Source organism: Pseudophryne corroboree, chromosome 5 (genome assembly GCF_028390025.1).
Source record: "Pseudophryne corroboree isolate aPseCor3 chromosome 5, aPseCor3.hap2, whole genome shotgun sequence".
Taxonomy (NCBI): Eukaryota; Metazoa; Chordata; class Amphibia; order Anura; family Myobatrachidae; genus Pseudophryne; species Pseudophryne corroboree.
Genome location: NC_086448.1, coordinates 673,140,256 through 673,716,971, shown reverse-complemented (window position 1 = coordinate 673,716,971; position 576,716 = coordinate 673,140,256). Strand labels below are relative to the sequence as shown.

The window sequence follows — 576,716 nt, the reverse complement described above, 5'->3', positions numbered from 1 at the left end:
CCACTCAGTGTGAACGGGAGACGAGTCGCGTCAACACGGCTTTCCCGTTCACACGGCAGAGCGTACCGGGTTCGACCCAGGTCGCTACCCAAATTGAAATACCGGGTCATTCGACCCGGATTATTTCAACTGGGCCCTTTCAGACCTCACAGCAACACGGGTTATGCGCGCTTGTGTGCAATAACCCGTGTTAAAAGCTGGCGGTCTGAAAGGGGTATTTGCGAGGTTCTGGTGGAACCCAGGGCTGTAACTAGGTGTGTGCCAGTGGTGCCTGGCGCACAGCGCAGATGCACTGTGGCTGCAGGACCACCGGCAACACCTGTCTGGCGCCCTATGGTGTCCGCATCCCCCCGCCGTAACCGCTCTGCTGCATTGCCCGGCTACTTCTTCTCACATAGGTAGCCGGGCAGCGCTGCACACAGCCCTAACATGTCTACTTACAGCACTGGTGGAACCTAACGACTAACTGAATCTCTTTTTTTGCTATAAAAACTACTCTATTTCCCACCTGAAACGGCATCTAGAGCTTTGGTCTTATTAACAGGCAGGGAGATACTACTGGCAGGTATCCGCAAACGGACATAACAGATGTGTGTAGTTTAAACTTTTTTTCGACTTTTAAGGTGCATTGAGAGTTGAGCAGACTCTGTAGGAAGATATTTTTATCCCTACAATCAGAGAATGTGACATTAAAATGGAGGGTATACACAGGAAGGCTTGCCAGTTTTTCTTAAATTCCAACTCCTGAATATCAAAGCAACAAACGCTGCAGAGCCAGAGACTGCCTGATTCTACTGCGCAGAGGAAGAGAAAATGTGAGGTGTAAACCAAGCTACTGAATGTATTCTCTCCTTGTCTATCTACTTACTGGCCTTTGCTGCTTATTGGACGTTGGATCTGGTACATAAATAGTTCGTTCAGGTTTACGTACTGGATAGTTCTTCAAATCGTTTTCTAACCCCGGTCCACGGTCTTTCGTTTTCGATTTGATACATCCCATATTTTCTGCAGCAAAATAAGAAAATGAATAGCAGTTAGAAGGCTTTTAAGAGACCTGTTAGAAGTAATTATAGCAGACAGTAATGAAAACGGAGGTACTAACAGGAAATATTGTCATACTATCTATAAAGGTCACATGCTACTATAGTAGGAGACGGTTACCGGAATGGAAAATGGTTTAATTATGTATTTATCTTCAGACAGTATAACGCTTAAAGATTTATTCTGAACTTTACACAGAATTATCCAGGTAATGATTTATAGTCCTGAACACTTCCAATCTTATCAGTGTCTGAGTCAGAGCAATTAGAATGCCTGGCCACTGTCACATGATGATGACATAGGAAGACAAACCTCACACACTAATGAGTCAATGTAACTCCTTGCTCCTAACAAATAAGTGAGAATGGCTGTGCACCCTTCTTCCACGAGTTACTAGGTTGCATCACACTTCCATGCTTGTTGGGAATCTTGGCCTTTGCACATGTGTCACTGTATCTGAATGCATGTACTTCTTTGTCGTGTCTCTCTGTGTTACAGAATATGGGTATCAATGGGGAAAATCCTGTCACCAGAGAGGAAGTTACTCCTGTGCTGAGCATCTGCTGTTCAGCTGGATGCACACTGTGAATTCCCAGCAAAGATCTATCTCCCTTTTCTTTTCTTTCAATAATACCTCATTTGTCATATTTCATGAATATTAATATATATCACTAACTGTATCAGGCTGGGCGACTGAGAATGGTCTGTAACTGAGAGTGATAATGACCTTCTACAGTAATAAATATCTGTGACATGGTCGAAACAGGAAAAAGGTCGACACGGGATAGCTCGGCGTGACTTTTTATATAAAAAAGTTTTTTTTCTTTCTTTTTTATACCTTACCATCCACGTGGACTACGATTGGGAATAGAAACCTGTGCCGCGCTGCAGCGAGGTGCCTTGCCCACAGCTTGCAAGCCATGTAAGGGGACACGGCGCACTAATTGGGGTTACTGGTCATGTTACGCAAAAAACGATCGCCAAAAGAGTTTAAAAATGCCACGTCGACCTTTTCGTGTGTCGACACGGCCAGTGTCAACCATTTTAATGTGTCAACCTTTTCATGTGCCAAACCAATAATGGTCAATCTATTGACTGTCGACCTAATACATGTCGACCCATTGATCCATAACCGGGTACATGCTGGAGTAATATTGGGATTGATTTGCTGTACTGGAATGACAAATCATCTATGTCGTCTAGTGTGTACGCACAATTGCACGCTCCCGCGGGTCACATGTGACATTGTCTGGTCAGCCATGCTGCACTGTCAATCAGGCCAATATCGTATGCCCAGCCGCTCAGTTTAATGAAGGAAAAAACAAGGTATCGTCATTCATTGCATCGTGTAGTGTGTCTTTTTGGCATGTAGCCGCCCTTAAGGCCCATACACACGGTGAGATTCGGGCTATGCCTGATTCTTACTATGCGACAGGGGCTAGGTTGGCACATAGTCAGTATCTCAAGCACACTCAGTATGTGCTTGCGATACTGACTATGTTGATCAAAATTGACTTGCCTGCACAGTCTATCTATTCTTGCGATGCCGACCGTGCTTCGGCATCGAATCGGGATCGCACGGTGACTTTCAACTTGCGATCTGCACTAACTTTTCTTACGATTTTGACTATATAGACAAAATCGTAAGAAAATATCTCACCATGTGTACATTCCATTAGAGTACCATGCCTAAAATCTACTATTTTAAACATAAATATTTAAAAATAGATAAACTCTGTCTTTGCACCCTATTCCATGCATTCTCCTTTCTATTTAAATTGTTCAATGGAGCTTCCTCATAACTACAGGGAAAAAAATAAATAAAACAGTTGATGGTCAAATCTTTGTATATGAAACATTCACAGAAGTGTAGCAATACCTATGGATAAAAGGTTTTCAGATACATGCCCCACATCTGTAATTGTTTATCCAAAACAGATTTCCAGATGATTAATAATAATAATAATAAATTTTATTTATACAGCACTTTTCTCCAATAGGATTCAAAGTCGCTTTACAAGCATCAAAAACACAGAAAATAGTACAAAGGATTTAGGGAGTGATTCAGACCTGATCGCTGCTGTGCGTTTTCGCCCAGCGGGCGATCGGTGATTAACTGCGCATACGTATGCCCCACAATACGCACGCGCGTCGGACAACAACAGGCAACGCCGGTCAGCGACAGGCTGGTGCGAAAATTCTAATCGCACAGCCATTCACATGCTGATTGACAGGAAGAGGCCGTATGTGGGTGGTAACTGACCGTTTTCTGGGAGTGCTAGGGAAAACGCACGTGTTCCCAAGCGTTTTCAGGGAGGGTGTGTGAGGTCAGCTCTAGACCCAATCAGCCTGTTCTGATCGCACTGTAGGAGTAAGTCCTGGGCTGCGTACAGACTGCACACACTGGTAAAACCATTCACTGGTGAGTGAGGTGCGAATAGATTTGCAGCTGTCCGCTGACTGAGGGATTTTTAGCAGCTCGGCGTACACATGCGATCGCACACTTGCACGGCGAATATACACTCCCCTTGGGTGGTTCAGGTCTGATTTAGGCCCTAAGTCTTACAGAAAGTAGAAAACCATACAGAAATAAATAATAAAACAAAAAACCTAGAGAGCACAATAAACATAATGCATAGTTGGTGCAGTAATTTTGGGTAATAAATTCTGTGGTTTATATATTCCACCCTTGAAAGGTACCAGGCGAGGCAGCCATCTTGGGCGCACTACTGTTTGTAGGATTACCCGGGGTGGAATAGATCATATCTAGTATAGATGCATACGTCCCGCGGTGGGGGGAAGACGGCAGTTGGGAGGCTCCGGTCACTTGCTGCTCTGAATCTACGGGGCATTGCCAAGAGAAAGATGAGAGACATGAGACTGAACAATACAGAAGAGCTGAAGGCCGCTACTGAAGCATCCTGGTCTTCCACAACACCTCAGCAGTGCCACAGGCTGATAGAATCCATGCCACGCCGAATTCGGGCAGGAATTCATGCAAAAGGGGCCCAAGCCAAGTACTGAGTACATATTCATGATTATACTTTTCAGAGGGCCGACATTTCTGTATTTAAAATCCTTTTTTTATTGATTTTATATAATATTCTAATTTTCTGCGATTTTGGATTTGGAGTTTTCTTAAGCTGTAAGCCACAATCATCAAATTATAACACATAAAGGCTTGAAATATCTCACTTTGTATGTAATGAGTCTATATAGTATATCAGTTTCACCTTTTAAGTTGAATTACTATTCTAATTTTCTGAGATATTATTCTAATTTTCTGAGCTTCCCCTGTATATGGGAAAATTGTTATGTTGAGTAAAAAAAAAAAAATTAAGATTAAAAATTAAACAATGGGGATATCCCATACAATCTATGGTGAGAATAATCTACAGATAAAAGATTATACTGACACACACAGAACAATACATAACAGTAATAGAAAAATCCTCATATGCCCTTGTGGCCAAACCCATTTACTGATAGTCATCTGCAGACATAACAAAAAGGTTATTAAAAAATACAGATATATTAGAGAAAAAAATCATCCACGTGTAAATGTTTCAAAGTCTAAACTCAATTCATAAATAATACACTGAGGTACAATTCACTTCAGTGTTATGTACATTTATTTGACATCACTTTGTTGAAGGGTATCTCCATTAAATATAATATTGTTATTAAATACACAGGGGGGGATTTATGAAAGCTCAGAGAGATTTAAAATTGTCAGAGATAAAATACCAGCCCTTCGGCTTCTATCTGACATGTTACAGGCTGTGTTTGAAAAATGACAGTTAGGAGCTGGTTGGTTGGTACTTTATCTCTCTCAATTTTATCTATCTCCAAACTTTGGTAAATATGCCCCATAATATAACATGTCCAGGGTTTGTTCTTGCACATTATATTTATTATCCCATTTTATCTTCTGTATACTACTGGTTACGTACAATTGAAGAGTCTTGAGACATTTACAGATACAGAGTACAGTATGTAACATTTACATCAATACCTTACAAAGCCACAAAATACATCCCTTCGGCGTTTCTCATTCTCGTCAGCAATACGGTAAGGACGTTGAAAAATCTGTCACAAATTTCTCCACACCCTATCCTCTTACCCTTCTGTGTGCATGCAAATATTTCATAAGAAAATATTTTCAATTCCCTTTTTGTTTAGCCGGGTAGATAAGGTTGACAGCACTGAAACAGGAAGTTTTGCTCTATACATGAGAAAATGATACTTACAAAACAATTCTACTTCAGAAAAAAAATATTAGAAGTGAATTACTAGGCCCCTTACCAGAATAGTGTTATTCCCGCCCCTAAAGAGACACAACCCCCTTTCCAATTGTCCTTTAAATCATCACAATATTACATAACAGTCCAGCTGACACTGAATGGGACTTAAGTGCACAACATAGAGGGGGCTGTAATGCAGGGAGAGTGCACAATGAAATACCACAACCCAAAAGAGTTACTGCTTTAAAGCGCCAATAAATAAATAATTAGTAATTAGTGGTCCCTCATTCGCTGCTGCGAAGGGAATGTGTATACCTCTGATAGAAAGCAAGAACAAGAAAAGAACAGCAGCGCTCGTGGGAGCAGATAATTCAAAACCAATGCAGAGTTGATATCAATTTATAATTCCAATTGTCCTTTAATGATGTATCCTTTAACTCATCACAATTTTACATAACAGTCCAGCTGACACTGAATGGGACTCAAGTGCACAACATAGAGGAGGCTGTAATGCAGGGAGTGTGCACGATGACACATAGATGTATCCTGCAGAATGTATTTCCATTTATGTTATATCCTGTACTTCAATAATAGGTCATTCTTCTCCTGAGGATGGACGGAAAATCCTTTTCTCTGCTGCTGCCGGTTGTGTAGAGTTCACCTGGCTTTATAACTACGGAGTGCAAGTAGTTTAGAACTTGTTGCCATGTGGCATAGCTGGAATTGGAAGTCACACTGTATAACACATATAAACATAAATAATATTTGTAACAAGTGTCAAGAAACCAATACATAGGAGATTGTTGTTAGACCGCTGTACAGATAACATTTTTAAAGATCACACACATTGATTCCAAGGTGCACAAACAGCTGCCTGCCAGCACATCTAGGCTGTGCAGGCAGGAAGCTACTCGCCAGGTGCATAAGCATTGCCTCCATGCCATGCTTTTGCACCCGAAATGCTTATGCACCTGGCGAGTAGCTTCCTGCCTGCTCAGCCTAGCTGTGCTGGCAGGCAGCTACCCATTGCATCCCGGATCACATTGGCTGCAAGTGACGTCACGCAGCCGCTGCGGCCCGCCCCCACAACGGTTCAGACAATGCAGCCACACCAACAGCATTTTAACGCTGTTGGCACGCCCCCTCCCGCTCCCCGACCGCCTGTGCCTGTCAATCAGGCAGAGGCGATCGCAGCCCTGCGCTGCTTTTAGCATCTCACTGGGTCTCCCGGGGTTCGCCTGCGCAGTGCACTCCCCAAAGGGCTTCAGACTGCGACCGCTGCAGCGATCCAGTCTGAATGACCCCCAAGGCGTAAGATCTATTATGAGCGTTGCTTACAATACCAGAAGTCCTGCTATCATTTATGAAAGACTATTATAACCTGTATTCATAATTAAGATGACGTACACAGTGAGAGCTATTCACAGGGCAAACTGTCTTATTACATTTACAAATTTTCCAGTGTAAAAATATTTAAAGTTTGAAATTCCCCTCATTATCATGTACAAAGAAAGAAAGAGAATATCATCTATTCCTCTATATTGTATTAGGTTTACACAGCCAGGCTGAAGGGCCTCTGCTGATAGCAGGTGTCATTTGAGACCAAACTAGTGGAACCAGTTCTGCGACAGGTACCGTAGGCGAGACCAGGGAAAGGAGGGGAATTCCTGTTTGATGAACTAACTGTCAAGCAAGATTCAGTAAAAGCGGACATTAAGGTCCGATGCTTCACGTGAACATGATGAGTCAAATGTGTAAATAACATATACAACTTATAGAAATTCACCATGGTGTCAGCACGCTACATGCATGACTACTACAGTTCTGAAACTATTGTATCATGCATATGTACTAAGCAGCTAGATATGCTTAACCGCCAACTGGACAAGAAAGCTGCATATTTGTGGTGTGTGTGTCAGAACAACAGCATTGTCTATTCTAAGAAAGTACAGATGTGTCCTCATACCTCTTTCCTCAATACGCTATGCAGACAAACAGTGGTAGCTGCTCAATCGTTCCTGGAGATAATTATATTAGGTGCTAGAAAAGGGGCGGTGTCACAAAAAACAGCAGGCGGGGGGGGGGGGGGGGGGTGCTTTCCCCCATCCCTGGTATTCCTCCAGCACACTATTACCTGTAACAATAATTGAACCTATCTGGTAATAGAATTTCAGAGAACTGGTTACATGCGTTTGCAAAGACATGTTTAGCTGCTGAGCCACGTCAAGACTTCTCCCCGATATCGGCAGTCCTAACACTACATAATGGCAGTGCCCACTTAGGGCCATGAGATTTGTCTACAGTAAGGACTCATGATAAAGGCTCACACAAAACCGCATCCAGACTGAGGGCTAGCTTACCTGAGAGCCACCCCTAATATCTTGCATTAGCACTACAAGGACCAGCATGCCTTCCAAATTCTGCTCCCATTCAATGCCTTCTGACACATGCAGACAAACAGTGGTAGCTGCTCAATCATTCCTGGAGATAATTATATCAGGTGCTAGGAAAGAGGGACGGGTCACAAACAAACAGTAGACAGAGAGGGCGGGTGCTTTTCCCCCCCTGGTATCCCCTCAGCACAATACACTATGCAGCATGAGATGCCTGGCATGAGTCAGCAGGCAGCTATACTAACTTTGGGCGTCTTTTTTTGCTGAAAATGCATCCTATTTAAAAAAAGCCATCTCTTAGGTGGGAGATTATTTTTACCCAAATCCTGACAACATTTGTGAAGGCATCTGCTGCATTTGTGAGGCCAAAGTTAGTAGAGGTAGGCACATTAATCATCTAGGCACCTCCTCCATGTTACGTCATTTGTGGAGCGTTAATAAAATGTATTTTTACAAAATTATAATAATTTGTAAAATATTAACAGCAGGTAGTATCAACTACCACTAGTTTGGACCAGCCCATGAAATCTCCACCACCAGCATTCTCATCCACAACCTCCTCATTGGTGATCAGAAGTAATCCTTGTAAAAAATTGGTGTTTGCTGGCAAAAAAAAAACCAAGCACTTCAGCCATAAAAGTGTCAGTCCCTGTCACTGAAGTGTTTGGTTTGATATAAGGGTGGGTGAGAAGGCCCAAATACAAATCCATCCTGTACCACTTTTCTTTTGTGCCACTGCTGTGTTGCAATGTTTCATAGATGTGCTATAAACTGCCGATGTGTTTTGATGAAAACAATATTATGAGCTGAGAGGTGGTCAAAATTGACTGGAAATGAATGTAACGGAGGATATTAATATTGTAGGGGGAAAAAGGCCCACATTTTGTCCTTTTAGCTGTTTTTATCAATTTTAAAAAAAAAAACACACCCAAAACTAAAACACGTGAGGGCGGTTTTGGCAAAACCAGACGATTGATTAGAACTAAGCGCACATCTCTAGACACTCTCCCTTACACCATAGGTTCTTAACTCTGTCCTCAGGACTCCAAACAGTTCATGTTCTCCTCACAGAATCACCCGTTTAATAATTAACTCCACCTGTGAATCTTTTAAAATTTGTCAGCTAGTAGTGAATACACCTGTGCACCTGCTAGGTGACCTGGAAAACGTGAACTGTTTGGGGTTCTGTGAACCGAGTTGAGAACCACTGTCTTAAGCTGGGTACACACTAGATGATAGCGAATCGTCTAGTGTGTGCCCACTGTGTTACTGACGATGCACAATCCCGCGTGTTGTCAGTGACATCCTCCATTGGCCCTACATGCAGGACCAACAGAAGACATCGCTAGTGAGGGCCATGCGGCCAAATGGAGAATGGCCACCACCGTCATCGGCAAGTGTGTATACACTTGCCGATGCCAGCTCCCCCACCAGGTCCCGTCACTGCCGATGTTGCTGGGTACACACATGGTCTAGTGGGCCTAATTCAGCATGGGTTGTAGTTATTTATTTATTAACAGTTTCTAATATAGCGCAGCAAATTCCGTTGCGCTTTACAACTGGACACAATTAGAAGACAAAACTGGGTAAAAACAAACAGTAATAGAGGTAGGAGGGCCCTGCTCGCAAGCTTACAATCTATGGGGAAATAGGCATTGATACATGAGGATAGGTGCTATCTATTGCATACAGTAGTTGTCCACCAGATTGCAAAGGCTCTTGGTGGGCTGCATGATATCACATCACAACAGTGATGAACCAGGGTCAGGAGGATGGGAGCATGAAGAAAGAAAATATGTGAGGGATATGTGTGTACTATACTATGGGGATATCATTGGATAGGAAAGCTATGAAGGTAATGTGATCAGTTCTGGAATTTGTTAAGCTTGTCTGAATAGGTGAGTTTTCAGGGAACCCTTGAAGGTTTGAAGACTAGAGGAGAGTCTTATTGTACATGGTAGGGTATTCCACAGATTGGGTGCAGCCCGCAGAAAGTCCTGTAATCGTGCAGGGGAGCAAGTAATGAGTGTGAATGAGAGACGTAGATCTTGTGAAGAGCAAAGGGGCCAGGCTGGGAGATATTTTGAGATAAACGAAGAGATGTATGTTGGTGTAGTATGGTTAATATCCTTGTATGTAAGTAACAGTATTTTATATTGAATACGGTAGAATACTGGTAGCCAATGGAGGGACTGACAAAGAGGGTCTGCAGACGATGAACGTCTAGTGAGGAATATTAGCATTGCAGCTGCATTCAGAATGGATTGTAGTGGTGAGAGTCTCTTCTTAGTAAGACCAGTAAGAAGACTATTGCAATAATCAATGCGGGAGATAATGAGAGCATGGATTGGGGTTTTAGCAGTGTCTTGTGTAAGATATGGTCGTATTTTGGATATGTTTCTCAGATGTATGTAACATGATTTTGAGACAGATTGAATGTAGGGAGCAAAGGACAGTTCTGAGTTAAGTATGACGCCTAGGCAGCGAGCTTGTGGGGTAGGGTTGATTGTAGAGTTCTCAACAGTGATAGAGATATCAGGTAAGTAACTGCTATTGGCCGGTGGAAATATAATGAACTCTGTTTTGGAAATATTAAGTTTGAGGTGGCGAGATGACATCCAAGATGAAATGGCAGAAAAGCATTCAGTGACACAGCCCAATACAGATAAAGACAAATCAGGGGAGGATAGGTAGATTGTTGTGCGAAAACTACAACCCTTTATACGGACATGCGGGGAAACGCCCAGCACAGGGCAAGTCCACCCGCGCATGCCGGGTCTTGTCCACCCCACCAACATGACAGCGTTCGCATAATTAGGGCTACCCTCTGCCTACGCAGCTTATCCATCTTTTGAGTCCAGCGGCTGTGTGTGACATCACTTTCCGTCGCCACGGCCTGCCCTGCCAATGGTCCGGATACTCTGAATATCAAAGAAGTGCTCAAAAAAACTGTCTCCACTGTTGCTAGGCAACAGGCTAACCTACACTCTATACGGACAATATCATAATAAGACCCAGCGCTCAACTGTAGAAAATAATCCTGTTGGGCGGGATATTTACTCACTATACATCTAACACTCAAGAGTTGACACAATATGAAGGGCTGATGGTGACTAATAGTAAATACTTTCCACTGGCAAGAGATCACTGGGTCTATATTGTGAAGGCTGCCTAGAGCTGCTGTGGTAAAAATCTAAATACAACATTTACTATGTATATATATATATATATATATACATACATATACATATATATACAAACGTGTATGTGTGTGGTTGTCTAACACAAGTGTGAATCCAAGGAAGTAGTTACAAGCTGCAGAGGAAGATAACTTCTGACACAGCTATTTTTGAACATGATCACGACTGAAAATCCAGGAACCTCTTACATCCTTTATAGGACATAAACTAATCCATGTTGAATGTATAAAACAAATTTAATAGGGGTCATAGGGAGGGATGTATCATGCATTGCATATTGCATGCGATTCATCCCGCCACTCATTGCACGCACAACGGTGCTTATTAACACAGAAAGCTTGAATAATATTGAATATAAACGTCAAGGTCGGATCCGTATGAGGTGTGAGGACATCCGGCCTTATGACCAAGGAGTTCTATTGCACAGGAAGGTTTGGGGAGGAGGGATCCTTCAGCTCCCTCTCAGGGGAATTCTGAGGAAAGAAGCCCATAGGCTTCTATAGGCAATGCTAACCGGAGCTTGATACGTATGGGGACTGCGGCAAACCTCAGAATACGGCAGTTTTCTGAGGTTTGACAGCATTTTGCGGTTAGTACATCCCACCCATAGTCTTTCAGGTTTGTGATAATAATTTCAATCATTTTAATTGCAAAGTGAAAGGTTTATGGGGGTAATTCAGAGTTGATCATAGCAGCAAATTTGTTAACAGTTAGGCAAAATCATGTGCACTGCAGGTGGGGCAGATATAACATTTGCAGAGAGAGTTAGATTTGGGTGGGATTCTGTTTCTGTGCAGGGTAAATACTGGCTACTTTATTTTTACACTGCAATTTAGATTTAAGTTTGAACACACCCCACCCAAATCTAACTCTCTCTGCACATGTTATATCTTCTCCCCCCCCCCCCCCCTGCAGTGCACATGGTTTTGCCCAACTGCTAACAAATTTGCTGCTGCGATCAACTCTGAATTAGGCCCAATATATCAAAGTTTAAACTGCAGCTTGACTCTCTCATTGCATGCAAGGATGCAGCGTTTTCTCAATACCGCAACAGTAGTGCAGTGCCAGCCCAAATTTAAAAAAAAAAAACTAACTCTAGAATAGAAACTACTTTAAATGGCAAAATATGCATTTTTGTGTGCGAAGATGAAAACTAGTTTAATGTGAAGATTATTTCAAACAGTCTTACATATAAATAAAGGATGGTATATTGATATTACTTGTAATAAGAATCTGAGCTTCAGCCATCTTACAACTGATATTGGGACAGTATGACTGATATGAGGCGCAGTCTAGTGGCCGTGAGGGGAAGCAGTGGTCTCCGTGCCCTGTGCTGATGGGAAATGTAATAGAGAACATTACACACGTTAGAGGTCTTGCTACCTCATTTATTGAACCAGACCCGTAATTAATATGATCTGCTTTTATATATATATATATATATATTTATATATATATAACAATTAAGTTATTAAGTTCTCAAACTTGTAGCCATGGCAGCAATGGACAGGAACATCACTTTAGTTTGATGACGTCGGCATATCAGTCTCACAGTTGTGTTGTTGTTAATCTATGGCAGTCTCTTCGTGAGTGGTGTCTATTATTATCTGTGCATGTTTTGGTGTGCCATCTTGAGAATGTCGAAGCTTGAAGTAGAGCAACGATCGAACATTAAATTTATTGTTAAACTTGGCAAGACTGGAAGCGAAATCAGAGAATTGTTAATGCAGGTTTCCGGGGATAATGCTATGAAGAAAACAGCAGTTTTCAAGTGGGTGAAACGTTTATCTGAGGGAACAGAAAGTGTCACTGATGATGACAGATCAGGACTGCCAGCAACGAGCAGAACTGAAGAAAACATTGCAAAGGTTCATCAAAATGTGCATAAAAATTGTCGGCTGACTGTCAGGAGCATAGCGGAGCAGTCGATGGCAGATAGGAAGTGAAGGATCTTGACATGAGGAAAGTTTGTGCAAAAATGGTCCAAAAGGATCTCACCGAAGAACAAAAGCAAAGAAGAGTTGACATTTGCTAAGACCTTTTGGATAAGCAAGATAACATTATGAGGCATGTCATCACCCTGAAACTAAACAGAAAAGTGCACAATGGAAGACAATTTCCATTTATCCACGACCAAAAAAGTTCCTGTCAGTCCAAATCAAGAGTCAAAACAATGTTGATAACTTTCTTGCTATTAGAGGGATTGTTCATTATGAGTTTGTACCAACTGGACAAACAGTCAACCTAGTTTACTATTTAGACAAAAAGAAGAAAAAGTATTCCAAAATGGGGCACTCATTTAAACTGATTGGGCTAGTAATCCTAAATAGGATATACAGTGGAACTCCCAAATAAATTTATATTAAAACATAACCTTTATTATTACTTGTATAAAATACTATATGGAGCTTGCGAAGAATTACAAGAAAAATGTGAAACAGTGAAAATGTGAGAATATAAAACAAAAAGAAAAAGAATGAACACACACTAGTCTCTGATTAATTTGGTTAGGGTATACTAGGTAATCTTAATCATAACAGGTCAGACCATGTAAATATGCCTAAGATTAACGTTTAGAATCCATACGACAAATCCTGAAATCGGTCAGTAACTACATATATGGGGTATAATATCAATATAAATATAATTATTTGTTCCCCTCAGTTTAAATGAGTGCCCCATTTTGGAATACTTTTTCTTCTTTTTATCTATATGATCAATTTATTCCAGGGAGCACCCCCATTCAATAATAAAATAATTAATAATAGGACAATTCTTTATGAATTTTCTTATATGGGATGTGGGAGTTAACTGATTGACACAACATTTTCATTAATTTTATGATCTGTGCAGATATTTCTTTCAGAACTAGTTTACTATTTGTAAGTACTGAAAAGGCTGCAAGAAAAAGCTAGATGGAAACGAACCAAACTTTTTGCCAACAACTCATGGATTTGGCATCACGGCAATGCACCTGCTCACACAACACTGTCTGTGAGGGAGTTAGCTTGTAAACAAATAACTGTTGGAACACCCTCCCTATTCACCAGATCTAGCCCCCAATGACTTTCTTCTGTTCCCAAAGATAAAGAAAATATTGAAAGGAATGCCTTTTGATATTGATGACTTCAGGAGTAATACAATGGCAGCCCTGAAGGCCATTCCACAAAACCAGTTCCAAAATTGTTTTGAAGGGTGGACAAGGTGCTGGTATTGGTGCATAGCTTCCCAAGGGAAGCACTTTGAAGGTGACCACAGTGATATTAAACAATGAGTTATGTAGCACTTTTTTCGGCGATGAGTTTGCAAACTTAATTGTCAGACCTCGTATATATATATATATATATATATATATATATATATACATATATGCTACAATACCAATATTGCCTTACAGTAACCAATTAAAGGTAAATTACTTTAAAATCACATGGTTCATTAAAAAATTTTTTTGTAAAGGCTGCTTCCCCAATGGTAGTCCTTTGACAGTAAGGTCTAAAAGGGGTCTATGGAGATCTTGGGGAGCGCCAAACTCCAATTGAACAGGTTAAAAAAATCCCCTTAAGTTTCCTATTTTAAATATGCTTTTGTGAAGATGAAGAACTGGATCCTCTTTCAGTGTCTACAGCGAGACCCTCGCCCCAGAGTACACCCAATAAATATCGGACCTGTGAGCTGAATACTGTTGTAGGGTAGCTGCTCTCCATTATATTCCCAGCTGAAGACAATACCAAAACCCAAGCTGGATAGGTCAACTACCGTTTTACCTGAGAGTTGAGTTTCTATAATCTAATAGGAGCAGCTAGTTGCATTAAGTTTTTAAAGAACGTACCATTTTCTACTCTGATTGAGGATTGAAGTGCATTTTGGAAGTTCACACATTTGAACACAAAACACGTTGAATGATATGTTTCCATGACCGAAAAAGTGGGGTTCAAAGGGCTGTCAGTGAGCAAACATTTTTTAAGGGGAGACAGCGAGTTACAACAGCATTTAACCCACGACAGCCACGTTACAAGTGTGATGTAAGGTTTTAATGGGATGCAGTCAAAATACCGGCAGTCGCGATCCCAATGACCAGAATCCCGACACATCCCAGAAGTAAGTACCGGGGGTCGGGGTTAGGATTAGGCTCCAAGGGGAGGGTTAGGCTATTTGGGTGGGGGAGGGTAGGTTAGGCTGTGAGGGGGGTGGGGGGGAGGAATTTAGGGTTAGACTGCTGGAATGAGAGGTTAGGGCTAGGTGTAGGGAGAAAATTCCACAATGTATAGGGATTCTGGACATTGGAATCCTGCTGTCAGGATCCTGACTACAGATATTTGGGACCCAACATGCATGCATGCATACATACAATTTAGATAGATAGACAGATAGATAGATAGATAGATAGATAGATAGATAGATAGATAGATAGATAGATAGATAGATAGATAGATGTTTTTAATTTATCGCTGTTTCCTATTTTACACTTTATTTCATTCCATGTCAATTTGTTGTACCCAAGCTTGCTATTGTAATTCATGCCTACCTATTTGTACTCGTTGTTGTTCTAAATATGAATAGTTAATAAATTATACGCAACTTTATTTAGACCCCAAAATGCTGCTTATCTCACGAAATATCTATTTTCTCTGAAACTACGTTAATAATTCAATACATGTGGTGGCAAACAACTGTATGTAGCCGCTCGCACTGCAAGCCTGTATGAGACACGGTTACAGCTGAATATAAGCAAGGCAGTCACAGTTTGCTGGTAATAAATAGAATAGTTACAGAGGAGGGGAGATTTACAGTATGGAGTGTCCAACCTCACACCTGTCTTATGATCTGGCGCAATTTACAGTGCCAAAGTACAATTTCTGGTATATAAAATAGATTTGCAAAAACATCGTTAATTTTTAAACAAGTAGTAAATTATTAGTGAAAGCTAAACAGTGGGCAATGAAGCGGAACCACAGATATAATTTGACTACTGTCCAATAAAGTTCCCTAAATATTATTATTGCTCTATTTCATAGATCCATCATAATACAGTAATGGGTTTATGAAATAGAAAATGAATAAACCAAACTAGGTTTTGAACATAATGCATGCTATTCTGAGTAATATGTGCCACAGATTGGTATTGTATGAATTTTACTAATTACTGTTATTTTGAAACTCTAAGATCACGTCAGAACAGATGTTAGCCACACTTGCCTATTCCAGGAGACTTCAGAATTTGTAGGAGTTCTCCCAAGCTCCTAGAAGAGTAGTCCACCTTCTGGACCTTCTGTGATTCGCCACATTATATCTCAGGAGGTGAGCACATACTGACAGCACCTAGGACCCAACACCCACCACCTTGATCTGATCACCAATCTTAACAAAAGCAGCTGGTCATGAGGTAAGACCCTGATCCATGGTGTCTTTGATGTGATCATGGAGACTGGAAATGGAGGAGACTGTGTGCGTCATGTACAACATGCAGTGAATGGATGACAGATAGGAGTAGATTGCACAACAATTTTGGAATCACTGTACACACGGACAGCTAAATCCAACATTCGTTGCACTGTAAAACACCCTTGCCCGGCGTCATTGAGATGCACTATATGTGTTTGAGCACTTGATTTTAATGCCTACGACTATGAGCCCTAAATCACAGACAGATCAACAGATAAGACTATCTACAAACAGACATGTTTCCTGTGCCTGGGTTTTCAAACTTGTTTGGCAGAACTCACGCGCAGTACAGCCTCACCAATATCTCCTCATGTGAGTAATAAAACTGCTGAGCAGTAAAAAAAAGTAAACATTCAAAAAAAACATGTCCTTTGAGTCAGACTTGGAAACTATGCAATTGTCACGTCCATGATCAAAGCGATTTTAGATATAAATTACATGCATACAGTCATATCAAAAAGAAAGTATCCCCTCTTATGAATTTGTGTTTTTGCATATCAGGATTAAAAGTACTGGTTGATCAATTGAATATCATGCAATAAATAGATCAAAACTGATTTGACTTGGTCATTATTTAGCCTTCACAAAATAAGCTAACATGAAGAAGCCGCATGTGAACAGTAAGTATGCCCTATGACTGCTTCCATATCAATAAAGACATTTACGCTACTAAACAAGTGCACATTTTTTTTTGATCATCAAGTGCCAGCACCCCTATGGAAAAGTAGAACCCTTGGCAGTGTGGATGCCGCAGTGCAGTTTGTGCTAATACCATGCAGAGGAGAAAAGACATCTGCAATAATCTGAGAGAAGCAGCTGGTGCAGTAATTCATTCAGGAAAAGGCTCCCAAACAAACTAAAGGTCATCATTCTAGTGACCAAGTTTATCTAGGCTACTAATAGTGAACTCTGAAGACAGTCGGCAATCTTCCTAAGGAGTAGGCATCCCAGCATATTTTCCCAAGCCATATAATGCCCCAAGAAGTCATAAAGAACACAAAAACTGTTCCCAGTGTACCATCAAACAGTATGAACAAGTATGGCTTTCAAGGAAGGATAACCTGAAGAAAGTCCAGTGTCTCATAAAACAAAAACTTTGTAATGCTGGTTAGGTAGTAAAATGGCCTAAGAATGAAACACAAGTCCTCTGGAACAATGTCCTATGGATGGTCGAGATGAATATGGATTTAATTTGGTCTTAATGCACAATGCTATGCCGGATGATAATCATAGACAACATATCATCACAACAGCCTCATACCAACAATTAAGCACGTTAGTGGAGGGTGTAATGTTGTTTTAGGGAATTGCTGATTTGAGGTTGTTTAACACCCACAGAACTCATAATCATTGATCCCACCACAAATTCCTATTCATACCTTAGCATTCCAGAGGAATGTGCTCAGTCTTTTCTTGGACCACCTCTTATAATAGATATACTCATGGACTACTGTGCTATTTTTGTATATTCTATAGAAACAGGTGCTTGATCTGTTTCAGTCTTCTTACTTTGTCTACAGCTCTCAATTATTGATAGAACTAACTGTGTAGCGGTGGATCTAGCTGGATACTCCTCTTATAAAACAGCTAGGCACTGATCACTTTGTAAGATTCCTGTCTTGCTTATTTACATTTGAGTGTACTCGCCACAATCCCCATAGGGTAACCATATCTTAGGAAGCAGACTGAGGTTTTGATATTTTTCTATATATATTTTTTTTTCATACTTTTTTTTGTTGTAATTAATGGTGCATTGTTTGTATTATATTGCATCCGGTCTCTAGGTCGACCACACTTAGGTTGACATGCATTAGGTCCCCACTATTGCCCGATGCATGGAGAGCGAAGTGAGCCATGCGAGGGGACACAGTGCACTAATTGGGGTTCCCGGTCACTCTATGAAGAAAACGACACCAATTAAAAATACAAAACAAAACTCATGTCGACCTTGTGTCATGTTGACATTGTTCATGTTGACCTAATGTTTGTGGACCTATTTTAGGTGTCAAATTAGTTACTGTCGACCAATAGTGGTTGACCTAGACAATGTCGACGTAAGTGTGGTCAACCCTATGAACCACACCCGTTTGTGTTTATTGTACCATTAAAATAATATATATAGGGGGCGTGGCTTGAGGCCTAACTGAGAGGAAGTGTCCCGAGAGAGCTCCTGCAGATCCAAACCCCTATAACCCCTCAAATAGGCTTTTACCCCACCTGTCTCTCCCCTATACCACCCCACAGTTGCCCCTGCTAATTAGGGCACTAAGGGAGTGAGCTGCGGAGCCGGAGCACGGGCTTGCCCTGTGCTTGCGGGTTGCGGCCTTCCCTGAGAGACGAAGCCGGGGCCTAAATTTATTCATACCCCCGCCCAGGATCGCCCGCCGCCCGGCCGCTGAAACGCTGCCCCCAGACTTACCCCATCATCACACCACCTACCCCTTGCCTGGGGAGGCCTGACAGGGCGGACGAAGAAGAAACGTGTGCTCCTAAAAGTGCAGGGCCGGAGCCAAACAGAATCGCGGAGCTCCGGTGGCGGCGGCCATATTGGGTGTGGCGTCTGACGAGACGCAGACGCTACACCGCTCCAAGAAGCCTGCTGGCCGCGATAATTGACGGGGGGGGGGACAGGCGGAGGCTGCTGAGGGGCCTGGGAGCATTTAACAGTGAAATAAACCCCTGGGGGCGCCGCTATAACTGCCCATAAGAAGTTACACCATATATTAATGACGGCGGCCATCTTGGAGGTGGCAGACCAGGCACATCCTATATCATCTGCACTCTGCTGCCCCTGCTGGAGCTGTGAAAACACAATCTCCCTATTATCATAAGGAATCAAAGCAAAATCTCAACCCAGCAGCTGCTATTTCTTATCTCTTACATCACATCTCATACAACCACGGAAAAGTGTGTTGTAAATCGGGACGCTCTCCCGTGGACCCCTCTCACTGTCTTCATAGGTTAATAGGAACAAAGACCTATAAATGATGTAATTTCACGGATGCCTGACTTCCCCCTCACCCGGACCAACTGTTGAACACGTAACATCCAAGTGGACCGTTCTTGTTACCACTCCTTAAACGGACGTTCTACTTTCACCAGATATTATGAGCAGAGCGAACACCAGAGCAAAAAAATCAGGAGCTTCTCAAGATATCTCACAACACTTCTCACGCCGGGAAAAACCGTCAGAAGCATCGTCTCCATCCTCACCGATGCCCACCCCCATCATGGATCAGACAGATGCACCCTCAACTAAGGCGGACATCCAGTCCCTCCAGAACATGATACTAGACCTTAAGAGTTCATTTACGACAGCTCTCCAGACAGCGATCGGGGAATTAAAATCTGACGTGGCGGCACTGGACTCCCGCACAACCGCATTAGAATCACGGGTGGACCACCAACAAAATCTCCACAAACAAGTGGGGGAGGACATGAGCTACCTATCCAGCGAACTGGAAATCCTTAAGGATAAAGTTGAGGACAGCGAAAATCGCGAAAGGCGGAACAACTTACGCATCCGCAATGTTCCGGAATCTATCACAGCCTCTGAATTGGAACCATACCTCCAACGCTTGTTTCTACACCTGGTCCCGTCGCTTTCAAATTCTGCCATCTCGATAGAAAGAGCTCACTGCGCCTTGAGACCTAAACCAAAGGACTCGGAGCCTCCCCGCGATGTTATTCTCCGATTTCTGTCCTTCAAGATTAAAAATAGCATTACTCTGGCGTGCAGAAATTCAACCTCAATTTTATTTGAAGACTCCCGGCTTCAGATTTATCAAGATCTGTCACCAGTGACCATTGCTAAGCGACGTGATTTACGCTCTGTTACCTCCACACTGTGTGACAATGGTTATAAATATCGCTGGGGATTCCCTTTTCGTCTCATTGTGGAGATTGATGGCAAAATTTACACCATTCGCTCTCCTGATGATGGGGACAAATTGCTTCGAAAGTTGCAGCTGACCCCAGCTGCTACCTCATAGACGTGAAGCTCCTGCCGTTTAATTTCAATGTTTTTATAACGTTTAATCTACTCGATTTTGTTCGCAATCTTGCTCAACTGTTATGTAAGCCCTGTTTTAGGTACCGATCCATACGCAATTGCTCATTAACTCTCTTCTTAGAAGGTTCTTGCTGACAGACCTTTATGCCTCACGTAGTACTATGTTGTCGTCTCGCTGGGTTGGTCGGCGGCTGGGAGCCATTGCCGTATACATAGATTAATGGATTGAATCCTTTTCCGAAGCCGTGAGGGCTGTCTCTGGCGGCCGACCTGCCCAGCGATCATACCATTGGTTTTATTGTTAACACTAAATTGTTACTATTTGTTATATGATCACTCATACTATCGGGTTCTATATTTAGGAATATCGCACCCCTGAAGTAGATCTTAGTTTGCTACACAACGGTCCGCCCGACCTGTTTATTAGTGGTTTCGGATGAGGGGCGTCAGTGTCCTATCTTGATACCTCCTCCCCCGAATCTTAGGGATTAAAGTTATTATCACGCATAGAGGGGCAATACCCTCGTCTGTTATATTGTATTTGTGTCCCGCCAGCGAGCTCTCTCATTTTTCTCTTCTTTGAGAGCTCAACCTTGGCAGCCGAGTATCCTGCCTACTGGATACTACGTCTGCTTTATTCTTTTTTGTTCTTCTTTCTTCTGTTCTCCTCCTCTTATAGACCCCGGTTACAGTACACCTGTATATTGACACCCCTGTAACCACAGAAAGTTTGTTTAATTTAATTTAACTAACATTGTTCGTACACAGAATTATATACTCCTATTTTGCTCTTTTTTTTTTTTTTTTTGTCTCTTTCGCCCATATTAGCAGAGTCCGGGACCCTAGAGATCTCCAGCGAATTATCTCATCTTCAGCTTCAAACATGCCGCTAAAATGCCTGTCCATTAATGTCAAAGGGCTGAACACTCCCCAGAAACGCTCTCATCTCCACAGATCTCTCAAAACATTAAAAGGTGACGTGATTTTCTTACAGGAGACACACTTGAAATCAGATTCCCATCCCTCCCTGACATCTAAACAATTTCCTATGGTCTGGTACTCCAATCATACAGCAAAAAAACATGGGGTGGCTATCTTAATAAGGGGGTCCGTCCCTTTCCAATTCTTAGACTGTAAGCACGACAATGAAGGCCGATACGTAATGGTGAGAGGAAAAATTGGACACGAGGAGGTTACCTTGGCTAACCTGTACGCTCCAAACACTGCCCAATCCAAATTCTTTCATAAATTCTTTCATGACCTTGACTCATATAGATGAGGTAAAATACTTGTTGGTGGCGATTTCAACATGGCTCTCACGGGCATGGACAGGTCCGGACCTTTGCGTAGTAGTCAAACCCCGAATTCCTCCGTATTACACAGGGGCATGGCCGAGGCTGGTTTGTTCGATGTCTGGCGATTCCTTAACCCGACCACCAGGGACTATACCTTCTACTCTAATCCGCACGATGGGTACTCTCGTATTGATATGTTCTTGAGTTGTGCACCTCTCTCCCGCACCGCTCGCTTTTCCTCGATAGTCCCACTTACCTGGGTAGACAACGCAGCTTTAACTGCGACATTTGAAATTTTTTATATCCCTGACGGTAGACCGACATGGAGACTAAACGAGACACTATTGAAGATCCCTAAGTTTCAGGACTTAATTAAGACAGAACTTCGGGATTATTTTGTGGTTAACGTAGAAGGTGACTGCAATATAGCCACTATATGGGAAGCCCATAAGGCGGTTATCAGGGGATCCATTATCCAATTTGCATCCCGCCGTAAGAGAGACCGAGAAAGCCAAATTGCCCTTTTAACGGATAATATTGCAACATTGGATCAAGAACATAAACGCACACGCTCTAAGAAAACTCTAGCCGAACTTTCAAAAGCACGTGATGACCTACAATCTCTCTTGGCAGAGAATATTGAGCGCTCGCTTCGATGGGCCAATCAATCATTTTACGATAAAAGTAACAAGGCACATACTTTATTAGCTAACCAATTACGTGCCAAAAAAGCTAATCAATGCATCCATACTATTAGACAACCTTCAGGTAACATTACCTACGACCCCAAAAAAATTAATGGTATCTTCTATGACTATTATAGGACACTCTATAACTTTGATCCTCCGTCCGACCCCTTAGCACAAGCCGATCAGGCACAACAATATTTAGATTCATGCGCTCTCCCTCGTATAGACGAGGAAACTAATTCTGCTCTCAATGCTGATATTTCTGCTGAGGAAATTGAAGCGACTCTGAAAACCCAGAAACCTTCGAAAGCACCCGGTCCGGATGGCTATCCGATGGTGTATTACAAAACCTTCGCCCCGCAACTCATCCCTCATATGGCCTCCCTGTTTAATAAAATATTACGGGGTACGCCCTTCCACACTGACTCCACGACGTCCCGCATTACTGTAATCCCGAAACCTGGAAAAGATCCTTCGCATTGCACAAATTACAGACCCATATCTTTGATAAACACCGATCTCAAACTCTTTGCCAAAATACTAGCAACTCGCCTGAACGCTGTGTTGCCATCATTAATAGATCCTGACCAAGTGGGATTTATCCCTGGCCGTCAGGCCTCGGACAACACCAGACGCACTATTAATTTGATCCACCAAATAAACTCGACGAAAACACCAGCGATTGCCCTGGCGCTAGACGCCGAAAAGGCATTTGATCGCATTTCCTGGCCCTTTTTGTTTTCTACTTTATCTACGTTCGGCCTCCACGGTCATTTCATCACTGCAATAGCGGCCCTCTATTCCAACCCCTCATCTATGGTCCTGACCAATGGATTAAGCTCACCTCGATTTAATTTGAAGAATGGTACGCGCTAGGGCTGCCCTCTTTCACCCCTACTTTTTGCTCTATGCATCGAACCTCTTGCGGCCCGTATTAGACTTAATACGGACATTGGGGAGATTACAGTGGGGGAGAACTCATACAAAATATCTTTATTTGCGGATGACGTGCTCTTGACTTTATCTAACCCTTTGATTTCTCTGCCTAATCTACAAAAAGAATTCCTACTATACGGTTCCCTCTCTGGTTACAAAATAAACCACACCAAATCTGAGGCCCTTGCATTTAATATCCCACCCCAGACCCACTTGATTCTAACCTCCTCTTTCCCTTTTCTTTGGAGACCCTCGGCTATCAAATATCTCGGCATATTCATTACTAAATCCTACACCAGCCTTTACCAAACTAACTATGTTCCTATGATTAAAACTTTCACCCAAGACCTGGATAAATGGGACAGATTATTCATTTCATGGATTGGACGGATTAACGCCCTGAAAATGAATCTCCTTCCCCGTATTCTTTACCTATTTCAGACCATTCCGATAATGGTGCCCCGAGTGACTTTGACCTCATTGCAATCATTGTGCAACAAATTTATTTGGGCACACCGTAAATCTCGATTAAGATGAACACTGCTGACCAAAAGTGCTACCTCAGGCGGATTGGGATATCCTAACCTCCAGGCTTATTTTAATGCCTGTCACCTTAATCATATGGTGTCCTGGCATTCCCTCCAAGGGAACAGAAAATGGGTCGATATTGAGAACTCAATGTATCAGTGCGTCCCCCTCGACTCTCTTCTATGGCTCCCCAGGTCCTGCAGACCAGCCTCGGCCTACTCAATCCCCACGATTAAATTCACCCTTGGATTATGGGACAAACTCCGCAGCACCTACAATCTAACCTCACACCCCTCACCTTTAACACCTATCTGGGGACATCCTGCCTTTCCCCCAGGCTGCGAACGAAAAATGGCGGCTCCATGGCAATCACAGGGTATCACAAGATTTATCCATGTTAAAGGCCGTTCAGCACCGACCTCTTTTGGAGAATTTCAGGAACGCCTTGGATTGCCATCCTCGTGCCATTACCATTACATCAAAATTCTTAGCTTTCTCAAATCTCAGCTTAAAAATATATCTTTGAAACCACTCACCTCCTTTGAACATATGTGTTTACTTTTAATTGGCAAAAAAGGGAATATCTCAACAATATACAACTCTATTCTGACCCCAGACCCCCCTGACCGTGAATCCCATGAATTAGCCTGGGAATCAGATCTCTCCCATCCGTTGGAAGATGATCAATGGGAAGAAATCAGAATGCGCATTGCTAAAGCCTCCATTAGTGTGGCACTCAGAGAAACATGCTATAAGGTCTACACCAGGTGGTACTTAGTTCCCTCCAGACTTCATTCCATTTACCCCACGACATCAAATCTGTGTTGGAGACTCTGTGGAGAGGAGGGCACCTTTTTCCACATATGGTGGACGTGCCCCTCTATTCGCCCCTTTTGGGAAATGGTAGGAGCACTTATTGCTCAAACATGCGGACATAATCTAGACCTCTCCCCTGAAACTGCTCTTCTGCATGCTCCCATACCATTGCTACCCAAACTCCAAGACAAGCTTACCATGTTACTTTGCATGGCGGCTAAATTTCTGATCGCTAAATGCTGGAAAGACCATAAACCTCCCTCCAAGGCATTACTGATGACCAAGATTAATTATATGGCCAGTATGGAATATATTACAAGCCTGAGGAACAACACAGTGGCCCAGTTCCACAACATCTGGTCTCCTTGGTACCTCGCTCGGTCTTTATTGATGCCCGGACTATGTTGATATTGCTAACTATGCTAATACCTCTATCACTTCTGTTGTCCCCCCCTCTGTTATCAATACAGTGGACTGTTCCCATCCTCTTGCCTCCCGATATGTAATTTTCCCATTGTTTCCCCTTTATTAAGATATATTCTCTAGCTTCTTCTCACCCTCCCTTTCCTTTTGCTTTCCTACTCTTACTCTTCACAAGATTACACTCTGTTTTGGTATAAATTTTATACTATATCGGTAAAATAAAATGAGAAAAGTCAGATACACGTGTAGAGTTATGCAGGGCGCAAATTACTAATACCTATTGGCCTATAATTCCATGAAAATGTCTCTATTGTTCTGATTTGGTATGTAAAATGTTTGTTTTCATGTTCAATATCATTACCCTGCGCAAGTTTGTTCTTGTTACTGTTTTGATTACTGACCAACCTCAATAAAAATTCTAACTTTAAAAAAAAAAAAAATAATATATATAAAAAATTAAATATTTTTCTAACTTTTTTTTTATCAGTAAAGGATTCTATGGGCAAGATTCAATTCTTTTTGCAGGTCTCTGCACCCACGCCCGCCCGCCGGCAGCTATTCAAATGTTGCTGCTGACGGGCGCGAGTACTTCATTTCAGCTCGCTATGAGCTGAAAAGTGTGAAAACAGGACTTTTCGTGTCACGCCTATTCGTTCAGTCGGGTTTTGCCACTTTACGTGGCTAAACCCAACTGATATGTGTGCGATCAGCGCGATAATGGCGGACAGCTCAATGTCGCCCCGCAATCTACCGTCACCTTATACAGGAGATCGGGAGCGATTAAACAAGTGAATTCCTATGTCTTATATATATTTTCATATACATATCTTCTACAAAATACCAAACTGGATATTAATACACACACACACACACACACACACACACACACACACACACACACACACACACACACACACACAGTATATGGAATATATATGATATACGAGTGTATATGCGAGGGTTGGTGAGCTGAAATGTGCTAAATGTGACCTGTTTGAGCGCTCAAACTGGACTTTTTGCATCGTGCCCATTAGAACCAATGTACTTGATGTGTGTATTGTGATGTGATGCTTTAAAAAAAAGTTTATAAAACCCCCCAAAAACAATAGCTCTTACTGGAGATACAGTGGAGACAGGTGAAATTAATGTCCAAAGTTTCTGAGGCCCCTGCTGTGGATTACATAGAAGCATTGTTACTTAGAAGCAGCAGCTATAGCTCTAATATGGTAATGCAGCAGGAGGCGTCATGCCACACAAGTTGGCCGCCGCAAGTCCTACCAGGAAATCTCCGTCCTCTGCAATGGGATGCGGTCATGTGATCATTGCTCGGTATACTGGTGGTCACCATGCCGACACCAGAATCCCGAGCGCTCAGAATGCCGGCAGTCGGAATGCCGACCCACAGGCTATATTCCCACTCGTGGGTGTCCACGACACCAATGTAGTGGGAATGGAACCTGTGGCAAGAGCAGCAAGGGCCTTCATCTAGATCGACCCCCCCGCTGCCGGCATTCTTCTGTCAGGATCCTGGGGTTGGTATGCTGAGCTCCGGGTTTCTAAACGCCGGTCTCCCAGCCCCAAACCCTCTGCAACTCCAACCACATCTGAATCAGGCCCAGTGTGCATATTTATTGTGTATATATTTCTCTTGGTATATCCATGGTTGATGGAACATGTACTGATTGAAACCAACTGAACTGTGTATACAACATGTCCTACATTGTACACAGCTCTGTTGTATAAGAACCACCGAAGGACATCCATGTAATTCCCAACTGAGGATCCAAGTGTGCTGAAATAACCCCAACTCTAGACTTAATAGCTTAGGGGGTAATTCAGATCTGATCGCTGCTGATCCTAACTGCGCATACGTATGCACCGCAATGCGCACGCACGTCAGACAACAACAACGGGCATCGCCGGTTAGTGACGGGATGGTGCGAAAAATCCGATTGCACGGGCATTCACAAGGTGATTGACAGGAATAGGCGGTTTGTGGGTGGCAACTGAGCGTTTACTGGGAGTGTTCGGGAAAACACAGGCGTGTCCAAGCGTTTTCAGGGAGGGTGTCTGACGACGGCTCCGACCCCGAACAGCCCGTTCTCATCACACTGGAGGAGTAAGTCCTGGGTTGCGCACAGACTGCACAAAGTGGATTTTTGCAGCTCAGCTACACATGCGATCGCACACTTGCACGGCGAATTTACACTCCCCCTATAGGCGGTGACTATCTGGTCGCAGGACAGCAAAATTAGCAGCCCAGACAAACATTGTAGGAAAAGCTCAATCATTTCTTTGAATCGCTTTAAGGGAAATGAAACCATTCCAGTAAGGTGAAAAAAAGAGAATTTCTTAGTCACTTACAACACCATGGACTTTACAGTTACTAATATTACTTCTTTATTTATAGAACATGTCTGACTGGGAACAATGTATGTACACAAAGCACCAGGGCTGTAACTGGGTGTGTGCGGAAGAGGCAACACACATAGCGCAGCAGGGTAGTGGGCGCTGTTGGCGGCACTTGTCAGTTATCTCTTTAGATTACTTTCACCAGCAGCTTCCCCTCTTTTTGAAGGCCAGCATCTCCTGACCTCCCCTGTCTCCTATTCTGACCTCTTCTGTCGCTAATACCTATACAACATTCATAAACTCAACTTGAGATTTCTTTGCTACTACTGTCCTTTATTACATTTCAAGATGCTGACATACCCAGGATTCGAACCCATTGCTTGTAGCATTGCAGTCAGACATCTATTCATTGAGCTATCTGCCCTTGCATAGAAAGGTAGATAATTCTAAGCTAGAGAATTCTAACTATTTGAAGCTTACCTTGTACTTTGTGAAAAACTGATCCGCATTGTGGCTGAGCAGATCTATGTAGTGTGTGGCTGCACAATCCATAGATATGCTCAACTGCAAGGCTGATAATTTTTTTACAAAGTACCAGTAGCTTCATATAGTGTTCATAGTTTTTATGCAGGATCAAATAGCTCAATGAGTAGGGTGTTTGATTAGAATTCAACAGTTCTAAGTTTGAATCGTGGGTATGGCAGTATATTGAAATGTGTTATTTAATAAAGGGTACTGTAATTGAATAACAACGAGCCCTCATATATATATGTGTGTGTTTATTATATAAATAATGTGGGAGGGGGCATCATAGCAAGGGCCATTTCTGGGATCAATCTTGTCCTACCCCTTCCCCATGAGGCATGCGCCTTACGTCCCCTACTGGAAAAATGTGGGGGGGGCGCTACTTCTCTCTTTGGCACAGGGCACCCAAAAGTCTAGTTCCGGCTCTGCAAAACAACACCAAAACACAGGGACACACTATATGTTGGATACTCAGATGTTTTATAGGCTTACAATGTTTATAACGTAGGTTTAAAAAGCCCATTAAGCCTTTCCACACAAGATGCTGATGTAGGTCGATTATGGTCAAAAGGTCGACAGTGCTTAAGGTATAAAAGGTTGACAGGTTCAAATGGTCAACACAAGTTTTTAGGATTTTTTTAAACTTTTTCATCATTTACCATCCATGTGGACTACAATTAGAAAAATAAACCTTGCCCGAGGCGCGGCGAGCGAAGTGGTACACTAATTGGGGTCACATGCGGTTTAACATGGAAAATTAGAGCCAAAAACCAAAAAAAATAACAACTTGTGTTGACCTTTTTTTGTGTCGACCATTTCCATGTCGACCTAGTGCCCCTGTTGACCTTTTGCATGTCAACCTATTGACTGTCGACCCAATGAGCCACACCCTTTCCACACTAATTCAATAAAATAAGCACAACTCTGTTTTCTCACTGTCTTGATCTTCTATTTACATAGTTACCAGCATTATTAAAAAGTCTTCAGAACACTATGCTAATAAGCAATGCCAGGACCTCAGAAACTGACAACATCCTGTGGTGTTCAGCATATCAGCCGCTAGAAAAACAGAAACTCGTGGACAAAACAAAAACATCCAACGAGTGGCAGTTTTGTGGGTGGAAATGCCTGGTTAATGTTAGGGGTCAGAAGAGAATAGTCTGTCTGGTTAAAGCTAGCAAGATGGCAGCTGTAATGCAAATAAACATGGGTTACAATATGGGTATACAAAAAAGCATCTCTGAACACACAGTACATCAAACTGGTATCTGGATGATACGTCGGCAGTTAAAAAGTCGACCGTCAATAAATCAACACCAAATGGTGTTGATTTATTGACAATAGTTAACACAGCATTTGGTCGACATGAGGTTTTTTTGAATTTTTGTCATATTTTCGACTTTTTCATATTTTACCACCTACGTGGACTATGATTGGGAATAGTAACCTGTCCAAAGCATGGCGAGCAAAGCAAAGGGACGAGGAACACAAATCGGGGTTCCACATGATATAAGAGAAAATTTGCCACCAAAAAACATGTAAGACCCATGTCGACATTTTCAAGTGTCGATCATTTCCTAACAACCTTTCTGACCTTGTGCACGTCGACCATTTGGTGTCATCTAGACATTGTCGACCTTTTAACTAATATACCATAACCCATCGAACTATGAAGTGTATGAGCTACAGCAGAAGACCACCACACCAGGTTATACTTCTGTCAACTAAGAAGAGGTAAGTAAGGCTACAGTGGGCACCTGAAGTTTGTAAAAATGTTGCCTGTCTGACAAAATCTCGATTTCTGATGTGGACATGCAGAAGGAAGGGGCTGGAATTTGTTGTGAATAAAAAAAATGTAAGGATCCATCCTGCCTTGCGTCAGTGGTTCAGGCTGGTAGTGGTGCAATGGTGTGAGGAATGGTTTCTTGGCACAAACTGAGCCCCTTAATACCAATTGATCATTTAAATGACACAGCCAGCTGTTGACCATGCTATCTCCTTCCAAAAGCAGACTACCCATCTTCTAATTGTTACTTCTAGTATCATAGCATACCATTGGGAGATGTTGCAAACCTACTAACGAGGATGAGAGAAAATGCCAGTAGAACCCAATCAGCTTCCACCTATAATTTTATAGAATGTACCAGATAAAGGATATCTAAAGCTGGTTAGTTGCTATGGACAATGGGGGTAATTCCAAGTTGATCGCAGCAGGATTTTTGATAGCAATTGGGCAAAACCATGTGCACTGCAGGGGAGGCAGATATAACATGTGCAGAAAGAGTTAGATTTGGGTGGGTTATTTTATTTCTGTGCAGGGTAAAATAAGAATTTACTTACCGATAATTCTATTTCTCATAGTCCGTAGTGGATGCTGGGAACTCCGTAAGGACCATGGGGAATAGCGGCTCCGCAGGAGACTGGGCACAAAAAGTAAAAGCTTTAGACTAGCTGGTGTGCACTGGCTCCTCCCCCTATGACCCTCCTCCAAGCCTCAGTTAAGATACTGTGCCCGGACGAGTGTACATAATAAGGAAGGATCTTGAATCCCGGGTAAGACTCATACCAGCCACACCAATCACACCGTACAACTCGTGATCTGAACCCAGTTAACAGTATGATAACCGTAAGAGCCTCTGAAAAGATGGCTTCCAACAATAAACAACCCGATTTGTTTGTAACAATAACTATATACAAGTATTGCAGACAATCCGCACTTGGGATGGGCGCCCAGCATCCACTACGGACTATGAGAAATAGAATTATCGGTAAGTAAATTCTTTTTTTCTCTGACGTCCTAGTGGATGCTGGGAACTCCGTAAGGACCATGGGGATTATACCAAAGCTCCCAAACGGGCGGGAGAGTGCGGATGACTCTGCAGCACCGAATGAGAGAACTCCAGGTCCTCCTCAGCCAGGGTATCAAATTTGTAGAATTTAGCAAACGTGTTTGCCCCTGACCAAGTAGCTGCTCGGCAAAGTTGTAAAGCCGAGACCCCTCGGGCAGCCGCCCAAGATGAGCCCACCTTCCTTGTGGAATGGGCTTTTACAGATTTTGGCTGTGGCAGGCCTGCCACAGAATGTGCAAGTTGAATTGTACTACAAATCCAACGAGCAATCGTCTGCTTAGAAGCAGGAGCACCCAGCTTGTTGGGTGCATACAGTATAAACAGCGAGTCAGATTTTCTGACTCCAGCCGTCCTGGAAACATATATTTTCAGGGCCCTGACTACGTCCAGCAACTTGGAGTCCTCCAAGTCCCTAGTAGCCACAGGTACCACAATAGGTTGATTCATGTGAAACGCTGAAACCACCTTAGGGAGAAATTGAGGATGAGTCCTCAATTCCGCCCTATCCGAATGAAATATCAGGTAAGGGCTTTTATAGGATAAAGCCGCCAATTCTGATACGCGCCTGGCTGAAGCCAGGGCCAACAGCATTACCACTTTCCATGTGAGATATTTCAAATCCACTGTGGCAAGTGGTTCAAACCAATGTGATTTTAGGAACCCTAAAACTACATTGAGATCCCAAGGTGCCACTGGAGGCACAAAAGGAGGCTGTATATGCAGTACCCCTTTGACAAACGTCTGAACTTCAGGCACTGAAGACAGTTCTTTCTGGAAGAAGATCGACAGGGCCGAAATTTGAACCTTAATGGATCCTAATTTTAGGCCCATAGACAATCCTGCTTGCAGGAAATGTAGGAAACGACCCAGTTGAAATTCCTCCGTAGGGGCCTTCTTGGCCTCACACCACGCAACATATTTTCGCCAAATGCGATGATAATGTTTTGCAGTTACATCCTTCCTGGCCTTGATCAGGGTAGGGATGACTTCATCTGGAATGCCTTTTTCCTTCAGGATCCGGCGTTCAACCGCCATGCCGTCAAACGCAGCCGCGGTAAGTCTTGGAACAGACAAGGTCCCTGCTGGAGCAGGTCCTTCCTTAGAGGTAGAGGCCACGGGTCCTCCGTGAGCATCTCTTGCAGCTCCGGGTACCAAGTTCTTCTTGGCCAATCCGGAGCCACGAGTATCGTTCTTACTCCTCTCCTTCTTATGATTCTCAGTACTTTTGGTATGAGAGGAAGAGGAGGGAACACATATACCGACTGGAACACCCACGGAGTTACCAGAGCGTCCACCGCTATTGCCTGAGGGTCCCTTGACCTGGCGCAATATCTGTCCAGTTTCTTGTTGAGACGGGACGCCATCATGTCCACCTTTGGTATTTCCCAACGGTTTACAATCACTTGGAAGACTTCTGAATGAAGTCCCCACTCCCCCGGGTGGAGGTCGTGTCTGCTGAGGAAGTCTGCTTCCCAGTTGTCCACTCCCGGAATGAACACTGCTGACAGTGCTATCACATGATTTTCCGCCCAGCGGAGAATCCTTGCAGCTTCTGCCATTGCCCTCCTGCTTCTTGTGCCGCCCTGTCTGTTTACGTGGGCGACAGCCGTGATGTTGTCCGACTGGATCAATACCGGTTGACCCTGAAGCAGAGGCCTTGCTTGACTTAGGGCATTGTAAATGGCCCTTAGCTCTAGGATATTTATGTGAAGAGACGTTTCCATGCTTGACCACAAGCCCTGGAAATTTCTTCCCTGTGTGACTGCTCCCCAGCCTCTCAGGCTGGCATCCGTGGTTACCAGCATCCAATCCTGAATGCCGAATCTGCGGCCCTCTAGAAGATGAGCCTTCTGTAACCACCACAGGAGAGATACCCTTGTCCTTGGAGATAGGGTTATCCGCTGATGCATCTGAAGATGCGATCCGGACCATTTGTCCAGCAGATCCCACTGAATAGTTCTTGCATGGAATCTTCCGAATGGAATCGCTTCGTAAGAAGCCACCATTTTTCCCAGGACTCTCGTGCACTGATGTACTGACACTTGTCCTGGTTTTAGGAGGTTCCTGACTAGCTCGGATAACTCCCTGGCCTTCTCCTCCGGGAGAAACACCTTTTTCTGGACTGTGTCCAGAATCATCCCTAGGAACAGTAGACGTGTTGTTGGAATCAGCTGTGATTTTGGGATATTTAGAATCCACCCGTGCTGACGTAGCACTACCTGAGATAGTGCTACTCCGACCTCTAACTGTTCTCTGGACCTTGCCCTTATCAGGAGATCGTCCAAGTAAGGGATAATTAATACGCCTTTTCTTCGAAGAAGAATCATCATTTCGGCCATTACCTTGGTAAAGACCCGTGGTGCCGTGGACAATCCAAACGGCAGCGTCTGAAACTGATAATGACAGTTTTGTATCACAAACCTGAGGTACCCTTGGTGAGAAGGGTAGATTGGGACATGGAGATAAGCATCCTTGATGTCTAGAGATACCATATAGTCCCCTTCTTCCAGGTTCGCTATCACTGCTCTGAGTGACTCCATCTTGAATTTGAACCTTTTTATGTAAGTGTTCAAAGATTTTAGATTTAAAATTGGTCTCACCGAGCCGTCCGGCTTCGGTACCACAAACAGCGTGGAATAATACCCCTTTCCCTGTTGTAGGAGGGGTACCTTGATTATCACCTGCTGGGAATACAGCTTGTGAATAGCTTCCAATACTGCCTCCCTGTCGGAGGGAGACGTTGGTAGAGCAGACTTCAGGAACCGGCGAGGGGGAGACGTCTCGAATTCCAATTTGTACCCCTGTGATACTACCTGCAGGATCCAGGGGTCCACTTGCGAGTGAGCCCACTGCGCGCTGAAATTCTTGAGACGGCCCCCCACCGTGCCCGAGTCTGCTTGCAGAGCCCCAGCGTCATGCTGAGGACTTGGCAGAAGCGGGGGAGGGCTTCTGCTCCTGGGAAGAGGCTGCATGGTGCAGTCTTTTTCCCCTTCCTCTGCCCCGGGGCAGGAACGAGCGGCCTTTTTCCCTCTTGCCCTTATAGGGACGAAAGGACTGGGTTTGAAAAGACGGTGTCTTTTTCTGCTGAGAGGTGACCTGGGGTAAAAAGGTGGATTTTCCAGCCGTTGCTGTGGCCACCAGGTCCGATAGACCGACCCCAAATAACTCCTCCCCTTTATACGGCAATACTTCCATATGTCGTTTGGAATCCGCATCACCTGACCACTGTCGCGTCCATAACGTTCTTCTGGCAGAAATGGACATCGCACTTACTCTAGATGCCAGGGTGCAAATATCCCTCTGTGCATCTCGCATATATAGTAATGCATCCTTTAAATGCTCTATAGTTAATAATATACTGTCCCTATCCAGGGTATCAATATTTTCAGTCAGGGAATCCGACCAAGCCACTCCAGCGCTGCACATCCAGGCTGAGGCGATCGCTGGTCGCAGTATAACACCGGTATGTGTGTATATACCTTTTAAGATATTTTCCAGCCTTCTATCAGCTGGTTCCTTGAGAGCGGCCGTATCAGGAGACGGTAACGCCACTTGTTTTGATAAGCGTGTGAGCGCCTTATCTACCCTAGGGGGTGTTTCCCAACGTGCCCTAACCTCTGGCGGGAAAGGGTATAGTGCCAATAATTTATTAGAAATCAGCAGTTTTTTATCGGGGGAAACCCACGCTTTATCACACACCTCATTTAATTCATCTGACTCAGGAAAAACCACTGGTAGTTTTTTCACACCCCACATAATACCCTTTTTTGTGGTACTTGTAGTGTCAGAAATGTTTAATGCCTCCTTCATTGCCGTGATCATGTAACGTGTGGCCCTACTGGACATTACGTTTGTCTCGTCACCGTCGACACTGGATTCAGTATCCGTGTCAGGGTCTGTGTCGACCATCTGAGGTAACGGGCGTTTTAGCGCCCCTGACGGTGTCTGAGACGCCTGAACAGGCACTAATTGATTTGTCGGCTGTCTCATGTCGTCAACAGTTTTTTTGCAAAGTGCTGACATTGTCACGTAATTCTTTAATTACTACCATCCAGTCAGGTGTCGACTCCCTAGGGGGTGACATCACTAACACAGGCAATTGCTCTGCTTCCACATCATTTTCCTCCTCATACATGTCGACACAATCGTACCGACACCCAGCACACACACAGGGAATGCTCTGATAGAGGACAGGACCCCACTAGCCCTTTGGGGAGACAGAGGGAGAGTTTGCCAGCACACACCAGAGCGCTATATATATACAGGGATAACCTTATATAAGTGTTACTCCCTGTTATAGCTGCTGTATTTATATATTAGCTGCCAATAGTGCCCCCCTCTCTGTTTTACCCTGTTTCTGTAGTGCAGGACTGCAGGGGAGAGTCAGGGAGCCGTCCTTCCAGCGGAGCTGTGAAAGAAAATGGCGCTTGTGTGCTGAGGAGAAAGGCTCCGCCCCCTTCACGGCGGCCTTTTCTCCCGCTTTTTTCAGGAAACTGGCAGGGGATAAATGCATCCATATAGCCCAGGAGCTATATGTGATGCATTTTTTTTTAGCCATATAAGGTTTTTATATCGTTTTTATTGCGTCTCAGGGCGCTCCCCCCCAGCGCCCTGCACCCTCAGTGACCGGAGTGTGAAGTGTGCTGAGAGCAATGGCGCACAGCTGCAGTGCTGTGCGCTACCTTATTTGAAGACAGGAACGTCTTCTGCCGCCGCTTTCTCCGGACCTCTTCGCTCTTCTGGCTCTGTAAGGGGGCCGGCGGCGCGGCTCCGGGACCCATCCAGGCTGAACCTGTGATCGTCCCTCTGGAGCTAATGTCCAGTAGCCAAGAAGCCCAATCCACTCTGCAGTCAGGTGAGTTCGCTTCTTCTCCCCTTAGTCCCACGATGCAGTGAGCCTGTTGCCAGCAGGACTCACTGAAAATAAAAAACCTATTTAAACTTTTACTTCTAAGCAGTTTAGGAGAGCCACCTAGCTTGCACCCTTCTCGTTCGGGCACAAAAATCTAAATGAGGCTTGGAGGAGGGTCATAGGGGGAGGAGCCAGTGCACACCAGCTAGTCTAAAGCTTTTACTTTTTGTGCCCAGTCTCCTGCGGAGCCGCTATTCCCCATGGTCCTTACGGAGTTCCCAGCATCCACTAGGACGTCAGAGAAATACTGGCTGCTTTATTTTTACACTGCAAATTAGATTGCAGATTGAACACACCCCACCCAAATCTAACTCTCTCTGCACATGTTATATCTGCCTCCCCTGCAGTGCACATGGTTATGCCCAATTGCTAACAAAAATCCTGCTGCGATCAACTTGGAATTACCCCAAATGTCTCCACTTGATACAATAATGTAATAATGTTGGATCTCTTCCCAATGCAGCACCCATAGGCGTGCGCAGCACATTTTATTAGGGGGTGCACCGTCGTAGGGGTGTGTCTAGCACCTCCTTTTGGGCGTGTCTAGCACGATCTATTGACGGTCAACGCAATATAAAATACCACCCTTGTACCAATCCTAATAAAGCAGATACATTGTCAGATATTGTGGTGTGCACCAAACAAACACCCCTGATGGCACTCACTGCAATTACACTGCTCCTCCTCAGCCTGGTCTGGCTCCCCCTCTCTTTCCCCTGCAAGCTGCAGTAACTCACTGACACTGACACTCGCAGACTAGTACTGCTGCTGCTGGAAAAACGAGTGATGTGTCAATGCTGCTGCCGACCGTCTGCCAGTATTGAATTTGTCTTCCTAAGAGGAACGCTGGCTGCATGCTGATCCTCATCAGTGGCTGGCGTTGGCATAGCATAGAATGAGAGAGGTGGGCATGTGGCGGGTGGGCGTGTGAGCAGCATGACGTAATCACATCACATCATGCTGTTTTTGTACATGGAAGTGAAGCCAAGAGTTTGAAAGCCGGTGGCAGTGGCACCCTTGATTAACCCAGGCATCCGGTCAGTAATACAGTCCTGACAGGGTGCAGCGCAGAGGGGACAGTAATCAGGCTGCTCGGCGATCGCTGCATCAGGCATGTGAGATAGGGGTGCCGGACATTAGGGGGTGCCTGTGCGCACCAGGAACCCCCCCTGCGCACACCTATGGCAGCACCTCTAGGATGGGGTGAAACAGATGCTTTTCAGCAAGAACGTGCAACCGTCAAATCTGCAGTGTGATGTTAGCTTGTCGTTATGGGAAACTGCACCAAGGGGCCATGGGGCACTGTCGCTGCCCCATGGCCCCTGCATCTGGCTAGCAGGGTGTGCAGCCAGTATACTTTGGATGCTCACCCTTTTGAGTGTATATTCGCTGGGCACGTACACTGCAGCCTGTACAGCCGTTTCTTGTAAAGAGATTGTGGAATTTTATTAATAGGAGACTATAACATATTAAGGGGGTGATTCAGATCTGATCGCTGGGCTGCTAAAATTGTTGTGCTGCGACCAGATAGTCGCCGCCCAAGGGGAGTGTATATTCACCGTGCATGTGTGCGATCGCATGTGTACGCCGAGCTGCTAAAAATCCCTCGGTCAGTGGACAGCTGCAAATCCATTCGCCCCTCACTCACCATTGAATGATTTTTCCACTGTGTGCAGTCTGTGCGGGTCCGGAGCGGACGTCACACACCTGCCCTGAAAACGCTTGGGAACGCCTTGTAATTGACAGCGGCAGCCGTCGTGTGGGGCATTTTGCGGTGGGGCGGGCTGAAAGGGGGCGTGCCAGGAGCGTTTTCAGCGTGACTGCGTAACGTCACACGCAGCCGCTCCGATTACAAAAATGCCGGCGGGCCGCCTGACAGCGCAGCCAGGTGCTGGCCGGTGCAAAAAGGATGCCTCTGGGGCCCAGACAGCCAGAGCCGGCCTTAACCAATTTGATGCCCTAGGCAAGATTTTGGCTGGTGCCCCCTAGCACCACTGCTGGTTCCGCCTCTGACCTTGCACCTCTTTCCCAGCACCATCACCCCTCATCCATAGCAGTACTTATTTTGGTGTTTGTACCCCATATACTTTAAATAGGAACAGCTCGCACATTTGGCGCACAGCCCAAAAAGGTATGTGTTTTTCCTGGCAAGGGGCATGGCCACACAATAGTAACCCCAATTCCAATTACGACACACAGTACTGCACATTATTAGTGCCCATTAACACATAATGACACACATACAGTAGTACCGTTACACATATGACGCACATTATTAATGCCCTTACACACATAATGACACACATAGTGCCCCTTACACATATGTTGCACATTATTAATGCATTTTTACATGACACACATATTGCTCCTTACACATATTCTGAACACTACTGCACAACAAACCTACTCACATGCACACATCACTCATACTGCCACTAACACTGTGACCTCTGCCTCTGCTTGGATACAGATGTGTCCTCATAAATCTTGCCTCAATACTAACGTCGGGCACCTTTTTTTAATGAAAACACATTATTTGCATTGCTATGTGGCTAGGATGCACAAGTAGCTTCTGCTGATTAAAATGATATGCAGCATGCCTATATACTGTATGAGACTGTGGCTGTATCTGCATGTGAAATGCTACACACACAATATAGGCATGCCGCATATCATTTTAATCAGCAGAAGCTGCTGATGCCCCTAGGCATATCAAATGCCCTAGGCAATTGCCTAGTTTGCCTATGCATATGGCCGGCTCTGCAGACAGCTATGACATAGATGGCAGTCCCAACTTCACCCCCCACTTCCCACTCTGCAAATCTCTGTCCACGACTCCCCTACCACCTGCAGTGCTAAATAAAAAAAGGCCAGCTGCTCTGATGCAGGGGGTGGCAGACTGCTGTGTTGCTATCAGCATACGGCACCCCTAGGCACGCACCTAGTAGGAAATCTGCCACTGATTTTGTAATTTTTCTAGCACAGACTGTAATATGGTAGTTAGGAACTGGTTGGTTGGTACTATATCTCTCTCCACTTTATCTTTCGCCAATATTTGATAAATCTCCCCCATAAAATGCTGATCATTGCATTTTTTAGACCAGTCTCATATTAACATATTGTTCTGCATTTGATGGGCATAAATTAGAGAAGTACTTTTACTGGATGAGCGACATTTACTAGAAGTGGATGAGGTCATTTATGTCTTATAAATTTCCCAATACCTAATTTTGAGAAAGCTGAAGGACAAAGTTGCAGCATTCAGCATGTAACAAAGCATCCATGTGTGCCATGCCCTGGTATCAGATGTTTGTCTACCTTCATTAAAGGTAAGGATGGCCATCAGTGTAGTAATCATCGATGTTTATCATAGATGGCAATATGGTAAATGATCAATGATGGTTGCTAACTATGTAATGGGTGACCATCGATGGTTTCCACTACTGATGGTCATCCCATTTCTTTCAATGACTGGCCCATGGGCCAATCAGAACACAGGAGTGGGGCTATGTGGGTATTGGGAGGCGGAGCTATGCTCCGTGACCCAGCACCTTGTTAAAAAAAATATATATACATTTGGTTATGCCATGCTATTGAAGGAAGGAAACCATCTGGTTCTTCCCCACCGATGGCAAAAGTATTCTACATCGGCCATAAACCATCCATGATTGTGACTCATTGATGGTCGATGGCCATCCCTAATTAAAGGAAAAACTTACTCCAGGGAAAAATCAGTTTCTTAAAATGCTCTACAAGGATAGGAGACATTTAAATAGAACTGGGGGTTTTACCTCACCCCCTCACCTATAAACATAGTGTCAGCACAGATACTGAGGCTGCTGAATTACCCACAACTAGTGACCTGGAATGAAGTCTTCAATAAAGAAACGGGACCAAATGTAATAGAGTGAGAGTTTCAGAAAGTGAGAGATTTGATAAGGTTTTTCAGTTTTTTTTTTAAAGTGGCAATCATTTACACTGCAAAACCAGGTTGATCTTGCTGTGTAAATGATTGGTACTTTAAAACAAAAAAAAATGCAAAACCTTACCAAATCTCTCACTTTTTGAAACTCTCACTCTATTACATTTGGCCCAGCAGGTCTACTTTATACCATGACATTTCAGTGTTTTTTCTTTATAGGGAGCCACTTGACCAATTAAATAAATACATGATAAAAATACAGCAACATACAATTGTTCCCACACTTTCACTTTGCTTCATAATTAAGTGTAGTTTATAAGTGTATAATACAGTATACAGTGTTTGGTTTCATTACACAGCAAACAAACTGTGGAGAGAATGATTGCTCATAACAGTATAGTTATCAATTAGCAGCACCTAGTGTCTGTTGTACAGTAGGTTAATAATTAATCCTGGATGTCTACTAAACTGTGGCGAATGTATCTGTGTATCACATGGGAAAGGAAAGCACATTCTACACAAACCCTTCATTATCCCTGAATGGAAGGGCAGGAATACAAAAAAGCACTGAGACACAGATGAGGAACTTGGACATCGTAAATTCCTCGCATACATTGAAACCTAGCCATGCACAGACAATGCTATTAGTTTTATATTATATAAGGAACATATTAACAATTCATGTTTTTTTCACATGTAAAAGTTGGTCATCCATTGGATAGTGTTAACTGGTTGTTTAAAGAGATTAACAACAGTTATAGAATCCTCCTGTGCCCAGGAAGTAAGAATGTGGATGAAAGTGTCCAGGAAGTAAGAAGGTGGATGAACGTGTCCAGGAAGTAAGAACGTGGATGAAAGTGTCCAGGAAGTAAGAACGTGGATGAAAGTGTCCAGGAAGTAAGAACGTGGATGAAAGTGTCCAGGAAGTAAGAACGTGGATGAAAGTGTCCAGGAAGTAAGAACGTGGATGAACGTGTCCAGGAAGTAAGAACGTGGATGAAAGTGTCCTGGAAGTAAAAACGTGGAGTAAAGTGTCCTGGAAGTAAGAAAAATTAATGAAAGTTTCATAATAAAGCACAGAAATACTAGGGAATCGTAATAGGAGGAAAGACTACTAGTCGCTTACCAAGACTGATCTTCATCAAGGAGACGCAAAATCGGCCAGTCCTGAGGCACATATAAATTATAGCACTTTGTAATATTATAGATATTTTGGAGGTAAACTTTAGAATTTTGTTTAATTGGATAACTAGTCCCTTACATATGTATTTAATTTCCTACAGTGGAAGTTAAAACAACTTGTGTGATAGGTAATAATTTGTACTGGGCATGAATCATTTTTCACGTGTAAAAGTTGATCATCCATTGGACAGTCCTAAGTAGTTTTTTTAAAAGAGATGAACAACAGTTACAGAATTCCCCTATGTCAGGAAGAAAGAACCTGGATTAAAGTGTCAAGAAAGTAAGAAAAATGGATTAAAGTTCAGTATAAATACAGAAACACTAGAGAATCATAATATTGTAAATAATTTGGAGGTAAACTTTATAATTTAGTTAATTGGATAACTAGTCCCTTACACATGTATTTCATTTCCTACAGAGGAAGTTAAAACCACTTTTGTAATTGGTAATAATTTATACTGTGCATGAATCCTGACCTTCAAGAGCCCATGCTTGTCAGTCTTTCAGCACTAGCTTGTGCACTGGCCGGCGTGTGAACTACCTGCCAGGTTTTGTTTACGTATTCAGTTAAGTAGTACCGCCCAGGACAAATATTGTGTTTTCCACCCATTTGCTATATAATATTGTGTTACTGTACAGTTGCCTTCAGCAAGCAATTGCCTTATTATTTAGACTTCATAAGGTGGACCTGTCACTATCTTCTAGTGCCGGCTCCCAGGCCAGGTTTCTTTACATGTCATAGCTCTGATGTGGGTTGGAGAAAGCCTGCCCAGGGTAGAGCACAGTGCATGAAGATACACTGATAGAATGCAGAATGCTCACCCCCGGGCAAATGGAGCAAATCGGGCAAATGGGGTAAATAATAGTAATAACAAAACAGAAACTACCCACAGTTATGCGTAAAAACACATAAGTATCTGCCCACATTTAACATCTAGGAAATTAGCAATAGGTTCTAAATCATTGCCATATGTTTGAATATAATACAAATATAAGGCCTGCTAAAATATACGTTGTACAATCTAGCTGAGAGATTTTAACTAGAAGGTTGTGGGACACAGAGCTACTGTAAGTGGCTACACACTCACACATACAGGGGTGCAGCTATAATTAATCCCTGAATTTTAGGAATCAGATAAAAATGGTCAGGGGATAATTCATATGAATTTTGCTGTAACATATCTGCAAAAAGATACAATAAATACACATTAGTGTATTAACACTAATAAATAGCAAAAAACAAGAACACATTGGGGGTAATTCCAAGTTGATCGCAGCAGGAAATTTTTTAGCAGTTGGGCAAAACCATGTGCACTGCAGGGGAGGCAGATATGACATTTGCAGAGAGAGTTAGATTTGGGTGGGTTATTTTGTTTCTGTGCAGGGTAAATACTGGCTGCTTTATTTTTACACTGCAATTTAGATTGCAGATTGAACACACCACACCCAAATATTTCTCTCTCTGCACATGTTATATCTGCCCTCCCTGCAGTGCACATGGTTTTGCCCAACTGCTAACAAAATTCCTGCTGCAATCAACTTGGAATTACCCCCAGTGTGAAGTATTCGAATACAACCGAACAGCTCCCTTTAAACATAAGCTAACACAGCAACGCCCTCCTGCGCCTTACTTCTTTTCACCAGCAAACTGCACCAATTCGTGGAACTGACCAAACGAGAATCCATATAGGGGCAAATTCAGAGGTGGGCGCTATTTTGATTCGGTCGCAATTAACCAATGTTTTTTTTATGTTCGCGTGAGCCTCACTGTGCATGTGGATATCTGGTCCTGCGTCGTTGGCCACAGTGCAGCTGCAGACGTCAGTTGATTTACAGTCTTCGGCCGATGAGGGCGGTGACAAGGGTGGGTATGTTTAAGATGCAGACGTGTCGCCAATGTTTTGAGGTGGTGCTGAAGTCAATGACTGCCTCCCCGAATGTAGAGTCACTGGCCTCGGCAGGTTATTTGTGAGGGACATTCTGAGTAACATACGGGCCTCCATAGACTAGAGTGATATCCTGCCTTTTATCGACAAATCGGGCCGATATATATTGCGAGTAGGTGGACCACATCGTGTGGTGTCCATTTATGATTATGATCTGAGGTGCGTTTCCGGGGGCCATAAGAAAGGCTTTCAGATCTTACCTGCGTATGTAAGATCTGGCCCTGTCGCTTGCAATGAGGGTGTTTAACATTAGCACATCATGAGTGAAGGTGCCCTGAACTCACAATATCGAGAGTCCAGGAGCTGCCAGCAGTTGGCAGGGAGTTGAAGGGGTATCGCATGCGACGGACTGCATACGATACCTCGTCGTCGTAGTGTATGGGGGCCTATAGGGTTTCCCGTACATCTGATGGTCACAATGTTTTCCCGTCTTCGGACCCATGCAGCAGATCTGAATATACCTATGATGGGCGTCTCTTTACAGAAGACGACAACTACAGTATGATCATATTTACTCAGATCACTGTTACCGAAGACGCAGCACCGATCCATCTTGTGTTCAGTTGCAGACAGGTTGAGGAAAAGGCTCAGAGACCACAGGGTCCAGATTTGTGCATAATGAATAAAAACAAATTGTTTCAGCTCTAATGATTTTATAATGTCAACTCTACTTGTTAGACTATATTCCTGAGTATAATCATGGACAACCTTATGTTCTGTGTTTGTGTTATGAAGTAAAAACTACATAAAGAATGCTCTATATGCCATGTAAAAAAATGTATTGCTGTTTAACTAGTACATAGCAAATACACAAACTTGTGTCTGATTACAAATCTATAAAGTACCCCAATCATTTAAGGATTATGCTCAGTCATTCTTTATAGCTGCACTTCTGAGATTTTGGTGTTATATAGCTGCACTGTATTGTCTTACACTTACAAACTTCTCCCCAACTGTTTATTTTACTTTTTTCTTCTTAATAGTTTATACACTGGTGTCACAAAAAGTTAGTGCACTTTTAGAAATGTCTTCCTTCCGGCATTACTTTGACCTGCGTGATAGAATATTCTTCTAAGAGGAGATTAAACACTTGACTTGTTTACATTTTTTTATCACACTAGTCTATCGTCGGGGGCCAGTGGTCTTTGTTAGACCAAAGCTGAAACAAGGAATACAGGATGTTTTGCCCAGTCTTACTGGGAGTATTAGTCCTGCACTGGACTTTTCTTCACACTTTGTCCAACACAGATAGAGTATGCGGAATAAATGTATTCAATAAAGACTAATTATAGTTATTTATGAAGCAGTGAAAAGCCATTTTGATGGCGTAAACCTCCGCAAACTGCTCTTTTTTTGCAAGTTACTAAACTGTAAACACAGAAAAAGTCAGGTTTCTCCAGCCTTACGTAGGCTACGTAACACGCTTTACACGCTTGCTGTTACCACTGCTTAACTCTATCAAATGGCAAATAGCCTATACCCATCAATGAAGGTGCACCAACTTCACCAACTATGGGCTTAAGTCAGAGATGTATGCAAATGTGATGGTTTATGTACATCTCCAATACTTGTTGAACTGTGCATGTGCAGGACATTGCAGGTGAGTGACATTCTGCAGCATATTGGGGGTGGGGAGGGGGCAGCGATGGGGAGTGTTTTACAAAACAAAGGCATGTCAGCCCTATGTCGTAGACATGCAGAGGCCAGGGTCTGCGTTTTCCAATGAAGCGTCACTGGTCCCGGCAGCGTGAAAACACCGGCCATCCCGAGTAGCCCAAGGGATACTGAGGTGACCAAAGATCATGCAGATGATACAATGCTGCATCTTCAGATGCAGCTGCAGCTCACAAAAGCATGCAGTGGGCATCTTTCTACTACAGACGCCTCCTGCTGCATATTTTAGCACAGCGGCTGCGCATTATCGTCCACCTCTGAATCAGGCCCTATGAGCAGACATCTGCCGAGCATGCCCATTTCACATGGACCTTCAAGACAAGAAACAAGAGAGACCACACGGAATTGAGGAACTGCTGAGGATCCACAGGGTGGCAATTATTGATGAATATTGGCTGTATCCAAGTTTGTATCGCTGCGGGAATCAATATTAATACATATGATTACCGCTGTTGCTTACACATATTCATTTTCGTATGTTGAACCCGACATATCAATACACTAGAAGCCAATAAATCAGGACAAGTAATACCCCTTTCACACTGACAGAGCTGGGTCACACCCGGGAATGTGTTCCTGGACGCATCCCGTGACACAAGCCGGGAATGATCCCTTTCACACAGCACTTAGACCTGGGATCAACCCGGGACAGCCCTGTTCACACTGATCCCTGGAAATCCCTGCAAATACATATGTATGTCATTAGAAATGGACATTTTTCTTGCTCACAAGCTTCAAGAACTGCTTTTTCAGAGTCTTCATTTTATTAACAACTCGCTGTAGTGTATGGATAATTCCTCTGGCTTCAAGCAGCTTTGCAATGTTCTTATAAATAATAGCATCCTTCACTGTGCCTGTTACCTGTCTCTTTATTCCCCCCCCCCCCCCCCTCCTTATGCTAAGCAGCTCTCTGATCTCCTGATCAGTCCAGGTAGCCATATTGCCTGTCTCCTCGGCTTCCAGGATGCTTCCCCGGGCTCTGGATGATGACATCATCTTTTCTGAGCCCAAGAAAGCTCCAATGAGAGGCCTTTTAACAGTCCCGTGTACTGAATACCGGGTAGGGCCCATTCACACTACACTGCATCCTGAGACGATCCCGGATTCAACCCAGGTCGAGACCTGGGATGAAATGCCGGGACGCTCGACCTGGGATATTCTTTCAGTACCCTTTCACACTGAGCAAATTCCCGGGTTGATGCGCGTTCATGTGCAATAACCCGGGAAATATTTGTCAGTCTGAAAGGGGTATAATTCATACTTTCATTGCATCTGATAGTGATAGTGGCTCACTACGTACATAGCTGCCTCAGGAGCCAGGCCAGCCCAAGTCCGCCAGCATTTACAGCTCTCTCCTCTATGGAATTTGGGAATGTATTCTAGTAATGGTAATGGCAGGATCCTGAAGAACCCTGAATGATAATATGTGGATGGGTCTCTAATAGCAAGAGTCACCTAAAAGATAGATAAGCCATTAATACCCCTTTTACACTCGCAGGAAAATTCATTCCCGGGAATGTGTCCCGGTATATTTGCCGGGACACATTCCCGGGAATGACCCTTTCACATTAGCGGGCTGACCCGGCATATTGCCGGGTCAGTGACGTCACCGCTGAGTCTCCCAGAGGCGGTGCTTGGAGATAATCTTCTCCAAGCACCGCCTCCTCCTATGAAGAGAACGGGTGCTGGGTCGCCTTGACCCGGTATACCCGTTTACACTGCCAGCTTCCCGGGACGGTCCCGGGTTCAACCCTGGTCGAGACCTGGGATGAAATCCAGGGATGCTCGTCCCGGGAAATTGTCCCTGTACCCTTTCACACTGAGAAAAATCCCGGGATGATGCGCGTTCACGTGCAATATCCCGGGATTTTTCTGCGAGTGTAAAAGGGGTATTAATGATTAGATTAATACCTTATCAGTAGCTAAATCCTTTTTCCTAATTGTTGTTTGTGTTTACAGAGCCAGTCTACGAAAGCAGAATACTTTTTGTTGCCTTAGAAAGATGAATAAAAACCACGACTAGAGAAGGTTAATTAAATACCAACAATTAATACATAACAGCGGTCTCTCTCTCTCTCTCTGTCGGTTTGATTTTTGTGGGTGGGTTTATCATGCAAAAGAACACATACCGCCCTCTTCCACCTGCCTGCTTACATCCATTTATGTACAACATTATTATAATGACATCGGATATGGCATAAAGCAATATATGCCAATATAAAGGGAACAATCAACAGGAAAAATACTTTTCTAAGTACGATTTTGTTTTAGCAAAGAATAGTAACCTTAAATGAACTTTATTCGCTCTCGTTTAGAAGTTGCTCATGGAAGATAATCGGCTGCCAGTTTAGCAAGAATGACTACTTTAACATCGGTTATTTAGAAATCAGACTCATTTACTGTTAAGTTGCACACAGACAAGATGAACCTGCCAAGTTTTCATCAAGGAAAATGATCGTACACACAGACTGAAAGAGGTGATCTGCAGTTATCTTCTGACTACATTTACCAACAGAGTTAAACATCAGGATGACTTATTAATGGCTGTTTATGAGCCAATTTTTCAATATGGGCAGAAATATGATATAAAATAGCATATTTACCCAAGTCGACTAAAGTTAGTGTATTATGTAAATATGTATGAATAAATGCCTTTTTTAGTGGAAAAATAGATGTTATTTTTTTTCCATTGACAAACAGAACAAGTGATTGACTGTCATGGAGTCTCCCTGAAATAGTAGCAATCTCCCTGACTCTCTGAAGAGTGTAGCAATCTCCCTGATTGCACCTTACCCCAAGTAGGGCCAGATTATAGGAGGGGTGACAGGGGCAGTTGCCCCCCCCCCTCCCCCCCACACACACACACACATTAGGGGCCCCAAAACACTGCTATTTAAGCCGGATCACAGCATTTAGCTGTGTCTCTGTTCCCCCTCCTCGGAGCCGGCTCTAACCAATGTGATACCCTAGGCAAGTTTTTGTCTGGTTCCCCATAGCATCACCGCTTGTTCCACCTCTGGCCCTGCACCCCTTTCCCAGCACCATCACCCCTTACCCAGAGCAGTCCTCATTGTGGTGCTACTACCCCCTATATTTTAAATGGGAACAGTGCGCACAATCGGCGCACAGCCCAAAAAGGGGCGTGTTCTTGCTGGGAAGGGGCATGGTCACACAATATCACCCCCAATTCAAATTAGGCCACAGGGTAGTGCAACTTTATTCAGATTTTATCATGCAATAGTGCCCCTTATTCACAATAGTACCACTTTACCTTATATACATTACTCCTCACAGTAGTGCTCCTTATTCACATTACATCACACTGAATTGCTCCTTATTCACATTACACCACACCATATTGCTCTCTATTCACATTAGACCACACAGTAGTGCCCTTTCTATACATTACGCCATACAATAGAGCACCTTATACACATATTGCCACACATTAGTCGTGCATTTATACACATAATACCACACAGTAATGCACCTTACACATATGGCACACATTATTATTGTCCTTAGAAAATAAGATTTTACTTACCGATAAATCTATTTCTCGTAGTCCGTAGTGGATGCTGGGACTCCGTAAGGACCATGGGGAATAGCGGCTCCGCAGGAGACAGGGCACAAAATAAAAGCTTGAGAAATCAGGTGGTGTGCACTGGCTCCTCCCCCTATGACCCTCCTCCAAGCCAGTTAGGACACTGTGCCCGGACGAGCGTACATAATAAGGAAGGATATTGAATCCCGGGTAAGACTCATACCAGCCACACCAATCACACCGTACAACTCGTGATCTGAACCCAGTTAACAGTATGATAAATTTAAAGGAGCCTCTGAAAGGATGGCTCAACAATAATAACCCGAATTTTTTTTAACAATAACTATATACAAGTATTGCAGACAATCCGCACTAGGGATGGGCGCCCAGCATCCACTACGGACTACGAGAAATAGATTTATCGGTAAGTAAAATCTTATTTTCTCTAACGTCCTAAGTGGATGCTGGGACTCCGTAAGGACCATGGGGATTATACCAAAGCTCCCAAACGGGCGGGAGAGTGCGGATGACTCTGCAGCACCGAATGAGAGAACTCCAGGTCCTCCTCAGCCAGGGTATCAAATTTGTAGAATTTAGCAAACGTGTTTGCCCCTGACCAAGTAGCTGCTCGGCAAAGTTGTAAAGCCGAGACCCCTCGGGCAGCCGCCCAAGATGAGCCCACTTTCCTTGTGGAATGGGCTTTTACTGATTTTGGCTGTGGCAATCCTGCCACGGAATGTGCAAGCTGAATTGTACTACAAATCCAACGAGCAATCGTCTGCTTTGAAGCAGGAGCACCCAGCTTGTTGGGTGCATACAGGATAAACAGCGAGTCAGTTTTCCTGACTCCAGCCGTCCTGGAAACATATATTTTCAAGGCCCTGACAACGTCCAGCAACTTAGAGTCCTCTAAGTCCCTAGTAGCCGCAGGTACCACAATAGGTTGGTTCATGTGAAATGCAGAAACCACCTTAGGTAGAAATTGAGGACGAGTCCTCAATTCCGCCCTGTCAGAATGAAAATTTAGGTAAGGGCTTTTACATGATAAAGCCGCCAATTCTGACACACGCCTAGCTGAAGCCAAGGCCAACAGCATCGACACCTTCCACGTGAGATATTTTAAATCTACCGTAGACAATGGTTCAAACCAGTGTGATTTTAGAAATCTCAACACAACATTGAGATCCCAAGGTGCCACTGGAGGCACAAAAGGAGGCTGTATGTGCAGCACCCCTTTCACAAATGTCTGAACTTCAGGTACTGAAGCCAGTTCTTTCTGGAAGAATATCGACAGGGCCGAAATTTGAACCTTAATGGACCCTAATTTTAGGCCCATAGACAGTCCTGTTTGCAGGAAATGCAAGAAACGACCCAGTTGAAATTCCTGTGTAGGGGCCTTCTTGGCCTCACACCACGCAACATATTTACGCCAAATGCGGTGATAATGTTTTGCGGTTACTTCCTTTCTGGCTTTTACCAGAGTAGGGATGACTTCTTCTGGAATGCCCTTGTCCTTCAGGATCCGGCGTTCAACCGCCATGCCGTCAAACGCAGCCGCGGTAAGTCTTGGAACAGACAAGGCCCCTGCAGTAGCAGGTCCTGTCTTAGAGGTAGAGGCCACGGTTCGTCCGTGAGCATCTCTTGAAGTTCCGGGTACCAAGACCTTCTTGGCCAATCCGGAACCACGAGTATAGTTCTTACTCCTCTCCTTCTTATGATTCTCAATACTTTCGGTATGAGGGGCAGAGGAGGGAATACATACACTGACTGGTACACCCACGGCGTTACCAGAGCGTCCACTGCTATTGCCTGAGGGTCCCTTGACCTGGCGCAATATCTGTCCAGTTTTTTGTTTAGACGTGACGCCATCATGTCCACCTTTGGTCTTTCCCAACGGTTTACAATTTGGTGGAAGACTTCTGGGTGAAGTCCCCACTCTCCCGGGTGAAGGTCGTGTCTGCTGAGGAAGTCTGCTTCCCAGTTGTCCACTCCCGGAATGAACACTGCTGACAGTGCTATCACATGATTTTCCGCCCAGCGAAGAATCCTTGCAGTTTCTGCCATTGCCCTCCTGCTTCTCGTGCCGCCCTGTCTGTTTATGTGGGCGACTGACGTGATGTTGTCCGACTGGATCAACACCGCCTGACCCTGAAGCAGAGGTTTTGCTTGAATTAAGGCATTGTAAATGGCCCTTAGTTCTAGAATGTTTATATGAAGAGATGTTTCCATGCTTGACCACAAGCCCTGGAAATTCCTTCCCTGTGTGACTGCTCCCCAGCCTCTCAGGCTGGCATCCGTGGTTACCAGGATCCAATCCTGAATGCCAAATCTGCGGCCCTCTAGTAGATGAGCCCTCTGAAGCCACCACAGGAGAGACACCCTTGTCCTTGGCGACAGGGTTATCCGTTGATGCATCTGAAGATGCGATCCGGACCATTTTCCCAGTAGATCCCACTGAAAAGTTCTTGCATGGAATCTTCCGAATGGAATCGCTTCGTAAGAAGCCACCATTTTTCCCAGGACCCTTGTGCACTGATGCACTGAGACCTGTCCTGGTTTTAGGAGGTTCCTGACTAGCTCGGATAACTCCCTGGCCTTCTCCTCCGGGAGAAACACCTTCTTCTGGACTGTGTCCAGAATCATTCCTAAGAACAGTAGACGTGTCGTTGGAATCAGCTGCGATTTTGGAATATTTAGAATCCATCCGTGCTGACTTAGCACTACCTGAGATAGTGCCACTCCGACTTCTAACTGTTCCTTGGTTCTTGCCCTTATCAGGAGATCGTCCAAGTAAGGGATAATTAAGATGCCTTTTCTTCGTAGAAGAATCATCATTTCGGCCATTACCTTGGTAAAGACCCGAGGCGCCGTGGACAATCCAAACGGCAGCGTCTGAAACTGATAATGACAGTTTTGTACTACAAACCTGAGGTACCCTTGGTGAGAAGGATATATTGGGACGTGGAGATAAGCATCCTTGATGTCCAGCGACACCATATAGTCCCCCTCTTCCAGGTTCGCTATCACCGCTCTGAGTGACTCCATCTTGAATTTGAACCTTTTTATGTAAGTGTTCAAAGATTTTAGATTTAATATTGGTCTCACCGAGCCGTCCGGCTTCGGTACCACAAATAGTGTGGAATAATACCCCTTCCCCTGTTGTAAGAGGGGCACCTTGATTATCACCTGCTGGGAGTACAGCTTGTGAATGGCTTCCAGAACTGCCTCCCTGTCGGAGGGAGACTTTGGTAAAGCAGACTTCAGGAACCGATGAGGAGGAAACCCCTCGAATTCCAGTTTGTACCCCTGTGATACTACCTGTAGAATCCAGGGATCCACTTGCGAGTGAGCCCACTGCGCGTTGAAATACTTGAGACGGGCCCCCACCGTGTCTGAGTCTGCTTGTAAAGCCCCAGCGTCATGCTGAAGACTTGGCAGAAGCAGGGGAGGGCTTCTGCTCCTGGGAAGCGGCTGCATGGTGCTGCCTTTTTCCTCTTCCTCTGCCCTTGGGCAGAAAAGAGTGACCTTTTGCTCGCTTGTACTTATGGGAACGAAAGGACTGAGTTTGAAAAGACTGTGTCTTTTTCTGTTGATGTGAAGTAACCTGGGGTAAAAAGGTGGATTTTCCAGCCGTTGCCGTGGCCACCAGGTCTGTTAGACCAGCCCCAAATAACTCCTCCCCCTTATACGGCAATACTTCCATGTGCCGTTTGGAATCTGCGTCCCCTGACCACTGTCTGGTCCATAATGCTCTTCTGGCAGAGATGGACATTGCGCTTACTCTTGATGCCAGGGTACAAATATCCCTCTGCGCATCACGCATATATAGCAATGCATCCTTTAAATGTTCTATAGTTAACAGAATATTGTCCCTATCCAGGGTATCAATATTCTCAGTCAGGGAATCCGCCCATGCGACTCCAGCACTGCACATCCAGGCTGATGCGATTGCTGGTCGCAGTATAACACCAGTATGTGTGTATATACTTTTCAGGATATTTTCCAGCCTCCTATCAGCTGGTTCTTTGAGGGTGGCCGTATCAGGGGACGGTAACGCTACTTGTTTAGATAAACGTGTGAGCGCCTTATCTACCCTAGGGGGTGTTTCCCACCGTGCCCTAACCTCTGGCGGGAAAGGGTATAGTGCTAATAACTTATTAGAAATTAGCTGTTTTTTATCGGGGGAAACCCACGCTTTATCACACACCTCATTTATTTCCTCAGACTCAGGAAAAACTATTGGCAGTTTTTTCACACCCCACATAATACCCGCCTTTGAGGTATTTGTAGTGTCAGAAAGGTTCAATGCCTCTTTCATTGCCGTGATCATGTAACGTGTGGCCCTACTGGACATTACGTTTGTCTCGTCACCGTCGACACTAGATTCAGTATCTGTATCTGGATCCGTGTCGACCCACTGAGGTAGCGGCCGTTTTAGGGCCCCTGAGGGTGTCTGAGACGCCTGAACAGGCACTAATTGATTTGCCGGCTTTCTCATGTCGTCAACAGTTTTTTTGTAAATTGCTGACATTATCACTTAATTGCTTAAACACAATCATCCAGTCAGGTGTCGACTCCCTAGGGGGTGACATCACTAACACAGGCAACTGCTCCGCCTCCACCTCATTTTCCTCCTCATACATGTCGACACACGCGTACCGACACACAGCACACACACCGGGAATGCTCTGATAGAGGACAGGACCCCACTTAGCCCTTTGGAGAGACAGAGGGAGAGTCTGCCAGCACACACCCAGCGCTATATATATACAGGGATAACCTTATATAAGTGTTAATCCCTTATAGCTGCTGTTAATCTAGTTATTTGCTGCCAAAATGCCCCCCCTTCTCTTTTTTACCCTGAATCAGATGCAGTACTGCAGGGGAGAATCAGGGAGCCGTCCTTCCAGCGGAGCTGTGAGGGAATAATGGCGCCAGTGTGCTGAGGAGATAGGCCCCGCCCCTTCACGACGTCCTTAACTCCCGCTTTTTTGTGTAAAATGGCAGGGGAAAAAATACATCCATATAGCCCTGGAGCTATATGTGATGTATTCCTTTTGCCAGCTAAGGTATATGTGTGTTATATTGCGTCTCAGGGCGCTCCCCCCCAGCGCCCTGCACCCTCAGTGACCGGAGTGTGAAGTGTGCTGAGAGCAATGGCGCACAGCTGCGGTGCTGTGCGCTACCTTAGTCTTGAAGACAGGATGTCTTCTGCCGCCGCTTTCACCGGACCTTCGTCTCTTCTGGCTCTGTAAGGGGGACGGCGGCGCGGCTCCGGTGACCCATCCAGGCTGAACCTGTGATCGTCCCTCTGGAGCTAACGTCCAGTAGCCTAAGAAGCCCAATCCACTCTGCACTCAGGTGAGTTCGCTTCTTCTCCCCTTAGTCCCACGATGCAGTGAGCCTGTTGCCAGCAGGACTCACTGAAAATAAAAAAACCTAACTAAACTTTTATTCTAAGCAGCTCTGGAGAGCTACCTAGTTTGCACCCTTCTCGGCCGGGCACAAAAATCTAACTAACTGGCTTGGAGGAGGGTCATAGGGGGAGGAGCCAGTGCACACCACCTGATATCTCAAGCTTTTATTTTGTGCCCTGTCTCCTGCGGAGCCGCTATTCCCCATGGTCCTTACGGAGTCCCAGCATCCACTTAGGACGTTAGAGAAACATAATGCACTTTACACATTATGCCAACCTTTATTAATGCCATTATACACATAATGGGGGTCATTCCGAGTTGATCGCTCGCTAGCTAGTTTTTGCAGCCATGCAAACGCTATGCCGCCGCCCACTGGGGAGTGTATTTTAGCTTCGCAAAAGTGCGAACGCATGTGCAGCCGGGCTCTGCAAAAACAGTTTGTGCAGTTTCTGAGTAACTCTGAACCTACTCAGCGCTTGCGATCACTTCAGCCTATTCGTGTCCGGATTTGACGTCATACACCCGCCCAGCGAACGCCCAGCCACGCCTGCGATTTTTCAAACACGCCTGCGTTTTTGCAAACACTCCCTGAAAACGGTCAGTTGACACCCAGAAATGCCGCTTCCTGTCAATCTTCTTGCGGCCGTCAGTGCGAAGGAAAACTTTGCTAGAACCTGAGCACAACCACAAAGAGCTTTGTACCAGTACGTTGCGCGTGCGCATTGCGGCCCATACTCATGTGCATAAATGCCATTTTTTCACCTGATCGCTGCGCTGCGAAAATCGTCAGCGAACGATCAACTCTGAATGACCCCCTATGTCCCTTACACATATGCTGCACGTTATTAATGTATTTATACACATGACACACATAATGCCCCTTACACATATGCCGAACACTAGGGGTAATTCAGAGTTGATCGCAGCAGCAAATTTATCAGCAGTTGGGCAAAACCTTGTGCACTGCAGGGGGCGGGGGGCAGATATAACATGTGCAGAGAGAGTTAGATGTGGGTGGGTTATGTTGTTTCTGTGCAGGGTAAATACTGGCTGCTTTATTTTTACACTACAATTTAGATTTCAGTTTGAACACACCCCACCCAAATCTAACTCTCTCTGCACATGTTACATCTGCCCCCCCCCCCCCCTGCAGTGCACATGGTTTTTCCCATTTAGCTAACAAATTTGCTGCTGCGATCAACTCTGAATTACCCCAACTATTACACAACCAACCAACTTGCACACAGCACTCACACGGCTGCTAACACTGTGACCTCTGCCTCTGCTTGGATACAGATGTGTCCTCATACATCTTGCCTCAATATGCCATGCAGCTGTAGATGCCTTTTTTGACAAAAAGTCGGGCGCCTTTTTTGACAAAAATGCATCTTATTTGCATTGCTGTATGGCAAGGATGCACAAGAAGCTTCTGCTGATTAAAATGATATGCGGCATGCCTATATTATGTGTGCGACTGTGGCTGTATATGCATACAGAATGCTACGTTACAGTGATTTCCAGGAATACACTGTAACGTAGCATTTCCTATGCAGATACAGTGGCAGTCAAACACATAATATAGGCATGCCACATATAATTTTAATCAGCAGAAGCGGCTTGTGCCCCTAGGCATTCCAAACGTCCTATGCATTTGCCTAGTTTACCTATGCCTAGGGCTGGCTCTGCCCCTCCTCTTTGGCAGCTCAGCTGTTCCTTTACAGTGGCCACCAAGGAGCTCCTCACTACACAGTCAGTCTTGAGGATAGTTAAGTCAAATCCCGGGAGACACTGTCCCAGAGCCCTCCTCGGCCGCTGTGAAGTTGATGAGTCGACATCATCTCCAAATGCCGGGAATGTAGCTCTCCCCATGCAGTGAACAGAACCCGTGTTACCCGTTTACACTGCCCTGTAACCCGGATCCTCCTCGGACCAACCCGGGTAGCTAGCCAACTTGGATTCCTGAGTCTCAGGATCCAGGTTAACCCTTTTACACCAAACCCCGACCCTGGGTAACCTGGGGCTGTAATAGGGGTATTATTGAGGTCAAGGGACTTTTGTTTTTTTTAAATAAGTTTCTTAGGAAAGGGCTAAGAAAGTTTTACTACATCTATGCCATTGTATATTCTACACACAGCTACTTATATTTATAATCCCTGATAAGATTAAGAATGTTGTAAAACAGGTAAAGTAGGCGCTATAGACACTCCTGGAAGTTGTATATAATGGAAGCGATGGTGCTATTATGTTAAATATTTACATAAGAATAGGCACATTGGAAATAAAACACAATACATCCACATCAGACCTGGCCAACCTGTGGCTCTCCAGCTGCTGTGAAACTGCAAGTCCCAGCATGCCCTTCCACAGTTTTGTTATTAGGGAATGCTAAAACTGTGGCAGGGCATGCTGGAATATGTAGTTTCACAACAGCTGGACAGCCACAGCATGGCCTTGCCTGATCTACATAATACAATCTACACATATCACCAACAAGTAAAACGCCTAGGCTATCACTTTGGGGCCTATTTATCAAGTTGCATTTTTCATCAAAACTAAAGTTTCTGCATCATTTTATGTATAACTGCTGTGTAACAACAGCCTAATGCAGGAGATCTCAGATAATACCTCTCCCGCCACCTCTGTCCAGCGCTGAAGAGTTTCCCAAACTAACACAATGCACATGCACAGTATCAGCTAATGTAAAGGGGTCTTTCGGAAACACAAAAGACGCCTCCAATGTGTGATGAAGTATTTGACAGGGACAGCGCTGTCCCTGTAGAAACTGATACTACATAGCGGGAATAATTGTGTTAGTACATAGCAGGGATAATCGTGATAGTACGCGGCGGGGATAATCGTGCTGTCCCTGTAGAAATTGTTACAACATAGCGTGGGATAATCGTGTTAGTACATAGCGGAAGTGGCAAATTTCCCATTATGCACGTGAGACACGTGCCTAGGGGCAGCACTTGTATGCTTGTGTTGGTACTGTCAGCCCAAAAAGTATCAGTAACTGCAAAATATTTTAACAGTACTGTACCATATGCCATGAAAGGAGTGTCAACAGTTAGGGCATGCACACACTGTCCCTGTAAGCTGTCCTAATCAGTGTCGGCTCTACCATTAAGCAGCTTTAGGCAACTGCCTAGGGTGCTGGGATCTGTGGGGCACTGAGTCTGCGTAACACAAAATTAAGGATGTCTCTGATACCCCTTTCAGATCGCAATGCCGGGTCCCACCCGGGAATTCGAAACGGGTCCTTCCCGGGTGGGTTCCGGCATTGGACCTTCACATAGCGTCCCTGACCTGGCAATATGCCGGGCCGGGTTGCCATAGCGGTGGGAGGGAGGGGCTGGGAGAGGAGCTAATTTCCGCACCGCCTCTCCCTATGTAGTGAACGGGTCCCGGGTCGCATTGACCCGGCAACCCGTTCACACTGCACCTGACCCGGTATTCAACCTGGGAATAACACTGCTTTATTCCCAGGTTAAATTACCAGGTCAGGCGACCCGGGAATTCGTCCATGACCCCTTTCACACCGCACAGCGACTCGGGTCGATACCGGTTTATTTGTGCGGTGTGAAAGGGGTATATTAGAAACATTCTTGTTGTAATTAATGCAAGTGGTGGCTGTGGAACTTATAAGTCACACTTTCATCTGAAGGGCTGGGAAGTGGGTATTGGTAATGGTTGGAGGCAGTAGGCTGAAGTTTTGCCTAGGGTGATGAGTAACCTTGCACTGGCCCTGGCCCTACTTAGTAAATACGTATACATAATTAGTCGCTTTTTATTATTCTGTTAAATTGGATATCCTCAAATGAGGGCTTACAACCAATCAATAAAATAAATAAAATTAGACAGGCCTGCGATACTGTTGTGCCTAGGGGCGCCCTCACCCCGAAATACGCCCATGGACAGCGGGGAAATCGGGTTAGTACATAGCAAGGATAAATGTATAAAGCGGGGGGATTTATCAACTGTTGGGGTGGCTGTACTAACTAATGGCGGTACATCCCGCCACACATCGCATGCATACTAATCACGTATGTACTAACATATGAGATTAGTACTGCAAAGGACAGCTCTCCCGATAAGAGCTGTACTTTACGATAACCGTCGGTCACTGGACTTCCGAGTTTATGACCCGGGAGTCAGCCTGCGCATGCGCAGAGTGATGTGGGCGGCCACGGGGGATGCCCGAAGGGATCTGATCTAATCCCTCTCAGCAAGGATGCGGAAAGAAGTCATATCCTCCACACTGAAGCCCTGGGTTCCAGGGCTAAGTACATATTAAAATGCTGTAAAAACCCAGAAAACTGGGTTTTTAACGCAATTTACCTTTAGTACATCCCACCCTTGGAGAGAGATAAATTAATCAGCTTGCAGCAGTTCATTGATTGCCATGGGCAACTTCTCCATTTTATCTCTCTCCAAGAGGGAAATTGAATTGTTTTGTGGGCACCCAAACGTAATGGGTGCCCACCAGATCTATTCAATTGTTCCCCCGTTAGGCGCACCCATTAGTCCCGGGTTTAGCTGCACAAAGTGGCTAAACTCGTCTAAAGTCCCGGTTAAAGAGCTCAAACGGCTACTATGTTTTCGCACAATTTAGCTCGCACCTCAGGAGGCTATGGGGTAAATGTATGATCAACCATTTTGTGCACTGATACTGCATCTCCCTCATGTATAAATATGCCGGTGTTTAGTACATGATAGGTGCACTCCTACAAGATAGCGCACCAATATGCCGGACAATGTATGACCGGTCAGTAGTGACTGTTCCGAGACCAGCAGCTATCGATTTTGACAGCTGCAGGTTGCCCATTCACCACAGCAGGGACATCGCTGTCCGTGGCTGTGGCGGCTGCCGACTCTGGGCTGCATGTGAGATCTTGCAATACTAGTGAGATCTTGTGCATGCCCAGTGAGCCGGCCGAGGGTGAGGCACAGCGCATGGCCACTAGGCTGATGCGCTGTGTGGGGGGGTGGGTCTTGCAGGAATCACCAGAGGGGGAGGTTTCACTCCCCCGAGCCGGCAAACGAGCTAGTGCTTCCTGCTTTGCCTCAGTAAAGATGCGAAGTAGGGTGGATTATACCCGGACAATCACTGTGGGTATAATACATTTACCCCTGTGAGCTGAAATGTCTCCCCCCCAGCTGCAGCTTGATCGAATGGAGCAACAACTGAATTGCTCCACTGGACGCCATCTAGTGGCGGCCACAGGAAAACATTGACGCCTCCTTCCCCAAACAGTTTACAAATCTTCCCCTTTAAAAAATAATTATTCCTGTTGCAATGTGCACTGAAAATAAATGCGGCACTTACACAGTGTTATACCCCTTTCAGACATGTGACCCGAGAATCCCTGGTTGTGTCCTTTCACACATGCAATAATCCCTGGTTGATGCGCCTTCGTGTACATTAACCCAGGATTTAGCTGCATGTCTGAAAGGGGTATAAGATACATATGCCCCTTTGCCTTCAATCAATTAATTTACAGCCTGTCCTATTAATATTAACAAATTCTACCATATGAAAGGCTTCCTAAACATCCTCCAACAAGCAGTGGTAGACAATTTTAGAAGTGAAGCATGAGACACACAGCGCCTCATGCCTCTGCGATGTCTCTGGTTTCTAATGAATAAAAATAATTCCTCCACTGTGAGTAACGGGTACACTATAAAGGGTTTCAAAGCCATGTAATATTAGTGACCACTAATGCTATGTGTAATATACTGTGGCAGCAAAAAATATTTTCTAGTTCTGCTTTTCACACAGAGCTATGCATAAAGAAGTTAATTCCAGAAAAATAAACCCAGGTCACATACATACAGTAACTTACTGTTCATATATTAGTTTCTAACTTTTTTTGGTCATAGTAATTAATATTAATAAATAATGTAAGCGCCGGTAACACTCACTCTCCAGCAGCAGCAGTGACCCCCGTCTCACCACTGTGCAATGCAGGTCCTAGCTAATACTGATGTAAGCACTAATGAATGACAAGTAAGACATCAGCAAATCAAATCCTTATTACACATCATCCTGTATTCCTAAAAATCAACTAGAATATACCAAATTAGCAGCAGCAATTGTAAAAGCAACACATTGTTACTAATGCCCACAAAGAGAGCGAACATTTAACCCTTTCGTCCTACTGTAATTCCCAGCAGCACATGCTAGAAGTTGTTTTCCATCAGCAAAGTAACCACAATCACAGGGGCGCATAACAGGTGCACCTGGGGGGGTCTCAAAGGTGTAAAGCCCAGAAAGAGAATTATCACACGGGAGGGCGCAGACCTTCAGCTACTTACTCCTCGATCTGTAGGTTACAGCGGATCCCTGCAGCGGCCGGGAGCAGCCAGGATAATAGAAAGCAAGGTGTGGATGGAACAGGGAGGCGAGGTCCGCGAAGTCCGGTAGTATATGGCTTTCTAGCCCTGCGGGAATGGAAGAGGGAGCAGCAGCAGCAGCAGTGGTGGCGGTGGCCGCTTCCCCTGCAGCCGGTCACTATGAGGAACTATCTGAACAACAGGGCTTGGTAGTTTTTTTTGTCAGCTGTACTTCCTGGTGTGTAGCCACACAGCTGAATTTGCATAGGGTTTTAAAGGCTAGGGGGCAAGGTAAGTTCTTCACCAAGGGAAATGAAGTTCATTGTGACGGTGCCAGAGGCACTTTGTATTGCCGGCTATAGAAGAGATCCTCTGTGTTGTTCAGCACCTCTCTGGCCACTGTAGGAACCTCTCAGGGTGCAGGGCTAATTGGAAATAAGCATGTTTTTTCAGGGATAAATTGTATTATGTATGCAGAGAAATAATTCTTCCACATCAGTCAGACGAAAGCCTCCTTACCAGAGGCGTAGCTAGGGTTTTTGGAGCCCAGGGCAAGATACATTGCCCCACAGTGCCAGATACATTGCCCCACAGTGCCAGATACATGCCCCACAGTGCCAGTTACATTGCCCCACAGTGCCAGTTACATTGCCCCACAGTGCCAGTTACATTGCCCCACAGTGTCAGATACATTGCCCCACTGTGCCAGATACATGCCCCACTGTGCCAGATACATGCCCCACTGTGCCAGATACATGCCCCACTGTGCCCCACTGTGGCAGATACATGCCCCACAGTGCCAGATACATTGCCCCACAGTGCCAGATACATGCCCCACAGTGCCAGTTACATTGCCCCACAGTGTCAGATACATTGCCCCACTGTGCCAGATACATGCCCCACTGTGCCCCACTGTGCCAGATACATGCCCCACTGTGGCAGATACATGCCCCACTGTGCGGCCTCCCCCCCCCCCCCGGTCACTCACCACCTGTTGTGTCTGTGAGGGAAGGAGAGTGCAGCGCCTCTCCTTCCCCTCACCGCTACCGGTCTCCGGCGGCTGTGTGGCGCCGGTTCGCCAGCCAATCAGAGCTCGCGGACCGGCAGCCAATCAGGAGCCGGTCCGCAAGCTCCGATTGGCTAACGCCGGAGACCGGAAACACACGCAGCGCTGCTGGCAGCGCTGCTAGTGCTCTGGCGGCGGTGAGGGGAGGGAGAGACGCTGCACCCTCCTCCCCTCACATTTCGGCGTGATGGGGGCGAGTGGGCTGATGCCCTGGCCGGCAGCGGCGCCCCCCTCTCCTGGGCCTGCCAAGGCGCCCAGGGCACGTGCCTCACTCGCCCTACCCTTGTTACGCCTCTGCTCCTTACATGTAGAGAGCAGTAGAATGGGGAATAAAGGTGGCGTGCATTGCAAGAGTTGGCAGAGAAAGGGCACATTCACTGCAACATGCATTTGTTTGTAACTGCCCAAGAGAATTTAACTTGCAGGTGCAAAATACCAACTGATGAGATTGACGATTGTCAGACACTATTTATTTATTTATTAATTACCAGTTATTTATATAGCGCACACATATTCCGCAGCACTTCCGATTGGCTGATTGTGTCTTGATCCATCCCATACTGTTTATTAGAGGCCTATTTATCAACTTTTTCCCCATAAAATTATGTAGAAACTGCAGTTTCTGCATAATTTTATGTATACTTGCTATGTACGAATAGCCTATACCAGATACACACTGGATGACGTGTGTACCTGGCAATCTTGTTAGCAACGGGACCCGACAGCGGGACAGGCATTCGCAAGTGCATACCCAGATGCCGATGCCGGCAGTGATAAATGGCGGCGGGGGGGAGCGGGCATTCGGCAGCATGGCCCTCGCTGGCAATATCGCCCGTCAGACCTGCATGCAGGATTGTCGCTAATGATGCGTGGGAATGCACTCAGTCAGCAACATAGAGCATACACACTAGACAATATCGTGAATGATGTCTCGGAATCGGGGACATTGTCCACTATATTGTCTAGTGTACCCAGTTTAATGCAGGAGATTTCACAGAAATCTGCAAAAGGCTAATTAGCGCTGCAGATTATTATTTTAAATGGAGACTATGATCTGATCCCAAACCAGTGTCGGACTGGGGAATGAAGGGCCCACCGGAGAATTGCAGTGGTAGGGGCCCATGCTTAGAAGCTCCGTGATAAATATATATAATAAATACTGCTAGTGCATGCATGATAATGTACCAGACTAATGCACTGTAGAAAATACACCATAGTTCTGTGCAGTATAATGTAATAATGTATAATTCAAGTTAACAATTTGGGACCTAATCCTTAGAAGGAGTGGGCCCCCCATCCGCAGGCAGTGGGGCCCACCGGTGGTTTCCCCTGTGGGTCAGTCTGACCCTGCACCAAACTTCGGCCACGTTAGTTTACACTATCCTGAAATGGTGTAAACTGCTTTAAGCCTTATCGGATTCCGGAGACTGACTCTGTGCGCAAGTGCCAGATTCCCTGGAGGACTCTTTCACAAACATGATAAACTCTAAAATGCCACTGTCCCTGCGGGTTTCACTTAGTACATAGGGGGTCATTCAGATCTGATCGCTGCTGTGCGTTTTCGCACAGCGGGGCGATCAGATCAGAACTGCACATGCGTATGCACCGCAATGCGCAGCCGCGACAGACAGCTACAACGAGCATTGGCGGTCAGCGTCGGGTTGGTTGAAGGATCCATTCGCACGGGCGTATGCAAGGTGATTGACATGGGGCCGTTTGTGGGTGGCAACTGACCATTTTCAGGGAGTTTCCGGAACAATGCAGGCAGGCTCAAGCGTTTTCAGGGAGAGTGTCTGACGTCAGCTCTGGCCCCAATCAGAAGGATTCAATCGCACTGGAAGAGTAAGTCCTGGGCTACACAGAGACTGCACAAGCTTATTTTTAGCAGCTCAGTTACACATGCGATTGCACACTTGCACGGGGAAAATACACTCCCCCTGTAGGCGGCGACTATCTGATCGCAGGACAGCAAAAAACGCAGCCAAGCGAACAGATCTGAATGACCCCCATAGTGGGGATATTTTCATTAAAAATGAAAATATTTACAACAAAACTAATTGTTAATACAAAGTCCCCTTAGTCAGAGGCATCACAAGGGGTGTTCGGGGGGTGCGGACTATACCTTGGTGTCACCCTTCCAGGGAGTGACACCAAAATGCCGGCTCCTGCATAATCACCGGGAACCAGGTGCTGCAGAGTGACATCCTGCGTTGCCCGGCTCCTGTCACTGAGAAGGAGCCGGCACTGCAGGTGCAGTATCCGTGGGTTATAGTCCCGCATCTCCAGGAAATCTTGGCTTTGTCCCCGATGTGATGTAAATGGGGGACCTCCCACAAACCCATGCCTCTTTCCGAATGCACATGCCTTTGGGGCTGTTGACCGCAGCAGATGTCACCGACCCCGATGCCGCCAGTGCCCCAAGTGTGGCTTCCGCAATCTATTTCTATTATTTGTTTGACATCTTCAATATGTCCATTATACAAAAGCTAAATCCTATTGGATCTTTGTATTTAATTTAACTTATTACATAGTTTTATTTTATATTTGCGTCTGCATTTAATTGTACTGTTTATGCAACTTGGTTTATTTTTTATTGAAAAGACACAGAGGAGGCAATTCAATTGTTTTTAGAGAATAGGCTCCTGTAAAGTGGTTGGGAGCTACTTCGATTGTTTGCGATGCTCACAACAGCTGCATTCTCGCCCGGGATTAGCCACATAAAGCAACTTCTCCTGTGCTGCAGTTACAGTGGGGCAGATGTATTAAGCCTGAAGAAGTGATAAAGCAGTGATAAAACATTGATAAGTGCAAGGTGATAACGCACCAGCCAATCAGCTCCTAACTGTAAATTTACATATTGGAGCTGACTGGCTGGTACATTAGCCACCTCAAGACAAAACAGAGTTTATCCTGCACCAGACTAAATATGATTAATTAATTTGATAACGAAAACCAACTAAACAAAAAAACCAATTAAACCCGCATCAGCGGCTATTTTGACGTTGGAGGTGCTCCTAGGAATATGTACCAGATACATGTTAATTCAGTGGGAGTGGAAGAACCCACATCTCACCAAAAGAAAAGAAATTCCTTTGTTTGGAGCACTCTTTTAAACATTAAATGTGAATTGAAATGAAAAATTGAATTTATTAATACTTAACTTTTATTATTCCTTACTTGACTAAAATTTGAAAGGGATTGGTATATATATGTCAAATTATTGTATCCCTATATAAACAGTGGTAGAATATAAAATAGGAGCAAAAACAATAGTGAATTATATATTGATGTGATTGCTCAAATAGTAAAATAAAAGTGATAGTAATCTATCCGACCATTCAGACAGACAGCAGCGGTGATTTTTCTATACTCTCATATGGTCAGAGGATTCATGGCCATTGGAGTATCACCAGTAAGTTCAGACTATTAATATGCGTCTGAGTTTCATCAAGCGGTGTACCTCTTTCTATATGAATTCATTGGATCGGCTAATCCCCCGACCTTAATCAAAATTATACACAAAGAAGGGACTGATCCTTTGTCATGTAACAGAAATATTATCCATATCTAGTATTATGGCATGTGTTGTATCATAATTGTATGGAGCAGATATAGATGCGTAAATAGCCACCTTGTATTGGGGCTAAATTCCAATCACTAAATAACAAGATCATATGAGTCAATAGACATTCAGTAACATTCAAAATAAACAGAGTATGCATTGCAATTCTGTAATTTGTTCAAAAATTAATAATCCAAAATCTGGAAGTACATTGCTACATAGTCAGTGGATGTGTTGTATACCAAATATGGAGGGAAGGGGGAAAAGAGAGACAAAAAGATAGACACTCTAGTCGAATTATCCCATCTGCTGTCCAACCTCATCCAAGAGCGGAGGAAAGATGAGAGTAGGACCGTCAACTGTGCCGTAGAAATGAGGAAACAGGCACTCTGGCTAAGGGCCCCGTCGTGGTGTTAGATAGGCCCTGATGCTAATAAGCCTTGCAGGGTCTAAATGCGCCACTTGAGCCCGAGCCAGGGGCCGAAATATACTCTCAACAAAGATTATGAGTATTAAGTTAAAGATTATAAGTATTAAGATCAATACATCTGTTTTATTATCAAATTTAAGATATAGAAATCCTTATATTGGTATCTCTAATGTAAATATAACCACCTTGGTTGCACCTTGCCAATTGCCATATTTTTCAAAAAGCGGTATATACTTATTAAGAAAAAATTAAGAAAAAATTATTCTGGTAGAGATATACCTATATAAAGACCGAAAAAAGGATAGTAGGCACTCCAGTTCACTATTCCCATCTGCTGTCTGGCCTCATCAATTAGAGCGGAGGACAGATGAGAGTGGGATCGTGGGCTGTGCCAAGAATTAAGGAAAAAAGCGGAGGGTACCTTGAAAACCCGTAGGTGGTGTTAGGCGGGCCCTGATGCTAATGAGCCTTGCAGGGTCCGGATGCGCCACCGGGTATCAACTGTCCGTCCGTGAAAAGAAGCAGGGAGAGAGGACAGGGATTGTGAGGAGTATCAGATCGTTGTCTCTGAAGTGTGACTCACTATACCTCACCGCCGGTCATGGCGGTCCGTAGATCCCAGCCGCTAGGTCATTAAAGGCTACTGCTGCTGGTCATGGTTTTCCCCGCTGCCGGCTTTTGGTCAGTGAATTACCACCGCTTGATGGCTGAACGCTGCTGCCGCTGATCACGGCTCCCCCTGCAGTGAGGAGACAGTGTGTGAGGCCGTAATTAGTAGGACGTACGTTTCACCACCTGGGCTTGCTCACCTAGCACCGCTGCTGTCTGTCTGAATGGTCGGATAGATTACTATCACTTTTATTTTACTATTTGAGCAATCACATCAATATATAATTCACTATTGTTTTTGCTCCTATTTTATATTCTACCACTGTTTATATAGGGATACAATAATTTGAGATATATATACCAATCCCTTTCAAATTTTAGTCAAGTAAGGAATAATAAAAGTTAAGTATTAATAAATTCAATTTTTCATTTCAATTCACATTTAATGTTTAAAAGAGTGCTCCAAACAAAGGAATTTCTTTTCTTTTGGTGAGATGTGGGTTCTTCCACTCCCACATTAGCCACCTCTCCAGGCTTAATGCATCTGCCCCATTGTGCCGGACATTTGCTTCCAGCACAAAAGTCCTTTTAAACTCGGGAGGGTGCAAGCAGAAATCCACGAAGCAGCCACGTGGTTGGTTGCAAAACAATTGAATTAGCTCTCGGCCATTTTAGATGGGAGATAATCTTCTCAAACAATCATCCCCAGTCTTATGTATTTGCTACTTCATTCAAGTTATATATTGCTTACGATTTGGGTACTACAGACGTGTCCTTTTATATTATTATGCATCATGGGCAACTTGCCGCAGCATAGCATAAGGTAGCAGGACGCTTGCTCCCGGTACCCATTGCTATGAAAGGGGGAGCTGGAGGCTGCGTGAGGTAGCGCTATATCACGGCAGCTCCAGGGTACTCTGCCTCCCACAGCACAGGAGAGGACACATCTGTATATATTTTGCTTTTACAGAACTACTACATTTCTCAAGCCTAGTGTAAACCAGGCTTATTTTCTGCTATTCTCTGCTGGCATAAATCTGACGCATGTGCTGCCATTGCAGAAATGGATGCATCAATGCCTTCAGTTACCATGGCTGTGATGCTATTTTTTACATCAGTGGCTCTCATCCCCAGTGCTTGAGTTCATCCGACAGATTATGTTTTGTGGATGTATTTAATCATGGGCAGGTGAGTTAATCTATGTTGCTGGGTCAGTGATTATCCCAGACAGAAATCCTTAAAACGAAACAAACGGTAAGTCATACTGGACCCCCCTAACCAACCCCCTTCTGCAGGCTAACCCTAACCGTCCCCTCCCACAGCCTAACCCTAACTGGCCCCCTACCCCTCACAGCCTACCAGTCACCTCCCCCACGCCTGCAGCCTAACCCTAACCTCACTTCTAACCTGCAGAATTTGTCAGGATTCTGTCCATTGGGATCCTGCAGTCAGTTTTCTGAGTGCCAGGATTTTGGGCCTAATTCAGATCTGATCGTAGATGTACTAAACTTAGCACATCTACGATCAGTTTCTCAGACATGCAGGGGGACGCCCAGCACAGGGGATAGTCCACCCCGCATGTCTGGCCCTACCCCCCACAAGGGTGCAAAATCATTGCACAGCGGCAATGCTTTTGCACCCGGCGTGTAGCTCCCTGCCAGCGCAGTTCCTGCGCGCTGGCAGGGAGCTACCTGTCACGCCCGGGGTTGCAGTGGCTGCTTGTGACATCACGCAATCGCCGCGGCCCGCCCCTGCAAAGGTCCGGACACGCCTACTTTGTCCCCGCCAACATTCTAACGCCATTGGCATGCCCCCTCCCGCGACCGCCTCTGCCTGATTGACAGATCGCAGCCCAGAGTTGCTGTTAGCATCTCACTGGGCTCCCGGGGTATGCGTGCGCACTCCACAAAGGGATTCAGACTGTGATCGCTCTTGCTGCAGCAATCCAGTCTGAATTATCCCCTTTGTCCTCATCCCTGATATTGGAGTAAATATATGTATCTGCAAACATAGTATTAACCTTATCCCAAAATTTGATTGACTGATCTTCTTGACTTTGGGGGTCATTGCAAAAAAACGACACTTCTGCGCATGCGTATGCGGCTCAATGCGCATGCGTGACGTACTTTCACAACGGCCGATGTAGTTTCACACAAGGTCTAGCAAAGCTTTTCAGTCGCACTGCTTGCCGCAGAGTGATTGACATGAAGTGGGCGTTTCTGGGTGTCAACTGACCGTTTTCAGTGAGTGCTCAAAAAAACACAGGAGTGCCTGGAAAAACGCAGGTCTGGCTGGCTGAACGCAGGGCGTGTTCCTGACGACAAAACAGGAACTGAACAGTCTGAAGTGATCGCAAGCGCTGAGTAGGTCTGAAGCTACTCTAAAACTGCACAAGATTATTTTGTAGCCGCTCTGCGATCCTTTTGTTCGCACATCTGCTAAACTAACATACACTCCCAGTGGGAGGCGGCATAGAGTTTGCACGGCTGCTAAAAACTGCTAGCAAGCGAACAACTCGGAATGACCCCCCTTATTTCAAGTACTGTTTGATTTATGGGCCATGAAACTAATATGTGTGTTTTATTTTGTACATTATTATTTTGTTGTTGTTGGCAGCAGTGATAGATTTAGCTACTTGTACATCAAGCCTCAACTGCAGCACATCTGCAGCAGCACTGGTCTTCCATTTCTGTTCCTGTTTGGACACTAAGGCCAGGTATGCACTAGCAAGAATGCAAGCCAAAACAGATGTCACAGGCAAACTGGTTTGACATGCATTTGTTGCTGGTGTTTTTATTAGCATTGGAAGGTCACAATGTGATTCTCCAATGTGCATAATCTGTGGTTAACAACTGAATAAAACAATGGATTCTGAAAAATGCTGTGCATCCAAATGCTAGTAAACTTGTCAATGACTCGTTCAGCATATTTTGTTGACATTCATAGTGTTTATTGACTTGATCATAATGTAGACATTGACTATGTCGGCATTCATCATTAAATGCAGACATGATTAGTAAGGCAACAAAACAGTGTGTCCCACTGCATTGCTCACTTACCTGTCTGCGGATCACCAACTCCAGCTGATTGTGACTTCCGGCTGCCATGGAGCAGTTTTGGCAGTAATGGTAATCCCTAACCCTAATCCCCCTCTCCCACAGCCTAATCCTCCCCTCCTGCAGCCTAACCCTAACCCTCCCCTCCTGGAGTCTAACCAACCCCTCCAGCAGCACAATGCAGTGAACGAAGGTGCAATGTATTGTTGCCTGTGCATTTAAAATGCATGCCGTCATTCCCTGGGTCATGCATGCATGCAGCACACCCGACAGGATGACTCGGAGAATAACCCACGGGAGCACACGATCGTGGGTACACACTGAGCGATGTGGCTGATATCTCATTCTGATCTGCTCCGGAATGATATATCGTCTGCCTAGTGTGTTTAATCCTCCCCTCCCACAGCCTAACCTTGGCCCTCCCCTCACGCCAGTGGTGCTGAGAGGCAGGGGAGTGGGTACTATTTATCCGGACCTGGAGGTGCCCGGCGTAGGCCTGGGACCCGCCACCACTAATCCCCTCCCCCCCCATTGCAGGCAGCGGCTGAGAAGAGACTGCTGCTGTAGCAGCCTCTCTCCCCAGCTCTGCTCATGCTTCTGTGCTGGGCTCGGAAAAGAAGCTGCTGCAGAAGTAGTCAGTCCTCTCTTCCTGTGTGATGTGTGAGGGTGGAGGGAATATGTGGAATAAACTGCAGTGAGTTCTAGGCATAGGCGTTATTGTTGTGTAAAGTCCACTGGGCATGCTTAGAACATAAGTGCATACAAATGCAGACTGCAGAGACGTCACACCATTGATCCTCCTGAGCAGAGAGGTGAAACTGGGGTGTGATGGGGGCTTCTGTTCTAGAATAATTCACTGAGATGTGTGCCATGCAGCCCGGCATGTAACAGAAAATACACCTGTCAGGAGACCAGGATCACGTCACAGTGTCGGGGGGGGGGGGGGGGGGGGGGGGGGTTTGGGACAGGTGAAATCTAGTGACAGTTGGTCAGGTCTGAAGGCTGTGGTAGCTATTTTGAAAAACAGGGGCTGTGCTGCTGAAGCGCTGGCTGGCAGGACAGCTGTGGGTGACCACTGCAGCATGATGGGGACCAGGACTATGCGAGGTGAGGATTTCTGAGGCATCAGTGGTGGCCCTGTAGCTGACATCGAGGAAGGTGAGTGTGAAAGCGGAGGCGGACCCTGGAGAGAGACACCAATAATAATAATAATTTTATTTACAGTCAGGTCCATAAATATTGGGACATCGACACAATTCTCATATTTTGGGCTCTATACACCACCGCAATGGATTTGAAATGAAACAAACAAGATGTGCTTAAACTGCAGACTTACCGCTTTAATTTGAGGGCATTTACATCCAAATCAGGTGAACGGTATAGGAATGACAACGGTTTCTATACGTGTCTCCCACTTTTTAAGGGATCAAAAGTAATGGGACAATCGACTCAAAAGCTATTTCATGGACAGGAGTGGGCTATACCCTCGTTATTTCAGCATCAATTAAGCAGGTAAAAGGTCTGGAGTAGATTCCAGGTGTGACATTTGTATTTGGAATCTGTTGCTGTCGACTCTCAATATGAGATCCAAAGAGCTGCCACTATCAGTGAAGCAAGCCATCATTAGGCTAAAAAATCTAAACAAACCCATCAGAGAGATTGCAAAAACATTAGGTGTGGCCAAGTCAACCACGGATAACAACTGTGGTGGATGACAGAAGAATTATTACCGTGGTGAAGAAAAACTCATTCACAACAGTTGTCAAGATCAAGAACACTCTCCAGGAGGTAGGTGTATATGTGTCAAAGTCAACAATCAAGAGAAGACTTCACAAGAGTTCACCACAAGATGTAAACAATTGGTGAGCCACAAAAACAGGAAGTCCAGATTAGAGTTTGCCAAACAACATCTAAAAAAGCCTTTACAGTTCTGGAACAACATCCTATGGACAGATGAGACAAAGATCAACTTGTACCAGAGTGATGGGAAGAGAAGAGTATGGAGAAGGAAAGGAACTGCTCATGATCCAAAACATATCACCTCATCAGTGAAGTATGGTGGTGGTAGTGTCATGGCGTGGGCATGTATGGCTGCCAATGGAACTGGTTCCCTTGTATTTATTGATAATGTGACTGCTGACAAAAGCAGCAGGATGAATTCTGAAGTGTTTCGGGCAATATTATCTGCTCATATTCAGTCAAATGCTTCAGAACTAATTGGACGGCGCTTCATAGTGCAGATGGACCATGACCCGAAGCATACTGCGAAAGCAACCAAAGAGTTTTTTAAGGCAAATAAGTGGAATGTTATGCAATGGCCAAGTCAATCACCTGACCTGAATCCGATTGAGCATGCATTTCACTTGAAGACAAAACTGAAGGGAAAATGCCCCAAGAACAAGCAGGAACTGAAGACATTTGCAGTAGAGGCCTTGCAGAGCATCACCAGGGATGAAACCCAGCGTCTGGTGATGTCTATGCGTTCCACACTTCAGGCTGTTATTGACTGCAAAGGATTTGCAACAAAGTATTAAAAAGTGAAAGTTTGATTTAGGATTGTTTAGTTTGTCCCATTACTTTTGGTCCCTTAAAAAGTGGGAGGCACATATAGAAACCGTTGTAATTCCTACACCGTTCACCTGATTTGGATGTAAATACCCTCAAATTAAAGCGGAAAGTATGCAGTTAAAGCACATCTTGTTTGTTTCATTTCAAATCCATTGTGGTGGTGTACAGAGCCCAAAATATGAGAATTGTGTCGATGTCCCAATATTTATGGACCTGACTGTATATAGCGCTCTTTCTCCAATAGGACTCAATAAGAGACCTGGCTTCCATAGGCAGACAGCCTGAACGTAGTGCCAAGTTGCCAACAAAGAAAGCGAGGAGTAAATGAGTACAGCCGAAATGGCGCTCACGTATTCACTCATCAGTACATGACTATAGGAAGGGTGTCGTATGTTATGCCGGCAGTCGGGCCAGCATACCGGCGCTGGAATCCCGACTGCCAGCATACCGACAGCTGGGCGAGTGCAAATGAGCCCCTTGCGGGCTCGCTGCACTCACCATGCTGCGCGCCACGCTATCAACATGGCCAGTTCTAGACCCAGAGCGAAAGTCTCCTCTGACGCCCCCTTTCCCCGGGTAAAATAGAATTGGTGCACGTTGAAGGCGCGCAGTCAAAAATAGGGCCGTGGCTTCTTCATAGGGAAGGGGCATGGCCACAGTTATCCCCCTGTACTTGTGCCCCTAGTAGATGTGCCCCCAGTAACTGTACCCCCAGCAGCTGTGTCCCCTGTAGCTGTGCTCCCAGTTGATTTGCCCCCAGTAGCTGTTCCCCATGTAGCAGTGCCCCCTGTAGTAGTGCCCCCAGTAGTTGTGACCCTAGTAGCTGTGCCCCCTGTAGTAGTGCCCCCAGTTGATTTGCCCCCAGTAGCTGTTCCCCCTGTAGCAGTGCCCCCTGTAGTAGCGCCACTTGCAAACAATAAAAACTAACAAAAAAAAACAATACTTCCAAGCCCCGCTCCTGCTTCCAGACCACTGTCACTGCTGCTGCTGTCTCTGGACGCTGCCGTCTCTCCCATAGCATCGCCGCACTGACACTAGGGGTCACTTATGACCTCTAGCGTCAGTCAGCGATGCCGGCAGCAGCGGGCGCCCACACAGCCTACGGCACCTGCTGCAGCTGGGGAGAGGGGGTCAGGAGTAGCGGCTCTTGCCAAGGTGGCGGTGGCGCCCTCGGGGTAGCGGCGGCCCGGGCAAAAAGCCGGCTTGCCCGTGGTAAGAGCCGCTTCTGATGACGCTTTCAGCTGCTGATATAACAATGAAATTGTGCCAGGAAACATCTAAAGGCTGTTGCACAGATTACCTGGCAGTACACAAGGAGATAGACAGAGGTGAGCTCCAACTTTACCTCAGGAGAGGAATTCTTATTCAGAGCACCACAGACAGCAGCAGCCCTCACACTCTGGAGTAAACACAGACCTGGACAGTTCTGTCATAACTCTGTATACTCCTAGAAATTCTGTAGCAGATTCTTAGGGGTCTATTTATTAACATTACAGTATTTGTACTAAAATAATGTGAAAAAGGGTGTTTTCACAGCTTTTTCACAATATTTTAGTATCACCTGAATGTATTAAATGGCATCTGGAGCAGTTTTCATGAAAAACTGCTCCAAACCCTTTAATTCACTTTTTTTTTAGTAACCCACATCGCATTCCCCATACTTATAATGGGAAACGCGATCTGACCAGATTTACTAAAAAAAAAAATCTAAAAAAATACCACAGTGTGCCCTGTGATAATCTAGCCATTTTAGGCTGGCGAGATCACAGGGCAGCACTGTGCTAGGGAGGCATTTGCACGGGGGTAGTCACGACGGGGGGGAAGGGGGGGGGGGGGTCAACCGGATGGCAGCTGTATCGGCGATGTGGGTGGGGGCGGCACATGTACAGCGGGACATGGGGTATTTTTCGTTAAAAAAAAACCAAATGATGCTGCAGAGTGTCATCGCAGGGACAGAGCCTGACCGCAAGCTCTGTTCCTGCATGCGATAATTGATACATCCCTGCGATGTAATCAATTGTCGCAGTGCGAGTTTGGGCGATTTTATCTCCTGGATGCGGATGGTGATAAATAGGCCCCTTAGAGGCCTATTTATTAACTTAAATTTTTACTAAAATAATGTGAAAAAGGGTGTTTTCACACCCTTTTCACATTATTTTAGTAGCACTTCGATGTATTAAGAGGCATTTGGAGCAGTTTTCATGAAAAACTGCTCCAAACCCTTTAATTGTAATTTTTTAAGTAACACACATCGCATTTCCCATACTTATAATGGGAAATGCGATGTGGCCTGAATTTGCTAAAAGACAATAATGTAAAAAAACTAGTGATGAGCGGATTCGGTTTTACTCGGTTCTCAAAACGGCATCTTATTGGCTATCCAAAACACGTGACATCCGTGAGCCAATAAGATGCCGTTTTGAGAACCGAGTAAAACCGAGTAAAACCGAATCCGCTCATCACTAAAAAAAAACACAGTAGTGTGCCCTGTGATAATTTCACAAAGCACTGCGATCTGCAGCTTTTGTCCAGCTTTCTCTGCTCCCTGGCAGAGAAAGCTGTGCGGGGACTGGCGTCCGGTGATCAGCTCTCTGTGTCCGATGGATGCACAAGCTGATCATTGCTTAAAACAAAAAAAACAAAAACAAACCTTACTTACCCATTCAGGAGCCGATGATTGATGCTCCTATGCGTGCTGCCAGGTGCCGGGTCCCCCATGTGCTGCGCCGTGACCCACGGTACAGTAAAGTGATACTGCAAAGTGGCAGCGCACTTTACAGCACCAGGGGTCACAACAGCGTACAAGATCCGGCGCCTGGCAGCCCTGCAGGAGCAGCGATCACTGGCTCCCTGGACTGGTGAGTATATTTACTTGCGGTGAGGGGGTTTGCGGCGCACAGGGGAGTAGTCGCGACGGAGGGTCGGTGCATACGCAGCAGGACATTGGGGTGGCAACTGACCATTTTCAGGGAGTGTCCTGAAAAACGCAGGCGGGCTCAAGCGTTTTGAGGGAGGGTGTCTGACATCAGCACCGGCCCCGATCATCAGGATTCTATTGCACAGGAAGAGTAAGTCCTGGGCTGCGCAGAGACTGAACAAAATCAGTTTGTGCAGCTCTGCTGTACGTGCAATCGCACACTTGCACAGCAAAAATACACCCCCCCTGTAGGCGGCTACTATCTGATCGCAGGACAGCAAAAAATGCAGCCCAGCGATCAGATCTGAATGACCCCCAGTGTGTGAATTCAGTGGGAGAAGGGATGGAATTAAACTTGCCTATGATAGGTGACTTTTGAGCTTTGAAAGACATTATGGGACTCTGAGTTATGACTCCTTGTGGCATGGAACACTCTCCAGGGGGTTGGTCCTGGAGATATGCAGATGTATCCACGGTTATCCAGCCTGCAGCACGAGCACACGTACCGAGGCATGCGTGCGCCTTAGTACGGCGCCCATGTATTCCTATGGGTGCGTGTACTTAGACACGTGCGCATCTTAGTGGTGGGCACACTTGCCGCGAATACAGCAGGCTAGATGAGTGTGGCTACAGCTATAATCTAAAATAGAAAAAAATAGATGCCACGCAGTGTACACTATCCAGTATAGCTTAAATGCTTTTAACCCCTTCGCTACAGATGACAATATGGAAAGCTTATGTTTTCCATAGCGCAGGGTAATATTGTCAGGTCATGAGGGAATGTAAATGTACATACCATCTGTGAGAGTGCTACAGCTACAATTGCAGTGTTGATGCGTTAGCATGTCAATCAGCTGCGTTCTATTGCCAATGATTAGCTAGCTACGCCCTGTCAGGCACCTGTAGCAACTGTTCGCTAGCTGTGCACAGCCCTAGACCTACTCCCATGCTGCGAATGCCTGGTGTGTACCAGCAATGAGCAGCATTGCAGTGGTGCGAAAACCACACCTGCTAACCTTAGCACACTCCCCCACAAGACACCCACCTTCACGTCCCTTTTCTCTATCGTCCTAGTGGATGCTGGGGTTCCTGAAAGGACCATGGGGAATAGCGGCTCCGCAGGAGACAGGGCACAAAAAGTAAAGCTTTCCGATCAGGTGGTGTGCACTGGCTCCTCCCCCTATGACCCTCCTCCAAGCCTCAGTTAGATTTTTGTGCCCGGCCGAGAAGGGTGCAATCTAGGTGGCTCTCCTAAAGAGCTGCTTAGAGAAAGTTTAGCTAGGTTTTTTATTTTACAGTGAGTCCTGCTGGCAACAGGATCACTGCAACGAGGGACTTAGGGGAGAAGAAGTGAACTCACCTGCGTGCAGGATGGATTGGCTTCTTGGCTACTGGACATCAGCTCCAGAGGGACGATCACAGGTACAGCCTGGATGGTCACCGGAGCCTCGCCGCCGGCCCTCTTGCAGATGCTGAAACATGAAGAGGTCCAGAATCGGCGGCAGAAGACTCCTCAGTCTTCTAAAGGTAGCGCACAGCACTGCAGCTGTGCGCCATTTTCCTCTCAGCACACTTCACACGGCAGTCACTGAGGGTGCAGGGCGCTGGGAGGGGAGCGCCCTGGGAGGCAAATGAAAACCTATTTGGCTAAAAAATACCTCACATATAGCCTCCGGGGGCTATATGGAGATATTTAACCCCTGCCAGAATACACTAAAGAGCGGGAGACGAGCCCGCCGGAAAAGGGGCGGGGCCTATCTCCTCAGCACACAGCGCCATTTTCCTTACACAGCTCCGCTGGTCAGGACGGCTCCCAGGTCTCTCCCCTGCACTGCACTACAGAAACAGGGTAAAACAAGAGAGGGGGGGCAAAATAGTGGCAAAAATTATATTATAAAAGCAGCTATACAGGGAGCACTTATTATAAGGCTATCCCTGTCATATATAGCGCTTTTGGTGTGTGCTGGCAAACTCTCCCTCTGTCTCCCCAAAGGGCTAGTGGGGTCCTGTCTTCGTTAAGAGCATTCCCTGTGTATCTGCTGTGTGTCGGTACGTGTGTGTCGACATGTATGAGGACGATATTGGTGTGGAGGCGGAGCAATTGCCAAATATGGGGATGTCACCTCCTAGGGGGTCGACACCAGAATGGATGCCTTTATTTATGGAATTACGGGATAGTGTCAACACGCTAAAGCAGTCGTTTGACGACATGAGACGGCCGGACAATCAGTTAGTGCCTGTCCAGGCGCCTCAAACACCGTCAGGGGCGGTAAAACGCCCTTTGCCTCAGTCGGTCGACACAGACCCAGACACAGGCACTGATTCCAGTGGCGACGGTGACGAATCAACCGTATTTTCCAGTAGGGCCACACGTTATATGATTTTGGCAATGAAGGAGGCGTTACATTTAGCTGATACTACAGGTACCACTAAACAGGGTATTATGTGGGGTGTGAAAAAACTACCTATAGTTTTTCCCGAATCAGAAGAACTAAATGATGTATGTGATGAAGCGTGGGTTGCCCCCGATAAAAAGATGCTAATTTCAAAGAAGTTATTAGCTTTATACCCTTTCCCGTCAGAGGTTAGGGCGCGCTGGGAAACACCTCCTAGGGTGGACAAGGCGCTCACACGCTTATCTAAACAAGTGGCGTTACCCTCTCCTGAGACGGCCGCACTTAAAGATCCAGCAGATAGGAGGATGGAAAATATCCAAAAAAGTATATACACACATACAGGTGTTATACTACGACCAGCTATAGCGACAGCCTGGATGTGCAGTGCTGGAGTAGCTTGGTCAGAGTCCCTGATTGAAAATATTGATACCCTGGATAGGGACAATGTTTTACTGTCTTTAGAGCAAATAAAGGATGCATTTCTTTATATGCGTGATGCACAGAGGGATATCTGCACACTGGCATCACGGGTAAGTGCTATGTCCATTTCAGCCAGAAGAAGTTTATGGACGCGACAGTGGTCAGGCGATGCGGACTCAAAACGGCATATGGAAGTTTTGCCGTATAAAGGGGAGGAGTTATTTGGAGTCGGTCTATCAGATTTGGTGGCCACGGCTACAGCCGGGAAATCCACTTTTTTACCTCAAGCTACTCCCCAACAGAAAAAGACACCGACTTTTCAACCGCAGCCCTTTCGTTCCTTTAAAAACAAGAGAGCAAAGGGATATTCATATCTGCCACGAGGCAGAGGAAAGGGGAAGAGACACCAACAGGCAGCTCCTTCCCAGGAACAGAAGCCCTCCCCCGCTTCTACAAAAGCCTCAGCATGACGCTGGGGCTTCTCAAGCGGACTCGGGGGAGGTGGGCGGTCGTCTCAAGAATTTCAGCGCGCAGTGGGCTCACTCGCAGGTAGATCCCTGGATCCTGCAGATAATATCTCAGGGGTACAGGTTGGAACTAGAGACAGATCCGCCTCGCCGTTTCCTGAAGTCTGCTTTACCAACGTCCCCCTCCGAAAGGGAGACGGTTTTGGAAGCCATTCACAAGCTGTACTCTCAGCAGGTGATAGTCAAGGTACCTCTTCTACAACAGGGAAAGGGGTATTATTCCACTCTATTTGTGGTACCGAAGCCGGACGGCTCGGTAAGACCTATTCTAAATCTGAAGTCCTTGAACCTATACATAAAGAAGTTCAAGTTCAAAATGGAGTCACTCAGAGCAGTGATAGCGAACCTGGAAGAAGGGGACTTTATGGTGTCCTTGGACATCAAGGATGCGTACCTCCACGTTCCAATTTACCCCTCACACCAGGGGTTCCTCAGGTTCGTTGTACAAAACTGTCACTATCAGTTTCAGACGCTGCCGTTCGGATTGTCCACGGCACCTCGAGTCTTTACAAAGGTAATGGCCGAGATGATGATTCTTCTTCGAAGAAAAGGCGTATTAATTATCCCATACTTGGACGATCTCCTAATAAGGGCAAGGTCCAGAGAACAGCTAGAGAGGGGATTAGCACTGTCTCAAGAAGTGCTAAAACAGCACGGCTGGATTCTGAATATTCCAAAATCCCAGTTAATGCCGACAACTCGTCTGCTGTTCCTAGGGATGATTCTGGACACGGTTCAGAAAAAGGTTTTTCTCCCGGAGGAAAAAGCCAAGGAGTTATCCGAGCTTGTCAGGAACCTCCTAAAACCAGGAAAGGTGTCTGTACATCAATGCACAAGAGTCCTGGGAAAAATGGTGGCTTCTTACGAAGCAATTCCATTCGGCAGATTCCATGCACGAATTTTCCAGAGGGATCTGTTGGACAAATGGTCAGGGTCGCATCTTCAGATGCACCAGCGGATAACCCTGTCTCCAAGGACAAGGGTATCTCTTCTGTGGTGGTTGCAGAGTGCTCATCTATTGGAGGGCCGCAGATTCGGCATACAGGATTGGATCCTGGTGACCACGGACGCCAGCCTGAGAGGCTGGGGAGCAGTCACACAAGGAAGAAACTTCCAGGGAGTGTGGACGAGCCTGAAAACGTCTCTTCACATAAACATTCTGGAACTAAGAGCAATCTACAATGCTCTAAGCCAGGCAGAACCTCTGCTTCAAGGAAAATCGGTGTTAATCCAGTCGGACAACATCACGGCAGTCGCCCATGTAAACAGACAGGGCGGCACAAGAAGCAGGAGTGCAATGGCAGAAGCTGCAAGGATTCTTCGCTGGGCAGAGAATCATGTGATAGCACTGTCAGCAGTGTTCATCCCGGGAGTGGACAACTGGGAAGCAGACTTCCTCAGCAGACACGACCTTCACCCGGGAGAGTGGGGACTTCATCCGGAAGTCTTCCACATGCTGGTAACCCGTTGGGAAAGACCAATGGTGGACATGATGGCGTCTCGCCTCAACAAAAAACTGGACAGGTATTGCGCCAGGTCAAGAGATCCGCAGGCAATAGCTGTGGACGCGCTGGTAACGCCTTGGGTGTACCAGTCGGTGTATGTGTTTCCTCCTCTGCCTCTCATACCAAAAGTATTGAGAATTATACGGCAAAGAGGCGTAAGAACGATACTAGTGGTTCCGGATTGGCCAAGAAGGACTTGGTACCCGGAACTTCAAGAGATGATCACGGAAGATCCGTGGCCTCTACCTCTAAGGAGGGACTTGCTTCAGCAGGGTCCCTGTCTGTTTCAAGACTTACCGCGGCTGCGTTTGACGGCATGGCGGTTGAACGCCGGATCCTAAAGGAAAAAGGCATGCCGGAAGAAGTCATTCCTACTTTGATTAAAGCAAGGAAGGAAGTAACCGTGCAACACTATCACCGCATTTGGCGAAGATATGTTGCGTGGTGCGAGGATCGGAGTGCTCCGACGGAGGAATTTCAACTGGGTCGATTCCTACATTTCCTGCAATCAGGATTGTCTATGGGTCTCAAATTGGGATCTATTAAGGTTCAAATTTCGGCCCTGTCAATTTTCTTTCAAAAAGAATTGGCTTCAGTTCCTGAAGTCCAGACTTTTGTTAAGGGAGTGCTGCATATACAGCCTCCTGTGGTGCCTCCAGTGGCACCGTGGGATCTCAATGTGGTTTTGGAATTTCTAAAATCTCATTGGTTTGAACCACTAAATAAGGTGGATTTAAAATATCTCACATGGAAAGTGACCATGTAACTAGCCCTGGCTTCGGCCAGAAGAGTGTCAGAACTGGCAGCTTTATCTTACAAAAGCCCATATCTGATTTTCCATTCGGACAGGGCAGAACTGCGGACTCGTCCGCATTTTCTCCCTAAGGTGGTGTCAGCATTTCATCTGAACCAGCCTATTGTGGTGCCTGCGGCTACAAGTGACTTGGAGGACTCCAAGTTACTGGACGTTGTCAGAGCATTAAAAATATATATTGCAAGGACAGCTGGAGTCAGAAAATCTGACTCGTTGTTTATATTGTATGCACCCAACAAGATGGGTGCTCCTGCGTCTAAGCAGACGATTGCTCGTTGGATCTGTAGCACAATCCAACTTGCACATTCTGTGGCAGGCCTGCCACAGCCTAAATCTGTAAAGGCCCACTCCACAAGGAAGGTGGGCTCATCTTGGGCGGCTGCCCGAGGGGTCTCGGCATTACAACTTTGCCGAGCAGCTACGTGGTCAGGGGAGAACACGTTTGTAAAATTTTACAAATTTGATACTCTGGCTAAGGAGGACCTGGAGTTCTCTCATTCGGTGCTGCAGAGTCATCCGCACTCTCCCGCCCGTTTGGGAGCTTTGGTATAATCCCCATGGTCCTTTCAGGAACCCCAGCATCCACTAGGACGATAGAGAAAATAAGAATTTACTTACCGATAATTCTATTTCTCGGAGTCCGTAGTGGATGCTGGGCGCCCATCCCAAGTGCGGATTATCTGCAATAATTGTACATAGTTATTGTTAACTAATTCGGGTTATTGTTTAGGAAGCCATCTTTCGGAGGCTCCTCTGTTATCATACTGTTAACTGGGTTTGATCACAAGTTGTACGGTGTGATTGGTGTGGCTGGTATGAGTCTTACCCGGGATTCAAAATTCCTCCCTTATTGTGTACGCTCGTCCGGGCACAGTACCTAACTGAGGCTTGGAGGAGGGTCATAGGGGGAGGAGCCAGTGCCCACCACCTGATCGGAAAGCTTTACTTTTTGTGCCCTGTCTCCTGCGGAGCCGCTATTCCCCATGGTCCTTTCAGGAACCCCAGCATCCACTACGGACTCCGAGAAATAGAATTATCGGTAAGTAAATTCTTATTTTTTCGCTAGCTAGCGAAGCCATTCCCCCGCTCCGCCTTCAACGCGCCTTTTTGTCGTTGTGTGGCTGTGATGACAAAAAGCGTTTGCATTTCTGCACAGTCGTCGTACGGCTGACTTTGCGCATGCGCATTCGGTGCTGTGCGCGTGCGCATTTGGCTAAACTCTGCTGCTTGTGGTGCGAAGATTTGCTGCAGTCAACTCTGAATGACCCCCAATGTGCACTGCAGGGGGGGGGGGTCAGATATAAAATTTGCAGAGAGAGTTAGATTCGGGTGGGTTATTTTGATTCTGTGAAGAGTAAATACTGGCTGCTTTATTTATACAATGCAATTTAGATTTCAGTGTGAACACAGCCCACCCAAATCTACTCTCTGTGCACATGTTATATCTGCCACACCTGCAGTGCACACGGGTGGTCATTCCGACCCGATCGCTCGCTGCAGTTTGTCACAGTGCAGCGATCGGGTCAGAACTGCGCATGCGCCTGTGCCGCAGTGTGCCGGCGCATGGCAGCCGTCATTTTCTAGCGATCGGCTCTGAGGCAGAGTCGGTCGCTGGGCGAGAGGGGGCTGGACGGCGGCGTTAAGCCGCTGTTTAGGGGGAGCGGTCTGGCCAACGTAGGCGTGGCCGGCCCATTCGGGGGGTGGGCCGCGGTGGCTGCGTGACGTCACACGCAGCCGCTGCGGGCCGGGGAGCAACGAGTAGCTCCTGGCAAGCACGCTAAAGCTGCGCTGGTCGGGAGCTACTCTTGAAGTGCAAAGGCATCGCCGCTGTGTGATGCCTTTGCACTTCTGCAGGGAAAAGGCGGCACTGACATGCGGGGCGGACTAGCCCTGTGCTGAGCGTCCCCCTGCATGTCAGTGTGAAAGATCGTAGCTCTGCTAAATTTACCACAGCTATGATCATCTCGGAATGACACCCATGGGGCCTAATTCAGACCTGATCGTAGCAGCAACTATGGGGGTCATTCCGAGTTGTTCGCTCTGTATTTTTTTCTCGCAACAGAGCGATTAGTCGCTAATGCGCATGCGCAATGCCCGCAGTGCGACTGCGCCAAGTAAATTTGCTATGCAGTTAGGTTTTTTACTCACGGCATTACGAGGTTTTTTCTTCGTTCTGGTGATCGTAATGTGATTGACAGGAAGTGGGTGTTTCTGGGCGGTAACTGCCCGTTTTATGGGTGTGTGCGAAAAAACGCTACCGTTTCTGGGAAAAACGCGGGAGTGGCTGGAGAAACGGAGGAGTGTCTGGGCGAACGCTGGGTGTGTTTGTGACGTCAAACCAGGAACGACAAGCACTGAACTGATCGCAGATGCCGAGTAAGTGTGGAGCTACTCAGAAACTGCTAAGAAGTGTCTATTCGCTATTTTGCTAATCTTTCGTTCGCAATTTTGATAAGCTAAGATTCACTCCCAGTAGGCGGCGGCTTAGCGTGTGCAAAGCTGCTAAAAGCAGCTTGCGAGCGAACAACTCGGAATGAGGGCCTATGATAGCAGATGGGCAAAACCATGTGCTCTGCAGGAGGGGCAGAATCAGATACAACATGTGTAGAGAGAGTTAGATTTGGGTGGGGTGTGTTAAAACTAAAATCTAAATTGCAATGTAAAAATAAAGCAGCCAGTATTATAACCCACCCAAATCTAACTCTCTCTGCAAATGTTATATCTGCCCCACCCCCAGCACTTCACATGGTTTTGCCCAACTGCTAACAAATTTGCTGCTACGATCAGGTCCATTAGGTTAACAATCTCCTAATTGCTTCAGACCTTAAAAAAAGGGGGGGGGGGGGGGGGGGAAGTATCCACATAGGCCTAGTGTGATGGACAAATATAGAATCTGGATGTTTTCATGAGATACAAGTCACATCCTCCAGGGATAATTGCCGCTGACGTGTTTGTCACAATATAAGACACAATAGAATGAGAACTGCAGGAAATGTACAGACAAATAAGTGCATGTACAGCATCTGTATTATATCTAAATGTAGGATCAAGCAAAACAGGAACAGGGGTGAGGATGGAGAATGATGGCAGGGCTATTCACAAAACAACACTATTTACAGCGGCCGAGGGTGGCACAGAGACATACTGTAGGGCCTACTTCAGTAAGGACTGCAAATTCTAAGTAGCAGAATTTGCAGTCCTTGTGATCCCATGCTGGGGGCCGCCCGTCACAGGGCAAGGCCGCCCAGCGTGCTGACTGCCGCCCCCACCAAGCAGAAATTGCGATCGCACTGCAATTTCTGCTAGATCGCAGAAAATAGGGTTGCCATCTTTCTGATCGCGGCAGCTGTGTGTGACTTCACACATCCGCGATCATGCCACGCCCCCCATTTGGATGACGCCGCCCCTGTTCCTCTGTTCCCGCAACACTCCATCTCCGCCTAGGAAATGGAGCATTGCCGCCCTCCCCCGCTAACATCTCTGCCTGATTAACAGGCAGAGGCGCTCGCATTTTCTGCGGGCGCCTGCAGAAAATGTGGGCGCATGTGCAGGATGGGCCCTGCGCATGCGCCTGCATCCTTTTAGTAATTTTTGCAGTTGGATCGCCTATTGCGACCCTTTGCTTTTATTTTATTTGTTAGTAGTCTGACTGAAACCGGGTTTGTCAGGAGCAAGCCAAATAAGAATTGGTCTGTCTATCCGTGTTAAATTGTGATATAATCTCAATAAATTCAAGTCAAAGAAGCGATCAAGACTCTTTAATTGTTTAGGACCTGCGCCATAAAGAATCATAACTACTGGACTTGTAAAAGAGGTTATTTCATGCCTCTTTCCTCTGGCAGCAAACGCTAGTAATTGATGAAACAGTTTCCCTAGTGAGAGGGTGCGAGTCATTCCTATTCAGTTTAGAATGCTTAAACAGAGATTATTATTGTTTGTCTGATGACACAGCAGAAATCTCCAGCAGAGAGGGGTCACTGAGGCAGCATATTTACATATTATTTCTGGGCATCTGTGTACAGGACTTCATGGCTGAAATGAACATGTATTGACAAATTAATAGACTTGGGGTCTATTCAGACCTGGACGCAGCCGTTTCTTTGCACGCAGCGGCCGCATCCAGGGGGCTGAGCACGCGCACTGGCCATAGTGCGCATGTGCAACCCTTCATTATGCGTCCGCAAGGTGTATAACCGGCAACCGTAGGGCGGGGCATCGTGAATGGCATTTTGTGCGCACGGTCCAGACAACGCAGGCGTGTCCGGACCGTTTTTGGGGTGACTGCGTGATGTCACACACAGCTGCTCTGATAAAAAAAATGGTTCCGGCCCGCCTGCCAGTGCAGCCAGGCTGTGCATGCAGGTGTCAACCTTAAATCGATGCATCTGCAAATAAATTGCGGATGCATCGCAGGGTGATGCTACACACAACTGGGCAGCCACCAGCATGTGAGTAGATGGACACAGATCTTGCTGTGGGAAGCAAGATCTGCGCCTATCTCTGAATGACCCACCTTGTCTCTTACAACCTTTTCCCCCTTAGGGGGTAATTCCAAGTTGATCGCAGCAGGAATTCTGTTAGCAATTGGGCAAAACCATGTGCACTGCAGGGGAGGCAGATATAACATGTGCAGAGAGAGTTAGATTTGGGTGTGGTATGTTCAATCTGCAATCTAATTTGCAGTGTAAAAATAAAGCAGCCAGTATTTACCCTGCACAGAAACAAAATAACCCACCCAAATCTAACTCTCTCTGCAAATGTTATATCTGCCCCCCCCCCCCCCCCCTGCAGTGCACATGGGGGGTAATTCCAAGTTGATCGCAGCAGGATTTTTTATAGCAATTGGGCAAAACCATGGCCCTCATTCCGAGTTGTTCGCTCGCAAGGCGATTTTAGCAGAGTTACACACGCTAAGCCGCCGCCTACTGGGAGTGAATCTTAGCTTCTTAAAATTGCGAACGATGTATTCGCAATATTGCGATTACAAACTACTTAGCAGTTTCAGAGTAGCTTCAGACTTACTCGGCATCTGCGATCAGTTCAGTGCTTGTCGTTCCTGGTTTGACGTCATAAACACACCCAGCGTTCGCCCAGACACTCCTCCGTTTCTCCAGCCACTCCCGCGTTTTTTCCGGAAACGGTAGCGTTTTTATCTACACGCCCATAAAACGCCGTGTTTCCGCCCAGTAACACCCATTTCCTGTCAATCACACTACGATCGCCGGAGCGAAGAAAAAGCCGTGAGTAAAAAAACTATCTTCATAGCAAAATTACTTGGCGCAGTCGCAGTGCGAACATTGCGCATGCGTACTAAGCAGAAAAACGCTGCGATGCGAAGAAAATTACAGAGCGAACGACTCGGAATGAGGGCCCATGTGCACTGCAGGGGAGGCAGATATAACATGTGCAGAAAGAGTTATATTTGGGTGGGTTATTTTATTTCTGTGCAGGTTAAAATACTGGCTGCTTTATTTTTACACTGCAAATTAGATTGCAGATTGAACACACCCCACCCAAATCTAACTCTCTCTGCACATGTTATATCTGCCTCCCCTGCAGTGCACATGGTTTTGCCCAATTGCTAACAAAAATCCTGCTGCGATCAACTTGGAATTACCCCCATGGTTTTGCCCAACTGCTAAAAAATTTCCTGCTGCGATTAACTTGGAATTACCCCCTTAGTCTCCAAGTACCTATTCTACTGCTGCATAAAATAAGACTCAACTTTTAGCAGCTTGTGCATGTAAATGTTATAAATACCGGGAATGGTATGAGAAGGGGGGCGGGGTTGCTTGTGTGTACACATCATCTCAAAAGTGGTTAAGGGGGTAATTCAGACCTGATCATAGCAGCAAATTTGTTAGCAGTTGGGCAAAACCATGGGGGTCATTCCGACCCGATCGCTCGCTGCAGTTTATCGCAGCGATTGGGTTGGAATTGCGCATGCACCAGCACCGCAGTGCGCCGGCGCATGCCGGATGGTCGAAGGTTGTCGTTTCCCTGCGATCGCCTCTGCCTGATTGACAGGCAGAGGCGGTCAGTGGGCGGCACGGCGGCGTTTGGCTGCCGTTATGGGGGCGCAGTCCGGCCAATGCAGGCGTGACCGGACCATGCGGGGGGGCGGGCCGCAGCGGCCTGGTGACGTCACACGCAGACGCTGCAGGCCGGGGAGCAACGAGTAGCTCACAGCCAGCACGCTAAAGCTGAGTTGGCCGGGAGCTACTCCAAAAGTGCAAAAGCATCGCATCTGTGCGATGCATTTGCACTTCTGGGGGGGGGGGGGGGGGGGCGGCACTGACATGCGGGGCGGGATAGCCCGGTGCTGGGCGTCCCCCCGCATGTCTATTGTCATGATCATAGCCCTGCAAAATTTTGCAGGGCTACGATCAACTCGGAATGACCCCCTATGTGCACTGCAGGCAGATGTAACATTTGCAGAAGGAGTTAGATTTGGGTGGGTTATTTTGTTTCTGTGCAGGGTAAATACTGGCTGCTTTATTTTTACACTGCAATTTAGATTTCAGTTTTAATACACCCCACCCAAATCTAACTCTCTCTGCACATGTTATATCTGACCATCCTGCAGTGCATATGGGGGGTAATTCCACGTTGATCGCAGCAGGAAATTTTTTAGCAGTTGGGCAAAACCATGTGCACTGCATGGGGGGCAGATATAACATTTGCAGAGAGAGTTAGATTTTGGTGGGTTATTTTGTTTCTGTGCAGGGTAAATACTGCAATTTAGATTGCAGATTGAACACACCACACCCAAATCTAACTCTCTCTGCAAATGTTATATCTGCCCCCCCTGCAGTGCACATGGTTTTGCCCAACTGCTAAAAAATTTCCTGCTGCGATCAACTTGGAATTACCCTCCATGGTTTTGCCCAACTGCTAACAAATTTGTTGCTACAATCAGGTCTGAATTACCGCCCAAGTCCCTTCCTATAAGACCCACCCAAAACAAGAAATGGAGAACCTGAAGGTAGCACCAGTAGTCCACATCACTGAGAGAGCAATCCTGTTGGAGCTCTGCAAAGCATTTGTATTTATGTACCTGCCGTTATTAAATCTCTTGCCCTAGACAATCCTGCTACCCATCATGTGGTCTTCCTGTTGAATCAGGGCTGGACAAGAGGATTGTAGAGAAGAGGGGTAAGTGGAAAGAGGACAGACGAGACTCCATTTCAGGACCTAATTCTTCTCCACAAGTCTAACGTGGGACCTATGGTGGGGTTATTCACATTCGGGGGACTTTTTCATATTTGATACGTATTTTATTCAATCCCTACTAAATTACCATCGACGCTCTCCAATATTGTCGGTATGTCATCCAGGTATGTTTTGGCATAATTTTGATGTGGTCAGAATTCAAAAACATTGAGTCGTTATTAGAAGAGCCCCACAGGATTTTATTTCATAGACAGACCATAAGGTTCTCATGATGTCCTTAGACTACGCTCACAAAGACCCTCATTCCGAGTTGATCGCACTTTATGTTGCTTGTGCGATCAACTTGACACCGCCTATGGGGGAGTGTATTTTAGCATAGCAGGGCTGTGATCGCTTGTGCAGCCCTGCTATGCTATAAAAGTTTCCTGCAAAACAAGACCAGGGTCAGACTTGCTTACCCTGTGCGACGGATCCAGCAATTATGGTCCCGGGATTGACGTCAGACATCCGCCCTCCAAACACCTGGACACGCCTGCTTTCAGATCTCCACGCCCGGAAAACAGTGAGTAGATGCCCCGGAACGCCTCCCTGCTGTCAATCTTCTTGCGATCGCGCTAGCGATCACTTTCTTCTTTATTCTGCCCAGCGCCGGCCAACGACATGCGTGCGCATTGCAGCCGCCGCGCATGTGCAGTTCCATCCCGTTCGCATTGCAGCGAAGAACCGCTGCGTGCGAACGGGTTGGAATGACCCCCAATGTCCTTAGACTACTTTACCTACAATGAACAAATCTAAATATGTTTCTGAAGACTCGCTGTATTCCAAAATATGTCTCATTACCTTTAGGTTAAAATATAATAGGACTATACTAAAATCAAAGATATTAAGTACAAAAACTTTGCTATTTCAAGCTTTGAGATGCTCAATTGCATATTCCAAATAAATTCATCAATAATTCCTTTTTCCTGTCAGACACTGTTTATTCACGTGACTCTCCTTTAGTCTGTCTGTCATGCCCAGAATTTTCCCAAGGTGCTCGTGTCCCTGGTGGCTGCAAGACATTCATATCCCATTATCTCTACAATATTCTTGCTGTTGCAGGGGACGCAGTCAGCCTCTTAAGAGATTGACACTGTCACAAGTTTATGTTTGAACCTATTGCAATATTTTGTCTACCTAAGATTACACTTTAATGCTTTCAAAGGGCTGTGTTTCCTTCCTGAGAAAAATATTTGCAGCATCATTAATAAAACCAGGGACGTTTCTACCTGCAGACGAGCCGTGTGATTGCACGAGGTGCCTGCTGCGCCCCCTCCACCCACCCATAGTACTCTGTTCATTGGGCGGAATTTTACAAAATAATGCGGTTGCATTGTGATGGTAGGAAGCGCACTGTGGAAGAGCGGGACGCTGTGGAGGAGAGTGGCGGATGATATTTTAGACCCAGCTCAGAACCACGCAGACCCTAGGGAGGAAGTAGAAGGCAGGCGGCTGCTGCAGCACAGTGAGTGACACTGCATTTAGTCTACTCACAAACTGGGCATTACAGTCTGTGTGAGGCATAATATGGGGCAGGGGGCATTACTGTGTGGGGTGTACTATGTATGTTGCAGGGGGCATTACTGTGTGGGGCCTAATATGTATGGTGTAGGGGGCATTACTGTGTTGGGCATAATATGGAGCCAGCAACATTATTGTATAAGGCATAATATGGTGCAAGGGGCATTACTGTATATGGCTTTTTAATTATGGTGAAAAGGGGCATTACTGTGTGGTGCTTAATATGGTGGAATTTTGTCTTTCCTGTCGTGGCCGAGGTCTGTTAGTGCAGGGTTAAAAACTGGGGTGTAAGGTAGTCTTTTCCTGCAAGGCCATGCCCATTTTAGTGATATCATACCCATTAGACCATGCCCCCTAAACGAGGGCGCACGCAAAAACCAACTTTTTTGAATGTCTATGGGGGGCGTATCTTAGAATGTTTATGGGAGGGTTTACATTTTTTTACTGTTCGTACTGGGAGCCAAATTGTCTAGAAACGGGTGGTATTCAGTATGCCGACTGACGGGATCCCTGCGCACAGTATACCGGCGCCGGGATCCCGACAGCCGGCATACCGACACTTATTCTCCCTCGTGGGGGTCCACGACCCCCCTGGAGGGAGAATAAAATAGCGTGGAGCGCGTAGCGCGCCACCGTGCCCGTAGCGTGGCGAGGCTGAGCTCGCCACACTGTCGGTAAGCCGGCGGTCGGGCTCCCGGCGCCGGTATGCTGGTCGCCGGGAGCCCGACCGCCGGCAGATCGTAGTGAACCCCTAGAAACAGCCCTGAGTAAAACCATCCTTTGTCTTAATGAATAGAGTTTATGTGTTTCCTAGGTTTTCATACTGGGAAAAATAATGAATGCATGGAGCACAGTTAAATCCATTCATAGGGGACAATATCGGAAACATGCCAAAGGGCCGTGTTCTCACAGGGGTTGTGGCCGGTATTGTAAGAATTTACATTATGAACAAACTCTCCGTAAAGGACTTGCGCACTAATTAAACACTAGCTTTTATTTAAGAGGTCTATAGTCCTTATGGGTGGCCCTGTGAGATGATATAATCCAGAACTGGTGACAGAGAATTCCAGTCTCATTGGAGGCAGAATCTTCTGTATACCATCTCTTGCCTTTGCAAAAACTTAAGTGGCTTTATGGATGTGTCCAAGTTAGTCTAGGGAGCTGAATGCAGGTTCTCCTTCCATCCAATCTTTCTACCCTACATTCAAAAGCCTGGAGATACTGCCACCAAAATTAGACTGTCACGATCCGGGTTATCAGCCCCCATTATTTACCTGCTAAGTGCCCTATGAGACTGGCCCGGCATTCCAGGCCCGGATTCCACCAGCGCTGTCTGCGGGCAGCGTGCTGCATATCTGAATCTCAAGGTGCTCCTCTGTGATCGCTGCAGCGCTGACATGGCAACATTACAGTAAATATCCATCTGTTTAAAGTATGGCGTCTCTTGCCCTCTGCGGCCTCTGCCGCCATTACTGCCGATTCTCACATGTGGGATACAAACAGACTTTCCCTCCAGTTTCAAACATGGGCGCAGCCATGTTTGTTTTGCATCACATTTTGTTCTCAGCCCATCCGCTGCAGTCTGGACTCTGTGTAATTATCCAGCCAATCCCTGCTCACCAGCTGGGATAAATATCCTGCTCCAGGGCTGGATAATCGTCAGTGCTTTGGTTGTCAATCCTGCATACATGGCTCTCCTGTTTGGTGAATGCTCAGCTTGACTTTCCAGGTATTCCAGCTCTTGTGATTCAGCTTCTCCAAGAGACCGACACCAATTACCATCTTGCGGTGCAGCCTGACTCTTGCAGTGTTCCAGCCCTGCTTCCTGGCTTTCTACAACAATCCTGATACCGGCTTCTAGCACAGGTTCTACTCTGCCTCCAGCTTCCAGCGGTATCCTGGCATCATTATTGTTTCCAGTTATCTACAGCATCGCACTCTAGCTTCTGTGGTAAAGTGTCACTGGCTTCCAGCTTCAGCGTGTCATTCACATCGCTCTCAGCTTCCAGCAGTGATTGATCTTACCATCTGTCTACAGTGCTGCTTCATACCAACCACAGCGGTATTCCTATATCGCTCTGCACTACTGCATCGCTCTCAAGCTTCAAAGGTTCATTCGTCACTGACTTCCAGCTTCCAGCATTCCATCGCTTCCAGCAGTGTTGTGTGTTACCATCTGTCCTCAGTGGTATTCCTATATCGCCCTGCACTATTGTATTGCTCACAAGCTTCAAGGTACATTCGTCACTGGCTTCCAGCATTCCATCGTTTCCAGCAGTGTTGTGTGTTACCATCTGTCCTCAGTGGTATTCCTATATCGCCCTGCACTATTGCATCGCTCACAAGCTTCAAGGTACATTCGTCACTGGCTTCCAGCGTTCCATCGCTTCCAGCTTCCAGCAGTGTTGGGTGTTACCATCTGTCTTCAGCGGTGTTTCATCTCATCCCCAGTGGTATTCCTATATCACCCAGCATTTCATCCCACACAACACCGGACCACAGTATCCATCGATGCTCACCATCGAACTGTTGCTCTACTGGCGAGTTCAAGTACAACTTTCCTCACATCGGTTCCGTCCGGTAGTCTCTGGCAATTCTATCTACAATATTTTAACCTTAGTGTATCAGTGCCTAATCCAGTCTCCTGTTTACCATCTACTGTGCAGTACTTGTTGTTCCTCTTTGCAGCGGTTAGCTGTGGCCACGGACTTTCCAAATCCGGATTCTAGCAAAGGACTTTGTGATCTTGTTCTACATAGCCGCAGTCTCAATTACCAACTGCATACTCAGGAACTGTACTGCATTTTTATTCTGCACTCACTGTTGACGCTATCTCTTTGCCAAAAGTTATACTGTGTGTTCAATAAACTGACTGTTTATAATTTTACTCCGTTGTTGTGGTCACGCCTTCAGGCTCATGGTGCTATAATCCTACTGCATGTCTAGGAACCTAATCTCACCTCCAAGGTTCACCTACACACCAGCCCCTACAACTGAGGCTTCCCTCAGTCAGTCTCAGCCCTCAGTTGTGACATAGACCTCCCCTCATTTGCCAAAATTCAGAATGCAAATATTATATGATTATATGGAAGCAAAGGGATGCAAAGTGCTGGTCCGTCCTAAGTAAAGTCACCCTAATTTTGAAACAGGCAAAGGAGACAATGGCCTATGCAAGCAGTCCATATTCCAGGGATGTTAAATCTATGCAGCAGAAAAAAAATGTTGTCAATACAACTGGGACTTGAGTACAGATGTCTTCCTGCAGATCATAGGGAAATGGGTGAATTCTCAGGTGGATTTTTTGTCAAGATCCAGGAATGCAAATAATGTATTAACAGATTATTTTTGAGAATGTGGGTAGCGGAAGGGAGAGATGCCTTTTATCACAAGTGGTCATTCTTTGTTTTTTTCTGTTTCTTTCTATTTCCCCTTCTCCTAATGGTTCTTCAGAGGATTCAGCAGGAAGCCAAGGAAGCGATTGAATTAAGTTGCTGTGTTTTTAAATGATACGTAACAAAATATATCAAGTTCCGCTTGTCATTAAAAGCTTAAAAAACAAAAACGTTTTCTATCCAACATAGCAGACCTGATATGATGTGCCTGCAAGTAAATGTTTTGTAATAGTACCCCTGTGTGGGAGTGGAGTCGTACCTGCTTTCTCCAGACGACGCTGGTGACTTTCAGACCTTTCACGACTTCTTCTTCGGGAGCCTGTGGCAGAAGAATAGTCACCCCAAGGAGGACCCCACGGATAAAGGAAATACAACTGGATGGTGACAGCACGTTTATTAAATCAAGGGAAAGCAACATCACCGTTTAATGTATTCAAATGCCTGCTAATAAGTCAACTCTACCTCAGAGGGCACATGGTAGAACATCACATATCATTTGCATAAAAGGTGTAAGCATTATCACATATCATTTGCATAATAGGCATAAGTGGTGTCACAACCTCAACATAAGTGTTTTTCAGAACATAGAAGAAAACAAAATGTCTTTTAACCAGGAGGGTTCAGGAATGTTCAAACAATATACTAACGCGCCACTAGATGGCGATAGAAACTTAAATAAAAGAAAGTCTTTAACGTGACACACAATCCGGAGAAGTCTATAAGTAACGGTTTAGGCAGATTACAAAGGTCACCTGATATATAGAACCCAGCTGCAGAGGAAACAATGTGGTGAGAGTACATAGGCCTCTATGTGAAGTTATTGTGGAATTCCTCTACGGAAGTGGGGTATGAATTATCAAGTGTCTCAGTAATAGTCAGGGCCAGCCTTTCACATAAGCCTGCATTAAGTGCTGTGGGATATAACCGGTAAGTTCCAACAGGGTATAAGGATATATACTATTTCAAGCACTTATGCTTCATCCCTAGGATTCGTCCAGACAATACCCAGTGAGCCTAATACTGTAGGACAGTTATGCGGGCTGGTCGGAGCCTGGTTAAAATACCCCTGAAGTGTCTCTCCTTATGTCAGTCCTGTCTCCTGTTATGGTACCCTAAATTTCAATCAGGCCAGAAGTCTTGGGCTTAATTAGGCTGAAAGGCAGGGAGGTGAGGGCTGAGGGATCCCAGTATCTGCTGCATGGGGTGCTCCCCGAGGCTTACCCTTGGTCTCAGGCAGGCTGGCGACGGTGGATGGTTCTTTACGCACGGTGCTGGGGCAGCCGGCTGTCCAGATCTCCCTTCTGGGCTGTTCTTGGCTCTCCCCAGCGGCTGGCGGGCAGGTCGCGGCTGGCGTGTCCCGGCTCTCCCTCTCTGCAGGCTGCTGGGCGGGTTGCGGCTTCCTTTCGGGCACGGGGGTCACACCTCCTCCACCTGCACTGCGGCTCTCTCCCCCTCTGTGCTGCGCCCGGTGGCGGTGATCAGCAGTCCTCTCTCTGGTGGCACCTGGCTACTCACAGCGCGGCCGCGGCTCTCCTCTGTGTGGCGGGCAGCTGGGTGATAGCGGTCGGGTCCCGGCTCTCCCATCAGCGTGGCTGTGTCTCCTCCGCTCTCTGCAGTGGCGTCTCTGTCCTCTCCCTTACAACGTGTCCCACACGCGCCGGACCCATTGCTCCTCTTCCCCGGCGGTGAGCTCCTCCTTTTTCGTGCCCGACTCCAGCCAATCCCAAACGGGAACAGGCTTCCCGCGCTGCTGAGACATTAACACAAGTCCTGGGTCTTAGTGCCCTACTGGTTTCTCCTCCCTGGTGCTGCGGTTGCCTAGCAACCGGGATAGGGAGATTAACCCCCGCAGTCTCTACTCTAAGGGCTCCTCATTAGGCTGCTTTGGCATCAGTGGTGGCTCAAACAGTTAAATCAGGGGTACCCCAGAGGCAGGGTACCACAGTTTCATATATCTGAAATACACGTAACTAATGAATATTATGCAGCTGTCACAATGAATTTTATAGAAGTGTAACACATTTTATTGTTCGTGTTTACAGAACTGCCTTGACTAGTTCATTTGTACAAGGTCAGCAGTCCCGAGCCCAAATGATTACGAAGGAATTGTTTATAAGTGGACAGTAGAGAGGCCAATCCTGTGGCATAGTGATCTCAGTGAGCACTCCAGTGGTGTGATTCCGGCAGCACAACTTCCATCCAGCCCGTGAGGATGGAACAGTGGAGCGGAGCAGAGGACGAAGGGTCCCTTGCTGCCTGGCTTGAGAAGGCAGTGTCTGAGCCGAGTGCTCAGCGCTGCCTGGGGGAAGAGAGGCTGCTAGGAAACTGCGCTTGCACAATGTAATCTTGTGGAGGCCGGAATTGGAAGCTCCAATCCCGGGATTCAAATCCTGGCGTTTTTTAGGCTAGAATCCCACGATTGGCCTCCCTAGTGGACAGCCTTATCAGTAAGGTTATTATAGTAGATGAAACGGGGTGGTTTTAGGGCACATTAGGGTGTGTGGTGATATCTCCCATGAGACCTGCAGCTTCTCCTGAAACTTTTCCTCCTTTGTCTTCTTCGGTCTTTGGATGTGGTACTGGCTCTCCGTATCTGGGTGTAGAGGACAGCCTCCATTTGGAAGTCTGATTCTCTCTTTTTACTTTTTGGTTTTCACAAACGTGGCTGGCCTGTGAATAAGCAGACCCTGGCCAGATGGATTAGAATGGTGATTGCACAAGCTTCTGTACAGGCTGGTCTTCCAGCTCCTGCTACCATCAAAGCCCATTCTACTCGGTCTGTTGGACCTTCTTGGGTGGCCCACCGTGGTGCGACCCTTGATCAATTGTGTAAGGCGGCTATGTGGTCCTCAGTGAACACGTTCATAAGGTTCTATGCCTTCGATTCTTCCACCTCCCAGGATGCTTCCTTTGGACGCTGGGTTCTTGTGCCTGCTACAGTGCGTCCCCTCCCATGAGGAACTGCTTTAGGACATCCCCGATGTTATCCCTTTGGAACCCCAGTGTACCCCACTGCAGAAAAGGAGATTTATGGTAAGAACTTACCTTTGTTAAATCTCTTTCTGCGAGGTACACTGGGTTCCACAGGGTGACCACCTTGACGTAGTTAGCTTCTTTGGGTTTGTATGGCATTAGTCACGGTTACCTTCTCCTGTTGTGAGAATGTGGTGTATGTGGCTACTAACAGTTGTCATCTCTTTTACCTGCTACTGCATTGGACTGGTTAATAAAACTGAGCTCCTGTGTACGCAGGTGGGGTTATAGAGGAGGCGGCGCTGAGCATCTTGGGAACAGTCAAAGCTTTTCAACCTGTTGGTGCCTCGGATCAAGATCCTACTCTACACCCCAATGTTATCCCTATGGTTCTCAGTGTACCTCGCAGAAAGAGATTTAACAAAGGTAAGTTCTTACCATAAATCTCCTTTTTCCATATTCCAACATTTGTTTTGTGTTTCATATAACATTACCAACATAATGCACCCTAACCTATAATGTTATTAACTGCTGCTTTAGCTAATACACTGCTATGGATGAATTAGGTCAGATGTGAGTTATATTTAAGATGGCATGTTGCCCCTAGTAACCAAACAGCTTCGTGGCCTTATATTGTGTAAGGAGCAACATACATGTATTTTTGTTTTTGTTTTCTATAAGCAACATGCCATGATTTTATTTAATTTAACACAAACATAAATAAAAACTATTTTATATTTAGCTACAATTAAACTCTTTTCACACACCCACAATAATAAACACACAATTACACAACAAAGTGTATGGACTCAAAGTATTTTTACTAGGTAAAAAAATATTACATAATGTTTTTAAATGAAACTCACATTTTTTTCACAAAAAGAACAGAACATGGCACAGCAACAAACACTTGCCAGTGCACAAAATAGGATGACAGTACCCAGTAGTCAAGCCCCCCCCCCCCCCCCCCCCCACATCTATTAGCCATCAATCACAAAAAGAGACTGGTGTCATGACCCTGGCTGAGGAACATGTGGGGCAAATTGAGGTAGAATCTGGGCACAATACCCAAACCCAACTATCCAGACCACAATATGAAGAGGAAGGTTGGGCAAGTTCACAGGCTAATGCATCACAGGCTACTAACAAAAAGAGAAGACAGCAAACCACATTCAGCAGGAGGGAGATTTTCATTCTGGTCCCACAAGCCATTGATAATCCATTTTAAAACAGAAACAACATGTATACTGGGAAATGTGACCGCATCTGGATTTAAATTATTTTTTCTTCTTTTTCTGCCCTGCCTGAAGGGTATGTTGCTCACTGATCAGTCTGCACACTGACCTTCGAGGGCCCTGCCCAGTGGAATCTTGTTCCTGGGTAGGGGTAGGAAATAGTTCAGGTGTTGGTGCCTCCCTGACCTGTGGGCAAGGAGGCCAGCAATGGTCTGTATTCCTTGACAAATTGTGGTGTTTAGTTGTTGGACTGAGTAGTTGAGTTCGCACATGCCTTGGCGAACACAGGTGGTCAGGTCAGTGAGCCGAAAGGACATCTCACATACCTCCCGGATCATCTCGTCATGGATTTCGGTGTTTCTAACTCCATGACCGGTTATCTCAGCCAGAATCACCGTGCGAGAGGGTTGGGTGGGGGTGCCAGTGTGGTGCTGGACTGGTGGTATTTCCTGCCCCACACTGGAGGTGTCACTAGCTCCCCCCTCCTCAACCGCAGTGAGATGCCCCTCCTGTGACTCACTGCGATGGCCCTCCTGTGCTGGGTTTTTAAAAAAAAGAAGTTAACATTTTGTAAAACAAATTATTACAAATTTATTCAAGTATACTGAAAAAACTTGACAATATATGTTTGTAAACTCACCTGCCAAGGCATGTCGACCTTCCATGGCAGGTGTATCGGTGTCCATTTTGGACACACCTGCCACCTCCTTGTAGGACACACAGACCATCGCAAGCTCATCCAGGTCTGTAAACTCCACAGTCTCGGAGTGGGCATCCCCCTGTTGCCCTCGAAGCGTTCCAGTGCCTTTTTCTGCTTCAGGCAGGACTTGAAGTCAGCCCAACTACATATGTTTTGTGGTTTGGGTGAAAGAAGAAGAAGTTAAACATAAGTAAATGTGATGCATACTTTTGGAGCACATGTCCTAGTATTGGTTGCTAGAGGCATTAGAACGTCAAAAATGCTGCTTAAATATTAGTTAATACATACTATATTGTTTGCCATTGTGGCTCAGTATGTACTTACCGTCTTCTGACTTCCTGTGGTGTGCGGACAATTGGGCCAACAGTATTCACAGAGTCTGTGATTTCTCTCCAGATCTGGTCCTTGGTCCCAGAACCCATGTTTTTAGTTCCAAAATGGATTTGGTCAATGGCCTGGGGTACCAAAATTCCCAACTCCCTCTTTGTAAATGGGGGTTGTCGTCTTCTCTTTTTGCCTGTTGCCTGCGAAGCATCAACCTGAGAAGTATCTCCACCTTCCTCTTCACTTTGTGGCTGTGTTTGCTGGGTTTGGTTATTTAGGCCAGATTCTTCCTCAGTTTGTGCTACATGTTCCTCAGCCAGGGCCCTCACACCAGCCTCTTCTTGTGTTTGTGGGCCAGTAGATGGCTCTGTGGTGCGTTTTTATACCGCGTTTGCATGGTTATGCTGGAATCTGCACAGGTAATGCATACACAATTGTTACACGTGCTTTGATTGCTTACACTATTTAAGCATGTTCCATACTGTCACACTCGCGGCGCTGCAGCTGCCGCGCTTACCGCTCCGGGTGCGCTGGGTCTCCCGGCGGTTGCCGCACCCGGTGGGCTCCGGGTTGTTGCGTTTTGCTGGCGCTGCCTCCGGCGGGTTCCCGGGGTTTGGGCGCCGCCATTGCGCCTGGTGTCCACAGGAGCGTGGTGGGCGAGTGACGTCATCAGCCCCTTCCGCCAATTGGGAGAGAGCGGGAAGTTCAAAGGAAGACGCCGTGCAGAGCTCCGGCGCCTGAGTATCGTCAGTGCTAGCAGCGTTCAGTGAGTTCTCTAACTGAACGTCTCCTGTGTACCAGCGTTTGCAGAGTATCTCTCAGTGGAACATTCCTTGTGCTTCCAGCGTTTGCAGAGTATCTCTCAGTGGAACATTCCTTGTGCTACCAGCGTTTGCAGAGTATCTCTCAGTGGAACATTCCTTGTGCTACCAGCGTTTGCAGAGTATCACTCAGTGGAACAATCACTGTGCTACCAGCGTTACAGTGTATCACCTAGTGGAACATTCACTGTGCTACCAGCGTTACAGTGTATCACTCAGTGGAACAATCACTGTGCTACCTGCGTTACAGTATATCACTCAGTGGAACATTCACTGTGCTACCAGCGTTACAGTGTATCACTCCGTGGAACATTCACTGTGCTAGCAGCGTTACAGTGTATCACTCAGTGGGACATTCTCTGAGTTACAGTGTTTCTCTTAGGGGGACACCTCCTGTGTTTCCTGTATTACATGATATCTCCAAGTGGAACGCCTTCCATACTTCCAGAGTTACACTGAATCTTAAATCCTCATTCATTTCTTCAACATCGCTCACAAGCTTCTCATTCTTCAAACATCGCTCACAAATTCTTCATTCTTCAGTGTGCTTCACCATCGTTCTCAAATCCTCATTCATTTCTTCAGCATCGCTCACAAGTTCTTCATTCTTCTGTGTGCTTCACCATCGTTCTCAAATCCTCATTAATTTCTTCAGCATCGCTCACAAGTTCTTCATTCTTCTGTGTGCTTCACCATCGTTCTCAAATCCTCATTAATTTCTTCAGCATCGCTCACAAGTTCTTCATTCTTCTATGTGCTTCAGCATCATTCTCAAATCATTTAATTCTTCAGCATTATACGCCAGTTACTGCGGCTAGTTCTGCATGAAGAAAACCTACATCCAGCCATCCCTGCTCCGGCCCAGCTGTGGTTCCTCTTTCCGATCATCGGAAGAACCCCCGAGTTCTCAACACTCCGAACCCAGGTCAGTGACACATACAGCTCATGGACCCGGGGGATTGGAACCCAGAATCAAGTGCCATCCAAAACTTAGTTTCCTGAGTTCAGAGTCAGGAGGCGGCACAGGGCCAGGTGATGCAGTATCTCCAGGAATTATCGGGCCGGCTGGATCAAATTCAGGCTTCCCTGGCTTCTGTAGTTCCGGCTCCAGTTCCAGTACCCGCTCCAGTGGTTGCCACCAGTAATGTTCAATCCTTGTCCGGAACCAGGTCACGCCTTCAGCTTCCCACTCCCTCTCGCTATAATGGGAATCCAAAGAATTGCCGTGGTTTTCTCAATCAATGCGAGGTGCATTTTGAACTTCTCTCACACAACTTCCCCACGGATCGGGCCAAAGTGGCATACATTATTTCCTTGCTTGAAGGTTCAGCGTTGGATTGGGTGTCTCCGTTGTGAGAGTGATCTGACCCTTTGGTTTCCAGTTACACCAATTTCATTGCGTCATTCCGAAGGATTTTTGATGAGCCCGACAGAATGACCGCTGCTTCCTCGGACCTGCTCCGAGTCCGTCAAGGCTCCCGTTCAGTGGGACAGTATGTGATTCACTTCCAGACCATAGCCTCGGAACTACGCTGGAATAATGATGCTCTCCGGGCCGCTTTCTGGAACGGGCTCTCCGACCGTCTAAAAGACGAGCTGGTCACTAGGGACCTGCCAGATTCCTTAGAACAGTTGATCTCACTCTGCGTTAAGGTGGATCTCCGCATGCAGGAACGAGGTGGCGAACGTAGTCGGTCGGATCGATCCAGATTCCGGTCTCTCCCGTCTAAGCAAACAGTTACCCCAAGTTCGGATGAACCCATGCAAATCAATCGATCCCGGCTGTCCCCGGAAGAACGACAGCGCCGTCATGAGGGTAAACTCTGCCTCTACTGTGGAGCCGCGAATCACTTTATCAAATACTGCAAGTCCCGTTCGGGAAACGGGCAGTCCTAGCTTGTTCCGGAGAAGTCGAGTTAAGGGTTACATCTAAATCTTCTCCGACAGTGGATTGTTTACTCTCCGTGTCTCTGTTTTCTGAGTCTATAGCTAAACCTGTTAAAGCCCTGCTGGACTCTGGGGCTGCAGGGAACTTTGTTTCTCTTTCTTATGTTCAGAGTCTGGGTTTACAGTTACAGTCTGTCAAATGACCTATTACGTTGACCGCCATCAATGGTACCAAAATATCGAATGGGCTTATTACAAGTCGCACAGAGCCAATCAAGCTGCAGGTCGGAGCTCTGCATCAAGAACATCTGGAGTTCCTAGTAATTCTGGAGATGCCTCACGATCTTGTTCTTGGTCTACCTTGGCTTAGAATTCACAATCCACACGTCGACTGGAAGTCGTCACAAATAGTGTCCTGGAGTTCGTTTTGTCACTCTAATTGTCTCACTCCTGTTTACCCGCTCCGTGCATCTTCCAAGTCGAATGAGGAGCTCATTCCAGAGGCCTATCGGGAGTTCACAGACGTATTTTCAGAACAGGCGGCTGATCAGTTACCATCGCATAGACCCTGGGACTGTCCCATTGAGCTTATCCCAGGGAGAATGCCACCTCTGGGACGCACATATCCCTTATCATTACCCGAGACCCAAGCTATGTCGGACTACATCAAGTTTAATCTGCTGAAAGGATTCATTCGCCCCTCTACCTCCCCGGCTGGAGCAGGTTTCTTTTTCGTGAAGATGAAGGACGGAGGGTTAAGACCATGTATTGATTATCGTGGCTTAAACTATATCACCGTTAAGAACAAATACCCTCTACCGCTAATCACGGAGCTATTTGATAGGGTTCGTGGAGCCCACGTTTTCACTAAGCTCGACTTAAGAGGAGCCTATAATTTGATACGTATCCGACAGGGGGATGAATGGAAGACGGCCTTCAATACCAGGGACGGGCATTACGAGTATCTGGTAATGCCTTTTGGCCTCAGCAATGCCCCTGCCGTTTTTCAGGGATTTGTAAATGAAATCTTCCGAGATATGTTATATCAAAGCGTAGTGGTGTACTTGGATGACATTCTGATATTTTCTAAGAATCTTGCAGAGCACAGAGTACAGGTCAAAGAAGTACTTCTTCGCCTATGAAGGAATAGTCTCTACGGCAAGATTTCCAAATGTGTCTTCGAGGCCCCTTCAATTCCATTCCTCGGATATGTCATTTCAGGTACGGAGCTTCGCATGGATCCGGAGAAACTCACTGCCATTCGGGACTGGACTCAGCCTCTCTCCTTGAAAGCGGTACAAAGATTTCTGGGCTTTGCAAATTACTACCGGAAAATTATAAAGGGATTTTCTACCATTGTTGCACCTATTACTGCCCTAACCAAAAAGGGGTCTGACCCAAGTCACTGGTCTTCAGAAGCTGAAGTAGCGTTTGCCCGGTTGAAATCAGCCTTCATGTCTGCCCCGGTACTCCAACAACCAAATTTTTCTAAACCATCCTTCTTGGAAGTCGATGCTTCTTCAGTAGGCATCGGTGCCGTTCTTTCACAGTACTCCTCTGATGGGAAGTTACATCCATGTGGTTTCCATTCTCGTAAGTTCTCTCCTGCTGAACGAAACTACACCATTGGAGATCAGGAGCTTTTAGCAATAAAATCTGCCCTTGAATAATGGAGGTACTTTCTCGGAAGGTGCTAAACACCTAATTACGATCTATACCGATCAAAAGAACTTGTTGTATTATCAAGACGGCCCAGTGCTTGAATTCGCGTCAAGCTAGATGGGCGCTCTTTTTCACTCGATTCTCGTTCGTTATTAAGTACCGGGCTGGGACTCTCAACACTAAGGCTGATGCTCTGTCTCGTTCTTTAACGGCCTCGGATGAGGAGAATTCCTTTGAAAAGAGTTTGATTCTCAGTCCAGTCTCTATTTCAGCAGCTCCCACTTCTCTGGGTCCTCCTGGGAGTATGTCTGTACCAGTTGAATTTCGTCCAAAGTTGCAGCAGTGGGCTCATATCTCCAAGTTTTCCGGTCATCCTGGTGTTCAAAAAATGTGTGAATTTCTACGAAGGTCATATTGGTGGGACACCATGAAGAAAGATATACAAGATTATGTCAACTAATGTCCTCAATGTGTTCAGCACAAAACTCTTCGTCTGCCTCCTGCAGGGTTGCTTCGTCCACTGTCCATTCCTAAGAAACCCTGGACCCATATTTCCATGGACTTTGTTACCGAATTACCCCTCTCCAAGGGTTACAATATCATATGGGTGATTATTGACCGCTTTTCTAAAATGGCACATTTTGTTCCGTTGTCCGGTTTACCAACGGCTCCCAAGTTGGCTTTACTATTTATTCGTGAACACTTCCGCCTGCACGGGTTACCTCGGGAGATAGTCTCTGATCGAGGGGTACAGTTCACTGCTAGATTCTGGAGGGCCCTCTGTTCAGCTTTACAAATAAAACTCAAGTTCTCATCTGCTTACCATCCACAAACCAATGGGCAAACTGAACGCGTCAATCAAGATTTATAGACTTTTCTCCGCGTTTATCTTTCTCCTTCGCAGGACGATTGGGTGAAACTGTTACCCTGGGCCGAGTTTGCCCATAACCATCTGTATCACTCTTCCACTGGTGAGTCTCCATTCTTCATTAATTATGGATTCCATCCACGAGTCCCAGAATTACCCATCTCTCCTTCGGAGGATGTTCCTGCTGCAGCTTCTACTCTCCAGCACTTCAGTCAAATCTGGAGTAAGGTTCATGCTAATCTCAAAAATATCTCTGGCCGCTATAAATTCTTTGCGGATAGAAAACGGCGAGCAGCTACTCAATACAAAGTTGGTGACAGGGTATGACTCTCTACCCGCAATCTTCGTTTAAGAGTGCCCGCTATGAAGTTTGCTCCGAGGTTCATCGGTCCTTACCCTGTTTTGCAAGTCCTGAACCCGGTTGGCTACAAATTGGGGTTGCCTTCCCACTTTCGGGTACCAAATTCGTTCCATGTTTCTCTTCTTCGTCCCCTCATCTTAAATCGGTTCCATTCAGAGTCTCCTAGGCCGACCTCGGTAGAGACTGAAGCTGGAACAGAATTTGAAATCAAAGCTATTCTTGACTCTCGTTATCTTCACAAGAATTTACAGTATCTGGTAGAATGGAAAGGTTATGGTCCTGAGGAGAGGAGCTGGGTCAAAGCTTCTGAAGTCACTGCTCCTCGACTAGTCCGGATCTTTCATTCTAAGCATCCCACGAAACCAGGAAAGTGTCCAGGGGCCACTCCTAGAGGAGGGGGTACTGTCACACTCGCGGCGCTGCGGCTGCCGCGATTACCGCTCCGGGTGCGCTGGGTCTCCCAGCGGTCGCCGCCCCTGGTGAGCTCCGGGTTGTTGCGTCTTGCTGGCGCTGCCTACGACGGGTTTCCCGGGGTGTGGGCGCCACCATTGCGCCTGGCGTCCACGGGAGCGTGGTGGGCGAGTGATGTCATCAGCCCTTCCGCCAATTGGGAGAGAGCGGGAAGTTCAAAGGAAGACGCCGTGCAGAGCTCCGGCGCCTGAGTATCGTCTCTTCTATGATCACCAGTGCTAGCAGCGTTCAGTGAGTTCTCTAACTGAACGTTTCCTGTGTACCAGCGTTTGCAGAGTATCTCTCAGTGGAACATTCCTTGTGCTTCCAGCGTTTGCAGAGTATCTCTCAGTGGAACATTCCTTGTGCTTCCAGCGTTTGCAGAGTATCACTCAGTGGAACATTCCTTGTGCTACCAGCGTTTGCAGAGTATCACTCAGTGGAACAATCACTGTGCTACCGGCGTTACAGTGTATCACCTAGTGGAACATTCACTGTGCTACCAGCGTTACAGTGTATCACTCAGTGGAACAATCACTGTGCTACCTGCGTTACAGTGTATCACTCAGTGGAACATTCACTGTGCTACCAGCATTACAGTGTATCACTCCGTGGAACATTCACTGTGCTACCAGCGTTACAGTGTATCACTCAGTGGGACATTCTCTGAGTTACAGTGTTTCTCTTAGGGGGACACCTCCTGTGTTTCCTGTATTACATGATATCTCCAAGTGGAACGCCTTCCATACTTCCAGAGTTACACTGAATCTTAAATCCTCATTCATTTCTTCAACATCGCTCACAAGCTTCTCATTCTTCAAACATCGCTCACAAATTCTTCATTCTTCAGTGTGCTTCACCATCGTTCTCAAATCATCATTCATTTCTTCAGCATCGCTCTCAAGTTCTTCATTCTTCTGTGTGCTTCACCATCGTTCTCAAATCCTCATTCATTTCTTCAGCATCGCTCACAAGTTCTTCATTCTTCTGTGTGCTTCACCATCGTTCTCAAATCCTCATTCATTTCTTCAGCATCGCTCACAAGTTCTTCATTCTTCTGTGTGCTTCACCATCGTTCTCAAATCATCATTTAATTCTTCAGCATTATACGCCAGTTACTACGGCTAGTTCTGCATGAGGAAAACCTACATCCGGCCATCCCTGCTCCGGCCCAGCTGTGGTTCCTCTTTCCGATCATCGGAAGAACCCCCGAGTTCTCAACAATCCGAACCCAGGTCAGTGACACATACAGCTTGTGTTTATGGGTGTATGCAGGAGTTTGGTCAGAGTTTGAGAGGTGTGCGAGGTATCAAGAGAGTTGTCCAGTATTCAAGGTAAGATCTGTTTGTGTTTAGATATTTGTAACAAAGCCATGCTTCCAAGCTAAGGTCCATGGATTAATGTATTTGTAATGTTATGCAGGGGTGTAGTATGAGTGGCAGGCGGCCGGGATCCCAGGGGCCAGCATACCGACAGCTGGACGAGCGCTAATGGGCCCCTTGCGGGCTCGCTGCGGGCACGGTGGTGTGCTATGCGCAACACGCTATTTATTCTCCCTTCAGGGGGGTCGTGGACCCGCAAGAGGGAGAATATGTGTCGGCATGCCGACAGTCGGGATCCCAGCGCAGGTATGCTGGTCGCCGGGATCCCAGCCGGCGGCATACTGAAGACCACCCGTTATGCAGACAAGTGTAATTCTTTAGGCCAATTGTGTTTAGTATGTTGCATGGTGATGTGTATGCAGCACGTCACTGTGTTGCTGTGTGTTTATTTGTTGTGCGACCACACAGCATTTTTTTTTTAAATGTATGTATTGTATTATGGGGGTCATTCTGAGTTGATCATAGCCCTGAGTTGACAATAGACGTGTGGGGGGATGCCCAGCACAGGGCTATCCCGCCCCACATGTCAGTACCGCCCCCCCCCCCCCCCCCCAGAAGTGCAAAAGCATCGCACAGAGGCGATGCTTTTGCATTTTAGGAGTAGCTCCTGGCCAGCGCAGCTTTAGCGTGCTGGCCGGAAGCTACTCATTGCTCCCTGGCCCATAGCGGCTGCGTGTAACATCACGCAGCCGCTGCTGCCCACCCCCCGCATGGTCTGGCCATGCCTGCGTTGGCCGGACTGCGCCCCCATAGCACCGCCGTGCCGCCCCCTCCCTCCCACCGATCGCAGGGAAACGACGCCCTTCGGCGTGCGCATGCACAATTCCAACCCGATCGCTGCACTGGGATAAACTGCAGCGAGCGATCGGGTTGGAATGGCCCCCCTATGTTAGTAGTGGTGATGTCCTTCATTGTAATTGAAATCTGTTTTCTTTTATTATAATTTGGCCAACAGTATATCTATCTATGCATGTTCCTAGGTGTGTTTTGTGTGGTGGGGTGTAGTATTGTCTGAGTATGCTTATTTTGTGTATTTTTATTTTTCCTTCTCAAGGGAGCATAATATTTCTTTATTTTTTGGTGGCAAAGTAGCCTATTTTGTTTTCTCCAGGCCTTTTGCCTTTGTTTGTTTTTTGGCCTATCTATCTGCTGGTAAGTACATGCATGTTCCTAGGTGTGTTTTGTGTGGTAGGGTGTTTTTTTTTTTTGTAAAGTTGCCTATTTTGTGTTTTCCAGGCCTTATGCCTTTTTAAAAAAAATGTATTTATCTATCTGCTGGTAAATATATGCATGTTCTTAGGTGTGTTTTGTGTGGTGGGGTGTTGGTTTATCTTAGTGCTTATTATGGTTTTTTTTTTCTCTCTTTCTTAAGGGATCAGCAAATGTAGTTGTTTTTTTTTTTGGCAAAGTAGCCTATTTTGTGTTCTGCAGGACTTTTGCCTTTCTTTTTTGTATTTATCTTTCGGCTGGTAAGTATATGCATGTTCTTAGGTGTGTTTTGGGTGTTGTATTTTTTATTATTTTGAACCATGTAAGTATATTTGTTTGCTAATTGTATGTTTAAGGAAAGTATATGCATGCTAAGTGTGTTGTTGTGGTTTCATTTGTGGTGTAGTATTGTTTGTTTAAATTGTGTGAAATATTACCCAAATAATGTTTGGTTTATTTCCTCCTGCTGTTCTACATTAAGATATGGATTATGATACCGAAGTAAGTGTTGTTTTAATTATGTATATATATATATATATATATATATATATATATTTAATTATTTATTTATATATATATATATATATATATTTATTTTATTTTTGTTATTTTTTTTATTTTTATTTTTGGTACACATTGGATGTTTTCACAATATTTTTTTATAATTTTTAAGATGCTGATTGCCTCATATCTAGGGTCCAAACCCGTCCAACCCCAACCTGCCCCTCATCCTTGAAGGCAACGGAGGCGTGCAAGGCTTACTATATTCCATACCCATGTCACCCTTTTTGGTATGCCAGATGATGAGGTGGTGCGGCGCAACAGGCTGCCCCCTCATGTCATCCTAGAAACTCTCTCCATAATAGAGAGTGATCTAGATAGATCAATTCGGCATCCTCCTACAGCAATACCAGCACTGACACAATTCCTTGCTGTGTTACATTTCTGCGCCACAGGTTCCTACCAGCACGTGGTTGGGGTGCTGGTAGGAATCTCAGTCTGTTTTCCAAAATTCTGTGACGCGTAATTGGTGCTTTTTTTGTAAGAATTAAACAGTTTATATCAATGCCATTGGATGTGGGGACCCTAGCTGTGTTGAAGCGGCGATTCCAGGAGTGGGGTAGTCACTTCCCACACGTTATTGAGGTTGTGGATGGGACACATGTTCCACTTGTTGCACCAAAACATAATGTAGAAGTCTATAGAAACCGAAAAATGTTCCACTCTCTGAATGTGATGGTTGTTTGTGGCCCATCCCTCCAGATCCTGTCCCTGAACACCAAGTACCCAGGCAAATCACATGATTCCCATGTCATTAGGCAATCAGGGATCTGGCAAAAATTCAGACTGATGGAAGGCCAAGACACGTGGTTATTGGGTGCGTTGTATTGCCATGATGTCTTACATTTTTTGTTACTTCTGTTATGTTGGACATATTTGTTCCTTATGATTGTATTCTGTTTTTACAGGAGATCGTGGACACCCTTGCACCCCCTGGCTCATGACGCCTTACAGCACACCCACACCATGGCCACAAACGGCATTTAATTCCGTGCTTACAGCCACTAGGCAGCTGGAGGAGTGCACAATTGGCGTCCTGAAAGGATGCTTCCGTGTGCTCCACCGCACTGGTGGAGCCCTCATGTATTCGCCGGAAATGGTAAGTAAAATTGTGGTCCTGTGTGCAATCCTGCACAATATTGCTGTAAGGAGGCGTGTTGAGCTTCCTCAAAGTGAGGAATTGTCCCCAGAGGATGAGGAGCCAGGGGTTGGCCGGACAAGGATCCATGGCACGGAGGCCCAGCGTGGCCATGCCCTTAGGGCACGAATACTCTGAGATTATTTCAGGTATGCTTATGTCCTAAACACATTACACACTTGTTTATGGTAGTATTTATATTGATATTTGTGTAAGGCATAACATATGTGGATCCAGATTTGTCTTTTCTAAATTAAATTAAAATAAAATAGCCATTTAAATAGTATATGTGGATGTGTTTGGAGTAGGTAATTAACTTACTGTGAAATGGATATGTATGTAAATTGCTAAAGAACAACAGTATTGTTGTGTGGTTAACATATTTTATGGCTATATCATAATGTTTCTTTAGTTTTGAAAATACTCGGTTTTTATGGCTCTAGTTAAAATGGGACATTGTTTTATATTAATGTTAATTTGACATGCTAACCTCTGATTTAGTCTGTTTTTCTTTAAAAACACCATATACACCTGCCCACACTAATACAACAATCCTGGATTGTTTAGCTGAATGGTGCTGGCAAATTTGGTGAGTTATTATTTTTATAACTGAGTTTTTTAGCAATGACAGTCGCAAATAGTCGCATATGCGTACGCACAAGGAACAAACAACACATTGTTAATATACAGTAAGATTAATAAAGTTTATGAATAAAGATGACACCATCACAGGTGTCGTCCGATCAACAGTTCGCACACAGTATAAATATTAGCCCATGTGAAGAAAACGCCATTAGCACCATGCGAGCTGCCGCATTCTCAATGAGCCAGGTCATACAGGCCAGGTAGACAGTACGGTAGATACACTCCAACAACTACCAGGCAGTCCTTTCGTCAGTCTGGCAGAAGAGGCAATAGAAAATTCTGACTATATGATGCCCCAGAGTGCTGCGCCCGTAGGGGGTAGATTACTGATATTTGCAGTTCAATGGCAAGAGTCAACTCAGGACGCCTGGGTGTTAAAGATAATCTCCCAGGGTTATCATATAAAATTTATAAAGAAGCCGACAGGACGGAATTTTGTAAAATCAAGATTCCAACGTCAGAAGAACAGATAAAAGCCTTTCAAGATATTATAAAAAACCTTCTCAAAGCACATGCGGTCGAAAAGGTACCGGTGGCGGAGTAGAGAAGAGGTTTTTATTCCAGGATGTTCTTAATTCAGAAACCGTCTGGAGAATTCAGGGCAATTCTGGATTTAAGAAGATTAAACAAATTCCTTATAAAGAAACGGTTTCATATGGAGACACTGAAAACCATACTATTAGGGATAAGGCAAGGAGACTTTATGGCCTCTATAGATCTAAAAGACGCATACTTTTACGTGCCAATTCACAAAGACGACCAGAGATTCCTAAGGTTTTATGTCCTCGGGAAACATCTTCAATTCTCCTGCCTACCGTTCGGCCTGTTTTCCTCACCAAGAGTTTTCACGAAAGTTCTCCTAGCTCTAGTGGCACATATGAGAGTAACGGGCATAGCATTGTGGCCGTACCTGGACGACTTGCTGATCTGTGTGAGTACGAAAGCGACTCTAATAATAGCAGTACAGAAGACTCTTCAGATTCTTCAAACTCATGGCTGGCTAGTGAACTGGAAGAAGAGCAAATTAGAGCCAACTCAAGACATACAGTTCCTAGGAGTTCGGATAAATTCAAAGAAATACAATGTGGCGTTATCGGAAGATCGATGCAAAAAAATTCAGGATCTTTCGTCGCTAGTTTGGGTAGAGGACAGCATTTCACTCCGCCTAAAATTTTGGATTGGGCAGAACAATACCTAAAGTCCATAACAGCCCTTCATATCCCAGGAGAATCCAATTTAGTGGCGGATTACCTGAGCAGACATGATGTATTACCGGGAGAATGGGAGCTAAATCCTCAAGTGTTCCATTTAATAACACAGAGGTTTGGGTACCCTCAGGTGGACCTGATGGCCACATCTCAGAATACGAAAGTGAAACATTTATTTTCAAGGTACCAATCCCCAAATTCCAGCGGGACAGATGCTCTCTCCCAGAGATGGAACTTCAGCCTCAGTTATGTGTTCCCTCCACTACCAATGATACCTCGAGTTCTACGAAAAATCAGAGAGAAAGCAGTAGTTATAATAGTTCTACCCCATTGGCCAAACAGAGTGTGGTTTCCCACTGTGACAAGGACCAATCTGTCATCCGAACCTACAGAGTCTTCATTTGACGGCGTGGAAGTTGAACGGTCAATCCTGAGAAGTAAAGGTCTTTCTGAGCAGGTCGTTACCTTACTTATGAAAGCAAGGAAGAATATCTCTTCAAAATCCTATTATAGAGTATGGAGGAAGTTTGGTGATTGGTTAGGGAATAATGCCGAAATCTCTAAGGTTGAAGTTCCGCAGGTACCGCAATTTCTAAGCGAAGGTTTTCAGATGGGTCTTGCAGTATCAACCATCAAGGTGCAAATATCAGCCTTAAGTATATTGCTGGATAGAAAGCTGTCGGAGGTAACCTGGTTCAGAGATTCTGTCAAGCCATCAAGAGGGAACGTCCTAGAGTCATATCAGTTATACCAACCTGGGATCTGAACCTTGTTCTGAATATGCTGATGGATTCGCCTTTCGAACTCTGTGGGAAATCGCTTTAAAAATGCTTACCTGGAAGGTAGTTTTCCTCACAGCAATTACTTCAGCGAGAAGGGTTGGAGAACTACAGGCTCTCTGGGCTGAGGAGCCCTACTTGAATATTCTTCCAGACAGAATAATATTAAGGAATAATCCAGAATTTCTGCCAAAGGTAGTTTCAAACTTCCACATGAGCCAAGAGATCATTCTACCATCTTTCTTTCCATACCCAAACGGATGATTACGAAGAGAGGTTGCATATGCTGGATGTCTTGCGGGCAGTCTCCATATACTTAGAGAGAGTGAAAGACTTCCGAAAAGTTAAAAATCTGTTTGTTTTACACTCTGGAGTCAAAAAAGGTGAATCGCCTTCTAAAAACACGATTGCTAGATGGATTACGGAATTGATTGCGTTCGCCTATCAAGAAAATGGCCGACCAGACCACATTAAAGCACACTCTACGAGGGCTGTGGCTGCATCCTGGGCAAAAAGAGCACAGGTGTCGATAAAGGAGATATGTTCGGCGGCAACATGGTCGTCCATCCATACATTCACCAGACACTATGGATTAGATGTTTCTGGTGGTCACTTTGGAGAAGCAGTACTGAAGGAAGCAACTGCATAAAAATTTACTTTAAGCATCATTTGGGCACTGTGTGGTTTATTTCCCTCCCTACTAGGATGCTTTGGTATATCTCAGAGTTATGGCTGCCATGGAGTAACTTAGAAGAAAGTAGCAAATTATACTTACCGATAATTTCATTTCTTCGAGATACTCCATGGCAGCCTAGATTTCCCACCTCGATATATCTTTGTTTTTTCTTAGGCTCCATCAAGGAGACACTCAAAAGACTGGGGAAGCCAGTCGGACCTATATTTCCAAAGGGGCGGAGCCTAAAATAGAAAAAACTTCCTGTCTAAAACCTAGGGGTAGGGATAAAATCCCAGAGTAATGGCTGCCATGGAGTATCTCGAAGAAATGAAATTATCGGTAAGTATAATTTGCTACTTTTTTTTAACCAAAAAAAGCTTTTTAACATTTGTACTCATAAATACTTTAAAAATTGAAAATTTGGCCCAACAATATAATAAAAAGCCATATGAGAATAAAATTTTAGACTAAAAAAAACACTCTATACTAAATCTATTGTAAAATGTATGAAATTTGCAAACACATAATTACATATTTGTGTGTTTCTATCTCTTTAGGAAGTGCACAAAGGCGGACCGCAGTAGCGGAAACAGATGAATCCTTCCCCTCACAACCACCATCCCTCATCAATCCTCCTCCTCCCCCTCTCAACAACCCTCCCCCCATCAATCCTCCTCCCCCTCTCAACCACCCTCACCCCATCAATCTGGCTCCTCCTCCTCCTACTCATCCTCCCCCACTCAAGCACCTGACCTCCCTCATTCAATCTCCTCTTCCCCATCTCAACCACACCCCCAATCCAAACACCCTGGACATTCACACACCTTCACAATCTGATCCTCCTTCCCCCATCCAACCTCCAACACCCATCCAAGACCCTTCCCCCATCCAGACTACCCCCCTTTCAATCCCCTTCCCCCATCCAAACTACCCCCCCTTTCAACACCCTTCCCCATCCAAACTACCCACCCCTTTCAACACCCTTCCCCCATCCCAAGCTACCCAGGAGAGTGGGCAGCTAAGGCCCCTGAAGAGGTGGAGGGTGCTCTTCTGGCGTCGGTGGAGAGCAAGTAATTTCTACAAGAGAAATGTATTTGTAAGTGGTTTGAAACGTAGATCCAACAACATGTGTTTTCAAACTGTGTCCCTGCAAATGCTGTGCTGAAACACATTCCAACATTCCCTGTCTCAGCTTTTTGGATTAAGGCATGCTATCACTGTCAGGACATGCTTAGATATGTACTTCCACAGCAGATGTAGAGACGCAGTTTGCTGAGCCTGCACCTAGACCAGAAATGGTGAACTGTGGCCACTCCAGATGTGGGTGAAGTACACATCCCAGCATGGCCTGCTCCAGTTTTAGCATGGCTATTTTTTGTCTAAATTGCAGGCCATGGTGGTATGTATAGTTCATCAACAACTGGAGGGCCAAACGTTCAACATCCCTGACCTAGCTAGTGACCTGTTAAAGTGTGTTTTGTGCCTTGCTTCTATATTGTGTAATGTCACTAATTAATTTTGTATTGTTTACATTCATTACAGATGCTGCAGTTGGAGATCCCAATGTGGGAATGCGGGAAATCATTGGCAGGATGGAGAACCACTGACGTGGCCTACTTGAGGAAATAATTTCCTTATAAAGATTGTTTAAATATATATATATATTTTTTTTTAGAAAATCTCACAATCATTTGTTTCCAAACCATTTAAAAAAAAAATAAAACGTTATTCTCCAAAATTGGTGTGTTGTGTTATGTAAAAGGTAAATAACAGATATCTAGAGATGTTTCATCACTTATAAAGTGTTAAAATGAGGAGTGAAAAATTACTAATCAACTACTAACTGACCAGGGCAGGCCCAAGCTTATTTTTTTTAGTAAGCAAAAATCTATTTTGGCGCCCCTTGATGGGATAAAAGGGGTGTGGTCTCACACTGAAGGGGTGTGGCTACACAATTGTACTCCCCATGGTACAGGGTGATAGTGGGTGACAGGGAGATAATAGGTTACTGGTGAGGCAGGGGTGACAGGGAGATGGTGGGTGACTGAGGCAGGGGTGACAGGGAGATGGTGGGTGACTGAGGCAGGGGTGACAGGAGGATGGTGGGTGACTGAGGCAGGGTGACATTAAGATAGTGGGTGACTGATGTCCCCAGTGCCAGATACACATGTCTCCACAGCGCCAGCTATACCCCCAGTGCAGATACACATGTCCTCAGTGCCAGATATGCCCCCAGTGCAGATACACATTTCCACACAGTGCCAGATATGCACCCAGTGCAGATACACATGTCCCCACAGTGCCAGATATGCCTCCAGTGCAGATACACATGTCCTCAGTGCCAGATATGCCCCCAGTGCAGATACACATTTCCACACAGTGCCAGATATGCACCCAGTGCAGATACACATGTCCCCACAGTGCCAGATATGCCTCCAGTGCAGATACACATGTCCTCAGTGCCAGATATGCCCCCAGTGCAGATACACATTTCCACACAGAGCCAGATATGCACCCAGTGCAGATACACATGTCCCCACAGTGCCAGATATGCCTCCAGTGCAGATACACGTTGCCACAGTGCCAGATATGCCCCCAGTGCAGATACACATTTCCCTACAGTGCCAGATATGCCCCCAGTGCAGATACACATTTCCCTACAGTGCCAGATATGCCGCCGATGCAGATACACATTTCCCCACAGTGCCAGATATACCTACAGTGCAGCTACACATGGCTCCACAGTGCCTCCCACAGTGCCAGATATACCCCCAGTGCTGATACACATGCCCCCACAGTGCCAGATATACCCCCAGTGCTGATGCACATGCCTCCACAGTACCTCCCACAGTGCCAGATATACCCCCAGTGCTGATACACATGCCCCACAGTGCCTCTCACAGTGCCAGATATGCCCCAGTGCAGATACACATGCCTCCAGTGCCAGATATGCCCCCAGTGCTGATACACATGCCCCCACAGTGCCCCCCCCCCCCCAAAAAAAAGTGCTGCTCACCTGCTACAGCGTGCGCCTCTCCTACCCCTCAGTCTCCAGCGGCGGTGTCTATCTTCAATTTGCCGCCGGCCCGTAAGCCAATCAGAGCTCGCGGTCTGGCAGCCAATCAGGAGCCTTAGCTGCCAGTCCGCAAGCTCTGATTGGCTCACAGGCCGGCGCCGAATTTAAGATAGTCACTCCTGCTGGAGACGTGTGCGCGCCGGGCAGCGGTGGCCGTGAGCGGATCGAGCCGCTTGCTGGCCACTGATGCTGTAGAGAGTGAAGTCACTGTGACTTACTGTCTGCAGCAGCGCCCTCTACTGCCTGGCGCTCAATGCGGCTGCGTAGCCCGCGTATGCGTCGGGCCGGCCCTGTGACTGGCACTTAAAAACCAAAGGCTTCTTACATGACAGTTATGAGCTGATTATTTGGTGCTTTATCACTCCCCATTTTAACACAGACTAAACAATAAAGCATATATGGTAAACTGTGTAATGTACATTATGACAGTCGGGGATTTTACAGAATTAAATTCTTTGGTATTGAGCAAATAGGCCTACAAATATTTAATAAATATATATTTGAAGCCTTAAGTGCTGATTGTTATTGTGCAATCAGGTTGTCAAACTCTTCATTTTCAAGACTTTGAACACTTAATTGGACAATCACATTACAAATCCTTTGCCTAATTGGTTTCTTAATTTAGAAAGGAATGGGATGATAAACTTATAAAAAAAAAAATAAGAATTTACTCACCGGTAATTCTATTTCTCGTAGTCCGTAGTGGATGCTGGGAACTCCGTAAGGACCATGGGGATAGCGGGCTCCGAAGGAGGCTGGGCACTCTAGAAAGATCTTAGACTACCTGGTGTGCACTGGCTCCTCCCACTATGACCCTCCTCCAAGCCTCAGTTAGGTACTGTGCCCGGACGAGCGTACACAATAAGGAAGGATTTTGAATCCCGGGTAAGACTCATACCAGCCACACCAATCACACCGTACAACTCGTGATATGAAACACAGTTAACAGTATGAAACAATAGAGCTTCTCAACAGATGGCTCAACAATAACCCGATTTAGTTAACAATAACTATGTACAAGTATTGCAGATAAACCGCACTTGGGATGGGCGCCCAGCATCCACTACGGACTACGAGAAATAGAATTACCGGTGAGTAAATTCTTATTTTCTCTAACGTCCTAGTGGATGCTGGGAACTCCGTAAGGACCATGGGGATTATACCAAAGCTCCCAAACGGGCGGGAGAGTGCGGATGACTCTGCAGCACTGAATGAGAGAACTCCAGGTCCTCCTCAGCCAGGGTATCAAATTTGTAGAATTTTGCAAACGTGTTTGCCCCTGACCAAGTAGCTGCTCGGCAAAGTTGTAAAGCCGAGACCCCTCGGGCAGCCGCCCAAGATGAGCCCACCTTCCTTGTGGAATGGGCATTGAAAGATTTTGGCTGTGGCAGGCCTGCCACAGTATGTGCAAGCTGAATTGTACTACAAATCCAACGAGCAATAGTCTGCTTAGAAGCAGGAGCACCCAGCTTGTTAGGTGCATATAGGATAAACAGCGAGTCAGATTTTCTGACTCTAGCCGTTCTGGAAACATATATTTTCAGTGCCCTGACAACGTCTAGCAACTTGGAGTCCTCCAAGTCCCTAGTAGCCTAGGCACCACAATAGGCTGGTTCAGGTGAAACGCTGACACCACCTTTGGGAGAAACTGGGGACGAGTCCTCAATTCTGCCCTATCCATATGGAAAATCAAATAAGGGCTTTTACAAGACAAAGCCGCCAACTTTGATACTCGCCTGGCAGAAGCCAAGGCCAATAACATAACCACCTTCCACGTGAGATATTTCAGATCCACGGTTTTTAGTGGTTCAAACCAATGTGATTTTAAGAAACTCAACACCACGTTGAGATCCCAAGGTGCCACAGGAGGCACAAACGGGGGCTGACTCTGCAGCACTCCTTTTATAAATGTCTGAACTTCAGGTACTGAAGCTAGTTCTTTTTGAAAGAAAAACGACAGAGCCGAGATCTGTACCTTAATGGAACCCAATTTAAGGCCCATAGTCACTCCTGCTTGCAGGAAATGCAGAAATCGACCTAGTTGAAATTCCTCTGTTGGGGCCCTTTCGGCCTCACACCATGCAACATATTTTCGCCATATGCGGTGATAATGAGTTGCTGTAACCTCTTTCCTGGCTTTAGTAAGAGTAGGAATGACTTCCTCCGGAATGCCCTTTTCCTTCAGGATCCGGCGTTCAACCGCCATGCCGACAAACGCAGCCGCGGTAAGTCTTGGAACAGACAGGGCCCCTGCTGCCGCAGGTCCTGTCTGAGTGGCAGAGGCCATGGGTCCTCTGATATAAATTCTTGAAGTTCTGGGTACCAAGCTCTTCTTGGCCATCCACGAGTATCGTTCTTACTCCTCGCCTTCTTATTATTCTCAGTACCTTTGGTATGAGAGGCAGAGGAGAGAACACATAAACCGACTGGTACACCCACGGTGTTACCAGAGCGTCCATAGCTATCGCCTGAGGGTCCCTTGACCCGGTGCAATATCTTTTATAGCTTTTTGTTGAGGCGGGACGCCATCATGTCCACCTGTGGCCTTTCCCAATGGTGTACAATCCTATTGGAAGACTTCTGGAGGAAGTCCCCATTCTCCCGGGTGGAGGTCGTGTCTGTTGAGAAGATCTGCTTCCCAGTTGTCCACTCCGGGAATGAACACTGCTGACAGTGCTAACACATGATTTTCCGCCTATCGGAGAATCCTTGTGGCTTCTGCCATCGCCATCCTGCTTCTTGTGCCGCCCTGTTGGTTTACATGGGCGACTGCCGTGATGTTGTCTGATTGGATCAGTACCGGCTGGTTTTGAAGCAGAGGCCTTGCCGGCCTCAGGGCATTGTAAATGGCCCTCAGGTCCAGAATATTTATGTGTAGGGAAATAACCTGACTTGACCAAAGTCCCTGGAAATTTCTTCCCTGTGTGACTGCCTCCCAGCCTCAAAGGCTGGAATCCATGGTCACTAGGACCTAGTCCTGTATGCCGAAACTGCGGCCCTCTTGAAGATGGGCACTCTGCAGCCACCACAGTAGAGATACCCTGGTCCTTGGAGACAGGGTTATCAGCCTATGCATCGGAAGATGCGATCCGGACCACTTGTCCAACAGGTCCCTCTGAAAAGTTCTTGTATGGAACCTGCCTAATGGGATTGCTTCGTAGGAAGCTACCATTTTTCCCAGGACTTGCGTGCAATGATGCACTGCTACCTATTTTGGCTTCAGGAGGTCTCTGACTAGAGATGACAACTCCTTGGCTTTCTCCTCCGGGAGAAACACTATTTCTGGTTTATGTCCAGAACCATCCCCAGGAACAGTAGACGTGTCATAGGAACCAGCTGTGACTTTGGACTGTTTAGAATCCAACCATGCTGTTGTAGCACTTTCCAAAATAGTGCTACCCCGACTACCAACTGCTCCTTGGACCTCGCCCTTATAACGAGATCGTCCAAGTACGGGATAATTACAACTCCCTTTTTTGAAGGAGTATCAACATCTCGGCCATTACCTTGATAAAACCCCCTCGGTGCCATGTACAGTCCAAACGGCAGTGTCTGGACTTGGTAATGGTAATCCTGTACCACAAATCTGAGGTACTCCTGGCGAGGATGGTAAATGGGGACATGCAGGTAAGCATCCTTGATGTCCCAGGATACCATGTAATCCCCCTCGTCCAGGCTTGGAATAACCGCCCTGAGCGATTCCATCTTGAACTTGAATTTTTGTGTTCAAGGATTTTAAATATAAAATGGGTCACACCGAACCATGCGGTTTCGGTACCCCAACCCGTGTGGAATAGTAACCCCGTCCTTGTTGAAGTAGGGGCACCTTGAGTATTACCTGCTGGGAATACCGCTTATTAATTGCCTCTAGCACAGCCTCCCTGCCTGAGGGAGTTGTCAGCAAGGCATATTTTAGGAAACGGCTGGGGGGAGACATCTCGAATTCCAGCTTGTACCCCTGAAATACTACTTGAAAGAAACAGGGATCCACCTGTGAGCGAGCCCACTAATTGCTGAAATTTTTTTTAGACGGCCCCCCACCGTACCTAGCTACACCTGTGGAGCACCCGCGTCATGGTGTGGCCTCACAGGAGGCGGGGGAAGAATCTTGATTCTGGGAACAGGCTGACTGGTGCAGCTTTTTTCCCCTTGTCTCTGTACAGAAAGGAAGCGCCATTTGACCCGCTTGCTTTTCTGAAGCCGAAAGGACTGTACCTTTGTCTGTGAGGAAACCTGAGGTAAAATTATTTCTTCCCAGCAGTTGCTGTGGATACGAGGTCCCAGAGACCATCCCCAAATAATTCCTCACCCTTATAAGGCTCTCTATGCGCTTTTTAAGTCAGCATCACCTGTCCAGTGACAGGTCTCTAATACCCTCCTGACAGAATGGACATTACATTTATTTTGGATGCCAGCCGGCAAAATATCCCTCTGTGCATCCCCCATATATAAGACGACGTCTTTAATATGTTTTTATGTTTGCCAACTAGTATCCCTGTTTGACAGGGTCACCGACCACGCTGCAGCAGCACTATCTGCAGGTCTCAGTCTAGTACCTGAGTGTGTAAATACAGACTTCAGGATAGCCTCCTGTTTTTTATCAACAGGCACCTATTAAAGTGGCCGTATCCTAAGACGGCAGTGCCACCTTTTTTGACAAACGTGTGAGCGCCTTATCCACCCTAGGGGATATCTCCCAGCGTAACTTATCCACCTGGCGGGAAAGGGTACGCCATCAGTAACTTTTTATAAATTACCAGTTTCTTAACGGGGGAACCCACGCTTTCACACACTTCATTTATTCATCTGATGGGGGAACAAAACACTGCCTGTTTTTTCTCCCCAAACCTAAAACCCATTTTTAGAGGTGCTTGGGTTAAAGTCAGAAATGTATAACACATTTTTTATTGCCGGGATCACGTCACGGATGTTCCTAGTGGATTGTGTATATGTCTCCACCTTGTCGACACTGGAGTCAGACTCCGTGTCGACATCTGTGTCTGCCATCTGAGAGAGCGGGCGTTTTTGAGCCCCTGATGGCCTTTGAGATGCCTGGGCAGGCGCGGACTGCGAAGCCGGCTGTCCCACAGCTGTTACGTCATCCACCCTTTTATGTAAGGAGTTGACACTGTCGGTTAATACCTTTCACCTATCCATCCACTCTGGTGTCGGCCCCACAGGGGGCGACATCACATATATCGGCCTCTGTTCTGTCACCATATAAGCCTCCTCATTCAACATGTCGACACAGCCGTACCGACACACCGCAGACACACAGGGAATGCTCTAAACGAGGACAGGACCCACAAAAGCCCTTTGGGGGGACAGAGTAAGAGTATGCCAGCACACACCAGAGCGCTATATATATACAGGGACTAACTGAGTTATGTCCCTAATAGCTGCTTTTTATATAATATACTGTATACAGTGCCAATTTTAATGCCCCCCCTCTCTTTTCCCTCTTACTGTACTGTAGAATTGCAGGGAAGAGCCAGGGAGCTTCCTTCCAGCCGAGCTGTGAGGGAAAAATGGCGCCAGTGTGCTGAGGAGATAGGCTCCGCCCCTTTTTCGCGGCCTATTCTCCCGTTTTTTTATGGAATTCTGGCAGGGGTATTTACCTCATATATAGCCCCTGGGGCCATATATTGAGGTATTTTAGCCAGCCAAGGTGTTTTTATTGCTGCCTCAGGGCGCCCCCCCCAGCGCCCTGCACCCTCAGTGACCGGAGTGTGAAGTGTGTGAGAGGAGCAATGGCGCACAGCTGCAGTGCTGTGCGCTACCTTGGTGAAGACAGTCTTCATGCCGCCGATTTTCCGGACCATCTTCTTGCTTCTGGCTCTGTAAGGGGGACGGCGGCGCGGCTCCGGGACCGAACATCAAGGCTGGGCCTGCGGTCGATCCCTCTGGAGCTAATGGTGTCCAGTAGCCTAAGAAGCCCAATCCGGCTGCAAGCAGGCGAGTTCGCTTCTTCTCCCCTTAGTCCCTCGCTGCAGTGAGCCTGTTACCAGCAGGTCTCACTGAAAATAACAAATTCTAAGACTATAACTTTCTAAGAGCTCAGGAGAGCCCCTAGTGTGCATCCAACCTCGGCCGGGCACGAAATCTAACTGAGGCTTGGAGGAGGGTCATAGTGGGAGGAGCCAGTGCACACCAGGTAGTCTAAGATCTTTCTAGAGTGCCCAGCCTCCTTCGGAGCCCGCTATCCCCATGGTCCTTACGGAGTTCCCAGCATCCACTAGGACGTTAGAGAAATCACTGTGCAAATACTTGCAAACTAACAAGATCATGTGCAAGCCAATGAAGGAATAGCACATGTATGACAGTCTCCGTGTTGTTAGTGATGTGTTTGGCAGTTATGCAAACGCATCGCTACCATGTGAAGCACAATAGTAAACACCTACTTTGTGCATTGATGCACGCTCGTTTGCAGTTGTACGTGGTGGGCGTTTGTTTGCATTCGTGCAATGAGTTCCCTGCTGTACGTATGCTGCTTGCGTGCGCATCAAATAGCGATCAGGTCGGAATGACCCCCCTATGTCCATTAGGGCAACTGTGTGTATATATATATATATATATATATATATATATATATTTTTTTTTAAAAGGCAGGCAGATAAAACACAGACAGACACTATATATGGTTTACTTACAGACTGTCACGCAACTCGTGTGCAATGCAGGCAGAATTGGCTGGCTGCCAGGTGGATCCCGTCTCGGATGCTGCAAGCTGAGCCTGCTTGTACCACTACAGACTCAGAGAGTCACACGGGGCTGGTGGCAGACCCGTCAGCGTTGACTTAAGTAGAGCTGGATTAAGGCTCTCGGAGGCCAGGGGCACTAAAGAGCAGGGGTCCCCCAACTACAATAAAAGTTATATATATATATATATATATATATATATATATATATATAAGCAAAATGTAGCCGCGCATCGGAACACAAAGTCTTATAAGAAATAATAGTCCAAATGTATAATGCAGCAATCCTCCTTCAGGAGTTGACCATACTCCTCAAATCATGTGCAAAAAGAAAAGAAATGGAGGGCGCAAAGGTGAGTATTCAATCACTAATAATTACTGCTAAGTATTCACTCACATACATTGTAGTAAAAGGTAACCGGTGCAATGTAGAAAATCAGTGCAGCCTCCGGACAGCCAGCACTGATCACCGCCGTTGCTCCCCAGATACCACGGACGCTGTAGTCTCCCAGCTTCACGGACTCCAAGCGAAAACCACACACGCCGGTAATCCGGTCAATGGGTCTCACGTCACACTGGCCACGCAGGACGTGTGACCCATTGACCGGATTACCGGCGTGTGTGGTTTTCGCTTGGAGTCCGTGAAGCTGGGAGACTACAGCGTCCGTGGTATCTGGGGAGCAACGGCGGTGATCAGTGCTGGCTGTCCGGAGGCTGCACTGATTTACTACATTGCACCGGTTACCTTTTACTAAAATGTATGTGAATGAATACTTTGCAGTAAATTATTATTGACTGAATACTCACCTTTGCACACTCCATTTCTTTTCTTTTTATATATATATATATATATATATATATATATACACACACACATATGCATATATATATATATTTCTATATGCCCTGTGGATGCAGGATACTGGCAGCAGGCAGGGGCACTCAGATAATTTAAAAGTGTAGCAGGCACAGGGGCTACACAACAACATGGGGGGGAGGTAGATGGTGCCGCACACACAGAAGACAGGGGTTAGAGAGGCCACACACAGGGGTTGGGGGAGGGGGCAGGAGGGCACAAGGTGTCATACACACACGGGGGGAAAGAGTGCCACACACACATAAGGCAGGGGGTACTTGGGGCCACATATATGGGGGTGGGGGCAGGAGGGCACAGGGCTCCCTGGTCACTTACCGCAAGTGAGGCCCGTGGACCAAGGCACAGACTGAAGACGAGGCCGGCAGCAGTAGGATCAGAGTGCCGGCACCAATGCAGCACCATGGGATCGCACGGTAGTGTGAGGCCGGAGTCGAGGACACTCCTGGATTGTGCCCGGTAACTGCTTCACCCCCCACAGGGCGGCTGCTGGAGGAGGGAAGGTGGCAGGGCCACTGAGGAGAGACACCTCAGATTTCTGGCAGGGTGGGCGGGGAATGATGCGTAGTGTGAGAGATCTCCGGCGCATGGGGGAGGAGTGTAAAAATGTAGTGCAGTGTGACAGGGTACAGGTGGAGCGGTGGCCCCTGAAGGCAGTCCAGGGCCATGGCAGCCGCAATCCTGCACCCACCACAGCAGGGCTGACCTGAGCTTAATTTGTTTGGTAAGCGAATATAGATTTTGGTGCCCCTTGATGACATACATTTTATAAAGGGACAGTGGCACACTTCGCAAGGAGTGTGGTCTCACAAGGAATGGGCGTGGCCACACAATATTTCCCCTAGGGGTACAGGGAGATAATGCGTGACAGGGAGATAGTAGGTGACTGGGGAGGCAGCGATAACAGGAGGATGGTGGGAGACGGAGAGATAGTGGGTGACTGGGGAGTAGCGATGACAGGGGGATAGTGGGAGAAGGGGAGATAGTGGGTGACTGGGGAGACAGGAGAAGCAAGCATGATAGGGAGATAGTGGGTGACTGAGGTGGTATGGGTGACAGGAAGATAGTGGGTGACCCACACAGCAGTCCCTGCTGCCCTCATTCAACATCTTTTTTTTTTTGCAGAACCTGTGCTGCTAATTAGAGATGTGCACCGGAAATTTTTCGGGTTTTGTGTTTTGGTTTTGGATTCGGTTTTGGTACCGCGGACGCGTTTTGGCAAAACCTCCCTGAAATTTTTTTAGTCGGATTCGGGTGTGTTTTGGATTCGGGTGTTTTTTAAAAAAAAAAAACCTCAAACACAGCTTAAATCATAGAATTTTGGGGTAATTTTGATCCGATAGTATTATTAACCTGAATAACCATAATTTCCACTTATTTCCAGTCTATTCTGAACACCTCACAATATTATTTTTAGTCCTAAAATTTGCACCGAGGTCGCTGGATGACTAAGCTAAGCGACCCAAGTGGGCGGCACAAACACCTGGCCCATCTAGGAGTGGCACTGCAGTGTCAGACAGGATGGCACTTAAAAAAAATTAGCCCCAAACATCACTTGATGCAAAGATAAATAAAAAAAAAAAGAGGTGCAAAATGGAATTGTCCTTGGGCCCTCCCACCCACCCTTATATAAACAGGACATGCACACTTTAACAAACACATCATTCCAGCGACAGGGTCTGCCACACGACTGTGGCTGAAATGACTGGTTGGTTTGGGCCCCCACCAAAAAAGAAGCAATCAGTCTCTCCTTGCACAAACTGGCTCTACAGAGGCAAGATGTCCACCTCCTCCTCATCGTCCGATTCATCACCCCTTTTACTGTGTACATCCCCCTCCTCACAGAGTATTAATTTGTCCCCACTGGAATCCACCATCTCAGGTCCCTGTGTACTTTCTGGAGGCAATTGCTGGTGAATGTCTCCACGGAGGAATTGATTATAATTCATTTTGATGAACATCATCTTCTCCACATTTTGTGGAAGTAACCTTGTACGCCGATCGCTGACAAGGTGACCGGCTGCACTAAACACTCTTTCGGAGTACACACTGGAGGGGGAGCAACTTAGGTAAAATAAAGCCAGTTTGTGCAAGGGCCTCCAAATTGCCTCTTTTTCCTGTCAGTATACGTACATTCTGTCTGATGTGCCTACTTGGATGCTGTCACTCATATAATCCTCCACCATTCTTTCAATGGTGACAGAATCATATGCTGGGACAGTAGACATGTCAGTAATCGTTGGCAGGTCCTTCAGTCCGGACCAGATGTCAGCACTCGCTCCAGACTGCCCTGCATCACCGCCAGCGGGTGGGCTCGGAATTCTTAGCCTTTTCCTCGAAGCCCCAGTTGCGGGAGAATGTGAAGGAGGAGCTGTTGACGGGTCACGTTCCGCTTGATTTGACAAGTGTCTCACCAGCAGGTCTTTGAACATCTGCAGACTTGTGTCTGCCGGAAAGAGAGATACAACGTAGGCTTTAAACCTAGGATCGAGCACGGTGGCCAAAATGTAGTACTCTGATTTCAACAGATTGACCACCCCGTGAATCCTGGTTAAGCAAATGAAGCAAAGAAAAGAAAAGGAGGCTGCGCTGTTTAGAGGAAAGAACAATACCAAACACTACGTGTGTATAATTTTTTTAAAAACTATTTATTAAAAAGACAATAATAACTCTTTAAGAAAAGCAGTTTTTCGTGCAAAATAAGCCAATTAAGCAGGAAATGATTTAGCCAATTATATAGGATGGATAGAGTTTACCCCTGGAGGGGATTCAGGACTGATGTTTTGTATTCTCAGGATCCGTTCCACATTTTGCCCATAGATGGTATGTCCAGTTAGATTACCTTTGAAAAAGCTGCAAGGTCTATGCAGCGAAACGCGTCAGACATATTCCCTTGGAACAGGACATTCTTAAACCGGACCCGAACCAGCCCGTATTACACACCAGATATCCAGTGGAGTCCCAGAGAGGCACCATCCTATCTCCGCAACGCATGAGGTACCCACTATACATGGGATTCTGCATCAACCCTCTAGCGGCATATGGAATTATAAATTGGACTCTCTACATTACCATCTAAAAGGGACTCTTTACAGTGGAATCTAACTGGACATACCATCTATGGGCAAAATGTGGAACGGATCCTGAGAATACAAAACATCAGTCCTGAATCACCTCCAGGGGTAAACTCTATCCATCCTATATAATTGGCTAAATCATTTCCTGCTTAATTGGCTTATTTTGCACGAAAAACTGCTTTTCTTAAAGAGTTATTATTGTCTTTTTAATAAATTGTTTTTTTTTTAAATTATACACACGTAGTGTTTGGTACTGTTCTTTCCTCTAAACAGCGCAGCCTCCTTTTCTTTTCTATCATATAGGGAGTGACTCCCCTAAAAAACTGGCTGCTGCTTAGCCAAGCACCTCGCCTCACAGCGCCTGAATACCCCAGGGTATCTTTTTATCCCTAATTTCACATTAAGCAAATGAAGGGCTCCATCCACAAGTCCCACATGCCTAGCGGAATCGCTCCGTTTTAGCTCCTCCTTCAATCTCTCCAGCTGCTTCTGCAAAAGCCTGATGAGGGGAATGACCTGACTCAGGCTGGCAGTGTCTGAACTGACTTCACGTGTGGCAAGTTCAAAGGGTTGCAGAACCTTGCACAACGTTGAAATCATTCTCCACTGCGCTTGAGTCAGGTGCATTCCCCCTCCTTTGCCTATATCGTGGGCAGATGTATAGGCTTGAATGGCCTTTTGCTGCTCCTCCATCCTCTGAAGCATATAGAGGGTTGAATTCCACCTCGTTACCACCTCTTGCTTCAGATGATGGCGGGGCAGGTTCAGGAGTGTTTGCTAGTGCTCCAGTCTTCGGCACGCAGTGGCTGAATGCCGAAAGTGGCCCACAATTCTTCGGGCCACCGACAACATCTCTTGCACGCCCCTGCATTTAAAAAAAAATTCTGCACTACCAAATTCAATGCATGTGCAAAACATGGGACGTGCTGGAATTTGCCCACATGTAATGCACGCACAATATTGGTGGCGTTGTCCGATGTCACAAATCCCCAGGAGAGTCCAATTGGGGTAAGCCATTCTGCGATGATCTTCCTCAGTTGCCGTAAGAGGTTGTCAGCTGTGTGCCTCTTATGGAAAGCAGTGTTACAAAGCGTAGCCTGCCTAGGAACGAGTTGGCGTTTGCGAGATGCTGCTACTGGTGCCGCCACTGCTGTTGTTGCTGCGGGAGGAAATACATCTACCCAGTGGGCTGTCACAGTTATATAGTCCTGAGTCTTCCCTGCTCCACTTGTCCACATGTCCGTGGTTAAGTGGACATTGGGTACAACTGCATTTTTTAGGACACTGGCGAGTCTTTTTCTGACGTCTGTGTACATTCTCGGTATCGCCTGCCTAGAGAAGTGGAACCTAGATGGTATTTGGTACCGGGGACACACTACCTCAAGAAATTCTCTAATTGCCTGTGAACTAATGGCGGATACCGGACGCACGTCTAACACCAACACAGCTGCCAAAGCCTGAGTTATCCGCTTTGCAACAGGATGACTGCTGTGATATTTCATCTTCCTCGCAAAGGACTGTTGGACAGTCAATTGCTTACTGGAAGTAGTACAAGTGGTCTTCCGACTTCCCCTCTGGGATGATGATCGACTCCCAGAAGCAACAACAGCAGAGCCAGGAGCAGTAGGCGTTACACTCAAGGATCCATCGGAGGAATCCCAGGCAGGAGAGGACTCGTCAGACTTGCCAGTGACATGGCCTGCAGGACTAATGGCTTTCCTGTCTAAGGAGGAAATTGACACTGAGGGAGTTGGTGGTGTGGTTTGTAGGAGCTTGGGTACAAGAGGAAGAAAGGATTTAGTTGTCAGTGGACTGCTTCCGCTTTCACCCAAAGTTTTTGAACTTGTCAATGACTTCTGATGAATGCGCTCCAGGTGACGTATAAGGGAGGATGTTCCTAGGTGGTTAACGTCCTTACCCCTACTTATTACAGCTTGACAAAGGCAACACACGGCTTGACACCTGTTGTCCGCATTTCTGTTAAAATAATTCCACACCGAAAAGGTGATTTTTTTTGTAATTTGACCAGGCATGTCAATGGCCATATTCATCCCACATCCAACAGGTGTCTCCCCGGGTGCCTGACTTAAACAAACCACCTCACCATCAGAATCCTCCTTGTCAATTATCTCCTCAGCGCCAGCAACACCCATATCCTCATCCTGGTGTACTTCAACAGTGACATCTTCAATTTGACTATCAGGAACTGGACTGTGGGTGCTCCTTCCAGCACTTGCAGGGGGCGTGCAAATGGTGGAAGGCGCCACCTCTTCCCGTCCAGTGTTGGAAAGGTCAGGCATCGCAATTGACACAATTGGTTTGTGATTTAGAAGAACGCACAGTTCTTTGCTGTGCTTTTGCCAGCTTAAGTCTTTTCATTTTTCTGGCGGGAGGATGAGTGCTTCCATCGTCATGTGAAGTTGAACCACTAGTCATGAGGAACATAGGAGAGGGCCTTAGCCATTCATTGCCACTCCGTGTCGTAAATGGCATATTGGCAAGTTTAAGCTTCTCCTCAGATGCTTTTAATTTAGATTTTTGGGTCATTTTACTGAACTTTAGTTTTTTGGATTTTACATGCTCTCTACTATGACATTGGGCATCGGCCTTGGCAGACGACGTTGATGGCATTTCATCGTCTCGGCCATGACTAGTGGCAGCAGCTTCAGCACGAGGTAGAAGTGGATCTTGATCTTTCCCTATTTTACCCTCCATTCTCCATTTTTTAATGTGTGGAATTATATGCCAGTAATATATCAATAGCAATGGCCTACTGTACTGTACTGTACGTATACTGCTGGTCACCAAAATGCTGCACTGTCCTACTATATACTGCTCACAATAATGCAGCACAGAGATAGTATACTTGACACAGAGCTGCAAGATACAGCAATGGCCTACTGTACTGTACTATATGTATACTGCTGGTCACCAAAATTCTGCACTGTCCTACTATCTACTGCTCACAATAATGCAGCACAGAGATAGTATACTTGACACAGAGCTGCAAGATACAGCAATGGCCTACTGTACTGTACTATATACTGCTGGTCACCAAAATTCAGCACACTGAGCACAGATATTTGCAGCACACTGAGCACAGATATGGAGCGTTTTCAGGCAGAGAACGTAGATATTTGCAGCACACTGAGCACAGATATTTGCAGCACACTGAGCACAGATATTTGCAGCACACTGAGCACAGATATTTGCAGCACACTGAGCACAGATACGGAGCTTTTCAGGGAGAGAACGCAGCCACGTCCTCTCCGTACAATCTCCAATGCACGAGTGAAAATGGCGGCGACGCGCGGCTCTTTATATAGAATACGAATCTCGCGAGAATCCGACAGCGGGATGATGACGTTCGGCGGCGTTCGGATTAACCGAGCAAGGCGGGAAGATCCAAGGCTGCCTCGGACCCGTGTAAAATAGGTGAAGTTCGGGGGGGTTCGGATCTCGGAGAACCAAACCCGCTCATCTCTACTGCTAATTATAGCTTTTCTGAATCCCAGGGTGCATGGGAGGTATTTTACCACTATACTAGTCATACATACAGTAGTGCTTACATAATTTATAACCTATAAAAATGGAGTTTGCTGATCAAATACAAATTTACATGTAAAAATATGGCAATGCATTAAAATACATGCACAGTACTTAGTGTATATCTACCCACAATCCGGCAGCTGAGATTCACACTCCAGCAGGTGGGAGGAGCTGGCTGGTGACACTGGCTGGCTGGCTGGCAGGAGCTGGGCGCTGCACGCGGGTATCTGGCGGCGGCAGAAGTGACATGTGCGGCAGACCATGACGGCGCAAGCTGTAACGTGCCTAATGCGCTGGCGGGCCGGTCAGCCCCAGTCCTCGCTGCATTGACTGTCTCCCTCACTGTTTCCTGGCATTGCAGGAGGGCTGGGAGGTGGGAGAATGCACAGCTCCGCGCTTAGCACACAGGAGTGTGTCCAGTACATGCTGCTGCGGCGGTGTAGACAGTGAGTGAAGACCACTCGCTGTCTACAGCAGCGCCCTCCTGTGTCTGGCACTCTACGCGGCCGCATACCCAGCGCATGTGTCGGGCCGGCACTGCACCACAGTCACACCACTGTCAGCATCCTTGCGCCCCGCAGTAGCAGCCAGAGAAAGTACTCTCCACACACCCTGTGGTGGATGTCAGGGACGGGGGGGGGGGCCCAGGGTAATGTACCCCCTGGGTCCCCCACTTAATCCGGCTCTGGATTTATGGCCCAGACTCTGGAAAAGCTTATGGCATAGCTGCTGCAGCTGCTCCCTTGGCAGCCATTTTTGTTTGGGTTCATTGAGCGCTTTCAGTTTAGTTAACCCTGCCTTATCAGAGTTGAGCTCCGATCGCAGCGGCCAGTCCTGCATGGGGGCTGATGGTGGCCACTGAGGGCACAACTGGACTGGCCAAACGGAATCCATCCTGGCAGGCCAATCCATCCCTGTTCTGTGCTGCCTACAGTTCTTTGCCATTTCTGCATTACACATGTGCTTAAAATGGTGTCTGTGTACTGCTCTGGACGTCCTAGTAGCTTGTGCATTTGGATGCCTGAGTCCATAAACTGTTGGAAATGATTTATGTGCAAGTGTTGATATTGCAGAGTTATATTGGTACACACCAGCAAATGACAAACTATGAACAGCCCAGTGTTGGTTTATTGATAGATAGAAGGTACAGCCATTACATGTACACTGGTGATGGAGCAGAGCTTAAACGGAGTAGGATTTCATACAGCTCACATGAATGCCAGAATGACTATAGCAGGTATTAACCAGGTCTCTCAAAGGAGCTAAGCAGGAGACTTGTGTCTACCACCATGTCACTCTGCACAGTAAAGACAAGATGGCCTCTGCACATGCTCAGTAGAGATCTCAGTGGCCATCTGGACTTAGGGCATGAAGCCTCCATGGAGAATAGGAAGACTGTAGCCTAAACAGTAGCTCACTCCTCTTTGAACATTTTCCCTGTATGCCTATTCCTCCCCCTATTGCATATAGGCCCTCATTCCTAGTTGATCACTCGCTGCCATTTTTCGCAGTGCAGCGATCAGGTTACTACTGCACATGCACCGCAAAGCGCACGCGCGTCGTACGGGTACAAACAGCATCGTTGCTGTGCAATGCTTTTAGCGACTAATCCATTTGCACAACCGATTGCAAGGAGATTGACAGGAAGAGGGCGTTTATGGGTGTCAACTGACCGTTTTCTGGGAGTGGTAGGGAAAACGCAGGCGTATCCAGGCGTTTGCAGGGCAGGTGTCTGACGTCAATTCCGGGACCGGACAGGCTGAAGTGATCGCAAGGGCTGAGTAAGTCCAGAGTTACTCAGAAACGGCAAAAAACGTTTTCGTCCCTAGAGGCGGCGACTCTCTGATCGCTGCTCTGCAAAAAATAGCTAGCTAGCGAGCTAACAACTCGGAATGAGGGCCATAGTCAAGACAAGTCTACTGCAACGATGTAGCTAGGCACCATGGTGCCTGGAGCAAGAGTATGTTTTGGCACCGCCCTCCCCTGTACTGAATTGTGGGTCTAGCCAACATGTGGTGGCAAGTTACATTTGAAAAGAAACAATATTTAAAAATCCTAAATTGGTGACTGGGCCGGTTCTTGACCTTGTGGAACTCAGGGTGAAAGTTTCCTTTGGGTGCCTCCCATGTTTAAGAGGATCCGGTATGATATACCGGCAGACGGGATGCTAGATGTCAGTATAGCAACAGCGGCATCCTGTCTGCCGGAATCCCAGCAGCAAGTCCCCTCGCGGTCTCACTGCGCTTGCCACGATTCAGGCCCGGTGGTGAGACAGGTTCTATTCCTACTTGGCTGGTGGCGTGGACCGGCCAGCCGAGTGGAAAAAGGGACGGGTGTTGTGATTCCAGTCGTCAGTAAAATGCAGACTGTCGGGATTCTGGCATCGGTATCTTTTTAAAAAAAAATATTTTTATTCCAATCTCTCGCAGTACAAAGAAGAAAATGCATCAACAGCAGTTTGGTACAGTGAATAGTGAGACAGTAAAATATTACAGTACAGATAAATCACCACCCTGCCAAAGGGCCGCAGGAAATAAAAAATCAATTCCACAGCTGAACAAGGAGAAATCAGAACCTCTTTTCAAAATTTTCTCAAATAAAACATGTAAACATTCTAATAGAAAAAATCGTGTGTGTAACAAGTAATAGCGGAGTATAAAATTGTATGAGCATAATGTAAATTGGCAAGAAGAAAACAGACATGGAACAAACGTCTTCCGCTGACATCGATATATAGTATCTAATACTCCAGATATAGACACAATAACTAAAACAAAATTAAATTAAATAAAGTAAAATAAAATAAAACCAACAGTGAAAATATTCAATGCTCACGGGCCGTCGATCCGTCCATAGAGATATTCCATAATCTAAAAGATCAGTATCCCAATCAGCCCGGTAATACAGAGAATAAAGAGAAAAAGAGAAGAAATGTGAAATGTGAAGAGAGGGGGTAGACAGGTGTAGTATTCAAAGACCTAAGAGGTTAGGATGATCTATAGAGTGGATTAAGTACCATGAAGTAGATTGGAAGCAGTTATGAAGTGCTTGTCTGGTGGGTTCGGGTAGTGTCTGAATATACTTATCCCAACATTGGAATAAAGCTGGGGTGAGTTTTTCTTTATGGATGGACGCCTCCAGCCAATCCATGGTAAACAAAAAGAATAGTCTAGATGTTACCAATGAGAGAGTGGGAGTAGATTCGTGTATCCACTGCTGTAAAATAGCTTTTCTCTATCGTCCTAAGTGGATGCTGGGGTTCCTGAAAGGACCATGGGGAATAGCGGCTCCGCAGGAGACAGGGCACAAAAAAGTAAAGCTTTTACCAGATCAGGTGGTGTGCACTGGCTCCTCCCCCTATGACCCTCCTCCAGACTCCAGTTAGATTTTGTGCCCGAACGAGAAGGGTGCAATCTAGGTGGCTCTCCTAAAGAGCTGCTTAGAGAAAGTTTAGCTTAGGTTTTTTACTTTACAGTGAGTCCTGCTGGCAACAGGATCACTGCAACGAGGGACTTAGGGGAGAAGTAGTGAACTCACCTGCGTGCAGAGTGGATTTGCTGCTTGGCTACTGGACACTAGCTCCAGAGGGACGATCACAGGTACAGCCTGGATGGTCACCGGAGCCGCGCCGCCGGCCCCCTTGCAGACGCTGAAGAGAGAAGAGGTCCAAAATCGGCGGCTGAAGACTCCTGAGTCTTCATAAAGGTAGCGCACAGCACTGCAGCTGTGCGCCATTTTCCTCTCAGCACACTTCACACAACAGTCACTGAGGGTGCAGAGCGCTGGGGGGGGGCGCTCTGAGAGGCAAATAAAAACCTTATTAGAGGCAAAAAATACCTCACATATAGCCCACAGAGGCTATATGGAGATATTTAACCCCTGCCTAACTTCAAAAATAGCGGGAGACGAGCCCGCCGAAAAAGGGGCGGGGCCTATCTCCTCAGCACACAGCGCCATTTTCTCTCACAGAAAAGCTGGAGAGAAGGCTCCCAGGCTCTCCCCTGCACTGCACTACAGAAACAGGGTTAAAACAGAGAGGGGGGGCACTGATTTTGGCGATATTGTATATATATAAAAGATGCTATAAGGGAGAAACACTTATATAAGGTTGTCCCTATATAATTATAGCGTTTTTGGTGTGTGCTGGCAGACTCTCCCTCTGTCTCCCCAAAGGGCTAGTGGGTCCTGTCCTCTGTCAGAGCATTCCCGGTGTGTGTGCTGTGTGTCGGTACGTGTGTGTCGACATGTATGAGGACGATGTTGGTGAGGAGGCGGAGAAATTGCCTGTAATGGTGATGTCACTCTCTAGGGAGTCGACACCGGAATGGATGGCTTATTTAGAGAATTACGTGAGAATGTCAACACGCTGCAAGGTCGGTTGACGACATGAGACGGCCGACAATCTATTAGGACCGGTCCAGGCGTCTCAGAAACACCGTCAGGGGTTTTAAAAACGCCCATTTACCTCAGTCGGTCGACACAGACACAGACACGGACACTGAATACAGTGTCGACGGTGAATAAACAAACGTATTTCTCATTAGGGCCACACGTTAAGGGCAATGAAGGAGGTGTTACGTGTTTCTGATACTACAAGTACCACAAGAAAGGGTATTATGTGGGAGTGAAAAAACTACCTGTAGTTTTTCCTGAATCAGATAAAATAAAATGAAGTGTGTGATGATGCGTAGGGTTACCCCGATAGCAAATATTGGCGTTATACCCTTTCCCGCCAGAAATTAGGGTACGTTGGGAAACACCCCTTAGGGTGATAAGGCGCTCACACGCTTATCAAGTGGCGTTACCGTCTCCAGATACGGCCGCCCTCAAGGAGCCAGCTGATAGGAAGCTGGAAAAATATCCTAAAAAGTATATACACACATACGGTGGTTATACTGCGACCAGCGATCGCCATCAGCCTGGAGATGCAGTGCTGGGTTGGCTTGGTCGGATTCCCTGACTGAAAATATTTTATTCATGTAGAGCATTTAATAGGATGCATTCTATATATATGTATGTGAGATGCACAGAGGGATATTTGCTCTCTGGCATCAAGATAAGTGCGTTGTCCATATCTCCCAGAAGATGTCAGGGACACGACAGTGGTCAGGTGATACAGATCCCATACGGCAGATGGAAGTATTGCTGTATAAAGGGAAGGAGTTATTTGGGGGTCGGTCCATCGGACCTGGGGACCACAGCAACAGCTGGGAAATCCAACCTTTTTTACCCCAAGTTACATCTCAGCTAAAAAAGACACCGTCTTTTCAGCCTCAATCTTTCCTTTCCCATGAGGGCATGCAGGCAAAAGGCCAGTCATATCTGCCCAGACATAGAGGTAAGGGAAGTAGACTGCAGCAGGCAGCCCTTTCCCAGGAAAAGAAGCCCTCCACCGCGTCTGCCAAGTCCTCAGCATGACGCTGGGGCCGTGCAAGCGGACTCAAGGTGGGGGGGTAGTCTCAAGAGTCTCAGGGCGCAGTGGGATCACTCGCAAGTTGACCCCTAGATCGTACGAGTATTATCCCAGGGGTAAAGATTGGAGAGTCGAGACATCTTCTCCTCGCAGGTTCCTGAAGTCTGCTTTACCAACGGCTCCCTCCGACAGGGAGGCAGCATTGGAAACAATTCACAAGCTGTATATCCAGCAGGTGATAATCAAAGTACCCCTCCTACGACAAGGAAAAGGGTATTATTTTTCCACACTATATTGTGGTACTGAAGCCAGACGGCTTGGTGACACATAGTCTAAATCTAAAATGTTTTGAACACTTACATAAAAGGTTCAAATCGAGATAAAGTCACTCAGAGCAGTGATAGCGAACCGGAAAAAAGGGGACTATATGGTGTCCCTGGACATCAAGGATTACCTCCATGTCCAAATTTTGTCCTTCTCATCAAGGGTACCTCTGGTTCGTGGTACAGAACTGTCAATATCAGTTTCAGACGATGCCGTTTGAATTATCCACGGCACCCCGGGCCTTTTTACCAAGGTAATGGCCGAAAAGATGTTTCTTCAAAGAAAAAAGGCATCTAAATTATCCCTTACTTGCACGACCTAAAAAGGGCAAGTTCCAGAGAACAGTTGGAGGTCGGAAGAGCACTATCTAAAGTAGTTCTTCGACGGCACGACTGGATTCTAAATATTCCAAGAATCGCAGCTGTTTTCCGACGATACGTCTGCTGTTCCTAGGGATGATTCTGGACACGGTTCAGAAAAAGGTTTTTCTTCCCGAGGAAAAAGCCAAGGAGTTATCCGACCTGTCAGGAACCTCCTAAAACCAGGAAAGGTGTCTGTACATCAATGCACAAGAGTCCTGGGAAAAATGGTGGCTTTTTACGAAGCAATTCCATTCGGCAGATTCCATGCAAGAATTTTCCAAAGGGATCTGTTGGACAAATGGTCAGGGTCGCATCCTCAGATGCACCTGCGAATAACCCTGTCGCCAAGGACAAGGGTATATCTTCTGTGGTGGTTGCAAAAGGCTCATCTATTGGAGGGCCGCAGATTCGGCATACAGGATTTGATCCTGGTGACCACGGACGCCAGCCTGAGAGGTTGGGGAGCAGTCACACAAGGAAGAAACTTCCAGGGGGTATGGACGAACCTGGAAAAGTCTCTTCACATAAACATTCTGGTACTAAGAGCAATCTAAAATGCTCTAAGCCGGGCGGAACCACTCCTGCAAGGAAAACCGGTGTTGATTCAGTCGGACAACATCACGGCGGTCGCCCATGTAAACAGACAGGGCGGCACAAGAAGCAGGAGTGCAATGGCAGAAGCTGCCAAGATTCTTCGCTGGGCGGAGAATCACGTAATAGCACTGTCAGCAGTGTTCTTCCCGGGCGTGGACAACTGGGAAGCAGACTTCCTCAGCAGACACGATATTCACCCGGGAGAGGGGGGTCTTCATCCAGAAGTCTTCCACATGCTAATAAACTGTTGGGAAAGACCAATGGTAGACATGATGGCGTCTCGCCTCAACAAGAAACTGGACAAGTATTGCGCCAGGTCAAGAGATCCACAGGCAATAGCTGTGGACGCACTGGTAACACCTTGGGTGTACAAATCAGTATATGTGTTTCCTCCTCTGCCTCTCATACCAAAGGTATTGAAGATTATACGGTGAGGAGGAGTAAGAACAATACTAGTGGCTCCGGATTGGCCAAGAAGGACTTGGTACCCGGAACTTCAAGAGTTGGTCACGGACGACCCGTGCCCTCTACTTCTGAGAAGGGACCTGCTACAACAGGGTCCCTGTCTTTTTCAAGACTTACCGCGGCTGCGTTTGACGGCATGGCGGTTGAACGCCAGATCCTAAAAGGGAAAGGCATTCCAGAAGAAGTCATTCCTACCTTGATTAAGGCAAGGAAGGAAGTCACCGCGAAACATTATCACCGCATTTGGCGAAAATATGTCGCGTGGTGCGAGGATCGGAGTGTTCCGACGGAGGAATTTCAACTGGGTCGTTTCCTACATTTCCTACAATCAGGATTGTCTATGGGTCTCAAATTGAGATCTATTAAGGTTCAAATTTCGGCCCTGTCAATATTCTTCCAAAAAGAATTGGCCTCAGTTCCTGAGGTACAGACTTTTGTTAAAGGAGTACTGCATATACAGCCTCCTGTGGTGCCTCCGGTGGCACCGTGGGATCTAAATGTAGTTTTAGATTTCCTCAAATCCCATTGGTTTGAACCATTGAAAAAGGTGGATTTTAAATATCTCACATGGAAAAGTGACTATGTTACTGGCCCTGGCTTCCGCCAGGAGAGTATCTGAATTGGCGGCTTTATCTTATAAAAGCCCTTATCTAATCTTCCATTCGGATAGGGCAGAACTGAGGACTCGTCCGCATTTTCTCCCTAAGGTGGTATCAGCGTTTCACCTGAACCAACCTATTGTGGTGCCTGCGGCCACTGGCGACTTGGAGGACTCCAAGTTGTTGGACGTTGTCAGAGCCTTAAAAATATACATTTCAAGGACGGCTGAAGTCAGAAAATCTGACTCGCTGTTGATACTATATGCACCCAACAAGTTGGGTGCCCCTGCTTCTAAGCAGACGATTGCTCGTTGGATTTGTAACACAATTCAACTTGCTCATTCTGTGGCAGGCCTGCCACAGCCTAAATCTGTTAAGGCCCATTCCACAAGGAAGGTGGGCTCATCTTGGGCGGCTGCCCGAGGGGTCTCGGCATTACAATTCTGCCGAGCAGCTACGTGGTCGGGGGAAAACACGTTTGTAAAATTCTACAAATTTGATACCCTGGCAAAAGAGGACTTGGAATTCTCTCATTCGGTGCTGCAGAGTCATCCGCACTCTCCCGCCCGTTTGGGAGCTTTGGTATAATCCCCATGGTCCTTTCAGGAACCCCAGCATCCACTTAGGACGATAGAGAAAATAAGAATTTACTTACCGATAATTCTATTTCTCGGAGTCCGTAGTGGATGCTGGGCGCCCATCCCAAGTGCGGATTATCTGCAATACTGTACATAGTTATTGTTAACAAATTCGGGTTATATTGTTAAGGAGCCATCTTTAAGAGGCTTTTTCTGTTATCATACTGTTAACTGGGTTTAGATCACAAGTTGTACGGTGTGATTGGTGTGGCTGGTATGAGTCTTACCCGGGATTCAAATTGCCTCCCTTATTGTGTACGCTCGTCCGGGCACAGTACCTAACTGGAGTCTGGAGGAGGGTCATAGGGGGAGGAGCCAGTGCACACCACCTGATCTGGTAAAAGCTTTACTTTTTTGTGCCCTGTCTCCTGCGGAGCCGCTATTCCCCATGGTCCTTTCAGGAACCCCAGCATCCACTACGGACTCCGAGAAATAGAATTATCGGTAAGTAAATTCTTATTTTCTGCTGGCCGCTGACAATATCACAAGAAGTTTTTTGGTGGTCCTTGGGATGTCCGTCTGGTCCGCTAAATAGCCAAACAGAGCCCAAGACATAGTGCAACGAAAAGACACGCCTAGCGTCGTAGTGCCATATTGATGTACCTCATGCCAAAACTTTCCAATCAAGCCACAATCCCAAAAACAATGCAAAAGATCCGCCCTATCAGCCAAACATTTGGTGCATCTCGCGTCTTCCGAGATGCCCATTAAATTTCGGCGATTAGGTGAGATTTAGGCTCTATGGAGCATTTTATAGGTCATTTCCTGGTACGAGCTAGCTGGAATGAATTTCAGAGTCAACTGAAAATGAGTTAAGAGGGAATCAGGGGTGATCGACGGGATGCGGGAGGACCATTGGGACAGTTCTGGAAGATCCGTAGGAGGGATAGTTGAGATAGAATAGAAACCAGAGCGGAGAAGTATGAGAAGAGGATCGAGAAGATCAAAGTCTGTCAATTTGGACAAAACGGTTTTAAGGTAGTGGACTGCCTGGAAGTAGGAGAATTCCTGTCGAGGGTGCAGGCCATATTTATCCCTCGCTTCAGCAAAGGACAGCGGGAGGTGGGAGGCATTAAGCAAGTCGCGTAGGTTACGGATACCAGAAGCATGCCAGTCAGTGAAGGGCCTCAAGCCCCCCCCCTCCTGAAACTCCAGGTTGCCGACCAGGGGTAGCGAAAGTGAGTAGAAATATTGAAGTTTAAGAGGTTTTCTTGCCATCCTCCACGCCTGTACAATGGGAAATAGTAATAAATTATTTGTGATACTTAAGGGCAATTTGGAAGGTCTGGCATGTAGTATGTAACTGAGAGACAGAGGAGCGCAGAATTGCGAATCCAGAGTGGAGTCAGTATAGTAAGAGTTATCCCCGAGCCAGTCCAAAGCAATGCGAAGGAGACAGGCAAGGTTATATTGTTTGATGTTGGGCAGGTTAATTCCACCTCTAAGTACTGTTTGGGACAATTTTTTCATACTAATCCGGGGTCGTTTTCCAGACCAGATGAAGTTGGTAATGGAAGTATTCAATGAGGATAGGTCTGAGCTAGATAATAACAAAGGGGTCATCTGTAAAACATAAAGAAGTTTTGGGAAGCTAGCCATCTTAAACAAATTACAGCGTCCTAGCAAGTTTAAAGGAAGGGTTTGCCAAAGACCAAGCTCAGTCATAATTTGCGCAAAACCGGGGAAATATTGTACCGATATAAATGACAAGGATTTGAGGGGAGCGCAACACCTAGAAAGGTTATGTAAGTAGTCGCCCATTTAAAAGGAAAGGTGTCGCCCCAACCAGTTCTCGCCCGTCCAAATATGGCCAATGCCTCCGACTTCCTATAATTAACAGAAAATCCCGCAAAAGAGGAAAAGCGGTTAATCGTGGTGATCAGTTGGGGGATCGAAAAGGCGGGGATCGGACAAAAAAAGGAGGTCATCAGCAAATGCCACCACCCTCAATTCCAGAGTGCCCACGGCAATGCCTTTGTATTCCCTATGTAACAGAATAGACCTGATAAGGGGTTCCAACGCCAGATTAAAAAGAAGGGGAGACAACGGGCATCCCTGTCTGGTGCCTCTTCCCAACGTGAAGGGGGCAGATGCTACACTGTTAACTAAAACTTGTGCCACAGGGTAAGTGTAGATAGTCTGCACCAAGTTGCGAAACAATGGGCCAAATTGTTGGTGGAGGAGTACTCTAGCCAGATGAGGCCAGGCGATCTTATCAAACGCCTTTTCTGCATCTAGATTTATAATAATATTACTTTTGGCCTGACAAACATGAGTGTGAGAAATTGCTGCCAGGGCTGCCCTTATTACCCGTGTGGATTGTGTACCCTTGACAAACCCCATCTGCGCAGGGGAAATTAGACGAGGTAGGCAGGTCTGCAATCTGTTAGCCATTATTTTAGTTAGGATTTTAAAGTCCTGGTTGAGGAGCGAGATAGGGCGATAAGAGCCGACCAGGCTTTGCAAGCACAATAAGTCTCGCCTCATTAAAACGGAGGGGGGTCTCTCCCGTCTTAAGGATATGATTATAGAGCTTAGTTAGAACAGGGAGTACGTCGACAGTTAGCATCTTATAAAATTCGGCACTAAAGCCATCAGGACCAGGGCTTTTCCCATTAGGGAGGGACTTAATGGTGGCCTGAACCTCATCCTCAGTGATAGGAGCATCTAATAAGTCCCTTTCCTCCGACGTGAGCTCAGGCAGCTGCGCTTCATTCAAAAAGGATTGGCCATCTAGCTCATTATCAGCCTCCGCAGTATAAAGAGATTTATAGAAGCGCATAAAAGCAGAGCAGATATCAGTGGGATTGGAAAGGATAGTTCCAGAACTGTGCAACGCATCAACCCATGTTTTATTCCGCGGCCCTCTGACTAAATTAGCCAAAAGCTTTCCTGACTTATTCCCCCACCTATGGAATTTATTCCTGCTATAGTCATAGCTCATTTGGGCTTGTTCAGTAAGGAAGGTGTCATAGATTTGCTTTGCCATGAAGTACGTTTCCCTGTGGAGAGGACTATCGCATTGTATATAGTTACGATAAGCCAGTGTGAGTGCCGCACTCTGCTCTTGCAATTTAGCGTTAAATTTCTTGCGTTTAGAATTAACATAAGAAATAATATGTCCTCTAAGGACAGCCTTAAAAGGACCCCCAAAAAAGTGAGGTATTAGATTCTTGTTCCAAATTGTCAGTGATATAGTCAAGCCAGGTATGTTTAAGATGCAGCAAGAAATCTTCGGAGTGCATAAGATATGCCGGGAACCTCCAACATTTGGAGATGTATTGAGGTGGAGCTAAGTGTAGGGATAGGGTTACGGGGTGAGATACTTTAAAGAGCAGATGTTTAGATAAAAATAGATAATCAATGCGAGAGTGGATGGAATGTGGATGTGAATAGAAAGAATAGTCCCTAGTGAGGGTATGATGTATGCGCCAAGGGTCTAGTAAAGCAAGTTGGGAGCAGAAGGAAAGTAGAAGAGTGGAAGATGAACCGGGTCTGTTGGTACTCACCCCTGATCTGTCCATGGACGGATCGACGACCGTGTTGAAGTCACCCCCTAAAATCAGATTCTGACCTCCCCAAGACAGGACTCTCCAGAGAATATCTGCAAAAAAAAGGTTATTAGATCCAGTAGGTGCATAAAGGTTCAAAAAGGTATAAATCGTGTTATCAATAGAAACATCCAGCAAGATAAATCTTCCTTCGGGATCAATTAATTTTTTAAGAATGGAATAGTGGAGATTTCTGTGAAAGAGAATGGCTACGCCTCTAGTTTTGTTAGTATAAGGAGCAGAGATGCACTCTCCAATCCAAGGGGCCTTCAAGGAGACAGAGGAGTCGTGTAACCAGTGTGTCTCCTGCAATAATACAATGTGAGGAGCCATGTGGGAGGTGTGCAAGCACCTTTTTACGTTTAATGGGGCTATTAAGACCCTCCACGTTCCAGGATATTATATTAAAATCAAAAAGTGGGGTGGTTACCGGGCCAGAGGGTTGGGAAGTGGTATTATCAGTCATACTACCCTATCCCCATAGGAGGAGAACAGAGCAGCAAGATATCAAAGTTAAATCGGTGTCCCTCCCAGTCCCAGCGAGCAGGAAAGGGCCAACCTATGGAGGACCGAGACCTAGCATTCCAGCAAGTAAAACAGAAAGAAAAATAAATATAAACATTCAAGAACAACAAACCAACAAACAAAAAACACATAGAGGCATAGCTTCTGACATACATAGACGGTATGCCAATAGCGTATCCTTAACACTGTGCGACCCACAGATGATAACATTTGAAAGAGGGAGCAAACATAAAAGAGAACTTAAAAGTCAAGTATCAGGAGCAGCAAAGTGGACGTTCGCCGCCAATGGATCATCGAAAAAGAGCGGTTTTCCATTTTGAAAGACTCGAAGGCGGGCTGGGTATAGTAAGGAGAACTTGACTTTATCCTCAAACAGTTGTTTGCATAGTGGGGCGAACTCTCTGCGCCTATTAGCGACATAAGTGGAAAAGGCTTGGAAAATGAGCAATCTTTCCCCCTTGTAAAGTACAGACTCCGACTTACGATAGTGATCTAACAGCTTGGCTTTGTCCGCATAATTGAGAATCCTCAAAATGACAGGGCGAGGGCGTCCAGCAGAGTCCCTGCGTTCAGGACCCAAACGGTGAGCCCTTTCAATGGCTAAAGGTGATCCGTGGAGGTCCATGTCCAGTTTCTCTGGCAACCGTGTAGAAAGAAGGTCTAGCAACGCATGGCCCCTCACCGACTCCGGAATGCCCACCACCCGTAGGTTGTTATGCTGGCTCCGATTCTCCAAGTCGTCGAGCTGGTCAGTAAGGCCTTTAATTTCTTTAGTTTGGGTCTCTATAGTGGCCTGTGCAGACTGTAGGTCATCTTCTACTGTCGAGACCCTCTGCTCAACATCATCTAGACGGCCATTGTGTTGGGTCAGTTGGGCCAGGGTGGAGTCAATGGCCTCCCTGATGCCCGCCAATTTTTCATCAAGGAGAGGCCCCAACACTGCTGCAATATCTGTGGGTTTCATTTTTAGGCTGTTTGGTAGTCGCAGTGTTGGTACGTTTCCGTTGGGAACGAGAACGAGTGGTGGAGCAGTCAGAGTCGGACGAATTTCCACGGAGAGTATCTTCACGGACTCCCGATGCAGGGCCAGAGGAGGACATAGGTGTGGACACCAGAATTTTTTCCATGTGAGATCACAAAGGTCAGGAATACACCATAGGCGGTAGAAGTTGACGCAGAGAGTAGATTGATGAGGGCTACAACAGTGAAAAGGACAGTCTAGAGAGTTACATCATCATGGGGTAAGGAGGCATGGTAGAGATTCCGTGCTGTAAAGACATGAAGGGGCAATATGGCGGAGGCACCTACATTACATTGCAGCGTGACAAAACGGAGCAGCCGGGGGTGATGGCCACGAGTCCACCGTAGATATATGTTATATGTTGTAAAGGACAAAGGGTAATGATCCAAGCACCTGAAGAAAGGAGGGGTAGGGCCGGGCCGTCAGAAGATGCGGGGTGCCAGGGATATGCACAATAGCCCGGGCCTCCGGACAACTGGAGAGGAGGTAGAATGCAGTGCCAGAGCCAGCGTCCGCCGCGAGGGTCAGGCCGGCTGTCCGTGGGCAGAGGCTTCAGGTGGGGAATGAAGAGGGACACCTTACCAGGTACTGCGGCTGGCTGAGAGGCGCTGGTGTCCTCTCCTCCGGGAATATGGCCGCCGGGATCTGCCGCCTCGTCAGTGAGGGAGAGCCCAGTCCCCTGTTCCAGATGTCTCAGCGTGGTCAGCGGCCGCGGGTTGAGCGGGGCCGAACACGACCCGCCGGCCGGTCCAAGAGCAGGGGGGAAGGCTGTTTGGCTCCAAATGCCGCCGTCGCCGCGTTCCCGGAAGTCCGGCGGGGTTAATCCAAAATCGAGGCCCCAGCTTGCTGACAGGCTGCAATCCGCGGGAGCCTCCACGGTGCTCCCCGATTCCGTGGCCACAGAGATTCAGCTATAGGGGGTCAGGAGGGAACAGTGGAGGGACGGGAGAGATGAGGAGATGGGTCTGAGCGGGCTAGGAGGGATAATGGGTTGTGTGAAAGCAGGAGCTGAGCAAAGCTGCAACTGCTCTCCTCTGGTGCTAGGCCACGCCCCCGGCATCTTAAATGCAGGGCTCCTTAACTGCATCCCGTTTAAAATAGGCTCAGTGCATGCTGAATGCTTGCAACAACAATATACTGTAGGGGCATGGCTTCACTGGGAAGGTGCGTGGCCAAAGAATAGTACCAATTCACATTACACCGCACAGTAGTGTCCATTATTACATTAGTACCCCTTATGCACGTTTTGCCACACAGTAGAGCCCCTTATACACGTTACACTATGGTTGAGCCCCTTATAGACATTACACTATGGTAGAGCTGCTATGGAAGTAGCTGTATTTAACTATTTATTTGTTTAATTCAAATAAATTAAAAACACTATATATGCCCAGACTGACCTGACAGTGAAAATAAAGCCCTAAATGTAACCCCCACAGACGTGATAACCCCCTAATCTCTGAATGAAAATAATGCTACAAAACTGCCCCCCAGATCTGATAATCTCCCAATGCCTTAATGCAAATAATGCCCCAAATGTGACCCCCCCACAAACCAGAAACCCCCCAAACTCTCAATGAAAATAATGCACCAAAATTGCCCTCCCCCGACTTGATAATCCCACAGTGTCTCAATGAAAATAATACCCTAGAACTGCCATCCCAAATCTGATAATCCCACTATGCTTCAATGAAAATAATATCCTAGAATTGCCTGAGGGTCAGAGAGACAGGTGCTGCAGCAGCCTGGGAGACCGAGTGAGGTGCTGCAGCTTCTAATGCAGACAGAGGTGCTGCAGCAGTAACAGGGCAGAGAGAGGTGCTGCAGCAGCTGGGGCAGGAGGAGCTGCTGCAGAGAGAGGTGCTGCAGCAGCAGCTGGGGCAGAGAGAGTTGCTGCAGCAACCGGAGCAGAGAAAGGTGCTACAGCAGCTGGGGCATAGAGAGGTTCTGCAGAAGCAGGTGCTGCAGTAGCTATGGCAGAGAGAGCTGCTGCTGCATCTGAAGTAGAGACATGATGCAGCTTCCAGGAAAGAGAGAGGTACTGCAGCAGCAGGGACAGAGAGTGGTGCTGCATGACAGAAATAACCACGCTGCACAGCTACAAGCAGACAGTGAGACATATAAAGAGAGCGGGCAGAGCTCCGGCATGTGCCGGCTGTCAGTCTTTCCTGCTGTCGCCTCTGGCCTGCCCTATTCCCTACCTAGCCTCTGAGTCAGTGTGCTTTCTCCTGCTCTGCGGCTGCCAGTACAGTGGCCTGTGGGAAAGGGGAGTGGCGGGCGGCAGCTCGGCGCCCGAAGCTCGTGCTCCTCCAGGGCCACCCTCGCTACACCCCTGGCCTACTGTATAGTCAGGAAACTAAAGTCAAAACTGTAGTCAGGACCCTGACATTAGAGGAGGAGGTGGGGCCCTCAGACATTGAGGCCCACCAAGGACTTCCCTTGTACTACTGTGGGCCAATCCAGCCGTGCATGCACGAACAATTTATTATTTGGATTTGTAGCTCCCAGTTGCAGTGCCAAAATGACAGCAGCTGGTTGTTTTACAGTGAAAGTCCCTGGGAGTATTAGCCTGTATAGGTAGGTGCATACACACGGAGAGATTTTGACTATGAGAGATTTTGACTAACTTTTCCCTTGAACTGGCAGTAGGAGATTTTGACTAACTTTACCAGAGATTTTGTCTAACTATGCAAGAGATTTTGGCTATGGGAGATTTTGGCTATGGGAGATTTTGACTATCTCATTTAAATAAGGGGATGAGTGTCATATATAGGATGATTTTACAGGGTGGCTGGTATTTAAATAGCTAAAAGTAAAAAAAAAATTTTTGCGTGGGGTCCCCCCTCCTATGTAAAACCAGCCTCGGGCTCTTTGAGCCAGTCCTGGTTGTTAAAATACAGAGGAAAAAATTAGTAGGGTTCCCCTATATTTAGACAACCAGCACCAGGCTGTGTCCGGTCCTGGTTTAAAAAATACGGGGGACAAAAGACATAGGGGTCCCCCGTATTTTTCAAACCAGCACCGGGCTCCACTAGCCAGGGAGATAATGCCACAGCCGGGGGACACTTTTATATTGGTCCCTGCGGCCGTGCCATTACCCCCCCAACTAGTCACCCCTGGCCAGGGTACACTGGAGGAGTGAGGACCCCTTAAATCAAGGGGTCCCCCCCCTCCAGCCACCCAAGGGCCAGGGGTGAAGCCCGAGGCTGTCCCCCCCATCTGTGGGCGGTGGATGGGAGGCTGATAGCCTTTCAATAGTAATATTGTTCTTTACAGGTGGCCTACAGGTCCCAGCAAGCCTGCCCCAGCATGCTGGCACTTGGAGAACCACAAGTGCCAGCATGCCCGGACATAAAGGGCCCACTGGCACCTGTAGTCCACCTGTAAAGAAAATATTGGAAAAAAAACACGGCACATTCTTTAAAAAATCCTTTATTAAACTGGGTCTTCACCTGGGGGCGGCGGCCTTTAAGCTCTTTTGCATGGCCGCCGCCTTCCCAGGGCTTCCGGCGTCTTCACCTGGGGGGGCGCCACCTCCCCAGGGCTTCTGGGGTCTTGCTCCGGCGTCTTCACCTGGTGGGCGGCGGCTGCTAAGCTCTTTTGCATAGCCGCCGCCCATCCAGGACTTCCACGGCGTCTTCAGTCTTCAGGAGCTCTTCTCCGCTCCTCCTCCGCCGTCGGACTGAAAGCCGCTGCCTCGCGCTGACTTATATAAGTCAGCGGGAGCGGGCGGGGCGATGACGCGGCGAGCCGTGATTGGCTTGCGGCGGCCATCTTGAATTTTAAAAATGACGCTGAGGCGCCATTTTTGAAACTGGTACCGCTCCGCTGCCAAACTCTGCAAGATAAAGGTAAATTTCCCCCGCCCGCACCGCTGCCGCAACCCGCCGCCGCCCGCACCGCCGCCGCCCACACCGCCACCCGCCGTCGCCCACACCGCCACCCGCCGTCGCCCACACCGCAACCCGCCGCCGCCCGCACCGCCGCCACAACCCGCCGCCGCCCGCACCACCGCCGCCTGCAACATCGCTATCGCTGGGAAAAATCGCTGGCCTCTTAAAGTATTAGCGATTTTGACTAACTTTTGCAGCGACATAGCCAAAATTGACTTGCCTGCACTGACTATTTTTCCCAGCGATAGCGACCTAGCGGGGACGCGCATCGCTATCGCTGCCTGTATACACACGGAGCGATCTGCACTAACTTTCTGAGCGATTTTGACTATATAGTCAAAATCGCTCAGTTATATCGCTCCGTGTGTATGCACCTCTCTGATGTGTTGTGTATTTCAGTTGTGTGGTTAATGTGTGTTATTTTTGAGTTGTTTATTTGCTCAGTTATGAGAAATTATGTTACTATATAAACTATTTATTTACTTGTTTGTATTGTTATTCCTTTTTTGGGTTATCTTCACATATGCTCAGAAAGCTTTCAAAAGAATCCACTGGTGATTCCCCTTTCCTACTGGTGATGTTTATCAGTATTATTCAAGACCAAACACATATATCCACCTTCTCTACAGCTTTCCCTCCACCCGCTGTCCCAAAAGGTGGGTATTTTATTTTTATTTTACAGACACAGCCACTCATTCTTGGTTTTACAGTGGGGAGTATAAGTCAGACTTGCCTTGTTCGTAGGCAATGTGATCTGATGGAGAAAAAACCTCTGTTGGATCCCAATGACTTGCAGATTGCAAGTTTGTATGACTCTACAGGACTTATTACCTAGAGGTAACAGAATCTCCATGCTACCGAACGCAAACTGCACTAAGATAATTCCTCACTTGAGCCAATATTATTAGTATTTATAAAAAAAAGTTTTATAGAATTGCTGATCTCGTTATGTATTGTAAGGATGTAAGAAAAGAGACTTGGGACAACTTGCATTCGGGGACCCTTATTCCCATATATATATATTTATTCGTATATACACACTCACACATAATGTCACCTAAGACAATCCTATTGTGAAACTATATTCCATATCCCCCAAGACATTATATTGCATTGTGCTTACAGCTATAGTTGAGCATTAGATGATTTTATTTTACACTTTTTCAGATCTGCCTCTTCACCTCTAACACTCATCTTCCACCTCATCTGCTGAAGCTAATGGCGTTCTGCAGATTACTGATCAGAATTGATGTGGATGAACCACATGATGACTGGTAAGTATACTCTTCTGATATTAATAAAACGTGCCCTACATCCCTGCTTTCTCTACCGATAAGCGGTTGCAGTATGATTCAGAGGTGCACGCAATGGCTTGCGCTGCTGCGTTCTCCGTGTAAGTGGGAAAATATGCTAGCGACTCACATCCGCCGCTCACGTACAAAAGCGGAAACATCAGACACACATCGGACCTCAGTCAGTGCTGTCTCCACCTGAGTGTCTCACCTAAGCTGCCTGGCCTACTCCTGTTGCACACAACTTTGCAGTGCACCACTTAAACAAGTCCAGGAAATGGTCCCAAAATGCATGCGTTTTTCTAGCCACCCCTCATTATCTCCCCCATACGCTGGCTACTAGCCACTCGCTTTGCGAATAAACCCTCTATGTGACCACTGTCACAAGACCAACGCGGCACATGCAGCGGCAAAATATCGCTCCACTGTGTATGAAACCCACATTGCGTGCACCTATGTATTAGGGCCTGTGGCTCCACTCACCAGGTCGACATTACAATTTTGACAACAGGTCAACATTTATGATGTCTATGTTTAAATGTCGACACTTGCAAAATTTGTCGACTGTCATAAGGTTGACAGAGACTAAAGCTGGGTACACACTAGGTGATATACTCCATGAGCGATACTGTCAGTGTTTTCCCATGAACTCCAGAGCAAACAATATAGTGCATACACACAATGATATCGCTAACGATATTTTTCAGTGACATCACCCGGCCACCGCTCCGAACGTGCAGTTTTGGAAGATATAGCCAAAATGAATCTGCATGTACAGGCAGAACACCTCATTAATGCGGAAGTGCAAACGATATCGTGTATACACACTCGACAATATTACAAACGATATCGTTCAGAATGGTCAAAATGAGCAATATCGTTTAAAAAATCGCTTAGATTGTATCCAGCTTTAGGGTTACGGTTTCCATTAGGATTAGGGACAGAATCATTAGAATATCAGCATATCGACATTCTAGCAATGTTGACATATAATCAATGTTGACATGAAAGGGTAGTGGGTAAGTGGAATAGCCTCCCATCAGAGGTGGTAGAGACTATGGGCCTAATTCTGAGTTGATCGCAGCAGCAAATTTGTTAGCAGTTGGGCAAAACCATGTGCACTGCAGGAAGGAGGGGGGTAGATATAACATGTGCACAGAGAGTTAGATTTGGGTGGGGTGTGTTCAATCTGAAATCTAAATTGCAGTGTAAAAATAAAGCAGCCAGTATTTACCCTGCACAGAAACAATAAAACAATATAACCCACCCAAATCTAACTCTCTCTACACGTTATATCTGCCACACCTGCAGTGCACATGGTTTTGCCCAACTGCTAACAAAATTTGCTGCTGCAATCAACTCTGAATTACCCCCTAAGACTGTAGAGCATTTTGAACATGCTTGGGATAGGCATATAAATATCCTTATAAAGGATTAAGGATCAAATAGGATTGGGGTTACCTAAAGGTTAAAAAAAGGGACAGATTAGATAAACGAAGTGGTTCTTATCTGCCGTCAAATTCTATGTTTCTATTTGACAAAAAGAAAGTTGAACATTTTTACAATGATAGTGGTAAGATTTACCAGGAAAGGCTTCCCATTGCAATGCTTGAATGTACTGTCAGTAAGTGTGTTGCTGCAATACCTATTCTGATAACAAATAACAGATCAAAATTATTTAAATATTTAAAAAAACACACAAGTTATTCCTTAAAAAATAGGATTTTAATACCTACCGGTAAATCCTTTTCTCTTAGTCCGTAGAGGATGCTGGGGACACTTCAAGAACCATGGGGTATAGACGGGATCTGCAGGAGACATGGGCACTTTAAGACTTTAAATGGGTGTGTGAACTGGCTTCTCCCTCTATGCCCCTCCTCCAGACTCCAGTTATAGGAACTGTGCCCAGGGAGATGGACATTTCGAGGAAAAAGGATTTATTTTTATTTAAACCATGGTGAGATACATACCAGCTCACACCTCAAACATGCTGTACAACATGGCATTCAACCCAACGCATGCAACGACATGAATAATGACAGCCACAGGCTGACTATAAACGCAACACAACACGTGTGTAACCATAACCAATAACTGCAGATACAGTATGCACTGGGACGGGCGCCCAGCATCCTCTACGGACTAAGAGAAAAGGATTTACCGGTAGGTATTAAAATCCTATTTTCTCCTACGTCCTATAGGATGCTGGGGACACTTCAAGAACCATGGGGTTTATACCAAAGCTCAAGAATGGGTGGGAGAGTGCGGATGACTCTGCAGCACCGATTGACCAAACAAGAGGTCTTCCTTAGCCAGGGTATCAAACTTGTTAAACTTTGCAAAAAAGTGTTTGTACCCAACCAAGTAGCTGCTCGGCAAAGCTGTAATGCCGAGACCCCCCGGGCAGCCGCCCAGGATGAGCCAACCTTTCTGGTAGAATGGGCCTTCACCGATTTCCAGCCGTAGAATGAGCTTGCCGAATCGTATTACAGATCCAGCGTGCAATAGTCTGCTTGGAAGCAGGAGCCCCAATCTTGTTGGGATCATACAGGACAAACAGAGCCTCCGTTTTCCTAATCTGAGCCGTTCTGGCTACATAAATTTTTAAAGCTCTGACCATATCTAGAGACTTCGATTCCTCAAAGGCGTCAGTAGCCACTGGCACCACAATAGTTTGGTTCATGTGAAACGATGACACCACTTTTGGCAGAAATTGCCGACGAGTTCTCAACTCCGCTCTATCTTCATGGAAGATCAAATAGGGGCCCTTGTGAGACAAAGCCGCCAATTCAGACACACGCCTTGCAGAGGCCAAGGCCAACAGCATGATCACTTTCCAAGTGACAAATTTCAACTCTACCTTATGACTTCAAACCAATGAGATTTCAGGAACTGCAACACCACGTTAAGATCCCATGGTGCCACCGGGGGCACAAAGGGAGGTTGGATGTGCAGCACGCCTTTCACGAAAGTCTGAACTTCTGGAAGGGAAGCCAATTCTTTTTGAAAGAAAATTGACAAGGCCGAAAGTTGTACTTTAATTGAGCCTAACTTTATGCACGCATCCACCCCTGCTTGCAGAAAATGGAGAAAACGGCCCAGCTGAAATTCTTCCGTAGGAGCCTCCTTGGATTCACACCAAGACACATATTTTCTCCAAATACGGTGATAATGTTTCGCCATTACCTCTTTTCTAGCCTGAAGCAGTGTGGGAATTACTTCACCGGGAATACCCTTTCGGGCTAGGATCCTGTGTTCAACCTCAAAGCCGTCAAACGAAGCCGTGGTAAGTCTTGGTACACGCACGGCCCCTGCTGTAACAGATCCTCTCGTAGAGGAAGAGGCCAGGGATCTCCTATGAGCAATTCCTGAAGATCTGGATACCAGGCCCTCCTTGGCCAGTCTGGAACAATGAGGATTGCATGAACACTTGTTCTTCTTATGACCTTTATCACTTTTGGAATGAGTGGAATCAGAGGGAACACATATACCGACTGAAACACCCACGGTGTCACTAGGGCGTCCACTGCTATTGCTTGAGGGTCCCTCGACCTGGAACAATATCTCAGAATTTTCTTGTTGAGGCAAGACGCCATCATGTCTATTTGAGGAATTCCCCAACGACTTGTCACTTCTGCAAAGACCTCTTGATGAAGACCCCACTCTCCTGGATGGAGATCATGTCTGCTGAGGAAGTCTGCTTCCAAGTTGTCCACACCCGGAATGAAGACCGTTGACAGAGCGCTTACATGCCTTTCCATCCAGCGGAAAACTTTTGTGGCTTCTGCCATTGCCGCTCTGCTCTTCGTTCTGCCCTGGCGGTTTACGTACGCCACTGCTGTTATGTTGTCCGACTGAATCAAGACGGGCAGATCGCGAAGAAGATGTTCCGCTTGTAGAAGGCCGTTGTAAATGGCCCTTAATTCCAGAATGTTTATGTGTAGACAAGTTTCCTGGCTTGACCATTTTCCTTGGAAATTTTCCCCCTGTGTGACTGCACCCCAGCCTCGGAGACTCGCATCCGTGGTCACCAGGATCCAGTCCTGGATCCCGAATCTGCGTCCCTCTAGGAGGTGAGAGCTGTGCAGCCACCACAGGAGTGAGATTCTGGTCTTGGAAGACAGGATTATATGTCGGTGCATGTGCAGATGGGATGAGGACCATTTGTCCAACAGGTCCCACTAAAACACTCTGGCATGGAATCTGCCAAACTGAATGGCCTCGTAGGCCGCCACCATCTTCCCTAGCAACAGAGTGCATTGATGAATCGACACTCTTGCTGGCTTTAGAATCTGTTTGACCAGGTTCTGAATTTCCAGAGCCTTTTCCACTGGAAGAAAAACTCTCTGTAATTCCGTGTCCAGAATCACACCCAAGGACGACAGCCTTGTCGTCGGAACCAACTGTGATTTTGGCAAGTTTAGAAGCCAACCATGTTGTTGCAGAATTGTCAGGGAGAGCGTCATGCTCTGCAGTAATTGTTCCTTGGACCTCGCTTTTAATCAGGAGATCGTCCAAGTACGGGATAATTGTGACTCCTTGCTTGCGCAGGAGAACCATCATTTCCGCCATAACTTTGGTGAAAACCCTCGGAGCCGTGGACAGACCAAACGGCAACGTCTGAAATTGGTAATGACAATCCTGAACGGCAAACCTCAGGTAAGCCTGATGTGGAGGATATATGGGGACGTGTAAGTAGGAATCCTTTATGTCAACCGACACCATAAAATCCCCTTCCTCCAGACTGGAGATCACTGCTCGGAGAGACTCCATCTTGAATTTGAATTTTTTTAGATAGAAATTGAGGGATTTTAAGTTCAGAATAGGTCTGACCGAGCCGTCCGGCTTCGGGACCACGAACAGGCTCGAATAAAAGCCTTCTCCCTGTTGTGACAGGGGCACTGTGACAATGACTTGATTTTGACATAGCTTTTGTATAGCACCGCATACCACCTCCCTGTCCGGAAGAGAAACTGGTAAGGCTGATTTGAAAAATCGTCGAGGGGGCACGTCTTGAAATTCCAGCTTGTACCCTTGGGACACTATTTCTAATACCCATGGGTCTAGGGCCGAACGAACCCAGAAATGACTGAAGAGTCGGAAACGTGCCCCCACTGGTGCGGACTCCCGCAGAGGAGTCCCAGCGTCATGCGGTGGATTTGGTAGAAGCCGGAGAGGACTTCTGCTCTTGGGAACCTGCCACAGCCGGTGACATTTTTCCCTTTCCTCTTCCTCTAGAAGCAAGGAAGGAAGACCCTCGTCCTCTTTTGTATTTATTGTGCTGAAAGGACTGCATCTGATAGTGGTGCGTTTTCTTTTGTTGTGCAGGAACATAAGGTAAAAAGGATGACTTACCAGCGGTAGCCGTAGATACCAGGTCAGCGAGGCCGTCACCAAACAAGACACCACCTTTATACGGCAGAGACTCCATAGCCTTCTTAGAGTCAGCATCAGCATTCCATTGATGAATCCACAATGCTGTCCTAGCTGAGACTGCCATAGCACTGGCCAATGTCCCTCGCAGCTTCCTTAAGGTAGGCTGCAGCATCCCTGATATGACCCAGGGTATCTAACTCAGATGACAAGTTATCTGCCCACTTTTCAATAGCGCTACTCACCGACGCCGAAGCAACGGCAGGTCTGAGTAGCGTACCCGTAGTGACATAAATGGATTTCAATGTATTTTCCTGCTTACGATCCGCAGGTTCCTTTAGGGCTGCCGTGTCAGGAGACGGAAGCGCCACCTTTTTGGACAGACGTGATAGAGCTTTGTCCACAGTGGGGGGTGACTCTCACTTTTCCCTATCCCCAGAGGGGAACGGATATGCCACCGGAATTCTCTTGGGAATCTGAAACTTCTTGTCAGGATTTTCCCAAACCTTTTCAAAAAGAGCGTTCAGTTCATGAGAGGGAGGAAACGTTACCTCAGGTTTCTTTCCTTTAAACATACAGACCCTTGTATCAGGAACAGCAGGGTCCTCCGTGATATGTAACATGTCTTTTATCGCCACAATCATGTACTGAATGCTTTTAGCCAGTTTTGGATTTAATCTGGCATCACTATAGTCGACACTGGAGTCAGAGTCCGTGTCGGTATCTGTATCTGGGTAAAAGAATGCTTTTGTGACCCCGAGGGGGTCTGTACTTGTGACAACACATCCTCCACGGATTTTTTCCATGCCTGGGTCTGAGACTCAGACTTATCCAGTCTCTTATTTAATAGAGCCACATTCACATTCAAAGCACTCAAAACATTTACCCAATCAGGCGTCGGCGGTGCCGACAGGGTCACTCCAACAGTCGTTTCTTTCCCTAATCCAGTCTCCTCCTGGGAAGAGCACTCAGCCTCAGACATGCCGACACGTGTACCGACACCACAAACACACTGGGCATATAGGGGACAGACCCACAGTAAAGCCTGTCAGAGAAACACAGAGGGAGTGTGCCAGCTCACAACCCAGCGCCTATCCCGGTTCTGAAACTTTTTATATAATGCCGAAGACCTGTTAGCGCTTTTATATCATTAATCCAGCACCAAATTAACTGTGCCCCCCCATTTTGCACCCTGTTACTTGATACAGTAGTGTTGAAGAAGGACCAGCGTCTCTGCAGCTCTGTGAAGAGAAAATGGCACTGAGGAGAGCTGTGAGGGCTAAGCCACGCCCCCCTTAATGGCGCGCTTCAGCCCCGCTATTTTTTAATTATTTATACTGGCGGGGGTTCGGATTTAGTGCCTAGGCACTTAAATACCACATAGCCAGTCTCAAAATTAGGATTTTATGCTGCCCAGGGCGCCCCCCCCCCCCCCGCGCGCCCCACACCCTGTAGTGCCGCTGTGTGTGTGGGAGCATGGCACGCAGCGCGGCCGCTGTGCGTTACCTCAAAGCCGTCACTGAAGTCTTCTGATCTTCTACTCACCTGTCTTCTGACTTCTGGCTCTGCAAGGGGGGTGACGGCGGGCTCCGGGAACGAGCATCTAGGCGTAGCTAGCGTTCAGATCCTCAGGAGCTAATGGTGTCCTGTAGCCTAAGAAGCAAAGCCTTGAAACTCACAGAAGTAGGTCTGCTTCTCTCCCCTCAGTCCCACGATGCAGGGAGCCTGTTGCCAGCAGTTCTCCCTAAAAATAATAAACCTAACAAAAGTCTTTTTTCAGAGAAACTCAGGAGAGCTCTTCAGTGTTCATCCAGTCTCACTGGGCACAGATTCTAAACTGGAGTCTGGAGGAGGGGCATAGAGGGAGGAGCCAGTTCACCCCCCCTTTTAAAGTCTTAAAGTGCCCATGTCTCCTGCGGATCCCGTCTATACCCCATGGTTCTTGAAGTGTCCCCAGCATCCTCTAGGACGTAGGAGAAAGCATGATTAATGTTTTAAAAATTCCATTGTTCCTACTCTAGTGGGAAAGAAAGCGGTCTTAAAGACTTGATTCACAAAGCGGAATTAAAACTCATACTGATAGGGGCAATTGAGTATCGTCAAGGGTGTAGCTACCGTAGGTGCAGGGGATGCAGCTGCTCTGGGGCCCGAGTCGTCTCTGGGGCTCGAGCCTTCCCCTGCACCCAGCTGCTGAGCCCCGGCGCTGGCAGCTTTTTACATTACAAGTGTGCTGCTGTACTGCAGCTACACCTGCTCACCCGTCCGGCTCCCCTGGGTACTAACTAATGCTGGGAGGAGGCGTGGCTGAGTATGCATGGACATTCCCGGACCATGGCCAGCATCTGTGAGGAGACGGGAGATGGAGACGGGCCGGCTGGGAGAGCAGATGTGGTAGCAGTGCAGCAGCACACTAGGGCCCCAATGGTGAGTGCTGCTGATAGGCTACTGGGGAAGGGGATCTTTATGTAGTCTGCGGGGTGGAGAGTATCTTTGCGTAATCCATAGGGGGCAGTGGGGAGAATGGGGTGGGGGGACACATGGAATTATGCTATGGGGCCTCAAATGGCATAGCTACGCCCCTGAGTATCGCTGAGCTGCCAGTGTGATATTTTGGGCCTTATTTCAGATTTGTTAACTAACAAATAAAGTTAGCAATTGAGCAAAACCATGTGCACTGCAGGTGGGGCAGATGTAACATGTGCAGAGAGATTTAGATTTGGGTGGGGTTTGTTCTAACTGAAATCTAAATTGCAGTGTAGAAATAAAGCAGCCAGTATTTACCCTGCACAGAAACAATATAATACCCTTTTCAGACAGAAAAGTCTAAAAGTCACGGCAATTACCCGGCATTTCAGTGCCGGGTCATTTTGCGGGATCTGCCCGACACCCCTTTCACACAGACATGCAACTTGCCGGGTTGAATATTTCGACCCGGTAATTTGCAGATCAACACGGGTATTGTGTCTGTGTGAAAGGGTCAACCCGTGTCATAATTCCCGTGTCTCCGACCCTAGTAAATTCCTGGGTCGAAGTCCCGGGAATTACAACACGGGTTGACCCTTTCACACAGAAAAAGGACCCGCGTGTTTCATGAAATTACCAGGTGGAACTGCTTCACCCAGTAATTTCACTTTCTGTCTGAAAGGGGTATTATTTACCCAAATCTAACTCTCTCTGCACATGTTATATCGGGTGTAGTACGGCTGACCGGCGGTGTCCTAACCGCCGGTCAGCTTACCGACGCCGGGATCCCGGCAGCTTACCGACGCCGGGATCCCGGCGGGGATGGGCGAGTGCAGCAAGCCCCTTGCGGGCTCGCTGCGTTTGCCACGCTGCGGGCTCGGTGGCGACCTGCGGTCGCCACGGGTTCTATTCCCACTCTATGGGTGTCGTGGACACCCACGAGTGGAAATTGTCCCGATGGTCGGCATGCCGACCAATAGGGACTGTGACCCGTCGGGCTGGTGGAGGAGGTCATGTGACTGTCGGTCAGGTGACCGACGGTCACATGAATACCACCCGTTATATCTGCCACACCTGCAGAGCACATGGTTTTGCCTAATTCAAATTTTTTGGTTTGCTAACAAACCTGAATAACACCCCTTGAGGCTGTTCACTGGTCCTCATATATTTGAACTTGACCTTTTGCTTTTAAACAGAAATAAATTTTGTCACGCTCCCCGACCGTGTTAATAATGTATATAGCTAGAGTGTTATCAAAATAAAGTTACTATAAAAACATATATATTTTTTTTAAATGTAGTTTGTATAACTTGTGTTTTGAGTATAGAAAGAGATCTTACAATATCAGCTTTTGATTACATGACATATTGACTTTGTACAGCAATTCAAACTTTCCATGTGCATCTATGGAGCAGAGCAGTGGGGTCACTATGAGGGTGCAGGCTGCACCCGAGGGTCACCCTCCAAAGTGAGACATCAAAATGCAGACAGTGTAGGAGGCAGCATTGCAGCCAGCATGCATTCAACATCATATGTGGCTACAGCATTCTCTGATATTTCTTAACCTTAATGAAGCTTCTGCTATATGTATATATATATATATATATATATATATATATATATACACACACATATATGAGCGGGTTCGGATTTAACGCCAGAATTAACGCCAGTTCGGTTTTATCCGGATTTTTTCTATTGGCTATCCAAAACACGTGACATCCGTGAGCCAATAAGATGCCGTTTTGAGAACCGAGTAAATCCGAGTAAAACCGAACCCGCTCATCTCTAACATATACACACACACACACAGTTGTGCTTATAAGTTTACATACCCTAGCAGAATTTGTGGTTTTCTGGCCATTTGTCAGAGAATATGAATGATAACTCACAAACTTTTCTTTCACTCATGGTTAGTGGTTGGGTGAAGCCATTTATTGTCAAACAACTGTGTTTACTCTTTATAAATCATAATGACAACAGAAACTACCCAAATGACCCTGATCATAAGTTTACATACCCTGGAGATTTTGGCCTGATAACATGCACACAAACGGGTTTGAATGGCTACTAAAGGTAACCATCCTCACCTGTGATCTGTTTGCTTGTAATCAGTGTGTGTGTATAAAAGGTCATTGAGTTTCTGGACTCCTGAAAGACCCTTGCATCTTTCATCCAGTGCTGCACTAACGTGTCAGGATTCTGAGTAATGGGGAAAGCAAAAGAATTGTCAAAGGATCTGCGGGAAAAGGTAATTGAACTGTATAAAACAGGAAAGGGATATAAACAGATATCCAAGCAATTGAGATTGCCAATCAGCAGTGTTCAAACTCTAAATAAGAAGTGGAAAATGAGGGATTCTGTGGAAACCAAATCACGGCCAGGTAGACAAACAATAATTTCAGCCACAACTGCCAGGAAAATTGTTCGGGATGCAAAGAAAAATCCACAAATAACTTCAGCTGAAATACAGGACTCTCTGAAAAAAAGTGGTGTGGTTGTTTCAAGATGCACAATAAGGAGGCATTTGAAGAAAAATGGGCTGCATGGTCGAGTCGCCAGAAGAAAGCCATTACTACGCAAATGCCACAAAGCATCCCACTTACAATACTCCAAACAGCACAGAGACAAGCCTCAAAACTTCTGAAACAAAGTCATTTGGAGTGATGAGACCAAAACTGAACTTTTTGGCCACAACCATAAACGTTACATTTGGAGAGGAGTCAACAAGGCCTATAATGAAAGGTACACCATTCCTACTGTGAAACACAGAGGTGGATCGCTGTTGTTTTGGGGATGTGTGAGCTACACAGGCACTGGAAACTTGGTCAAAATTGATGGCAAGATGAATGCAGCATGTTATCAGAAAATACTGGAGGAAAATTTGCACTCATCAGCCCGGAAGCTGTGCATGGGACGTACTTGGATGTTCCAACAAGACAATGATCCAAAACACAAGGCCAAGTCGACCTGTCATTGGCTACAGCAGAATAAAGTGAAGGTTCTGGAGTGGCCATCTCAGTCTCCTGACCTCAATATCATTGAGCCACTCTGGGGAGATCTCAAACGTGCAGTTCATGCAAGACAAAATAATTTACAGGAACTGGAGGCTTTTTGCAAAGAAGAATGGGCAGCTTTACCATCTGAGAAAATAAAGAGCCTCATCCACAACTACCACAAATGACTTCAAGCTGTCATTGATGTTAAAGGGGGCAATACACAGTATTAAGAACTGGGGTATGTAAACTTTTGATTAGGGTCATTTGGGCAGTTTCTGTTGTCATTATGATTTAAAAAGAGTAAACACAGATGTTTGACAATAAATGGCTTCACCCAACCACTAACCATGAGTGAAAGAAAAGTTTGTGAGTTGTCATTCATATTCTCTGACAAATGGCCAGAAAATCACAAATTCTGCTAGGGTATGTAAACTTATGAGCACAACTGTATATATATATATATATATATATATATATATACACACACACATACATACACCTATATATATATATACTAATTCAAACTCACATTACATGCACTTTCACGTATGCACTTTGTTTTCATTGCTGTAGTTTTTTTTGTAACCTGGTTTTACTAAACTACTGTGTTTTAGTGTGTTTTTTTTGCTGCCTTTTACTAGTCATAACTCATATATATATATATATACACACACTGCAGATTTTAAATTAACCAATGTAGTCAGGTGCAGCTATTTTGTTCTTCTCACATTTTGTAAAATGTAAAACTAAATGGAAAAAATGCAAACTGGCCACCAAAATGTCCATTACAAAATATAGGTCTACAGGATGTTGCATAAGACTTCAGTCATAGCAAAATGTAATGCTAAAAGAGGAAGTGCAGTGAATACTAGCGTCAGGCAAATACAGGGCCTTACAGCAGGTCAACATAATGGTAAAATCAAAACTAAAAAACAGTTGCATCATCCACATATAATAATAATCATAAACAAAAACACAAATGGTTAATAAAAAAAATCACAAAGAACAGCCACAGCAGTCAAAAGAAGTTTCAGAATAAAATAATTCAAACTCACATTACATGCACTTTCACGTATGCACTTTGTTTTCATTGCTGTAGTTTTTTTTGTAACCTGGTTTTACTAAACTACTGTGTTTTAGTGTGTTTTTTTTGCTGCCTTTTACTAGTCATAACTCAAAGTTGCCGATCCAAGTACTGTCTATTAAAAAGAAGCACAAGACACACTTAAAACTACGTAACATGTTGCAAGCAATTCAACATGTTCTGAATATATGCAAAGTTTTTAATATGTACTGTAACATTTGTTTATTTAGCGTCACCAATTCCGCAGTTCTGTACAGAGAGAATATTTCTCATTCATATCAGTCCCTGTCCTATTGGAGCTTACAATCTAACTTCCATAACACCCACACATATACACACATGGGGGTACATTTAGGTTGAGTGTGGCATAAAAGTTGACATTCAGAATATAGGCTGTTTCAATGTACAAATTTGACGTGTCGATAGCGCTATTTTATCCTAACTGCAACCTAGCAATAACGCTCATCTGTAAATATGCATTATGAACATGCTGACCTTGTGACCAAATATGTAGGAATTCTGAACCATTCCACATGACATACATTCTGACTGCTAACTATGTGAATGCATACCTTTTAGTCAGTAGTCATTTACCCTACCAGTATGGCAGTGGTCTCAAGGCACCCCAACAGTGCAGGTTTTAGGGATATCCCTGCTTGTGCAAATACTGTATAATCAAACTTACAAAGTACTAATGAAGTCACCTGTGCCTAAGCATGGATAGCCTTAAAACCTGGTGGTAGGTGGCCTTGATGACCAAGTATGGGGACCACTGCAGTATGGTTTTGGAGTGCTGGAGGAAACTAGGGTGCCCAGAGGAAATACAAGATACAGACTTCACACAGCTAGGGACCTGATTGATAATCACACTTATGACCCCAGTGCTGTAACACATAGCAACAGATTTTTTTCCCTTTTGCAGTGAAGTGTAAATCTGTTTAATGAAACAGTACTGTATCTACTTGTCATGAATTACAGCACACATTGTACTTACAGCATTGAGTTCAACAAGCACCTATGGTGGTTTGAATTATGTAAACATACAAGTGAAAAAAAAAAGACAAAAAAACAAAATTGGTACATTAAACCGATTTTGTTATTTAAATAGTTTTATCCTTATTTTGATTGAGAAAAAAAAGAGAGACTCAAAATTCTGGGCCTAATTCAGATCTGATCGCAGCAGCAAATTTGTTAGCCAATGGGCAAAACCACTGCAGGGGGGGCAGATGTAACATGTGCAGAGAGAGTTAGAATTGGGGTTTGTTCAAACTGAAATCTAAATTGCAGTGTAAAAATAAAGCAGCCGGTATTTACCCTGCACAGAAACAATATAACCCACCCAAATCTAACTCTCTCTGCACGTTATATCTGTCTCCCCTGCAGTGCACATGGTTTTGCCCATTGGCTAACAAATTTGCTGCTGCGATCAGATCTGAATTAGGCCCACTGTCTGGAGAAGTGCACTTATAGGGCTACCACTTTCATTTTTGGGTGTGAAAGGGTCGACATACACAAGATCAACTTTGCCAAAAGGTCGACAGGACTTTTTGAGGTGTTTTTGGGGATGTTTTCTTTGTATAAGCACATGGACTACCAATAAGTGTCCCGCTTAAATCGCCATGCTTCAGGTAAGGTGCCTCGCTGCGCAAGGCACAGGTTACTATTCCCAATCGTAGTCCATGTAAGTAATGTCAACCTTTTGCTGTGTCAACCTATTGACTGTCGAACTATAATCTGGATCCCTTCACTTTCTATGCCAGTAACATTTCATTATAAATATGTTTAATGAATTACCTTTTGTGTTCTATCAGAGCAGAATCAATTGTACACATTCACGGTTAAAATCTTAATTTTTGTTCCTGCAGAGAATTCACATTGACAAATAAATAAACAATACTCACACTGATTTTAGCTAATTTCTTCTGATCACAAAATGTCCAGTATTGATGTATACATTCTTATACTGTTTATGTGCGGTGTGCACAACCTTTTCACATCTGAGGTCATTTGGGTTTAAAGAAACACAAGCAGGCTACAGGGTAATCCCCCATCTAACATTTTCACCAACCTACTGTATACGAATGATCAATTACTGTACACGGCTATTGTTACACCCTACTGGGCTATAAACCAATCAAAACAAGTCACACCGGGCAAACACTTTCTCCAGGCCATTCATATCGGCCAGCATGTTCTGTATGGTAACGTCTCTTGGTGTTGTACTTATTCATTGCACTTGCAGTTTAATCTTGTTGTTTTTGTGCCATACTCTATAGAAATAAAATACTCCAATTCTCCTGAAATATGCAGCACTTGTCACTGTGGTTTTTATTTTTTTCAACAGACTCATACGCTGGGCCTGATTGCATCTTTTCTCGCACTGGCCATGCGGAAAAATATAACTGTCGGGTTGTGTACTAAGACGCCCACAATTGGCATCTCAGTTCTGCGCCTTGTGTATGAGGACACAAAATCAGTCTCGCATCGGAACTCTGAGCAAGCTTCAGGTTTTTCAGAATGGCCACTTGAACTTAGACGCCAGAGACACTACCCCCTCCCCACCTCGATGCAGTCAGCGGCTGGGAAGAGACTACTGCTGCTGCAGCCGCCTCTCACCCCAGCTCAGCGGATTGGGCTGGGGAGAGAGGCTGCTATAGAAGCAGTCAGTCCTGTCTCTTTCTGCGTGATGTGCAGAAGTGATCGTACTCCCCCTGCCCACTGGCACCTGCTTTGCGGTCGCACATAAAGTATCATTTGTAATATTTTGTAAGTAGAGGGTCTGGCCACACCTCCGAGTTGGCCACTCCCCCTCCCAGTACCAGGGGCCCACAGAGCTGGCTGCGCCCCTGCAGCTACCACTTCCCCACCCAGTTAACATACGGTAGCATTTCTGTTTGAGGATTTCAGCTGTGAATAAGGAAGTTTATTTCAGCTGGGAAATTCCAGGTGACGAACTTACTGGATCATCAGTATTGTTAGATTTTTACACATTCCAGAGATTCTATGCATTTTGTGTTTAAGCAAATTCCTTGTGTTGAGCTTTAGCAATATTATTAAGGGAAAGGAGAAGGAGGGGTGAGGTATAATGGTTGAGTGCATTAATAAGTTATAAAACAGAAAGGCCTTCCTTTCAGTGCTCACCTTTGTGAATGTGGGAAGCTGCCAGAAGTGACGTCCCTGCCTGGCCATTATCCCATGCTTGCTACAGGCCAGGTAAACACTTGGGGAATTTTTCAAGCAGGAGTCCATTACCGATTTATCAGCACATTTACGTTTGATAATAGGGAAATAAATGATTAAATGTTCCAAACAAACATTAAACCTTTGATAATGAAATGTCAAGTACCCACATTCTTCATTTAAAAACATACAGAAACAAATTGTGAACATCTACCCATGAAAGTTAGCAGCTAATACTGTATAAACAGGGTAATGTCATCACTTCAATTATTGATTCATGTGAATGTTAAAAGATAAAAATATATCTTCTGTGTCTGTGGACTGTATACATACATGTGTACTGCAAAATACAGTACTAACACCACGATTTACACAAGTGTACTATGTCTACATCAAACCATCTGGGTTTATGAAGCAAAGGGCAGTGGCTGGTATTTTATCTCTCCCCAAGCTTCGATAACTCTTCCCCATGTATATAAAATACATGATCCCAGATGGAATATAATGTGTCTTCTCCCTAATGCTGTGTCTTTAAGTGACTTCCCAAGATGTCGCTGAAAAATATAACAAAAATGAGTGGGAACAGAAATCTTGAGCTGCCATACTGTAGTTACAGAAAGAATCTGAAAGCCAGGCAGGTGAATTGAAAAGGTCCCAATAATCCAAACAGTGCTGAACAGCAACTGATCTAGAGATACGAGAAGCCTCCCGCTGAAAACGACAGGATAGAAGGGGCCACTTTTGTTCGATATTATCTGGTATTGTACGATCAGTTTTTATGTATTTGTTATTTGGTTTATATCTTGCTGCTCGTTTAGTCTCCTTTGTATTATTTGGAATATCTGATTAGAGTTTCCACAGACCAAGGGCAGCACGGTATTACCTACGACCACAGACCCTATACCTCACCTTTCAATACAGAGCGCAGAACACAGCACATCACTTCCATACGGTACTTTAGCAACCCAATTTCAGTATTTGGTCACCATCAAATAGATACACGCTTTCTAATCTCTCAACCGAATGCGGATGTCTTTCTACCTATTCCCGTTCTTTAGGAGTAAATTGTTTACTACTTGTTGTGTCAAGAAAGCGATTTGTGGTTGTGGTAATTAATACGTGTGCGGATATGAATGTTTGTTGCAGTCATGCCTATAAATGTATTCTTTACTTTTTGAAAAAAAAACTCCACATCATCCAAATGCAGTTATCTAGGTGTTTCTTCAAATAAGGCAGACTCACAATAGGAATCGTACACTATCCCACTTGGCATGTTTTGCCAATGTACAAAGTCAGTCAGAATCATCCCCATAGGTTGTGTAAGGCCTAAGCATGTCACCTGATGTAAGAGGATGTGTTCAGGTTCTTTTCTCCTACCACAACAAAGTGGTGTGACACCACAATAAAGAAATGCTTTTATGTGAGTGCATAGATGTTTTGCTCCGCTGGTTTCCAAAGAATGTGGGTGTATAAAGCAGGCAAGTGGCACAGGCCTTAGAGGTCAATCCAATTATATGGGATGAGCTCTCACCCGCAAGTTATCGCAAACAATAGGACTGACCCCTTAGTGCACCTGGAGCACCAGTGATGAGAAAAGTTTGTGTATAACACACAAGCAGAATGGGGGTATGGTTTGCGTTGATGGTGATTATTATTATATATATATATATATATATATATATATATATATATACACACACACACACGCCATGTTGCAATGCAAGGCGAGCAAATAAAAATGTTTTGCATGCAAGGTAATTACTGCCTGCTTTTGCATGTAGCCCACAAATGCTGTACAGCTTTATGTTAACACGGCAATCTAAGTCTCTCTGCACACGTTACATCTGCCCCACCTACAGTGCAGCATGGTTTTACAAAGGTACGCAGTTACTTGCTTTCTTTCTTTACGCCCAAATCAGAATCAGGACCAATATCTCAGTCACTGCTTTCTTGACAAAGGTCCATAATAGGAACAAAATGTTGATGTGGATTTGTATTATGGCATCTGCTGAATAAAACCAGCTAAACATTTCTAGCCTGGTGAGTGACCCCATTTTTTCCTATATTTATCTCATTTACATACAGTATGATTATTTCTTAGCACTAGAGTGGAAATGTCATTATTTCATGTGAACAGTTTAAAAAAACAGCTTCTCACCAAAAGAGGATTCCATCAAGCATAGGATTTGTGGCAATGCTATATACCAACAAAATATTTCAAAAGAGGTCAATACAATAGATTTTATTATATAATATATCAAATATCACGTACTACACAAGAAAAACTGTAGAAAATGAAGTGTTTACATGAACCATAAAACTGAAGTTGTAGGATCTGTCCATCCTGTGACAGTCACCAACATGGACATCCTGTGTAAATGTAAACTGGCAACAAATTACACAGCGTAAACAAAGGCCTGGATATATGTTAAACGGGTGTGGATCATTAGGTCGACAATGTTTAAGTCGACAGTCACTAGGTCGACAGGGTTTGAAGGTCGACAGGGTTTCTAGGTCAACATGTTCTAGGTCGACAGGTCAAATGGTCGACATGAGTTTTTCATGTTTTTTGGGTGTCATTTTCTCCGTACAGTGACCGGGAAGCCCAATTAGTGCACCGTGTCCCCCTCGCATGGCTCTCGGGCAAGGTGCCTCGCTGCGCTTGGCACAGGTATTCCCAATCGTAGTCCGCGTGGATCTTTAAGTATGAAAAAGTTCAAAAAAGATTTAAAAAAACAAAAAAACTCATGTCGACCTTTTGACCTGTCGACCTAGAAACCTTGTCGACCTTGAAGACATGTCAACCTAATGACTGTCGATCTTCAGACCGGACCCAATGTTAAACTGCTAAAATCACGACTGGATTTTACTGCTCCAGTGTCTTATGGGGTATTTTCCCCTCCCGATTCACTAATGAAAAAAATAATATAAAAATTATTTTTATATATATATATATATATATATATATATATATATATATAGTCCGTTCCAGATATGGCACTCTGCGGTCTCTAACAGGGAATAAATACAGCTCACAACCAAGCTTGCATCAGCGACGTTTCAGCTTTAATAGCCTTCGTTAGAGACCGCAGAGTGCCATAACTGGAACGGACTGTATGTATACATAAAGGGCACCGCGGCAGCTGATGAAGGAAGTGAGAGTGCCGGTTAATAGTTGCTATATATATATATATATATATATATATATATATATATATATATATATATCTTTTAATATCTGTAAAAATAAGCTATTCAACTTTGCCATGTATTTCTCTGTACAAATCCATCTAACCCGGTATGTGTGTCACTTAGTCTGTAACTATTTGCTGAACACCACGTCTAAAGCGATAGATACTGAAAGCTGCAATGCTTCTTATACACAGCACAAATACATTATTGTCGATATTACCATTATGTTGACAGTGTCCCTTAATTATAATAACAGGAAATGTTTTGAAGAAATCCCATAAAGACATTGTTTTCTTTGCCCAAGATGTGGTCAGTTTGGTCCTCACAGACTTAACTATCACGCCACCTAACATTGATCAATCGTAAGCGTTGATTCCACCAATAAACGAGTATCATTCCGGTTTTCGAATCAGGTCTCCAAAATAGACAGTCATCGTTTTCAGTTTCTTGTTCAGGAAATTCTGCTCTATTTCGACTTGGCCGCCAGGGCCAGCAAGAGATGCCACCTTCATAAAAAATAAACAAATAATGAAATAAACTGCACAATATGAAAATAATAAGATTTTACTCACCGGTAAATCTATTTCTCGTAGTCCGTAGTGGATGCTGGGGACTCCGTAAGGACCATGGGGACTAGCGGCTCCGCAGGAGACTGGGCACAACTAAAGAAAGCTTTAGGACTACCTGGTGTGCACTGGCTCCTCCCACTAAGACCCTCCTCCAGACCTCAGTTAGGATACTGTGCCCGGAAGAGCTGACACAATAAGGAAGGATTTTGAATCCCGGGTAAGACTCATACCAGCCACACCAATCACACCGTATAACTCGTGATACTATACCCAGTTAACAGTATGATAACAACTGAGCCTCTCAACAGATGGCTCAACAATAACCCTTTAGTTAGGCAATAACTATATACAAGTATTGCAGACAATCCGCACTTGGGATGGGCGCCCAGCATCCACTACGGACTACGAGAAATAGATTTACCGGTGAGTAAAATCTTATTTTCTCTAACGTCCTAAGTGGATGCTGGGGACTCCGTAAGGACCATGGGGATTATACCAAAGCTCCTAAACGGGCGGGAGAGTGCAGATGACTCTGCAGCACCGAATGAGCAAACTCTAGGTCCTCCTCAGCCAGGGTATCAAACTTGTAGACTCTTGCAAGAGTGTTTGACACCGACCAAGTAACAGCTCGGCAAATTTGTAAAGCCGAGACCCCTCGGGCAGCCGCCCAAGAAGAGCCCACTTTCCTCGTGGAATGGGCTTTTACAGATTTAGGGTGCGGCAGTCCAGCCGCAGAATGTGCAAGTTAAATCGTGCTACAGATCCAGCGAGCAATAGTCTGCTTAGAAGCAGGAGCACCCAGCTTGTTGGGTGCATACAGGATAAATAGCGAGTCAGTCTTTCTGACTCCAGCCGTCCTGGAAACATATATTTTTCAGGGCCCTGACTACGTCCAGCAACTTGGAATCCTCCAAGTCCCAAGTAGCCGCAGGCACCACAATAGGTTGGTTCACATGAAAAACTGATACCACCTTAGGAAGGAATTGGGAACGAGTCCTCAATTCCGCCTTATCCATATAAAATACAGATAAGGGCTTTTGCATGACAAAGCCGCCAATTCTGATACACCCCTGGCCGACGCCAAGGCCCACAGCATGACCACTTTCCACGTGAGGTATTGTAGCTCCACGGATTTAAGTGGCTCAACTCAATGCGACTTCAGGAAATCCAACACTACGTTGAGATCCCACGGTGCCACTGGAGGCACAAACGGGGGCTGACTATGCAGCACTCCCTTAACAAAAGTCCGAACTTCAGGCAGTGAAGCCAGTTCTATTTTGGAAGAAAATCGATAGAGCCGAAATCTGGACCTTAATGGAACCCAATTTTAGGCCCATAGTCACCTCTGACTTGTAGGAAGTGCAGAAATCGACCTAGCTGAAATTCCTCCTTTTGGGGCCTTACTGGCCTCACAGCACGCAACATATTTCTGCCATATGCGGTGATAATGGTTTGCGTTCACTTCTTTCCTAGCTTTAAATAGCGTAGGGATAACTTCCTCCGGAATGCCCTTTTCCTTCAGGATCCGGCGTTCAACCGCCATGCCGTCAACCGCAGCCGCGGTACGTCTTGGAACAGACAGGCCCCCTGCTGCAGCAGGTCCTGTCTGAGCGGCAGAGGCCATGGGTCCTCTGAGATAATTTCTTGGAGTTCTGGGTACCAAGCTCTTCTTGGCCAACCCGGAACAATGAGTATAGTTCTTACTCCTCTCCTTCTTATTATTCTCATTACCCTGGGTATGAGAGGCAGAGAAGGGAACACATACACCGACTGGTACACCCACGGTGTTACCAGAGCGTCCACAGCTATCGCCTGAGGGTCCCTTGACCTGGCGCAATATCTTTGTAGCTTTTTGTTGAGGCGGGACGCCATCATGTCCACCTGTGGCCTTTCCCAATGGTGTACAATCATTTGGAAGACTTCTGGATGAAGTCCCCACTCTCCCAGGTGGAGGTCGTGTCTGCTGAGAAAGTCTGCTTCTCAGTTGTCCACTCCGGGAATGAACACTGCTGACAGTGCTAACACATGATTTTCCGCCCATCGGAGAATCCTTGTGGCTTCTGCCATCGCCATCCTGCTTCTTGTGCCGCCCTGTCGGTTTCCCTGAGCGACCGCCGTGATGTTGTCTGACTGGATCAGCACCGGCCGGTGTTGAAGCAGGGGTCTAGCCTGACTTAGGGCATTGTAAATGGCCCATAGTTCCAGAACATTTATGTGTAGGGAAGTCTCCTGACTTTTCCATAGGCTTTGGAAGTTTCTTCCCTGTGTGACTGCCCCCCAGCCTTGAAGGCTGGCATCCGTGGTCACCAGGACCCAGTCCTGTATGCCGAATCTGCGGCCCCCTAGAAGATGAGCACTCTGCAGTCACCACCACAGCGACACCCTGGCCCTTGGAGACAGGGTTATCCGCCGATGCATCTGAAGATGCGACCCGGACCACTTGTCCAACAGATCCCACTGGAAGATCCTTGCATGGGACCTGGCGAATGGAATTTCTTCGTAAGAAGCTACCATCTTTCCCAAGGCTCGCGTGCATTGATGCACCGACACCTGTATTTGTATTAGGAGGTCTCCGTCTAGAGACGCCAACTCCTTGGATTTCTCCTCCGGGAGAAACCCTTTTTATCCTGTTCTGTGTCCAGAACCATACCCAGGAACAGTAGACGCGTCGTAGGAACCAGCTGCGACTTTGGAATATTCAGAATCCAGCCGTGCTGTTGTAGCACTTCCCGAGATAGTGCTACTCCGACGAACAACTGCTCCCTGGACCTCGCCTTTATAAGGAGATCGTCCAAGTACGGGATAAGTACTTCGGCCATTACCTTGGTAAATACCCTCGGTGCCGGGGACAGACCAACGGCAACGTCTGGAATTAGTAATGACAATCCTGTACCACAATTTTGAGGTACACCTGGTGAAGAGGGTAAATAGGGACATGCAGGTAAGCATCCTTGATGTCCAGTGATACCCTGAAATTCTCCAGGCTTGCAATAATCGCCCTGAGCGATTCCATTTTGAACTTGAACCTTCGTATATAAGTGTTCAAGGATTTCAATTTTAGAATGGGTCTCACCGAACCGTCTGGTTTCGGTACCACAACATTTTTGGAATAGTAACCCCGGCCTTGTTGAAGGAGGGGTACCTTGATTTCACCTGCTGGAAGTACAGCTTGTGAATTGCCGCCAGTACTACCTTTCTCCGAGGGCAGCAGGCAAGGCTGATGTGAGGTAATGGCGAGGGGGAGTCGCCTCGAACTCCAGCCTGTATCCCTGTGATACTACTTGCAGAACCTAGGGATCCACCTGTGGGCAAGCCCACTGGTCCCTGAAGTTCCCGAGACGCGCGCCCACCGCACCTGTCTCCACCTGTGGAGCCCCAGCGTCATGCGGTGGACTCAGAGGAAGCGAGGGAAGATTTTTGATCCTGGGAACTGGCTGCCTGGAGCAGCTTTTTCCTTCTTCCCTTGTCTCTGTGCAGAAAGGAAGCGCCTTTTACCCGCTTGCTTTTCTGAAGCCGAAAGGACTGTACCTGAAAATACGGTGCTTTCTTAGGCTTTTGTGAGGAAACCTGAGGTAAAAATTTTTCTTCCCAGCTGTTGCTGTGGATACGAGGTCCCAGAGACCATCCCCAAACAATTCCTCACCCTTATAAGGCAGAATCTCCATGTGCCTTTTAAAGGCAGCATCACCTGTCCACTGCCGGGTTTCTAATACCCTCCTGGCAGAATGGACATTGCATTAATTCTGGATGCCAGACGGTAAATATCCCTCTGTGCATCCTTCCTATATAAGACGACGTCTTTAAAATGCTCTATGTTAGCAAAATATTATCCCTGTCTAGGGTATTAATATCATCTGACAGGGTATCAGACCACGCTGCAGCAGCACTATTTTGCTGAGGCAATTGCAGGTCTCAGTATAGAACCTGAGTGTGTGTATATACAGACTTCAGGATAGCCTCCTGCTTTTTATCAGCAGGCTCCTTCAAGGTGGCCGTATCCTAAGACGGCAGTGCCACCTTTTTTGACAAACGTGTGAGCGCCTTATCCACCCTAGGGGATATCTCCCAGCGTGACCTATCCTCTGGCGGGAAAGGGTACGCCATCAGTAACTGTTTAGAAATTACCAGTTTCTTATAGGGGGAACCCACGCTTCTTTACACACTTCATTCATTCATCTGATGGGGGAACAAAACACTGGCTGCTTTTTCTCCCCAAAAATAAAACCCCTTTTATGTGGTACTTGGGTTCATGTCAGAAATGCGTAACACATTTTTCATTGCCGAGATCATGTAACGGATGTTCCTAGTGGATTGTGTATATGTCTCAACCTCGTCGACACTGAAGTCAGACTCCGTGTCGACATCTGTGTTTGCCATCTGAGGTAACGGGCGTTTTTTGAGCCCCTGATGGCCTTTGAGACGCCTGGGCAGGCGCAGGCTGAGAAGCCGGCTGTCCCACAGCTGCTACGTCATCCAGCCTTTTATGTAAGGAGTTGACATTGTCGGTTAATACCTTCCACCTATCCATCCACTCTGGTGTCGGCCCCACAGGGGGCGACATCCCATTTATCGGCCTCTGCTCTGCCTCCACGTAACCTTCCTCATCCAACATGTCGACACAGCCGTACCGACACACCGCACACACACAGGGAATGCTCTGACTGAGGACAGGACCCCACAAAGTCCTTTGGGGGGACAGAGAGAGAGTATGCCAGCACACACCAGAGCGCTATATAATGCAGGGAGTAACACTATAACTGAGTGATTTTTCCCCCAATAGCTGCTTGTATACATATATTGCGCCTAAATTTAGTGCCCCCCTCTCTTTTTAACCCTTTGAGCCTGAAAACTACAGGGGAGAGCCTGGGGAGCTGTCTTCCAGCTGCACTGTGAAGAAAAAATGGCGCCAGTGTGCTGAGGGAGATGGCCCCGCCCCTTTTTCGGCGGACTTTCTCCCGCTTTTTCTGGAATACTTGCAGGGGTAATTTTACATCTATATAGCCTCTACGACTATATATGATGTAGATTTGCCAGCCAAGGTGTCATATATTGCCCTCAGGGCACCCCCCCCCAGGGCCCTGCACCCATCAGTGACCGGAGTGTGAGGTGTACATGAGGAGCAATGGCGCACAGCTGCAGTGCTGTGCGCTACCTTGGTGAAGACCGAAGTCTTCTGCCGCCGATTTTCCGGACCTCTTCTTGCTTCTGGCTCTGTAAGGGGGACGGCGGCGCGGCTCCGGGAACGAACACCAAGGTCGGGTCCTGCGGTCGATCCCTCTGGAGCTAATGGTGTCCAGTAGCCTAAGAAGCCCAAACTACCACCTGTTAGGTAGGTTCGCTTCTTCTCCCCTTAGTCCCTCGCTGCAGTGAGTCTGTTGCCAGCAGAACTCACTGTAAAATAAAAAACCTAAATATACTTTCTTTCTAGGAGCTCAGGAGAGCCCCTAGTGTGCATCCAGCTCAGCCGGGCACAAGAATCTAACTGAGGTCTGAAGGAGGGTCTTAGTGGGAGGAGCCAGTGCACACCAGGTAGTCCTAAAGCTTTCTTTAGTTGTGCCCAGTCTCCTGCAGAGCCGCTAGTCCCCATTGTCCTTACGGAGTCCCCAGCATCCACTTAGGACGTTAGAGAAATACGGTTACATTATACAGTAGATGAAATTTTTATTTAGCTGTAGGGACGTAATCTAGGTGTCTAATCTAATATGTAGGATAATTCCTTTTCAGGAAATGGATTTCTTTCCGTAATTTGGAGTGATCTATGAAAAATTAAGGCCTGCTATTCCCAAATGCAATAAATAGTTTAGCAAAACTCCTCATAAAAACTATGGGGCAGATTTATTAACGAGTGGTTTTCTTGTTGTCACTTGGTACAAATAATAAATGATGTCCCAACAATCAGCTTCTGTCATGTGTTTGCCAGAAGCTGATTGGCTGGAGCACCACTTATCATCCATAACGAGTGATAACAAGAATATCACTCATTGTTAAATTTGCCCCTTTATCATTGCCTGGGGTAGCTTCATAGAGGAGGGGGCCCTTGTGCAGTCTCTCTGCGGGCCCTTTCCTCTCTCTCTCTGGCAGCACAGGCAAGTAGATATATCTGTGCATGCGCAGGTTCCTGATAATGTAGCTACTGCGCACATGCAAATCTCTGTGACAATGGCCGCCACTGGAACAATGGTGAGGATATGTGGGTGCAGGGTGTGGGCCCCTCATATGCACTGCACACATTACAGATATACCACCATTCACAATATCACCACACTGAACAAATGATCTTTTAATGCTTCCTTTCTCTAGACATTTTTTTATTGATAATGGGATTTGTGGATAAAACATTACCATACCTATACATCAAAGTGTAAGCAATTTTAACCAGTTTATTTTGTTTTAAGTGATAGTTATATAAGCATTTTGACTTGATCATACAGCATAGCTTGACACAGAGTATGGTCTAAAACAACCACAAAGGTGGATCACTTATTATATCCAGTTTAAGAGACATTGCACATCTTTAGAATATGGTCCTAAATTGCCTTTTGCAGTGTATAAAGCACAGAATAGCATCCCTGGTCCTGCCCAGTGTATCGATCCTGTTCAAGCACTTTGCCTGGGCCCTGTTTCCCATTAATACCCCTTTTACACCGCCACTAAAAACCTGGGTTATTGCCTGGGAGTGGCTTGGTGTAAAAGGGTTAACCTGGATCTAGTTACCCGCCCAGCTAGCTTGCAGGGTTGGTACAGGGAAGGACCCGGCTTGCGGTGCAGTGTAAACGGGTTAGCCGGCTCGACGCAACTCGGGACCCGTTCAATGCATAGAGAAGAGGCGGCGCTTGGAGATAATTTCATCTCGAAGTGCTGCCTCCGCACATGTCAGCTGAGACACCACAAACCCAGCAATATGCCAGGTCAGACCGCTGTCTGAAAGAGGTCTCTTGAGGGGTTGCAACTGGGAAGCACCAGTATACAGCTCCCGAGTGCGACCTGTGATTTCACTATAAAAGCTGTATTACTTTCATGCTACCCCTTCTCTGTCACCCTGGTCTGTTAGCCCATCACCATTTAGATTGTAAGCTCCCAAGAGCAGGGCCCTCTCTCCTCATGTGCCTTTCCTTCTCTTACTTACACTACCTTATACTCCCTTTGATGGCACCTAACCCCTGGTTTTCCATACCGGTCCTATATTGTCTTGAACTGTAAGTGCTGTTTTCTTGTTTGCTCATTTGATTATGTACTGTGTAATGGGCGCTGTGGATCCCTTGTGGCGCCATATAAATAAAGGATAATAATAATAAATGCTCACTTTTCTAAAAGTTATTCTCATTTATCAGAAACACATAATAAAGAAAACAACATCTATGTAACTAGTGTAGAGAACATCAATGTAATATGCCAAACTGGTACATAAATGGTCCATTAAAAACAGAGACTACAGTCAGTTGAGCTCCTGTGACAACACTGTCCCTGTCGCAGGTATGCGAACCGCAATCCACATAATGCCTTGCTGTAGAGAAAGTTTACAAAGCAGTCAGTATTAGACGCCTCCCCTCACAAATGGCACAATACTGCTGAAAGTTAATGAGTATGATGGACTTGCATTTGCTTGCTACCTACAAAGTTTAGCTTGATTGCTTATGTTTATTAGCCGATGAACAGAGATCCAGGTGAGATGGAACACAGAAACTGGGACACAACTTGGGGCCTAATTCAGAGTTGATCGTATTTTGCACGGCTAAGATCAGTTACTCAGACATGTGGGGGGACGCCCAGCACAGGGCTAGTCCGCCCCGCATGTCTGGCTCTACCCCACAGCACAAAAGCGCTTTTGTACTTGACGAGTAGCTCCCTACCAGTGCTGTCCGGGTCGCATCGGCTGCGTGTGGCGTCATGCAGCCGCTGACTGCCCCCTGCATGGTCCAGGCATGCCTGCGTTGCCCGCACCGCGCCCCTAAAACACCACCGGCCCGCCCCCTCCCGCCCAGCGACCGCCTCTGCATGTCAATCAGGCAGAGGCGATTGCAAGGCTAAGATGGCTGCCGGCTGTCTGGCATTCACCGGCACGCGCATGCGCAGTTCAGACCTAATCAGCTGGCGATCAGATCTGAATTAGGCCCTTGGTCTCCATCTGGTGCAATGTTGTGCAATGCAGTTAATGTGATGTAGCTTTTTCTCTAAAAACTTGGATTCTAGCCAATCCGTAAAACAATTCTCTTTCTTACAGGAGACAGCATGTAGAGTATCTGTATCCTTGGACCATAATGGTCTTTGAGGGTACCCAGAAAACATTTTGAGTAGACTACCATAAATTATGCAAAAAATAAGATTTTAAACCTACCAGTAAATCTATTTCTCCTAGTCCATAGAGGAAGCTGGGGATTCCGCAGGAGACATGGGCACCTAAAAGAACTTTTCCTATGGGTGTGCACTGGCTCCTCCCTCTATGCCCCTCCTCCAGACCTCAGTTAGAGAACTGTGCCCAGAGGAGATGGACAATACGAGGGCAGGATTTTATAAATCCAAGGGCAAGATTCCTACCAGCCCACACCAATCATACCATGTAACCCGGAACATACATAACCAGTTAACAGTATGAACAAACAACAGTAGCGGTCCAAGACCGATTCCAACTGTAACATAACCCTTATGTAAACAACAACTATATACAAGTCTTGCAGAGTTTCCGCACTGGGACGGGCGCCCAGCATCCTCTACGGACTAGGAGAAATAGATTTACCGGTAGGTTTAAAATCTTATTTTCTCTTACGTCCTAAAGGATGCTGGGGACTCCGTAAGGACCATGGGGTTTATACCAAAGCTCCCAATCGGGTGGGAGAGTGCGTATGACTCTGCAGCACCGACTGAACAAATGCTAGGTCCTCATCAGCCAGGGTATCAAACTTGTAGAATTTAGCAAAAGTGTTTGACCCCGACCAAGTTGCTGCTCGGCAAAGCTGTAATGCCGAGACGCCCCGGGCAGCCGCCCAAGAAGAGCCCACCTTCCTAGCGGAATGGGCCTTAACCGAATGCGGTAATGGCAATCCAGCCGTAGAATGAGCCTGCTGAATCGTGTTACAGATCCAGCGAGCAATAGTCTGCTTCGAAGCAGGCGCGCCAATCTTGTTGGCAGCATACAGGACAAACAGAGCCTCTGTTTTCCTAATTCTAGCCGTCCTGGCTACATAAATCCTCAAGGCCCTGACTACATCCAGGGACCTGGAATCCTCCAAGTCACTCGTAGCCACAGGAACCACAATGGGTTGGTTCAAATGGAATGAAGAAACCACCTTAGGCAAAAATTGAGGGCGTGTCCTCAATTCCGCTCTATCAACATGAAAAATCAAGTAGGGGCTCTTGTGAGACAAGGCCGCCAATTCTGACACTTGCCTTGCAGATGCTAAGGCCAACAACATGACCACCTTCCAGGTAAGAAATTTCAACTCAACCTTGTTTAGTGGTTCAAACCAGTGTGATTTTAGGAACTGCAACACCACGTTCAGGTCCCATGGTGCCACTGGAGGCACAAAAGGAGGCTGGATGTGTAGCACTCCCTTTACAAAAGTCTGGACTTCTGGAAGAGAAACCAATTCCTTCTAAAAGAATATCGAGAGGGCCGAAATCTGTACCTTAACAGAGCCTAATTTCAGGCCCATATCCACTCCTGTCTGTAGGAAGTGGAGAAAACGACCCAAATGAAAATCTTCCGTAGGGGCGTTCTTGGTTTCACACCAAGACACATATTTTCGCCAGATACGGTGATAATGTTTTACCGTCACCTCCTTTCTAGCCTTTATTAGAGTAGGGATGACCTCCTCCGGAATCCTCTTCTCAGCTAGGATCCACAGTTCAACCGCCATGCCGTCAAACGTAACCGCGGTAAGTCTTGGAACATGCAAGGACCCTGCTGCAACAGGTCCTCCCTTAGAGGAAGAGGCCAGGGATCTCCTGTGAGCATCTCCTGAAGATCTGAGTACCAGGCCCTTCGAGGCCAGTCTGGAACAATGAGTATTGTCTGTACTCTTTTTCGCCTTATGATCCTCAACACCTTTGTGATGAGAGGAAGAGGAGGAAACACGTAGACCGATTGGAACACCCATGGCGTTACCAGGGCGTCTACCGCTACTGCCTGAGGGTCCCGGGACCTGGCACAATACCTCCGAAGCTTCTTGTTGAGGCGTGACACCATCATGTCTATTTGAGGAACTCCCCAAAGACCCGTTATCACTGCAAAGACTTCTTGATGAAGTCCCTACTCTCCTGGATGGAGATCGTGTCTGCTGAGGAAGTCTGCTTCCCAGTTGTCCACTCCCGGAATGAAGACAGCTGACAGAGCGCTTACGTGATTTTCCGCCCAGCGAAGAATCCTGGCTGCTTCCGCCATCGCGGCTCTGCTTCTTGTCCTGCCTTGGCGGTTCACATGAGCCACTGCTGTGACACTGTCTGATTGAATCAGAACCGGTAGGTTGCGAAGAAGACTTTCCGCTTGTCGAAGGCCGTTGTATATGGCTCTTAGCTCCAACACGTTGATGTGTAGACAGGACTCCTGGTCTGATCACAGTCCCTGAAAATTTCTTCCTTGGGTGACTGCTCCCCATCCTCAGAGGCTTGCGTCCGTGGTTACCAGGATCCAGTCCTGAATTCCGAACCTACGACCCTCCAGAAGGTGAGCACTTTGCAGCCACCATAGAAGAGATACCCTGGTCCCGGGGGACAGTGTTATTTTCCGATGTAAATGTAGATGAGACCCGGACCATTTGTCCAGAAGGTCCCATTGAAACGTCCTTGCATGGAACCTGCCGAAGGGGATGGCCTCGTAGGCTGCCACCATTTTCCCCAGAACACGAGTGCATTGATAAACTGACACTCTTTTTGGCTTTAGCAGGTCTCTGACCATGTTCTGGATGTCCTGGGATTTTTCCAACGGGAGAAAAACCTTCTTTTGTTCCGTATCCAGTATCATAACTAGGAACGTTAGTCGAGTTGTCGGAATCAACTGTGACATCAGTAGATTTAGAATCCAACCGTGTTGCTGGAGCACTCTCAGAGAGAGTGTCACATTGCTCAGCAATTGCTCTTTTGATCTCGCCTTTATCAGGAGATCGTCCAAGTATGGGATAATTGTGACTCCATGCTTGCGCAGGACCACCATCATTTCCGCCATTATCTTGGTGAAAATCCTTGGGGCCGTGGAAATCCCAAACGGCAACGTCTGAAATTGGTAATGACAATCCTGTACAGCGAATCTCAGGTACTCCTGATGGGAAGGCTATAAGGGGACATGAAGGTAAGCATCCTTTATGTCCAGTGACACCATAAACTCCCCCTCCTCCATGCTGGCTATTATCGCCCTGAGCGATTCCATCTTGAATTTGAATCTTTTCATGTACAGGTTTAGGGATTTTAGATTCAAAATAGGTCTGACCGAACCATCCGGTTTCGGGACCACAAAGAGGGTTGAATAGTACCCTCTTCCCTGTTGGTTCAAGGGAACCCTGATAATTACTTGCTGTTGACACAGCGTTTGAATTGAAGCCAACACTACATCCCTGTCTGGGGTAGAAGCTGGTAAGGCCAACTTGAAAAATCGGCGTGGGGGCACCTCTTCGAATTCCAGTTTGTAGCCTTGGGAAACTATTTCCAACGCCCAAGGATTCAGGTCTGAGCTGACCGAGACCTGGCTGAAGAGTCGAAGACGAGCCCCCACCGGTGCGGACTCCCGCAGGGGAGCCCCAGCGTCATGCAGTGGGTTTTGTAGAAGCCGGGGAGGACTTCTGTTCCTGGGCACCAGCCGAAGCAGGCGTTATTTTCCCTCTACCCTTACCTCTGGCAAGGAAGGAGGATCCCCGACCTCTTCTGGACTTTTGTGACCGAAAGGACTGCATCTGATATGTTGGAGTTTTCTTCTGCTGTTGGGGAATAAACGGTAAAAAGTTAGATTTACCTGCGGTAGCTGTGGAAACCAGGTCCGCCAGCCCATCCCCAAACAACACGTCTCCCCTATAGGGTAGAACCTCCATATGCTTTTTCGAATCCGCATCACCCGTCCACTGGCGGGTCCATAAGGATCTTCTCGCTGAAATAGCCATGGCATTGGCTCTGGAAGCCAGTAATCCAATGTCCCTTTGAGCATCTCTCATATACAAGACTGCGTCTTTGATATGGGCTAGAATTAACAAAACAGTATCTCTATCCATGGTATCAAGGTCAGCCGACAGGTTATCTGTCCAGGCTGAAATTGCGCTACATACCCATGCCGACGCAATTGTCGGTCTTAGCAAAGCTCCAGTATGTGAATAAATAGACTTTAAAGTAGTCTCTTGCCTGCAATCCGCAGGATCCTTGAGGGCCGCTGTGTCTGGAGACGGTAGCGCCACTTTCTTTGACAGGCGCGTTAAAGCCTTGTCCACAGTGGGAGAGGATTCCCAACGTACCCTGTTCTGTGTAGGGAAGGGGTATGCCATCTTAATTCTTTTGGGAATCTGCGGTCTCTTATCCGGAGTCTCCCAAGCTTTTTCAAAAAACTCATTAAGTTCATGAGATGGGGGAAAGTTTATTATGTTTCTTTCCCTTTAACATGTGTACCCTCGTGTCAGGAACAGAGGGTTCATCAGCAATATGCAACACATCTCTTATTGCTATAATCATACACTGAATGCTCTTTGTCACCTTAGGGTGCAATTTAGCTTCATCATAGTCGACACTGGAATCAGAGTCCGTGTCAGTAGTTGTGTCCACAATTTTTGCCAAGGGACGCTTTTGAGACCCCGACGGGCCCTTTGAGTCGGTCCAATCCGAGGATTGACCCCCTGACGCCTCCCCGAATTCAGCCTTATTGTCACACTTGCATTCAACATATGCCACATGTCCAACCATTCCTGAGTCGGCACTACCGACGGGGACACACCACTCATCTGCTTACCTCCACTTGGAGAAGCCTTCCGCTTCAGACATGTCGACACACACGTACGGACCCCCCCCCTCCCACTCCTCCTCCCCACACACACACACGGATATACCTATAAGGGGACAAAACCCCAACCAGGCCCTTAGAAGAGACAGAGAGAGAGTTGCCAGCACACACCCAGCGCCCAAATGACACTGGAAAAACCAGATAGCGCTTTTATATTTTATATATATATATATATATATACACACAATTTCCCACTCACTGCGCGCCAATGTGCCCCCCCTTTCTTTTTTCCAACCTCTGAAGCATTCAGCAGGGGCAAGTCTGGGGAGCCAGCGTTTTTCATGCAGCTCTGTGGAGAAAATGGCGCTGGTTAGTGCTGAGGGATCAAGCTCCGCCCCCCCCAGCAGCGGGCTTCGGTCCCTCTTCAATTTTCACAAAAATGGCGGGGGATCATCTATTTGCTGCCTCTGCAGCCTAATAGCACCTTATTGCCCAAAAACGAGGTTTATTGCTGCCCAGGGCGCCCCCCCCCCTGCGCCCTGCACCCATCAGTGCTGTCTGTGTGTTGTGTATGGGAGCAATGGCGCGCAGACCTCATGAAGATCTGAAGTCTTCTGCCGCCTGAGATGTCTTCTTGTTTCTCATACTCACTCGGCTTCTATCTTCCAGCATCTGTGAGGAGGACGGCGGCGCGGCTCCGGGACGAACCCCAGGGTGAGACCTGTGTTCCGACTCCCTCTGGAGCTAATGGTGTCCAGTAGCCTAAGAAGCAGAGCCTATCAGTTAAGTAGGTCTGCTTCTCTCCCCTCAGTCCCACGATGCAGGGAGCCTGTTGCCAACAGGACTCCCTGAAAATAAAAAACCTAACAAAATTATTTTTCCACAGAAAACTCAGGAGAGCTCTCTGCAGTGTACCCTTCTCCTCTGGGCACAGAATCTAACTGAGGTCTGGAGGAGGGGCAAAGAGGGAGGAGCCAATGCACACCCATAGGAAAAGTTTTTAGGTGCCCATGTCTCCTGCGGAGCCCGTCTATACCCCATGGTCCTTACGGAGTCCCCAGCATCCTCTAGGACGTAAGAGAAAAAGAGTTAAAGAAGGGCAAAAGCTTTCTTGAACTTGATTTTCAGTATAAATACAGACCATGACAGCGGGTCCTCACAATCCTCACAATTACTTTTTGGGTTTAAGCAGGAGGTGTCAGAAAAGTTACCTGTAACTACCTTGCAAATCTCACATGCCGCTCTTGCTTGGCAGGAGTGCTTTGAAATAAGTAACACTGAACAAGAAGAAACAGGGACTTCTGGAAGTATAAGAACATGGAGGAAAATAAAATGTAATTCCAGGAAGTAGAAAACGTGTATGGACATAGATTTTGGAGTCAGCAATGAAGGGAACAAGAGGTAAAATGCCCTCCTAGAACCACAGCTAAGAGGGGACACAGGCGCATTTCAGACGTGGTTAAAGAAAAAAAAGGAGGAGGAGTTAGGTGTCAATACTCACCTGAGATAAATGAAATGCATGGGTATGATGAAACGGAGTCGTACAGAACCAATTTAATAGATGAACAGTTTAAAGGCTTCATTAGCAATTAGCTGCGAGGGACAGTAAGATTAGGGGGAAAAACCCCCCAAAATAAAATGTTACCTACTGCATAAATCACTGATACGACAATACAATAGATATCCATGAAAATAAAGAGCAACTTAGATACAATAGGGTCAATAAGACAAAAAGAAAAGCAGGAATTAAAATATTCATGCAATGGTCGCTCATCAGATGCTCTAGAATGCGCTTTATTGGATATTGCCAAGCATTAATATGAATAGCTCATAGCTCACCATCACCTGGATATATTTATGGTACAGAATGATATAACTCCTGTTAACTCAAGTGGAACCCTCTCCGATAGATATTACATACATTTCTCCAGCTTTCCCATCTTCTCTCATTCCTTTCATTCATTAACCACAATATGCCTCCTAAACGTTACAAAATTGCCAAGCCGGTCTCACAAGTGGCTTTCTTTAAACCTGCCTCTGTGGGTGCCAAAAAAAGCAATGAGGCGGGAGAGCACTCTTCTAAGAAAAGCCTCTCATATAGCCCGCCTAAATTACCTACCCCCTCATCAGTTGTGGCTGACAATAACGCTGTCACTATGGACGTCAGTGATGCCCTTACAGTGGGTTACATGAAACTCCTTCTGTCTCAATTTAAAAAGGACGTCGCTGAGGAATCTAGAGCTACTTTGCAAGACTGTCAGAAACCTATCGACGATCTTGGTGAACGCACCACCGATCATCTAGAAACCAAGATGGGTGAATTTGTAAGTTCCCATAATGATCTGATTTCCTCCCACGAGGCATTACAAGCAGAAGTCACCACCTTGAAAGATAAGGTTTCGGATTTAGAGGACAGATCCAGACTTAATAACATCAAGATACGAGGGGTTCCGGATTCTGTTCCCAACAGTAGCCTGAATGATTTCGCCATTGGTCTCTTTAAAAAGCTTCTTCCTTCAATCAATCCATCGGATTTCTTAATAGATAGAATCCATAGGCTTCCCAAAGCCAGAGGGGCTCCGGACAGGGTTCCCTGTGACATTCTTATGAGGATACACTTCTTCCACGTGAAAAATGAGACCCTTAAAGCTGCTAGACCTTCGGATGATGTTTCTCAAATTCTTGGTTCTTTTCAGCTTTTTAGAATCCTCTCTCAAGCCACGTTAGCTAAGAGACGTTCTTTCTACCCCATTACCTCGGCTCTATGAAAAGAGCATATCCCCTACAGATGGGGTTTCCCAACTAAGCTGTTGATCTCTTGTGAGGGTTCCACAGTCGTAATATCATATCTGGAGAAGGGTAAAAACTCTTTCTCTAAATTGAACTCTACAACCTCGTCTTAAAACTCATCACCTGTGTGTAGACTTCAGCGGGACTGGTCTAGGGCGGGATCAAGATCCTGAGTATCTCTTGATCACAGTGTTCATCAGTATGTGGTTTGGACTGCTGCTTTATTTCATATGCTTCAATGTCTTGCTAATTTTTGTCTCTTATTATATGAGTTGGTTTAGCTCATATGTTTCTTGTTAACCTTTCTCCCTTGGGTTTCTGCTCTGTACCATATACTTCGTCATTGTTATTTTTAAGATCTACATTTTACAGGTTGTTATGCTACCTCCTCGATTCCGATACTTCCACCTTAGGTATGTTTTATACTAACAATTTGTCTCTGTCTCTCCAGCTATCTTATAAGGTCTCTTTCTTTAGAGTAGTGTTAGCCAACAGGTAAATTTCTACATCTAATTTGTGCTAATTATGGTATTGGATACTTGGAGAGACAGACTCAAACATTTTGGGAATCGACTTCATTTTTGTTGTTTTTAGATGATAGTGTACTCTCCACTACCCCCATTGCTATGTTCGGTGTCGCCATGGTGAGGCATCCAAACTTGCCCCCAAGTGGGGTTATCCCCATTTTTCTCTCCCCTTTGCTTCCTTCTGTTCACTCTCCCCCTTTTTACTTTTCCTTGTTTTTGCCAGGTCCTGGTTCTCTTTGTTCTATGACCATATATTGCTCGTGTTGCTCCAAGCTTCTTCCATAACAGGAGATTATGGTTAATATTGTTTCCATAAACACCTTAACTCTCCTCATAAAATGAGGTTGGCTTTAAATTATTTCCACAAACTCAAAGCTCAGATTATTGCCATACAGGAGACACATTTTATTAACTCATCTCCCCCGCAATTTAGTAATGGGAGATTCCCACATTGTTATATGGAAAACGGCCCAGCGAAGAAAGCTGGAGTTGCGATCTTAGTTTCACAACATTGGTGGTCATTCCGAGTTGTTCGCTCGCTGCCAATTTTCGCAGTGCAGCGATTAAGTGAAAAAACGGCAAAAATGCGCATGCGCATGGTATGCAGCCCGCATGCGCTAAGTACTTTCACACAAAACTTTGTAGATTTACACAAGCTCAAGCAACTTTTTTCATCGCTCGAGTGATCGTAGTGTGATTGACAGGAAGTGGGTGTTTCTGGGCGGAAACTGGCCGTTTTCAGGGAGTGTGCTAAAAAACGCAGGCGTGCCAGGTAAAAACGCAGGAGTGGCTGGAGAAACAGGGGAGTGGCTGGCCGAACGCAGGGCGTGTTTGTGACGTCAAACCAGGAACTAAACGGACTGAGGTGATCGCAGTCTAGGAGTAGGTCTGGAGCTACTCAAACTGCAGGGAATTATTTAGTAGCAGTTCTGCTAATCTTTCATTCGCTATTCTGCTAAGCTAAGATACACTCCCAGAGGGTGGCGGCCTAGCGTTTGCAATGCTGCTAAAAGCAGCTAGCGAGCGAACAACTCGGAATGAGGGCCATTGTGGGTTCACTCTCACATCCCAGTATTCTGACCCTGAAGGGAGATACTTGATTCTGTCTGGTTCTCTCGAGCACAATGAGTTGACCCTAGTGACTTGTTATGCACTGAATACTAAGCAACTCCCATTTTGTAGAAAACTTTGCGCTAAGGTTCAACAACTGGCAAAAGGTGCTGTACTAATGCTAGAAGACTTTAATTTAACCTTAGATCCCATTCTTGATAGCTTTACAATTTGAAAGATGATTCCTCCACCTTTCAACCTACCTCTGCTGCCATAGAGAAATTTTTAAATGAGCTTAGTCTCCCTTCATTGTCTCCAGAGACCTGTTCGTCTCTGAGTGAACCTTGGACATTGGAAGAGGTACAAAATGGAATAGATTCTTTACCAAATGATAAAGCTCCAGGTCCTGACGGTTATCCCTCAAATTTTTATAAAACCTTTAAAACGCAGCTGTCCCCTGTGCTCCACGCAGTGTTTAATGAAGCTTCCGTAGCAAAACACTTCCCGAAAGAAATGTTAGAGTCTCGTATTATATGATTTATCCCTAAATCAGGGAAATCTCAGTCACTGGTTCAAAATTTTTAGGTAAATTGCCTTACTTAACGCAGACTTGAAACTTTATGCCAAATTAGTCGCTAATCGCATCTGCCCCCTTCTCCTCTCACTTATTAAGAATGATCAGGTTGGGTTTGTGTTAAACAGACAGGCCCCGGATAACACACGAAGAGTGATTAACATTATTGAACACTGCATGCTTTGGCATCTTTAGACGCTGAAAAAGCATTTGATAGACTCCATTGGGGGTTTATGCAGGCAACTCTAGAAAAATCTGGCTTTGCTGGTAAGATTTTAGATTCTATATTGGCCTTATACTCCTCTCCCTCTGCCAGGGTCTTCACGAATGGTTGCACTTCCTCAGGATTTGAGATCTCTAACGACACCCGCCAGGGATGCCCATTGTCTCTTCTCGTTTTTGCTCTGGCGGTGCAGGCTATGGCTGAATGTATTAGGGCTCAAAAACTGATTAAAAGGCCCAGTAATTGGTGGTGTATCTCATAAAATAAGCCTTTTTGCAGATGACGTTCTGTTTTGTTTATTGGACCCTGGAAATTCTTTACCTATTCTCCATAATGTCCTGTAGACGTTTTCAGAAGTTTCTTTCTATAAACTAAACACTAATAAAACAGAAGCCCACCCACTTAGTATTCCTCCGGAAGAGGTCACTAGATTGAAAGAATTATATAACTACTCCTGGCAGAACCGTTAATTGAAATATTTAGGGATCAATTTGACAAGTGAGAAATTTCTATTGGAATGTAACTACGGTCCTTTGCTTACAGCCTTTGTGGGGCTGACTGGAGTCTGGATTTTGCAGGTGGTTTCTTGGCTGGGCAGAATCGCTGCAGCAAAAATGGTTCTTTTACCGAAGCGAATGTATTTATTTCGAGCCATTCAGAGACCCCCTTCTAAATACATTTTTAATAAACTTAAATCAGATTCTGACCAGATATATATGGAAAGGTCCTAAACCCAAAATTGCAAAGAATACCTTAATTTTATCTAAACTCAAAGGAGGCGCTGCATATCCAGACATTGAAAAATACTACTCCGCGTGTCTAATGAGCCAAGCTAGAGACTGGTTTGATTTTAATGACCCTAAGCCATGGGTGGTTCTGGAAAGTTGCTATTCCCACCTGATTCCTCAACCTGATCTATTGTGGTTGGGGCTTCCTGCTACACGTAAGGTATCAGAGCTATGTAAAACAACTAAGGCTACGCTAGACGTTTGGCATAAACTGGTTTTAACTTGTAATGAAATCACTTTACCATCCCCCTTTTTGTCCCTTAAATCTCTAATGTCACTTGTTTATTGGTGACACCATGATGTCCTTTTCTCAGTTAAAATAATTATTTAATATTTGGAAACAAGATTTTTTTTATTTCTTTGCAATTGAGAAACTGTCTTCAATCATTTTTGACTCCACCCTTTAGTAAACCAGCTTTCCCGGCCTTTGTTAAAATTCGGTTAGACGCTTCCTCCCATACAAGGGGAATCTCCTGGTGGTATCAACTCCAGATATTAGATAGAAAAAAAAAAGCAAACTAAAAACCCAGATTTCTTGGGAGAGACACTTAGGCAGACCCCTTGAGGATGAGGAGTGGGACAGTGTTTTCAGCACATTTTAAAATATCAAGGTGTGTTAACCACTCCGAAATGTTTTTTAAACTTATACATAGGGCCTACTTTACCCCTGACAGACTACATAAAATCTGGCCATCTGTATCAGACTCTTGTTGGAGGAATTGCGATCATACGGGTGATATATTTCATATATTCTGGGCATGCCCCATCAAACAGCCTCTTTGGAAAGAAGTGTTCCATATGATAAGCGTAGTTCTCGATCTCAATGTACCTTCTGACCCGGCTATAGCATTACTCCACTTTTACCCTTGTCAGCTCCCTGTAGGTGATAAATACGTATTAAGCCACATTCTTACAGCTGCCAAGGCCGCTATCGCCCAATTATGGAAATTGGATAAGATTCCCTCTTAAGTGACTATTCAAAATAAAATTCATAAGCATTTTATTTGCGAAGCCGCTGAAGCTAAATATTCCTCCTCCCCAAAATCGATACATATGAAATGGTTTAATTGGACTCTCTACAGGGAAAAAATGGGTCACACAACGACATGTATTTGTGTACGAATACTCGATTTCGACACCTCATACGATGCATCGTGTGCACATCGTGCATGTTTTGGGTACTATTATGATGCAATGCGCAGTCCTGTGGGTCAAACATCGCATCCTCAGATCATATGCAGTGATTGCGCTAAGCCGAAAAAAAAGTGGGTCCCAGGGACCCCTCACTTTTAAAAATTGGGGTCCTAACTGTCCTTTTGTGGGTCCCATCGGAATGAAGGTTCTTATTAATTATTCAAATATAAAAACACAACAACAAAACAAAAACTTAGGCGTCTGGCTTTGTGGGGAAGGGGCTTGGCCACATAATAGTGGCAATTCACATTACACCACAAAGTAGTGCCGCTTATACACATTGCACCAGGTAGAACCTCCTATACACACTGCGCCAGGCAGAGCACATTTTACGCATTGCACCAGGTAGAGCACATTATACACATTGCACCAAGCAGAACCACCTATACACCTTGTGCCAGGCAGAGCACGTTATACACATTGTGCCAGGCAGAGCACGCTATACACTTTGCGCCAGGCAGAGCACGCTATACACTTTGCGCCAGGCAGAGCACGCTATACACTTTGCGCCAGGCAGAGCACGCTATACACTTTGCGCCAGTCAGAGCACATTATACACTTTGCGCCAGGTATAACCAGCTATACACATTGCGCCTGGCAGAGCACGTTATACACATTGCGCCTGGCAGAGCACGTTATATACATTGCGCCAGGCAGAGTACATTATATACATTGCGCCAGACAGAGCACGTTATACACTTTGCGCCTGGCAGAGCACGTTATACACTTTGCGCCTGGCAGAGCACGTTATATACATTGTGCCAGGCAGAGCACGTTATATACATTGCGCCAGTCAGAGTACGTTATATACATTGCACCAGGTAGAACCACCTATACAACCACTGAGCCAGGCAGATCACGTTATACATTTTAAACGGGGAGAAGCTGCGGGCAGCGCGATTGAATGGGGAGAAGCTACCAGTGGTGATTTGATGGCAAGAGAGGCACTGAAACAGTATTATTAGCAGAGACACACTGGTCACTCAGAGACCTCTCTGCTTGTAGTGCGTAAAACGCGATATAGCGCATATTTTGCAATCAGTGACTATAGTGGGAAGAGAGTGAGGTGGGTGTAGGGGGAAGAGAGAGGGGGGCTGTAGGGGGAATAGAGAAACTGACTGAGGGGGGAGACGGACAGAGAGCGGGGTGACAGAGAAGAAGAGAGACGGACAGAGAGAGGGGGCGGGACGGACAGAGAGAGAGAGGTGGGGAGACAGAGAGGGAACGAGACGGACAGAGAGAGAGAGAGAGGGAACGAGACGGACAGAGAGAGAGAGAGAGAGGGAACGAGACGGACAGAGAGAGAGAGAGGGAACGAGACGGACAGAGAGAGAGAGAGAGAGAGAGAGCGAGGAGACGGACAGAGAGAGAGGGAACGAGGAGACGGACAGAGAGAGGGAACGAGGAGACGGACAGACAGAGAGAGGGAGGGAGAGGGAACGAGACGGACAGAGAGAGAGAGGGAACGAGAGAGAGGGGGGAGGGAGAGGGAACGAGACGGACAGAGAGAGAGGGAACGAGAGAGAGAGGGGGAGGGAGAGGGAACGAGACGGACAGAGAGAGAGAGAGGGAACGAGACGGACAGAGAGAGAGCGAGACGGAGAGAGAGAGAGCGAGACGGAGAGAGAGAGAGCGAGACGGAGAGAGAGAGGGAATGAGAGAGAGAGAACATGACGGAGAGATAGAGGGAACGAGACGGACAGAGCGAGAGAGAAAGGGTGGAGATCGAGAGAGGGGATAGATGGAGGCAGAGGAAAGGGAGTGATTGAGAGAGGGGCTTGTACTACTGTCACATTGCTTGAAGTCAGTGGTGTATGGACACGACTGCCAGTGCCTCTGCACATTCCTCCGACGGACTTTTGGAGCCGGGGACGGTCAGGACAGGGGCATACCTCCCAACTGTCCCAATTTTTGCGGGACAGTCCCGCTGTCCCACCCGTGGCCAGCAGTGTCCCGCGGTGGTGGGGGGGACATTTGGGAGGCTTTTGCACTCACAGCAGAGCGCATGCGCACACAGCGTCTATTCATGGAGGTACTGGGGGCATGCTAGCAGCTCACTGAGCGCTGGCCATGCCCCCCTTGTAACAAGAATGGGGCCGTGGCTCGCGTTCGCGTTATTGCCGTGAGGCCACGCCCCTTTATGCAAAGTCACGCCCATTTTATGTAGACACGCCCCTTTTCGGCGCGGAAGTCCCTTTTGACAATTTTGAAAGTTGGGAGGTATGCAGGGGTGTAATAGAAGTAGGCAAGGGCTGAGAGAGCGGCCCCTGTCCTCCCCTTCCAGCCCGGTGTCTGTGTCAGCAGCAATAGAGGGGGAGTTTAGATTAGTAAAATAGGTACGGAGGAGAAGGAGAGCGGACCTTTTACTGGCCGGGAGACAGGACCCAAGTGACTGGCTGTGCAGTGCTGGTCTTAACACACGGGCTCTGGGGCACTGGTGGGGGGCGGGCGAACAGGCGCAGCGCTGTTCGCGGCATTTAATGAGTCAGTGAGACTCATTGTAATGCCGTCCCTGAACCAGCTCCCACCACGGGAACAGACAGCCCCCCTCTCCCCACGCCACTTAAACAGCTTAAAGCAAATATCTACCGTGAGATCGCGGAGCACCCGACTCCCTTCTCCCCGGCCACGGACCACTGGCAGCACTCAGAAGCCAAACCCCCTCCCCAGCCGCGGGTTACCCACTGTCACAGAGGATCTCTGCCACGGAGCTGCTCTATCATGTCCTGTCTGGCAAGGCTCCACCTCCTGTTTTTAAAGCCGGGCGCCGGGCCGCCACGCCAATCAATCTGCCAGGCTAGGGATTGGCTGCAGCGGAGCGCGTCCCAGAGGACTCACGCATGTTGGAAATGTGAGTCCCTGAACATCAATACCGGGTAAAAAACGCGCTATAGCGCGTTTTTGCGAACACTGATGTGCAGCACACTGTAACCGTCATAATCGTATGCACATCTTACCATGTTTTAAGCACATACAATGCATCGTACGATTTTGAGTGCCATTTCCCTGTTTTTTTTTTTTTTTTTTGTGAGGCAAACAATCAATTTAGCAAATTGGGTGTCACTCGTGTGTCCGGGACTGCCAGGGAGCTGCCGGGAATTTCAAGGAAAACCGTGATACGACTCGCATCGGAGGCGGGTCGTTCTGATGTATGGCCAGCATAATATTCGATGTTCAAAGGATCAGTTTGTTGGTAAGTAACGGGGACAAAGTCTATTTTAGATCTAAAAGTGAAAGGAGAAAAATAGTACAACTAAGATGGAGAAAAAAAGCCCTGTGAGTGAGACAACGGTATATCAGATAACCTAAATAAGTATTTCTATGCTCAGGATTGATGGTAGAAGGAGAGGGGTCTCCACTAATTAAGCATGGATAGTGACACAAAGAGACAAGTCCATTTACAGAGGAAATAAGGCTCTCAAAATTGAAAGTGGACAAGTCAACGGGATGATAAAATGTACCCTAGACTATAAGAATGCTTATGCCATTAAATTAATTATTCAAACAGTTACTATCAACAGGACTAGCCGCAAAGGACTGGAAAATAGCAAGTGTAGTCCTGCTGTACAAAAATGGAAGTAGCGAAGAAAAGATAGTAACTAAAACACTGCTGAAAGAGAGAATGCCAATATCTGAAACAATGCAATTTACAAGATTCCAGGTTGCATGGATTTGCTGGGGAAGAGCACGTCATGTTTTTGACTGGTGATAGTATAATACATGAAGATTAAGCTATATACGTTCAAGATTTTTTAATGCTTGGATTCAAAGATTACTGAATAGATAAGATAAATGGTTGAACTATAGACAACACATGTTTAATTAAAAGGAATACACTCCACTTAGGGAATGGTCACCAGCAGAGTACTCCAAGTATCCGTCCTCTGTCTAGTCCACTTTAATATGTTTCACTAGTGACATTACTAACAGTAGTGGAGGGAAAGTTTGCCTTTTTTGTAAAAGACTCAAAGCAATGTAAATGGATGACAGAAAAAATAAGAATTTACTTACCGATAATTCTATTTCTCGTAGTCCGTAGTGGATGCTGGGAACTCCGTAAGGACCATGGGGAATAGCGGTTCCGCAGGAGACTGGGCACAAAAGTAAAAGCTTTAGGACTACCTGGTGTGCACTGGCTCCTCCCCATATGACCCTCCTCCAAGCCTCAGTTAGGATACTGTGCCCGGACGAGCGTACACAATAAGGAAGGATTATGAATCCCGGGTAAGACTCATACCAGCCACACCAATCACACCGTACAACCTGTGATCTGAACCCAGTTAACAGCATGATAACAGAGGAGCCTCTGAAAAGATGGCTCACAACAATAATAACCCGATTTTTGTAACAATAACTATGTACAAGTATTGCAGACAATCCGCACTTGGGATGGGCGCCCAGCATCCACTACGGACTACGAGAAATAGAATTATCGGTAAGTAAATTCTTATTTTCTCTGACGTCCTAGTGGATGCTGGGAACTCCGTAAGGACCATGGGGATTATACCAAAGCTCCCAAACGGGCGGGAGAGTGCGGATGACTCTGCAGCACCGAATGAGAGAACTCAAGGTCCTCCTCAGCCAGGGTATCAAATTTGTAGAATTTAGCAAACGTGTTTGCCCCTGACCAAGTAGCTGCTCGGCAAAGTTGTAAAGCCGAGACCCCTCGGGCAGCCGCCCGAGATGAGCCCACCTTCCTTGTGGAATGGGCTTTTACAGATTTTGGCTGTGGCAGGCCTGCCACAGAATGTGCAAGCTGAATTGTACTACAAATCCAACGAGCAATAGTTTGCTTAGAAGCAGGAGCACCCAGCTTGTTGGGTGCATACAGGATAAAGAGCGAGTCAGATTTCCTGACTCCAGCCGTCCTGGAAACATATATTTTCAGGGCCCTGACTACGTCCAGCAACTTGGAGTCCTCCAAGTCCCTAGTAGCCGCAGGTACCACAATAGGCTGGTTCAAGTGAAACGCTGAAACCACCTTAGGGAGAAATTGAGGACGAGTCCTCAATTCTGCCCTGTCCGTATGAAAAATTAGGTAAGGGCTTTTATAGGATAAAGCCGCCAATTCTGAGACACGCCTGGCTGAAGCCAGGGCTAACAGCATTACCACTTTCCAAGTGAGATATTTTAAGTCTACAGTGGAGAGTGGTTCAAACCAATGTGATTTTAGGAACCCCAAAACTACATTGAGATCCCAAGGTGCCACTGGAGGCACAAAAGGAGGCTGTATATGCAGTACCCCCTTGACAAACGTCTGAACTTCAGGAACTGAAGCCAGTTCTTTCTGGAAGAAAATCGACAGGGCCGAAATTTGAACCTTAATGGACCCTAATTTTAGGCCCATAGACAGTCCTGTTTGCAGGAAATGCAGGAAACGACCCAGTTGAAATTCCTCTGTAGGGGCCTTCCTGGCCTCGCACCACGCAACATATTTACGCCAAATACGGTGATAATGCTGTACGGTTACATCCTTCCTGGCTATGATCAGGGTAGGGATGACTTCATCCGGAATGCCTTTTTCCTTTAGGATCCGGCGTTCAACCGCCATGCCGTCAAACGCAGCCGCGGTAAGTCTTGGAACAGACAGGGTCCCTGCTGGAGCAGGTCCTTTCTTAGAGGTAGAGGCCACGGGTCCTCTGTGAGCATCTCTTGAAGTTCCGGGTACCAAGTCCTTCTTGGCCAATCCGGAGCCACGAGTATAGTCCTTACTCCTCTCCTTCTTATGATTCTCAGTACCTTGGGTATGAGAGGCAGAGGAGGGAACACATACACTGACTGGTACACCCACGGTGTTACCAGAGCGTCCACAGCTATTGCCTGAGGGTCCCTTGACCTGGCGCAATACCTGTCTAGTTTTTTGTTGAGGCGGGACGCCATCATGTCCACCTTTGGTTTTTCCCAACGGTTCACAATCATGTGGAAGACTTCTGGGTGAAGTCCCCACTCCCCCGGGTGGAGGTCGTGTCTGCTGAGGAAGTCTGCTTCCCAGTTGTCCACTCCCGGAATGAACACTGCTGACAGTGCTATCACATGATTTTCCGCCCAGCGGAGAATCCTTGCAACTTCTGTCATTGCCCTCCTGCTTCTCGTGCCGCCCTGTCTGTTTACGTGGGCGACTGCCGTGATGTTGTCTGACTGGATCAGCACCGGCTGACCTTGAAGCAGAGGTCTTGCTAGGCTTAGAGCATTGTAGATGGCCCTTAGCTCCAGGATATTTATGTGAAGTAATGTCTCCAGGCTTGACCACAAGCCCTGGAAATTTTTTCCCTGTGTGACTGCTCCCCAGCCTCTCAGGCTGGCATCCGTGGTCACCAGGACCCAGTCCTGAATGCCGAATCTGCGGCCCTCTAGAAGATGAGCACTCTGCAACCACCACAGGAGAGACACCCTTGTCCTTGGTGACAAGATTATCCGCTGATGCATCTGAAGATGCGACCCGGACCATTTGTCTAGCAGATCCCACTGGAAGGTTCTTGCGTGGAATCTGCCGAATGGGATTGCTTCGTAAGAAGCCACCATCTTTCCCAGGACCCTTGTGCATTGATGCACTGAGACTTGGCCTGGTTTTAGGAGATTTCTGACTAGTTCGGATAACTCCCTGGCTTTCTCCTCCGGGAGAAACACCTTTTTCTGGACTGTGTCCAGGATCATCCCTAGGAATAGAAGTCGTGTCGTCGGGATCAGCTGAGATCTTGGAATATTGAGAATCCAACCGTGCTGGCGCAGCACTATCTGAGATAGTGCTACCCCGACTTCAAACTGTTCCCTGGATCTTGCCCTTATCAGGAGATCGTCCAAGTAAGGGATAACTAAAACTCCCTTCCTTCGAAGGAGTATCATCATTTCGGCCATTACCTTGGTAAAGACCCGGGGTGCCGTGGACAATCCAAACGGCAGCGTCTGAAACGGATACTGATAGTGACAGTTCTGTACCACAAACCTGAGGTACCCTTGGTGAGAAGGGTAAATTGGGACATGTAGGTAAGCATCTTTGATGTCCAGAGACACCATATAGTCCCCTTCTTCCAGGTTTGCAATCACTGCTCTGAGTGACTCCATCTTGAATTTGAACCTTTGTATGTAAGTGTTCAAGGATTTTAGGTTTAAAATTGGTCTCACGAGCCGTCCGGCTTCGGTACCACAAATAGTGTGGAATAGTACCCCTTTCCCTGTTGTAGGAGGGGTACCTTGATTATCACCTGCTGGGAATACAGCTTGTGAATGGCTTCCAATACTGCCTCCCTGTCTGAGGGAGACGTCGGTAAAGCAGACTTTAGAAAACGGCGAGGGGGAGACGTCTCGAATTCCAATTTGTACCCCTGAGATACCACTTGAAGGATCCAGGGGTGCACTTGCGAGTGGGCCCACTGCGCACTGAACTTCTTGAGACGGGCCCCCACCGTGCCTGAGTCCGCTTGTAAAGCCCCAGCGTCATGCTGAGGACTTTGCGGAGGCGGGAGAGGGCTTTTGTTCCTGGGAACTGGCTGTTTGTTGCAGCCTTTTCCCTCTCCCTCTGCCACGGGGCAGAAATGAGGCGCCTTTTGCCCGCTTGCCCTTATGGGGCCGAAAGGACTGCGCCTGATAATACGGCGTCTTCTTAGGTTGAGAAGCTACCTGGGGTAAAAATGTGGATTTTCCAGCAGTTGCCGTGGCTACCAGGTCTGATAGACCTACCCCAAATAACTCCTCCCCCTTATAAGGCAATACTTCCATGTGCCTTTTAGAATCAGCATCGCCTGACCACTGCCGCGTCCATAAACCTCTTCTTGCAGAAATGGACAGCGCGCTAACTCTTGATGCCAGTCGGCAAATATCCCTCTGTGCATCACGCTGTCCCTATCTAGGGTATCAATATTTTCAGTCAGGGAATCAGACCACGCCAGGCCCGCACTGCACATCCAGGCTGAGGCGATTGCTGGTCGCAGTATAACACCCGTGTGAGAGTATATACATTTTAGGATATTCTCCAGCTTTCTATCGGCAGGTTCCTTTAGGGCGGCCGTATCAGGAGAGGGTAGTGCTACCTGTTTAGACAAGCGTGTGAGCGCTTTATCCACCCTAGGGGGTGTTTCCCAACGTGCCCTATCCTCTGGCGGGAAAGGGTACGATGCCAATAACCTTTTAGGAATTATCAGTTTTTTATCGGGGGAAACCCACGCCTCATCACACACTTCATTTAATTCCTCGGATACAGGAAAAACTACAGGCAGTTTTTTCTCACCAAACATAATACCCTTTTTAGTGGTACTTGTATTATCAGAGATATGCAATACATTTTTCATTGCTTCAATCATGTAACGTGTGGCCCTAGTGGAAGTCACGTATGTCTCCTCATCATCGACACTGGAGTCAGTATCCGTGTCTGTGTCTGCCATTTGAGGTAACGGGCGTTTTAAAGCCCCTGATGGCGTTTGAGACCCCTGGACAGGCACAAGCTGAGTAGCCGGCTGTCTCATGTCGTCAACTGTCTGTCGTAAAGAGCTGACACTATCACGCAATTCCTTCCATAAGCTCATCCACTCAGGTGTCGACTCCCTAGGGGGTGACAACTGTATAATAGGCAATTGCTCCGCCTCCATCTCATTTTCCTCCTCAAACATGTCGACACAATCGTACCGACACACCGCACACACACAGGGAATGCTCTGATAGAGGACAGGACCCCACTAGCCCTTTGGGGAGACAGAGGGAGAGTATACCAGCACACACCAGAGCGCTATATATAGACAGGAATACCACTATAAAATGTGCTTTTCCCTTTATAGCTGCTGTTAGTATCAAAACTGCGCCAAATTAGTGCCCCCCTCTCTTTTTTACCCTTTTCTGTAGTGCAGGACTGCAGGGGAGAGTCAGGGAGACGTCCTTCCAGCGGAGCTGTGATGGAAAATGGCGCCCGTGTGCTGAGGAGATAGGCTCCGCCCCCTTCTCGGCGGCCTTTTCTCCCGCTTTTTAGGTGAGTTCTGGCAGGGGTTAAAATACATCCATATAGCCCTGGGGGTTATATGTGGTGTATTTATGCCAGCCAAGGTGTTTTACATTGCTGCTCAGGGCGCCCCCCCCTAGCGCCCTGCACCCTCAGTGACCGGAGTGTGAAGTGTGCCTGAGTAACAATGGCGCACAGCTGCAGTGCTGTGCGCTACCTTGTTGAAGACTGATGTCTTCTGCCGCCGATTTTTCCGGACCTCTTCTTGCTTCTGGTTCTGTAAGGGGGCCGGCGGCGCGGCTCTGGGACCGAGCTCCGAGGCTGGGCCTGTGTTCGGTCCCTCTGGAGCTAATGGTGTCCAGTAGCCTAAGAAGCCCAATCCACTCTGCACTTCAGGTGAGTTCGCTTCTTCTCCTCTTAGTCCCTCGATGCAGTGAGCCTGTTGCCAGCAGGTCTCACTGAAAATAAAAAACCTAAAACTAAACTTTCACTAAGAAGCTCAGGAGAGCCCCTAGTGTGCACCCTTCTCGGCCGGGCACAAAAATCTAACTGAGGCTTGGAGGAGGGTCATAGGGGGAGGAGCCAGTGCACACCAGGTAGTCCTAAAGCTTTTACTTTTGTGCCCAGTCTCCTGCGGAGCCGCTATTCCCCATGGTCCTTACGGAGTTCCCAGCATCCACTAGGACGTCAGAGAAATAGCTGCTGCTGATAAGGAAAGGGATCTAGAAGTCACTATTCCAGAATTATTATAAAGGGATGCAGGCAATGCGGCAAAGTACAGAGGAAGGAGAGTTTGGTGCTAAGTAGACTAGGAAGAAGGACTAATAGCAAGAGAGATGACAATCTATAGGCCATTGACGATACCTAGAATACGGCGTTCACTACTAGAGGTCATAGTCCAGGTGGACATAAAAAAAAAAAAAAAAAGAGATACAATGAAAGGCCACTAAACTGATGCCTGGTCCACATTGCAAAGCTAGGACTCCGGAGTCAGGGCCCAGAGTCATAAAGCCCAATAATGGGTAAGTAGAGTCTTCGGTAACCCTTAGATATCCCAAAATCCTGCATTCACGAGGATGGCAACCTCCACAAGCCTCAAGTGGGCATAAAGCTACTCCCAGAGAAAGTAATCTTTAGCTCACCCCAGAAATAGGGAGAATTTGACAACTTATGGAGGGGTTGTCCATTGAGATATTCCCCACCCCACCAAAAAACCAAAAGGACACAAAAAATGTTGGCATGTGAGATGTAGGTGCAAACAATGGGGGTCATTCCGAGTTGTTAGCTCGGTAAATTTCTTCGCAACGCAGCGATTTTCCGCTTAGTGCGCATGCGCAATGTCCGCACTGCGACTGCGCCAAGTAAATTTGCTATGCAGTTAGGAATTTTACTCACGTTTTTTTCTTCCGTTCTGGTGATCGTAATGTGATTGACAGGAAGTGGGTGTTTCTGGGCGGAAACTGACCGTTTTATGGGTGTGTGTGAAAAAACGCTACCGTTTCTGGGAAAAACGCGGGAGTGGCTGGAGAAACGGAGGAGTGTCTGGGCGAACGCTGGGTGTGTTTGTGACGTCAAACCAGGAACGACAAGCACTGAACTGATCGCAGATGCCGAGTAAGTCTCGAGTTACTCAGAAACTGCACAGAGATTTCTTATCGCAAAATTGCGAATCTTTCGTTCGCAATTTTAAGAAGCTAAGATTCACTCCCAGTAGGCGGCGGCTTAGCGTGTGCAATGCTGCTAAAAGCAGCTTGCGAGCGAACAACTCGGAATGACCCCCAATGTGCATTCAATTAAGGCTTCAGGCCTTTGGCCAGATGGCTAGGGCAAAAAAAAAAGCGCTGCCTGAAATGAAAATTGAAAAATGCCTTACTCTGTGCAAAGGTGGTGGCCATCACCAGTGTATTTTCCAGCACATCTGTCAGATGGTGGCAGGGACACATCAGGCAGCCAGCCTCCTGACCAGTGACTGTCCCTTCGCCTATTGAGGGTACCTTTAAGCACCACAGTGTAAATAAGCACACACACCTAATCTGCCAAAATGTCTAGAAGTGTTAAAGCAAATCTGGACAAATCGGTATATCTAAAAAATAAAAATGGAAGAAGGAAGTTACAAGTGGAAAATGACTTTGAACTTTGAAGCAAGACACATGAATACAATAAAGTACTTAGACTTTTGCTGATTATTACACTGTAAAATATATTGACAAAGGGAGTTTTCCACGGTACAGTAAAAGCACACAATCTGTGCATGACGTGAATGTATCCACATCTCTGAATGCATTTGAACAGCTGAAGAAGGGTCAGTGATCATCCCCATTTTGCTGGATGTAAGATACCAATTAGAAAAATGTACAGTAAAAAAATGTTAAGCTACAAAAGAAGTAAAGTATGTTTTACAAAAGATTTATAAGCTGCATGACATCTCAGCCATTCAGTGCACCCCCTTTTCAATGGCAGTAACCTGTCACTTGCGATGGGCTCCTGCAAATGGTCAGTTTGTCATTTGTTTGTTATTGCAAAGACTTGTGGAAGCTACATGGACCGAAGAGAACCGGACTCAAGGATTTTGAGAGAATTAAAGCGGAGAAATAAGGGAGTGATCGGGGGTACCGACTGTCCGAGTGAAAGTCTCCTTGTTACACTGTTATCCCTCTGACTGGTTCAGCCTGGTGCTGGTTATTGGAAAACAGGTGGAACCCCACACCATTTTTCCCCATCTATTTGCCAATACCAGAACAGGCTTAAAGGTCCAGGGCTGGTTGTGGAATGGGGGGGTGGGTTACTATTTCTACCATTTCACGCTACACTGCAGGCTTGGGAATTGCCCTGGCGCAGCTGTCGGCATTCTTGGTAGTCGGGATCCCGGCATCTGTATTCTGGCCGCCAGGATATTAACTACATCCTGATCAACGGAAGTTTTGGTTTAGACATCTGAACAGACTTTTATAAATGCTGTCAATGTGACACTGAAACTGTCATCAATTGATATCGGTTTCCAGCTGGTTTCTAAATGACACCAAACCCACCGCTCAGTATATATTGCACGCTAAGGCACAATCCTGTCAATTCCAGCTACGCAACATTGCTTGCATGAGGCCATTTCTCTCCCAGAGTGCAACTAAACTTATCATCCACTCACTGGTCATTTCACAGCTTGACTAATGCAACATTCTCCTCACTGGCCTCACTTGCTCCCCTCCACTCTGTCCTCAACTCCGCAGCTAGGCTTATCTTCCTCTCCCGCTGCTCCACATCTGCCACTCCCCTTCCCCTACAGAATCCTCTTCAAACTCCTCACCCTAACATACAAAGCCATCTCTAATTCCACTGCTCCCTACATCTCCAACCTCATCTCCCTTTATACTCCCTCCCGACCCCTATGGTCAGCCAATGACCGTCGCCTCTCTCACTCCTTCAGTGGAACGCGCACCCCCGCTCCATAATACCCCTTTCACACCGCACAAATAACTCGGCATCGACACGGCATATTGCGGGATTGACACGGGTCAGTGTGCGGTGTGAAAGCGCAAAGTCCGAATTCCCGGGTCGCCTGACCCGGTAATTCAACCCTGGTTACAAGCAGTGTTATACCCGGGTTGAATACCGGGTCAGTGGCTGCATAAACCGGTTCCTGGGTCGATGCGACCCGGGACCCGTTTACTAGATAGGGAGAGATGAGCTCAACTCCCAGCGCCACCTGCACCTCCGGCTCCTCTCCCCACCGCTATGGCAACCGACCCGGCATATTGCCGAGTCTGGAAGCCAGCGAAAAGGGTAGGAGAGTCTCCAATGCCGGATCCCACCCGGGAAGGACCCCTTTCCAATTACCGGGTGGGATCCGGCACTGGAGATGTGAAAGGGGTATTAGACTCTCCCCGACCTTGCAAAGCTTCAAACGGACATTGAAAACCCACCTATACCCTATGCGTACCCTTCCGATACATAACCTAGTCCTGAGGTAGCTCCTCCATCCCCCTGCCTCATGCCTTGACCATCTCTGCTGTGCTTATATCCTGCCATCAGACTACCTCCTGCTTGCTTCTACCTCATGTGATCTGTCTGTCGCCCCTTCCTACTAGATTGTTAGCTCCTCAGACCAGGGCCCTCTTTCCTTTTGTTGTCAAAACCCTCTTCTCGACACATTTCACTCACAGCCCTCTCCTACTCAGTGACCATCTTTACCCGCTTTTTCTCCTGCTGGTAAAGGCTCATCTCTATCTTTGGCCACCAGCTCCTAGTAGTATGCTGATCACTCACTCGCTACTGACATCTAAGCTGTGTTATGATTTGAGAATTGTGGTGCTCTCTGTTACCTGTACTTTATTTTTATAATTTCTTTACTGTAATGGTAAGTTTTGTCTCCCTGTACTGTCCTTTGTACGGCGCTGCGAAACACTTGTGGCGCCTTATAAATACAATGTAATAATAAATAGGATTTTAATTGCATACCGGTAAATCCTTTTCTCGTAGTCCATAAGGGATATTGGGGAGACTTAGTACTATGGGGTATAGACGGGGTCCAAAGGAGGCGGTGCACTTTAAATTTCTTCAACTGGGTGTGCTGGCTCCTCCCCTCTATGCCCCATTCCACAGGCATTTATAGGTAAAACAGTGCCCGAAGGAGAAAAGACATATATGAGAGAAGGAACATGATAACAAAGAGTGGTGAGATTTAATACCAGCACACCATGACATATAACAACCAGCAACGGCCGGAAACAACAACAGCAGCAACAGCTGAACAGGTAACCACATAACAGAGAACCTGCAGAAAAGTCAATGCACTGAGGCGGGCGCCCTATATTCCTTATGGACTACGAGAAAAGGATTTACTGGTAGGTAATTAAAATCCTATTTTCTCTAGCATCCATAAGGGATATTGGGGAGACTTAGGGGGTCATTCTGAGTTGATCGCTCGCTAGCAGTTTTTAGCAGCCGTGCAAACGCATTGTCGCCGCCCACTGGGGAGTGTATTTTCGCTTTGCAGAAGTGCGAACGCTTGTGCAGCAGGGCACCTGCAAAATCGTTTTGTGCAAAACAAGACCAGCCCTGTAGTTACTCTTCGCGTGCATTGATTCTAACGATGGAGGGACGGCTTTTGACGTCACACACCCGCCCAGCCATGCCTGTGTTTCTTCTGCCATGCTTGCGTTTTTCTAAGCACTCCCTGAAAACAGACAGTTGACACCCAGAAACGCCCACTTCATGTCAATCTTCCTGCGTTCGGCCATGCGACTGGAATGTTCGTTACACTCTGTGCAAACCCACGATGCTCATTGTACCCGTACGACGCGCCTGCGCATTACGGTGCATACGCATGCGAACAACGGCAGCTAGCGATCAACTCGGAATGACCCCCTTATTACGATGGGAACGTCCCAAAGCTTCCAGAACAGGCGGGAATGTGCGGAGACTTCTGCAGCACCGCCTGCCCAAACTGGGTATCCTCTTTGGCTAGGGTGTCAAACTAGTAGAACTTCACAAAAGTGTTCTTCCCCGACCAGGTAGAAGCTCGGCACAGTTGCAAGACCGAGACTCCACGGGCAGCCGCCCAGGAAGAGCCCACCAATCTTGTAGAGTGGGCCTTCAGAGACTTAGGAACAGGTAAGGCTGCCGACACATAGTCCTTTTGGATAGTAAGCCTAAGACAACAAACAATGGACTGCTTCGAAGCAGGACAACCCTTTTTCTGTGCATCATAGAGCACGAACATGGAATCTGTCTTTCTGATCCGAGCCGTTCGCTTGACATAGATCTTTAAAGCACACACAGCATCCAATGTCTCCGGAGGAGCAAAAGTGTCAGAACTGGACGGAACCACAATAGGTTGATTCAGGTGAAACGCAGAGACAACCTTCGGCAGGAACTGCTGTCTAGTCCTGAGCTCCACTCTGTCCTCGTAAAAGACCAAGTATGGACTTTTACACGATAAGGCCCCCAATTCGGAGACATGTCTAGCAGAAGCCAGGGCCAGTAACATCACTATCTTCCACGTGAGGTACTTGTCTTCTACCATCATCAGAGGTTCAAACCCGGCTTGGACTGTAGAAATTCCAACACCACATTCAAGTCCCATGGTGCTGTAGGCGGCACAAAAGGAGGTTGTATGTAGAGTACCCCTTGCAAGAAAGGCTGAACTTCTGGCAAAAGTGCAAATTTGTTCTGGAAGCAAAAGGAGAGCGCTGAAATCTGGACCTTAATGGAACCCAGACGTAAGCCCTTATCCACACCAGCCTGCAGGAAACGTAAGAAATATCCCAAGTGGAACTCTGCAGTGGATATGTGCATTCCTCGCACCAAGAGACATATCTTCTCCAGATATGAGGATAGTGTTTTGACGACCCAGGTTTCCTGCTCTGAACCATGGTAGTAATAACCTTTTTGGAAAGGCCCTTGTGAGCTAGGATGTTCCGCTCAACCTCCATGCAGTCAAACGAAGTCGCCGTAAGTCTGGGTAGATGAATGGTCCTTGGTGAAGAAGGTCTCTTCTTAGTGGAAGAGGCCAAGGGTTTTCGACGAACATGTCCAGAAAATCCGCATACCACACCCTCCGAGGCCAATCCAGGGCAATCAGAATTGCCTGGACTCCTTGATTTCTGACTCGCTTGAGCACCCGTAGGAGAAACGGAATCGGAGGAAACAGGTAGACCAGCCGGTAAGGCCAAGGCAACGTCAATGCAGCCACTGCCCTCGCCTGAGGGTACCTGGTTGGTGAGCAATAACAGTGAAGCATCCCCACCAGTGGATGATCTGCTGGAACACCTGATGGTGAAGTCCCCACTCCCCCGGGTGGAGATCGTGACGACTCAGGAAGTCCGCTTCTCAGTTGTCCACACCCGGAATGAAGATTGTCGACATTGCTCTTGCATTTCTTTCCGCCCTGAGGAGTATCTTTGACACTTCTCGCATGCAGGCTCTGCTTTTTGTCCCTCGTTGCCAATTGATGTACGCCACAGCTGTGGCGTTGTCCGACTGTACTTGGATCGCGTGATCCCTGAGCAGAGGAGAGGCCTGAAGCAGAGCATTGTAGATCGCCTGAAGTTCCAGAATGTTGATCGGAAGGAGGGCTCCGTGGGCTGACCACCTGCCTTGGAACTGCGCCCCTTGGAGGACAGCTCCCCATCCTCTCAGACTCGCATCCGTCGTGAGGAGGCTCCAATCCTTAATCCCGAAACTCCGGCCTTCCAGGAGATTGGAGGACTGCAGCCACCACAGGTGGGAAATCCTGGCCTGAGTTGACAGTTGAATCATCCGATGCATCTGTAGATGTGATACGGACCACTTGTTCAGGAGATCCAATTAAAATGTTCTGGCATGGAACCTCCAAAATTGGATTGCCTCGTATGAGGCGATCATCTTCCTCAACAATCAGATGCAAAGATGGATGGATACTCGAGCAGGTCGGAGCACCATGTGGACCATATCCTGAAGTGTACTCGCTTTGTCCTCTGGGATGAACACCTTCTGGGCCACAGTATCCCCAGGAACACAAGCCGCTGAGTTGGCTCCAAGTGGGACTTCTGTAAATTGAGAATCCACCCATGGTGTGACAGAAGTTGGATAGTGCGGTCGATATAGACGTTATGGTAAGAACTTACCGTTGATAACGTGATTTCTCTTACGTCCACAGGTATCCACAGGATAACATTGGGATATGCCGGAGTGACAGCGGAAATGGTACCAACACGGTCACGAGCTTTCTGGCCACCCAGGATGCATTGGGGCTTCACCATATAATCCCGTCCACTGACTCAGTCAAATCAGTTCTTTTCACAGCGATTAGGCAGGAGCATCAGGTAGAAACCTATTTAGGCGAAAAGAACACACATGCACACCCTTCCATGCAAGAGGGAAGAGGTTTGGTGATTGTCAAGATCCTCAAATCAGGTACGTCAGGGTGGGACCCCTGTGGATACCTGTGGACATAAGAGAAATCACGTTATCAACTGTAAGTTCTTACCATAACGTCTATTTATCTGGCTGGGTCCACAGGATTATCCACAGGATAACATTGGGATTCCGAAAGCCAGTTTTAGTGGTGGGGACACTCCTGATTATACAGGAGGACCTTTCGCCCGAAGTCTGCATTTTGAGAGGCAAAAGTATCCAAGGCATAATGGGGGTAATTCTGAGTTGATCGCAGCAGAAAGTTTGTTAGCAATTGGGTGAAACCATGTGCAGTGCAGGAGGGGCAGATATAACATTTGCAGAGAGGTTAGATATGGGTGGGTTATTTTGTTTCTGTGCAGGGTAAATACTGGCTGCTTTATTTTTACACTGCAATTTAGATTTCAGTTTGAATACACCCCACCCAAATCTAACTCTCTCTGCACATGTTATATCTGCCTCCCCTGCAGTGCACATGGTTTTGCCCAACTGCTAACAAAATTCCTGCTGCGATCAACTCTGAATTACCCCCAATGTCTGATGAATGTGTTTATGGAAGACCATGTGGCTGCCTTACAAATCTGTTCTGCTGAAGCACCCTGTTGTGCTGCCCATGAAGGACCTACCTTACGTGTAGAGTGAGCAGAGACATTAGCCGGAGTAGGGAGATCTGCATGAGAATAAGCTTCTGATATTACCATTCGGAGCCATCTTGCCAGCGTCTGTTTACTAGCAGGCCATCCTCTTCTATGAAATCCGTAGAGGATGAAGAGAGAATCTGTTTTCCTGATGGCACTAGTACGATCTATGTAGATTCTTAATGCTCGGACTACGCCCAGCGACGCTTCTCCCGCAGAAAGTCCCGATACCTGAAAAGCTGGGACTACAATCTCTTCATTAAGGTGAAACTTTGAAACCACCTTTGGAAGATAACCAGATCTAGTTCTGAGAACTGCTCTGTCTGGAAAAAAACTTAGGAAAGGAGACTTACACAATAACGCTCCTAAATCTGACACTCTTCTGGCTGACGCCACTGCCAGTAAAAAAAAGCACTTTAGCCGTTAACCATTTAAGATCTGCTCTCTTAAGCAGTTCAAACGGAGGACCCTGGAGGAATTTAAGAACTAAATTCAAATCCCAGGGAGCTGCAGGAGGAACAAATGGAGGTTGAATATGTACAACTCCCTGAAAGAAAGTACGTACATCCTGTAAATCAGCAATCTTTCGCTGAAACCACACAGTTAATGCTGATACTTGAACTCTCAAGGAAGCTAATTTCAAACCTTTATCCAATCCTGCTTGAAGGAAATCTAAAATCCTGGATACTTTAAAAGATCTTGGATTCAAACTTTTTTCAGTACACCAATGAATATAGGCTTGCCATATTCTATGATACACACGAGCCGAAGAAGGCTTTCTTGCTCTAAGCATAGTTTGGATTACTTGTTTTGAAAATCCTCTAGCTTCTAAGATAGAGGTTTCAACAGCCATGCCGTCAAAGACAGACTGTGACAACAAGGACCTGCATTAGCAGATATGGACGTTGAGGGAGCAGTATCGGTGCTTCCACGGACATTCTCAGTAGATCTGTGTACCAACGCCTTCTTGGCCAAGCTGGAGCTATTAGAATTATTGCTCCCTTTTCTTGCTTTATTTTTCTCACTACTCTGGGTAACAGAGATATTGGAGGGAACAGATACGCCAGATGAAACTTCCATTCTACTGACAGTGCGTCTACAAGGACCGCTCAGGGATCCTTTGTTCTCGATCCGTACTTCGGAACTTTGCTGTTTAGACGAGACGCCATGAGGTCTATCTCTGGTAGACCCCATCTGTTCACTATTGTTTGAAACACTTCTGGGTGTAATGTCCATTCGGTTTCCTGAATGGTGTGTCGACTGAGAAAATCCGCTTCCCAGTTCAGTACACCTGGGACAAACATGCTGACAATGCTGGGAGATTTCTGCCCATCTTAGAATGGGTTGAAAAAGTGAGGGTGAAATCCTTAATGGCGCTTCTAGTAAACCGATTGCTGCCTTCTTGGTCCAACGGTGGACTTATCCCAGGTAGTCCAAAAGTGGAACAGAAAGAGTTGTGGTGGTGTGGACTAGATGGCGCTATCACTCAAGCGGTGATGGTGAATATGAGAGTGCTCAAAAAAATACTTAGCTGTGCCGTCTCCGGACGGAAAGTCAAGGGTGTTCAATGTTCAACTATTGATAGAGAGCTCAACCGTGTTCAAAAAATAGGAAAATGAAACAGAAGTATACAATGTGTAGTATTGTCGCGTGAAACAAAATGAGGCAATAACGTAGTCTACGGTTTTTGCCGATAGGCTAGTAGGCTTCACTAGGCAATGTGAATGGTCAGAGAATTGGTGATCTTTTGAAACCAACAAATTGAGACCGTGTTCTCATATAAACACACCTGACTTACAAAAAGACAGGTGTTGACATGCCCATAAAGGTATCTTTTCAAGATGTGACGTGCTCTTTATCAATTGGTGGTTGAAGACCAGGATCTAAATGGTATCTGCTATTGTGAGGGGCGTACCTAACACTCACGTGAGGGACGGTCGATATCCTCATATAGCGGTTTCTTTCAAGGACATCGTTCCAAAGGGGTTATCATGGTGGTTAAATATCCGATGCTGGAATACTCGACCATATATGAAATGTGAAACAGAAGTACACAATGTGTAGTATATTCAAAAAACATGTGGTATCTTAGCCACTGTTTATAGGTGTACCTAATTTCAAAATTATCAGTATCTTTCTATGCTGGTAGTGAAACCATAGAATTCCTAAAAACACACCTGACTTACATAGAGACAGGTGTCTGGACGCCCATAACAGTATCTTTCATGAGATATGGGGTTCTCTATCAGTCAGTGGCGGGTAGCCAAACTTAAAATAGTGAGGAGGGGCGTACCGAACACTCACGTGCAAAACGGTTAGTGTCCTCATATAGCGGTTTCTTTCAAGGACCTCGATCCAGGAGTAGTAAAAAGTAAAATTTATTCAAAGTACATAACATAAAAAACAGGTTGATCTTAGCGTAAGAGTCCGGCTCTGATGGAAGTGAGAACCGTCTTGGGACAATAAGTGGCCAATTTAGGGGTTCCAAAAAAAAAAATATTTATGACAAGGTCCTACCTTCCTTCAGAGTCCAATAGACAGGTCCGCTGTTGAAGAGCCCCCTCTAAGCCAACGCGTTTCGAGTCAGGAGACTCTTTTTCAAGGCATGAGGGTTCAAACAAACAGGTTCCCCTATTTATAGCAAGACATAGTGACATCACTTCTGGTCACATGACCGGAACTGGATGCTGAGAGTTCAGAAATTAAAAGAATTAATAAAAAGTTCTTCTTACTGTATAGGATGTATGTTATCGTATAAAACGCTCCATTATTGACATAAAACGATGCTCATTTGGGATTATACCAGTAAAAATAAGGATAGACTCCCCCTATGGGTTGTGGGACATGTAGTCAAAAATGGGAGTAACTCAGGAAAAGGACGTCTGTGACCGGAAGCCGCTAGGCTTCCTGGGTAATGTAGTCTATGTATCCACAGGAAGTGGCGCTATTTGCGGCCAGAAAGCTTTGTTACGGACATAGAACAAAGCTTATTTCAATAGTCACATTTATAAACTAAAGTGAACTTTCACTGGGGATTATTGAAAACAAAAGTAATTGCTAAAAAGAGAGGCCGGCCGCGGCCGGTAGCCGCTCGCCTCCTGGGTGATGTAGTCTGTTGCCCATCCAGGAAGTCGCGCTGTCCGTGGCCAGGGCGGAAGTCCATTTCAGATGCATCTTATTCCCGGAAGTGCCAGCTGCAGCGGAAGTGCCGCTATACTTCTGGGTAATGTAGTTCCCAGTTCTTATGTGTCCATAGCTGTTGAAGCGAAAGTAAAAGTGCCGCTTTGATTCTGGGTGTTGTAGTTCCTTGGTGTAATAAACAATCACAGCAGGATTAAAGAGTTGATGCTTGCAAAGGTCTTTTTTTTTATATAAAAGTTGCGGAGGAAACAACCACAGTTAGTGGTGCTCATTGCTTGATTACTGAAAGAGTTAACAGAAATAATAGTGAATTACATTCTTATTGCTGGTTTTTTGGATATAAATGTTAAGTAAAGAGAAGATAAATTGGAGGGCAATTAAACATGGAAGGCAAGGCAAATTTCACTTGTTAGATAAGTGTTGAGGAATAAGAAGTGACCCAAGTGATAGTAACATGTAATAAAACATACTGTGCTTAGAAAATGAAATTAAACATGCTGTGCTTTACAAAATGGAACATGCTGTTTTTAAGGTGAACCTCTATCAGAAAAATATTCATTTTCCATGATCTTTAATGTAGTGGAACAAATAAAGGTGACATATAACGATATAGGTATTATTGGTATTTTTTCACTAAAATCGTAGTATTTTCGTTAAAGGAACCACTTCAATTCAAAATCATGTTTCAGTCCGCCTGGAGTAAGAGTATTGAGTAGAAAGATGGTTTTCATTTCCGACATCGCAAGGTTTTTCTCTGTGTTCTTGTCCTTCCATGTGGCTTTGATGTGTTTAATTCCAATTAATTTTTTTATATGTTGGGTGGAGCAACCATGTTTGGTTTTAAAATGATTGGAGAGATGATGGGTCTCTATTCCCTTTTTGACATTCCTCAAATGTTCTCCTATTCTGATCTTTAAGGGTCTAGTGGTTCGTCCGATATAACAAAGTCCACAGGAGCATTCAATTAGATAAATAACATTGGCAGTGTGACATGTTATAAAATCTTTGATCTTGAACTTGACGTTGTTAACTGTTACTTCACAATATTTGCTGGTGAAGTCTTTGATGTTTTTACACCCAATGCATAAACCACAGCGATGGAATCCTTTAGTTCTAATATCTCATGAAAGATACTGTTATGGGCGTCCAGACACCTGTCTCTATGTAAGTCAGGTGTGTTTTTAGGAATTCTATGGTTTCACTACCAGCATTAAAAGATACTGATAATTTTGAAATTAGGTACACCTATAAACAGTGGCTAAGATACCACATGTTTTTTGAATATACTACACATTGTGTACTTCTGTTTCACATTTCATATATGGTCGAGTATTCCAGCATCGGATATTTAACCACCATGATAACCCCTTTGGACTGATGTCCTTGAAAGAAACCGCTATATGAGGATATCGACCGTCCCTCACGTGAGTGTTAGGTACGCCCCTCTCTCACAATAGCAGATACCATTTAGATCCTGGTCTTCAACCACCAATTGATAAAGAGCACGTCACACGTCACATCTTGAAAAGATACCTTTATGGGCATGTCAACACCCTTCTTTTTGTAAGTCAGGTGTGTTTATATGAGAACACTGTCTCAATTTGTTGGTTTAAAAAGATCACCAATTCTCTGACCATTCACATTGCCTAGTGAAGCCTACTAGCCTATCGGCAAAAACCGTAGACTATGTTATTGCCTCATTTTGTTTCACGCGACACTACTACACATTGTATACTTCTGTTTCATTTTCCTATTTTTTGAACACGGTTGAGCTCTCTATCAAAATTTAAACACCCTTGACTTTCCGTCCGGAGACGGCACAGCTAAGTATTTTTTTGAGCACTCTCATATTCACCATCACCGCTTGAGCGATAGCGCCATCTAGTCCATCTTAGAATGGGAGCTACTTCCTCCATAAATCTTTTGCTGTGAGTTCCTCCTTGATGATTGAGGTACGCTACTGCTGTCGCATTGTCTGAGCGAATCTGGACCGGTCTTCCTTGCAGACTGTCCTTTGCCTGAACTAGAGCCATATAAATGGCCCTTATTTCCAACAGATTTATTGGCAGGCGACTTTCCCTTTCGGTCCATTTTCCCTGGAACCAAAGGCTTCCGAGTACCGCGCCCCAGCCTTGCAGGCTGGCATCTGTTGTCAGGACTTTCCATTCTTTTATCCAAAAGGGTCTCCCCTTGTTTAAATGGTCTATCTGTAGCCACCACGCTAGAGACCTTTTTAAGTTTACTGGAAACTTTATCATCTGCTTTTTTATTGTCTGATGATTTCCGTTCCATTTGGTCAGAATAAGATGCTGTAATGGTCTGGAGTGGAATTGTGCATATTCCACCATGTAGAAGGTTGATACAATAAGACCCAACAGTCGCATTGCTGCATGGACTGACATTGTCTGGGCGTGCAACGCTTCCTGAGTCATGACCTGCACCTTGACCATCTTTTTCTCTGGTAAGAAAACTCTCTGTAGGTCTGAATCCAATATGGCCCCCAAATGAACCATCCGCTGTGACGGATTCAGAGACAACTTTTCCCAATTTATGGACCACCCGTGTTTCTGTAAACAAACTATTGTCTGTTGAAGATGGCTCAAAAGTAATTCCTGCGAATGTGCTAGGATTAACAGGTCGTCGAGATATGGGAATATTCTTATCCCTTGCTTGCGGAGATAAGATGCCATAACCACCATAATCTTGGTAAACACCCTGGGTGCTGTTGCTAGCCCAAAGGGCAAGGCTTGGAACTGAAAATGTTCCTGGAGGATGGCAAACCTGAGGTAGCACTGATGAGACAGTGCTATAGGCACATGTAGGTAAGCATCCAGTACATCCAGAGATACCATGTAATCTCCCGGTTCCATAGCCAACATTATGGAGCGTAATGTCTCCATGTGGAACTTTGGGATCCAAATGTATTTGTTTAACATTTTCAGATTGAGAATTGGTCGAAATGACCCATTTGGCTTCTGGATCAGAAATAGATTGGAGTAAAACCCCTGTCCCTTTTGTGATGGAGGTACTGGGACAATCACACCTGACTGCAGTAATTTTTGGACAGCTTCTTGCAGGGCATTGGCCTTCGACTCTATACGAGACGGGCTGGTGCAAAAAAATCTTTGAGGAGGCTGCCTCCTGAATGGGAACCCATACCCCTGAGATATCACCTTCTGCACCCAAGCATCTGTGTTCGACTGTTGCCATATGTGTGCAAAATGAAGGAGTCGGCCCCCAACCCTAGAATCCTCCAGGCGGAGGCCCGTTACTTCAGGCTGATGGTTTCTGTTCAGTTTTGGAAGCTGGCTTTCTACTAGCCCATTGCCTCCTACCCCTGGCCGATCTATTGGACTGGGGCTGCTTAGACTCCTCTTTAGCTTTCGCTTTGCCATCGAAATGAGCGAAACTTTGAACCCTTAGACTTAGGGTTATAAGTAACCGGAAATCTGACCTTCTTTGATTCAGATAATGGTTTCCCAAACAATATATTACCAATGAAAGGCAATGCTTCCAATTCTTTCTTGGATTCCGCATCTGCTTTCCAGGTACGTAGCCAAACTGCTCTACGAGCGGCTATTGTCAAGGCTGAAGCTTTAGAAGCAACTGTACCCATATCAATTGCTGCTTCTTCCAAGTATTGGGCAGATTGTCTTAAACGGCTTAAATGATACTCTTGCTCCCTATTAGGAGAAGAAAGGCCATTCTCTAGTTCCTCTATCCATTCGCCCATTGCCTTTGCTACCCAGGCCGAAGCCATAGCAGGTCTTACCACTGCTCCTACAAGAGAAAATACATTTTTCGGGAAGCTATCTACCCTTCTGTCTGTGACATCATTTAGTGAGGTAGATAACAGTGGTAAAGCAGATTTATGCACAAGTCGCAGTACATGCGCATCTACTTTTGGAGGAACTTCTCTTTTCGAACAATCCACAGCTGGAACTGGATAATAAGAATCCCATCTGTTCGGAATCTTATACTTTCTACTGGGCGTCGCCCAAGACTCATCCATCATTTCCGTCAGCTCATCTGACGCTGGGAATTCAGTTTTAACTGACTTAGTTTGTTTAAACACAGGTGCTTTAGACTTTAACACTGTCTTGGCTGGCTCTTCCAAGGAGAGAACAGCCTTCACAGCGTCAATAAGTTCAGCTACATCCTCTGAACTAAAACTCTGCGACTGATCATCATATGGAGTATTTGAATATACTGTATCATCATCTGTTGTATCATCTTGTGTAGTCTGCCACATAGACGCATCTGTCTTAGTCTTACCTGTCCCTTGATTACTTGTAGAGGCTACTGGAACCAAGCCGTAGGAAGGGAGCTGCATGTATGGGTTAATAGTGTAACCTAACCCTTGAGGTGGTGCTACCGGAGTTAACCTGTCCGCTATTGAAGACAAAGTCTTTGCGAACATATTCCATGGTGGCTCTGTTGGTTGTTGAACCAAATCCTGTTTTTCACTTTGCTGAAAAGCAAAACAGTTCGCACACAACCCCTCATAAGTGACCAACTATTCCATACCAATTAACACTGTCTTACAAGATAAGCATGTTAGGGATGTAGCAGTGCCTGACAAATTCTCCTCATCACTTTTGCCGCTCACAGACATGGTAAAAATCTGTTAATGACTACACAATTTGTGACTGAAAATCACCTATATATGGATATATAGAAGTGAGATTAATCTGACCACAACCATGCACCTGATTTGAAGGTCAGAACAGGACTGACGACATAGAAAAGTCAGCACACATACTAGCAGTCAGTCACATGTTAAGGCATTAAACATTGTCATATGAGAATACAACCCCCATAACAACTTACAAGTAAGTAGGAAAATTGTACTTCTGTTTTTAACTGTTTCTTTTCAAACATAACATGTAGAAACCACAGTAATATACAGATCTCATATGCAATATGTACTAAAATTAACAATTCATACTAACAAGTACAGAGAATTTTTAGTACTGTACACCCTTCCTCCGTAGAGCAGGATACAGGCTTCACCACACTTCCATATCCAAGCAAATACGCTCGCAAGACGCTGAGTGGATTCAGACGCTACTGATGTACACTACCGCTCCTGATAACTGACGATAGACACAGTCGCTCACTAACGGACACGGACGCTCAGCGACTTCCACGTGCATGCAGACGCTAAGGCCTGCGACTCGGTCTAGGCGGGATCTCTAGTGTACACAACCGCAGCGTCTAAGCTGCGACCGAGTACCCTCGTGGTAGTGTCTGAGACGGAAGTGAGGTCATTCAGTTCATTGACGGGAGACGCGCGGAAACTGGTCATGAACCGTGTTGGTGCCCATTTCCACTGTCGCTCCGGCATATCCAAATGTTATCCTGTGGATAATCCTGTGGACCCAGCCAGAGAAATGGAGCAATAAAAGCTCCCTGGATCTTGCTTTTATCAGAAGATTGCCCAGGTAAGGGACAACATTGACCCCCTGGACCACGAGCATCATCTCCGCCATTACCTTTGTTAATACCCTCGGAGCTGTGGACAGGCTGAAGCGTAGTGATTGGAACTGGTAGTGATCTTCCAGTAGGGCAAACCTCAGATAAGCCTGATGAGGTGGCCAAATTGGAATATGAAGGTAGGCGTCCTTGGTACCACAAACAGGTTGGAGTAATAACCCTTGCCTCGTTATTGTATTGGTACTGGAGCAATGACGTGGGACTGGACCAACTTTTGAATGGCCTGTTGCAGCGTAACTTGCGTATCCTCAAAAGCTGGTAAGCTTGATTTGAAAAATCGTTGGGGAGGAGTACTGTCGAACTCCAGCCTGTAGCCCTGAGAAATGAGGTCCATGACCCAGGTATCCTGGCAGGAAACCTCCTAGACGTGGCTGAAGTGACGCAGTCGAGCTCCCACCTTGAGATCCCTTCGGGTTGATTGGGCACCGACATGCTGAGGACTTAGTGGAAGCAGAACTGGTGCTCTCTTACTGAGAACCGGTGTTTGCAGGTCTTTTTGTCTTACCTCTGGCACCTCTAGTCGCATTGGAGGCAACTCTGGCCCTAGATCAAAATCTGTTAGACCGAAAGGACTGAACAGACGGCCACGGGTAGGAATGCTTAGCCAGCGGGGCCCCAGAGGGGAGAAATGTGGATTTCCCAGCAGTGACTTTGGAAATCCACATATCCAACTCAACCCCAAAGAGCCATTCCTGAGAAAGGGGAGGGAATCTACACTGCACTTGGATTCTGCGTCCGCTATCAACTGATGCAACCACAAGGCCCTGGGCGCAGACACTGCCATGGCAGAAATCCTAGTATTAATATTGCCCATCTCCTTAAACGAGTCACACAGGACGCGTGAAGTGTCCTGAATGTGCTTCAGGAGAGTCCCCGTAGTGACCAGAGGCATATCCCCGGAGAGGCCCTCCTGAATTTGAGTAGCCCACGTATTAATAGCATGGGTCATCCAGCAACCCGCTATGACCAGCCTTTGCGATATACCTGCTGATGTGTAGATAGTCTCTATTTTTCTGTCCCCAGGGTACTTTATGGTAAAGGAGGCCGGGGCAGGGAGCACCGCCTTTTTTGACAGTCGAGAGACTGATACGTCAACTCCCGGTGGTTCTTCACAGAATTTCCTACCTTCTGGAGCAAATGGGAAAGTGTGCAAAAAACTTTTTGACACTTGGTATTTTTTGTCTGGATTTTTTCCAGGCTAATTTAAATAGGTCATCTAACTCTTCAGGATCAGGGAAAGTGACATTAGGCTTGTTTTGTGCAAAGAAAAACGACTGCTTATGACGCAGCGTCCTATAGAGGGAGCTTTCACATGTCCCGTATAGCCAGAATTACCCTGAGCAGAAGCGGAATCCCCACTAATGGGATCCAAGTCATCCCCATCTCCTATATTTCCTCATCTGAATCAGAGCGTAGTGCAGGTAAACCATGCTTCTGTGGTCCTGAACTAGAGAGGGGGGCTGTGTAACATCTGCTCTAGCAGCTAAGTCTGCAACAGCCTGTTATAGTAGCTGAGTTTTCTGAACATTAGCAGTGAGTTGTGATAACATATCAGACATCATAGTCTTAAGAGCCCCTAACCAGGAAGGCTCTGGACCCTCTCCCCAGCCCCTTCACTGATTTGTGAAGATTGGCTGCATTGTTCACATGAAACAGAATCAGTATATAAGGGTGAGAATCTGGTGTGGCATACACTGCATAGTTTGTGTTTACCCATGTTTACAATAATCACAATGACATACACACAAACAGTAATACTCATCAAGCCTGCCCTTACTGTATGCGAGAGGAGACACCAGCACACCCCTGCTGTATAGCCCCAGTGAGGCTGTCAGCTAACTATAACACAGTGAAACACTGATTTCTGTCCTGTATGGGATACAGATTGTGTACAATAGCGGCTCTCCCCCTTTGCTACACCCTGTACCAGTTTTCCAGCGTGTCTTGTGAGTCAGGAAGAGCTGTGTGTGCTTGCTGCTGCATTAAGCAGAGGAAGGAGCCCAAATGCCTCTGGTCCCGCTCTGAGGCAGCTCCGCCCCCCAATGGCGCAGAAACTACAGTGAGTTTTATACTGGCAGTGTCTCCTATTATGCTTAAAAACATCACACAAGTGCTAGTTTAAGCTATTCCAAGCCAGTTTACACGGGGGGCACTAGCGGGTCCCCCAGGAGGGTACCGTATATGCCGCACCCGCATTCAGCCGCATTGTGAACCAGGGGACACCCCTAGTGGGGCTCCCATATGTACTCACCACAGACGTCACCTTCAGGCATATGATAGGGGCATGCTGCGATTGCGACAGCTAAGGCGCAGTGCCCCGCTAAAAAAACAGCGGGGAAGCGGTTCTGACACCTCGCAAGGCCGGTGACCGTCCCCCCACTAACTCACACGGTGCAGGTATGCTGTTGCCCAAACAGCATACCGAAAATAATAAAAGTTTAAAAGAAACTGAAGAAAACTCTCTGGAGCTCCAGAGTGTGCATCCTCTCCTGAGGGCACTTTTTTCTAAACTGCCTGTGGGAGGGGGCATAGAGGGGAGGAGCCAGCACACCCAGTGAAGAAATGTGCACTGGCTCCTTTGGACCCCGTCTACACCCCATCGTATAAAGTCTCCCCAATATCCCTTATGGATGCAAGAGAAATAATAATACGTGGTATATTTACTAAAGTGCAGGTTTTCAAATGTGCAGATGTTGCCCATACAAGCAGATTTTATTTATAATTTATCTTGCACTACTATGGGAAGCATCTCTACTTTTGAAAACCCGCACTTTAGTAAATATACCCCATAGTCTTCAGTTTGTGGCTCTTTAAATCTGTGGCTGTTAAGATTGAGGGCTGACATTTTCTCCAAGTCTTGCAGATGGCACCTGCTATTGTAAGGCACTTTACACACAAGAATAATTTCACTTAAGAAAATTATAAAAGGAAACATCAGCCACAGAAAGTGTCAGCAAGTTGTTGAAAAGTTTAAGTACTTGGTGTTATAAATATGGATCGCTCTTCTACACTTCCCCTTCCTAAACAGATTAACAGCATCTCTTTTGCAAACTTTCCATTATACTAACCCCTCCCTGAGAGTTTAACAGAGATCTGTAACACAAAATAAAGTACAAAACACTAAAAACAGTACAAATATATATATACACACATACATACACACACATACACACACATACATACATATATATATATATATATATATATATACACACACACACACGGACACATTATACAGTGATCGCGCTGAGCGAAAAAAATTGTGGGTCCTAGGGACCCATTACGTAAAAAAAATTGGGGTCCTACTCCACTGTTTCTGGGTCCTATCATGTATTATGGGGGTAGAGGCAGGGAGAAGCTGGTTAGAGCTGGAGGTAGAGGCAGGGAGAAGTTAGGGTAGAGGGGGCAAGGGCAGGAAGTGCTGGGGGTAGAGAGGGGTAAATGCAGACAGCTGTTGGGATAGTGCTGAGGGGCAAGGAAGGGGATAGGGGCAGGCAGTGCAGGGGGTAGTGAGGGGCTAAAGGTAGATAGCAGCTGGGGTAGTACTGGGGGACAAGACGGGGGTTAGGGGAAGTCAATACTGGGGGTAAGGAGGAGAAAAGGATAGCTAGCAGCAGGGGCAAGTAGTGTTCAATGCTGTAAGCGTAATAGCACTTAAAAAAATCCTGTGATCCTAGCTTAGCGCTCTGTCACCACGGCCACACACTACAATCACTGCACCCTTACTAAAGGCACACACTATAATCACTGCAACCTCACTACTGCCACACACTGCAATCACTGCGCCCTCACTACTGCCACACACTGCAATCACTGCACCCTCACTACTGCCACACACTGCAATCACTGCACACTCACTACTGCCACACACTGCAATCACTGCACACTCACTACTGCCACACACTGCGCCCTCACTACTGCAATCACTGCACTCTCACTACTGCCACACACTGCAATCACTTCGCCCTCACTACTGCCACACACTGCAATTCACTGCACCCTCACTACTGCCGCACACTCCAATCACTACTGCCCTGCCACTACAGTGACACTGCCTTCTATGTACTTTCTCTGCTTCCCCTTCTCCGTTCTTACTGCAACTATGTCCTGCCTGCAGCGGCCGGTCACCTTGTGGATGCCCGCCTCTGGCAGTTCAGGCCTCTGTTGAAGGTCCCCGTGAGGTGAGGCATCGGCCTGTCTGGATCACCGATCCAGGGGGCAGTGCTCTCAGGTGGCTCTCTCCTCTCAGCTTCCCTCTGCCGATAGCACAGCAGCACGGTCTGTGGAGAACTGTGGGGCGGCGCTGAGGCCACGGGGTATCGGCAGGGGCATAACTAGAACTTTGGGGGCCCCATAGCAAAATTTTGAAAAGGGCCACCTTTCTACAGAGAGGGGAGGTAGAGGGTGACAAAAACCCATGGGTAGAGTGGGAGTACAGGGTAACACACAAACGGGTAGAGCGTGCGTACAAGGTGGCACAAACACACACATGGATAGGGGGTACAGAGTGTCACACAGGGTTAGGGGGTGTACACTGTGCCCTACACACAGGGGTAGGGGGTACAGGGTGTCATACACATATGGGTAGAGGAGTACTAACACACACACACACACACACACACACACACACACGGTAATGGGTGCAGGGTGTCACGCACAGGGGAAGGGTGTGTACACTGTGTCACACATACACAGGGGTAGGGGGTGTACACTGTCATACCCACAGGGGTAGGGGGTACATTGCAGGGTGTCATACACTGGGGGGGGGGGGGGGTACAAGGTGTCACACACACAGGGGGGTACAGGTTGTGTCACACAGGGAAAGGGGGTGTACACTGTCACACAGGGGAGTGTAGGAGGGTACGGAGTGTCACACAGGGGAAGGGGGTGTACATTCTCACACATGGGAGTGTAGGGGGGTACAGAGTGTCACACATACAGTACAGGGTGTCAAACACTGGGTGGGTACAAGGAGTAACATACAAACACAGTGGTACCATGTGTCACACAATGTCTGCGTGGGCAATAACAGGCAGGGTACGGTCCCCGGGATGTAAGTTACCTGTGTCCAGCACCCAGCAGTTTAGCATTGTCCTGGTACTGCTAGCCCCTGGCTCCCGGGCACACACCAATTCACCAGCTGTAGGAGCAGTACGTATGTCTGGCGGGAAGAGCTGCCCATGTCCCCCTGGGACACCCGGCAGCTCCTGCTTGGCTCCCCACTCATGCAGGGCCAGCCGTACGTGTGACCGCTCACAAAGGATACCCCACAACCTGGGCACAGCAGATTCCGCCCAGTGGTGGGTCCCTCTGCGCAGTCTCTCCAAGCTGCAGCAGGCACTCCATCAGACCTCCATCTGCAGCCGCCGCTTCAGCACCGCTACCCACTGGAGAAGGGCTGTTTGCAGTGTGTCTGGTGGCGGGCGATGCGGCCCACGGCCACTAGGTATCGGGATTCCAGCAGCTCTGGCATCGGCTGCAGGTGCTGCTCGCCGCGGAAGGGACTAGTGGGCGGGCGGATAAAGGCAGAACACTCCTGATCATGGCTCCCCGCTGTCGGCACATGTACTTTTTCAGAATCGGTGGGGGTCAGTGGGGACGCTCTCCTGTGGGATTGGCTATACGTTTAATGAATGTCTGCCTTGCCCAGCAGCTCCTCCTCCACTTGAATAGTCCTCTATGCAGCTGGGCAAGGGAGACATCAATTATTAAACCTGTAGCCAATCCAGTCGGAGCACATCCAGGCGGAGCGCATGCTAGTAAACAAATAGCATCTAACATAATAATTGTTCAAAATTTCTTGGGATAACAAGTGGTATATTTACTCCATGGCCCTCATTCCGAGTTGATCGGTCGCAAGGCGAATTTAGCAGAGTTACACACGCTAAGCCGCCGCCTACTGGGAGTGAATCTTAGCTTCTTAAAATTGCGACCGATGTATTCGCAATATTGCGATTACTAACTACTTAGCAGTTTCAGAGTAGCTCCAGACTTACTCTGCCTGTGCGATCATTTCAGTGCTTGTCGTTCCTGGTTGACGTCACAAACACACCCAGCGTTCGGCCAGACACTCCCACCGTTTCCCCGGCCACTCCTGCGTTTTTTCCGGAAACGGTAGCGTTTTCAGCCACACGCCCCTGAAACGCCGTGTTTCCGCCCAGTAACACCCATTTCCTGTCAATCACATTACGATCGCCGGAGCGAAGAAAAAGCCGTGAGTAAAATTACTTTCTTCATAGTAAAGTTACTTGGCGCAGTCGCAGTGCGAACATTGCGCATGCGTACTAAGCGGATTTTCACTGCGATGCGATGAAAAATACCGAGCGAACAACTCGGAATGAGGGCCCATGTTTTAACTTGTGTATTAGTGATATAGGTGGAAGGTTTGTTTATGTATTGTTGTACAATTCATTATTGTTACTGTGTTTATTATTGTATCACAGCGTCACTTAGCAACGATGGTGAGCCTGGTTAATGTAATGAATGTTTGTGCATTGGGTATTTATACTGGTATCTGTTTGTAATGTGTTATTGAACGCTTGTCCCTGATGACAAGGTAACATCCCGGAACACCATTGGACGAATAAAGAGATTTGCATTAATCCAACTTAGTCTGTGGAGTGCCGCCGAATTCCGCTATCATTATGAGGTTCAGTGCAGTCACCTACGGAGGACACAGCGGCCAGTAATTTGAATCCCCAAATAGGAGTGCCGGGCTATTCGACTTGTACATGTTGGAGACTAGTGATCCATCACCCATAGCAGCGGTGAGACACCTGAATCCAAGCCAAGGCACCCATGGGACTGCTAAAATTATACTTCAGGACAATTGCCATTACGTTCTATTTGTTTTACATTGTCTTCACTGGAGGTGTGCTACATTGGAGTACATACAGTACACCCCTATAGCACATTAAGTGCATCTGGAATTGGCATAAAACATGTCAGAAGCCAGTTCGGATATAGATGCAGCATGGGAGCTAGCACAGCTGGACGCAAGAGAAAGGTTCAGCTACTCAGATGTGGAAGCACAAGCAATCTTGATCACACAAAAATTGGATGACGAACCGGTGTTGTCTACTACTGAGGAACTCTACAGACAATGGTTGAGACTCAAGCAGCGCGAATGTGATTTTACATATCACGGGATAAGCCTGTCAGATTATTATCGTCAGAACCAAATCCCTAGAGGGTTCAGGATTCGCAATACCCTGACGATAGGACGTTATAGCATCCCCTTCTTTGTCGGTGGGTTGCAATCCTGAATAAGTGCTTCATGGACCTCCTCCTTTTGGTGGTGGAGGAATCTACCAGAGAACTAAACCTGATTAAGGAGCAATCGGTTACCTTTGAAGCATTACACTGAACAACACTAACACTTAAAGTCCAGATGGATCAATATAAATGTGATCGAATAAAATATAAAAAAGAAAAACAGCTGTGGGTATATCCCTGGCTGGGTAATACGAACTCTAATAATGAACGTCTACCACAGGCCAGACGATACCATTCCCACAGGCGTTTTCCGGATTATACAGAATCCAGTACATCAATCAGTAATACAGAACATGGGGGGTCATTCCGAGTTGTTCACTCGTTGCCGATTAAGGCAAAAATGCGCATGTGCATGGTACACAGTGCGCATGCGCTAAGTATTTTAGCACAAAACTTTGTAGATTTACTCACGTCCGAACTAAGAATTTTCATCGTTGAAGTGTGATTGACAGGAAGTGGGTGTTTCTGGTCGGAAACTGACCGTTTTCTGGGAGTGTGCGGAAAAACGCAGGCGTGCCAGGATAAAACGCGGGAGTGTCTGGAGAAACGGTGGAGTGGCTGTCCGAACGCTGGGCGTGTTTGTGACGTCAAACCAGGAACGAAACGGGCTGAGCTGATCGCAGTGTAGGAGTAAGTCTGGAGCTACTCAGAAACTGCTAAGAATTTTCTATTCGCAATTCTGCTAATTTTTCGTTCGCAATTCTGCTATGCTAAGATACACTCCCAGAGGGCGGCGGCCTAGCATGTGCAATGCTGCTAAAATCTGCTAGCGAGCGAACAACTCGGAATGACCCCCATGGTGCACAATCAGCCACTACTTCAGAGGGGGCGGACCCTTTAGGGGTAACTACCAGGTCGACAGATCAAACAACACCCGCCCGCAGACGCGCAGTTCGGGGCAGAACGTGAGACGACCACCACGCCGGTAACAGACCTGGTCTGTAATTTATCAGCTTCACCTCTTACAGATATTGAACGCAAGGTATTTTCGAAAGGCTTATCGTTTGTCCCCACAGTAAATCCGGACCCTTTCCAGTCTAAAGTAGAAGTGTATAAATTAAATAGGACACTGCGGTTAAAGGAACATTTTGGTAAGAATAATACTGATAACCGTGATAATATCATGCTGGATAAACTGAGGAGGATAACAACACGTTCCAAGTTTGATCTTATTACAAAGAATCTATCCGGACTTTAATGGATCAAAATTATCAATCCGTTTGCCATCCTTTAAATACAATAACCTCAATCAATCGGAGATGAGTACCTTGAGAGACTTGTCACAAAGAACGGACTTGATAATTCGCAGCGCTGATAAGGGAGGCGCTGTGGAGGTACAGGATCTGACAGATTACCTGGCAATTATCTGATCACAACACAACATGTTTTATTATCTCGTGACCCGACTGATCAATATAAAAGAGAGTTAGATACAGTGTTGTCAACAGCTAAAGATAATGGAGTACTTACAAGTGAACAGGTATATATTATGTCGGTAGAATATCCTAAGGTACCGTTATTTTATACGTTACTGAAGGTACACAAGACACTGGTTAGACCTCCAGGCCGACCTATAGTGTCGGCTAGGAATTCATTGTATTATCCTGTATCTGTGTTTTTGGATGTGTATTTGAATCCCTATATCCAAGGCCTGCCCTCTTTTTTAAAAGACACTACATCATTGCTTAATGAATTACAACAGTTAGAGTCTTTACCCGCAGGGGTTACACTATGTAGTGCAGATGTCACGAGCCTCTAGACCTGCATCCCACATGATGCAGGTGTGGAGGCAGTGCGTGACTTGATTACTGATAATCCCCGTTATAAGGGTCCACCTGTTTAAATCTTTTTACAGTTGTTAACATAAGTCCTTACAATAAATTATTGTGTTTTCAATGGGCAAAATACCCAAAATTCCTGCAGCAGGCTGGCTGTGTGATGGGGTCCCCAGTGGCCCCATCGTATGCCAATGCCTTCATGCATAAGGTAGAAACCAGGTTATTTGACATTCACATAGGAGCATCTATGTACTTCTACAAGAGGTACATAGATCTCCTAATATTATGGCAAGGCCCTCAGGAAATGCTTCAACAATTGATTGATCATCATAATTTAACAGATAGTGAAATTAAAGTTTACATACCAAATGGATTATACCACCATTCATTTTCTTGATATATCTATAACAGTGTTTGATGGTAGATTGAAAACAGCTTTGTACGTCAAATCTACAGACCGAAATTCTCTATTGAGACATGGCAGCTTCCATCCACTGCCACTTCGGAGGGGTCTCCTGTATTCGCAATTTTTGTGAGTGCGGCGGATCACTTCCGACTTGGCTGAGGCAGAAACTGCCATGAACACCATGTTAGAGAAATTTGTGGCTAGAGGATTCCCCAGGAAGGAGTTATTAAAGAGTAAGGCTTTGGCTTTAAGTAGAACCAGAGAATCTTTGTTGTCACATAATAAAACAGCTTGTACCAGTAATAATAGTGAGATGACCCGTATACCATGGGTAAATCGATATATAACAGCTACAGTTAACATCATTAAACAAGCTAAGAAATGATGACCGATAGTCAACTCTGACAATAAGTTACCAGCATTAAAGGATACTCATTTACTTCCTAGCTATACCAAAGGCAAGAGTATACAGATAGGGTGGTTACATTGGACGTATATCCATTATTGAAACAACAGCAGCAGCATTTTCTGCGTCCTAAATTAGGTTGTTATCGTTGCCTTGGTTGTTCCACCTGTAATACCTTAACAACAGGAACAGGCTTCTCACATTCACATACAGGCAAGACATACAAAATACACCATCGAGTCACCTGCACTACTACACGTCCTCTATATGCTATAATGCCCATGCGGCTTAGCATATGTTGGCAAAAAAACAGCAACAGTTTCGTGAGAGGATGGCGCTACATCATAGTGCTATCAAACAAGCCTATGAGAAAGGCCATAGTGATCAAGCAGTGGCTCGCCATTGCTTGCATGCTGGACACAATATTGCTAGTATGCGAGCAATAATTGACCACATACCTTTGTCACACAGAGGAGGTGACCGCAATAAATTACTTATGCAACGCGAGAGTAGGTGGATTTATGAGCTAAATACGGTATCTCCAAAAGTTCTCAATGAGACATTAGGTCTTCAGTGCATCTTATAAGTTAGTTCGATTTATGCAGGAATAATAGTTCCCGTGCTAGTAAGCAAATAAATGTAACATAATAATTGTTCAAAATTTCTTGGGATAACTAACAAGTGGTATATTTACTCCATGTTTTAACTTGTGTATTAGTGATATAGGTGGAAGGTTTGTTTATGTATTGTTGTACAATTCATTACTGTTATTGTGTTTGTTATTGTATCACAGAGTCACTTATCAACGATGGCTGCGCCTTCTGATTGGTTCACATAATCCCAGTGTTGTGTGCCGACGTCTATTTCCGGTGACTCCAGTTCGTGAGCAAGGGCTAGGCGGGAGCCGCGGCACGGGACAGGTGAGCCTTGTTAATGTAATGAATGTTTGTGCATTGGGTATTTATACTGGTATCTGTTTGTAATGTGTTATTGAACGCTTGTCCCTGATGACGGGGTAACATCTGAAACGCCGTTGGACGAATAAAGCGACTTGAGTCCTATTAGAGAAAGAGCGCTATATAATTACAATTATTATTATTGTAAAGAGATTTGCATTAATTTAACTTAGTCTGTTGAGTACCGCCGAATTCTGCTAATATTATATATTTATTTATTGTAGAATAACCACACTAGGGAAATCAGCTCAGTGCCTTTTAATTACAACAGCAATTGTTTATAGGGTTTACAGAACTGTAAAATGTAGACTGGCTTTGTTTCGTTTTAAACTGGTACTTTTATTGCTATTGATTATAATGATGTAATTAATTTATGAGATTTAAGCACCGCAAATGAATTATTTTACAGGTGAAGGTCACACAGCACATAATATTTGTGTGTGTGATATATGGATATCAGTAACCACCAGCAGAGTTCTCGATTGGTTAATCCCAATTTGTAGAGGAGACTGTAAGACGCTAGGCCAGCCATCCGTTGACGTCAAAGTGACAAAATGAGAAGGGGCCTAGCGCACTGAGGTTGTGATGTGGAGTATCCTGCTGTGTATGCGGAGTATGCAATCTCATATATTTATGCACTGGTGAGTGCTCCCATTTATATATAATAATGAGACCACTCACCAGTCTTCATTCAGAAGTGTTTAATAATCAGACCATCATCATGACACGGAACCCATTTACGTTTCGGGAGGGACCAAAACGTAGATCAGGCTTGTCCAACCCGTGGCACGCGGGCGGCATGCGGCCCAGGACGCCTATGGATGAGGTCCAACCAGACTTGCTGCTTAACACTGTGCAGTAGTTTTGGGTTGCAGTTTTATTACTATCCCAGTGGTGTACTGTAGTGTGGGCGACGCAGCCATCTTGGTGTTGCCCATACCTCCGTCCCTGCACGCCAAGCTCTCCTCTTCATCACTGTGCCGCCAGCGTAAGTACGCTAGTTGGGTGGTCACAGTGATAAGCTAAGTGGCGCGCATCGCAGGGCCTCTCCTCACTGTGCGGCGCTTAGACACGCCAAACACGCATCGCGGGCCTCTCACCTTACTCCTCACACAGCGCTTAGAAACGCCATTAACACTCAGGCCCTGTTCCTCCTCCGTCTCTCTAGGACGGTAAGTGGACCCCCACTCTTCTCTGAAATCTAGTGGCCCCTTATACCCCATTACTGTTACTAATTTGTTCCTCATCATACCAGGCAGCCATATTTCCAGCATCCTTAAAAGCAGACAGGCCTCATTCCAGCATCCTTACCCCCAGGCAGGAAGACCAAAAAAATGAGAAAGCGCTATTAACATCTGATGTGGATTTTATTTTTCATTAGTTATCAATTTTTACTAAAAGCACATTATATGTATTCAATGCCGGCCGGCAATACACAAAAAAAACCATAAAATATTACAATAAAATCAATAATAATATTCTAGACATAACCTTTCATCTGCATATTATGAGTACAATGACTCTAATTTATGGTATGTCTGTATTATGACAAGTATTTACATGCACATAGTGTATCAACCTGAGAATCTTCTTATCTTCAGATATTTTGTTACTATTATACTCCGGCAGATGATAGACGTGTGCCTTTGTAACAATATTAAACCATGCTTATGTCCATATATCCCAGGTTAATGGAGTACGTATATTAGCAATGAATTTGGCAATCCTGTTGTTGGTTTGTTAAAGATGTTAATTGCAGTTCATGAAAGAAAGCTGGTGCATATATGGTCACTGTACCACAATGTAAATATAGAGAATAAAAGTACCGTAAAGATGCCTCTGTTCAAGCGCAATGATTAGAATGCTCCTCCTGGCTGATATTCCGCAAGTGCCTTTGGTTGGAGTTGAACAGGTGTCCGCTTGTGTCCATGACACTGAGGAAGCCGCCGATATCTGCGAATAGGCGGAGAAACGCGTCTGTCAGCATCTCCGGTCACAGTACACTGCAGACCGAGTTCATCAGCCGGCCAGCTGAGCACAGTTCCTGTGGAGGTGAGAAACTCTCACAATCACCCGCTCACGGACTCCGGATAAGGCCGAGGGTGGTGTATACCGGCCGGGAGGAATAAGAGAGCATACCGTGGATACAAGCGGACACCTGTTCAACTCCAACCAAAGGCACTTGCGGAATATCAGCCAGGAGGAGCATTCTAATCATTGCGCTTGAACAGAGGCATCTTTACGGTACTTTTATTCTCTATATTTACATTGTGGTACAGTGACCATATATGCACCAGCTTTCTTTCATGAACTGCAATTAACATCTTTAACAAACCAACAACAGGATTGCCAAATTCATTGCTAATATACGTACTCCATTAACCTGGGATATATGGACATAAGCATGGTTTAATATTGTTACAAAGGCACACGTCTATCATCTGCCTGAGTATAATAGTAACAAAATATCTGAAGATAAGAAGATTCTCAGGTTGATACACTATGTGCATGTAAATACTTGTCATAATACAGACATACCATAAATTAGAGTCATTGTACTCATAATATGCAGATGAAAGGTTATGTCTAGAATATTATTATTGATTTTATTGTAATATTTTATGGTTTTTTTTGTGTATTGCCGGCCGGAATTGAATACATATAATGTGCTTTTAGTAAAAATTGATAACTAATGAAAAATAAAATCCACATCAGATGTGAATAGCGCTTTCTCATTTTTTTGGTCTTCCTGTTTCAATTTCAGGGGCGAAATACCAAATTGCCCCGGAGAGAGCTGCTCACACACCTGTTTAATCATAGCGCCAGGAATTTTCTCTTGTTTACCCCCAGGCAAGCCACTTCTGGTAGTCTCCTGTCGCTCCCCTCCATTCATATAAATCCCAATTTAACCAAGGATCCTCTCTCACTCCAGGCCTCCATAACCGCAGCCCTCATTCGAACAGACAGCAACATCCCCCCTGTGCGGAGAAAAAAAAAATCCGACATGCTGCACACAGCCAGTGCTGAGTGAAATGAGTCTCAAAGCAGGTGAGGCCCTGGCTGCTAACAATCATATTCGTATCAGCTGTTAATCCTAGCCTATAGTCCTCCTGCTTTCCTCCCCGGTGATTATGTGATCGCCGGAGCCAGGTAACTGCAGGTACTGCTGGCTTTTAACAGACCTAAATCAGCTCTGTAGCCAGTATTGGGCTCTGTGTTTCCCCTGTAAGGCTGGGTTTACACAATGGATTTTGAAGTGAAATTGGCTGTAGATTCCGTGTCAAAATCCGATCACATTCCGCTTCCCATTAATTTGAAAGGGAAATCTGCAGCACAGTGCACATAGTAATCACACTGATTATTAAACCGTGTTTTCTAAAAGTCAATTTTTTTTTTTTTTAATTCCAGCATGTCAAAAAAGAAAACCAAGCGCCAAAAAAGAAAAATTATAAACGAAGGAAGAGTGTTCCAAGAAAAGTGGACAGATGAGTACTTTTTTGTTGAGTCAAACAGTAAAGCAATCTGCTTAATTTGCAAGGAATTAGTGACTGTTTTCAAAGACTACAATTTGAAAAGGCATTACATAACAAGAATGCTGCGAAATTTTATGTGTATCAAGGAATGTGTCGTAAAGACAAAATGGTGGAACTGAAAAGAAATCTATCACCTCAACAAAATTATTTAAAAAAATATTTCAATTCAGTCGGATTCTATTGTAAAAGCTAGTTATGTGGTTGCAACCTGATAGCAAAAAATCTAAACCGTATTGCGCTGGTGAGTTTATTAAGCAATGTATGGAAAGTGTGGCAATTATAATTTGCCCTAATAAAAAAGGGGAATTTTCCAAAATCAGTTTGTCTCACCAGACTACAGCTAGGGCAAATTAATGAAATAGGAACATCCATCGAAAAAGTTTTGAAGAGTAGATCTGCAAATTTTATGCTCTGGCGATAGACGAAAGTACAGATGCTACGGATACAGCTCAATTGGCAAATTTTATTAGAGGTATTGATGACGAATATAATATCACTGAAGAAATGGCTTATTTAGTTCCATTAAAAGACACAACTAAAGCAAGAGATTTATATGAAGCAGTGAAAAATACATTACAGCGATTTTCTTTGTCCATTGTGAACATATCTGGTATAGCTACTGATGGTGCCCCAGCAATGATAGGTAAAAGAGACGGACTTGTAAAATTAATAGAAGACGATGCAATTGCCTCCCAAAATTTACATATGATGAAATATCAGTGCATAGTACACCAAGAAAATTTATGTGCAAAAGCTTTAAAGATGGCTAACGTCATGCAGATTGTCATCAACGCTGTAAATTTCATAAGGTCCAAGGGATTGAATCATCGTGAATTCTAGGAATTGCTTAAATTTATGGATGCTGACATCATTTACTTTTCTGAAATAAGATGGTTAAGTCGAATTCAAATGTTGGCAAGATTTTATGATTTGCGAAATGAAATGAAGTTGTTTATGGAAACAAAAACAAAATTTGTGCCAGAACTTGATGATCAAAACTGGCTCACAGATTTGGCATTTTTAGTCGATTTGACCACTCATTTAAATTAATTAAACATGCGTCTTCAAAGTGAAAACCAACTGATCAATACAATGTTTCAAACTATAATAGCGTTAAAAATGAAACAAACTATGGCAGTCTCAAATGAAGGCAAACCATTTTATGCATTTTGTCACATTGGCTAAAAATGTTCCTGTGAACACCAAAAAATATGCAGCCTTGCTTTTCGATTTGGTACAGGAATTTGAGAACAGGTTTCAAGATTTTAGAAAAAATGAACCATCTTTTGCGATATTTGCAACTCCTTTTTCAGTTGACATAAACATATTACCTGCCAATTTTCAAATGGATGCATAGAGCTACAATCTGACATTCAACTGAAAGAAAAATGTGATCATGTCTCTTTAATGGACTTCTATAAGATATATCTTCTCAGAGAAAAATATCCCTCACTTCACAATCATGCCTTATTCATGTCATCGCTATTTGGAAGCACTTACATTTGTGAGCAGCTATTTTCAAGGATGAAGCACACGAAGAATAAAACTAGAACCAAAATATCTGAAGAGCACCTTGAGAACTCACAGAGAATTGCAACTTCTTCCATCGAAACAAATATGGATGCATTGGTGGCTCAGAAACAATGTCAAACATCCCACTAATTTCGATTACAAGTAAGTTTAATATGTTTTATATGGTTTTTTTGGATGATCAGCTATCGTTAGTGTTTATGTGCGGCCCAAACCAACTCGACTTCTTCAAATGTGGCCCAGGGAAGCTAAAAGGTTGGACACCAATTGCTCAAAACTGGAAATCTCCCTCCCCCCTCCCTTTGCAAAAGTTATTTCTAAGACCTACTTCCATTTCGAGATGGAAACCAGGGACGCTGCATACTCTACATCCCCCTCTGCCCCTACCATGAAGTGGCTCCCATGGCATACATACATTTCCAAGAATAAGGTGGTCTTACCGTCGTCCCCTACCATACAGAGCCCTCCCTGTGACTTGGGCGACCCTCTACCTGTAGAAAATACATGATTTGTGTATATTTCTCTATCGTCCTAAGTGGATGCTGGGGTTCCTGAAAGGACCATGGGGAATAGCGGCTCCGCAGGAGACAGGGCACAAAAAAGTAAAGCTTTTACCAGATCAGGTGGTGTGCACTGGCTCCTCCCCCTATGACCCTCCTCCAGACTCCAGTTAGATTTTGTGCCCGAACGAGAAGGGTGCAATCTAGGTGGCTCTCCTAAAGAGCTGCTTAGAGAAAGTTTAGCTTAGGTTTTTTACTTTACAGTGAGTCCTGCTGGCAACAGGATCACTGCAACGAGGGACTTAGGGGAGAAGTAGTGAACTCACCTGCGTGCAGAGTGGATTTGCTGCTTGGCTACTGGACACTAGCTCCAGAGGGACGATCACAGGTACAGCCTGGATGGTCACCGGAGCCGCGCCGCCGGCCCCCTTGCAGACGCTGAAGAGAGAAGAGGTCCAAAATCGGCGGCTGAAGACTCCTGAGTCTTCATAAAGGTAGCGCACAGCACTGCAGCTGTGCGCCATTTTCCTCTCAGCACACTTCACACAACAGTCACTGAGGGTGCAGAGCGCTGGGGGGGGGCGCTCTGAGAGGCAAATAAAAACCTTATTAGAGGCAAAAAATACCTCACATATAGCCCACAGAGGCTATATGGAGATATTTAACCCCTGCCTAACTTCAAAAATAGCGGGAGACGAGCCCGCCGTAAAAGGGGCGGGGCCTATCTCCTCAGCACACAGCGCCATTTTCTCTCACAGAAAAGCTGGAGAGAAGGCTCCCAGGCTCTCCCCTGCACTGCACTACAGAAACAGGGTTAAAACAGAGAGGGGGGGCACTGATTTTGGCGATATTGTATATATATAAAAGATGCTATAAGGGAGAAACACTTATATAAGGTTGTCCCTATATAATTATAGCGTTTTTGGTGTGTGCTGGCAGACTCTCCCTCTGTCTCCCCAAAGGGCTAGTGGGTCCTGTCCTCTGTCAGAGCATTCCCGGTGTGTGTGCTGTGTGTCGGTACGTGTGTGTCGACATGTATGAGGACGATGTTGGTGAGGAGGCGGAGAAATTGCCTGTAATGGTGATGTCACTCTCTAGGGAGTCGACACCGGAATGGATGGCTTATTTAGAGAATTACGTGAGAATGTCAACACGCTGCAAGGTCGGTTGACGACATGAGACGGCCGACAATCTATTAGGACCGGTCCAGGCGTCTCAGAAACACCGTCAGGGGTTTTAAAAACGCCCATTTACCTCAGTCGGTCGACACAGACACAGACACGGACACTGAATACAGTGTCGACGGTGAATAAACAAACGTATTTCTCATTAGGGCCACACGTTAAGGGCAATGAAGGAGGTGTTACGTGTTTCTGATACTACAAGTACCACAAGAAAGGGTATTATGTGGGAGTGAAAAAACTACCTGTAGTTTTTCCTGAATCAGATAAAATAAAATGAAGTGTGTGATGATGCGTAGGGTTACCCCGATAGCAAATATTGGCGTTATACCCTTTCCCGCCAGAAATTAGGGTACGTTGGGAAACACCCCTTAGGGTGATAAGGCGCTCACACGCTTATCAAGTGGCGTTACCGTCTCCAGATACGGCCGCCCTCAAGGAGCCAGCTGATAGGAAGCTGGAAAAATATCCTAAAAAGTATATACACACATACGGTGGTTATACTGCGACCAGCGATCGCCATCAGCCTGGAGATGCAGTGCTGGGTTGGCTTGGTCGGATTCCCTGACTGAAAATATTTTATTCATGTAGAGCATTTAATAGGATGCATTCTATATATATGTATGTGAGATGCACAGAGGGATATTTGCTCTCTGGCATCAAGATAAGTGCGTTGTCCATATCTCCCAGAAGATGTCAGGGACACGACAGTGGTCAGGTGATACAGATCCCATACGGCAGATGGAAGTATTGCTGTATAAAGGGAAGGAGTTATTTGGGGGTCGGTCCATCGGACCTGGGGACCACAGCAACAGCTGGGAAATCCAACCTTTTTTACCCCAAGTTACATCTCAGCTAAAAAAGACACCGTCTTTTCAGCCTCAATCTTTCCTTTCCCATGAGGGCATGCAGGCAAAAGGCCAGTCATATCTGCCCAGACATAGAGGTAAGGGAAGTAGACTGCAGCAGGCAGCCCTTTCCCAGGAAAAGAAGCCCTCCACCGCGTCTGCCAAGTCCTCAGCATGACGCTGGGGCCGTGCAAGCGGACTCAAGGTGGGGGGGTAGTCTCAAGAGTCTCAGGGCGCAGTGGGATCACTCGCAAGTTGACCCCTAGATCGTACGAGTATTATCCCAGGGGTAAAGATTGGAGAGTCGAGACATCTTCTCCTCGCAGGTTCCTGAAGTCTGCTTTACCAACGGCTCCCTCCGACAGGGAGGCAGCATTGGAAACAATTCACAAGCTGTATATCCAGCAGGTGATAATCAAAGTACCCCTCCTACGACAAGGAAAAGGGTATTATTTTTCCACACTATATTGTGGTACTGAAGCCAGACGGCTTGGTGACACATAGTCTAAATCTAAAATGTTTTGAACACTTACATAAAAGGTTCAAATCGAGATAAAGTCACTCAGAGCAGTGATAGCGAACCGGAAAAAAGGGGACTATATGGTGTCCCTGGACATCAAGGATTACCTCCATGTCCAAATTTTGTCCTTCTCATCAAGGGTACCTCTGGTTCGTGGTACAGAACTGTCAATATCAGTTTCAGACGATGCCGTTTGAATTATCCACGGCACCCCGGGCCTTTTTACCAAGGTAATGGCCGAAAAGATGTTTCTTCAAAGAAAAAAGGCATCTAAATTATCCCTTACTTGCACGACCTAAAAAGGGCAAGTTCCAGAGAACAGTTGGAGGTCGGAAGAGCACTATCTAAAGTAGTTCTTCGACGGCACGACTGGATTCTAAATATTCCAAGAATCGCAGCTGTTTTCCGACGATACGTCTGCTGTTCCTAGGGATGATTCTGGACACGGTTCAGAAAAAGGTTTTTCTTCCCGAGGAAAAAGCCAAGGAGTTATCCGACCTGTCAGGAACCTCCTAAAACCAGGAAAGGTGTCTGTACACAAGAGTCCTGGGAAAAATGGTGGCTTTTTACGAAGCAATTCCATTCGGCAGATTCCATGCAAGAATTTTCCAAAGGGATCTGTTGGACAAATGGTCAGGGTCGCATCCTCAGATGCACCTGCGAATAACCCTGTCGCCAAGGACAAGGGTATATCTTCTGTGGTGGTTGCAAAAGGCTCATCTATTGGAGGGCCGCAGATTCGGCATACAGGATTTGATCCTGGTGACCACGGACGCCAGCCTGAGAGGTTGGGGAGCAGTCACACAAGGAAGAAACTTCCAGGGGGTATGGACGAACCTGGAAAAGTCTCTTCACATAAACATTCTGGTACTAAGAGCAATCTAAAATGCTCTAAGCCAGGCGGAACCACTCCTGCAAGGAAAACCGGTGTTGATTCAGTCGGACAACATCACGGCGGTCGCCCATGTAAACAGACAGGGCGGCACAAGAAGCAGGAGTGCAATGGCAGAAGCTGCCAACATTCTTCGCTGGGCGGAGAATCACGTAATAGCACTGTCAGCAGTGTTCTTCCCGGGCGTGGACAACTGGGAAGCAGACTTCCTCAGCAGACACGATATTCACCCGGGAGAGGGGGGTCTTCATCCAGAAGTCTTCCACATGCTAATAAACTGTTGGGAAAGACCAATGGTAGACATGATGGCGTCTCGCCTCAAGGACAAGTATTGCGCCAGGTCAAGAGATCCACAGGCAATAGCTGTGGACGCACTGGTAACACCTTGGGTGTACAAATCAGTATATGTGTTTCCTCCTCTGCCTCTCATACCAAAGGTATTGAAGATTATACGGTGAGGAGGAGTAAGAACAATACTAGTGGCTCCGGATTAGCCAAGAAGGACTTGGTACCCGGAACTTCAAGAGTTGGTCACGGACGACCCGTGCCCTCTACTTCTGAGAAGGGACCTGCTACAACAGGGTCCCTGTCTCTTTCAAGACTTACCGCGGCTGCGTTTGACGGCATGGCGGTTGAACGCCAGATCCTAAAAGGGAAAGGCATTCCAGAAGAAGTCATTCCTACCTTGATTAAGGCAAGGAAGGAAGTCACCGCGAAACATTATCACCGCATTTGGCGAAAATATGTCGCGTGGTGCGAGGATCGGAGTGTTCCGACGGAGGAATTTCAACTGGGTCGTTTCCTACATTTCCTACAATCAGGATTGTCTATGGGTCTCAAATTGAGATCTATTAAGGTTCAAATTTCGGCCCTGTCAATATTCTTCCAAAAAGAATTGGCCTCAGTTCCTGAGGTACAGACTTTTGTTAAAGGAGTACTGCATATACAGCCTCCTGTGGTGCCTCCGGTGGCACCGTGGGATCTAAATGTCGTTTTAGATTTCCTCAAATCCCATTGGTTTGAACCATTGAAAAAGGTGGATTTTAAATATCTCACATGGAAAGTGACTATGTTACTGGCCCTGGCTTCCGCCAGGAGAGTATCTGAATTGGCGGCTTTATCTTATAAAAGCCCTTATCTAATCTTCCATTCGGATAGGGCAGAACTGAGGACTCGTCCGCATTTTCTCCCTAAGGTGGTATCAGCGTTTCACCTGAACCAACCTATTGTGGTGCCTGCGGCCACTGGCGACTTGGAGGACTCCAAGTTGTTGGACGTTGTCAGAGCCTTAAAAATATACATTTCAAGCACGGCTGAAGTCAGAAAATCTGACTCGCTGTTGATACTATATGCACCCAACAAGTTGGGTGCCCCTGCTTCTAAGCAGACGATTGCTCGTTGGATTTGTAACACAATTCAACTTGCTCATTCTGTGGCAGGCCTGCCACAGCCTAAATCTGTTAAGGCCCATTCCACAAGGAAGGTGGGCTCATCTTGGGCGGCTGCCCGAGGGGTCTCGGCATTACAATTCTGCCGAGCAGCTACGTGGTCGGGGGAAAACACGTTTGTAAAATTCTACAAATTTGATACCCTGGCAAAAGAGGACTTGGAATTCTCTCATTCGGTGCTGCAGAGTCATCCGCACTCTCCCGCCCGTTTGGGAGCTTTGGTATAATCCCCATGGTCCTTTCAGGAACCCCAGCATCCACTTAGGACGATAGAGAAAATAAGAATTTACTTACCGATAATTCTATTTCTCGGAGTCCGTAGTGGATGCTGGGCGCCCATCCCAAGTGCGGATTATCTGCAATACTGTACATAGTTATTGTTAACAAATTCGGGTTATATTGTTAAGGAGCCATCTTTAAGAGGCTCTTTCTGTTATCATACTGTTAACTGGGTTTAGATCACAAGTTGTACGGTGTGATTGGTGTGGCTGGTATGAGTCTTACCCGGGATTCAAATTGCCTCCCTTATTGTGTACGCTCGTCCGGGCACAGTACCTAACTGGAGTCTGGAGGAGGGTCATAGGGGGAGGAGCCAGTGCACACCACCTGATCTGGTAAAAGCTTTACTTTTTTGTGCCCTGTCTCCTGCGGAGCCGCTATTCCCCATGGTCCTTTCAGGAACCCCAGCATCCACTACGGACTCCGAGAAATAGAATTATCGGTAAGTAAATTCTTATTTTTTGTGTTTTCGGTACTGCTTTTGGATGTCCTGTCTTCCCCTCTATATTGTTTTTGCCCCATTGTTATTCTATTCTCTTTTGTCTTTATTGTGTTCTTGTTTTGATTCTATACCATAAAAAAAAAAAGGTTGGACACCCCTCTATTACACCAAATAAGTACATTTGCAGGCGTCTAAATATCTCACAACTCGACCTCTCCGCTCTGCATCTCATCTGCATGGATCACTCGCTCCCATTCACAACTGCAGGACTTTCTTCGGGCAGCACCCACACTATGGAATGCCCTCCCACGCACAATAAGACTCTCCTCTAACCTCCAAACTTACAAGAGTTCCCTGAAAACTCACCTATTCAGGCGAGCCTATCAAATTCCTGAACCGCCCACATGACCGTCAGAAGCATTCATTCTAATTACATCCCATCAGGACTATCTTTGCAATCTGTTGACTGATATGCTATAGATCAGGCCTGGCCAACCTGTGGCTCTCCAGCTGTTGTGAAACTACATATCCCAGTATGCACTGCCACAGTTTTAGCATTCCCTTATAGCTAAACCATAACAAGGCATGCTGGGACTTGTAGTTTTACAACAGCTGGAGAGCCGCAGGTTGGCCAGGCCTGCTATAGATAGCACCTATCCTTGTGTATCCTTCCTATTTCCCTATAGATTGTAAGCTTGCGAGCAGGACCTTCCTACCTCTATGTCTATCTGTTATTACCTAGTTTGTCTTATCACTGTTGATTCCAAATGTAAAGTGCAACTGAATATGATGCGCTATATAAGAAACAATAAAACAGTTAATAATAATGCGTCATTCCTAGTGCTACAGAAGCATTTCCACTGTGAGTAGGGCAGCTCTCCACTGACAAAACTATTAGTGATAGAAAATACAGTAGGATTTTAATACCTACCGGTAAATCCTTTTCTCGTAGTCCATAAGGGATATTGGGGACAGATTAGTACGGTGGGGTGTAGATGGGTCAAAAGGAGCCAGCGCACTTTCAATTTCTTCAACTGGGTGTGCTGGCTCCTCCCCTCTATGCCCCCTCCCACAGGCAGTTATAGGTAAAACAGTGCCAGAAGGAGAAAGGACATACTTGAGAGAAGGAACATAACAATAAGTGTGGTGAGATTTACACACCAGCACACCATAACATACCGGGCCTGCAACGGATGGCAACAGAAAACAGCAACAGCTGAACAGGTAACACATAACAGGGAACCTGTAGAAAGTCACCGCACAGAGGCGAGCGCCCAATATCGTCCCAAGTGGAATTCTGCAGACGGATATGTGCATTCCTCACACCAAGAAATATATCTCCACTAGATATGATGATAGTGTTTTGAGGTCACAGGTTTTCTGGCTTGCAGCATAGTGGCAAAGACGTTTTTGGAAAGCCCTTTGTGAGCTAGGATGTTCCGCTCAACTTCCATGCCGTCAAACGAAGTCACCGTAACTCCAGGTAGACGAACGGTCCTTGCTGAAGAAGAGCCTTTCTTAGCGGCAGAGGCCAAGAGTCGTCTATGGGCATGCCCAGAAGAGCCGCGTACCACGATCCGATGCAATCAAGATTGTTTGTACTCTGTGATGTCTGATCTGCTTGAGCACCCTTGGGATTAACGGAATCGGAGGAAATAGGTAGACCAGCCGGTAAGACCAAGGCGACGTCAGCGCATCAACTGCACTCGCCTGAGGGTCTGTTCGTGAGCAGTAGCAGCGAAGCTTCTTGTTGAGGCGAGACGCCATCATGTCGATCTGCGGGCAACCCCACCTGTCAACGATCTGTTGAAACACCTGAGGGTGTAATCCCCTCTACCCCAGGTGGAGATCATGGTGACTCAGGAAGGCCAATTCCCAGTTGTCCACTCCCAGAATGAAAATTGCAGACAGTGCTCTTGCATTTCTTTCTGCCCAGAGAAGTATTTTTGACACTTCTCGCATGAAGGCCTTGCTTTTTGTCCCTCCTTGACGATTGATGTACGCCACTGCCGTGGCATTGCCGACTGCACTTGGATCGCTTGATCCCTGAGTAGAGGCGAGGCCTGAATCAGAGCATTGCATACAGCCCGAAGTTCCAGTATGTTGATCAGAAGTAGGGCCTCTTGGGCAGACCACCTGCCCTGGAACTGTCCCCCCTGGTTGACAGCTCCCCATCCTCTCAGGCTCGCATCCATCGTGAGTAGGATCCAATCCTGAATGCCGAAGCGTCGACCTTCCAGCAGGTTGGAAGACTGTAGCCACCACAGGAGTGAAATCCTGGACTGGGGTGACAGCTGAATCATTCCGTGCATCTAAAGATGTGAACCGAACCACTTGTTCAGGATCGCCAATTGGAAGGGTCTGGCATGGAACCTTATGAACTGTATCGCCTTGTACGAAGCCACCATTTTTCCCAACAATTTTATACAAAGATGCATGGAAACTCGAGTAGGTCGGAGAACCCTGCAAACCATTTCTTGACGTGTTCTCACCTTGTCCTCAGGAGAAACACTCTCTGAGGTACAGTATCCAGTATCATACCCAGAAACCAGAGCCGCTGAGACGGTTCCAGTTGGGACTTCTGTAGATTGAGGATCCACCCGTGGTGAGACAGAAGTTGTATAGTGCGATCTATATGTAGCAGTAGAAGCTCCCTGGAACTCGCTTTTATCAGTAGATCATCCAGGTAAGGGACAATGTTGACCCTCTGGACTCTGAGCTGAAACATCATTTCGGTCATCACCTTCAGGAACACCCTCAGAGCTGTAGACAGGCTGAAGAGCAACGCCTGAAACTGGTAGTGATCGTTCAGGAGGGCAAACCGCAGATATGGCTGGGCGGCTTCAGGTCGGCACACCCTAACACTTTATTAACACTAATGATTTTCCCTATCACTTTGTATATATTTTTGTATTATTTTAATCACACTTCACTTACATAGCACTTATGTGCTTCTTATTAACCTTTATTAACTTTCACCTGTGTGCTGGCCTAGGGTAGCCAACCTGTGCCGACGTGATGGGGTCCTGCACCCCGGGCCCATACCTAGTATTAGGGACACCAAGTGACGGAAACGCCTTGCCGAACGGCCTGGGGGCTTAACCCTATATCTGCAGATATACGCAACTAAGATCTCCGTATTATCTGATTATTATGTAGTATTATTTCTCACTCAGTGTGCATTAGGGAACACAAATTGTTTTTTCTTACACAGAATTACCCCTCCCTTTTAGCGCCTGAGTGACCTCACAATCTGATTGAGCAGCTTACCAATATATGTGCAAACCGCAGAATGGCCTGATGAGGAGGCCAAATTGGGATATGGAGGTGGGCGTCCTTGATATCCAGGGACACTAGGAATTCCTGTTATTCCAGGCCTGCGATCACCGCTCTCAAAGATTCCATCTTGAATTTGAAAACCTTCAGGTAAGGATTCACGGACTTCAGATTCAAAATGGGTTTCACAAACCCGTCTGGTTTTGGCACTATGAACAGACTGGAGTAGTAACCTTGTCCTTGCTGTAGCAGGGGTAATGGAACAATGACCTGGGACTGGACCAACTTGTCGATGGCCAGTAGTAGCGTAGCACGCATATTTTCCAAAACGGGCAAGCTTGATTTGAAAAATCGTTGGGAGGAGCACCGTCGAACTCCAGCTTGTAACCCTGAGAGATAAGGTCCCTTAACCAGGCATCTTGGCAGGAACTGTCCCAGACGTGGCTGTAGTGACGTAACTGAGCTCCCACCATGAGAACCCCTCGGTGTGGGTAGGCACCGTCATGCCGAAGTCCTTATGGAAGCTGAACTGGAGCTCTGGTCCTGAGAGCCGGCAACGGCTGGTTTCTTAGGCTTACCTCTGGAGCCTCTAGCTGCGTTGGAGGGACCCATGGCCCTAGATCGAAATCTGGAGAACCGAAAGGAGTGAGTAGATGGTCCCGGGTAGGGACGCCTAGCACGCGGAGCCCCTGAAGGGAGAAACGTGGATTTCCCAGTGGTAGCTTTGAAGATCCATGCGTCCAATTCACCTCCGAAGAGCCATTCACCTTTGAAGGGAAGAGATTCCACATTACGTTTGGAGTCAGCGTCTGCAATCCACTGACGCAACCATATGGCTTTGCATGCAGATACAGCCATAGCAGTGGTCCTAGCATTAATATTGTCAATCTCTTTAAGGGAGTCACAGAGGACTCTTGCCGTGTCCTGAATGTGTTTTAGGAAAGTTACAGTAGTAACCAAGGTCATATCACCCGAAAGACCCTCTTGAATTTGAGTAGCACACGTATGAATGGCATGCGTCATCCAACAACCAGCAATGACCGGTCTTTGAGCTATACCTGCAGCAGTGTAGATAGATTTCAGAGTGGTCTCAATTTTCTGATCCCCCGGGTCCTTTACTGTAAAAGAGCCTGGAGCTGGGAGCAACGCTTTTTTAGAAAGGCGATTGACAGACGTCTACTGCTGGAGATTCTTCCCAGAACTTCCTGCCTTCAGGAGCAAAGGGGAAGGTATTCAAAAACCTTTTGGACACCTGATATTTTTTATCTGGATTTTTCCAGGCTAATTTAAATAAACCATCCAATTCCTTGGAATCAGGAAAAGCGACTGTCAGTTTGTCTTGTTGGAGGAAAAATGACTGCTGATTAGCAGCATCCTCCAGGGGGAATTTTAACACATCCCGTATAGCCAATATGAGGAATTCAATACCCTGTGTAGGGGTGGAATCCCCACTAATGGGATCCACATCATCCCCATCAACCTGGACATCATCAGAATCTGATAGGATTGCCGGTAAAGCACATTTTGGTGCACCTGTAGTAGATAGTGGGGGATGGGAAGACTTGGCATTCGGCTAGCCACTCACTGCTTGTTGCAGTTCTTGTGTTTTATTGGCATTGGCAGTGAGCTGAGAAGACATATCAGAAATCATAGTTTTGATAGCCCCCAGCCAGGAAGGCTCTGGACTCTCCCCCACATTGTTATCAGCATCTTGTGACTACTGACTACACTGCTCACATGATATGGAGCCAGATGAAATAGGGGAGAATTTGATATTAAATACACTGCATAACTTCTGTTTCACCATTATGAAATACAGATACAATACACATACAACACAGACTGAATACAATACAAGCCTGCCCTATTGCATGTGAGGAGACATAGAAGAGAGGACACCAGCGCACCCAACGCTGTACAGCCCCAGTGAGACTATCAGCGTTTTTATGTATATAACAGGGGTGTAGTACGGCTGACCGGCGGTCAGGAGACCGCCGGTCAGCTTACCGACGCCGGGATCCCGGCGGGGAGGGGCGAGTGCAGCAAGCCCCTTGCGGGCTCGCTGCGCTCGCCACGCTGCGGGCTCAGTGGCGACCTGCGGTCACCGCGGGTTCTATTCCCACTCTATGGGTGTTGGCATGCCGACCATCGGGATAGTGAGCCGTCGGGATGGTGGAGGTGGTCACATGAATACCACCCTATAACAGTGATGCTGTCTGTACAGGGAGATCCCCAGAGGAATGTAAACTGTGCACTAATAGCAGCTCTGCCCCTCTATAGCCGGTAGCAGTAATCCAGCGTGTGAACGTTTGGAGGAGCTGTATGAGGCTGCTGCTTATGCAGAGGAAGGCACCAAAATGCCGCTGAGCCCGCTCTAATGTAGCTCCTCCCCCCGCAATGGCGCCGGAGCTGCTAATAAAGTTTATACTGGCTATCTCTCCAACACCCTTTGTAACCTCACAAAAATGCTTGGTACAAAACCTCCAGCCAGTCTCACGCAGGGGCACCCGTGGGTCCCACCCAGGAGGGACCCGTATGCCTCACCCGCGCCTCTGCCACACAATGAATCGGGGGACCCCCCTAGCGGGGCCCCTGGTTTGTACTCACCACTGACGATCACCTTCAGGCTGTTAGGGGTTTGTGGCATGCTGCGGCTGTGACAGCTAAGGCGCAGTGCCACGCTGAACAAACAGCCCCTTAGGACGGTGGTCCTGCAGCGGAGAAGCGGCTCTGCACCTCATGAGGTCGGTGACCGTCCCCCCCTCTAACTTCCATGGCGCAGGTATGTTTTTGTGCAAACAGCATACCGAAATAAGCAAAAGTTTAAAAGAAATTGAAGAAAAACTCTGGAGCTTGCAGATTGTACATCCTCTCCTGAGGGCACTTTTTTCTAAACTGCCTGTAGGAGGGGGCATAGAGTGGAGGAGCCAGTTGAAGAAATTTAAAGTGCACTGGCTCCTTTGGACCCGTCTATACCCCATCGTACTAATCTGTACCCAATATCCCTTATAGATGCTAGAGAAAGTGGACATTTTCTATTATTATACCTCTTTCAGGAGCTCTGGTTTCCTCAGTGGACATTTTCTATTATTATACCTCTTTCTGGAGCTCTGGTTTCCTCAGGGGACATTTACTAAGCAGTGATAAGAGCGGAGAAGTGAGCCAGTGGAGAAGTTGCCCCATCAACCAATCAGCAGCTCTGTATAATTTTATAGTATGCAAATTATAGATGTTACTTCAGTGCTGATTGGTTGCCATGGGCAACTTCTCCACTGGCTCACTTCTCCGCTCTTATCACTGCTTAGTAAATGTCCCCCATTGTCTATTATTATACCTCTGCGCTTAAGATTACTTCCAGATCACAAGGACAATGCTAGTTTACCTTTACTGACCTCATATTCCACTTGGGTGTAGGTATACTTGTGGACCCTTAATTTATAGGCCCACATAATATTTTACCAACCCTCTGTACAGAGGCGAATTTAGGGACCAGGTCACCCCCCCCCCCCCCCTCTTCCTTCCTTGACAACTGCCGTAAGTCCGTGCTCATGGCAGTTAACCCTACCTACAGAGCTGCCCAGCAGCAGCTACAGGCAGCTCTTCACAGACATCATGGTAGTGTCACTACCCGCTCAGGCTCTGCCCCCCCGGTCCCAAATCTAAAGCCTCCTGACAGACAGCAATTAGGCAGGTAGCCCGCCAGCATTTCCTGCAGGAAAAACGCGCTCTGATGCAGGAGGTAGGTGGACTCCATTGCCACCCCCAGCATGTGCCTTATGTGCCTAGTGGGAAATCAGTCACTTCCTTTGTACCTGGTTTAAGCACTGCAGGTCTGTCTCTAATATTCCACGCAAGCCTCATTTTTGCTTGTGCTGCTTTGGCTTGTATAACAGGTTCTTTCCAAGCGGATAGTGCTTCCCTACCTTTGCATCGCCTGTGTACTGAACTTGACACACACGAAGGTGTGTGTTTATGGATAGACTTCCACATTCACATACAGGTAGCAGCTGGTTTATCTGTGTAGTAGTGGCTTTGTATGCCTGGAGCACGGGAAGAAGAATAGTTCTCCCATTTGTTTAGCAGAAGATACCAATGCATTTGCTTATCTGAAATATTTAGTTCTCCATTTCAACTAAGTTTTCTCAATAATGAATTTTCCCACTAAAGATAATGTCACTGGTGACTTTTCAGCTGCAAATTCCACGGCAGAAATGTAAAGCTCATCTTCACAAACCATTCTTCTATATTTTCTTAAGCTTACATTCAATTTTTCATCATCTATTCAATGTATGGATAGAGTTTGGGGGCAGCCCAGCGTTTCTGTAACGGATGGACATACCCCCAAGACTGACAAACAGGAAACCACGTGGCCATGCCCCTTTTCAGGCGCGCACAACTTCAAAGCGCAGATGTATACTATTTCTAACATGGACACACATACACTCACACACACATACATGGTCGAGTCACATTATTATGACCACCTCCTACATTGGACGGCGGCAGCGCATAGCCTATGAATTACGTCACATGTCGTGCGCTGGCTTGGTGGGTATATAAGATGTGCGATAGGCTGTCTGTACACGTATCACTCGTTGCTGTCATGGGTAGATTTTTCCGTATTGCAAAAAGGGATGATTATCGGCTTTCGGGCCAAGGGTGGCAGCATTTCTGAAACAGCGCAGTTTGTGAACTGTTCCCGTGCTGCTGGGGTGAAGGTGTATCGTGACTGGACAAATGGCATCATTGCAAATAACTGACGTGGAATTTGCGGAGCACCACGTCCCACTGATGTGAGAGGTGCATGAGGGCCGACTGACACGCTACCGTGGAGCAGCTCACTGTCAAAATGAACCTGGGGGCTACCAGACGTGTGTCTAAAATGACAGTTCAGCCTGTCTAGTCGCTGTCCGCGCTGCACGCGGTGGTTACTCTGGCTATTAGCTGGTGGTCATAAGAATGCGACTTGACCATGTATATATTTCTATAATATAAAATGGTATTGTATTTGACAGAAAACTCAGTAACTTGATTATCCACATTAGATCACATGAACGTGCATTATTTCCCCACAAGCACACAGTTCCCAGCGTAACCGCACACGACCATCTGTACACAAACCCAACTGTAAACAATACAGATTACTGACAGAAAGCAGCACAGCCCTGCCTCGCTGACAGCAGCGCAGCCCCGCCTCCCTGACAGCAGCGCATCCTTGGCTCACTGTCAATTCTACATAATCTCCACATAGAACAATTTTGACACAACAGGAACCATTTTATAAGATAGATGTGCGGTCACACTTTGCTATACGCACACCTTCGTTGAACACACTCGGGCTTCAGCAAGAAGTAATCCAGCTGCTGGGTACAAATTACACACCTGGAAAAAAATAGGATTTTAGTACCTACCGGTAAATCATTTTCTCCTAGTCCGTAGAGGATGCTGGGGACTCCAAAAGGACCATGGGGGTATAGACGGATCCGCAGGAGCTTGGGCACACTATAAAGCCTTAAACTGGGTGTGAACTGGCTCCTCCCTCTATGCCCCTCCTCCAGACCTCAGTTAGAAAACTGTGCCCAGGAGAGATGGACATTTTGAGGAAAGAATTTATAATTTAAACACAGTGAGTGTTATACCAGCTCACACCACGAACATACCGCAAGACATGGCCTTCAACAGAATACAAGCCTACGATATGAAAAACATACAGCCATATGCTGAGAGAATATGTAACACAACCTGTGTGTCAACCCAACCAATAATAAGAAACCACATGCCAAGGCATGAACAACGTCAGTAATAGCCTGAAAGATGAGAAATACCACCAAATGCGACCAAAATCAATAACTGCAGACACAGTACGCACTGGGACGGGCGCCCAGCATCCTCTACGGACTAGGAGAAAAGGATTTACCGGTAGGTACTAAAATCCTATTTTCTCTTACTTCCTAGAGGATGCTGGGGACTCCAAAAGGACCATGGGGTCTATACCAAAGCTCCAGAACGGGTGGGAGAGTGCAGACGACTCTGCAGCACCGATTGAGTAAACATGGGGTCCCCAGTAGCCTGGGTATCAAACTTGTAGAGCTCAGCAAAGGTGTTTGAAACCCGACCAAGTAGCCCCTCAGCAAAGGCAACCCGCCGAGATACCTCGGGCATCCGCCCAAGAAGAGCCCATCTACCTAGTAGAATAGATCTCCCCCAACTTCGGTCACGGCCATCCAGCCGTAAACTAGCACGCTGAATCATATCACATATCCAGCGTGTAACAGAGTGCATAGACGCAGGCGCCCCAAGCACTCTGGGATCAAACCAGACAGAGTCTCTGCTACCCCAAACTGATCCCAATTGGTGACATCATCTTCAAAACCCTGACTACATCGAATGACGTAGAATCAACCAATGCTGAAGTCACCACAGACATTAAAATAGGCAGGTTTTCGATAAACATCGAAGACCCTATTCTGTAGAATCACTAACAGAGTTCTCATTCTATCCACTTGGAAAAAGAAACAGGGACTCTTGTGAAACAAAGCCGCTACTTCCGACAACCGCCTTGCGGTCGCCCAAAAGGCAAAAGCATGACCACTCTCCAAGAGAGAAATTCCAACACAACCTTCAGTAAAGGTTCCAATCAGTGAAACACCAGAGACGCAACATTATGTCAAGATCCCACGGTGCCCATGGGACACAAATGGAGGTTGGATGTGTAGTACTCCTTTCACGAAAGTCGGAACTTCCGGAAAGGTGGCCAATACAAGTTTATAAGGCCAAAACTGCCCTGAAACAGAGCCAAACTTTAGGCCTGCATCCCCACCTGCTTGCAAAGAATGGAAAAGACCAACTCAGCTGAAAATCTTCCGCAGGAACCTTCTCAGATTCACACTAAGACACATATTTGCGCCAAATACAGTGGTAAGGCTTCGTCGACACTTCTTTTTTAGCCTAAAGAAATGTGGAAATGACCACACTGGGAATACCCATTCGGACTAGGATATGGCGTTCAACCGCCATGCTGTCAAACACAGCCGCGGTAAGTCCCGATACACGCCCCGATCTTGATGTAAAAGTTCCTCCCTTAGAGGAAGAGGTCCGGGATCTTCTATGAATAAATCTTGAAGAACTGGATACCAAGCCCTCCTTGGCTAGACCGGAACAATGAGGATCGCCGGAACCTCTGACCCTCTTACGTTTATCACCTTTAGCAGAGTGAAAGCGGAGGGAACACATAGACCGACTAAAAACACCCAAGGTGTTACGAGGGCGTCCACTGCTATAGCTTGAGTGTCCCTTAACCTGGAACCATATTCCTGAGGTCTCTTGTTGAGTCGAGACGTCAATATGCCCAAATGAGGCATTCCTCAAAGACTTGTCACTTCTGTGAAGCTTCTCGATGACGACAGTATTTCTCCCGGATGGAGAGCGCGTCTGCAGAGGAAATCTATTTCTCCGTCGTTTACGTCCGGAACTAAGACTGCTAATATAACGTTTACCAGTCTTTTCACCCAGCAGAAAACTATTTCAGCTTCTGCCATTGCCGCTTTGCTCCTTGTTCCGCCCTAGCGGCTTACTTACGCCACTGCTGTCAAGTCATCCGACTGAATTAAGACGGCAGATCACAAAGAATATGTTCGTTGAAAATAGCTCTTACTTCAAGAAAGCTTATTGTAGACAAGCTTCGCCGCTTGACCTTTTGCCTCTGGAAATACTGCCCATGCAAGGGATGCTCCCCAGCCTCGGAAATCTGCATACATGGACACCAGGATCTAATCCTGGATCCCGAACCTTCGTCCCTCTAGGAGGTGGGAACTGAGCAAACACCACAGGAGCGATATCCTGGCCATTAAAATTATACTCCGGTGCATGTGCCGGTGAGACCCGGACCACATTCCCAACAGGTCCCGTGAAACCCACTCTGGCATTTGACCTGCTTACCGAAAAGGCCTCTTAGGTCGCTCCCAACTTCTTCATCAATGGAACATATTGATGGATTGGCACTGCAAATCTGATCCGACCCACGATCCTCAGACCTCTTTCCACAGGAAAAGACAGAACCTCAACCGTTCAGTATCTACCCTGATACCACCTCCCGACATCTGCGTCGTTGGGGCCAACAGTCCTTCCCTGTGTTGAAGAACAGTCAGAGAGAAACAACGATTTGCACCACTTGTTTCTTGACCTCGCCTCCATCAGGCGAACATCTCAGTACAGAATAACAATGGCTCTTACTACTGAAAGAAAACCATCATACAACTATCACTCCAGTGAAAAGGCAAAGACAATCCTGGCTTTCCCTTCAGGTAATGTGAATGCGTAGAACAATGCTGGTAAACTCTTTTTTTTTTTTTTTACTGGGACAGGAGGACAAGGCCCGAACCTGGCGCAGCTCTGTATGGTGTCGCTTACTACCTCCCCTTCCAGAGGGGCAACAGCAATATCCATTAGAAAATCAGAGAGGTGAAACATCTGTAACTCCAGAATGTCCCCCTTTGGAATCCATAAATAAATCACCGGTTCTAGTCTATTCCCAGACTAAGTGAAAGTAGTAACTGAGTCCTCACCGGAGCGGGGTCCCGCCAAATAGACTCTGCGACATGCGGTGTATGTGGCAAAAACAGAACCGACATCCTCTTCTGCGAACCTAATAAGGCTGCAGAACTCTTACCTTTTCACCTTCCACAGGCTCTGCAGAAAAGGAAAAAATAACTGAATTTAACCGATTAAAATGACTGCATCCCACAAAAGAAGGCGTCGCCAACCGTTGTGAGGGAAACTAACTCCCGAAGTTAGACTTACCAGGAATATCCCCCGAGATTGACTGAACTGAGACATCCCCCCAAACAGCGGGACACCATCCCAGGGAAAAGTCCAGTAACTCTCGGAGTCAGCCTCAGCATTCCCCGGCCACACTTCCTGTATACGTACGGCAGCCTGTAGTAATGTTATAGAGAAGAACCAACTTGAGGAACCTCCCCTGTCTCTTTAGGTAAATGTAAACGAGCCCACAGTATAGAAATATAAAATTACTTAGCTTTCCTGTATACGATACTTTGAGATAGGGCCCCGTGTCGACCAGGCATTGACCATCACAGTATTCTATCCGTGGCGGGAAAAGAATAAACCTTCGGATTTCTGGAGAGGGTGTGAGTCACGGCCGACCTAGAGCTTTATCAACAGAGCGACCAGCACATGAGAAGGAATACTATTACTTCAGTATTCATTAAAAATCCTAATAGGAACATACATATTGTAATACACATATATACACATATCCTAATTATATATATAACATACATATAAGCGGATTGTCCGGAGCCTTCGGGTCCCTAGTGACATTAATGTGTTCTGAACGTGTATGACCATGTACTGAAAAGCCCCAGTTGTGGATCTACCAGGAAACATTATAGTCGACAGAAAACCCAGTATTCGTCGACAGCAGGGATTAGTAACCAGGCAAAATTTTATTCTTGCGACCCCAAGGGGTCCGAGGGAAGTATACCTATTTACACCCGGTGAAAAAAGTTGGTTGTGCCTCCCATATAGTATTTACTTTTCACAAGCATACCCCTACCGACCTGATCAAATACCCACATACGTCGGCAATGCCGACAGTGAACTCCATAGGTGTTTATGACAGAACACTCACGCCTGTCGACACAAGTGAACTAAAGTGGGTATAACTGACAGGGAGCACACATAAAATACACACAAGCATGAGTTCATACTATCTCTGAATTAACTAGTGTTATAAAAGTCCAAATAGCACTAAAAAACTGTGCCCCCCCCCCCCCCTTTGGCGGGGACAGAGAGAAAATGGCGCTGACTTCAGTGTGTGTGAGGGCTAAGCCCCGCCCCCCTCGGTGCGCTCTAGCCCCTTATCTGAAATATGCAGGCCGTAGATCGTATATAGTGTAAATACACTATATACCATCTGAAATTGCTTTTCAGGGTGCCCCCCCTGCGCCCTGCACCCAAGTAAATCGTTGGTGTGTGTGGGAGCACCGGTGCACCGTGCGACCGCCGCTATGACTGGCGGGGTATCGCATGCGGCGCCCGGGGCCCGTAACTTCAGTAACTGCTGCCCAGGGCGCTCCCCCCCAGCGCCCTGCACCCTAGGAGGGCCGCTGGCGAGTAGGAGGACGGAGCGCTGCGCGACCGCCGCCATGAACAGGTGGGGTACCGCACGCAGCGCCCGGGGCCCGTAGCACAGTAACTGCTGCCCAGGGCGCCCCCCCCCCCAGCACCCTATGAGTACCGCTGGCGTGTGGGAGGACGGAGCGCAGCACGACCGCTGCTATGAAACTGGCGGGGGTATCTTACGCGGCGCCCGGAGCCCGTAGCGTTCTTTTGCCAGTTAAAAATTTTGACCTCAGTAACTGCTGCCCAGGGCGCTCCCCCCCAGCGCCCTGCACCCTGTGAGTGCCATTGATGTGTGGGAGCATGGAGCGCAGCGCTACTGCTGCGCTGTACCTCTGTTACAGAAGTCTTCTGCCGTCTGACGTCTTCTGTACTTCTCATACTCACCCGGCTTCTTTCTTCTGGCTTCCGTGAGGGGGGTGACGGCGCGGCTCCGGGAACAAGCAGCTAGGCGCACCAAGTGATCGAACCCTCTGGAGCTAATGGTGTCCAGTAGCCTAAGAAGCAGAGCCCTTGAACTAAGAAGAAGTAGGTCCTGCTTCTCTCCCCTCAGTCCCACGATGCAGAGAGCCTGTAGCCAGCAGGTCTCCCTGAAAATAAAAAACCTAACAAAGTCTTTTCAGAGAAACTCAGTAGAGCTCCCCTAGTGTGTGTCCATTCACTCCTGGGCACAAAGTCTAACTAAGGTCTGGAGGAGGGGCATAGAGGGAGGAGCCAGTTCACACCCAGTTTAAGTCTTTATAATGTGCCCAAGCTCCTGCGGATCCGTCTATACCCCATGGTCCTTTTGGAGTCCCCAGCATCCTCTAGGACGTAAGAGAAAGACATTTTAAACGCACAAGGTTACCTAGGGTTCTGAGGGGGTGCAACGCTAAACAGCAGTGTAACAATATATTGGGCCATGATGTGTGTGCAGTATTTGCACTGCTTGTAGTACAATCTAATTTGCCCGACTGCAAATTCTGCACTTGAGCATATCTGCACCCAACTCTAAATTTAGAATTCAACTGGTAAGTACAAGCGCTGAGAACAATCATGTTCCTTATTTGTAACTATAAATAGATGTTCTGAGTGTACTTTTCTCAAATTCGGTGCAGTGACCACTGATTTACCAGCTTTGTAGCTGTACAGCCCATACAACAAGCCACATAGCTGGTGCAAGAGCATTTCCTCTGTGTCATTATGTACAAACAGGATGGCACCAGACTCAGTCCCGGTAAGACGGGACAACCAAGAACAGAATTGTGTTCTCTAAATATACATTTAAAATTGTATACATTTGAAAAGTTTAATGTAATTGTGATTAAAATTGACAGCAAACAGTAGAAATACTCTACATATAATAATTGGAAAGTGATCACGTAAATAATACACACTGTATATCCAGTTGGAATAGCTCATATGCACGCATTTACTTATGGATTCTTCCATGCGTCATATGGTCGACAGACACAAGGTCAATATGGACAAAAAAAGACACATGAACGCTTGACAGGGCCAAGAGGTCGACATGATAATGTCAACACACTTTATTTTTGCATTTTTGGGGTTACTGTGGATAGTTTTGTCATCTGGGACCACCATTTGTAGAAGTAAGGACCCTAGCGGGCTTGTCACGATTCGGGCACAGTGTCCCGCTCCGCTTCTTTTGCCACAAGGTTACTAAAGGTTATGTAGTCAAGGAAGGAACAAGTCCAAAAACATTAAAAAAGCCCCCCAAAACAGGTGTCAACCATATGGATGTCAACCATTGTCAGGTCCACCATATGAACCTGTAAACCTTTTGAACCAGTCAACCTTTTCCAATGTCGACTTTTCATACCTCGATATTTTGTTCATGTCGACCTTGTGTCTGTTGAACATATGGGTCGACCAAATGTATGTCAACCTATAGTCCAGGTCCCTGCATATACGGGATGGGGAGAGGGGGTACAATCTACAATTTTGGCCACTGGGTTGGGGGAATAAACTTTATATCAGGAACTATGGCTGCTGGGGTTGGGGGTGGATACTGTTACATAGGCATCTATGCAACACACGGGTTGGCGCTAGACACTCCCGTTTTAGGATTTTTTTTTATTTTTTTTAAAAATAGTGTTACAAGTTTATAAATAATGTTTTTATCTTATTTATGAATTTTAAAAAAATTACAACCTCAAGCATTTTTGGGAAAATAAATGAGACCGTTAAGTGGTTAATACTATACATACTGTATATTACATATCATGAACTTCCTTATACAATGAAGACAGCAAGATACTGTAACGTGATGAGAAACAGGAAACTAACGAAGTTTTGGATGTAAAAGTAATAGATCAGCGGCAATTATTTCTCCATTATGTGGCAAGCCCTTTAAATACACCCTACTCATGGGAAAGGGCGTGGTATATTATTTAGTAGACATTTATTATGTCGACTCTGATGCTATGTTGACAATGTTGACATATTTTTGCTGTAATTCTGTCCCTAACGGCAAAGCTTAACCCAAACGGAAATGAGTAGACATTATGACAATCTTCCTTGTATTTTTACGTGTTTCATGGTACTTTGTCTAATAATCATTAATATTTAATCCTTTTAATTCAACACTTTTTATATTATAAAGATATATACTTTTTAACGACTTTATGAATTTGTTTTCATTATATTACGCTAAATATAATAAGATTTTAAACCTACCGGTAAATCTTTTTCTCGTAGTCCGTAGAGGATGCTGGGGACTCCGTAAGGACCATGGGGATAGACGGGCTCCGCAGGAGACATGGGCACTTTAAGAAACACTTTAGGATTTGGGTGTGCACTGGCTCCTCCCTCTATGCCCCTCCTCCAGACCTCAGTTAGAGAAACTGTGCCCAGAGGAGGCGGACAGTACAAGGAAAGGATTTTTGTTAAACCAAGGGCAAGATTCATACCAGCCAACACCAATCACACCGTATAACTTGTGATAAACTAACCAGTTAACAGTATGAAATTCAACATAACTTCAGTCGGAAACTGAAAGCAACCATAACATAACCCTTATGTAAGCAAAACTATATACAAGTCTTGCAGAAGTAGTCTGCACTTGGGACGGGTGCCCAGAATCCTCTACGGACTACGAGAAAAAGATTTACCGGTAGGCTGGGGACTCCGTAAGGACCATGGGGATTATACCAAAGCTCCCAAACGGGCGGGAGAGTGCGGATGACTCTGCAGCACAGATTGAGCAAACAGGAGGTCCTCCTCAGCCAGGGTATCAAATTTGTAGAATTTCGCAAACGCTACGACCAAGTAGCCGCTCGGCACAGCTGTAGTGCAGAGACCCCTCGGGCAGCCGCCCAAGAAGAGCCCACTTTCCTAGTGGAATGGGCCTTGACTGATTTAGGTAACGGCAATCTAGCCGTTGTATGCGCCTGCTGAATCGTGGTACAGATCCAGCGAGCAATAGTCTGCTTTGACGCAGGAGCGCCAACCTTGTTGGCTGCATACAGGATAAACAGCGCTTCAGTTTTCAAAGCCCTGACTACATCCAGATACTCGGAATCCTCCAAGTCTCGTGTAGCCACCGGCACCACAATAGGTTGGTTCATAGGAAAGGATGACACCACCTTAGGCAAGAATTGAGGACGGGTCCGCAATTCCGCCCTATCCATATGGAAAACTAGATAGGGGCTTTTGTGAGACAAAGCCGCCAATTCTGACACTCGCCTAGCCGAAGCTAAGGCCAACAACATGACCACCTTCCAAGTGAGATATTTTAACTCTACTGTCTGAAGTGGTTCAAACCAGTGCGACTTAAGGAAACACAAAACCACGTTAAGGTCCCAAGGCGCCACCGGAGGTACAAAAGGAGGCTGAATATGAAGCACTCCCTTTACAAAAGTTTGTATTTCTGGAAGTGAAGCCAATTCTTTTTGAAAGAAAATGGACAATGCCGAAATGTGAACCTTAATGGAGCCTAATTTTAGGCCCAAATTCACTCCAGTTTGTGGAAAGTGAAGGAAACGGCCCAGATGGAATTCTTCCGTAGGAGCATTCCTGGCCTCACACCAAGCAACATATTTACGCCATATACGGTGATAATGTTTAGCTGTCACATCCTTCATAGCCTTTATCAGAGTAGGAATGACCTCATCCAGAATGCCCTTTTCCGCTAGGATCCGGCGTTCAACCACCATGCCGTCAAACGCAGCCGCGGTAAGTCTTGGAACAGACAGGACCCCTGTTGCAACAGGTCCTGTCTTAGAGGAAGAGGCCACGGATCTTCTGTGAACATCTCCTGCAATTCCGGGTACCAGGCCCTTCGTGGCCAATCTGGAACAATGAGAATTGTCCAAACTCCTCCTTTTCTTATTATTCTCAACACCTTTGGGATGAGTGGAAGAGGAGGAAAAACATACACTGAGTGGAACACCCACGGTGTCACTAGTGCGTCCACCGCTACCGCCTGAGGGTCTCTTGACCTGGCGCAATACCTTTGCAGGTTTTTGTTTAGGCGGGACGCCATCATGTCTATCTGGGGCAGGCCCCACTGGCTTGCAATCTGTGTGAAGACTTCCCGATGAAGTCCCCACTCTCCCGGATGCAGGTCGTGCCTGCTGAGGAAGTCTGCTTCCCAGTTGTCCACTCCCGGAATGAACACTGCTGATAGGGCTCTTACATGGTTTTCCACCCAGCGTAGAATCTTTGTGGCTTCCGCCATTGCCTCTCTGCTCTTTGTGCCGCCCTGGCGGTTTACATGAGCTACTGCGGTGATGTTGTCTGACTGGATCAGAACTGGTAAGTCGCGAAGCAAAGTCTCCGCTTGACGAAGGGCGTTGAATATGGCCCTTAGCTCCAGGACGTTGATGTGAAGACAAGTTCCCTGACTTGACCAAAGACCCTGGAAGTTCCTTCCTTGTGTGACTGCACCCCAACCTCGGAGGCTCGCGTCGGTGGTCACCAGGACCCAGTCCTGAATGCCGAATCTGCGGCCCTCTAGAAGGTGAGCACTCTGCAGCCACCACAGAAGAGACACCCTGGCCCTGGTGGACAGGGTGATCAACCGATGCATTTGTAGATGCGACCCGGACCATTTGTCCAGTAGGTCCCATTGGAAGGTCCGTGCATGGAACCTGCCGAATGGAATGGCCTCGTAAGATGCCACCATCTTTCCCAGGACTCGCGTGCAGTGATTCACTGACACCTGTTTTGGTTTCAATAGGTTCCTGACCAAAGTCACGAGTTCTTGAGCCTTTTCTATCGGCGGATACAACCTTTTCTGGTCCGTATCCAGAATCATGCCCAAGAAGGGTAGACGAGTCGTAGGAACCAGCTGCGACTTCGGGATATTGAGAATCCAGCCGTGTTGCTGTAACACCTTCAGTGAAAGTGACACGCTGTTCTGTAATTGTTCTCTTGATCTCGCTTTTATGAGGAGATCGTCCAAGTACGGGATAATTGTGACACCTTGCTTGCGCAGGAGCACCATCATTTCCGCCATTACCTTGGTGAAAATATTCGGGGCCGTTGAAAGTCCAAACGGCAGCGTCTGAAATTAGGAATGACAATCCTGTACCGCAAATCTCAGGTACGCCTGATGAGGTGGATATATGGGAACATGAAGGTATGCATCCTTTATGTCCAGAGATACCATAAAATCTCCCCCTTCCAGGCTGGCGATGACTGCCCTGAGCGATTCCATCTTGAATTTGAACCTTTTCAAGTATAGGTTCAGGGATTTTAAATTTAAAATGGGTCTGACCGAATCGTCCGGTTTCGGGACCACAAACAGGGTTGAGTAATTTCCCCTGCCCTGTTGAAGCGGGGGAACCTTGACCACCACCAGTTGAAGATACAATTTGTCGATTGCATTTAACACTATCTCCCGTTCTTGAGGAGACGTTGGCAGAGCCGATTTGAAAAACCGGCGAGGAGGCACCTCTTCGAATTTCAGTTTGTAACCTAGGGAAACAATTTCTATTACCCAGGGATCCACCTGTGAGTGGGCCCAGATGTGGCTGAAAATTCGAAGACGTGCCCCCACTGGGGCAGACTCCCTTAGTGGAGCCCCAGCGTCATGCGATGGATTTTGCAGAGGCTGGGGAGGACTTCTGTTCCTGGGAACTAGCTGTGTTGTGCAGCTTTTTCCCTCTGCCCTTACCTCTGGCAAGAAGGACGATCCACGGCCTTTCTTGTTTCTATTTGATCGAAAGGACTGCATTTGATAATGCGGTGCTTTTTTAGGTTGTGAGGGAATATAAGGTAAAAAATTAGATTTGCCTGCCGTAGCAGTGGAGACCAGGTCCGAGAGACCTTCCCCAAACAATTCCTCACCCTTGTAAGGTAAAACCTCCATATGCCTTTTTGAGTCGGCATCACCTGTCCATTGTCAGGTCCAAAGGACTCTTCTAGCCGAGATCGACATAGCGTTGATTCTCGAACCCAATAGACCAATGTCTCTTTGTGCATCTCTCATATATAAGACAGCATCTTTTATATGTCCTAGGGTCAATAGGATAGTATCCTTATCCAGGGTATCAAATTCCGCTGATAAGGTATCTGTCCATGCTGCTACAGCACTACATACCCATGCCGACGCAATAGCCGGTCTGAGTAAAGTACCTGAATGTGTATAAATGGACTTCAGGGTAACCTCTTGCTTGCGATCAGCAGGATCCCTGAGGGTAGCCGTATCTTGGGAAGGCAGCGCTACCTTTTTGGATAAGCGTGTCAAAGCTTTGTCCACCTTTCCCCGTTGGCGGGAAAGGATACGCCATAAGGATCCTTTTGGGAATCTGCAGTTTCTTGTCTGGAGATTCCCAATCTTTTTCACATAACTCGTTCAGCTCATGCGAGAGGGAAAAATTTATCTCAGTTTTCTTTCCCTTATACATGTGTACCCGCGTGTCAGGGACAGGGGGTTCCTCTGTGATATGCAAAACATCTTTGATTGCAATAATCATATATCGAATACATTTAGCCACCTTTGGCTGTAATTTTGCATCATCATATTCGACACTGGAGTCAGAATCCGTGTCGGTATCCGTGTCAACTATTTGGGATAGTGGGCGCTTTTGGGACCCCGAAGGTCCCTGCGACATAGGTACAGGCATGGGTTGACTCCCTGACTGTTCCCTAGCTTCAGCTTTATCCAATCTTTTGTGCAATAAATTTACATTGGCACTTAAAACATTCCACATATCCATCCAGTCAGGTGTCGGCGCCGTCGATGGCGACACCACATTCATTTGCTCCTCCTCCTCCCTCGAAAAGCCTTCTACCTCAGACATGTCGACACACGTACCGACACACCACACACTCAGGGAACCCTCTTATCTGAGGACAGTTCCCCCACAAGGCCCTTAGGAGAGACAGAGGGAGAGTATGCCAGCACACACCCAGCGCTATAATAACCCAGGACAAAAACACAATATTTATGTTTACCCAGATAGCGCTTTTATACTCAATTCGCCAATTATGTGCCCCCCCTCTACTTTAAAACCCTCTTGTCACCGTGATCTAAGCAGGGGAGAGTCCGGGGAGCTTCCTCTCAGCGGTGCTGTGGAGAAAAAATGGCGCTGGTGAGTGCTGAGGGAAAAGCCCCGCCCCCTCGGCGGCGGGCTTCTGTCCCACTCTAAAATACAAAACTTTGGCGGGGGCTCGTAGGTATATACAGTGGCCGGCTGTATATACCCATCTTTTGCCAGGAGAGGTTTATTTGCTGCCCAGGGCGCCGCCGCCCCCCCCCCCCCCCCCCCCCGCGTCCTGCACCCTTACAGTGACACAGTATGTGAGGTGAATGGGAGCAATGGCGCACAGCTGCAGTGCTGTGCGTTACCTCAGTGAAGAACATTGAAGTTGCCTGCCGCCTCTGATGTCTTCTAACTTCTCATACTCACGTGGCTTCTACCTTCAGCTCTGTGAGGAGGACGGCGGCGCGGCTCCGGACGGACGGCGAGGATGAGACCTGCGTACCGATCCCTCTGGAGCTAATGGTGTCCAGTAGCCTAAGAAGCAGAGCCTTTCAACTCACAGAAGTAGGTCTGCTTCTCTCCCCTCAGTCCCACGATGCAGGGAGTCTGTTGCCAGCAGGCTCCCTGAAAATAAAAAACCTAACAAAATACTTTCTGTCAGAAACTCAGGAGAGCCTCTGAAAAGCACCCAGTCTGCTCTGGGCACAGTAATCAACTGAGGTCTGGAGGAGGGGCATAGAGGGAGGAGCCATCCAAATCCTAAAGTCTTTCTTAAAGTGCCCATGTCTCCTGCGGAGCCCGTCTATCCCCATGGTCCTTACGGAGTCCCCAGCATCCTCTAGGACGGAAGAGAAATAGACTTTAGATATACTTATCAAGCACGACATAGGATTACCCTGGGTGGAGTAGGTCACACCTAGAAGAGATGACACAAAATGGGGTGGTTGTAGCATTCTAACACTATGAGTAGGGTCCTAACATAACCGTCAGCTGCATGTATGTATCATCCCATCCACGAGTGTACCAGGTGAGGCAGCCACGTTGGGTGCACAACAAAGATTACACTCTGGGAAATGAGCCATACAAGGACCCAAGGCATATATGGGAAAACTGACATGTGTTATGCTGGGTACACACTGGCTGATATATCGGCTGTTGAACTGAATGGCCGACATATCATGGGCACATCGGCGGGTGTGTATTAGCGATATGACTGGGAACAACGTCGTTCATAGACATATTGTGGTAGCCCTGCAGCACAGCCAATGGTCGATACATCTAAACATATATCAGCACATTGTGCTGTGTGTATGGGCGAACCGCAGGTCGCCCATACACTTGCTGCGGGGGCCGACATCATAGCTGGCCAGGCAAATTCTAATGCCAGCCAGCTGCATGACAGGGACCGACATATTGAGCGGTACGTCTGTGCACTTGATCGAACACTCTGCCGGCATGGCGGCGGGTCCATTGACATCGGTCAGGTGTGTACCCAGCCTAATGTGATATATGCTGTATTAATAGATCAACATGTAGTACATCCTGCCCATGGAATCAGAGGCAGCCAATGGGGTGCACTGCGTAGGCCGCTGCTGGGAAGGTGTGCAGATAGTAAAGGTATAGCATACAGTGGCGGTTACAGGGAGAATATATAAGAACAGACTAAACACAGCGGCAATAAAGGGCACTATTAAAACAGTGGTGAGCTCACCATAAAAGTAACGGTATGAGATTTCACACATATCAGTGAGCAGAACATTTGCTATGACATCATACCAATTGCAACATTTTGCAGGTGTCACCATTTGAACCATGTTGAACTGCTACTGTCCACATTGTAAATGGAGAGATTCTGACTGCATACCTATGGGAAAACTATAGCACATGTATTCTACAGTCTGCAGATAGGGATTTTCTAGAGCCAAAAATGCAGTGCACAAACCTGTTCGAGGCCAATTTACACTGTGAAATTCATAACTAGATAAGGATTGATAAAAAGCCATGATACAGAAATAAGGGGCTTAAGGTTTATCACACAAAAGACATGAGATCCAGTCTGGACTGTAGGGGGGGGTTATAGGGTTAGCCAGCACCACGGAGGGTTAGATTGCGGGGGAGGGTTAGGCTTAGGCTGCGGAGGGGGGAGGGGGAAGGCATATTGGGAGGGGGGGGGGGGGTTGGAGATTAGGGCTAGTCCACTTGGTGTACTGCTGTCGGTATTTTGACCATTCCAAAAGGAACACTGTACAGAAATGAATGATGGGCCTTGGTATGGCTAAGGAGGGGTGGGACTTCTCAATATTTCTGGGCTGTTTTGGTCCAGATAGATATAGATTATATATAGTGCCCATTATTTGGGGATCAGTAGGATTTACCAACTAATATCGACAACGGCATCCTGATCATCAGAATGCCAGCAGCACAGCGGGGCGAGCGCAGAGTCCCCTTGCGGGCTCGGTGGCTCACCACAGGTTCTATTCCCACTCTATGGGTGTCGTGGACAACCACGAGTGGAAATAGACCCTGTTAGCCGGGATTCTGCTGGCGGCATTGTCTGCGATTGGGATCCCGGCGTCCGGTATCCTGACCACCGAGATTCAGACTTCTGGCAACTCGAGTGCATACCATTCATTAATTGATATGCTTGAGGAAGGTTCTGTCTCTATGCTTATGAACTAGCAGACCTCAACCCATGAAAAGCATAGTTTGTGTATAAAATCTGTGATACCTGGGGCAAAGGATGTGAGGAACTCTCATGTTTCTGTGAGTCAGTGTAGGGACTGGCCAGAAGGGGACACTTGGAGCTCACCAACTTAACAAAGGCAATAAATCCAGTGAATCTGCCGCTCACCAGATAGAGGTGAGATTAACAGATAGATTTACTATGCCTTGGAGAGAGATATAGTGGACAGAGAGAAAGTACCAACCAATCAGCTCCTAGCTGTCATTTTTCAAACACAGACTGTAACATGACAGTAGGAACTGATTGGCTGTCACTTTATCTCCGTCCACTTTCTCTGTCTCCAAGGCTTAGTAAATAAACTCCTGAATCACATGTGAAGTTATTTCATGTAACAAGCCATTTGTAAAAACTGCAAATTAAGGACAAATATTTAGGTTTAAAATTAGCTTACCTGTTCCACATCAGTATTGCGTGGTAAGAAATAAATAATATTTTCCGTTATCTGCTGGGAAAGCCGAAAAACTTCAAATGTGTCAGAATGTTAAGGAGCATAACAAACATTAACAGCATGTATTGTGAAGTAAGTGCATATGTGCAGTCACCCATGTTCTGTATACAGCACTGTATTAAGATATTGTACCAAGATAGTGGCAATAGACCATCTGTGCAATAAAATGTGGCAACTCAAACGTGACATAAAGTTGCAAAAACTCTATCTCTACACAGTATATATACATTATTATTTTTTTGTCACACACACACACACACACACACACACACACACACACACACACACACACACACACACACACACACACACAAGATTATGCAACTGCCTCAATGGATTCCAGAAGATTAATGACAGCCTGCGAGCATTCCAATGTATTCTAGAAGATTTTTTTTTTCAAGGTATAATGTTAAATGTCCTTTTATGGTATATGTCAGTGGTTCCCGGACTGTGTGACTAGGCACCTTGGGGTGCCTCAGGTTGGTGGTCCAGGACCAAATAAAAAAATGTATGGTCAAAACCAGAGCTAGTGGCTGCCAATAATAAAACATGTGGACTATCAAAAGCACAACTGTACACCACCAGATAACTGACCCAGGATGACAGGTAGGCACAATTTACTAATTTTTTCCAAATTTATCAATAAAAAAAAGTTTATCCTAAGGGTGCAGTGATAAAAATGCTGTTGCTCGAGGGAGCCGTGTTTCATGAAAATTTGGGAACTACTGGTATACGCCTTTTTCCCATGTCTTTCACAGCAACAATCTAAAAATTTCTAACCCTCTCTGTTTCTCAGAGTATAAGAGGCCACAGAAACTTGGGGCATCCGTAGCCTATGATAAAACGAGTTTTATGGTAAGAACTTACCTTTGTTAAAACTCTTTCTGCGAGGTACACTGGGCTCCACAAGGAATAGACATAGGGGTGTAGAGTAGGATCTTCATCCGAGGCACCAACAGGCTCAAAGCTTTGACTGTTCCCAGAATGCATAGCGCCGCCTCCTCTATAACCCCGCCTCCCTGCACAGGAGCTCAGTTTTTAGTTAACCAGCCAAATACAGTAGCAGGAAAAGAGACGACAACGGTTAGTAGCCACATACACCACACTCTCACGACAGGAGAAGTGTCAGCGGCTAATGCCATACCAACCCAAAGAAGCTAAGTGAGTCAGCATGGGCGCCTTGTGGAGCCCAGTGTACCTCGCAGAAAGAGTTTTAACAAAGGTAAGTTCTTACCATAAAACTTGTTTTCTGGTACAGGGTACACTGGGCTCCACAAGGATAGACATAGGGGATGTCCTAAAGCAGTTCCTTATGGGAGAGGACGCACTGTAGCGGGCACAAGAACCCTGCGTCCAAAGGAAGCATCCTGGGAAGCGGCAGTTTAGAAGGCATAGAACCTTATGAACGTGTTCACAGAGGACCACGTAGCCGCCTTGCACAATTGTTCAAGGGTCGCACCACGGCGGGCCGCCCAAGAAGGTCCAACAGACCGAGTAGAATGGGCCGTAATGTGAGCAGGAGCCAAGAGACCAGCCCTCACATAAGCATGTGCAATCACCATTCTAATCCATCTGGCCAAAGTTTGCTTGTGAGCAGGCCAGCCCCGTTTGTGAAATCCAAACAGCACAAAGAGAGAATCAGATTTTCTAATAGAAGCAGTTCTCTTCAAACAGATACGGAGAGCACGTACCACATCCAAAGACCGCTCTTTGGGAGACAGATCAGGAGAAACAAGTGCCGGAACCACAATCTCCTGGTTAAGGTGGAACGAAGAAACCACCTTAGGTAAATATCCGGGACGAGTCCTAAGAACCGCCCGGTCACGGTGAAATATCAGATATGGGGAACTACAGGACAAGGCCCCCAAATCCGACACTCTTCTAGCTGAAGCAAAAGCCAGCAGAAGCACCACCTTAAGGGAAAGCCACTTAAGATCAGCTGAACCAAGAGGTTCAAACGGAGGCTCTTGTAACGCCTCCAAAACCACCGACAAGTCCCAAGGAGCCACAGGCGGGACATAGGGAGGTTGGATACGCAACACCTGAGTAAAGGTATGCACATCAGGTAAGGTCGCAATCTTTCTCTGAAACCACACCGACAAGGCAGATATGTGAACCTTGAGGGAGGCCAGACGCAGGCCTAAGTCCAGGCCCTGCTGAAGAAAAGCCAACAACAGCGTCATAATTGTTAGATGCGCACCAAACAAAGTAAGAATGCCAAACCCTATAGTAAATCCAACCGAAGCCGGTTTCCGGGCCCGCAACATAGTTTGAATGACCGCCTCAGAAAACCCTTTAGCCCTTAAGACGGAAGCTTCAAGAGCCACGCCGTCAAAGACAGCCGGGCTAGGTCCTGGTAGACACAGGGGCCCTGAACGAGGAGGTCTGGGCGTTGTGGAAGTAGAATTGGACGCTCTGACGATAGGCCTTGCAGGTCTGAGAACCAGTGCCGACTGGGCCACGCTGGAGCTATGAGGAGCAGAATTCCTTTTTCTTGCTTGAACTTCCGAATTACCCTGGGCAGGAGTGACACCGGAGGGAACACGTACGGTAGCCGAAACCTCCACGGCACCACTAGCGCATCCATGAATACTGCTTGAGGATCCCTTGTCCTTGCTCCGAAGACCGGAACCTTGTGATTGTGTCGAGACGCCATTAGATCTACGTCTGGAAGGCCCCACTTTTCCACTAGGAGTTGAAACACTTCTGGATGGAGGCCCCACTCGCCGGCATGTACGTCCTGACGACTGAGAAAGTCTGCTTCCCAATTCAGGACTCCCGGAATGAATATTGCCGATATGGCCGGTAGATGGCGTTCCGCCCAATGTAGAATCCATAAGACTTCCTTTATTGCCAAACGGCTTCGAGTGCCGCCTTGATGATTTATGTAAGCCACTGTGGTGGCATTGTCCGACTGTACTTGAACAGGACGGTTCTGAATTAAATGCTGGGCCAGGTTCAACGCATTGAAGACCGCCTGCAATTCCAGAATGTTGATCGAGAGGAGGGATTCCTCCTTGGTCCACCGACCCTGAAGGGAGTGTTGCTCCAGCACAGCGCCCCAACCTGTTAGACTGGCATCTGTCGTCAACAGGACCCAGTCGGATATCCAGAAGGGACGGCCCCTGCACAACTGTCGGTCCTGGAGCCACCAGAGCAGCGACAGACGGACCTCCGGAGTCAATGAGATCATGTGATACCTGATCCGGTGAGGCAGGCCGTCCCACTTGGCTAGAATCAGCTTCTGGAGGGGGCGAGAATGGAATTGAGCATACTCCACCATGTCGAATGCTGACACCATGAGGCCCAGCACCTGCATCGCCGAATGTATCAACACTTGCGGACGAGAAAGGAAGCAACGAATCCTGTCCTGAAGCTTAAGGACTTTCTCCTGAGACAAGAACAACCTCTGGTTGTGAGTGTCCAATAGCGATCCCAGGTGCACCATGCTCTGAGCAGGGACCAGGGAGGATTTCTTCCAGTTGATGAGCCACCCGTAGGCTTGTAGAAACCGGACAGTCATATCCAGATGACGAAGGAGAAGTTCTGGGGAATTTGCCAGGATTAACAAGTCGTCCAGATACGGCAGTATCCTGACCCCTTGACGACAGAGTACCACCGTCATCACCGCCATAACTTTGGTGAAGACTCGCGGAGCCGTAGTTAAACCAAAAGGTAACGCCCGAAACTGGTAATGGAGGTTGCCGATCGCAAACCTCAGGTATTGCTGATGTGACGCTGCTATAGGAATATGCAGGTAAGCATCCTGTATGTCCAGGGAGACCATGTAGTCCCCAGGTTCCAAGGCCAGAACTATAGAGCGGTTTCCATACGGAACTTGGAAACCTTCACAAACCTGTTCAATGCCTTGAGGTTGAGAATGGGCCGGGAGGACCCATTCGGTTTCGGGACTAGAAACAGCAGAGAATAGTACCCCCGGCCCCTCTGAGCAAGAGGCACCTGTACTATGACTCCTGTATCCAGGAGGGTCTGTACCACCGAATGTAAAGCGTCTGCCTTTGTCTGGCCCGGGACGTCTGTCCAGCAAAATCGATGAGGGGTCGGTTTTTGAAGGCTATGGCGTACCCAGGCATCTGAAGTGGTCTACAACCAATCCTGGGTATACCGTAGAAGCCGGCACCCCACCCTGGGATCACCTGGGGGAAGGCCTGCCCCGTCATGCGGCAGGCTTATCGTCTTGGAAGCTGGCTGACGGGCCGCCCAGGCTCTTTTGGGCTTCGGCTTACCAGGTTTGGAAGTGCGGACCTGCTTGTTGTACGCCTGACCTTTTGTTTTACCTGAAGGAAAAAAGGGGCGAAAGGAAGTACCTTTAGACTTCGACACCGAAGGAGCGGTACTTGGCAGACATGCAGTTTTAGCAGTAGCCAAGTCAACCACTATCTTATTTAAGTCCTCCCCAAACAGAATATCTCCCTTGAAAGGGAGTACCTCCAGGGTGTTTCTAGAGTCCAGATCCAGAGACAAGGATCTCAGCCACAATATCCGGCGAGCCAGGACTGATGTAGTAGAGGCCTTGGCTGCTAAGATACCGGCATCAGAATCCGCCTCTTTAATATAGCGAGAAGCTGTGACAATATATGACAAGCATTGTCTAGCATGGTCAGAAGAGATTTCAGCTTCTAACTCCAAGGCCCATGCTTCAATAGCCTCTGCGGCCCATGTTGCTGCAATAGTGGGCCTTTGTGCAGCACCTGTGAGGGTGTAAATCGCTTTCAGACAACCCTCCACACGTTTATCCGTAGGCTCTTTTAGAGACGTGACGGTAGTGACAGGTAGAGCTGAGGAAACCACCATCCTAGCCACATGCGAGTCTACTGGAGGAGGCGTTTCCCAATTTTTAGACCGCTTAGGCGCGAGGGGATAGCAAGCCAGCATCTTCTTTTGAGGCACAAACTTCTTACCCGGGTTTTCCCAGGGGTCCTGACGTATATCCACTAGGTGGTCAGAGTGAGGTAAAACTAGTTTAACCACCTTCTGACGCTTGAACCTATCTGGTTTCTTAGGAGGGACGGATGGCTCGGGATCATCCGTAATCTGTAAAATTAATTTAATAGCCTCCAAAAGATCAGGAACATCCACATGTGAACTACCCTCCCCATCAGCAGTATCAGTGTCAGAATCTGTGGGGTCAGTGTAAGTGCCATCTTCATCAGACGAGGTGTCAGTGACAGCAGTGGATTGTGAGGAGATAAGAGCTCGCTTAGAGGACCCCTTGGGTTTAGGCGAGCGAGGGTCAGACTTTTTAGTAGTAAGGGACTGGTTCAACTTCTTCAATTGAGCAGATAAATTTGTACGCCCATGGCGGGTTAGCTGCAGGGACCACATACGGTTGCACCGGCATAGGGGGTCCCATAGGGGGTGTTAGTTTATTAACTAGCGTATGTAGAAGCATGGAAAAAGCAGCCCACGGTGGGTCATTATGTACCTCCGTTGCCACAGTCCCACTGGGGGGCAAGGAGCCCCCAGAACCAGAGCCCACAGCTGCTATAGTCTCCTCATATGGATCTGTGGCTTCAGCAATACCGGCAGTGTGTTCAGCCCCAGAACCGTTACCTTCAGAAGCAGACATGATATAACTTGCAGTATCAGGTAACACAGTACAATTGGCAGCAGCACAATACCTCTTACCCAAACCCCTGCGCAGTGTAGTCAGCACAAGCAGAGATATAGGAGAGATATGGTAACTAAAATCACAGAGAAAAATACGTATCAGAGTATATCTTGTGAAAATCCGATATAAATTTAAAACCTGACGCACCAAGCCCCCTCAGGTTATAGAATATAGGGATAGCAAGTTGAGTGAGAGACACGAAATGGACACCAATCAGCAAGCTAATGCACACACATATAGTCACAGTTGTACAATGCAGAAGTTATTACTAACAATAATACTGCACTGGACCAGCTTATATAGCTATGTAGTCAATAGATATAACACTGCACAGTAAGAACTGGATTTATATCACAGGGTAATTGCACTAGAAAACCCTGACTAAATGCACCGTTTCTTAACTAACACTGCCTAAGTGACAGGTAGAATACTTAAGTGTCATGTAAAGTCACAGCGCTGACAACCAGGCGGCTTTACACAGGAGGATTTGCCCAAGCAGTCCCAGGAACAGTGTAGCGGAGAGAAATGGCGCCCAAACACTGACAGGGAGTGAGGGAGAGACAGATATGCAGCTCCAGGGCAGGAACATTTGCGGGAAATGGCGCCCTGGGGCTGGGGCTCCAGGTCTAAGCCTTATCACCCTGCTGGCAAAACCACCGGGTACTGCGGGCTACTAGTAAAATGGTTTTAAGGGACAACCTGACCTGCACCCATGCCCTGGTGATCTACTGGGATCGCCTGTACTGCCACAGTGTCCACCGCCAGCGCGCGCGGCCCGCCTCCCACTGACCGCGCCGGATCGCGATAAAGTACGGGTCCCGCAAGCGGGACCCACTCACCACCTCCCGAAGCGCGGCCACGCGATCCCGGAGAGCCACCGTCGTGTGTGCCTGACCATAGAAGAAAACCGGAGCCTCCTGCTGTAGTTACCCGGCAACCAGGGCTCGGGAGTGTACAGCGCCGCTGGGGAGAGATGGAGCTGCAGCAGTGAATGTCACTAGACATGTACACACTGCTGCAGCCCTTGAAGTCTTCACTTTTCTTCTCAAAAAGCTCTTCTTAGGGCTGCCCAGAGCAGCCCCTCTGTTATGTGCCTGCTATCTGCAGCACCAACTACAAAACTGAGCTTCTGTGCATGGCGCTATGCATTCTGGGAACAGTCAAAGCTTTTCAGCCTGCTGGTGCCTCGGATCAAGATCTTGCTCTACACCCCTATGTCTATACTTGTGGAGCCCAGTGTACCCCAAAGCAGAAAATGGATTTTTATTCCGGTACCAAATCAAAAACCCCAAACTTATCTACTTTAATACTGGGGGGACACAAAGCAGCCCTCAATGGTAGCAGAAGAAGTGGCTAAGAAGAATGAAGAGCCACCCGGAGGCCCTTCCCCCAAACAGGCGGTATCATGTGCTTTGTAAATTATGGGGGGGGGGGGGAACGTCTGCTGTGACAACCAGGTAGGTGGCCGCTGGGCAACTTCCTGTCTAATGTCGCCTCCAAAAAGAGCTCACCAGCCTGGTCAAGTGTGCCATCAGCACAAAGGGAGCCATGTTGATCCAGCAGGAAACTGACAGAGAGGACACCCCATACTTTCTAATGGCTCTCATAAAACAGGGTATCCATTTATTACTTGTGGTCTACAAGGATTTTACTTATGACACAAATATTTGTATCATAAGTAAGTACAGATGGTGTAATGGTTAGCATTACTGCCTCACAGCACTGAGGTCATGGGTTCGATTCCCACCATGGCTCTACCTGTGCGGAGTTCGCATATTCTCCCCATACTTGCGCGGGTTTCCTCCGGGTACTCCGGTTTCCTCCCACAATCCCAAAATATACTGGTAGGTCAATTGGATACCAACAAAAATTAACCCTAGTATGAATGTGTGCGTGTACATGTGTAGAGAATATAGATTGTAAGCTCCACTGGAGCAGGGACTGATGTGAATGGCCAAAATATTCTCGGTAAAGCGCTGCGGAATGTGTGTGCGCTATATAAATAACTGGTAGTAATAATAATAATAATAATATCCCAAGAAAGGGAAGACTAAATGCAGAGGAAACCATGAAGTCTTCGTGTGGTGATGGCAGAAAGAATACTATATTGTAGTGTAAACTACAAGCATTAAACAATATTGAAATAAATCCTTGGGTGTGACTACAAATCATAGCATATATAGGGGGGTATTCAATTAGCTCCGATTATTTCGGAGCTAATGTATTCGCCCCATTGAGTATTAAATTGCGGGCCGTTTTCGTCCATTTTGAAGGCATTTTCGCAAATGCCTTTTGACTTTTTTTTTTTTTTAAGTGAAAAGGCATTGTCGAAAAATGCATCAAAATAGTCTAAACTGGCCCGCGTTTTCGACGGAAAACACATGGTTTTGCCAGTACACGTATTTTCCGCCCCTGCTGCATTTTTCGCCTAGGCGAAAATCCGGCCCTGCTATTGCATAGGGCGAATCCCAATTCATCGTAAAATTAGTGAAAAGCTAATTTTTTCGGCCTAGGTGAAAAAAACGGAGCTAATTGCATAACCCCCATACTGTTGGACTGTTCATTTTTGTCTATTTGAGGCACTTCAGTCTGTTTCTTTGAATGATCATATATATTATTATTAAAGGAATAGGGAAGATACATTTTAATTATTCCTTCATTTAGCAAAGATTCAGGGATGACGTGCAAGTCTAGGGCCGGGCACACACCTGAACGATCTCGTCACTATATGACGTTTCTGGCCAAATCGGAGTGTGCGCTCCTGATTGCGTGCTCCCGTTGGTTGTACTCTACTGATTGGCTGTGCTGTACGGCCAACCAGAAAACATTGTGTACGATGCCATGCTGCATGGTACATCATGCCATTGTACCAGTGTATTGTGCTGTGTGTATGCTCGGTGCAAAACGTTGGCCAGCCGGGAACACAGCGTTCTAATATGTACCTAGCCTAGGGCAGAAATGCCTTTGTAGGAGGCAAGGAGAAATGTAAATGTATATGGTCAGTCTAGTTGTGCAGGGTTGGCGAGTCCTACACTGTATGGATTTTTATATCTCGCTGAACTATAAAAGGATATCCATCAGGGGACATCATCGTCTTCATATCAAACGTCTCTGCGCTGACATAGCTTGGTCCTCCCCATGGCGGGCTGAGAAAGACTGTATCTGCCTTCAGATCACAAGCCACGCACATGTAATCCGCACGAATGAACTCGATCCGATCTGCCACTCCATATACTTCTGCATTGTTGTAAGCAAGTTCCAATTTAACTGGGTCAATGTCAACAGCAATGACTACAGAAAGAGCAACAGATGCATGTTATAGTGGAAAAAACGCCTAAAACAACTGTATACAAGCTTGTCAGCTTCACTAGGAGTAATACAAGTTACTGTTACACTCTCAGCCCTTCACCTACCTGTAGCTGCTCCTTTCCCTATCTGGAGGCTCCGGGGGTCTTCTCTATGCAGACATATATGTCGGAGCTCAGTGGTTTGTTGCACAAATAGGTCTGAGTGCGAGTAGGAGGCCTGATCAGAAGCTGCGATAATAAAAACTCACCCCTATCTGCCTCCCAGCCATATTTAAGTGGTGAACGTAAACATTTTGCCAGTTCTATAGTACAGATACGGGGCACCAGAGAAAAGGAGACTTAAACATAAATAAGTCAGAATGTGAAAATCAAGCACAACAAGGCCCTCATGTAATAGCTTGCGGGCAGCTGGAGCTGGCACAGTTTCAGAGAGAGAGCGCACAGATTTAAGGCGGCAATAATTTAATAGCCAAAACTAACCTGACTTTGCTCTTTCAATTATTGCCACTTTAGGTCTAGAGGCTAAATTGCCGGCATCACAAAACTTCCAGTACATCGAAGGCTGTTACATAAGGGCCCAAATATATGCATATGTGAAGTGTATTATTTTGCTCCAAATAAAGAACTGCAGTATGCTCCTTTCAAAACCTGATGCAATAATAAAGAAAATGACAATTTCTGAATTTCTATAACATCGTCAAGCAGTTTGCATCAGAGGGATCAGTGGAAGACTCCAAAGTCTGGCTAGGCATCTATCGGCCTAATTCAGATGCGGTCACAAAACGGCTACTGTATGTAAATCTGTAGATGTTTTCTTACTGCGCATGCATCTGAGCCGCAGTGAGTATGTGCAGCAAGCTAGTTGTGATTGTGGTTGCACCAAGGAATTAGTCGCAAAGTGAGTGACAGGTAGAGAGTGATGGTGGTAACGGGGAGTGGTCGAATCAACGCAGGTGTATCATGGCCGCTCAGACAGCATTTTCTGGGCGTGCATATATTAGCAGTTGTGATCTGACTTGCTACTGGGAAGCCCTCGGCATCCCATGAGAGCAGCTCAGTCTGCACGTCCTCAGCCACATGACCCATTTTGTGATGATGGTACCGATGAATCAGCAATTATACGCCGTCAGATGGAAATGAAGCACCAGCAATGGGTGTCCCTATGTTCAGGTTAGCTTCTGCCCATATTAGCATATAATTGTAATTGCGTACGGCAAAAGACAGCAACAGCAGCAGCAAGAACAACCACATCTGAATTAGGCCCTTTGTGCATCAATGTAAAGTAGAACTAACTGTGAAATATCTTCTTCAAAAGAATTAATTAAGCGCTTTTACATTTAACCAGTACACCCGAGACTGAATCCGATTATTATTATATGGAGGTGAAGTCACATAACCTTTTGTAGGTAAATTACTTTTTTTTTTATTTTAATAAACACCTTGCTATAGGTTACAGAACATGTTATCAGCACAAGTTCTACTACTGTTCGGCAATGTGCCTACCTCTAATAAGGTAAAAGCTCACCTTTCATTCCTGCCAATGCAAACTGAATGGCATTTCCACCGACACCACAGAAGGCATCCACTACCACAGCATTCTCGATGCAATGCCTTACGCGGCCAGCGATGTGCTCTGCAATCTTCTCTGGCGTTACGGAAAACCAGCCTTCTGCAATGGGTGGAATGTGAGAACACTTAGTGTCATCGCAGAGTAGCAGCTAAAGACAAGAACACTTTGTTTACAGTGTTTGCTCTGTACATTACATGAGTGATAGTTTACCATAAAATAAAGTGTTAGGGAGAAATAAAATATTTGATTGCATTAGGCTTATCTGATACACTTTAGATTAAGCACAACGACTCCTAAATTCAGATGAACCTTACAATTAGTTATACAAGCAAGGAAAACTAGTAAAATAACTTGAAGATCTCGTCTGCTTAGACAATAAACTTGGGCAAGAAGCACTAATGGCCTCACATAGTGTTGGACATGAGCTCAACAAACATGATAAAATATATTCTTAAGGTCCATACACACTTAACGATATAATGAGCGACGTCGCTCATTTTCCCCCTCCTTGAGCGACGTCGCTCATTTTATCGTTAAGTGTGTATGCCGCCAGCGACGACCGATGCGCGGCCCCGCGGGTCGGCAACGATCGTCGCTGTCGGTAGGGCATGCATGAAGGATGTGGACTGTCGTCCACGACCTTCATGCAGGGCTGGCGGGGGCGTGACGTCACTGAGCGATATGAGCTGTCATATCGCTCAGTGCATACAGGCGGCCGCCGACCGGCCGGCCCGGGAGGGGGAAACGTTAGACGATGTCGCTCACAGAGCGACATCGTCTAATGTGTACGGACCTTTAGAAGGCGTAACTATTTCTTTGTGCTGGAGGAAGATGGACAGATACACGCTGATAATGACGCCAACTGCACACTCCAGTCACTTCCCAGGGATAGGGGAAGACAGCAGCATGGAGGTGTATAGGGGAAGCAAGTGTAGATGCATAGACAGTAGATGTGGTATTATAGTTTTAGCAATTAACCAAGATATTTTGAGGGAGCTAAATGTGTATACTAAGTGAGATGGATGTATGGAGTGAGAAGCTGTTGTAACACGGTGGGATTGTTGTGGTGACCGAATGGGATGGTTGTGGGCACTGTGTGGGATGGGAGCACCACAAAACTGCTCAGACCTTCAGTTGCATAGACTGCATGTGTGTATTCCAATGAGCACACAAATCTGTGAATTAGCAGCTCCACCATTGTGTGAGTGACAGCAATCTCACTCTGTGAGAGTGCTGAATCTGCACTTACCCACAGGCTGTGATGGCATACCATATCTGTATTGCGCAAGGAACACGTCCATTAAGGCGTCAGCCTTAATGATCGGAATTTCATTGCTTTTTGGAGTTTGAGTGGAAGAGTTACAACAGGTTTCTGAAATTTCGATCATGTCTAAGAAGCCTTAATGGGACATGTGAAACCGTAAGGTTTTTTGTCTATGGAATTTCATCGCTTTTTTAAAAAAAATTTTTTTTATTCAGAAATGTAAAATTTCACTGTAAGAATAAACATTTGATTTTTTAAATGTTTAATGAAAATGTTCGTATAACATCACTGTTCTGTGCAAAATAATTTTATTTACCAAACCGAATTGTTTAAGGTCCGTACACACTTAACGATTTAATGAGCGACGTCGCTCATTTTCCCCCTCCTTGAGCGACGTCGCTCGTTTTATCGTTAAGTGTATATGCCACCAGCGACGAACGATGCGCTGCCCCGCGGGTCGGCAACAATCGTCGCTGTCGGTAGGGCATGCATGAAGGATGTGGACTGTCGTCCACGACCTTCATGCAGGGCTGGCGGGGGCGTGACGTCACTGAGTGATATGAGCGGTCATATCGCTCAGTGTGTACAGTCGGCCTTTAGACTTTGGTCAAAATATTTTGCTGCCTTTGCAGCTGATGCAGGGAGGGGGGTAGGCGGCAGCAGCCTGTAACTGAGGCTGGAGGTAGGCGTGAAATGCATTGCTTGTACGTGTGAGTGCGTGGTGTCAGGTGCTGCGCGTGTATATGTGTGTGTGTCAGGTGCTGCCTGTGTATGTGTGTCAGGTCCTGTGTGTGTGTGTGTGTATGTGTGTGTCAGGTGCTGCGTGTATATCTGAGTGTGTCTGATGGTGCGTGTGTATGCGTCAGCTGCCGCACATGTGTGTGTGTCAGGTGTTGCGGGTGTATATGTGTGTGAGTATCAGGTGCTCCGCGTGTGTACAAGTGTATGTCTGGTGCTGCGCATGAATACGTATGTCTGTGTCAGGTGCTGCGCGTGTACATGAGTGTGCGTCAGGTGCTGCGCGTGTACATGAGTGTGCATTAGGTGCTGTGCGTGTACATGAGTGTGCGTCAGGTGCTGCGTGTGCATTAGGTGCTGCGCGTGTACATGAGTGTGCGTCAGGTGCTGCGCGTGTACATGTGTGTGCATCAGGTGCTGCACGTGTCTATGTGTGTGTGAGTAAGGTGCTGCGTGTGTATGTGTGTGTCAGGTGCTGCATGTGTATATTAGTGTGTCTGATGGTGTGCGTGTATATGTATGTGTCAGGTGCTGCGTGTATATGCATGTGTCAGGTGCTGCATGTTTATTTTATTGTGACTGATGCTACGTGTGTGTGTCAGGTGCCGCATGTGTATATGTGTGTGTGTCAGGTGTTGCGCGTGTATGTGTGTCAGGTGCTTCATGTTTATTGTGTCTGATGCTACGTGTGTGTGTGTCAGGTGCCGCACGTGTATGTGTGTGTGTGTCAGGTGTTGCGCGTGTATGTGTATGTCAGGTGCCGTTCCCCTTCTTCCCATCCCAGCTCTCTCTGTAGAATACAGCTCTGCACCCAGAGAGAGGGAAAGACCAGGGGGCTGATCACTGCACTGCTCACTTTTTGGTCATGAGTTCGGCCTCCTGTTTCTTCCAGTGCTGTGTTCCTGCAGCCCAGCCCTCCCTGTTGTGCCAGAGAATCAGCCCTTCCTTCCCCTGCCAGAGAGAGAGAGCCTGAGGCAGAGACACTCTTCCCGTAGCTGGCCTACCCCCAAGTACTTCAGCACTGGCCATGCGGCAGTCAACAAAGGAGACCAGCAGGGGGTCCTGGCAGCATCAGCTGTGGCCGCAGCTGGATCGGGGAGGCCTGCAGTGTCTGAGGTGGGCAGCACTTCCTCCGCCGCTGTCACCTTCCCCTGCCGGAGAGAAAGCCAGAGACATACCCTTCCTGCAGCTGGGCTACCCCTAGTACCTCAGCGCTGGCCAGGCAGAAGTCTATGGAGGGGACCGGCAGGGGTTTCGGGCCGCAGCAGCAGCGGCCGTAGCCAGATCAGGGAGGCCTGCAGGGTCAGAGCTGGGCAGCACTTCCACCAACACTGTCTCCTCTGTGCTGGGCATGTACACCAGTCCGTACGGACGGAGGTGTCCACAACAGGCAGCAGTATAATGAGTCAGACAAACTCATTACACGCTGCGCCGCATGCCCTCGATGGAGGAAGCCTAGATGCGGTCCCCAGCTGCAGCGAGGGAGAAGGGTGATCACATCACCCTTCAACCCGGCACCTCACAATCAGCTGGGGATCTGCAGTAGCTTCATCTCTCTCTTCCTCTCCCTCTCTGGCAGCACAGCAGCCCCTCTGGGTCCCATGTAGCTCTGCCCCCCTGCTCACAGTTCACTCGGCCTCTCCTGATTAAAAAGAAAATAAGAGCCTGACCTGCTGCTCAGATGCGAGGAGGGGACGGGCGGTAGGTCCTCTGTGAGTGCACTACACAGCAAAATTAACTGACTCCTCACAACAGTGTGGACTGCGGGCGACGTCAGACGCCAATTTGGGTGTGCTTGCCGCACTACCTGCCCATCAAGCCCAACGTGGTGCCATGGTGCCAGCCCCGCCCACTATACGGATTCCATTTTGTATTAGGAATCCTATAACAGCATTCCGACATCCCTCCCTATGACGCTGCCATCCATTACTGCCGCTCTCATACATCCGTACACCGCCGCTCTCATACATCCACACACTGCCGCTCTCACACAACTGTACACTGCTGCTCTCATACATCCATACACTGCCGCTCTCATACATCCGTACAACCCCGCTCTCATACATCCGTACAACCCCGCTCTCATACATCCGCACACTGCCGCTCTCATACATCCGCACACTGCCGCTCTCATACATCCGCACACTGCCGCTCTCATACATCCGCACACTGCCGCTCTCATACTGCCGCTCATACATCCGCACACTGCCGCTCTCATACATCCGCACACTGCCGCTCTCATACATCCGCACACTGCCGCTCTCATACATCCGCACACTGCCGCTCTCATACATCCGCACACCGCCGCTCTCATACATCCGCACACCGCCGCTCTCATACAGCCGCACACCGCCGCTCTCATACAGCCGCACACCGCCGCTCTCATACAGCCGCACACCGCCGCTCTCATACAGCCGCACACCGCCGCTCTCATACAGCCGCACACCGCCGCTCTCATACAGCCGCACACCGCCGCTCTCATACAGCCGCACACCGCCGCTCTCATACAGCCGCACACCGCCGCTCTCATACAGCCGCACACCGCCGCTCTCATACAGCCGCACACCGCCGCTCTCATACAGCCGCACACCGCCGCTCTCATACAGCCGCACACCGCCGCTCTCATACAGCCGCACACCGCCGCTCTCATACAGCCGCACACCGCCGCTCTCATACAGCCGCACACCGCCGCACTCATACATCCGCACACCGCCGCACTCATACATCCGCACACCACCGCACTCATACATCCGCACACCACCGCACTCATACATCCGCACACCACCGCACTCATACATCCGCACACCACCGCACTCATACATCCGCACACCACCGCACTCATACATCCGCACACCACCGCACTCATACATCCACACACCACCGCACTCATACATCCACACACCACCGCACTCATACATCCACACACCGATGCAGTTATACAGCCGTACACTGCCGCTCTCATACAGCCGTACACTGCCGCTCTCATACATCCGCACACTGCCGCACTCATACAGCCGCACACTGCTGCTCTCATACAGCCGTACACTGCCGCTCTCATACAGCCGTACAACCCCGCTCTCATACAGCCGCACACTGCTGCTCTCATACAGCCGCACACCGACGCAGTTATATAGCCGTACACTGCCGCTCTCATACATCCGCACACTGCCGCTCTCATACATCCGCACACTGCCGCACTCTTACAGCCGCACACTGCCGCACTCTTACAGCCGCACACTGCCGCTCTCATACATCCACACACCGCCGCACACCACCACACGCATACAGCCGCACACCATCGCACTCATACAGCCGCACACCGACGCAGTTATACAGCCGTACATTGCCGCTCACATACATCCGCACACTGCCGCTCTCATACATCCGCACACTGCCACTCTCTACATCCGCACACTGCCGCTCTCATACATCCGCACACTGCCGCTCTCATACATCCGCACACTGCCGCTCTCATACATCCGCACACTGCCGCTCTCATACATCCGCACACTGCCGCTCTCATACATCCGCACACTGCCGCTCTCATACATCCGCACACTATCGCTCTCATACATCCAACCACTTCCACTCACATCTATACATACATAGCCTCCATACATCTACACATCCAATCCCCGCGCAACGGAACACTGAAATCACTATCACTTTTCCCCGGGGTGTGACCACAGCCAGCCACTACTCCGGCCACCTTCTTGTGACACCAAAATGCATCTTACCTATCATCAGGGTGGTGCTGCTGCTGGGGGCGGGTTGCTGCCTCAGTCTCCTGGTTGGTGCTGCGATTGGAGGGGGTACTGCTTCCCTGTGCTGCCACTGTCTCCCGAATCATCGTGCCGCTGGCTGAATTGCAGCTTGACGCTACTGCTGCCGGGAGTAACAGCTTCCTGACTGTTGTTGCTGGTGGCTGCCTACTGCTCATTGCCGCCGGAACACTGACCGGCTCGGCAGTGATGCTGGCGGAGGAGTAGTGGCGGTGGGGTGGGGGGTGACTGCTCCCTTCCCTCGAGCATGCCGCAGTGCAAAAAAATAAATAATAAATAGAGAGCATACCAGGGTGAGAGTCTGTATGGGTCACAGTGATTACACGGGGCACAGCATAAGGACACCTTGCTGTGAGGGGCTCTGCCCACACAGATTGATGTCAGCCGCTGCCCTCTCGTTCTCTGGGCGGCCAGTTCCAGTGTGAGGTAGGAGAGGAAGAGAACAAACAGGAGAGCAGCCCTGATATATAACAGAGGTGGAAGTTCTATAGGCAGCAGAGACGGAGACCAGCCAGCCAGTCTCCCAGTGCCCTGATCACTACACGCCGCCAGCACAGCATTACAGGAGGGTCCTATAGTGCTGCCCTGAGCTAACAGGTGTGTGTACCAAGTGTACCCCGTACAGTGTGCTGCGCCCTGGTGTCTCTGAGAGGGGTGAGGTCACCGTGCCGCTTTAGTATATGGCTTTTCCTTAGTACTGTACGTTACAGCCCTGCACTAGTAGTGGCAACTCTGCCCTATGTGAACCTGTGAGGTTATTTTTCTATTTACAGAATAACCGGGGAGAAGGCGGCCATATTGCGGCTCTCAAGTGAAGGCCCTCTAGTACACCCCCTGCTGGCGGCCACTGCGCAGGCGCAACAAATTGAAATGCCCCATCTCTATAATGGGGCATATTTCTCTTAATTAAAAAAAACCTGTAACTTTCTGAAAAACCACAACCCCAAAAGGCACTTCACTGGGACATGCTCTATCTAATAAAACAAACCCCAAGTCTTATTTTTATACATATATACATATATATATATATATATATATATATATATATATATATGCACACACACTCATGTATATACATGCATATACATGTATACACAAATACACGTATGTACATGTTTATGTATGTATAATACACTGATAGAGTACATTATATTTATGAATTGCTTCCAGATTCTGCAGCAGCATCATCAGCACCACCAGTGTTACTCACAGTCACTTCACACTGACTGCTGCACAACACATCACTTAATTTCCGGGCCGCCCGCCACCTGGTGAAGAGACATGGGAGATGAAGGACCAGCAGTGCCACGTTGAGCGGAAGTATTGTGAATTAGTTACCCACACACTCCTTGTGACACCTGCTCCCCGTCTGCCCTCCCACCCGCCGCCCGGAAACCGCACTGACAAGTAAGTCTCAGCAGAATGTGTCTGCCAGCAGCTCCCAGTCCCTCCTAGAGGAACACTGCCAGTGGTGTGGCGGCCGCGGCACACTAGGACTGAGAGACCGCAGCAGGAGGAAAGCACAGGTGGGCGGGAGGAGAGCATGGGCGGACATCACCACGTCACATTGCAAGGTGACGCCAGTCCCCCCAGTGAGGCCGCCGACGAATGCACTCAGCATAGTATTAGCAGCAGGCAGAGGGGGGGCGGGTGCAGTGGTGGTGGGAGGTACGGAAATGAGCTGCAGGCTAGGCTCCACCGATCACACACTCAGCGATCACTGTGCTTCAGCAAGCGTGGCGTGCAGCGGTGCTGGACATTAGGGAGTGCCTGTGCGCACCAGGCACCCCCTGTACGCACGCCTATGCGCTACCACCCCCCATATGCCACACTACATCACTATGCTACAGCCCTCCCATATGCTGCACTTCATAATTACACTATACCCTCCATACAACATACTACATCACCACACTACACTACTCACAATAAAATTAAAACATCCCAGTTCCTCATTTTTAATGAGCTCACGTGAGTTCTCTCCCCAACGGAGCTCCAGACCAAGTAACAATGAAGACACCAGCAGCGTGTAGGGGGCAGGCCTGGTCCACTTGTCAGGAGAGAGCAGTCACAGGAGGGTAAGAAGGGGGCGGGGCCTAGTCCTACAGACGGGAGAGAGCACAGACAGGAGAGAGCAAGGTACAGGGGTAGAAGGGGACGGCTGATGTGAAGAAGGGGGCGGAGCCTATTCTTACAGGCTTTCAAAATTCGACTTTAAAATTCGACATTTGACAAATTCGACTTTTCTGCAATGGTACAAATGCGGCAATTCGACAAAAGTATATTCAATTGAAGTTTGTAAATTCGACAACAGTGCTTTTAAACAGTAAATTCGTCATTTTCAATCCGCCACACTTTGCTGGCGGAATCTAATAAAAATTTTTTAAAAACATGTTTTTTTTTTTGCAGTTTTTTTTTTTTGGTAATAGCATATCTATTTATATTAGAAGGGATTAGGTACTTGGTTTGTCTTTTTTGGAGGCACAAGTATTATTTATATATTTTTTAAAATATTAATTATTTTTTAAATGGAATGTGAAAAACCCGGAAAAAAAATTGCGTGGGTCCCCCCTCCAAAGCATAACCAGCCTCGGGCTCTTCGAGCCGGTCCTGGTTCTAAAAATCCGGGGGAAAAACGGACAGGGGATCCCCCGTATTTTTAAAACCAGCACCGGGCTCTGCGCCTGGTGCTGGTGCAAAAAATACGGGGGACAAAAAGAGTAGGGGTCCCCCGTATTTTTTACACCAGCATCGGGCTCCACTAGCTGGACAGATAATGCCACAGCCAGGGGTCACTTTTATACAGTGCCCTGCGGCCGTGGCATTAAATATCCAACTAGTCACCCCTGGCCGGGGTACCCTGGGGGAGTGGGGACCCCTTCAATCAAGGGGTCCCCCCCCCCCCAGCCACCCAAGGGCCAGGGGTGAAGCCCGAGGCTGTCCCCCCCATCCAAGGGCTGCGGATGGGAGGCTGATAGCCTTGAGAAAATTTAAAGAATATTGTTTTTTTCTAGTAGTACTACAAGTCCCAGCAAGCCTCCCCCGCAAGCTGGTACTTGGAGAACCACAAGTACCAGCATGCAGGAGAAAAACGGGCCCGCTGGTACCTGTAGTTCTACTGGGAAAAAAATACCCAAATAAAAACAGGACACAGACACCGTGAAAGTATAACTTTATTTCACACCTGCCGACACACACATACTTACCTATGTTGACATGAAGCAGTCGGTCCTCTTCTCCAAGTAGAATCCACGGGTACCTGAAAATAAAAGATAATTATACTCACCTGATCCAGGTTCCAGATTAAATCCACGTACTTGGCAAAACAACAAACCGAACACCCGGACCAGACGGACTGAAAGGGGTCCCATGTTTACACATGGGACCCCTTTCCACGAATGCAGACATCCGAATCTCGCGAGAATCCGACAGCGGGATGATGACGTTCGTGCGCGCTCGGGCTAGCCGAGCAAGGCGGGAAGGTTCGAACCTGCCTCGGACCCGTGTAAAATGGGTGAAGTTCGGGTGGTTCGGATTCCGACGAACCGAACCCACTCATCACTAGTATGTACGTGAGTGTCAGGTGCCGTGCGCGTACATACGTGTCAGTGCCGTGCGTGTACGTACGTGTGTGTCAAGTGTCGTGCGTGCACGTGTGTGTGTGTGTGTGTGTGTGTCAGGTGGCGCGTACCTACATGTGTGTATGTCAGGTGCTGTGCATGTGTGTACGTACAGGCGTGTGTCAGGTGCCGCGCGTGTACGTACGTGTGTGTGTGTGTGTGTGTGTGTGTGTGCCAGGAGCCGCGCGTGTACATGCGTGTGGGTGTCAGGAGCCGTGCGTATACGTACATACGTGTAGGTGTCAGGTGCCGTGCGTATACGTACATACGTGTGTGTGTCAGGAGCCGCGCGTGTTCGTACATGTGTGTGTGTGTCAGGAGCCACGCGTGTGTGTGTGTGTGTGTCAGGAGCCATGCGTGTGCATACATGTGTGTGCGTCAGGTGCCGTACGTACTACGTACGTACGTGTGTGTCAGGTGCCGCACGTGTATGTGTGTGTGTGTGTTAAATTCCGCGTGTGTACGTACGTATGTATGTGCCTGGAGCCGCGCGTGTACATACATGTGTGTGTGTGTGTGTGTCAGGTGCTGTATGTGTGTCTCAGGTGCTGCACGTGTATATGTGTGTATCTCAGGTGCTGCATTTGTATGCGTCAGCTGCCACGTGGGTGTCAGGTGTTGAGCGTGTATGTGTTTGTGTCGCATCTGTATGTGTGTGACTGTCAGGTGCTGCACGTGTATGTGTGTGTCAGGTGCTGCATGTATATATGTGTGTGTTAGGTGCTGTTCATGTATGTGGGAGTGGCAGGTGCTACATGTGTATATATGTGTGAGTGGCAGGTGCTGCGTGTGTATACGAGTATGTGTGAGGTGCTGCGAGTGTATGTGTGTGTTAGGTGCTCTGAGTGTATATGATTGTGTGTCAGGTGCTGTGCGTGTGCGTTAAATGCCACATGTATGTATGTGTGTCAGGTGCTGCGTGTGTGTGTGGGTGTGTCAGGTGCTGCGTGTGTGTGTGGGTGTGTCAGGTGCTGCATGTCTGTGTGTGTGGGTGTGTCAGGTGCTGCATGTGTGTGTGTGTGTGTGTCTGTCAGGTGCTGCATGTGTGTGTCAGGTGCTGCATGTCTGCGTGTGTGTGTCAGGCGCTGCATGTCTGTGTGTCAGGTGCTGCGTGTGTGTGTCAGGTGCTGTGTGTGTGTGTGTGTGTCAGGTGCTGCGTATGTGTGTGTGTGTCAGGTGCTGCGTGTGTGTGTCAGGTGCTGCGTGTCTGCGTGTGTGTGTCAGGTGCTGCGTGTCTGCGTGTGTGTCAGGTGCTGCGTGTGTGTGTGTGTCAGGTGCTGCGTGTCTGCGTGTGTGTGTCAGGTGCTGCGTGTGTGTGTGTGTGTGTGTCAGGCGCTGCATGTCTGTGTGTCAGGTGCTGTGTGTGTGTGTGTGTGTGTGTCAGGTGCTGCGTGCCGTGTGCGTGTGTCAGGTGCGTGAGTGTGCGTGTGTCAGGTGCGTGAGTGTGTGTGTGTCAGGTGTGTGAGTGTGTGTCAGGTGCGTGAGTGTGTGTGTGTGTCAGGCGCTGCGTGTCTGTGTGTGTCAGGCGCTGCGTGTCTGTGTGTGTCAGGCGCTGCGTGTCTGTGTGTGTCAGGCGCTGCGTGTCTGTGTGTGTCAGGCGCTGCGTGTGAGTGTGTGCGTGTGTGTCAGGTCCGTGTGAGTGTCAGGTGCTGCGTCTGTGTGTGTGTGTCAGGTGCTGCGTGTGTGCATGTGTGTCAGGCGCTGCGTGTGCGTGTGTGTCAGGCGCTGCAGGGAGGGCGGGGGGGGGACGGACAGCAGGGAGGGCGGGAAGAGGGGACGGACAGCAGGGAGGGCGGGGGGGGGGGGACAGCAGGGAGGGCGGGGGGGGGGGGACGGACAGCAGGGAGGGCGGGGGGGGGGGACGGACAGCAGGGAGGGCGGGGGGGGGGGACGGACAGCAGGGAGGGCGGGGGGAGAACGGACACACAGCAGAGAGGAGGAGGGGGGGTGGCCGGACACAGCGGGAGGAGGGGGGGGGTGGCCGGACACAGCGGGAGGAGGGGGGGGGGTGGCCGGACACAGCGGGAGGGAAGGGGGTGGCCGGACACAGCGGGAGGGGGGGGGGGTGGACGGACACAGCGGGAGGGGGGGGGCGGTGGCCGGACACAGCGGGAGGAGGGGAGGGTGGCCGGACACACAGCAGGGAGGGCGGGGGGGGGTACACACTGCAGGGAGGAGGGGGGGGGTCACACAGCAGGGAGGGCAAGGGGGGGGGGGCGACGGACACACAGCAGGGAGGGCGCGGGGGGGGGGGGGGGGAAGAGACGGACACACAGCAGGGAGGGCGAGAGGGGGAGGGGGGGGTGACTGGTGACCATAGAGACCTTGATAAATACCGCATACTGCAGGGAGGGAGGGCCGGACACAGCGGGAGGAGGAGGAGGGAGGAGTGGCCGGACACAGCTGCCCGAGACGCCTCCTACTGCCAGCCGCACCACAGACGCGGGGAGGAGACGCAGGCAGCCACCAGGGAAGGTCCGGCGGGCGGCCGGGCACACAGCGGGAGGGAGGGAGGGGAGGGTGGCCGGACACGCGGGGGAGAAGTGGAAGCTGGGTACACAGCGGTGGGCTGCCTGACAGAACTCACCCAGTGCTACGCAGCTCCGGCGATCTCCTCCCGCTTCATGGACCTCAATGAACTCACACGCCGGGAACCGCTGGCTGTCCTCCTGCAGCTCCACGTGACTGCTTCCCTCTCTGTCTCCTCGTGCCCAACTGCCAGAGCTACTCTCTGTACACCCCCTGCTGGCGGCCACTGCGCAGGCGCAACAAATTGAAATGCCCTATCTCTATAATGGGGCATATTTCTCTTAATTAAAAAAACCCTATAACTTTCTGAAAAACCACAACCCCAAAAGGCACTACACTGGGGCATACTCTATCTAGTAAAACAAACCCCAAGTCTTAATTCGTCCTCTATCCTGAGTTATGCCTTCCCAAAAAAATCTTCATTCACTCTATGGGAAAACGTTGTCAAAAAGCCACAGAGGGAGTGGCAGAAAAAAACTGACAGTTGGAACTTTAGCTTACTTCCAATTCCTCATTTTTTATTATTTTGCCCTGAAATTTGGCATGCAGCAGCGGGTGACGATTCTACGCGTCCATGCCAAATTTCAGCTCAGTACGTCCAATCAGTTTTGAGGTGTAGCCCCTCAAACACCATGCCCCCATCTCAGAAGTTCCCTATGGGAGAATTCCGTTTGTTCGATTCAGCCTTAATATAAGGGCACGACCGTGCCCTTATAATTTACACACAACATACACACAAAGATGTGTAGGGTTATTTTTTAATTAAACACTGACAAACACTTATGCCCAGATTTATCAAGCCATGGAGAGTGATAAATAGCACGGTGATAAAGTACCAACCAATCAGCTCCTAACTGTCACTTTTCAAACACAGCCTGTAACATGGTAGTTAGGAGCTGATTGGTTGGTACTTTATCACCGTACTATTTATCACACTCCAAGGCTTGATAAATCTGGCCATGATTTCTGTAACAATAAGAGATAAACTACCAATCAGCTCCTGTCATTTTTCAACTACAGACTGTAACATGGCAGCTAGGCGCTGATTGTCTGGTACTTCATCTCTCTCAACTTCGCCACAAGCTTAGTCTGGGTACACACTACACGATGCACGCTAGATGTGACATCACAAACAATTTCCCCCCCCACTACGAGATCGTTCATAGACACTGAATTATATAGTCACCCGGCCACATCCAGGCGTATGCAGGCTTTCACAATATCTTTAGATTTTAAGGTAAAAATTAAAGATATCGGACATTGTTAATGACCCGCAAGAATGCGCATCGTTCACTATATAGTGCATTCACACTGGACAATGTGACAGATATATAGTCCTATCCGCTAGATCGGATGATATATCAACTGCATATCGTCAAGTGTGTCAGCCTTAGTACACCTCCCCAATAATGTTTCAATTGTGCAATAATATAATGAAATAACTGTAGCTATGCCTGGGACATTTACACAACCCTACTGCTTTTGGGATGAAATTCTCAGCGATACACAAGCCTGATGTGCAGCTGCGCGCATCACAGAGAATTCTGGTACACCTGCATATATCCCTGCGCACCTCTAGAAGGCACAAAGTAAATGTGCAATGTTGGCAGTGAGGTGGCGGCATTCTGCACGTGTTCCCTGCCCTCCTTAGAATGTGAGAGTAGCGAGTGGCACTGCACAGTGACAGCAAGCTGGCTTGATGACTGTACCATTCTTACTTACAACAAATATTTAAAATGGGAATTGGGAACCAAACTGGTCACAGTTGCTGCATAAAGCATTAACCTCATTATAGGAAGAACATAAGTTACAAAAATAAGAATTTACTTACCGATAATTCTATTTCTCGGAGTCCGTAGTGGATGCTGGGGTTCCTGAAAGGACCATGGGGAATAGCGGCTCCGCAGGAGACAGGGCACAAAAAGTAAAGCTTTAGGATCAGGTGGTGTGCACTGGCTCCTCCCCCTATGACCCTCCTCCAAGCCTCAGTTAGGATACTGTGCCCGGACGAGCGTACACAATAAGGAAGGATTTATGAATCCCGGGTAAGACTCATACCAGCCACACCAATCACACTGTACAACCTGTGATCTGAACCCAGTTAACAGTATGATAACAGCGGAGCCTCTGAAAAGATGGCTCACAACAAATAATAACCCGATTTTTGTAACTATGTACAAGTAATGCAGATAATCCGCACTTGGGATGGGCGCCCAGCATCCACTACGGACTCCGAGAAATAGAATTATCGGTAAGTAAATTCTTATTTTCTCTATCGTCCTAGTGGATGCTGGGGTTCCTGAAAGGACCATGGGGATTATACCAAAGCTCCCAAACGGGCGGGAGAGTGCGGATGACTCTGCAGCACCGAATGAGAGAACTCCAGGTCCTCCTTAGCCAGGGTATCAAATTTGTAGGATTTTACAAACGTGTTTGCCCCTGACTAAATAGCCGCTCGGCAAAGTTGTAAAGCCGAGACCCCTCGGGCAGCCGCCCAAGATGAGCCCACCTTCCTTGTGGAATGGGCATTTACATATTTTGGCTGTGGCAGGCCTGCCACAGAATGTGCAAGCTGAATTGTATTACACATCCAACTAGCAAAAGTCTGCTTAGAAGCAAGAGCACCCAGTTTGTTGGGTGCATACAGGATAACAGCAAGTCAGTTTTCCTGACTCCAGCCGTCCTGGAACCTATATTTTCAGGGCCCTGACCACATCTAGCAACTTGGAGTCCTCCAAGTCCCTAGTAGGCGCAAGACACCACAATAAGCTGGTTCAGGTGAAACACTGACACCACCTTAGGGAGAGAACTGGGGACGAGTCCGCAGCTCTGCCCTGTCCGAATGGACAAACAGATATGGGCTTTTTTGAGAAAAGAACCACCAATTTGACACTCGCCTGGTCCAGGCCAGGTCCAAGAGCATGTTCACTTTTCATGTGAGATGCTTCAAATCCACAGATTTGACTGGTTTTAAACCAATGTGTTTTGAGGAATCCCAGAACTACGTTGAGATCCCACAGTGCCACTGGAGGCACAAAAGGGGGTTGTATATGCAATACTCCCTTGACAAACTTCTGGACTTCAGGAACTGAAGCCAATTCTTTCTGGAAGAAAAATCGACAGGGCCGAAATTTGAACCTTAATGGACCCCAATTTGAGGCCCATAGACACTCCTGTTTGCAGGAAATGCAGGAATCGACCGAGTTGAAATTTCTTCGTGGGGCCTTCCTGGCCTCACACCACGCAACATATTTTCGCCACATGTGGTGATAATGTTGTGCGGTCACCTCCTTTCTGGCTTTGACCAGGGTAGGAATGACCTCTTCCTGAATGCCTTTTCCCTTAGGATCCGGCGTTCCACCGCCATGCCGTCAAACGCAGCCGCGGTAAGTCTTGGAACAGACATGGTACTTGCTGAAACAAGTCCCTTCTTAGCGGCAGAGGCCATAAGTCCTCTGTGAGCATCTCTTGAAGTTCCGGGTACCAAGTCCTTCTTGGCCAATCCGGAGCCATGAGTATAGTTCTTACTCCTCTACGTCTTATAATTCTCAGTACCTTAGGTATGAAAAGCAGAGGATGGAACACATACACCGACTGGTACACCCACGGTGTTACCAGAACGTCCACAGCTATTGCCTGAGGGTCTCTTAACCTGGCGCAATACCTGTCCCGTTTTTTGTTCAGACGGGACGCCATCATGTCCACCTTTGGTAATTCCCAACGGTTTACAATCATGTGGAAAACTTCCCCATGAAGTTCCCACTCTGCCGGGTGGAGGTCGTGCCTACTGAGGAAGTCTGCTTCCCAGTTTCCATTCCCGGAATGAAACACTGCTGACAGTGCTATCACATGATTTTCCGCCCAGCGAAAAGTCCTTGCAGTTTTTGCCACTGCCCTCCTGCTTCTTGTGCCGCCCTGTCTATTTACGTGGGCGACTGCCGTGATGTTTTATCCCACTGGATCAATACCGGCTGACCTTGAAGCAGAGGTCTTGCTAAGCTTAGAGCATTGTAAATTGCCCTTAGCTCCAGTATATTTATGTGGAGAAAAATCTCCAGACTTGATCACACTCCCTGGAAATTTTTTCCTTGTGTGACTGCTCCCCAGCCTCTCGGGCTGGCCTCCGTGGTCACCAACATCCAAAACTGAATGCCGAATCTGCGGCCCTCTAGAAGATGAGCACTCTGTAACCACCACAGGAGAGACACCCTTGTCCTTGGATATAGGGTTATCCGCTGATGCATCTGAAGATGCGATCCGGACCATTTGTCCAGCAGATCCCACTGAAAAGTTCTTGCATGAAATCTGCCGACTGGAATTGCTTCGAAGGAAGTCACCATTTTTTTACCATGGCCCTTGTGCAATGATGCACTGATTTTAGGAGGTTCCTGACTAGCTCGGATAACTCCCTGGCTTTCTCTTCCGGGAGACACACCTTTTTCTGGACTGTGTCCAGAATCATCCCTAAGCACAGGAGACTTGTTGTCGGGATCAGCTGCGATTTTGGAATATTTAGAATCCACCCCTGCTGTTGTAACAGTATCCGAGATAGTGCTACTCCGACCTCCAACTGTTCCCTGGACTTTGCCCTTATCAGGAGATCGTCCAAGTAAGGGATAATTAAGACGCCTTTTCTTCGAAGAAGAACCATCATTTCGTCCATTACCTTGGTAAAGACCCGGGGTGCCGTGGACAATCCAAACGGCAGCGTCTGAAACTGATAGTGACAGTTCTGTACCACGAACCTGAGGTACCCTTAGTGATAAGGGCAAATTTGGGACATGGAGGTAAGCATCCCTGATGTCTCGGGACACCATATAGTCCCCTTCTTCCCGGTTCGTTATCACTGCTCTGAGTGACTCCATCTTGATTTGAACCTTTGTAAGTGTTCAAATTTTTTTAGATTTAGAATAGGTCTCACCTAGCCTTCTGGCTTCAGTACCACAATATAGTGTGGAATAATACCCCTTTTCTTGTTGTAGGAGGGGTAATTTAATTATCACCTGCTGGGAATACAGCTCGTGAATTGTTTCCCATACTGCCTCCTTGTCGGAGGGAGACCTTGGTAAAGCAGACTTCAGGAACCTGCGCAGGGGAAACGTCTCGACATTCCAATCTGTACCCCTGGGATACTACTTGTAGGATCCAGGGGTCCTGTACGGTCTCAGCGTCATGCTGAGAGCTTGTCAGAAGCGGTGGAACGCTTCTGTTCCTGGGAATGGGCTGCCTGCTGCAGTCTTCTTCCCTTTCCTCTATCCCTGGGCAGATATGACTCTTATAGGGACGAAAGGACTGAAGCTGAAAAGACGGTGTCTTTTTCTGCAGAGATGTGACTTAGGGTAAAAACGGTGGATTTTCCAGCAGTTGCCGTGGCCACCAGGTCCGATGGACCGACCCCAAATAACTCCTCTTCCTTTATACGGCAATACACCTTTGTGCCGTTTGGAATCTGCATCACCTGACCACTGTCGTGTCCATAAACATCTTCTGGCAGATATGGACATCGCACTTACTCTTGATGCCAGAGTGCAAATATCCCTCTGTGCATCTCGCATATATAGAAATGCATCCTTAAATGCTCTATAGTCAATAAAATACTGTCCCTGTCAAGGGTATCAATATTTTTAGTCAGGGAATCCGACCAAGCCACCCCAGCTCTGCACATCCAGGCTGAGGCGATCGCTGGTCGCAGTATAACACCAGTATGTGTGTATATACTTTTTATGATATTTTCCAGCCTCCTGTCAGCTGGCTTCTTGAGGACGGCCCTATCTATAGACGGTACCGCCACTTGTTCTGATAAGCGTGTGAGTGCCTTATCCACCCTAAGGGGTGTTTCCCAACGCGCCCTAACTTCTGGCGGGAAAGGGTATACCGCCCATATTTTCTATCGGGGGGAACCCACGCATCATCACACACTTCATTTAATTTATCTGATTCAGGAAAAACTACGGTAGTTTTTTCACATCCCACATAATACCCTCTTTTGTGGTACTTGTAGTATCAGAAATATGTAACACCTCCTTCATTGCCCTTAACGTGTGGCCCTAATAAGGAATACGTTTGTTTATTCACCGTCGACACTGGATTCAGTGTCCCTGTCTGTGTCTGTGTCGACCGACTAAAGTAAACGGGCGTTTTAAAACCCCTGACGGTGTTTTTGAGACGTCTGGACCGGTACTAATTGTTTGTCGGCCGTCTCATGTCGTCAACCGACCTTGGCGCGTGTTGACATTATCACGTAATTCCCTAAATAAGCCATCCATTCCGGTGTCGACTCCCTAGAGAGTGACATCACCATTACAGGCAATTGCTCCGCCTCCTCACCAACATCGTCCTCATACATGTCGACACACACGTACCGACACACAGCACACACACAGGGAATGCTCTGATAGAGGACAGGACCTACTAGCCCTTTGGAGAGACAGAGGGAGAGTTTGCCAGCACACACCAAAAACGCTATAATTATATAGGGACAACCTTATATAAGTGTTTTCCCTTATAGCATCTTTTTTATATATTTCTAACGCCAAATTAGTGCCCCCCCTCTCTGTTTTAACCCTGTTTCTGTAGTGCAGTGCAGGGGAGAGCCTGGGAGCCTTCCCTCCAGCCTTTCTGTGAGGGAAAATGGCGCTGTGTGCTGAGGAGATAGGCCCCGCCCCTTTTTCGGCGGCCTCGTCTCCCGCTCTTAACGGATTCTGGCAGGGGTTAAATATCTCCATATAGCCCCCGGAGGCTATATGTGAGGTATTTTTAGCCAAAAATAGGTTTTCATTGCCTCCCAGGGCGCCCCCCTCCCAGCGCCCTGCACCCTCAGTGACTGCCGTGTGAAGTGTGCTGAGAGGAAATGGCGCACAGCTGCAGTGCTGTGCGCTACCTTAAGAAGACTGAGGAGTCTTCATGCCGCCGATTCTGGACCTTCTTCTTGTTTCAGCATCTGCAAGGGGGCCGGCGGCGAGGATCCGGTGACCATCCAGGCTGTACCTGTGATCGTCCCTCTGGAGCTAATGTCCAGTAGCCAAAGAAGCCAATCCATCCTGCACGCAGGTGAGTTCACTTCTTCTCCCCTAAGTCCCTCGTTGCAGTGATCCTGTTGCCAGCAGGACTCACTGTAAAATAAAAAACCTAAGCTAAACTTTTCTAAGCAGCTCTTTAGGAGAGCCACCTAGATTGCACCCTTCTCGGCCGGGCACAAAAATCTAACTGAGGCTTGGAGGAGGGTCATAGGGGGAGGAGCCAGTGCACACCACCTGATCCTAAAGCTTTACTTTTTGTGCCCTGTCTCCTGCGGAGCCGCTATTCCCCATGGTCCTTTCAGGAACCCCAGCATCCACTAGGACGATAGAGAAATAGCATTTCCACTACCATGGCTAGTGGAAGAAATCCCAGCGATATTGAGAGTGGACCCAGCTGTAAGGGTATACATGCCACCAGTCAGGTAAACAGACAACAAACACCGGCAACAAGGGACAGAACAGTATCTGAATATTGGAGGCATGCATTTTCACCATCATTAACAAAACATCAGCTGATGGGTTTTCATAGATCCAGCTCTGCAGGACCAAGAGCACTGAAACTGGTCTGTAAAACTGCGGTGTGCCTAGATAGGATGGGTCGCTTTCCAGCGTAACAGTGACCCTCCTGTTATAGTATGAAACAGACCAGGCAGGGCAGGAGAGGAGAATCACAATGTGCCGTCCGCATCCTAGACACGTACAGCCCTGCGCTGAACACTGCCAGAGCTCATCCCCTGCTAGCAGGACTGTGAAACACAAATACAGCTTTGTGTGCACCCCAATCTGCCCCTGGATGCATAGGTTTTACGGAGACACTGCAGAGCAAAAACACTGTGATGGAAGAAGAGTTGACAGAGCCCATTTTCAGGGACATTTGCACTTGGCAAAAGGACTTTATTATACGACCAGATCCGAGATGGATGAGATGGGACAAGCCATATACCTTTAATGAAGCAAAGTGTTCCCCCCTGCGCACAGTGCACTTTATAATAAAATAAAATAACGTAACTGGGCTCTCCCAAAATCCTCAGAACAAAAGACAATACTTCACCAAAGTTGCACCAGTCCTGTGGTCTTACTGCTATTTGGGGAACCAGGCCAAACTGCATAGGCATTGGTTAAGAATTTGGAAGAGGGGATAACACAATGTGTATACTTAGTGTGTCTATGAGAATTGCAGGCATGAAATAAGGATGTTTTAGTTTAATGCTTGCTGCATCTGTAGTTTGTGAAGTATCAAGAATCCCTTTCTTTCCAGCAATACAAACGTTATAATATTCTAATTAATAAAAAGGAAAGAATAATAAAACAAAATAATACACAATATTACAGAGTTATGGAGCCCACACACGGTGCAATTAGCGCATGCTATTTGAACTTTTAAGTTCAAATAGCATCAGGTCTAGTTCATATTGCACCGTGTGTGGTGTCACCTGCGATGCGCGCTCCCGTGAAGACTATATCACAAGGCAAAAAACTACGTGCAGGCAGGTATTTTTGTACTAGATCGCATATATTACATTGTAGTGTAGTCAAAATCAGATGTAGTTCAAATAGCATACCCTACTTAGTCCAAATTGCATAGCACACATTGTATAGGCCCAAATCTCACATAGCACAGTGTGTGGACTCCATTACTATATATGCAAGCTCGGTTTGTGTTCATTTATCAGATATTAAAATGTTACTCATAAAAAAAAAAAATGACAGCAAATACACTACACTCTGTTTACCTTAAGAAAATGGTTAATAAAAATAATGATAAAGAAAAGACTGCGTGAGGTAATTATGTACGGGATCAGATAATCTTCCAAGAATGCAAATGAAAATACAAATACAACAGACAGAGGAAACATTCAGAAAGAGTACTGAACACGCCCATTTGTTGCTCAGAGCCAATTGCTACTTTACTTGCAAATCCCTAACAAATCCACCGGCAACATGTGACTGAAAATGACTAGACACAGTTTCATTATATTTATATAATGCACTCTGTCCAAGAGAAACATAATCAAGACACAAATTGGTTACAAGTTGGTTACAAGTACAGGGAAATCATGCTATATACATCTTCACATAGAACCTTATACAATTAATTTCTACATTCTATGAATATTTATCTACGCCACTCTCACAGTGCAAAATATATGGGAGGTTGGTCACTCCAAGTCTACAGATTCAGTAGGTTGGCAAAAGTGCCAGAGATAAATGCAAATATAAAACAGCCTGTAATATATTTATTCCAAGACTTTTACGGATTGAACTTTCATTGGCTTACTTTCACAGTAACATTTAGTTAATGAATATATAAAGCCGAGTCACATTATTATGACCACCTCCTACATGTGACGTCGGCAGTGCATAGCCCATGAAGTACGTCACATGTCGTGTGCTGGCCTAGTGGGTATATAAGGTGTGTGATAGGCCGTCTGCACACATATCACTTGTTGCTGTCATAGGTAAAAGGGGCGATTTATTGGAGTTGCAAAAAGAGATGATTATCGTCTTTCGGGCCAAGGGTGGCAGCATTTGTGAAACAGCGCAGTGTGTGAAATGTACGAGCGCTGCTGTGGTGAAGGTGTATCCGCGACTGGACAAATGGCACCATTGCGAATGACCGACGTGGAAACTGCGGAGAACCATGTGCCATTGATGTGAGAGGTGAACGTCGGCTACGAAGGTGCATGAGGGCCGACCGACACGCTACAGTGGAGTAGATCACTATCAAAATGAACTTGGGGACTAACAGACGTGTTTAAAGCGACAGTTCAGCCCATCTAGCTGCAGGCCGTGCTGCACATGGCAGTTACTCTATTAGCTGGTGGTCATAATAATACGACTTGACTGTGTAACTTTATATAGCAACATAAAATGTTATCTGATTTGTTTAAATAATACAGGGATTTGTACTAAACACTGTTTGTTCTATATGACCACAGAGTGGTGCCCAAATCCAGAGATAAAAGTGAAAAGAGCACTAATCACCCATGGTCCCTTATCCAACACACCAACCCACACAGCCCCGAACCCTAGCCCATATAAATGCTGGCAACACATTACATATAGATATCCCCGGGATATGCAAAATACTCCAATCACATCCTACCTTCATCAAGCTTAATCCCTTCATCAAAGCGAGAGAAGAGCCTGTAGCGCTGAGCCCAGTACTTGGCCAGGTGAGGGTCTGCAGCAATCTCTGGGGGTAAATTCTGGGCTCGCATTTTACTCTTTTTCTTCTTCTTCTTGTTTTTGTCACCAACTTTACATTGGGTGTCTGTAAGGAAAAGATTATGTAATGCTGATTACTTTTAGTCCTAGTCAATTGGGTTATACCTAGCTAATACCGCATTCAGATCGCAAATGCCGGATCCCACCCGGTAAAAGAAACGTGTACTTACCGGGTGGGATCCGGCATTTGCTCCCCTCTGCTGGCTTTCCGACCCGGCAATATACCGGGTCAGTTGCCATAGCAGCGGGGGGGCGCAGCAGCAGCAGGGGTGGAGGCGGCGCTGGGAGATGAGCTCATCTCCTGCGCAGCCTCTCCCTATGCTGTGAATGGGAGCCATGTCGCATCGACGCGGCTCCCATTCACACTGCACCTGGTATAATCCTTCTTTTATACCGGGTCGAATTACCGGGTCAGGCGACCCGCTAATTCCGGCAGAGTGCTTTCACATCGCACACTGACCCGTGTCGACACGGCAATATGCCGTGTCGATACCGGGTTATTTGTGCGATGTGAAAGGGGTATAATTGGGGATTATGTATATTCTCAGGTAGGAAACGTGATTGTATTTGAACAGTGGCTACACACCTTCCCAACTTCCTCCCCAAGCAGAAGCTATAACAACTTAAGGGAGGAATTCAGTTTCAGGTGAAAGGTGTGATTTGCCATTGCCACAGCGTTTACATGCCAGCAACCGCACCGCGTCTCTCACTCTTCAACCCCACGCCGGCTGAATCCCAAAATAGGCTTCAAAGCGTTCGCTACCCTATGAGGTAGCTAAAACATTTGTGCGAGATCGGGCTGCTGTAAAGCGTGGCTGCTGCAGCGCTGATTTGGCTGGGCAAAATCATTCGCCTGTATCTGAATCACCTACAAGAGTGACAGAAATATACTAATAATGGAGAAATGTTATTTTGTTGTGAAAAAGCATTATAAAAAAATACTAACTGTTTTTATTCTCTTCTGCTTCATCCTGTAGATAGTCTGGAATTTCTAGAGAGACAAGTCGTCTTGATGAGAACTTGGTGTTATGCCATGGTGGTTGTTCTGTGGTGATTGCATCTACTGAACACCAGATGGCGTTAGAGGGCACAATATCGTTTGTCACTTTGGTTTTACTGGTGCCGTCTGGCAGGTCAGATTGTGCTTCAATATGATCTTGGTCTTTTAATTCAGATAGCCCATTTATATCATGATGACACTGGTCTTTAACATCGGGACAGTCTTGTCCTTCAGAACCGGAGCTGCTGAAGGAATCCTCAACTTCTGGCAGCAGTTCCTTTCCATCCATGGCATCGTCAGCTGATCCCTTAACACCATTCAAAAACTTTTGTACCTAACAAAAAAAACACAAGAAAACCAAAACTAAATAATAGCTATGCAGTCTCCTTTGTTATACCCCAAATGTAAAATGAAGGTGGCATTATAGAATACATTATAAATAAAACAAAACTATAAAGAAATAGCTGGTGGTAAGTGATGGGTGACACAATATACTTGTAATATTAAATAGTCATTGAATAAGTGATGACAGGAGAATTCTTATTTCTTTAAACTGTTCCTTGCAGCTCTGCGTTATATGAAGTATTCAATCCACAGGTTCTCAATACATATAACGGTTGCCTTATTTGTAGGGAAGGTAGTTCTTTAACGATTTTCTTTTTTTTTTTTTTTTTTTTTTTTTTACATTTGTTTAGTTACTGACTGAATCAGGCCCCAGGTCAGTTGGTGTTACTTACAGCTCAGCAGTGCTTAAAGATCAGGAATTTGTTCTTGTTGCACCTTGCTGGCTAATTACAGCCCGGAACATAAGAAGGATCAGCTCCACAACTTATTGATTTTACGGGATGGTCTCTAGAGATACCAGCTGAGCTTCGTATTTACATGCAGTGTGGCAGCTTCACTAAAGGTATCAGCTATGGCTTGAATACTAATACATGTGAATAAAACGGCTATTTACAGTATATCAGAGCTACAACTTGCTGATACATCACAGTCTGGTGTTTTATGGCTGCCTATCAGGGTCTGACGACGGCTGCATTTTCCCTTAGTGCTGCAGACTACCGGACAGGGTGACTTGAGCTGCTGTCACCACAGAGGATTTGTCAGAGGAGCCTTTGTGAGGTGATCTCCGCGTACTCTATTTTCCACCATACTGACAAAAACACTAAACACTGCATAATCTCAGCAGATACAATTTGTTCTCCGGTTTCTGACCCCAAGGCTGGAGGCATTATTAATACAATACTTGGAAAAAAGCTTTACAGATATTGCAGTGGTGCATAGTTTAGATGGTTTCACTTCAAAAACATATTTTCAGCAATCAGTTTAGCAGCATATTTTGTTTACTTTAATGGCAATTTATCTTTTTCCCTGTACGAAATCGATTGGTGTCGTCCACACACAATAATAATAACAATAATATTAATAATAAACCAGAAACCTAATGGATTGGAATAAATTTGTACCTTGTTTAACGTTTTACTTTTTTTGGGTTTGATGTCCAACTCCTCTGAGAAAAAGATGTGCCGGTTCTTAACTTTTACCGGCCTGTGCATGTCGAGGGAGAGAGAGCTCTGTTTAACGCCTTTGTCCAAGTAACGCAGCGTCCGATGTCTGAAATGAGAGATTCCACCATACCTATAGAGGGAGCACAGGCCAAGACAGTAATAAACATATATGTCAATGATATCATGATTAGCTGCAGGGTTAGCAAGCAGCCAAACAAATCTTCACAAAAAGAAAATGGAAAATTTAGCTCAGACAGCCCGGCCCTAATACAACAGCGTACTGTGATCATTGGGCCTGTATATGTCTGACGTAGCCTATAATATACACTGCACTCTGTATGCTGCAGACTATAGCTTATACTCTATATCAAACTAACGTATGTTATATTCTTGACATCTCACACTTAGGACTGTGATTTGTATTGTTATATGAACCACACAGGTGTTAAACATTTCCTTACTTCTGTCCTGTGCCATGTTTAAGTCCCAAGACAGTGGAGACTTCAGCAAGCACCTCACATGGGTTCTCTTCTGCGTCCATTTCGTGGCTTTAAAAATAGAAAAACATGTAAAGCTTCTGACTGCAAATTACTGTCTATGGGTACGGCACACACTGGAAAATTCTCACATCTACAATCCATTACACTAACATGAAGGGGGACTCCCAGCACAGAGCAAGTCCGCCCCGCGTGCTAGATCGATGCAACAATGCTTTCGCATGTTTAGGGTAGCCCTCTGGCTACACAGCCTAGCTGCGAAGGCAGACGGCTACCCGCCATGTTTGCTGCGTGACGCCACGCCAGCGGCTGTGTGTGACGTCACGCAGCTGCCGCACCTCGCCCACGGTCCGAACACGCCTGCGTTGTCTGGAGAACGCCCCTGCAACCCCCCTTAAACACTGCCGTGACACCCCATCCCGCCCCGCGTATGACCCTGCCTGTCAATCAGGCAGAGGCGTTTGCAGATGCGAGATGCGCACTTAACAGGGCATCAGCATGCAAATACTGCCGCAGCAGCGTTCCATGCTGAATCAGGCCCTCTATCCACTGGGTCAGTGAAACATGTATTGTACAAGAAATCTTCTGGATTAGTATTTACACTACAATCCATCTGTCTGGGCTCAGTGACTGTGCTCTGCTGCTGGCTATGGAATAAGTAACAAAAAAGCTGCAACGAAGACAGCAGGAATGGAAGAGACTACAGTAGTTTAACTTATTCTTGCAAGCAAATTTCAGTACAAGGCGGGAGCTGGGGGCTTACTCGTGTACAACCACGACAGGTGTCGCAACGCAAAGTCTCCTTCGCATAATACTGGAGCAAGTGTCTTTCTTAGAAAGTGTCATCAACTTAAACTGTATGCTGATCAGAAGCACTGAAGTTATTCTGCAAAGACAGCTGTCTATGGGGGTAATTCCAAGTTGATCGCAGCAGGAATTTTGTTAGCAGTTGGGCAAAACCATGCGCAGTGCAGGGGGGGGGGGCGATATAACATGTGCAGAAAGAGTTAGATTTGGGTGGGTTATTTTATTTTTGTGCAGGGTAAATACTGGCTGCTTTATTTTTACACTGCAAATTAGATTGCAGATTGAACACACCCCACCCAAATCTAACTCTCTCTGCACATGTTATATCTGCCTCCCCTGCAGTGCACATGGTTTTGCCCAACTGCTAACAAAATTCCTGCTGCGATCAACTTGGAATTACCCCCTATATACAGAATGAAACACCCCATTACTGCATTAGCACGTAGACCCTAATGTTCCTATCTTCATATAGCTTGAAGGTAGGAGTGCCTGGAGGAGCCATAGTGCCCATACATTACAATGCAGCATTCGTATCACCCTAATATGGCTCTGCTGGTCTGATAGTAGACCTCTAAGGGTGCCCAGAGACTCCATGTAATTAAATATTAACACACAGAGAGCCCAAACAATAGACAATACACAGCTACCATTAAGTTGGTCATAACTGGATGAATCCTGCAGCTCTGTCTACATGGTAAAATAAGAGGATTACTCTCCAATGTGCCAACATGCATTTGCCCAAATTAAACCAGCCCACTGCTGTGTAATGAGGGCCAAAGAGGTCCATGTACACACATGTCTGATCTTACCTCCTCTTGATTTTTACTTGTTTGCACTCTGGGGGTTCATCCTCATCATCACCATCCTTATTGGTGCTTGTACTTTGGCCACTTTGTAAGGTTTGCCTTGAGCATAGCTGTGGCACTTTAAAAGAAATAAGAAGAGAAGTGACAATATTGCACAAGTATATTCTCTACACTTTAGTAATACATAGGTGTCTATTCAATTACTGTCGGAATGCCCGAATTGTCGGAAAAACTGCAGTTTCCGACTTTTTTAGGTCGAACTGGATTCGACCTATTTAAGTGTCATTTCTCCGACAAGTCGGAAATTCCAACTTGTCAGAAAACACGTGGATCGGTGGATTAGACGCGGATCCACGTATTTTGTCGAATTTGCAGGCATTTATCAACACTGTCGAAAACGCCTGCAAACTGAATAGTGCAGTGTTGGATCCTCTCCGTCGGAGAGGATCCGACACCAATTGAATACACCCAATAGGCTGTAGATTCACTATCAATACTTACAGCACAAACATACAATTTGCCTTATATAACAGCTCTACTAGTACTACACAGAAATACAGTTTCTATGTACAGGTTTGGGAGCTTAGCACAACTGGATATTTCGGAGATGGGGCCAACACTACAGAGAAAACATTGGTAGTTACATTAGTCTTGCAGACAGTACAGCTGCACATACTGAGGCAGAAATAGCCACTTGGCCCGGGCGCCTATTAAACAGATGGGTGAGCAATGAGAAGGACATGTACAGATTTTCTTGACTGGTCCAGATTGCTTGGCATGTTCACTCATGTTTTGATATGTGGCCAATTTGGTGTAAAACCGACAGCCACATATCTTTATGAGTAACACCACTAATGGATGGGTTTCCAGAATATGACACCACTGATAACAGAGAAGAAGAGCTAGATGTCAGCTCTTGTGGAAAAATGATGTTTTCGGTTTTTGCAGTACATGGACTGTTTTTTTTCCCGACATGTGAAAGTCCTGCCATGGTAGTTTTTAAATAATTGCATTTAATATTATTAATATCTGAAATCCTGCAGGCAAAACCAGTTAAAAGCTAAAGACCAATACGGATGTGTCCTCATACATCCAGCCTCAATACACCATGCAGCGTGACATACCCGGCGTGAGTGTGCCGCCAAATCCTGTGCAACTCTGCTAACGTCGGGCAGCTTTTTTGGCCGAAAATACGTCTTAGTCCTAACAAAATGCGACTAGGGCGCTCACGCAGACTATGCTGATTAATTTGATATAAGACACTTGTATTTCTGTTTGCGAAGGAGTCTCTAAACGGAGCAGAACAGAACTTGTATTAGAAAAAAGCTGTGGCTGCTACATTACAGCACTTCAATACAGATTTAGAGACTCGGTCGCACACAGATATACAGGTATAATATATCAAATTAATCAGCACAGTCTCCTCGTGTGTCCTAGTTACAAAGCATAGCAACTAAGCCTACTTTTCAGACAAAAACAGACACACAATGCTAGAAGATTCTCACGTAACCCGACACGCCAAGAGGGGTGTGACCGCAGCAAAAATGTATGAAGACATATCTGTAGTTTGGCTCTCTCAGTTTGCATGATAAAATGAAATATATTGCGTTAGCCAGTAAAAGTTAACTACAAGCTTTATAAACACTCCATCAAGCATTATACAATATAGAGGATGAAATGCCACATATTTATAAAAATAAGGAAAAAAAAAATAAGAATTTACTCACCGGTAATTCTATTTCTCGTAGTCCGTAGTGGATGCTGGGAACTCCGTAAGGACCATGGGGAATAGACGGGCTCCGCAGGAGACAGGGCACTCTAAAAGAAAGATTAGGTACTATCTGGTGTGCACTGGCTCCTCCCTCTATGCCCCTCCTCCAGACCTCAGTTAAGGAAACTGTGCCCGGAAGAGCTGACACAACAAGGAAAGGATTTGGAATCCAGGGTAAGACTCATACCAGCCACACCAATCACACTGTACAACTTGTGATAACCATACCCAGTTAACAGTATGAACAACAACTGAGCCTCAGTAACAGATGGCTCATAACAATAACCCTTTAGTTAAGCAATAACTATATACATGTATTGCAGAGAGTCCGCACTTGGGACGGGCGCCCAGCATCCACTACGGACTACGAGAAATAGAATTACCGGTGAGTAAATTCTTATTTTCTCTGACGTCCCAGTGGATGCTGGGAACTCCGTAAGGACCATGGGGATTATACCAAAGCTCCCAAACGGGCGGGAGAGTGCGGATGACTCTGCAGCACTGAATGAGCAAAGGCAAGGTCCTCCTCAGCCAGGGTATCAAACTTGTAGAACTTAGAAAATGTGTTTGAACCCGACCAAGTAGCAGCTCGGCAAAGCTGTAAAGCCGAGACCCCTCGGGCAGCCGCCCAAGAAGAGCCCACCTTCCTTGTGGAATGGGCTTTTACTGATTTAGGATGCGGTAACCCTGCCGCAGAATGAGCTTGCTGAATCGTGTTACAGATCCAGCGCGCAATAGTTTGCTTTGAAGCCGGAGCACCCAGTTTGTTGGGTGCATGCAGGATAAACAGCGAGTCAGTTTTCCTGACTCCAGCCGTCCTGGCTACATAGATTTTCAAAGCCCTGACTACATCAAGTAACCTGGAGTCCTCCAAGTCCCAAGTAGCCGCAGGCACCACAATAGGCTGGTTCAAATGAAACGCTGATACCACCTTAGGGAGAAATTGGGGACGAGTCCTCAACTCTGCCCTGTCCATATGAAAGATCAGATATGGGCTTTTACATGACAAAGCCGCCAATTCTGACACACGCCTAGCTGAAGCTAAGGCCAACAGCATGACCACCTTCCATGTGAGATACTTTAGCTCCACGGTCTTAAGTGGCTCAAACCAGTGTGATTTCAGGAAATCCAACACAACGTTAAGATCCCAAGGTGCCACTGGAGGCACAAAAGGGGGCTGAATATGCAGCACTCCCTTAACAAACGTCTGAACTTCAGGCAGTGAAGCCAGTTCTTTTTGAAAGAAAATAGATAGGGCCGAAATCTGGACCTTTATGGACCCCAATTTTAGGCCCATAGTTACCCCTGACTGTAGGAAGTGCAGAAATCGACCCAGCTGGAATTCCTCTGTTGGGGCCTTCCTGGCCTCACACCAAGCAACATATTTCCGCCATATGCGGTGATAATGCTTTGCTGTCACATCCTTCCTAGCTTTTATCAGCGTAGGAATCACTTCGTCCGGAATGCCCTTTTCCGTTAGGATCCGGCGTTCAACCGCCATGCCGTCAAACGCAGCCGTGGTAAGTCTTGGAACAGACAGGGCCCCTGCTGTAACAGGTCCTGTCTGAGAGGCAGAGGCCATGGGTCCTCTGAGATCATTTCTTGTAGTTCTGGGTACCAAGTTCTTCTTGGCCAATCCGGAACGATGAGTATAGTTCTTACTCCTCTCTTTCTTACTATCCTCAGTACCTTGGGTATGAGAGGAAGAGGAGGGAACACATAAACCGACCGGTACACCCACGGTGTCACTAGTGCGTCCACAGCTATCGCCTGAGGGTCCCGTGACCTGGCGCAATATTTTTTTAGCTTTTTGTTGAGGCGGGACGCCATCATGTCCACCTGTGGCAGTTCCCAACGATTTACAATCTGTGTGAAGACTTCTTGATGAAGTCCCCACTCTCCCGGGTGGAGGTCGTGCCTGCTGAGGAAGTCTGCTTCCCAGTTGTCCACTCCCGGAATGAACACTGCTGACAGTGCTAGCACGTGATTCTCCGCCCATCGAAGAATCCTTGTGGCTTCTGCCATTGCCATCCTGCTTCTTGTGCCGCCCTGGCGGTTTACATGGGCGACCGCCGTGATGTTGTCTGACTGAATCAGTACTGATTGGTTTTGAAGCAGGGGCTCTGCTTGACTCAGGGCGTTGTAGATGGCCCTTAGTTCCAATATATTTATGTGTAGAGAAGTCTCCAGACTTGACCACTGTCCTTGGAAGTTTCTTCCCTGAGTGACTGCCCCCCATCCTTGGAGGCTTGCATCCGTGGTCACCAGGACCCAGTCCTGTATGCCGAACCTGCGTCCCTCGAGAAGATGAGCACTCTGCAGCCACCACAGCAGAGACACCCTGGTCCTTGGAGACAGGGTTATCAGCCGATGCATCTGAAGATGCGATCCGGACCACTTGTCCAACAGATCCCACTGAAAGATCCTTGCATGGAACCTGCCAAATGGAATTGCTTCGTAGGAAGTTCCCAGCATCCACTAGGACGTGAGAGAAAATTCTATTTTACACTTTTGTTAGCAGATATGGAAGTACAGATATTGATCAGCAGATCTGCCAAGGAATTGACATGTGACTTGCCAATATTCCACATAGAGGAGCTGCACCCTATTACATGCATACGGTCACTCACACACAAAGTCGAAAAGCAGTGCTAATTTAGCCAACATAGTAATAGATTATTGATCGCTTCAGTAACGAGATTAACTAGTAATGGGATCCTAAATAACACCGCTGTTACTGTACACTAGGGGCCTAATTCTGAGTTGAACCATGTGCACTGCAGGGGGGGGGGGGGGGTGCAGATATAACATGTGCAGAGAGAGTTAGATTTGGGTGGGTTATATTGTTTCTGTGCAGGGTAAATACTGGCTGCTTTATTTTTACACTGCAATTTAGATTTCAGTTTGAACACACCACACCCAAATCTAACTCTCTCTGCACATGTTATATCTGTCCCCACCCTGCAGTGCACATGGTTTTGCCCAATTGCTAACAAACTTGCTGCTGCAATCAACTCTGAATTACCCCCTATATGTACTGAGACATTGGAAATGTAAACTATGCGGTTTAACATGAACTGTAAAATTGAGCGCAATAGACAAAAATAAAGTAAGTTTAAATAAATAAATGATAAGATCAGAGATGAAATGGTATGCTCTTCGGCAGCCAGTGACCTGCTCCGTTCTTTACCTGAACTCTCTGGCACTCTTTCTTCATTTGATCCCACAAATGAAGATGAAGTATCATCACTCTTCTCATCCTGCTTCTCTTCTCCTCTTGATCCTTTACCCTCACAAATAAGTAAAGCTCTGTCTCTGGTGCTCATCCCTACCTTAACTAACATCTGTAATCTCTCTCTCTCTACTGGTATTTTTCCTTCACTCTTCAAGCATGCAGTGATTACTCCCATTTAAAAAAAACAAAATTCTGACCCTAATGCTCTCTCAAACTACCGCCCTATCTCTCAGCTCCCTTGTCTCTCTAAGCTACTTGAGAGACTTGCCTACACTCGACTCACACACTTTCTTAACTCATACACTTTGTTGGACCCACTTCAGTCAGGCTTCCGTTCCCAACATTCCACAGAGACAGCACTGACTAAAGTGGTTAATGATTTGGTCACTACGAAGTCTAAAGGCCACTACTCACTACTTATTCTTCTAGACCTATCTGCTGCATTTGACACTGTAGACCACTCTCTTCTCATACAGACACTACAATCCCTAGGTCTTAAAGACACAGCCCTTTCTTGGTTCCTATCGTACCTATCTAATCGCTCCTTCGGTGTTCGCTTCTCTGCATCTACTTCCTCTTCGCTACCTCTTTCAGTTGGAGTACCGCAAGGCTCAGTCTTGGGTCCTCTGCTTTTCTCTATCTATACCTCATCTCTTGGTAAACTAATCAGCTCTTTTGGTTTTCAGTATCATCTGTACGCAGATGATACTCAAATCTACCTATCCTCCCCCGACTTGTCCCTATCTGTACTGGACCGTGTCACTGAATGCCTTTCTGCCATTTCATCCTGGCTGACATCTCCCCATCTCAAACTGAATATTTCAAAGACAGAGTTAATTATATTTCCACCGGCCAATAGTAGGTACCAACCGGATATCTCTATCACTGTTGAAAACTCGACTATCTACCCTACCCCACAAGCTCGCTGCCTAGGTGTCATCCTTGAATCTGATCTGTCCTTTGTTCCCCACATTCAATCTGTCTCAAGATCATGTTACATGCATCTAAAAAACATATCCAAAATACAACCATACCTTACACAAGACACTGCTAAAACTCTAATCCACGCTCTCATTATCTCCCGCATTGATTATTGCAATAGTCTCCTAACTGGTCTTCCTAAAACGAGACTCTCACCACTACAATCCATTCTGAATGCAGCGGCGAGGCTTATCTTCCTCGCTAGATGTTCATCGTCTGCAGATCCACTCTGTCAGTCCCTCCATTGGTTACCTGTACTCTACCGCATTCAATATAAAATACTTTTACTCACACACAAGGCCATTAACCAAACTACACCAACGTACATCACTTCGCTTATCTCGAAATATCTCCCAACCCGACATCTTCGCTCTTCACAAGACCTGCGTCTCTCATCCACACTTATTACTCGCTCCCACTTACGATTGCAGGACTTTCATCAGGCTGCACCCAATCTGTGGAATGCCCTACCACGCACAATAAGACTCTCCTCTAGTCTCCACACCTTCAAGCGTTCCCTGAAAACTCACCTCTTTAGGCAAGCGTATCAAATTCCAGAACCGCCCACATAAATTTCATAAACCTTCCTATCAAATTGCATCCACTCTGTACAGTCCACACATATCCTCACATGTCTTCTCATTCTATGCAATAGATAGGCATATGTACACAAGGAAAGGTGCTATTTCCCTATAGATTGTAAGCTTGCGAGCAGGGCCTTCCTACCTCTATGACTGTTATCACCCAGTTTGTTATTGTTATTTCAAATTGTAAAGCGCAACGGAATTTGCTGCGCTATACAAGAAACTGTTAATAAATAAATAATAAATAAATAAATAACAAAATAAATAAAATCGGCGTTATGTAATGGCATCAGAGTTTGCCGGAGGTGCGGGGCATGGTTTTGCCTTGTAAATGATTGCCGCTTTAAAAAAAATGTCATAGCTCAGACAGCATTCCGTACTCGGCAAACTCGGACGCCTTTACATCCCGCTGCAGGTGTGAAGCTCTAATGGCCAAAACCTCAATTATTTCTTTATATATATTTTTTCAGTGCTGCAACTAGATACTGGAAAACCCTACACATAAGAATATAACATATACACAGATAATAATGGTGTTCTGAAACTTACTGTACATGCAATCTGTCTGAGTATAAGCAGCTTTTCAATAGGACCCGCATACCTCTGACTGCTTGCTAATACCCAGTCTTGATTTATTGCAGCGTTTGTTACCAATTATAAAGCGCTGTGGACTTTGCTTGTGCTATATAAATAAATGTTAGCAATAATAATATTATTGCTTATTATAATAATTACAGAAAATACAATTTAGACGCGACTGCTTTCAAATTGCCAGGACTGCGGGAATTAGAAAAGAAAAAGTTTGGCAGTTAATCACAAAAAGCTTTCTTCCCATTTATAAATTACTTTAATGAAAAACAGTGCTAAGGCCATTTCCCATTTTGTATTGGCAATAAATTAGCTATTAGTAAAATCAATAGGTGCTAATTTTACAGACCTGGCTGGCTTGCCGCAGTACGTCCAGATGATGCATCCCTGTCCTCAGACCCCACATCTCCGGGTTCACTCTGATCAGGATCACAAGGACAATGAGTTTCAATGCTCTCTAGGTTCTGCAACTGATTACTCTCATAAATAACACTTAAAGGTTTACTGTCTCCCTCCGCTTTCTCTATAGCAAGATTTATCTCCTTTAGTCCATTTACTACGTCATCACACTGACTGTCGATATCCTGTATGGAAGTTAGAGGTATGTGCAATGAAGAGATTGTGAGCTGTGCATCTTGCACTACGGTGTCTGGATTTGAAGGGTCAGTGGGTGCAAATGACCACCCCTGTTGTACCCAGTAGTGATACTGCTCATAATAGTGCCAGTATGATTCATTATAATGTTTATCCCACTCGTCCTTAGTCTCACGGCAACTCCATGGCTCAGGGTTACACTGTTCACTTGATATTTCTGGATTCTTCCCAACCCAACCCTGCCATAGTAACCCTTGTCCATACTGATTCCAGTAATGTTCCCAACAGTCCCGTGCAACTGGCTCTACAGATGTTGGTTCCACAGTGTCCGCACTCTCACTTGGAGCTGGGGCACTTTCTTCTCTCTCAGGCTGCTCATTGCTTGTAGGACCATCTTCATCTTCACAACCAACATCAGTGTCTTGTGCCAACTCTACCAGAGTTTCTTTTATATGCTCATTTTTCTGTTTCTGGCCTTTTTCTTTTTTCTTTTTTTTCTTACAAATTTTATGTCCCTTCATGTAAGTGTCTGGAGGCTGAAACACACATCACCAAAATACACCATTTTTAAATTAGATTTTTTTTTTATTTAATTTCATTGCTTAAATCAAAGAAAATGGGAAATATCTTTGATATAAGAATTTATAGTGACATCATGAGTCTGTACATGATAATCTACATAAGAGACATATTTCTTATATCTACAGAACATCATTTGTATGCAGATTGGATTAAGGGAACAAATAACCTTCCTGAAGGAATGAGGATTCCCAGGCATCAAGCTTGAGGGGTAGGGTTACTTATTACCTGAATTTAGCGTTCGTTTAGTCTTTAGTTGAGGAATGAAATCCCTATACTGTATTAAAAAACAAGATTTATGGTAAGAATTTACAGTTTTTAAATCTCTTTTTGCGAGGTACACTGGGTTCCACAGGGAATAACATCGGGGTGTAGAGTAGGATCTTGATCCGAGGCACCAACATGCTAAAAGCTTTGACTGTTCCCAGAATGCATAGCGCCGCCTCCTCTATAACCCCGCCTCCGTGCACAGGAGCTCAGTTTTGTTAAACAGTCCAATGCAGTAGCAGGTAACAGAGACGACAACCGTTAGTAGCCATGTACACCACATTCTCACGACAGAAGAAGGCGTCAGCGGCTAATGTCATACAAACCCATAGAAGCTAAGTGCGTCAGGGTGGGTGCCCTGTGGAAGCCAGTGTACCTCGCAGAAAGATTTAACAACAGTAAGTTCTTACCATAAATCTTGTTTTCTGCAGCGGGGTACACTGGGTTCCACAGGGAATAACATAGGGGATGTCCTAAAGCAGTTCCTCAAGGGAGGAGACTCACTGTAGCGGGCACAAGAACCCGGCGTCCAAAGGAAGCATCTTGGGAGGCGGCTGTATCGAAGGCATAGAACCTTATGAACGTGTTCACTGAGGACCACATAGCCGCCTTGCACAATTGTTCAAGGGTCGCACCACGGCGGGCCGCCCAAGAAGGTCCAACAGACCGAGCAGAATGGGCCTTGATAGTAGCAGGAACTGGACAACCAGCCTGTACATAAGCATGTGCAGTCACCATTCTAATCCATCTGGCCAGGGTCTGCTTGTGAGTAGGCCAGCCACGTTTGTGAAAACCAGACAGTACAAAGAGAGAATCAGACTTCCTAATGGGAGCTGTCCTCTTTACATAGATACGGAGAGCCCGTACCACATCCAAAGATCGCTCTCTGGAAGACAATTCAGGAGAGACAAAGAGGGTAATTCTGAGTTAATCGCAGCAGCAAGTTTGTTAGCAATTGGGCAAAACCATGTGCGCTGCAGGGGGGGCAGATATAACATTTGAAGAGAGTTAGATTTAGGTGGGTTATTTTGTTTCTGTGCAGAGTAAATACTGGCTGCCTTATTTTTACATTGCAATTTAGATTTCAGTTTGAACACACCCCACCCAAATCTAACTCTCTCTGCCCCTCCTGCAGTATACATGGTTTTGCTGCTGCAATGAACTCAGAATTAGGCCCAAAGGCCGTACCCACAATTTCCTGATTAAGGTGGAAAGAAGACACCACCTTAGGTAGGTACCAGGGATGTGTCCTAAGAACCGCCCGGTCACGGTGAAAAATAGGATTTTGGTACTTACCAGGTAAATCCTTTTCTTTGAATCCATAGGGGGCACTGGAGTACTCTTGGGTTATGGACTGGGCGTAGCCGGAAATGGCACATATTTAAATATTTAAATTAGTAACTGGCCATCCCCTCCATAATCCCATAGAGCCTTCAGTATTTTTACTGGGCCGAACAGGAGTGATAGAGAGGATGAACCATAGAGAATTACATATAACATTATATGCACCTATAACATTATAATATAATGGTCAACCCTAAAGTTGACACATAACGGAACTGATAACAATCAGTTGATACCATAACATCGAATGCATTGGTGATGAAGTGTTACCATAAGATCCACAGACCTTAACACAAGACAGGTAAACTGCTCTGGGTGGGCGTCCAGTGCCCCCTATGGATTCAAAGAAAAGGATTTACCTGGCAAGTACCAAAATCCTATTTTCTTTTTCATCCACTAAGGGTCACTGGAGTACTCTTGGGACGTACCAAAGTTTCCCCCTTGGGCGGGAGAGCAGTTTGGCACCTGTAATACTAGACGGCCAAAGCTAAATGCCGATGCCGCAAACGTAGCCAACCTGTAAAAGCGCACCAACATGCGCACTGATGGTCATGCACTGATGACCATGTAGCAGCTCGTCTACGCTGTTTCGTAGAAACTCCACGACCTGCTGCTCCTGACGTTCCCAAAGAACGTATGGAATGGTCTGACACTGATGTAGGCGGTTGAAGCCCGCTTATGACGTTCACTAGAACGTTTGGAATGGTCTGAGCCTGATGTAGGCGTTGTAGCCTATTATGAAGCTAAGCCTGACGTATGACATAAGGACTGCTTGGAAGCTTGTAAAGCCATCTTCACTACATTATAGAGAACAATGTGTCTGTTCTACGTACAATTGTTTGGGTTACATAAACGCGTAGTGCGCGTACCACATTCAAATTAACTTAAGTTCTCGAACATATTGATAACCGAGGAACTACATTAATTAGTTGATGCGTGACATTATACGATCTTTGACTGGAACACGGAATTTGTGCGAAGTTCCGCCCTATGACCATAAAACACCAGATTTGGGGCCTTGACATGCAAGCCACCCTATGTTAAAAACACGCCTTGCTGAGAGGCTAAGGCTAAGAGAAAAGTGTTTACCAACTGATAAACGTAACATCCACTTGTTGTAAGAATTCAACAAATGAAGACTGTAAATAAAAAAAACCTAAAACCAGATCACGTCCCCTGGCGCTGTAGGTGGTAAAACCAGATCACGTCCCATGGCGCTGTAGGTGGTATAAATGGAGGTCGTCTGAGGACACCGTGCAGGAAAGTGTGTACAATCGGCAAAGGAGCCAAACACCTTTGCAGGTAAATTGACATGCAGAGACCTGCACCTTGAGTGTAGAATATAATCCTTCACCAAACCCAGTCTGTAAAAATATTAAAAGACGGGATAACTTGAAAATGATGTTGGAAACTTCTGAGCGTCACACCAACCTATAGAGGCACGCTAAACCTTGTGATAATGAGCTGCCGTACTGGCTTCCCAGCTCCTAACATGGTTTGTATACCAGATTCTGGAATGCCCTCCGTTCTTGAGAGCGCTTTGAACAGCCACCCCGTGAAACGCTGCCGCGCTAAAACGGGGTAAAAGAACTGACCCTAGTGGGATAGGTCCGGACGTGGCGAGAGCGGTGAAGGATCGGCTGCGAGTAGTTCGCGGAGATCCAAGAATCATGGCCTCCGAGGCCAATGTGGCGCCACTAGTATGACTGTCATGGAGTCTTGTATGATCCATTTTAGTACCCGAGGAAGCAGCGTAACCGTTGTAACAGATTCACAATGCTGTACAGCCACGCGATCGTGAGAGCATCAGAGCATCTACAGCTGCTGCCTTCGGAGCCCTTGTACTGGACACATACTGGGATGGACACATACTTGGATGTTTTTTTTTTTTTTTTTTAATTTGTTTTTTTGCGAGATGCCAATAGATACCCCTGTGGGTAACTCCACCGCTGGACCGACATCTGGAACACTTCAGAATTCAATGCTCAGTGTCCTGGAATAAGCTGCCTTCCAGCTGTTCACTCCCAGAATGAACATGGAGCAACTTGCCGCATGGTCATGCGACTTCGATTCCGTCCTTGATCGGTGATGTATGCGATCGCCGTTGTGTTGTCTGACCGCACTTGGACAGTCTGAGAACGGAGCATGTGGCCCGCTTGCCGCAGCGCGTTTGACCGAAATCTCCGTGATTTGTGAAGTTATTCATTTTTGGGACCCCAGGTCCCCAACCTCTGAGACTCGCGTTCATATTTAGAATTATCCAATTCCAGACGCCGAACATTGTCCCTGCGGTAAAATTATGTACTTGGAGCCACTAGAGTAGTGAAACTGTGGCCCTTAGAGACAACTGTACTATTTGATGAACTTGTAGGAGCGTGCAAGAACTTCCAGGTGAAAATTACCTGAGTGACTCCTTGCGAAGTAGAGTGCGTCGAAAGACGTCACTCTCCTTACCAATAGGCAAAAGGCCAACCGGATCAAGACTGTCCGTGGCTTGCGTACGAACTGTACGTGATGACGAACAGTTTGTGCGGTATGTTCAGGCAGGTAAATCCGTGTAATCACGGAATTATACCTATGCATGAGTCCGTTGTTACGGAATGAGGCTTGATATCTCTAGGTTAACAATCTAACCGTGCTGAACGACACCCTTGTACGTTAGTAAGGGCCGTTGCATGACGAAGTTTTGAGACGGAGCTTTAATGAGCAGATCTGCAAAACACTGAACTGTTATCACTTCCAGGGATGAGCTATCACGATAGCCATTACTTGTGACAACCCTAGGCGCCATACGAAGCCAAAACGGTAGCGCTCAAAAGCGAGAATGGTTTTTACTGCCAACTTAAGTAGGCCTGATGCGTCTAAGTACCTATTCTTGTTGAAATCCAGAATCACTGTGATTTTCAATCTGTAGTCATCAACTGCAGGTAGTCATGAATGTGTAGTATAAGTGACGCCCTGATTGACCTGAAGGGTCAGTATCGGACTGACAGATTCAGCCAGCTTTGGAACTACCCCAAACTGGAATAATGACCGTGACTCAGTTGTTGACTGCAGTCAAAGTGCTCAATCTACTAGAGCTTGTATGGCGGTGTGCAGAACCGCGATTTTATCTTCTGACCCAGGCAGACCCGTCTTGCAAATTGCAATGGTGGAAAACAATCAACCTGTGTCTGATAAACTGCGAACCCAAAAATTGCGGATCCCCCAACTGTGGATGCCCACAACTGACGATCGGCGATGGCCTGGAAACTCATTCTAGCCCTGGCTTTTCAGTGGCTTAGCTGTAAACGCCACTGAAACCCTGGTTAAAGATGCCTGGAAGTAGGTGGCAGCCTTTAACCGTATATTGACGACAATCAGACAATTAGAGGTTATCGAAAACCACGTTCACTACCACCTGACCCGTCTGTGGCTGTTCCTGTAGCACGGCCCCGAAAGGACCGAGATGTAAAAACTATATCCTGAATCTATTTATTTAGGAATTTGTCCAAGACAGGACGAAACATGTGGGCAGCGTAAGGTAATGTTTCTATTCTCGTTTAGAAACGGACACCGTCCTGTTAAGCACGTAGCGAAAAAACACGTTGTGCCGCACTAGTGAAACTGAAAAGCGAGAACTAAACTGGCTGACATCCACAGAAACTGTCCCTAGATATTGAGCAGATTCACAAGTGTGATCAGCGAGAAGCGTAAGGTGTGCTTCTTGTAGGGCAAACGTGAACTGTGTTGCCATGCAACCACTGCCCTGTTAAGCCGAAACCGGGCCCAAACCAGGTTAAACAACACCCCTACTGCTGTATACTGTAGGACACACTGCGACGGGTATCTCTGAAACTGTCAAATTAGAAAACAATAATAACAATTGTTCACAGTCAGTATATACGCCAGCCTCCCCCAACGAGGAACGGCAATAGTGCGTATGTGCAGTCTTATTTGTCCGACGGACTCTGCAGCGAAGCTGCTATGTCTTAGCCTTACTCCTTATGTACACGGACAAACAAGTACAGAAGGATAGACCAGTACCGTGACTTAGTACCACGTAAATAAAGTGTGTATAAATATACATTACAACACACGTGTTCATCTTGTGCTGTACAAAAGCAAGAAAATAAAATTCCTAACAACACCCCGGCTCCTCTAGAGGCCGAGTGTTGTAGGGCAGCAACTTCCTGGGAAGAACCAGGAAGTAATGTTAAAATGGTGTCCGGCCATGTGCTTGCTTAGTGCAAGATTGCTGATACACCAAGTTCCATATATATATATATATATATATATAAATATAAACACAGAGATATATAGTAATACATGCACATGTATATACACAGACACTGTATACTATCAGTGTGTAAACACACAAACACATATACACACACACATATATATATATATATATATATATATATATATATATATAAAAATATACACACACACACATATATATATATATATATATATATACACAACAGTTATATTGTAAATGTAACAGACTCTGATATTGGCCACAGGCTTAAAATTCCTGATGATTTTACTGCCTAAACGCAGCTTAGTTATTGGGGCCTCCCTGCGGGCTTCCTCCCCCCCTCTCTCTCCTGCAGAAGAGTCTTATTTGCAGGTGCAGCCTTTATTATGGCTGCCGATTTCCCCCACACTGCTCCCCCCCCGTTGTTCAGCAGACGGGAGACGGGGAGTGCAAGTCATCCCGCGGCCGTGTGAAGTACTGCACGTCGGAGATAGGTGAGCGGCTGCCAGAGCGGGCCGCGGCAGCAGCTGTCCGCGGTCAGCTCGGCCGCACACCCCATCAGAGCCGTACCAGGGTAGGGAGGAGGACGGATTGCGCGGACACTGGCGCGACGGGAAGCGGCGAGCGTTCCGGCGGTAATGGCGGGAGCTGCTCGCTAGCTACCCCTGCAAGCGTCCAGCGGCGCCGGGTGACCCAGGAAGCGTCGAGCGGCCTGCGCAGTGCCGGGGTTCGCTCGCCCCGTGCAAGTGTAGAATTATCAAGGTTTTACTAGTGGCAGGCAGCAGGGGAACGCCATTAAAGTATATAAATACACACAGTCCCCACATAATGGGCGGTAGCGTGAGCTGACCGCCCGCAATAGACAGAAAAAAAAAAGTAAGTAAGTGAGCGGCGGCAGTGAGAGCTGCCTACCGCTCAGTACCTGCACCACCTGCGGAGGCCATGACGGGATCTTTCTGTAAGCGCCGTCCTGCGTCCTTGTGCAGCCCGTGGCTGCAATCAGCTGCGCTGATTTTAGTCAATGGCGGGGCCCTTTGTATGAGCGCCGGCAGACCATCTGCTGCTAATGCAGCACCAATGATCCCTAACCCGAACTTCTCTGATAAGTTGGGAAGGGATCAGGTAGAAAACCAAAAATAATCTTGTTTGAAATAATCTTGCTTGAAGAATCGCAGGACATTCAGTCCTCAGTACCTTCCGCTAGAGGCACAGAAAAATACTGAAGGCTCTATGGGATTATGGAGGGGATGGCCAGTTACTAATTTAAATATTTAAATATGTGCCATTTCCGGCTACGCCCAGTCCATAACCCAAGAGTACTCCAGTGACCCCTAGTGGATGAAAAAGAAAATCAGATAGGGGGACCTACAAGACAAGGCACCCAAATCTGACAACTGTCTAGCAGAGGCAATAGCCAGTAGAAACAATACCTTAAGAGAAAGCCACTTAAGGTCTGCTGATTCAGGAGGCTCAAATGGAGACCCTTGTAATTCCTCCCGAACCATGTCAAATCCCAAGGAGCCACAGGCAGGACGTAAGGAGGTTGAATCCGTAACACACCCTGAGTGAATGTATGAACATAAGGTAGAGTCGCAATTTTTCTCTGAAACCAAACCGACAAGGCAGAAATATGAACCTTGATGGAGGCCAGACGAAGGCCCAAGTCCAGGCCCTGTTGCAGAAAGGCCAAAAGTTTGGCCGTACTAAACTTTTTTTATTAAAAAGACTGAAAGATGAGCAGTAGTAATTAATTAAGAAAGGAAGAAACCCAAAATAGCCAGTACCATATGCACTACGAAATTTAAGTGTTCGTCTTATATGAAATTTTGGTTCTTAACAAGTAGTGCCGTTTCAGGAACTTTTGAGTGGATAGTTTTTCCTAAACCAATATAGGTCCGAATATAAATAAGAGTGTGGATAATATCAGTAGTGGGCTCTCATAGCCTAGAAAATACCCACTTTGGGAATAAATAAATTTTCACCTAATTAAATTGGTAGGCATGATCTCTCTGCAGCAGTTTTTGCTAATCATACACAATCTCAGAGAGAATTTAAAAAACATTTAATAAAGGTTATATTTTATTTTATTGACCATTCTAATCTCCTGCACGGGTGTAATATAACCAAGAGTGCCCCCAAACAAGAGTCTTCTTTTCTTTCCCTACACTTTGTTATTTCTGACTCTGGGGAGCACCACCGACAGATGAAATTTACTAAAAGATATTTTCTTTATTGAATAAGATGGTAGTTGGTTACAATCTTTAATTAGAGTCTCCTGCTGAAATCTACCTCCTCTCTCAGGAGGACATCTTTAGAGACGGGAGCGATCTAGTGCGGTCTGTCTCGCCCCCCCTTTTTCTCCGTACTAAACTTGTAAGCGTCATGATTGTTAGATGCGCACCAAGCAAAGTAAGAATTCCAGACCCTATGATAAATCCGGGCAGAAGCCGGTTTCCGGCCCTTCAACATAGTTTGAATGTCCGCCTCAGAAAAACCTTTGGCCCTCAGGACCGAAGCTTCAAGAGCCACGGCGTCAAAGCCAACGAGGCCAAATCCTGATATACACGTGGGCCCTGAACGAGGAGATCTGGGCGCTGCGGAAGTAGAAGGGGATCTTCTATCGAGAGACTCTGAAGGTCTGAGAACCAATGCCGTCTGGGCCACGCTGGGGCAATCAGAAGCAGGAGTCCTCCTTCTTGCTTGAACTTCCTTATTACCCTGGGCAGAAGTGACACTGGAGGGAACACGTAGGGCAGCCGAAAATTCCATGGAACGCTGCTTGAGGATCCCTTGTTCTTGCTTCGAAGACCGGAACATTGTGATTGTGTCGAGACGCCATCAGGTCCACATCTGGGAGGCCCCACTTGTCCACTAGGAGTTGAAATACTTCTGGATGGAGGCTCCACTCTCCTGCGTGTATGTCCTGACGACTGAGGAAGTCTGCTTCCCAGTTTAGGACCCCCGGAATGAACACTGCCGATATGGCCGGTAGATAGCGTTCCGCCCACTGAAGAAGAATCCTTGATACTTCCCTCATTGCCATGCGGCTTCGAGTGCTGCCTTGATGATTTATGTACGCCACTGTGGTGGTGTTGTCCGACTGTACTTTAACAGGTCTGTTCTGTACTAAATGCTGGGCCAAGTTCAGTGCATTGAACACTGCCCGCAGTTCCAGAATGTTTATCGGGAGGAGAGACTCCTCCCTGGTCCACCGGCCCTGAAGGGAGTGCTGCTCCAACACCGCTCTCCAACCTCTCAGACTGACATCCGTCGTCAGAAGGACCCAGTTGGAGATCCAGAAGGGACGACCCCTGCTCAAACGTTGGTCCTGCAGCCACTTTCTCCTGAGACAAGAACAACCGCTGGCTGTGAGTGTCCAACAACGCCTCCAGGTGCACCATGCTCTTAGCAGGGACCATGGAAGATTTCTTCCAGTTGATGAGCCACCCGTGGGCTTGCAGAAACTGGAGCGTCAGATCCAGATGACGTAGGAGAATTTATGGGGAATTTGCCAGGATCAACAAGTCGTCCAGATACGGGAGGATCCTGACCCCTTGACGGCGAAGTACAGCCGTCATTACCGCCATGACCTTTGTGAAGACGCGGGGCCGTGGTCAAACCAAAAGGTAAAGCCCGAAATGGATAATTGAGGTTGCCCACAGCAAACCTCAGGTACTGCTGATGCAACATTGCAATAGGAATATGCAGGCAAGCTTCCCGTATGTCCAGGGAGACCATATAGTCCCCGGGCTCCAAGGCCAGAACAATAGAGTGAAGAGTTTCCATACGAAACTTGGAGACCCTCACAGATTTGTTCAAGGACTTGAGGTTGAGAATGGGCCGAGAGGACCCATTCGGTTTCGGGACTAGGAACAGCGGTTAATAGTACCCCTTGACTCTCTGAGCCAAAAGGCACCTGTACTACCACTCCTGTGTCCAGGAGGGACTGTACCACCGAATGAAGAGTTTTTGCCTTCACCTGATCCGAAGGGACGTCTGTCAGGCAAAATTGATGAGGGGACGATTCTTGAAGGATATGGCGTAACCTCGAGTGACGACTTCCCGTACCCAGGCGTCGGAAGTGGTCTTCAACCATTCCTGGGTAAACCCTAGAAGTCGGCCTCCCACCCTGGGATCTCCCAAAGGGAGGCCCGCCCAGTTATTCAGCAGGCTTGTCAGTTTTGGAAGCTGGCTGACGGGCAGCCCAGGCATGTTTAGGTTTGGGCTTAGTGGTTTTGGAAGTGCGAGCCTGTGTCGGGTACGCCTGACCTTTTGCTTTACCTGAAGGACGAAAGGAGCGAAAGGAAGTACTCTTAACCTTCGGCACCAAAGGAGCAGTACTAGGTAGACACGCTGTTTTAGCAGAAGCTAAGTCAGCCACTATTTTGTTGAGGTCCTCTCCAAAAAGAATGTCTCCCTTAAGAGGGAGCACCTCCAGGGTTTTCTTAGAATCCAGATCCACAGACCAGGACCGTAACCATAGAATCCGGCGAGCCAAAATGGACGTAGTAGAAGCCTTGGCCACCAGAATACCGGCGTCAGAAGCTGCCTCCTTAATGTAATGAGAAGCTGTGACAATATACGAAAGACATTGTCCAGCATTATCAGAAAAGTTGGAAGGCAGCTCCGCTTCCACCTCCTGAGCACACGCTTCAATAGCTTCTGCAGCCCAAGTAGCTGCAATAGTGGGCCGATGCACAGCTCCTGCTAGGTGTAAATAGCCTTTAAGCAACCCTCCACGCGCTTATCCAGTCAGCTCTTTCAGAGAAGTGACGGTAGTTACAGGTAGAGCTGAGGAAACCACCAGCCGCGCCACTTGCGAATCCACAAGCGGGGGTGTTTCCCAATTTTTACTTAGCTCCGTAACGAGGGAATAGCGAGCTAGCATTTTCTTGTGAGGTGTGAATTTCTTTCCCGGATTTTCCCAGGATTCCTGACGTATGTTAACTAAATGGTCAGCGTGAGGCAAAACTTGTTTAACAACCTTCTGACGTTTAAATCTGTCCGGTTTCTTAGAGGTAGCATCAGGCTCTGGGTCATCAGTAATTTGAAGAATTAGTCTGATAGCCTCCAGTAAGTCAGGAACATCCACCTGTGAGACAGATTCCCCATCAGAAGTATCTGGATCAGTATAAACACCATCCTCATCAGACGAGGTGTCTGGGACGTGGGTGGATTGTGAGGAAGTTATGGCCTGCTTAGAGGACCCCTTGGTCTTAGGTGGGCGAGAGAGAGATTTCTGTTTTGTCAATGAGTGGTTCAATTGCTGTAACTGAGTGGACAGGTGATCTGCCCATGGCGGATTAACCACCGAGACAATATGCGGTTGTACCGGCACGTGAGGTCCCATAGGGGGCGTAAGTATAGTTACCAGCGTACTTAATAACGTGGAGAAAGTAGCCCAAGGTGGGTCATTATGAACCCCCGTTGCTACGGTCTCACTGGGGGGTAGGGAATCCCCAGAACTTGAACCCGCTGCTGCTATGTTTTCCTCAAACATGTCGGCAGCATCACCACCACACAATGTGGGATCAGCCACAGCTCCGTCGCCCCTTGTAGTTGACATACCTGTAAGCTCAAATCACGGGCAACACAGTACAATATCAGCAGTCTAATACCTTGTCAAGAACCCCCTGTGCAGATTATTAGCACAAACAGAGAATTCAAGAGGTATATGGTGACTGAAAACACAAGGAAAAATACTCAAGTATATCCTGTAAAACACCTACATTAAATAATAGCCCCGACGCACTTAGCCCTCTCAGGGTACAGAATATAGGGATAGCAATCTGAGTGAGATACACGGAATGGAAGTCACGCAGCAGCTATATATGCACACACACACACAGTCACATGTACAATGCAGAAATTATGACATGCAATAAAACTGCACTGGACTAGCAATACAAAGTAAGACAAAGTACAGCTATAAAATCAACAGATATATCAATGCACAGTAAATACTGGATGTATATCACATAACCCTGACTAAATGCACGGTTTCTTAACTAACACTGTCAACAGACAAGTAGAATACTTAAGTGTCCTGTAAAATGCACAGCGCTGACATGCAGGCGGTTTTACAGAGGAGGATTTGCCCAAGCAGTCCCAGCATGTGAAAATGGCGCCCAAATGCTGACAGGGAGTGAGGTTAGAGAGAGATGCAGCTCAAGGGCGGGAACATTTACTCTAAATGGCGGCCTGGGGCTGGGGCTACAGGTCAAAGTCTTATCCCATTGCTGGACTTCACCACCAGGTACTGTGGGCCATACATCAAACGGCTTTTGCCAAAACCAACCTGTGCCCTTGCCCTGGTGGTCTAGTGGGGTCCTTGTACTGCCACAGTGTACACGCCAGCACGCGTGGCCCGCCTCCCACCAGCTGCGCCAGATCGAGATTTCCAGCGGGGACCACCTGGGGGACCCTCTTACCTCCTCCCTAAGTGCGGCCAGACGATCCTGGAGACTGCGTGGTGTGTGTGCCTGTATGTTGAAACCGGAGCCTCCGCTGTAAGTACCCGGCAACCAGGGCGCAGGAGTATACAGCGCCGCTGGGGGGAGGTGATGGAGCTGCAGCAGGAGATGTCTGACCGACATCTAACACTCACAATGTTTTTGCTGTAGCCCTTGAAGTCTTCAATTTTCTCTTAAAAAAGCTCTTCTGAGGGCTACTTGGAGCAGCCCTGCCTGTTGTCTGCCTGCACTGCAGGCACCAACTACAAAACTGAGCTCCTGTGCACGGAGGCGGGGTTATAGAGGAGGCGGCGCTATGGATTCTGGGAACAGTCAAAGCTTTTAGCCTGTTGGTGCCTCGGATCAAGATCCTACTCTACACCCCGATGTTATTCCCTGTGGAACCCAGTGTACCCCGCTGCAGAAATCTTTGTTTTGGGTTGAAGTAAAATTAATAAAACCATCCTAGATCCACTGGCTTTAGTGGTCTGAGCAGGGGTTCCTCGCTCTCCCCCGAGTGGGTTTTTTTAAATGCTTAAACAGAATTGTTAGATTTCCTCTCTCATTAAACCATAGCTGCATAAGATGCTCAAAGACGGGTGGGAGTGATCTCTTACCCAGACTGTTAAAGTCCACGCGAGACACACTGAAATGAAGGGATCTTGAAATAAGTATTCTTTTCTTAATTCTAGACAATTTTGTTTTTTGTTCTGGACAGAGTTATCCCAGGGAGAAGAAAAAAAAGAAAAGAAAAAAAAAAAAAAAGGAGAGGGAACAGCATTCATCTAACCGTACACTTTCCCAATACCTAAACCTTCACATTTTACAGCAAAAATTCCTCTACAAAGCCAAATTCACACAGTACTGAAAGCACTGTGAGGTGCACATGTATCTAAAGCCAATTCTCACGGATGACAATGTTCAGTTTAATGAGGGTATCAAATTACCCGTGGTAAAACATCTGGAACAAAAAAAAATAAAAAAATGGACGTTTTCTGTTATTTTTCCATTTTTCCCGATGTTTCACAGATGAAACCTGTGTGTTTACACTAGAAACTGACCTGTTTTAGTCCAAAAACTGGGCTATTTTCGGGGATTTCATTTCGCCTGCCTGAGGCAGGTGAAACAAAATCCCAGATAAGCTGCCCACTGGCGCAACAATTATCCATAGTCAGTGACCGCAGGTAACTGAATACTCCATAGGTGTTAAAAAAAAAAAACCTTAACATTTTATTATTTTTTTGTTAAAATAACTTCACCATTACATTTCAGTGATGATCTAGGTCAGTGTTTCCTCAACCTCTGTCCTCAAGGAACAAGGTTTTAGTGATATCCATGATTAAGCACAGATGGTTAAATCAAAATATCTGAGGTACTAATAAAGTCACCTGTGCTCAAATACTGCTATCCTTAAAACCTGGACTGAAGGGGGTATATTTACTAAGATGGGAGTTCTATTTAAGATGGGATGTTGCCCATAGCAACCAATCAGATTCCAGGTATTATCTTCTAGAAGGTGCTAGCTAAATTAGAAGTAGAATCTGATTGGTTGCTATGGGCTACATCTCATCTTAAATAGAACTCCCATCTTAGTAAATTTACCCCTAAGTGTGCTTTGAGGACTATGGTTGGGAACTGTGATCATGATGGGCCTAATTGTGAGTTGATCGCAGCAGCAAGTTTGTTAGCAGTTGGGCAAAACCATGTGCACTGCAGGAGGGGTAGATATAACATGTGCAGAGAGAGCAGTGCCGTAACTAGGCATTTTAGCGCTGTGTGCAAGAAACGACAGTGGCGCCCCCTCCCCCACGCAAGATAGGGGCAGTGCGCGCCATAGGCGCGCAAAAAATTTATAGGGGCGTGGCTTCACAGGGAAGGGGCGTGGCCACAAAATAATAGCAATTCATACTACGGTGCACAGTAGTCTACATTATTCAAATTACGCTGCACAGTAGCGCCACTACACCAGGTAGAGCCCCTTTTATACATTACAGCAGACAGCGTCCCCCTTTTTACACATTACGGCAGACAGTCCCCCTTTTTACACATTGCGGCAGCCAGCCTCCTTTTTACACATTGCGGCAGCCAGGACCCCTTTTTACACATTGCGGCAGCCAGTCCCCCTTTTTACACATTGCGGCAGCCAGGACCCCTTTTTACACATTGCGGCAGCCAGTCCCCCTTTTTACACATTGCGGCAGCCAGTCCCCCTTTTTACACATTGCGGCAGCCAGGACCCCTTTTTACACATTGCGGCAGCCAGCCCCCTTTTTACACATTGCGGCAGCCAGGACCCCTTTTTACACATTGCGGCAGCCAGTCCCCCTTTTTACACATTGCGGCAGCCAGGACCCCTTTTTACACATTGCGGCAGCCAGTCCCCCTTTTTACACATTGCGGCAGCCAGGACCCCTTTTTACACATTGCGGCAGCCAGTCCCCCTTTTTACACATTGCGGCAGCCAGGACCCCTTTTTACACATTGCGGCAGACGGTGTCCCCGAGAGAGAGAGATACTTACCCTCTCCCCGCTGACAGTCTCCTCGTGCTGGCATCTCCCTCTCGGTGCAGGCAGTGAGGTGAGAAGGAGGGAGGGGGAGCAGGGAGCCGCAGCAGCGCTATTTCATTGGTAGTAAGCGCAGCTGCAGCATCCCCCTCTTCTTCCGTATTGGCTGCCTGGCGCTGCTGTGGATGCTGGGATGAAGGAACCGCATCCCAGCATCCATAGCAGCGCCGGGCAGCCAATACAGAAGGAGAGGGGGATGCTGCAGCGGCGCTTACTACCAATGAATTAGCGCTGCTGCGGCTCCCTGCTCCCCCCTCCCTCCTCCTCCTTGTCCGCTGCCCGGCGCTGGTCTCTTCTCCCTCCAGCGCGGCGCACGGCGCACACAGCAGAGGCGGCATGTAATGAGTCAATTTGACTCATTACATGCCGCTGGCCGTGCGCCCTCAGGGCAACTGCGCTGTGTGCCAAGCCCACTTGGCACACACGTAGTTACGGCCCTGAGAGAGAGTTAGATTTGGGTGGGGTGTATTCAAACTGAAATCTAAATTGCAGTGTAAAAAATAAGAATTTACTCACCGGTAATTCTATTTCTCGTAGTCCGTAGTGGATGCTGGGAACTCCGTAAGGACCATGGGGAATAGCGGGCTCCGAAGGAGACTGGGCACTCTAAGAAAGAATTAGGACTACCTGGTGTGTACTGGCTCCTCCCTCTATGCCCCTCCTCCAGACCTCAGTTAGGGAAACTGTGCCCGGAAGAGCTGACACAATAAGGAAAGGATTTGGAATCCCGGGTAAGACTCATACCAGCCACACCAATCACACTGTACAACTCGTGATACTATACCCAGTTAACAGTATGAACAACAACTGAGCCTCTCAAATAGATGGCTCAAAACAATAACCCTTTAGTTAGGCAATAACTATATACAAGTATTGCAGACAATCCGCACTTGGGATGGGCGCCCAGCATCCACTACGGACTACGAGAAATAGAATTACCGGTGAGTAAATTCTTATTTTCTCTGACGTCCTAGTGGATGCTGGGAACTCCGTAAGGACCATGGGGATTATACCAAAGCTCCCAAACGGGCGGGAGAGTGCGGATGACTCTGCAGCACTGAATGAGAAAACTCAAGGTCCTCCTCAGCCAGGGTATCAAACTTGTAGAATTTTGCAAACGTGTTTGAACCCGACCAAGTAGCAGCTCGGCAAAGTTGTAACGCCGAGACCCCTCGGGCAGCCGCCCAAGAAGAGCCCACCTTCCTCGTGGAATGGGCCTTTACAGATTTAGGATGCGGCAGTCCAGCCGCCGAATGTGCAAGTTGAATCGTGCTACAGATCCAGCAAGCAATAGTCTGCTTTGAAGCAGGAGCACCCAGCTTGTTGGGTGCATACAGGATAAATAGCGAGTCAGTTTTTCTGACTCTAGCCGTCCTGGAAACATATATTTTCAGGGCCCTGACTACGTCCAGCAACTTGGAATCCTCCAAGTCCCGAGTAGCCGCAGGCACCACAATAGGTTGGTTCACATGAAAAGCTGATACCACCTTAGGAAGTAATTGGGAACGAGTCCTCAATTCCGCCCTATCCATATGAAAAATCAGATAAGGGATTTTACATGACAAAGCCGCCAATTCTGATACACGCCTGGCCGACGCCAAGGCCAACAGCATGACCACCTTCCACGTGAGGTACTTTATCTCCACGGTTTTAAGTGGCTCAAACCAATGCGACTTTAGGAAATCCAACACCACGGTGAGATCCCAAGGTGCCACTGGGGGCACAAAAGGGGGCTGAATATGCAGCACTCCCTTTACAAAAGTCTGAACTTCAGGCAGTAAAGCCAGTTCTTTTTGGAAGAAAATCGACAGAGCCGAAATCTGGACCTTAATGGAACCCAATTTTAGGCCCATAGTCACCCCTGACTGTAGGAAGTGCAGAAATCGACCTAGCTGAAATTCCTCCGTTGGGGCCTTCTTGGCCTCACACCAAGCAACATATTTCCACCATATGCAGTGATAATCTTTTGCGGTCACATCTTTCCTAGCTTTAATCAGTGTAGGAATGACTTCCTCCGGAATGCCCTTTTCTTTTAGGATCCGGTGTTCAACCGCCATGCCGTCAAACGCAGCCGCGGTAAGTCTTGGAACAGACAGGGCCCCTGCTGCAGCAGGTCCTGTCTGAGCGGCAGAGGCCATGGGTCCTCCGAGATCATTTCTTGAAGTTCTGGGTACCAAGCTCTTCTTGGCCAATCCGGAACCACGAGTATAGTTCTTACTCCTCTCCTTCTTATTATTCTCAGTACCTTGGGTATGAGAGGCAGAGGAGGGAACACATAAACCGACTGGTACACCCACGGTGTCACTAGAGCGTCTACAGCTATCCCCTGAGGGTCCCTTGACCTGGCGCAATATCTTTTTAGTTTTTTGTTGAGGCGGGACGCCATCATGTCCACCTGTGGCCGTTCCCAACGGTTTACAATCAGCTGGGAGACTTCTGGATGAAGTCCCCACTCTCCCGGGTGGAGGTCGTGTCTGCTGAGGAAGTCTGCTTCCCAGTTGTCCACTCCCGGAATGAACACTGCTGACAGCGCTAGCACGTGATTTTCCGCCCATCAGAGAATCCTTGGGGCTTCTGCCATCGCCATCCTGCTTCTTGTGCCGCCCTGTCGGTTTACATGGGCGACCGCCGTGATGTTGTCTGACTGGATCAGCACCAGCTGGTGTTGAGCAGGGGTCTTGCCTGACTTAGGGCATTGTAAATGGCCCTTAGTTCCAGAATATTTATGTGTAGGGAAGTCTCCTGGCTTGACCATAGTCCTTGGAAGTTTCTTCCCCGTGTGACTGCCCCCCAGCCTCGAAGGCTGGCATCCGTGGTCACCAGGACCCAGTCCTGTATGCCAAATCTGCGGCCCTCTAGAAGATGAGCACTCTGCAGCCACCACAGCAGAGACACCCTGGTCCTTGGAGACAGGGTTATCAGCCGATGCATCTGAAGATGCGATCCGGACCACTTGTCCAACAGATCCCACTGAAAGATCCTTGCATGGAACCTGCCAAATGGAATTGCTTCGTAGGAAGCTACCATCTTTTCCCAGGACTCGCGTGCAGTGATGCACCGACACCTGTTTTGGTTTCAGGAGGTCTCTGACTAGAGATGACAACTCCTTGGCTTTCTCCTCCGGGAGAAACACTTTTTTCTGGTCTGTGTCCAGAACCATCCCCAGGAACAGTAGACGCGTTGTAGGAACCAGCTGCGACTTTGGAATATTCAGAATCCAGCCGTGCTGTTGTAGCACTTCCCAAGATAGTGCTACGCCGACCAACAACTGCTCCCTGGATCTCACCTTTATAAGGAGATCGTCCAAGTACGGGATAATTAAAACTCCCTTTTTCCGAAGGAGTATCATCATTTCGGCCATTACCTTGGTAAATACCCTCGGTGCCGTGGACAGACCAAACGGCAACGTCTGGAATTGGTAATGACAGTCCTGTACCACAAATCTGAGGTACTCCTGGTGAGGAGGGTAAATGGGGACATGCAGGTAAGCATCCTTGATGTCCAGTGATACCATGTAATCCCCTTCGTCCAGGCTTGCAATAACCGCCCTGAGCGATTCCATTTTGAACTTGAACCTTCTTATATAAGTGTTCAAGGATTTCAAATTTAAAATGGGTACCTTGATTATCACCTGCTGAGAATACAGCTTGTGAATCGCCTCCAGCACTGCCTCCCTGTCTGGGGGAGCTGTTGGCAAGGCTGATTTGAGGAAACGGCGAGGGGGAGACGTCTCGAATTCCAGCTTGTACCCCTGAGATACCACTTGTAGAATCCAGGGATCCACCCGTGAGCGAGCCCACTGGTCGCTGAAGTTCCGGAGATGGGCCCCCACCGCACCTGGCTCCGCCTGTGGAGCCCCAGCGTCATGCGGTGGACTTAGAGGAAGCGGGAGAGGACTTTTCTTCCTGGGAAGTGGCTGTATGGTGCAGCTTTTTCCCTCTACCTCTGGGCAGAAAGGACGCGCCTTTAACCCGCTTGTCTTTCTGGGGCCGAAAGGACTGTACCTGATAATACGGTGCTTTCTTTGGCTGTGAGGGAACATGGGGTAAAAATGTCGACTTCCCAGCTGTTGCTGTGGAAACGAGGTCCGAGAGACCGTCCCCAACAATTCCTCACCTTTGTAAGGCAAAACCTCCATGTGCCTTTTAGAATCTGTATCACCTGTCCACTGCCGAGTCCACAATCCTCTCCTGGCAGAAATGGACATTGCATTAATTCTAGATGCCAGCCGGCAAATATCCCTCTGTGCATCTCTCATGTATAAGACTGCGTCTTTAATATGCTCTATGGTTAGCAATAAAGTGTCCCTGTCGAGGGTATCAATGTTATCAGACAGGAAATCTGACCACGCAGCTGCAGCACTGCACATCCATGCTAAAGCAATAGCCGGCCTCAGTATAATACCTGAGTGTGTATATACAGACTTCAGGATAGCCTCCTGCTTTCTATCCGCAGGCTCCTTTAAGGCGGCCGTATCCTGAGACGGTAGTGCCACCTTCTTTGACAAGCGTGTGAGCGCTTTATCCACCCTAGGGGATGTCTCCCAACGTATCCTGTCCTCTGGCGGGAAAGGGTACGCCATTAGCAACTTTTTAGAAATCACTAATTTCTTATCGGGGGAAGCCCACGCTTCTTCACACACTTCATTCAACTCATCAGATGGGGGAAAACCACTGGTTGCTTTTTCTCCCCAAACATAATACCCTTTTTTGTGGTACCTGGGTTAATGTCAGAAATGTGCAACACATTTTTCATTGCCGTAATCATGCAACGGGTGGCTCTGTTGGAATGTACACCAGTCTCATCGTCGTCGACACTGGAGTCAGTATCCGTGTCGACATCTGTGTCTGCCATCTGAGGTAGCGGGCGTTTTTGAGCCCCTGATGGCTTTTGAGACGCCTGGGCAGGCACGGGCTGAGAAGCCGGCTGTCCCACATCTGCTATGTCGTCAAACCATTTATGTAAGGAGTTGACACTGTCGCGTAATTCCTTCCACATATCCATCCACTCAGGTGTCGACCCCGCAGGGGGTGACATCACATTTATCGGCACCTGCTCCGCCTCCACATAAGCCTCCTCATCAAACATGTCGACACAGCCGTACCGACACACCGCACACACACAGGGAATGCTCTGACTGAGGACAGGACCCCACAAAGTCCTTTGGGGAGACAGAGAGAGAGTATGCCAGCACACACCACAGCGCTATATAATGCAGGGAGTTACACTACACAAGTGATTTACCCTATAGCCGCTATATATATAGTATTTGCGCCTAAATTTAGTGCCCCCCCTCTCTTTTTTACCCTATTGAGCCTGGAAACTGCAGGGGAGAGCCTGGGGAGCGTCCTTCCAGCGGAGCTGTGAGAGGAAATGGCGCCAGTGTGCTGAGGGAGATAGCCCCGGCCCTTTTTCGGCGGACTTCTCCCGCTCTTATAATAATACTGTGGCAGGGGTATTTTACACATATATAGCTTCTTAGGCTATATTATGTGTGATTAGCCACTTTAAGGTACTCTAATTGCTGCCCAGGGCGCCCCCCCCCAGCGCCCTGCACCCATCAGTGACCGGAGTATGTGGTGTGCACAGAGAGCAATGGCGCACAGCTGCAGTGCTGTGCGCTACCTTAATGAAGACCGGAGTCTTCAGCCGCCGATTTCCGTGAAGATCTTCATGCTTCTGGCTCTGCAAGGGGGACGGCGGCGCGGCTCCGGGACCGGACGACCGAGGCTGGGCCTGTGTTCGATTCCTCTGGAGCTAATGGTGTCCAGTAGCCTAGAAGCCCAAGCTAGCTGCAAGCAGGTAGGTTCGCTTCTCTCCCCTAAGTCCCTCGTTGCAGTGAGTCTGTTGCCAGCAGATCTCACTGAAAATAAAAAACCTAATAAATACTTTCTTTACTAGAAGCTCAGGAGAGCCCCTAGTGTGCAACCAGCTCGAGCCGGGCACAGATTCTAACTGAGGTCTGGAGGAGGGGCATAGAGGGAGGAGCCAGTGCACACCAGGTAGTCCTAATTCTTTCTTAGAGTGCCCAGTCTCCTTCGGAGCCCGCTATTCCCCATGGTCCTTACGGAGTTCCCAGCATCCACTAGGACGTCAGAGAAATAAAGCAGCCAGTATTCACCTTGCACAGAAACAAAATAACCACCCAAATCTAACTCTCTCTGCGCATGTTATATCTGCCCCCCTGCAGTGCACATGGTTTTGCCCAATTGCTAACAAAGTTGCTGCTGCGATCAACTCAGAATTACCCCCGATCTTCAAAGAATTAACATCAATGCATTTAACTAGCTAACTGCTGAATTCATTCCCTCTGCTGATTATTTTGGCATCAATAAACCATCTTGTTAAACCCCAATCCTATTAGGCATGGATTCATCTCTTGCTTTTTTTCTGATAAATATAGGCAATGGTACTTAAAAATGTAAGAGGACATTAGGGTGTTAATGAGATACTATGAAACCTCTTATGATGCGCGCAGTTAAGAGATCCTACATTGGTACTGTAGTATGCTTTCCCAAACAAATTCAAACTAAAAGCAGGGAGAAAGTCCTACCACAAAGTTCTTCTCAAACGATGATCCACCAAACTGCACCGGAAGACCCATTTGCAGCATGAGCTCAGCCTCTGAGTCCAGCTCTTCGGCCTCACCAGGGAGATCAGCTACATGGCAGATGGCTGGAACAGTTACAGAAACCACCTCTTCTTCCTCCTCTTCATAATCTGAAATATGACACAACAAATTGCAGCTATGCAAGTCAAAACACACACCTATGGATTATCAATGCTGTAACAGTTGTATTCTAGTTGTACATCATTTATTATTTATGTATTCTAGTTTTATTTCTTGTTTACATTACTGTAACAGTTGTATTCTAGTTGTATTTATCGTTTACATTACTGTAACAGTTGTATTCAAGTTGCATTTATTGTTTGTTTTCCAAATTCTGTAAATTCTGGTTTACATAATTGTAACAGTATGCATTCTAGTTGTATTTGGTACTATAATATTCTCATAGCATAAAGCACATGTTAGCATGTTTGCTGGATATTTGAAATAAATGTTAATTTGTAATTGATATTGGGCAGTACAACAACAGCAGGCGCCTTTCTCCATTATTTAAATTGCAGATAGTTTTCAGTACCGAAACCTGCCTAGGGATGTCTGTGCATATTACCAGTCAGAGCAATCTAGAAAGAATGTGTAGGCAAATATGGTTTACAGTTTACAGAAATGGTTATTTTATCAGCATAACAAAAGAAAGAACGATGGTAATAATGGTAAGAGAAGAAGAGGAAAGTGATGCTTTAGCAAGCAGGACCACTGCTTCCAATACAACCATGTGTCTGCTTTAAACAGTGTAGATTAAAATGAAGGAGTTTATCTTTCTTGGCCATGCCTTTATAATACAGTAGGATCTTTTATCAGCATATAATTTGCCCCCCTTCCCCCATTTGTTTTACATGCCAAATGTGGCGCATCATGTCATTCTCCCTTTACTGCACATTAGTATGCTTCTAAAGAGAGCAGGCTGGAATGGAGGAGTCCTAAACGCTAATAATGCACATTTTCTAATTAAGCCTTACCTCTAGCATCATACTTTTGGTTACTGTCAACTCTTTTAAATCCTAAGTAGTAAAGGTTGCGATCACTAGAAGGATGTAAAAAAGAGAAAACTTCATATGTTGGAGCATGAGGTGCACAAACATCCCAGTTATAGAACACTTAGAAATACATTCATAACACATTAATACTCTTTAAACCCCAAATTATAGTTATTTATATAGTCAGATGTTTAGAAGGTAAAAATAAGATTTTACTCACCGGTAAATCTTTTTCTCGTAGTCCGTAGTGGATGCTGGGGACTCCGTAAGGACCACGGGGAATAGACGGGCTCCGCAGGAGACTGGGCACTCTAAAGAAAGATTTAGTACTACCTGGTGTGCACTGGCTCCTCCCTCTATGCCCCTCCTCCAGACCTCAGTTAAGGAAACTGTGCCCGGAAGAGCTGACATTACAAGGAAAGGATTTTGGAATCCAGGGTAAGACTCATACCAGCCACACCAATCACACCGTATAACTTGTGATAACCTTACCCAGTTAACAGTATGAACAAACAACATAGCATCAACCAAAGGATGCCAATATAACATAACCCTTTATTAAGCAATAACTATATACACGTATTGCAGAAAGTCCGCACTTGGGACGGGCGCCCAGCATCCACTACGGACTACGAGAAAAAGATTTACCGGTGAGTAAAATCTTATTTTCTCTAACGTCCTAGTGGATGCTGGGGACTCCGTAAGGACCATGGGGATTATACCAAAGCCTCCAAACGGGCGGGAGAGTGCGGATGACTCTGCAGCACCGAATGGGCAAACACAAAGTCCTCCTCAGCCAGGGTATCAAACTTGTAGAATTTTGCAAAAAAGTGTTTGAACCCGACCAAGTAGCAGCTCGGCAAAGCTGTAATGCCGAGACCCCTCGGGCTGCCGCCCAAGAAGAGCCCACCTTCCTTGTGGAGTGGCTTTCACTGATTTTGGATGCAGCAATCCTGCCGCAGAATGAGCCTGCTGAATCGTGTAACAGATCCAGCGCGCAATAGTTTGCTTTGAAGCAGGAGCACCCAGCTTGTTGGATGCAAACAGGATAAACAGCGAGTCAGTCTTCCTGACTCCAGCCGTTCTGTTAACATAAATCTTCAAAGCCCGGACCACGTCCAGCAACTAGGAATCCTCCAAGTCACGATTAGCCGCAGGCACCACAATAGGTTGGTTCAAATGAAACGAAGACACAACCTTTGGTAGAAATTGCGGACGAGTCCGCAATTCTGCCCTGTCCATATGATAAACCAGATAGGGGCTTTTACATGACAAAGCCGCCAATTCTGACACACGCCTAGCCGACGCTAAGGCCAACAGCATGACCACTTTCCATGTGAGATACTTTAGCTCCACGGTCTTAAGTGGCTCAAACCAGTGGGATTTCAGGAAACCCAAGACCACGTTAAGATCCCAAGGTGCCACTGGTGGCACAAAAGGGGGCTGAATATGCAGCACTCCCTTAACAAACGTCTGAACCTCAGGCAGTGAAGCCAGTTCCTTTTGAAAGAAAATGGACAGGGACGAAATCTGGACCTTTATGGATCCTAATTTTAGGCCCATAGTCACTCCTGACTGTAGGAAGTGCAGGAATCGACCCAGCTGGAATTCCTCTGCAGGGGCCTTCCTGGCCTCACACCAAGCAACATATTTTCGCCATATACGGTGATAATGTTTTGCTGTCACGTCTTTCCTAGCCTTTATCAGTGGAGGAATAACTTAATCCGGAATGCCCTTTTCCGCTAGGATCCGGCGTTCAACCGCCATGCCGTCAAACGCAGCCGCGGTAAGTCTTGGAACAGACAGGGCCCTTGTTGTAACAGGTCCTGCCTGAGAGGCAGAGGCCATGGGTCCTCTGTGAGCATTTCTTGTAGTTCCGGGTACCAAGTCCTTCTTGGCCAATCCGGAGCAATGAATATTGTTCTCACTCCTCTTTTTCTTACAATTCTCAGCACCTTGGGTATGAGAGGAAGAGGAGGAAACACATAGACCGACTGGAACACCCATGGTGTTACTAGTGCGTCCACAGCTGTCGCCTGAGGGTCCCTTGACCTGGCGCAATACCGGTTTAGCTTTTTGTTGAGGCGTGACGCCATCATGTCCACCTGTGGGAGTTCCCATCGATTTGCAATCAGCGTGAAGACTTCTTGATGAAGTCCCCACTCTCCCGGGTGGAGGTCGTGTCTGCTGAGGAAGTCTGCTTCCCAGTTGTCGACCCCCGGAATGAACACTGCTGACAGTGCTTGCACGTGATTCTCCGCCCAACGAAGAATCCTGGTGGCTTCTGCCATCGCCCCCCTGCTTCTTGTGCCGCCCTGTCGATTGACATGGGCCACTGCAGTGATGTTGTCTGACTGAATCAGCACTGGTTGGTCACGAAGCAGAGGCTCCGCTTGGCTTAGGGCGTTGTATATGGCCCTTAGTTCTAGGATATTTATGTGCAGACAAGTCTCCTGACTTGACCACAGCCCTTGGAAGTTTCTTCCCTGAGTGACTGCCCCCCATCCTCGGAGGCTTGCATCCGTGATCACCAGGACCCAGTCCTGTATGCCGAACGTGCGGCCCTCGAGGGAGGTGAGCACTCTGCAGCCACCACAGAAGAGACACCCTGGCCCTGGGGGCCAGGGTGATCAGCCGATGCATCTAAAGATGCGATCCGGACCTCTTGTCCAACAGATCCCACTGAATGATTTTGGCATGGAACCTGCCGAAGGGAATGGCTTCGTATGACGCCACCATCTTTCCCAGGGCTCGCGCGCAGTGATGCACCGACACCTGTTTTGGTTTCAGGAGGTCCCTGACCAGAGTCACAAGCTCCTGAGCCTTCTCCTCCGGGAGAAATACCTTCTTCTGGCCTGTATCCAGAATCATGCCCAGGAAGGGCAGACGCTTCGTAGGGATCAGCTGCGACTTTGGAATATTCAGAATCCAGCCATGCTGCCGCAACACTTCCTGAGAGTGTGCTACGCTGAACAGTAACTGCTCCCTGGACCTCGCCTTTATGAGGAGATTGTCCAAGTATGGGATAATTGTAACTCCTTGCTTCCGAAGGAGCACCATCATCTCCGCCATCACCTTGGTAAATATTCTCGGTGCCGTGGACAGGCCAAGCGGCAGCGTCTGGAATTGGTAATGACAGTCCTGTACCACAAACCTGAGGTACTCTTGATGAGGCGGATAAATGGGGACATGCAAGTAAGCATCCTTGATGTCCAGAGACACCATGAAATCCCCCTCTTCCAGACTTGCAATGACTGCTCTGAGCGATTCCATTTTGAACTTGAATTTCCTGAGATAAATATTCAGGGATTTTAAATTCAAGATGGGTCTGACCGAACCGTCCGGTTTCGGTACCACAAACATAGTGGAATAGTAACCCCTTCCCTGTTGAAGGAGGGGAACCTTTACTACCACCTGCTGGAGGTATAGCTTGTGAATTGCCGCCAGCACTACCTCCCTTTCCCTGGGGGAAGCTGGCAAGGCCGATTTTAGGCAACGGTGAGGGGGCGTCACTTCGAACTCCAGCTTGTATCCCTGAGACACAATTTGTATAGCCCAAGGATCCACCCGTGAGCGAACCCACTGGTGGCTGAAATTTCGGAGACGCGCCCCCACCGCTCCTGGCTCCGCCTGTGGAGCCCCAGCGTCATGCGGTGGATTTAGTGGAAGCCGGGGAGGCCTTTTGTTCTTTTTCCTCTACCCCTGCCTTCTAGAGCCTAGCAGGCAAATGTCCCTCTGGGCATCGCGCATATATAGGAAAGCGTCCTTGATATGTCCCAGGGTCAGTAGAACAGTGTCCCTGTCCAGGGTATCTATCTCCTCCGAGAGATTATCAGTCCAAGCTGCTACAGCACTACACATCCAGGCCGAAGCAATTGCTGGCCTCAGTAGAGTACCAGAATGTGTATAAACAGACTTCAGGATATCTTCCTGCTTTCTATCCGCAGGATCCTTTAGGGCGGCCGTATCCTGAGACGGCAGGGCCACCCTCTTAGATAAGCGTGTCAACGCCTTGTCTACCCTCGGGGAGGATTCCCAGCGTAACCTGTCCGTTGGCGGGAAAGAATACGCCATCGGTAATCTCTTGGAAATTACTACTTTCCTATCAGGGGAATCCCACGCTTTTTCACATAATTCATGTGAAGGGGGAAAAGTCACTTCTTTTCTCCCCATACATATAAACCCTCTTATCAGGGACAGGGTTTTCCTCTGATATGTGCAATATATCCTTCATTGCTATAATCATGTAGCGGATGGCTTTTGTCATTTTAGGCTGCAACTTTGCATCATCGTCATCGACACTGGAGTCGGACTCCGTGTCGGCATCTGTGTCAACCATCTGGGATAGTGGGCGCTTGTGAGACCCTGACGGCCTCTGCATTGTAGGATCAGGCATGGGTTGAGACCCTGACTGTCCCGAGGCTACAGCTTTATCCAATCTGTTATGTAAGGAGCTTACATTATCATTTAACACCTTCCACATATCCATCCAATCAGGTGTCGGCACCGTCGGCGGCGACACCTCATTCACCTGCACTTGTTCTGCCTCCACATATCCTTCCTCATCAAACATGTCGACACTGACGTACCGACACACCGCACACACACAGGGAATGCTCTGACTGAGGACAGAACCCCACAAAGGCTTTTGGGGAGACAGAGAGAGAGTATGCCAGCACACACCCCAGCGCTATATAACCCAGGGATTACACTGTACCTTAGTGATTACCCAGTAGCTGCTGTTTGTGATCGTTTTGCACCTAAATTTATGTGCCCCCCTTCTCTTTTTACCCTTTTTGCACCTGGATACTGCAGGGGAGAGCCCGGGGAGCGTCTTTCCAGCGGAGCTGTGAAGAGAAAATGGCGCTGGTGTGCTGAGGAAGAAGGCTCCGCCCCCTCAGCGGCGGGCTTCTGTCCCGCTTCTATGTGTAAAAAATGGCGGGGGCTCGAACATATATCCAGTGCCTGACTGGATATATGTATTATTTTGCCAAAAGGTACCTTAATTGCTGCCCAGGGCGCCCCCCCCTGCGCCCTACAGTGACCGGAGTGTGCGGGTGTGCTGCGGGAGCAATGGCGCACAGCTGCAGTGCTGTGTGCTACCTTAAGTGAAGACAGGAGTCTTCTGCCGCCGATTTCGAAGTCTTCATGCTTCTGCTGCTTCTGTACTTCTGGCTCTGAGAGGGGGGACGGCGGCGCGGCTCCGGGAACGCACGATCAAGGTTAGGTACCTGTGTTCGATCCCTCTGGAGCTAATGGTGTCCAGTAGCCTAAGAAGCACAACCTAGCCACAGTTAGTAGGTTTGCTTCTCTCCCCTCAGTCCCACTTAGCAGAGAGTCTGTTGCCAGCAGAAGCTCTCTGAAAATAAAAAACCTAAACTAAAATACTTTCTTCTTAGCAAGCTCAGGAGAGCCCACTAAAAGCACCCAGCTCTGGCCGGGCAAATATTCTAACTGAGGTCTGGAGGAGGGGCATAGATGGAGGAGCCAGTGCACACCAGGTAGTACTAAATCTTTCTTTAGAGTGCCCAGTCTCCTGCGGAGCCCGTCTATTCCCCATGGTCATTACGGAGTCCCCAGCATCCACTAGGACGTTAGAGAAAAGTAGAAGAAAATATTATACAAGATAAAGGCGAGTATGCAATTACCTGCAGTCATGTACCGCAAGTAATTGTTTCGCTGGGGGCTATCCTATTGTCCCAAAAAGCCAGTCGCTGGTCTCATTTTCAGACTAAAACAGGTGTGTTTCTAGTGTAAGCAGACAGGTTTCATCGGTGAAACATCAGGAAAAACAAAAATCGCAGAAAACATCCATCCACGGGTAACTGGATACCCCCATTAAACTGAAGATTGGCTGTAGATACATGCGCACCTCACAGTGCTTTCAGTAACAAAATTCCCGATAAGCGTCAGGATATCTGTGTTTTCGCGGGAGAATGGATTTTTTTTCAGGCGTCCTAATTGTCTGTAAAAAAAAAACTATATCGGCAAAACATCGTGGAAAATTGCAAAAAAATGCAATTTTTCGCATCTGATAAGTTTTCGGCAGTAATCAGATAAATGTAATATTCTACGGATGATTTAAAGAGATTGTCAAGTTAAAATGACCCTCACCCTGATTACCACTTTGTTGGGTGTCCTTCTATACTGACCCCCTGAATTACCCTCTAATCAGCATCACACTTTGAGGGCAGTGATGCCATCAATGACATCAGCTATATTAAAGTGTGGGAGATGTGTGAATGTTGCACATACTGCAAAGGGATCAACTGCTGATCATAATACATGCCGTCGGTAAGTGGTCCTGCTTCGTCTTGATAATAGGTTAAAGATTGTTAGTTGAACAAATTTGCCCGATTGGACGAGGAATCGGAGGATGATAGTGAAGAAATGACGGTGCCGGAGGAGACTGCTCCCTCTAGCATCCAGAGGTGCGGTCCCTCTGGCGCGGTTGGGATAAAAGATAGAGAGGTACCTAGTCAAATGGTGGTGGTAGGGGATTCTATCATCAGGAAGGCAGATAGGGCAATCTGCTACCGGGACCGTGATCGCCGTACAGTCTGTTGTCTCCCGGGTGCTCGGGTACGGCACATCGCGGACCGGGTAGATAGATTGTTGGGAGGGGCTGGCAAAGACCCGGCGGTCTTGGTGCACGTTGGCACCAATGACAAAGTTAGCGGAAGGTGGGATGTCCTTAAGAAAGACTATAGGGACTTAGGAAAGAAACTGAAGGCAAGGACATCTAAGGTAATATTCTCGGAATTATTACCCGTGCCACGAGCTAGTCCAGGGAGGCAGAGGGAGATTAGGGAGGTAAATGTGTGGCTTAGGGATTGGTGCAGGAAAGAGGGGTTTGTGTTCCTGGAACACTGGGCGGACTTCTCAGTCAGGCGCCATCTCTTTTGTCGTGACGGATTGCACCTGACTGAGGAGGGGGCAGCGGTGCTGGGGGGAAGGATGGTTAGAAGGTTGGAGGAGATTTTAAACTAGGAGCCTGGGGGGAGGGTTTAGCTAGAAACTACGGGTCATGCAGTGAGAATAGTGGGGATGGCGGTAGTAAACGAAATGGGGGAGAAGATGGGGGGGGAGGGTAAGAGCAGGCAGTAAGGTTACTAACATGGGTACTAAAAGGGATTTTACCAAAGCACTAACCAATGACGATTACAGGTCATCCTTGCCACATAAGGTGAAAGATGTCCCTAACGCAAGGGAAAATACTTATCTTAGCTGTATGTATGTAAACGCCAGAAGCATTACTGGTAAAAAGGGTGAACTAGAAATACTTGCAGCAAGCAAACAGTATGATATTATAGGCATTACTGAAACTTGGTGGGATGAATCTCATGATTGGACAGTCAATCTAGAGGGCTATACACTGTTTAGGAGAGACAGACTAAATAAAAAGGGTGGAGGGGTGTGTCTGTACGTAAAGCCGTTTTTAAAACCTAATATATGGGAAGATATTCAGGAGGGGACTGTAGACACTGTTGAGACATTATGGGTAGAAATTGCATGCGGGGAAAAAGGAACAAAAAAGTTAGTATTGGGTGTATGCTATAGGCCGCCTGGTATCAACGCATCTGATGATGAATTGTTACTAAAGCAAATTGAAAAAGCAGCAGGAGTAGGAGACATAGTAGTAATGGGAGATTTTAACTATCCAGAGATAAATTGGAAAAACGATTCATGTGATACTGCTAGGGGCAGTATGTTTTTAAACACACTAAATGATAACTACCTAGTCCAACTAATTGAGGAACCAACTAGGTACAATGCAATCTTAGACCTGGTATTAACAAACAATCAGGATTTGGTATCGGGTATTATAGTAGGGGAACCCATAGGAAACAGTGACCACAATATGGTCACATTCAATATCAGTTTCTACAAACAGCCCTATACTGGCTCAACTAGGACTTTAAATTTTAGCAAAGCAAATTTTGAAAAGATGAGGGTATTTTTCAGGGATATTGAATGGGAAGGTTTGTTTTTAGGAAAAAATACTACGGAGAAATGGGAGGTACTAAAATTCCTGCTAGCTAAAAATACACTCAAATATATTCCTATGAGTAGCAAAAAAGGGAATAAAAATCATAAACCGATGTGGCTTAACAAAAAGATTAAGGAACTTATGGGCAAGAAAAGGCGAGCATTTAAAAAATACAAATCTGACGGGGAAGCAGAGTCATTTCAGCACTATAAGGAATGTAACAAAAATTGCAAAAAGGAAATAAGAGCGGCTAAAGTAGAAACTGAAAAACTAGTAGCAAGGGAAAGCAAAGCGAATCCCAAAAAATTCTTTAAATACATTAATAGCAAGAGATTAAAAAAGGAGAGTATAGGCCCTTTAAAAGACAAGTTGGGAGTCTTAAGCAAAAATGATAATGACATAGCGGACACACTAAATGAGTTTTTTTCAAAAGTATTCACTAGAGAGGACCCAATTCAGGGACTGACACACAATCTCAATAATGACAATATCACACTGATAGGTACTTATTTAAGCGAGGAAGTAGTCTGTGACCGATTAAAACATTTAAAGATTAATAAATCACCAGGGCCCGATGGTATTCATCCAAGGGTTCTAATGGAGCTTCACTCTGAACTGGCAAAACCGCTATCTTTGAGGATTCAGTTATATCAGGTATGGGCCCTCATTCCGAGTTGTTCGCTCGCAAGGCGAATGTAGCAGAGTTACACACGCTAAGCCGCCGCCTACTGGGAGTGAATCTTAGCTTCTTAAAATTGCGACCGACGTACGCGCAATATTGCGATTACAAACGAGTTAGCAGTTTCAGAGTAGCTCCAGACTTACTCTGCCTGTGCGATCATTTCAGTGCTTGTCGTTCCTGGTTGACGTCACAAACACACCCAGCGTTCGCCCAGGCACTCCCACCGTTTCCCCGGCCACTCCTGCGTTTTTTCCGGAAACGGTAGCGTTTTCAGCCACACGCCCCTGAAACGCCGTGTATCCGCCCAGTAACACCCATTTCCTGTCAATCACATTACGATCGCCGGAGCGAAGAAAAAGCCGTGAGTAAAATTACTTTCTTCATAGTAAAGTTACTTGGCGCAGTCGCAGTGCGAACATTGCGCATGCGTACTAAGCGGATTTTCACTGCGATGCGATGAAAAATACCGAGCGAACAACTCGGAATGAGGGCCATGGTTCCCAAAGACTGGCGTATAGCGGAAGTAGTGCCTATATTCAAAAAGGGAAGTAAAGCTGAACCAGGTAATTATAGACCAGTTAGTCTTACATCTATAGTGGGGAAAGTATTGGAAGGTATTCTAAGAGATAGTATTCAGAAGTTCCTTGAAACCAATAAGGTCATTAAAAGGAATCAACATGGGTTTATGAAGGACAGATCCTGTCAAACCAACTTACTTGGCTTTTATGAAACAGTAAGCGCAAACCTAGATCAGGGTAAAGACGTGGATGTAATCTTTTTAGACTTTGCCAAAGCGTTCGATACTGTACCACACATGAGACTTATATACAAGCTACAAGAATCAGGGCTAGGAAGCACAATATGCACTTGGGTCAAAAACTGGTTAGATAATAGGAAGCAGCGCGTTGTGGTTAATGGATCTTTTTCAACTTGGACTGAAGTGCTAAGTGGTGTGCCGCAAGGCTCAGTATTAGGACCGCTATTGTTCAATATTTTCATTAACGACCTAACAGAAGGTCTAGAGAGCATGGTGTCAATTTTTGCAGATGATACCAAATTGTGTAAGGCTATAAATACAGAGGAGGATGCCGAGTCTCTTCAGAACGACTTAGTTAAATTAGAAGCATGGGCAGCCAAATGGAGAATGCGCTTCAACACAGACAAGTGTAAGGTAATGCACTGTGGTAACAAGAACAAAAATTACACCTACCTACTAAATGGGGTAAAATTAGGGGATTCTGTACTGGAAAAGGACTTAGGTGTCCTCATAGATAGCAAGCTAAGCAGTAGTACCCAAAGTAGGACTGCAGCAAAGAAGGCTAATAAGATATTAGCATGCATAAAACGGGGTATTGATGCTAGGGACGAGAGTATTATACTCCCGTTATATAAATCACTAGTGAGGCCACACCTTGAATACTGTGTACAGTTCTGGGCACCGTACTACAAAAAGGATATCCTGGAGCTTGAAAAGGTACAGAGGAGGGCGACCAAACTAATTAAGGGCATGGAGACGATGGAATACAAGGAAAGGCTTGAAAGACTAGGCATGTTTACATTGGAAAAGCGGAGACTAAGAGGGGATATGATCAACATCTACAAATATATAAGGGGACAATACACAGAGCTTGCGCGGGACCTGTTTTTGGTTAGATCAACACAGAGGACTCGTGGACACTCGCTCAGGTTAGAGGAAAGGAGATTCCGCACAATACGGCGTAAAGGCTTTTTCACGGTAAGGACAATACGTGTTTGGAATTCCCTGCCCGAGGGAGTTGTAATGGCGGAATCTGTCAACACCTTTAAGAATGGGTTAGATAAATTCCTATTGGATAAGGATATCAAGGGGTATGGTGCATAGTCATGCATTATAGTTACTATAAATAGGGATAAAATGCAATGGCTGACAGCAGCATCAGTCAGAAATTTTAGTCAAATCATCATGCATAGGACACCACAAATAGGTTGAACTCGATGGACAATTGTCTTTTTTCAACCTCAGATACTATGTTACTATGTTACTATGTTACAGCATATTTATGCATCTCTCTCATAGTATCAAAGGGATAAATCGCTCATGTATTTAAAAATGTTTGACAGTGTTGAGAAAAAACAGGATTTTAATTACCTACCGGTAAAGCCTTTCCTTGTAGTCCATAAGGGATATTGGTAGACTTCGTACGATGGGGTATAGATGGGGTCCAAAGGAGCCAGTGCACTTTACATTTCTTCAACTGTGTGTGCTGACTTATCCCTATATGCCCCCTCCCACAGGCAGTTATAGGTAAAACAGTGTCCGAAGGAGAAAGGACATACTTGAGAGAAGGAACATAACAAGTGGTGAGCTTTAAACACCACGAACATAAAAACGACCAGCAATGGCTGGCAACAAAAACAGCAATAGCTGAACAATAGGTTGATTTAAGTGGAATGCACAGACAACCTTTGGCAGGAACTGCTGCCTAGTCCTGAGCTCCGCCCTGTCCTCATAAAAGACCAAGTAGGGACTTTTACACGAAAGGGCCCCCAATTCTGAGACACGCCTAGCAGAATCCAGGGCCAATAACATCACCGTCTTCCGCATGAGGTACTTTTCTTCTACCATGATCAGAGGCTCAAACCAGGAGGACTGTAGAAATTCCAACACTAAACTTAAATCCATGGGTGCCGAGCGCGGGTGGTCTTCAGTTTGCCGGCTGTCGGGATCCCGACGCACAGTATACCGGCGCCGGAATCCCGACAGCCGGCATACCGACACTTTATCTCTCTCTTGGGGGTCCATGACCCCCCTGGAGGGAGAATAAATAGCGTGGCGTGCAACCGTGCCCGCAGCGTAGCAAGCGCAGCGAGCCCACAAGGGACTCATTTGCGCTCGCCACGCTGTCGGTATACCGGAGGTAGGGATTCCGGCGCCGGTGTGCTGGCCGCCGGCCGAGCGCAGCACAAGGAGGTTGAATGTGAAGTACCCCTTGCAAGAAGGTCTGAACTTCCGGCAAGACTGCCAATTTCTTCTGGAAGAAAATTGAGAGGGATGAAATGTGGACCTTAATGGAACCCAGACGTAAGCCCTTATCCAAACCAGCCTGCAAGAAACGGAGGAAACAACCCAAGTGGAACTCCGCAGGCGGATTCTTCCTCACACCAAGAGACATATCTCCTCCAGATATGATGATAGTGTTTTGATGTCACAGGTTTACTGGCCTGAACCATGGCAGCAATAACCTTTTTGGATAGGCCCTTGCAAGCTAGGATGTTCCGTTCAACCTCCATGCCGTCAAACGAAGCTGCCGTAAGTCTGGGTAGACGAACAGTCCTTGTTGAAGAAGATCTCTTCTCAGTGGCAGAGGCCAAGGGTCTTCGACGGATATGTCCAGAAGATCTGCGTACCATGCCCTCCAAGGCCAATCCGGGGCAATCAGAATTGCCTGGTCCTTGATTCCTGATTCGCTTGAGCACCCTCTGGAGCAACGGAATCGGAGGAAACAGGTAGACCAGCCGGTAAGGCGAAGGCGACGTCAGTGCACCTACTGCCCTCGCCTGAGGGTCCCTAGTTCATGAACAATACCAAGTCAGCATCTTGTTGAGTCAAGAAGCCATCATGTCTATTTGTGGGCAGCCCCACCGGTCGATGATCTGCTGAAACACCCGATGGTGAAGCCCCCACTCCCCCGGGTGGAGATCATGACGACTCAGGAAGTCCGCTTCCCAGTTGTCCACTCCACTCTTTCTGTCCAGAGGAGTATCCTTGACACCTCTTGCATGCAGGCCCTGCTTTTTGTCACCTCCTTGTCGATTGATGTACGCCACTGCTGTGGCATTATCTGGCTGTACCTAGATCGCGTGATTCCTGAGCAGAGGAGAGGACTGAAGCAGAGCATTGTAGATCGTTCGAAGTTCTAGAATGTTGATCGGAAGGAGGGCTTCATGGGCTGACCACCTGTCCTAGAACTGAGCCCCTGGGTGACAGCTCCCCATCCTCGCATCCGTCGTGAGGAGTATCCAATCCTGAATCCCGAAACTGCGACCTTCCAGTAGGTTGGAGGACTACAGCCACCACAGGAGAGAAATCCTGGCCTGAGGTGACAGCCATATCATCCGGTGCATCTGAAGATGTGATCCGGACCACTTGCTCAGGAGGTCCATCTGAAAAGTCCTGGCATGGAACCTTCCATACTGTATCGCCTTGTATGAGGCAACCATTTCCCCCAACAATCTGACGCAAAGATGGATGGATACCCGAGTAGGCCGGAGAACCATGCGGACCATCTCCTAAAGTGTTCTCACCTTGTCCTCTGGGAGACATACAAATTGGGCCACAGTATCCAGCAATTCCCAGTTGGGCCACAGTATTCCCAGGAACAGAAGCCTCTGAGAAGGCTCCAGGTGGGACTTCTGCAAATTGAGGATCCACCCATGGTGTGACAGAAGCTGGATAGTGTGGTCTATATGAAGCAATAAAAGCTCCCTGGACCTTGCTTTTATCAGAGGATCATCCAGGTAAGGGACAATATTGACCCCCTGGACCCGGAGCTGGAACATCATCTCCGCCATCACCTTCGTGAACACCCTTGGAGCAACAGACAGGCAGAAGGGTAGCGCCTGGAACTGGTAGTGATCATTCAACAGGGCAAACCTCAGGTAGGCCTGATGAGGTGGCCAAATCGTCTTTTATATCCAGCGATACCATGAACTCCCTTTGTTCCAGGCCCACAATCACTGCTCGCAAGGATTCCATCTTGAACTTGAAAACCTTTAGAAAAGGGTTCAAGGATTTTAGATTCAAAATGGGCCTTACCGAACCGTCCGGTTTCGGTACCACGAACAGGTTGGAGTAGCAACCCTGTCCCTGTTGTTGTATCGGCACTGGAACAATGACTTGGGACTGGACCAATTTTAAGATGGCTTGTTGCAGCGTAACACACGTATCCTCCAAAGCTGGTAAGCTTGATTTGAAAAATCGTTGGGGAGGAGCACCGCTGATGCAATTGCAGATACGACCCGGACCATTTGTCCAATAGGTCCCATTGGAAGGCCCAATCTGCCGTATGGAATGGCTTCGTATGTTGCCACCATCTTTCCCAGAACTTGAGTGCAATGATGTACTGACACTTGTTTTGGTTTCAACAAGTTCATGACTAGAGTCATGAGTTCCTGTGCTTTTTCCTTCGGAAGAAAAACCCTTTTCTGGTCTGTGTCCAGAATCATGCCCAAGAAGGGCAGACGAGTTGTAGGATTCAGCTGCGACTTTGGAATATTGAGAATCCAGCCGTGTCGCTATAACACATTCAGTGAAAGTGATACGCTGCTCAGCAACTTCTCCCGTGATCTCGCTTTTATGAGGAGATCGACCAAGTACTGGATAATTGTGACACCCTGCTTGCGCAGGAGCACCATCATTTCCGCCATTATCTTGGTGAAAATTCTCGTGGCCGTGGAAAGCCCAAACGGCAACATCTGAAATTGGTAATGACAATCCTGTACCGCAAATCTCAGGTACGCCTGATGAAGAGGATATATGGGGACATGCAGGTATGCATCCTTTATGTCCAGAAATACCAAAAAATCTCCCCCTTCTAGGCTGGCGATGACCGCCCTGAGTGATTCCATCTTGAACTTGAACCGTTAAAAGTAAAGGTTCAGGGATTTTAAATTTAAAATGGGTCTGACCGAACCGTCTGGTTTCGGAACCACAAACAGAGTTGAGTAGTACCCCTGCCCTCTTTGAAGCAGGGGAACCTCTACCACCACTTGTTGCAGACACAATTTGTGAATCGCATGTAACACTATCTCCCTTTCCAGGGGTTGTTTCGGTAGGGCCGATTTGAAAAACCGGCAAGGAGGCACTTCTTCGAATTCCAGCTTGTAACCCTGGGAAACAATTTCTATTGCCCATGGATCCACCTGTGAGTGGACCAAGACGTGGCTGAACAGTCGAAGACGTGCCCCCACAGGAGCTGACTCCCTCAGGGGAGCCCCAGCGTCATGCGGTGGATTTAGCAGAGGCCGGGGAGGACTTCTGTTCCTGGGAACTAGCTGTGTTGTGCAGCTTTTTCCCTCTACCCTTACCTCTGGCAAGAAAGGACGATCCACGTGCTCTCTTGCTTTTATTGGAACGAAAGGACTGCATTTGATAATGATGCGCTTTCTTAGATTGTGAGAGAATATATGGAAAAAAAATTGATTTACCTGCTGTCAGGGCCGGATCTAGGGGGGGGTGAAGGGGGCGACCGCCCCCCCTAACACAGTCATAGCCACGCCCACTTTTGAGCAGAAGAGAGCTCTCCGGGGAGAGCATGAGGCAGAACGATGCGCTGCAGCTTATACCACAGCAGCACAGAAGAGCCAGGAGAGCAAGGGTTACAGAGCATTTGCCCCTCACTTGCTGGTGTGTGGGTACTAGGGCTAATAAATACAATTACCCCACAGCACAGTCACATGTACATAGAACAATCATAAAGCTCTATCTCAGTCTCACTCAAAAAGTTCAGTCAGAATTGAGAGGAGGAGGAGTTAGGATTGCAGATGGGAGGAGTTGGGACTGTAGAGGGAGGAGTCAATATTAAACAGTAAACCGCCCCCCCTAAAGAAAAGTCTAGATCCGTCCCTGCCTGCTGTAGCCGTGGAGACGAGATCTGAGAGGCCCTCTCCGAACAATTCCTCACCCTTGTAAGGCAACAACTCCATATGCCTCTTTTAGTCGGCATCACCTGTCCATTGCACGTTCCACAAGACACGTCTAGCAGAAATCGACATAGCGTTGACTCTAGAACCCAGTAGACTAACGTCTCTTTGGGCACGTCTTTTATATATATATATATATATATATATATATATATATATATTGTGTGCAAAAAGGTGCAAATAGCGCTACAACCTGAATACAATATAACCAGATATCCCTAAAATGGGAGATCATATATTACACAAATATCAGTGCAAGACCATATTATTAATAATAACACTCCCAAATAAATGGTGTCGCAACCAGATTTCAAAATGTCCAATTCCCAAGGGAACTTAGTGTTCAAATTTGTTCTAGTGATAAATCAGTTGCGCCTTCAGTGTTTGTGAATAAACGTATATGCAAAAAACAGTGTGTCAATGTGCTTATATACCATTTCTTAAGGGTGCTGCACCCTTAAGAAATGGTATATAAGCACATTACCTAAGGAAAAAGGGAATCAGCACACTGCAATTAATAAAACTCATTTATATTCATATGCTTCTTATAAAGCACTCACAGCACTTCTCTTTGCACATATTCACTTTATTGCTAATTTTGCACAAAAATAGCACCTAGTCACTTTTTTAAAGAGCAGTACATTGACACACTGTTTTTTGCATATACGTACAAACTCCACACCAATGCCTGGACGGATGGGAACGGAGAGTCAGTACGAATAAAGAACATCCAGATGCAAAGACTTTTTAAACAAAGCGAATGCTCTACATATGTCTGGTACGCATATTCTCACTACCACTAAAGGATTTACAACGTTTATTCACAAACACTGAAGGCGCAACTGATTTATCACTAGAACAACATATATATATATATATATATATATATATATATATATATATATATATATATATATATTGTGACAAGAACACTGGGATAGTGTTTGAGGGCAGGTATGTTTGTCCCAGGTTCTTGTCTTACATGTTTTAGAAAATGAAAACTTCTAGGAAAAATGCTTTTGTTTTGTCAGAACCTTTTCAGTTTGCTGTAAAAGCTGGGTAAAGGCTCTGAGAGAGAGATAAGGCGAGTTCTAGACATTGGGCCCAGTTCGGGTCTTTGGCCTCACAGAGGGCTAATCAGGGTTTCAGCTGTGTAAAAGTGTTATAGGGCTGCTAGCCTGATTAGTATGGGCAGACTGCCTGGGAAGACTGGAGGGATCTGTGTGAGAGAAACACGCTTCTGGATACAAGTGAGCTATACAGTGTTTACTGGAGAACCCTGTGTTTTTGTTTAGTGATAGTTAGGAACATCTTGTGTTTAGTTAGTGCCGGACAGGCAAGGTATTTTCTTTTGGTGTTTGTTTTATTTTCTGTTTCAATAAAACTGGCCGGGGCCAGTTGTACCAGAAACTGGACTTGTGTTGTTTCTCAGCTGCTGCGTGCTGCCATATTCCCCAGGAAGAGGCGCCTTGCACCCCTACAGTGTTACATATATATATATATATATATATATATATATATATATATATAATAAGAATTTACTTGCCGATAACTCTATTTCTCGTAGTCCGTAGTGGATGCTGGGAACTCCGTAAGGACCATGGGGAATAGCGGCTCCGCAGGAGACTGGGCACATCTAAAGAAAGCTTTAGGACTAACTGGTGTGCACTGGCTCCTCCCCCTATGACCCTCCTCCAAGCCTCAGTTAGGATACTGTGCCCGGACGAGCGTACACAATAAGGAAGGATTTTGAATCCCGGGTAAGACTCATACCAGCCACACCAATCACACCGTATAACTTGTGATCTGAACCCAGTTAACAGTATGATAACAGAGGAGCCTCTGAAAAGATGGCTCCCAACAATAATAACCCGATTTTTGTAACAATAACTATGTACAAGTATTGCAGACAATCCGCACTTGGGATGGGCGCCCAGCATCCACTACGGACTACGAGAAATAGAATTATCGGCAAGTAAATTCTTATTTTCTCTGACGTCCTAGTGGATGCTGGGAACTCCGTAAGGACCATGGGGATTATACCAAAGCTCCCAAACGGGCGGGAGAGTGCGGATGACTCTGCAGCACCGAATGAGAGAACTCCAGGTCCTCCTCAGCCAGGGTATCAAATTTGTAGAATTTAGCAAACGTGTTTTCCCCTGACCAAGTAGCTGCTCGGCAAAGTTGTAAAGCCGAGACCCCTCGGGCAGCCGCCCAAGATGAGCCCACTTTCCTTGTGGAACGGGCTTTTACAGATTTTAGCTGTGGCAGGCCTGCCACAGAATGTGCAAGCTGAATTGTACTACAAATCCAACGAGCAATAGTCTGCTTAGAAGCAGGAGCACCCAGCTTGTTGGGTGCATACAGGATAAACAGCGAGTCAGATTTCCTGACTCCAGCCGTCCTGGAAACATATTTTCAGGGTCCTGACAACATCCAGCAACTTGGATTCCTCCAAGTCCCTAGTAGCCGCAGGCACCACAATAGGTTGGTTCAGGTGAAAACGCTGGAACCACCTTAGGGAGAAACTGAGGACGAGTCCTCAATTCCACCCTGTCCGAATGGAAAATCAGATAAGGGCTTTTACAGGATAAAGCCGCCAATTCTGACACGCGCCTGGCCCAGGCCAGGGCCAACAGCATGACCACTTTCCATGTGAGATATTTTAACTCCACAGATTTAAGTGGTTCAAACCAATGTGACTTTTGGAACCCAAACTACATTGAGATCCCAAATTGCCACTGGAGGCACAAAAGGAGGCTGTATATGCAGTAACCCTTTTACAAACGTCTAAACTTCAGGGACTGAAGCTAGTTCTTTTTTGGAAGAAAATTGACAGGGCCGAAATCTGAACCTTAATGGACCCCAATTTCAAGGCCCATAGACACTCCTGTTTGCAGGAAATGTAGGAATCGACCCAGTTGAATTTCCCCCGTCGGGCCTTACTGGCCTCGCACTACGCAACATATTTTCGCCAATTGCGGTGATAATGTTTTTGCGGTTACATCCTTCCTGGCCTTAGATCAGGATATGGATGACTTCATCCGGAATGCCTTTTTTCCTTCAGGATCCGGCGTTCAACCGGCATGCCGTCAAACGCAGCCGCGGTAAGTCTTGGAACAGACAGGGTCCTTGCTGGAGCAGGTCCCTTCTTAGAGGTAGAGGCCACGGATCCTCCGTGAGCATCTCTTGAAGTTCCGGTTACCAAGTCCTTCTTGGCCAATCCGGAGCCACGAATATAGTGCTTTCTCCTCTCCATCTTATCAATCTCAGTACCTTGGGTATGAGAGGCAGAGGAGGGAACACATACACTGACTGGTACACCCATGGTGTTACCAGAGCGTCTACAAGTATTGCCTGAGGGTCTCTTGACCTGGCGCAATACCTGTTGAGTTTTTTAATCATGTGGACGACTTCTGGGTGAAGTCCCCACTCTCCCGGGTGGAGGTCGTGCTGAGGAAGTCTGCTTCCCAGTTGTCCACTCCCGGAATGAATACTGTTGACAGTGCTATCACATGATTTTCCGCCCAGCGAAGAATCCCTGCAGCTTCTGCCATTGCCCTCCTGCTTCTTGTGCCACCCTGTCTGTTTATGTGGGTGACTGCCATGATGTTGTCCGACTGGATCAACACCGGCTGACCTTGAAGCAGAGGTCTTGCTAAGCTTAGAGCATTGTAAATGGCCCTTAGCTTCAGGATATTTATGTGAAGTGATGTATCCAGGCTTGACCCTAAGCCCTGGATATTCCTTCCCTGTGTGACTGCTCCCCAGCCTCGCAGGCTGGCATCCGTGGTCACCAGGACCCAGTCCTGAATGCCGAATCTGCGGCCCTCTAGAAGATGAGCACTCTGCAACCACCACAGGATGGATACCCTTGTCCTTGGTGACAGGGTTATCCGCTGATGCATCTGAAAATGCGACCCGGACCATTTGTCCAGTAGGTTCCACTGGAAAGTTCTTGCGTGGAATCTAACGAATGGGATTGCTTCGTAGGAAGCCACCATTTTTACCCAGAACCCTTGTGCATTGATGCACTGAGACTTGGTTCGGTTTTAGGAGGTTCCTGACTAGCTCGGATAACTCCCTGGCTTTCTCTTCCGGGAGAAACACCTTTTTTCTGGACTGTGTCCAGGATCATCCCTAGGAAACAGAAGACAAGTCGTCGGACCCAGCTGCGATTTTGGAATATTGAGAATCCAATCGTGCTGCCGCAACACTACCTGAGATAGTGCTACACCGACTTCCAACTGTTCCCTGGATCTTACCCTTATCAGGGAATCGTCCAAGTAAGGGATAACTAAAATTCCCTTCCTTCGAAGGGATATCATTTCGGCCATTACCTTGGTAAAGACCCGGGGTGCCGTGGACCATCCCTACGGCAGCGTCTGAACTGATAGTGACAGTTCTGTACCATAACCTAAGGTACCCTTGGTGAGAAGGGTAAATTTTGACATGAAGGTAAGCATCCTTGATGTCCCGAGACATCATTTAGTCCCCTTCTTCCAGGTTCGCAATCACTGCTCTGAGTGACTCAATCTTGAATTTGAACCTCTGTATGTAAGTGTTCAAAGATTTTAGATTTTAGATATAGAATCGGTCTCACCGAGCCGTCTGGCTTCGGTACCACAATAGTGTGGAATAGTACCCCGTTCCCTGTTGCAGGAGGGGTACCTTGATTATCACCTGCTGGGAATACAGCTTGTGAATGGCTTCCAAAACTGTCTCCCTGTCAGAGGGAGACGTCGGTAAAGCCGACTTTTGGAAACGGTGAGGGGGAGACGTCTCGAATTCCAATATGTACCCCTGAGATATTACCTGAAGGATCCAGGGGTCTACTTGCGAGTGAGCCCACTGCGCACTGAAATTCATTGAGAACGGGCCCCCATCGTGCCTGAGCTTGTAAAGCCCTAGCGTCATACTGAGGGCTTGGCAGAGGCGGGAAAGGGTTTCTGTTCCTGGGAACTGGCTAATCTCTTCAGCCTTTTACCTCTCCCTCTGTCACGAGCAGAAAAGAGGAACTTTTTTTTTTTCCGCTTGCCAACAAAGGACTGCGCCTGATAATACGGCGTCTTATTTTGAGAGGCGACCTGGGGTACAACGTGGATTTCCCAGTTGTTGCCGTGGCCACCAGGTCTAAAAGACCGACCCCAAATGTCCCCTTTCAAAGGCAATACTTCCAAATGCCGTTTGGAATCCGCATCACCTGACCATTTTACTGGTAGAATTGGACAACGCACTTATACTTGATGCCAGTCGGCAAATATTCCGCTGTGCATCATGCATATATAGAAATGCATCTTTTAAATGCTCTATAGGCAATAATATACTATCCTTATCTAGGATATCAATATTTCCAGTCAGGGAATCCGACCATGCCAACCCAGCACTGCACCTCCAGGCTGAGGCGATTGCTGGTCGCAGTATAACACCAGTATGTGTGTAAATAAATTTTTGGATACCCTCCTGCTTTCTATCAGCAGGATCCTTAAGGGCGGCCATCTCATGAGAGGGTAGAGCCCTTGTTCTTACAAGCGTGTGAGCGCCTTATCCCCCCTAGGGGGTGTTTCCCAACGCACCCTAACCTCTGGCGGGAAAGGGTATACTTTTTAAGAAATTATCATCAATTGTTATCGGGGGGAAACCCACGCATCATCACACACCTCATTTTATTTCTCAGATTCAGGAAAACTACAGGTAGTTTTTCCCTCACCGAACATAATACCCCTTTTTGGTGGTACTCGTATTATCAGAAATGTATAAAATATTTTCCATTGTCTCAATCATGTAACGTGTGGCCCTACTGGAAATCACGGTTGTCTCTTCACAGTCGACACAGGAGTCAGTATCCGTGTCGGCGTCTGTATCTGCCATCTGAGGTAACGGGCGCTTTAGAGCCCCAGACGGCCTATGAGACGTCTGGACAGGCACAAGCTGAGTAGCCGGCTGTCTCATGTCAACCACTGTTTTTTTATATAGAGCTGACACTGTCACGTAATTTTCAACAGTACATCCACTCAGGTGTCGACCCCCTAGGGGGTGACATCACTGTTACAGACACTCTGCTCCGTCTCCACATCATTTTTCTCCTCATACATGTCGACACAAACGTACCGACACACAGCACACACACAGGGAATGCTCTGATAGAGGACAGGACCCCACTAGCCCTTTGGGGAGACAGAGGGAGAGTATGCCAGCACACACCAGAGCGCTATATATATATATATATATATATACAGGGATAACCTTATATAAGTGTTTTTCCCCTTATAGCTGCTGTATGTTTTAATACTGCGCCTAATTAGTGCCCCCCTCTCTTTTTTTAACCCTTTCTGTAGTGTAGTGACTGCAGGGAAGAGCCAGGGAGCTTCCCTCCAACTGAGCTGTGAGGGAAAATGGCGCCAGTGTGCTGAGGAGATAGGCTCCGCCCCCTTTTCGGCGGCCTTATCTCCCGTTTTTCTGTATATTCTGGCACGGGTTAAATGCATCCATATAGCCCAGGAGCTATATGTGATGCATTTTTTGCCATGTAAGGTATTTTTATCATGTTTTATTGCGTCTCAGGGCGCCCCCCCCAGCGCCCTGCACCCTCAGTGACCGGAGTATGAAGTGTGCTGAGAGCAATGGCGCACAGCTGCAGTGCTGTGCGCTACCTTATTGAAGACAGGAACGCCTCTGCCGCCGATTTTTCCGGACCTCTTCGCTCTTCTGGCTCTGTAAGGGGGCCGGCGGCGCGGCTCCGGGACCCATCCAGGCTGGGCCTGTGATCGTCCCTCTGGAGCTAATGTCCAGTAGCCAAGAAGCCCAATCCACTTAGGTGAGTTCGCTTCTTCTCCCCTTAGTCCCTCGATGCAGTGAGCCTGTTGCCAGCAGGTCTCACTGAAAATAACAAACCTAAACTAAAACTTTCACTAAGAAGCTCAGGAGAGCCCCTAGTGTGCACCCTTCTCGTCGGGCACAGAAATCTAACTGAGGCTTGGAGGAGGGTCATAGGGGGAGGAGCCAGTGCACACCAGTTAGTCCTAAAGCTTTCTTTAGATGTGCCCAGTCTCCTGCGGAGCCGCTATTCCCCATGGTCCTTACGGAGTTCCCAGCATCCACTAGGACGTCAGAGAAATATATATAAAAGACAACATCTTTTACACATTATATATAGATATATATATATATATATATATATATATATACACACACTAGGGACAATAACATGGTATCCTTATCTAGGGTTTCAATCTCAGCTGATAAGGTATCTGTCTACGCTGCTACAGCGCTATAAACCCATGCCGACACAATCGCCGGTCTGAGTAGTGTACCAGAATGTGTGTAAATGGACTTCAAAGTACTTTTACTGCATGCTATCTGCAGGATCCCTGAGGATAGCTGTAAAGTCAGCGCTACCTTTTTGGGTAAACGTGTCAATGCCTTGTAACCCCCTAGGGGAAGATTCCCATCGTATCCTGGCCCCATTAGGGAAAGGATACTCCCTGAGAATTATTTTTGGGAGGCTGCAGCTTCTTGTCTGGAGATTCCCACTCTTTTTCTTCACGAGAGGAGGGAAATTTACCTCAGCTTTCTTCCCCTTAAACATGTGTACCCTCGTGTCAGGGACAGATGAGTCATCAGTGATATGCAAAACATATTTTATTACAATAATCATATATTGAATACTTTTCTGCCAGTTTTGGCTGTACTTTGCATTATCGTAGTCGACACTGGAGTCAGACTCCGTGTCGATATCAGTGTCTATTATTTTGGATAGTGAGCGTTGTGAGACTCTGAAGGTCTCTGTGACATAGGGACAGACATGGGTAGATTCCCTGTCTGTTCTCTAATCTTTTGTGTAATAAATTCATTTTAGCATTTAATTTCACATATCCAATCAGGCGTCGGCGTTGTCGACGGAGACACCACACATACACACACATTTGCTCCATCTCCTCCTTAGGAGAGCCTTTTACCTCAGACATGTCGACACACACGTACCGACACCACACACTCAGGGAATGCTCTTCTGAAGACAGTTTCCCCACAAGGCCCTTTGGAGAGACAGAGAGAGAGTATGCCAGCACACACCCCAGCGCAATATGACCCAGGAAAAACACAGCAATTTAATGTTTACCCCGTAGCGCTGTTGTTATTATCTGCGCCAAATTATGTGCCCCCCTCTTCTTTAAAACCCTCTCTTCTTCCGTGGTATAAGTAGGGGAGAGTCCGGGGAGCTTCCTCTCAGCGGTGCTGTGGAGAAAAACATGGCGCTGGCGAGTGCTGAGAGAGAATCCCCGCCCCCTCGGAGACTGGCTTCAGTCCCGCTAAAAGTGTAAAATTGGCGGGGGCTCATACATATATACAGTGTCCAACTGTATATATGCTCTCTTTTGCCAAATAAGAGGTTTATATTGCTGCCCAGTGCGCCCCCCCCCCCTGCGCCCTGCACCCTTACAGTGACTGCCGTTTGTGAGGTGTATGGGAGCAATGGCGCACAGCTGCAGTGCTGTGCGTTACCTCAGTGAAGATCAATGAAGTCTTCTGCCGCCTCTGAAGATCTTTACCTCTCATACTCACCCGGCTTCTATCTTCTGGCTCTGTGAGGAGGAGGACGGCGGTGCGGCTCCGGGACGAACTCCAGGGTGAGACCTGTGTTCTGACTCCCTCTGGAGCTAGTGGTGTCCAGTAGCCTAAGAAACAGAGCCCTGAAACTCAGAGAAGTGGGTCTGTTTTTCTCTCCTCAGTCCCTCGATGCAGGGAGTGTGTTGCCATCAGGCTCCCTGAAAATAAAAAACCTAACAAAAATGCTTTCTTACAGGAAACTCAGGAGAGCTCCTGAAATGCACCCAGCTCCTCTGGGCACAGTATCAAACTGAGGTCTGGAGGAGGGGCATAGAGGGAGGAGCCAGTGCACACCGAGTCAAAGTCTTTCTTAAAGTGCCCATGTCTCCTGCGGGGCCCATCTGTCCCCATGGTCCTTACGGAGTCCCAGCATCCTCTAGGACGTTAGAGAAATAGGATTTTAATACCTACCGGTAAATCCTTTTCTTTTAGTCCGTAGAGGATGCTGGGGACACTTCATAGACCATGGGGTATAGACGGGATCCGCAGGACATGGGCACTCTAAGACTTTTACTGGGTGTGAACTGACTCCTCCCTCTATGCCCCTCCTCCAGACCTCAGTTATAGGAACTGTGCCCAGGGAGACGGACATTTGGAGGAAAAGGATTTCTATTATTTTAAAACTAAGGGTGAAATAGACACCAGCTCACACCACAAACATGCCGTACAACATGGCATTTGTAACCAAACCCAGTCAACAGCATGAACAAAAAACCAGCAACAGGTTGATTATAACTAAACACAACCATTGTGTAACACAAGCAAAACCTACAACCACTACTGCAGATAGAGTCCGCACAGGGACGGGTGCCCAGCATCCTCTACGGACTAAGAGAAAAGGATTTACCGGTAGGTATTAAAATCCTATTTTCTCATACGTCCTAGAGGATGCTGGGGACACTTCATAGACCATTGGGTTTATATCAAAGCTTCAGATCGGGCGGGAGAGTGCGGATGACTCTGCAGCACCGATTGACCAAACAAGAGGTCCTCATCAGCCAGGGTATCAAACTTGTAGAACTTTGCAAAAGTGTTTGAACCCGACCAAGCAGCCACTCGGCAAAGCTGTAACGTCGAGACCCCACGGGCAGCTGCCCAAGATGAGCCCAACTTCCTGGTAGAATGGGCCTTAACCGATTTCGGTAACAGCAATCCAGCCGTAGAATGAGCCTGTTGAATCGTATTACAGATCCAACGCGCAATAGTCTGCTTGGAAGCAGGCGTCCCAATCTAATTGGGAGCATAAAGGACAAACAGAGCCTCTGTTTTCCTAATCTGAGCCGTTCTGGCTACATAGATTTTCAAAGCCCTGACGACATCCAGAGACTTTGAGTCCACGAGGGTGCCAGTAGCCACTGGCACCACAATAGGTTGGTTCATGTGAAAAGCTGAAACCACCTTTGGCAGAAACTGCTGCAGAGTTCTCAACTCCGCTCTATCTTCATGGAAGATCAAATAGGGGCTCTTGTGAGACAAGGCCGCTAACTCAGATGCTCGCCTTGCGGACGCCAAGGCCAACAACATGACCACTTTCCAAGTGAGGAATTTTAACTCAACCTTCCGTAAAGGTTCAAACCAAGGACATTGCAGGAACCGTAACATCACGTTGAGATCCCACGGTGCCACCGGAGGCACAAAAGGAGGCTGGATATGCAGCACCCCCTTCACGAAAGTCTGAACATCAGGGAGGGAGGACAATTCCTTTTGAAAAGAATCTTGATAAGGTCGAAATTTGTACCTTAATGGAGCCTAGCTTAAGGCACGCATCCACACCCGCTTGTAGAAAATGGAGAAAACGCCCCAGCTGAAATTCCTCCGTAGGGGCCTTCTTGGATTCACACCAAGACACATATGATCTCCAAATACGGTGGTAATGCTTCGCCGTTACTTCTTTTCTAGCCTGAAGTAGAGTGGGGATAACTTCACTTGGAAATCCCCTTCCGGGCTAGAATATGGCGTTCAACCGCCATGCCGTCAAACGCAGCCGCGGTAAGTCCTGGAACACGCACGGACCTTGCTGTAACAGGTCCTCTCGTAGAGGAAGAGGCCACGGATCTCCTATGAGCAACTCCTGAAGATCCGGATACTAGGCCCTCTTTGGCCAGTCTGGGACAATGAGTATCGCCGGAACTCTTGTTCTTCTTACGATCCTTATCACCTTCGGGATGAGCGGCGGGAACAAGTAGACTGACGGAAACACCCACGGTGTCACCAGGGCGTCCACCGCTATTGCTTGAGGGTCTCTCGACCAGGAACAATACCTCCAAAGTTTCTTGTTGAGGCGAGACGCCATCATGTCTACATGAGGAATTCCCCAGTGACTTGTCACGTCTGCAAAGACCTCTTGATGAAGACCCCACTCCCCTGGATGGAGATCGCCGACAGAGCGCTTACATGTTTTTCCACCCAGCAGAGAACTTTTGTGGCCTCTGCCATTGCCACTCTGCTCTTTGTTCCGCCTTGGCGGTTTATGTACGCCACTGCTGTTATGTTGTCTGACTGAATCAAGACGGGCAGATCTGGAAAAAGATTTTCCGCTTGTCAAAGGCCGTTGTAAATGGCCCTTAATTCCAGAATATTTATGTGCAGACAAGCATCCTGACTTGACCATTTTCCCTGGAAATTTTCCCCCTGTGTGACTGCTCCCCATCCCCGCAGACTTGCATCCGTGGTCACCAGGACCCAATCCTGGATCCCGAACCTGCGTCCCTCTAGAAGGTAAGGACTGTGCAGCCACCACAGGAGAGAGATTCTGGTCCTGGAAGACAGGACTATTTTCCGGTGCATGTGCAGGTGAGACCCGGACCACTTGTCCAGCAGGTCCCACTGAAACACCCTGGCATGAAACCTGCCAAACGGAATGGCCTCGTAGGCCGCCACCATCTTTCCCAGCAACTGAGCGCACTGATGAATCGACACCCTCGCCGGTTTCAGAATCCCTTTTACCATGTTCTGGATTTCCAGAGTTTTCTCCACCGGCAGAAAAACTCTCTGTAACTCTGTGTCCAGAATCATGCCCAGGAATGACAGCCACGTTGTCGGAACAAACTGTGATTTTGGCAAATTAAGGAGCCAACCATGTTGCTGTAGAATCTTCAGGGAGAGCGTGACGTGTTCTAGTAATTTCTCCCTTGATCTCGACTTTATCAGGAGATCGTCCAAGTATGGGATAATTGTGACTCCTTGCTTGCGCAACAGGACCATCATTTCCGCCATCACCTTTGTGAAGATCCTTGGAGCTGTGGAAAGCCCAAACGGCAACGTCTGAAATTGGTAATGACAATCCTGAACCGCAAACCTCAGGTACGCCTGATGCGGAGGGTAAATGGGGATGTGTAAGTACGCGTCCTTTATGTCTACTGACACCATAAAATCTCCTCCCTCCAGACTGGAGATCACTGCCCGAAGAGATTCCATTTTGAATTTGAATCTCTTCAGATAGAAATTGAGAGATTTTAAGTTCAGAATCGGTCTGACCGAGCCATCCAGCTTCGGTACCATGAACAGGCTTGAATAAAAGCCTTTTCCTTGTTGTGACGGTGGTACTGTGACAATGACCTGATGTTGACACAGCTTTTGTATGGCCGCGCATACCACCTTACTTTCCGAGAGAGAAGCCGGCAAGGCTGATTTGAAAAAACGTTGAGGGGGCACGTCTTGAAACTCCAGTTTGTAACCTTGGGTTACTATGTCTAATACCCAAGGATCCAGGCCCGAGCGAACCCAGACCTGACTGAAAAGCCTGAGACGTGCCCCCACTGGAGCGGACTCCTGTAGAGGAGCCCCAGCGTCATGCGGAGGATTTTGCAGCAGCCGTGGAGGGCTTCTGCTCCTGGGAACCTGCCACCGCAGGTGATCTTTTTCCCCTTCCCCTACCTCTAGTAGCAAGGAAGGAGCCCCCTCGCCCTCTTTTGTACTTATTGGGCCGAAAGGACTGCATCAGATAGTGAGGCGTTTTCTTCTGCTGTGCAGGGACATAAGGTAGATAGGATGACTTATCCGCAGTAGCCGTAGATACCAGATCCGCGAGGCCGTCACCAAACAAGACACCACCTTTATACGGGGTGTGGTTCGTTTTATCGACAGTGTCTAGGTCGACAATGTTTAGGTCGACCACTATAGGTCGACAGTCACTAGGTCGACATGGATGGAAGGTCGACAGGGTTTCTAGGTCGACATGGGCTAGGTCGACAGGTCTAAAGGTCGACATGAGGATTTTTCTTTTTTTTTGGTGTAGTTTTCTTCATAAAGTGACCGGGATCCCAAATTAGTGCACCGCTTCGCTCGCCATGCTTCGGGCATGGTGCCTTCGCTCCGCTACCGCTTCGCTCGGCACACTTTACCGTTCCAATCGTAGTCCACGTGGATCGTTAAGTATGAAAAAATAATTAAAAAAAAAATGTGAAAAACTCATGTCGACCTTTAGACCTGTCGACCTAGCACATGTCGACCTAGAAACCCTGTCGACCTTCCATCCATTTCGACCTAGTGACTGTCGACCTATAGTGGTCGACCTAAACATTGTCGACCTAGACACTGTCGATCTTCAGACCGGATCTCCTTTATACGGCAGAGTCTCCATAGCTTTCTTTGAGTCAGCATCAGCATTCCACTGACGAATCCACAATGCCCTCCTAGCCGAGACTGCCATGGCATTGGCCTTTGATACCAAAATGCCAATATCCCTTGCAGCGTCTTTCAGATAGGCTGCAGCGTCCCTTATGTAACTTAAAGTTACGAGAATGCTATCCCTGTCCAGGGTATCCATTTCAGAGGATAAATTATCCGCCCACTTTTCAATAGCGCTACTCACCCATGCTGACGCCACGGTAGGTCTGAGCAGCGTACCCGTAGCGACATAGATCGATTTCAATGTGCTTTCCTGTCGACGACCTGCAGGATCCTTCAGGGCTGCCGTGTCCGGACTCGGAAGAGCCACCTTTTTGGACAGTCGGGATAAAGCCTTGTCCACAGAGGGGGTTGACTCCCACATTTTCCTGTCCCCCGAGGGAAATGGATATGTCAGCAGAATTCTCTTGGGAAGCAAAAACTTTTTCCCAAGCCTTTTCAAAAAGAGTATTCAGTTCATGAGAGGGAGGGAACGTTACCTCAGGTTTCTTACCCTTATACATGCAGACCCTCTTATCAGGAACCTCAGGGTCCTCCGTGATATTCAACACGTCCTTTATTGCCACAATCATGTACCGAATATTCTTAGCCAGTTTAGGATTCAATCTGGCATCATTATAGTCGACACAGGAATCAGTATCCGTGTCGGTATCTGTGTCCACTAACTGGGCAAATGAACGCTTCTGTGACTCCATGGACCTTCTCCATGCTCTGTGCTGGGACTCAGATTTATCAAACCTCTTATTTAACAAAGCCACATTAGCATTCAAAACACTCTACATATTCACCCAATCAGCAGTCGGCGGTGCCGACGGGGCCACTCCCACAGTCTGTACTGTCTCCACACCTACTTCCTCCTGGGTAGAGCATTCAGTCTCAGACATGCCGACACACGTGCACCGACACCACCAAACACACTGGGCTATAGGGGACAGACCCACACTAAGCCTGTCAGGGAGACACAAAGGGAGTTTGCCAGCTCACACCCCAGCGCCTAACTTTGTTCTGAAGTGTGCAATACACAGCCCCAGAGTTGTCAGCGCTTTTCTTATCAGAAATAATAAGCACCAAATCAACTGTGCCCCCCCTGTTTTGCCCGTTACTTGTTACAGTGGAGAGGAAGGCTCAGCGTCTCTGCAGCTCTGTGGAGAGAAAATTGCGCTGGTTAGAGCTATGAGGGCTAAGCCACGCCCCCTCAATGGCGCGCTTCAGTCCCGCTTCCTGTGAAATTATATTTATACCTGCGGGGGTATAATATGTGCCCAGGCACCCATATGTATTTGCCAGTGCCCCTCCTCCAGACCTCAGTTGGAGAAACTGTGCCCAGAGGAGACGGACAGTAGGAGGAAAGGATTTTTGTTAATCTAAGGGCAAGATTCATACCAGCCCACACCATCCACACCATATAACCTGGAATATACGCAACCAGTTAACAGTATTAACAAAACAGTATCAGCCAATGACTGATCTTAACTGTAACATAACCCTTATGTAAGCAACAACTATATACACGTCATGCAGAAATATGTCCGCACTGGGACGGGCGCCCAGCATCCTCTACGGACTAGAAGAAAAAGATTTACCGGGTATGTTTAAAATCTTATTTTCTCTTACATCCTAGAGGATGCTGGAGACTCTATAAGGACCATGGGGATTATACCAAAGCTCCAAAACGGGCGGGAGTGCGGATGAGTCTGCAGCACCGATTGAGCAAACATGAGGTCTTCATCAGCCAGGGTATCAAACTTGTAGAATTTTGCAAAAGTGTTTGAACCCGACCAAGTAGCTGCTCGGCAAAGCTGTAAAGCCGAGACGCCTCGGGCAGCCGCCCAAGAAGAGCCCACCTTCCTAGTGGAATGGGCCTTTACCGAATTTGGTAACGGCAATCCCGCCGTAGAATGAGCCTGCTGAATCGTGTTAGAGATCCAGCGAGCAATAGTCTGCTTAGAAGCAGGAGCGCCAACCTTGTTGGCTGCATACAGGACAAACAGTGCCTTTGTTTTCCTAATCCGAGCCGTCCTGGCTACGTAAATTTTTAAGGCCCTGACTACATCAAGGGACTTGGAATCCTCCAAGTTTCCCGTAGCCACAGGCACCACAATAGGTTGGTTCATATGAAACAATGACACCACCTTAGGCAAAAATTGAGGACGAGTCCTCAACTCAGCTCTATCCACATGAAAAATGAGATAGGGGCTTTTGTGAGACAAAGCCGCCAATTCGGACACCTGCCTTGCAGATGCCAAGGCCAACAACATGACCACCTTCCAAGTGAGAAATTTTAATTCAACTGTTTGAAGAGGCTCAAACCAGTGAGATTTTAGGAACTGTAACACCACGTTAAAGGTCCCATGGTGCCACTGGGGGCACAAAAGGAGGCTGGATGTGTAGCATTTCCTTTACAAAAGTCTGGACTTCTGGGAGAGAAGTCAATTCCTTCTGGAAGAATATAGATAGAGTCGAAATCTGTACCTTAATGGAGGCTAACTTTAGGCCCATATCCACTCCTGTCTGTAGAAAGTGGAGAAAACGGCCCAAGTGGAAATCTTCCGTAGGAGCATGCTTGGCTTCACACCAAGATACATACTTCCTCCAGATACGGTGATAATGTTTCGCCGTCACCTCCTTCCTAGCCTTTATCAGAGTAGGGATGACTTCCTCCGGAATACCTTTTCCAGCTAGGATTCGGTGTTCAACCGCCATGCCTTCAAACGTAACCGCGGTAAGTCTTGGAACACGCAGGGCCCCTGCTGCAACAGGTCCTCCCTGAGAGGAAGAGGCCAAGGATCTTCTGTGAGCATCTCCTGAAGATCCGAATACCAGGCCCTTCGAGGCCAATCTGGAACAATGAGTATTGTCTGCACTCTTTTTCCCTCTTACGATTCTCAATATATTTGAGATGAGAGGAAGAGGAGGGAACACATAGACCGACTGAAACACCCATGGTGTCACCAGGGCGTCCACAGCTACTGCCTGCAGGTCCCTTGACCTGGCACAATACCTCCGAAGCTTCTTGTTGAGGCGTGACGCCATCATGTCTATGTCCCCAAAGACTTGTTATCTCTGCAAAAACTTCTTGATGAAGTCCCCACTCTCCTGGATGGAGATCGTGTCTGCTGAGGAAGTCTGCTTCCGAGTTGTCCACTCCCGGAATGAATACCGCTGACAGAGCGCTTACGTGATTTTCTGCCCAGCGCAGAATCCTGGTGGCTTCCGCCATTGCCACTCTGCTCCTCATCCCGCCTTGGCGGTTTACATGAGCCACGGCTGTGACGTTTTCTGATTGAATCAGAACCGGTAGGTCGCGAAGAAGATTCTCCGCTTCTCATAGGCCGTTGTATATGGCCCTTAATTCCAGTATGTTGATGTGTAGAGAAGCCTCCTGGCTTGACCATAGTCCCTGAAAATTCCTTCCTTGTGTGACTGCTCCCCATCCTCGGAGGCTCGCATCCATGGTCACCAGAACCCAGTCGTGAATGCCGAACCTGCGACCCTCTAGAAGGTGAGCACTCTGCCGCCACCACAGGAGAGACACCCTGGCCCTGGGGGACAGGGTTATTTTCTGATGTATTTGAAGATGGGACCCGGACCCCTTGCCCAGAAGGTCCCACTGAAAAGTCCTCGCATGAAACCTGCCGAAGGGGATGGCCTCGTAGGTCGCCACCATTTTCCCCAGTACTCGAGTGCAATGATGGACTGACACTCTTTTCGGTTTTAACAGGTCTCTGACCATGTTCTGGAGTTCCTGGGCTTTTTCCATCGGGAGAAAAACCCTCTTTTGTTCTGTGTCCAGAATCATGCCTAAGAAAGATAGCCGAGTTGTTGGAACCAACTGTGACTTTGGTAGATTTAGAATCCAGCCATGCTGCTGCAGCAATCTCGGGGAGAGCGACACGCTTTTCTGCAACTGTTCCTTTGATCTTGCTTTTATCAGGAGATCGTCCAAGTACGAGATAATTGTGACTCCTCGCCTGCGTAGGAGCACCATCATTTCCGCCATTATCTTGGTGAAAACCCCTGGGGCCGTGGAAAGCCCAAACGGCAACGTCTGAAACTGGTAATGACAGTCCCGTACAGCGAATCTCAGGTATGCCTGATGAGGAGGATATATGGGGACGTGAAGGTATGCATCCTTTATGTCTAGTGACACAATAAAATCCCCCCCATCCAGGCTGGAGATAACTGCCCTGAGCGATTCCATCTTGAACTTGAACCTTTTTAAGTACAGGTTTAGGGATTTTAAATTTAGAATGGGTCTGACCGAGCCATCCGGTTTCGGGACCACAAACAGGGTTGAATAGCTCCCTTTTCCCTGTTGTATTAGGGGAACCTTGATAATCACTTGCTGTTGACACAGCTTTTGAATTGCAGCTAAAACTATCTCCCTCTCTGGGGGAGTAGCTGGTAAAGCCGATTTGAAGAATCGGCGAGGAGGCACGTCTTCGAATTCCAGCTTGTAGCCTTGGGATACAATTTCCATCGCCCAAGGATCCACGTCCGACTGAACCCAGACGTGGCTGAAGAGTCGAAGACGTGCCCCCACCGGAGCGGACTCCCTCAGTGGAGCCCCAGGTCATGCGGTGGATTTAGTAGAAGCCGGGGAGGAATTCTGCTCCTGGGAACTAGCCGTAGCAGGCATTCTTTTCCCTCTACCCTTACTTCTGGCGAGGAAGGAAGAGCCCCGACCTCTTCTGGACTTATGCGACCGAAAGGACTGCATCTGATACTGTGGTGTTTTCTTTTGCTGTGGGGGAACATAAGGCAAAAAGGCAGATTTACCCGCGGTAGCTGTGGAAACCAGGTCCGTGAGACCTTCCCAAAATAAAACCTCACCCATGTAAGGCAAAACTTCCATATGCCTCTTTGAGTCTGCATCACCCGTCCATTGGCGGGTCCACAGGGCTCGCCTAGCAGAAATCGCCATGGTGTTGGCTCTCGAACCTAGCAGACCAACGTCTCTCTGAGCGTCTCTCATATATAAGACTGCGTCTTTGATGTGACCTAAGGTCAATAAAATGATATCCCTATCTAGGGTATCAATATCAGCTGACAAGGTAACCCAAGCCGATGCTATTGCCGGTCTGAGCAAAGCACCCGTATGTGTATACATAGATTTTAAAGTAGTTTCCTGTCTGCGATCAGCAGGATGCTTGAGGGCTGCCGTGTCTGGAGACGGTAGCGCCACTTTCTTGGATAAGCGCGTTAAAGCCTTGTCCACCCTGGGCGAGGATTCCCACCGTACCCTGTCCTGTGCAGGGAAAGGATACGCCATAATAATTGTTTTGGGAATCTGCAGTTTTTTTGTCTGGAGTTTCCCAAGCCTTTTCAAATAACTCGTTCAGCTCATGAGACGGGGAAACGTTACCTCAGGTTTCTTTTCCTTAAACATGTGTACCCTCGTGTCAGGGACAGAGGGGTCATCTGTGATATGCAAAACATCTTTAATTGCAATAATCATATAATGAATACTTTTGGCCACCCTTGGGTGTGACCTTGCATCATCGTAGTCGAAACTGGAGTCAGAATCCGTGTCGGTATCAGTGTCTGCTATTTGGGATAGGGGACGTTTTTGAGACCCTGAAGGGCCCTGTGACACCGTCACAGCCATTGATTGTCTCCCTGCATTATCCCTGGACTCTGCTTTGTCCAATCTCTAATGTAATAAAGTCACATTTGCATTTAAAACATTCCACATGTCCAACCAATCATGTGTCGGCGTTGCCGACGGAGACACCACAATCATCTGCTCCACCTCCTCCTTAGATGAGCCTTTCGCTTCAGACATGCCGACACACGCGTACCGACACCCCCACACACACAGGGATATATTTATATGGAGATAGTTCCCCAATAAGGCCCTTTGGAGAGATAGAGAGAGAGTATGCCAGCACACACCCAGCGCCAACTGACACTGGAAACACAATTCCCAGATAAACAGCGCTCTTATATAATTATATATATATATATCTATACAATCACTGCGCCTTACAAGTGCCCCCCCTCGTTTTTGCCCTCTGCCACAGTGTTCAGCAGGGGAGAGTCCGGGGAGCCAGCTTCTGCAGTGTGCTGTGGAGAAAATGGCGCTGGTTAGTGCTGTGGGATCAAGCTCCGCCCCCTCAGCGGCGGGCTTTGGTCCCGCTCGAATTTTTAATACTGGCGGGGGATTGTATAATCTACTGCCTCCGCAGCCTATATGACTATATCAGCCAGTCCTAGAGGTTTATTGCTGCCCAGGGCGCCCCCCCTGCGCCCTGCACCCATTAGTGCCTGCAGTGTGTGTTGTGTGTAACGCTGCGCGTTACCTCAGAGAAGATCTAAAGTCTTCTGCCGCCTTTGAAGTCTTCTTTCTTCTAATACTCACCCGGCTTCTATCTTCCGGCTCTGCTAGGAGGACGGCGGTGCGGCTCCGGGACGAACGGCGAGGGTGAGACCTGCGTTCCGACCCTCTGGAGCTAATGGTGTCCAGTAGCCTAAGAAACATAGCCTATCATTTAAGTAGGTCTGCTTCTCTCTCCTCAGTCCCACGATGCAGGGAGCCTGTTGCCAGCAGTGCTCCCTGAAAATAAAAAACCTAACAAAATTATTTTTCAGAGAAACTCAGGAGAGCTCCCCTGTAATGCACCCAGTCTCCTCTGGGCACAGGATCTAACTGAGGTCTGGAGGAGGGACATAGAGGGAGAAGCCAGTGCACACCCATCTAAAGTTCTTTATAGTGCCCATGTCTCCTGCGGAGCCCGTCTATACCCCATGGTCCTTACGGAGTCCCCAGCATCCTCTAGGATGTAAGAGAAATAATGTATAACTTTATAGATAAAATATCACACAACAAAGCATATGGCAAGTGAGGACAATGGCAGTATTGAATAGGTATTCAAAATATTTGTCCTTTGGCCAGTGTTTATCAATACATTATGCGTGGATTTTTTCAGTTTTAAAATAAAGTCTCATACCGCATGAAGGTGGGGGAGCCAGCGGGTGGTATGTGTTGCAGGGTACCCGGGTATACCCTGTGACACAGCCTTGAGGAAGGGATATGTTATCCCGAAATGCATCGGCCATACCTGCCAGTGCCTTTTTCCTGGACAACCAGCGCATCACCTGGCGCATTGGGTACAAGCCTGCGGAGCCTTGCATACCCGTGTACAAGAAAATAAAGTTTTATAAATTTTATGGGGTATATTCAATTGAGGTCGAAAGCTGCCGTCTGTCGAAAAGACGTCAGTTTTCGACTTTTTTAGGTCAGAAGGGGTTCCGACATACTCAATGGAGTTAGAATAGCTGCCAATCCGCGTGCTTGTGCCCCCCTTTTTCGACCATCTCAATTCGACTTTAAAAACAGTCGAATTGAGATGCGGGAGCAGAGACGGGGGAGAGCCGCGGGCAGACGGGGGAGAGCATCGCCGGAGGATGTGTCACAGCCGCCGCTCACAGCAGCGTCCACCCGGCTCTAGCAAGCGAGACCTCGCTTGCTGAAGCCGGGTGGTTGCTGCCGTGAGCGGCGGCTGTGATGTGGGAGCAGAGACAAGGGGAGAGCCGCGGGCAGATCGGGGAGAGCTGCGCTACAGCAGCGGGTAGCGTAGCCGGATGTCGTCACAGCCGCCGCTCACAGCAGCGTCCACCCGGCTCCAGCAAGCGAGACCTCGCTTGCTGGTGCCGGGTGGATGCTGCCGTGAGCGGCGGCTGACACACATCCTCTGGCTACGCTGCTTTAGCCGCTGCTGCAGTGCTGCTCTCCCCCGTCAGCCCGCGGCTCTCCCCCACCTCAGCTCCTGGATCTCCCGAATTGAGATTGCATTGAATAGCCCAGGCCAGATCCATTCAGACAAATGAATGTCGGAATGGATCCGACTTCATTTGAATATACCCCTATATATCTTAGTGCATAGGTGACCAGCGCCAGAAAGAGTGAACACTGTTTCTTTGCACAAAAATTACTCTGACTTTTTTAGGGTAGCCAGACTGATCACTCATCCGGCAGCTCCTGGAGTCACCACGCGCAGGACCAGCACACCTAATTACACTGCATACAGTAATGCAGGTAACCTAAGTTTTTGTGGACATGAATTAGGGAGGGGGTGGGCTAGCCAGCCCTTGCAGCCAGATCTGCAACAGCTTACTGCAATTGTTGTGTTTTTTGAACATTTGCAGTGAGCTGAGATGACATATCAGACATCATATTTTTCATGCCCCCCCCCCCCGCCCCCCGCCCCAAGTCCATTCACTGAGCAGTGAGGACCGACTACATTGTTCACATGATAATGCACAGGAGACAATCTGGAGTGACATACACTACATAAATGGTGTTTTACCATGTTCACAGTAATAACACTACATACACATAGACATGTAATATGATAGCAAGACTGCCCTTACTGTATGTGAGAGGGAGAGAGTGAAAGGAGACCAGCACACCCAAGCTAAACAGCCCCAGTGAGGCTGCAAGCTGATATATCACAGTATAACACTGATAGTCTGTCCTGTGTAGGACACACATTGTGTACAATAGCGGCTCTCCCCTTTTGCCAGTTTCCGGCGATATTCTGCCTGTCTGGAGGAGCTGTGTGCGCTTGCTGCTGCAGCTGAAAGCAGAGGAAGGCACCAAAATGCAGCTGGTCCTGCTCTAAGGAAGCTCCGCCCGCTGTAGTGGCGCCAGAGCTACTGTGTTCTTTATACTGGCAATGTCTCCCAAACAGCTTAAAAACATCACACAAGTGCCGGTTTAAGCCACTGCTAACCAGTGTGTACCCAGGGGGATATAGCGGATCCCCCCCCAGGAGGGTCCCGTATGCCTCCCCTGCGTGTCAGCCGCACCTTGAACTGGGGGATCCCCCTAGCGGGGTCGCCAGTCTGTACTCACCACTGTCCCCTTCAGGCTGCTGTTAGGGGTGTGCAGTGTGCTACAATTGTGGCCGCAAAGGCGCAGTGCCTTGCGGTGCAACAACCTCTCAGGACGATGGTCCTGCAGCGTGGAAGCGGCTCTGACACCTCGCAAGGCCAGTGACTGCCCCCCCAACTCCCACGGTGCAGGTATGCTGTTGCCCAAACAGCATACCGAAAATAATAAAAGTTTTAAAAGAAACTGAAGAAAACTCTCTGGAGCTGCAAAGATGTGTATCCTCTCCTGAGGGCACTTTTTTCTAAACTGCCTGTGGGAGGAGGGGCATAGAAGGGAAGAGCCAGCACACCCAGTTGAAGAAATTTAAAGTGCACCGGCTCCTTTGGACCCCATCTATACCCCATCGTACTAAGTCTCCCCAATATCCCTTATGGATGCTAGTGGAAAAAACAAAAAACACAAAAAAAAGTACGCTTACTTGACAAAAGCTCGGGAGCAGAGACACAGTATCCTGCTGTCCTCACTTAGATCATCCAGATAAAGACACATCTCTGCCACACGATTCCATTCCACACACAGCATGATCCTAAAATCGTTAATATAAAATGACAAAGGGAAAGAATTATATAACTAAACCTCTGGTATACGTCAGGCAGGGCTGCCTTTTCCCTTCATTCCACACCACAATATAGCCTCTGCCACATTCAGCCCAGTCTGCGCTTAGGCAGATACATGAGTTGGCAGGTTACAGCACTCCATGTGATCAGTACACCTATCTCCTGAGACATGATTTGCTGCTGTGATAACACAATGATCTGATTGGCTACAGGTCTTCCGTACAGGGTACAAATTACTGAAAAGCAAATGAGGAATAAAATATATAAAAGGGCTCAGTGAAATGCATCTTAAGCTGGGTACACACTGGTGATGTGTACCCAACCGATAAATCGGCCTGGACGTTATCACCCGTGCAGCAGCGCTGACAAGGCAACGTCACTAGCGACCCCGGGCACCCGCATATTGGGCATACACACTGAGCGATATGCCCGATAAGTCGCTCCGTTTCGGCCAGAAATGACATATCGGAGTAATATGGCTCCAGTGTGTACCTGGCTTTACAAAAATATTGCACTACAAATGAGTGTTCTGTGTCTATAGTAAACATTTACAGATAATGACAACACATTGACAATTACTGGATTACGTTATACAGGGAACAGTATTTTGTGTACTTTTGATTATAAAAGATATTAGAAGTCACCATACAGAGACAAGTCTGCAGACTGATTTCATTTTATTCATATAGGTCATCGATCTCATGACTATTACAAATCACACTGCACAGGATATGTTATTCCATATAATACAAATTATATATTTCAAGATATAGGTTTGGAGGATAAAGTTATATGAATAGAAAATGTTGGGAAGTGATGATAGGTGAAAGATGTTAAACAAAACACAACTGACAATATATTGGTGCTATATATAAATAGCTGCTAACAAAATGAAATAAATAGTTAATCGACTTAATATTTTCAGGTGACATGAAACAACTTTTGTTCTTGCCATTTCATTAAAACAGCGAATTCTAGGGGGCGTGGCCACGGCGGCAAGCGGGTAGGAAGCAGGATATAGGAGCTCCCCGGATTATTAATCCTGATCCTCTCCTTGGGCTCCCCTAAGACTGCTTTCCGGCTCCTCCTACTCCTAGCCTCTCTGGGGAGGCGGCGGGCATCACTGAGAGACCTCTGCCTGCGTCTCCGGCCAGCGCCGTCTGCCGCCCGGACTTCAGGCCTAGGCCGCCAGCACATTCCCCGCCTCGATCTGCGGGACACGGCCACGCTGCCGCGGGCGCGCGAAGGCAGACCCGCAGAGAAGACTGCCGCTATCAGCGGTGTGGGGTGAGCGGCGCCCTCCCCTTGCACCCCCTGGATCCCATACCTGGCTGCTCCTGTCCCCTGGCGCCCGGGATCAGTGTGACTGAGTGGAGGAGTTGAGGCTGTGGGCCCGGCGGCCATCTTGAAAAGTACCTTCCTGCACTACTCCTGCACTGCACTGCTCTGGGACTCTCAAGGGGCTGCAGGGCTGGATGGAGTGATTCAGGACACGCTGCCCTGTTTCTCATTGCCCAGCCTATATTACAATATAACATTTCCCCTTGGATCCCCCTGGCCCCCCTCCCCTCTCTGATTCATTACAGGATGCCTGGGGCCCTGGTGCATTGCTGACACTGCAATTACTGTCCATTGCTGAACTTCCTGACACTGAATACCTGGGCTGTGAGTGCAGCTTGTACATTGATATTATGGTGAGGGGTGGTCAAAGCGCGGCGGCGGCTAAATTAGAGAAATTCGTCCGCTAGCCTCCCACCCAGCCGATGCATGCCTCTCCTAAAACCTCCCCTTCTACCCGACCCGTTCCCCCGGCCGGGGCCGATTCGGGTGCGGACATGCAGCCATCTGCCCCTTCCATTCAACAAGTCCTGGAGGCCACAGCGGCTAGCGAACAACGCCTATCGGACAAAATGGAGAAGGCGCAGTGCGATTTATCACTGTTACCCCAGAATGTACAGCGCGTCCGAGAGAGAGTGGGCGAAACAGAGACGCAGGTCTCCAACCTAGAGGACCTCACTGGCCCCTTGCAGCGGTCTGTGTCTGCTGTCTCCCAACAAGTTTCGGCTATGCAATCTAAACTCCTGGATATGGAGGGACGCCTTTGCAGAAACAATGCGAGATTCGTGGGCTTGCCTGAAAAGGAGGAAGGGGAACATCCCGAGAATTTCCTGAAGTCCTGGCTGAAAGAGGCGTATGGCGCTGAATCCTTTACGCCCCAGTTTGCGGTGGAACAGGCGCACCAGGTGCCATTCCGGCCTCTGCCCCCGGGTGCACCTCCGCGAACATTTATTGACAAGTTTCTGCACTATAAAGACCGGGACTCCGTCCTGCGCCTGGGCCGAGTGAAGGGCCCCCTGCTTCGAAATGGTGTTCGGGTATCGGCATTTCCAGATTTTGCAGCGGATGTCCAAAAGGATCGGGCCAAGTTTCTGCCCATCAAGCGGCGTCTTCGTGACCTGGGTCTTCCCTATTCGATGCTGTTTCCCTCCAGGCTGCGTGTGGTGGCGGACAGGGAAACTAAGTTCTTCAGTTCTCCGAGGGAGGCTGCGGCCTGGCTGGACAGATATGCTCCGGGTGCCCGCCAGATTGCTCCTGACTGACATCCAGTGTCCTTTCTACATCGGCCTACAATATGCAAGTATAAGTCCGGGGAGCTTCCCTTTGAATTAGTTGTTCTGGACTTTGCTGGGTAGTGACTTTTACGCATCGGGTTTTGTATTGCGGGGTTTTGTTTGAATCTGTATGCTACGCATAGCACTGCCGTAGGCTTTCAGATCACCAAGGTTAGAGTTCTGTTTGGGATATGTGTATGCCACAATTCGGGGAGGTATACGGGGAGGGGGGATGTTGTTGGGATGATGTTTGTTTTTCTATTCCTTTTTTTCTCAAGTTTTTGTTTTTCATATGGCTATTTACCAAATTGTGAGGTGACGAGGTGCTACTTAAGGGGGTCTGGCTCGGGATTTGGGGCCTGCGGACGATATGGTTCCAGGGATGGTAATAAATACGGGCAGATAGATACTTGGATAATGGTGATGGGGGGGTTCCTTTCTCACCTTGTGGGGTCTCTGAATGCTGTGTCTCAGATGACACAAAGGACGACATGTCTGCCCTAAAGATTTTGGCATGGAATGTCCGGGGCATTAATAATAAAGTGAAGCGATCCTTAGTATTCCAAATGATTAAGAAATATGGCCCGGATATCATCTGTCTGAGTGAAACTCACCTGGAGGGAAATAGACTATTGTCGCTCCGCAGGCCTTGGGTAGGCTGGGCGTATCATTCCTCCCACTCCTCCTCTTCCAGGGGGGTGTCGGTCATGATAAAGAGAACTGTACAGTTTGAATTAATTACGGTAAACACGGATCCAAATGGTAGGTTCGTGTTTCTGGAATGCAAGCTGAACTCCCGTAATTTCTTTATTTTGTCTGTTTATGTTCCTCCCCTGTTCTCGTATAATGTCCTGCAGAAGGCAGCCTCATTTATTGCTTCCTCTCCACATACTCCTGTTCTTTGTTTAGGGGATTTTAACAACGTGTTGGACGCCTCTCTAGATAGATGGAGGTCTTCTCGGGATTCAGGGGCGGGGGTGGCCAATCTATATACCAGTCTAAGTTTGCGGATTTTATAGATAGCATGCAGTGGGTGGATGTCTGGAGGGCTCGCTACCCTTCGCTTAGGCAGTGTACTCATGTTTTTCCAGTACGTACGGCTCCTTCTCCAGAATCGACCTGGCCGTGGTCTCGCCCAAGCTCCTACCTAGCATAACGGATGTTCATTATGAGGCACGGGGGGTGTCCAATCATTCGCCCCTGTTGCTGTCTCTCGATGTGGAGTGCCGGAGGGGACAGTCATATTGGAAGTTGCACCCGTCCTGGCTGGTTCAGCTGGAAGAGTGCCCGGATTTACCGTCTAGATGGGAAGGTTTCTTTGCAGATAACGCGGGCTCGGCCCCCACACCGGTTGTATGGGATGCGTTCAAAGCTTATCTACGTGGTACACTGATAGGCAAAATAAATGCCCGCAAGATAGAGTACAGAGCGACGGAGAGACAGCTTGAATCTGAATATAGGGATCTAGAGACCCGCTATTTGACTCAGGGAACCTCTGCGCTAAAGGCAAGGTGGCTGTTAGCTCAGGAGGCCTGGCTGGCTCACCTTTCGGATAAAAATTAACGCTCCCTTTTGTTTAGGGCAACCAATATCTATATGCAGGCGGACAGGCCAGGTAGTTTATTGGCCCATTTGGTGCATTACGACCGTCCAGGGTCCACGATAGTGCAGATGTCTGGCCCTGACGGCTCCATAGTAGATAATACCCCCGACATAGCGCAGATGTTCCTTTCATACTTTAAAGAGGTTTATGACTCTCAGTCGACGTGCTCCGTGGAATTCTTAGACCTGTACCTGTCCAATATACCCCTTCCCAGGCTTTCCCCCGAGGCTAGGGATATTCTAGACGCGCCCTTGACTTTGGAGGAGGTGACGGCGGTGGTGGGAATGTCTCCTAGTGGCAAATCTCCAGGAAGCGATGGCATCCCCACTGAGCTGTATAAACAATACATACAGTTCTTTGGTTCCAGGCTGCATGAGATGTATACAGACATATTTGCCACTGATCAACTTCCTCCCTCAATGTCTGAGGCCGTAATTATAGTACTGCCAAAGCCCGGTAAATACCCCAAACTAGTAGAGTCCTATATGCCGATCTCCCTTATCCCTACCGATGCCAAGATCCTGGCAAAAATCCTTGCGGTTCAGCTTAACTTGGTCATTACATCTATAATACACCAGGATCAGTCTGGCTTCATGCCAGGGAAATCCACGTCCATTAATTTGCGCAGGCTATACACTATCTTGCAGGCTTCCCATGACTTCCCCTCGGACGCGGTTGTGGTTTCACTGGATGCGGCTAAGGCATTCGACAGTGTCGAATGGCCATATCTATGGGGGGACACGACATGTATGGGCTTCGGCCCTAATTTTATACGATGGATCAAATTGCTGTATCAAAGCCCACGCGCCAGGATCTCGGTTAATGGCTATGTTTCTTCCTCCTTTACTTTGACTCGGGGCACCAGACAGGGATGCCCCCTCTCCCCAGCCTTGTTTGCCATAGCCATCGAGCCCTTGGCTTGCTTGGTTAGATCGCACCCGGACATTGGGGGAGTTGACACGGGTCCATGTACTGACAAAATAGCCCTTTATGCAGACGACCTGTTACTTTTCTTACACGACTACAGTGTGGATATGCCTGTAGTGTTGCAGGTCATAGAGACCTTTGGCGACTTTTCTGGTCTCCGCATAAACTGGTCCAAATCATCTATAATGCCCATTATGGGCTCTCCTCCCCGGGCTCCGAGGATTTCCCTGCCGCTGAGCTGGACAGGCCAGTTTAAATACCTAGGGATCCAGGTTACTAATGACCCTTCGGACTTTATATCCTTGAACCTTGACCCACTTGTACAGATGATTGTACGCAAGTCGAGGACTTGGTGTAAACTCCCGCTGACAATGACAGGTAGGGTTAGCCTTATTAAGATGATAGTTTTGCCCAAATTACTGTATGTTCTTTCGCAATCCCCTGTATACATATTCCCGGCCTTCTTCAAGAAATTAAACAGTATACTAACATCTCTGATATGGGCCAATAAAAGGCCTTGAATAAAGTTAAATACCCTCACTAGACAAAAAGATGATAGCGGATTGGCCTTGCCTCACTTCCAACTATATTACTATGCGGCCCAGCTGGCACACATCAGTATCTGGTTGCGGGGAGGAGGCCGGTCTGTGCTGGGCGTTTCTCCGATGTTACTACCCGGACCCTTCTCCGGCACAGATTCTAGTGGGGGGGGAGCGCTTCTCGGCTGTCCCCTCCTATTATTTTTCAAGCCATGAAGATTTGGCTAGCTTTGATGCGTATGCTTGGGTACGATAGTATGGACCCAGATACTCCCCTTTGGCACTCTGCATCATTCCATGAATTGGGGTCTCTGGAGGGGGGGGGGGCACATTCAGTAACTTCCATATTCCAGTTATATAACAATGGTACAATGAAGTCCTTTTCAGCAACTAAAGGTCTCCCAAACTCTTACTTTTATAGATTTTTACAGCTCAGGCATGCTTTACAATCACAGTTCGGGGATTCTCCCCCGGTGCTCCTCCCTTTCCCCATAAAGACCTTTCTATGCTCATTGGGTCGGGTCAAGGTGATCTCCATCACTTACTCGTACCTTATAAAAAACAATTCATGCAGACCCGCTCTCGAACCTTCGGGAACGCTGGGAGCGTGATCTGGGCCTCATGGATGTGGAGGACTGGGAGGTGGCACTGGGGAATTCGAGCCAGGTCACCAAATCACTACGGTTCCAACAAATCCAAATCTTTATATTGCATAGATCATATATGACACCGAACAGGCTGGCCAGATTTGGGGCTGGTGGCGCTGCCGCTTGTCCTAAGTGCAGGGCCGCTGGCGGATCATTCTGGCACCTGGTGTGGGAGTGTCCATCCTTGCAGGCGTTTTGGGTTGGGGTCGGGTCGATTCTGGAACATACGGGAATACCGAGAGGTATGCTGACTCCAAGATTTTGCATTCTGGGAGTGGGAGGAACTGACTCGGGGCCTAAGTGGGAGGACTTGTATGCACGTAGTATCTGCGCCTTCGCCAAGGTGTGCATTGCGCGGACATGGATGGCTCCACATTCCCCTACGATGTCTGCATTTAAGGCCCTGGTGAATGACACAGTATTGAAGGATAGGTACATTTATATGAAATCTAATGCCCTCTCTAAACACGAAAAGATATGGTCCTCTTGGATTAACTCTATTTATTCCTCCCCTTAGAATTTAAAGATTTATAATTTAACCTAAATTACTGTACGCCTTTTACAACGGCCCGGTTGTCTGGGACTCGTGGGAACGAGCCAGGCTCATCTCCCGTATTCTACACTATAGGGATAATGCACCTCACCTCGCATAACTGTAGGAATCTAGGCTTGATGGAGTTGTTTTGTTTATGGTTTATGCTACCTTTTTTTCTTTTTCTCTCAGGTGTTTTGTAGGCTGTATTAGGCCTCATAGTTGGGGGAGGGGGGGGGGGGGGGGGTTATCGCAGTATCTCAGGGAGAAAACAAGTAATGTTAGTATGTGTTTTGAATCTTATTGGCAGACTTCAGAGAATCTGGTATCTGTGGGTTGACACTATATGGACCTGCGACTACTTGTTGTACCACGCATATACATATATTGTTGAGAAGGATATGTGCATGCATATATTGTATAACAATAATTGAAGTTCCCAGTATACACTGAAATTATTTCATTCTTGTTGAATAAAAATACTCTATACAAAAAAAACAGCGAATTCTACTCTACCTGTGTCACACTGTGGTCTGTAGGATAAATACACTGCTCAAAAAAAATAAAGGGAACACTAAAATAACACATCTTAGATCTGAATGAATGAAATATTCTTATTAAATACTTTGTTCTTTACATAGCTGAATGTGCGGACAACAAAAATCACACAAAAATTATCAATGGAAATCAAATTTATTAACCCATGGAGGTCTGGATTTGGAGTCCGTCAAAGTCGAAAAATATTGTAATGCATACATCATGTACTAACCACACACACATGCCCGCTGCGCGTGCACTTGTTCCGTCGTGCGTGCACATATCCGCAATTTGCGTATGATCGCTCCCGCGATCCTGCGCGTGGTGTGGGTATTTACGGCGGAGTTTGTGAGCACATAGAGGGTTATCAGAACATTACATATTTAACCCAAATAGTGCACATTGTACACATAGCCCCCCCTGCACCACATCAGCAAGTATCAACAGTTTAAATGATTCCAGGACTAAGGGATTCGCCTTTGCATGATAGGAAGGGACATACTAAGGTTATAAGGTGATGTCTAGTATCCAGCTGTAGGGTATTTTAAGGGTAACATTCCGGTGTTGGTTAGAGAAAGATCGCATGTACCTGCGTATAGTTATGTGCAGAAGTAGAATATAGATATAAACTGTATTTACTGTATATTATGTATGCGGCGGGAATCCAGAGGAGACCACCCACAAGAGCAGTTGGGAAAGACATCGCCCACCTTTTCAAATCAACCTATGACCTCTCCTGTAATGTAAAGATGCATCTCTGTGTCCAATGAACAAAGGGATTACAGTAACCATTGTATTGTTTATGGAAGTTGTGTATAAAAATCCTATTGCTGCCTGGCCGGTCAGAAGACTCTGAACGCTATCTACCTGATGAGCGGAGGACTGGTCCAGGTTGCGCAAGCGGATATTCTCGCGTATGTACATTGACTGTAGCCATTATTCTGTTGTAGATTTATCTTGTTAGCCTTGTAGTGTATAATTTGTATTGTTATCCCCTTTCAAATAATCCACTGTGGCGTTAGAACCCAGCGGTTAATTACAAATCGGTGTTGTGTCCTCATTTCCCTGCTAAGGTTTAAAGCGTATTACATTATTTAACTGTATAAGGTTTAAGAGTGTATTGATAAGGTGTGTACGCACTGCGCGTACTTTATACCATCAGCGCTGCATAAGGTTTAAAGGTATAACATCACTGCATTGCATTACTAACAAGGTTTAAAGTTTATCAAGTGTGTGCGCGCGCTGTGCTTACTTTGTACACCCAGCGCGGCGTGTGTACGCTAAGTCCGCACAACGTACGGGACTCTGTACGCAAATAGCGTACAAAGTGCGTAGCATGTATATTAAGTATAGCTTTATGGTGTAAGATAATATCGACATTATCAATTGGGGGCATCGTCCGGTTTTTCCTCATACCCACAACCTAGCAGGTGATAGCAGACTTTATCAGCAAAGGGCGGACAAGTATCCTACGTAAGCCTTTTCCTGGCCGTAGAATACACTGGTAAACCCTATCTCAATTGCTGATAAGATAAGAGTCTGCTCTGCATGGTTTGTAGGGATGCTGGTGGGATCCGTAAGGTAAATACGCAGAGCTATTTTAAAAAAAGTCTGAATTTCTGTTTGGCGCCAAATGCGCACACAACACACGCATACACCTGTACTTTGTATACCTGCTCGCATTGTTGCCATAAGTAGTGATTATTAGATTCATTTTGACCTATGCTGAGAAATTTGTTGCTATTTAGTTAAAACATAGACTAGATATTAAGGAAGTAAAACACAAATACAGTCTGGCCTAGTTAAACAGGTTTATACAGAAAGATACTGTTGTGTTAAGTAAACGATTATAGGTAATATCGCTTACATTTATAGAAGTGTGGGATTTGTACTACTGCGGACGTACGTCTTTGTACACGTGTCTCGGATAAAGTACGGGACTGCGCACGCAAAGTGAAGGCATACGCACAGTCGCGTGTTTACGCAACGTGCGTAAGGGTACGGCCGCTAAGTACAAATTACACAATAGCATTGTTTAGTTTAGGCGCGGGACGGTAGCCACGCGATAATAGCACAAATTGCTCAGTGTCCAAGATTTAGTTTAAATAATACCTTTTTTTACTGTATTACCTCTGGTACTAAGGCTGTTTATCTGAATGAAAGTTAATTTTCTGTACAGAAAAAACCAAAGTGTATTTGAGTGAACGAACGTGAGTGTGCAAACAATAAAGGTTTTGTGGACCCAGGGAATTCGGGATCCCGTAGGAGACCACACCAGGTGAGTGGAGACTTGGTGGCGTGAGAATAGCTTGCTCACGTTAACATAGCTTAAAGTACAAAAGAGCAAAGTAGCAGATATCGCAGACCAAAGGTCAGCGAAGGTTTAGAGTACTGCAGACCAAAGGTCAGCGAGGTTTTTGTTTAGATACCGCAGCCCAGGGGGTTAGCGGAGAAACCCATATAGGCCCGTTTTGATACGCTCCGGCTGAGGTTTCGCAGCCTGCAAAATCGATTCCATTGGTCGTACGGCGGATAAGTAACAGTTACCTATACGCTGTGCGATTGGACCGAGCGTTCGTGAGTGCAATACTTAGCGCAAGGTGACACCCTTTTTACGAGCTTTGCGTAAAATCGCGGGATCATTAGCACTGGGTGTAGCATACGCAAGCGTGATTTGTGTAAAAAAAAAAAATTGTTTTAAGGGAATTTTGCTGGTCACTCAGGAAATCTCCAACAACCAATATTTACTGGAAAGGGTAAGTCACTCCCATATACTTCCAGTAAATAGAGGTTACATAGGGGCCCTAGGTTGGGTACTACCTTCGCTGACGACAGTATTTGGTAGTATTGGCCAACGGTGGCGTGAGTGGGTGAAAGCACTCGTAGAACTTTCACAGTTGCCTTATATTGAGTATTTTGTTTTTTTGTAGGATTAGCTGAGAAGGCAATACCTGCAAAATATGGGGGCCAGTTGCTCAAGTAAGGGACGTTCAACCAGGGTTCAGGTTGACATTCCGCGGCCCAGGGGGTCAGCGAGGTACATAATGTGTGAGAAGCATGGATCACACACTGAAGTTTTTTGCAATGAATGGGAACGTATGACTGCGGAAGATAGGGAACCATTTTCTAAGGTAGGCAGTTTTGAACCAGAAGTGTTGCAGAATTTAAGAGTTAGGATGTCTGATAAAATCCCAAAAGCAAAGGGTCAGACACACAAACTGTTTCAGCAAGAGAGCGATATGCAAGAGAAATTAACATATGCAGCCGGTTCCAAACCTAGCGGGGATGAGAACACAAACACACCATTGTCGACACAGGTTGAAAGGGAACAGAAGGCTACAGTCAATGATACATCCGTAAATGATAGAAATTGTATGAAAGAACAATGTATTAACCCTAACTTTTGCAAAATGTATCCGGTTTTGAAGTCTCTCCAAGGTTTTAGGTCACAGGGAGATGAAGGATTCAGCCAAATTGCAGCTCTCCTCCAAGCAGTCATGTTGCAGGAAACTCAGGTGGGACCTGTCCAACCAGGTATAGCAGTAACAGTATTCCCCAATGAAAGAACTGGTGAGGTCACAGCTACCGGAAAGTATGAGACAGTTCATTGCACAGAAACAACACCACCACACAGTAAACAGATTAGGAACGGAATGGTAGGATTACACCCTGTCTTGGAAATGGTAACTCCCAATGGGGGAACCGATAGTCAGGAAGTAGTCCTCACCGAGAATAATGCAATGTATTACCCGTGGCCCAGAGATGAGCTGCGATCAATCATTTCAGAATTCCCCAACCCTCTGAGGCATTTAGCCAAATGTCAAAAATTTATCAGAGATCTGGGTAATGTGTATGAACCGACAAACCAACATTGGCGGACAATTTTGAAAGCATGTTTACCCCCAAATATTGACACCCAGAAATTTACCACTGATTGTAGGCTAGAGTCGGACAGTCCTATGACTGAAAGAAACAATCAGGAAAACATAGAACGAATTAATAGGCAACTAGAGTTGTGTTTTCCCACTGAGTGGAGAAGAATTTTCTCCATAAAACAGAGGGAAAATGAAATGACATCTGAATATTTCTACCGAGCACTGCAGGAAATGGATAGATACATGGGAGTATCAGATACAGGGAACAACGAAAATTACAGAAAGGTAGCTGTGTCTGTGCTAATGGACGGACTCGAGCAGACAGTGAGGGACAAAGTACAAACATCTTTGCCTAATTGGAGAGGGGTCACAGTAGCTTGCCTTAGAGCAGAGGTCCTCAAACTCGGTCCTCGGGGGCCCCACACAGTGCATGTTTTGCAGGTCTCCTCACAGAATCACAAGTGAAATAATTAGCTCCACCTGTGGACCTTTTAAAATGTGTCAGTGAGTAATTAATACACCTGTGCACCTACTGGGTTACCTGCAAAACATGCACTGTGTGGGCCCCCGAGGACCGAGTTTGAGGACCTCTGCCTTAGAGTGCGCGCAATTGTACACCACAAAAATATTGCTAGGCATAGAGAACTGCAGGAGGAGAGGCTGAGGATTGAAAGTATGCAGGCTCTTACACCAAAGTCTCATCATCCCAAACCTCAAAACCCTAGTAGTAACCAAATACCGAGGATATGTTACATTTGTAAAAATAAAGGACATTTTGCTAGAAATTGTAGGAGGAGTAGAGCACATAGCCAATATAGACCCCTAGACAAGAAAACAAGCCACGTTATTAAACACATAGACGGGATCAAGGGACATATAGTAAGGAATCACGATACAGTATAGAAAAACACAGATTCGGTTAATGGGAAGAACAGAATAAATGCAACTTTACCCTCTTGACAGAATTTACGGAGATTAGGAGGAGGCTTCTAAACTTCTGCTTCTCTCTCTCTAGCAGAAGTGACGTCTAAGTAATTTAACAGGAGTTTTGTTAGAGATGGTATACATATAGAGTGCTCCCACCCAGGAAGCACAAAATGTTAAAATACCCATGAAGACTAATATTGCATTTCACTGTTTTAGAAGCATGTCCATCACAGGTAGAGGAAATTATCTCAAGGATACCGGGTTCCCTATGAACTTAGAATGGACAAGACACTGGATTGATGGCTGGAATAGTCCCAGTAGAGATATAACACACATACATTTTTTTAAGGGGAACAGACCGATTAGGGAATCATTCCCCGTGGTGCCCAATCCAGATGTCAAACTTTGTAAAATCTTCTTTGTTACTAAACTCTGTGAGTTGCCTTCAAAGTTTCCTCTTCATCTCTGACGTTCACAGACAGGATTACCGCTCAAACGTCACATGTCTACTCGGTCTTTTCAGAGGCCTGCCCAAACCCAGTATATCTCACCAGCATCACTGTGCCTGGCCATGTACAAAGGGTGGAGTGTGGAAAATAAGAATTTACTTACCGATAATTCTATTTCTCGGAGTCCGTAGTGGATGCTGGGGTTCCTGAAAGGACCATGGGGAATAGCGACTCCGCAGGAGACAGGGCACAAAAGTAAAGCTTTCCGATCAGGTGGTGTGCACTGGCTCCTCCCCCTATGACCCTCCTCCAAGCCAGTTAGGTACTGTGCCCGGACGAGCGTACACAATAAGGGAGGAATTTTGAATCCCGGGTAAGACTCATACCAGCCACACCAATCACACCGTACAACTTGTGATCTAAACCCAGTTAACAGTATGATAACAGCGGAGCCTCTGAAAAGATGGCTCACAACAATAATAACCCGATTTTTGTAACTATGTACAAGTATTGCAGATAATCCGCACTTGGGATGGGCGCCCAGCATCCACTACGGACTCCGAGAAATAGAATTATCGGTAAGTAAATTCTTATTTTCTCTATCGTCCTAGTGGATGCTGGGGTTCCTGAAAGGACCATGGGGATTATACCAAAGCTCCCAAACGGGCGGGAGAGTGCGGATGACTCTGCAGCACCGAATGAGAGAACTCCAGGTCCTCCTTAGCCAGGGTATCAAATTTGTAGAATTTAGCAAACGTGTTTGCCCCTGACAAGTAGCTGCTCGGCAAAGTTGTAAAGCCGAGACCCCTCGGGCAGCCGCCCAAGATGAGCCCACCTTCCTTGTGGAATGGGCCTTTACATATTTTGGCTGTGGCAGGCCTGCCACAGAATGTGCAAGCTGAATTGTATTACACATCCAACTAGCAATAGTCTGCTTAGAAGCAAGAGCACCCAGTTTGTTGGGTGCATACAGGATAACAGCAAGTCAGTTTTCCTGACTCCAGCCGTCCTGGAACATATTTTCAGGGCCCTGACAACATCTAGCAACTTGGAGTCCTCCAAGTCCCTAGTAGGTGCAAGGCACCACAATAAGCTGGTTCAGGTGAAACACTGACACCACCTTAGGGAGAGAACTGGGGACGAGTCCGCAGCTCTGCCCTGTCCGAATGGACAAACAGATATGGGCTTTTTTGAGAAAAAACCACCAATTTGACACTCGCCTGGTCCAGGCCAGGGCCAAGAGCATGGTCACTTTTCATGTGAGATGCTTCAAATCCACAGATTTGACTGGTTGTAAACCAATGTGATTTGAGGAATCCCAGAACTACGTTGAGATCCCACAGTGCCACTGGAGGCACAAAAGGGGGTTGTATATGCAATACTCCCTTGACAAACTTCTGGACTTCAGGAACTGAAGCCAATTCTTTCTGGAAGAAAATCGACAGGGCCGAAATTTGAACCTTAATGGACCCCAATTTGAGGCCCATAGACACTCCTGTTTGCAGGAAATGCAGGAAACGACCGAGTTGAAATTTCTTTGTGGGGCCTTCCTGGCCTCACACCACGCAACATATTTTCGCCACATTTGGTGATAATGTTGTGCGGTCACCTCCTTTCTGGCTTTGACCAGGGTAGGAATGACCTCTTCCGGAATGCCTTTTTCCCTTAGGATCCGGCTTTCCACCGCCATGCCGACAAACGCAGCTGCGGTAAGTCTTGGAACAGACATGGTACTTGCTGAAGCAAGTCCCTTCTTAGCGGCAGAGGCCATAAGACCTCTGTAAGCATCTCTTGAAGTTCCGGGTACCAAGTCCTTCTTGGCCAATCCGGAGCCATGAGTATAGTTCTTACTCCTCTACGTCTTATAATTCTCAGCACCTTAGGTATGAGAAGCAGAGGAGGGAACACATACACCGACTGGTACACCCACGGTGTTACCAGAACGTCCACAGCTATTGCCTGAGGGTCTCTTGACCTGGCGCAATACCTGTCCCGTTTTTTGTTCAGACGGGACGCCATCATGTCCACCTTTGGTATTTCCCAACGGTTTACAATCATGTGGAAAAAACTTCCCGATGAAGTTTCCACTCTCCCGGGTGGAGGTCGTGCCTGCTGAGGAAGTCTGCTTCCCAGTTTCCATTCCCGGGATGAAACACTGCTGACAGTGCTATCACATGATTTTCCGCCCAGCGAAAAGTCCTTGCAGTTTTTGCCATTGCCCTCCTGCTTCTTGTGTCGCCCTGTCTGTTTACGTGGGCGACTGCCGTGATGTTTTTCCCACTGGATCAATACCGGCTGACCTTGAAGCAGAGGTCTTGCTAAGCTTAGAGCATTATAAATTTACCCTTAGCTCCAGTATATTTATGTGGAGAAAAGTCTCCAGACTTGATCACACTCCCTGGAAATTTTTTCCTTGTGTGACTGCTCCCCAGCCTCTCGGGCTGGGCTCCGTGGTCACCAGCATCCAATCCTGAATGCCGAATCTGCGGCCCTCTAGAAGATGAGCACTCTATAACCACCACAGGAGAGACACCCTTGTCCTTGGATATAGGGTTATCCGCTGATGCATCTGAAGATGCGATCCGGACCATTTGTCCAGCAGATCCCACTGAAAAGTTCTTGCGTGAAATCTGCCGAATGGAATTGCTTCGTAGGAAGCCACCATTTTTACCAGGACCCTTGTGCAATGATGCACTGTTTTTAGGAGGTTCCTGACTAGCTCGGATAACTCCCTGGCTTTCTCTTCCGGGAGAAACACCTTTTTCTGGACTGTGTCCAGAATCATCCCTAGGCACAGCAGACGTGTCGTCGGGATCAGCTGCGATTTTGGAATATTTAGAATCCACCCGTGCTGTTGTAGCAGTATCCGAGATAGTGCTACTCCGACCTCCAACTGTTCCCTGGACTACGCCCTTATCAGGAGATCGTCCAAGTAAGGGTTAATTAAGACGCCTTTTCTTCGAAGAAGAATCATCATTTCGGCCATTACCTTGGTAAAGACCCGGGGTGCCGTGGACAATCCAAACGGCAGCGTCTGAAACTGATAGTGACAGTTCTGCACCACGAACCTGAGGTACCCTTAGTGAGAAGGGCAAATTTGGGACATAGAGGTAAGCATCCCTGATGTCCCGGGACACTATATAGTCCCCTTCTTCCTGGTTCGTTATCACTGCTCTGAGTGACTCCATCTTGATTTGAACCTTTGTAAGTGTTCAAAAAAAAATTTTTTTTTTTTTTTTTAGAATAAGTCTCACCTAGCCTTCTGGCTTCAGTACCACAATATAGTGTGGAATAATACCCCTTTTCTTGTAGTAGGAGGGGTAATTTAATTATCACCTGCTGGGAATACAGCTTGTGAATTTTTTCCCATACTGCCTCCTTGTCGGAGGGAGACCTTGGTAAAGCAGACTTCAGGAGCCTGCGAAGGGGAAACGTCTCGACATTCCAATCTGTACCCCCGGGATACTACTTGTAGTATCCAGGGGTCCTGTACGGTCTCAGCGCCATGCTGAGAACTTGTCAGAAGCGGTGGAACGCTTCTGTTCCTGGGAATGGGCTGCCTGCTGCAGTCTTCTTCCCTTTCCTCTATCCCTGGGCAGATATGATCTTATAGGGACGAGAGGACTGAGGCTGAAAAGACGGTGTCTTTTTCTGCAGAGATGTGACTTAGGGTAAAAAACGGTGGATTTTCCAGCAGTTGCCGTGGCCACCAGGTCCGATGGACCGACCCCAAATAACTCCTCTTCCTTTATACGGCAATACACCTTTGTGCCGTTTGGAATCTGCATCACCTGACCACTGTCGTGTCCATAACATCTTCTGGCAGTTATGGACATCGCATTTACTCATGATGCCAGAGTGCAAATATCCCTCTGTGCATCTCGCATATATAGAAATGCATCCTTTAAATGCTCTATAGTCAATAAAATACTGTCCCTGTCAAGGGTATCAATATTTTTAGTCAGGGAATCCGACCAAGCCACCCCAGCTCTGCACATCCAGGCTGAGGCGATCGCTGGTCGCAGTATAACACCAGTATGTGTGTATATACTTTTTATGATATTTTCCAGCCTCCTGTCAGCTGGTCCTTGAGGACGGCCCTATCTATAGACGGTACCGCCACTTGTTTTGATAAGCGTGTGAGCGCCTTATCCACCTTAAGGGGTGTTTCCCAACGCGCCCTAACTTCTGGCGGGAAAGGGTATACCGCCCATAATTTTCTATCGGGGGGAACCCACGCATCATCACACACTTTATTTAATTTATCTGATTCAGGAAAAACTATGGTAGTTTTTTCACATCCCACATAATACCCTTTTGTGGTACTTGTAGTATCAGAAATATGTAACACCTCCTTCATTGCCTTTAACGTGTGGCCCTAATAAGGAATACGTTTGTTTATTCACCGTCGACACTGGATTCAGTGTCCCTGTCTGTGTCTGTGTCGACCGACTAAAGTAAACGGGCGTTTTAAAACCCCTGACGGTGTTTTTGAGACGTCTGGACCGGTACTAATTGTTTGTCGGCCGTCTCATGTCGTCAACCGACCTTGCAGCGTGTTGACATTATCACGTAATTCCCTAAATAAGCCATCCATTCCGGTGTCGACTCCCTAGAGAGTGACATCACCATTACAGGCAATTGCTCCGCCTCCTCACCAACATCGTCCTCCTACATGTCGACACACACGTACCGACACACAGCACACACACAGGGAATGCTCTGATAGAGGACAGGACCCACTAGCCCTTTGGAGAGACAGAGGGAGAGTTTGCCAGCACACACCAAAAACGCTATAATTATATAGGGACAACCTTTTATAAGTGTTTTCCCTTATAGCATCTTAATATATAAGCATATCGCCAAATTAGTGCCCCCCCTCTCTGTTTTAACCCTGTTTCTGTAGTGCAGTGCAGGGGAGAGCCTGGGAGCCTTCCCTCCAGCCTTTCTGTGAGGGAAAATGGCGCTGTGTGCTGAGGAGATAGGCCCCGCCCCTTTTTCGGCGGCCTCGTCTCCCGCTCTTAACGGATTCTGGCAGGGGTTAAATATCTCCATATAGCCTCCGGAGGCTATATGTGAGGTATTTTTAGCCAAAATAGGTATTCATTTGCCTCCCAGGGCGCCCCCCTCCCAGCGCCCTGCACCCTCAGTGACTGCCGTGTGAAGTGTGCTGAGAGGAAAATGGCGCACAGCTGCAGTGCTGTGCGCTACCTTTAGAAGACTGAGGAGTCTTCTGCCGCCGATTCTGGACCTCTTCTTACTTCAGCATCTGCAAGGGGGCCGGCGGCAAGGCTCCGGTGACCATCCAGGCTGTACCTGTGATCGTCCCTCTGGAGCTAATGTCCAGTAGCCAAGAAGCCAATCCATCCTGCACGCAGGTGAGTTCACTTCTTCTCCCCTAAGTCCCTCGTTGCAGTGATCCTGTTGCCAGCAGGACTCACTGTAAAATAAAAAACCTAAGCTAAACTTTTCTAAGCAGCTCTTTAGGAGAGCCACCTAGATTGCACCCTTCTCGGCCGGGCACAAAAATCTAACTGGCTTGGAGGAGGGTCATAGGGGGAGGAGCCAGTGCACACCACCTGATCGGAAAGCTTTACTTTTGTGCCCTGTCTCCTGCGGAGTCGCTATTCCCCATGGTCCTTTCAGGAACCCCAGCATCCACTAGGACGATAGAGAAATACTGGTGAAGGTAGATTGTGCATAGATACCGATATACATGATGGTGTGACAGCTTGACGGTGAACGCCAATCTGACAAATTTTCTTTTTATTATTTCCCCTCTCTTCTCACTTCCCAAAGATCACACAACTGATAATACACAACAGTTAAACAGATTTATGTTTCCTGCAGAAAGGTCGCTGACCCGGAGAGAACATCGTATCACTGGAGTGTCTGTTCCAGGAAGGCTGAGAGACAGGACTGTTGTCACGGCACCTGAGCGCGGAGAACAACAAGACCAGAGGCGGTTGTCGCACCAGTTTTCTTTTTCCTTTTTTTCTTTTTCTCCATCCCCCATTACGCTCCTTTCCTCCCCCTTCTTGTTCCCTTTCTCTCCCCTTAACAAGATGGACTTACCCCAAGAGACTGCGTTCCGGGTTTTCCTGTTAACCTTGTTGTTGACCAGAACAGTCTGTTTCGGTGAGAGTACCAGAGAGGTCGAGAAAGGATCTGGAATGGGTTCTGATGGCGAGGACGGATTTGTAGAATTCCAAGAGCAACACATCACTCGAGTAAAGGCGAGTATCAGAAAACGATCTGGTAGTCAGGGAACTAGGAGGCACTGTGAAGGGTTATTGGCTGAAGAAAATTGCATTTGTAAAAAATTGTGAGAACATAGTTGAGGATGGGTGCATCCAGAGATGTCAGTTCAGCCTTAATATCAACATGGACCGTCATCCATTGAGTGATTAGCACTCACTAGTGGGTAAGGTCTTAAACCAGACAGAATGCTGGGTGTGCTCACAAGTACCTCAAGGTCAGAGCAAGTCAGGATTAGCACCGTACCCTTTAGCAATAGATGAGGTACTCGAATTACGGGGTGGGAGACCGGTGGACAAGAAATTTAATATTTCTAGGCCCCCTGTTTGAAGCTCCACCAGTATCATGTAGATAGATCCTTAGTGTGTTTCAACATTTCCAATTCCCGAAAACCAGGAAATTGGGAGGTGACATGGAATAACCAAACCATGGCATTTTCGCACAGAGCCGATAGGATACCCGTAGACGCTGAACTTATACGCCAAATAGCCAACAGTGGAAGGTATTTTCAGTATAGGTATACTCAAGGAAGCAAGACCATGCGGGTTGGAGAAGTATCACCAGGGTACTGTGCGCATATCATACAGCCTGATACTTGTACTGAACAGATGAGAGAACTAGGGATTGGGTTTTTCACTTGGAAAGTATGTAATATGGTGATGTCATATTCTGTCCCATATGTTCTCCCTGATGATGCTTATTTCATATGTGGGAGGAAGGCGTATAAGTGGCTTGCCCCAAACTCAGAGGGATTGTGTTACGTTGGGAGAGTGTTGCCAGAGGTCATGACCATAACCCATGATAAGATGAAAGACGTTCACCGCAGTGCTCAAGCTCCTTATACTCATACTCATTATGAACACATCGTTAAGAGACACCTCATAGATAGGACAGAGCACGTAGCCTCCGATTTGATCCACGAATCCACCGGGATTCAATTCCTTCTAGCATTAGACATCACCCGTACTGCCAGAGGAATTATAAATTATAGGTACATCCATGCGCTAGCGAACTTGATAGATAATATCACTGAGATGTATGACGACACCTTCAGGTATACGGGTAGGGAGTTGCAAGCTTACAAAACGGAACTGATCCAGCACAGGATGGTCCTCAATTATATCACAGCCGTGAAGGGTGGGTACTGTGTCACTTTGGCAACTCAATATGGTGTGAAGTGCTGCACGTATATTACAAACAGCACTGATGACCCAACCGAGATCATCGATCAAAAGATGGACGATATCTTGCAGTTGAAGTGGGAGTTCCGAAGGAGACACAACCTTACCCTGACTGCTGTGAGTAATGAACTGACCGGCTGGGTCTCATGGTTGAACCCACGAAATTGGTTCTCAGGTTTAGGAGAATGGGCTCAAAATGTTATTATGAGTGTAGGAAAGTTTCTCCTTTGTATCCTGGGAGTCGTCATAATTATTGGTTTGATATTTAGGTGTGTTCGAATTCTAACGCGGCGCAAGCGCGGCACAAAATTGATGAGTCTAAGGAGCGGGGGCATTGTTACAGCAGATTTAATTTACGACCCATCCATAGAGACAATGTTATAAGGATTGCAAATGAATTCCATGGCCCGTTTCTTTCACCCGTTTTTCCCCCTCAGCAAAAATACACCCATCCGGAAAAGACTTCGATCAACACCCAAGAATGATTACGAAAATGTTATGTGAATGTATTTTAGATATGTGTCTTTTCTTCAACCTTCAGTTAGTGACACACATAGTCGACAGGTGATATCCACATATATTAGCACTCACATATGTTCCCCCTCCATGTATCATCAACTAAATGTGCACCCCATTTGTTGGAACAAGAAGCCGAAAAGAGCTCGGTAGTGTTTGTTGGCCCACTTACAGACCTTTAATACAGGATAAGAAGGATTTAATTTATACTTCGCAATACCTCGAAGCTTATCTAGAACATATACGGCACGATGATACATGCCCCTCAGACATGAATTCATACATACATGCTTTTACTATCCTACTAGGTCATACATTTCCCACCTACACCTCTACTCCTACCCTCCAATCATCTGTAGATATTGTATTGTATATTTTTCTGTTTAATGTTTAGATAGTGGCAGTTATTGTTGACTGCCAAAGGGTGGACTGTCAAAGTCGAAAAATATTCTAATGCATACATCGTGTACTAACCACACACACATGCCCGCTGCGCATGCACTTGTTCCGCCGTGCGTGCACATATCCGCAATTTGCGTATGATCGCTTCCGCGATCCTGCGCGTGGTGTGGGTATTTACGGCGGAGTTTGTGAGCGCATAGAGGGTTATCAGAACATTACATATTTAACCCAAATAGTGCACATTGTACACATAGCCCCCTGCACCACATCAGCAAGTATCAACAGTTTAAATGATTCCAGTACTAAGGGATTCGCCTTTGCATGATAGGAAGGGACATACTAAGGTTATAAGGTGATGTCTAGTATCCAGCTGTAGGGTATTTTAAGGGTAACATTCCGGTGTTGGTTAGAGAAAGATCGCATGTTCCTGCGTATAGTTATGTGCAGAAGTAGAATATAGATATAAACTGTATTTACTGTATATTATGTATGCGGCGGGAATCCAGGAGACCACCCACAAGAGCAGTTGGGAAAGACATCGCCCACCTTTTCAAATCAACCTATGACCTCTCCTGTAATGTAAAGATGCATCTCTGTGTCCAATGAACAAAGGGATTACAGTAACCATTGTATTGTTTATGGAAGTTGTGTATAAAATCCTATTGCTGCCTGGCCGGTCAGAAGACTCTGAACGCTATCTACCTGATGAGCGGAGGACTGGTCCAGGTTGCGCAAGCGGATATTCTCACGTATGTACATTGACTGTAGCCATTATTCTGTTGTAGATTTATTTTGTAAGCCTTGTAGTGTATAATTTGTATTGTTATCCCCTTTAAATAATCCACTGTGGCGTAACATTATCAAGTCACACTCAAAATTAAAGTGGAAAAACACACTACAGGCTGATCCAACTTTGATGTAATGTCCTTAAAACAAGTCAAAATGAGGCTCAGTAGTGTGTGCGGCCTCCACTTGCCTGTATGACCTCCCTACAACGCCTGGGCATGCTCCTGATGAGGTGGCGGATGGTCTCCTGAGGGATCTCCTCCCAGACCTGGACTAAAGCATCCGCCAACTCCTGGACAGTCTGTGGTGTAACGTGGCATTGGTGGATGGAGCGAGACATGATGTCCCAGATGTGGTCAATTGGATTCAGGTCTGGGGAACGGGCGGGCCAGTCCATAGCATCAATGCCTTCGTCTTGCAGGAACTGCTGACACACTCCAGCCACATGAGGTCTAGCATTGTCTTGCATTAGGAGGAACCCAGGGCCAACCGCACCAGCATATGGTCTCACAAGGACATTACATCAAAGTTGGATCAGCCTGTAGTGTGTTTTTCCACTTTAATTTTGAGGGTGACTCCAAATGCAGACCTCCATGGGTTAATAAATTTGATTTCCATTGATAATTTTTGTGTGATTTTGTTGTCAGCACATTCAACTATGTAAAGGACAAAGTATTTAATAAGAATATTTCATTCACTCAGATCTAGGATGTGTTATTTTAGTGTTCCCTTTATTTTTTTGAGCAGTGTATAATCTATTCACTTTAAAGATGTTCCATGTTGGAAGCAAAACACATAGAAGATATAAGACTAAACAGGAAGCGGTTAGCATACCGCCGCATGGGATCCTGCAATCACAATGCCGACACCAAGAACCCGCACAGCGGTACAATGCCGGCATCACAGGCTTTTCTCCCTCTATGGGTGTCCATGACACCCATAGAGGAAGCCACTGAGCCCGCAGCTTGGTGAGTGCAGTGAGCCAGCAAAGGGCTAACTAGCGCTCGCCACGCCGCTGGCATCCCATACCGATCCTGAAGGAACACATTGGGTTATAATCGGAGATCTTGGGTATCAGAACTCCATATAAATGAAGATATTCTGCAGTGAAGCATTTCAGTATCTTTGTCTAACAAGCATCAAATTCATGTCATCATCGTATCAGTGATGTCATTGTCATGCACTTTATTAAACTGGTGTTTGTTACTATTTGTGTACTTCTCTTGCTCCTATACTGGAATGTGTGTGTAATTCCAAGTTGTAAAGTAATGTTACTTAAACTATGAACATTTGCTATATGCTCATTATCATGAGCTATGGCTGCTCAGAATGTTACCTGCATAATGTGCTTGCTTTCAATCTGTAACATACCCATGACAGATGTGGGAGGAAGGACATATTTTTCCTAACATTTCTGTGACAGCTCCACTTTAACGCAAACTTACTATTTGTCATGACAACTTGCTCAATTTCCAGCAATGTGCTTTGTGCCCTGGGCAGCTCTGATACACTTTTAGCTATAGGGTTAATCCACAACCTTTTAATCCGTAACATACCCACAAATATCTAGGCTAAAAACTATAATGTATACTTACGTAATCTAGTATTTCTGATAGAATATAAAAATTCAAAGCTGATGAAAGCACCTAAGAAACATTTGTAATTACAGACGTGTGAAAGTACACAACAATTTTAGTGACACACTGTACAACACACTCACAATAATGGTCCTTGTGGTCCCAGATGCTGCTATTTGCATAATTTCAAAGAGAATGACAAGGCAGATGAATGATTCCTCTTAATATCAGCATTTCCGAAGTCCAATATCTGGGGGGAAAGTCAGTATTAGTTATTTCTTCTCACAGCCTAATCTGTTATAATACCACATAAACACATTTACATCCTTAAAGTAACCACTATTTTACATAAAAGATGGTAAAACCGTTTAATATGTTTTAAATGCATAGTTGCACAAAGCATCTCTCTGTCATGTAAGAATTGTAATGTGGCCCACACACGGCGCTATCTGTGCTAGGTGCAATTTGAGCTATACTATGGGGTATATGCAATTGCGGTCGAATTCCCGAAATTGTCAAAAAACTGGACTTTTTCGCCCCCCAAAAAAAAAAATCGACAATGCAATTCAGTACTTTCCGTCAAAAAAACCCGGACTTTCAAAATTCGACTTTTTGAAATTCGACTTTTGGCAAATTCGACTTTTCTGCAATGATACAAATGCGGCAATTCGACAAAAGTATATTCAATTGAAGTTTGGAAATTCGACAACAGTGCTTTTAGACAGTAAATTCGTCATTTTCAATCCGCCACACTTTGGTGGGTGAAACTAATAAAAAAAATGTAAAACATGTTTTTTTTTGTGTTTTTTTTTATTGGTAATAGCATATCTATTTATATTAGAAGGGATTAGGTACTTGGTTTGTCTTTTTTGGAGGCACAAGTATTATTTATATATTTTTAAAAATATATATATATTTTTTTTAGATGGAATGGTAAAATCCCGGAAAAAAATGGCGTGGGGTCCCCCCTCCAAAGCATAACCAGCCTCGGGCTCTTCGAGCTGGTCCTGGTTCTAAAAATCCGGGGGAAAAATGGACAGGGGATCCCCCGTATTTTTAAAACCAGCACCGGGCTCTGCGCCTGGTGCTGGTGCAAAAAATACGGGGGACAAAAAGAGTAGGGGTCCCCCGTATTTTTTACACCAGCATCGGGCTCCACTAGCTGGACAGATAATGCCACAGCCGGGGGTCACTTTTATACAGCGCCCTGCGGCCGTGGCATTAAATATCCAACTAGTCACCCCTGGCCGGGGTACCCTGGGGGAGTGGGGACCCCTTTAATCAAGGGGGCCCTCCCCCCCAGCCACCCAAGGGCCAGGGGTGAAGCCCGAGGCTGTCCCCCCCATCCAAGGGCTGCGGATGGGGGGCTGATAGCCTTGAGAAAATGTCAAGAATATTGTTTTTTCCAGTAGTACTACAAGTCCCAGCAAGCCTCCCCCGCAAGCTGGTACTTGGAGAACCACAAGTACCAGCATGCAGGAGAAAAACAGGCCCGCTGGTACCTGTAGTACTACTGGGAAAAAAATAAGAATTTACTTACCGATAATTCTATTTCTCGTAGTCCGTAGTGGATGCTGGGAACTCCGTAAGGACCATGGGGAATAGCGGCTCCGCAGGAGACTGGGCACAAAAGTAAAGCTTTAGGACTACCTGGTGTGCACTGGCTCCTCCCCCTATGACCCTCCTCCAAGCCTCAGTTAGGATACTGTGCCCGGACGAGCGTACACAATAAGGAAGGATTTATGAATCCCGGGTAAGACTCATACCAGCCACACCAATCACACCGTACAACTTGTGATCTGAACCCAGTTAACAGCATGATAACAGAGGAGCCTCTGGATAGATGGCTCACAACAATAACCCGATTTAGTTAACAATAACTATGTACAAGTATTGCAGACAATCCGCACTTGGGATGGGCGCCCAGCATCCACTACGGACTACGAGAAATAGAATTATCGGTAAGTAAATTCTTATTTTCTCTGACGTCCTAGTGGATGCTGGGAACTCCGTAAGGACCATGGGGATTATACCAAAGCTCCCAAACGGGCGGGAGAGTGCGGATGACTCTGCAGCACCGAATGAGAGAACTCCAGGTCCTCCTCAGCCAGGGTATCAAATTTGTAGAATTTAGCAAACGTGTTTTCCCCTGACCAAGTAGCTGCTCGGCAAAGTTGTAAAGCCGAGACCCCTCGGGCAGCCGCCCAAGATGAGCCCACCTTCCTTGTGGAATGGGCTTTTACAGATTTTGGCTGTGGCAGGCCTGCCACAGAATGTGCAAGCTGAATTGTATTACAAATCCAACGAGCAATAGTCTGCTTAGAAGCAGGAGCACCCAGCTTGTTGGGTGCATACAGGATAAACAGCGAGTCAGATTTTCTGACTCCAGCCGTCCTGGAAACATATATTTTCAAGGCCCTGACTACGTCCAACAACTTGGAGTCCTCCAAGTCACTAGTAGCCGCAGGTACCACAATAGGTTGGTTCAGATGAAACACTGAAACCACCTTAGGGAGAAAATGAGGACGAGTCCTCAATTCCTCCCTGTCTGAATGGAAGATCAGATAAGGGCTTTTACAGGATAAAGCCCGCCAATTCTGACACGCGCCTGGCCGAGGCCAGGGCCAACAACATGACCACTTTCCATGTGAGATATTTTAACTCCACAGATTCAAGTGGTTCAAACCAATGTGACTTTAGGAACCCCAAAACTACATTGAGATCCCAAGGTGCCACTGGAGGCACAAAAGGAGGCTGTATATGCAGTACCCCTTTTACAAACGTCTGAACTTAAGGAACTGAAGCTAGTTCTTTCTGGAAGAAAATTGACAGGGCCGAAATTTGAACCTTAATGGACCCCAACTTTAGGCCCATAGACACTCCTGTTTACAGGAAATGCAGGAATCGACCTAGTTGAAATTCCTCCATCGGGGCCTTACTGGCCTCGCACCACGCAACATATTTTCTCCAAATGCGGTGATAATGCTTTGCGGTTACATCCTTCCTGGCTTGATCAGGGTAGGGATGACTTCATCCGGAATGCCTTTTTCCTTCAGGATCCGGCGTTCAACCGCCCTGCCGTCAAACGCAGCCGCGGTAAGTCTTGGAATAGACAGGGTCCTTGCTGGAGCAGGTCCCTTCTTAGAGGTAGAGGCCACGGGTCTTCCGTGAGCATCTCTTGAAGTTCCGGGTACCAAGTCCATCTTGGCCAATCCGGAGCCACGAGTATAGTTCTTACTCCCCTCCGTCTTATAATTCTCAGTACTTTTGGTATGAGAGGAAGAGGAGGGAACACATACACTGACTGGTACACCCACGGTGTTACCAGAGCGTCCCCAGCTATAGCCTGAGGGTCCCTTGACCTGGCGCAATACCTGTCCAATTTTTTGTTTAGGCGGGACGCCATCATGTCCACCTTTGGTTTTTCCCAACGGTTTACAATCATGTGGAAGACTTCTGGGTGAAGTCCCCACTCTCCCGGGTGGAGGTCGTGCCTGCTGAGGAAGTCTGCTTCCCAGTTGTCCACTCCCGGAATGAACACTGCTGACAATGCTATCACATGATTTTCCGCCCAGCGAAAAATCCTTGCAGCTTCTGCCATTGCCCTCCTGCTTCTTGTGCCGCCCTGTCTGTTTACGTGGGCGACTGCCGTGATGTTGTCCGACTGGATCAGCACCGGCTGACCTTGAAGCAGAGGTCTTGCTTGGCTTAGGGCATTGTAAATGACCCTTAGCTCCAAAATATTTATGTGAAGTGATGTCTCCAGGCTTGACCACAAGCCCTGGAAATTTCTTCCCTGTGTGACTGCTCCCCAGCCTCGCAGGCTGGCATCCGTGGTCACCAGGACCCAGTCCTGAATGCCGAATCTGCTGCCCTCTAGAAGATGAGCACTCTGCAACCACCACAGGAGAGACACCCTTGTCTTTGGTGACAGGGTTATCCGCTGATGCATCTGAAGATGCGATCCGGACCATTTGTCCAGCAGGTCCCACTGGAAAGTTCTTGCGTGGAATCTGCCGAATGGAATTGCTTCGTAGGAAGCCACCATTTTTCCCAGGACCCTTGTGCACTGATGCACTGACACTTGGCCTGGTTTTAGGAGGTTTCTGACTAGTTCGGATAACTCCCTGGCTTTCTCCTCCGGGAGAAACGCCTTTTTCTGGACTGTGTCCAGGATCATCCCTAGGAATAGAAGACGTGTCGTCGGGATCAGCTGCGATTTTGGAATATTGAGAATCCAACCGAGCTGCCGCAACACTACTTGAGATAGTGCTACCCCGACTACCAACTGTTCCCTGGATCTTGCCCTTATCAGGAGATCGTCCAAGTAAGGGATAACTAAAACTCCCTTCCTTCGAAGGAGTATCATCATTTCGGCCATTACTTTGGTAAAGACCCGGGGTGCCGTGGACAAACCAAACGGCAGCGTCTGAAACTGATAGTGACAGTTCTGTACCACAAACCTGAGGTACCCTTGGTGAGAAGGGTAAATTGGGACATGGAGATAAGCATCCTTGATGTCCAGAGACACCATATAATCCCCTTCTTCCAGGTTCGCAATCACCGCTCTGAGTGACTCCATCTTGAATTTGAACCTTTGTATGTAAGTGTTCAAGGATTTCAGATTTAAAATAAGTCTCACCGAGCCGTCCGGCTTCGGTACCACAAACAGCGTGGAATAATACCCCTTTCCCTGTTGTAGGAGGGGTACCTTGATTATCACCTGCTGGGAATACAGCTTGTGAATGGCTTCTGCTGCAGCCTTTTTCCTCTCCCTCTGCCACGGGGCAGAAATGAGGAGTCTTTTGCCCGCTTGCCCTTATGGGGCCTAAAGGACTGCACCTGATAATACGGCGTCTTCTTATGTTGAGAGGCTACCTGGGGTAAAAAATAAGATTTTACTTACCGATAAATCTATTTCTCGTAGTCCGTAGTGGATGCTGGGGACTCCGTCAGGACCATGGGGATTAGCGGCTCCGCAGGAGACAGGGCACAAAAATAAAGCTTTAGGATCAGGTGGTGTGCACTGGCTCCTCCCCCTATGACCCTCCTCCAAGCCTCAGTTAGGATACTGTGCCCGGACGAGCGTACACAATAAGGAAGGATTTTGAATCCCGGGTAAGACTCATACCAGCCACACCAATCACAAAGTACAACTTGTGATCTGAACCCAGTTAACAGTATGACAAACGTAGGAGCCTCTGAACAGACGGCTCACAACAATAACAACCCGATTTTTTTGTAACAATAACTATGTACAAGTATTGCAGACAATCCGCACTTGGGATGGGCGCCCAGCATCCACTACGGACTACGAGCAATAGATTTATCGGTAAGTAAAATCTTATTTTCTCTGACGTCCTAGTGGATGCTGGGGACTCCGTCAGGACCATGGGGATTATACCAAAGCTCCCAAACGGGCGGGAGAGTGCGGATGACTCTGCAGCACCGAATGAGAGAACTCCAGGTCCTCCTTAGCCAGGGTATCAAATTTGTAGAATTTTACAAACGTGTTCTCCCCCGACCACGTAGCTGCTCGGCAGAGTTGTAATGCCGAGACCCCTCGGGCAGCCGCCCAGGATGAGCCCACCTTCCTTGTGGAATGGGCCTTAACAGATTTAGGCTGTGGCAGGCCTGCCACAGAATGTGCAAGTTGAATTGTGCTACAAATCCAACGAGCAATCGTCTGCTTAGAAGCAGGAGCACCCAGCTTGTTGGGTGCATACAGTATAAACAGCGAGTCAGATTTTCTGACTCCAGCCGTCCTTGAAATATATATTTTCAATGCCCTGACAACGTCCAGCAACTTGGAATCCTCCAAATCGCTAGTAGCCGCAGGCACCACAATAGGCTGGTTCAGGTGAAACGCTGACACCACCTTAGGCAGAAACTGAGGACGCTTCCGCAGTTCTGCCCTGTCCGAATGGAAAATCAGATATGGGCTTTTATACGATAAAGCCGCCAATTCTGACACTCTCCTGGCTGAAGCCAGGGCCAGTAGCATGGTTACTTTCCATGTAAGATATTTCAAATCCACCGATTTGAGTGGCTCAAACCAATGGGATTTGAGAAAATCCAAAACTACATTAAGGTCCCACGGAGCCACTGGGGGCACAACCGGGGCTGTATATGTAGTACTCCTTTTACAAAAATCTGGACTTCAGGAACTGAAGCCAATTCTTTCAGGAAGAAAATCGACAGGGCCGAAATTTGAACCTTAATGGACCCCAATTTGAGGCCCATAGACAATCCTGTTTGCAGGAAATGTAGGAATCGACCCAATTGAAATTCCTCCGTGGGGGCCTTCCTGGCCTCACACCACGCAACATATTTTCTCCAAATGCGGTGATAATGTTGTGCAGTCACCTCCTTCCTGGCTTTTACCAGTGTAGGAATGACCTCTTCCGGAATGCCTTTTTCCCTTAGAATTCGGCGTTCAACCGCCATGCCGTCAAACGCAGCCGCGGTAAGTCTTGGAATAGACACGGTCCCTGCTGAAGCAGGTCCCGTCTTAGAGGTAGAGGCCACGGATCTTCCGTGAGCATCTCCTGAAGTTCCGGGTACCAAGTTCTTCTTGGCCAATCCGGAGCCACGAGTATCGTTCTTACTCCCCTTTGCCGTATAATTCTCAGTACTTTTGGTATGAGAGGCAGAGGAGGAAACACATACACTGACTGGAACACCCACGGTGTTACCAGAGCGTCCACAGCTATTGCCTGAGGGTCTCTTGACCTGGCGCAATACCTGTCCAGTTTTTTGTTGAGGCGAGACGCCATCATATCCACCTTTGGTTTTTCCCAACGGTTCACAATCATGTGGAAGACTTCTGGATGAAGTCCCCACTCTCCCGGGTGTAGATCGTGTCTGCTGAGGAAGTCTGCTTCCCAGTTGTCCACTCCCGGAATGAACACTGCTGACAGTGCTATCACATGATCTTCCGCCCAGCGAAGAATCCTTGCAGCTTCTGCCATTGCTCTCCTGCTTCTTGTGCCGCCCTGTCTGTTTACGTGGGCGACTGCCGTGATGTTGTCCGACTGGATCAACACCAGCTGACCCTGAAGCAGGGGTTTTGCCAGGCTTAGAGCATTGTAAATCGCTCTTAGCTCCAGTATATTTATGTGAAGAGACATCTCCAGGCTTGACCATACTCCCTGGAAGTTTCTTCCCTGTGTGACCGCTCCCCAGCCTCTCAGACTGGCATCCGTGGTCACCAGGACCCAGTCCTGTATGCCGAATCTGCGGCCCTCTAACAGATGAGCACTCTGCAACCACCACAGAAGAGACACCCTTGTCCGTGGCGATAAGGTTATCCGCTGATGCATCTGCAGATGCGATCCGGACCATTTGTCCAGCAGATCCCACTGAAAAGTTCTTGCGTGAAATCTGCCGAATGGAATCGCTTCGTAAGAAGCCACCATTTTTCCCAGGACCCTTGTGCAATGATGCACTGACACTTTTCCTGGTTTTAGGAGGTTCCTGACTAGCTCGGATAACTCCCTGGCTTTCTTCTCCGGGAGAAACACCTTTTTCTGGACTGTGTCCAGAATCATCCCTAGGAACAGCAGACGTGTCGTCGGAAACAGCTGCGGTTTTGGAATATTTAGAATCCACCCGTGCTGTCTTAGAACTACTTGAGATAGTGCTACTCCGACCTCCAACTGTTCTCTGGACCTTGCCCTTATCAGGAGATCGTCCATTTTCTTTGAAGAAGAATCATCATTTCGGCCATTACCTTGGTAAGGACCCGGGGTGCCGTGGACAATCCAACCGGCAGCGTCTGAAACTGATAGTGACAGTTCTGTACCACGAACTTGAGGTACCCTTGGTGAGAAGGGCAAATTGGGACATGGAGGTAAGCATCTGTCCCGGGACACCATATAGTCCCCTTTTTCCTGGTTCGCTATCACTGCTCTGAGTGACTCCATCTTGATTTGAACCTTTTTATGTAAGTGTTCAAATATTTCAGATTTAGAATAGGTCTCACCGAGCCGTCTGGCTTCAGTACCACAATATAGTGTGGAATAATACCCCTTTCCTTGTTGTAGGAGGGGTACTTTGATTATCACCTGCTGGGAATACAGCTTGTGAATTGTTTCCACTACTGCCTCCCTGTCGGAGGGAGACGTTGGTAAAGCAGACTTCAGGAACCTGCGAGGGGGAGACGTCTCGAACTTCCAATCTGTACCCCTGGGATACTACTTGTAGGATCCAGGGGTCCACTGCGTGCTGAAACTCTTGAGACGACCCCCCACCGCACCTGAGTCCGCTTGTACGGCCCCAGCGTCATGCTGAGGACTTGGCAGAAGCGATGGAGGGCTTCTGTTCCTGGGAATGGGCTGCCTGCTGCAGTCTTCTTCCCTTTCCTCTATCCCATGGCAGATATGACTGGCCTTTTGACCGCTTGCCCTTATGGGGACGAAAGGACTGAGGCTGAAAAGACGTTGTCTTTTTCTCCTTTATACGGCAATACTTCCATGTGCCGTTTGGAATCTGCATCACCTGACCACTGTCGTGTCCATAAACAACTTCTGGCAGATATGGACATCGCACTTACTCTTGATGCCAGAGTGCAAATATCCCTCTGTGCATCTCGCATATATAGAAATGCATCCTTTAAATGCTCTATAGTCAGTAAAATACTGTCCCTGTCAAGGGTATCAATATTTTCAGTCAGGGAATCCGACCAAGCCACCCCAGCGCTGCACATCCAGGCTGAGGCGATCGCTGGTCGCAGTATAACACCAGTATGTGTGTATATACTTTTTAGGATATTTTCCAGCCTCCTATCAGCTGGCTCCTTGAGGGCGGCCCTATCTGGAGACGGTACCGCCACTTGTTTTGATAAGCGTGTGAGCGCCTTATCCACCCTAAGGGGTGTTTCCCAACGCGCCCTAACTTCTGGCGGGAAAGGGTATACCGCCAATAATTTTCTATCGGGGGAAACCCACGCATCATCACACACTTCATTTAATTTATCTGATTCAGGAAAAACTACAGGTAGTTTTTTCACACTCCACAAAATACCCTTTTTTGTGGTACTTGTAGTATCAGAAATATGTAACACCTCCTTCATTGCCCTTAACAAGTAACGTGTGGCCCTAAAAGAAAAATACGTTTGTTTCTTCACTGTCGACACTGGAGTCAGTGTCCGTGTCTGTGTCGACCGACTGAGGTAAAAAGACGTTTTAACGCCCCTGACGGTGTTTGAGACGCCTGGACAGGTACTAATTGGTTTGCCGGCCGTCTCATGTCGTCAACCGACCTTGCAGCGTGTTGACATTATCACGTAATTCCTTAAATAAGCCATCCATTCCGGTGTCGACTCCCTAGAGAGTGACATCACCATTACAGGCAATTGCTCCGCCTCCTCACCAACATCGTCCTCATACATGTCGACACACACGTACCGACACAGCACACACACAGGGAATGCTCTGATAGAGGACAGGACCCCACTAGCCCTTTGGAGAGACAGAGGGAGAGTTTGCCAGCACACACCAAAACGCTATAATTATACAGGGACAACCTTTATATAAGTGTTTTTCCCTTATAGCATCTTAATATATATAATCATATCGCCAAATAAGTGCCCCCCCTCTCTGTTTTAACCCTGTTTCTGTAGTGCAGTGCAGGGGAGAGCCTGGGAGCCTTCCCACCAGCATTTCTGTGAGGGAAAATGGCGCTGTGTGCTGAGGAGAATAGGCCCCCCTTTTCGGCGGGCTTCTTCTCCCGTTTTTCTGAGACCTGGCAGGGGTTAAATACATCCATATAGCCCCAGGGGCTATATGTGATGTATCTTTTAGCCAGTATAGGTATTTCATTGCTGCCCAGGGCGCCCCCCACAGCGCCCTGCACCCTCAGTGACCGCTGGTGTGAAGTGTGTGACAACAATGGCGCACAGCTGCAGTGCTGTGCGCTACCTCATGAAGACTGAAAAGTCTTCTGCCGCCGGTTTCTGGACCTCTTCACTTTTCGGCATCTGCAAGGGGGTCGGCGGCGCGGCTCCGGGACCGGACTCCATGGCTGGGCCTGTGTTCGATCCCTCTGGAGCTAATGGTGTCCAGTAGCCTAAGAAGCCAATCCATCCTGCACGCAGGTGAGTTCACTTCTTCTCCCCTAAGTCCCTCGTTGCAGTGAGCCTGTTGCCAGCAGGACTCACTGTAAAATAAAAAACCTAAAAACTTTTTCTAAGCAGCTCTTTAGGAGAGCCACCTAGATTGCACCCTGCTCGGACGGGCACAAAAACCTAACTGAGGCTTGGAGGAGGGTCATAGGGGGAGGAGCCAGTGCACACCACCTGATCCTAAAGCTTTATTTTTGTGCCCTGTCTCCTGCGGAGCCGCTAATCCCCATGGTCCTGACGGAGTCCCCAGCATCCACTAGGACGTCAGAGAAATGTGGATTTCCCAGCCGTTGCCGTGGCCACCAGGTCTGTTAGACCTACCCCAAATAACTCCTCCCTTTTATAAGGCGATACTTCCATATGCCTTTTGGAATCAGCATCACCTGACCACGGTCTTGTCCATAACCCTCTTCTGGCAGAAATGGACAGCGCACTTACTCTTGATGCCAGTCGGCAAATATCCCTCTGTGCATCACGCATATATAGAAATGCATCTTTTAAATGCTCTATAGTCAGTAATATACTGTCCCTATCTAGGGTATCAATATTGTCCGTCAGGGAATCCGACCAAGCCACCCCAGCACTGCACATCCAGGCTGAGGCGATTGCTGGTCGCAGTATCACACCCGTGTGAGCGTATATACATTTTTAGGATATTTTCCTGCTTTCTGTCAGCAGGTTCCTTAAGGGCGGCCGTATCCGGGGACGGTAGTGCCACCTGTTTAGACAAGCGTGTGAGCGCTTTATCCCCCCTAGGGGGTGTTTCCCAACGTGCCCTATCCTCTGGCGGGAAGGGGTATGATGCTAATAACTTTTTAGCAGAGTATAAACAACACAGCGCTCAACCCCTGATAAGAACTAATGCAGTGTCGGTGTTCACTTTATCTATGTGTTCTTATTCATGATAATAATAATAATAAATCACAAGTGTAAATCATACTCTGTATTGATGTTGAAAAAATGCTGATATCAGTTTGATGTAACAATTAAACTTTTATTTCCGGAGTCACAGTGCTCCTTGTAGATACTTAGTAAATATAAGGTTAACTTTATAACTAATTGGGGTTATTTCAGTCCATGCAATTGCGTGAAATTTCTCCTGTAAAATAATTATCAGGAGTACTTGACCTCTTTCAAAGGTCCAAATTAATGTGTCCAGATTAACTAGCCGAAAAAAGCATGAAAACAACATAAAAATAAAATTAAAAATAATGAAAAAATAAAAACGAAAAATAGAAATAAAAAGGGTCCAATTGCTGATCGCAAAAGTCAATATTAAATGTGTTATCACTGCCCTAATTAGGGCCGTCTTTTAGTCCTGCTGATCGCAGTAAATTTCCTGGTATAAATGTCAATGGAGATGTGAGTTGGGGGATATATGTTCTGGGGGTGCGGCGTCCCGTAACCCTCAGGTGCATATACTTACCCTTCTTCCTCTTGTCGTCTTAGCCTCTCGTCCCCCGCTGTGTCCGTTCATCTGTCCCTCCGTCTCTCTCCCCGCGGCCGGCGCAGAGCCCCTGTGTGTAGCCTGCACACCGAGGCACGGACCTTCGGGGCGACGGAATCACCGGCGGCTACGGCACTTCCGGGCACTGTCAGCCTGCTCCCAGAGGAAGGCCAATTAAGGCTGAAACGCGTTGGAGAAAAACGACACATCTAACACATCTAACACCTAGCATCATTCGAACACCCGCTGTAAAGATCAGCCGCTTCCAGATCCCACAGTCTCCTTCACTGGCCAGTGAAGTAGAGCCGCCGTCGGTGCTGCATCGCGCCGGGGACCGAACGCTCGTAACAGGCTGACAGTGCCCGGAAGTGCCGTAGCCGCCGGTGATTCCGTCGCCCCGAAGGTCCGTGCCTCGGTGTGCAGGCTGCACACAGGGGCTCTGCGCCGGCCGCGGGGAGAGAGACGGAGGGACAGACGAACGGACACAGCGGGGGACGAGAGGCTAAGACGACAAGAGGAAGAAGGTTAAGTATATGCACCTGAGGGTTACGGGACGCCGCACCCCCAGAACATATATCCCCCAATTCACATCTCCATTGACATTTATACCAGGAAATTTACTGCGATCAGCAGGACTAAAAGACGGCCCTAATTAGGGCAGTGATAACACATTTAATATTGACTTTTGCGATCAGCAATTGGACCCTTTTTATTTCTATTTTTCGTTTTTATTTTTTCATTATTTTTAATTTTATTTTTATGTTGTTTTCATGCTTTTTTCGGCTAGTTAATCTGGACACATTAATTTGGACCTTTGAAAGAGGTCAAGTACTCCTGATAATTATTTTACAGGAGAAATTTCACGCAATTGCATGGACTGAAATAACCCCAATTAGTTATAAAGTTAACCTTATATTTACTAAGTATCTACAAGGAGCACTGTGACTCCGGAAATAAAAGTTTAATTGTTACATCAAACTGATATCAGCATTTTTTCAACATCAATACAGAGTATGATTTACACTTGTGATTTATTATTATTATTATCATGAATAAGAACACATAGATAAAGTGAACACCGACACTGCATTAGTTCTTATCAGGGGTTGAGCGCTGTGTTGTTTATACTCTGCAAACTTTTCCAGTAGGTTAGATCACCTACAAACATCAGCAGCTCGCCACACCCAATAGGGGGTTGACATTACCTCAGTGCGCAGGTGGTAACCCTCCATAATAACTTTTTAGGAATTAACAGTTTTTATTGGGGGAAACCCACGCATCATCACACACTTCATTTAATTCCTCAGATGCAGGAAAAACTACAGGCAGTTTTTTCTCACCCAACATAATACCCTTTTTAGTGGTACTGGTATTATCAGAAATATGTAAAACATTTTCCATAGCCTCAATCATGTAACGTGTGGCCCTACTGGAAGTCACATTCGTCTCTTAATCGTCGACACTGGAGTCAGTATCCGTGTCGGCGTCTGTATCTGCCATCTGAGGTAACGGGCGTTTTAGAGCCACTGATGGCTTTTGAGACACCTGGACAGGCACAGGCTGAGTAGCCGGCTGTCTCATGTCATCAATCTTTTGTAAAGAGCTGACACTGTCACGTAATTCCTTCCATAAGCTCAGCCACTCAGGTGTCGACTCCCTAGGGGGTGACATTTCCATTACAGGCAATTGCTCCGCCTCCACACCATTTTCCTCCTCATACATGTCGACACAATCGTACCGACACACAGCACACACACAGGGAATGCTCTGATAGAGGACAGGACCCCACTAGCCCTTTGGGGAGACAGAGGGAGAGTATGCCGGCACACACCAGAGCGCTATATATATACAGGGATAACCTTATAGAAGTGTTTTTTCCCTTATAGCTGCTGTTTTATTAATACTGCGCCTAATTAGTGCCCCCCTCTCTTTTTTAACCCCTTTCTGTAGTGTAGTAACTGCAGGGGAGAGCCAGGGAGCTTCCCTCCAACGGAGCTGTGAGAGAAAATGGCGCCAGTGTGCTGAGGAGATAGGCTCCGCCCCTTTTTCGCAGACTTTTCTCCCGCATTTTTATGGATTCTGGCAGGGGTTAAAATACATCCATATAGCCCTGGGGGTTATATGTGATGTATGTTTGCCAGCCAAGGTGTTTTTATTGCTGCTCAGGGCGCCCCCCCCCCCCCAGCGCCCTGCACCCTCAGTGACTGCAGTGTGAGGTGTGTATGAGGAGCAATGGCGCACAGCTGCAGTGCTGTGCGCTACCTTGGTGAAGACTGATGTCTTCTGCCGCCGATTTTCCGGACCTCTTCTTGCTTCTGGCTCTGTAAGGGGGCCGGCGGCGCGGCTCTGGGACCGGACTCCGAGGCTGGGCCTGTGTTCGGTCCCTCTGGAGCTAATGGTGTCCAGTAGCCAAGAAGCCCAAGCTGGCTGCAAGCAGGCAGGTTCGCTTCTTCTCCCCTTAGTCCCTCGATGCAGTGAGCCTGTTGCCAGCAGGTCTCACTGAAAATAAAAAACCTAAAACTAAACTTTCACTAAGAAGCTCAGGAGAGCCCCTAGTGTGCACCCTTCTCGGCCGGGCACAAAAATCTAACTGAGGCTTGGAGGAGGGTCATAGGGGGAGGAGCCAGTGCACACCAGGTAGTCCTAAAGCTTTACTTTTGTGCCCAGTCTCCTGAAGAGCCGCTATTCCCCATGGTCCTTACGGAGTTCCCAGCATCCACTAGGACGTCAGAGAAAATACCCAAATAAAAACAGGAGACACACACCTTGAGAGTAAAACTTTATTTCACACCTGCCGACACACACATACTTACCTATGTTGACCCGCCGACTGCCACGTCTCCTGACCCGACGATCCGGGGTACCTGTGAATAAAATTATACTCACCTCAATCCAGTGTCCAGAGATAAATCCTCGTACTTGGCAAAAAAACAAAACGAACACCCGGACAAGCGGACTGAAAGGGGTCCCAATCCAGTGTCCAGAGATAAATCCTCGTACTTGGCAAAAAAACAAAACGAACACCCGGACAAGCGGACTGAAAGGGGTCCCATGTTTATACATGGGACCCCTTTCCCCGAATGCAGAGACCCCCCCCCCCCCCCCGTGACTGCTGTCACAGAAAGGTCTCTTAAGCCAATCAGCGAGCGCAAAGTCCTTGCACTGTGCTGATTGGCTGCGCGTCTGAGCTGTCAAACAGCGCATCGCAAAGCCTCTCCATTATATTCAATGGTGGGAACTTTGCGGTTAGCAGTGAGGTCACCCGCAGTCAGCGGCTGACCGCGGGTAACCCCACCGCTGTCGGCAAAGTTCCCACCAATGAAAGTAATGGAGGGAGCTGTGCGATGCGCTGTCTGAGCTCAGACGCGCATACAGCCAATCACGTGAGCGCCATGAAGTAGCGCTTCCTGATTGGCTGAAGGGACCTCTGTGACAGGAGTCACGTGGGGTCCCGGCATTCGGGGAAAGGGGTCCCATGTGTAAACATGGGACCCCTTTCAGTCCGCTGGTCCGGGTGTTCGTTTTGTTTTTTTGCCAAGTACGAGGATTTATCTCTGGACACTGGATAGAGGCGAGTATAATTTTATTCACAGGTACCCCCGGATCGTCGGATCAGGAGACGTGGCAGTCGGCGGGTCAACATAGGTAAGTATGTGTGTCGGCAGGTGTGAAATAGATCAAATAGCATGCAATAATCGCACCGTGTGTGGGCACCATTACACTTGGGGAGTTATCACAGTTACCTGAATACAATAGGAGTGTACTGCCAACACATCAGGCCACACTAAAGCCGGCTGCAACTTTATGCAAATACTGATGCAAACTCCTTCCCTTGTGTACATCCGTGGACCCAAATGTGCAAAATCTGAGGCGCTCGCTGTTGGCGTCTGTGCATCCTTATATATCACCTTTGGTTACACCATCGAAACGTTAACTAGCCACATGGCAGTTGCTGCGCCTCCGTCTGACTATAACCTTCTATGTCTGCGGCTGAGCGTCTGTGAACACAGCTGCTAGTATTGACAAACCAGACACACTCCCAAACCACACCCACTGCGTACATTTCTAGCCACCTTCCAGTCACCAGCCATGGAATGTCCACCACTTTGCATATTTCTGATGCTGCCTGTTTCGTCCGCAACAGCATTGTTGTGCGTACAGGGTAACACGTGCGCCATGCAGTTTTTTTATTTTTGCCTATGTGCAGTTGCAATAAAATTACTCAACTACATGAAGGTTAGCATTGCAGTGGCTCTGTATCAGACACACACTGCGCAGTAATTGTGCCACACAGCCGGTTCTCAGCTGGGTGATCCAATTAATGCACAGTGAACTATAAAATGAAGAGCGCACTGATAATGTTACAGCAGCTCAGTATAAAACAATATGCAATACAATAAAAACGAGTGCTGTCGGGGGGCGTGGCTAGAGGCCTAACTGAGAAGAGGTGTCCCGAGGGAGCTCCTTCCGAAATAAACCCTGTTAACCCCTCATTCCAACTTTTACCCCACCTATCTCTCCCCCATTTCACCCCACAGTTGCCCCTGTAAGACAGGGCACCAAGGGAGTGAGCTGCGGAGCCGGAGCGCAGGCTAGCCCTGTGCTTGCGGGTTGCGGCCTTCCCTGTAAAGTGAAGCCGGGGCCTAAATTTATTGCTGCCCCCGCCCGTGATCGCCCGCTGCCCGGCCGTTAAAATACTGCCCCCAGACTTACCCCACCATCGCATCCTGTGCCCCTTGCCTGGGGAGACCTGACAGGGCAGCAGTGAAGAGTCTGAGAGCACCGGAGGGTGCAGGGCCGGAGCTGGGGGGGGGGGGCGGACGAAGAGTGCTGAGGGACCTGGGGGCACCAGAAGTAATATAAACCCCTGGGGGCGCCGCTGTGAAAGCCCAGAAGAAGTCCCTCCACACATTTTTGACGGCGGCCATCTTGGAGGTGGCAGGACAGACATTTTATCTTACCTGCACTCTGCTGCCCCTGCTGGAGCAGTGAAAATTCAGTCACTCTATTAACACAAGGAATCCAGCTAAAATCTATACCCTGCAGCTGCTATTTTTTTTTTTTCTTCTTTTCTTTATCTTCTGCACGATATCTTATACAACCACGGTAAGGTGTGTGGTACATTAGAACGCTCTCCCGTGGACCCTTCTCACCGTCTTCACAGATTAATGGGACCTTGGTCCTATAAATAATGTAATTTCACGGATGCCTGACTTCCCCCTCACCCGGACCAACTGTTAAGCACGTAACGTACAGGTGGACCAATCTTGTTATCACTCCTTCAACGGACGTTCTACTTTCAATAGATATTATGAGTAGAGCGAACACCAGAGCAAAAAAATCAGGAGCTTCACAAGATATCTCACAACACTTTTCACGCCGAGAGAAACCATCAGAAGCTTCGTCTCCGTCCTCACCGATGCCCACCCCCATCATGGACCAGACGGATGCACCCTCAACCACGGCGGACATCCAGTCCCTCCAAAACATGATACTAGACCTCAAGAGCTCATTTACAACAGCTCTCCAGACAGCGATCGGGGAATTAAAATCCGACATGGCGGCACTGGACTCCCGCACAACCGCGCTAGAGTCACGGGTGGACCACCAACAGAATCTCCACAAACAGGTGGGGGAGGACATGAGTTACCTATCCAGCGAACTGGAACTCCTTAAGGATAAAGTTGAGGACAGCGAAAATCGCGAAAGGCGGAACAATTTACGCATCCGCAATGTTCCTGAATCTATCACAGCCTCTGAATTGGAACCATACCTCCAACGCCTGTTTCTACACCTGGTCCCGTCACTTTCAAATTCTGCCATCTTGATAGAGAGAGCCCATCGCGCCCTGAGACCTAAACCAAAGGACTCAGAACCTCCCCGTGATGTTATCCTCCGATTTCTGTCCTTCAAGATAAAAAATAACATAACTTTGGCGTGCAGAAACTCAACCTCAATTTTATTTGAAGATTCCCGGCTCCAGATTTATCAAGATCTGTCACCAGTGACCATTGCTAAACGACGCGATTTACGCTCTGTCACCTCCACACTGCGCGACAATGGTTATAAATATCGCTGGGGATTCCCTTTCCGCCTCATTGTGGAGATTGATGGCAAAATTCACACCATTCGCTCTCCTGATGATGGGGACAAATTGCTTCGAAAATTGCAGCTGACTCCGGCTGCTACCTCATAGACGTGAAACTCCTTTCGTTTAATTTTAATGTTTTTATAACGTTTAACCTAACTAATCTTGTCCTCAATCTTGCTCAACTGATATGTAAACCCTGTTTTAGGTACCGCTCCATACACAAATGCTCATTAATTTCCTTCTTAGAAGGCTCTTGTTGGCGGACCTTTAAGCCTCACGTAGCACTAAGTTGTTATCTCGCAGTGCTGGTTGGCGGCTTGGAACCATTGCCGAATAGATAAATTAACGGATTGGATTTTTTTTTTTTTTTTCCAAAGCCATGAGAGCTGTCTCTGGCCGCCAACCTGTCCAGCGATCATACCATTGGTTTTATTGTTGTTACTAAAATGTTATTATTTGTTATGTGATCACTTAAGTTATCGAGTTTTACATTTAGGAATATTTCGCCCCTAAAACAGGTTTTAGTGGGCTACACAATGGTCCACCCGTTCTGTTTGTTAGTGGTTTCGGGTGGGGGGCGTCAGTGCTTTATCTTGATACCTCCTCCCCCGACTCTTAGGGATTAAAGTTATTATCAAGCATAGAGGGGTGATACCCTCGTCTGTTATATTGCATTTGTGTCCCGCCAGTGAGCTCTCTCATTTTTCTTTTCTTTGAGAGCTCAACCTTGGCAGCCGAGTATCCTGCTTACTGGATACTACGTCTGCTTTATTCTCTTTTGTTCCTCTTTCTTCTATTCCCCTCCTCTCTTAGACCCCGGTTACAGTACAACTGTGTATTAACACCCTTGTAATCACAGAAAGATTGATTTATTTAACTAACATTGTTCGTATACAAAATCATACACTCCTATTTTATTCTTTAGTTATTCTTCTTTTTTTTTTTTCCCCCCTTCTTTCTCTGTCTCTCTTGTTCGTGTTAGCAGAGTCCGGGACCCTAGTGATCTCCAGTGAATTACCCCCTCCTCAGTTTCAACCATGCCGCTAAAATGCCTGTCCATTAATGTCAAAGGGCTGAACACTCCTCAGAAACGCTCTCATCTCCACAGATCTCTCAGGACATTGAAAGGTGACGTGATTTTCTTACAGGAGACACACTTGAAATCAGATTCCCATCCCTCTCTGACATCTAAACAATTTCCTATGGCCTGGTATTCCAATCATACATCAAAAAAACATGGGGTGGCTATCCTAATAAGGGGGTCCGTTCCTTTCCAATTCCTAGACAGTAAGCACGACAATGAAGGCCGTTATGTGATGGTGAGAGGAAAAATTGGACACGAGGAGGTTACCTTGGCTAACCTGTACTCTCCAAACACTGCCCAATCCAAATTCTTTCGTAAATTTTTCCACGACCTTTACTCATATAGACGAGGTAAAATACTCGTGGGTGGCGACTTCAATATGGCTCTCACGGGCATGGACAGGTCCGGCCCCTTGCGTAGTAGTCAAACCCCGAATTCCTCCGTATTACACAAGGGGATGGCCGAGGCTGGTTTGTTCGATGTCTGGCGATTCCTTAACCCGACCACCAGGGACTATACCTTCTATTCCAATCCGCACGATGTGTACTCTCGTATTGATATGTTCCTGAGTTGTGCACCTCTCTCCCGCACCGCTCGCTCTTCCTCTATAGTCCCACTCACCTGGACTGACCACGCAGCTTTAATTGCGACATTTGATATTTTTGATATCCCTGACGGTAGACCGACATGGAGACTAAACGAGACACTATTGAAGATCCCTAAGTTCCAAGACTTAATTAAAACAGAGCTTCGGGATTATTTTGCGGTTAACGTAGAAGGAGACTGCAATATAGCCACTATATGGGAAGCCCATAAGGCGGTTATCAGGGGATCCATTATCCAATTTGCATCCCGCCGCAAGAGAACACGAGAAAACCAAATTGCCCTGTTAACGGATAATATTGCAACATTGGATCAGGAACATAAACGCACACGCTCTAAAAAAACCCTAGCCGAACTTTCTAAAGCACGAGATGAACTACAAACCCTCTTGACAGAGAATATTGAGCGCTCGCTTCGATGGGCCAATCAATCATTTTATGATAAAAGTAACAAGGCACATACCTTATTAGCTAACCAATTACGAGCCAAAAAAGCTAACCAATCCATCCATACTATTAGACAACCCTCAGGTAACATTACCTACGACCCCAAAAAAATTAATAATATCTTCTTTGAATACTATAGGACGCTCTACAACCTTGATCCCCCGTCCAACCCCTTAGCACAAGCCGACCAGGCACAACAATACCTAGATTTATGCGCTCTTCCTCATATAGACGAGGAAACTAACTCTACTCTCAATGCTGATATTTCTGCTGAGGAAATTGAGGCGGCTCTGAAAACCCAGAAACCCTCAAAAGCACCTGGTCCGGATGGCTATCCGATGGTGTACTACAAAACCTTCACCCCTCAACTCATCCCTCATATGACCTCCCTGTTTAATAAAATATTACGGGGCACGCCCTTCCATACTGACTCCACGACGTCCCGCATTATTGTAATCCCGAAGCCCGGAAAAGACCCCTCGCATTGCACAAATTACAGACCCATATCTCTGATAAATACTGATCTTAAACTTTTTGCCAAAATACTAGCAACTCGTCTGAACGCTGTGTTGCCATCATTAATAGATCCTGATCAAGTGGGATTTATCCCTGGCCGTCAGGCCTCGGACAACACCAGACGCACTATTGATTTGATTCACCAAATAAACTCGTCGAAAACACCAGCGATTGCCTTGGCGCTGGACGCCGAAAAGGCATTTGACCGCATTTCCTGGCCCTTTTTGTTTTCCACTTTATCTTCATTTGGCCTCCATGGTCATTTCATCACTGCAATAGAGGCCCTCTACTCCAACCCCTCATCTATGGTCCTGACCAATGGATTGAGCTCACCTCGATTTAGTTTGAAGAATGGCACTCGCCAGGGCTGCCCTCTTTCGCCCCTACTTTTTGCTCTATGCATCGAACCTCTTGCGGCCCGTATTAGGCTTAATACGGACATAGGGGGGATTACAGTAGGGCAGAGCTCATACAAAATATCTTTATTTGCGGACGACGTGCTCTTGACTTTATCTAACCCTTTGATCTCTCTTCCTAATCTACAAAAAGAATTACTACTATACGGTTCCCTCTCGGGTTATAAAATAAACCACACCAAATCTGAGGCCCTTGCATTTAATATCCAACCCCAGACCCACTTGATTCTAACCTCCTCCTTCCCTTTTCTTTGGAGACCCTCGGCTATCAAATACCTCGGCATATTCATTACTAAATCCTACACCAGCCTTTACCAGACTAATTTTGTTCCTATGATTAAAACTCTCACCCAAGACTTGGACAAATGGGACAGATTATTCATTTCATGGATTGGACGGATTAACGCCCTAAAAATGAATTTCCTTCCCCGTATTCTTTACCTATTTCAGACCATTCCGATAATGGTGCCCCGAATGACTTTGACCTCATTGCAATCATTGTGCAACAAATTTATTTGGGCTCATCGTAAGTCACGATTAAGACGAACACTGTTGACTAAGAGTGCCACCTCGGGCGGACTGGGATATCCTAACCTTCAAGCTTATTTTAATGCCTGCCACCTTAATCACATGGTGTCCTGGCATTCCCCTCCAGGGAACAGAAAATGGGTCGATATTGAGAATTCAATATATCAGGGCGTCCCCCTCGACTCTCTTCTATGGCTTCCCAGGTCCTGCAGGCCAGCCTCGGCTTATTCAATCCCCACGATTAAATTTACCCTTGGATTGTGGGACAAACTCCGTAGCACCTATAATTTATCCTCACACCCCTCACCTCTGACACCTATCTGGGGACACCCTGCCTTTCCCTCAGGCTGCGAGCGAAAAATAGCAGCCCCATGGCAATCTCAGGGTGTCACGAGATTTATTCATGTTAAGGGCCACTCAGCACCGACCTCCTTTGGGGATTTTCAGGAACGCCTTGGTTTGCCATCCTCGTGTCATTACCATTACATCCAAATTCTTAGCTTTCTCAAATCTCAGCTTAAAACTACCCCTTTGAAACCACCCACTTCCTTTGAACATATGTGTATACTTTCAATTGGCAAAAAGGGTAATATCTCAACAATATACAACTCGATTCTAACCCCAGATCCGCCTGCCCGTGAACCCCATGAACTAGCCTGGGAATCAGATCTCTCCCATCCGTTGGAAGATGATCAATGGGAAGAAATCAGAATGCGCATCGCTAAAGCCTCCATTAGTGTGGCACTCAGAGAATCATGCTATAAGATCTACACCAGGTGGTACTTAGTCCCCTCCAGACTTCATTCCATTTACCCCACGACATCAAATCTGTGTTGGAGACTCTGTGGAGAGGAGGGCACCTTTTTCCACATATGGTGGACGTGCCAGTCTATTCGCCCTTTTTGGAAAATGGTAGGAGCACTTATTGCTCAAACATGCGGACATAATCTAGACCTTTCCCCTGAAACTGCCCTACTGCATGCTCCCATACCGTTACTACCTAAAACCCAAGACAAGCTTACCATGCTACTTTGCATGGCGGCTAAATCTCTGATCGCTAAATGCTGGAAAGACCACAAACCTCCCTCCAAGGCATTGCTGATATCCAAAATTAACTATATAGCCAACATGGAATATATTACAAGCCTGAGGAATAACACTGTGGCACAGTTCCACAACATCTGGTCTCCTTGGTACCTCGCTCGATCTTTATTGATGCCCGGACTATGTTGATACTGCTAATTCTGCTGACTCAGCTGATACCCCCATCACCTCTGTTATCTCCCTCTCAGTCACTAATACAGAGAACTGTTCCTATTTTCTTATCTCCTTATTTGTAACATCCCCAATATTTCCCTTTTATTAAGATACACTCTCTAGCTTCTTCTCCTCCTTCCTTTTCTTTTTCTTTCCTACTTTTACTCCTCACAAGATTACACCAAGATTTGGTATAAATTTTATACTATATCGGTAAAATAAAACGAGACTGGTCAGATACGCGGCTAGAGTTTTGCAGGGTGCATGTTACTAATGCCTGTTGGCCTATAATTTCATGGAAATGTCTCTTTTGTTCTGATCTGATATGTAAAATGTTTGTTTTCTTGTTCGATATCCTTACCCTGCACAAGTTTGTTCTTGTTATGTTATGACTTCTGATCAACCTCAATAAAAATTCTAACTTTAAAAAAAAAAAAAACGAGTGCTGTCATTTTTGTAGTGCACCTGTAAAAAAGTATATTGATATGTTTATGTTTTAACTAAGTATTCTCCAACAGTAGGTTTACAGACCATTTGGGGAATGCTTCTCAGCCTCTACTCCCATTCATGTCGGTCTCCAAGTGTTGATCTTCCTCACAATGCATTGTAATCTGAAGGAACGCTGCACTGTCTGCTGCCGATACAGAGTGACATCATCGGCCCGTGACCCACTACTGATGGACAGTTCAACACTCGAAGGCAGCCACAAATGGGAGTAGAGGCTGAGAAACATTCCTTACGGACTATCCATCTTACACTGTACCACTAATCATAGTGAGGTAGGGGTTAGCCTGCGCAAATACCGGACCTTTAACATTCAATACCCCATCAAACATTCCCCAAAGGGGCTGTAAACATACTGTTGGAGAATACTTATGTTTTAATTATCACAATTTTTTTTCTACAGGTGCCACACAAAAATTAGAGTGCTCAATTATTGCAATCAGATGGAACTTTCACCTCAGTGAATGAGAAGAGCTAACACGCGGCAACCCTGGGATTTTGTGTGTGCTCTGGAAACGGTTAATGCTGGGTACACATTATATGATGTGCAAACGACAAGACGCTCGTCCTGATCTCCCTTCATCCCCAGAACAAACTACACTGTATAGTGCCTACACACCGGTCAATCATTCAAACGATATATCTTGCATAATTTGGTTGTTAGATTGTTAACTATACATGTCCGGTTAGGCGTACACACTACACGATTTGCACAAAATTGTTAAAGATATCTTCTCACGTGACTGCACGGCCGGACGGTAACATGCAAGGAATGACGAACGGGAGCGCGCAATACTGCATACACATTACATAATGGGTTGTTCCAATTCGGCTCAAAATGACAAATCATCCAATTTATTGTCTAATGCAGTGGTTCCCAAACTTTTGTGAATCACAGTGCCCTAGGGTATCAGATTATTTTTCATGGCACTCCTAGGCCAAAAGTTTCTTATTGAGAAATTTTGAAAATAAGAATTTACTCACCGGTAATTCTATTTCTCGTAGTCCGTAGTGGATGCTGGGAACTCCGTAAGGACCATGGGGAATAGACGGGCTCCGCAGGAGACTGGGCACTCTAAAGAAAAGATTAGCTACTATCTGGTGTGCACTAGCTCCTCCCTCTATGCCCCTCCTCCAGACCTCAGTTAGGGAAACTGTGCCCAAAAGAGCTGACATTACAAGGAAAGGATTTTTGGAATCCCGGGTAAGACTCATTCCAGCCACACCAATCACACCGTACAACTTGTGATAACCTTACCCAGTTAACAGTATGAACAACAACGGAGCCTCACTCAACTGATGGCTCATAACAATAACCCTTATTTAAGCAATAACTATATACACGTATTGCAGAAAGTCCGCCCAGCATCCACTACGGACTACGAGAAATAGAATTACCGGTGAGTAAATTCTTATTTTCTCTGACGTCCTAGTGGATGCTGGGAACTCCGTAAGGACCATGGGGATTATACCAAAGCTCTCAAACGGGCGGGAGAGTGCGGATGACTCTGCAGCACCAAATGAGCAAACACAAGGTCCTCCTCAGCCAGGGTATCAAACTTGTAGACTTTGCAAAGGTGTTTGAACCCGACCAAGTAGCCGCTCGGCAAAGCTGTAAAGCCGAGACCCCTCGGGCAGCCGCCCAAGAAGAGCCCACCTTCCTTGTGGAATGGGCTTTTACTGATTTTGGATGCGGCAATCCAGCCGCAGAATGAGCCAGCTGAATCGTGCTACAGATCCAGCGAGCAATAGTTTGCTTTGAAGCAGGAGCACCCAGCTTGTTGGGTGCATGCAGGATAAACAGCGAGTCAGTCTTCCTGACTCCAGCCGTTCTGGAAACATATTTTCAAAGCCCTGACTACGTCCAGCAACTTGGAGTCCTCCAAGTCCCGAGTAGCCGCAGGCACCACAATAGGTTGGTTCAAATTAAACGATGATACCACCTTTGGGAGAAATTGGGGACGAGTCCTCAATTCTGCCCTGTCCATATGGAAGATCAGACATGGGCTTTTACATGACAAAGCCGCCAATTCCGACACACGCCTAGCCGATGCTAAGGCCAACAGCATGACCACTTTCCACGTGAGATACTTTAGTTCCACGGTCTTAAGTGGCTCAAACCAGTGGGATTTCAGGAAATCCAACACAACGTTAAGATCCCAGGGTGCCACTGGTGGCACAAAAGGGGGCTGAATATGCAGCACTCCCTTAACAAACGTCTGTACCTCAGGCAGTGAAGCCAGTTCTTTTTGAAAGAAAATGGATAGGGCCGAAATCTGGACCTTTATGGACCCCAATTTACCCCTGACTGTAGGAAGTGCAGGAATCGACCCAGCTGGAATTCCTCTGTAGGGGCCGTCCTGGCCTCACACCAAGCAACATATTTTCGCCATATACGGTGATAATGCTTTGCTGTAACGTCCTTCCTAGCCTTTATCAGCGTAGGAATAACTTCATCCGGAATGCCTTTTTCCGCTAGGATCCGGCGTTCAACCGCCATGCCGTCAAACGCAGCCGCGGTAAGTCTTGGAACAGACAGGGCCCTTGTTGCAGCAGGTCCTGTCTGAGAGGCAGAGGCCATGGGTCCTCTGTGCGCATTTCTTGCAGTTCCGGGTACCAAGTCCTTCTTTGCCAATCCGGAACAATGAGTATTGTTCTTATTCCTCTCTTTCTTACTATTCTCAGTACCTTGAGTATGAGAGGAAGAGGAGGAAACACATAAACCGACTGGTACACCCACGGTGTCACTAGGGCGTCCACAGCTATCGCCTGAGGGTCCCTTGACCTGGCGCAATATCTTTTTAGCTTTTTGTTGAGGCGGGACGCCATCATGTCCACCTGTGGCAGTTCCCATCGCTTTGCAATCTGTGTGAAGACTTCTTGATGAAGTCCCCTCTCTCCCGGGTGGAGGTCGTGTCTGCTGAGGAAGTCTGCTTCCCAGTTGTCCACTCCCGGAATGAACACTGCTGACAGTGCTTGCACGTGATTCTCCGCCCACCGAAGAATCTTTGTGGCTTCCGCCATTGCCATCCTGCTTCTTGTGCCGCCCTGGCGGTTTACATGGGCGACCGCCGTGATGTTGTCTGACTGAATCAGCACTGGCCGGTTTCGAAGCAGGGGCTCTGCTTGACTCAGGGCGTTGTAAATGGCCCTTAGTTCCAATATATTTATGTGTAGAAAAGTCTCCAGACTTGACCACAGCCCTTGGAAGTTTCTTCCCTGAGTGACTGCCCCCCATCCTCGGAGGCTTGCATCCGTGGTCACTAGGACCCAGTCCTGTATGCCGAACCTGCGGCGAAGGTGAGCACTCTGCAGCCACCACAGAAGAGACACCCTGGCCCTTGGGGACAGGGTGATCAGCCGATGCATCTGAAGATGCGATCCGGACCACTTGTCCAACAGATCCCACTGAAAGATCCTTGCATGGAACCTGCCGAAGGGAATGGCTTCGTATGAAGCCACCATCTTTCCCAGGACTCGCGTGCAGTGATGCACCGATACCTGTTTTGGTTTCAGGAGGTCCCTGACCAGAGATGCTAATTCCTGGGCCTTCTCCACCGGGAGAAATACCTTCTTCTGTTCTGTGTCCAGAATCATGCCCAGGAAAAGCAGACGCGTCGTAGGAATCAGCTGCGACTTTGGAACATTCAGAATCCAGCCGTGCTGTTGCAACACTTCCTGAGAGAGTGCTACGCTGATCAACAACTGCTCTCTGGACCTCGCCTTTATGAGGAGATTGTCCAAGTACGGGATAACTATAACTCCCTTCTTCCGAAGGAGTATCATCATTTCGGCCATTACCTTGGTAAATATCCTCGGTGCCGTGGACAGGCCAAACGGCAACGTCTGGAACTGGTAATGACAGTCCTGTACCACAAACCTGAGGTACTCCTGGTGAAGTGGGTAAATGGGGACATGCAAGTAAGCATCCTTGATGTCCAGTGACACCATAAAATCCCCCTCTTCCAGGCTTGCAATAACCGCTCTGAGCGATTCCATTTTGAACTTGAATTTCTTTATATAAGTGTTCAAGGATTTTAAATTCAGAATGGGTCTCACCGAACCGTCCGGTTTCGGTACCACAAACATTGTGGAATAGTAACCCCTTCCCTGTTGAAGGAGGGGGACCCTGATAATCACTTGCTGGAGGTACAGCTTGTGAATTGCCGCCAGTACTACCTCCCTTTCCATGGGGGAAGCTGGCAAGGCTGATTTGAGGTAACGGCGGGGGGGGGTGGGGGGGGGGGGGGGGTGTCGCTTCGAATTCCAGCTTGTATCCCTGAGATACAATTTGTACAGCCCAGAGATCCACCTGTGAGCGAACCCACTGGTTGCTGAAGTTTCGGAGACGCGCCCCCACCGCACCTGGCTCCGCCTGTGGAGCCCCAATGTCATGCGGTGGACTTAGTGGAAGCAGGGGAGGACTTTTGTTCCTGGGAACTGGCTGCATGGTGCAGCTTCTTACCTCTACCCCTGCCTCTGGCAAGAAAGGATGCGCCCCTGACCCTCTTGCCTTTCTGAGAACGAAAGGACTGCATTTGATAATACGGTGCTTTCTTAGGCTGTGAGGAAACCTGAGGCAAGAAAGTCGACTTTCCAGCTGTCGCTGTGGACACGAGGTCCGATAGACCGTCCCCAAACAATTCCTCACCCTTAGAAGGCAAAACCTCCATGTGTTTTTTTAGAATCAGCATCTCCTGTCCATTGCCGAGTCCATAAGACCCTCCTGGCAGAAATGGACATAGCATTAATTCTAGAGCCCAGCAGGCAAATGTCCCTCTGAGCATCCCGCATATATAAGACAACGTCTTTTATATGGCCCAGGGTTAGCAAAACAGTATCCCTGTCGAGGGAATCTATGTCGTCTGACAGAGTATCTGTCCATGCTGCTACAGCACTACACATCCAGGCTGAAGCAATAGCAGGTCTCAGTAGAGTACCAGAGTGTGTATACACTGACTTCAGGATAGCTTCCTGCTTTCTATCCGCAGGCTCCTTTAGGGTGGCCGTATCCTGAGACGGCAGGGCCACCTTTTTAGATAAGCGTGTCAGCGCCTTGTCCACCCTAGGGGATGTTTCTTCTGTCCGTTGGCGGGAAAGGGTACGCCATCAGTAACCTCTTAGAATTCACTAGTTTCTTATCAGGGGAACTCCACGCTTCTTCACATAATTCATTTAATTCATCAGATGGGGGAAAAGTCACTGGCTGCTTTTTCTCCCCAAACATATAAACCCTCTTGGTATTAACAGGGTTAATTTCAGAAATGTGTAATACATCTTTCATTGCAATAATCATGTATCGGATGGCCTTGGTCATTTTAGACTGTAAATGTGCCTCATCATCGTCGACACTGGAGTCGGACTCCGTGTCGACATCTGTGTCAACCATCTGAGATAGAGGGCGTTTATGAGCCTCAGACGGTTTCTGAGTCGCCTGGGCAGGCGCGGGCTGAGACCCCGGCTGTCCCAAGGCTGCAGCGTCATCAAACCATTTATGTAAGGAGCTTACATTGTCGTTTAAGACCTTCCACATATCCATCCAATCAGGTGTCGGCCCCGACGGGGGCGACACCACACTTATCTGCCCTTGCTCCGCCTCCACGTAACCCTCCTCATCAAACATGTCGACACAGCCGTACCGACACACCACACACACACACAGGGAATGCTCAGACTGAGGACAGGACCCCACAAAGTCCTTTGGGGAGACAGAGAGAGAGTATGCCAGCACACACCACAGCGCTATATAACACAGGGGTTTTCACTTATAATAAGTTATTACCCAATAGCTGCCTTATATGTTTTATTTTCGCCTAAATTTATGTGCCCCCCCTCTCTTTTTTACCCTTCTTGTACCTGGATACTGCAGGGGAGAGCCTGGGGAGCTGCTTCCAGCGGAGCTGTGAAGAGAAAATGGCGCTGGTGTGCTGAGGAAGAAGGCCCCGCCCCCTCAGTGGCGGGCTTCTGTCCCCCGCTTTCTGTGTAAAAAAATGGCGGGGTTTTTTACATATATACAGTGCCAGACTGTATATATGTATTTTTATTGCCAAAAGGTACTTCAATTGCTGCCCAGGGCGCCCCCCCCAGCGCCCTGCACCCTACAGTGACCGGAGTGTGTAAGTGTGCTGGGAGCAATGGCGCACAGCTGCGGTGCTGTGCGCTACCTTAAATGAAGACAGGAGTCTTCTGCCGCCGATTTCGTCGTCTTCAAGCTTCTGTTCTTCTGGCTCTGCGAGGGGGACGGCGGCGCGGCTCCGGGAACGGACGATCGAGGACAGGTGCCTATGTTCGGACCCTCTGGAGCTAATAGTGTCCAGTAGCCTAAGAAGCACAAGCTAGCTGCAAGCAGGTAGGTTTGCTTCTCTCCCCTTAGTCCCACGTAGCAGTGAGTCTGTTGCCAGCAGAAGCTCACTGAAAATAAAAAACCTAATAAATACTTTCTTTACTAGTAAGCTCAGGAGAGCCCACTAGGAGCACCCAGCTCTGGCCGGGCACAGATTCTAACTGAGGTCTGGAGGAGGGGCATAGAGGGAGAAGCCAGTGCACACCAGATAGTACCTAATCTTTTCTTTAGAGTGCCCAGTCTCCTGCGGAGCCCGTCTATTCCCCATGGTCCTTACGGAGTTCCCAGCATCCACTAGGACGTCAGAGAAATAAATATTAAATTAAGTAAAATAAGAATTTACTTACCGATAATTCTATTTCTCATAGTCCGTAGTGGATGCTGGGGACTCCGAAAGGACCATGGGGAATAGCGGCTCCGCAGGAGACTGGGCACAAAGTAAAAGCTTTAGGACTAGCTGGTGTGCACTGGCTCCTCCCCCCATGACCCTCCTCCAAGCCTCAGTTAGGATACTGTGCCCGGACGAGCGTACACAATAAGGAAGGATTTTGAATCCCGGGTAAGACTCATTACCAGCCACACCAATCACACCGTACAACTTGTGATCTGAACCCAGTTAACAGCATGATAACAGAAGGAGCCTCTGAAAAGATGGCTCACAACAACAATAACCCGATTTTTGTAACAATAACTATGTACAAGTAATGCAGACAATCCGCACTTGGGATGGGCGCCCAGCATCCACTACGGACTATGAGAAATAGAATTATCGGTAAGTAAATTCTTATTTTCTCTAACGTCCTAGTGGATGCTGGGGACTCCGAAAGGACCATGGGGATTATACCAAAGCTCCCAAACGGGCGGGAGAGTGCGGATGACTCTGCAGCACCGAATGAGAGAACTCCAGGTCCTCCTCAGCCAGGGTATCAAATTTGTAGAATTTAGCAAACGTGTTTGCCCCTGACCAAGTAGCTGCTCGGCAAAGTTGTAAAGCCGAGACCCCTCGGGCAGCCGCCCAAGATGAGCCCACTTTCCGTGTGGAATGGGCTTTTACAGATTTTGGCTGTGGCAGGCCTGCCACAGAATGTGCAAGCTGAATTGTACTGCAAATCCAACGAGCAATCGTCTGCTTAGAAGCAGGAGCACCCAGCTTGTTGGGTGCATACAGGATAAACAGCGAGTCAGATTTTCTGACTCCAGCCGTCCTGGAAACATATATATTCAGGGCCCTGACTACGTCCAGCAACTTGGAATCCTCCAAGTCCCTAGTAGCCGCAGGCACCACAATAGGTTGGTTTAAGTGAAATGCTGAAAACACCTTAGGGAGAAATTGAGGACGAGTCCTCAATTCCGCCCTGTCCGAATGGAAAATCAGATAAGGGCTTTTACAGGATAAAGCCGCCAATTCTGACACGCGCCTGGCCCAGGCCAGGGCCAACAGCATGACCACTTTCCATGTGAGATATTTTAACTCCACAGATTTAAGTGGTTCAAACCAATGTGACTTTTGGAATCCAAAAAAAAAAAAAACTACATTGAGATCCCAAGTGCCACTGGAGGCACAAAAGGAAGCTGTATATGCAGTAACCCTTTTACAAACGTCTGAACTTCAGGGACTGAAGCTAGTTCTTTTTGGAAGAAAATTGACAGGGCCGAAATTTGAACCTTAATGGACCCCAATTTCAGGCCCATAGACACTCCTGTTTGCAGGAAATGTAGGAATCGACCCAGTCGAATTTCCACCGTCGGGCCTTACTGGCCTCGCACCACGCAACATATTTTCGCCAATTGCGGTGATAATGTTTTTGCGGTTACATCCTTCCTGGCTTTGATCAGGATACGGATGACTTCATCCGGAATGCCCTTTTTCCTTCAGGATCCGGCGTTCAACCGCCATGCCGTCAAACGCAGCCGTGGTAAGTCTTGGAACAGACAGGGTCCTTGCTGGAGCAGGTCCCTTCTTAGAGGTAGAGGCCACGGATCCTCCGTGAGCATCTCTTGAAGTTCCGGTTACCAAGTCCTTCTTGGCCAATCCGGAGCCACGAATATAGTGCTTACTCCTCACCATCTTATCAATCTCAGTACCTTGGGTTTGAGAGGCAGAGGAGGAAACACATACCCTGACTGGTACACCCACGGTGTTACCAGAGCGTCTACAGCTATTGCCTGAGGGTCCCTGGACCTGGCGCAATACCTGTCGAGTTTTTCCCAACGGTTTATAATCCTGTGGAAGACTTCTGGGTGAAGTCCCCACTCTCCCCGGGTGGAGGTCGTGCTGAGGAAGTCTGCTTCCCAGTTGTCCACTCCCGGAATGAATACTGCTGACAGTGCTATCCCATGATTTTCCGCCCAGCGAAGAATCCTTGCAGCTTCTGTCATTGCCCTTCTGCTTCTTGTGCCACCCTGTCTGTTTACGTGGGTGACTGCCGTGATGTTGTCCGACTGGATCAACACCGGCTGTCCTTGAAGCAAAGGTCTTGCTAAGCTTAGAGCATTGTAAATGTCCCTTAGCTTCAGGATATTTATGTGAAGTGATGTCTCCAGGCTTGACCATAAGTCCTGGATATTCCTTCCCTGTGTGACTGCTCCCCAGCCTCGCAGGCTGGCATCCGTGGTTACCAGGACCCAGTCCTGAATGCCGAATCTGCGGCCCTCTAGAAGATGAGCACTCTGCAACCACCACAGGAGGGACACCCTTGTCCTTGGTGACAGGGTTATCCGCTGATGCATCTGAAGATGCGACCCGGACCATTTGTCCAGCAGGTCCCACTGGAAAGTTCTTGCGTGGAATCTGCCAAATGGGATTGCTTCGTAGGAAGCCCCCATTTTACCCAGAACCCTTGTGCATTGATGCACTGAGACTTGGCTCGGTTTGAGGAGGTTCCTGACTAGCTCGGATAACTCCCTGGCTTTCTCCTCCGGGAGAAACACCTTTTTCTGGACTGTGTCCAGGATCATCCCTAGGAACAGAAGACACGTCGACGGAACCAGCTGCGATTTTGGAATATTGAGAATCCAATCGTGCTGCCGCAACACTATCTGAGATAGTGCTACACCGACCTCCAACTGTTCCCTGGATCTTACCCTTATCAGGGAATCGTCCAAGTAAGGGATAACTAAAATTCCCTTCCTTCGAAGGAACATCATCATTTCGGCCATTACCTTGGTAAAGACCCGGGGTGCCGTGGACCATCCCTACGGCAGCGTCTGAACTGATAGTGACAGTTCTGTACCATAAACCTGAGGTACCCTTGGTGAGAAGGGTAAATTTTGACATGAAGGTAAGCATCCTTGATGTCCCGAGACATCATGTAGTCCCCTTCTTCCAGGTTCGCAATCACTGCTCTGAGTGACTCAATCTTGAATTTGAACCTCTGTATGTAAGTGTTCAAAGATTTTAGAAACGGTCTCACCGAGCCGTCTGGCTTCGGTACCACAATAGTGTGGAATAATACCCCGTTCCCTGTTGCAGGAGGGGTACCTTGATTATCACCTGCTGCGAATACAGCTTGTGAATGGCTTCCAAAACTGCCTCCCTGTCCGAGGGAGACGTCGGTAAAGTCGACTTTTGGAAACGGCGAGGGGGAGACGTCTCGAATTCCAATATGTACCCCTGAGATATTACCTGAAGGATCCAGGGGTCTACTTGCGAGTGAGCCCACTGCGCACTGAAATTCATTGAGAACGGGCCCCCACTGTGCCTGAGCTTGTAAAGCCCTAGCGTCATACTGAGGGCTTGGCAGAGGCTGGAAAGGGTTTCTGTTCCTGGGAACTGGCTGATCTCTGCAGCCTTTTTCCTCTCCCTCTGTCACGAGCAGAAAAGAGGAACCTTTTGTCCGCTTGCCAACAAAGGACTGCGCCTGATAATACGGCGTCTTATTTTGAGAGGCGACCTGGGGTACAAACGTGGATTTCCCAGCTGTTGCCGTGGCCACCAGGTCTAAAAGACCGACCCCAAATGTCCCCTTTCAAAGGCAATACTTCCAAATGACGTTTGGAATCCGCATCACCTGACCATTTTACTGGTAGAATTGGACAACGCACTTATACTTGATGCCAGTCGGCAATTATTCCGCTGTGCATCATGCATATATAGAAATGCATCTTTTAAATACTCTATAGGCAATAATATACTATCCTTATCTAGGATATCAATATTTCCAGTCAGGGAATCCGACCATGCCAACCCAGCACTGCACCTCCAGGCTGAGGCGATAGCTGGTCGCAGTATAACACCAGTATGTGTGTAAATACCTTTTTTTGGATACCCTCCTGCTTTCTATCAGCAGGATCCTTAAGGGCGGCCATCTCATGAGAGGGTAGAGCCCTTGTTCTTACAAGCGTGTGAGCGCCTTATCCCCCCTAGGGGGTGTTTCCCAATGCATCCTAACCTCTGGCGGGAAAGGGTATGCAGCCAATACTTTTTAAACTTTTACTCTAAGCAGCTCAGGAGAGCCACCTAGATTGCACCCTTCTCGTTCGGGCACAAAATCTAACTGGGGCTTGGAGGAGGGTCATGGGGGGAGGAGCCAGTGCACACCAGCTAGTCCTAAAGCTTTTACTTTGTGCCCAGTCTCCTGCGGAGCCGCTATTCCCCATGGTCCTTTCGGAGTCCCCAGCATCCACTAGGACGTTAGAGAAATTGTGTTTATATGTCATCATTAGGTTCAGTTATGTGGTGAGGGACAAGATGTGCTATTGTTGTCCACATATTTTATGATTGGCAGCCACCAGCACTGGTTTTGCCTATTACAATGACCATAAATAATTTGAATTGCTCCTGGACCACTAACCCGTGGCACCCCTGCAAGTGTCCTGATGAACCCCAGGGTGCCACGGCACAGTTTGAGAACCACTGGTCTAATGTGTACACCGCTTTAGAGTAGGAGGGGCTGCAGTACCAACCTAGTCATAGGTTATAAAATGCAGCCATGTATTGCAGGAAGCCTTATGCTGCCCATACACTTGTGCGATGCCCCGCTACGCAACATCGCAAGGCATCGCACCTGAACTGCCAAAGTGAGTACCATGCGATCATGCAATAGATCGCATGGTAATCACGTGATCAGCACGTCACCGCCGAGTGGGAGCCCATCGCAGTGGTGATCGAACTGCGGTGCGAGAGATATTAAGTGCAGCACATAATCATACCTCCCAACATGACCCTCTCCAGTAGGGACACAATGCTCTGCTTCTGGACTTTTTTCTTACGTTATGATTGCTGTCACCTGTGCTGAAAAGGTTAATGGAAAAGAAAGGTGTTTCAGCACAGGTGCCTGCAATCATAAATTAAGAGGGAAGTCCAGGAGCAGAGCATTCTGTCCCTCCTGGAGAGGGTCATGTTGGGAGGTATGCATAATATCTTGAGACGCGATATTCGAGCAGCGTGCCCGCGCATCGCGTCTCAAGGTACCTAAAACGTGCATACAATCCTTCGATTTCTCTCACAGATAAGGTCAAAATCGAAGGTTAGCATCGATTATCTCACAAGTGCATGGGCTACATTACTATCACTACAGGGCATACAAACTTGCTATCATACCTACACCCCCAAGCTAGCAAAGCTCACACTGAAACTTGCTACACCCCTAGCTAACCCCCATAGTAAATAGAGGATAGTGCAACCAAACAGTACGCATGCTAGACACTCATACTACATACACACTATAACCCCACACTACATGCTACACACTCATACTACATACACACTCTAACCCCACACTACATGCTACACACTCGTACTACAAAGCAAAGTACTTGTTATGCGTCAGTGAGGCAATACTTGCAGTGTTTACAAAAGTAATCTCGCCACCACGTAGCCCGGCCTCAGCGTCCTGCATGTGATCCGGCATCAGCGTAAAACTACAACTCCCAGCATGCATTGAGCATCTTGCCCTACATGCCCGGGACGGACATGGCGCTGTACTGGCCGCGTCCTCCACGTCCTGTGTGTATAGAGCAGCTGCAGAGTCACATGACACCCTCTTCCCATTCATCTGTCCTCAGACTAAGACAGCTACACCAGGCCAGCCTACTACATATCCCAGCATGCTCTGCTGTGTTGACAACTTCTCAAGGGGGAGGAAAGGTAGTGATATGGGGCAACAAGGGGACATTGCAGACACAGGTCACTGCACCATGTACATTACGTGACACATGGATATATACGAGCCCATCAAGGAGTTACAGCTCAGCCGCAGTGTCCTGCTCAGGAGCGGATCCCGGCGCGGAGGGCGGGAGCGGAGCATGTCGGGATTTGTAGTTGCCTGTCTGCCTGCTGCAGCCGAACAGCTCAGGGAAGCGGAGTACTAGCAACCCCAGAGGGAAGCTACTGGGACGCTGGCTCGGGGCTCTGGGTGGGTATATGTGTGGGTACAGTATGTGTGTGTGATGGGTGGCAGGGGGTGCAGTATAGCTACCACCAGGTGACAGCAGGTTGCTGATGCCATGTGTCTCCTGCACAGCCTTCATCCCCTGCCATGTAGCATTATATACAGTGCTAGCAGCAACAGGGCATATACTGTGTGCTTTCCCTGTAAGTATAGGAGCAGTGTCAGAGTGCAATAATAAAATGTACAACCCTATTTTGTGTTTTTATTTCAGGTTCCTATTTACTCAGTATAACTACTAGAAAAGCAAGATCTACCGGTTACACCTAGCGTCTATATTTATATTACCTATCTATAGGATGGCCACATACGCTGTAGTGTGTGACACTTGGGTACAGACTCAATTGTCAAACTGGGATTAACAAAGAGGTAAGAGAGCCCTACTCACTTGTACGTACTGTTACATGTATTCTGTTTTACTCAGTGTTTAGTTGTTGGTTTGTTATACTTACAGGGTGTTATGTCAGTAAACTGATACACAATGTTTGTCGTGTCCTCTACTTGTAACTGGATATCCGTGTTTTCCGTCTAGCTGTTTTAAAGCCAGCATGTTCTCATGCTATACATGTACATATAACTGTAGCTCGCTATTATTTTATTTTATTTGGGGTTGTCCCTGGTCACCCTGTTAGCTGACATGACCAATGTAAGTGGATATGCTTCAAAAGGGAAACACTGTACTTTTAAAAGTTATGACATCATATACACCGCTAATTTAGACTTAAAACAAGAACAGTGTTTCTTATATAGTTATAGTCACTTTATTTTTCTGCTTATGACAGAACCACTTGTGTGTTTTAAAAGCTTTTGTAAATCTACACCATGATATGTTATGCAGCAATGTCTATAGGTTAACTACTCCCATGTGTCCTATTCACTTTGCGGTATAGTATTAAACTTCTTGAAAGAGAATGTTCTCAGGAAACTAAAATAGGAGATAATCCTAACAAAATGGAAATTGCTCTTTTTACAGTTTATAATCTGCATCCAGAGCCGCTCTTAAATTGAGGATTAGATAATATGTTGTGAGGGACACAACTATATTTTTATACTAAGAATTAAGTGTTGTTATGTTCAGTAGAGGAATGTTTGGCTCATTTTAGCCCACTCCACACTAAACTTATTGGAGCATGCCAGTGGTTCCCAAACTGTTTGAATTACGGGACACTAGATCAGGCATTCCCAACCTCTGTCCTCTAGGTACACGAACAGTGCAGGTTTTAGTGATATCCATGCACGGGTGACTTAATTAGTACCTCAGTTATTTTGATTTAACCATCTGTGCTGAAGCCTGGATATCCCCAAAACCTGCACTGTTCTACCCCTTTTACACCGCCAGCTTTGAATATGTGTTTTTGCCCATGAGCGCGCATAACCCATGTTGCTGTGCGGTGTAAAAGGGCCCAGTTGGATTAATCTGGGTCGAGCAACCCGGTATTCCAACTTGGGTAGCAAGCAGGATTGAACACGTGTTCAATCCGGTTTGCTGTGCTGTGTAAATGGAAACCGGGTCGTTGCGACCCGTTTCCCGTTCATTCTGTATGGATGGGCGGCGCTTGGAGATCATGTGATCTCTAAGCGTCACCGCTGACGTCACCAATTCGGCAGTATGCCGGGTTGGAAACAGCGGCAGGAGGGGCTTGAGGTGGGTTGCATCCGGGAAGCACTCGTGTCAGGCTCCCGAGTGCGACCCGCCTCAGGCGGTATAAAAGGGGTATTTGTGTACCTTTAGAATGCCTGCCCTAGAGTACAGGAATTTTTTTATATGGAACCCCTAGGCCAAAAGTTTGTTACAGAGAAAATCAGTTTTTTTTTTTTTATTGTTTCTCTGACGTCCTAAGTGGATGCTGGGACTCCGTAAGGACCATGGGGAATAGTGGCTCCGCAGGAGACTGGGCACAACTAAAGAAAGCTTTAGGACTACCTGGTGTGCACTGGCTCCTCCCACTATGACCCTCCTCCAGACCTTAGTTAGAATCTTGTGCCCGGCTGAGCTGGATGCACACTAGGAGCTCTCCTGAGCTCCTAGAAAAGAAAGTATATTTTAGGTTTTTTATTTTCAGTGAGATCTGCTGGCAACAGACTCACTGCTACGAGGGACTAAGGGGAGAAGAAGCGAACCTACCTGACTGGAGATAGTTTGGGCTTCTTAGGCTACTGGACACCATTAGCTCCAGAGGGATCGAACACAGGACCCGACCTCGATCGTTCGGTCCCGGAGCCGCGCCGCCGTCCCCCTTACAGAGCCAGAAGCATGAAGATGGTCCTGGAAATCGGCGGCAGAAGACTTCGGTCTTCAACAAGGTAGCGCACAGCACTGCAGCTGTGCGCCATTGCTCCTCATGCACACCTCACACTCCGGTCACTGATGGGTGCAGGGCGCGGGGGGGGGGGGGGGGGCCCTGAGCAGCAATATGAATACCTTGGCTGGCAAAAAAATCACAATATATAGTCCCAGAGGCTATATATGTGATAAATACCCCTGCCAGAATCCATAAAAAAAGCGGGAGAAAAGTCAGCCGAAAAAGGGGCGGGGCTATCTCCCTCAGCACACTGGCGCCATTTTTTCTTCACAGTGCAGCTGGAAGACAGCTCCCCAGGCTCTCCCCTGTAGTTTTCAGGCTCAAAGGGTTAAAAAGAGAGGGGGGGCACCAAATTTAGGTGCAATATTGTGTATACAAGCAGCTATTGGGGGAAAAATCACTCAGTTATAGTGTTAATCCCTGCATTATATAGCGCTCTGGTGTGTGCTGGCATACTCTCTCTCTGTCTCCCCAAAGGACTTTGTGGGGTCCTGTCCTCAATCAGAGCATTCCCTGTGTGTGTGCGGTGTGTCGGTACGGCTGTGTCGACATGTTTGAGGAGGCAGGTTACGTGGAGGCGGAGCAGATGCCGATAAATGTGATGTCGCCCCCTGTGGGGCCGACACCAGAGTGGATGGATAAGTGGAAGGTATTAACCAACAGTGTCAACTCCTTATGTAAAGGGCTGGATGACGTAACAGCTATGGGACAGCCGGCATCTCAGCCCGCGCCTGCCTAGGCGTCTCAAAAGCCATCAGGGGCTCAAAAACGCCCGCTACCTCAAGATGGCAGATACAGATGTCGACACGGAGTCTGACTCCAGTGTCGACGAGGTTGAGACATATACACAATCCACTAGGAACAGCCGTTGCACTCGGCAATGAAAAATGTGTTACACATTTCTGACATTAACCCAAATACCACAAAAAAGGGGCTTTATGTTTGGGGAGAAAAAGCAGCCAGTGTTTTGTTCCCCCATCAGATGAATGAATGAAGCGTGGGTTCCCCCGATAAGAAACTGGTAATTTCTAAAAAGTTACTGATGGCGTACCCTTTCCCGCCAGAGGATAGGTCACGTTGGGAGATATCCCCTAGGGTGGATAAGGCGCTCACACGTTTGTCAAAAAAGGGTGGCCCTGCCGTCTTAGGATACGGCCACTTTGAAGGAGCCTGCTGTTAAAAAGCAGAAGGCTATCCTGAAGTCTGTATATACACTCTCAGGTACTATACTGAGACCTGCAATTGCCTCAGCATGGATAGTGCTGCTGCAGCGTGGTCTGATACCCTGTCAGATAATTTTGATACCCTATACAGGGAAAATATTTTGCTAACCATAGAGCATATTAAAGACGTCGTCTTATATATATGAGCGATGCACAGAGTGATATTTGCCGGCTGGCATCCAAAAGTTAATGCAATGTCCATTCTGCCAGGAGGGTATTAGGGACCCGGCAGTGGACAGGTGATGCTGACTTTAAGGCACATGGAGATTCTGCCTTATGAGGGTGAGGAATTGTTTGGGGATGGTCTCTGGGACCTCGTATCCACAGCAACAGCTGGGAAGAAAAAATTTTACCTCAGGTTTCCTCACAGCCCAAGAAAGCACCGTATTATCAGGTACAGTCCTTTCGGATCCAGAAAAGCAAGTGGGTCAAAGGCGCTTCCTTTCTGCACAGAGACAAGGGAAGGGGGAAAAAGCTGCACCAGACAGCCAGTTCCCAGGATCAAAAATCTTTCCCCGCTTCCTCTGAGTCCACCGCATGACGCTGGGGCTCCACAGGTGGAGCCAGGTGCGGTGGGGGCACGTCTCGGGAACGTCAGCGACCAGTGGGCTCGCTCACAGGTGGATCCCTGGGTTCTGCAAGTAGTATCACAGGGATACAAGCTGGAATTCGAGGCGACTCCCCCTCGCCGTTACCTCAAATCAGCCCTGCCTGCTGCCCTCGGAGAAAGGGGAGGTAGTACTGGCGGCAGTTCACAAGCTGTACTTCCAGCAGGTGATAATCAAGGTACCCCTCCTTCAACAAGGCCGGGGTTACTATTCCACAATGTTGTGGTACCGAAACCAGACGGTTCGGTGAGACCCATTCTAAAATTAAAATACTTGAACACTTATATACGAAGGTTCAAGTTCAAAATGGAATCGCTCAGGGCGGTTATTGCAAGCCTGGACGAAGGGGATTACATGGTATCACTGGACATCAAGGATGCTTACCTGCATGTCCCCATTTACCCTTCTCACCAGGAGTACCTCAAAATTGTGGTACAGGACTGTCATTACCAATTCCAGACGTTGCCGTTGGTCTTTCCCCGGCACCGAGGGTTTTTACCAAGGTAATGGCCGAAATGATGATACTCCTTCGGAAAAAGGGAGTTATAATTATCCCGTACTTGGACGATCTCCTAATAAAGGCGAGGTCCAGGGAGCAGTTAGTGCTACTCCGACCAACATCTCGGGAAGTGCTACAACAGCACGGCTGGATTCTGAATATTCCAAAGTCGCAGCTGATTCCTACGACGCGTCTACTGTTCCTGGGTATGGTTCTGGACACAGAACAGAAAAAAGTGTTTCTCCCGGAGGAGAAGGCCAAGGAGTTGTCATCTCTAGTCAGAGACCTCCTAAAACAAATACAGGTGTCGGTGCATCAATGCACGCGAGTCCTGGGAAAGATGGTAGCTTCTTATGAAGAAATTCCATCCGTCAGGTTCCATGCGAGGATCTTCCAGTGGGATCTGTTGGACAAGTGGTCCGGGTCGCATCTTCAGATGCATCGGTTGATAACCCTGTCTCCAAGGGCCAGGGTGTCGCTGTTGTGGTGGCTGCAGAGTGCTCATCTTCTAGAGGGCCGCAGATTCGGCATACAGGACTGGGTCCTGGTGACCACGGATGCCAGCCTTTGAGGCTGGGGTGCAGTCACACAGGGAAGAAACTTCCAAGGACTATGGTTGAGTCAGGAGACTTCCCTACACATAAATATTCGGGAGCTAAGGGCCATTTACAATACCCTAAGCCAGGCTAGACCCCTGCTTCAACACCAGCCAGTGCTGATCCAGTCAGACAACATCACGGCGGTCGCCCATGTAAACCAACAGGGCGGCACAGGAAGCAGGATGGCGATGGCAGAAGCCACAAGGATTTTCCGATGGGCGGAAAATCATGGGTTAGCACTGTCAGCAGTGTCCATTCCCGGAGTGGACAACTGGGAAGCAGACTTTCTCAGCAGGCACGACCTCCACCCGGGAGAGTGGGGACTTCATCCAGAAGTCTTCCAAATGATTGTACACCATTGGGAAAGGCCACAGGTGGACATGATGGCGTCCCGCCTCAACAAAAAGCTAAAAGGATATTGCGCCAGGTCAAGGGACCCTCAGGCGATAGCTGTGGACGCTCTGGTAACACTGCGGGTGTACCAGTCAGTGTATGTGTTCCCTCCTCTGCCTCTCATACCCAAGGTACTGAGAATAATAAGAAGGAGAGGAGTAAGAACTATACTCGTGGTTCCGGATTGGCCAAGAAGAGCTTGGTACCCAGAACTTCAAGAAATAATCTCAGAGGACCCATGGCCTCTGCCGCTCAGACAGGACCTGCTGCAGCAGGGGCTCTGTCTGTTCCAAGACTTACCGCGGCTGCGTTTGACGGCATGGCGGTTGAACACCGGATCCTAAAGGAATAAGGCATTCGGGAGGAAGTCATTCCTACGCTGATTAAGGCTAGGAAAGATGTGATCGCAAAACATTATCACCGCATATGGCAAAAATATGTTGCTTGGTGTGAGGCCAGGAAGGCCCCAACGGAGGAATTTCAACTGGGTCGATTTCTGCACTTCCTACAGTCAGGAGTGGCTATGGGCCAAAAATTGGGTTCCATTAAGGTCCAGATTTCGGCTCTGTACATTTTCTTCCGAAAAGAACTGGCTTCACTGCCTGAAGTTCAGACTTGTGTTAAGGGAGTGCTGCATATTCAGCCCCCGTTTGTGCCTCCAGTGGCACCGTGGGATCTCAACGTGGTGTTGGATTTCCTGAAGTCGCATTGGGTTGAGCCACTTAAATCCGTAGAGCTAAAATACCTCACGTGGAAAGTGGTCATGCTGTTGGCCTTGGCGTCGGCCAGGCGTGTATCAGAATTGGCGGCTTTGTCATGCAAAAGCCCTTATCTGATTTTTCATATGGATAGAGCGGAATTGAGGACTCGTTCCCAATTCCTTCCTAAGGTGGTATCAGTTTTCATGTGAACCAACCTATTGTGGTGCCTGCGGCTACTTGGGACTTGGAGGACTCAAGTTGCTGGACGTAGTCAGGGCCCTGAAAATATATGTTTCCAGGACAGCTGGAGTCAGGAAAACTGACTCGCTATTTATCCTGTATGCACCCAACAAGCTGGGTGCTCCTGCTTCTAAGCAGACTATTGCTCGTTGGATCTGTAGCACGATTCAACTTGCACATTCTGCGGCTGGACTGCCGCACCCAAAATCTGTAAAAGCCCATTCCACGAGGAAAGGCTCTTCTTGGGCGGCTGCCCGAGGGGTCTCGGCTCTACAACTGTGCCGAGCAGCTACTTGGTCGGGGTCAAATACATTTGCTAAATTCTACAAGTTTGATACCCTGGCCGAGGAGGACCTGGAGTTCTCTCATTCGGTGCTGCAGAGTCATCCGCACTCTCCCGCCCGTTTGGGGAGCTTTGGTTTAATCCCCATGGTCCTTACGGAGTCCCAGCATCCACTTAGGACGTCAGAGAAAATAAGATTTTACTCACCGGTAAATCTATTTCTCGTAGTCCGTAGTGGATGCTGGGCGCCCATCCCAAGTGCGGATTGTCTGCAATACTTGTATATAGTTATTGTTTAACTAAAGGGTTATTGTTGAGCCATCTGTTCAGAGGCTCAGTTGTTGTTCATACTGTTAACTGGGTATAGTATCACGAGTTATACGGTGTGATTGGTGTGGCTGGTATGAGTCTTACCCGGGATTCAAAATCCTTCCTTATTGTGTCAGCTCTTCCGGGCACAGTATCCTAACTGAGGTCTGGAGGAGGGTCATAGTGGGAGGAGCCAGTGCACACCAGGTAGTCCTAAAGCTTTCTTTAGTTGTGCCCAGTCTCCTGCGGAGCCGCTATTCCTCATGGTCCTTACGGAGTCCCAGCATCCACTACGGACTGCGAGAAATAGATTTACCGGTGAGTAAAATCTTATTTCTCTAACGTCCTAGTGGATGCTGGGAACTCCGTAAGGACCATGGGGAATAGCGGGCTCCGAAGGAGGCTGGGCACTCTAGAAAGATCTTAGACTACCTGGTGTGCACTGGCTCCTCCCACTATGACCCTCCTCCAAGCCTCAGTTAGATTTCGTGCCCGGCCGAGGTTGGATGCACACTAGGGGCTCTCCTGAGCTCTTAGAAAGTTATAGTCTTAGAATTTGTTATTTTCAGTGAGACCTGCTGGCAACAGGCTCACTGCAGCGAGGGACTAAGGGGAGAAGAAGCGAACTCGCCTGCTTGCAGCCGGATTGGGCTTCTTAGGCTACTGGACACCATTAGCTCCAGAGGGATCGACCGCAGGCCCAGCCTTGATGTTCGGTCCCGGAGCCGCGCCGCCGTCCCCCTTACAGAGCCAGAAGCAAGAAGATGGTCCGGAAAATCGGCGGCATGAAGACTCTGTCTTCACCAAGGTAGCGCACAGCACTGCAGCTGTGCGCCATTGCTCCTCTCACACACTTCACAATCCGGTCACTGAGGGTGCAGGGCGCTGGGGGGGGCGCCCTGAGGCAGCAATAAAAACACCTTGGCTGGCTAAAATACCTCAATATATGGCCCCAGGGGCTATATATGAGGTAAATACCCCTGCCAGAATTCCATAAAAAACGGGAGAATAGGCTGCGAAAAAGGGGCGGAGCCTATCTCCTCAGCACACTGGCGCCATTTTTCCCTCACAGCTCGGCTGGAGGGAAGCTCCCTGGCTCTTCCCTGCAATTCTACAGTACAGTAAGAGGGAAAAGAGAGGGGGGGCATTAAAATTGGCACTGTATACAGTAAAAAGCTATTAGGGACATAACTCAGTTAGTCCCTGTATATATATAGCGCTCTGGTGTGTGCTGGCATACTCTTACTCTGTCCCCCCAAAGGGCTTTTGTGGGTCCTGTCCTCGTTTAGAGCATTCCCTGTGTGTCTGCGGTGTGTCGGTACGGCTGTGTCGACATGTTGAATGAGGAGGCTTATATGGTGACAGAACAGAGGCCGGTATATGTGATGTCGCCCCCTGTGGGGCCGATACCAGAGTGGATGGATAGGTGAAAGGTATTAACCGACAGTGTCAACTCCTTACATAAAAGGGTGGATGACGTAACAGCTGTGGGACAGCCGGCTTCGCAGCCCGCGCCTGCCCAGGCGTCTCAAAGGCCATCAGGGGCTCAAAAACGCCCGCTCTCTCAGATGGCAGACACAGATGTCGACACGGAGTCTGACTCCAGTGTCGACAAGGTGGAGACACATACACAATCCACTAGGAACATCCGTGACGTGATCCCGGCAATAAAAAATGTGTTATACATTTCTGACTTTAACCCAAGCACCTCTAAAAATGGGTTTTAGGTTTGGGGAGAAAAAACAGGCAGTGTTTTGTTCCCCCATCAGATGAATAAATGAAGTGTGTGAAAGCGTGGGTTCCCCCGTTAAGAAACTGGTAATTTATAAAAAGTTACTGATGGCGTACCCTTTCCCGCCAGGTGGATAAGTTACGCTGGGAGATATCTCCTAGGGTGGATAAGGCGCTCACACGTTTGTCAAAAAAGGTGGCACTGCCGTCTTAGGATACGGCCACTTTAATAGGTACCTGTTGATAAAAAACAGGGGGCTATCCTGAAGTCTGTATTTACACACTCAGGTACTAGACTGAGACCTGCAGATAGTGCTGCTGCAGCGTGATCGGTGACCCTGTCAAACAGGGATACTAGTTGGCAAACATAAAAACATATTAAAGACGTCGTCTTATATATGGGGGATGCACAGAGGGATATTTTGCCGGCTGGCATCCAAAATAAATGTAATGTCCATTCTGTCAGGAGGGTATTAGAGACCTGTCACTGGACAGGTGATGCTGACTTAAAAAGCGCATAGAGAGCCGTATAAGGGTGAGGAATTATTTGGGGATGGTCTCTGGGACCTCGTATCCACAGCAACTGCTGGGAAGAAATAATTTTACCTTAGGTTTCCTCACAGACAAAGGTACAGTCCTTTCGGCTTCAGAAAAGCAAGCGGGTCAAATGGCGCTTCCTTTCTGTACAGAGACAAGGGTAGAGGGAAAAAAGCTGCACCAGTCAGCCTGTTCCCAGAATCAAGATTCTTCCCCCGCCTCCTGTGAGGCCACACCATGACGCGGGTGCTCCACAGGTGTAGCCAGGTACGGTGGGGGGCCGTCTCAAAAATTTCAGCAATTAGTGGGCTCGCTCACAGGTGGATCCCTGTTTCTTTCAAGTAGTATTTCAGGGGTACAAGCTGGAATTCGAGATGTCTCCCCCCAGCCGTTTCCTAAAATATGCCTTGCTGACAACTCCCTCAGGCAAGGAGGCTGTGCTAGAGGCAATTAATGGGGGTAATTCCAAGTTGATCGCAGCAGGATTTTTGTTAGCAATTGGGCAAAACCATGTGCACTGCAGGGGAGGCAGATATAACATGTGCAGAGAGAGTTAGATTTGGGTGTGGTGAGTTCAATCTGCAATCTAAATTGCAGTGTAAAAATAAAGCAGCCAGTATTTACCCTGCACAGAAATACAATAACCCACCCAAATCTAACTCTTTCTGCACATGTTATATCTGCCTCCCCTGCAGTGCACATGGTTTTGCCCAATTGCTATCAAAAATCCTGCTGCGATCAACTTGGAATTACCCCCAATAAGCGGTATTCCCAGCAGGTAATACTCAAGGTGCCCCTACTTCAACAAGGATGGGGTTACTATTCCACACGGGTTGGGGTACCGAAACCACATGGTTCGGTGTGACCCATTTTATATTTGAAATCCTTGAACACAAAAATTCAAGTTCAAGATGGAATCGCTCAGGGCGGTTATTCCAAGCCTGGACGAGGGGGATTACATGGTATCCTGGGACATCAAGGATGCTTACCTGCATGTCCCTATTTACCATCCTCGCCAGGAGTACCTCAGATTTGTGGTACAGGATTACCATTACCAAGTCCAGACACTGCCGTTTGGACTGTACATGGCACCGAGGGTGTTTTATCAAGGTAATGGCCGAAATGTTGATACTCCTTAAAAAAAAAAAAAAAAAAGGGAGTTGTAATTATCCCGTACTTGGACAATCTCGTTATAAGGGCGAGGTCCAAGGAGCAGTTGGTAGTCGGGGTAGCACTATTTTGGAAAGTGCTACAACAGCATGGTTGGATTCTAAACAGTCCAAAGTCACAGCTGGTTCCTATGACACGTCTACTGTTCCTGGGGATGGTTCTGGACATAAACCAGAAATAGTGTTTCTCCCGGAGGAGAAAGCCAAGGAGTTGTCATCTCTAGTCAGAGACCTCCTGAAGCCAAAATAGGTAGCGGTGCATCATTGCACGCGAGTCCTGGGAAAAATGGTAGCTTCCTACGAAGCAATCCCATTAGGCAGGTTCCATACAAGAACTTTTCAGAGGGACCTGTTGGACAAGTGGTCCGGATCGCATCTTCCGATGCATAGGCTGATAACCCTGTCTCCAAGGACCAGGGTATCTCTACTGTGGTGGCTGCAGAGTGCCCATCTTCAAGAGGGCCGCAGTTTCGGCATACAGGACTAGGTCCTAGTGACCATGGATTCCAGCCTTTGAGGCTGGGAGGCAGTCACACAGGGAAGAAATTTCCAGGGACTTTGGTCAAGTCAGGTTATTTCCCTACACATAAATATTCTGGACCTGAGGGCCATTTACAATGCCCTGAGGCCGGCAAGGCCTCTGCTTCAAAACCAGCCGGTACTGATCCAATCAGACAACATCACGGCAGTCGCCCATGTAAACCAACAGGGCGGCACAAGAAGCAGGATGGCGATGGCAGAAGCCACAAGGATTCTCCGATAGGCGGAAAATCATGTGTTAGCACTGTCAGCAGTGTTCATTCCCGGAGTGGACAACTGGTAGTGTTCACTCTAGGATTTTTTTAGGGCAGGGTGCTGATCACGGGGAGGGCACATTTTTAATTCGGGAGGGCACATTTTTCATTCGGGAGGGCACATTTTTCATTTAGAAGGGCAAAATTAGGTACATACTATAATGCTTGGTCCTCCCATTCTGAAAGGCCAAAGAATGGACAGTGCCCGGCGAAAAATTTAGGAGCGCTGTTTTTCATGGGGAAGGAGCACGGCCACATAATAGTGGCAATTCACATTACACCACAGAGTAGTGCAGCTAATACTCACTGCACCAGGTAGAACCTCCTATACACACTGCGACAGGTAGATCACGTTATACATATTGCGCCAGATAGAGCAAATTCTACACTTTGCGCCAGGCAGAGCACGTTATACACAATGCACCAGATACAGAGCACTAAGAAACATTACACCACGTAGAGAGCACTGAGAAACATTGCACCAGGTAGAGAGCACGTTATACACATTGCACCAGGTAGAGAGCACTGAAAAACATTGCACCAGGTAGAGAGCACGTTATACACATTGCACCAGGTAGAAAGCACTGATTAACATTGCACAAGGTAGAGAGCACATTATACGCATTGCACCAGGTAGAGAGCACGTTATACACATTGCACCAGGTAGAGAGCACATTATACACATTGCACCAGGTAGAGAGCACTGAAAAACATAGCACCAGGTAGAGAGCACGTTATACACATTGCACCAGGTAGAAAGCACTGATTAACATTGCACAAGGTAGAGAGCACATTATACGCATTGCACCAGGTAGAGAGCACGTTATACACATTGCACCAGGTAGAGAGCACGTTATACACATTGCACCAGGTAGAGAGCACGTTATACACATTGCACCAGGTAGAGAGCACTGAAAAACATTGCACCAGGTAGAGAGCACGTTATACACATTGCACCAGGTAGAGAGCACTGAAAAACATTGCACCAGGTAGAGAGCACGTTATACACATTGCACCAGGTAGAGAGCACTGAAAAACATTGCACCAGGTAGAGAGCACGTTATACACATTGCACCAGGTAGAAAGCACTGATTAACATTGCACAAGGTAGAGAGCACATTATACGCATTGCACCAGGTAGAGAGCACGTTATACACATTGCACCAGGTAGAGAGCACGTTATACACATTGCACCAGGTAGAGCGCACTTAGAAACATTGCACCAGGTAGAGAGCACTGAGACACACTGCACCAGGTAGAGAGCACTGAGAAACATTGCACCAGGTAGAGAGCACTGAGACACTGCACCAGGTAGAGAGCACTGAGACACACTGCACCAGGTAGAGAGCACTGAGACACACTGCACCAGGTAGAGAGCACTGAGACACACTGCACCAGGTAGGGTACATTTTTGATCTCTGCTTTTTTTGTGCCAATTTTACTTACTGGGGGCTGATGCTGCGGGAGTTGATTGCGCTGGTCCCCCCTCACACACCGCGGAGCTGGTTAAAAATGGCCACCACATTGATCCATGCACACAGAGGAGGGAGGGCTGGGTTTGCCTCGGCGGGAGAAGCAAACCCAGCCCTCCTTAGCTTACCAGATTCCCTTCAGCCAGCGCATCAGCGCGACAAGCCTAAGGCAGCTGCAGGGGGCAGTGACAGCGCGGCGGGACAGAGCGGCGGGGAGGAGCAGGGGGCAGTGACAGCGCTATGTGACAGAGCGGCGGGGAGGAGCAGAGGGCAGTGACAGCGTGATGTGACAGAGCGGTGGGGAGGAGCAGGGGGCAGTGACAGCGCGGCGGGACAGAGCGTCGGGGAGGAGCAGGGGGCAGTGACAGCGCGATGTGACAGAGCGGCGGGGAGGAGCAGAGGGCAGTGACAGCGTGATGTGACAGAGCGGTGGGGAGGAGCAGGAGGCAGTGACAGCGCACCCGGCGCGGCGGTGAGTAGGCAGTCCTTTAGTAATCAGCAGGGCGGGCACAAACGGGCAGGGCGCATTCTGCCACTCAGAAAAGGGGCAGGGCGCAGCGCCCCGTGAAAGAAGGCTAGAGTGAACACTACAACTGGGAAGCAGATCTTCTCAACAGACACGACCTCCACCCGGGAGAATGGGGACTTCCTCCAGAAGTCTTCCAATAGGATTGTACACCATTGGGAAAGGCCACAGGTGGACATGATGGCATCCCGCCTCAACAAAAAGCTATAAAAGATATTGCACCGGGTCAAGGGACCCTCAGGCGATAGCTATGGACGCTCTGGTAACACCGTGGGTGTACCAGTCGGCTTATGTGTTCTCCCCTCTGCCTCTCATACCAAAGGTACTGAGAATAATAAGAAGGCGAGGAGTAAGAACGATACTCGTGGATGGCCAAGAAGAGCTTGGTACCCAGAACTTCAAGAATTTATATCAGAGGACCCATGGCCTCTGCCACTCAGACAGGACCTGCGGCAGCAGGGGCCCTGTCTGTTCCAAGACTTACCGCGGCTGCGTTTGTCGGCATGGCGGTTGAACGCCGGATCCTGAAGGAAAAGGGCATTCCGGAGGAAGTCATTCCTACGCTTACTAAAGCCAGTAAAGAGGTTACAGCAACTCATTATCACCGCATATGGCGAAAATATGTTGCATGGTGTGAGGCCGAAAGGGCCCCAACAGAGGAATTTCAACTAGGTCGATTTCTGCATTTCCTGCAAGCAGGAGTGACTATGGGCCTTAAATTGGGTTCCATTAAGGTACAGATCTCGGCTCTGTCGATTTTCTTTCAAAAAGAACTAGCTTCAGTACCTGAAGTTCAGACATTTATAAAAGGAGTGCTGCAGAGTCAGCCCCCGTTTGTGCCTCCTGTGGCACCTTGGGATCTCAACGTGGTGTTGAGTTTCTTAAAATCACATTGGTTTGAACCACTAAAAACCGTGGATCTGAAATATCTCACGTGGAAGGTGGTTATGTTATTGGCCTTGGCTTCTGCCAGGCGAGTATCAAAGTTGGCGGCTTTGTCTTGTAAAAGCCCTTATTTGATTTTCCATATGGATAGGGCAGAATTGAGGACTCGTCCCCAGTTTCTCCCAAAGGTGGTGTCAGCGTTTCACCTGAACCAGCCTATTGTGGTGCCTAGGCTACTAGGGACTTGGAGGACTCCAAGTTGCTAGACGTTGTCAGGGCACTGAAAATATATGTTTCCAGAACGGCTAGAGTCAGAAAATCTGACTCGCTGTTTATCCTATATGCACCTAACAAGCTGGGTGCTCCTGCTTCTAAGCAGACTATTGCTCGTTGGATTTGTAGTACAATTCAGCTTGCACATACTGTGGCAGGCCTGCCACAGCCAAAATCTGTCAATGCCCATTCCACAAGGAAAGTGGGCTCATCTTGGGCGGCTGCCCGAGAGGTCTCGGCTTTACAACTTTGCCGAGCAGCTACTTGGTCAGGGGCAAACACGTTTGCAAAATTCTACAAATTTGATACCCTGGCTGAGGAGGACCTGGAGTTCTCTCATTCAGTGCTGCAGAGTCATCCGCACTCTCCCGCCCGTTTGGGAGCTTTGGTATAATCCCCATGGTCCTTACGGAGTTCCCAGCATCCACTAGGACGTTAGAGAAAATAAGAATTTACTCACCGGTAATTCTATTTCTCGTAGTCCGTAGTGGATGCTGGGCGCCCATCCCAAGTGCGGTTTATCTGCAATACTTGTACATAGTTATTGTTAACTAAATCGGGTTATTGTTGAGCCATCTGTTGAGAGGCTCTATTGTTTCATACTGTTAACTGTGTTTCATATCACGAGTTGTACGGTGTGATTGGTGTGGCTGGTATGAGTCTTACCCGGGATTCAAAATCCTTCCTTATTGTGTACGCTCGTCCGGGCACAGTACCTAACTGAGGCTTGGAGGAGGGTCATAGTGGGAGGAGCCAGTGCACACCAGGTAGTCTAAGATCTTTCTAGAGTGCCCAGCCTCCTTCGGAGCCCGCTATTCCCCATGGTCCTTACGGAGTTCCCAGCATCCATTACGGACTACGAGAAATAGAATTACCGGTGAGTAAATTCTTATTTTTTTTTTTAAATTAAATAAGTTGCGCTTATATGTCATCCTTAGGTTTAGTTATATGGTAAGAGGCTGGATTTGCTTCTGTTTGTTCACATATTTTATGAATCAAAGCCACCAGCACTGGTTTTGCCTATTACATTTTCTATAAATGGTTCCCCTTGCAAGTGCTCTGAGGCACCCCATAGTGCCACGGCAACCAGTTTGGGAACCACTCGTGGATGCATCACTTTATGTGTTGTGCCACATTTCAATTTATACCCCATTGGCTCTACGTATAAAAATTTCTAAACTAAGAGCTTGAAAGCAAAAAATCAGTGTTAACAGAAAGTGTAATGCAGTGTTTTCTATTTAGGTTAATCCTTATTACAACACAGCTCTACTCTTTTAACACATTAGTCACGCATTGGACTTTATTTGATAATCCTATAACTAATTAAGCACGTTTATATAATGTGTAGGTAATATGCAGCCCGCAAAATGTTATCACTCTCAGGCATTTGATGTTTATTAGTGGCAGTTGCGTGTGGGAAAGGAAAATGTTTTAAATACTCCTTTTGCAAGTTTTATTTTAGTCACTGTCGGTGTTTTCCCTAGGTTTGTGATGTTCCTTCCACCTCTAAAAACTTCAACACCGAGCTCCACTGTGTGGACTATGTTGTTCCAGATTTCTTAAATGTATAGCGTGTGCTATAACCGCGCACAGATGAACCTACCTAGTGTCTTTTGGTAAGTAATTCTGTGGAATGTGTAATATAGAATTAGTTCAACCCTTTATATGGCTGCTTCTACTATGTCATGGCAATAGTGTATGTTAGAGAACATGGCAGAATCTACATGGAATATATTCAAATCCTAGTATGACCTATTGTAATTTGTTTGTCAGACTCTGTAATGACTTATTCCAGGATATGAGATTAGTGCTTTTAATAATTTAATGGCACAGGATGTGTCTTTATGCAAAGGCGGTTCATCATGTTATGTATTTGTATGTACCTCAGTGGAACTATATTTCTCTAACGTCCTAGTGGATGCTGGGGACTCCGTAAGGACCATGGGGAATAGACTGGCTCCGCAGGAGACAGGGCACTTTAAGAAAGAATTTGGATACTGGTGTGTTCTGGCTCCTCCCTCTATGTCCCTCCTACAGACCTCAGTCTGAATCTATGCCCGGACGAGCTGGGTGCTACTTAGTGAGCTCTCCTGAGCTTGCTATAAGAAAGTATTTTGTTAGGTTTTTTTATTTTCAGAGAGATCTGCTGGCAACAGACTCTCTGCAGCGTGGGACTGAGTGGGAGAGAAGCAGCCCTACTCACTGAAGATAGGTCCTGCTTCTTAGGCTACTGGACACCATTAGCTCCAGAGGGATCGTACACAGGATCTCACCCTTTGTCGTCCGATCCCGGAGCCGCGCCGCCGTCCCCCTCGCAGAGCCGGAAGACAGAAGCCGGGTGAAAGAAGCAAGAAGACTTCAAAATCGGCGGCAGAAGACTCCAGTCTTCAAACTGAGGTAGCGCACAGCACTGCAGCTGTGCGCCATTGCTCCCACATTAAACCCACATACTCCGGTCACTGTAGGGTGCAGGGCGCAGGGGGGGGGGGGGCGCCCTGGGCAGCAATTAGGACCTCTTGGCAAAAGTTGGGCATATATACAGTTGGGCACTGTATATATGCATGAGCCCCCGCCATAATTTTACACAGAAACGCGGGACAGAAGCCAGCCGCTGAGGGGGCGGGGCTTCTTCCTCAGCACTCACCAGCGCCATTTTCTCTCCACAGCTCTGCTGAGAGGAAGCTCCCCAGGCTCTCCCCTGCAGATTCACGGTAGAAGAGGGTAAAAAGAGAGGGGGGGGCACATAAATTAGGCGCAAAAACATTATATACAGCAGCTACTGGGTTAACACTAAGTTACTGTGTGATTCCTGGGACATATAGCGCTGGGGTGTGTGCTGGCATACTCTCTCTCTGTCTCTCCAAAAGGCCTTGTGGGGGAACGGTCTTCAAAAAGAGCATCCCCTCTGTGTGTGTGGTGTGTCGGTACGCTTGTGTCGACATGTTTGACGAGGAAGGCTATGTGGAAGCAGAGCGAGAGCAAATGAATGTGGGGTCGCCGCCGACGGCGCCAACACCTGATTGGATGGATATGTGGAAGGTTTTAAATGATAATGTTAATTCCTTGCATAAAAGGTTGGATAAAGCTGAAACCTTAGGACAGTCGGGGTCACAGCCCATGCCTGATCCTATGTCGCAGAGGCCGTCAGGGTCTCAGAAGCGCCCACTATCCCAAATTGTTGACACAGATATCGACACGGATTCTGACTCCAGTGTCGATGGCGATGATGCAAAGTTACAGCCTAAATTGGCTAAAGCCATCCGTTATATGATTATAGCAATAAAGGATGTGTTGCACATCACAGAGGAAACCCCAGTCCCTGACAAGAGGGTTCATATGTATGGGGAAAAAAGGCAAGTGGTGACCTTTCCCCCTTCACATGAGCTAAATGAGTTATGTGAAAAGGCTTGGGAATCTCCAGATAAAAAACTGCAGATTTCCAAACGGATGCTTATGGCGTATCCTTTCCCGCCAACGGACAGGTTACGGACAGAATCCTCCCCTAGGGTGGACAAAGCTCTCACACGCTTATCCAAGAGGGTAGCCCTGCCGTCACTCGATACGGCCACCCTAAAAGATGCTGCGGATAGAAAGCAAGAGGGTACCCTGAAGTCCATTTATATACATTCAGGTACCTTACTAAGGCCGGCAATTGCGTCGGCCTGGGTGTGTAGTGCTGTAGCAGCATGGACAGATACCTTATCTGAGGAACTTGATACCTTGGACAAGGATATTATATTAATGACCCTGGGACATATAAAAGACGCTGTCCTATATATGAGAGATGCTCAAAGAGACATTAGCCTTCTGGGCTCTAGAATAAATGCAATGTCGATTTCAGCCAGAAGGGTCCTGTGGACTCGGCAATGGACAGGCGATGCCGACTCAAAAAGGCACATGGAGGTTTTTCCTTACAAGGGTGAGGAGTTGTTTGGGGAGGGTCTCTCGGACCTGGTCTCCACAGCTGCTGCTGGAAAGTCAAATTTTTTGCCATATGTTCCCTCACAACCTAAGAAAGCACCGTATTACCAAATGCAGTCCTTCGATCACAAAAAGGCAAGAAAGTCCGAGGTGCGTCCTTTCTTGCCAGAGGCAGGGGCAGAGGAAAGAAGCTGCACAACACAGCTAGTTCCCAGCAACAGAAGTCCTCCCCGTCTTCCACTAAATCCAACGCATGACGCTGGGGCTCCACAGGCGGAGCTAGGCCCGGTGGGGGCGCGTCTCCGAAATTTCAGCCACAAGTGGGTTCACTCCCGGGTGGATCCCTGGGCACTAGAGATTGTGTCTCAGGGATACAAGCTGGAATTCGAAGAGATACCCCCTCACCGATACCTCAAATCGGCCCGACCAGCTTCCCCCTTAGAGAGGGAAATAGTGTTAGCTGCAATTCACAAATTGTATCTTCAGCAGGTGGTGGTCAAGGTTCCCATCCTTCAACAAGGAAAGGGTTATTATTCGACCATGTTTGTGGTACCGAAACCGGACGGTTCGGTCAGACCCATATTGAATTTAAAATCCCTGAACATATACCTGAAAAGGTTCAAGTTCAAGATGGAATCGCTCAGAGCGGTCATCGCAAGCCTGGAAGGGGGGGATTTTAGGGTGTCTCTGGACATAAAGGATGCATACCTTCATGTCCCCATTTATCCACCTCATCAGGCGTACCTCAGATTTGTGGTACAGGATTGTCATTACCAATTCCAGACGTTGCCGTTTGGTCTCTCCACGGCACCGAGAATATTTACCAAGGTAATGGCGGAAATGATGGTGCTCCTGCGAAAGCAAGGGGTCACAATTATCCCATACTTGGACGATCTCCTCATAAAGGCGAGGTCCAGAGAGCAGTTGCTGATCAGCGTAGCACGCTCTCGGGAAGTGTTACAACAGCACGGCTGGATTCTAAGTATTCCAAAGTCGCAGCTGATTCCTACGACTCGTCTGCCCTTCCTGGGCATGATTCTGGACAGAGACCAGAAGAGGGTTTATCTCCCGATGGAGAAGGCTCAGGAGCTCATGACACTGGTCAGAGACCTATTAAAACCAAAACAGGTGTTGGTGCATCACTGCACGCGAGTCCTGGGAAAGATGGTGGCATCATACGAGGCCATTCCCTTCGGCAGGTTCCATGCGAGGACCTTTCAATGGGATCTGTTGGACAAGTGGTCCGGATCACATCTACAGATGCATCGGCTGATCACCCTATCCCCCAGGGCCAGGGTGTCTCTCCTGTGGTGGCTGCAGAGTGCTCACCTTCTCGAGGGCCGCAGATTCGGCATTCAGGACTGGGTCCTGGTGACCACGGATGCAAGCCTCCGAGGTTGGGGGGCAGTCACACAGGGAAGAAATTTCCAAGGTCTGTGGTCAAGTCAGGAGACTTGCCTTCACATCAATATCCTGGAACTAAGGGCCATATAAAACGCCTAAGTCAAGCAGAGACCCTGCTTCGCGACCAATCTGTGCTGATTCAGTCAGACAACATCACCGCAGTGGCTCATGTAAACCGCCAAGGCGGCACAAGGAGCAGGGTGGCGATGGCGGAAGCCACCAGAATTCTTCGCTGGGCGGAGAATCACGTAAGAGCACTGTCAGCAGTGTTCATTCCGGGAGTGGACAACTGGGAAGCAGACTTCCTCAGCAGGCACGACCTCCACCCGGGAGAGTGGGGACTTCATCAAGAAGTCTTCACGCAGATTGCAAGTCGGTGGGAACTGCCACAGGTGGACATGATGGCATCCCGCCTCAACAAAAAGCTACAGAGGTATTGCGCCAGGTCAAGAGACCCTCAGGCGATAGCTGTAGACGCACTAATGACACCGTGGGTGTTCCAGTCGGTTTATGTATTTCCTCCTCTTCCTCTCATACCCAAGGTGCTGAGAATCATAAGAAAAAGAGGAGTGAGAACAATACTCATTGTTCCGGATTGGCCAAGAAGGACTTGGTATCCAGATCTGCAAGAAATGCTCACAGAGGACCCATGGCCTCTGCCTCTAAGACAGGACTTGTTGCAACAGGGGCCCTGTCTGTTCCAAGACTTACCACGGCTGCGTTTGACGGCATGGCGGTTGAACGCCGGATCCTAGCAGAAAAAGGCATACCGGATGAGGTTATTCCTACGCTGATAAAGGCTAGGAAGGACGTGACGGCTTAACATTATCACCGTATATGGCGAAAATATGTTGCTTGGTGTGAGGCAAGGAATGCCCCTACGGAGGAATTCCAGCTGGGCCGTTTCCTTCACTTCCTACAGTCGGGAGTGACTTTGGGCCTGAAATTGGGTTCCATTAAGGTCCAGATTTCGGCCCTATACATTTTCTTTCAAAAAGAACTGGCTTCTCTTCCTGAAGTCCAGACGTTTGTAAAGGGAGTGCTGCATATTCAGCCCCCTTTTGTGCCTCCAGTGGCACCTTGGGATCTTAACGTGGTGTTGAGTTTCCTGAAGTCACACTGGTTTGAGCCACTCAATACTGTGGAGTTAAAATTTCTCACGTGGAAGGTGGTCATGCTATTAGTGTTGGCTTCAGCTAGGCGTGTGTCAGAATTAGCGGCTTTGTCACATAAAAGCCCCTATCTGGTTTTCCATATGGACAGGGCAGAATTGCGGACCCGTCCACAATTTCTGCCAAAAGGGGTGTCATCTTTTCATATGAACCAACCTATTGTGGTGCCTGTGGCTACTCGTGACTTGGAGGATTCCGAGTTACTAGATGTGGTCAGGGCTTTGAAGGTTTATGTAGCCAGAACGGCTAGAGTCATGAAAACTGAGTCGCTGTTTATCCTGTATGCATCCAACAAGCTGGGTGCTCCTGCTTCAAAGCAAACTATTGCTCGCTGGATCTGTAACACGATTCAGCAGGCTCATTCTGTGGCTGGATTGCTGCTTCAGTAAAAGCCCACTCCACAAGGAAGGTGGGCTCTTCTTGGGCGGCTGCCCGAGGGGTCTCGGCATTACAGCTTTGCCGAACAGCTACTTGGTCAGGTTCGAACACTTTTGCAAAGTTTTACAAGTTTGATACCCTGGCTGAGGAGGACCTTGTGTTTGCTCATTCGGTGCTGCAGAGTCATCCGCACTCTCCCGCCCGTTTGGGAGCTTTGGTATAATCCCCATGGTCCTTACGGAGTCCCCAGCATCCACTAGGACGTTAGAGAATATAAGATTTTACTTACCGGTAAATCTATTTCTCGTAGTCCGTAGTGGATGCTGGGCGCCCGTCCCAAGTGCGGACTTCTTCTGCAATACTTGTATATAGTTATTGCTTAAATAAGGGTTCTGTTGTGATTGCATCAGGGTTGATCTGATGCTCCGTTGTTGTTCATACTGTTAACTGGGTAAGTTTATCACAAGTTATACGGTGTGATTGGTGTGACTGGTATGAGTCTTGCCCTGGATTCCAAAATCCTTTCCTTGTACTGTCAGCTCTTCCGGGCACAGTTTCTCTAACTGAGGTCTGGAGGAGGGGCATAGAGGGAGGAGCCAGAGCACACCAGTATCCAAATTCTTTCTTAAAGTTCCCTGTCTCCTGCGGAGCCCGTCTATTCCCCATGGTCCTTACGGAGTCCCCAGCATCCACTACGGACTACGAGAAATAGATTTACCGGTAAGTAAAATCTTATTTTAAATTTTGTGATATATTATTTGAGGATTAGACATTTTCTTCATTTAACCCTTGCAATGCTAAGCACTACAGTGGCTGGAAACGCAACTAAAAATATGGTGCTGGGAGGGGTGGGTCTTGATGACATAGTCACTCTGGGACGCAATGATGTCATTAAATCCCTGCCCCTCCATGAACTACGCTACAGAACTTTTCACAAGCCAGAAATTAGGGGATAGAGAATTAGACTCCCTTTATATACTCCATTCTGACACGCACATACTCAGTGTAGTTCACTCTCTCAAATGATGTGACCCCTGGGAAGTATGTGATCACCAGCTAGCAAAAATCATTATTAAGTCCAGGAATAGATGAACATCTCTCCCATCCTGTCTTCAACTAACTGCTCCAACCTCCTTCCAAATTAGTAGTTATTAGTGGTTATTGTCGAGTGCTCGCCAGCAGGGCTGCCATCAGAAATTGTGGGGCCCAGTACAAATTAAATGTACAGGCGCTCCCTAACACGTTGTGTGCCCCATCCTCTTCCATGCCATGAACAACATGGTATAGAGAAATACATACTTACACAGACAGAGGCACATACTGTAGAATTGTAACTCAGAACAGCATCCGGTGTGCACAAATATGGCTTGTTCCAATTGCTGAAGAGCAGTTATTAAATACAATTTTAACCACATCAGTGTCTTGTGAATTCATTTTCACCTTACAACAATTCTGTATTACTGACTGAGTTATAAAAGCAGCAGCCATTTTCTGGAAATGTACTGTGAGCTATGTAAATAACTCAGTGAGTATGGCTTAACTGCTGGAGACAAACTTATAGTACACTTGATCATGGAGGATGAAAGTGCTGGACTGGATTATCAGTGCCAGGCCCCTTTGCTAGTGTGGGCCCCTTACAATTGTGCCCCCATCCGATCACCAGCCATTATCAACCTGCACTGCAAAATACTAGTAGAAACAGCACATTGTCAGTTTTTCTTCTTTTTAGACTTACTAAGCAGCCGTCCACTTTTACAACATAATTTAATTTGTTAATGTTCCATATATAATGTGTAAGGTAATCAATAACCATACAACTATCTTATTTAAGGGCCTCGGTTAAATTATTTTGTAGAATGAGGGTAAACAATTTTCATCGGTTTTGTTCTTCGTTTCATATTGGCGCATATATATGGCCTAAATTGTCATCAGTATTTGACACCGTTATTATCTTTCGGTATAGTTTTCATATGTTCGTGAGTACCTTTTACCCAGCAACGTTCCATAAGTGGAACACTGGCTTTGTGAAGCTGTAACTGTTGAAATATTTGTTTAAGCTGTTAAGACAATTGAAGCACATTTTGTAGAAGGCAAGCTGTAACATATAATGGGGTGTGTTGCATTATGTTGTGTAGTTTTCAGTCTGCTATTTGTTAAAAAGTCCTAAAATCCTACAAAATTGTCCTAAAATACGTATAAATACTAGTAGCATTAGCTGTGGCTCCAATTCTGATAGTTATATTGTTTACTGTTTGTCACGCACGTGTGTGTGTGTGTGTGTGTGTGTGTGTATATACAGTGGTGGCCAAAATTGCGGACACTTTTGAAAATTTTAATGTTTTTTAACTTTGAATGCTTATAAAAACTGTTTCACTTCACGCAGTGCAATGATTCATATATCAAATACAAGGAAATTTTAATGCTGAATTTAACATAATAAACAGAGCTCAAATATTTACATTACAAGGGAAGTCATGCTACTTTCAGTCAGACATAGAAGCACAGATGCGTGAGATTCAAGAAGCGGATTGTAGTAACAGCTACTACCACCCAATCAGAATTATCTTTCTGAGGACCAATCAGCTGTCGTTTATGAGCAGGTGCAAGGTCATGTTCAAAGGTGGGAAAGGTCAGTTTGGCTGTTTCATTTTGCAGAATAAAGTTGGTTAGTGAAGTGCAATTACGGTTGGATGTTTGTGTGTATTGTTTAGTGCCATTGACGGTGTAAAAAATAAATACAACAATGTCGTCCAGGCAAAGTGGTTACTGGTCACCCAGAAAGAGATCCAGGATTGTGGTGTTACGTGAAAGTGGTCTTTCGTATGCAGCAATTGCGAGAGAAGTTGGTGGGAATGTGACAACATCAGGAGTACGAAAGTTTTGTTTACGCTATCAGGAAACACAATCTATACAAAACAAATAAGGAAAAGGGCGGAAAAAATGCACAACAGCTGTTGATGAGAGGAGAATATATATGTTATGGTAAGAACTTACCGTTGATAACGGTATTTCTTTTTCATCCACTAGGGGTCACTGGAGTACTCTTGGGATATAGACGGCTTCCGCAGGAAACAGGGCACTGAATATTTAAATTTAGAACTCTCCACCCCTCCATATCCCTGAGTACTTCAGTGTTTTCTCTGACGTCCTAGTGGATGCTGGGAACTCCGTAAGGACCATGGGGAATAGACGGGCTCCGCAGGAGACTGGGCACTCTAAAAGAAAGATTAGGTACTATCTGGTGTGCACTGGCTCCTCCCTCTATGCCCCTCCTCCAGACCTTAGTTAGAATCTGTGCCCGGCCAGAGCTGGGTGCTCCTAGTGGGCTCTCCTGAGCTTGGTAGAAAAGAAAGTATTTGTTAGGTTTTTTATTTTCAGTGAGATCTGCTGGCAACAGACTCACTGCTACGAGGGACTGAGGGCAGAGAAGCAAACCTACCTGCTTGCAGATAGCTTGTGCTTCTAAGGCTACTGGACACCATTAGCTCCAGAGGGTTCGAACACAGGGCCCGACCTCAATCGTCCGTTCCCGGAGCCGCGCCGCCGTCCCCCTTGCAGAGCCAGAAGAATCGACGAAAACGGCGGCAGAAGATTCCTGTCTTCATTAAGGTAGCGCACAGCACTGCAGCTGTGCGCCATTGCTCCCACAGCACACCACACACTCCGGTCACTGGTGGGTGCAGGGCGCAGGGGGGGGGGGGGGGGGGGGGCGCCCGCGCCCGCGCCCGCGCCCGCGCCCTGGGCAGCAATTAGTATACCTTTTGGCAAACTGCACATAATACAGTTTATAAAACTGTATGTGTGCCTAAACCCCCGCCATTAACATTATAAAAAAAGCGGGAGAAGCCCGCCGCTGAGGGGGCGGGGCCTTCTTCCTCAGCACACCAGCGCCATTTTCTCTTCACAGCTCCGCTGGAAGGACGCTCCCCAGGCTCTCCCCTGCAGTATACACTACAACAAGGGTAAAAAAGAGAGGGGGGGCACATAAATTTAGGCGCAAATGTGATATAAGCAGCTATTGGGAAAAAATCACTTTTTTGTTAGTGTAAATCCCTGTGTTATATAGCGCTGTGGTGTGTGCTGGCATACTCTCTCTCTGTCTCCCCAAAAGACTTTTGTGGGGTCCTGTCCTCAGTCAGAGCATTCCCTGTGTGTGTGCGGTGTGTCGGTACGGCTGTGTCGACATGTTTGATGAGGAGGGTTACGTGGAGGTGGAGCAGGAGCAGATAAGTGTGGTGTCGCCCCCGACGGGGCCGACACCGGAGTGGATGGATATGTGGAAGGTATTAACCGACAGTGTCAACTGTTTACATAAAAGGTTCGATGACGCAGCAGCCTTGGGACAGCCGGCATCTCAGCCTGCGCCTGCCCAGGCGTCTCAGAGGCCATCAGGGGCTCATAAACGCCCGCTAGCTCAGATGGCAGACACAGATGTCGACACGGAGTCTGACTCCAGTGTAGATGAGGATGAGACAAATGCACAGTCCACAAGGGCCATCCGATGCATGATTACTGCAATGAAAAATTTATTGCACATTTCTGACATTAACCCGGTTACCAAAAAGGGTATTATGTTTGGGGAGAAAAAGCTGCCAGTGACTTTTCACCCATCTGATGAGTTAAATGAATTGTGTGAAGAAGCGGGGTGTTCCCCTGATAAGAAACTAGTGATTTCTAAGAGGTTACTGATGGCGTACCCTTTCCCGGCAACGGACAGGTTACGTTGGGAAACATCCCCTAGGGTGGACAAGGCGCTCACACGCTTATCAAAAAAGGTGGCACTGCCGTCTCAGGATACGGCCGCCCTAAAGGAGCCTGCGGATAGAAAGCAGGAGGCTATCCTGAAGTCTGTATATACACACTCAGGTACTATATTGAGACCTGCTATTGCTTCAGCATGGATGTGTAGTGCTGCAGCAGCATGGTCTGATACCCTGTCAGACAACATTGATTCCCTCGACAGGGATACTATTTTGCTAACCATAGATCATATAAAGGACGTCGTCTTATATATGAGGGATGCACAGAGGGACATTTGCCGGCTGGCATCTAAAATTAACGCAATGTCCATTTCTGCCAGGAGAGTATTATGGACTCGGCAGTGGACAGGCGATGCTGATTCTGAAAGGCACATGGAGCTTTTGCCTTATAAAGGTGAGGAATTGTTTGGGGACGGTCTCTCGGACCTCGTATCCACAGCAACAGCTGGGAAGTCGACTTTTTTACCTCAGGTTCCCTCACAGCCTAAGAAAGCACCGTATTATCAAGTACAGTCCTTTCGGCCTCAGAAAGGCAAGCGGGTCAGAGGCGCATCCTTTCTGCCCAGAGGCAGGGGTAGAGGAAAGAAGCTGCACCAGGCAGCCAGTTCCCAGGAACAAAAATCCTCCCCTGCTTCCACTAAGTCCACCGCATGACGCTGGGGCTCCACAGGCGGAGCCAGGTGCGGTGGGGGCGCGTCTCCGGAACTTCAGCAACCAGTGGGTTCGCTCACAGGTGGATCTCTGGGCGGTACAAGTTGTCTCTCAGGGATACAAGCTGGAGTTCGAGGCGACTCCCCCTCGCCGTTACCTCAAATCAGCCTTGCCAGCTGCTCCCAGGGAAAGGGAGGTAGTACTGGCGGCTATTCACAAGCTGTACATCTAGCAGGTGATAATCAAGGTTCCCCTCCTTCAACAGGGACGGGGTTACTATTCCACAATGTTTGTGGTTCCGAAACCAGACGGTTCGGTGAGACCCATTCTGAATTTAAAATCCTTGAACACTTATATAAGGAAGTTCAAGTTCAAAATGGAATCGCTCAGGGCGGTGATTGCAAGCCTGGAAGAGGGGGATTTTATGGTGTCACTGGACATCAAGGATGCTTACTTGCATGTCCCCATTTACCCACCTCACCAGGAGTACCTCAGGTTTGTGGTACAGGACTGTCATTACCAATTCCAGACGTTGCCGTTTGGTCTGTCCACGGCACCGAGGGTATTTACCAAGGTAATGGCCGAAATGATGATACTCCTTCGGAAGAAAGGAGTCATAATTATCCCGTACTTGCTCGATCTCCTTATAAAGGCGAGGCCCAAGGAGCAGTTGTTAGTCAGTGTAGCACTATCTCGGGAAGTGTTACAACAGCACGGCTGGATTCTGAATATCCCAAAGTCGCAGCTGATTCCTGCGACGCGTCTGCTGTTCTTGGGCATGATTCTGGACACAGAACAGAAGAAGGTGTTTCTCCCGGGGGGAGAAGGCCCAGGAATTGTCATCTCTGGTCAGGGACCTCCTGAAACCAAAACAGGTGTCGGTGCATCATTGCACGCGAGTCCTGGGAAAGATGGTGGCTTCTTACGAAGCAATTCCCTTCGGCAGATTCCATGCAAGGATCTTTCAGTGGGATCTGTTAGACAAATGGTCCGGATCGCATCTTTAGATGCATCGGTTGATCACCCTGTCCCCGAGGGCCAGGGTGTCTCTGCTGTGGTGGCTGCAGAGTGGTCATCTTGTCGAGGGCCGCAGATTCGGCATACAGGACTGGGTCCTGGTGACCACGGATGCAAGCCTCCGAGGATGGGGGGCAGTCACTCAGGGAAGGAACTTCCAAGGACAGTGGTCAAGTCAGGAGACTTCACTACACATAAATATACTGGAACTAAGGGCCATTTACAACGCCCTGAGTCAAGCAGAGCCCCTGCTTCAAAACCAACCGGTGCTGATTCAGTCAGACAACATCACGGCGGTCGCCCATGTAAACCGCCAGGGCGGCACAAGAAGCAGGATGGCGAAGGCAGAAGCCACAAGGATTCTTCGATGGGCGGAGAATCACGTCCTAGCACTGTCAGCAGTGTTCATTCCGGGAGTGGACAACTGGGAAGCAGACTTCCTCAGCAGGCACGACCTCCAGCCGGGAGAGTGGGGACTTCATCCGGAAGTCTTCACACTGATTGTAAATCGTTGGGAACGGCCACAGGTCGACATGATGGCGTCCCGCCTCAACAAAAAGCTAAAAAGATATTGCGCCAGGTCAAGGGACCCTCAGGCAATAGCTGTGGACGCCCTAGTGACACCGTGGCTGTACCAGTCGGTTTATGTGTTTCCTCCTCTTCCTCTCATACCCAAGGTACTGAGGATAATAAGAAAGAGAGGAGTAAGAACCATACTCATCGTTCCAGATTGGCCAAGAAGAACTTGGTACCCAGAACTACAAGAAATGATCTCAGAGGTCCCATGGCCTCTGCCTCTCCGACAGGACCAGCTACAGCAGGGGCCCTGTCTGTTCCAAGACTTACCGCGGCTGCGTTTGACGGCATGGCGGTTGAACGCCGGATCCTAACGGAGAAGGGCATTCCAGATGAAGTGATTCCTACGCTGATAAAAGCTAGGAAGGATGTGACAGCAAAACATCACCGCATATGGCGGAAATATGTTGCTTGGTGTGAGGCCAGGAAGGCTCCAACAGAGGAATTCCAGCTGGGTCGTTTTCTGCACTTCCTACAGTCAGGGGTGACTATGGGCCTAAAATTGGGGTCCATAAAGGTCCAGATTTCGGCCCTATCTATATTCTTTCAAAAAGAACTGGCTTCACTGCCTGAAGTTCAGATGTTTGTTAAGGGAGTGCTGCATATTCAGCCCCCTTTTGTGCCTCCAGTGGCACCTTGGGATCTTAACGTTGTGTTGAATTTCCTGAAATCCCACTGGTTTGAGCCACTTAAGACCGTGGAGTTGAAGTATCTCACGTGGAAGGTGGTCATGCTGTTGGCCTTGGCTTCAGCTAGGCGCGTGTCAGAATTGGCGGCTTTGTCATGTAAAAGCCCATATCTGATTTTCCATATGGACAGGCCAGAATTGAGGACTCGTCCCCAATTTCTCCCAAAGGTGGTATCAGCGTTTCATTTGAACCAACCTATTGTGGTGCCTGCGGCTACTCGGGACTTGGAGGATTCCAAGTTGCTGGATGTAGTCCGGGCCCTGAAAATTTATGTTTCCAGGACGGCTAGAGTCAGAAAAACTGACTCGCTATTTATCCTGCATGCACCCAACAAGCTGGGTGCTCCTGCTTCAAAGCAGACTATTGCTCGCTGGATCTGTAGCACGATTCAGCTGGCACATTCTGCGGCTGACTGCCGCATCCTAAATCGGTAAACGCCCATTCCACAAGGAAGGTGGGCTCTACTTGGGCGGCTGCCCGAGGGGTCTCGGCTTTACAGCTTTGCCGAGCTGCTACTTGGTCAGGTTCAAACACATTTGCTAAATTCTACAAGTTTGATACCCTGGCTGAGGAGGACCTTAAGTTTGCTCATTCGGTGCTGCAGAGTAATCCGCACTCTCCCGCCCGTTTGGGAGCTTTGGTATAATCCCCATGGTCCTTACGGAGTTCCCAGCATCCACTAGGACGTCAGAGAAAATAAGAATTTACTCACCGGTAATTCTATTTCTCGTAGTCCGTAGTGGATGCTGGGCGCCCGTCCCAAGTGCGGACTCTCTGCAATACATGTATATAGTTATTGCTTAACTTAAGGGTTATTGTTATGAGCCATCTTTTGAATGAGGCTCAGTTTTTTGTTCATACTGTTAACTGGGTATAGTTATCACGAGTTGTACGGTGTGATTGGTGTGGCTGGTATGAGTCTCACCCTGGATTCCAAATCCTTTCCTTGTTGTGTCAGCTCTTCCGGGCACAGTTTCCCTAACTGAGGTCTGGAGGAGGGGCATAGAGGGAGGAGCCAGTGCACACCAGATAGTACCTAATCTTTCTTTTAGAGTGCCCAGTCTCCTGCGGAGCCCGTCTATTCCCCATGGTCCTTACGGAGTTCCCAGCATCCACTACGGACTATGAGAAATAGAATTACCGGTGAGTAAATTCTTATTTTTTCTGTGCTCATGCACTAACAGAGGCTTGTGTGGGTTCCCACACTTTTCGTTGAATATTGATTTTAATTTTTACTTTTTTCTACTACTCCTCCAGCACGTCCCTTCACAGTTTCTACTAAAAACATGGGTCCGGGATAGTGCCGCTGCACGGAGCAGCGCATGGCGTGTCGGTCCTCACAAAAAGCACCCTCACAGCCACACGCAGCTCACTGCCTGCTGCAAGAGCTGGACGGAGCTTACAGAAAGAAGCCCCGTCGCAGCCATGAACTGGTGCAAGAGCTGGACGGAGCTTACAGAAAGAAGCCCGTCGCAGCCCTCCCTACAAGGAGACAAGGTATGCTGGGAGGGACGGGGCGGTCAGCGCGCGCTGCCGCCCCGCTGTGTGGGGTCCATGTTCATCACCGCCGCCCGCATCCGCCGCTAATACCAGCGCCCGCCCCAGCTGCTCCGTCCGCGCTGTAGGGACTTCAAGAGGCACAGCGCTGCGAGGGAGAACCGCCGCAGCACAGCGCTCTCACTAGTGCCGCCGGAAGCCGCTACACGCCGCTCCAGCCAGCCGAACTCAGTTCACTCGGCCGCTCTCTTCACAAGCGTCCCCGCCTCCCTGCAATGACCTGGTCAGCTTCCCGGCACCCGCTCCCCGCTGAGACACAGAGGGGGGGGACAAGTCTGATCACAGGCAGCGCTGCTGCAAGGGAAGAAAAACTTATAATAGGCTGCATGACAGGCTGCCAGATTCATATGCACCATAGGTTATATTACTAGACTATTGAGCCTATATTAAACACAGGAGGCATGTATTGTAACCTGACCTGTGTGTATCACTGTAAGCATGGCATGGGGGCCATTTTAACCATGCTTCCTGTTTCTTCCTGTTTGTAATTCCAGAACGTTCCTGTCCTACATCTCTACTCCACCGGAGGCGCAGGGGTGTTAGTGGGAATTTTTGGTTCAGGTTTCATATAGTTTGGCCATGTGAATGCACTTCGGCCATATATATATGTATGTTACACACCTTAAGTAACAATTTTACTGAGTCGTGCATGTGTCTGTCTTTGTTTATTGTGTTGTCTGTCTGCATAATGAGTACGGCACCAACAAAGACTAAAAAAAAAAAAAAAAGTTTTACTGCAATGTCTGTACATGAATCTACACATGTTCAGTATGTTTTGTAGGTTTCCACTCCGGAACCCGGTTTCATTCCTATGTTACGCAAATGTAATGGCTGGGTTGCAATTAGAATTGGCCGCCGCTCGACACGAGCGGCAAGATCGGAGTCTCGAATGAGACCGCCAAATCTAACGGAGGAGTCTCAGCCGTTGCAAAGGTCCAACTTCACTTTGGGTAACAAGGTATTAATTTAATTGGTCTTATAATTTAACCGTTTCTGCTATTTTGCAGTCTGACAATTCTATGCCAAACCTCACGGCGCTAAATAAGGGTGAGGAGGGCACATTAGACCAGCAGTCAGATAGTGCAGTTTTTGACAGCCCAGACATTGATAATGACCAGTGCGTCAGTCTCTGAAGTTTACATAGACTAAGGAGCCTCTAACATATAATAAGTATTATTTACTAAACGACAGAGATCTCCAATGGGGTTCTTATTTAGGATATCTTAATAAGATGTTAGTAGAAACACAAAATAACCGAATAACCGGTTCTATACCTTCTACTTACCCGTTTCCACACAGTGACATCTACATTGGAGAATCCGCCATTGGTGGATTCGTCTGGGTCAAACCTTATAAAGACCCTTCAGACGTAAGATAGATTTGGGTCACTAAGGCACTCTTTGTATGGGAACAATGACGATCACGTTATACTTATTGTTAATCAAATCTGAGAAGCTGCTGAGTATCTATGTACAGCTTCTGCTGCCGGCTGTTAGCTCGCTTCTCTCTTTTCATCGTCGTTAGTTACAGCACGACAAGTACTCTGGCTGCGTTCTTGGCAAGCGGAGTCAGAGGTCAAAAGAATACGGTGGCCAGAAGTTGTTTGGTCCTAAATTGGACAAATGCATTTCTCAGGCCAAGGCGGGGGGGGGAAGTCTAGTTTCCTACCATTGCCTCCACCGGTACCAAGACGGAAATACTCTGGTCCGGCGTTCAAATCCTTTAGACTTCAGTCCTTTCAAGGCTGTGGTAAAGAAACAGCCACGCCTTGTAACGCCAAAGCGCTAAAGTCACCAACAAGCCAGTGGCTTGACGGGCTCCCAGGCCATCTCGGATTTCCAATTGTGGGAGCGCGCCTTCAGACGTTACATTTGCCGGGATTCCAGACATCCACTGATGGATGTATCCGCAATTTAGTGTTAAAAGAAAGCTGTCTCCCGCCACTGCGCTTTTTCAAGACAGGACTGCCTCTGTCGGACGACAAGAAGGCGTTTTGGCAGATTGCCATTCAGTCTCTGCTGGATTCAGCAGTTTTTAATTCCAGGCCTGGTACACCAACAAGGTCAGGGTTATTATTCCCGTCTGTTTGTGGTACCAAAGCCGGAGGGCTCCGTCACAGTCTCAATCAGTAAGTCACTTACTACAGATTGAAGATGGAATTTCTGCGGTCAGTAATTGCAGATTTGGAGCCACAAGATTGCATGATTGCGCTTGATCTCAAGGATGCGTACTTACACATTCCGATTTGGTCACCTCATCAGAGGTTCTTGCGTTTTGCAATACGCCACAACCATTAACAGTTTCAGGCTCTACCGTTTGGCCTCTCGTCAGCGCCTCGGGTATTCACCAAAGTGATGTCTGTGATGATAGCTCATCTCAGATCCCTGGCAGTGACAATCGTTCCGTACTTAGACGATCTGCTCATAAAAGCTCCGTCTCAACAGATGCTCCTCCAACTTGCGCTGCTAACGTACACCACGGTTGGAGTGTCAACTTCAAGAAATCGCATCTAATTCCGTCTCAACGACTTCAATTCCTAGGTATGATTCTCGATACGGTAAATCAAAGAATTTACCTACTACAACAGAAAGTACAGATTATTCGCCATCTGGTACAATTAGTGCTCAAGCCACGCACACTCTCGGTACATTTGTGTATTCGCCTATTAGGAACAATGGTGGTGGCTTTCGAAGCGCTTCAGTTCAGAAGATTTCACTCGCGTCCATTTCAACTGCATGTGCTCGCACAGTGGTCGGCCTCGCATCTGCAGATTCCCCACAGGGTGAGGTTGTCGCCAAGGGCGAGGGTGTCTCTACTCTGGGGCTCAAGGTACACAATTTAACCGCAGGCGGCGGCTGGAATTGAATAATTCTAACGGCGAACGAGAAGTCTCAGAGGTTGGGGAGCTGTAGTTCAAAATTGTCAGCGACAGGGTCTCTGGGCGGATCACGACAGATTGCTGTCTATAAATGTCCTGGAACTCCGCGCAATTTACAATGCACTACGACAAGCAGTACACATGCTTCGCTCTCAGACTGTCCAAGTGTAGTCAGACAACGCGACGGCAGTCGCATACATCAACAACCAAGGAGGAACGAGAAGCCGCATGGCAATGCGGGAAGTAGCTCGAATCCTCAATTGGCCAGAATACCACCAGGTGATATTGTCGGCAGGGTTCATTCCGGGAGTGGACAACTGGGAGGCGGATTATCTCAGCCGTCGGGATTTTCATCCAGGAGAATGGGCATTAAATCCAGAGGTGTTTCACATGTTGGTCCACAGGTGGGGTTACCCTCAGGTGGACCTGATGGCATCTCGCCACAATTACCAAACGCCCCAGTATGTGTCCAGAACGAGAGATCCAAAGGCAGTGGCGGTGGATGCTCTCACTATCGCGTGGCCTTACAGCCTCGTGTATCTGTTTCCACCGTTTCCGCTGCTCTCTCAGTTGCTAAAACGGATCAAAAGAGAGTCCGTCACAGTCATACTAGTGGTGCCTCATTGGTCTCGGAGAGCTTGGTTCTCGGATCTCCGCGGACTACTCGCAGACGATCTTTGGCCGCTCCTACTGCGTCCAGACCTGTTACAATAGGGTCTGTTCTTTTACCCCGATTTAGCGCGGCTGCGTTTGACGGGGTGGCTGTTGAGACCGCCCTCTTAAGAAGAGAGGGCATTCCAGTATCTGTTATACCAACCATGTTACGAGCTAGGAAGCCGGTTACGGCAGCTCATTATTACAGAATTTGGCGTGCCTATATAGGTTGGTGTGAAGCTCGGAAGTTTCCGACATCATCTTTCAAGTTATCCCGTCTTTTGTTATTTCTACAGACGGGGTTAGATGGAGGACTGCGATTATCTACACTAAAGGTGCAGGTATCTGCGTTGTCAATTTATTTTCAAAGACGATTGGCTCTATTGCCGTCGGTACACACTTTTCTACAAGGTGTCCTCAGAGTACAGCCTCCATTCATTCCACCTACAGCGCCATGGGACTTGAATCTGGTTTTTGATTTCTTACAGTCTTCATATTTTGAACCCTTACAGCAAGTGGATATAAAGTTTCTCACTTGGAAAAAAAATTTCTTCTAGCCTTATCTTCGGCAAGGCGTGTTTCAGATTTGGGTTCCTTGTCATGCAAGCCACCGTATTTGGGGGGTCATTCCGAGTTGTTCGCTCGGTAAATTTCTTCGCATCGCAGCGTTTTTTCGCTTAGTGCGCATGCGCAATGTTCGCACTGCGACTGCGCCAAGTAAATTTGTTATGCAGTTAGGTAATTTACTCGCGGTTTTTTCATCGTTCTGGCGATCGTAATGTGATTGACAGGAAGTGGGTGTTTCTGGGCGGAAACTGGCCGTTTTATGGGTGTGTGCGAAAAAACGCTACCTTTTCTGGGAAAAACGCGGGAGTGGCTGAAGAAACGGAGGAGTGTCTGGGCGAACGCTGGGTGTGTTTATGACGTCAAACCAGGAACGACAAGCACTGAACTGATCGCAGATGCCGAGTAAGTCTGGAGCTACTCAGAAACTGCTAAGAGGTGTGTAGTCGCAATTTTGAGAATCTTTCGTTCGCAATTTTAAGAAGCTAAGATTCACTCCCAGTAGGCGGCGGCTTAGCGTGTGCAATGCTGCTAAAAGCAGCTTGCGAGCGAACAACTCGGAATGACCCCCTTGGTGTTTCATGATGACAGAGCGGAACTTCGGACGAATCCCGCTTTCTTACCAAAGGTAGTGTCATCTTTTCACATCAATCAACCAATAGTAGTTCCTGTGTTAACAGCACATTCTGGAACTCTGGATGTGGTACGCGCATTACGCGTTTATGTATGCCGAACGTCTACAGTTCGTAAGACGGATACGTTGTTTGTTCTCTATGATGCTGCCAAGATGGGTTGGCCAGCTTCTAAGCAGACCTTATCCAGATGGATAAAACTGACTATACGTCAGGCTTACCTTAATGCTAGGTTACAGCCGCCTACATCAGTAACAGCTCATTCCACACGTTCTGTGGGAACTTCATGGGCAGCTGGTCGTGGAGCTTCTACGACGCAGCTTTGCCGTGCGGCTACATGGTCTTCAGTGCACACGTTTGTGCGCTTTTACAAGTTTGATACGTTTTGCGGCATCAGCATCTAGCTTTGGCCGCCTAGTGTTACAGGTGTCAAACAGCTCTCCCGCCCACGGGGGAAGCTTTGGTACGTCCCAAGAGTACTCCAGTGACCCCTAGTGGATGAAAAAGAAAATAGGATTTTGGTACTTACCAGGTAAATCCTTTTCTTTGAATCCATAGGGGGCACTGGACGCCCACCCAGAGCAGTTTTACCTGGTTTGTAGTAAGCTCAGAGGATCTTCTGGTAACGCATTTTCACAGACTGGTTCAAATTATAAAATTCTATCGGTTATGGTGTCAACTGTTTAGTTGTCAGTAAGGTTATGTGTCAACTTTATTGTTGTCCGTTATGTTATATGTAATTCTCCATTGTCAACCTCTCTATAGTTCCTGTTCGGCTCAGTAAAAAACAATGAGGTACTCGGGGATATGGAGGGGTGGAGAGTTCTAAATTTAAATATTCACTGCCCTGTTTCCTGCGGAAGCCGTCCATATCCCAAGAGTACTCCAGTGCCCCCTATGGATTCAAAGAAAAGGATTTACCTGGTAAGTACCAAAATCCTATTTTCTCCTAAGTCCACAGGTTCCACAGGATAACAATGGGATATGATGGAGACACAGCGAATTGGCATCAAACGATCAAAAGCTTTCAGGCCTCCCAGGATGCAGCGGGCCCGTCCATATAGCCCCGCCCCCTGGCTCAGGCAAATCAGTTGTATTCCAAAGCTCAAGGCAGGAGCATTATGTAGAACCCTAATCCGGCGAGAAGAACACACAAGCACACCCTTCCGTGCCAGAAGGAAGAGGTTTAGTGAGTAAAAGGATCCTCAAATCAGGTGCGTCAGGGTGGGAACCCTGTGGAAGCTGTGGACTTACCATAACTTATATTTCCCCAGCAGGGTCCACTGGTTATCCACAGGATAACAATAGGATTTCCCAAAGCAGTTTAGTGGTGGGGACGCTCCTGATGCTCAGGAGAATCCTTTTCCCGAATTCAGCATCGTGAGAGGCAAAGGTATCCAAGGCATAATGTCTTAAAAAATGTGTGAACGGAAGACCATATGGCTGCCTTACATATCTGTTCTGTTTAAGCACCACATTGTGCTGCCCATGAAGGACCTACCCTATGAGTAGAGTGAACAGAGCCGAAGATGGTTGCCGCACCTGGTACCCTGTGAGGGTGGAATACACAACCCATGGAAGTAATTACCCAAAATGCCTACACCAACCCTGCATTATGATTACTCTATGCATTTTAGATTTTCATTTTTATGCCTGTGTATTGCTGTATTAATCTTCTGTATTATGCTTGTTTTGATGTAAAGCACCTTGAGTCCTGTTTGGAGAAAGAGCGCTATATAAATAAAATTATTATTATTATTATTATTATTAGCCGGAACACGGAGATCAGCTTGAAAATGTGCTTCGTCATTCTAAGTCATCTTGCTAGTATCTGCCTACCAGCAGGTCACTGAAATCCATAGAAAAATGAAAACAGAATATGCTTCTCTGATGACACTGGTACCATCTACGTAGATCCTTAATGCACGGATCACGTCCAGCGATGCATCTCCCGCAGAAAAAGTCCAGACTCTAAACCAGGCATGTCCAAGCTGCGGCCCTCCAGCTGTTGAGAAACTACACAACCCAGCATGCCCTGACACAGCTTCAGCATTCTCTGACAGCAAAACTGTGTCAGGGCATGCTGGGATATGTAGTTTCACAACAGCAGGAGGGCCACAGTTTGGACATACCTGCTCTAAACGGCTGGGACAATATTTCCTTTTGTTAAGGTGGAAGTTAGTCATCACCTTAAGAAGATACCCAGATCTAGTTCTGCAAACAATTTTCTCTGGATAAACATTCAGAACTGGGGAACAATATGACAATCCCTAAGTCTGATATTCAGTCAGTAGCAAAGACACTTTAGCTGTCAACCATTTGTAATCCATATTTTTAAGTGGTTCAAATGGAGCAACTTGCAGGATTTTCAGGATTAACCAAGTCCCACAGCACTTTAGGAAAAATAACTAAAGGTTGATGTGCAGCATACCCTGGAAAAAAAGATATGCACATCCTGTAAGTTGGTTATTTACTTTTGGAACTCTACAGTCTCAAAGAAGCCATTCATTCCTGTAGGAATGCTATGACCCTGGAACTCTGAAAAAATTCCTGAGACCATTCACCTACAGCAACTGGTGTTTGCAGATGTTTTCCCATCCAAGTACTCACCAGGCCCAACACTGCATAGCTTCCCAGATCTGGTGAGATTGGGCATATCAAGTGTGGTGTGGCTGTAGGTTTTCTTTCACTGTACCAAAGAATATAACGAGCTAAGAAAGGTTTCCTTGCTCTGAAACTGTCTGAAAGTATCCTCTTGACCTCAGGATAAAGGTTTCAATGGCCACGCTGTCGAAGACAGTCGACCCACATGTCTGTGATAACCAGTACCTTGTATTAGTAGGTGTGGACGTTGAGGAAGCAGAAGTAGAGCATCCATTGCCATTCTCTGCTATTCTTCCTGTTTAAACTTACTCACCACCCTGGGTAATAGGGTATTTAAAGGAAACCCATCTGCCAGATGAAGGTCCTGTCTCACCGATAAGGTCTCCACAACGTTCGCCCTGAGATCCTTTGTTCTTGACCCATATGTGAGTACTTTGTTGTTCAACCAAGACGTTCTGAGATACATCTCTAGCACGCACCACTTGTTTTCTAGATTCCGGAAGATCTCTGGGTGTAGAGCCCATTCACTCCTCTGAATGGTGTATCGACTTGAAAAGAGTCCTTTTACCCGTTTATGATTCTCGGACTGAAAACAGCGGTCAAGGGGGGTAATTCTGAGTTGATCGCAGCAGGATTTTGGTTAGCAGTTGGGCAAAACCATGTGCACTGCAGGGGAGGCAGATATAACATGTGCAGAGAGAGTTAGATTTGGGTGTGGTGTGTTCAATCTGCAATCTAAATTGCAGTGTAAAAATAAAGCAGCCAGTATTTACCCTGCACAGAAACAAAATAACCCACCCAAATCTAACTCTCTCTGCACATGTTATATCTGCCTCCCCTGCAATGCACATGGTTTTGCCCAACTGCTAAAAAATTTCCTGCTGCGATCAACTTGGAATTACCCCCAAGGTTTGGATGATGAAATAATCCTCTTAGGTATGTTTCTTACCTTCTTCATCCCCTTTTTTTCGTCTGAGAGTTACTTCCTGATGTAGAGGTACTCTAGTGCCGTTGTCTTGTCCGAGTGGAACTGGACTGGTTTTCACATGAAGACTGTCCCGTGCCTACACCGGTGCCCTGTATATGGCCCGAGGTTTCAAACTTTATTGGTAGACAGCACTTTGGGAACACAATCTTCTTGACACTAATCCTAGTGTCAGCCTCTTCCCAATCTGATATCAAAAGGATTTTCCTTTGTCCCGCTGGGATGTCTGTAGCCACCAGGCTAATGACCTTCTTACTTTTATCGTAAGTACCATAGTCGGTCTTTACTATCTGATGCAATCCATTATTACTTACCACACCTTGTATTCCCTTGTATTCCCAGCTGGTCCCTCCAGGTACCAACCAGGCCCACAGTGCTGATATTCCATGATCCATTAAAGTCTGGGCATATCCAGTGTGGTGTGGTTGTAGATTCTACTAGGTAAGAATCAGACGCTGCAGAGACCTAGAGTGGAATTGTGCATACTCCCTCCCTGTCGATGCAGATACCATCAAGCCCATCCCCGCATTTCTGCGTGAATATATACCGTTTGACTGTGTGGTGATTCTTGAATCCTATAGTGAACCTTGGATTTATTGTTGCGAAGTAAAAGATTACTTTCTGCAGACGTAATCCAGTACAGCCCCCAAGTGAGTCATCCGATGTGATGAAACTGGAGCCGATTTTCCCCAAGTTATGAGTCACTTGCCTGAAAACTCATTATTGCTGTTGCCGATGACGAGCAATGTCTTTGACTGTGCCAGGATTAAAAGATTCTAGGTGTGGGAAAAAACCTTAACCCCTACTGGCGAGTTAAGGTGCCCCATATTTCTGGTAAATAGTCCGGGGACTGTGGCTAACCCAAAAGGTAAAAAAGCCTAAACTGAAAAATTGCTTTTCTGGAGGAATAGCCGAACCTTGGATAACACTGATGGACAAAGGTATAGGAACATGTAGGTAAGCCTCCTGTATCTCCAGGGATCCATAAAAAAAAACCCTGGCTCCATGCCCCAAATAAGGAACATATGATTCCATGTTTCCAAATGTATTTGGTCAGTATTTTTCGGATTTAGCATGAGCTGAAATGACTCATTAGTCTTCCGATTAAGCCAGGTTGAAGTAAAACCTTGTCCTTGTTTGCCAGAGGAACTGGAATGACTATTCCTGACCAAAGTAATTTTCTGACCTGCTTTTTGCAAAGCCAGGCCTTCGTCTATAGCCGAGATAGGCTGTTTTGAAGGCGAACATAACTAGAGATACCATGCCAGGTCTGTGACCTGGTGAAGTCTGCCCCCCAACCTGGGATCTCCCAGGCGGAGACCCCACCATCCGCTGATGGCTTTATTCTTCTACAGCACCTGGTATTCCCTGATATCCGAATACTAACCAGGGCCACACTGTAGATCTTCTGGTAGCTCAATGGTTTCCTAATTTGAAAACACACTGACATATGATTCAGCCTATGACAGGCTTCTATTGATAGCGTAATATCAACACGTGAACTGTATGTGGAAGGAACCTGAATTTCTTGGAGTCTGCTTCTGACTCCGGAATTCTGTCAATTCTTACCAAAAAGGAATATTTTTAGAACAAGACAATGATTCCATTTACAGCACCTGATATTTCTTACCAGGCCCCACACTGTATAGCTTCCAAGATCTGGTGAGATTGGGCATATCCAGTGTGGTGTGGCTGTAGATCTTCCACGTACCCAGCTAAACTGCTCTATGAGTAAGTAAGGCTGATGCCCTGGAGTAAATATTCTGCCCATATCCAATGCTTCCAGGAACATTGCAGTCTTTTATATGAGCCATATGAGATTCCTGTTCTTGAAAAAAAATCTCCTTCCATTGCATCAGCCCAGGCAACCTCTGCCTTTGCCATTTAAGCCAAGGCTTGGCCTCATGACAGCCCTAGACAGGAAAACTGAAAGCAAAGCTATCGTAGATTCTCCTTATCTACTTTAGGAGCCATCTCCCCTTTTTTTAAACAATCCCCAGCTGGAAGCAGATCATAGGAATTCCATTTCTTAGGAATTCTAACTTTTTATTGGGCGTAACCCAACCTCTTCCATGATTTTCTTGGAACTCAAGTATTGGCATGTTTAAACATAGGTGCCTTGGTTTTTAACGCAGGCTTTGCTATATCCTCTAAGGATAAAATGGCTTTATTACTTTCAATTAACTCAGGTATAGTCGAGAGCTGAGACCTACCTCTTTTTCATATGATGAAGTAGAATAATAGGGCTTTCATCTACCGATGAATCTAAACCATGTATAGTCTGCAAGAGTGAAGATTTACTTACCACTGATACCACTGGTGCCTTGTCTGAGAAGCTGCTGCTGTATGTAAGGGCTTGTAACCCTATTCCTGGTACAGGATTTTGGGATTATCCATCTAACTTCCTGGATAAGCTTGTGTAAATATAGCCCCAGGTGGATACACTCCTACAGCACCTGGTATTCCCAGGTGGCCCCGCATCCAAGAACCAACCAGGCCCCCAGTGTGGTGTGGCTGCAGATTGATCCTGCTGAGCTAAACCTTATGCATACAAGCCATCCTGAACCAGATAATAAGAGGATAATACATCTTTAAACATGGTATGAGTGTCCTCACCATTGTCGCTTTATTACATGATAAATATTCAGCACTACACAATTCTGTGACTGTATCACTTTACCTTTTAAAATGATATCCATTCAATCCTTCTCATGCACCAGCATTGAGGATCTGCAAAACAAACTGACAAACCTGTAGCAAAGTCAGCATCATACTAGCAATCCGTCACATGTTAAGAGATGGGTCCATGTTTATCTTGACCTTTAATAGGATTAACTGAGATTGGGCAGTCGGACTTAATCCCCTGCTGTAATTACTTAATCCCCTGCTGTATTGTTCTCTGTATTGTATTGCAGCTGAGAACAATAGATGAAGGGTTTATGTTAATAAACCATGTTGTGCCTAGGCGCAGCAAACTAGCCAAGATAACCATGGACCCATCTGTACATTAGTATATTAAGCAATATGAGCATATTGTCAACTACATTAATATTTTAAGTATGTAGGAGAACACATTTACTGCATCATGTTTAACGTATGTAATGTATTCAGACGCAATGCGACAGAAACAAAAGTAATGGTATACAGACTCATATGCAATAGGCACTTATCTAACTATTCATACTCAAAACAGTAGATAGAGATCTAGTGCTGTATAGCCCTTACTCGGTAGAGTGGGATACAGGGAGACTTACCCCGCTTCCATGATCGATCAATACGTTAGCGAACACTGAGTGGATCCAGACGCTACTAGTGTACACTGCCGCTCCATGAAGCTATAGTGAACTCGGACGCACCGGTCACGCAGCCACCTATGCTGCGACCGGGTCCCCTCGTGGTAGCAATCAGTGAACATCAACCATGGGGATTGCGGCCTCATACTGTTCCTGGAGCCTCTGATCCCTAAGGCCAAGCGCTGGAGCACCCGTGATGGCGGCGCGTTAGCTACTGTTTGGTAGTCTCCTCCCAGAACAGTGCGGCTGTGTCCGTATTCCATGTGCTACGCGGAACCGATGCCTTCTCCCCGTGCTCTGGCCACAGCCTGGTAACGTCTGATGGACCTGCCGAAACAGCACTGTACTCGTGGGTAAGTGTTGTCGCGACCTGGCGGAGAGTTGTTGGAGCGACTCTTTCCAATATGCGTATAAGACGCTGATAAGAAAGATCACTCAAAACACAGTAAGACTATAAAAAATAAAATAACAAAGCTTGGGGCTGCTAACAATCCAGCAGCCCTCTGACCATGGTCCGGCTCCTGCCGCACCAAACAAAAAACTGATTTGCCTGAGCCAGGGAGCGAGGATATATGGACGGGCCCGTTGCATCCTGGGAGGCCTGAAAGCTTTTGATCGTTTGGTGCCAATTCGCTGTCGCTCCATCATATCCCATTGTTATCCTGTGGATAACCTGTGGACACTGCCGGAGAAAAAACAAATTTGCGTCAGGGACAGATGAATGTCATTTGCGGCCATTAGCAGTGTAGTGAGTGCAACTGGTGTTTTTGTTAGTGCAAGAACGGTACGCAGAAGACTAACGGAGGTTGGCCTAAAAGGTAAGATTCCCTGAAAAAAGCCATTCCTGAATAAAAAGCAGCGGCAGAAATGAATACAGCAGGCAAAAGAACACATTGCATGGAGAGAAGGTCAGTGGAAACAAGTGATATGGATAAACGAAACTAAGATATTGATATTTGGTAGTGATGGGAGAAAATATGTGAGATGTTGCATCGAGGAAGTGGTACATCCAGATTGCATTCAAGCGACAACAAAGAATCCTATAAGTGTTATGATCTGGGCATGTATGACAGCAGATGCTGTAGGCCGTCTTCGTGTCTTAGATGGCACATTGAACAGCAGAAAGTACACTGATACCATCCTGCAATGAAAACTTCTACCTTCTATCAGGGATCTTTTTCCAGATAATGCCCCATTTTTTTTCCAGCAGGATCCAGCTCCCTGCCACACTGCATGGATATGCAAACCGTGGTTCACGGAGAATGACATACAGGTGCTGAGATGGCCAGGAAACAGCCCAGACCTGAACCCCATAGAACACAGGGATTTTCACCCTAAGTGTTGTTTTCACTGAATAACGTCCCTTGTAATGCAAATATATGACCTGTTTATTGTGTTGAATTCAGCATAAAATTTCCTTTCATTTGATATATGAATCATTGCACTGCCTGAAGTGTAACAGTTTTTATAAGCATTCGAAGGCAAAAAAACATTCAAATTACAAAAAGTGTCTGCAATTTTGGCCACCACTGTGTGTGTGTGTGTGTGTGTGTGTGTGTGTGTGTGTGTGTGTGTGTGTGTATGTATGTATATATATATCTATCTATATCTCTCTACAGGTTGAGTGTCCCTTATCCAAAATCCCACATTTTTGGGTCCCCTACTGAGATAATGAAATATATATTGTGTGTGTGTGTATATATAGATATATAATATAATATATTTATTTTGTTTATTTGTAGTTTCTTACATAGTGCAGCATATTCCGTTGTGCTTTACAATTAGAACAGTTATAGAACAAAACTGGGCAAAAAACAGACAGCCATAGAGGTAGGAAAGCCCTGCTCGCAAGCTTACAATCTATAGGGAAATATGTAGCATTTATCCTTGTATCAATGCCTATCGCATAATGGTCCACCAGATTGCTAGGTTCTTAATGGGTTGTATGATATGATCACCCAACAATGTTGGAAGACAAAATATGTGAGGATATGTGGACTGTACAGAGAGGATGTAATTGGATAGGGAAGCATTGAAGGTTATGTGGGTGGGTCTGGAATTTGATCGGCTTGTCTGAAGAGATGAGTTTTCAGGGAACGTTTAAAGTTTTGGAGACTAGAGGTGAGTCTTATTGTGCGTGGGAGGGCATTCCACAGAGTGGTTGAAGCCCGGATAAAGTGGGTAATTCTGAGTTGATCGCAGCAGCAGGTTTGTTAGCAATTGGGCAAAACCGTGTGCACTGCAGGGAGGGCAGATATAATATTTGCAGAGAGTTAGATTTGGGGGGGTTATTTTGTTTCTGTGCAGGGTAAATATTGGCTGCTTTATTTTTACACTGCAATTTAGATTTCAGTTTGAATACACCCCACGCAAATCTAACTCTCTCTGCACATGTTATATCTGCCCCTCCTGCAGTGCACATGGGGGGTCATTCCGAGTTCGCTCGTTGCCGATTTTCGCTATATTGCGATTAGTCGCTTACTGCGCATGCGCAAGGTTCGCAGAGCGCATGCGCTTAGTTATTTTACACAAAAGTAAGGTATTTGACTCACGGCATAACAAGGTTTTTTTCATCGTTCTGGTGATCGTACTGTGATTGACAGGAAGTGGGTGTTTCTGGGCGGAAACTTGCCGTTTTCTGGGAGTGTGCGAAAAAACGCTGGCGTTTCTGGGAAAAACGCGGGAATGTCTGAAGAAACGGGGGAGTGTCTGGGCGAACGCTGGGTGTGTTTGTGACGTCAAACCAGGAACGAAACTGACTGAACTAATCGCAATGGTTGAGTAAGTCTCGAGCTACTCAGAAACTGCTAAGAAATTTCTATTCGCCATTCTGCTAATCTTTCGTTCGCAATTCTGCTATGCTAAGATACACTCCCAGAGGGCGGCGGCTTAGCGTGTGCAATGCTGCTAAAAGCAGCTAGCGAGCGAACAACTCGGAATGAGGGCCATGGTTTTGTCCAACTGCTAACAAAGTTGCTGCTGCAATTAACTCCGATTTAGGCCCAAAGTCCTGTAATTTTGAGTGGGAACAAGTAATACATGTGGATGAGCGACGCAGATCTTGTGCAGAGCGAAGAAGTCTAGTGGGGAGATATTTTGAGATGAATGAAGAGATGTATGATGGTGCAGTTTGGTTAATAGCCTTGTATGTAAGTAAAAATAGGATTTTAATTACCTACCGGTAAATCCTTTTCTCGTAGTCCATAAGGGATATTGGGGAATCTAGTACGATGGGTATAGACTGGGTCCAAAGGAGACAGTGCACTTTAAAGTTCTTCAACTGGGTGTGCTGGCTCCACCCTACTATGCCCCCTCCCACAGGCAGTTATAGGTAAAAACGTGCCCGAAGGAGAAAGGACATATATGAGAGAATTAAATATGATAACAAAGAGTGGTGAGATTAACATACTAGCACACCACTAACATATAACAACCAGCAACGGCTGGTATCAACAGCTGAACAGGTAACCACATAACAAGAACCTGCACTGAGGCGGGCGCCCAATATCCCATAGGGACTGCGAGAAAAGGATTTACCGTTAGGTAATTAAAATCCTATTTTCTCTAGCATCCATAAGGGATATTGGGGAATCTAGTACAATGGGGACGTCCCAAAGCTTCCAGAACGTGCGGAGAATGCTGCAGCACCGCCTGCCCAAACTGGGTATCCTCTTTGGCCAGGGTTTCAAACCTGTAGAACTTCACAAAAAAGTGTTCTTCCCCGACCAGGTAGCAGCTCGGCAAAGTTGTAAGGCTGAGACTCCACGGGCAGCCTCCCAGGAAGAACCCACTGATCCTGTAGAGTGGGCCTTCAGAGATTTAGGAACAGGTAAGGCTGCCGACACATAGGCCTGTTGGATAGTAAGCCTAATCCAACGAGCAATGGACTGCTTTGAAGCAGGACAACTCTTTTTCTGTGCATCAAAGAGCACGAACAAAGAATCTGTCTTTCTGATCCGAGCCGTTCTCTTGACACACATTTTCAAGGCGCGCACAGCATCCAATGGCTCCGGAGGAGCAGAAGCGCCAGAACTGGATGGAATCACAATAGGCTGATTCAAGTGAAACTCAGAGACAACCTTCGGCAGGAACTGCTGCCTGGTGCGGAGCTCCGCTCTGTCCTCGTAAAAGACCAAGTATGGACTTTTACACAACAAGGCCCCCAATTCTGAGACACGTCGAGCAGAAGCCAGGGCCAGTAACATCACCGTCTTCCACATGAGGTACTTGTCTTCTACCGTCATCAGAGGTTCAAACCAGGAGGACTGTAGAAATTTCAACACTACATTCAGATCCCAGGGTGCCACCATGGTAGCAATAACCTTTTTGAAAGGCCCTTGTGAGCTAGGATATTCCGCTCAACCTCCATGCCATCAAACGAAGTCGCCGTAAGTCCAGGTAGATGAACAGTCCTTGCAGAAGAAGATCCATTCATAGTGGTAGAGGACAAGGGTCTTGACCCGACATGTCCAGAAGATCTGCGTACCACGTCCTCCGAGGCCAATCCGGGGTAATTAGAATTGCCTGGACTCCCTGATTTCTGATGCACTTGAGCACCCTTGGGAGCAACGGAATCGGAGGAAACAGGTAGACTTGCCGGTAAGGCCAAGGGACGTCAATGCGTCTAGTGCCCTCGCCTGAGGGTCACCGGTTCGTGAGCAATACCAGTGAAGCTTCTTGAGACGAGAAGCCATCATGTCTATTTGCGGGCAGCCCCACCGGTTGATGACCTGCTGGATCACTTGCTGGTGGAGTCCCCACCCCCCCGGGTGGAGATCGTGATGACTCAGGAAATACGCTTCCCAGTTGTCCAAACCCGGAATGAAGATTGCTGACATTGCTCTTGCATTTGTTTCCGCCCATACCTCTCACATGCAGGCTCTGCTTTTTGTCCCTCCTTGACGATTGATACACGCCACTGCTGTGGCGTTGTCCGACTGCAGCTGGATGGCGTGATCCTTGAGCAGAAGAGAGGCTTGAAGCAGAGCATTTTAGATCGCCTGAAGTTCCAGAATGTTGATTGGAAGAAGGCTTTCGTGGGCTAACCACCTGCCCTGGAACTGCGCCACCATCCTCGTAGACTCATATCTGTCGTGAGGAGGGTCCAATTCTGAATTCCGAAACTCCGGCCCTCCAGTAGATTGGTTGACTGCAGCCACCACAGGAGGGAAATTCTGGCCTGAGGAGACAGCCGTATCATCCGGTGCATCTGAAGATGTGAACCGGACCATTTGCTCAGGAGGAGTTGACCACCTCGTAGGAGGCGACCATCTTCCCCATCAATCTTATGCAAAGATGACTGGACACTCGAGCAGGTTGGAGTACCATGCGGACCATCTCCTGAAGTGTTCTCAACTTGTCTTCTGGTAGGAACACCTAATGGGCCACAGTATCCAGCAACATTCCAGGAACAGGAGCCTCTGAGTTGGCTCCAGGTGGGACTTCTGTAAGTTGAGAATCCACCCATGGTTTGACAGAAGATGAATAGTGCGGTTGATATGGAGCAATAAAAGCTCCCTGGATCTTGCTTTTATCAGAAGATCGTCCAGGTAAGGGACAACATTGACCCCCTGTACCCGGAGCTGGAACATCATCTCCGACATCACCTTTGTGATTACCCTCGGGCTGTGGACAAGCTAAAGGGCAGTGCCTGGAATTGGAAGTGATCGTTCAGCAGAGCAAACCGCAGGTACGCCTGATGAGGTGGCCAAATCAGAATATGGAGGTAGGCATCCTTGATATCCAAGGAGATCATGAATTCCTGTTCTTCCAGGCCTGCAAACACTACTCGCAGGGATTCCATCTTGAACTTGAACACCTTCAAATAAGGATTCAAGGATTTTAGATTCAAAATGGGTCTTACTGAACCGTCCGGTTTCGGCATCACAAATAGGTTGGAGTAAAACCCCTTGCCGTGTTGCGGTATTGGTACTGGAACAATGACGTGGGACTGGACCAACATTTGGATGGCCTGTTGCAACGTAACTTGCATATCCTCCAAAGCTGGTAAGCTTGATTTGAAAAACCGTTGGGGAGGAGTACTGTCGAACTCCAGCTTGTAGCCTTGAGAACCGAGATTTCTGACCCAGGTATCCTGGCAGGAAGTCTCCCAGACGCAGCTGAAGTGACGCAGTCGAGCTCACCTCGAGATCCCCTCGGAGTGGGTGGGCACTGTCATGCTGAGGCCTTAGCGGAAGCAGAACTAGTGGTCTGTTCCTGAGAGCTGCTGCTTGCAGGTTTTCTGGACTTACCTTTGGTGCCTCTAGTCGCATTGGAGGCACTTCTGGCCTTAGATCGAAATCTGTGATACCGAAAGGACTGGACAGACTGCCCCGGATAAGAGCGTCTCGCCGGTGGGGCCCCAGAAGGTAGAAACGTGGATTTCCCAGCCGTAACTTTGGAAATCCAGGTATCCAATTCAACCTCAAAGAGCCATTCCCCAGAAAAGGGGAGGGATTCTACACTACATTGCGTCCACAATCCACTGACGCAACCACAAGGTCCTGCGCACCGACACTGCCATGGCAGAAGTCCTAGCATTAATGTTCCCTATCTCCTTGAGTGAATCACAGCGGACACGTGTAGTATCCTGAATGTGTTTTAGGAGGGTCACCATAGTGACCAAGGGCATATCCCCCGAGAGGCCCCCCTGAATTTGGGTGGCCCAGGAATGAATGGCATGGGTCATCCAGCAACCCGCAATGACCGGCCTTTGTGAGACACCTGCTGCCATGTAAATAGATTTGAGTGTAGTCTCTATCTTCCTATCCCCAGGATCCTTCATGGTAAAGTAGCCCGGGGTAGACAGCACCGCCTTTTTGGAAAGGTGAGAGACTGACACATCCACCCCAGGGGGGTCCTCCCAAAATTTTCTACCTTCAGGAGCAAATGGGAAAGTGCGCAAAAAATTTTTTGGACACTAGGAATTTTTTGTCTGGATTTTTCCAGGCCAGCTTGCATAGGTCATCTAACTGCAGAATTAGGGAAAGTGACATGGGCTTGTTTTGAATAAAGAAAAACAACTGTTGTGACGCAGCGTCCTCTAGAGGGAACTTTCACACATCCCTTATAGCCAAAATTAGGGGTTCAATACCCTGAGCAGAATCGGGATTCCCACTAACAAGGTCCAAGTCATCCCCATCCTCCTGTATATCATCATCTGTATCAGAGAGTAGAGCAGGTAACCCACGCTTCTGTGGACCTGCATGAGAGAGGGGGGGCTGTGCTGCATCTGCCCTGGCAGCTAAATCTACAACAGCTTGTTGTAGTAGCTGAGTCTTCTGCACATTAGCAGTGAGCTGGGATGACATATCTGACATCATAGTTTTAAGAGACCCTAACCATTGGGGCTCTGGACCCTCTCCCCCAGCCCCTTCACTGATTTGTGAAGATTGGCTGCATTGTTCACAGGAATCGGTAGATAATGGAGAGAATCTGGTGTGACATACACTGCACAGCTTGTGTTTACCCATGTTTCACAGTAAGCACAATAACATACACAGACAGTTATATTGCAAGCCTGCCCTACTGTATGTGAGAGGAGACACAGAGAGGACACTAGCACACCCTAAGCTGTACAGCCCCAGTGAGGCTGTCCGTTCACTATATTACAGTAAACACTAACAATTCTTGTCCTAAAGAGGACCCAGATATTGTACACAAGCGGCTCTCCCCCTTTGCTACACCCTGTACCAGATATCCAGCGTGGCTGAGGAGTCAGGAAGCGCTGTGTGTGCTGAGAATAGCTGTAGTAAGCAGAGGAAGGCGCCAAAACGCCTCAGGTCACGCTCTGATGTAGCTCCGCCCCCTCCCGTGGCGCCAGAGCTTCAGATATATATCCTACTGGCAAAGTCTCCTTACAGCTAAAAAAACATCACAACAAGTACGAGTTCTAGCGGTTTTGTGCCAGTCTACACGGGGGATTTTAGTGGGACTCCCCCCGGGAAGGTCCCGTACGCCTAATGTTTTTGCTGTCTGATGGGTTTGTTTTGATTTTTCAGCCTAATGATGGCTTGCTTCACTGATAGGGGCAGCTCTTTGGATCTCATATTGAGAGTCGACAGCAACAGATTCCAAATGCAAATGTCTCACCTGGAATCTACTCCAAACCTTTTACCTGCTTAATTGATGATGAAATAACGAGGGAACAGCCCACTCCTGTCCATGAAATAGCTTTTGAGTCGATTGTCCCATTACTTTTGGTCCCTTTAAAAAGTGGGAGACACAAATAGAATCCGTTGTAATTCATACACTGTTCACCTGATTTGGATGTAAATACCCTCAAATTAAAGCGGAAAGTCTGCAGTTAAGGCACATCTTGTTTGTTTCATTTAAAATCCATTGTGGTGGTGTACAGAGCCCAAAATCTGAGAATTGTGTCGATGTCCCAATATTTATGGACCTAACTGTGTGCGTGTGTGTATGTATGTGTGTATATGTGTGTGTATGTATGTATGTATGTATGTATGTATGTATGTATGTATGTATATATAGATATATATATATATATATATACTTATTATACATTGATTTAATCTTACTCGTACCCCTTTTCCACCGACAGGAAATTCCCGGGTTATTGCACTTGAGCCCGGGACTTCTGTCCGTGGAAGCGGCTCAACCTAGCGAGCAGGGTTTTTTTCCAGGAAGGAACCAGGTAAGGCTCAGTGTAAACGGGTACCCCAGCTCAATCCGACCAGGACCCGTTTACGGCATAGGAACAGCCGGAGCTAAGAGATGATCTCTTCTCCAAGCGCCAGCACTGCATACGTGAGTTGTGACGTCACCAATACGGCAATAAGCCGGCTCCTACCGCCAGTCTGGAAGGGGTCTCAGCTGGGGTGGAGCTGTCTACAAAATCCCGGGTGCAACCCGACATCTGAATCTGAACAGGGGATTTGTATTCCACCTACAGTGTATCTTTGAATGCCAATGTTCCACATGTGGAACATATGTCCACATATGTTCCATTCTATTTTACACAGGAGCCCCAAATGTTGCATACAACCTTAGAATCAGTCTAAATTTACCATATTAAACTTTCAAAACAATATCACAAGTAGTTCATGGATTGGTGGGTTAAAGGTTAATTAACATAAATTGTGCTTAATGGTGTTACAGTTTCAACAAGTTTAGGGACGCAAGGCCAGAATTAGTCTGGGATGAAATCAGATATTACCCTTAATTGCTGTTTTACTCCATTTATGTTTAATAAAGTTATAAGTATCCCAAAATTATAACAGTATGCTATTAATGTACTAACCCTCCAAGCATCTGTCTAATATGGAGGGCCTTATTCAGAGTCAGGGACCAATAATGTTGCACTGCGATGCAAGGGTAGCAAATGCATTTATGCATGCAGGAAATATACTGGCTGTTTTGCACATAGCAGACAAATACTGGTCAGCTTGGTTTTTACGCTGAAATTTAGTATTAGGCTAGGACAAGCCCCTTCCGAACTCTAAATGTCTCTGCACATTTTACATCTGCCCCACCTGCATTGCAGCATGGTTTCCAAGGTATAAATTGCTCCCAGTTGTGGAGACAGGTTAAATGTCGACATTGTAAGAATGTTGCCATTAGGGTTAGGCGGCTGGTGGAGGTTAGGATTAGGCTAGAGTGGGTGGAGGTTAGGGTTAGGCTGCGGTGGGTGGAAGTTAGGGTTAGGCTTTGGCAGGTGGAGGTTAAGGTTAAGCTGCGGCGGGTGGGGATTAGACTCCTGGCGGGTGGAGATTAGGGTTAGGCTCCTGGCGGGTGGAGATTAGGGTTAGACTGCGTCGGGTGGGGGTTAGGGTTAGGCTGCGGTGAGTGGAGGTTAGGGTTAGGCTCCTGGCGGGTGGAGATTAGGGTTAGGCTGCGGTGGGTGGGGGTTAGGCTGCGGTGGGTGGAGGTTAGAATTTGGCTCTAGGGACAGGGTTACGGGATTATAGATAGGGTAGAAATACTTACTGGAACATCACTGTGTGCATGATAAATGTCAACATGGATTATGTTGACATTATGACCATGTCAACATCATGAATGTTGGCTTTATGACTGTCCACATTTCATATCCACCCCTTGGACCCAATATGCCATTTTTGTTGTAAGGAATTAAGTCTTGGTTATGACAGATGTGTGCTTATTTACCTCTCGTTGTTTGGACCCTATGGAGTGAGATGCCTGTCGTGATTACAATGCCATGCCACGGATATCCAATTTTGGACTTTCACACTTTTGTGGTTTCTGCGTGCCACATAGCATCTTGATCATATAACTAACATAAACCTAGCATTCTATGTTTCTAGACTGAAATTGGAGGGGGTAGGTTCAAAGGAAAAATGACTGGGTGAAAAAGCTGCAAATTGAAAAAAAATTGAGCTAAATAGATAAAGGACGCGTCCTAATTGCAATTTTCAATGCGCCCTGAACGGCTGTTTGAGGATATGCATAAACACGTTCAATTACTAAGATCTTTACACATTCTACAATTATGTTCAAATAAGAATTTTGTGCTATATCCAGAGGTATTTTTAAATAAAGACTACTGTGTCTACTGATCGAAAAGCGTAGAAGGAAGCCAGCACTAAATGCTGCAAAAGTGGCCTCAATCCTGTAAATGAATGATAAGATGGAGAGCCACTATAAAAGCAAACCCGCCTCATTCTCCTGATTTATATCACCACAGTTGACTTCACTTGCATAGGAGCACACACTAGCGGCCGATCCTGAGGTGGGCGCAAAGCTAAAAGTGCAAGTGACTTTGTATCTGGAACAAACCAAGGGGCAGATGCAAAAGGGTGCAAACACATTTATTGTTTTTACATGCATGGTAAATACTGCCTGATTTTGCATCCAGCCTCAAATGCTGGACAGCTTTTATTTTTACACTGCAATTTACATTTGTGTTTGGACACACCCCTCTCAAATCTAAAACCATACTTACCTAGTTCTTTAGTTTCATCTCTGGGAATCGGCCCCTACTGTGTGCTTTTATGCAAGTAGAGTCAACTGTGTTGATGGGAAACACCCGTGATTCATGGTGAGGGGCCGAGCTAAATGAGTAATCCCAGTCATTTAGTCCCACCCTTCCCGCGGCTCCGCAGTTGCCTGTGATTATTACACCATCCTGCTCGCTTCAATAGGAAGCCGACAAGAAAGGCTGAGAGTCGTCTACTCTTCCGTGGCTACTCCAATAATCTGGTGTCTCCCACAACTTCTGGGAGGGTAGGCAAGTATGTTTAAAGCTCTGCACCTTTTAAATATGGAGTGTAACATGGTTTTGCCAAGTTGCAAAGTTACTTGCTTTTTTTTTTATTTTTTGCTTTTCTCCCAACTCGGAATCAGGCCCACTAATGTTACAGTTGAATTTGTTGTGGAACCCGTAATAGCAAAGTCCTCCTATGTGTTTAGTCTTTTTTTTATTTTTTTATAATCTTTATATCTTGACATTTTTCTTAGGAGAGAAATAAAGGTCTGACATTCTCTGCGCTGAAGATGCCAGCCCGGAACGAGTCATGTGCCACAGGCCCATCTCTCACCTATCTGACCTGCCTCATGCAGATGTTTCTGGATTGGCTCGAAATGGACAATATGGAAGATTACCTGAACTACCTAGACTACCTCCTGTGGGTCTTCACACCACTAATAATAGTATTCATACTGCCCTTCTTCATTGTCATTTTCCTCTACCTGTCCATCCTCTTCCTCCATGTGTACAAGCGCAAAAATGAGCTGAAAGAAGCATATTCAAACAGTATATGGGATGGCGCTCGGAAAACGTTGGCAACACTTTGGGATGGGCATGCTACAATATGGCATGGTAAAAATGATCTTGTTGGCAGTGATATCACCAATAGTATAGGATGAAAGGAGATTTAATTGTAATATGTTATGTGGGTCAAGTGAAATGAAACAGAAGGAAGTGGATTTAAGCTGGCCCAAGTAATGAAATGGTTTGCAACTTGAGAATAACCTCTATGATTACTATACAGCACAGGTTCTCAAACTCGGTCCTCTGTACCCCACACATTTAGTGTTTTCTAGGTCTCCTCACAGAATCACAAGTGAAAGAGTTATCTCCACAGGTGGATCATTAAAAATGTGCATGTGCTGTGTGACCTGCCTAACGTGAATTTTTGGAGTCCTGAGGACCGTGTTTGAGAACCACTGCTATAGAGGATTTAAATGTATTTTAGCATCACTCTTTTGGCTGTAACGACACTCCTGTCTAAAGTAGTACATACGTCTGAGGCACATTTCCTGATTCCCGTATCTAATCTGTTATGCCATTTGGAACCACCGACACTTAGGTGTGAATCAGCAAATCAGGGCAATTCAACATGTTGAATACAGTTGTGCTCATAAGTTTACATACCCTAGCAGAATTTGTGATTTTCTGGCCATTTGTCAGAGAATATGAATGATAACTCACAAACTTTTCTTTCACTCATGGTTAGTGGTTGGGTGATGCCATTTATTGTCAAACAACTGTGTTTACTCTTTTTAAATCATAATGACAACAGAAACTACCCAAATGACCCTGCCATCCAGGAGCTGCATGCATGGCCGGCGGCTGCGTGACGTCACTGAGCGATATGAGCGGTCAAATCGCTCAGTGTGTACAGGCGACCGCCCGGTCCGGCAGGGGAAACACTAGACGACGTTGCTCACAGAGCGACATCGTCTAATGTGTATGGGCCTTCATTTTATTTTTTTATTTTGTGTGTTAGCCAGATACTGGAGTAAAAAGAATTCCATATGGACTTATAGATAGTAATTTCAAAACGACCTGTATATTTGCAAAGTGTTCAAGTGCGTTTCTATGTATATCACAACTTGTTTCTCTATGATATAGTTTGATTATAAAATCATCCTATGTATTGAAATTGATCCATAATACGTCCACCTGTATCACAAATGTTAGCTGCCTCTGACCAAGAGATCAGTGTTAATAGGGTGCTGGAGTTTGTGTGAGAATACCCGCATTTTTAAAGTGCAGTCATTTACAAGGCAAACCAGGTTGGTTTTGCCTTGTAAATGATTGTCGCTTTAAAAATAAACTCTCTCACCTCTTTTTATATTTACCACCATACATGTTTATTGTGTACCGATGTGTCCTCAAACATCTTGCCTCAATATGTCATGCAGCGGGAGATGCCTGGCGTGACTGAGCTGACCTGACAGGTCTCGTGCAACTCTGTTAGCGGTGGGCGTAGTTTTTGACCGTGACTGTATCTGCGTAAAAAAATGCTACATTACAGTGATTTCTAGGAAAACACTAACGTACCATTCTGTATGCAGATACAGTCACGGTCACACACAGAACATAGGCATGCTGCATATCATTTTAATCAGCATAAGTTACTTGTGTCCTATTTGCATCATTTTGCAAATAAGATGCATTTTAGTTGAAATAGTCGCTAATTTGGGATGTAGAATACATGCGCTTTTATACGCAGGGCTGTCTCTTAACATTGCTCAAACATGCACTGTAGTTAAACAGTAAAAGCAAATACCTTATTGCTTTTATGGTGTAAATTCAGGTTCTGTATGATTTTATTGTTTCAGACTGGGGTAGTCTCCACCAAATAGGGAGACAACAAGCATGTGGACCTCCTCATGTGGTATAAGTTGCTCCAGGCTAAACGAGGAAGCCAACATCATGGGTCCCCCATGTGAGAGGAAGAAGATTCAGCTTGTCAGCACAGGCCTGGAGCCTCTATGGCAAGCACTCCCAACCTCGGTCCTCAAGGAACACTAATATCCCTTTCACACCGCCTGAGGTGGGTCGCACCAGGGAGCCTGACACGGAAGGTCCCATGGTGCGCCCCGCCTCAGGCACCTTTCACACCGCAGTCAGCAGCCTGGCATATTGGCGGGTTGCTGACGTCAGCGGTGAGGGTGCTTCGAGATCACATGATCTCCAAGCACCGCCCATACATAGAGAGTGAACGGGAGCCGCTACCGTTCACACCGCACATGAAAACGCGGGTTATGCGCGTTCATGTGCCAAAAACCCATGTTCACAGGTGCTATTGTGAAAGGGGTATTACAGTGCAGGTTTTAGTGATAGCCAGGCTTCAGCACAGATGGTTAAATCAAATAACTGAAGTACTAATTAAGTCACCTGTGCTCAAGCATTGATATTACTAAAACCTGGGCTGTTAGTGTGCCTTGAGGACCGAGGTTGGGAATGCCTGCTCCATGGGAAGGCACAGGCCAAATAAAAACCCATTGTGGCCCCCTCCCAGAAACTACCAGCCTTGCTTTACAAAGCTGAAGAGCTGAATGCTTAGAAGGACAACCTTATAAAATCAGTGGTCCCAGTATAATGGTAAGGGGTCACTAACTGCCCTACGTGTTCTACCAAAATAGTGCAAATAGAGTAAATAAAAAGCACAGACTTATTTTTCTAATAAAGTTACATTGAGAATTCAACAAAATTTCTCACTCACAACTTTATTATTAAAACAAACTAAAAAATGGAGACTTGGCTGCCATGATTGGCTGAGCTGCTAATGACACTCCCAATCCGTTCTGGTCCCAGCGATACAGAGGAGTGTGTTCTCTGTAAGACAAATTGTGATGTATTTTATAGTTTTGCGCAGTATATTTTTAGTAAAGTTAAAAAAGAGCCTCATGACTAAATAATGACTATTACTAATCTGAGTCAGGAGGTTTTATTTAAAGCACATTTTTCTTATACTGTATATAACATCTGTAATGCCTGTACTGGTTTTTATTGCAGGTTATGAAATTCATGGCTTGGATAAAATCCCAGAAGATGGACCTGCACTAATTGTGTACTATCATGGAGCGCTACCTGTAGACTATTATTATTTTGTAGCAAGAGTCATTCTCCTGAAAGGCAGAACATGTCACACGGTGGCGGACCACTTTCTTTTTAAAGTACCAGGTAAATAATCATGCTGAGACATATGGAAACAATCCACTGGGAATCAGGTGATTATATATAGCTATCATTTATAACGGATAACAACCATATGATGTCTCTCCTACTGTATATCTATTTCTTTTTCATCCACTAGGGGTCACTGGAGTACTCTTGGGATATGGACGGCTTCCGCAAGAACAAGGCACTGAATATTTAAATTTAGAACTCTCCTCCCCTCCATATCCCAGAGTACCTCAGTGTTTTTTCTGTGCTCGACGTAGCAACAAGGCTTGTGTGGAGCTTAACCACACTTCTTTTGAATAATTTTATTTTTATTTTTTAACAACATTTTCCACATCCCTTCCCCCCTTCCAATAGGCGTGGGTCCGGGATAGTGGAAGCTGCTACAAGCAGCTGTGGCGTGTCGGGCCTCTCTAAAAAGAGCTCCCTCACAGCCAAATGCAGACTACCTGCAGGAAAGGCTGGACGGAGCTTACAGAAGAAGCCCCGTCATAGCCCCTCACCACAGGCGTCCAGGTATGTTGGGGATGGGGCGGTCAGCTCATGCTGCCACCCCGCTGTGTGGGGACACTGTATTGTGAAGCGCCGCCCGCAGCCGCTACCAGGACACCGCCGCTATGTGAGCCAGCCGCCCGCCGCCGCTGATTGTGAGCGGATGCCGAACCCGCTCAGTCCCGCCGCTAACAGAGCCACGCCGGCCGCACATAGCCGCGCCGGCCGCACATAGCCGCCGCTCCACGGCTCTATGGAGCGCGCTCCCCGGCTCCCGCTCCCCGGATGCCCGCTCCCCGGCTCCCTCTACCATCGCTTTCCGGATGTAAGTTTCCCGGCTCCGTGTATCCGCTCCCCGCTGGAATAGACAGCGGTACACGGAGCACGGGGGGGGGGAGTCACACACAAGGGGGGAGAAGTGTGCCCATAGCAACAGCAGTATGAACGCTGCATGGGTTATATAACAGCATAGGCTATTAAGCCTTTTTTAACAGGATTATTCCCAGGTTATTTCTGTTTGCGAAAGTTATACCCTGTACTGTGTTTTAACTATAAGCATGGCATGGGGGCCATTTTAACCATGCTTCCTGTTCCTCCTGTTGTGATTCCAGAACGTTCCTGTACTACATCTCTACTCCACCGGAGGCGCAGGGGTGTTAGTGGGAATTTGGGATCAGATTTCATATAGTACTGGCCACGTGCACTGCACTTGGCCAGGTATATATATAGACACACCTTAGTACTATTTTACTGAGTCGTGCAAGTTGTCTGTCTTTGTATATTGTGTTGTCTGTCTGCATAATGAGTAAGGCACCAGCAAAAACTAAAAAGCAGTTTCACTGCAATGTCTGTAAGACTACGAATACAATTTCGGCTCCGGTTTCAATGCCGGTGTCATCCCCGGACCCTCCATGGGCTATGCTAGCAGATGTCATGGCTGCATTGCAATCAGACTTGGCCGCCGCTCGACAAGAGCGGGAAGCGGCAAGATCTGAGTCTAGGGTGAGACCGCTAGAAGGAGGGGTCTCAGCCTCGCCAAAAGTCCAAGTCCACTTTGGGTAGAAGGGATAAATTTAATTTGTCTTATGATTTACCAGTTTCTGCTATGTTGCATTCTGACGGTTCTATGCCAGACCTCATTGCGCAAGATGAGGGTGAGGAGGGTGAAGTAGACCAGCAGTCAGATAGTGAAGTTTTTGACAGAGCGGTGCGTCAGTCTCTGAACTTTACAGAAACTGAGGAGCCTCTGACAAATGATGAAGTCGTCTTTACTAAACGACAGAGAACTCCAATGTGTTTTCCTGTTTCGGAATCTCTTAATAAGATGTTACTGGAAACACGAAAGAATCCGGATAAACGGTTTTCTATACCTCGCAGATTTAAGTCTAGTTACCCGTTTCCAGAGTCTGTGACAGCTACATGGGAGAATCCACCATTAGTGGATTCGTCTGTGTCTAAACTTACAAAGAAATTAACCATACCAGTACCAACGACTACTACGCTTAAAGACCCTTCAGACCGTAAAATAGTAGCTATGCTAAAGTCCATGTATATAGCAGCAGGATTGTTGCTTAGACCTGGGTTGGTTGGCATTTGGGTAACTAAGGCGCTAATGGTATGGATAACAGAACTCAAGTCTGCCTTATACTTCTCGCTGATCAAATCTGGGAAGCTGCTGATTATCTATGTACCGCTTCTACTGACGTCTGTCAGCTCACTTCTCGCCTTTCATCGTCGCTAGTTACAGCACGACGAGCACTCTGGCTGCGTTCTTGGCAGGCGGTGGTGGAGATCAAAAGAGGTATAGAGGCGTTACCTTACGGTGGCGAGAAGTTGTTTGGTCCTGACTTGGACAAATGGATTTCTGAGGCCACGGGAGGAAAGTCTGTTTCTTACCTTTGCCTCCAACGGTCCCTGGACGGAAATACTCTGGCCCGGCGTTCAAATCCTTTAGGCCTCAGCCCTTTCGGGGCCGTGGTAGAGGAACAGCCACGCCTGGTAGACGAGGGCGTGGTTTCCAACAAACCAACACCAGTCGTCAAGACGCTAAGGTCACCGACAAGCCAGTGGCATGACGGACTCCCACCTTCTTGGATCTCCACTTGTGGGAGCACGCCTTCAGACGTTCCAGTTGGCGTGGTTCCAGACGTCCACAGAGGAGTGGATCCGCAATTTACTGTTAAAAGGTTACAAAATGGAGTTCGACTGTCTCCCGCCACTGCGGTTTATCAAGACAGGACTGCCTGTGTCGGACAACAAGAGGGCGGTTCTGCAATTTCCATTCAGTCTCTGCTGGATTCAGCAGTTTTGATTCCGGTCCCTGTACACCAACAAGGTCAGGGTTATTATTCCAGTCTGTTTGTGGTACCAAAGCCGGCTGGCTCGGTCAGGCCAATATTGAACTTGAAGGGCCTCAATCAGTACGTCACTTACTACAGATTCAAGATGGAATCTCTGCGGTCAGTAATGGCAGGTTTAGAGCCACAGAAATTCATGATTGCGCTGGATCTCAAGAATGCGTACTTACACATTCCGATTTGGCCACCTCATCAGAGGTTCATGCGGTTTGCAATACGGCGGCACCATTACCAGTTTCAGGCTCTACAGTTTGGCCTCTAGTCAGCACCTCGGGTATTCACCAAAGTGATGTCTGTGATGATAGCTCATCTCAGATCCCTGGGAGTGATAATAGTTCCGTACTTGGACGATCTGCTCATCAAAGCTCCGTCTCAACAGATGCTCCTCCAACAGGCGTTGCTAAACGTACAATGTACTAGTTCAGCACGGTTGGATTGTCAACTTCAAGAAATCACAATCTAATTCCGTCTCAACTACTTCAATTCCTAGGTATGATTCTCGATACGGTAAATCAAAGAATTTACCTACCACAGCAGAAGGTACAGATTTTTCGTCATTTGGTACAATTAGTACTCAAGCCACGCACAGTCTCTGTACATTTGTGCATTCGCCTCTTAGGCACAATGGTGGCGGCTTTCGAGGCGCTTCAGTTCGGAAGATTTCACTCACGTCCGTTTCAACTGCATGTGCTCGCACAGCGGTCGGGCTCGCATCTACAGTTTCACCACAGGGTGAGGTTGTCGCCATGGGCCAGGGTATCTCTACTCTGGTGGCTCAAAGTACACAATCTAACCACAGGGAAACGGTTCGGCGCCTGGAATTGGATAATTCTAACGACGGACGCGAGTCTCAGAGGTTGGGGAGCTGTAGTTCAAAATTGTCAGCTCCAGGGTCTCTGGGCGGATCACGAAAGATTGCTGTCTATAAATGTCCTGGAACTACGGGCAATTTACAATGCGCTACGACAAGCAGTGCACATGCTTCGGTCTCAGACTGTCCAGGTGCAGTCAGACAACGCGACGGCGGTCGCGTACATCAACAAACAAGGAGGAACGAGAAGCCGCATGACAATGCGGGAAGTAGCTCGATTCCTCAATTGGGCCGAGCATCACCAAGTGATATTGTCGGCAGTGTTAATTCCTGGAGTGGACAACTGGGAGGCGGATTATCTCAGCCGTCGGGATTTTTATCCAGGAAAATGGGCATTAAATCCCGAAGTGTTTCACATGTTGGTCCAGAGGTGGGGTTACCCTCAAGTGGACCTGATGGCATCTCGCCACAATCACCAAACGCCCCAGTATGTGTCCAGAACGCGAGATCCAAAGGCAGTGGCGGTGGATGCTCTCACAATCGCGTGGCCTTACAGCCTCGTGTATCTGTTTCCACCGTTTCCGCTGCTCCCTCTGTTGCTAAAACGGATCAAAAGAGAGTCCGCCACAGTCATACTAGTGGCGCCTCATTGGCCTCGGAGAGCTTGGTTCTCGGATCTACGCGGACTACTCGCAGACGATCCTTGGCCGCTCCCACTAAGTCCGGACCTGTTACAACAGGGTCCGTTTTCTTACCCCGCTTTAGCGCGGCTGAGTTTGACGGGGTGGCTGTTGAGACCGCCCTCTTAAGAAGAGTGGCATTCCAGAATCGGTTATACCAACCATGTTACGAGCTAGGAAGCCAGTTACGGCAGCTCATTATTACAGAATTTGGCGTGCCTATATAGGTTGGTGTGAAGCTCGGAAGTTTCCGACATCATCTTTCAAGTTATCCCGTCTTTTGCTATTTCTACAGACCTGGTTAGATGGAGGACTGCGTTTATCTACACTAAAGGTGCAGTTCTCTGCTATGTCAATTTACTTTCAAAGACGATTGGCTCTATTGCCGTCTGTACACATCTTTCTGCAAGGTGTCCTCAGAGTACAGCCTCCATTCATTCCACCTACAGCGCCATGGGACTTGAATCTAGTTTTAGATTTCTTACAGTCTTCATATTTTGAACTCTTACAACAAGTGGATATTAAGTTTCTCACTTGGAAAACAATTTTTCTCCTAGCCTTAGCTTCGGCAAGGCGTGTTTCAGATTTGGGTGCCTTGTCATGCAAGCCACCGTATTTGGTGTTTCATGATGACAGAGCGGAACTTCGGACGAATCCCGTTTTCTTACCAAAGGTAGTGTCATCTTTTCACATCAATCAACCAATAGTAGTTCCTGTGTTAACAGGAGATTCTGGAACTTTAGATGTGGTATGCACACTACGCGTTTATGTATCCCGAACATCTGCAGTTCGTAAGACAGATACGTTGTTTGTTCTCTATGATGCTGCCAAGATGGGTTGGCCAGCTTCTAAGCAGACCTTATCCAGATGGATAAAACTGACCATACGTCAGGCTTACCTTCATGCTAGGTTACAGCCGCCTACATCAGTAACAGCTCATTCCACACGTTCTGTGGGAACTTCATGGGCAGCTGGTCGTGGAGCTTCTACGACGCAGCTTTGCCGTGCGGCTACATGGTCTTCAGTGCACACGTTTGTGCGATTTTACAAGTTTGATACGTTTGCGGCATCAGCATCTAGCTTTGGCCGCCTAGTGTTACAGGTGCCAAACAGCTCTCCCGCCCACGGGGGAAGCTTTGGTACGTCCCAAGAGTACTCCAGTGACCCCTAGTGGATGAAAAAGAAAATAGGATTTTGGTACTTACCAGGTAAATCCTTTTCTTTGAATCCATAGGGGGCACTGGACGCCCACCCAGAGCAATTTTACCTGGTTTGTGGTAAGTTCAGGGGATCTTATGGTAACACACTCTCACCGACTGGTTCAAATTATCAAGTTCTTTCGGTTATGGTGTCAACTGTTTAGTTGTCAGTAACGTTATGTGTCAACTTTATTGTTGTCCGTTATGTTATATGTAATTCTCCATTGTCAACCTCTCTATAGCTCCTGTTCGGCTCCTGTTCGGCTCAGTAAAAAACACTGAGGTACTCTGGGATATGGAGGGGAGGAGAGTTCTAAATTTTAATATTCAGTGCCTTGTTCCTGCGGAAGCCGTCCATATCCCAAGAGTACTCCAGTGCCCCCGATGGATTCCAAGAAAAGGATTTACCTGGTAAGTACCAAAATCCTATTTTTACTAAAGGAACTTCAAAGTAATTTGTTTCCTTAGTGCATGCTAAAAACAGGAAAACATTACAGAGGTGCAGCCTAAGTGAGAGCTCATAGTACTTTCTATTGTGTTTCTTCACTCAACCAACTACTTACTTACTGTAGGCTGCTCCTACTTGTGTCACGTCTCATTGTCTGTGTGCTCCATAAGGTAATATGTTGCAGTCAGTGGAGGCATCACTTGTCTGTGTGCTCCATAAGGTAATACGTTGCAGTCAGTGGAGGCATCACTTCTTATGGGGCATACACACAGAGCGATTTAGTGTAGGCGATTTGCCTAGAGCGTCCCGGAGTCTAGATCGCCCATACAAACGTAGCAATCTGTGCTAAGTGATGTAGTGTAGTCGATTTGCCTAGAGCGTCCCAGAGTCTAGATCGCCCATACACACGTAGCAATCTGCGCTAGCGATCTGTGCTAAGCGACTTAGTAAAGGCAATTTGTGCTAATCAAAAAAAAAAAAGGTTATTTTAAATAGTGGGTTTGTATTCCAGGAGGGGGCTAAAGTGTACTTACCAAACTATATAGAACTCCGCTCTGGACTCTGCTTCCTCACCCTTCAGGCTCCTTTTTGGCGTGGTTCGCAGTGTGAATAACAAGAGGAGGGAGTGGTTCAGGTGACGTAGAACGCTATCGCTCATCGCTCGTTTCTGTACACACGGGTGATTTGAATTCACTTGCAGAGTTATCTGACTAGATTTACAGTATACTGCATGCTTGAATGATCTGAGCCGGCGATAGCGACACGCGGGGCCGCGCATCGCTGTCTTGCACAGTGGTGTAATGATTAATGGTCTTGAAGATGGTTTAATCAGCCATAGATATTGGTTATAATTGCAATATTGGTTATAATTGCAGCTTGTGAGCATCTTTAACTGCACAACAAAGACTTACTTTAGATATCTAGGAGCATATACAGTAATATCATTGTCTTGCTAGTATATTTTATTCCACATTCAATAGTACTATAAATATCCCATACAGTCTAAATTATGTCACTGATATATTCATTTCAGGCTTTAAACCGTTGCTTGAAGTATTTAGTGTAATCCATGGACCAAAGGAAGAGTGTGTGAAAGCTTTGAAGAATGGCCACTTATTGGCAATCTCCCCGGGAGGAGTACGGGAAGCTCTCTTTAGCGATGAAACTTATGTTATAATGTGGGGAAATCGGACAGGTTTTGCACAGGTGGCCATTGATGCAAAAGTGGTAAGTTTGATTTTGAACCTGACAAATAAGATCACATGTTGGAAAAAAAATATTGTCAAAAATATGATTAATTTTACTTGAAAAGGTACTTTAAAAAAAAAAAAAAAAACTTTTATTATAAGTACTCTCATTATCTGACACTCTGAGATCCATGATCACTCCACAAGGCGTGATATCCCTTTATACATAGGTCCCTAGCCTTGGCTGGTTTACCTCCTGTTTCTTCATCAGCAGACATAGTGATCCACAGTCCTTACATTGGGGTGTAGGTGGTAGGAGTCAACAGGGCATCACACAGTAAGCTTTTAGCTCCCAGGATGCTCCAGTCCTCCTCCTCATATACCCCGCCCCCGGCCTAGGGAAGCCAGTTTTAGTGTTGGTGCTCACACAGCTGAAAGAAAAAAGGTTTTTCTCTAGCATCCATAAGGGATATTGGGGACCAAATTAATACGATGGGGTATAGACTGGTCCAAAGGAGCCAGTGCACTTTAAATTTCTTCAACTGGGTGTGCTGGCCCCTCACCTCTATGCCACCTCCTACAGGTCAGTTTAGAAAAAAGTGTCCTCACGAGAGGATGCACACTGCAATTTCTTTTAAACTTTTATTTCTTTCGGTATGCTGTTTGGGCAACAGCATATCTGCACCGTGGGTGTTAGGCAGGAGGGACAGTCACCGGCCTCTTGAGGTGCTTCCCCGCTTCCCCGCTGCAGTACCACCTTCCTGAGGGGCTGTTTGTTCAGCGGGGCATGGCGCCTTGGCTGTCGCAGCCGCAACATGCCGCACACCCATTACGCTGCCTGAAGGTGATCATTGGTGGTGAGTACACACCGGAGACCCCGCTTCACGGTGCGGCAGAAGCGCGGGTGAGGTGTACGGTCCCTCCCAGGGGGGACCCGCTTTGAGACTGGCTTAATACCATTGTACCAAGCATTTATGTGAGGCTACAAACACTTAGGAGACCTGGCCAGTATAAAGATTATACAGTAGCTCCGGTGCCATAGTGTGAGGCGGAACTACATTAGAGCGGGCTCAGCTGCATTTTGGCGCTTTCCTCTGCATATGCAGCAGCAGCCTCACACAGCTCCTCCATAACTGTCACACGCTAGATCACTGGTACAGGGTGTAGAGTGGGAGAGCTGCTATAATGTGCACAAATATCATCCCTCTGAGGGATTTTTCATTAGACAGACTTACTGTTTATATGTTTATGTGAAACGCTGACAGTCTCACTGGGGCTGTGCAGCATTGGGTACGCTGGTGTCCTCTCTCCTGTGTCTCCTCTCACATGAAATAGACAGGCTTGTATTGTATTTCAGGCTGTGTTGTATGTGTATTGTACCGGTTTTGTTCACAATGGTAAAACAGAAGTTATGCAGTGTGTGTAATGCTAGATTTTCCCCTAACTCCTCTGTCTCAATATAATGTGAGCAGTGTAGTCAGTCATCACAAAATGCTGATAACAATGTGGGGAAGAGTCCAGAGCTATACTGGCTGGGGGCTATCAAAACTATGATGTCTGATATGTCATCTCAACTCGCTGCAAATGCCAATAAAATGCAAAACATCCCCCCCTGTCCACTGCAGGTGCACAAAAGCATGCTTTACCTGCACTCCCATCAGATACTGATGAAGATATACAGGATGATATGGACCCCATATGCTGGGACTCCACCCCTACACAGTGTATTGAACCCCTTATATTAGCTATACGGAATGTGTTAAAGCTCCCCCTAGAGGATGCTACTAATCAGCAGTCCTTTTTCCTCCCACAAGACAAACTGTCACATTTGCTGATTCTAAAGAATTAGATGATTTATTTAAGTTAGCCTGGAAAAATCCAGATAAAAAATATCAGGTGTCCAAGAGGTTTTTCAATACCTTCCCTTTTGCCCCTGAAGGCAGGAAATTCTGGGAAGAATCTCCAGCAGTGAATGTCTCCGTCTCTCGCCTTTCTAAAAAGGCGGTCTCCCTGCTCCGGGCTCTTTTACGGTGAAAGAGACGGGGGATAGGAAAATAGAGACCACTCTAAAATCTATCTACACTGCTGCAGGTGTAGCTCAAAGGCCGGTCATTGCTGGTTGCTGGATGATACATGCCATTCATACATGGGCTACTCAAATTCAAGAGGGCCTTTCAGGGGATATGACCTTAGTTACTACTGTAACTTTCCTAAAACACATTCAGGACATGTCTCTGCTCACTCTACTCGTAAGGTAGGCCCTTCATGTGCAGCACAACGTGGTGCTCCAGCAGAACAGATATGTAAGGCAGCCACATGGTCTTCCATTAACACATTCATTAGACATTATGGGGTATATTCAATTAGGTTCGGATCCATTCCGACATGCATTTGTCGTAATGGATCCGACAACCCCTATTCAATCCCATCTCAATTCGACTTAAAAAAAAAGTCGAATTGAGATGAGACCTATGAGCTGAGGAGAGGGGGGAGACCAGCAGGGACAGCCGCGGGCAGACGTAGGAGAGCAGCGCTACAGCAGCGCTGCAGAAGGAAGTCTCACAGCTGCCAGACCCCACGGCAGCATCCACCCGGCTCTAGCAAGCGTGACCTCACTTGCTGGAGCCAGGTGGACGCTGCCGTGAGCGGCACGGCTGTGAGACATCCTACAAGCGCTGCTCTCCCCCCTCTCCTCTTCTCGGGTCCCACATCTCACTCCAACATTTTTTTATGTCAGACTGAGATGGTCGGAAACAGGGCCAAATCCTGTCGAATTTGGCCCCGTTTCACTCAAAAGTACGTGAATCGGCAGCCATACCGCTGATTCACGTACTATTTGACAAGTCGACTTCCCCGACTTGTCGAATAAAAACAGCTGAGATTGAATAGGTCGAATCACGATTCCACCTTAAAAAGTCGAAAACTGCCGTCTTTTCGACAGACGGCAGCTTTCGACCCTAATTGAATATACTCCCATGCCTTTAATACCTTTGCCTCTCAGGACGCTGCTTTTGGGCGAAGGATTCTCCTGTCTAATCAGGAGCGTCCCCTCCACTAAATTCTGCTTTGGGCATCCCAAGGTATATCCTGTGGATACCACTGTGGACCCTGCAGGAGAAATAAGAAGTTATGGGTAGACATACCGTCGATAACTCTTTTTCTCCTAAGTCCACAGTATCCACAGAGATCCTACCCTGACACACCTTCTTTGAGGATTCTTACACCTACTAACCTCTTCCTTCTTGTATGGAAGTGTGTGTATGTTCTCGCCTGATTAGGGCTCTCCATTATGCTCCTGCCTTGAGCTTTGGGAAAACAACTAAATTGCCTGAGCCAGTAGGCGGGGGGTATAGGAGACTGACCCGCTGCATCCTGGGAGTCTGAAAAGCTTTGATCCTTGATGCCAATCCGCTGTCGCTACCTAATATTCCAAGGTCTATCCTGTGGATACTGTGGACGTAGGAGAAAAAGAGGTATCGACGGTAAGTCTACCACAACTTCTTATTTCTTTGAGGTCCATAGGATCCACATGGTGCACATGGTTCCCTGATGCACCTGTCTTGGAGGGAATATTTTAGTTTTTTTCCCTTTTTTGAGGTTTTTCTGTGGGAGAGTGTGTCTTGTATGTTCAGGTCTTCCTTATCTCCTGAAATACTGCTCCTGCCTTGTGCTTGTTAACAAAACTGGTTTCCCTAGGCCGGGGGGCAGGGTATATGAGGAGGAGGACTGGAGCATCCTGGGAGCTAAAAGCTTAACGATGTGGTGCCCAGTCGACTCCTACACCCCATTTAAAGGACTGTGGATCCTATGTACCCATGAGTCTACCATCACTAAATTAAAGCACTTTCAATATTAAAATTAAAGTTTTCACTGTCATATTGTGTCCTGAGTTCTCTATGTTCAGCCTCTTACACAAAATTTTTTGTATCCTTGTTCATTCTCTTCTCAGCCCATCATCCCAATGTTCACCCAAAACATCCGGGAAGGATTCCGATCGATTGGATGCTTACGTAAGATCAAACCTTTTAGCATAATAATATGCATAAACTTATTAGTAATTTAGGCTTAAATATTTCTATATTGTAACTCACTCACAAAAAGTTTACATAGGCTTACGAGACTACTTTCATGGACCAGATATCTGTACACAGATTTGCATTAGGTAGGACAAGTATTGATAACGATAGTCTCTGTATCCTTGCAGGTAACTATACTGTCATGTAGCTGATACAATGTCTAATATGGGATTAACCAAATGCAGCCATGTGTATAAATATATTTATCCTGGCCCCGGAGCGAGACAATCCCGTGGTGGACAACTGGAGTGCCGGGGTAGCAACACACACATACATATCTATCTATATATATATATTTGCTTCAAGCGGCTGCAGTCAGTGGTGACAGCGCTGCCGCTAACCGCTCACTCCTCCGCTCCTGCTGCCGGGTCCCTGCCCACATGGACAGCCGCCCCAACACCGGGAGATACCGCAGAGAACGGAGGAGACCGGCTTCCCACTCAGGGGAAGCTCCATGATCGCGGCGCACTCCACCGGCGGAAGGCACAGCCGGTAGTCCTTGTAGCGCGGTAAGCACACGCTTCTTTCACTGCTAGGCCACCAGGGACCATATATGCTCCGGGAAACGAGTCCCGGGGCTCCAGGTGTGTGTGTGTGTGTGTGTGTGTGTGTGGGGGGGGGGGGGGGTTATAAATCCCATGGCTCCGCCCCAAGCCCTGATTGCGGCTCCCTAACACTAGGTTTCCCGCGTCACGGTACATTCTCCTCTCTCATCCCCTTCCACTCCCTTTCTCTCTAGCCCGGTGGCCATTTTCAGCCTGCCTGAGCCACAGAGCACATCAGTCACCGCTGCTGTGGAGCTCAGGCAGACAGTGTTTCTGTTATTTTCTGTCTGCAGAAACTGAGAGAGGGAGACACTCCAGCCTACTTTATACCAGCCCTGCTTAGTGTTATGTTTATTTCCCCACCTCACCTCATAGTGTTGGTAGCTGGGCATAGTATTCTTATTTACCTTACATTTATACATGTCAGCACTGTTCTAGGGGGGTTTTCTGTGATAATTTACCTTGTTCTGTCAGCTAGGTTAGCTGTACTGTTCTTCTGTTTTCCTACACAGTAGTTACACCTATGGTGAGCTCACAGTTACAGTACCCGAACTGCTTATCCTTTGATTTGTAGCTCTGTGTGTGTGTGTACATCTTTTCTCTTGCATATCATCATAACCAACAAGGGACTTTCCAAATCTTCCCAAAAGGTGAAGGGAGCTCCTGGATTGCACATCATGCAAGGAAAATTTTTCTTTTTTGGAGCAGGACCACACGGGCCTATGCGACCGCTGTTCTTCAGAACCTCCTTGTGAAGTCGCTGTGGGAAGGACGACCCCGTCAGAACCAGCATGGGCGGCCTCATTAGCCCAAGCTGTGCAGGAAGTGGCGTCCCAGCTGACAGTGGCCAGAACACCTCCAGTCGCAGTTACCGCGACAGTGGCACCGCCAGCCCCCCAACAGTCACAGCAGATTTCAGATGAGTGTCATTCTTCATCTGCACAACACCCCACACCTGATCGGGTTTGGCTTTAAGGGTTGTCACAATTGGTTCAAGGCCTCATTTAAGTTACGCAGAATTTGCAACGAGCCCAGGGGTCATCTTCAAAGGGGAGAAAAAGGGATAACTCCCCTTTATTTCCAGGAGAATCCACCTCCGGGGAATCCTCAAAGGTGGAAGATGAGGTCCAGTCTCACGATTCAGAGGTGGACGATCCTCAGTCTTAGAATGGTCGGATGAATAGAAGACTAGGCCAGAATAGAAGCTCTAGTCAACGCGGTCAGAGGGGTCTTACAAATTAAGGATGCTGATACTCCTGCAGATGCAAACACCAAGGGGATGATTCCGCACAAGCAAAATTATAATCAGAAGATAATAAGTAGCCAGAGATATCGAATCAATGAGAATAACTCATAATTATCAGTTCTGGTGGTGCACCCTAAGACTAACGGTACAGTTACCATGCAAGTTTATGGAGAAGAAGAAAGACTCTTTTGTGGGTGCACTCTTATTGAATATTAGTAATAATTTAAAAGCATACCTTTATTCTAATCATTTAAAATTGACAGTGTAGCCAAACAATTAACAAAACAAACAACATACAACATTTAAATTAAAACACGCATGGGCAGATGTCCAATGTTCTATGGTCTCATACAGAAACAACTAGGTGGATCTGTGGATGCTGCTGCTCCACCTATGTACTCTATAATTATGCAGGACCACTGGTCGGTATATTAGAACTCACATTCATTAATTGCTTTGTAATAGAGAATTACAACATTGTGATGTATCCCTGAATAGGATTCCAAAAGCACTCTATAATAGGGACTATTATTGATTAATCACTCTCCCCTGACTCTCAAGTCGCAGATGGTTCTTCTGTCCAGGGACACTCGTCTGTCTCTTCTCTGGTGGCTCGAGACGTCTCGACTGAACAAGGGTCGCCTCTTCATCATCCTGGATTGGGTCATCCTCACAACAGATGCTAGTCTCTGGGGTTGGGGAGCGGTTGTGGAAGAGCATTCTTTCCAGGGTCGTTGGACGGCTCTGGAAAGCCAGCTTTCCATAAACATTCTCGAGCTCCGAGCTGTCTACAGAACCATCAACTGAAAGTTCAGTCAGACAACGCGACGACGGTGGCGTACATCAATCATCAAGGAGGGACTCGCAGCCATGGCGGATGTAGGCAAGATTCTGCAATGGGCAGAATGGTTTCTCCCAGCCTTGTCGGCAGTATACATACCGGGTCTTCTTTATTGGGAAGCCGACCTCAGTCAGCAGGATGTTCATTCCGGGGGAATGGTCTCTTCATCCCGAGATTTTAAACATGTTTGTCAGTCGCTGGGGTCTACCACAGATAGACCTGTTTGTCTCCACCACAACCACAAACTGCCCTCCTACAGAGCGTGGACAAGATATCAAGGTGTGTCCCTCGTAGATGCTCTGGCGGTACCGTGTAAATTTCAAATGGTTTATCTGTTCTTTCCGATTGCCCTCCTGCCTCGTGTTCTTCGCAAATTGAAGCTAGAGGGGGCAGTGCCCATTCTGGTCGCTCCAAATTGGCCAAAGTAGTCCTGGATACGCAGACCTTCTGGGTCTATCAGTGGCACCTCCGTGGAGTCTACCCCTCTGGCCGGACCTGCTGTGACAAGGTCCGTGTCTGCATCTGGATCTTCGGCGTCTGTCTTTAATGGCTTGGCTATTGAAAGGCCGATCTTAAGAACAAAGGGTTTCTCGGACCAAGTGATTAACACCATGATCTCTGCTAGAAAACCCTCCACCGCTAGGATTTATTATCTAGTGTGGCGCACGTATTTCCACTGGTGTTCCACGAGTCTTGGCCTTCTTGCAATCGGGCCTTGAGTCCGGCCTCCGTTTGGCCTCTCTCAAAGTACAAGTCTCTTTTGGTAGTCTTACAGCGCCGAATTGCACAGTCCTCGGCGGTCCAGACTTTTCTGTAGGGGATTCTTCACCTTCAACCTCCGTATGTTGTCCCAGCTCAACCTTGGGACTTCACCTTGGTCCTCCTTTCCCTACAGAAAGCTCCATTCGAGCCTATGGAAGATATTGATTTCCATTGGCTGACCTGGAAGACCGTTTTTCTATTGGCCATTGCTTCGGCTCGGCTGGTCTCTGACCTAAGGTGCTGTGTCCCACAGGTCTCCGTTTTTGGTTTTTCAACGGGACCGTGCAGTGTTAGAAAAACACATTTTCTGTTCGTACTCTATGACGAACGGAAATAGAGCTAGCCAGCCTCAAAACAGACTGTTGGTAGTTGGTTGTGGCTTACCATTCGCCAGGCTTAGCTGTCAGCTGGTGTGCCTGTTCCAGTATCGCTCAGGGCCCACTCCACAAGGTCGGTCGGTCCTTCCTGGCAGTTCGCAGGGGGGGTTTCTGCAGAGCAGCTTTGCAAGGCCGCTACATGGTCCTTGGCTCATACCTTTTTGAAATGTTATCATTTTGACACGTTCTCCTTGGCCGATACGGCCTTTGGGCAGAGTGTCCTAAGTGCAGCTCGGAAGATTTCCTGCCCTTGAGGAGACAGCTTTGGGACGTCCCGTGGTCCCAGTCTCCACTATTGGCTGGCTGAAAAAACAGGATTTTTGTCTTACCTGTAACTCCTTGGTGCCCGGCCAGAGGCCTGAGAGAATACCCATGGTCCCAGTGGTCCCTATGGCTTCAGAAAAACAGATTTTGCAGATAAGACAAAAATCCTGTTATTGGAAAGCTGCTCAATCAGATTATGATGTCACTCAGGTGCTAAAAGGGAGGGGTAATTTTGAGTAAGAAAAAACATTGGTATCCCTAATGCACACCGAGTAAAAAATAACACTACATAATATCAGAAAATGCAGAGATCTTGGTTGCTTACATCTGCAGATAGAGGGCTAAGTTCCCAGGCCGAGCGGCAAAGGCATCTGACTCACTGGGGATCCCTAACACTAGGTATGAGGTTAGGGGCGCAGGACCCCATCATGCCGGCACAGGCTGGCCATCCCAGGGCAGCACACAGGTGAAAATAAAGAAATTAGTAAGCTGTAATTAAGAAGCACATAGGTGATAGGTGTGATTAAAATAATACAAATATATAAAATGTGATGCAGATAGAGTAATGGGCCCTACACACATGCCGATATTACTGCACGATATGAACGATCTCGTTCATTAATGAACGAGATAACGTTCATATCGTGCAGTGTGGAGTCACCAGCGATGAACGATGCGCGGCCCCACGCTCGTTCATCGCTGGTGACATGTCGGCTGTGCATGCAGGCCAATATGGACGAGATCGTCCATATTTGCCTGCACGTCTATGGAGCCGGGTGACGGGGGTAGTGAAGAAACTTCACTGCCCCCCCGCCGCCGGGTCGGCCGTCGGGCACCTCGGCGGCACATCGCCTAATGTGTAGGGCGCATAAGCAGTAGCTCTTGTCCACACTGGTGTGTCTACAATGCCAGAACTCTTTTATAGTTTACTATAAAAACGCATTTTTCTCTGTCCAAAGGGATTTTTCGCTGGATGTATGAAAAATTTAAGTTTCCGCTAGTTCCTGTATACGGGGGTTTTCCAGTAAAATTTCGGACGTATCTTGGTGATCCTATCCAGTATGATACAAATGTAACAGCCAGCGAACTAGCTGAGAAGGTGAGTTCAGTGTCTGTAGTATTGTTATCTGAGCTATTTATAGAAGACCTTTCACAGATTGTTTCCTAAGGCTGCACCTGTGCAAATGCAAGTGAACTGGAGATTTGCATGATACATTGTTTTAACAAAGAGGAACTTACTCTGTTATTCACTACATTTAATGAAAAGTATGATTCCATATTTAGGGGTATATGCAATTCCGGGCGAATTGCGGCACTTTTTCGCCCGTTTTTAAATTCGACACAATTCGACCGTCGAATTCCGGCCGGCGGGTGCCGGAATTCGACATATTCAATAAAAAACGGATTCGACAGTCCCGCTGTCGAAAAACGGACCGATTGACGGATTTTGATTCGATTTTTAAAAATGTAAAAAAAACGGTAAAAAACCCGAAAAAAAATTGCGTGGGGTCCCCCCTCCTAAGCATAACCAGCCTCGGGCTCTTTGAGCCGGTCCTGGTTGCCAAAATACGGGGGGAAAAATTACAGGGGAACCCCCGTATTTTAACAACCAGCACCGGGCTCTGCGCCTGGTCCTGGTGCAAAAAATACGGGGGACAAAAAGCGTAGGGGTCCCCCGTATTTTTTGTACCAGCACCGGGCTCCACTAGCTGGACAGATAATGCCACAGCCGGGGGACACTTTTATACCGCTCCCTGCGGCCGTGGCATTAAATATCCATCTAGTCACCCCTGGCCGGGGTACCCTGGAGGAGTGGGGACCCCTTCAATCAAGGGGTCCCCCCCCCAGCCACCCAAGGGCCAGGGGTGAAGCCCGAGGCTGTCCCCCCATCCAAGGGCTTCGGATGGGGGGCTGATAGCCTTGTTGAAAATTTAAGAATATTGTTTTTTTGCAGAAGAACTACAAGTCCCAGCAAGCCTCCCCGCAAGCCGGTACCTGTAGTTCTTCTGCAAAAAAAATACCCAAATAAAAACAGGACACACACACCTTGAAAGTAAAACTTTATTACATACATGCCGACACATACATACTTACCTATGTTGACACGCCGACTCTGTCCACGTCTCCGTCTGTCGGCAGAATCCGGGGTACCTGCAAATAAAAATTATACTCACCTGATCCAGTGTCCGGTTCTTTTATTGTAATCCACATACTTGGCAAAACAAAAAAATGCATACCCGATCCACACGGACTGAAAGGGGTCCCATGTTTACACATGGGACCCCTTTCCCCGAATGCAGAGACCCCCCCCGTGACTCCTGTCACAGAAGGTCCCTTCAGCCAATCAGGGAGCGCCACGTCGTGGCACTCTCCTGATTGGCTGTATGCGCGTCTGAGCTGTCAGACAGCGCATCGCACAGCCCCCTCCATTGTCTTCAATGGTGGGAACTTTGCGGTCAGCGGTGAGGTAACCCGCGGTCAGCGGCTGACCGTGGGTAACCCCACCGCTGACCGCAAAGTTCCCACCATTGAAACTAATGGAGGTGCTGTGCGATGCGCTGTCTGCCAGCTCAGACGCGCATAGGGAATCAGGAGAGTGCCAGGACGTGGCGCTCCCTGATTGCCTGAAGGGACCTTCTGTGACAGCAGTCACAGGGGGTCTCAGCATTCGGGGAAAGGGGTCCCATGTGTAAACATGGGACCCCTTTCAGTCCGTGTGGATCGGGTATGCGTTTTTTTGTTTTGCCAAGTACGTGGATTACAAATATCACTGGACACTGGATTTAGGTGAGTATAAGTTTATTTTCAGGTACCCCAGATTCGTCGACATTGGAGGCGTGGCAGTCGGCGTGTCAACATAGGTAAGTATGTATGTGTCGGCATGTGTGAAATAAAGTTGTATTTTCACGGTGTGCGTGTCCTGTTTTTCTTTGGGTATTTTTTTTGCAGTAGAACTACAGGTACCAGCGGGCCCGTTTCCCCCCCGCATGCTGGTACTTGTGGTTCTCCAAGTACCAGCTTGCGGGTGAGGCTTGCTGGGACTTGTAGTTCTTCTGCAAAAAACAATATTCTTTAATTTTTACACATGGCTATCAGCCCCCCATCCGCAGCCCTTGGATGGGGGGGGGACAGCCTCGAGCTTCACCCTGGCCCTTGGGTGGCGTGTCTCAGCTGTCAGGAGAGGAGAGCGCCCGCCAGCGCGGCTGTGTCTGGCACGGCGGCGTATAGCGGACTTCAAACCAGCCGCCGGTTCGTGAGCTAATCAGAGCTCGCGGACCGGCAGCCAATCAGAAGCCGCCGGTCCGCGAGCTCTGATTGGCTCACGAACCGGCGGCTGGTTTGAACGAAGTCCGCTATACGCCGCGCCAGACACAGCCGCGCTGGCGGGCGCTCTCCTCTCCTGACTCACCCGTCCCTCACAGCCGGATCCCGGAGGAGGAGCAGCAGCAGCAGCAGTGCAGCAGCGGTAAGCAGCTGCAGCACTGGCTGCTGTGGGGGCAATTGTATACCTGGCACTGTGGGGGCAATTGGCTGGCACTGTGGGGCATTTGTATATCTGGCACTGTGGGGGCAATTGTTTACCTGGCACTGTGGGGGCATTTGTATACCTGGCACTGCGTGGGCATTTGTATACCTGTCAGGTATACAATTGCCCCCACAGTGTCAGATCCACAATTGCCCCCACAGTGTCAGGTATTACCTGACACTGTGGGGGCAATTGTGGATCTGACACTGTGGGGGCAATTGTGGATCTGGCACTGTGGGGGCAATTGTATACCTGACACTGTGGGGGCATTTATGGATCTGGAACTGTGGGGGCATTTGTATACCTGGCACTGTGGGGTCAATTGTGGATCTGGCACTGTGGGGTCAATTGTGGATCTGGCACTGCACTATTGGGGGCATATGTCTGTGTTTCACGTCCCATTTTAATTGGCCACACCCATTTTTTTGGCGCGCGCGCCGTGGGGCCCAGTACCTCTATGGGGCACTCTCTGTCTGATTGGTCACCGCTTAGCCCCGCCGGGAGTGCACACAGACGCTCTCATTCCAGTGAATGGGGCGCGTGCGTGTCACGGATACGTGCGCGCCCCAGACGCGGTGATAGGCCCAGGCACAGATGGAACTCCATCTGTAATGTAAGGGGGCATAAGTCAGAACAAAAATATAGTGCTATGGATTGTTTGAGGTAGGGGGGCCCCAAATCGGTATTTTCGCTTAGGGCCCCATGAGGTCTAAATCCGCCTCTGACTGTAGGGGCTGAAGCTAGGTGTAGGGCAGAGGAAGGCCCTGAAGGCGGGCAAAGAAGAACTGTGGGGAGAGAGGAGGTGGAGCAACCGGAAAAGGCGTTATCTTCACCCTGACACTGCCTGTGGTAACACTACATTGGTGCCCCACGACTCGGTACATTGACTGTCACCTCTCAAATATTTTGGAGGGGCGAGCCACCCCATTGCACCTCCCACCCCTGTTCCGATACCTAAGTTGCCAAGAATGCTTTGCAACTTGTTGATTCTACAAGAAAGGAACAAATTTAATACTTACAAAGTCAACCAGATGAAAACAATTCTGTTAATATTTAATACTATTAATAAATAATTCAGGCATGTTGAAAAGGAAAACATGGAAATCAATTATTAGATGGTAAATGTAATTGCTCTATTAATCAAGTGATATTACTCTGCACTGAAGCTGGAAATAAAATTATATTTCATTAAACATTTAGAAACTTTTGTCAATCAAAATTTTTCTTTAGAATAATAATTATTTAATCACAGTAATTTTTAAATTATAAAGGTAAACCAGTAGGGCTGAATGTAGTCGGAACAGACTATGGGTCTGATAGGCTGAGCTGAATATCATGTATATTTGATTGTACTGAATCCTGTGAACACTTAACCCACTACCTTAATTAGTTTGAAGCATATGCCAGTGCTTTCTGTCGTGTTTAAGCTCAAAATGTAAAATACCAATGCTTTTAATAGCAAAACATTGGGTGGAATGTAATAGGGTCAGAGTTTGCCATGGTCCAGGATTTCTGCTGAGATTGCATGCATTTTTAAAGCAGCAATCATATACAAGGCAAAATCAACCTGGTGTTTGTGTGTGTCCAGGAATATGGGGGGTAATTCAGAGTTGATCGCAGCAGCAAATTTGTTAGCAGTTGGGCAAAACCATGGGGGTAATTCGGAGTTGATCGCAGCAGGATCTTTGTTAGCAGTTGGGCAAAACCATGTGCACTGCAGGGGAGGCAGATATAACATGTGCAGAGAGAGATAGATTTGGGTGTGGTGAGTTCAATCTGCAATCTAAATTGCAGTGTAAAAATAAAGCAGCCAGTATTTACCCTGCACAGAAACAAAATAACCCACCCAAATCTAACTCTCTATGCACATGCACATGGTTTTGCCCAACTGCTAAAAAATTTCCTGCTGCGATCAACTTGGAATTACCCTCCATGTGCAGTGCAGGGGGGGCAGATATAACATGTGCAGAGAGAGTTAGATTTGGGTGGGTTATGTTGTTTCTGTGCAGGGTAAATACTGGCTGCTTTATTTTTACACTGCAATTTAGATTTCAGTTTGAACACAACACACCCAAATCTAACTCTCTCTGCACATGTTATATCTGTCCCCCCCCCCCCCCCCCCCCCCCCCCCTGCAGTGCACATGATTTTGCCCAACTACTAACAAATTTGCTGCTTCGATCAACTCTGAATTACGGGGGTCATTCTGAGTTGTTTATATATATATATATATATATATATATTGTTATATATTTTTCGTTATATTTTTCTCGCAACGGAGCGATTAGTCGCTAATGCGCATACGCAATGTCCGCAGTGCGACTGCGCCAAGTAAATTTGCTATGCAGTTAGGTATTTTACTCACGGCATTACGAGGTTTTTCTTCGTTCTGTTGATCGTAATGTGATTGACAGGAAGTGGGTGTTTCTGGGCGGAAACTGGCCGTTTTATGGGTGTGTGCGAAAAAACGCTACCGTTTCTGGGAAAAACGCGGGAGTGGCTGGAGAAACGGAGGAGTGTCTGGCCGAACGCTGGGAGTGTTTGTGACGTCAAACCAGGAACGAAACTGACTGAACTGATCGCAGTTGCCGAGTAAGTGTGGAGCTACTCAGAAACTGCGAAGAAGTGTCTATTCGCAATTTTGCTAATCTTTCGTTCGCAATTTTGATAAGCTAAGATTCACTCCCAGTAGGCGGCGGCTTAGCGTGTGCAAAGCTGCTAAAAGCAGCTTGCGAGCGAACAACTCGGAATGAGGGCCTACCTCCATAGATTGTAAGCCCCACTAGCGCAGGAACTGTGGTGAATGACTATGGGCCTAATTCAGAGTTGATCGCAGCAGCAAATTTATTAGCAGTTGGGCAAAACCATGGGGGTCATTCCGAGTTGTTCGCTCGCAAGCTGCTTTTAGCAGCTTTGCACACGCTAAGCCGCCGCCTACTGGGAGTGAATCTTAGCTTATCAAAATTGCGAACGAAAGATTCGCAATATTGCGAAAATACTTCTCTGTGCAGTTTCTGAGTAGCTCGAGACTTACTCTGCCAGTGCGATCAGTTCAGTGCTTGTCGTTCCTGGTTTGACGTCACAAACACACCCAGCGTTCGCCCAGACACTCCTCCGTTTCTCCAGCCACTCCCGCGTTTTTCCCAGAAACGGTTGCGTTTTTTCACACACTCCCATAAAACGGCCAGTTTCCGCCCAGAAACACCCACTTCCTGTCAATCACATTACGATCACCAGAACGAAGAAAAAACCTCGTAATGCCGTGAGTAAAAAACCTAACTGCATAGCAAATTTACTTGGCGCAGTCGCACTGCGGACATTGCGCATGCGCATTTGCGACTAATCGCTCCGTTGCGAGAAAAAAATAACGAGCGAACAACTCGGAATGACCCCCCATGTGCACTGCAGGGGAGGGGGGGGGGGGGGGGGGGGCAGATATAACGTGCAGAGAGAGTTACATTTGCAGTAACAGAACATGGGCAGAACATTTGCAGTAACAGAAAATGCTGTAAGAGTAATTTTTGTGGAATTAAATTTGATAAATAATGTAGGGAAGTGGGCCTATTATAATGGATTTTATAATGTATTTTAGGGATTAAGGCAATGGTAAAAAGTACAAATACAGTTTCAAATACAGGTTAAATGTTTTGTAAGATAACCACAGAGATAGAGATTTGTGGAGATCTTGTTATTTGGTCCATTCAGCAATTAATAGTGTCTGTACCGGTACCCAAATTGTGGTGATTCAGATGTTCGATAATCAGCCAGTGATACATCTCTTCCAGTTATTGCTGATGCAGCCATTGGCCAACAGGATTTTCCAGTCTGATTGGTGTCCTACCAGATCAGATGTTGATCATCTGGCATCATTTTGGGGTTGACACACATACAGATTTTATTTTACGTCCTAGAGGATGCTGGGGTCCACATTAGTACCATGGGGTATAGACAGGTCCACCAGGAGCCATTGGCACTTTAAGAGTTTAATAGTGTGGGCTGGCTCCTCCCTCTGTGCCCCTCCTACCAGACTCAGTTTAGAAAATGTGCCCGGAGGAGCCGGTCACAGCTAGGGGAGCTCTGCAGAGTTCTCTTAGGAAAAGTTTATTTTCTTTTTTTCAGAGTTTATTTTTTTTACAGGGAGGCTGCTGGCGACAGCCTCCCTGCAGCATGGGACTGAGGGGGTGGGCAGTGTCCGCCCTGCCGGGTCTTGAGCCACTGCCTCCGCTGACTGGACGTTGCGCTCCAGAACGCTTGCCCCGGCAGACAGCCGCCACCCCCTCGGGAGCTGAAGATGGCGAGTGAGTCACTGTCCCCACTGGCAAGCGGGGGGACAGTGTGAAGCAGGCGGCTAGAGGGTTGGAACATGGTCTTAACCACGCTCCGGGAAGGCTCAGCGGTACTGCGGTGCGGCGCTGGGGGGGCGCCCTGGGCCAGCTCCGGACCCTACACTGACCACAAGCAGCCTGTCGGGGCCTACGGATCCAAGCCAGCATGAATTCCTCCGGCCAGTATAATCTTCATTGAGCGGGCAGACAGCACCATTGAGGGGGCGGAGCTTCTCCTCAGAGCGAACCCAGCAGCTTTCAGCGCCATTTTAAAGCCTGCAGCTCACTGCCAGTGGATGCCAGCTCCCTCCTGAACGACTACAGCTATCTGTATGGTACCAGGGGGTTGTAGAAGATGGGGGAGACTGTGTTAAGGCTGTGTCACCTATTAAGGGACACAGTCAGCGCTGGTTTAGGGTCTCCCTATACTCTAACAGTGCTGTGTGTGGGTTGGCTCCAATCTCTGTGTCTCTCTGCCATTCTTGGGGGGGAAACTCTGCCTGTCCAGTACCCTGTGTGTTTGTGGGGTGTTTGAGGGTGTGTGACAACATGTCTAGGAACACTGTTTCATATGCTGCAGAGGATTTGTCTTCCCAGGATTTGTCTTCCTCAGGATTGCACTGTTTTAGCACAGATCCCGGCTAGAGAGCCAGAATGGTTAGTCTCTCTGAGGCGTCGTCCAGGCAGAGGTTGTTGCGTTCCATCACAACACAGCTGCTCAGGAGGCACGGTTGGATCCTGGACCTTCCAAAGTCTTATCTGGAGCCGACAAGGCGGCTGGCTTTCCTGGGAATGGTTCTCAACACGGAAGTGCAGAGGGTATTTCTCCCGGTGGAGAAAGCGTTGGTGATTCAAGCAATGGTCCGGGAGGTCCTAAAGCCTACCCGGGTATCGGTTCATCAATGCATACGCCTTCTGGGGAAGATGGTTGTTGCCTACGAGGCTCTACAGTACGGCAGGTTTCATGCTCGACCTTTTCAGCTGGACCTATTGGACCAGTGGTCAGGCTCTCACATACACATGCACAAGAGGATACGCCTGTCTCCGAAAGCCAGGATTTCGCTCCTCTGGTGGCTGCAACTTCCGCACCTTCTGGAAGGGAGAAGGTTTGGAATTCAAGACTAGATCCTTTTAACCACAGATGCAAGTCTAAGAGGTTGGGGAGCAGTCGCTCTGAGGGAAACCTTTCAGGAACGATGGTCGGATCTAGAATCACTTCTCCCGATAAACATCCCGGAACTCAGGGCCGTTTACAACGCCCTTCTGCAAGCAGCACACCTTCTACAGGATCCGGCTGTTCAGGTGCAGTCTGACAATGTGACCACAGTGGCCTACATAAACCGACAAGGCGGAACGAAGAGCAGGGCTGCCATGTCAGAGGTGTCAAAAATCCTCATCTGGGCAGAAAGGCACGTGGTGGCGATGTCTGCAATCTTTATTCCGGGCGTAGACAACTGGGAAGCAGACTTCCTCAGCAGACACGATCTCCATCCAGAGGAGTGGGGCCTCCATCCGGAGGTGTTCGAGGAGGTAACCGGTTGGTGGGGGGTTCCCCACATAGACATGATGGCCTCATGCCTCAACAAGAAACTACGGGGGTACTGTTCCAGGTCAAGAGACCCACAGGCTGTGGCGGTGGACGCACTGGTGACACCGTGGATGTTCAAGTCCGTGTATGTGTTCCCTCCACTTCCTCTGATACCAAAGGTTCTTCAGCTCGTAAGAAGAACAAAGGTTCTGGCAATCCTCATTGCTCCGGACTGGGGGCTTTATCTTGTATAAGCCCCTATCTGATCTTCCATGAAGACAGGGCGGAACTTAGGACTCGTCCACAGTTCCTACCTAAGGTTGTGTCGGCATTCCACATCAACCAACCTATTGTGGTGCCAGTGGCTACTGACTCCTCAATTACTTCAAAGGCCTTGGATGTAGTGAGGACTTTGAAGATTTACGTGAAGAGGACGGCTCATCATAGGAAAAGTGACTCTCTGTTTGTCCTCTATGATCCAAGGAAAATTGGATGTCCTGCTTCTAAGCAGTTGATTTCACGCTGGATCAGGTTCACTATCCAGCATGCTTATTCCACGGCAGGATTGCCGTGTCCAAAATCTGTTTAGGCCCACTCTACTCGTAAAGTGGGTTCTTCCTGGGCGGCTGCCCAGAGTGTCTCGACATTACAACTCTGCCGAGCAGCTACTTGGTCTGGGTCGAACACGTTTGCCAAGTTTTACAAGTTCGATACTTTGGCCTCTGATGACCTCAAGTTTGGTCAAGCCGTTTTGCAGGCGCCTCCGCGCTCTCTCTCCCGTACTGGGAGCTTTGGTACATACCCATGGTTCTAATGTGGACCCCAGCATCCTCTAGGACGTAAGAGAAAATAGGATTTTGGTTACCTACCGGTAAATCCTTTTCTCGTAGTCCGTAGAGGATGCTGGGCGCCCGCCCAGCGCTTCATTTTCCTGCTTTGGTTTTATTGTTCAGTGTTACCTGGTTCCTAGGTAAGTTCTGCGTTATTTACGGTTTCAGCTGTTGCTGAAGTTGTTCCGGCATGTTGGTCGGATTCTCAGGTTTGTGTGAGCTGTATAAATCTCGCCACTATCTGTGTAATTCCTTCTCTCGAAGTATGTCGTCACCTCGGGCACAGTTTCTAGACTGAGTCTGGTAGGAGGGGCATAGAGGGAGGAGCCAGCCCACACTATTAAACTCTTATAGTGCCAATGGCTCCTGGTGGACCCGTCTATACCCCATGGTACTAATGTGGACCCCAGCATCATCTACGGACTACGAGAAAAGGATTTACCGGTAGTTAACCAAAATCCTATTTTCTGTCAGGATGAGCTCACAGCTAATTACCACTATAATTTTACTTAATGTTGGATTAATGGATTTTCATTTCTCTCTGAGATTGAGCCATAGTTAATGTATCACTGATGCATAGTTGTATATTCTTATCTTCTCATGTGAGCAAACTGCTTTGAACATTATGCAGAAACCAGGATGACTGCAGTATATGCATTGATGCACCCTGAGACATAGGACAATCGAGCAGGCATGATTTTCAGGCACTTTGCTCTGATCCTTAAGGTGTGTACACACGGTGCAATTTTTCTTACAATTTTGACTATATAGTCCAAATCGTAAGAAAATATAGTGCATATCGCATCGTGTGTATAGTCCTTGCGATGCTGATGTGCGATCCCGCGGGATCGGCATCGCAAGGAAAAATAGACTGTGCAGGCAGCCCAACATTGACTATATCGACGGGGCCGGAGAATAGTCAATGTCGGGCTAAAGCCACATCGCGCCTTGTGTTCACGCCATTAGTTTACACATCGGATCATGAGAACAACAGAGGTGTTCAAGAGAACCTTATTTTTATGACATTTAACCCCCTGCGGTCACAGTAAGCAGTGATAACAGAAATTATGTGTCAAAGCATAATGTCCACAGCATCACAGAATATTTAAGGAATTGTTTTGACAGGGATGGAACGTTAGCATTTGCAGCAGTAATGACCATAACATGCCCCAACTTGCTTAGAGCACAGTGATGGAGTGTTGAGGAGAAGAGGTGTACCTGCTAGGAGACACAAACACTATCACCTGATGCTTTTATTGTACCGCTACTTACAATGGCATGAACTTTAACAGCTAAGTTAGGTAATAGTGGCAGCTAATAAAAGCTCTGTTAGCCAGTATGCCCATGTCTTTATTACACCAGTGTGTACTGATCCTGCAGGTGGCACTGACCAAAGTACACGGCTGCATCTATAGATCATAGGGGGAATCCAGTGCCAGGTGAAGGGTGCTTATTGCTGTGGCCCCAACGTTTTAACAGCACCGCATCTCGCACCCTTCACCCGCCTGGCCAAATGCCAAATTCACTCAAAAGTCTCGCTACCCTATGGGGCTGTGAACACTTTTGTGCAGGATCAGGCTGGCATAATGAGTCAAACAGGTGGATGACTTTGCCTGGAATGGACTTCTCCCCATAATCTCATAACCATCATTGGGTCTGATTAAGAGTAACCTGCAGTTTAGCTACTTTTGTGGGCTTGGAAAACAGTGCAGATCTCCGCCTGTATTTCCACGTTTGCTGCATCTTTGTAGCTGTGCTGCCCGAATCCATCCACTTTTGAAAGTAGCCATCATTACTATCCGAGCAGATTTGCACCAGAACTATCCTATGAAATCAGACGGCTGTCTGTCAACACACAACTGTTATTAAGGGGGACATTTACTAAGCAGTGATAAGAGTGGAGAAGTTGTCCTATCAACCAATCGGCAGCTCTGTAACATTTTATAGTATGCAAATTATAGATGTTACGTCAGTGCTGATTGGTTGCCATGGGCAACTTCTCCACTGGCTCACGTCTCCGCTCTTATCACTGCTTCGTAAATGTCCCCTTATGTCACCAGTCTACCTAAATGACTATGGCACAGGGCAGTAATGATGGTGTAATGGTTAGCATTACTGCCTCACAGCGCTGAGGTCATGGGTTTGATTCCTACCATGGCCCTAACTGTGTGGAGTTTGTATATTCTCCCCATACTTGCGTGTGTTTCCTCAGGGTACTCCGGTTTTTTCCCACAATCCAAAAATATACTAGTAGGTCAATTGGCTCCCAACAAAAATTAACCCTAGCGTGAATGTGTGTGTACATGTGATAGGGAATCTAGATTGTAAGCTCCACTGGGCCAGGGACTGATGTGAATGGGCAAATATTCTCTGTAAAGCGCTGCGGAATACTGTATGTGTGCGCTATATAAATAACTGGTAGTAATAATAATAATAATAATAATGGCACCCTTTCACTCTACTTAGCCTATCTGGGAATGACCACTTTCTGCCCTTGTACCAACATACAACTGGACGCTGCTCACATATGTACAACTCTGAATAGCCCTTAGTTACATGTGAATCTGGCCCATTATCTTATAGACTCACATATGACACAATGTTCTTTTATGGTCAGCAAATGTATCTCTTTATAACAGTGTTTCCCAACCTTGGTTCATGTATTAGTAATATCTATGCTGGAGCACAGATTGTTAAATCAAAGCAACTGAGTTACTAATTAAGCCACCTAAAGTCATGTATTTCTATCCTTAAAAACTGGACTGTTAGGGTGGAATTCAAATGTTTGAAAAGTCGGTTGGGTGTCTGTTTTTTCTTGTCTATTAGATAGGAAAAAACAGACTCCGAACTGACTTTTCAAACATTTGAATCTCCCCTTAGTGTGCCTTAAGGACCATGGTTGGGGAACTCCTGCTTTTTAAGATTGAAGAGTATCTCATGTATTAGTACATTGGGGTCTACTCATGAAGCAGTAAAAACAGTGGAGAAACAGACCAGTGGAGAAGTTGCCCATGGTAACCAATCAGCATCTCCCTTACATTTGATAGAATGTGCTTGATAAAGGCTTCCTTCAAAGCTGATTGGTTGCCATGGGCAACTTCTGCACTGGTTCTTTTCTAGACTCGTTTCACTGCTTTATAAATAGACCCCATTATCAGTAGCTTGAAGGTTCTCATGTTGAGGAAGACTTACTCTGTCATTCTGGATGTGATAACTCTTGTTTATAACACAACAGTAAATCTTTGATTTTACTTCCAGACAAAATATGCCCTTCAGTCACTGATAGACAAGCATCAAAGAATCCCTGGGAACATTTTTCGAGCCCTTCTGGAAAGATTTCACACGACACATAAAGAAGATTAAAGTGCATTAATATATTGGACTGCATTCTGGATTTTTCAACAACTGTAAATTATATAGTACCGTTAAACCATTTTTATGTAAAAATGAGGCAAGAGAAGTTTCTACTCAATGTAACAAACACCTGCAAATGCTCTGCTTGTCCAGTTATATTATTGATGTACTCCGTGCTGGCTTCTAGTAAATGACAGAAAGATTTATGTTATTGTAGAACCAGCGAGCTGTATATAATAATATCTGGGTTTAGACCGCATGATCAGTTCTGTACAATGGGACTTTGAACTACCTCTTTTTAGTGAACAGCGAATGGGCTCTGCGCCCATCCAGAGCAGGGACTACACTAGTCCAGGGCACAATGTGGGGGCTTACTAGAACATATGAACAGTATTCCTGCAGCCATTATCACCTTAAGATGCTACATACAGTATTTGTATTAATAATTCACAAGCCATGTTAATGCCTGTTCAAACGCCTGGAAATATTTGTACAAACAGTGAGCTTTTAATGTCATTGCTTCTTATCGATGAGTTCTGATGACTTCATTGATCATTCTAAGGAATAACTCTCCTATTCTTGTAAATACAGGTTGAGTATCCCTTATCCAAAATGCTTGGGACCAGAGGTATTTTGGATATCGGATTTTTCCGTATTTTGGAATAATTGCATACCATAATGAGATATCATGGTGATGGGACCTAAGTCTAAGCACAGAATACATTTATGTTACATATACACCTTATACACACAGCCTGAAGGTAATTTTAGCCAATATTTTTTATAACTTTGTGCATTAAACAAAGTGTGTGTACATTCACACAATTCATTTATGTTTCATATACACCTTATACACACAGCTTGAAGGTCATTTAATACAATATTTGTAATAACTTTGTGTATTAAACAACGTTTGTGTACATTGAGTCATCAAAAAACAAAGGGATCACTATCTCACTCTCACTCAAAAAAGTCCGTATTTCGTAATATTCCGTATTTCGGAATATTTGGATATGGGATACTCAACCTGTAATGATATTTATCAGCAGTAACTTTGGAGATATTTGCACATAATCTGCATCTCTGTCGTTATATGGTCACAGTATTACAGAGTGCTAACTTCTTGTCTGCTCACCCCTTTCTCACAGGACTAGAATACCAGGGGGTAGATGTACTAGAGCAGGCCTGGCCAAACCGGTCCTCGAGATCCACCAACAGTTCATGTTTTCCAGGCCTCCTGGAAATCTGTAGAATTGTCAGTTAGGAATGAATGCAGCACATCTTAATTAGTAATGACTACACCTGTGCACCAGATAGGTGGTCTGGAAAATGTGAACTGTTGGTAGATCTCGAGGACCGGTTTGGCCAGCCCTGTACTAGAGCTTCCAAACATGAATAGTGCTGGTGTTGCCCATAGCAACCGATAAGATTCTCTCTACCATTTTCTAGGAGCAGTAGAGAAATGATAGCTTGAATCTGATGGGTTGCTATAGGCCAAACAACCATTTTTCATTTTTAGAAGCTTTAGTAAATCTGCCCCCAGGAGTGGTGATATTGAGGATGCAGACTGGTCTTTTTCAATTATTTGTGACCGATTCAGAGATGCTCTTGAAATGTGGAATAGGCCATATTGATCAGCAGATCATAACCTTAGATTAAAAAAAGAAATTCAGACCAGAAAGATCCTTCTCCAAGAGTTCATCGGTGGGATGTAATGTCGCCCGAGTCCGGCGGCCGCCTGGGATGCCGGACGACCTCTGACTTTATTTAAAGGGATAATCACTTACAAGACATAGTTTTGCCTTGTAAGTTATTGCCCCTTTAAAAAAATGTCCGCGTTTGGCCTGCCAGCATCCCACACGGCCGCCGGACTCAGGCGGCATTACATCCCGCCGCAGATGTCTGTGGCGGTAAAGTTGCAGAAATGGTTAGGAACATAGGTAGTCATTCCGAGTTGATCGCAGCCAGCAACTTTTTGCTGCTGTTGCGATCAACTAGCACACGCCTATGGGGGAGTGTATTTTAGCTTAGTAGGGCTGCGATCGCATGTGCAGCCCTGCTAAGCTAAAAAAAATTACAAGTAAAACAAGACTAGGCCTATACCTACTTACCCTATGTGATGGATCCAGCGATGATGGGCTCGGCTTTGACGTCACTCCTTCGCCCTCCGTTCTCCTGGACACGCCTGCGTTTTACTCGCCACTACCCGAAAACCTGTCGCCGGGCAACGTCGCGCACGTGCCCTGCATCCGCCTTGCATGCGCATTCCGCACCCGTTCGCACCACAGCGATAAACCGCTGCATGAGAACGGATCGGAATGACCCCCATAGTGCTCCCACGGATGAGCAGCTTTGTGAGGAAGTTGAACAGAAATGGTGAGGACTCCAAAAGCACTTTGGGGGCCACGATAATTGCTGGACCTGTTAATAAATAGGATTCTGTTGTGTCGTGTCCTGTCCTTTCTCCTGGAAGTTGACTCCTTAATCACCTGCTGCAATTAGTACCCAAAAGGAAATCTCAAAGGTAAATTCACAACAGGTTCCAATCTTTGATAGTGCAAATAATGGGAAGACAAGGAAGGTGTAGATGGCTAATTGGTGGGAAGCAGGATTGCTGCTATAATGATCATAAGGTAAGGATCAGACATGTATGAAGGACCATACAGACTCTCGGATATGCTAGGGATGGTATCTGTGGTTACCAGACTCTCCTATGTTTCGCTGGTGTCTGTAATTGTTGAACATTATATTATACTGTATATGTTTATCATGACATATCATAACTACTGTATTTGAAGGCAGAGTGATTCATTTTTTTTTCCAGTTTGGCCGTAACATTAATGCAAATGGACATTCAGATATGTTGTGCTGCAGTTTTGCGTTATGGTTTGGTTTTATTGCGTTAAAGCATAATTAATATACATATGTTTAGTAATGAATACAGACAGCCTGGGTTTAGCTGCGTAAAACAGCTAAAACCAACCAAAGTGCTGGGCACAATGTGGAAAGTTCCGTTTGTGCGGCCAAATGGGTCACTTTTCACTCCTTTCAGATCACCAGCATGGGGGACTGCGAGCTGAAATGTCGGCACCGTCAGCTGTTCATGGCCAAACAGAGCAACAATTGAATTGCTCCATTGGGCACCATCTGGTGGCTGCCGGGACGTAAAAAATTAAATTCTGCTCTTTAAGCAAAGATCCTCGGATACATGTTGACAATACTATACTAAAGCACAATCACTCACTGCCTCTAATAGAATACCTCCAGTCTTAAAATGAATTGCTTTAATTTGAAAAGCAGTTTATATTAAAATGAAGTACAGCATTTCAAATGTGCTCTGTATAGATATACATACAATATTCTGAGTTTATGTGTATGTTGCTATGATCCAGTAGCTTGTACAGTATATCTCCCCTGTACACTGTAAGTTCTTTTAAGCAGGCCCTTCTTTACCCTTTATCTCATGTCTGCGCCTCCTTTTGTCAACCTCGTCTGTACTATGTTCTATGTGCAGTTGTATCTATGTGATCTATCAGTGGCCACTACTGCAGAATTTAATGTCACATTACAAATAAATGATAATGACAATCTTGTATTAATAGAGGTCTAACTTCTGCAAATCTTATTTCTCCATATACATTTTCTCTGATTACTTGCTTTATTTACCAAATTGATTTGTTTCCCATGTCTTTCTCTGATTTTTATTGCTGTAAATAATGACTTTTAGAAATTAAAAATATATATTTCTTCTTAGAGGCATGTTAAATCATTTACTTGGTTAAATATTTTCTGGTTAATACAGTAATAGCTGGTAACTTTTATTGATGTATTATGGTGTGTGGTATTGTGATTTAGCCCTATTCACATGACTCTTTTAGAAGATGTGAAAACATTCAGTGTTAGGGATGCATGCTGGTTTAAGGAGATAAAGTACCATATTTTTATTTTTTCAACAATTTTTTTCTATATTCTGCTAAAACATTTTCTCTGGCATCCATATGGGATATTGGGGGAAACTAGTACGATGGGGTATATACGGTGTCCAAAGGAGCCAGGACGGTTGAAATTTCTTCAACTGGGTGTGCTGGCTCCTCCCCTCTATGCCCCCTCCCACAGGCAGTTTAGAAAAAGTGTCCTCAGGTGAGGATGCACATCTCTGCAGCTCCAGAGAGTTTTCTTCAGTTTATTTTCATCTTTTATTCATATTTTCAGTATGCTGTCTGGGCAACAGCATACCTGCACCGTGGGAGTAAGGGGGCAAACGGTCACCAGCCTTACGAGGTGCAGAGCCGTTTCCTCGCTGCAGGACCACCGTCCTGAGGGGTTGTTCAGCGGGGCACTGCGCCTTGGCTGTCACAGGCGTAGCACACCGCACACCCCTAACGCTGCCTGATGGTGTCATCACTGGTGAGTACAAACCGCGGACCCGCTAGGGATGTCCCCTGGTTCAAAGTGCGGCTGACCACGGGCGCGGCGTACGGGACCCTAAGATCCCCTGTGTAGAACTGGCACAAAAGGGCTTGACTAGCACTTGTGTGATGTTTTAAGCTTAAAAGGAGACTTTTGCCAGTATAATATATGCATGTAACTCCGGTGCCATAGGAGGGGGCGGAGCTACCTCAGTGCGGGACCTGAGGCGTTTTGGCGCCTTCCTCTGCTTACTGCAGCCATTTACAGCACACACAGCGCTTCCTGATCCTCAGACACGCTGGATATCTGGTACAGGGTGTAGCAAAGGGGGAGAGCCGCTTGTGTACACTATCCTGATCCTATCTAGGACAATAACTGTTAGTGTTTACTGTATTATAGGGAGCTGACAGCCTCACTGGGGCTGTGCAGCTCAAGGTGTGCTGGTGTCCTTCTTTGTGTCTACTCTCACATACAGTAGGGCAGGCTTGCAATATAACTGTCTGTGTGTATGTTATTGTGTTTACTGTGAATATGGGTAAACCCAAACTGTGCAGTGTATGTCACACTAGATTTTCTCCCTTAAGGGCCTTATTCACGGCTCGATTTGGGGAGAGATGTGTGCTGAGCGAACCGCTCAGCGCACATCTCTCCCACCACTCAGCACAGCGCGATGTGTACTGAGCGTGCGGGGGAGACGGGTGTCGCTCATTTCACCCAGCAGGTGAAATGAGCGACCTGCTAGATTGAACCTGCATGCAGGCCACTCTAGAACCAGCGATAGCGATGCGCGGGGCTGCACATCGCTATCGCCGTGGGGGTACACACGGAGAGATCACTGCTTAAAATCTAAGCAGTCTAGTCAACCCTCCTGAAGCACATTCAGGACACTACACGTGTCCCCTGTGATTCGCTCAAGGAGATGGGGAACATTAACGCTCTGACTTCTGCCATGGCAGTGTCGGCGCACAGGGCCTTGTGGTTGCGTTAGAGGATTGCGGACGCAGAATCCAAACGTAGTGTGGAATCCCTCCCCTTTTCTGGGGAATGGCTTTTTGGGGTTGAATTGGATACCTGAATTTCCAAAGTTACGGCTGGGAAATCCACGTTTCTCCCCTCCGGGGCCCCGCCAGCGAGACGCTCCTATCCGGGGCCGTCTGTCCAGTCCTTTCGGTCTCACAGATATTGATCTAATGCCAGAGGTGCCTCCAATGCGGCTAGAGCAGTGGTGGCCAACCTGTGGCTCTTGAGCCTCATGCGGCTCTTTCTTTATTCAAATGTGGCTCCCGACACTCTAAAGGCCCGTACACACTGGTCGATATATCGTCCGTTCTCCTGAACGGCCGATATATCGCGGGACCGTCGGCCAGTGTGTACGGCCGATACGTCTGTGAACTCCGTCGTTCACAGACGTATCGCGTCGGCCGCGCAGCACAGCCGACGGCCAATATATCTACCGATATATTGGCGCGTCGCTGTGTGTGTAAGGGGCGGTCGGCCGGCCGCCGTACACATGCTGCGGCGGCCGGCGGTGATTGACAGGTGAACTGGGCGGTAGTGTGTACACGCCCACCCAGTTCATGACGTCAGTCCCCGACGGATCGAGCAGTGTGTATGCTGAACACACTGCTCGATCCGTCCATAGATATATCTGCAGATCAATTGATCTGCAGATATATCTGTTAGTGTGTACCCACCTTAAGTCATGTGACCATAACAGATCCGGAAATTGCTGAACTGCAGCCAGACAGTTAGCAGCAGCAGCAGCACTACGGGGACTGAGAACTGAGAGAGCCAGATACTAGAGGTGAGACACCCACTGGCAAACAGAGGACACATAAGGGGCTGCTGCAATGGCACAAGATGTGTTTTCGGGGAGGGATGGGGGCGCTGTAGTGACACATGAGGGTCCTGGCAGGAGTGACACAGGAGAGTGCTGGCAGGAGTGACTCATGGGGGAGCTGGCTGGAGTGACATACTGTAGGAGTGTGCTAGCAGGAGTGACACATGAGGTAGCTGGCTGAAGGTACACAGCAGGGTACTGGCTGGAGTGACACGTGGGCGCTGAAGGTGTATTATGTGAATCTGGCTTTTTCAATATATTTTATGTGGATCTTTCTCAAATATTTTATGTGGAAGTGGCTTTTTAAATGTATTTTATGTTGGATCTGGCTTTAAAAATGTGGATCTGTTTTTTTTAATGTATTTTATACCAGAGGCGTGGCCTAGCAGGCACAAGGCCACACCCTATTTTTGCATGTGCGCCTGCAGATTGATGTCGGCTCTTTGACGTGCCTAACAAAATGTTTGGCTCTTTGTTTCTGACTGGTTGGCCACCCCTGGGCTAGAGGCACCAGAGGTAAGTCCAGAAAACCTGCAAGCACCAGTTCTCAGGAACAGTCCACCGGTTCTGCTTCCACCAAGGCCTCAGCATGATGGTTCCCACCCACCCCCCGAGGGGATCTCGAGGTGGGAGCTCGACTGCATCACTTCAGCCGCATCTGGGAGACTTCCTGCCAGGATGCCTGGGTCAGAGATCTTGTTTCTGAGGGCTACAGGCTGGAGTTCGACAGTACTCCCCCCTCAACAATTTTTCAAATCAAGCTTACCAACTTGGGAGGATATGCAAGTTATGTTACTACAGGCAATCCGAAAGTTGGTTCAGTCCCACGTCATTGTTCCAGTACCACTACCGCAATGCAACATGGGGTTTTACTCAAACCTGTTTGTGGTGCCTAAACCGGATGGTTCGGTCAGACCCATTTTGAATCTCAAATCCTTGAATCTTTACTTGAATGTGTTCACGTTCAAGATAGAATCCCTGCGAGCAGTGACTGCGGGCCTGGAAGAACAGGAATTTATGGTATCCTTGTATATCAAGGACGCCTATCTCCATATTCTGATTTGACCGCCTCATCAGGCGTACCTGCGGTTTGCTCTGCTGGACAATCACTTCCAATTCCAGTCACCCTCCTTCAGCCTGTCCACAGCCCCGAGGGTATTCACAAAGGTGATGGCGGAGATGGTGTTCCAACTCAGGGTATAGGGGGTCAATGTAGTCCCCTATCTGGATGATCGTCTGATAAAGACACAATCCAGGGAGTTTTTGTTGCTCCATATCAACCGCACCATCCAGCTTCTATCGAACCTTGGTTGGATCCTTGACTTGCAGAAGTCCCACCTGGAGCCAACTCAGAGGCTCCTGTTCCTGGGGATCTTGCTGCATACTGTGGCCCAGAAGGTGTTTCTACCAGAGGACAAGGTGAAAACACTTCAGGAGATGGTCCGCATGGTGCTCTGGCCTACTCGAGTGTCCATCCATCTTTGCATAAGATTGCTAGGGAAAATGGTTGCCTCGTACGAGGCGATCCAGTATGGGAGGTTCTATGCCAGAACATTTCAATTGGATCTCCTGAGCATCTCCAGATGCACCGGATGATTCAGCTGTCACCTCAGGCCAGGATTTCCCTCCTGCGGTGGTTACAGTCCTCAAATCTCCGGGAAGGCCGGAGTTTCGGGATTCAGGATTGGACCCTCCTCACGACTGATACAAGTCTACGGGGATAGTGACCTGCCACCCAAGTGGCGCAGTTCCAGGGCAGGTAGTCAGCCCATGACGCACTCCTTCCGATCAACATTCTGGAACTTCTGGCAATCTACAATGCTCTGCTTCAGGCCTCTACTCTGCTCAGGAATCAAGCAATCCAGGTGCAGTCGGACAACGCCACGGCAGTGGCGTATATCAATCATCAAGGAGGGACAAAAAGCAGAGCCTGCATGCGAGAGGTGTCAAAGATACTCCTCTGGGCGTAAAGAAATGCAAGAGCAATGTCCGAAATCTTCATTCCGGGTGTGGACAACTGGGAGGCGGACTTCCTGAGTCGTCTCGATCTCCACCCGGGGGAGTGGGGGCTCCACCATCTGGTAGAGATCATCAACCGGTGGGGTTGCCCACAAATAGACATGATGGCTTCTTGGCTCAACAAGATACTTCCCTGGTATTGCTCACGGACCAGGGACCCTCAGGCGATGGCAGTGGACGTCAGTTGCAGTGCAGGGATCGCAGTTACATGCAGGAGGCGTCACGTCTACTGAGACGTTTCCTACATGCCCCTCCTAGAGAGAGGACATAAATTCAGTGCTGTTTGTATATGGCATTGAACTTTTGTCCATGTCTGAATCAGGCCCTATATGTATGCAGTGGCTGTGCAGTAATATGCCAGTGCTTCAGGAGTCTTGTGTCTATAGATGCCTCCCTCTGGCTACTCAGGATGGCAGATTTTTTTTTCTTTTGTCCTCTGTAGGGATTATTTAATACTTATTTGAAAAATAAAGAAACTATTGTACAGTAAATTGTACTTCTTTTACGTCAACCAAAAATTGATACAATAAAAAAAATAGTCTTTAGTGGGATTATCTACACAAGGAGTGTCCAAATGTTGTTTTTAAAGTGTCATATTAAAATAATTACTTTGAACGGAGGGCAGCAAAGTATTTTCTCACAATTATCCTGTCAGCAATTAGATAATTGTTTTTTCCTGAGTAAATCTTATGCTATGATGCACTAAAATAAATTTTAATATATTGAAATAAACATATTTTGAATATACAGTAGATGATAGGCATATTATACCACTCAGCATTGTCCACCTGCTATAGCGTCCTCTCCCCTAGCTGGTTCAGCCTGCTGCTGGATAGTGGAAAATAGGGGAAACCCCACACAGTCCTTCCACCCCCCATTTCTCAACACCAGCCTAGGTTTAGAGGCCTGGCTATGGATTTGGTAGGGGAGGAGAATTGGACCCCACACATTTTGTTTTTCCTTTTATTAACCATTTCTCCACATTTTCTGCTAATGAAGCCTGCACTGCAGGACTTCCACTCCACAGCAGACTCACAACAGGTTTGCCATCGGATCTGCTGCAGTATAGGAATTTGAAGTCTGATGCGTATTGATGTTGAATTGTGAATGACCGTAAAAACAGATTCATAGTAAATGCTATCTTTTTCGAAGACTACAGTCTGACTTAGATAATCGACAATACCCATGTTTTTAAAACGATCTAAAAAAACAAAGTTTTTACGAAATTTACCCCTTAGCCTTGTTTAATTATAATTTAGAGTGAATTGGACAACGTACGCCTGTGCTTAAGACAGCAGTGGCTACAAGGTTACTTTTTCCTTGTTTATATCAAACAATTATTTCTTTCCTTCTCAAAACAAAATGATCTTAAGTAATGTTAAGCCTTCAAACTGACGTTGGTAAAAGTTACATTAAAGGGTAATAACACTCAAAAATGAATTATGCCTAGTTGAACTAATTATGTTGGGTACTACAGTTTTACTGTAATAGCACCTGGTACGGGCTTAGCCCATCTGTAACCATGGAAAAAACAGCGCACACTTTAGTTTATTTCCATAGTTACATAGGTTGCTAAGGAAGGCCCATTACCTCAACTGCTCTGTTAAGTAGCCGCAACAATGTGTGATTTCAGTATGTCCTTTAAGAATAAAAAAAATATTGGGAAAATTGACACCAGTGACTATGAGGCATAAGGATACATTATGTTCTGTGTATAGACATGAGGGACTGAGGTTTGGTGTTCAGAAATTGTTGTACATTGTTTTGTTTATGTGGGGATATCTGACATTTAAGTGACATGTGGAGTGGTCAGTGTGGGATTTAAGGAGCATGTTTGGACTGATGGCATGTGGGAGTTCTAAATTGCATTCAAAGGACATGTGGTGAGATCTTACACATTTATGGGGATGTAGGGAAATATAAGGGTATGTAGAGTGTTCTGATGGGTATTTAAGGGGCATGTGTGATAATCTGTGGAGAGATCTGATGGCACAATATGTATTTATGAGAGAGAGACATTTAAACAAAACCATAAATCAGGGCTCAGCAAATCCCAGGGACCAGGTCGCCATGGCCCCTAGATTTTTCTGCCTGGCTACCAAATTATGCAGGGAGGGAGGAAGCAGATCCTCTTCAGCCCCAGCGAAGATTTGTGGGCGTGTCTATTGTGGCAGCCATTTCATGCACAGGGGTGCATGTGTTGAGTGTCCGTCCATACCAGACACCGCTGTCTGCTGTCTCCAAACTCCAGCTGTGGTAAGAGGGTCTATGCGTGGCCAGGAATTGCGTCTTCAGAGAGGATAGTAATGTGGACACAGGGCAGGGGGTATTGTTTGCTCAGGGGTGGCTTGCCTGGGGGTACTCCCTTAGTTGTGTTGGCTTGGTTAGCTGCTCATTGATGTGTCCATGGGGGGAGGGTTGTTGTTGTTTGCCGGGGGAAAGGTGCACAGCAGTGTGGCTGCGGAGGATTGCTTTGTCTGGGGAGCAGCTAGTCAGTATCAAGGGGGTGTTTTAGTTATTTGGGGGGCGGTAAGCACAGGACATGGTCTGGCTCCTACATGTCAAAGTCAAAAAATATTGTAATGCATATACCCTGTACTAACCCCATGCACATGCCCGCTGCGCGTGCACTCAGTCCGCCGTGCGTGCACATATCCGCAATTTGCGTATGATCGCTCCCGCGTTCCTGCGCGTGGTATGGGTATTTACGGCGGAGTTTGTGGGCGCATAGAGGGTTATTAGAACATTATATATTTAACCCAAATAGTGTACATTTTAGATATAACTCCCTTGCACCACATCAGCGAGTATCAATAGTTTAAACAGATCCAGGACTAAGGGATTCACCTTTGCATGATAGGAAGGGTCAGATAAAGGTTAGAAGGTGATGTCTAGTATCCAGCTGTAGGGTATTTTAAGGGTAACATTCCGGTATTGGTTAGAGAAAGATCGCATGTTCCAGCGTATAGTTATGTGCAGAAGTAGAATATAGATATTAACTGTATTTACTGTATATTATGTATGCGGCGGGAATCCAGTGGATACCACCCACCAGAGCAGTTGGGGAAAGACATTGCCCATCTTTTCAAATCAACCTATGACCTCTCATGTAATGAAAAGACACATCTCAGTGTCCAATGGACAATGAGATTACAGTGACTATTGTATTATGTATGTAAGTTGTGTATAAAAAGCCCGTTGCTGCCTGGCTGGTCAGAAGACTCTGAACGCTTTCTACCTGACAAGCGGAGGACCGGCCGGGTTGCGCTTGCGAACATTCTCACGTATGTACATTCTCTGTAGCCATTACTCTGTTTTAGATTTATCTTGTTAGCCTGTAGTGTATGATTTGTACTGTTTTACCTTTTGAAATAATCCACGGTGGCCTTAGAACCCTGTGGTTTCAACTACAAATCGGTGTTGTGTCTTCACTTTCCTGCAAGGGTTTAAAGCGTATTTAACTGTATAAGGTTTATAAGTATTGATAAGGTGCACGCACTGTGGGTACTTTATACCGTCAGCGCTACTTAAGGTTTAAGGTACAACATCATTGCAGTACATTGCTGCTAAGGGTTTAAGGTGTAATCATATCATTGCATTGTAACACTAACAAGGTTTAAAGGTTATCAATTGTGTGTGCGCACGCTGTGCGTACTCTGTACACTCAGCGCGGCGTGTGTACGCCAAGTACGTACCACATACGGGACTCTGTACGCAAATAGCGAACAAAGTGCGTAGCGGTGTATTCAGTCTAGCGGCTCCACGGTAAAAGTGTATCTAGAGGTATAGCTTGATGGTTTAAGATAATATCGACATTATCAATTGGGGGCATCGTCCGGATTTTCCTCATACCCACAGCCTAGCAGGTTTACGCAGACTTTATCTATCAGCAAAGCGCGGAAAGCTATCCCCCGTAAGCCTTCTCTTGGTTGGTGGATACACTAGTGCTGATTAGATGAGCGTCTGCCCTGCATGGTTTGTAGGGATGCTGGAGGGATCCGTAAGGTAAGAAGCAAAGCTATTTTTAAAGTCTGTAAATTTCTGTCTGGCGCCAAATGCGCACACAACACACACATACACCTGTATTTTGTACTTTGCTTATCTGCCCGCATTATTGCCATAAGTAGCGATTATTAGATTCATTTTGACCTGTACTAAGAAAATTTGTTGCTATTTAGTTAAAATATAGAGTTAATATTTAAGGAAGTAAGTGTAAGACGCACACGCAGCCTGGCCTAGTTGTAAAGGTTTATACAGAAGAAACTGTGTGTTGTGTTAAGTGAGCGATTATAGTTAAATATCGCTTACATTTATAGAAGTGTGGGATTTGTAGTACTGCGGACGTACGGTCTTTTGTACACGTGTCTCGGACAAAGGATGGGACTGCGTACGCAACGTAAAGACGTACGCACGATCGCGTGTTAACGCAATGTGCGTAAGGATACGGCCGCTAAGTACAAATTACACAATAGCATTGTTTAGTTTAGGCGCGAAACGGTAGCCACGCGGTAATAGCACAAATTGTTCAGTTTCCAATATTTAGTTTAAAAACCTTTTTTACTGCATTACCTCTGGTACTAAGGCTGTTCACCTGAATGAAAGTTAATTTTCTGTACAGAAAAACCAAAGTGTATTTGAGTGAACGAACGTGAGTGTGCAAACAATAAAGGTTTTGTGGACCCAGGGAATTCGGGATCCCGTAGGAGACCACACCAGGTGAGTGGACACTTGGTGGCGTGAGAGTGGCTTGCTCACGTTAACATTGATTAAAGTACAAAGGAGCAAAGTAGTAGATATCGCAGACCAAAGGTCAGCGAAGGTATAGAGTACCGCAGACCAAAGGTCAGTGAGGTTTTTGTTTAGAGAGCGCAGCCCAGGTGGTTGGCGTAGAACCCATATAGGCCCGTTCAGATACGCTCTGGCTGAGGTTTCGCAGCCTGAAAAACGATTCCATTGGTCGTACGGCGGATAAGTAACAGTTACCTATACGCTGTGCGATTGGACCGTGCGTTCGTGGGTGCAATACTTAGCTCAATGTGATACCCTTTTACGAGCTTTGCGTAAAATCGCGGGATCATAAGCGCTAGGTGTAGCACACGCAACGTGATTTGTGTAACATTTTTTTATTTTCTCTGACGTCCTAGTGGATGCTGGGAACTCCGTAAGGACCATGGGGAATAGACGGGCTCCGCAGGAGACTGGGCACTCTAAAGAAAAGATTAGGTACTATCTGGTGTGCACTGGCTCCTCCCTCTATGCCCCTCCTCCAGACCTCAGTTAGAATATGTGCCCGGCCAGAGCTGGGTGCTCCTAGTGGGCTCTCCTGAGCTTGCTAGTAAAGAAAGTATTTGTTAGGTTTTTTATTTTCAGTGAGCTTCTGCTGGCAACAGACTCACTGCTACGGGGGACTAAGGGGAGAGAAGCAAACCTACCTGCTTGCAGCTAGCTTGTGCTTCTTAGGCTACTGGACACCATTAGCTCCAGAGGGTTCGAACACAGGCACCTGTCCTCGATCGTCCGGAGCCGCGCCGCCGTCCCCCTCGCAGAGCCAGAAGAACAGAAGCTTGAAGACGTCGAAATCGGCGGCTGAAGACTCCTGTCTTTATTAAGGTAGCGCACAGCACCGCAGCTGTGCGCCATTGCTCCCAGCACACTTACACACTCCGGTCACTGTAGGGTGCAGGGCGCTGGGGGGGGGGGGGGCGCCCTGGGCTGCAATTGTGGAAACTTTTGGCATAAAAATACATATATACAGTCTGGCACTGTATATATGTAAAAAACCCCGCCATTTTTTTACACAGAAAGCGGGACAGAAGCCCGCCACTGAGGGGGCGGGGCCTTCTTCCTCAGCACACCAGCGCCATTTTTTCTTCACAGCTCCGCTGGAAGCAGCTCCCCAGGCTCTCCCCTGCAGTATCCAGGTACAAGACTGGTTAAAAAGAGAGGGGGGGCACATAAATTTAGGCGCAAATAAGACTTATAAAGCAGCTATTGGGTAAATCACTTATTGTCAGTGAAAATCCCTGTGTTATATAGCGCTGTGGTGTGTGCTGGCATACTCTCTCTCTGTCTCCCCAAAGGACTTTGTGGGGTCCTGTCCTCAGTCTGAGCATTCCCTGTGTGTGTGCGGTGTGTCGGTACGGCTGTGTCGACATGTTTGATGAGGAAGGTTACGTGGAGGCGGAGCAAGGGCAGATATGTGTGGTGTCTTCCCCGTCGGGGCCGACACATGATTGGATGGATATGTGGAAGGTCTTAAATGACAATGTAAACTCCTTACATAAAAGGTTTGATGACGCTGCAGCCTTGGGACAGCCGGGGTCTCAGCCCGCGCCTGCCCAGGCGACTCAGAAACCGTCAGGGGCTCAAACGCCCTCTATCTCAGATGGTTGACACAGATGTCGACACGGAGTCCAACTCCAGTGTCGACGATGATGAGGCACATTTACAGTCTAAAATGACCAAGGCCATCCGATACATGATTGTTGCAATGAAAGATGTATTACACATTTCTGAGATTAACCCTGTTAATACCAAGAGGGTTTATAGGTTTGGTGAGAAAAAGCAGCCAGTGACTTTTCCCCCATCTGATGAATTGTGTGAAGAAGCGTGGAGTTCCCCTGATAAGAAATTAGTGATTTCTAAGAGGTTACTGATGGCGTACCCTTTCCCGCCAACGGACAGGTTTCGTTGGGAAGCATCCCCTAGGGTGGACAAGGCGCTGACACGCTTATCTAAAAAGGTGGCCCTGCCGTCTCAGGATACGGCCGCCCTAAAGGAGCCTGCGGATAGAAAGCAGGAAGCTATCCTGAAGTCTGTGTATAAACACTCTGGTACTCTACTGAGACCTGCTATTGCTTCAGCCTGGATGTGTAGTGCTGTAGCAGCGTGGACAGATACTCTGTTAGACGACATAGATTCCCTCGACAGAGATACTGTTTTGCTAACCCTGGGCCATATCAAAGACGTCGTCTTATATATGTGGGATGCTCAGAGGGACATTTGCCTGCTGGGCTCTAGAATTAATGCTATGTCCATTTCTGCCAGGAGGGTCTTATGGACTCTGCAATGGACAGGAGATGCTGATTCTAAAAAACACATGGAGGTTTTGCCTTATAAGGGTGAGGAATTGTTTGGGGACGGTCTGTCGGACCTCGTGTCTACAGCGACAGCTGGAAAGTCGACTTTCTTGCCTCAGGTTTCCTCACAGCCTAAGAAAGCACCGTATTATCAAATGCAGTCCTTTCGTTCCCAGAAAGGCAAGAGAGTCAGGGGCGCATCCTTTCTTGCCAGAGGCAGGGGTAGAGGTAAGAAGCTGCACCATGCAGCCAGTTCCCAGGAACAAAAGTCCTCCCCTGCTTCCACTAAGTCCATCGCATGACGTTGGGGCTCCACAGGCGGAGCCAGGTGCGGTGGGGGCGCGTCTCCGAAACTTCAGCAGCCAGTGGGTTCGCTCACAGGTGGATCTCTGGGCTATACAAATTATCTCAGGGATACAAGCTGGAATTCGAAGCGACCCGACCCCTCCCCCCCCCCCCCCCCCCCGCCGTTACCTCAAATCAGCCTTGCCAGCTTCCCCCATGGAAAGGGAGGTAGTGCTGGCGGCAATTCACAAGCTGTACCTCCAGCAAGTGATTGTCAGGGTCCCCCTCCTTCAACAGGGAAGGGGTTACTATTCCACAATGTTTGTGGTACCGAAACCGGACGGTTCGGTGAGACCCATTCTGAATTTAAAATCCTTGAACACTTATATAAAGAAATTCAAGTTCAAAATGGAATCGCTTAGAGCGGTTATTGCAAGCCTGGAAGAGGGGGATTTTATGGTGTCACTGGACATCAAAGATGCTTACTTGCATGTCCCCATTTACCCACCTCACCAGGAGTACCTCAGATTTGTGGTACAGGACTGTCATTACCAATTCCAGACGTTGCCGTTTGGCCTGTCCACGGCACCGAGAATATTTACCAAGGTAATGGCCGAAATGATGATACTCCGGCAGAAGGGAGTTATAATTATCCCGTACTTGGACGATCTCCTCATAAAGGCGAGGTCCAGGGAGCAGTTGTTGATCAGCGTAGCACTCTCTCAGGAAGTGTTGCAACAGCACGGCTGGATTCTGAATGTTCCAAAGTCGCAGCTGATTCCTACGACGCGTCTGCTTTTCCTGGGCATGATTCTGGACACAGAACAGAAGAAGGTGTTTCTCCCGGTGGAGAAGGCCCAGGAATTAGCATCTCTGGTCAGGGACCTCCTGAAACCAAAACAGGTATCGGTGCATCACTGCACGCGAGTCCTGGGAAAGATGGTGGCTTCATACGAAGCCATTCCCTTCGGCAGGTTCCATACGAGTATCTTTCAGTGGGATCTGTTGGACAAGTGGTCCGGATCGCATCTTCAGATGCATCGGCTGATCACCCTGTCCCCGAGGGCCAGGTTGTCTCTTCTGTGGTGGCTGCAGAGTGCTCACTTTCTCGAGGGCCGCAGGTTCGGCATACAGGACTGGGTCCTGGTGACCACGGATGCAAGCCTCCGAGGATGGGGGGCAGTCACTCAGGAAAGAAACTTCCAAGGGCTGTGGTCAAGTCTGGAGACTTCTCTACACATAAATATACTGGAATTAAGGGCCATTTACAACGCCCTGAGTCAAGCAGAGCCCCTGCTTCGAAACCGGCCAGTGCTGATTCAGTCAGACAACATCACGGCGGTCGCCCATGTAAACCGCCAGGGCGGCACAAGAAGCAGGATGGCAATGGCGGAAGCCACAAAGATTCTTCGATGGGCGGAGAATCACGTGCAAGCACTGTCAGCAGTGTTCATTCCGGGAGTGGACAACTGTGAAGCAGACTTCCTCAGCAGACACGACCTCCACCCGGGAGAGTGGGGACTTCATCAAGAAGTCTTCCAACTGATTGCAAACCGATGGGAACTGCCACAGGTGGACATGATGGCGTCCCGCCTCAACAGAAAGCTAAAAAGATATTGCGCCAGGTCAAGGGACCCTCAGGCAATAGCTGTGGACGCCCTAGTGACACCGTGGGTGTACCAGTCGGTATGTGTTTCCTCCTCTTTCTCTCATACCCAAGGTACTGAGAATAGTAAGAAAGAGAGGAATAAGAACAATACTCATTGTTCCGGATTGGCCAAGAAGGACTTGGTACCCGGAACTGCAAGAAATGCGCACAGAGGACCCATGGCCTCTGCCTCTCAGACAGGACCTGCTGCAACAAGGGCCCTGTCTGTTCCAAGACTTACAGCGGCTGCGTTTGACGGCATGGCGGTTGAACGCCGGATCCTAGCGGAAAAAGGCATTCCGGATGAAGTTATTCCTACGCTGATAAAGGCTAGGAAAGACGTGACAGCAAAGCATTATCACCGTATATGGCGAAAATATGTTGCTTGGTGTGAGGCCAGGAAGGCCCCTACAGAGGAATTCCAGCTGGGTCGTTTCCTGCACTTCCTACAGTCAGGGGTGACTATGGGCCTAAAATTGGGGTCCATAAAGGTCCAGATTTCGGCCCTCTCCATTTTCTTTCAAAAAGAACTGGCTTCACTGCCTGAGGTTCAGACGTTTGTTAAGGGAGTGCTGCATATTCAGCCCCCTTTTGTGCCACCAGTGGCACCCTGGGATCTTAACGTTGTGTTGGATTTTCTGAAATCCCACTGGTTTGAGCCACTTAGGACCGTGGAACTAAAGTATCTCACGTGGAAAGTGGTCATGCTGTTGGCCTTAGCTTCGGCTAGGCGTGTGTCGGAATTGGCGGCTTTGTAATGTAAAAGCCCATATCTGATCTTCCATATTGACAGGGCAGAATTGAGGACTCGTCCCCAATTTCTCCCAAAGGTGGTATCATCGTTTCATTTGAACCAACCTATTGTGGTGCCTGCGGCTACTCGGGACTTGGAGGACTCCAAGTTACTGGACGTAGTCAGGGCTTTGAAAATATATGTTTCCAGAACGGCTGGAGTCAGGAAGACTGACTCGGTGTTTATCCTGCATGCACCCAACAAGCTGGGTGCTCCTGCTTCAAAGCAAACTATTGCGCGCTGGATCTGTAGCACGATTCAGCTAGCTCATTCTGCGGCTGGATTGCCGCATCCAAAATCAGTAAAAGCCCATTCCACAAGGAAGGTGAGCTCTTCTTGGGCGGCTGCCCGAGGGGTCTCGGCTTTACAGCTTTGCCGAGCGGCTACTTGGTCGGGTTCAAACACATTTGCAAAGTTCTACAAGTTTGATACCCTGGCTGAGGAGGACCTTGTGTTTGCTCATTCGGTGCTGCAGAGTCATCCGCACTCTCCCGCCCATTTGGGAGCTTTGGTATAATCCCCATGGTCCTTACGGAGTTCCCAGCATCCACTAGGACGTCAGAGAAAATAAGAATTTACTCACAGGTAATTCTATTTCTCGTAGTCCGTAGTGGATGCTGGGCGCCCGTCACAAGTGCGGACTTTCTGCAATACGTGTATATAGTTATTGCTTAAATAAGGGTTATTGTTATGAGCCATCCGTTGAGTGAGGCTCAGTTGTTGTTCATACTGTTAACTGGGTAAGGTTATCACAAGTTGTACGGTGTGTTTGGTGTGGCTGGTATGAGTCTTACCCTGGATTCCAAATATCCTTTACTTGTAATGTCAGCTCTTCCGGGCACAGTTTCCCTAACTGAGGTCTGGAGGAGGGGCATAGAGGGAGGAGCCAGTGCACACCAGATAGTACCTAATATTTTCTTTAGAGTGCCCAGTCTCCTGCGGAGCCCGTCTATTCCCCATGGTCCTTACGGAGTTCCCAGCATCCACTACGGACTACGAGAAATAGAATCACCGGTGAGTAAATTCTTATTTTAAGGGAGTTTCTCTGGTCACTCAGGAAATCTCCAACGACCAATATTTACTGGGAAGGGTAAGTCACTCCCATATACTTCCAGTAAATAGAGGTTACACAGGGGCCCTAGGTTGGGTACGTACCGGCGCTGACGACAGTGTTTAGGTGTATTGGCCAACGTTGGCGTGAGTGGGTGAGAGCACTCGTTGAACTTTCACCGTTGCCTTATTTTGAGTATTTTGCTGAGAAGGCAATACCTGCAAAAGATGGGGGCCAGTTGCTCAAGTAAGGGACGATCAACCAGGGTTCAGGTTGATATTCCGCGGCCTAAGGGGTCGGCGAGGTACATAATGTGTGAGAAATATGGATCACACGCAGAGGTTTTATGCAATGAATGGGAACGTATGACTGCGGAAGATAGGGAACCATTCCCTAAGGTAGGCAGTTTTAATCCAGAGGTGTTGCAGAATTTAAGGATTAGGATATGTCTGTTAAAAAAAGTCTGTTAAAAAAAGTGGTTACAGACAATGGCATACTAATATATAAGAGTGAACTTGATAAATGTATTAATGCTAACCCGTGCAAGTTGTATCCCATCTAAAACTTCCCTCAGGACTGCGAGCAAGAAGATGAGCCCAGCACGATATCGGCACTCTCTCTAGCAGCCACCATACAAGACACACAAGTGGGCATGGCCCAAGCAAAAGCCCCTAGCGGAGGGACAGGTGAGGTCGTGTCCACAGGTAAGTACGGTACAGTACATTATGCAGAGACAATTGCACCTCACATTGTAGAAGCAACTCAGAATGATGTAATTGAACTAAATCCTGTCAGGGTGATCGCAGTCCCCAATGGGAAGACTGACGCTCAGGGAGTCACTCCCGTCAGGAACATTGCTATGCATTGTCCTTGGTCCCGGACAGAATTGAGGACAATTATGTCTGAATTTCCCGATCCCAGAAAGGATCTAGCCGCATGTCAGAGGTTTATTAGAGAATTAGGTAACGCCACCGAACCCACAAACAAAGATTGGCAAACAGTGCTACGGGCATGCTTACCCTCCAATATTGACCTTGTGAAATTCATTGCTGATTGTAAATTAGACGTAGAAGTACCTCTCACTGATGAATACACTCAGGAGAATGTACGACAGATCAATCTACAATTAGGAGTATATTTCCCTACTGTTGTCAAGTGGAATAAAATCTTTTCCATAAGACAAAAAGAAGGTGAAACTGCTTCTGAATATTTCCATCGAGCACTGCAGGAAATGGCTAGATACACTGGGGTCGAGGACATTAAGGAAAATGTACATCATAGAGAGGTAGCTGTGTCAGTATTAATGGACGGCTTAAAAGAAACGTTGAGAACAAGGGTACAAACCACTCAACCTAACTGGAGAGGTATTTCGGTGGCTGCATTAAGAGAGTCCGCTATCGAGCACGATCGGAACATCATTAAGCACTGGGAGTCACAGGGAGAATTGCTGATGACAGTAAGTATAAAAGCCCTGACAACGATGCCACATCAGCCAAAACCCCAGACCCCTGATGGTAAGTCGTATGTAGTAAAATGTTATAATTGCCAGAGGGAAGGACATTACGCACGGAACTGTAATTATAAAGGCACACATAACGTATATCGACCCCCTAGACCAGAACATGACACAGCATAACACACGTAATTGGGATCAGGGATCGCATAGGAGGAATTATGAGCCTCACGCAGGGGAAACACGGAGGTGTGTCATATATTGTACTCCTGAGGGTGTCTTCTTAGATATACACGAGAATCACGTTCAGGAAGTGCAGGATATGTTAGACACCCCACAAAGGTTAATGTCACACTCTGCTGTTATAGACAGGTGTCCATCCAAGGTAGAGGAAATGATCTCCCAGATACCGGAATCCCTCTGGACCAAAGATGGACAAGACACTGGATTGATGGCAAATGTAGCTCCTGTAGTAGTGCAAGTAAAAGATGGTAGGATAGCTCCAAAAATCCCACAGTATCCTCTGAAGCCAGAGGTGGAATTAGGAGTGTACCCAGTCATAGAGCGCTTGCTACAACAGGGCATCCTAGTTAGGACGTCCAGCACTGCCAATAGTCCCATCTTCCCTGTGAAAAAGAGTGGGGGGAGGGGTTACAGGCTAGTGCAGGATCTAAGGGGGATAAACAAGATAGTTGAGAGCCAATTCCCCGTAGTGCCAAATCCAGCTGTCATCCTCATGCAAATTCCCCCTACTGCGAAATTTTTCACTGTCATTGACCTCTGTTCTGCTTTCTTTTCGGTCCATCTGCACCCTGACAGACAATATTTGTTTGCATTTACATACAGGGGAGTACAGTACACCTAGACTCACCTACCCCAAGGTTTCATTGACAGCCCAAGTATTTTCTTCCAGGCTTTGCATGACTGTTTACAATCCTTTCAACCTGAGAGCGGATCAGTATTAATACAGTATATAGATGACTTACTGCTGTGTTCAGATTCACTCGAGTCGTCCTTGAAAGACACGAAACAGCTTCTGTTTCACCTTTCTAATACGGGACACAAGGTTTCAAAGGATAAGTTACAGTTGTGCCAGACCAAGGTAAAATATTTGGGACATTGCTTGACACAAGGACTTAGACATCTCACCGCTGATAGAATACAGGCGATTCGCGACATGACTCTGCCACAAACACAGCAGCAGATCCGCACTTTCCTTGGAATGTGTGGGTACTGCCGAAACTGGATCCCAGGGTTCTCCATACTGGCTTTACCTTTGCAGGAAATGGTCTCCTCGAACAAACCAGATCGAATCTCTCACACAGATGAGTCCGATCTGGCATTTGAGAGACTTAAACAATGCCTATCACAGGCACCTGCATTAGGCATGCCAGATTATGGGAAACCCTTTGAGTTGTACGGTACGGAAAGTGCTCGGTGTGCGGCAGGTGTCCTAACTCAGTTGGACACCGTAGCACGGTCTCTCCCCACATGCTTGCGAAGTGTTGCAGCGATAGCTTTGCTAGTGAGTAAAAGCGAAGACATAGTGTTGGGACACAACCTGACCATCCATACACCTCATGCAGTATCAGCCTTACTGAACTCTGCCCAAACCAGACATGTCTCATCAGCACGGTTTACAAGGTGGGAATTAGCACTAATGGCACCTGTAAACATCACCATAAAGAGATGCAGCGCACTAAATCCTGCAACTTATCTCCCGGGTGTGCCTGGACCGGCACAAAGGGTGGAGAATGAGAATGATGGTGAAGGAGGATTTAGTATAGACACTGACACACATGATTGTATGGAATATCTGATCCAAACTTTCACTGCAAGACCCGACATTAGTGACAACCCACTGGAAGGTGTAGATTTTACTTTTTACACTGACGGTAGTTGCCACAGACAGACGGACCCGGGAGACTTGTGTACTGGATACGCAGTCGTAGATGACAGAGGTATCATAGAAGCTGAGCCCCTGGGCCCACCGCACTCAGCACAAGTTGCTGAGCTGGTCGCCCTAACCAGAGCGTGTGAATTGGCTAAGGGTAAGTCAGCCAATATATATACAGATTCTAGGTATGCCTTTGGAGTAGTGCATGATTTCGGGGCCCTATGGCGCCTCAGAACTTTCATGACGGCAGCTGGCACACCTGTAGCGCATGCATCCCATATAAAAAGGCTTCTAACAGCGATACAGGAACCTGACAGAGTGGCTGTTATCAAGTGCAAAGCCCACACTTACAGTCAAGACCCAGTGTCACTTGGTAACAGCCGGGCAGACGAAGCTGCTAAATCAGCAGCCAGCACCCCCATACAGACAGATATTACACAACTGATGGTATTCAATACCGTCAACACACAAAAATTAAGTGAAATGCAAAATTTGTGTTCTCCACAGGAAAAGGCAGTCTGGAGGTCAAAAGTATATGGCCAGGAGTCCTCAGGACTCTGGACAGATGGACAAGGTAAGCCAGTAGCCCCCAGAGCATATCTTCCAAGCTTAGCTGAGGCGGCACACGGTCTGACTCATTTGGGCAAAGAAGGTATGTATAAGCTGGTGAGAGCCTACTGGTGTGCGCCAGGATTCTCTTCTCATGCGGGTAAGAGAGCAATGACATGTCTTATCTGCTTGAGGAAGAATATTGGAAAGTCAATACCAACATAACCATCCCATATCCCACCGACAGACGGTCCTTTTCAGGTAATACAAATTGATTTCATACAGTTACCACCCTGCAGAAATGTAAAGTATGTGTTAGTCTGTATTGATGTGTTTTCAAATTGGGTAGAAGCGTTCCCCCACTGCCACAAATACTGCTACGTTCACTGCAAAGAAAATTGTGCAGGAATTTGTGTGCAGATATGGTAACCCTAGGATAATTGAAAGCGATAGGGGTACCCATTTTACAGGTGAAGTCTTTCAGGTTATGTGCAAACTGATGGGAATTAATAGTAAGCTGCATACTCCGTACCACCCACAGGCGAGTGCGAAAGTGGAAAGAGTAAACAGCACTATTAAGAACAAGTTGAGCAAAGTGATGGCTGAAACTGGATTGTTATGGCCAGAAGCTTTGCCACTTGTATTGTACAGCATCAGAACCACTCCCAGGTCCCCCCTTAACCTATCACCCTTTGAGATTCTTTTTGGTCGACAACCCCATGTAATGATTGACCCCCAGGATGATTTGAAATGCAATAATGAGGTGACTGTAAAATATTTGGTTAAGATGAGCAAGCAGTTGAGGAATCAAAACAGAAATCTAAAGCTGGCGATTCCTGACCTACCAAACAGTAATTGTCATGACATTGAACCTGGGGATTATGTAATGATTCGAAATTTTCTACGCTCAGGTTGCCTCATTGACAGGTGGGAAGGACCGTACCAAGTCTTACTAACCAGCACGACAGCATTAAAGGTTGCCGAGAGAGAGACTTGGGTCCACTCGTCCCACTGTAAGAAGGTCGCTGACCCAGAGAAAGCCCGTGACAAAGAGCAGAGTGTAGAGGAAATCGTATCACTGGAGTGTCTGTTCCGGGAAGGTTGAGAGGCAGGACTGTTGTCACGGCACCTGAGCACGGAGAACTACAAGACCAGAGGCGGTTGTCGAACCAATTTTTCTTTGTCCCTTTTATTATTTTCTCCATCTCCCATTACCCTCCTTTCCCCCCTTTCTTGCTCCCTTTTTCTCCCCCCTTAACAAGATGGACTTACCCCAAGAGACTGCATTCCGGGTTTTCCTGTTGACCCTGTTGTTGACCAGAGCAGTCTGTTTCGGTGAGAGTACCAGAGAGGTCGAGAAAGGATCTGGAATGGGTTCTGATGGCAAGGACGAATTTGTAGAATTCCAAGAGCAACACATCCACCGAGCAAAGGCGAGTATCAGAAAACGATCTGGTAGTCAAGAAACTAGGAGGCACTGTGAAGGGTTATTGACTGAGGAAAATTTGTATTTGTAGAAACTGTGAAAACATAGTTGAGGACGGTTGCATCCAGAGATGTCAGTCCAGCCTTAATATCAACATGGACCGTCATCCATTGAGTGATTATCACTCATTAGTGGGTAAGGTTTTAAACCAAACAGAATGCTGGGTGTGCTCACAAGTACCTCAAGGTCAGAGCAAGTCAGGACTAGTACCGTATCCTTTAACAATAGATGAGGTACTTGAATTACGGGGTGGGAGACCGGTGGACAAGAAATTTAATATTTCTAGGCCCCCTAGTTTGAAGCTCCACCAGTACCATGTGGTAGATCCTTAATATGTTTCAACATTTCCAATTCCCTAAAGCCGGGAAATTGGGAAGTGACATGGAATAACCAAACCATGGCATTTTCACACAGAGCCGACAGAATACCCGTGGACTCTGAACTTATACGCCAAATAGCCGACGGTGGAAGGTATTTTCGGTATAGGTATACTCTAGGAAGTAGGACCATGCGGGTTGGAGAAGTATCACCAGGGTACTGTGCGCATATCATACAGCCTGATACATGTACTGAACAGATGAGGGAGTTAGGGATAGGATTTTTCACTTTGAAGGTTTGCAATATGGTAATGTCATATTCTGTCCCATATGTTCTCCCCGATGATGCCTATTTCATATGTGGGAGGAAGGCGTATAAGTGGCTTGCCCCAAACTCAGAGGGATTGTGTTACATTGGAAGAGTGTTGCCAGAGGTTATGACCATAACCCATGATAAGATGAAAGACGTTAACCGCAATGCTCAAGCTCCTTACACTCACACTCACTATGAACACATCGTTAAGAGACACCTTATAGATAGGACAGAGCACGCAGCCTCTGATTTGATCCACGAATCCATCGGGATTCAATTCCTACTCGCGTTAGACATCACCCGTACCGCCAGAGGAATTATAAATTATAGGTATATCCACGCGCTAGCGAATCTGATAGATAATATCACAGAGATGTATGAGGACACCTTCAGGTATACAGGGAGGGAGTTGCAAGCTTACAAAACGGAACTGATCCAGCACAGGATGGTCCTCAATTATATCACAGCGGTGACAGGTGGGTACTGTGTCACTTTGGCAACTCAGTATGGTGTGAAGTGCTGCACGTACATTACAAACAGCACTGATGACCCAACCGAGGTCATAGATCAAAAGATGGACGATATCTTGCAATTGAAGTGGGAGTTCCGGAGGAGACACAACCTTACCCTTACTGCTGTGAGTAATGAACTGACCGGCTGGGTCTCATGGTTGAACCCACGAAATTGGTTCTTAGGTTTAGGAGAATGGGCTCAAAATGTTATCGTGAGTGTAGGAAAGTTTCTCCTTTGTATCCTGGGAGTTGTCATAATGATTGGCTTGATATTTAGGTGTGTTCGAATTTTAACGCGGCGCAAGTGCGGTACCAAAGTGATGAGTTTGAGGAGCGGGGGCATTGTTACAGCAACTGATTTAATTTATGACCCATCAATAGAGACAATGTTGTGATAAAACGTGATTCCACGGTCCGTTTCTTTCACCCGTTTCTCCTTTGTTTTCCCTCAGCAAAAAAAATACACCCATCTGGAGAAGACTTCAATCAACACCCAAGAATGATTACGCAAATGTTATGTGAATGTACTTTTGATATGTTTCTTATCTTCAGCTCTACAACCTTCAGGTAGTGACACACATAGTCGACAGGTGATATCCATATATTAGCATTCACATGTGTTCCCCCCTCCATGTATCATCAACTAAATGTGCACCCCATTTGTTGGAACAAGAAGCCGAAAAAGAGCTCGGTAGTGTTTGTTGGCCCACTTACAGACCCTTAATACGGGATGAGAAGGATTTAATGTATACTTCGCAATACCTCGAAGCTTATCTAGAACATATACGGCACGATGATACATGCCCCTCAGACATGGATTTCATACATACATGCTTTTACTATCCCACTAGGTCATACATTTCCCGCCTACACCTCTCCTCCTACCATCCAACCATCTATAGATATTGTATTGTATATTTTTCCTGTTTAATGTTTAGATAGTGGCAGTTATTGTTGACTGCCAAAGGGTGGACTGTCAAAGTCGAAAAATATTGTAATGCATATAGAAACATCGAATTTGACGGCAGATAAGAACCACTTGGCCCATCTAGTCTGCCCCTTTATTTTTATCCTTTAGGTAATCTCAACCCTTTTTGAACCTTAATTCTTTGTAAGGATATTCATATGCCTATCCCAAGCATGTTTAAATTGCTCTACAGTCTTAGCCTCTACCACCTCTGATGGGAGACTATTCCACTTATCCACTACCCTTTCTGTGAAGTAATTTTTCCTTAAATTTCCCCTGAACCTACCCCCCTCCAGTCTCAGTGTATGTCCTCGAGTTCTAATACTTCTCTTCCTTTGAAGAATGTTTCCCTCCTGAACTTTGTTAAGACCCTTGATATATTTGAAAGTTTCTATCATGTCTCCCCTTTCCCTTCTCTGCTCCAAACTATACATGTTAAGATCTTTTAGCCTTTCCGGGTACGTTTTGTGATGTATGCCATGCACCATTTTAGTTGCCCTTCTTTGTACACTCTCTAATGTATTTATATCCTTCTGGAGATATGGTCTCCAGAACTGGACACAGTATTCCAGATGGGGCCGCACCAATGACCTATACAGTGGCATTATCACTTCTTTTTTCCTGCTACTGATTCCTCTCCCTATGCAACCAAGCATCTGACTTGCCTTTCTCATTGCTTTGTTGCATTGCTTTCCTACCTTCAATCACTTGAAATAGTGACTCCTAAATCCCTTTCCTCCTCAGTAGTTTCCATTATAGTACCCTTGATACTATATTTAGCCTTTGGGTTTTTGAGACACAAGTGCATGATTTTGCATTTTTTAGCATTAAACTGTAGTTGCCACGTTCTTGACCATTTCTCAAGCCTAGCTAGGTCATCAATCATTTGTTTTACCCCTCCCGGTGTGTCTACCCTGTTGCATATCTTTGTATCATCTGCAAAAAGGCATACCTTCCCTTCAATACCATCTGCAATGTCACCAACAAAGATATTAAAGAGAACTGGACCAAGTACAGATCCCTGGGGTACTCCACTGGTAACATTTCCCTCCATAGATTGCACTCCATGAACTACAACTGTCTGTTTCCTATCCTGCAACCAGGTTCTTATCCATTTAACTGTTTTATAATCCACCCCCACGCTTTCAAGTTTATTTAGCAGTCTGCGATGTGGGACAGTGTCAAATGCCTTACTAAAGTCTAGATATGCTACATCTACAGCTCCCCCTTGATCTATTATTTTCGTCACAGAGTCAAAAAAGTCAATAAGATTTGTTTGGCATGATCTCCCACCAGTAAATCCATGCTGTTTTGGATCCTGTAAGTGGTTTGATTTAAGATATTCCACAACTCTTTCTTTTAATAGTTTTTCCATTACTTTCCCCACTACTGATGTAAGGCTTACTGGTCTGTAGTTACTTGCTTCTTCCTTGCTTCCACTTTTGTGCAGTGGAACTACATTTGCTCTTTTCCAGTCCTCTGGAATGGCACCTGTATTTAGTGACTGGTTAAATAATTCTGGTAACGGTGTAACCAGCACATCTTTTAGCTCTTTGAGTATCCTTGGGTGTATCCCATCTGGTCCCATTGATTTATCCACTTTTAGTTGTGAAAGTTCTGTTAGGACCTTCTCCTCTGTAAATGTATTTTCATCTGCCTTATTTTTATGAATGTCCTTGCAACTTAACTGTGGCCCCATCCCTTCTTCTGTAGTAAATACTGAGCAAAAATAATTATTTAGGTGATCTGCTATTGCCTTGTCTCCCTCCACCAAATTCTCACTTTCTGTCTTAAGTCTTATTATTCCTCCATTTGATTTTCTCCTTTCACATATACTTAAAAAAAGTTTTGCCCCCTTTATCTACTGACTGGGCCATTTTTTCCTCAGCATCTGCCTTTGCACGTCTGATCACTTTCTTAGCATCCTTCCGTCTGTCAAGATACACCTCTTTGTCATTATTATTTTGAGTCTGTTTGTATTTCCTAAAAGCCATCTTTTTTGCTTTCACACTAGTTGATACTTCTTTTGTGAACCACACTGGCTTCCTTTTCCTGGTGCTTTTCCTAACCCTTTTGATACAAAGATCAGTTGCACTTAGTATTGCACTTTTCAGTTTTTCCCACCTCTCCTGCACTCCTTCCAAGTTCCACCAGTCCGCCAATGAATCACTTTAACATCTCCCCATTTTTGCAAAATCAGCATTTCTAAAATCCAACACCTTTGTTTTTGTGTGACAGGAGTTGGATCCTGTCTTTATACTAAACCATACTGCTTGATGATCACTGGATCCCAGGTGCTCACCCACATATATGTTGGATATACTATCACCATTTGTAAGAATTAAATCTAATATTGAATCTTTGCGAGTGGGCTCCGTCACCAATTGCTTGAGAGATGCTCCCTGTAAGGAATGTAGAAATTTGCCACTTGTAGCTGAATTTGCAAAAGACCCCTCCCAATTTACATCAGGTAAATTAAAGTCTCCCATGATTATGACTTCTCCCTTTAAAGCCATTTTAGTGATGTCCAACAATAGGTTTCTGTCCAAATCCTGCCCCTGGCCTGGTGGTCTATAGATCACCCCAATGCGAATAACATCCTTCTCCCCGGTTTCTATGGTGACCCAAAGGGCCTCAGTTTTGTCTTCAATATTTTGTATTAAAGTAGCATTTATGCTTTTTTTCACATACATTGCTACCCCTCCTCCTATTCTTCCTATTCTATCCTTCCTAAATAAATTGTATCCTGGTATAGCTATGTCCCAGTCATGATTTTCATTGCACCATGACTCTGTAATTGCCACAAAATCCAGGTTATCCCTTGTCATTATCGCAATTAGCTCTGGAATCCTGTCTCCTAAGCTCCTAGCATTTGCACACATAGCTTTAAGAATTTTGTCTGTGCATTTGTTATTGGTAGCCATGTCCAGACTGTACAAAATAAATGACAAGTTTAAAGTTGAAATTACCTGTTTGGGGATGTTGCTCAGTGTTTGATATATATATATATATATATATATATATCAATTTTTTTTTACTAATCAGGAATCACACTGTTTCCTTTACACCATGAATACACCTCCCTAAATATACCCTGTACTAACCCCATGCACATGCCCGCTGCGCGTGCACTCAGTCCGCCATGCGTGCACATATCCGCAATTTGCGTATGATCGCTCCCGCGTTCCTGCGCGTGGTATGGGTATTTACGGCGGAGTTTGTGGGCGCATAGAGGGTTATTAGAACATTATATATTTAACCCAAATAGTGTACATTTTAGATATAACTCCCTTGCACCACATCAGCGAGTATCAATAGTTTAAACAGATCCAGGACTAAGGGATTCGCCTTTGCATAATAGGAAGGGTCAGATAAAGGTTAGAAGGTGATGTCTAGTATCCAGCTGTAGGGTATTTTAAGGGTAACATTCCGGTATTGGTTAGAGAAAGATCGCATGTTCCAGCGTATAGTTATGTGCAGAAGTAGAATATAGATATTAACTGTATTTACTGTATATTATGTATGCGGCGGGAATCCAGTGGATACCACCCACCAGAGCAGTTGGGGAAAGACATTGCCCATCTTTTCAAATCAACCTATGACCTCTCCTGCAATGAAAAGACATCTCAGTGTCCAATGGACAATGAGATTACAGTGACCATTGTATTATGTATGTAAGTTGTGTATAAAAAGCCCGTTGCTGCCTGGCTGGTCAGAAGACTCTGAACGCTTTCTACCTGACAAGCGGAGGACCGGCCGGGTTGCGCTTGCGAACATTCTCACATATGTACATTCTCTGTAGCCATTACTCTGTTTTAGATTTATCTTGTTAGCCTGTAGTGTATGATTTGTACTGTTTTACCTTTTGAAATAATCCACGGTGGCCTTAGTACCCTGTGGTTCCAACTACAAATCGGTGTTGTGTCTTCACTTTCCTGCAAGGGTTTAAAGCGTATTTAACTGTATAAGGTTTATAAGTATTGATAAGGTGTACGCACTGTGGGTACTTTATACCGTCAGCGCTACTTAAGGTTTAAGGTACAACATCGTTGCAGTACATTGCTGCTAAGGGTTTAAGGTGTAATCATATCATTGCATTGTAACACTAACAAGGTTTAAAGGTTATCAATTGTGTGTGCGCACGCTGTGCGTTCTCTGTACACTCAGCGCGGCGTATGTACGCCAAGTACGGGACTCTGTACGCAAATAGCGTACAAAGTGCGTAGCGCGTGTATTCAGTCTAGCAGCCATAGCGGCTCCACGGTAAAAGTGTATCTAGAGGTATAGCTTGATGGTTTAAGATAATATCGACATTATCATACATTTTAGAAAAAATTTGTCAAGCCCTGCCATAAATTATCATGGGAACCAGAAACAATGAAGGTAGACCCCATATTTTTTAAATCATGAGTTTCTGGGACAAGACATCCCTCCTCCTAATACTGTTTGACTTCCAGTTTAATTACTCAGAGGGATATTTACTAACCGGTTACTAATACCCCTTTCAGACAGATACCCGGTCTCCAACCTGGGATACTGAATAGTGGTTGGAGCTGGGACTTCAGAAGCACTTGACCTTTCACACTGCTGCCGGGACACAGGTTATACCAGGGTCATCGTTGTTCACACTGGATGCTTGCAGATTGTCATCTCCAAGCACTCCTGAGCCCACCAAGCAGCAGCCTTTTAGGCATGACACGGATCATGCCTTTCACACTGCAGTCGACCGGGGCAAAACCCTGGTCATCACCCGGCTCGTGGACCCAGGATCCACAAACTGGCTTGACCCTTTCAGGTTTTGCTGGGACCCAGGTAACTCTGGCTTGCCCCGCCAATAACCGAGGTTCTCAGTTCAGTGTGAAAGAGGTAATATACACAGCCTGTAAAATGACAGAAGCTGATTGGTTGGTACTTTTATTTCTCTCCACTTTGTCTCCCCAAGCTTTGATAAATCTACACTTAAGAATTAGCTTGCGTCCAAATCCCATCACTCAAAGTTGCCTTTATTTGAAGAGGGAAGAGTGATCGCCTCTATCTGACCAGGACAGCAGTATTCAAATTTAGTCATCCATAAATTGTGAGTATTGTATCTTTACTTTACTCTTAAAATTATGTAATTTATTGTTACGCACACCAGTGCTAACAGGAGTATACCGGTGTATGAACAGAGAGGGAAGCGAAGCAAACGAATTCACAGACAGTATAACATAACATACACAGGAGGTGATGGAATAACTAATAAACACAAAGTGAACGGAGAAGCCCAAAGGCTCAGGAATTGGGTGTCTCCCTAGTGTCAGGAATGCTCAGATGGAATAGAGCGGACAATGAAGCGATGTGTAGTGATTTAACATGTGGAGCACCTGAAATGATGTTGCTAAGAGCAACAGAAAAAACCCCAAAGGGTTACCAACGGGTGTGGGAATAAACTCCTTGGTCAGAGATAGAAATATAGACACAAGGAGAGTATCCACAATCCTAACCCCCACTTGCAGGGCACAGGTTCAGCTTACTGCCACTAAACTGACACCTGGACGCCCTGCACAGTGAGGGAGGATTAAGCAAGCAGGTCTGAGAGTACAGCCGCAAACCTGCTGGGTTCACAGAATAGCAAAAGAACCCCAGCAGGTCAAACAACTGACTCCAGTCTTACTGCTTACTCCGGATTGGCAGAATGAAGTACCGAATCCCAAGGCCTATTCGCAGTAAGCAACAAGTAAATACAAAATCACACAGTACTAGCTAACTCTCTGGAACTGACTAACAAACAAAGATTCAGCAGCATTTGCCTAGCCTGAGAGGATGGTTTATATAGCAGGTGCTGTCCACGCCCCACTCAGACCTCACAGACTGTGAGCACAAAACCAGCGCCGGATTCCCTGCCGTGCACAGAGCCTGTAACCACTACACAGTAAAAACCCGGACCGGAGTATCAGCTGCGCTCAGGTTACTTCGCAAACACTTGCCTCCCGGTTGCCACGGCGACGTGGCAGCACAGAGCAGGAGATCCTAACAGTACCCCCCCTCTGACGAGGGGTCAAAGAACCCCTACCACCAGGTTTATCGGGGAACTGCGAGAAGAAAGAGCGTATCAGTCTGGGGGCATGAAGATCACAACTGCGCACCCACGACCGCTCCTCCGGGCCATACCCCTTCCAGTGCACCAGAAATGACAGCCGACCCTGAACCATCTTGGAGTCGAGAACCCTTTCAACCACAAACTCCCTCTGACCCCGTATCAGAAGAGGAGAAGGTCTTCCACTGGAAGAAGGATTACTAACCGCCAGTTTTAAAAGGGAACAATGAAATGTTTTATTGATACCCAATGAACGGGGCAGATCTAACTGAAATGCCACCGGATTGATAACCCTGGTGATCTTATAAGGGCCGATGAACCGGGGGCCAAACTTATGAGATGGCTGTCTCAACTTCAAATTCTTGGTGGACAACCAGACGAAGTCTCCTAATTTGAAGCTGCAGGGTCTTCTCCGCTTATCAAAAACCCTTTTGGTCACTAATGACACAGACACAAGGGCTTTCTTCACTTTCCTCCAAATACCCCTAAGGACCGAAACAACAGAGGAACCACCAGACGTGGAATCCAGGGGGTCAAAAGAATTGGCCTTAGGATGATGCCCATACACACAAAGGAAGGGAGAGATCCCTGTAGCAGAGTGAGCCGCGTTGTTATAGGCAAACTCCGCCATGGACAGATGAGCAACCCAGTCAGTATGACACTTGGAGACATAACACCTGAGGAACTGCTCCAAGGACTGGTTCACCCTCTCAGTCTGCCCATTAGACTGTGGATGGTAGCCTGACGACAAGCTCACAGAAATCTGGAGATCAGAACAAAATGCCCTCCAGAATTTGGCCACAAACTGGGATCCACGGTCAGAGACCACATCAAGTGGCAACCCGTGGAGGCGCACAACATGCTGCATAAATAACTCAGACAGGCGTCTGGCCGATGGCAACCCAACCAGTGGAACGAAATGCGCCATCTTCGAAAACCTGTCAACGACAACCCAAATGGCTGTCATCCCCGAGGGTTTGGGCAAGTCCACCACAAAATCCATTGAAATGTGGGTCCATGGCTTAGACGGAATAGAGAGTGGATGTAATGGGCCGACAGGAACCCCTCTAGGAGTTTTATTTCGGGCACAAAAGTCACATGCCCGAACCCACTGATCCACATCCCTAGCCACCGAGGGCCACCACACCGCCCTAGACAGCAACTCCCGAGTTCTGGCAATACCCGGATGCCCTGCCGACCTCTTGGCATGGAATTCCAGGAACACTCGCTGTCTTAACCTAGGAGGCACAAACAAGAGACCTACCGGAAGGTCTGGAGGAGCCTGCTCCTGTGCTCTAAGGACTAATGACAAGAGGTCCTGGGTAATGCCCACTTTAATACATGATGGGGACACAATGGGCAATGGCTCCTCGGTGGTCTCTTGAACTGGAGCAAAACTCAGCGAGAGCGCATCAGCCTTGATGTTTTTTGACCCAGGGCGATATGTTATCAAAAAATTAAAGCGAGCAAAAAACAAAGCCCATCGTGCCTGCCTGGCATTGAGCCGCTTTGCTGACTCTAAATATGCCAGATTCTTATGGTCGGTGAGAATTGAGACCACAAACTTAGCCCCCTCAAGCCAGTGTCTCCACTCCCCGAGTGCATCCTTTATAGCCAACAATTCCCGGTTGCCCACATCATAATTCATCTCGGCAGATGAAAATTTACGGGAAAAGTAAGCACAGGGATGAAGGCGATTATCAGACACCCCCATCTGAGAGAGCACTGCCCCAATACCTATCTCAGAGGCATCCACTTCTACCACAAAAGGACGCTCTGGATCTGGGTGTCGCAGCACCTTGGCCGAGACAAATGCCCTTTTAAGACGGGCAAAGGCCGCTTTGGCCTCACAAGACCAGTGAGCAACATCCGCCCCTTTCTTAGTGAGTGCCACCAAGGGGGCCACTATAGACGAAAATCCAGCGATAAACCGTCTATAAAAATTTGCAAAGCCCAGAAAACGCTGAAGCGCCTTCAAACTAGTGGGCTGCACCTAATCCAGGACTGCCTGTACCTTAGAACCCTCCATTTGGAAACCTTCTGAGGAAATAATATACCCTAGAAATGCGATTTGCTGGACTTCAAACTCGCACTTCTCCAGCTTCGCCCCAAGCTGGTGGTCTCTGAGTTTCTGGAGGACTAAGCGTACATGCTTCCGATGTTCCTCCAGGGAATGAGAGAAGATTAGGATGTCATCTAGATAAACAACTAAGAATCTATCCAAATATTCCCTGAGCACATCGTTCATGAATTCATGGAAGACTGCCGGGGCATTAGAGAGCCCAAAAGGCATCACCAAATATTCATAATGCCCTGAGTGGGTATTAAAGGCAGTCTTCCATTCATCCCCCTCTCTTATTCGGATTAGATTGTAAGCACCGCGTAGGTCAATCTTAGAAAAAATGGTGGCAGTACGAAGCTGGTCAAACAAAACCGAAATGAGAGGCAGTGGGTACGAGTTTTTAATCGTGATACGGTTCAATTCCCTGAAGTCGATGCAGGGTCGCAACGAACCGTCCTTTTTACCCACGAAAAAGAACCCCGACCCAACTGGGGACTGTGAGGGTCTGATAAATCCCTTAGCCAAGTTCTCCTGAATGTACTCTGCCATAGCCTGAGTCTCAGGACGTGACAGGGAGTACAACCTGCTCTTGGGAAGCTTAGCATCCGGCAACAAATCAATGGCACAGTCATAGGAGCGATGGGGAGGTAGTACCTCCGCAACTTTTTGGGAGAACACATCCGCAAAATCTGCATAACATCCTGGCAATCCTGGCAAACTTAGCTGCGAGAGCCTGACTGGAAGGCTCAAGCAACTCCTGAAACAATCACTATCCCAACTAAGAATCTCCCCAGAGACCCAGTCAAATTGAGGGTTATGGGCCCTTAACCAGGGTAACCCCAAAACCAATGGGGCAAAAGAACAGACAGTCACATAAAAAGACAATTTTTCAGAGTGTGTGGCTCCAATAAACAAAGGAATTTGGCTGGTGCAGGAGGTAATTTTACCCTGGGACAATGGTTCTCCGTTTAACCCACAGATCTCAATCTCTGATGCCAAAGGTACTGAGGGAACAGAGTGTTCCAGGGCGAATTGACGGTCCATGAAAACCCCATCGGCCCCACTGTCAACAAAGGCCTCAGTCTTGACAGTTTGACCGAGGATCTCCAAAGTCACCGGAATGAGAAAAGTCTTTTTAGGAAATTCTGACTTCTGGCCTGACAGGATATTTCCCATCACCCTCAGGCCCTGAAGTTTTCCGTTTTTTCTGGGCATGATACTACAACATGACCTTTATTCCCACAGTACAAACACAAACCCTGCTGTCTCCTCCGCGTCTTCTCACGCGAGGAGAGGCGGGTAGCCCCAATCTGCATAGGCTCCTCGGAATATTCCTCAGAGTCTGAGGTTCCCTTGGGAAAAAAGGAAACTGCGGTCTCCCTTTCAAGCTTACGCTCTCTCAGCCGTCTATCCACCCGGATGGATAACTGCATGAGCTGATCTAAGCTATCAGGCGAGGGATATTGTACCAGTTGGTCCTTTATCTGGTCAGAAAGGCCCCTTCGGTACTGGTTTCTCAGGGCTGGGTCATTCCACTGGGTATCATGAGCCAACCTCCGAAACTCCGTACTATAAACCTCAGCTGGCCGTCGCCCTTGCTTAAGAACCGTAATCTGAGCCTCGGCTGAAGCCATCTTGTCAGGGTCATCATACAAAATGCCCAGTGCCGTAAAAAAAGCATCAACACTTTTAAGCGACGGACAGTCAGGCTGTAACCCATATGCCCAGACCTGTGGGTCTCCTTGTAGCAAGGAAATCACCATGCCCACCCGCTGAATCTCCGACCCAGAAGACTGGGGCCTAAGCCTGAAATATAGCTTACAGCTCTCCTTGAAACAAAAGAACTGCGAGCGATCTCCAGAAAAACGATCCGGGAGATTTACTTTCGGCTCCTTAACCCCTGAACTTGCCGCTGCATTTTAATGGACATCTCATTAAATTGTCGAGTCAGGACCTGCACCTGATCGACCACCTGTTGCAAAGTATTTTGAGGGGTATGCTCCATATTCCCACAAAATTTCAACAGGAGTAGGGCTGCTGAATATGTTACGCACACCAGTGCTAACAGGAGTATACCGGTGTATGAACAGAGAGGGAAGCGAAGCAAACAAACTCTCAGACAGTATAACATAACATACACAGGAGGTGATGGAATAACTAATAAACACAAAGTGAACGGAGAAGCCCAAAGGCTCAGGAATTGGGTGTCTCCCTAGTGTCAGGAATGCTCAGATGGAATAGAGCGGACAATGAAGCGATGTGTAGTGATTTAACATGTGGAGCACCTGAAATGATGTTGCTAAGAGCAACAGAAAAAACCCCAAAGGGTTACCAACGGGTGTGGGAATAAACTCCTTGGTCAGAGATAGAAATATAGACACAAGGAGAGTATCCACAACCCTAACCCCCACTTGCAGGGCACAGGTTCAGCTTACTGCCACTAAACTGACACCTGGACGCCCTGCACAGTGAGGGAGGATTAAGCAAGCAGGTCTGAGAGTACAGCCGCAAACCTGCTGGGTTCACAGAATAGCAAAAGAACCCCAGCAGGTCAAACAACTGACTCCAGTCTTACTGCTAGGTCCGGATTGGAAGAATGAAGTACCGAATCCCAAGGCCTATTCGCAGTAAGCAACAAGTAAATACAAAATCACACAGTACTAGCTAACTCTCTGGAACTGACTAACAAACAAAGATTCAGCAGCATTTGCCTAGCCTGAGAGGATGGTTTATATAGCAAGTGCTGTCCACGCCCCACTCAGACCTCACAGACTGTGAGCACAAAACCAGCGCCGGATTCCCTGCCGTGCACAGAGCCTGTAACCACTACACAGTAAAAACCCGGACCGGAGTATCAGCTGCGCTCAGGTTACTTCGCAAACACTTGCCTCCCGGTTGCCATGGCGACGTGGCAGCACAGAGCAGGAGATCCTAACATTTATACCCTTTTACGTATATAAGGTGTACCAAACCAAGAATAATACTCATATTAGCATAATTCCGAATAAATCAATTTTAAGACGTGTCTAATGATATTTGAATTAAGTTTAAACTTAACAAAGAACAAACTTACCTTAATAATATCAGAGGTTCCCAAACGCGGTCCTCAAGGCACCCCAACAGTCCTGGTTTTAAATGTAACCATGCTTGGCCACAGGTGACTTAATTAGCACCTTAGTCAATTTGATTTAACCATCTGTGCTGAGCCATGGATATACCTAAAACCTGGACTGTTGGGGTACCTTGAGACCGCGCTTGGGAACCTCTGGTCTAAGTTAAGGCATTCTCGGTATCATACGAGACGTAGTTTAACAAAGATACAGGGTGAGACAAAAACACCTCCCAGAATTAAAAGGTTAACAAAAAAGTCATGGTAAATGCTATTAAAAATGTTAGTACATAACCTTAAAGTGCATGGAATACAGTTTCTTTTCAATTGGTTTTGAATATAATATCGTCCAGATGGTGGCCTTTATTCGTGATACACATTTGCAGTCGATTTCTGAAGTTTCGCCTCAGTTGGTTATTTCCAGCATTATCACTGCAATGTATTGACGAAGCTCACTGTCATTTGTCTGGCCACGTTAACAAGTAGAATTTTTATTACTGGGCAGAAAACCATCTTCATCAGCTTCATGAAAGACCTCTAACAGCCATCTGAGAGCTGAGGTCTACAAAGATCCACCAAGAATCATTAATGAACTGAAGGATGCTATACACCAAGAAATGACTATCATATTCAAAACCAATTGGAAATAAACTGCATTCAATGCTCTTTTAGACTATATACTAACATTTTTAATAGCATCTACCATGCCTTTTTTGTTAACCTTTCAAATCTGGGAGTTTTTTTGCCTCCCACTGCATCAGCAAAGAAGTGTGTATGTCATAGACTAGACTGACCGTGTGATCAAAGATATTTCGCACACCGATGTTGTTGAGCATACACTTTGCAAAGAAATGCTCGCTGCATCCATTGTCACTAATCAATCACCGTGAGTGTGCAGTGCAACTATGACATATGCACAGTGCAAAACTCATCACTGAGATCTGCAACCATCGGCATTGCATCCACCTCTGATTCAGGGCTGAAGTGTCACCACAGGGCAGAGACAAATAAATGCTTTGTAAAAGTAGGATCCATGCAAGTGGTGCATTAAGTTAAATGCAGGCAGCACCAGTGATCTGGCCCTGCCATATACAGTATCAGCTGCTGCAGCTGCCTACTGGGTAAGACATATTCCCACTCGTGACTAATCCCACTCGTGGGCGTCCATGACACCCATAGTGTGGCAATAGAACCTGTGGCAATCGCAGCGAGCCACTGAGCCCACAAGGGGTTTCTTTGCGCTCACCCCCGTGCCGGCATTCCGGCATCTGTATGCTGACCGCCAGGATCCCGACCCGATAGTGGCATGTAGTGATGCGTAAAATCTTACTCTATATGATATATTAGGAGTATTGCGTAGTGCCATCAGCGTGCAGACTGTAATCATGGATGTTCTGCTTCTGTATCACAGTGGTTCCCAAACTCTGTACTCAAGGGTCCCTAACAGTCCAGGTTTTAAGGGTATCCATGCTTGAGAACCGGTTACCAAATTAGTACCTTAGTCAATTTAATTTAACCATCTATGTTCAACCATTGATATCCTTAAAAACCAGGCCTGTTAGGATGTCTTGAGGACAGGGTTTGGGAACCACTGGTGTATCACTTTAAAAAAGGGAACAAATAGTTAATGCAAATTTATTATGTGTATTTTTAAAAGGTATAAATCAGGGGTATAAATCAGATTAACTCTGAAAGCTGAAATGCTTTTGCGATCTACTGTACCAAGGTGGCACATTTGCATGCAACTGAAAAGGAGGCATGGCCTCACTGCACAGGGTGTGTGGACTGTCTCACGCATTGGCACTCACAGTGAAACTCATTGGTTCCCACAGGGGAAAAAAATCTACATACACACATATCCAAACATTGTCCCCACAAGAAAAGAAAAACAAAAGTTAAATTGCCCAGGCCCCCCTTCCCTTTATAAAGACTGACCTGACCTCAGCGAGAGGAGCACCCAGTCCTCAGCCATAGCAATCCTGTAGCAGCAGCCTGTAATTTCAGAGCAGTGTGCCGGCGGACAGCTGTGGTTGTCTCAAATGCCCACCAGTCTTAAGTGGTGCAGGATCCCGGCGTCAGCTGCTGAGCCCCCTAGCAGGCCCACCTCATGCACCCAATTATCCCTGCTCTCTGGCACTGGAGGATACAAATACTGCACCTAGACCTCCCACCACCTTCCCTTCGCCCCCTTTCATGCACCTTGTCATTCATCATCTCTTACAAACCCTGACCCTGATCCATGGGTTTCGCTCACTTTCTTTGCAGTTTGCTGCCTAGCACGTCCTTATTCATTTTCCCATATCTTTATATCCTACTGTATAATGTAAAAGGCCTCGATTGCACCAAAAGCAGGACAAACTACATATTCCCCTCCATGTTCTAAAAGGTAACTTGATCTTCCTTCAGGAATTATTAAACATCTTTACCCTGAACTTAATAAGGTTTCACGTACCCTCAAACTTATATGCCCATAAACCTGACCAACACAATTTTTTAAAGAAACTGGGCTTCTTATTATCTCAAGTCAGACAAGGCAAATTAACTATATTTGGGAAACTTCAATACCATCCATAACGCTGGACAAAACCATGGGGGTCATTCCGAGTTGATTGTAGCTGTGCTAAATTTAGCACAGCTACGATCTTCTTCCCTGACATGCAGGGAGACGCCCAGCACAAGGCTAGCCCGCCCCGCATGTCAGTCCGGCCCCCCCTCGCAGAAATGCAAAGGCATCGCACAGAGGCGATGCCTTTGCACTTCAAGAGTAGCTCCCGGCCAGCGCAGCTTTAGCGTGCTGGCCAGGAGCTACTCATCGCTTCCCGGCCCGCAGCGGCTGCGTGTGAAGTCACGCAGCCGCTGCGGCCCGCCCCTGTTTGGTCCATCCACGCCTGCGTTGGCCGGACTAAATCCACGAAACGGTGGCCCTCCCGCCCAGCGATCGCCTCTTGCCTGTCAATCAGCCAGAGGCGATCGCATACCTGCTGCAGCCTTTGGCCGTCTGGCATGCGCCGGCGCACTACGGTGCATGCGCAGCAGGGACCTGTTCGCTCTGCTGCGTTAAAATGTAGCGAGCAAACGGGTCAGAATGACCCCCCATGTCCCTGGGGGCTCTTCCTTACCAGTGATACCTCAAACTCTGAGGCTCTGAACGTTTTTAGCAAACTCTACAAGCTCCATGATTCCTGAAAAGTTTCTGATCCCCTTATTTAGGACTACTCCTTTCATTCGCCCATCCACAACACTTATTCCAGAATCAGCTTGATTCTGTTCAGCCATGACCTGATTTTAAAACTTATCTATTCTCCTATTTACCCCATTACAGACCATACCCTTGTTTTTATGGTGCTTTTTTTTTTTCCAGCCCTTCTTTCTCCTAACTCTTATTAGGCAAATAATGAGCCCCTCTTTCAGGACGCATTATTCTTACTCATTTCAAACTTCTCATTTCTACATATCAAATAAGTCCCATGATATTTCACTCCTAACTCTGTGGGACACCCATTAGGCTGTCATTATGGCCCACCTCATCGCCTCAGCCTCCAAAGCCAACTGGGGGAGATGTTACAAAATAATGCTCCTCACCATTTCACTAAAAAAGTTACAACTCCAGCATAAATCTAAACTGGACTGTAACATCCTCCACAAAATACACTTTTCTGTGACGAAGATTTATTCAAGGATGATGCAGAGGCAGGGAAATGCAGTTAAGTTTGGTAAGGAAACTTGAATTCTTGAGAATATAGCTGAACTGAGTTTTGCATACAAGCTAAATGGTATCATGCATGGTAGACTATATCAGGAAATACAGGTGTAAACTTATCTTTGGAAAGTGCAGACAAATGGTGACCTGGAAATCCAAGGTACAGGAACATGAGATCAGAATCTCTAGATAGACTGTGAGCTGAACCGTAAGCAAATACTTTCCAGTAAAAACAATCAGTGACCAGCAAGGTGCATGATAAGGGGCAGGACTATATAGCAGTTGGACAGGTGCAGGGGATTAAACAGGGAAAACTCCTACATGTGAGGAGAAAATGTCCAAACAAAACAGCAGCAACTCTCGAAGCACGGAGGTACTGCAGGCCAGATAAACAATAAGGTCCTAACACGGGAGTACTAGGAAAAGTGGGATAAAGCTGACAAATTACTTACTAGCAATTTTGTGCTAATATCTCAGCATGAAAATTTCTGTTAATCGGGGACTCCACTTCAGTTTTAACACACGGTATCCACCTCAAATAATCTACCGTGAATTTTAGCCATATCTGAAACTCTACAATGTACCCCAGCCTGAGGTTGCCTTTGCTCAGCAGGGTCTGCTGATAGCTATGCCGCCCACCGCGTGAACTAAAAGGAAAGGACACAACCAGGGCACCATACATATCGGGGCCATCTGACTTAAATTGCTTCACAGTGCTGGCCCCTCCCAAGGGACCAGCCATCCTGCCACCGGGGTCAGCCCTCCTCTTCCTGCTTCTCAGTCAATGCCAGGCTGTGCTGCCTCCTCTCACCATACTAAAGCAAAAATGCCAGGTACCACGGACAGGAGGGGCTGTGTGTACTGGGGGGCAATATTGCAGAGGCTGTGTTTAATGAGGGGCAACAAATGGGGGCCTGTGTATACTAAAAGGTAATATGTGGGAGAGGTTGTGTGTACTGAGGGGCAATAAGGGGGATGCTGTATTTACTGAGGGGTAATATGGGGATGCGGCATGTACAGAGGGGTAATACGGGGGATGCTGCATATACTGTGGCTAATATGGGGGATGCTGTGTGCACTTAGGTGTAATATGGGGGTCTTTGTGTGTACTGGAAGTAATTTGGGCAACATGGATGGTGTAATGGTTAGCATTACTGCCTCGCATCGCTGAAGTCATGAATCCAATTCCCACTGTGGCCCTAACTGTTTGGTGCTTCCTTATTTTCCCAGTGCTTGCGTGGGTTTCCTCTGGTTACTCCAGATTCCCAAAATATACTGTTATCTTAATTGGTGCTGAGCATGAAGAGATATATTATGTGGTGAGAGGGGTCGCTTCTCGCCTGAAATACTCACATTCATGTGGGATCAGCTCCCTTCAAGGGAAACTTAAGCAAAGCCTGTGCAGTCTGCAGTAGCAGGGGAGGTTTGGAACTCTGGGTTGCACAGATCCAGCTGAAACTCATCACTGAAGGACAGGAAGGGTTTAAAACTCTTATACACCCTGTGTGTCTGGGCACTGATACTGAATAGTGGCCAGTGAGTAGGCCAGTGTCTCCTTAGTGCCAGGATCTTATTATACTATCTGTGCCAGAGAAGCATAGCAAATTGTGGCTGCATGCTATTGCAGCAGATTGAACATTAGCACTTTAGTGCTGGGACATTTACTTTCACCTGTTTGTCTAATTAATGTGGTGGCAAAAAAGGATTCTATCAATAAGATAAAGAGATCGGGCGCTTATATGTACTGTTGCTCAAAAGCTGCTGCTATAAAATTGGGTAAGTCACCCCCAATACCAAACACGAGCAAAGAAAACCAACTAGCAGCGCTAATAAAACAATTAGTAGAATAGAAGGATTGAGTACTGATTCATAATATTTAATCAAACATGAAATTATTCACTAGCACAATAAAAAAAAAAAAAATATGAATAAAAAAATCTGACAATTACTATAAAAAATTACTATAAAAGAGAGGGGTCATGGTTATAGCTGCCTGATTTGTGTGTAGTCCGTTCCTGATTATTATAGACCGGATAGCAAACAGATGAATAGTCGTCCCTGGACTATATGTTTATATTTTTTTACAGCCACGAGTTTCTATGCTCAAGTCACATATTAAGGATACAACACACTTTTTGAATCTCATCAAAGACGTCAAGTGGAGAGATACATATGGCTTTCTCACCCTTGACGTTCAGAGTCTATACACCAATATCCCACATGACTTAGGTATTAAGGCAATAGCCAAAAAACTCACTGAAGATGGGGATCTCACTATTCCACATCAACAATTTATTTTGGATTCAATATTATATATCCTAACTCACACCCACTTTTCCAGGAACACGGGCACCACTGTAGCACAAATAAACCCCTCTCTTCTCCTGTTATAGTGCCCCCCTGTCATTTTGTTCTGGATATGCCCCTGACTGTATATGTATAATGTGTGCAGAGTTATTATACAGCAGGGACACTGACCTTGGTTATACACATGATATACCAGGGACAAAATATCGTTAACATCTATCTCTATATACAGTATACTGTAGAAGTATAATGTGCACAATGTTATTATACAGTAGAAACCCAGGCCGTGGTTGCACATCTTAGTAACCACCCGTCCATGTCTGAGAAGCTAGTCATACAGACAACAGCTACAAGCAGCTCTGATACACAGCGTTAACACCTCATAGCTAGTCACCGCCACCGCCTCTCCCGAGTCCAGTTGCCACATTCAGGGCATGTGTACAAGCTCTGATTGGACATTCAAGGGGGAGGAGATTGGGAGGAAGCACAAGTAAGGGGGGGGGGGGGATGGGCGGAAACATGGAGGATGAGAGTGACCAAGGATACAGCGATGGAGAAGCAGATGGGTGGAGACTAGGCGTGGCATGGGGAGGAGACTCAGTTGGGACCCATAGACCATGAGAATAGAGGGCATGGACACCTGTGTATGATTGGCTGCTGGTCTGCAAGCTCTGATTGGCTTGCGGCAATTGCCACATTTGAATTGCCGCTGGCGCTGTCTCCATGGCTGCCCGGTGCCCTCCTAACTGTGGCACCTTGCTCATAATAATGGGCGGGCCTGCCCCGTGTGCACAGCTGTGCCAGCTTCGACCATACAGTATATCGCTCATTAATATCAAATTGTACATCAAACTACTTGATAATACACTTAATTTAGTACTACCTTCCCTGATTCATTATGACCAGGTTGGCTTTATTGTGGGTAGGAAGGCTCATGACAACTTAAGGAGAACCATTGGACTAATCTATATTTTAAAATCTAGGAAACTCCCTTGATTATCCCTTCTACAGGAGGCCATTCTAAAAGCTGTGTACACAGCATGCAGCCACACTACCCTTGATTACGCATACACTACACGATGTGTATATGGTAAAAGGACAAATGTAATTGCTCATTTGCACACAGAAAATGACCAGTTAGGCTCCCTTTTAGAATGGTCTCACGAGTGTGTATTGTAAGCATGCACCTTTAAGAGCACTGGGTGGACAATACATGCACTTTGCAAATATGTATCAGCGTATCAGTGTGTTTTGAAACTGACCTTCATTGTGCGCTTTTATGCTCACAGCCAGGATTTGTAACAAAGGTTTACAAACCTCAGGTGTTCTTGTGTTTTATGGATAATAATAAAGCAGTACTTGCAGAAGGATCATAATAGGCATCTATTATTATTATTTTCATTTTAGTGGACATATGATATAATTTCGCAATGGACAAAGCCTGGAATACCACTGACACCTCTGTTACATGCTGTGCTATTGTTTGTCCAAGTTCAAATGAAACAAGTTAGCATTATGTTATTTCGGGTTTTTTTTTTTTAAAGAGTGCTTCTGAATCAACAATGATTCATCCTCTCATGCAGACATCGATCACTGTGAATGTGATGTGCACAGTTGTAAGGGAAACATATTTTCAGTAAAACCAGATACCAGGAAATTACATTCAGCACAACTGCAATAAAAAAAAAGGAAAAAATGAAACTGTAAGAACAGAAAAGCGTGTTCTCACTGTATTATACCTCAGTGAGTCTTTATACATGAAAGCAAGTACATCAAATGTAAGATTTCATTAAAACCTAGTGGCAGGGGGTGCAGAATTTGTAAGATATTAGTCAAACTTTTTTGAAATTTTAGCTTCAAAACCAAACACTTCAAAAACATTGCATAATGTCATTTATTTAAATATAGCTCACTAACATTACGTTTTGTTGCTAACTTTTTTATCTCCACAGCTTCTGAAGCCTGCAAGCCAGTGATATTCTTCTAGGGGCACACCAGTAGTAACTATAATATGTTTAATCCAGTGGTTCCCAAACTGTTTTGAATCACGGCACCCTAGAGTTTCAGAATTTTTTTCACAGCACTCCTAGGCCAAATGTTTCTTATTGAGAAATGTAGAAATAAATATTATATAAGTAAATTGTGTTTATATGTCATCATTAGGTTCAGTTGTGTGGTGAGAGACAAGATGTGCTTCTGTTTGTCCACATAGTTCATGATTGGCAGCCACCAGCACTGGTTTTGCCTATTACATCGACCATAAATAATTTGAATGGTCTTGGACCACCAATCCAAGGCACCCCTGCAAATGCCCTGTGGCACACCAGGGTGCCACGGCACACAGTTTGAGAACCACTGGTTTAATCATTGAAAGAGACACCCATCTGTAACAACATATCAGCATGTCACTTAAACAAACACTGTAGTTATATTAAGTAAATAAGACAAAGCAAGAGGGATCTTGGGGCTGCAATATTTGGAGGAATTCTTACGGACTCTCCCACAACTGTCTGGAGACGGCTGAATTTGCAGGATGCCCCCCGAACCACCGAGACAGTAGATGGTCCTCCCACATCCCACCCACGTCCTATTGAAGTAGTCAGGATAGATATGATAATGTTGGGAACTGCTTGCCAATGGAGTGGGGCAAACGTGATATTCAGAAAATCACTTCATAGTTCATATTAGCCATGACCCTTTCCCATGGATCCATGATTAACAGCATTTTGCGGCATGCAAACCACTTGGGGCCACACATTATATATATATATATATATATATATATATAAGGATACAAAAGCTGGTACTCCGGATAATGGACAATATTTGCCCCGGTGCCTTCACTTATCTGTATTGCGGCAGACAATGTAGAAGTCCAAAAGGAGCGGCACTCAGCGGGTCTTTCGTATAGAAATAATAAATGAACGGCGGAGTGACGCCTGGCAGAGGTTAACGTTTCAGTTTAATACATAAACTTTCGTCAGAACAAAGAAGCAATAGAATGTACATACCTTTATACCTTGAATTCACCATGTGAGACAGACAGCGTGGACGCTGACCGCGGCGCCTTCCGGTAACGTCACGTGAGTGCGACGTGCGCTCTGCAGCGCTACTTCCGGTCGGGCCGTAACTAGGAGACAGAATAAACAATACAACACCATCACCATAACAACAGGACAGATGACATATGAATCCATAAGTAATACTGGTAGGCAGGATAACCGGAATTGCATTAAACATACCCAAAACACTTTACTACTTATTGTTACTTTATAGTACGCTGCTCAATCGCCAAACTATAAACTACCGTGCACTATAATGAATAAATACTGCACAGGCCATAGCAAATAAATTATACTAAAGAAAACAGTTCCAGTTTAATTGTTCATTCAGTCCCCTGGGTACCAAGGTGTCCAGGGAGTGAATCCAGCGTGCCTCCAGCTGGAGAAGTCGCCTTGATCTGTCGCCTCCTCTAATATTTACAGGTACCTGATCAATAATTTTATATTTAAGAGTAGCCAGACTATGATGCATAAATTTAAAATGCCTGGCTACTGGTTGCTCCGAATCTGATCCTTCAAGTGCATGTCTAATAGACATCCTGTGAGTGGCCATCCTTTCCTTAAAACTACAAGTGGTTTTACCCACATACAGAAGTCCACATGGACAGCGGATGAAATACATGACAAATTTACTAGAGCAAGTAAGAACATGCTTGATTGTCAGTCGTTTTCCCGTATGCGGGTGGGCAAAAGAAGAACCTGCCTCCACATATCTGCACGTAGTGCATCCTGTGCACTTATAGCATCCTGGCTTACGCGTAAGGAAAGTGGAGGTCGAAGCAGGGAGTAATCTTCCAACATCATTCACCACTAGTAAATCTTTTAGATTACGTCCTCGTTTATAGCTCGGTAGGATAGTATGGTATTTGTCCAACAATAACACTCTAATAGTTCATTTAATGTGAGGAGAGCAAGAGAGTTGTGGCCTATCGTCACTAATGATACGGATCTCAGTGGCTTCAAAAACAAGACTATCCTACCGAGCTATAAACGAGGACGTAATCTAAAAGATTTACTAGTGGTGAATGATGTTGGAAGATAGTCTGGCTACTCTTAAATATAAAATTATTGATCAGGTACCTGTAAATATTAGAGGAGGCGACAGATCAAGGCGACTTCTCCAGCTGGAGGCACGCTGGATTCACTCCCTGGACACCTTGGTACCCAGGGGACTGAATGAACAATTAAACTGGAACTGTTTCCTTTAGTATAATTTATTTGCTATGGCCTGTGCAGTATTTATTCATTATAGTGCACGGTAGTTTATAGTTTGGCGATTGAGCAGCGTACTATAAAGTAACAATAAGTAGTAAAGTGTTTTGGGTATGTTTAATGCGATTCCGGTTATCCTGCCTACCAGTATTACTTATGGATTCATATGTCATCTGTCCTGTTGTTATGGTGATGGTGTTGTATTGTTTATTCTGTCTCCTAGTTACAGCCCGACCGGAAGTAGCGCTGCAGAGCGCACGTCGCACTCACGTGACGTTACCGGAAGGCGCCGCGGTCAGCGTCCACGCTGTCTGTCTCACATGGTGAATTCAAGGTATAAAGGTATGTACATTTTATTGCTTCTTTGTTCTGACGAAAGTTTATGTATTAAACTGAAACGTTAACCTCTGCCAGGCGTCACTCCGCCGTTCATTTATTATTTCTATACGAAAGACCCGCTGAGTGCCGCTCCTTTTGGACTTATATATATATATATATTATCTGCATCTCCTCTCTGGACCTCTCCTGGAAAGGAGACTAGTATCAATGTAGGCAAGTATGCTTGGAGGGTCACAAATGGCCCAAGGGCTGTCTGTGGCCAATCATTGCTATAGAATAGATCATAGGTTCTCAAACTCGGTCCTCAGGACCCCACACAGTGCATGTTTTGCAGGTAACCCAGCAGGTGCACAGGTGTAATAATTGCTCACTGACACATTTTAAAAGGTCCACAGGTGGAGCTAATTATTTCACTTGCGATTTTGTGAGACCACCTGCAAAACATGCACTGTGTGGGGTCCTGAGGACCGAGTTTGAGAACCTGTGGAATAGATCATAGCTTGGCATTTGAGTCTCCGAAGCTCTTTTAGTTTGGTATAGCACATACTGTACATAAAGCTCCTTTGCTTGCTAGTAGTTCCTCTGTGGATGTTTGACAAAGAAGAATGGAATAAAAGTTTCTATGTTTACAGAGCACTTTGGCTATACACCACAAATTGTTTTAGGTTTATATTTCTATACCTAGGTGATCTGCTCCACTCACTTGTAGGTGACTGTCTACTCTTCACTCTTGGGAACGACCTTAAAAACAAATGTTGGCTTACCTAAGTGCATATATGGCATCAAAGTCCAACTTTCTACCAATTTGTAAATGAGGGGACATTGGGACTTTATTACAGGTGGCACGTTTGAATCTTTTTTGACATTTGAAAACTGCACTTAAAAACACATTTCTCCAATAAACTGCAATAGTATGGGGCAAAATGCACCCCATTATATAGTATAGGAGAAGACCTAGTCAATGGCTTTTCATGTTTTTTGCAGAGTGAAAATGCCTACTTACAGGCAGTGGTGCTGAGAGAGGGGGGGGGGGAGGGTACAAATTACCCAGGCCCAGGTCTGATGGAGGGGCCCAGTGAGGGCCCAGTAGTGCCCTGGGGGCCCTCCCCTTTACCTGACAGCAGCAGCTGCAGCTCTTCTCCTCAGCCCAGCACACTCTGCTGTGTTCTGGGCTGCAGTGTGGCCATGGAGGTGCTTAAAATACTATTTTTTTTAAAGTATTTTTTTCTAAGGGTACATGACCACACCTCCTGTGATTAGGTCACGCCCCTTGAAAAGTACCTGGGCCCAGCCCGGCTCTCAAATGCCCTGCTTACAGGAACATAGCTACGGGGGGCTCAGAAAGGAGGACACAATGTTTTCGTAGAATTTGGAAGTTGCGAAATTTCAGTTTATAGTTGAGACTCCAGTTCTACTAAAAATGACCCCTTTTTCAGAGGATTCTGGTTACACAGTTTGGTATGTGAAGTTGATATTCAGTACAAAAGGAATTGCCAGGACATTATTCTGTACAGAAAGCAGAACGTGAAGCTGTAAAAGGTGTGCTGACAATTGATGAAACAGAAGCAAAGTTCAATAGCACTTTGCTGTGACAGTTTTTATGTAGTTTGTGCGCTGACAGATTATCTACCACTGTGGAAATGTCAAGGTTTTGTGGATGCTTCTAATAAGGTATTTGCTCAATATGACAGCTTAGAGATAGTTTTTGAGCTTGCTTCCAAAAATCCTTCTGGTTATTCTATTGTCAAGGTACCTGCACACACAAAAAGAGAATGGTGATTTTATGTATAGGCAATAACTAAACAAATTTCATTACTAAAGAAACTGCTTTAGTAGGAAAACAGTCATTAAATCAGATAACAGACACACAGATTCCTTTATTTGTAGATGAAAACACAAAAGATTCTTGTAAGGTCTGAGACAATAAATGCCATTTTAAATGTTTAATAACGTGCCAGAACCAAAACAAGAAAGACCAATCAATGCAAGAGACGGGGCAGAAAAACATAATGCATTATGTACTTACAATACATAAAGGAGAATTTCTTGCTGAAATAATGCAGGAGCAAATGGAACTTAAAAGGAAAATGATACGAACAACTCATCCACAGCAGGGCAACAAGTACTAGGCAGAGGGCAGAACAAGGACTTAGAGCAGAGAAGCCATCGCAAACAAATCAGCAGTCCAGGGAGAAAACAGGCCACAGCACTCTACATGCAGACTGAACAAAATGATCTAGAAGGGAATGTAAGACTTATCCAGATTAAGATGTAGAACAAGTTACAGAAGCATTAACCCCAGACATGCTGTAATGCATACGTGTACCACGGTGAAAGAAGTATAACAGGATCCTGGCAGTTAGTTCCTGCTACTTTTCAGGTTGATCCAAAACATGACCATGATGGTTAGCTGTGGACTGTTGTACCCACACATTTATAAATTAATTTCACCCAATACTGTCTTTATAGTCTAAATCATATGTTAACAGAAATTATTCGAATTGCTCATAGAATTTGAATTAAATTTTTATTTTGAATAAAAATGCCTGACAGATTTTATCTCATTTTCACCTTAGCCATAGGTTCACTCTTATCTCATTTGTACCAGCTGGATACACACTACAAGATTATCTGTCCAATCTTTCTGGTTGGAACGAAAATCTGGTAATGTATGGGAGCAAATGACAATTGGCCATTTGCTCCCAAACAGTGAAAAACAGGCAAAAATGGACGTTCAGATAAATTAGTTAAATCCATTTGATTTAATCAATTTATCCAAATGACCATTTTTGTCTATTTTCTGGCTTTTGGGAGCAAATGGTTGATTGTCATTTGCTCCCATACATTACCAGATTTTTGCTCCAACCAGAAAGATTGGACAGATAATATTATATTGTGTATCCAGCTACGCCATAGGTTCAATCTTATCTCATTTGTACCTAAACCATAGGTTCAGTCTTAACTCATTTGTACCTAAAACTGGCCATACATTAGGACGACTTTATATATGAATACACGATTTTGACTTCTCGATCATTGCATCGTGTGCACATTGTGCATTATTTGGGTATGATTACGATGCGTTGCACATAATCACAACCTCTGATCATATGAGCGGATCGAATGTCACAACCTCTGATCATACGTGCAGCCCATATTATCAGTCATAATTGTATGCACATCGTACCATGTTTTATGCACATACAGTGCATCGTTGCATCAGCGTCATTTGAGTGTATGCTTTTTGTGAGGCATACGATGGATCGATAGACGATCCATCGTATAGGAGTGCACGATGGGTCGTAAGATCGTATGCATATCGTATGCACATTGTGTGTCCAAAAATACCAAATCATGTGTCCAGGACTGCCAGCGAGCTCCCGGAGAGTTCAAGGGAAATCATGACGACTCGCATCGGATTCTGGTCGTCTTAATGTATGGCCGGCATAAGCCCATCCTAATCATAACAGACAGAAAAGTCAGACTGAAAAATTGCACCTGCTGATGGCCCGTAGTATACCTGATAAATTGATTACATGTTGTATGGCGTTTCACAGTAGGAAAATATGGTTTGAAGTGATCGAATAGGTGCAAATGCCTCCAAACTCCTCGATAAATTTACTTAACAAAATAAAAAATTAAAATACCATAGACTTATATAAATTATTATTTCTAGAGAGTTATACTTTATTTTCATTTTATAGGAACTTAAATATTCCAGTGCAAAAGATTAATGGAACCGCATTGTGTTAGACACAAGTACGCTTCAGAAGAAAAATTACAGGAAAACTTCCTTTGAGATCTGTCTCATCTATGAAAATAGGATTTTAATTACCTACCGGTAAATCCTTTTCTCGTAGTCCGTAGAGGATGCAGGGTTCCATTTTAGTACCATGGGGTATAAATGGCTCCGCAGGAGCCTTCAGCACTTTAAGACTTTTCAACAGTGTGAACTGGCTCCTCCCTCTATGCCCCTCCTCCAGACCCCAGTATAGGAACTGTGCCCAAGGAGACGGACAACTTCGAGAGAAGAATTTACATTAAACTAGTGGCGAGATTCACACCAGCTCACACCATACAAAACATGCCGCCTAACATGGCTTTCAACATAACCCATGCTAACGTGCATGCATAACGCAACAGCAACAGCTGTGAACATCTTAACACATGAGAACCTGTGTAAAAAGATAAAACGTAATTCTGCAGGAAAAATGAGCACTAAGCGGGCGTCCAGCATCCTCTTCGGACTACGAGAAAAGGATTTACCGGTCGGTAATTAAAATCCTATTTTCTCTTACGTCCTAGAGGATGCTGGGGACCATTTTAGTACCATGGGGATGTACCAAAGCTCCCAGTACGGGCGGGAAAGTGCTAATGTTCCTGTAGAACTGACTGACCAAACTGAAGGTCGTCAGCAGCCAAGGTGTCAAACCTGTAAAAGTTAGCAAAAGTGTTTGCTCCTGACCAAGTAGCTGCTCGGCAAATTTGCAACGCCGAGACCCCCCGGGCAGCCGCCCAGGAAGAACCCACTTTCCTTGTAGAGTGGGCCTTTACCGAACTTGGTAACGGCAATCCTGCCATGGAATAAGCGTGCTGAATGGTACCTCCGATCCAGCGCGCAATATTCTGCCTAGAAGCAGGACCCCCAATCTTGTTGGGGTCATAGAGGACAAACAAAGATTCTGTTTTCCTTATCCGAGCCATTCTTGCAACAGTCCTCAATGCTCTGACGACATCCAAGGACTTTTGAAACGGCTGAGGTGTCAGAAGCCACTGGCAGCACCACAGGTTGGTTGATATGGAAATAAGACACAACCTTCAGAAGAAAATGCTGACGTGTCCGCAGTTCAGCTCTATCTTCATGAAAAATCAAATAAGGACTCTTGTGTGACAGAGCCCCTAATTCAGATACTCGTCTGCCTGAGACCAAGGCCAACAGCATGACCACTTTCCAAGTGAGAAACTTCAACTCTACCTCTTGTAGAGGCTCAAACCAGTCCGATTTAAGGAACTGCAACACCACATTAAGATCCCATGGCGCCGCAGGAGGCACAAAGGGAGGTTGGATGCGCAGAACCCCCTTCACGAATGTCTGGACCTCAGGAAGGGAAGCCAACTGTTTCTAAAAGAAAATGGACAAGACCGAAATTTGGACCTTGATAGACCCTAATCTCAAGCCAGCATCCACACCCGCCTGTAGAAATAGGAGAAGACGTCCTAATTTAAACTTCACCGCAGGAGACCTCTTGGATTCAAACCAAGATACGATGGTTATGTTTGGACGTTACCCCTTTCCTTGCCAGAATAAGTGTGGGAATGACTTCATTGGGAATACCCTTACGGGCTAGGATCTGGCGCTCAACAGCCATGCCTACAAACGCAGCCAGGGTAAGTCTTGATAAACAAACGGCCCCTGATGAAGCAGGTCCTCGTGAAGAGGAAGAGGCTGAGGATCTTCCAGTAATATCTCCTGAAGATCTGGATACCAAGCCCTCCTTGGCCAGTCTGGAGCAATGAGAATTGCTCGAATTCTTGTTCTTCTGGTGATCTTGAGAACTTTTGGTATTAGTTGAAGTGGAGGGAACATACACCGACTGAAACACCCACTGGGTCACCAGTGCATCCACTGCTATTGCTTGTGGGTCTCTTGACCTGGAACAATATTTCTGAAGCTTCTTGTTGAGACTTGATGCCATCATATCTACTTGAGGAATGCCCCAACGATCTGCTACCTCTGCAAAGACTTCTGGGTGGAGGCCCCATTCTCCTGGATGGAGATCGTGTCTGCTGAGGAAGTCTGCTTCCCAGTTGTCCACTCCTGGAATGAAAATTGCCGACAGAGCTTTTGCATGTCTTTCTGCCCAGAGGAGTATCTTTGTCACCTCTGCCATTGCCGCTCTGCTTTTTGTTCTGCCCTGGCGGTTTTTGTAAGCTACTGCCGTTACATTGTCTGACTGGATCTGTATGGGACGACCTTGAAGAAGGTGTGCCACTTGATGAAGGCTGTTGTACACAGCTCTCAATTCCAGAATGTTTATGTGAAGGAGTACTTCTTGACTTGACCATCGTCCTTGGAAGCTTTCCCCTTGCGTGACTGCCCCCCAACCTCGGAGGCTTGCATCTGTGGTCACCAGAATCCAAGCCTGAATCCCGAACCTGCGTCGCTCCAGGAGGTGAGAACTTTGAAGCCACCACAAGAGTGAAATTCGGGCTTTTGTTGACAGGATTATCCTCCGGTGCATGTGTAGGTGCGATCCGGACCACTTGTCCAGTAGGTCCCATTGGAACACCCTGGCGTGGATTCAGCCAAATTGTAGAGCCTCGTAGGCTGCTACCATCTTCCCCAGCAGGTGGATGCACTGATGAATCGATACGCGTGCTGATTTTAAAACTTGTTTGACCATCCTCTGGATCTCCAGAGCCTTTTCCACCGGTAGGAATACTTTCTGTGCCTCCTTTGTCCAATATCATTCCCAGAAATGATAACCTCCTTGTGGGTTCCAATTGTGATTTTGGAAGGTTTATGATCCAACCGTGCTGTTGAAGCACTGTCAGGGAAAGTGCAATGTTCTGCACTAGTTTCTCCCTGGATCTCGCTTTTATGAGGAGATTGTCCAAGTATGGGATGACTTTGACTCCTTTCTTGCGAAGAAGAACCATCATCTCTGCCATCACCTTGGTGAGTATTCTCGGAGCCGTGGAGAGCCTGAAAGGCAATGTTTGGAACTGGTAGTGGCAGTCCTGCACCGCAAACCTCAGGTATGCCTGATGCGGCGGGTAGATGGGAACATGTAAATAAGCATCTTTGATGTCCATCGATACCAGAAATTCCTTTTCCTCCAAGCTGGAGATCACCGCTCTCAGGGATTCCATCTTGAATTTGAACCTTTTCAAATAAAGGTGCAGAGTCTTTAGGTTTAAATTCGGTCTGACCGAGCCATCTGGTTTTGGCACTACAAAGGCTTGAATAAAAAGGCTTGAATAAAACCCTTTTTCCTGTTGTGACACAGAAACTAAGGAAATTACATTGTCTTGATATAATTTCTGTATTGCGTTCAGCACTTTTGCTCTGTCCTGAACAGAAGCTGGTAAGGCTGATTTGAAACATCGGCATGGGGGAAGGTCCTGAAATTCCAATTTGTACCCTTAGGATACTATCTGCAATACCCAAAGATCCAGATCTGAGTGAACCCAGACCTGGCTGAAAGACAGTAGACGTGCCCCCACCCGATCGTACTCCCGCAGGGGAGCCCCAGCGTCATGCTGAGGTTTTAGCAGAAGTAGCTGTTGACTTCTGCTCCTGCGAGCCTGATGGTGTTGTACATTTTTTACCCCTTCCTCGCCCTCTTCCTGCGAAGAAGGGGGTACCCTTTGCCTTTTTGGACTTGTTGGGCCGAAAGGATTGCATCATATGAGAATGAAATCCTTTCCTAGGTGGAGCAGCTACGAAAGGCAGAAATGCTGACTTGCCTGATGTAGTTGTTGAAATCATGGCATCCAGCTTGTCTTCAAAGAGGGCTTCTCCATTGTAAGGAAGCGCCTCAATGTTCTTTTTTGATTCCGCATCAGCATTCCATTGGCGGATCCACAGCGCCCTGCGGGCTGAAATCGCCATAGCGGAGGATCTTGAACTCAGCAACCCAATATCCTTCATAGCTTCAACTAAGTAAGCTGCAGCATCTTTGATATGGCCGAGAGTTAGGACTATTTCATCCCTGTCAACTGTGTCTATGTTAACAAGCAAGTTGTCAGACCATTTTTCCACAGCGTTACCCACCCACACACAAGCAATGGTGGGCCTGAGCACCGTTCCGTTATCCGTATATATGGATTTCAGGGTTGTTTCTAATTTACGGTCAGCTGGATCTTTTAAAGAGGCTGAACGAGGGGCAGGCAAAACAATTTTCTTAGCTGAGAAACTGAGGTGTCTATCATTGGGGGAGTCTCCCATTTGTGCCTGTCTTCCTCTGGGAAATGGTACGCTACACGTATCCCTCTGGGAAGGGTAAATTTCTTCTCTGGGTTAGCCCAGGATTCTTCAAAGAATGCATTCAAATCCTTTGAAGGAGGAAAAGTCACAACCTGCTTTTTATTTCATTTAAAATAATCCTTTTCCTCAGGGACCAGTGTTGTTTCAGGAAACTCCAACACTTCCTTTATGGCAACTATATACATTGTATGCTTTTGGCTAATTTGGGGTCTACCCCTCTCAAATCCCCAGTGTCGACGTCAGAGTCAGAATCTGTGGCTGTGTCCCCTTGCATTATCTGGGCCAGAGACCTTTTCTGGGAACTGGATAGGACCCGAGTGGATGATATGGAGGGGTCAGTAAACAGTACACACACACGCACACACACACACACACACACACACACACACACACACACACACACACACACACACACACACACACACACACACACACACACACACACACACACCCCTATCACACAGGGAAGCTATTGGGGACAGACCCACACTAAAGTCTGTCAGAGAGACACAGAGGGATTTGCCAGTCCACGCACTGCGCCTTATTGTGAATTGTGGAAATATTACCCACTTACAGCTAGTGATGTGCACCTGAAATTTTTCAGGTTTTGTGCTTTGGTTTTGGGTTCGGTTCCGTGGCCGTGTTTTGGATTCGGACGCGTTTTGGCAAAACCTCACCGATTTTTTTTTGTCGGATTCGGGTGTGTTTTGGATTCGGGTGTTTTTTTCAAAAAAACCCTAAAAAACAGCTTAAATCATAGAATTTGGGGGTCATTTTGATCCCATAGTATTATTAACCTCAATAACCATAATTTCCACTAATTTTCAGTCTATTCTGAACACCTCACACCTCACAATATTATTTTTAGTCCTAAAATTTGCACCGAGGTCGCTGGATGGCTAAGCTAAGCGACCCTAGTGGCCGACACAAACACCTGGCCCATCTAGGAGTGGTACTGCAGTGTCACGCAGGATGGCCCTTCAAAAAAATACTCCCCAAACAGCACATGACGCAAAGAAAAAAAGAGGCGCAATGAGGTAGCTGTGTGACTAAGCTAAGCGACCCTAGTGGCCGACACAAACACCTGGCCCATCTAGGAGTGTCACTGCAGTGTCACGCAGGATGGTCCTTCAAAAAAATACTCCCCAAACAGCACATGACGCAAAGAAAAAAAGAGGCACAATGAGGTAGCTGTGTGACTAAGCTAAGCGACCCTAGTGGCCGACACAAACACCTGGCCCATCTAGAAGTAGCACTGCAGTGTCACGCAGGATGGCCCTTCAAAAAAATACTCCCCAAACAGCACATGACGCAAAGAAAAAAAGAGGCGCAATGAGGTAGCTGTGTGACTAAGCTAAGCGACCCTAGTGGCCGACACAAACACCTGGCCCATCTAGGAGTGGCACTGCAGTGTCACGCAGGATGGCCCTTCAAAAAAATACTCCCCAAACAGCACATGATGCAAAGAAAAAAAGAGGCGCAATGAGGTAGCTGTGTGACTAAGCTAAGCGACCCTAGTGGCCGACACAAACACCTGGCCCATCTAGGAGTGGCACTGCAGTGTCACGCAGGGTGGCCCTTCAAAAAAATACTCCCCAAACAGCACATGACGCAAAGAAAAAAAGAGGCGCAATGAGGTAGCTGTGTGACTAAGCTAAGCGACCCTAGTGGCCGACACAAACACCTGGCCCATCTAGGAGTGGCACTGCAGTGTCACGCAGGATGGCCCTTCAAAAAAATACTCCCCAAACAGCACATGACGCAAAGAAAAATGAAAGAAAAAAGAGGTGCAAGATGGAATTGTCCTTGGGCCCTCCCACCCACCCTTATGTTGTAAAAACAGGACATGCACACTTTAACGAACCCATCATTTCAGCGACAGGGTCTGCCACACGACTGTGACTGAAATGACTGGTTGGTTTGGGCCCCCACCAAAAAAGAAGCAATCAATCTCTCCTTGCACAAACTGGCTCTACGGAGGCAAGATGTCCACCTCATCATCATCGTCCGATTCATCACCCCTTTCACTGTGTACATCCCCCTCCTCACAGATTATTAATTCGTCCCCACTGGAATCCACCATCTCAGGTCCCCGTGTACTTTCTGGAGGCAATTGCTGCTGGTGAATGTCTCCATGGAGGAATTGATTATAATTCATTTTAATGAACATCATCTTCTCCACGTTTTCTGGAAGTAACCTCGTACGCCGATTGCTGACAAGGTGAGCGGCGGCACTAAACACTCTTTCGGAGTACACACTTGAGGGAGGGCAACTTAGGTAGAATAAAGCCAGTTTGTGCAAGGGCCTCCAAATTGCCTCTTTTTCCAGCCAGTATACGTACGGACTGTCTGACGTGCCTACTTGGATGCGGTCACTCATATAATCCTCCACCATTCTTTCAATGGTGAGAGAATCATATGCAGTGACAGTAGACGACATGTCAGTAATCGTTGGCAGGTCCTTCAGTCCGGACCAGATGTCAGCATCAGCAGTCGCTCCAGACTGCCCTGCATCACCGCCAGTGGGTGGGCTCGGAATTCGTAGCCTTTTCCTCGCACCCCCAGTTGCGGGAGAATGTGAAGGAGGAGATGTTGACGGGTCGCGTTCCGCTTGACTTGACAATTTTCTCACCAGCAGGTCTTTGAACCTCTGCAGACTTGTGTCTGCCGTAAAGAGAGATCCAAGGTAGGTTTTAAATCTAGGATCGAGCACGGTGGCCAAAATGTAGTGCTCTGATTTCAACAGATTGACCACACGTGAATCCTGGTTAAGCGAATGAAGGGCTCCATCCACAAGTCCCACATGCCTAGCGGAATCGCTCTGTTTTAGCTCCTCCTTCAATGCCTCCAGCTTCTTCTGTAAAAGCCTGATGAGGGGAATGACCTGACTCAGGCTGGCAGTGTCTGAACTGACTTCACGTGTGGCAAGTTCAAAAGGTTGCAGAACCTTGCACAACGTTGAAATCATTCTCCACTGCGCTTGAGACAGGTGCATTCCACCTCCTTTGCCTATATCGTGGGCAGATGTATAGGCTTGAATGGCCTTTTGCTGCTCCTCCATCCTCTGAAGCATATAGAGGGTTGAATTCCACCTCGTTACCACCTCTTGCTTCAGATGATGGCAGGGCAGGTTCAGGTGTTTTTGGTGGTGCTCCAGTCTTCTGTACGCGGTGCCTGTACGCCGAAAGTGGCCCGCAATTCTTCTGGCCACCGACAGCATCTCTTGCACGCCCCTGTCGTTTTTTAAATAATTCTGCACCACCAAATTCAAGGTATGTGCAAAACATGGGACGTGCTGGAATTTGCCCAGATGTAATGCACGCACAATATTGCTGGCGTTGTCCGATGCCACAAATACCCAGGAGAGTCCAATTGGGGTAAGCCATTCTGCGATGATCTTCCTCAGTTGCCGTAAGAGGTTTTCAGCTGTGTGCGTATTCTGGAAAGCGGTGATACAAAGCGTAGCCTGCCTAGGAACGAGTTGGCGTTTGCGAGATGCTGCTACTGGTGCCGCCACTGCTGTTCTTGCAGCGGGAGGCAATACATCTACCCAGTGGGCTGTCACAGTCATGTAGTCCTGAGTCTGCCCTGCTCCACTTGTCCACATGTCCGTGGTTAAGTGGACATTGGGTACAACTGCATTTTTTAGGACACTGGTGAGTCTTTTTCTGACGTCCGTGTACATTCTCGGTATCGCCTGCCTAGAGAAGTGGAACCTAGATGGTATTTGGTAACAGGGGCACACTACCTCAAGCAATTGTCTAGTTCCCCGTGAACTAACGGCGGATACTGGATGCACGTCTAACACCAACATAGTTGTCAAGGCCTGAGTTATCCGCTTTGCAACAGGATGACTGCTGTGATATTTCATCTTCCTCGCAAAGGACTGTTGGACAGTCAATTGCTTACTGGAAGTAGTACAAGTGGTCTTCCGACTTCCCCTCTGGGATGACGATCGACTCCCAGCAGCAACAACAGCAGCGCCAGCAGCAGTAGGCGTTACACTCAAGGATGCATCGGAGGAATCCCAGGCAGGAGAGGACTCGTCAGACTTGCCAGTGACATGGCCTGCAGGACTATTGGCTTTCCTGGGTAAGGAGGAAATTGACAATGAGGGAGTTGGTGGTGTGGTTTGCGCGAGCTTGGTTACAAGAGGAAGGGATTTACTGGTCAGTGGACTGCTTCCGCTGTCGCCCAAAGTTTTTGAACTTGTCACTGACTTATTATGAATGCGCTGCAGGTGACGTATAAGGGAGGATGTTCCGAGGTGGTTAACGTCCTTACCCCTACTTATTACAGCTTGACAAAGGCAACACACGGCTTGACACCAGTTGTCCACATTTCTGTTGAAATAATTCCACACTGAAGAGCTGATTTTTTTTTGTATTTTGACCAGGCATGTCAATGGCCATATTCCTCCCATGGGCAACAGGTGTCTCCCCGGGTGCCTGACTTAAACAAACCACCTCACCATCAGAATCCTCCTTGTCAATTTCCTCCCCAGCGCCAGCAACACCTATATCCTCATCCTGGTGTACTTCAACACTGACATCTTCAATTTGACTATCAGGAACTGGACTGCGGGTGCTCCTTCCAGCACTTGCAGGGGGCGTGCAAATGGTGGAAGGCGCAAGCTCTTCCCGTCCAGTGTTGGGAAGGTCAGGCACCGCAACCGACACAATTGGACTCTCCTTTGGGATTTGTTATTTCGAAGAACGCACAGTTCTTTGCTGTGCTTTTGCCAGCTTAAGTCTTTTCTTTTTTCTAGCGAGAGGATGAGTGCTTCCATCCTCATGTGAAGCTGAACCACTAGCCATGAACATAGGCCAGGGCCTCAGCCGTTCCTTGCCACTCCGTGTCGTAAATGGCATATTGGCAAGTTTACGCTTCTCCTCAGATGCTTTTAATTTTGATTTTTGGGTCATTTTACTGATCTTTTGTGTTTTGGATTTTACATGCTCTTTACTATGACATTGGGCATCGGCCTTGGCAGACGACGTTGATGGCATTTCATCGTCTCGGCCATGACTAATGGCAGCAGCTTCAGCACGAGGTGGAAGTGGATCTTGATCTTTCCCTATTTTTTTAACCTCCACATTTTTGTTCTCCATATTTTAATGTGCACAACTAAAAGCCACCACAGGTATACAATGTAGATGAATGGATAGAATAGTATTATATTACTTATGGAGGACGACTGATGACACAGAGGTAGGTACAGCCGTGGCCTACCGTACTGCTATATATATATATATATAATATACTGTAGAATATAATAACGGACCTGGTGGACACTGTCAGCAGACTGCTAAACTAGTATGAAGAAAAAAAAAGCCACCACAGGTATACAATGTAGATGGATGGATAGTATAGTATTATATTACTTATGGACGACGAGTGCACTGACGACACAGAGGTAGGTACAGCCGTGGCCTACCGTACTGCTAATAGATATAATAAATATACTGTATAATTATAACGGACCTGGTGGACACTGTCAGCAGACTGCTAAACTAGTATGAAGGAAAAAAAAGCCACCACAGGTATACAATGTAGATGGATGGATAGTATAGTATTATATTACTTATGGACGACGAGTGCACTGACGACACAGAGTTAGGTACAGCCATGGCCTACCGTACTGCTAATAGATATAATAAATATACTGTATAATAATAACGGACCTGGTGGACACTGTCAGCAGACTGCTAAACTAGTATGAAGGGAAAAAAAGCCACCACAGGTATACAATGTAGATGGATGGATAGTATAGTATTATATTACTTATGGACGACGAGTGCACTGACGACACAGAGGTAGGTACAGCCGTGGCCTACCGTACTGCTATATATATATATAATATACTGTATAATAATAACGGACCTGGTGGACACTGTCAGCAGACTGCTAAACTAGTATGAAGAAAAAAAAAGCCACCACAGGTATACAATGTAGATGGATGGATAGTATAGTATTATATTACTTATGGACGACGAGTGCACTGACGACACAGAGGTAGGTACAGCCGTGGCCTACCGTACTGCTATATATATATATATATATATATATATATATATATAATATACTGTATAATAATAACGGACCTGGTGGACACTGTCAGCAGACTGCTAAACTAGTATGAAGAAAAAAAAAGCCACCACAGGTATACAATGTAGATGGATGGATAGTATAGTATTATATTACTTGTGGACGACGAGTGCACTGACGACACAGAGGTAGGTACAGCCGTGGCCTACCGTATTGCTATATATATATATATAATATACTGTATAATAATAACGGACCTGGTGGACACTGTCAGCAGACTGCTAAACTAGTATGAAGAAGAAAAAAGCCACCACAGGTATACAATGTAGATGGATGGATAGTATAGTATTATATTACTTATGGACGACGAATGCACTGACGACACAGAGGTAGGTACAGCCGTGGCCTACCGTACTGCTATATATATATAATAAATATACTGTATAATAATAACGGACCTGGTGGACACTGTCAGCAGACTGCTAAACTAGTATGAAGAAAAAAAAAGCCACCACAGGAGTGTTTTTCAGGCAGACAAACGTATACTGGACTGGTGGTCACTGTCAGCAAAACTGTGCACTGTACTCCTGCTATAACTGCTCCCCAGTCCCCACAATTAGGCAGTGTGAGCACTGAGCAGTGCACTCAGCACAGATATATCATGCAGCAGTGCAGCACACTGAGTGAGCACAGATATGGTGGAGCGTTTTTTTCAGGCAGAGAAACAAAGGATTAAACTCACTGGTGGTATAATCAAAACCCTGCACTGTACTCCAACAGCTGCTCCCCGTCCCCAATCCTCCCCACAATTATAAGTCACTCAGTCTCTTTACTCTTTTCTTCTACTATAACGGAGAGGACGCCAGCCACGTCCTCTCCCTATCAATCTCAATGCACGTGTGAAAATGGCGGCGACGCGCGGCTCCTTATATAGAATCCGAATCTCGCGAGAATCTGACAGCGGGATGATGACGTTCGGGCGCGCTCGGGTTAACCGAGCAAGGCGGGAGGATCCGAGTCGCTCGGACCCGTGAAAAAAAAGGTGAAGTTCGGGCGGGTTCGGATCCCGAGGATCCGAACCCGCTCATCACTACTTACAGCGCATATACCAATAATAGGCCCACAGACCTATTTATAATGAACACTCTCTTCCCCTTCAATAACACCCTGTACTTGTATCAGCGTTGTCATGAGGAGAAACAGCGTTCAGCAGCTTCACACTGGAGTTTCTGCAGGAGAAAATGGTACCCAGTGAGTGTTCTGGCAAGTCTGAGGAGAAGCCCCGCCCTTCAGCCTCAGCAATGTAATATTTATACTGGCCGGGGATGGCACATCAGCGGCTGTACATGTATGTACCCTTTCTGCCAGTGAGAGTAAGGTTTGAAAACATGCCCTCAGAGCGCGTTCCCCCCGCACTCTGCACTCTTGTGCTGAGAGACATGGCGAGCGCTGCGCATGTACCGGTATGCCGCCAATGATGACCGGAGGATCCCCTCTCTGCAGGACTCCGGTATATACTCACCAGCCTTCTGACTTCTGGCTCTGTTAGGGGGTGGCGGCAGTGCTGTGGGAGTGAACGCTGGCCAGGCTTGGGCTGTGTTCAGTACCCTTCAGGAGCTAATGGTGTCCTGTCAGCGGAAGTAGAACCATTAACTAATTGAGAAGTTGGTTCCTACTTCCCCCCTAAGTCCCATGAAGCAGGGAAGCTGTTGCCAGCAGCTTCCCTGTAAATAAAAAACCTAAGAAAGTCTTTTTCCAGCAAAGCTCTGTAGAGCTCCACTAGTGTGCATCCAGTCTCCTGGGCACATTTTCTAAACTGAGGTCAGGAGGAGGGGCATAGAGGGAAGAGCCATTTCACACTGTTGAAAAGTCTTAAAGTGCCGAAGGCTCCTGCAGAGCCGTCTATACCCCATGGTACTAAAATGGACCTCAGCATCCTCTAGGACGTAAGAGAATTGATAATTCTCAAAATTCTGATACACAGCTCAGGGCCTCATGCACAGGCTCCTACACTCATAAGCTGTTAGTTATCGGAGAGAAAGACTAGTCATTGCGGATATAAATGAAGGTAATATCAAAAAGGTAGACAATGTTAGGTGAGGTCGGGATATTGAAACACAATGATGTAAAACCAGCAGACAAAAGTGTAGTCAGAATAGCAAAGTCATATATTGTAGAGCAGTCTTCAGAAATAGCAGCAGCAGGATTTCTGGAGAGAGGATTGTGGACCTTCCAGGTTTCAGGCATAATAGGCTGGTGAATTTGAATTTGGTGCTAGCTCTGTTGTCAGCAGTCACATGACTTCAAGTACAAAATCTGAGAGATGCTATGTGCCTGCTGCTATAGTGCAGTGAGGGAGAAAGCCAGCCAGCCTCCCTTGGCTGACCAGAGAAAGTGGCAAATGGAGGAGCCATCTGGTGGAGAGTCAAGTGGGGAAGAGCAAAAACACAGTACTGATGCAGATAAGCATATACTGTATTATTGGGTGATGCAGGAGAGAGCCAACCCTATAAAATGTAGCAAGTACATTACGGACCCGGCATCACACTTATGGGGATATGTATCAGATAAAGTGCCAGCCACTCAGCTCCTAACTGCCATTCTACATTCTTCAATTAAGTTCAACTAAACATTTCAGTTTTCATCATAAAATAGTGCAGAAACTAGTGATATTATACCTGATGTAGCCACATAGGTGGGCACAGACATTGCGGAGCGTAAAGGAATTACTGGATCAGCGGAATAACTTACTTTGATGAAACTATACAAGTAATTTGTGAAGAAACACATCAAGACAGATTTATATGTGATCCAAAAACTCCTGCAATCAGTGCAGCCATCATGGGGGTACAGGGAGAACTGATGGAGGGCTTGCTGGCTGCTGCTGCCGATGATCCCAGCTGCAAATCGTTTCTTATATCCATTCAGATGTCTATTTGTGAATAAGAAGCAGTTCATGGTCAGGATCTGCGCTAGTAGACAGCAGGCAGCTCTCATCAGCGTTGGCAAAAGGCAGGCTCCCGTGTCATCGGTGCTGGCAGGCAGAGCGGTAGTGGTTGGACAGGATCATATCTCTCTTAGGGGCCTCTGGAGCCCCCGCACCAGCTGTACTTTCTGTCTGTCCCTCAGCCACCTTACCCAGCTACCCTTTGCCCACTTTGCCATATGTGCCTCAGCCCCTTCACCATCTGTGCCTTCATCCCATGGCAAGTGGCTGCTGATCTGAAGTGGCGTGGGTCCACGGAGACATGATCATGTTCAGCGTCACACCCAAGGATGGCGGGCAAGCACATTCTCTTTAAATAAAACATTTTTTTCTCTTACGTCCTAGAGGATGCTGGGGACTCCGTAAGGACCATGGGGTATAGACGGGCTCCGCAGGAGACATGGGCACCTAAAAGAACTTTTCCTATGGGTGTGCACTGGCTCCTCCCTCTATGCCCCTCCTCCAGACCTTAGTTGGATTCTGTGCCCAGAGGAGAAGGGTACACTGCAGAGAGCTCTCCTGAGTTTTCTGTGGAAAAATAATTTTGTTAGGTATTTTATTTTCAGGGAGCACTGCTGGCAACAGGCTCCCTGCATCGTGGGACTGAGGAGAGAGAAGCAGGCCTACTTAACTGATAGGCTCTGCTTCTTAGGCTACTGGACACCATTGGCTCCAGAGGGAGTCGGAACACAGGTCTCACCCTGGGGTTCGTCCCGGAGCCGCGCCGCCGTCCTCCTCACAGATGCCGGAAGATTGAAGCCGGGTGAGTATGAGAAACAAGAAGACATCTCAGGCGGCAGAAGACTTCAGATCTACATGAGGTAAGGCACGCAGCGGTAAGCTGTGCGCCATTGCTCCCATACACAACACACAGACAGCACTGATGGGTGCAGGGCGCAGGCGCCCTGGGCAGCATTAAACCTCGTTTTTGGGCAATAAGGTGCTATTAGGCTGCAGAGGCAGCAAATAGATGATCCCCCGCCATTTTTGTGAAAATTGAAGAGGGACCGAAGCCCGCCGCTGGGGGGGCGGAGCTTGATCCCTCAGCACTAACCAGCGCCATTTTCTCCACAGAGCTGCATGAGAAACGCTGGCTCCCCGGACTCTCCCCTGCTGAACGCTTCAGAGGTTGGAAAAAAGAAAGGGGGGGCACATTGGCGCGCAGTGAGTGGGAAATTGTATATATATATATATATATATATATATATATATATATATATATATAATATAAAAGCGCTATCTGGTTTTTCCAGTGTAATTTGGGCGCTGGGTGTGTGCTGGCAACTCTCTCTCTGTCTCTCCTTGCTTCTTGGAAAAAGCCGCCTTGTAGTGCGGGGAAACGCGTCGAAGGTACGAGGGTCTGCACAACCTTCCAGATTTTATCTTATCCTCACAACACCTACTACATTCATCATCCATACCGGCACCAACAACATTTGCCGTTTGGACACCGGACCAACTGGGTCAGCCGCAGCACCTCTTCCCGGCTTTCACAGCAGAACCCGGGCGTCAGTAGCTCGAATCCGCTAACCCGGTTTCACCCCGCACCCATTCATCCATCCACCGAGTGCCTAGCGGTGCGGGCTCTGACAGTACAACGGACAGAGATTTCAGCCCAGCCAGAAGCCCCCACTTTCTACGGCTGCTAGCCACTTGGGACAGAACCTGGGGATGCACCTTCTGTATGTCAACTAGGAGATACCGGATACTTTGGGTCAGCCGCAGCACACTCTCCGGCTCCCCCAGTGCATACTTGCCTACCTGACCGTCTCCATGAGGGAGAAAATGCTCTGTTACTTTAATTTCCTGGTAATGTATGATTGCCATCACCTGTGGCAAGCTAGTAAATTGATAAGAAAGGTGTTTCACCACAGGTGATGGCAATCATACATTACCAGGAAAGTCCAGGAACAGAGCATTTTCTCCCTCATGGAGAGGGTCAGGTAGGCAAGTATGCCCCAGTGGGTCCCGGGCGCCAGGAGCTCTATCCCGCTCATTCGGCTCCACTCTCTATTTACTGAGTTTTCAACACAGCGCCTAGCGGTGCGGGCTCCGACAACCTAACGGACAGTGACATCAGCCCAGTCGGAAGCCCCAACACATCATAGCTGTGAGCCTCTCCGGGACGGAACTTGGGGGTGCAACTCCTGCATGTCATTTGGAGACACCGTTGTTCAGCCGGTAAGCCTCGGCTTTGTCATTTGCCGTGGGCTGATTCCGGTACTACTGTCGGATTTCTCCTAGTGTGGTCATCTGATACAATACATATTGGACAGCCGCAGCTACAACACACAGTTGTGTGTGGATTCCAGTGTCCAAAGTCAGGTATTATAAAGTACTCATTCACACTACTGGACATTTCAGAAATAGT

The 576,716-nt window shown here is 46.8% G+C and overlaps 3 protein-coding genes across 11 annotated transcripts in view; 1 reads left to right on the top strand and 2 right to left on the bottom strand.

The window, feature by feature from the left end:
• The window catches only part of LYN (LYN proto-oncogene, Src family tyrosine kinase), a 117,136-nt gene extending 57,199 nt beyond the window's left edge, over positions 1 to 59,937 (bottom strand). For 2 of the 3 annotated variants that reach the window (XM_063923741.1, XM_063923742.1), the window contains exons 1-2: positions 59,661 to 59,937; positions 869 to 1,005 (exon numbers count right to left, since the gene is read on the bottom strand). In XM_063923741.1, the coding sequence (XP_063779811.1) occupies positions 869 to 1,000 (132 nt within the window). In that variant the 5' untranslated portion in view covers positions 1,001 to 1,005; positions 59,661 to 59,937. The remainder of the gene's footprint in view (positions 1 to 868; positions 1,006 to 59,660) is intronic. The other variant, XM_063923743.1, reaches the window with a different exon arrangement.
• A 103,891-nt stretch (positions 59,938 to 163,828) lies between these two features.
• TGS1 (trimethylguanosine synthase 1) lies at positions 163,829 to 422,364 on the bottom strand. Of its 7 annotated transcripts, none has more exons than XM_063923733.1 (16): positions 422,209 to 422,364; positions 404,408 to 404,541; positions 387,208 to 387,314; positions 363,558 to 363,665; positions 325,637 to 325,701; positions 324,606 to 324,772; positions 302,358 to 303,138; positions 294,853 to 294,967; positions 293,201 to 293,287; positions 292,698 to 292,869; positions 291,178 to 291,565; positions 290,110 to 290,277; positions 268,007 to 268,150; positions 266,248 to 266,464; positions 257,485 to 257,563; positions 163,829 to 165,300 (listed from the first exon to the last, which is right to left on the bottom strand). In XM_063923733.1, the coding sequence occupies exons 4-16, from the start codon at positions 363,659 to 363,661 to the stop codon at positions 165,187 to 165,189; spliced, it is 2,601 nt and encodes an 866-aa protein (XP_063779803.1). In that variant the 5' UTR covers positions 363,662 to 363,665; positions 387,208 to 387,314; positions 404,408 to 404,541; positions 422,209 to 422,364; the 3' UTR covers positions 163,829 to 165,186. The 7 variants fall into 7 exon arrangements, with proteins under 7 accessions (XP_063779803.1, XP_063779804.1, XP_063779802.1 ...); XM_063923734.1 differs by lacking the exon at positions 404,408 to 404,541 and adding an exon at positions 387,083 to 387,133; XM_063923732.1 differs by lacking the exon at positions 404,408 to 404,541.
• Positions 422,365 to 422,512: 148 nt separating this feature from the next.
• On the top strand, positions 422,513 to 512,588 carry TMEM68 (transmembrane protein 68). The gene is made up of 9 exons (XM_063923739.1): positions 422,513 to 422,778; positions 423,026 to 423,180; positions 438,841 to 438,972; positions 476,531 to 476,891; positions 479,820 to 479,987; positions 487,008 to 487,201; positions 491,111 to 491,171; positions 496,232 to 496,371; positions 508,740 to 512,588. The coding sequence occupies exons 4-9, from the start codon at positions 476,567 to 476,569 to the stop codon at positions 508,842 to 508,844; spliced, it is 993 nt and encodes a 330-aa protein (XP_063779809.1). The 5' UTR covers positions 422,513 to 422,778; positions 423,026 to 423,180; positions 438,841 to 438,972; positions 476,531 to 476,566; the 3' UTR covers positions 508,845 to 512,588.
• The last annotated feature ends 64,128 nt before the right edge of the window (positions 512,589 to 576,716 follow it).

What these genes read in the sequence shown, in the direction of transcription:
- TGS1 (XM_063923733.1), bottom strand. Translation starts at nt 363,661, where the DNA reads ATGCTGTGTGTGGAATGGAATCGTGTGGCAGAGATGTGTCTTTATCTG. An exon ending in CAAGTAAAAATCAAGAGGAG is followed by an intron (nt 293,288 to 294,852) that starts GTAAGATCAGAC and finishes CTATTTTTAAAG; the next exon opens with CCACGAAATGGACGCAGAAG. An exon ending in TGCATTGGCAGGAATGAAAG is followed by an intron (nt 266,465 to 268,006) that starts GTGAGCTTTTAC and finishes CTCTTTCTGTAG; the next exon opens with TCATTGCTGTTGACATTGAC.
- TMEM68 (XM_063923739.1), top strand. Translation starts at nt 476,567, where the DNA reads ATGCCAGCCCGGAACGAGTCATGTGCCACAGGCCCATCTCTCACCTAT. An exon ending in TGGCCATTGATGCAAAAGTG is followed by an intron (nt 487,202 to 491,110) that starts GTAAGTTTGATT and finishes TTCTCTTCTCAG; the next exon opens with CCCATCATCCCAATGTTCAC. An exon ending in CCAGCGAACTAGCTGAGAAG is followed by an intron (nt 496,372 to 508,739) that starts GTGAGTTCAGTG and finishes TTTTACTTCCAG; the next exon opens with ACAAAATATGCCCTTCAGTC.